We start from the raw sequence: 576,716 nt of genomic DNA on the forward strand, positions 1-576,716 counted from the left end.
ATGGTGATGGGATTGGTGTTGAAATATTGATGCAATAAATCCCTGTGAACAACTTTATAAAAAATAAAATAAAATTAATTAAAAAAAAAACTGCTGCTGTGCCTAGTGCTGCACAAGCCACAGGTTGTCAGCTGCACCGCCACCATCCTCTGAGTCGCTCTCCTTGCCAGCACTCATTAGGGGGAGACTGGTCGGTTTCGTTTAATGAACACTCTCCCTGAGACATAATATTCAGTGTGCACCCACATTCGTTCACGCAGGAATTTTATGACCCCTTTGACTGTTCCGAGGTCTGAGAGCTGCCATTCCTTTGCCAGTTCTGACGCTTGCTGCTGTGCCCCCACCATCTGGACCAGAACTCTGTTTTCGTGGGAGCCAGGCCACTTCTGGTGATACTGGGGAGCCACAAAGTACCTGGTATCCAACACAGAGTAATAAAGAACTTTGTCTCACTACACAGAAAATATTTCTATCTCAACTGAATAAAAATATATCTTGTTAAAAGGTCAACTAAGGTCCTTGCAATATTTAACGTTTATTTGAGCAAAAAAAATTTCTTATAAGACATTGAAAAATGAATTGTCTAGGACTAGGGATAAATATATAAAATATAGAGGCAAAGAAAGGAAACTATTTGAATAGCTACAGCTTAAAGCTTAGTTTCATTTTGATTATTCTTAGTATTTTTATTGCATAACTTTGTGATATTATAGATTTATATCATAGTTCTGACCACCTTAGTCTTTGGTTCCCTGTCTAATTAAGAATCTATACATAATTATCTAAAACTTTGTAATGAAAGTATACATGAGTCTAAGTTGACACCTTCCTCCTCAGCAGTATTTCTGAGTTATAGCGTATGGATTAGGAGAATCAGCATCACCTGGAAAATGTTAGAACTGAACATTCTCCGGTCCCAGTCCAGATCTAGAGAATTAGAGCTCTGGGCAGGATCTAGTAAACCACGATTTAATAAGATGATTCTAATGCACACTGAAATTTGAGAACCTATTTTTCAGATCATTCTAGGGTTGTCACCATGGTATGACACTGAAGTAAATAAAGTATCCATCTTTAAACCTTCCTTTCAAATTTTACCTGTTTTGTTTCATAGCAAATAAAATGTTAATAATCTTCACGTATTTTGAAAATTCTGTCCAATGTCACTTCCACATTCAGGCATGAAAGTCTGTCTCTTATTCCTCAGGCATTTTTTTTGTTGTTGCGGGGGTGGAGGTTGGACCATACCCAGTGGTGCTCAAGTGCTATTTCTGGCATGGTGCTCAGGGGACCATGTGGTTCTGGGGATTAGAAGTGGTTTTCTATCATGCAAAGTATGCACTCCAGTCTTTTAAATTATCTCCCTGCCCCTCCTCAGACACTGTTATAGGATAAATCCAATTATAAATAAAGTGGAATGTTAGCATTTTAATTTTAAAATATGTGCATATACTTTCATATATTTTATGGGAAAATGTGGATTGTAAGATAAATGATAAAGAAGTCTATGAAACTCTGCCTTTGCCATGCTAAACCTTAGATTTCTTTCTTCTTAGAAAGCTGGTAATGCATTATTTATTCTGCATAATAATGTTATTATTAAATGAATAGTTAATATCTATTTTTTTAAATTTTGTTCTTCCTTTATACAATGCTGCCAAAGAGCACTAAGGAGTCTCAGAAGATCTTCAGCGTAACATGTTCTATTTCATACTGAGTCTCATGAATCATCTCTATAATATGTTGATTTAAAAGTCAACAGCTGGCAAGAACAAGGAGAAAATAAATAATGCATGAAATTTTAACATTCACAGTATACCAAAAATCTCTACACAAGTGATAGATAAAGGTTGTTTGTGTGTTTAGATTTCCCATACATGAAACTTAGTGCTCCAAAATATTTCTTTATGTCACCACAGGTCTGTTATAAAGTTTATCTAGTAAATGAAAGAAAACAAAAAAAATACATTTGTTTTTAAGTGTCTTCCTTATCATCAATGAGTATTGTACAAAATTCAGAAAATTCTTTCTAAAAGCAAAAATAACACCTCTAAAATCATACCTTTTATAATAACCAAAATAAATGTTTTAAACTTCATATCCAGTCACGGTCCTCCTGTTGTTCATCAATTTGCTCGAGCGGGCCCAGTAACATCTCTATCATGAGACTTGTTGTTACTGTGTTTCGGCATATCGAATGCATCACGGGTAGCTTGCCAGGCTCTGCTGTTCGGGCGAGATACTCTCGGTAGCTTGCCAGGCTCTCCAAGAGGGGTGGAGGAATTGAACTCGGGTCGGCCATGTTGGTCACTTGTAAGGCAAACACCCTAATGCTGTGCTATTGCTCCAGCCCAAACTTCATATAAGAAGCATATATGTTAATATTTTTGTGTATGTCAATGAATAGACATGAGGTTAAGGAAAAAGCTAAATACATTTCTCATAAGTGGTGAAATGATATGTAAAATATCAAATAATACTTTATATTTTTATTTATTTATTTATTTTATAATTTATTTATTTATTGAATCACTGTGGGAAAAGTTACAGAGCTTTCGAGTTTAGGTCTCAGTCATGTAAATATCAAACACATTTCCCTTTACCAATACTTATTTTTAACCCCGAACCCCAATAGACCCCCACCTCCCACCCCTCCCAATTCTTGTGAGGCAGATGAGTTCTAGTTAATACTCTATCTACTTTGACTAGATAGATTGTTTCGATAGAAGATGCACAATTATTGTTTAGAGTTTACGACCCACCCCCCACAATCAGATATGCTGAAACAGCGTTGTGAAATGATTTGCTTTCTACAACTTGGTTTAAGAATAAAATGATGTCGCGGCCGCGCGGTTTTGAATTTCTGCTATTTTACTTATTTTTTTTTTTTAATTTATTTATTGAATCACTGTGGGAAAGGTTACAAAGCTTTCAGGTTTATGTCTCAGTCATGCAAATATCAAACACATTTCCCTTTACCAATACTTATTTTTTCCCATGAAGAACCCCAATAAAACCCCACCCCCCACCCCTCCCCGTCCCTGTGAGGCAGATGAATTCTAGTTAACACTCTATCCGCTTTGATTAGATTGTTTCAATAAAAGATTCACCACTATTATTTAGAGTTTCCCCCCCCCCCAATCAGACATGCTGAAAAAGCATTGTAAAGTGATTTGCTTTCTACAGCTGGGTTCAAGAATTAAATGTTGGTTTTGGATTTCTGCTATTTTACCTATTGACCCTGGAAGTATTTCTACTGAAAGTCAGATAGTTAAGAAATCGGTTTCTGTGTTCTGGAGTCGTGGCCGTGCTGGAGAGCCGCTCGTGGGGGGCAACTGGTGGCCTCGGTAGGGCGTGAAGGGCGGAGCGAAACGCCCCCCTTCCCATGAGGTTTTAGTCGCCCCCACACTCCCGGCTCATACCTGCTGTCCACAAGGCTCCCATGTGGCCGCCATCTTTCTTTCCCGAGAGGAGAGGGCGAATGGGGCAACACCCTTTCCCCTCCGGCAGACTTGATGGGCTGGATCAACGCATAGTCCGTTCACTTTTCTGCTCCAAGCTGCTGGGTTCTGCATTAAGTCCTTGTGCTTCTGGGGCCATGGCCGTGCTGGAGAGCCGCTCGCGGGGGGCGACTTGTGACCTCGGTAGGGCGTGAAGGACGGACCGGAACACCCCCCTTCCCATGAGGTTTTAGTCGCCCCCACTCCCCCGGCTCATACCTGCTGTCCACAAGGCTCCCATGTGGCCGCCATCTTTCTTTCCAGAGAGGAGAGGGCGAATGGGGCAACACCCTTTCCCCTCCGGCAGACTTGATGGCCTGGGTCAATGCATAGTCCATTCACTTTTCTGCTCCAAGCTGCTGGGTTCTGCATTAAGTCCTTGTGCTTCTGGGGCCGTGGCTGTGCTGGAGAGCCGCTCGTGGGGGGTGACTGGTGACCTCGGTAGGGCGTGAAGGACGGACCGGAACGCCCCCCTTCCCATGAGGTTTTAGTCGCCCCCACACTACCGGCTCATACCTGCTGTCCACAAGGCTCCCATGTGGCCACCATCTTTCTTTCCAGAGAGGAGAGGGCGAATGGGGCAACACCCTTTCCCCTCCGGCAGACTTGATGGCCTGGATCAATGCATAGTCCGTTCACTTTTCTGCTCCAAGCTGCTGGGTTCTGCATTAAGTCCTTGTGCTTCTGGGGCCGTGGCTGTGCTGGAGAGCCGCTCGTGGGGGGTGACTGGTGACCTCGGTAGGGCGTGAAGGACGGACCGGAACGCCCCCCTTCCCATGAGGTTTTAGTCGCCCCCACACCCCCGGCTCATACCTGCTGTCCACAAGGCTCCCATGTGGCCGCCATCTTTCTTTCCAGAGGGAGGAGGGCGGAAGGGAGCAACACCCTTTCCCCTCTGGGCAGAAATGATTGCCTGGATTAACGCATAGTCCTTTCACTTTTCTGCTCCAAGCTGCTGGGTTCTGCATTAAGCCCTTGTGCTTCTGGGGCTGTGGCCGTGCTGGAGAGCCGCTCGTGGGGGGCAACTGGTGACCTCGGTAGGGCGTGAAGGACGGACCGGAACGCCCCCCTTCCCATGAGGTTTTAGTCGCCCCCACACCCCCGGCTCATACCTGCTGTCCACAAGGCTCCCATGCGGCCGCCATCCTTCTTTCCAGAGAAGAGAGGGCGAATGGGGCAACACCCTTTCCCCTCCGGCAGACTTGATGGCCTGGATTAACGCATAGTCCTTTCACTTTTCTGCTCTAAGCTGCTGGGTTCTGCATTAAGTCCTTGTGTTTCTGGGGCTGTGGCCGTGCTCCAAACTTAACTCTGACTTTCAGGGAGAAAGATTGTGTGGTTTACTTCTCATTGATCACTTTGTATATAGAGAGATGTCGCGCGGCCGCATAAGCGGCCGCGCGGTTTTGAGAAAAAGTCCTCGTTCCCGCATACTCGAGCTGTGTTTGTAGAGGCTTCTGGTCACCGGGGTTCCATCTGGGGGAGGCGGGATGCGGCACCTACTCCATCTGGAACTTGCGGGTGAACTCGGCTCTTTTTGGAACCTGTTTTTTCTTTTTTTTTTCCTCCGGGATCCCGCACCCTCCTTGTGTTCTTTCTCTTATGCTTAAGTATTTTACTTATTGACCCTGGAAGAATTTCTATTAAAAGTTAGATAGTTAAGAGATTGGTTTCTGTGCCCTGGAGTCGTGGCCGTGCCAGAGAGCCGCTCGTGGGGGGCAGCTGGCGACCTCGGTGGGGCGTGGGGGATGGCCCACAAAGCCCCCTTTCCCATGAGGTCCCCGCCGCTCCCGCCGAGCCCGGCTCAAACCTGCTGTCCACAAGGCTCCCGTGCGGCCGCCATCTTTCTTTCCAGAGAGGAGCGGGCGGGCCGGTCAACACTCTTTCCCCTCCGGGCAGGCTTGGTGGCGCGGTTTAACACATAGTCCATTTGCTTTTCTGCTCCAAGCGGCTGGTTCTCTGTGCTCAGTCCTTGTGCCTCCGGGGCCGTGGCCGTGCCGGAGAGCCGCTCGTGGGGGGCAGCTGGCGACCTCGGTGGGGCGTGGGGGACGGCCCACAAAGCCCCCCTTCCCATGAGGTCCCCGCCGCTCCCGCCAAGCCCGGCTCAAACCTGCTGTCCACAAGGCTCCCGTGCGGCCGCCATCTTTCTTTCAATATTTTATATTTTTATTTATTGATTTTATTTTGAGGCCACATCTGGTGGTGCTCAGGGCTTATTCCTGACTCTGTGCTCAGGGTACCTCATGGGATGCTGGGGATGGAACCTGTATAAATTGTGTGGAACTTAAGCAGCCTACTTGCTGTATTGTACCCCTCTAACCCACAAATAACACTTTGTACTCTTATATATTTATTTTATATATTTTTAAAAATTTTGTTTATTAAAACACCATGATTTACAAAACTATTTGTAATACATTTGTTAAAAGTATACAATGTTCGGTGGCTGGAGCGTTTGCCTTGCACGCGGCTGACCCTGGTTCGATTCCCAGTATCCCATATGGTTCCGAGCACTACCAGAAGTAATTTCTGAGTGCAGAGCCAGGAGTAACCCCTGTGGATCTCTGGGTGTGACCTAAAAAGAAAAAAAATGTATACAATGTTCCAATGACAGTCTTTCCACCAATGTGACCTTCCCTCCACAAATGTCCCCAGTTTTCCTCCCCCATCAAGCCTTAATAGGCATACAACAAATTTATTTCATATTACTTACCCTAAGAGCTGGAGCGATAGCACAGCGGTAGGGCGTTCGCCTTACAAGCGGCCAACATGGCTGACCCGAGTTCGATTCCTCCGCCCCTCTCGGAGAGCCCGGCAAGCTACCGAGAGTATTCGATATGCCAGACACAGTAACAACAAAGTCTCCAATGGAGACGTTACTGGGCCCGCTTGAGCAAATCGACGATCAACGGGAGGGCCTTTACCTTTACCTTTACTTACCCTAAGACAACTTAAAGCAATGGCAATGAAATTATTAGAATAAATCAATAAAAGTTAATTTGTGGTGATTGATTGCTATATATGGGCTGGAGCGATAGCACAGCAGTAGGGTGTTTGCCTTGCGCCCAGCCAAAATGGCCGCACCGAGTTCGTTTCCTCCGCCCCTCTTGGAGAGCCTGGCAAGCTACTCAGAGTATCTTGACTGCACGTCAAAGCTACCCGTGACGTATTCGATATGCCAAGCATAGTAACAACAAGTCTCACGATGGAGATGTTACTGCGCCCATTCAAGCAAATCGATGAAAAATGGGAGAACAGTGACAGTGACAGTGACAGATTGCGATATTGTATTAACCTGTCTAAATTAAAACAATTAAAATCATTAATTATAATACCTACTCTCATTAAGTAAACAAGTTATCAACTCTGCTATCTAAAATATATTGCATTAACTTTTTATTTTGTACTTGAGTCTCATTATGGTAATAATACTGTCTTCTCTGACATTAATAAAACTATTTAAAATTTTTTTCACTAATGTAGTTTAGAGTTTATATGAAATGAATAAAGCCTACAACTATATAACTTAGTAAAGAGTGAAGAATATTTGAGGGGGAAAATCTGAATAGGATTTTAAAAGCCAAAGTGATTTATCCTAAGAAAGATGGTTATGAAAAGACTAATAATACATAACATATTAAATATAAATTAGATGTTAATTTTTTACTGACCACATACAAAATCCCTTAGCAAGAAAGGAGTTAACATATCTTTCTTAATTAAGTGGAGGACAACCATAAAAAGAATCATAGTATATATGCTAGGCAGAAGAATCTTGGCACCAGTATAATTCTCAAGTCTTGATATAAAAGCTGCATTTTCAATCAGACCAAATCCTATATAGTTTAAGACAAAATGTTCATTCTGATTTACCCATCAACTTACCCATTATGAAGTAAAAGAAGAAAATTCAGACACCACACTAAGGTAAGACATTATTCAATCCATAAAATCACCTTGAAAAATAGTTGTGATGCCAACACCCAAAAGGAAAGGTAAAGGCCCTCCCATTGATCGTCGATTTGCTCGAGCGGGCCCAGTAACGTCTCCATTGGAGACTTTGTTGTTACTGTGTTTGGCATATCGAATACTCTCGGTAGCTTGCCGGGCTCTCCGAGAGGGGCGGAGGAATCGAACTCGGGTCAGCTATGTTGGCCGCTTGCTGTGCTATCGCTCCAGCCCCACCCAAAAGGAAAGAGAGAACAAAAGGAAATGCCCTACCACAGAGGCAGGGTGGGATGGGAGGGATGGGAGGTGGGAGGGATACTGGGATCCGTAGTGGTGGAAAATGGGCACTGGTGGAGGGATGGGTATTTGATCACTGTATAACTGAAACCCAAGTACAAAAATTTGTAAGCCTATAACTGTACCTCATGGTGTTTCACTAATAAAAATTAAAAAAAAAGAAAAAGAAAAATAGTTGTGATGCAAGAAAAGGAATAAATCTTTAACTTTAATATCATGGAAACAAAGCAAAATGTTGTCCTCAATACTGGTAATGTGAGGAATTCGTTGAAAAATATATGTAGATAGCAAGCAGGATTACATGCAGAAAGCCTGGAGAAACACAAAGCTGAGTCAGCAGCATTAGTAATTGGAGCTGGCTACAGTCCAATCTAGTGAGCCAGTTCACTAAGTAACTACAATAATTGGGATCCTTAGATTACAAAGTAACCCAGTTAAAAAGCATTAAATAATGTGAAAATTTTGACTCACAAACAGTGAGGGTGAACCCTGAATACCTGAGCTGGGGTGAAGTAAAAACATAAAATCTGACCCTCTGGAGGGACAAGAGTGAACTTGAAGGAAACAAAAATATGTAGCTTCAGGCTAAAATAAGTGGAACCACAATAATCCCTTATTTCACCACTGCAGGAGGTCAGTTGTTTGTCTGTTTTTTACCTATGGGTTCTTAGAATAGTTGCACTTTATCCCCTAGACAGAAACATTCTTTCAGCTTTTCTTCCCTACACTTGGGGAATCCTAAAGTGCCTCCACCTTCCTCCCCCAAGCCCCACTCTCAGTAACTGCCACTCCAAATAATTCACCAATTTCAATGGGAAAAATCAAACAGTATTCTAATATTATTTTCCTTACACAAAACCACACTGATAAGCCTAGACTGGGAATTCCACAGACACATCACACATAGCAAGAGACAGCCATCTATAGCACAATATTCTTTTTTTATGTAACTTAAAAAATTGTTTTTAGAAAAATAAAAAGATGCCTGCCATAGAGGAAGGCTGGGGGACAGGAGGGAAACCAGAGACATTGGTGGAGGAAGTTGACACTAGTGAAGCAAGCTTGGTGTTGAAACCTTGTATGCCTGAAACTCAATCAGGAATAACTTCAAATTTGTAATTCGCAATGATTTAATTTTTTAAAAAATTAAAAATTGTTTTTATTTTAGACACTGTGATTTATAGTACTGTTAATGATAGGTCATAAGTATACAAGGGTTTCAACACCACACCCACACCCTTCCAACCAGGTACTTCCCCCTCAGCCCTTCACCCTTGTCCCCCTGTCATGGGAAGCTCAGTTCTTTTGACCAGTTCTCAGGTTCTATTGCCTTTGGCCATTTATTGTTCTTTTGCCATGTTTCTTTGTATCCCACAAAACCAGAGAGAGTACATTTTTATCCCTCTCTGACTGACTTCATTCAGCAGGCTACTGTAACAATCTATTCATAGAAGAGTAAATTGCTCAGTTTTACCTTTTGTTTAGAGCCCGGTAGTATTCCACTGTGTATATGTACTATGGTTTGTTTATCCAGTCTTCCGTTCTTGGATACTTGGATTGTATCCAAGCATCTCCAAATACTCCAGATTTTGGTTACTGTGAATAGTATTGTAATAAAGGTGTGAAAATGTGTTTTCTTACAGTATGGATGATTCTCAAAAAATTAGAATTTGATCTGCCATTTGACCCAGCTATAGCACTCCTGGGAATATATCCCAGAGAGGCAAAAAGGTATAGTCGAAGTGACATCTGCAATTGTTTGTTCATTGCAGCACTCTTTATAATAGCCAGAATCTGGAAAAAACCTGAGTGCCCAAGAACAGATGACTGGTTAAAGAAATTTTGGTACATTTACACAATGGAGTACTCTGTAGCTGTCAGAAAAGATGAAGTTATGAAATTTACATACAAGTGGTACTACATGGAAAGTATCATGTTAAGCAAAATGAGTCAGAAAGAGCGGGATAGACACAGAAAGATTGCATTCATCTGGGGAACATAAAGCAACAAAAAGGGAGAGTGACACACAGGAATGGCTGAGATTAGTACCAGGAATTTTGGTCCATGGCTTGGAGGCCAGCCACACGTACTAGGGGAAAAGGAAGCTCAGATAGAGAAGAGAGCACCAAATGAAAGGTGTTGTGAGGATCCTCCCAAGGTGGGAGAAGCATGCTGAAAGTAGACTATAGAGCAAACATGATTGCCACTCAATGCCTCTCTTGCAAAACACAGTACCCAAAAGAAGAGAGAGAGAACAAGGGGGAATGCCCTGCCACAGAGGCAGGGTGGGTCGGGGGATGGGGGATGGGAGGGACACTGGGACCCGTGGTGGTGGAGGATGGGCACTGGTGGAGGGATGGGTACACCATACTTACCAAGTTGGATACACTAGGCTTACCAGGTTGGTCTTTGAGCACAGAGCCAGGAGCAAACCTTGAGCACTGCTGGGTATGCACTTCCTCAATTCTTTTTTTTTTTTTTTTTTTAGTGAAACACCATGAGGTACAGTTGTAGATCTACAAATTTTTATGCTTGGGTTTCAGTTAACACTTCCTCAATTCTTAAAAAAAATTCCCAAATCCGTATAATCAAGATGAAATCTTAAACAAACCAAATCCAGACTGGGTCCTGAATTTTTGTTTAAACAAGGATTTCTTCACTCTGGTGCTGTTGGTATTTGAGGTCAGATAATAAATACACACAAGATGAAGTCTTTTGTAAAAATCTCACTCAATTTTCACTTCAACACATTTTTTTATTCTAAAAACAATCTGAAAATATAGGTAATTTATTGGATCCATGAGGCTAATGTATGAAATCTCAAATATTTAGTGAAAAATTAAACTCATCTTGTACTAATTTGCTACAATATTTGCATGTTGATGAAATTAGTTAAAAAGACATCAGCCTGACTTTAAACTACAATTAAATTCCTCTATCCAAATAATTGTCTATTTAAGAACAATATCTTTTCCTAATTTTTCAAGTGTAAATAAAATCTCTATCGTGAAACATAAAAACAAAATTTAAAACTGATGTTGCTAAATTTCTGCGTTGAATTTCCCTTCCTAGATAAAATTATATCCATTACTTAACTCACAGTTAACTTCTCTCCTTCATTTCACACTTGGCAAAGGAAAATACAAAAGAAACATCTGTTTCCTTTTTCGTTTGGAAATGTTTGGCTTTGACTTTATATCTTCCCTAGGTATTCCTAGATATAGGAATACACATAGTGACTGAGCAGTTTCATGAACAAATTAATTTTAAAATATCCAAAGAGACATTTAAAGGAGGGGATGGGAAGAAAAAAGGAGCAAGAAGCAGCTAGCTTAGACAGATAAGAAATTATCACCATGAAAAGCTAAAACTTACCTAAACTCTGCAAAAAAAGAATAGAGTTAGATTAAAAAAAAAAAATAAAGCCCCACTTTTACATAAATACACACAAGGTAATAAAAGAGCACTATAGTTTATATAAAAAAAACTAGGATTATTAACTATTCCATTAACTCTCATGATGAAAAAAAATTTAACACAAGAAACCCCTAATTTTTTGAAAGTTCGTGTTATACCATTGTGCTATCATAAAAGACCTCCCTTTGTATTTCTTTTCATGACTGAAAAGAAATTCAAAGAGGACTCTTGTTTTTCAATCAAATGAAAATATTCATTGTGGCCTTGCATCAGCCTTGAGCCTGTGAGTACCCCATTGGTAAGAGCAGTGCTGTGAGATCCTTCCACTTTATGTGGATTGCATATTTATCAGCTCATTTCTGCTTTTCTTATATAGTAGTGCTAACTTTGTTCTATGTATTATTTAAGTATAATTTAGTAGGTTAATTGGGGGTCTGAAAACTCTGGAAAATATACATATAAATAAATGATAAATGCTTCTTCACTTTATACCTTTTTTCAACTTAGACAAACTTTCATAGGAACATTCTACTTTTGAATAGTATGGGGAACCAGTACTCAGAAATCAGTGAAGTAGGAAAACTTGAGCGGGTGATTTTTTCATGTTAAAAAAAATCTCTCTGGGATAGGGAGATAATTCAAGTGGTAGAGTATATGCTTAGCATGTGCAAGGCTCTTATTTTGATCCTTGACACTGCAAATTAAACTTTCCTTCCATCCCCCCAATACTCAGATAACCCTGTGGGCCCCTGAACACTCCCAAACAGAGTATCGCATCCCTGGATTGAGCATTGCTAGATGTGGCCTTGCGTTTCCCAACATTGTACATAATTAAGCATGAAATGAATACAATGCAAATTTAATCATGAATTAGGTATTGAAATAAAATTAAGTAGATTTTAAATTGATTAAAATGTAACACTGTAGCACTGTCCTTCCGTTGTTCATCTATTTGCTCAAGCAGGCACCAGTAACATCTCCATTGTGAGACTTGTTGTTACTGTTTTTGGCATATCGAATACACCACGGGGAGCTTGCCTGGCTCTGCCAGGCGGGCAGGATACTTTTCGTCGCTTGCTGGGCTCTCCAAGAGGGACGGAGGAAACGAACCTGGGTCAGCCACATGCAAGGCAATAACCCTCCCTGCTGTGCTATTGCTCCGGCCCGATTAAAATGTATTAAATAAAAATTTGGAAAGTAATCTCTTTAGCCTCACAGATAGCTCTGTGATTGAGAGTCTACCTTGTAATCATGAAGACTAGAGTTGGATCCCTGGCACTGACCCACTTGCCAAGTGTGATCCCAGTACCAGTGACATTAGGATCTCATGCACTGTAATCAAGTGTCTAGGATCCTCAGCCCTCACATCAATAATAAGGAAGGAAAGAAATAAAGGGATTCAAAGAATTAACTCTAATTTGAACCAACAAATCAGAGACTATGCTGCAAATATGGATTTTCCCTATTTTTCTAATTTGTGCCCCAAACAATACATCTTTACAAGTCCAAAGTCACCACAGTAATTCTGTATCACCTTTAATTACATTTGTCCAGTTAGAGAAATGTGCACATTATTGAAATCATGAAGGCATAACATTACATATGTCACGGACTGTCAAAGAAGACAAAATGATAAATACAACACTTTATAAGAATCTGACTGAGCCACACATCATACAGCCATGATACTTCCAACTATAAGCACAGGAAACTAAATTAAAGCTTGATAAAGAAACAGAGGCAACACTAAATATTAGGCTATAATTATTTTATTAGGTTTATGTGGCCCAGGGGACATATTTCTTACGAAGATTCCCAATTGCTGAGACCTGAACTTGTCAGCTTATAAAGCAGACTGAGAGACAAATTTATTGAGCTATTCCCTCTAAATGTTTTCTTACAGACTCACAGTGAAAAGTGGCCAGGACAGAAAAACAAAACTTGGTATTATTAACAAGCCAAGCTCCCACTAAATAGCACTGTAGCACTGTCCTCCTGTTGTTCATCAATTTGCTCAAGCGGGCCCAGTAACGTCTCCATCGTGAGACTTGTTACTGAGTTTGGTATATTGAATATGTCACGGGTAACTTGCCAGGCTTTGCCCACTAAATATGGGTCTTCAAATCTAACCAATATTTGAAGGTTTGTAAAAGAATGTTCCCAGAACATAAAACAATCCATTTTAGAGGGATTTGATCTGAGCACCAGCATAGGTCCAACCTCTCCACCACAGTGTGAAATACCCCTGAACATGAAGTTTAGGCAGCCTCAAGGCTACAAGGATACCTGTGATTTCACAGTTGAGAGTCTTGAATTGTGTTTGCTAAAGGGTATTAATCAGATGTACTTGTGGTCTCCACATTTTCAAGGTCAGTTACCCCAAAGGTCAAAACAACCTTTGATCAAAGCTCAGTTTGCTAGACTTAGAGTAATGAAAGTTTCATAAGAGTCACAGTAGTATCCCAGAGAGATTTTAAGAAGTTTTAATGTTCATAGGTTTCCTATGTTTACAATATATTGGAAAAATAAAAAACAGAATCTAAGGCACATCTTTAGTGCCAGGTAACTAATTGTGATAGCTACAATTTGGGCACAATAAAATTTTAGGTGAGTAAACTATTCAAGGACAAGCAAACTATTTGTCTACATTGACAATCTATCATCCCAATAAGGATGTTGTTTATTCAAATAAACAAACTAATTTCCTGGAAAAAATTTTCTTGCAGAAATTCCATGAAAAATAAACAAAATATTCATCTGTATAGTTTTTTCTCCATGTGCTCAAGTTCCCTGTAACAAACAGTTGTGTCACAATGACTCGGGAATTCTGAGTTCTTTAGTTTTCTATTCTGTAACCTCCACTATATTCAATAATATACTGGGAAAGCATTGTTTCTTTCAGATAGTTTCCCACATGAATATTAATTGCTCTTTTTTTCATAAAAGTAACTGTCTTCTGTTTCTTCAGAAAACCACTTTCTTTAGAAAGGGAATTTGTGGATATGATAATATTTCTAATTCCATATTCTGGTAAAAGGGGTTCTATTGTTAACTGAATTTATAGTTTTTGTCAGAGCTTCAGTCTTAAAATTGTTCATATTTCTTTCTTGATGTGTGCCCAATTCATATCTAGCAAAAAATCACAAAGTTAAAAAGCTCCAAAGTTTCAGAACTGGTTAACTTTCCTCTCCTTTAATTCTTTGTAGTCACTTACAAAAGAATGAATGTTGAGGGAAGTTAATTTTCCTAAAAATTCTTTTGCAAAGCAAGCAAGTTGACTATATTTCTTTAAATAGAATTGATAAAAAATTAAAAATAAGTAAACAGATAAAAATAAGAATGTGGTTTATAGACTTACCTGGTTCACTTTGAAATATGCTTTTTTAATTGTTTGGATTAGAAATGTTTGTCAATCATAATGCAGTAAGAAAGTTTGAATGGAAGCTTAAGATACATATTTTACTGCTTATATTGAGACAAAATTATAAGTAAAATTTGATCCACTAAATACTAGAAATATTTCTATGACCTATGCCAATGTGTTTTAAGTATTATGAACTAGATTAAGAAAGAAATAAAGATTAGAACAGATACATAAGAAAATGAATATACTGCATGCACAAGCTTTAAGAGAAAAATCTTATTATACAAAGATACAAAAAATCCAGATAAAGTTTGGAAATACCTGGAATTTGTTTAGATAGCTTCTATTTATAAAACTATACTCTTAGAAGAGAGAAAAATATGAAAAATATGTAGGTTGTATTTAAATACAAACATTTTTTGAAGGTAACAAAATGTATTTATTTTTAGGAGACAAAGAAGTGAAAATCCAAACAAGATGATGCAGCAAGTTGAGCAGCAATCTTAATGAAAGCTGCGTGCTTCTTTTAGAAGACAGTGCTTGGGGCCAGAGTGATAGTAGAGCAATTAGGGTGTTAGCCTTGCACGTGATTGACCAGAATTCTATCCACAACATCGCATGTGGTCCCCCAAGCATTTCTGGGTGTGACCCCAAAAACAAAAACTAAAAAGGAGGAGGAGGAGGAGGAGGAGGAGAAGAAAGAAAGGAGGAAGAGGAGGGAGAAGAGGAAGTGGAAGAGGAAGAGAAAAAGGAAGAAGAGGAGGAAGAAGAGGAAGAAGAGGAAGGAAAGGAAGAAGAGAGAGGAAGGAGGAGGAGGAAGAGAAGAAGAAGAAGAAGAAGAAAAGAAGAGGAAGAGGAAGAAGAGAAGAGGAAGAAGAGAAGAGGAAGAGGAAGAAGAGGTACAAATATTTTCTTAGTAATGTCAGTAGATCAGTAAACTTTTCCTAACAATCAGCACTTCTGCACAAAATTGTTAAGTCTATGCCCTATTGTTCTAAATAGGAAAATTTAACAAAATTTTTTTAACTAAAGAACTCTGATTTACAAAGATATTAATGGTTCAGCTTTAGGCATATAATATTTCAACCACAAATACCACCACCAGTTTCAACTTTCCTGCACCAGTGTTCCCCTATTCCATCTGAACCCCAAGACCCTATCCCATCCCCCATCTGTCAAATTGACAGAAGTGTCACAAAGTTCCAGTGGTTGCAGCTTAGATATATTTTCAGTGTTGTCTGTGTTCTGGATATATGGCAATATCAATAGCCCATATCAATGATGTAACTGAAGCCTTGAGCCCTGTTCACCCATTATTTCTTTTTTTCTTCTCCCCTTAATTTCTTTAAAATAGGAAAACTGGACAGCATTCAGCCAAAGAGAAGGACTACATGGAGGGCGGGATCCACAGATCCCGAAGGGGGAAAAAAAAAAAACAGTTTCCAAAAAGAGCTGAGATCATCGGGAAGTCCGACATGGGGTAGGTACCGCATCCCGCCTCCCCCAGATGGAACCCCGGTGACCAGAAACCTCTACAGGCACAGCTCGAGTATGCGGGAACTAGGACATTTCCTCAAAACCGCGAGGCCGCTTACGCGGCCGCGCGACATCTCTCTATATACAAAGTGATCCATGGGAAGTAAACCACCTAACGTTTCTCTCTGAAAATCATAGTTAAGCTTGGAGCACGGCCACAGCCCCAGAAACACAAGGACTTAATGCATAACCCAGCAGCTTGGAGCAGAAAAGTGAACGGGCTATGTGTTGACCCAGGCCATCAAGTCTGCCAGAGGGGAATGGGTGTTGGTCCCTTCCACCCTCCTCCCTCTGGAAAGAAAGGTGGCGGCCACATGGGAGCCTTGTGGACAGCAGGTATGAGCCGGGGGTGTGGGGGTGACTAAAACCTCATGGGAAGGGGGGCGTCCTTCACGCCCTACCGAGGTCACGAGTTGTCCCCCACAAGCGGCTCTCCAGCACAGCCACAGCCCCAGAAGCACAAGGACTTAATGCAGAACCCAGCAGCTTGGAGCAGAAAAGTGAACGGGCTATGCGTTAATCCAGGCCATCAAGTCTGCCAGAGGGGAATCGGTGTTGGTCCCTTCTGCCCTCCTCCCTCTGGAAAGAAAGGTGGCAGCCACATGGGAGCCTTGTGAACAGCAGGTATGAGCCGGGGGTGTGGGGGCGACTAAAACCTCATGGGAAGGGGGGCATTCCGGTCCGTCCTTCACGCCCTACCGAGGTCACCAGTTGCCCCCCACGAGCGGCTCTCCAGCACGGCCACAGCCCCAGAAACACAAGGACTTAATGCAGAACCCAGCAGCTTGGAGCAGAAAAGTGAACGGGCTATGCGTTAATCCAGGCCATCAAGTCTGCCAGAGGGGAAAGGGTGTTGGTCCCTTCTGCCCTCCTCCCTCTGGAAAGAAAGATGGCGGCCACATGGGAGCCTTGTGGACAGCAGGTATGAGCCGGGGGTGTGGGGGCAACTAAAACCTCATGGGAAGGGGGGCGTTCCGGTCCGTCCTTCACGCCCTACCGAGGCCACCAGTTGCCCCCCACGAGCAGCTCTCCAGCACAGCCACAGCCCCAGAAACACAAGGATTTAATGCAGAACCCAGCAGCTTGGAGCAGAAAAGTGAACGGACTATGCATTAATTCAGGCCATCAAATCTGCTGGAGGGGAAAGGGTGTTGCCCCATTCGCCCTCTCCTCTCTGGAAAGAAAGGTGGTGGCCACATGGGAGCCTTGTGGACAGCAGGCATGAGCCGGGGGAGCGGGGGCGACTAAAACCTCATGGGAAGGGGGGCGTTCCGGTCCATCCTTCACACCCTACCGAGGTCACCAGTTGCCCCCCACGAGCGGCTCTCCAGCACGGCCACAGCCCCAGAAGCACAGGGACTTAATGCAGAACCCAGCAGCTTGGAGCAGAAAAGTGAAAGGACTATGCGTTGATCCAGGCCATCAAGTCTGCCGGAGGGGAAAGGGTGTTGCCCCATTCGCCCTCTCTTCTCTGGAAAGAAGGATGGCGGCCGCATGGGAGCCTTGTGGACAGCAGGTATGAGCCGGGGGTGTGGGGGCGACTAAAACCTCATGGGAAGGGGGGCGTTCCGGTCCGTCCTTCACGCCCTACCGAGGCCACCAGTTGCCCCCCACTAGCGGCTCTCCAGCACGGCCACGACTCCAGAGCACAGAAACCAATTTCTTTTTTTTTTTTTTTTCCCCTTTATTTTATTTTATTTTTTTTTAAAGTTGTAGATTTACAATTTTTTGTGCTTTGGTTTCAATTATACAATGATCAGATACCCATCCCTCCACCAGTGCCCATTTTCCACCACCATGGATAATATCCCTCCCACCCCCATCCCCCCATCCCCCCGTCTCTGTGGCAGGGCAATCCCCTGTGTTCTCTCTCTCCTTTTGGGTGTTGTGGTCTGCAAAAGAGGCATTGAGTGGCAAACATGTTCAGTCCATAGTCTACTTTCGACATGCATCTCCCCTCCTGGGAGGATCCTCCAAACATCCTTTATTTGGTGCTCCCTTCTCTATCTGAATAGCCCTTTCCTCTAGGATACCCGGCTGGCCTCTAAGTTATGGAGTAATCCTCCTGGTGCTGATCTCAGCTATTCTTGGGTATTAATCTCATACTTTGTTACTTTATATCCCCCAGATGAATGCAATCTTTCTATGTCTATCCCTCTCTTTCTGACTCATTTCGCTTAGCATGATACTTTCCATATTGTACCACTTGTATGTAAATTTCATGACTTCATCTTTTCTAAGAGCTACATAGTGCTCCATTGTGTAGATGTACCAAAGTTTCTTTAACCAGTCATCTGTTCTTGGGCATTCAGAGAAACCAATTTCTTAACTATCTGACTTTCAGTATAAATACTTCCAGGGTCAATAAGTAAAATAGCAGGAATCCAAAACCAACATTTAATTCTTGAACCCAGCTGTAGAAAGCAAATCACGTCACATTGCTTTTTCAGCATGTCTGATTTGGGGGGGGGGGGTAAACTCTAAATAATAGTGGTGAATCTTTTATTGAAACAATGAATCTAATCAAAGCAGATAGAGTGTTAACTAGAATTCATCTGCCCCACAGGGACTGGGAGGTGTGGGTGGTGGGATTTTATTGGGGTTCTTCATGGTAAAAAAAAAAGTATTGGTAAAGGGAAATGTGTTTGATATTTGCATGACTGAGACCTAAACCTGAAAGCTTTGTAACCTTTCCCACGGTGATTCAATAAATAAATAAATAAATAAAAAATGTTCATTTAGAAAAAAAAATAGGAAAACTTTTTAAAAAATTTTATTGACTCACCATGAGATAGTTATAAGTTTTATGTTTGGGTTACAATCACACAATGATCAAACACCCATCCCTCCACCAGTGCACATTCCCCACCACCAATATCCCTGATATACCCCCCCTTTCCCACCCTCCCTCTGTCTCCATGGCAGACATGATTCCCCATAATCTCTCTCTACTTTTGAGCATTGTGGTTTTCAATACAGACCCTGAGAGGTTATCCTGTTTAGTCCTTTACTTTCTGCACACATCTCCCATCTCGACCAATTCCTCCAGCCATCTTTTTCTTAGTGGTCCCTTCTCTATTCCAGCTGCCTTTTCCCCTTTGTTCATGAGGCAGGCTTCCAGCTATGGAGCAATCTATCTATCCCGTGTAACTACTGTCCTTAGGTGTCAGCCTCATGTTATGTTGTTTTATCTTCCACAAATGAGTGCAGTCCTTCTATGTCTGTCCTTCTCTCTCTCTGACTCATTTCACTTAGCATGACACTCTCCATATTTATCCATTTATAAGCAAAGTTCACGACTTCATCTCATAAAATAGGAAATTTTTTAATGTTTGCCATCAGTGTTATGCTGCCAACCAATTTCTAAAAATACAGAAAACAGTTGAATATGAGTAATGCCCATGTAAAATTATTTTGAAATTTTTAAAAGGTTGTGAAATTATTTTGGCTAATTGCTATGTGGAATGTAGCAATCTTATAATGTTCATATTTGCACTATGGACATCATAAGAATAATATTTCTTTTACTGGCATTAGTTTATGCTTCTCAAAGCTTCTGCTCTGATTCTGTTATTCTGTCAATAGTATTTGGATCATAAGTCAAGGCTTTCCCTCTCATCATTTTGATTTTAAAATTGTGTTGAGCTTTGGGAACACAAATATATACTTTCCCTAACCTATCATTTTGAAAGATAAATTTTTTTATGAAGTTAAGAGTATAAACTTCAAAAGGCGTCCTACTGGGGAAATCTTTATCTGTAACCTACAGCTATATTAGAAAAAAATGTGACTTAACTGAGCTATGTGTGAGCATCTTCATTCCCTTCATAGAGTAACTATGACTAAGATTTAGTTTAAGCTCTTCCTCTTGTTGCTGAGTCATAGTAGAATTCTGCCTTAAGGCGAAAATCCTGACACACAATAACACAGATGAACTTTGAGGCAATTATCGTAAGGGAAATAAGTCGTGACAAAAAGATTTTTTTAAAAAATGCATATTTATCCTTACATGAGGTATCTGGAGTAGTCAGATTCCTATAAAGAGAAAAATAGAATGCTGATTGCTAGAGTATGGGGAGGAGGGAGAAATGAGAAATTGATCCTTACTGGCTATAGACTTTCAGCTCTTTCAAGATGCAGATGTTCTGTAGGGCCAATGTATGCTGAGACATGGTACATGGTAAAGATGGTAAAATTTGTTAGGCATATTTTACCTGAATGATGAAGATAAAAGTTAGAAAGAATCATTCTAGAACTTTATTTAGAAGGAGTCTCCACAATGTTTGGGATATGACATGTGTCCCTTTAATGATTAAGCGTATTTACAAATGGAGTTAGGAGTATGTATAAAAATCTTAATAAAATGAAATTCATTGTACTAATATTTTACATTAAGGAATATTGCATGTTTACTTCTATTTTTCCTTATATTTTTATTAGTTTTGAAATTTGTTTTTCCAAAATATATTACTGATATGATTGATTTAGATTTGTGTCACTATTCAATTCTTACTAAACGTATGTGTTCTTTTGAAAAATTTAAGATAGCGTTAGATATTCATAAATTTAATGAGATTAATAAACATATGGTCAGGAAGGAGATGTAATAAGACAATTGTAATGCTGAAAAGAAAATGGAATAGTTTAACACCAAAGAAATTTAAGAAACGGAAATGTTATAATATTCACCTTAGAAACAACTGAAAAAATTTTCTAGATCAAAAAAAATAAAGAGAGTAAGATACATGGAAAGTTTAAGAATCAAGTAAATAAAATATCCATTTAAAATTAAGACCAAAGACAAGATAAAGTAGAGACTGAACTAAAACTAAATGGTCTACACACAAATGCTGACCTTGAGGCCATGGAAATACAAAACCTCACTTTCACAAGGGCAATAGTATTGATCATAAACAATAAAATGAGCATTGAGCTGCAGCAAGCTAACAAGTTACTGTTAACTGCCACTTACATATTGTGCTCAAGTCAGGTATCCTGGAAAATAAAAGCAAAACAAAATATAACGATTGCAGAGGAACATGGTTAAAACTGTGATTGTGAGGGATGGGGGAAAAAGGGTTGTCTTCCTATTGAAATTATAGGGAGCCCTTTTTAGGTAATTTTGAACCTCACAGTTCTTTATGCATTAACTGCTTCACCAGTAGGCAGTTTTTGAGTTCTAGTGTCAGCCTGAACCTGTGGGGCCAAAGCTACCAGGAGCCTTAATAATGAGCAGCCTTTCTATTTTCCTCTCTGGGACAAAGTAACTTAGAATTCTGCTCAGGCACAATAGTAATTTGAAACTGACTATGTCTCCAGTTCTCAAAGCTTTTTCTCACAATCAGAAATAGATTTTCTTCTTTTTTAAAAAAGTAATCTGCAAAGCACCCAGTTAAGTAACCATGTGCATTTAATAAGTTAGGGGGAAAGATAATAAGGATGACTAGTGTGATATCATTTTAATGAGCATGAATCTTAGATACATTTTCAAATGAGTCAGAATAACTTATTGATGACTTTCTGAGTGTAAGAAGACTGTGTTAGTATTATTGATAATTTAAGGGAATAACATAAGGCAAAGTCTTAGACTTCAAAGAGTTTCTAACAGCCTTTTCGAAAAACACTTCTAGGCAGGCATGTCTCGAGAAACATGCTGCAGCCATATGTCAGCTTCAGGGCACAAGGTCATCCAGCAGGAAAAGAGGACAGGAAATGAATAGAAGTAAGCTATAAAAATGAAGTAACCTCCAGAGAAATCTGCAAACCAGTGGAACAGGATTGCAGAAACTGGAGAAACCCACCCCAGATAGTACCATTTACTAGACTTAGTTCAACTATCAGTTCAAACTTTTCATATTGAGAGCAAAAAACCAACCAAACAAAAAACTAGTGCCCTCCTGGAGAGAGGGAAAATATCAAGGGACAATGTCAGAACGTACTAGGATGATACCCCTTTGTCACAGAGCTTCTGTAGGAAACAGTCCAGCGTGGGCAGGATTGGTCAGTAATTCAGTTTCTCTTAGTTTAGGTACCATTTCCAGCTCAGGACCAACCAGAAAGAGTCAAATATGTTTGCCAAATCAGTCTCATGATAACCCATTGTAGTTAACCTACATCCAGCTTCACCATGCCCACAACAATCAGGCCATACCTGAGGCTTACTATTTTTCATTCTTCTGCTTTCTTTGTTTACATAAAGCTTCCCTACTAACCCTAGAGTCTTTGCCCTAGAGTCTCTGCCAAAAGCAAGTGTGCTGGTTGGTTCCTCCTCCATAGCAAGCCTTTAATAAATAGTCTTTCAATTTCTTATTTGAGTGGTAATTTGTTATGTCCATAGTTTTACCAGAAGTCCTACCCAGATAGGTCTGCAACTTTGTTACTGGGTATATTTGCCTTTGAAAGAGGCTCTGGTGCTTGCCTGCTAGCTTGTAAAACACACACTAATGTGGTAAATCAGTTTGCAATCTGACCTCTGTAGTCTTTGCATTGTGTTTTTCTGTTATTTGTCAGGTTTGAAAGTCAGATTTTTTTTTTTTTAACTGATTCCCACTAGTTAGATATCCTTGGCAGACACTTTTGTTAGTAAGTTTGCCAGTGTTCTGTGCTTACTTTGAGTTGTACTGTCTCAAAGGTGTTGTTCAATATGAGAAGGAGAATCAGTGAAAACACAGACCTAAATTTTATTAGCCTGGGTTCCAGTTAATCTCACAGACCTGTGAGTTTGCTGTTCTTAGCTGACAGGAATTCAGTTGAAGAAACCATTTGACCCCACGAAAGGTCACTAAGAAACAGATGGGTTTCTCCTTCGTCTTAACTTTTTGTCTTGAATGTTTGGCTTTGATTCAGAGTGAGTGTTTACTCTAGTTTTCTGCCTCCGGGGTAGGGAGTTGCAAGGGTGTAAATCTATTAAGTCTACAGTTGAGGTAGCCAGACTACTTTCAGGTTAGAGACAAAAAAAACAGGAGGTATGTAAGTATCACATTTCTATTAACCATTGTCTGCCTTGTGGACTTTTCTAAATTTAAATTCCCTCCTTTCTAGGAAAAATTCACTATACACACATTCATTACAGATCTAATTCTTAAATCTCTTTTAAATCATTCACCAAAGATGACTTGAACCTCCGATGGTTACTGTGGGAAACATGTGTGGAATAAATTGTTCATTTGAGAGATAACTTAGATCTTATGCTATCTTAGACCTAATTAGCTACTTTATTATTTTTTTTTTAGATTTTTATACCTCCTAATGAAATTCCAAATTTAAAAAAAAATCACTTCAATAAAAAAGACTTTGGTCAAAAACAATGAATAAAATTAGCAGTTAATGAAAAGCAAAGTACACTTATTTTCTTAGTATGCCCATTGCTTTTCATCTTAGTGGCTCCCTTCTGTCCTGTTCCTCCACTCCCCCTGATCTTCTGTTTCCTTGGAATCTCTAAAAGCTCCCATAGTCTTTCCCCTTCCACTAACTCTCCAACAACCGTACATTAACACTTGCCTCTTGAGACACATACCTGTCATGAACCAGGTGTTCAGGTAGCTATAGAATGAAGACCTTTCACCCAAATTAAAATCTATAATTAAGGACTTACTTACATGTAGACAAGAGAAAAAAGCAGTTAAAAGATAAATTCAAAATTATTTCGAGTGTCTATCACTCAGTTACCTGGCCTGTATCAACTTGTGTACACATTAAGCAGAAACTGAAAAGCTAAATTCTGAATGGCAAAGAGTTGATGCAATCAACATAGAAAGTAAGCTTCATGATGGCTCTTTAGAGAGTAAATCTGAGGATAAGACACACACACTCACACACACACACATATACACACACACACAAACAACTTAAAAAGATGGTCAATGGACCAGAATATTTTTTAGAGGTAGAACACTTGCACTATATGTAGAAGATCCTAGTTTCAATCCCTGGCACTACAATAAAAATGTATGCTAAACAAGGAGTTCACAATCTCTTAAAAGCCATACCTGAAACATTTCCAATAAAAATCAATTTACCGTAATTGAATTATGCAGAGAAAAAAAATCAAACTATAGGAACAGGTCCTCAATCACGATATTTTTTTCTCAATCAAGATTTAAAAGTTTTCCCAGTGAGTCAGTTTCCCCAGTGATTCAATGATTCAATATATAGATGACGTCATAATTTCTTCAGAGAACAAGGAAGCCATAAAAAATAAAGATCCATATGCATAAAGATCCATTACATTTTAGCCATAACAGAAAAAAGATATAAGATTTCAAAAGATATTACAATTTTGCCAAAATACTGCTCATTTTTAGGACATGAGTTATCAAGAAGTGAAAAGCACTATTTCCTTACAAAAGAAAAATGGTCCAAATTTATGCTAAATCCCTTATAAAATGGCAATTGAAGAGAATTTTCTAATCTTGACTAGATATTACCGATATTTGTGTGTTAAATCTTTCTGAGCTTATCTCGATCTGAAAATATTGCTGTATAGATGATTGTGGACATGATTGTATAATCTCCAATTGGTGAAGAGCTGATCTGTAGCATTCCTGAATTGAACAACTTCTTTAAAAGGGAAAGAATGACAAAAGTGAGTGAACTAGTTAATGAACATAAAGAAGAGGAAGAGGAGCAGCAAGAGGAGGAGGAAGAAGAAGATGATGATGAGGAGGAGGAGGAGGAATAAAAAGAAGAGGAGGCGGAGAAGGAGGAAAGCAAGCAGCAGTTAATAGTGTAACTATAGATATAGACAGTGCCATGTAATCCCATCAACGGCCAAGACCCAGACACTATAAAACCCAGCTCCCAGAAGTGCGCAGCTGCATTCACGGCCACGCCACATCTTATTATCTCATTCTTACTTTGGACAACCTGGCAGGCTACCGAATGTAGCCTGCCCACAAGGCAGAGTCTGGCAAACTCCCTGTGGCGTACCCAATATGCCAAATACCAGTAACAACGATGAGTCTCATTCTCCTAACCATTGCACTTTTAAAATCTCAGTGCTAGGACGAAGGAGACATTACTGGTGCTTGCTCAAGGCAATGCACGAACAACAGGATGATCGTGATCCTGATCGTGATGGTGATAGATCATGAACTGTAAATACCTGGACTTCCAGCAGGTTACACTGGTTGGTCTCTAAGAAGGGTTGCTGATAAAGGAAATAGCTTGGGGAATATATTTTCATCTCATATCATTTTATTGAAAATTTGAAACTATACTCAGTCAGCTTTGCAAAAAAGTTGATGAGTATAGTCATCCAAAAATAATAGAAATAGACAAAATCCAGTGTTTGGAGTTCTTTAAGTAGAATGCTGGACTTTTAGTTTAACTTCCAGTTGTTTGCATTACTTTAGAACTCTGTTGGACAGAAGGTAGCACTGATATTTTGAAAGTTTAGTTGAGGTGCAAATCACTTCTAATCACTATCACTTATAGTTTTATAAGTTCAGAACAAGTTTAGTTATCTACCCCTGAAATTTAATAGTAATATTCTTTTATTAAATCACTTAGATATTCTTGACTCCTCAGATACATTCTGGGCTAGTTTTATTTCATTAAATTCCCTTATTAATTCATGAGTTAGCTAAAATCTTTGTCACATGTTCATTTGATGTTCTCAAGAGGAACTTTATTATCTTAACCATTAAAACAGCAAGTTCTCAAAAATAGCATATAATAGTTTTTCTACTTAAATATTACAATATAATAATGTATAATAAAATTATTTTGACACTTAAATTTTCACTTCTGGGATAGTGTGATATAAAATTATTTTTAAATTTTTAGTATAGTTTAGGGACTATACTAGTTATAATTTTATTTACATGATTACAATAGCATTAACATTATAGTATTAATCTAAAAATTACTGCATACCACCATCACCAAATTGCCTAATACCCTCCACCTGTGTCCTTGGATATATCTACTGTGATATCAACTTCTAAATGCTAATATTTATAGTTAGTATTTTTGCATTTATAATTAACAAGTGTTTTCAGTTAAAAGAATACCATAACTCCTAAAATATAAAAACAAACAGATTGAGGAATTCATTTTATTCCTATAAAATAAAGAAATCAGATAGTCACAAAAAAAATTTAAAACATGTGGAATAAAAGAATCTTGAGTAAAATTATAAATGGGGCAAAAACATTTTCCATAGAGGAAAGGAATTCAATTAAAATAACACTAGATAAGATGGAATGCATATATTTATCATGTACCTACACATATAAAGAGATAAAATTAGCCCAAAGGTAATAAGCAAAGTAGAATCAGAACCTGGAAAAGTGAGATTATTCTGTATTCTGAGGTTATTCTGGTATTATAGAAGTAAAAACCTTTCTGCAACTCCTCCTTTAAAAAAATAATTTCATTGACTCATTCAATTTATTTTACAAAGGTGGAATATGAACCTCTAGGGGCATGTTTCCCCCAAGAGATATTTTTAAAAATAGCAAAACCTCATTTTGGAAATAAACTTGATAGGAGCTCTGGGAAACTGGCAAAAGTTCACATAATCAGGAAAAATAACATTAAAACATTAAATTTATTTTATTGTGCTATACAAAGCTTCCTTATCCTTCTCTCAGGTACAACAGCAGATTTGAAGACAATAATTTGTGGTCCTTACATAGGAACTTGGTCCTTAAAAATGGTCTTTTTTTCTCTTTTAAATTACCTGAAGTTTTCCTGAAAGCACCTGCCTTTGTTTTATCTAACATGAAACCCACTCAAGGTATAGAAGCAACTACATATGAGATGTTCCTCCAAAACCTTGAGGTTAAAAAGAATGAGCATCTACCAGCCAGAACAAAAAGTAACAGGGTGAGAGCAAAAAAAAAAGAAAAATCAGTTGTACAGAAACTTAGGGAAAAGTATTTGAGAAACAAGAATCTTTAGGAATAAGGCTCCAGATTGTATAATGTGGAACCTAGGATGCCACTCACATGCACAGGGCAGAATGCCTCCTCAAAAAAAATGAGATGAGACAGATGAAAATAGCATAACCTTTTACTTATGACTTTGAGATTCAATGGAAACATGATGTAAAGTTAAGAGTTGTGAACAGATGGCTAAACAATGAAGGAATTCTTCAGGAATAGCCAGTCCTCAAAGACCTGAAGACTATCATACTTCATTTTCTCTTTTTTCCTCTCCCTCCCTCCCTCCCTCCTTCCTTCCTCCTTCTTTCCCTCCATCCCTCCCTTCCTTCCTTCCCTCCCTCCCTCCCTCCCTCCCTCCCTCCCTCCCTCCTTCCTTCCTTCCTTCCTTCCTTCCTTCCTTCCTTCCTTCCTTCCTTCCTTCCCTTCTTCCTTTGTTCTTCTTTCCTTCCTTTCTTCTTCCCTTCCTTCCTGTCTGTAGAAATTTTTATCAAACAATTAGCAAACAACTAAACAAAGGGAACAGACATTTCAGAGATATGTCATACAGAACACAAATTTTATAAAAGTGATTTAGAAAATGGCATTTAAAACAACTACAACTTACAGAAAAACCAATGAATCCTTAAGAGAAAAGATAATTAAACTTAAGTGGCTACATCGTAATATTAAGAAATCTTATTTTCAGAACATATGAATCCTACAAAGAAAACACTATAACCCTTTCTTTCATAGGAAAATAAATTAACAAAATCCTGTCCCTGAGGACACAGTTGTGTGTCCTGAAAGAGTTAAAGATCACGAGCAAAGAAATGAAAGAAACCAAGAAAGTGATACACAAATAAGTGGTGAATATCAACAAAAAGAAAATTTTTAACAGAGCCAAATAGACTTTTAGGAGTTGAAGAAAATATTAACCAAAAGAAAGTTTTGAGAACAGATTTGAACAGCTAAAACAACAGATCAGAAAACATAAAGATAAGTCAAACCAAATGCACTCTGTGAAATAAAAAGAAAAAAGACAATGAGTAGAGCTGAAGAGACTGGTGGAATACAGTCAAGCATGTAAACAAATACATAGGGAGTCCCAGAAGTAGATAAAGAGAAAGAAGCAAGATGAGTAAAGAATCCTCAAAAATGTTCCTAAGGAAAAAAAAAGAAAATGTTGCTAAGATAATAAAAGACTCCATCCAAGAGTAAACAAGGGAAGGAGTGATAGTACAGTGGGTAGACCACTTACCCTTGCAAAGAGCCAGCATCACTTTTGGTTTCCCATACCCAAGACCCCAAGCCCACCAGTAGTGAGCTCTGAGTCCAGAGCCAGGAGTGATTCCTGTGAGCAGCCTGTGTGGCCCAAAAAATCAAAAACAAACAAACAAACAAACAAACAAAAATTCCTTAGGGTGAGTTAGAGAGATAGTACAACAGGTCGGGCTCTTGCCTTGTACACATGACTTTACTCGGTTCCATCCCTGGCACCCCATATGGTTCTTCAATCCCTGCAGAAGAGAATCCTGAGCTCAGATCCAATGATAAGCCCTGAAACCCACCAGGAGTGCCCCCCGAAATGAAAATGAGCATAGAATCCAAACAATTTTGGAGGGGACGGGTGGCACACCCGACAGTTCCCAGGAATTACTCTTGAATCACTCTTGAATCTGCACTCAGGAATCACTCCTGGTATGGCTTGGGAAGCCATTTGTGGTGCTAGAGACTAACTGCGGGTTAGCTGCATTCAAATCAAACGCCTTACCCACTGTACTACCACTCGAGCCCCAAAAAGAGAATACAATTTAAGTCTGGGTGATTTTCAGTAGTCTTTTGCCTTTTTTCTTCTGTTAACTTCCTGTTTATTTTTGCTTATTTTCATTTTTTATTACTTTCATTTATGTATGTTTGTTTAGATATATACGGCTTATCCATTTCTATAATGTATGTTAACTTCTGTGCTAACAATTATGTTTCTATTTATTTTTGAGATTTCCTATTGATAATGCTTAATAGTACTTGCACCACTCAAGACAATACACTGCTCCATCATGTTCTCCATGCCTTGTTTCTTGCCGTCAATATATGGCTAGATTTGTGGGGGAGTGTTGGACCAAACCCATGTTTGCCTGGGATGTGGATAGCTGCTCCTGCTCTGTGTTTGATGTTGTTCAGTTTCCATGTTTTTGGGGCGATCTTGTGGTGCCAGGGATTCAACCCAGTCAACCTCAGGCAAAGCAAATGTTTTCACCCTCATAGTATAACTCTTCCTCCCCTTTATTTAGCCTATGTTTTATTTGTTATAAACCTGAAACTCTTTCATGGGAAAATTTAACCACACCAAATATTCAGTTCAATTTTTTTAATCTAACTTATTTTATATTTATTTTTAAGTGTACTGTACAACTGTATTTCCACTTCATGTTTCTTAGAGTATATAATTATTTTAATCACATTTAAACCTCTATATTTCTCTATTGATGTCTCAAAATGAAATAATGTATTTCTCTGCCTCAACTGTCTCTTCTTTCTTTGTTTTTTCTGACCTGTGGGTTTCTGGCCCCTGCTGAGTTAAAAAGAGAGCAATGGAAAAATATATTCACTCAGATAATTCTAAGACTCTCTCAGATAGTCTAAATGAATGTAGAAAGAATGAGCTAATGAGGACCCGATATGGAAAGAATTTCCTCCCTCAGAAAATATCTGTTATGAGAAAATGGTGTCCAGCCAATTTCCGTGTTGTTACCCTCTTCCGTGTTGTTACCACAACCCTCAATGGGGCTGTGTCCATTCCCCACTGCATTGTTTCAGGCCAAAAGGTCAAGAGTTCGTTGGCAATCATTAGACTTGTTTAAATCTTAACATCTGCTTGTAATTAGTGTGATCCTTCCAAGATTCTGATATATGATGGCTTCTAATACTTAGTTTCCAGGTCATTGCACATGTTTTTTGAATGTGATTTTCAGACATAGTTTACTAAAAGATTGAGGATTTCTGTAGGTATTTAAAAAACCCAATATATTGTCTAATATTTGAAAAATATAGAAAGCTTCCTCTAAAGGAAAACACATGGTACTCATTTACATAGATAATCTTGGCTATCAGAATGCTACATGTATATTATTTTAATTCTTAATTTAATCTTTTTTTAACAATAGACTATTTGAAAATTTGTGTATTTTTACTTTTTTATATCATGAGCATATTTTACTATGGACATTATTATGTAAAAGTATGGTGTTTGATGCTTCTTAGAATATCATCTATTATTTATAAAATTATTTTAAAACTTATCAATACAGTTGTACTAATATTTTTTTTATCTTATTGCACGTTAGGGATTTTTCATATATTTACTTACTCATTTTAAAACTTGTACTAACATGTCATTATTTTATTATATTATACAGATATTATTATATTAATCTTTTTTAAAAAATACACTTAAAAAACTTAGTTGGTACCATTTTATATTTTGACATAATTTCAAACTATATGAAAGTTGAATTTGTATCATAAGAAACTCTTAAAACCTATTTTTTGGATTTTATCATTTGCTGTATGATTTTATATTTATTCTACATAATCCACATTTTACATATTCATAACAAATTATTTTATGCTATTTAAATTTTTTAAATAATTTTGAAAATATTTCTCCTTCCCCATCCTTGTTGTTGCAACCAGGACATGGACAGTTAGCTATAGGGTACCAGAAATCACACATATTATGGGTCCCAGAGATCCCAAATGTCAGTTCCAGTTTGCATTTCGGCATGTGAGGAAGTTTTAGGGATAAACTTGGTACCTACTTCTGCTACTACGTGATCCCTGTGGTCCTCTGGTTTATTTTTTAAAGTATTATCTGGATATCTGGAAGTAAGCTGATGATGACATGCCTATTTTACTCACAGAATAGTTGTCAAAATTATAAAATTTGGCATTCATACATCATTATTCATACACCACACCCAAATTCACGCTGATCTAAGACTCAACAGTATCCTCTGTCTATGCTTTTGGTAATCATACCTATTTTTTTTTCCTTTAGAATTCCTCAGTCTTTATGTTTCTTGACCTTGAGATACTCAAAATGGCAAAACAGATAATTTATAGAATGTTCCTCAATTGGAACTGAGGGACTTATTTGATCTTAAGTAAAGTAAAGTAAAGGCCCTCCCGTTGATCGTCGATTTGCTCATCTTAACTCATAATAACATTAGGTTTGCATTTTGGTAAAATTATCACAAAAGTCAGTGTGTCATTCTTAGCACACACATAAGTATTAATGTGATGCTCATTAGTTTTGATTATTTGTATAAGGTGGTGTCTATAGGGGTTTCCACTTTAAGTCTGTAATTGATGATTTTGGCAGAGTAGAAATGTGTATAATACCTATACTACCAAAATAAATTTTCCATATAAAAGTAGTTTATTCATATTTATTCAAGGTAAGTTTCTACCAGGTTATAAACGTAAGATAAAAATGTTTTATGTAAGTTTCATGGTAACAATAAAGCAAAGCCCGTAATAGATGCACAGAAGATAAAGAGAAATAATTGAAAACATAACATAAAGACAGTGATCAAATCACAGAAGAGAAGAGGAAAGAGAGAAAAACTAAAACTAATAAAAACATTTTTAAAAATACCAATAGTAAATTTATATCTGTCAATGATTATGTTAAATGTAAAAGAAATTATAGTAAAAGGATATAAACTGAAAGAATGAATTATAAAACTAAACCTGAGCTAGGGAGATAGCTCAAAATAATAGAGCAGAAAAAGGTCCTAAGTTCACTCTCTGATACTGCATAACCAACACTACCAGTATAGCTGTGGTGACCCCCATATCACCAGGCTCTAGCAGCATTGTACTGTCAGTCCTGTGTGCTAAACCCGCAGCCTCACATCACAGGACTCAGTGGTCCACAGGCCTTGAGCACTGTCAGAAAGACCCAAACAAAACAAAATGAAATAAAAAAGACCTGGGACTGAGGAATGTGACTCAATGGAAGAGCTTATGCCTTGCATATGGAGGCTCTGGATTTTATTTCGCAGCATAGTAAAAATAAATACAAAGTCTAATTATGTGCTCCTACTTATAATTATGTCAACTTTATACTCACAAATAGATTGAAAGTGAAGAGATTAAAAAAGACATTCCATGTAAATGAAACTGGAGATACAAAATATCCAAGTACTTCCATGCTAATGAATTAGAAGACCCAATACAATTAATTTATCTGTCAACAAAGAAATCAAAAGCAATACGAGTCATAGTATATTTTAACACCATTTCTTACTGTATGCTAGATCAACCAGACAATAAAAAATCAATAATAGCCTAACAGAGAGATTAGAAGATCTGACCTCAATATACATGGTAAGGGGTTACTCCTGGTAACTGTACTTAGGTTCCGTACTTAGGAATCACTTTTCATTTTGTTCGGGACCATATAGAATGCCATGGATTTAACCTGTGTCAGAATTAGCAGTAATTAATATCAGTTAATATTAACTCTTGAGCGATAGCACAGCAGGTAGGGCGTTCGCCTTACATGCGGCCAACATGGCCGACCCGAGTTCGATTCCTCCGCCCCTCTCGGAGAGCCCGGCAAGCTACCGAGAGTATTCGATATGCCAGACACAGTAACAACAAAATCTCCAATGGAGACGTTACTGGGCCCGCTCAAGCAAAATCGACAATCAACGGGAGGGCCTTTACCTTTTACCTTATATTCTAGTTAATAATGAATTAATATTAATATTAACTCATCCCACTGGGCTGGAGCACAGCAGGTAGGGCGTTTGCCTTGCACGCAGCCAACATGGCTGACCCGAGTTCGATTCCTCCGCCCCTCTCGGAGAGCCCAGCAAGCTACCGAGAGTATTCGATATGCCAGACACAGTAACAACAAAGTCTCCAATGGAGATGTTACTGGGCCCGCTTGAGCAAATCGACAAACAACAGGAGGGCCTTTACCTTTACCTTTACTCATCCCACTACATTCTTCTGCCCCTTTTGGAGAAACTGGCAAGCTACCGAGAGTATTTCACCCCCATGGCAAAGCCTGGCAAGCTACCTGTGATGTATTTGATATGCCAAACACAGTAACAACTGTTACAATGGAGACGTTACTGGGCCCGCTCGAGCAAAATCAATGAACAACGGGAGGACAGTGACAGGACAGTGACAGTGACAGTGATCCTACTGTGTAGCAATATTAGGTAATAAAGTATTAAATACTTATCTCCAGCTTCCAGAAGATTTTGTAGAGTTCATAAGAATTGAATTTAGTTATTCTGTGTGTATAAGATACAGAGAACAGTACCTAGCACATTATGAACATCTATTAAGTGTTTTATATTATCAACACTTCTCTGTATATACTCTGTGGTGTATAGGATATTCTTCGTGTTGGGGAGGGGCTGGGGGTCAATTCTTAACCCAACCTTATATTATAAAAAAATATCCTAGAGAGGAAAAAAATGGTCCTAGTGAAACTTATAAGCCACATGTAAAAATAAAATTCAACCACTACCTCATGCCATACACAAAAATTAATTTAAAAGTGGATTAGAGACCTTGATATTAGACCTAAATCTGTAGACTGCCCCAAGGAAAATTGGCAAAACAATCTGTGATGTTTATTTTCGAGACAATTATACTCCATTGGCAAATGAATCAAAAGCAAAAAATAAGTAAAATTGAATTAAAAATGTAAGTGATCACCACTAAAATACATGGCCCATAGAGTCCAGTTGCAAAGAATGAAACAGACACAATGATGATGGCTTATCCAGATTGTAAACAAGCCTCAGCTCCAAGCTAAAGAGATAAACCGGACATTTACTGAACACAAATTCTGCATTCCCAGCCTGACCCTCTGACTCCAGACAAGCGAAGCATTGTTTCCACTAACAGGTACATTATGAATGGTTCGCAGGAATAGTAAGAGCAAGGCTGAATTTTTACATAACTGTGGCCATAGGGTGATAAACAACCATCAATCATCTGTAATGTACAGCATTGAAATCATGGTAATTTCTTATTCTATTCTTGCCTGCAACTCATAGTTTTAGATTTGATTGCGCAAACTTTACTAAATTGTTTTACCCTAGGGACTATCCCGACCTTGGGGTTAAAATTAGTATTTTTAATGTTAAGTAAAATTTTTAAAAATATTTAACACACCATGATTTACAAAGTTATTCATAATTGGGAAGAGTCTCCTGCCCCCGCGCCTGGCTGTCCTCACCAGGGCCCCTTGGAGGGGAACAGGTTGAGTTTCCCTCTCTACCCCAAGCAGAGCCCCGGCAGCAGAAGACCTCCAGAACCAGCCACAGCCATGCCGAGACCACTCTCCTCAGCGCGACATCTTATCTCATTTTTACTTTGGAGAACCCGGCAAGGCTACCAAAAGTATCCTGCCCACACGGCAGAGTCTGGCAAACTTCCCGTGTCTACTCAATATGCCAAATACCAGTGACAATGAAAGGTCTCATTCTCCTAGCCCTGAAAGAGCATTGAATATGGCTCTTTTAAAATCTCAGGGCTAGGAAGAAGGAGACATTACTGGTGCCTGCTCAAGGCAATCCACAAACAACAGGATGATCGTGATCGTGATCGTGATTCATACTTGAGTTTTAGGCATACTTTGTTCCAGCAGCAGTTCCACCACCAGTGTGAAATTCTCTCCACCTCATTCGCTCCACCCTACCCCACCCCTCATCCTGCTTCCTTGACAGAAACCTTTTTAAGTTTGGTTGTTGTGGTGTGAGTCTTCTGCTTTTAGAGTTGTTGTCTGTGAGCTATACCTCTTCTCCACACTGTCTTAATACCCCGTATTCCCTCATCCAATTATTCTCTATACCAAGATAAGTAAAATCATACTGTGTTTGTCTTTCTTCTGTGTTAATAGCGGAAAGGATTTAGGAATAGTGAATTAGATGCTTGGAGCAAGAATCCATATCACCTAAAAAATCAAATTTTAGAGATAATTTGAAGGGGGAAAAGATATCAGGTGCTGTCAATATCCTCACTATAATAGAAATTACTCACTTTGATTAAAATGTGTAGTAGCTTGCTACTATACACAGTCCAGAGTCAAAGGATGTGTATGGAAAGAAGGAGAGGGAACGTAACTTTATAGCAGAGAAGTCTAGCAAACAAAGTCTTAGCTTGATGATCAAGATCAACGTCTATTGTGGTATGTATGCTAGACCTGAAGAGAGAAGTATAATGTGTAGGGCACTTCTCTTGTACACCTGGCCAACCCTGTTCAATCCCTGCCACTGCACATGGTCCTCTGAGTCTTAGAAGGAGTGATCCTTGATCTTAGAGCCAGAAGTAAAACTTGAGCATCTCTGGGTATTGACCCCAACCAATCAACCACAAAACAAGGAAAAATTGTTTTCGTCATAGGTAATGCAAATGACACTTTACCTCTGTGGTTTTCCTAATAACCCCAATGAAATGATAAGAAAAATACTGTAAGTTTTTCCAAGACAGGACTTCTGTAAAATACCAGCCAAGTCTTCAAAACAAAATAAGATTGAAATTGGTAACAGTACGTAGAAAGACATGGTTTTTCAGATAAACGCCTAAAAGAGAAAAGAACATTGGTTAAAACAAATAAACAACAACTTTAGATCAAATTAAATATTAGTTAAAAATTGTCACAAATTCATTATATTGATGGAAGAAGGTAACATAGGAATTTGATATGAAGTAAAAGGAAATTTGTATCACATACTTTTCTAAAAATGATGTCCTGTTATTAATATTTTCACATTTTTATTGAGGCACCATAATTTACAATTCTATTTATGTCAATTTTATGTTTGTATCATTCCAGCATGGTACCTTCCACTAGAATGTCAGATACCCTCCACCAATGCACCAAGGACCCCTCCCATCTATTACCCTTTCCAGATAGAACTGATCCTGGTCAGTTCTGTAGAAAAACTCTTTAGTTTTGATGTCTTTGGTCATTTTTTATTTCCTTATTATGTCTATGTTCCATATATGCAAGATAACACTTTGCATCTGTCTCTCTTCTTTTGACTGATTTCATTCAGCATGATATCTTCTAGTTCCATCCACTCCAGAGTGTATTTGTTCGTTTTATTTTTGGTCACACTCTGGTGCTCAGGGCTTGCTTCTGACTCTGTACTCAGGGATCACTCCTAGAGGGTTCGGAGGACCATATGTGGTGCTGATTCAAACCCGGGTTGGCCTTCATGTAAGTCTTCCCTACTCTCTGTACTATCACTCTAGCCTAAAGTGCATATTTTTAAAAGTATTTGTTTAAGTATAAAAGGTCTTTATGGTTTGAGATTGTATGTAAAAACTCGTAGTGTCTAAGGTCAATTGTATTGAGTTCTTATTTATTATTCTTTCTTGGTTTGCTGAAGTAATTGTATTCTTTTGATTAAATGATTTAGAGATATTTACCTTCATTCCTTTAGGCAAAAACTCCAACATATGCTCTTCAAAATGCTATTCTATAACCCTTTATTGCAATATTTTAATAAAAACTCTTTCAAAAGCAATACATTATGAGGCTGAATTTTCAACTTTATTGAGTAAAGGATATTATTTCTTCCTGTTACAGGTTCAAATAAATCTTGCATTCAAAATACAGTTCTCATATATATATATTACTTTTACTTGGAAAGGAAAACATGTCTTATGGGATTAACAAAATGCAGTGAAATATGAGACAATTGTGAATCTTGAGGACTGACAGTGACCCTGAGATGACGAACTCCATATAGAGCATCATACCAGAAAAATGGGTAAAATGAATAAACCTTTATTTTAAAATAAAATTGAAGAAACTCAAAGTTCATATAAATTGAAGATATTTGTAATGTTAGAAACAACATTTGTACAATAAATATCTTCAATTTTTCAGGATTTCCAGTATGGCACCAAAATATATTTAGGGAACTTTTTGCCATTTTTGTATAAAATAATCGTGATGTTTCCCTGATTTATGAATATTCATTAACATTCAAGAATTTTCCCTAACATTCAAATTCTATCTTTAGAAAAGTTCTTTATTTTCCCTTTGTCCAGGAGTGTAAATTTTGTGATGATAAATGAGACAATTCAGTCCCAAATAAAGCATGCTATTTTAGGATGTTAGAAGACTTTAAATATTGGAAAAAGGAACGGTATTTCTAAAGAAATCTTACCAATTTGTTGAAAGGCACACCTGGTGATACTTACTGCTGGCCTTGTGCTCAGAGGTCATTCCTGGCAATGCTTGGGGGAATGTATGCAGTGCTAATGATCAAACTGTTATTGACTGCCTCAGTCCCAGTAATATCTGTCTGTCCCCACTGTTAGAAATGCGACAAAAATATTGTTGTATTCCCTTTCTATAGTCTATTGAACAGTGTCTAACAAGACCACCCAAGACTTAATGTAATTCACTAGGAGAGGTATTTTTGTTATGACTTACTAGTAGTTGTTGATTAGGAACTAGTTTCTATGAATTATATGTCAATGACAATAACTTTTATTTAGCAACGGTGACAATTATTTTCTCTGTTAGAAAAGATAATACAGGGACTGGAGCAGTAGTACAGAGGGTAAGGTGTTTGCCCTGAACACGGTTGACTGGGGTTCAATCCTCGAGTTCCATGCAGTCCCTGGACCACCATCAGAAATAATGCCTGAGTGCAGAGCCAGGAGTAACCCCTGAGCATCACTGAGTGTGACCCAAAAAGCCAAAAAAAGGGGGGGGAATAAAAGATAGTACAAAAAACAATACTTATAGCGTTTTTGCCCATTTGTTTTGTTTTTTGTTTTGTTTTGGCCACACTTAGTGGTGTTCAGGACTTCCTTCTGGCTCTGTTCTCAGGGATTGCTCCTGGTGGGACCCAGTATATGTGGTTCTGGGGATAGAATTCGAGTTGACGGAATTCACGTGCTTTACATAGTGTACTATCCCACAAGCCCCCTAAATGATGTAATTTTATTGCACAGTAGGATGTTAGTTTAGTTGCTGAGAAAAGCTTTTTTTCTCCAACTTAATATAAATCATTGACCCCCTTTCATCCTTCTTCCAAATCTCTTATCTCTCTTCTTCTTCTTCTTCTTCTTCTTCTTCTTCTTCTTCTTCTTCTTCTTCTTCTTCTTCTTCTTCTTCTTCTTCTTCTTCTTCTTCTTCTTCTTTTTCTCCTCCTCTCTATTCAGATACATATGTGTTTATACATTATACGTGCTATAATATATAAAATTTGCATAGCATGTTATTTTATCCAGCTTAAATATTTTTCTGCCACCCTTATTATAAGTTGGCATGTGTTGACACATATTTATTCTTTATTGGTATGAGATCATGAGTTTTTAAAAATTAGCTTTTATTTACCAGGGACTCATTAGCTTTTTACTTGCTTTCTATATACTCTTTTCACCTCTAAAACAGTCCACGGATAAGCTTTCCACATAAATTCATTGGTTTAGGAATAAACTAGTCCCACTAGAGTTCACCTTTCTTTATGGCTATGTAACTTCTCATCTACTCATGATTATGAAGTGGTTCAAGACAGTATTTGCAGCTGCTAACAGCGATGAAAGAACATAAATGACTTAACTTTTGCAAAGTTGAAATTTGACCTTTTGATGGATGAAAAGTTAAATGAGCTCTAAGCTTTCAAAGCTTTTAAGCAATGATCAATTGGAAAAAGATGCTTTCGTTTGACATTTTATACTTAAAAAGTAAATGATTTAATTTATAAAATCAATATTTACTTATCTCTCGTCCAATATTATCCTTAAGGGAATGAAATCAATTTCAATCTGTAGGGGATACATAAAAGGAAATGATAAATAGTAACTAATTAAAATTACTATTTATCAGTAGTCAATATAAAATATCAACTCTTTTTATACAATCACTATGAGGTCAAAGTGCATCATGTAAATAACTGAATTGCATAAAGCCAAGGAAAAAATCACTATAAAATTTAATTAAATGAACATTTGGGCAATTTAATTAAGGACAAGTAATCTGGCCACTCAGTGAGCCTAGGAATAAAGTTCCACAAAATTACAATTTTCTGTGAAATCATCCTGTATATACTTTCTGGTACAAAATAAAGTAAAAAAAGCATCGAAGTAATTATAAACAGAATTGATGATGAGAAAAACTAATTGTCAGACCTATATATGCAACATGACCAGCATTTTACAAAGATACCGTCATGAAATTACACTTCTATCCCAATGAAATCTATGGTCACTTGTCAGAATTCTTAATAAATCTGTAATTTATAAGTTACTTTTAAAAACCTGTAACTGGGGGCAGGAGTGATAGCACAATGGGTAGGGCGTTTGCCTTGCATATGGCCGACCTGGGTTCTATTCCCAGCATTCCATATGGTCCTCCGAGTGCTGCCAGGAGTGATTCCTGAGTGCAGAGCCAGGAGCAACACCTGTGCATCACCAGGTGTGACCCAAAAAGCAAAAATAAAAAACAACAACAAAAAAAACAAAAACAGTAACTGGTACAAATGGAATTTAAATACAGAATGCATGACTTATTGTTCTACAGTGCTTTCTCAAAAAAAGTAGAATTCACATTTGGTACCTCTTGACATTATATTATTTCACATCAAGGTATGTTAAAATTTGGTTTCTGGGACTGGAGAGATAGCACAGCGGGTAGGGTGTTTGCCTTGCATGTGACTGACCCGGGTTTGATTCCCAGCATCCCATATGGTCCCCTGAGCACTGCCAGGAGTAACTCCTGAGTGCAGAGCCAGGAGTAACCCCTGTGTATTGCTGGGTGCGACCCAAAAAGCAAAAAAAAAAAATTTGGTTTCACGTTTCATCATAGAAAACTGTATTTTCATAGTTTCTTTCCATAGGAACAGGATGCTTGCACCTACAGTAAATTCTCAGTTACTAAGATGAATAAAGAACATTAGTATGAAAAATGAAAATAGCACAACTCATATACTATTTGAAATAGACATATATCCAACCTATACAGAATGTCTTTCCAAGTGACATCACAGTTATATGTCTTATAATAAATATCATATAGTCAACTCTTTATTACTTCCCCTGTATTCTCTAAAATATTTAGTGCTAACCAGGATTGGCCACACATATTTTCAAACGTTGTTGGGAGGTCTTTTTTTTTCTGAAGTACTTTATTATAAAAGTAAATTATACTTTTGATCAAAAAGTTACCAAATCTTGAAAGCTTGGGTTTTCAACTATGTTAAATTGTTATATAGCATATATATATGCATATATTATATATATGCACATACATATATACACATACCTATCATCATTTTATAGTCTTTAAATATAAAAGTAATATAAATAAGTCAAGTGCAAAAGCCAGATATACTGGATGCGGCTGGCTTAAATCTCAGTTCAGTAAAGTCCACTACAGTGATATGAATGAGGAATTTTGGAAATTTCTGGGACTGTTTGTCTCAAACGAAAAGTAAGAGGACTGGACTAGCATTTAGGGTCTAAATTCATTCTCTTGCATTTCAAAATGTATTTAATTCTCTAAAATTTTCTATCATAAAATAAATCCTCCCAAATTCTAATGTCTTTTAAAAACATAAACATGTAAAATTTAAATAGAAAATTCTATGGAGAAGGAAAAAATAAATATAACATCCATAACTACATATATGTTTTATACCTATTTGAAAAATGAATCTTTTTTATAACAAACTAAGAATTTTTTATTACTGAAGAAAAGCCCAGTTTCTAAATAGTACTTTAAATCTACCAAGAATACCTATATACATATATATATATATATATATATAGTTTAATGCAAGGGCCTTAGAATGTGATGTTGATGTTGCTCAGGTTCTTCACACCCAAGAAGTACCGAAGCTGTCCCAATAGTGCTCAGATGCCTTCAGGCTTACACCCTGTGGTGCTCAAGATACCATGTGGTGCCAGTTATCAAAAAGGGCTCAAAAACATACAGGATGTACACTTTAAGTCCTGTATTGCTTCTAGACCCCTTCATGTCTCTTAAAATATCTCTTGAAATCTGAAGTATCATTTACATAGTGACTGAAAATGTACTCTATTAAGTGTAATTGGGGTTGGAGCGATAGCACAGAGAGTGGAGCATTTGCCTTGTACGAGGGAAACCCGGGTTTGATTCCTCCATCCCTCTCGGAGAGCCCAGCAAGCTAGTGAGAGTATCCCACCTGCATGGCAGAACCTGGCAAGCTCCCCGTGGTGTATTTGATATGCCAAAAACAGTAACAACAAGTCTCATAATGGAGACGTTACTGGTGCCTGCTTGAGCAAATCGATGAACAACGGGACAACAGGGCTACAGTGCTAAGTGTTATTGATTGCAAAGTTTAAAAAACTGAACATCAGAAAAATTGTAATTTAGTCTAAGAATATACAAAAGCAAACTAAGGTAACCATAACAATCATTTTCAAGAATGACTGATAAAATTAATAGTTATTCGTCGATTGCCTCGAGCAGGCCCCAGTAACGTCTCTTTCATCCTAGCCCTGAGATTATATTCAAGGCTATTTAGGAGAGTGAGACCCATCATTGTTACTGGTATTTGGCATATTTGGTACGCCACGGGGAGTTTGCCAGACTCTGCCCTGTGGGCAGGCTACATTCGATAGCCTGCAAGTTTGTCCAAAGTAGAAATAAGACAATAAGATGTCATAAAAAAAAAGTTCTGTTAAGATGTTTTATATTAATATAAAAATTAATAGTAATACCTACATAATTAAAATGTCCAAATTTGAGAAATAAAGAAGTTTGTAATGTAAATTCTACCAGTTTTTGTTCTGTAATTCTTTAACTTAATTCTTTAACTTTTTCCCTATCCAAAAAAATCTCACTTATATGTGATCTTTAGAATCATTAGTACTGTACTGTCCTGTAGTACTGTCTTCCTGTTGTTCATTGATTTGCTCGAGCGGGCACCAGTAACATCTCCATTGTGAGACTTGCTGTTACTGTTTCTGGCATATCTAATAAGTCACGGGGAATTTGCCAGACTCTACCGAGCGGGCAGGATATCTCGGTATCTTGCCGGGCTCTCTGAGAGGGATGGAGGAATTGAACCTGTGTCGACTGTGTGCAAGGCAAATGTCCTACCTGCTGTGCTATTGCTCCAGCCCTCAGAATCATTAAATTCAAGAAAATGTGGTTGATTAAATAATTTTTCAATACCAAAAACAAAATGAAAGGGGCAAATAATTCATGAAAAATACCAAAATGTGTCTGTGTTACTTTTGGCATTTCAGTTCTATTCAGAGACTCTAAAATTTGGTTGTAGTTTCCATGGTAACTAGAGAATGTGGTCTGATGAGTCATGAAATAGACAAATAAGAATCTATACTTCTTACAAGTGGGCAACAATTTGTCTCTCTATTGCCTAATGGAAGATATTTTAATCTATTTCTGTTTTAGAAAAAAACTGGAAAACAGTTCTGTGAATTATGCAAAATATGAAGTGTAGTGATTACAAAGTTGACGAGAGTACAGAAGACTTATAGCATACCAACTGAGTCTTTCCAAGGTATTTTTTTGTCTAAAAGGAAAAAATATGTTATTATAAATATTAGATTACTTATACTATTATGAAAAATTTTGAAAATTACTCTTCTTAATCCAAACAAGTCTATCTCTTTTTATTGACATTGTCATTTTCATTAATAATTTCTCATAAAATATAAATTTAAAACTGCAACAACCACTGCAAAATGTCAAAATAAATGTTTAACTTTATAGTTTGTTTCTGGATTAATGGAAATGAGCAAATCAGTACACGAAAAATAAAAAACTTGCAAATTATTGAGTTGTAAAACAGGTACAATCTTTCAAAGTCTGAAAATAGCTTGAAGATAAAAAAAAGAAACCTGGTTTTACTCAAGAACAAATTATGACCTTGCTTGAAAATATTTCTTCAGGAACATGAAATTTAAAGATTGAAAAAAAAAACAGGGAGTATGATGCCGACAGCAGGTCAATCTGTACCTGTGAGGCAATTGTATCAGCGCCTGATGGCGCCTTCAGACTTCCAGATACCCCAAAATTGCTGCTGTGCCTTTGGCCAGACTCCAAAAACTTGGTGCAAAGTTTACCAAGAAAGTAAACGGCCAAAAGTTAGGTATGTGGGAGACCCACCCACAAACCATCTCTGGCTCAGGTATATAATTGGAGGCATGGTCTTTCTGGTTCCTAATCGAATTGCTTAAAGTCCATGATCCCAGAGACTCAGAAACAAATCATGGAACCCAACGACTTTTGGCAGAAATGTGTCCAGTCCCTGCAGTAGGTTACCAGCGCTGGGCCACCCCAGGTGAGAATAGGTTTCGTGCCTTGACCTGTTCCCCCTGGCGGCCCGGTGGGCACCATCCTCCAGAGGCAACTGGACAGTCAGGTTTGGGCCCACAGTGACAAGACACGTGGGGCCTCACAGAATAGGTGTGGAGCCGGCCCTTTCCTCCCCGTCCCAAGAAGACCCAGAGTCGCTGCCTACGAATGGCCTCTCTGGCTCCTGATCAAGCCGTTTAATGGCCATTATTCCAGAGACTCAGAAACAAATCTCGAAACCCAGCAGCTTTTGGTAGAAATGCATCCGGACCCCGCAGTAGGTTACGGTCACTGGGGCACCCCGGGGGAATAGGGTGCTGCCCCTCCACGTGCTCCCCCTTGGCAACTTGATGGCTGCCATCCTCCGGAGGTCATTGGACAGTCAGGTTTGGGCCCTCAGTGATGAGACATGCAGGGCTTCATGAAATGGGTGTGGAGCCGGCCCTTTCCTCCCCGTCCAAACAAGACCCCAAGTAGCTGCCCACTAATGGCCTTTCTGGCTCCTGATCAAGCTGCTCAACGGCCACGATCCAAGAGACTCAGGAACAAATCTTGGAACCCAGCAGGTTTTGGCAGAAATCCCTCCAGATTTAAGTGTTAAAATTTCCAAATTTCAAAATCGCGTGGCCACTATTGCAGTCACGCAACATCATATGTTATTCATAACCAGCAATAGAAAATAAATTGTCTACTGTTGCCTCTTCAGCAGGTCTGAGTGTTGGGGTAAAATTCCAAATAATAATGGTGTGTCTGGTGTCAAAATATTGAATGTGATCAAAATAGAGAGAGAATAATGTGGAAATCATCTGCCCCACAAGTAGGGGAAGGATGTGTGATGGGGGTCACTGTCACTGTCTTCCTGTTGTTCATCAATTTTCTCGAGCGGGCCCAGTAACGTCTCCATTGGAGACTTTGTTGTTACTGTGTTTGGCATATCGAATACGTCACGGGGAGCTTGCCAGGCTTTGTCGTGTGGGCAAGATACTCTCAGTAGCTTGCTGGGCTCTCCGAGAGGGGCGGCGGAATCAAACTGGGTCGGCCATGTTGGCTGCGTGCAAGGCAAACGCCCTACCCGCTGTGCTATCGGTCCAGCCCGGGATGGGGGTATACTGGGGTTTTTGGTGGTGGATAATGGGCACTCGTGAAGGTTTAGGTGTTTCATTGTATGACCGAGACTTAAACCTGAAAGCTTTGTAACTGCTCTCACAGTGATTCAATAAATAAAATTATAAAAAATGAAAAAAAAACCAGATAAATCTTTCCCAATTCAGAAACAATATCAACAAAAAATTCAACAAAAACTTAGATTCCTCTCTAGTGAGCTAACTAGAGAGGATTCTGTTTTTTTTGGTTGTGACATGGGTTACCAAGGTACTGATTATATTTGAAGTCCCTTGGTTATCATTCCATGCTCTTAAAGAATTTCAGTAGAATATAAATCAAACAGATCCTTATTAAGGATTAAATTATGCTCCCTAGTGATAAAATATCCTAAACCTTAGCAAACAGAACGCTCATTGCAAGGCAGACAAAAATCAAGGTATTAGTGGGTATGTTTGATTTAAAACAGTTTTTATAGAGATTTTTGGCACTTTGTGGTGACATGGTGTGAAAAATTAGTTTTGAAGAGATGCAGAAAGCACTCTGAAATAATGTCTCTCTCTCTCTCTCTCTCTCTCTCTCTCTCTCTTATACCCAGAAATGGTCAGGGTTTATTTCTGCCTCTGTACTTAGAGGTCTCTTTCCAGAGAGAGAGAGAGAGAGAGAGAGAGAGAGAGAGAGAGAGAGAGAGAGAAACAGAGACAGAGACAGAGCAATAGTGACTGAGATCAGATCCTAGATCTCAAAGAGTATCTTTCTGGAACACCTGTAAGCCATTCCACTAAAATGTAAAATTCAAGAATAGGATATCTCCATTTATATAGGGAACTAAATTTAATAATTGCTAGTTAGTAACCCCTGCTGACCTGATCACATTTGTACTGATGGATCCTTTTATTATGATTTTTCAACTCCTTGACGCAGTTCAAATCTTGCACATCTCTACCTCTTTACTCAATTTCAATTTAAAACACTCAATTATCTCTCACAGCTCTTTCCCTTATTTCCAATGATTAATAAAAATATTTTTTACCAGTTTAATGTTTGTTTATAAAAATTCTCAATAATGTAAATTTATAACAGCCACTGCAAAAAAACCCCACAAATGTTTAACTTTGTATTGTTTGTTTCTGGATTAAAGGAAATGAGAAAAAATAAAAGGAATAAAAATCAAGGAATAAAAGCCCTCAGATACTAGAATATAAACCTGAGAGTAAAAGGTTTGTGGTGAGGGCATGAGGGGAACACACAGGTTATTGGGAAGTAACAAAGGAACATAAGCCAAGTTCTTGAGCACATGGATAGAGCTAGGGAGAAAACAGTATGCACTTAAACCATAACTGGTGATGAATAAATTAATAAAATTAATTATTAAATTTATAATGACTCATTAATGCTATGTGTTTGTCCTTCTGCCACTGACTTATTTTGCTCAATATCACATCTTACAGTTCCATCCAAGTTGTTTCCAACTGCATCACTTTATTTTTGGAATATGATGCAGTCACTTAAAAATTATTTTTAAAATATTAAAATAAAAATATTTTAAAATATACACAGCAAAATTATCTTCTGGAAATAAAAACAAACTAGTTTAGACTAAATCTCAAATAATTAAATATCAGTAGAGCTGAAAATGTTCAAAGAAATGTGTACAACTGAAAAATCAATACCAGATGTAAACTTAGATATTGGCAAAAATACTGTCTAAAATAATAAATCAAATTATGTGAAATTTTTTTAAATGACAGAACTATAAAGCAACTTACTGAGTGATAGTTCAGAGGTTTCAACACAACTGCCTCAATATTGTTAAAGAAAAACAACCCTCACACAAAATCAACAAGCTACAGAAATCATGTACAACATTATAAATAAAATTGACCAAATTAATATTTGTAGAACACCTCATGAAACAACAGCAGAATTTGCAAAACATAACTAGACCATTCACCAAAATAGAGTAATGATGGCACTGGAAAAGAGATTTCTTCTAAGTATTATTTTTAAATTATACTAATTTTAATTAAATTTGACAGGATGGTTTGACTACACCCGGTGCCAGTCAGGTGCTATTCCTATCTCCATGTGTTGGGGTCTCTCCGGGGTGTACATGGATTGAATTAGGTGGGCCACATAGAAGACAAGTATCTTAACTTATGTGCTATCTCCATATCCCAAAATATTTTTTAAAAATCAATTGATGGAAAGTATGCACAGCTGAAAGGCTTATGGAGGCCAACTGGTTGCTGTGAGAATTTCTGCAAACCTTGCAGACCCAGCACCAGGGTTTAGCTTCAGCAATTTCTGTGGCTGGAATTTCCATATTTCCATTCCAGAGTTGAGGTCTTCCAGAAAATCTTTCCCAAATCACCAGAGGAGAAAGAATGGGACAGTACCCTCCCCCTCCTGTATATAGCTGCTGAGCTCCACACAACTGGGGTCTTTTTCTGGACATCAGCAACAGAGATCACCTCCTTTCTGTCCTCTCTCCACCCACATACTAATAATTTCAATAATCTAGGTGAAGTTTAACAATCTCCTTGAATTCCACATATAATAAAATAGAATCTCCTGAAATAAAGAAAAACCAAGGTGCTTGAGTTTATAAATCAAACTTCTGGAGCAAAATAATAAGGTAAAGGTAAAGGCCCTCCCGTTGATCGTCGATTTGCTCGAGCGGGCCCAGTAACGTCTCCATTGGAGACTTTGTTGTTACTGTGTCTGGCATATCGAATACTCTCGGTAGCTTGCCGGGCTCTCCGAGAGGGGCGGAGGAATCGAACTCGGGTCGGCCATGTTGGCCGCTTGCAAGGCGAACGTCCTACCCGCTGTGCTATCGCTCCAGCCCTGTACTTTATATTATTAATAATATTAAATTTCTAGTTAATTATTGTCTCACAAAGAAATCCAAAATTACAAAGGGCAAAAAATTCAAGGGCATGTACATTGATAATGAAGAAGTATATTTTCCTTTATTTCAAACATAATAAGCTCATTTATGTAGAATATCCAAGGAAGCTACATAAAGCTGCTAGAGCTAGTAAGTGAAATTAGAAATATAGCAGATCTCACATTAAATACAACATAGTTCCCTATATTAGTAATAAGTAAATGAAAAAAATATATAACAATAATGTTTAAATAAAGTTAGCAATAAATTTTATAAAATGGAAAATATAATTAAAATAATTTAACATAGGTGAAAAATAAAATGATGCTGAAGTAAATCAATGTTTGTTAGTATGTTAGAAAACTAAATATTTATATTCACTCTCCACAAATTGATGAATAGATTTTAAACAATTGTCTTCAGATACAGTAAAAATGTAGAAAATGGAAAGATTTTAAGATGCAAGTGAAACACTAAAAGATCTAGAAAAGTTAAAAATTGTACATTACATAAATGGAGGAATTGAAATGCTTTATGTTTTAAAGCTATAGTCCATAGGCCAATAAAGCTGGAGAATTCAAAAATTAACCTCTGCATCCATAATCCTTTGGTTATTACAAAAGTGCTAAGACAATTGAGAAATAACCAGTTCTACAAAATGATGTTAGAACAATTGGATTTCACTAAGTTTCAAACATTTTTTTTAACTGAAATGACCAACGCTTTTAAAACATATGCAAAAATTAAGTTTTAATAGGTCATGGGTCAAAATGTCAAAATGAAACTCAAAATTTAAAAGAAAATTGTAGTGAATTTCTCTTTCTTTAACAAAACACACAAAGTTTGAACTTTAAAAAAAATTGGACAGCATACATTTCATGAAAATTGAAAATGTCTGCTGTGAAGGATATGACATCTGATCCACCTCGCAAACTATTAAATTAGCCTGACAGCTCCATGGATGATTCCTCCTGACTCAGGATCGATCAACATAACTCATAACAGCAAGCAGTCTGACCATCAACACACTTGCACCAGTTCTCTTTGTCTCTATCTCCAGCAGAATTTAGGCAGATGGATCCAGATGAATTTATTGAAAAGGCAGTGATTTACATTTTAAAGAAGGAAACCTGAGCACAGGAAACTTTCTTCGACTCTACTTTATACAAAAATATTGTAGCTTAGAGTTGCTGCCCTTTGTTCCAGAAGGAGACACCATTTGTATTATGTATGCCCTTTGCTCCAGAGAGAGATAACATCACTTTCTGCTTGCTTTACAATATCCATTAAAAGAAGTCTGTACATTCTCATTCTGGAGTTGTCCAAATCCTCCCCCGCCCCCTCTTTTTTTACTTTATGGGATTTCCTTTTCCCTCTCTTCTCGTTCATATTTCCTAAATAAAGCTAAATAAAACTATGTTACTTTAAGGAATATAGTCTGGATCTTGGGAAATAGCTCAAATGGATTCCAACAACTGCATGGCCCCCTAGCACTGCCTAGAATGTTTCACAAGAATAGTCTCTGGACCTAATCATCCCTAGGAATGCTCTTTTCCCTAAAAAAAAAAAAAATTAACTCAGTGAAAGTTCCATCAATAACTTGCTCAAACAGTATGAAGAAACATTAAAACTATGAACTCTCTCCTAGCAATGTTCTTCCAAAGACACAGTTAAGTATATAAAAAAGAAAGACACAGACAACATCTGTCCATGACATAAAAATTATAAAAAACATTTACTAAATAAAATCTGACTGAAAGATTTAAATAGACACTTAAGAAAAGATATCTGAATGACTGCTGGTTGTACCTTTGAAACTCAAGTATTAATAACTTTTTCATCATAATGATTGAATAAATTAATCTTAAAAGAATGCACATTTTTAAAAGTTCATACTTAAATAATCATTGATCTCCAAAAATTACATTTTTAAATTAAATTAAAATTGCATTATTAAAATTACATTTTAATTTCTTTTTCATAAAGACTAACATTGAAACTACTAGTATATTACCAAATATTTACAAGGGTGTGGAGTAACTGGAAGTCTCACTTATTGCTGGTATAGAGTAGTATAAACATTTTGTAGACTGGTTTAGCAATTTCTAATAGTATTGAATGGCATCTACCTTGGTATAGAACAATTTTATTGTTCTATTATATATAGTTAAGAGAAATGGCTCTTCCAATAAGACAAAGAAGACTGATATTTGTATATGAATATAATAATTGTCATACTAGATGAAATCTAGACTTATTCAAAGTATTCATGATTAGAAAATGATTAAATTGTGATATATTCATGTCACATATCATATAAATTATACTTGACAATTATAAAAATGATAGAAATATATGCACAATTCAGAGATAATCAAGTTTAGATTCACACATAGGCAATAAAGTGACTAATGCAATAAAATGAGTCACCTGAATTATTTGATTTCCCCCTGTATGTAAAATTTATGAAAACAAACAAAAACTCCACTGTACATACCTTAATTGAAAATTCTTAATTGCTGAGGCTGTGGATAGAGTTTAGTGCTACAGAATATGCTGCATCTGCAAGGCCCTGGCTCTGATACCCAGATACTTACACACACACACACACACACACACACACACACACACACACACACACACATTATTTTTGGATGAAAAATTATTATCAAATATACAGAAGCATTTTATATATTTTATATATTTCTCCTCATACTCTATCTGGTGGACTGGCTCGATAGCACAGTGGTAAGGGGTTTGCCTTGCATGCAGCCAGCCCGGCCAAGCCGGGTTCAATTCCTCCGCTCTTCTCAGAGAGCCCGGCAAGTAGTTACCAAGAGCCGCATGGCAATGGCAAGCTCCCCGTGACTTATTCAATATGCCAAATACAGTAACAAAAAGTCTCAAAATGGATATGTTACTGGGCCCGCTCAGCAAAATCTCGATGAACAACTTGTCATAAACATTTAATTTGTAAAAAACACAGTATCTGAAAACACAGTATGTGGTGTTATTCCTGTACTGCCAATATATGCAACAATATAGATGAATTGCAAAAGGAATATGTTAAACTAAATAAACACATACAGTGAAGGGATGGGTGTTGAAACATTGTATGACTGAAACAGAATCCTGAAAACTTTGTTATTATCTCACAGTGATTCAATTAAAAAGAAATTTCAAGAGTTAGAAAAAGAAAAAAGAAACACATACAAAAAAACACAGCATATGATAACAACTTTACAAATTGAAGGCAGAAGCAAAATTAAGATAGAGTGACAAAAATTAAGATTAGTGAGGTGCTTGGTATTCAGGATAAAGTTTAACTTTAAAAAATTAAAGGATCCTTTTGGAGTAACTGGATCATTCTGAACCTTGATTATACTGGTAGTTAGCAAGTATATATATATGTATATATATGTATATATATGTGTGTGTCTGTGTCAAAACTCATAAAAATGTATATTTAAAATCGGTGCATTTTATTATATGTTATAATTAATGTGGTGTATTGAGGATGCAATCCAGATTATTAAAAATGACTTGAAATATCAAATTTACGGTCAAATAAAAAAAGTGATGTAGACTTTGAGGACAGTGAACTATAACATAACATAATGAAATTAAATATAATTATCTAGAATTTATAAATTTAAAACAAGCTCACAATATTCAAAAGGAATTAATAATTATAAAACAATTTAGTGAAGTAGTTGTACACAAATTAATATTCAACTGTAATGCTTTGATTTTATAGTTTTTAAATCTAATGGTGAAGTTATTTTATTCAAAGTGACACATAAGCAAAAAGCCTTGGAAATATACTTGGAAGGAAATGTACAGGATGTACATGATAAATATTTTATAATTCAATGTACAACCAAAATACACTGAATAAAACTGTTTGATTCTTGATGAATAACAAACCACCCAACCAAGGTACTTAAAATAGCTATTTGAGGCCACAGCGTTAAGCAGCATCACATCTACCTTGCATGTCTGAGACACTAGGTTCGATCCCCAGCATCACAAAACTGTTTTTGAAGTATTTGTTTACTTTCTGGGATTTAGCTGACTTGAGAAAAGATTAATGGGGCAACTCTGCTTTCCCAGTAAGTCTATAGGTCTCTGGTATGTTTCTTCGTAGTTTATAACAGCTGGATGAATGTGACTGTGTGTCTCTCATGCTCCTGCTAGGACCCTAAGTTAAATCATTCTCTGAATGGGAGTTTCCAAAAGGCAGTTTTATGACTAACAAGCATTTCCAATTCAGTCTCTGACATTTCTGCTACTGATAGTTTTGGCCAAAACAAGTTCATATGTCCAATGACTGTGTAGGTAGGGAAAAAAAGGTCCTCTCTTACTGAGGAGTTGTGACGATGTCAAAGTTACGTGCAATAGTTGTGCCATAAGATAAATGTGTTCCCACTCCCCACCCCATTCAACATGTTGAGGCATGTTTGAGGAGTGGAGACCAGCTCTTATCTCCGTGGATTGCTCCAATGATTCTGTCCTAGAATCCCATACCGCTTGGAGTGTGCATACTCCGCTTAATGAGAAATCAACAACTTCACTAGGACCTGAACCTGGAAGGGAAGATTCTGCTGCATCTTCTACTCATGTGTCCCAGAAGGGATATATATATATACACACCTCTGGATGAGATTACAGAATGCAGCAAGACTCAACCTGAGATGCAGCTTCTGTGAATTAAGAGAGTGGAATCCTACATCTTCAGCATCCCAAGCCAGCCATACCTCACCCTTCTCCTATCTGACCATCTGAAGTATTTCCTGGATCACATTGTTTATTGCACTCTCTCAGGTCTTTGCAGCTTCCTCTGTTTCTTACCACAAATATGCTCCAGGTGGGGCTAGAGAGATAGTACAGGGGTGAAAGCACATGCCATATAGGCAACCAACTCCAGTTGGATCCCTACTAACAGAGTCTCCTATGTAGCAACCTTGAAGGTCCCTATGCACCTTTGAGTGTGGCCCTAGAAGACCCCTGAGCACTACAGGTCTGGCGTGGGTAATCTCTGACACTCCAGAGCCCAAATTGCACTGCATCCTCAGGAACTTATGATTTCTGCTACCTCCACTCTTGAGTACTTTTTGGAAGGCCTCCCCGCCTCTCCCCAAAAAATGAAAAAAAAAAAAAAAAGAAACAAAACAAAAATATTCCAGGACCAGAAACATAATTTAATGGACTGAAGCACACAGACTTTGGGTCTTATTCCTGCCACCTCATAGTCACCTGAACATTGAGAGTAACCCCAAGCATGAACCAGGTGTAGGCTCTGAGTACCAGAGAGTGTAGCTGAAATACACACACACACACACACACACACACACACACACACACACACACACGGGGTGGGGGAGAGAGAGAGAGAGAGAGAGACTTGTTCCTGTCATCTTTTCTTCTATGGTATTGTTTTCTTCTTCCAGCTATATTGAATTGAGGACAACAAAACTGCTTTCACTACTCCTGAAATCTAGACTAAGTTTTACATTCTATAGATTTCAATTAACACTTCTTTATTCTTCATTTTCTTTTTTTTATGTAGGAGTACTGCTATTTATTCAGCCACTGATTAGCTGATTGAATTGGGCATGAACTCCACCTTTATTTTTTTTCATAATTTTATTTATTTTTTTCTTCTTATATTTATTTGTTGAATCACTGTGGAAAAAGTTACAAAGTTTTCAGGTTTAAGTCTCGGTCATACAATGATCAAAAACCTTTCGTTCACCAGTACTCATTTTTCACCACCAAGAACCCCAACATACCTCCTCCCACCACTCCCATGCCTGTGAGGCAGATGATTTCTACTTAACTTTTCTCTACATTGATTACATTAATTATTTTGACAGAATATGGACCATTATTGTTTAGAATTTCCCCTCAAACAATCAGAATTGCTGAAAAGGCATTGTGAAATACTTTGTTTTCTATAGCTGGTTATGAGAATCATATAATGATGTTGGATTTCTGCAAAGAGCCAGATAATTACGAGATTGGTTTCTGTGCGTCTGGTGTTACGGCTGTGCCATAGAGCCGCTCATGGGGGGCAACTCCTGCCCTCGGTAGGGCGTGAAGGACGAGGCGGTACTACCCCTCTTCCCATGAGACTGCAGTTGCCCTGTCACCTCCGGCTCATACCTGGCTTTCCTAAAAGCTCTGAGGTGGCGTCCTCCTTGCTGGCGGAGGGGGGGTGGGGGGAGAAAGGGCGGAAGGGAGCAAGACCCTTTCCCTCCCGGGGAGGCATGGCGCCATACTTTAACGCATGGTCCATTCACTTTTCTGCTGCAAGACGCCGGGCTCTGGACTAAGTCCTTTTGCCTCTGGAGCCATAAAGCCAGAAAGCCACTTGTGGGGGCCAACTCGTGCCCTCGGTAGGGAGTGAAGGATGAGCCAGTACCATCCCCCTTCCCATGAGACTGCAGTTGCCCTGTCACCGCCGGATCATACCTAGCTTTCCAATAAACTCTGAGGCAGCGGCCACCTTGCCACAGGGGGGTGGGGGGGGGGAAGGCAGAAAGAAGCAACACCCTTTCCCTCCTGGGGAGGCATGGCGCCTTAGTTTAACTCATGATCCATCACTTTTCTACCGCAAGCTGCTGGGCTCTGGATTAAGTCCTTTTTCCTCGGAAGCCATGGCAGTGCCAGAGAGACGCTCATGGGGTGGGGGGGAGGTGAACTCATGACCTCTGTAGGGCGTGATGGATGAGCTGGTACCATCCCCTTTCCATGAGACTGCAGTTGCCCCATCACTGCCAGATCATACCTGGCTTTACAATTAGCTCTGAGGTGGTGACCACCCTGCTGCCAGGGGGTTGGAGGAGGCAGAAGGGAACAACACCCTTTCCCTCCTGGGGAGGCATGATGCCATTGTTTAACACATGGTCCATTCACTTTTCTGCTGCAAGCTGCCAGACTCTGGATTAAGTCCTTTTGCTTCTGGAGCCATGGCCGTGCCGGAAGGTTCCTTGTGGGGGGCAACTCGTGACCTCAGTAGGGCGTGAAGGACGAGCCGGTACTGTCCCCCTTCCCATGACAATGCAGTTGCCCCATCATCACCGGCTCATGCCTGGCTTTCCTATAAGTTCTGAGGCAGTGACCACCTTGTATGCGGTCCAGATGCCTTTCTGCCAAAAGCTGCTGGGTTTCAAGATTTGTTTCTGAGTTTCTGGGATCATGGCGGTTAATCAGTTTGATCAGGAGCAAGAGAGGCCGTTTGTAGGCGGCGACTCGGGGTCTCGTTGGGATGGGGAGGAAGGGCTTGTTCCACCCCCATCTGGTGAGCCCTGCGTGTCTCATCACTGCAGGCCCAAACCTGATTGTCCAGTGGCCTCTGGCGGATGGCGGTCATCGGGCGGCCAGGGGAAACAGCCCAAGGCACGAAACCTATTCCCACCTGGAGTGGCCTGGCGCCAGTAACCTACTGCAGGAACAGGACGCATATCTGCCAAAAGCCTTTGGGTTCCGAGATTTGTTTCTGAGTCTCTGGGATCATGGCCTTTAAGCAGTTCAATCAGGAACCAGAAAGGTCATGCCTCCAATTATATAGCTGAGCCAGAGGTGGTTTGTGGGTGTATTTCCCACATACCTAACTTTTGGCCATTTACTTTCTTGGTAAACTTTGCTTCAAGTTTTTGGGGTCTGGCCAAAGGCACAGCAGCAATTTTGGGGGATCTGAAAGTCTGACGGTGCCATCAGGCTTCTAATGCACTCGCCTTACAGGTACAGATTAACTTGCTGGTGGCACCATACCCCCTTGTTCTTTATTTTCTTACACCTCATTTTTCTTACTGCACATGAGTGCCTCAAGAGCAGTCATTGTTGAACCCGGAGAAGGTCTCCAGATCCCTTTACTTATGCAGAATGAGAGCAAAAGGTGAGCTCAAATGCTGGGTCAGTCTCACTTCTGGACATGTGGCCACAGACTCTGTTGACTTCTGGCCAAGCTGGCTGCAGTAGAAGGCAAATTCAGGGTAAAGGCCTGGGGAGAATGCTAGATTCATTTGCACAATGAAAATTCAAAGAATTTGAAATTTGTAAAACTTGCAGAGCTATTTCTTTGACATCTCTGATAGAGGAGTCCGTGACCTCTCTACTGTGAACTGAGGTGGCCTTAGCAAGAGAAGACTATTCTGTTGCTTTGTTAGGAAAGACTATTTTTTAAAAGTTCTCTATTCTTCAGAATTATTCTTAGTGTGCTAAACAAATGTGTTAATTTGCATAATGTGTTAGAACAAATGTTTTGGTTGGATGACTAAAATGTATCAAATAATTAACACCTATAACTGCAATTACCTTTGCATTTAAAAGGATTGTTTTATATAAAGTCTATCAACAAAGACAAAAATAGACAAACAGACTTTTAACTTTGCTTACAGCATTCTGCTTTCAAGCTATAAGAATAACAATAATTAAGAATGAAAATAAGAGTATAGACAAATTTTTTTCTGATTATCCCATAAGAAGTAGTAAGGGATCACTTAGTGGCCACACTCTTGTAAAGCAAAGCCAGAGTAGAGGAAGTTCAATAGCAAAATCTAGGACAACAGACTAAGTTACACAGAAAGAAGTTCACTAAATCACAGAATGCAGAAGTTGGAGTCAGTGCTGGACCTTGGAACTAAACTTGTTCTGTGCTAGACTACAGCTCTCCAAAGCCTTTCATCTTCACAGCCTTAAGAAAGAACACATTGAAGTCCTGAAATGCAGCCAGTCCACTCATGCTGAATAGCTGAATTCATAGTCCTACAAGTCAGCTGGCAGGACATGTGTGAGAACGAATGAGAGGAATATTGCTAAATGGTATTTGTATGTTGTGCAGAATTAGGGCAGCTGCAAGCACAGCATCCAAAAACAAATTGATAGAACACACAAGCAAAGCTTGGAGTAAAACTGCTTAGCAACAGATTGTGGGGTGGCTGAGTCGAAGTTGACAACAGCAATTAAATTTGTAGGAGTCAGAGTAAATGTACTAGCTTTTTGTTTGTTTGTTTTGTTTTGTTTTGAAGCCAGACCATGACATGCTTTCCATAAAATGGAGAGCAGTAACGCACAAGTGTTGAGGACTAAAATTTTAGCTTCCCAGCTTCCCAGGAGAAAAGCATGAACTTTCCACATCTGCTTATTTTTGAGCTAAGAATTATGTTGCAATTTGAAATTATTTCTTCAGTTTAGATACCAGTACAATGTTCTTCTCTGCTTCGCTATCTTCGTTCAGCTCTGCTCAATTTAATCAGTCCCTCACATGTTTCAACATTTTCACGAAGTATTACTCATTTTGATATTGTTTTGTAATTGTGTCTGTGCTTTTAATGTGTGGATTCTGTAATTTTGATTACATATTCTCTTAGCAATTTTTAAGTGTAAAGTGTTATCCACTTTGTAATCACCGTGCTGTGCATATATCTCCAGAACTAATTCATCTTCTAACTAAAAGTGTCCTCTCTCTGACCCACACCTTTCTAATTCCCTCACTTCACAGCTACTGGCAAGTGACTTTCTGTTTTCTCTCTCTAATAAAGAGCTCTGCTTTTCCACAATTACATACTTAATTTCTATTATACAATGTGTTTTTAATCCTCCATATCACTTTCATGTACCAGAACACATTCGCATACACAAGACTTTATTTTCTCACTCTCAACAGCATTGTTACCTCTTGCATTCTTGATTATTGATATTCAAAAGGAGTCAGGTAATAGATATATGATTTTAATTCTCATTTCCTCAATTAGTGATTAGATTTTCATCAATACATCTTTTGGCTATTTAAATCTTTTTCATATTGTATATATACAATTTTTCATTGTAAGTAAGTTCAATTCAAGGGCAAAATTAAAAGACTATATACCGTGGTCTGGGCAGGGATTCATCTTTGGGGAGCAGTGATGATCAACAGACAAAAAACAATAGACATGATATATCACATTAGTAGGAATAAAAATTTAAAACATATGACAACATCAATAGAGAATAAGTGTTTGTCAAAAATCAATAAAATTCAACATTCTTCCACTATTGAGTAATAACAAATTTTGTTTAGAATGAAGCTATTTTGTAAGTGAACAAACAATTCAAAGAAAAGACAAATATTTGGATTCTGAGAACAGAATTGTGATTCTCATTGAAGGAAAAGGATTGAGGATCAGTGGATAATAGATAAGGAAAGTAAATTACATAGTTTTGGAAATAATAAAGACTTTTGGTGGCAATCATAATGTAGTGTTACAGTTGTTGAAATATAAAACAGTATGCTCACAACGTTTTTTAAAAAAGGAACAATCAAAAACAAACTCAGATTATGAGAACAAAGTGTTACCAATGAAGGGAGTAGGGAACCAAAAAAATTGAATAAAACTGTTAACTGCATAGTATTTGGTGGAAACTAGACTTTTGTAATTATAATTATAATTTTTTGTAATTATAATGTCAACATTTATCAGATGTTGATTTATAATGTTGTACCCCTGCAACCTATATAGTGTTATAAAAAATGTTAATTCAATAAAAGCATAAAATATTTTTGAATAAAAATACACTTATCTCAACATAATAAAGACCCCATATGACACACCATATATAATAATATATCCAGTGTTGAAAAGTGTAGATTTCACTCCTGACATCAGGAGCAAGTGAAGGGTATCCATATTTGCAACTCTAATTCAACACAGTTATGGTAATGAGGTAAGATAATAAGGTAAAAATAGTTTAATTTAGAATGGAAGATGACAATTTGTTTTAATCTGAAGATATGACTTCTGGAAAAATCCTACTAAAGGCTCAAAAAACTTCTAGAATTAATTAATTAATTCTGTGAAGTTGCAGAATATTAATTAACACATAGAAATCAGTTGTGTTTCTACATAGTGAAAAGAGAATATCCAGGGAAAAAATTCAAATGACACATATTATATTATTACCGTAACTGGGGATCCAGATAGAAAAATGGAGGTGAAGGAAAATGAGGCAGAAATAGTATTGGAAATAATGTTCAAGAATTTTCCTAATGACATATATAAACAAAATTCAAGAACCTCAGAAAACATCAAACAAGAAAAATAAATAAAATCACACATAGGTACAATTTACTGAAAGCAAAAATAACCAGATTTTCTTTGGACAAAGCAGAAAATGGAACCTGAGTGATAGTACAATGATAGGATGCTTGCCTTGCACACAGCCTACCTATATGATCTCTGGCATCCCATGTGGTTTCCTGAGCCCTGGCAGGCAGTATTCAAAAACAAAACCGAACAAAAGTAAAGCAGAAAAATTCACATTACATTAAAGTAAAACAAAGTCAACAGACACCTTTTAAGAAGAAACATTATAACAAAGATGACCACTTTAACATGTACCTAAAGTGCTGAAAGTATTTGTAGTTGTGAGTACAAGTAAGTTCTGTGACTGTCTGTCACTGTCCTCCCGTTGTTTATTGATTTGCTCCAGCCGGCTCAGTAACATCTTCATTGTGAGACTTGTTGTTACTGTGTTTGACATATTGAATAAGTCATGGGTAGCTTGCCAGGCTTTGCCGTGCTAGCGAGATATCCTTGGTAGCTTGCCGGGCTCTCCGAGAGGGGCAGAGGAAATGAACCGGGGTCAGCTTTACCAGCTACGTGCAAGGCAAACGCCCTACCCATAAGTTAAATTCTGAAAAAATAAACAAAACCCAATTTTTTCCAGATTCAAATAGAATCCAGCTTCAGAATAAAGAAAAAACTCAGAAAAACCTCCTAGATATTATTCAAAATTATTTAAAGAAAATTATAATGACGGCCAATTTTCAAAATATAAGAAAATCATTAGAGACCTACCTTTATTTGGCTCAGCAATGTTGAATTCACCAAAATGCTATCAAACATCTATTATAATTAAATGTTCGAATGAAAAAATATGATACGTGAATATATGAGAAACATCTAAGTTATATGTAATTTTGAACTAAAATATAAAATTATCTGAAGTGGAAATGGAAATATATTTTCATTTCCTAGATTTAATGCAAGAAAGGTGACAAATAATGAATAAACTTGTAGAATACACATTACTAGTCCCTTTTTCTCCAAAATTTTAATGTTTTTAGATATCCTGCTATTACCAAATGGGCTTACTCTTCTTTTTAGAAATCCCTTGGGTATTTATTAGAGAATTGTTTTGATAACAATGATTTCACTTAACTGTTGTTAGTTTGAAAAGGTCTTTATTCCTTCTTTAAATTGGAGGATAAACTAGGTAGATAAGAGTGTGGTGCTTGGATAAGTCTCTCTTTTCATTACGTTCTTTGTATATATTATGCAACTTCCTCTGGCCTGTAGGGTTTCCACGGAGAATATGCCCAAAGTTTTACGGGGTTCTTCTACATGCAAGCATATGCTTTTCTGTTAGTGATTTCTAGGTTTGTTTCTTATATTTGTCATTTTGGTTATTTAATGTGTCTTAGTCTATAACCAGTCTATAGTCAGAAGGTTGCGTGTTCATGTCACGTCGGGGTCACCAGGCTGGAGCGATAGCACAGCGGGTAGGGCGTCTGCCTTGGACGCAGCCAACATGGCCGACCCGAGTTCGATTCCTCCGACCCTCTCGGAGAGCCCGGCAAGCTACCGAGAGTATTCAATATGCCAGACACAGTAACAACAAAGTCTCCAATGGAGACGTTACTGGGCCCGCTCGAGCAAATCGATGATCAACGGGAGGGCCTTTTTAGTCTATAACCATTAGGATGTGTATCTATATGTTTATCTGGAACTCTGAGCTTCCTGGATCTAAGTGCCTAACTCATTGCTCATACTTATAGAAGTTTTCAGCTATTATTTCTTTAGAAAAACAAAAAGGAGGAGGGAGGTGGTAGAGGAATTGGTATAAAATGAGAAACTGAACCATATAATTTTATAATAGAAAGCACCCAAATCTACAAAAAAAAAGACCCATAAAATTAAAAGTTAATTGGTGATAATGATAAACAAAAATTAGAGATGGTTCTAGATAGTCACCAGAAATTTTTGGATTTCCATATTCTATCAAAATTATTGGGAAAAGTTTAAAATACCATTCATGAGTCAGAGATAACATAGCAGGTAGGGTGCTTGCCTGGCCCATGGTCAATTCAGGTTCTATCCCTGGCATTCCATATGGTCCCCTGAACACTGCCAGGAGTGATTTCTTAGTGCAGAGCCAGGAGTAACCCCTGAGCATGGCCAGGAGTGACCCAAAAACAAACAAAATTTTAAAAAGTTGTATTAGAAGATTTAAAACATCAGCTATTCAGGGTTTGTTGTTGTTGTTGTTGTTGTTTAAACAGGAGTTGCATCTCACATTGCTTGGTCTGTCATGGGTCAGTGGTTCTTAGGCCAATGATGCTCAGATATCAGCAGGACCCTACCCAGTTGTATCAGGAAGCCATGCAGTGCTTGGAATCCAGATCAGAGTATTTACGTGCCAGGCACATGCTTTACTACTTGAGCTATCTCCCTGTCTCCCAGGCTTCAAGATACAATTTACTTAATCAATGAAAATGGCCTTCACTAAAATGTGTAAAATACTGATGAATTTCAGTATCTAAATTCATTTGTATTTCCTAAAAGTAGAAATAAGCCTTCTGGCAGAAACAAAAAAATTATGTCACCAACTATATCAATTCATATTTGTCTCAATTATTTCCATTTGGGGCAAGATGTGGAAAGATTCTAATTAGATATAAGCTAGGAACACTAAAAATATTCATCTGTGCCCTTATAGAAGAAGAGCTGCTGAACTTTACCTCTTTGTGAGGAAAGAAAACATTGCTCCCTAATAAAAACATTCCCTGAAAAGAGAAGAGGAAAGATCCCAGACTATTACCTTTTGGAAATAAATAAATGTCATTGGGGGAAGATAAGGAAAGCATCTTAGAGTTTACAACCAAGGTTTTATCTCCATAGCTCCAGAACTCTCCTTCAAATTGAAAACTCATGCCTCTGTGAAAGTAAATCTTCTAAGTCTCGCAATCTACTTGGTTATCATTTAACTTTAAAGGCTGTTTGCCTCAGAGACTCTTATCCACACACAAAAACAAACTTTTTTTTTTTATAATTCCATCAATAATATTCAAACAGAAAAAAAATCTTGGTTAATACCCATGGATTAAATTTTTTAAGATTAGTTATTGCAAAACTATCTGCATATACAGTATACTTACAGTCACATAAAAACTTCAGAGGAGATGGGAATAGTTTATTTTGACATGTACATGAAACTACAAGGGCCTAGAACACTTAAGAAAATTTTCAAAGAGAAAGATGTAGGGCATATAGAACTAGATTTTTAGACTTTCTGTAAAATAGTAAAACAAAGCAGTTTAACAATTAAAGAAGAGAAAGTCAAATTCAATAGAAAAATGTAAATGCTTACATATATATATATATGGCCAACTGATATTATACAAATGGATAGTTGCAATTTAAATTTAAGAACTAATAATTATCTTCAGTGTGGCCAGAGAGATAGAAGAGTGGGTGGAAGTTTCTTTACTTTGGTGCAGTTGACCTGGTTTCAATCCCCAGCATCTTATAAGGTCTCCCAAGTCCCACTGAAAATGATCCCTGAGTGCAGAGACTGGAGTAAACCCTGTATACTGCCAGGTATGTCCCCCAAACAAAGCAAAATAATAAAATGTTTCCAAGTAAACTATTCTGGACCAAAAGGATATAGATATTGGAAAGCAATAAATTAAAAAATAAAACTGAAAGACTTCTGGAATGTAACATATGAGAATACTTTTGTAAGATTGGAATAAACAATTATTTCATAAATAACATGAGAACCAAATTAACTTAATGAATAGCATTAAATTACCAATGGTTTTATTGATCAGGGAAATACAATTAAAACCATGATCAGATATCATTTCATATTAATTAGAATGGCAAAAATATTAAAAAGATTGTGAAAGAAATATGATGAGAGGTAGGGCAATTAGAATTCTTGCACATGACTGATCAAAAAAAGCTATCATATGTATTTAAGAAAGTCATTTAATCATCCTCATGAAGCTAAACATACATATATCCTATGACTCATCAGTTACGAGTTTTATATATACATTCTTGTGAAGTAAAACTATATTGTCCACCTTAATATGTACATAAGAATACTCAAAGCAATTTTTTCCTTCATTACCCAAAACTGGAACTAGCACAAATGTTTACTGACCGTGGAATAATAAACATATTTTGACTAATATATATAATGGAATAGTACACAGTATATATAGTGAATACATTATTGATTAATGCTGCTGTAATAAAGCATGTTGTATAAAAAGATTCTAAACTCAAAACGTAATATATAGTATGATTCTATTTACTTGCAGGTCAAAAACATAGATAAAATTGACAGTGAGAGAGGTAAAAAGAATGGAGTATATTATGGGAAGTGATACAAGAAAAACTTACTGGCTATCTTGATCTGGATCTTATTAGCTATATTGATCATAAATATATACATGTGTAAAAGTCAATTAATTCTGCTAATAGAAGCAATACTTTATGGTATTATTGAGATACAATTATAATTATTTATAATCTTACTTATAAGTCAAATATTTAATGTCAAAGCATTTTTAGGCCTGGGAGCATGCCTAAGAGTGCATATCTATCATGTGCAAGGTCCTGCATTTGATAGGTGGTCCTTCATAAAAATCAATACAGCAGGTGTGCCCGGTGGCCTCAAGCGCCATTGGTTCAGACCATTAAATAATTAGAACTGAATGGCTGAGAATGGTCCCAGCTTCTATCCTCAACCCCCAACCCTAAGCTCTGCTGAGGGTTGTACCTACAAAAAAGTTAAATGCATTTTCATCTGTTCAGAAGTATGTGAGCTTTAATACAACTATATTTGATGTGGGGTATAGGAGAATTCTTGAATGAAAATACAGTCACAGTCCGTTCAAGGACTCCCATCTATAGTTGCCATGAACAATGCAATAGAAATAAAGCACTATTATTCCTAGGGGATATATGTTTAGGTTCCCAAGAAGCCTCACAATAGGTGGTACTTCTGCACAAAGCATATTGGCAATAGTATAGTCACAAATATAGAGAATGAAAGAGCAAAACCATAGCACTAAAATGTATACAGAATAGTTAAGGAGTTGGAACAAGGAATGCACCATTTTGTTCACCCTCAGTTGAAATTATGCATGCCAGAAAACTTAAAATTTTAAGAATTCTGTGCATGTTCCAAAATAATCACCAAAAAGATGTAAGTATTGATTTGGGAGTCACAGATAAATCGCGGTGAGTATATATGTGCAAATACAGAATTCATGAATAATGAGAATTAAGTGTAACTAGTGGCTTATAAGACACATAAATCTTTTACCAGCTCTCAAGTTCAAGAATAATGCCCTTACAGAAAAATTGATTTTAAAAACATCGAGGTAGATACAGAGGAAAATGGGTAGAAATCAATAAAATATGAAAGCAAAAGTGAGAGTGAGAGACAAAAATTGTAATGTTGGGAAATAGTGCACACAACAGTATAGAAAAGCAAGAGGGATGACTGAAAGAAATATTAAGGAGGTAACATGGTTCATGCAGTTTCATGCAGTCAACTATCAATAATTTTCTTTCTTTTTTTTCTATCTTTTTTCTTCCTCTTTATATTCCGAGCACAGGAGTGACCCCTGGCAGTGCTTGGGACTCTCTAAGGTGGCAGGGTTTCAAACCAGACTCAATGGGATTTACGCTGGAGCCTTGTCCCTATACTAGTTCTCCAGCTCTCCCACTCAACTTTTTCATTTTCTTTGTTCTCATATAAGTGCTTTTCACCACGTATTCTGGATTTCCAAAAGCAAAATGTCCTATGCTTGACTAACTTCATAGAATTTTGTTTAGAATATATTAAGCCCATGATACATAACACAATAACATTTAAGTATACCTCAATTAGTATTTAGAATGGACATGTATGCACAATCTGGACTTATTAGTCAGGATATTTTGATGCATTTATGATGTATTAAACGTTCAAAATTTCAGTGGCTTCACAAATAAAAGGTTTGTTTTCTTGCTCAAATACCATGTCTTTATAAATTAACTGACGTTATCTGAAACTTCTGCTTTATTGACAATATCACTGTCTCAAAAATTGTCTCTAGATTGTAGCAGAGAGAAAGAGCAGTTGTGAAGAGTTTTATATCTGCAATAGTTCAACAAAGAAGTGACATGTATCAATTTAAAACTCAGTGACCAAATTAGTTAAGCAACATCATTCAACCAAATGGGATTAAATATTTTGCTAAAGGTGATTGTGGGGCTGAATACATAGTTCAGCTGTTAAGTTGCTTGCACTTACATGTGATCTTGGTTCTAAATATGGCACTAAATATGATCTCTTGAGCACCGCCAAGTGATCCCTGAGCACAAAGCCAGGAGTAAACTCTGATCACATTAGTGTGGCTCCCTATCAAAAGTATTTAAATAATTGTGATTATGTTAATGAGGAATGTTAATACCTACCTCCTTTTCTTGTAATGTTTTCTTCTGGTTTTACTATGAAGTTAATGCTAGCTTTATAATATGGGCTGGCAGAAGTTTCTTCTTTTTCTACTTTTTAAGAGATGTTTTGAATTAAGCTTATTTCATTCTTAAATTTTATTAAACTATCATCAAAGCAATCCGAGTTTACCAGGTCTTTTTTTAATACTGAAAGGAGCAATAAGATTATATTTTTTCTCATCAGACTTTGAAATCTATATATTTCAAGGAATATATTTGATATAAATTGAACATATTTGATATAAGTTATAAAGTGACTTCCATAACTTTGTTTCTAATATTCTCTTATTATCTTTTGTATCTGCCAGATATTTAAATGATATTTTGTGCCATTGTAACCTCACTAACATGACCAGGAGTTGCATATGTGGAGAATTACATATGAGGAGTTAGTTGAAGGGGTACCACTGTAGCACTGTCCTTCCATTGTTCATCGATTTGCTCGAGTGGGCACCAGTAACGTCTCCATTGTGAGACCTGTTGTTACTGTGTTTGGCATATCGAATACGTGATGGGTAGCTTGCCAGGCTTTGCTGTGCAGGCGAGATACTCTTGGTAGCTTGCCAGGCTCTCTGACACCCAAATGTTAGCCTTAAGTTAAGCTAACATGTTAAGCCTAAACCAGACTTGTTGAGAATATTAATGTGATTTTTAAAAACTTTTCAAGGTTTCTCTTGCACATATCTAAGGTGGTTTGTACTTTACAGAGACACTATCAAAAACTGATGTTCATTTGAATGTTTGTTACACAAATTTCCCAAAATTGTGATTGACCAGGATGCTTTTGGAGAAAGCATGACCAAGAACTGGAGTGCTGTACCAGCAGAGGACAGTAGAGTTAATAGAAATTCTACAGTGACTGTCACTGGGGTGAAACAGAGGAAATAGGATATTGCCATCAGGGCAAAAGGGGTCAATGCAGCAGAGATCAGCACAGCTGGTTAAATGAGACTTGCTCAGGATTATGATTAGGATTCTTTATTCTGTCACTGAACTATTGGAACAAAAGACAGTTGTTACAGCTACCAAGTCTTGCTAACTTTTCATAAAAGTGCACTCAAATTTTGTGAATAGCATGTTTACCAGAGGGACTGGGATGAATCTCAGTCTTAGAGTGCATGTTTTATATGCATTAGATCCTTGGTTCTATCTTACGTTTGAACACACACACACACACATACACACACACACACATTGATAAAGAAACACTGATGTAACTATATCAGCAAAGAACTTTTTCTAGGGTCTGTAATGAAAATCAAATCAAATAGTTTAAAATATTTCTTATCTCCCTCACAAAAATGCAGAATATTATACTTATTTGTATCCCTCATAATGTAAACTCTGCTTCATCATGTTCTAGTAATAATATACAGAACAGACACTATTTGTTTGATAACACACACTATTCAACATCCATTTACCTTTTAGCCAAGTTCACAAATTATTTCTTTTTGTGTGTTTTAAAAAAATTTTCCTTCATGGTTCTGTTGAGCAAAAACTGAAAAGCACTAGTATCAAATAAAGATTGATGATAAGTTTATGTTTGGGTTACAGTGTAATACTATGAAAGTAATTATATTTTTAGCCATTCCTGGATCTTCTTTTATTTTTTGTTTTTTTGATCACAGTGTTATTTTTCTTCAGCATTCCTATAGATAATGTAAGATGACAGCATTTGTGAAATAAAAGAAAAAAAACTAAACAATGTGGCAAAGAATATATCTAGTGAATAATTTTTTGAAAATAAACATTTTAATAAAACTGCACAAATATATTGCAAAAATCTTATGAGTGTTTCCAGAATGCACTAAGTCATTATAACAAAACTCAAGAAGGAATATGTCTCTGTGAAATAAGCAAACATGAAGTGAGTAAAACTATATTAGGTAGTTTCCTAGCCCTGAAACAATTCTGTACCTGAATTTTTAATGAAGTCTGTTTAATTAAATATGCTTGTATCTTGGGTTGCATGTCATTTATTTCTAAGGGCTGCAAATGTTTCATATTTGATAGCTATGTGCAACATGTTCAAAATAAAGATCAGAAGAATATATTGACTGTTTCAATTAATTTTATTGCCAATACTATATGACCACTTATAAAATTTTTTTCTCCAGTTACCTGTTATCTTCTTAAACCATTTAAAAAGAAAAGGTTTTCCACAAACCATTCGAACTTGAGACCACAAAAACTTGGTAATTTAAAGATATATCTTGAATGATTAATACTGCTTATACTAAAACAGGGTTTAGAAAGCTGGAAGCAAAGGGAACATTAAATACAATGTTTGCTTATTAGCAGTATAATGAAATTAAATGTCAAAAAATAATTAGTACTACATCCTTTTATTTTTCTTTATTGTTATTGCAGATGGTCTCAACAAATCTAGCAATAATTTTATCTTCACTGTGGTCAGTTCCTCATTTGGTTTCCTGGTTTCATCTGTCTGTGTGTGTTATTTTTACCTAGTCTTTGTAGTTTTAATTTATATTTCTATTTCCTTTTCTTTGTTCTTTCACTTGCCTTTAATTAATATTAAAACATTGCTAACTGCACTTCTGAGGTTGTTTTTGTTGTTGTTGCTGTTGTCCTTGAAATAATGTTATTCTTCAAACTAGTTAAGACAGACTTAGAAGTCTTAAAAAAAACTATTTTTTACTCTGTAAAATATAGAAATGTTATTTTTCACTTCTTATTCTCTAACAGTCAGTTCTTTGTCTATTTTTTGGACTTGTCCACATTTTTTTCTGTAAACACCAATTTTAATTCATTGATTTTTGCACATGAATGTATTATGGCTCATTAGTCAAATAAATATTGAGAATTTGTCATGCTTTGCATTCTGAAAAAAGCAAACAATGCTATGATATTCTGATATCTTATCAGGGTGAAAGATTATGCACACAAAAAATTATTTATTCATGTGAAATATACAGTGAGGGACACAGACAATCCTATGAGAATACAAAGGATCTTTAATCACTTGTTACTAAATTAGCCAGAGGACATTTCATTTTTGAAGTTCAGGGTAATGTCACTTTAAATTGTCATAATTCTGGAATTCAATAAATGTCTGAGTTCTTAGCACAGCATTACAGTTTAATTTTTAAAAAAATTATGTAACTCATAATACTATAGCTACTTGTCATAGATATATTGGCATTAATGAGGGAGCCAGTAAGATAGTGAAGCTTGTTAAAACACCAATTTGAGAAACTGGTTATGTACATATAGGCACTTCAGGGCTAGTGATGGAGAATGCTAAATATGAACTACCTAACATACTTAAGGATAATTAAACCATAGCCTTTGTAATTACCATTTCTACCAAATTCAAATCTCTAAGTCTACAAGTCATTTCTAATATTCAATTAGTATCAAATGGATAATTTCAAAGTCAAATGTAGATTCATTCTCTTAAAGAATTAAACAGCCCTGTATAGACCTTTTATATGCTATTTACATGATATTGAAACATTAAGACTTCTCTAGCAGGATGGTTGAATGATGAAGATACTGCCTGTTACTACCCATTCCACAAACAATATAACAAATTTGCAAAATAATAGTCCTTTAACAAAAGAGGAGGAACTGAACTATCAGTTTATTCACAGAGAGGGTTTTGAATGAGAGCTTCAAAAGAATTAGAGAAAATGTAACACAATTCTGCCTGGAATAAGACCAAGTTGTAAATCAAAAAAGGAAGAAAAGCTAATTTTTTTTTATGTTTTGTTTTTGGTGATTGAAGTACTGATGTCCTTATCAGGAACCCTGGTACCTGCATTAGTGAATAGGTAAAAAAGTCAGGTAGTTCTGTTAAATTGTTGCTTGTGACTCCATAAGGGCTTCTGTAGCCTACAACTTTAAAAAATTGTTTTTAAAATAAATGTCTTTATGATTTAGAGAATTAAACAGTCCTGTGTAGACCTTTTATATATGTTACTGACATTACATCAAGAGGTCAAGATTTGGAGCAAGATGGCGCAATGGTACAGATTCTGCCATGACTATACAGTCCACAAACAACAAGATAATAGATTGACAAAATATTGGTCCTTTGGGAAATAAAGGAGAAAACTAGAACTATATACCTGCTGTCCCGTATCTCAGGTAAACACATATATATATCTGGTTCCTGTTAAATTGTCACATTCAGAAAGGGATAGCAAGTAAAATAGTTTAAGAAGCCCCGCTCCAAAGAGCATTAAGGAACTGGGGCCAAGGACTCATGGCTGGGGGAGCAGCTAAATACCAGAAGAACAGACAACATACTGCTAGAAATCAACTAAGGGGTCCAGGCAGAAAGAAGAATGACACAACTGCACCTGAGCCTGACATCATTCAATAGTCCTTGTGATTACTGCTGCAGCGCTGTCCAAGGAAGTGACTAACAGCTTGAGCATACAAATCCTAGGTAGAAGCAGCTGGAGTTTGAGCCTTTGGGGAAGGCGTGGGTAATGGAACTTATTGTGATCTGTACAAGTCCACATGGAACCCCATGTAAGAGATGTTCCTCTCTGAAACTTGCTTCTATGTTATGCCAAACACCTGCTCCATTCCCATTTGGGGTCATAACTAAGATTACATTCACTTACAGCGTGGCTGTTAGAGAGAGCAAAGGCACCCAGCCCCTGGCAGCAAGAGCTTGCTTGCATCTTTGTGTAAAGTTTTGTGGAATTTTCTGGAAACAAACCCCGTTTGCAGTTTCCTCCAGCTGGAACTCCCTGCTGGACCATTGAGGGTAGATTGAGAGAAGTCCATAAGAGAGGCAATCTTCTCCAGAGGGCCCTTACAAAGCCAGAAAAAATCTTATTTCTCATCTGCCTGTGACTGTTATCAGGACTGTGGTTTGCTCACAGTCTAAACTTCCAGCTGTCACATTGTTCTAAACTTTACCTGCACCCTAAGGGGAAATGCAGGCTGCAGAAGTTGAAGATAAGAATTGAACTCTAGGTGAGGGTGAAGTTAGAATGAGAATTCTGGGAAAGCTCTTGAGGAACTTTTGAGATCTAGAGGAAAATATGATTGCAGATTCCACCTGGGCTTGAGCAACCTCTGCCCCTCTAGAGGCCTCCCTGATACTCTCTTACCAGCAACCTCTCTAGTTCTTGCTCCATTCTTGCCTTCCACATGCCAGTAACTAAACCTGATTCATCAAAACAAGTACAAAACTGTCAACATATAAACTAAGCAGCTATTACTCTCTCTCTCTCTCTCTCTCTCTCTCTCTCTTTAAAAAAATTTATTGAATCACCGTGAAACAGTTACAAGCTTTCATGTTTGGGTTACAATCGCACAATGATCAAACACCCATCCCTCCACCAGTGCACATTTCCCAGCACCAATATCCCCGGTATAACCCCCCTTTCCCACCCTCCCACAGCTATTACTCTTGGAGACATTTTTTCATATAATATTGGTGAGACTTCTGAAAATACGCAGTTTATTGGTTCTTCTAATCCAGGTAGCCATTGATATACATTGAGAAGCACTGAATTAGGTTATCTGTTAGATCATTTAAGTACCTAAAATTTGATTATAAATTAAAGCTTATGAATTCACTTGAATACCAACTGTTGTCAAGGGAAAACAATACTATCTGGGAATTTTGAGAACATCAAAGGAAATTAATGCATCACCCTCGAAATACAACTTTCCACCATTGTTGCTGTTGTAGGAAACAAGCCTAATAGTGTTGAGGATGAGGCATAGGTTCATAGCAGGTGGTGTTTGGTGTGAGGGGCATGCAGTAATAGGGACTGAATCAAGAGACTCAAACAGAAAAGGCATGTGTTCAACTGCTGGAGCCACATCTATGGCCCAAGATTATTATTATCTCTAAACCTGAGCTAAATATCACTGTAGGGGTGAGGAGGGGAGTAAGTGTGTATGGGGGAACACTAGAACAATGGTGGAAGGAAGTTGACATTCTGGTGGAGGATGTGATGTTGGGATGTTTTATTATGAAATCTGCCATTGTCAATATTGTAAATCACACAGTGCCTAAAATAAAGTTTTTAAAAAAACTGAGCTCAAAAAGAACAATTAAGATCTCTTTACATTTTGTTTAGTATAGTAAATTTATTTAGTCCTGGAAAAAAATAGATCTTACTTTCCACATACTCTTCTTTCTGACTCTTTTATTATTTATTTATATTTTTTTCTCAGACATTAAAAATGTAACTACGTATAATTCCCACAAAATGACTATCATTGGTAAGTATTTGTAGGCCTTTGTACTTACTAGTAATCAGTATTTTCCTTACATTTTTAATTCATTTTTTATGAAGGAGTCTAGGCCACAGTATAAGTTGTTTAGTTCAAATTGCTTCTAATTAGAGTATCAGCTTCATTTGCTTTTTATAATGCCCTTGAGCTATTCAGTTCTATTAGCATTAAGAAAGAAGAGAGTGGGGTAGGCAGGAAAAACAGGGAAAAAGAAGTCAAACTGCCTGAATTCTATAATCTTGTACAGTGTGTTATCCTACCTAGCTTCTAAAAACACCCTTTTTTGATTTGTGTTGTTTTCTACATTAATGAAAACATGTGCCTACAATTAATAATTTCCAAGATATATAAGTTGCACCAGTAGGACAATAGGTACTCATATATACTTCCTTTTGCTCTGATTCTTAATATTTGGAAAAATAAAGTTTTTTGGTGTGATGGCTGCTTCTATTAGCAGGAGCACTGGCCAATTTCCAGGTCAAAATCTATTAAATGAAGCTTCTCAGAAGCTTAACAATTAAAATACCCTGGAATTAAATTAAAGAGCTCAATTCAAGTAGACATAAGCAAAGGTACTAGTACTTTCTCTGTCCCACTTACAATTCTTGAATCCTCAGCAAATGTTGATAAGTTAATTCAATTACCATGGTTAAAACAAATAGAGCTTAGATTCTGCTAGTTTTTTTCTCTTTATTCACAAATTTCTTAATTCGCTTTTTAAAAACTGAAAAATATTAAGATTGAAAAATGACTTTGGAGATGTCTAGACAAATTCATATTCCTTCATAATTCCCTGGTAGTCGGAAATTATATAACCTTTTTGAGCTTTAGATTGCCTTCCCCTCCAAAGTAGAGAAAGGTTCCCTGTTTCATAGTGACATGGGAGGAATTGATAAAAGGGCTAATTAGGGCTAGGGGGATAGCTCAATGTGTTGAGTGTATGCTTCAGAATTTGGATTTAATTCTCAGCACTTCATGGTCTCTGAAGCACAGAGTCAGGAATAGCCCCTAGTAGTACCTGATGAAATGTAACCAGCTTTGTACAGGATCTTCCACACACACCCCTTAAACATGTCCTTAAAATGAGTTCTTTAGCTAGAGGCCATATATTGATATAAGTGAAGGTGCATACCTTCTTCTCTCATTCCCTCCCTATGAAGCTTGTAGTTTGTAGGATATGGCAAACCTTCACTGGGAGAAGCCACCAAGTTACACACACACACACACACACACACACACACACACACACACACACTTTAGCTTGTACTAAACCAAGATAGGGCATTGTGAATACCTTTACACTGATATGAACCTCAGACTCCTGAGGGACAGTACCAGTCAGTAAGAGCTACAAAATGGTACACAATGGCAGTGTATCCCTCCCTAAACTATAATCACCTTTCTCCTCATTACCATACTAAAAATACATCCGGATGATGTTTCTCCATGTTCTATACTTGTGATGGATCCCCATTAAATGGTCCTCAACTGTGCGTGCTCACTTCTGCCTCCAATAAATAAATGTGCATGAGGTTTCCTAAAAAAAAAAATAGTATAAACTGTTTTGTCACCCTAAACTCTACTTGACATGATACTAGACTCTCTGCCTTCCTCTCTTTGAAGCTTGCATTATAGCCTATGCTGGGTTAGACATGCTACCCTTCAAAAGTTATTTTCTTGTCAAAAATGCCCGTTTTCTCTCCAGTTATTTCAGAAATTTTTGAACAACATCTCTTAACTCTTTCTTTTTATTGTTTCCCTTCAAACTACAACAGGCACTTCTTTATCTTGTCATTTCCCTGCCCCTATGACTTCATAATTCATGTTATTAAAGGAGAACTTATAGCTTAACTTTCACTTGGGTTTCATTCATCTGTATCTATATCCCATGTATTTTACAGAAAGTTTACTGACCAACACCAGTGCAAAGTACTAATGATGATGTACTGTCAGGTAATTTTAACCTTATTTGGGGAAAAAATGTCCCTTATCTTTGAAATAAATCTGGGTGGAAATTATAATCATCTTAGCGAGTCCAGGAAATTAGGTCTATAAATGGGCAGGGCAATCTCACATGTGAAAATTTTTAGGGAAGAAAAAAACTTTCCTTTGTTTTCTTACATTTAGTGCCTGAATCAATGTTTTTTTTATTAAATAAATGCAGATTAGCATGATAAAAATCAAATCTGTAATTAATATTTACATGCACCAGTGTTCAAAGAAATGAAATTAAATTCAAGGACTTCCGAGTTAGACTCGGTGGCTTAGGTAACATTCACACAAAGGAAAGGCTGTTTGAACTAACAGGGTCAATAAACCATTGAGGTTAGCTAACGATTATACCGAGGAATTAATAGCAGCTAAAGTAAGAGGGAAGATAAGGTGGAATTGAGAGTAGAAAGGGGTAAGACACCTTCACATGGGAAACATGCCTGAGTTTTGACAGATAATGAAAGAGCAGAGAAATCTTTCTGCCTCTGTTTTTGGTCAACAACTTTAAGCTCTGTACAGTCCTTAAGCGGAAGTGGCATATTTGGGAGCACATATCATGATCTTCTTTAGATTCTTATAACACTATACAGACAGACTTTGCAAACATATACTTATCAGTTTTATTTTTATGGTATGCTCACTTATGATCTTATAATTAATGTCAGTATCAAACAGTGTCTCTTTAAGGAGGCATACTAAAACTCCTTTGCAGGCAATCTGGATATCTGGGTATCCTGATCTCCATTTTCAACAATCATCTGTGATTGTTAAGCAATTTGAAATTTGAGAACTCTAGTGTTGTTTGCTTAAGCAAGTACATATAATTAAGCAAACAGTAAAGTCCTTACAAACAACAAACTTGATTTTCAGTAAGAACTGCGTAATGAATCCTAAGTTATGTTGTGAAAGTAAAATAAATCTTTTTTCCCCAATGTGAAGGAGATTGCTAGGCATCTCTGTTTTGCTTGTCTAACCCTGAAAGTTGAGGATATAAACAGAAAGTCAGAGTTATGAGTTCTATTTTGAGAGAAGCTGGTTCTTCTGAAAGATTTTTAAAGGTTCTCATGCTCAGGCCACACTTCAGAACAATAAAGTCAGAACCTTTTTGGGTTCAGAAGCCCAGCATCTTTATTTTCTAAAGCTTCCCCAGATTTCAATACTTCGTGTGTTTAAGAATCAATCATTCTTCCTGTCCCGCAGAGACCACAAATTGCCCCTTACAGCAGCTCTCCGGCACGGCACGGCCATGGCCCCAGAGGCACATGGACCTAATTTGGAACCCAGCAGCTTTCAGCAGAAATGTGAATGGACTATGGATTAAGCTGTGGCGCTGTGCCCCCCCACCCCCCCCTCCACCCCCGCCTACCCCTGGGAGGAAAAGGGTGTCTGTCTCTTAGCCTTTTTCCCCTCCAGCAGCACGGTGGCCGCCCAGAGCTTATTGGACAGCCAGGTATGATCGGGCGGTGACAGGGCAATTGCGACCTCATGGGATGGGGGTGGAACCAGCACATCCTTCATACCCTGCTGAGACCATGAGTTGCCCTCCTGGAGCAGCTTTCCGGCATGGCCATGGACCTAGAGGCACACAAACCAATGTCAGAACTATGCGGCTTTTGGCAGAAATTCCTCCAGACTTAATTAGTAAAATATCAGAAATCCAAAATCATATGGTCTTCATAACCAGCAATAGAAAACAAATTATTTCACTATGCCTTTTCAGCATGTCTTATTGTTGGGGTGCATCTTCTATCGAAATAATTAATGTAATCAAAGTAGAATGAGAATTAAGTGGAAATTATCTGCCTCACAGGCAGAGGGGTGACATGGGGGGTATATTGGGGTTATTGGTGGTGGAAAATATGCACTGGTGAAGGGATGGGTGTTTGATCATTGTGTGAGCGAGACTTGAAAGCCTTGTAACTTGTAACTTTTCTCACAGTGATTCAATAAATAGATTTTAAAAAACGAATCAATCATTGTCCTAGAGTTGCAATTCTCAACACTAGATATGTACTTGAAGTACCAAGGGGAGATTGACAAAGTAAAATCCCCTCTAGAACCATTGCTAGAAAATACTTGTTTAGCTATATGGATTTTCTCAGGTCCCTCAATGGATAGTCAGGTTTGAACTCAAAGACACAGAATCACAATTCAAACTGAGAGTATAAAAGGGCGACAAAGAGGAAAATTCACTTTCAGATTTAGAACAGAGAAGAGGGAGAAGGGGAAAAGGAACAATCATGTTTATAGTTTTAGGGTAAAAAGAGACTAGTTTACATTCAATGATCCAGCATAGGTACTGTAATACAGTAATACAGAAGTGAGCTAACATTTCAAGCCCCTAATCCTGAATACAAAACCCAAGAATAGGTTTCATTTTAAAGACTTGAAGCAATTCTATACTCCAAGCTTTAGAAAGGCAGCTATTCTACTACTAAGACCAAGTGTGTCTTGTTAACAGATATAAGAAATGTTGGAAAAATTTCTTTGATGTTTAAGATATATGGTTGGTTAGAAAGACATGCATAGGTCCTTCTGTTCCTGCAATAACCAGGTATCTAAATTGCAACATCAGTAATGGGAGGTCTTAAATTAGGAATGAAAGATCTCAGGGGTCACTCCAGACCTAGGGAATCAGATTTGTGTTTCTATTTATTTCAATAAGAACTTTGTTTCAGTAAGGCTTGTGTGTACTTTAAGTTTGAGAAGCACCGAAGGGCCCTTTAGTCTTGACATTTGAACCTATTTTATTTTCAGTGATAGCACTGTAGCACTGTCCAGTGATAGCACTGTAGCACTGTTCATCAATTTGCTCAAGCAGGCACCAGTAACATCTCCATTGTGATATTTGTTGTTATTGTTTTTGGCTTATTGAATATGCCATGGGGAGCTTGCCAGACTCTGCCGTGTGGGCGGGATACTCTTGGTAGCTTGCTGGACTCTCCGAGAGGGACAGAGGAATCGAACCCACATCAGCCATGTGCAAGGCAAACGTCCTACCAGCTGTGCTATTGCTCCATGATCTTGATATTCAATGATGAAAGTTAAAATTTTTTGTTTGATTTTATTCTGTTTTGTTTGGAGGGCTATGCTTGGCTAAGCTTGGGAATCACTCAGGGATCACTCAAGGATCACTCCTGGGAAGCTCAGGGGAATCATACGTAAAAGTGGGAAATGGAACCTGGGTTGACTGCTTGCAAGGTAAGCAAGCTTCTTACTTCCTGTACTATCCTTAGGGCCCCTAAATTAAAGTTTTATCCACTGAATTGTTATTCCATTTCCCCCCAAACAAAATGTTTATATGAAAAGCTAATTGAAGTGCCTGGGAAAAAAATAACAACAACAAACCCAGAACAGAAAATTAGAACTGCGTATCTTAGAGGGTATGCATATTTGCTAATAATTGTATACCTGTATGGTGAAATTTGGCCTACAGTTTTCTTCAGAGTAATACATGCCACTTGGGCTGGAGTGATAGCACAGTGGTAGGGCGTTTGCCTTGCGCACAGCCAGCCCAGCCGAGCTGGGTTCGATTCCTCTGCCCCTCTCGGAGAGCCTGGCAAGCTACCGAGAGTATTCAATATGCCAAACACAGTAACAAGAAGTCTCACAATGGAGACGTTACTGGGCCCGCTTGAACAAATCGGTGAAAAAAATACATACCACTTAGTGGCAAGTTTGTACTAGATTTTATTCAACTATTGGTAACAACAAAGTCTCCAATGGAGACGTTACTGGGCCCGCTCGAGCAAATCGACGATCAACGGGAGGGCCTTTACCTTTACCTTATTGGTATCTACCAATTACTTTTTAAAAAATAAGCTAATTAATTGCAAACAATAAAATTGATCACAGTGTTAGTCCAAGTTTTTCATTTGAGTGGTAAGAACATTGGGAAACAGAGAGGTTATGGATTAGGGATGTACCTACGATCCCATGGATGGATAAAAACTAGAGACAGAACTCCAAACTTCTGACTTCCAAGTTTATTCTTCTTTAATTAAAAAAAGTATTCACTCTTCTCCTTCTCCCATTCTTTCCTTCCTTTGTCATTTGTTTTTTCATTTTATTTGCAGTAGCACTGTTATACAAGACTTTATATATTTTAAGAGTACAAGCTCTATCTTTTTAAATGCATGATACCTCATCACCACCCAAACATCCACTTTTTATCCTCGTAGAAGCAGAGAGATGGAAATAAAGATGAAGGAATTAGCTTCTATTTCCACAATTTTTTTTTTTTAAAAAAAGATGTCAGTGTAACTTGTTCAAGCAAGAATCATTTCAACCTGAATGCCCAAGAACAGATGACTGGTTAAAGAAACTTTGGTACATCTACACAATGGAGTACTATGTAGCTGTTAGAAAAGATGAAGTCATGAAATTTACATACAAGTGGTACAATATGGAAAGTATCATGCTAAGCCAAATGAGTCAGAAAGAGAGGGATAGACATAGAAAGATTGCATTCATCTGGGGGATATAAAGTAACAAAGTATGAGATTAATACCCAAGAATAGCTGAGATCAGCACCAGGAGGATTACTCCATAACTTAGAGGCCAGCCAGGTATCCTAGAGGAAAGGGCAGTTCAGATAGAGAAGGGAGCACCAAATAAAGGGTGTTTGGAGGATCCTCCCAGGAGGGGAGATGCATGTCAAAAGTAGACTATGGACTGAACATGTTTGCCACTCAATGCCTCTTTTGCAGACCACAACACCCAAAAGGAGAGAGAGAACACAGGGGATTGCCCTGCCACAGAGACAGGGGGGGATGGGGGATGGGGGTGGGGGGATATTATCCATGGTGGTGGAAAATGGGCACTGGTGGAGGGATGGGTATCTGATCATTGTATAATCGAAACCCAAGCACAAAAAATTGTAAATATACAACTGTAAAAAAAAAAAAGAAACAAAAAAAATTAAAAAATTAAAAAAATTTAAAAAAAAAGAATCATTTCAATTTATGTATAGAACTTTTGAAACTCTGAAGAAAAAGTTATGTTAGATACCATGAACATTTATTTTAACTATGTCAAAAGATAATTCTCAGAAAACATGTGATAATAAATTTAACATAGATATAAAAATGTGCATATGTTAATTTTTCTATTTACTGGTTAATAAGTGAGGGAACCAGGCAGATGTTAAAACTTGTTCAAAGAAAATGTAATAAAGTACAAATTTATATGGATTAAAGGAATTGGATTACAAAGTCACACAAAACTGGATTTTCCACAGGAATTATTCAAACAAAGCTCTACTTGACAAAAGGTTGTATATATCTATCAATTTTAAAAAGGTTCAAAATAGCTCAAAGTTAGTGAAAAGAGCAGTTACTAGATAACTTAGAGGGTTGCTTTATAAGCAATGCAACTTTTCATTTAAGTACCAAATACTTTTCTCATTTTACTTAATTTTCTCTAGATTTATTTTTACTACGTCTGTGTAGTCTGTGTGTCATTTCCATTAAAGATAATTCAGGAGTACTGGAGCTATAGTACAGTGGGTAGTGCACTTGCTTGCAGGAGCTCACATGAGTTGGGTCGTCAGCATCTCATATGCTCTGCCAAGTCCACCAGGAGTGATTCTGAGCATAGAGTCAGGAGTAAATCCCAAGAACTGCCAGATTGGACCCCCTCAAACTAAAAATAATAAAAATTCAGAGGGCCTGGAGAAACGATATTAGGTGATCTTTCAGAAGGCTAACCTGAATTCTATTGCTGGTACCACATATATTGTTCTCCAATTTCCACCAGGAGTCATTCCTAAACAGAGAGCTATGTTTAAGCCTTGAGTACTGCTGGATGTGCCCTCCCCATAAAAAATATTATATTAGGAGCTGGAAAGATAGCTCAAGTGGTAGAGCACTTGCCTAAAACGTATGAGACTATTAATTCAATCCCGGCTACCACATGGCTTAACGGTACTGCTGGATGCAAGACTTGTGACCCCCAATTACCTGCTCAGGTGGCCCCTGAGTACTTTTGGATTTAGCTCTAGTAGCCCACAATCACTAGCTGGCCCACACATGGCACAGCTGCCTTAGCCTGAGCTTTCATATAGATTAACCATCATAAGGAGTGGCCCCAGCCCTGTCAAAGCACTAAGAGACCCGTGTTAAAACATTTAAAAATAATAAAACATAATGACCACCTAACACTAAAATTAGGTAGGAAAGGGCCTAGACAGATAGTGCAGTGGGTAGGGCCCTTGTCTTGCATACTGGATTTAATTGCCCAGCATCTATTTTACTCAAGATCCAGCCACTTGTCTTTAATTGTTGATGATGACTGCTTTATTTTCTTTCTTTTTTAATTTTTTAAAGGAGTCTACAGTCATTGAGTTACCACTCAGCATAGCTGGCAAAAACTGAGAGTTTCTTAGACTGAAACATGACCCTAGAAAGTTTTGACAATGGAGAGGAGGAAGTCATGAACATGAAACACTACATTGTGATATTCTACTGGGCAAAAGAAAATATTTGTGGTTAGGAGAAAACAAGGTATCTATTACCTTGGAACTTGTAGAGCACTAAAAGAATCAACAGGACATCAGATGTCCTATGTTATGTGCCAAAGCACAGAAGTATTTCCATTTGTGCATCTATATTTGTTCATGATATACTTTGTTTTATCCCCATGTGATAGAGCTAAATGAATGCTTTGTTTGTTATGTTATGCTAAGTTGAGTACCTACTGGGTATATATCTCTAGGAATATGGAGAATGAATCACACAGATAAGAGGAAATATGTTAGTTAATTAATGACATGGAACAATCTGTAGATGGCAATTCCTCAAGTTAAGCACAATGTCTCACATATAGTACATGTTTAGTAAATAATTGTTGACAGAAAAAGCATAAATGTAACTATTATGTAACTCAATAAAATATTTGTTTTGACAATTATCTCAATAAACTAGTAATCATCCCATTAATTATTTACAAAAAAGATCAGCTTTGAATAACCAGTATAAAATATAGCTTATCATCTGGGATAGATATCAAAGTTTTAATAGCTGTTTAATGACCCTTTATATGATATTGAGTCAATCTGCTAAGAAATACATTTTGTAAATAGTTCATCTTGGAAGATTTGCAAGAATATTATAATTTTTTAAAAAAATATTTTTTTAAAGCTGCACCCAACAGTCCTCAAGAATTACTCCTGGATCTGTTCTCAAATATCACTCCTGGTGATGCTTGGGAGAACATATGAGGTGCTGGGATTGAACCTGGGTCTGCAGCATGTAAGGCAACCACCTTACCTTGTATACTATCTCTCTACCCTGAAAGAATGTTATAATTTTTAAAATAAAATATAAAATGGGTTTTATTGTTGTGTTATATATCATCATAAATATTTTACAGGCAAAATAATCATGTCTATGTATTTTCCTCTCCAAAGTATCACACTATCTTTAATACAGTCAGTAGTACTGAGACAAATGTAAGTAGTACTTAGACAAATAAATGAGGAAGATCTCATTTGTCTAAGTACCAAGAAAACCCAGAATTACTTTTGGGAGAAAATGTTGGCTTTTTCTAAAAATAGGCCAATGGTTCATCTGTCTTGGAATAAGTCCAGACTTCTATTCAAACATGTGCTTCCTTGGCGGCCTTATTTTTATAAGAAGGAATCTTCCTACTTTGACATTTAGTTGATTGTCAGAGTGTATCAATCTGTCTTTATTTGGCAAAACAGAATATGTTCATTTCAAATTCTTACCAACGAATCTGACATAAATTTCTTATTTCCCAATTTTTATCATTTGTGTAGAGGAAAAACTTGATGAAATATTGATATGGATATTTCAACTACATTTTTGCAATTTTATTAATCAAGTCTTTATTTTCTACATTTCTGTTGGTTTGACATCTGGGACTTTTTGGACCCTGGAGGCACTGGCCCTCCCAAGTAGCAAATTCCTAGGGACAATGAATGGCACATAACTTAGTGCAAGCCAACCATTCAGAATCCCTATGTCAAAAATCTCTTTTGTTGGTTTTTTTCACAGAACTTTCCTATTCAGTGTCAATAGTCCCCTGCTCTACACATTCAAGGGCCAGGAGCCACCTAACACTCCAGAGAGTCCTGAAATGATTCAAACTAGTCAATCCTACCCCTACCCAACCTGCTTCATCTCTTTCTTCCAACAAAACACATAGCAGAGGGTCTTACCCATGTTTCTCTCACGTTCTCTCTGCTTCCTGACTGAGCCTTTTATAGCCCTACATTGTTGTGTCTCATCTTCATGGAAATTTTAAGTAACAAGCTAACTTTTTAATAGCAATTATTTCCCAATGTGTTTGTTTTTTGAATACTAAAAATATAATAAAACTTACATGTTTTTATGCAGGCTGAAAATAAGACATTACAGAATGCAAAAAAGTATTTGCACACACTCCATCAGATAAAGTTTTAATATCCAAGATATAATAATACCAACAACCAAATATTCCATAAAAATTCAACAGATAAATGGTATCAAGAAATAGTTCTCTGAAGAAGACAGATATATATAGAAATATGGTCTGTAGGTATAAGAAAAAGTGCTCATTATCACTTATCAGGAAAATTTAAATCAACATGACAATGAGCTATCATCTCACATAGTAAGAATGGTTAGAGCTATTTTACAACTAGAGGACTGGAACTATTTTACAACTCTTGAAGCTGACAATTAAACTAATTTCTTGCAGAAATTTGGGGCTGAAGCAATCGTACAGTGGTTAGGGCATTACCTTGCATGAGGCTGACCCTGGTTCTATATCCAGAGTATATGGAGTATCCAAGAGTATCTAAGTGTCAGTATTAAGCTGTGTTAGTTCTTAAAAATGCATTTTCTTTTCACAAAATAAAACTAAACAATAAGTGGGTATTTTCCTATGTATCTAAAGTCTCACTTTTCTTTGCTAACTCTCCTTCTAGTCAAGACTATCAAGATGAGATAGTCATTTGATTATGTTCTGCTAATGTTGCTTAATATCTGAATTATGGTGATGAATTAAACAATGAATTTGCTAAATACATATATTTTCATAACTGATATCATAGGTGTGATGTGATTGATGCCTTTGGTCAGACCAATGATCTTGATCTTCTACACTTGCACAATCAGGTCCTTGATGGATGCTTCTGATGCCAGCATATGTGCGTTGAAAGTACAGACTGTCATTTAAGTCTTGTTCGTTTTGGCAGCCTAGTTCGGCCCTGAGATTTTATCAGCTTCTCCTTGCTCATCCTTCTTAACGCTGCCAAACTGGGGGCTCTTTTGAGGTCAGGGGGAAATGAGGCCCACTGATTTTACTTTTTTGGCATATTGAATATGCCATGGGGAGTTTTCCTGGTTCTACATTATGGGTGAGATACTTTTGGTAGCTTGCTGGGCTCTCCGAGAGAGATGGAGGCTTTCAGGGTGGCCTCTAATTGCCCTTACAGGTGTTCCCATGGTTCACACCATACTTGAACCCCATCGAATATGGTGCAGTAATTATGGAAATGGGTATTTCTGCTTTACCTGATTCTGTGGGGCTTCACTCATGTGTGAGGCTCGACCCAACCATCCAGAAAGCTGCCTGGAGTGTGGCAGTGGTGGGGTAGTGGAGATAGTGGAGGTTGGTCGATGAGTTATTTATCTGGCACCAGCAGGGTGGGTCTTCTGGATGTGATCCCTTGGTGGCCAGAGATTGGAGAAGAACTGTTCCTTGGAACATGCGACAATAGAGGCGTCGGTGGTGTTGGTGTCCTTGTCAACACAAACTTGGCCATGAGCATTGTTTATTCGAATGTCTAACAACCTGAATCAGACGATTACGCTACAATAGATGTGGCTCACTGCCGGCAGTTTCTATCTTCATTGTCTACACACCAACATCCAACTACGATGAAGAAGAAATTGAGAAGTTTTACAAGGAGCTAGAGAAGTTCTATAAAGAAGACCACATCTTCTACAAGTACCAAGATAGGACCGAGAAGGTTGCCGAAAGAACTCCACATTGGGACCCATGACCTAGAATGAACAAACAGGGTGAGAGACTGCCTGATTTCATCATGTCGACCAAGACCATCCATGGTAACTCACAGTTCCAGAAGACCAAATCTAAGCGTGGGACATGGGAGTCTCCCAGTGGAAAATTCCACAACGAAATTGACCGTATCATATTCAGTCGTCAGTTTTGCCTGACTGATGTCGCTGTTGTCCCAAAATTCCAAACAGGATTGGACCACCATCTTCTTAGTGCAAAATTCTACTTCACGGAGTGGGGAGAAAGGACTGCAAAGTTTAAGAAGAGAACTCCCAGAATGACCACCAACTGGGAGCTCTTTGGCACTATTGTGGCAATGTGGGGAGATGCTGTCGTTGACAATATTGATGAAGAATACCACCGACTGGTTCAGCACCTCCATGACTTCAAGAGGAATGCCAAGATTGGGAAAGCCACAAAATGACTCCTGTCTTTGGAAACTCTCGAGTTCATTCTCAAACGTGATTTGGCGCTAGCCTCAGGCAACCACAAGCTAACGTCTGAGCTTGCAAAGCAGTGCAGAGAAGCAATAAAGGAAGACTTCAAAGAGAAAAGAGCAGCGGTGTTGGCTGATGTGGCAGAAGCCGGGAAAAGTATTTACAACTCCCATCTGTCCTTCGCCAACTACAAGACCAAGATGACTGCCCTCTGACATCCTGATGATCTATCACATCTTTCAGAAGGGCAATGGAGAAGATTATCCATGACTCCTACTCGGATCTCTTCCACAGCCACGTCCACCTGCCCACATTCCAAATTCCGCAGGAAGGATATGTCGTTCACAACGTTCTCCCTTCCAAAATCTGACATGCCTTTTTGTCAGTAAGGAAGTGAACAGCACCCGGCCCAGCCAAGGTCAGATCCGAACACCTGAAGTCTCTGCCGCCAGTACTAGTCAATACACTGGCTCGGCTCTTCACATGCTACCTGTCTGAATACAAGGTTCCATCCCAATAGAAAACCAGCAACACTGTTCTGTACAAGAAGGGAAACTTCCACGACATCAGCAACTATTGCCCTATCTGCCTGTTTTCCATCATCTACAAGTTGTTCACTTGAGTCATCCTCAATAGAATAGGTAGAACACTAGTGAAGGATAACCATGTGAGCAAGCCAGGTTCTGAAAAGGATTCAGCACCATCAACCACATCCACACAGTGACCAAGTTCATTGAGGTTTCACGAGAGTTCAAGATGTTGCTCTGTCTAACGTTCATTGATTTAAAGAAGGCCTTTGATTCTGTTGAGATGGAAGCGTCATCAAAGCCCTAGCCAAACAGGGCATTCAAACTCAGTACATCAGGATCTTGCACGAGCTGTATTATGGATTCACCACCAGGATCTCATCATTCTACAAGGAAGTGCTCATTGACATAAAAAGAGGAGGTTGGCAGGGTGATACTATTTCACTGAAACTCTTCACTGCCACCCTCGAGAACGTCGACTCGAGGGTGCGACGACTGGAATGGGAAGAAATGGGAGTGAAGATAGACGATAGGCAATTACACCACCTCTGCTTAGCTGATGACATCGTTCTAATAACATCAAACTATTAGCCAAGTGGCACAAATGCTGGCCAACGGCCAACTTCAACCATTAGTGTGGAAAGGTTGGACTGCAGCTGAATCTCACTAAGACTATGTTCATGAAAAATGAACTAGTTCCTGATGTTCCATTTGCTCTCAATGGAATGAACATCTCTGAATTCAGCAGCTATGTGTACCTGGATCGAGAACTCAACATGACAAATGACTTGGTGCCAGAACTGCCCAGGAGAAAGAGAGTGGTGCGGAACCCCTTCAAAAGTGTCGAAGAAGTTGTTAAGAGGATGAAGAACCTTCAGCTCCGGGAACATCTTTTCTACTCCACTCTTCTTCCTGTACTAACATACACCTCAGAGACCTGGGCCCAATGAAAACAGGACAAGAATGCTATTCAGATCTCCCAAAGAGGAATTGAAAGAGCTATGCTTGGAATATCACATTTCACTCAGGTGAGAGAAGGAATCCGGACTTCCTACCTCTGTTGACAATCAAGAATCAGGGACACTGTCTTGTTTGCCAAGGCGTTGAAAATCAGATGGGCTGGACACATAATGCTATTTAGAGACGACCAGTGGACTAGAGTTGCTACCAACTGGATTCTACAGGACATCAAAAGGACAGGTCCCTCCTACGAGATGGTCTGGCTTTTTCAACAAAACCCTGAACAAATGGTTTGAGGCTCTTTGTGTTCCTGGAGCGAGCAGATGCCATTGGGCTACACTAGCAAGCAACAGGGATGAATGGAGACATTACTGACGACTGCTCAAGCAAATCGATGAATAACGTGATTATAGTGTTATAAATGATATTATAGGAGACTTTATTATAGAACAATACTCAAGTACATTCACGTCAATATAAAACTTTTTGTACCTTAAAAAATAAAATCCGAATTAATTGTGGATGCTGGGACAAAGTTGGGAAAATGCACAAAATTCAAATTTCCTCTGCTTTAAAGTCACAATAAGTAAAATTTGTTTCTTAGCAAAATTTGTTTCTTATTTTCCTTTTGAAAACTATACTACTTAGAGCCCTAGAGGTATGGTTGGGTGGCAGAAAGCCTGCCTTGTAGGCAAGAGGCCACGGTTGAATCCCTGACACTCTCCCACATGTTCACTGCAATCCTGGCAATTTGTGATGTCTGGAAACACAAAGTTTGTAAGTTTGAGATCTCCTGCATACAAAAACTAAGTATATGCATAATCCCAGGCCATGCAACAACCAAGAGAAAGAAAAGTAAAAAAATAACAATAACCTATACTATTTAATTTGCTTCTAAATTCTTAACTCATTAACCTCAATTTCATCTCATATCTCATTCACGTCTCACTAAAATCAATGCATTTAATTCTACACTGTGTGTCATAAAATAAGAATTCATTTTAAGGATACAGTTAAACATCAAAGTTCGTGATGCTGTTTCTGTTTTACAAAATAAGATTTTTAGACTATTTTTTGTCACAATTAAATATGGAAAATGACACTTTTTGTATATAGTTAAGTGTTATAGCCTTTTAATGATTGAGTTATTATTTCCTTTTTCCTCCCCTTCATTTTGTGATGACTAGGGTTGTACACACAATTGCTGATTTAGTTGTAGTGCTCATACTTATGGCTTTTTTATTTTCAAAAGTTTATTTTACTTTTGAGAAACCATGATTTCTAATATTGTTAAGGCAGTTTTATGCATATATTGATCAACACCACATCTACCACCAGAGTGCCTGCTTCCTCCCAAAGACACCTCACAGCCATACTTTCCACCGTGCCCACCACTTTAAGCTCAATTCTGAGGCCAACTCTTAATTTACTCTGGTCCCAAATTCAGAATAATTAAAAATTAGATTTAGGATAATATCATATATGCCCATTAAATACAGAATTTTCTTAAGATGTTATTTATTATTTAAATTTTATGCGAAGTTTGCCTGTTATATAAACTTCCCGACAGAGATTATATTGCTAAAATTAGAATGGAAATGAAAATAAGAATTACAGAATCTTCTGTTATAATTGTTTCAATACAGGTTTTAAATTATTTAATAATTAGTTTACTAAACTCAATGTCATAGAATAGAGAAGCTGTTTTCTGCCAATTTCCCAAGTAAAGGTGTTCGACTTTTAGACTAGTTCCCCTAACAATTAATTATGAAGAATTGTTATTATGCTATTTTATAACTTTAAAACTAGGGTTAACATTTCTAGGGTAAAAGAGTACAGAATGTGAGTTTGAGAAAAATATTTTAACTTAATTATCAAGTTTACAATATTTGAATGTTCTTTTAGTAAAGAATCAATCCTATTATATATATATATATCCCATTTGTTTTAGTCTTGACATAAGAAAATTAGTCAGAAGTTGAGTAAATAACATGTGAATTTCAAAAATCCCTGAGTTCAGGAACCATGGTAGGTGAAGGAGTTGCAGATAGAGTACCACTACTAGACTGCTGTCAGAGAGGTTAATCTAATAAAAGTAAAATGGGTTTCTGTGTAAACAGATAATCATCTCACACTTTTTAAAAACATGTCTTTGCATTACTATAAAACAGAGAAAAATGGTTGTAGCAGGAATTGTTTCAATATTAATGGCAGTGACAATAATGCAAACATCATTCCAATGTTAAGTTTGATAAAACTCTTGGTCTCAGTGATCGGCAACATTTTCTCCAAGGTTATGAGAATTTTTAAACTTTTATCATCCTTTCTTTTTCTTTTAACTTTTAATTTATTTATCGAGGTACTGGAATTTACAACATTATGAATCATACTCTTCATGGATTCTTCATTCCAGCATAATACCAGAGAGCACGCTTCCCTGTACCAGTGTGCCAGTAACACACCCACATTATGTAAGCTCATTTTTATAGATAAAATCTTCAATACTGTGAACATTTCTTTTGTAGTAAGTCAAATTTTTAATTTGATGTTCTTCCATTTGTGTATCTTTAATTCTGTTTGCATGGTCAATGGTACTGAACCACTGAAGATTCCTCTAGATTCAATGCTATGAAGGATTCTGCCTATGTTTCCCTCAATAGAGCTTATGTATTCAGGTCTGATAAAAAGGTCTTTAATCCATTTTAATTAACTTTTATGCATGGTGTTAAATAGGATTTTGTTACATGTGGTGACCAGTTTACCCAACATCATTTGTTGAAAAGACTTTGCTTGCTTTGCTTCATACTCTTATGTGCTTTGTCAAATTATTAACTTTCCACGTACCTGAGGATCTGTTCTGTTCCATTGGTCTGAGAGCTTGTCTTTATTTCAGTACCACATTATCTTGATTAAAATATAAAGTTTGGTAAAGAGAGACCTCCTATATTCCTTTGCCTTAGGATTTCTTTAGGTACTGGGGTATTTTATTACTCCATATATATTTCAGCAGCATTTAGTCTATTTCTTTAAAACTATTATAGTTTGAGGTCCAAGAGATATACAATGAGTAGGGTGATTATCTTGCACCTGTCTGCCTTGGTTTTGATCCCCAGCAACCTACACGTTCCCCAGAATGCCACCAGGAGTAATCCCTGAGCACTGCTGGGTGTGCCTATCCCCAACATGATGTATTGAAATTAGGGACTGCATTGAATACATATAGTGCTTTGTGTAGATTTGGCATTTTGACAGTATTAATCCTTGTAATCCATGAATGTGGGATAAATTTCTATTTCCTTATGGCTTCTATTTTTTTGCTAGTGATGTATTGGTTTCTGTGAATAAGTTTCACCTCTTTGGTTAAGCTGATTCCCAGGAACTTAAGTTGTAGAAGCACAATTTTCTGTCACTATATATAATATACATATATATTATATTTAGCATATATTATTTATGTCTATTCTACATCATTGCTTGCATATAAAAATGTTGATTTTTATATTAATGTGTCAATTTATTTTCTATGATTTCTTTTTAGTCTTTAAATTTTCTTTGTACCAGTTCATCTGCAAATAATAATAATTCAACTTCTTGATTTACAACATGGTTGCCCTTAATATCTTTTTCTTGTCTAATTGATATAGTCAGGACTTTCAATGCTATATTAAATAATAGTGCATCGAGTGAGTAATCTTGTCTTGTGCCTGAACTTAGAAGGAAGGCTTACAGGTTTACATCCATAAGTATGATGTTAGCTGTGGTAAATGGTTTTAACTATGTAGAGAAAATTTCTTCCTATACCCATTTCATTGAGAGTTTTAAAAATTATGAATGGGTATTGAATTTTGTCAATAACTTTATCTACTTCTATTAATATTATTATATTTATTTTTTCTTGCACCGATATAAAGTATTATGTTGTTTTACCTGCATATATAAAAGCATCCTTTCATCTCTAAGATAATTCCTACTTGGTCATGGTGCATAATATTTTTGATGTATTGTTAGATTTGGCTTGTTAAATTTTATTATAGATTCTTGCATCTGTATTCAACAGGAATTAGGTCTATATTTTTCTTTATTAGTGATGTCTCTATTTGCTTTTTGTATCAGGGTAATATTGATGTCATAAACACTATTTGGAAGGGCTTCTGTTTCTTCAACTTTCTGATCAAAGCTAAAAAATAATTGGAGGTATATTGTCTCTAAAGTTTTGGAAGAATTTACTAGCAAACCCATCAAGTGGCCCAGGCTTTTGTTTTGTGAAAGATTTTTGATTAACATTTCAATTTCCACAGTAGTACTTGATTTGCTCAGGTTCTCTCACTTTGGTTGAGTCTTGAAAGTTTATAAAAGTTCAAAAGTTTACCAATTTCTTTCAGGTCCTCCAATTTCATGGCATAAAAACTTTTCACAGTAATTCTTTTTTTTTCCTTTTTGGGTAACACTGGCAATGCACAGGGTTACTCCTGGCTCTGCACTCAGGAATTACTCCTGGCGTTGCTCAGGGGACCATATGGGATGCTGGGAATCGAACCCGGGTTGGCCGCGTGTAAGGCAAACGCCCTACCCGCTGTGCTATCTCTCCAGCCCCATCATAATAATTCTTGATGATTGAATTTCCGTGATATATGTTGTGCCACATAGCTGACAAAGGGTTAACATCCAAGTCATATAAAGCCGTTATAAAAGATAAAAAGCAATCAACCCCATCAAAAAAATAGGGAGAAGAAATGAACATAAATTCTTCAAAGAGAACTTTCAAATGGTACATGGGTATATAAAATATATGCTGCATCACTGATCATCAGGGAATTGCAAATCAAAGCAACTACAAGATATCACCCCCCATCAGTGAGTCAGTAACACATCAAAAAGAACAAAAGCAATCAGTGTTGGAACGGATGTAGGAAAAAAGGAACTGTCATCCACTGCTGGTGGAAATGTTGACTAGTTCAGCTTTTTTATTTTTAAACAATATGGGTACTTCTCAAAAAACTAAGTTTCTGTATGACCCAGCAATTCCACTTTCTGGCATTTTCTTAAGGGTTCTAGGACTATCCAGAAAAGGCATATTAACTCATGTTTATTGCAGTACTATTCTCAATAGCCAAAACATAGAAACAACCCAAGTGTTCAAGAACAGATGACTGGATAAAGAAACTGTGGAATATATTCACAATGGAATAACTACTCAACTAATTAGAAAAGACTAAACTCATACAATTTTCCCACTACATGGATAGATCTGGAGAGCAGCACACTTGAGTAATGTTAGCCAGAAGGAAAGGGACATTATAAAAATGATGTCTCTCATAAATGTGATATAAAGAAATATAGTAAAGGAAAAACAAATGGTCAAAGGCAAACAGAACATGAGAACCTTTCTACAGAATCAATCTTACCCCTGGGCTACAGAGATTTGGAGTTACATATTTGGAGTTACTCTCTACAGAGGTGGTAGAGAGTAATGCACTATAGTGAGGAGTGTGGCATTGAAAAGTTGCAAGCATGAAACCCTATTATTACTAGGATTGTTAAATCATGGTGCCTAAAATAAAAATATTACAAAAATAAATTATTGGTTTCCAGTGCTGGGAAGCTTACTTAGTGGTCAGGGGGTGTATGTAGTCCCACATTGCCCACTAGAACATAGAACTCTCTGGCTGGGTTGGCTGACTATCCCAGCTAGTAGATCCATTTGGGAACCCCTGTTCTTAGAAATAAGAAAGAATATGAACCTCTAGATTTCCTGTTTTGAATTTTTGGGTCACACCTGGTGGTGCTTAGGGGATATTCATGGCTCTGTCTTTGAGGTTTACTCCCTGGGGTGGCCCAGGGATCGTGAGGTTCTGGAAATCAAATTCAGGGCTCCTGCATGCATTGCATTTATTTCAGTCCATTGAGCTATCTTCTGGCCCTTGTTCCCTGTATTTGTGTGGCCAATCAAAAAGAATAATAATAGGGAACAAAGTGGAGCATTCCTTTGATCTAGGTTAAATGGGTAAACTTTATTTGTAGAGCTAAGATATTAATAATAATTTTTAAATTACTTAAGGAATTCCAAGAAATTCTACAGTTTATTTCGTTGCAGCATATGAAAGTAAATACTAAGATTTAAGAGTTCACTTTTAGGCTGAATAAAATATTATACACATTATTAGAATGAGAAATTGATCAAGATGAGATATAATTTATTTTTGAGAAAGCAAAGCCAGAAACTTAGATATAAAGTCTGTGGAACTATTACAAAGCTATTTGAATATAAATAACAGTTATTTATAAATATGATTATAAATAAGGTAAAGGTAAAGGCCCTCCCGTTGTTCATTGATTTGCTCGAGCGGGCCCAGTAACGTCTCCATTGGAGACTTTGTTGTTACTGTGTTTGGCATATCGAATACGTCATGGGGAGCTTGCCGGGCTCTCCGAGAGGGGTGGAGGAATCGAACTCGGGTCGGCCATGTTGGCTGTGTGCAAGGCAAACGCCCTACCGCTGTGCTATCGCTCCAGCCCATGATTATAAATATGATTATAAAATATATTAAGCTAGTTTTATAGTCAACATCACAAAATCAAACTGATTGATCATAGATCTCCCTGTATTATATTTTGAATGTAAACTGGAGAACTCTATCACTATTTTTAGAGAATTATCGTTAATCTACAATGGTGTATATATTAAATAATATCCTAAGACTAACAGATACAAATTTAAACTATTTCCTTTAAATAGAGAATTTCTTTTTAAAGTTAGACCATAAAATACTTGAGTACCAACATACAATTTTGAAGATAACAATATATTTTCATCTTTACAAATAGGAAATATGCAATTATTAACTAAATATTTGGTACATAGGTTGCTTCATCAATATCAACATTTTTCTTAGTATTTTTAAATAAACAATATAAGTTAAATATGTTTTTACTGATGTTATTTTTAAAATTACCTATAGGAATTACTTGCTCTTCCATTACTTTGAATGCTGCATCTTTAAAGCAGAGATTTTTTAGTTTTTTTCTCGTCTTCGTAAACATGATGTTAATACCAATCAATCTTTCTGATATAAGTTAGAAAGTGAACTGGGGACTGGAGAGATAAAACAGTAGGCAGGGTGTTTTCCTTGCATGCAGCTGACCTGGGTTCAATCCTTGGCTCACCATATGATCCCTTAGCTCCCAGAAGTGATTTCTGAGTGCAGAGTTAGGAGAAAGCCCTGATCACTACCAGGTATAGCCCAAAAACCAAAAAAGAAAAAGAAGAAATGTGAAGTTCTTAGATTGAGTTTAGTTCTCACAAATCTTAAATTTTGATTCAGGCTTGATTTTTTTCTTTAATACTCAGAATGTCCATTTTGAAAAGTTTAATAACTGAGGAAAAAAACCTAAAACAATATAAAATACATCTTATATATTGATTTATGATCTATTTATTTAATAATCATGATACTGATTATGAATTTAAGAATATTCTTACATTCTTAGAACAGAAAATAAATAAAAAATAACAAAGAAGAATAATAGACCACACTAGTTGACTCGTGTAAATGTGAGAAATCATATGTATGAATATTAAACTTTCACAGCAACCCTAAAACAATAATGGTCTGTTTTAGACTATTAATTTTGAAATTAATGTATTATTTCTAATAAATTAATGAGTTAAGTTTTAATCCTAATAAAAAATAGTCATTTTTGTCTTTCTTACACTGTAATGTGTGTTCTTACTCTATCCTGTATAGTGGCCACTAGCCATAGCTTACTCAGCTCTTCAAATCTTGCTAGTGACATTGAATTTTCATTGCATTTCATCAATATAAAATAGTCACAGATATTGTATTGGTGCTAGTCTTATTGATCCTTTAAACATTCATATAGTTGTTACAACTGGAAGGTAGGTTTTTGGGAGATCCAGAAATCTTAAATTATCAGTATTCTGTTGCCAAATCTCTGCCAGTAATTCAGCATGTTATTAAAAATTTCAAATTTTAAGTTAATAAAACCAAAATTAAGCTTTTTAGGCTGCTTCTCTGCATGAATCATTTTTTTTTTTTTGCAAAGAGGTGTAAGACTGATTTAATGCCAATTCTTCCTACACTTTTACAGACAGAAATCAATGATTAGGTTCAGGCATTTATTTAGGTTATTCTCATAAAAATCATGGCTTCTATAATGCAAATAAATGACAGGAACATTTCCACTAAATTATCCCAGACAGCACATGTACTTTCCAAAAGTAGAGACTGGATCTACAGCCCCCACACATAGCTTGTTACATCTGTTTATGCTTATGAAAGTAAAATCCATTTCTTCATAGACAAAAAATGGCAATTTCTTGGGAACATATCCAGAATTTGGTGAGGCTGAAGAAAAAAAATCCGCTACTGAAACTAAAGGATGGCTAGAAGTGAGTAGCCTTTTTGTAACAATATTTTGCTACCAGAGTATAGATTCTTTATATTGATTTACTGAAATTCATACCCCGCCAAAAATTATTTACTAGCTGAAAAAGCCGAGGGTAAATTCCAAAGTCTGGTTCTCAGTGTTACCATCTGTAAAATGAAGATAGTAGTAGTTTTGGGCAAATCTGTGTAACGCTTTAGAATGGAAATGAAGAAAAGATTACTGGAAATTCTTTCAGTGGAATGTTGGATGTTACCTAGGTCAGGGAGCTTTGTAGTTCGAATACTTCTCTGCTTCTTTATTTTTTACAAGACTATTTTACTAATTTGTAAGTCATTTGATGAGGCTCTTATCAAAAGGAATTATTTTTTATTGTTGCTTGAAATATAGTTGATTACAACTGTCTTGTAGAACAGATAATTCAAAACATATCTTTGTGCCTTATAAAATATTGATCTTTTTGATTAACTATTGTTCATGTTTTCCTTTATATTGGTTGCAATATCTTTCCATTTCCTTTCCTAATGAGTCAAAGAACAGTATTGACACATCGTCATCAAGTATTTCCATGATAGACATGTTTTTAACCATTTTGGGGAAAGAAAGATCCTTTAAAAAGAGTACTGAGGTCTGTCTCATGATTAGCTTTATGTTTTGTAAAAAAGCAGGGGCACTTTCAGTACTTGACCAGGGATTGGGGGTTGGTTGTTGGTGAAGAGGGCTTACTAGGGGGTACTAGGCACATATAAAAGTGTTGTTAGTGTTGGTGAAGAGGAGGTACTAGACACATATTAAAAAGGGTTGTTAGTGTTGGTGAAGCGGGGGTAAGGCACATCACAAACGGTTGTTAGTGTGGGTGAAGGGAGTACTAGGCACATATAAAAAGGGTTGTTAGTGTTGGAGAGGAGGGGGGTACCAGGCACATAGAAAAAGGGTTGTTAGGAGGTTCTAGGCACATATGAAAAGGGTTGTTAGTGTTGGCTATTAGTATTGGTGAAGAGTATGTTCTTGGGGAACAAGGCATATAAAAAAGGGTGGGGGGGGGGGGAGGCGCGGAAGGTTGGAACAACTTTCCTGCAGCCAAGTCTGAAGACCTTTCTCATCCCTGTCCTTTGAGGTCCTTACGCTAAGGTGGGCGTTAGTTGGGCCACAGTGGCCCATACAGTGACCACCACGCACGTAGGCCGAGGTGGCCTTGCAGGGCAGGAGAGAATCCTCGAGTGCTGGATGTGCTCTGAGGTCACGGAGTTCACCGCAGACCTCGTGGGCTTCCAAACAGTGGACACCCGTGGAACCGGGCACGAAGACCGACCTGCCCCCGAAGGTCCGGCCTAGCCCCGGGCTCCAGAGGCCCCTCGCCCACGGCCTAGGGGGTGGGGCGGCCCCGCCGCGGGCCGGTGCTTCTCGCCCTCGGTTGGCCGCCAGAGGCTCCCTCTCTCGCTCCCTCTCCTGGGATTTGGCTGCCGGGGCTCCCTCTCTCTGCGGCCCTAGAGTTAAGCCCATCGCCGAGGTGAGGCACCTGTTACCCCCGGCCTTGCTCAGCCCCCGCGGCCTCCCGCCCTTGACACCCGCGCTTCCGGCCCGTTGGTCCGGGCGCGGGGGACCGCACGTGGGCGAAGCCCCCCGCCCCCCATCTCGCCCCCTCCCGGCCTGCCCCGACCGGGACGCCCCCGCCCCGCCACCCCACGGCCCAGGCCGGCCGCCCCGAGTGGGCGATCGGCTGTGGGCCCGGCCCCGGCGCCGGGCAGCGAGCGCCGCGCGCGTCCCGGGGCCTCCGGCGGCGGCGGCGGGCAGGGCGCGCGTGGGGGCCGCGGCGCGCGTGGAAGCGGCCGCCGCAGCCGCCCTGCGCGCTGCGCCGTGAGGAGCGGGCGGCGGGGCGGCGAGCGGGCCGGCGAGCAGCCGCGGCCACCGTGGGGCGGGGGGCGCTTCCGAGGAGGGGGTGGGAGCCGCGGCGGCCCGACGCTCCCCGGCGGCGGCGGCGGCGGCTCCCGCTCGGGTAAGGGGGAGGCTGTGCGCGGGGCGAGGAGTTGGGGAGGGTGGAGGAGAGGAGGAGGACGGAGATCGGGATGTACAAAGGCTGGGAGTTGCAGGCGGGGGGTGGGGGTGGGCCGGGGTGGGGGAGCGAGAGGTGGCGGACAGGAGGCTTGATCAGTGGCATCTATTGTCTCTCGGCACGTTGCGAGGAAAAACAAAGGGATTGATTCTCATGACCCAGTCTTTTTTTTTTTTTTTAATTTTTTTTTCCTTCCTCTTTCTTTTCTTGTTGCAATGTGGCCGGGGAGCTGGGCTCTTCCCGTGCCACTCTGGGATCCGCCTGGCAGCCGCCGGGAGCCGCAGCCAATGTGTTAGGACTTCAGGTGCTCCCGGGCACAAAGCTAGACTGCGACCTCCTACCATAGCGCTTGGCGTCACCTGCTCTCCCGGCCCTGCCCCGGGGCCGAGGGATGGCGTCCCGAAGCAGGCTGGGGACTCGGCTGCCTCTCAAGTTGGTGTTATTTATGTTTGTCTTTTGTGAGGGCAGGTTTTGAATCCCCCGGCGGCCCCACCGCCTCCGCCCCCGCGCCCCCCCTCGGGTTGGAATTGGCGGGGGAGGGAGTAGGGTGTGTGTGTACCGGGGGGGAGGGGTGTTTGTGGAAGGCTTAAAAAATGTCAGGGTAGAAGGAGATTGTCAATGCTTTACCGAAAAACAAAAACCCAACCCCCCCAAACCAACCACCCCCAAGCCCCCCAACCAGGCACCACACTCTAAAGCCTTTCTTGTTTGTCTGCATGAGCCATGCATGCATGCTGGGCCAGGAGCCGAGTTTGGAGCCGATTTTAAGTGAAACTATGTGCTTTCTCAGCCGATTGTAGGTTGAGGGAGAGAGGACTTGGCCTAATATTCAAAACAACATAACAAAAGCAAAATGCCAAATCTTTAGGACGACATTGATTGATCTTCAGCAACTCTTGAAGTATTTGATTGCTGGCATCTTAATATAAAATCCTGCTGTGGGCTATGGGAGACTAGAAGGCATGCATTGCGTTGGATTTGGGCTTTGTAATAAGTTAGTGGCAAGTAGGAATGAACAAGTCAGGGCTGTGAAAGGCAGCTTCATGGTCTGTTTGTTCTCTGATCTTCACATTCCCATGCGTTTATGCCCATGATATTCTACATCCTACCCTGTAATTAATAGGAAATGTTCTTCGGAAACTTCCAAATACCTGGACTTAAGAGTGAAACTTCATGGTATTTCAGAACTTTCTTTTATCAGTTTTGGTCTGAAATTACACAAATGTTAACTTTGGAGATGTTATCAATGTGAGTTTTAGACCAGAAAAAAGTGAAATAAGCCTGTTAGGCATGTTTTTGAGTTTATAAATATTGAATAAAAAAACTTTCAGTAATACATTTACTGGAAGAATGAGTTCTACCTGGTGTAGAGAATCCCAGATAAAGAGTTCGTTTTCTGAACAGCATGATGATTTAAGATGAACTATTAGTTTCTTTTAAAGTCATTCGTAAAAGAAAAAACTGGGCTAAAGTATTGTTTTTTAAGTTTATAGATAACTTGCATGTGTGTATGTATAATTTTGGTAGACATCTCATTGTGTTCGAAGCATTTTTGTTAGCCAAGAACCAATCAGAATTATAAATTGAAACTTGGCTTTTAACTTCCCGTTTTATAAGTGGTTTCTTCTTTTTGACATGTACCATTGTGACACTTTGTAAATAAGTTGTGTATTGATTGGCTGAACATAAAGTCAAATAAGTAAATGAATTTAGAAATTCATTCTTTTTTATTCCAGATGAACCTCTAGTCTTGCTTTGAAAAAGCCACTTTGTGTAATTCTTGACTGAATAATTTCCTAATACACCTGTTGGTCGGATCACTGACACAGTATGCCATTTGAGAGGTACTTTTTCTTGCCCAAATACTGGTGATTAGAGAAGAGAAGTGTTTTATTTTTGTTTATTTTTTCCTCTGATCATTATGAACATTGGCTTTTACTCCTGAAGTAAAAATGTTGAAAGCAGAGCCTTCAGGTGAAAGAACCACTCTCAGAAGTGCCTCTCCTCACAGGAATGCATATAGAACTGAGTTCCAGGCACTGAAAAGTACCTTTGACAAACCCAAGTCAGATGGAGAACAAAAATCAAAAGAAGGTGAGGGCTCCCAGCAGAGCAGGGGGAGGAAATATGGCTCCAATGTCAACAGAATTAAAAATCTGTTTATGCAGATGGGTATGGAACCCACTGAGAATGCTGCAGTCATTGCCAAAACAAGGGGGAAAGGTAGACCTTCATCCCCTCAGAGAAGAATGAAACCCAAAGAATTTCTTGAGAAAACAGATGGCTCAGTTGTTAAATTGGAGTCCTCTGTTTCAGAACGAATTAGTAGATTTGACACAATGTGTGATGGTCCCTCATACTCTAAATTCACGGAAACTCGGAAGATGTTTGAGAGGAGTGTGCATGAGTCAGGACGAAACAACCGCTATTCCCCAAAGACAGAGAAAGCTGGAGGGGGTGAGCCTCAGGATGAGTGGGGTGGTACCAAGTCCAACAGAGGCAGTACTGATTCCCTGGACAGTCTTAGCTCTAGGACAGAGGCTGTCTCCCCTACAGTGAGTCAACTGAGTGCAGTATTTGAGAATACCGAATCCCCCAGTGCCATTGCTCCTGAGAAGTCTGAAAATGAATACTCAGTGACTGGGCATTATCCACTAAATTTACCATCTGTTACTGTGACAAATCTTGACACCTTTGGTCACCTTAAGGATTCCAACTCTTGGTCTCCAACAAGCAAATGCGGTGATGATACAGAGGATGTTCAGAAGAGTAACGCAACTCCAGTACCGGAAGTAGCTTCAAAAAGTACCTCTCTAGATTCGATGCCTGGTGAAGAGACACAGCTGAACAAGGAAGCTGAGGACTCTACATCTAATCAAGAGACTCCGGACAGCATCGACAAAGGCATTTTTGAAGAATCTTGTGCTGAAAATAAGGCAATGCCGGAGTTTAAAATTCCTTCACCACAAAATGAACCATTAGAAGATGCTGAAGCTAATTTGGTTGGGAGTGAGACAGGAGTACAACCAAAGAAAGAGCTTGCAGGTGGTAATTTTACCTCTGCTGATATATCTGGATCCAGTTTTGGGAAAGAAGTACCTGAAGATTCAAATAATTTTGAGAGCTCCCATGTTTACATGCACAGTGACTATAATGTGTATAGAGTAAGATCTAGGTATAATTCAGACTGGGGAGAGACAGGTACTGAACAGGATGAGCAGGAGGATAGTGATGAGAACAATTACTATCAACCTGATATGGAATATTCAGAAATTGTCGGATTGCCAGAAGAAGATGACATCCCAGAAAACAGAAAAATAAAATTTAGTTGTGCACCAATTAAGGTAAGTATCTTTTCTCAGTTTGTTTTCAAAGTTTTTTTCTAAGTGTTTTTTTTTTTCAGTATTGGGCCTAACTATATGCAGAATAGATTTGATACCTGGGTAGCTATGAGAAATTCCAAGATTCTTGTTATATGCATGTTCTCAGGTAATTAAAACAGGAGTTTGATCAGGTTTTTATATATGTTTTATAGCTACATAAGCCAATATTAAACAATATGAAAGTTGAAGAAGTTGTGAAATTGTGTGTGTCAGATACATTCCATTGGATTGGAGCATGAATAATCTGATAACTGAAAACAAGGTGTGTTGGTTGGAAATAAAAATGCTACTTTACTAGTTTCATCTAAAATTCCCATAAAAACTAAAATGTTCTGAATCTAAGCACAGAGGATAAGGTATAATGTACAATGAGTTAGTTATGGGAACTTGGAAAGTGATAGTCTTTATTTACTTTAAAAATGAGTTATTCTTTAAGTCTTAAGTGGATTGTGAGTAATGCTAGAATTTTTTTGTTATTGTTCTGCTACTTATTACTAAAAGTTTGATTCAAATGAATATATGATATGGCTTAAATATTCTAGTTAGAAAGCTATGGCTATAAATAACTTTGAATTCATAATGTTTTATGTATCTTTCAGATGAATTTTTGTGAAAGGACGTAAAGTTGATTTGCCATTTATGATTTTATTTTTACCTCTTAAAAGCTGGATAAATGACAGTTGGATTCAGATTCACTATTCTAATGATCACTTATTTATATTTATTGTAGAAGAATAACATAGAGTACATGTTACTTAGTGTAGAAGAATAACATAGAATGCATGTTATTCAGCAGAGGGTGGCGAAACATTATTAGCTGATAATGGCAATTGGGGCAGGGAGGTGGTTGGTCGAATATCAGAATCTCCTGGAGTGCTTTTTGAAAATGTACTAGTCCATCCAGTTTCGTCAAGATTCTGGCATGCATTCCAGGGGGAAACTGGAGGGTTTATGATGGTGGAATGTGTAGTTTGAAACCACCTTCTATGGGATTCTAGCACTCGCAGTGTAAGTATGATATATTTGGAATTTGCTATAGTATCTTTTTCTTATCAGTATCTAAAAATCACTATTCATTGTTATTTCCGGCTTGTGAAACTTCCATGTAAGGCTGTAAGACATATTTACATTGAAAAGAGAAATATGACTGTGCTTTACTGTTTCGAAATGGAAATAATAATCTATCAAATTATTTACAGGTGTTAGCAGGAAAATTTTTCATTTCATTAGTTTAGGGACTTTCTGGATCAGGTTGTGCTAGGTTAAACTATGTTTAAAGTAACCTGGAGATGAGAATCGAATTTCTAAGTTAGCTAAGTTTCTTTGCTTTACTACTTCCCTTTGTTATTTCTCTCCTATCCTGTGTTCTAGGCACCCTTACTTCAGCATTATCTGAAATTTCATAATCCTGTTCCCTTTGGATATATTCCCCTTTAAACGTCATCCTTCTACCCCTTAGGAAGAGCAGAGTAAGATTAATTTGCTTCACATTGAACAAGGCAGGAATAATAGCAACAAAGTCTCCAAGGAATTTGTTTAAATCCAGTGACAGTCTCCTTAATATGGGGGATTGTATATTATGAAATTTATCAGCTAGAGCACTTCCCACTCAACCAAATGGGTACTTCCCTTCTGCAAGGGTCTTATGTCACATAAAATATAACTGTGTATAATATAATGGGCTTTCAAGGATTTATTATTGAAGTATGTCAATTTTTATGTGAGCAGTCCACCTTTTTGTATATATTATGAAGTTCAAGTGTTTTTTTCTTGCTGTTGCTTATAACAATTCTCTGCCTTTTAATTTTCATATAATATCAAGTATTTTATACACCAAAGAATGAAAGAGATCATATATACTTAAGTTTAACTCATTCACTGAGAACATAGACATAAGATTTGTAAAACAAAAAATGATGTATTCCATTTTACTGGGTAGTTAACAGTACTAGCTGGAGTGGATTTAGTTTGCAAACAGAAGACTCATTCTTAGTTTTTTGCAGTGACTAAGACAATTACTTTTTTGTTGTTCCCATTGTTTAATGAGTAATTAGATTTACTTGGAGATTTTGAAAGACACTTTTCTCCTGGTGGGAGTGGTGATGATAGTGTATAGATTACTCTCCAATTTTTTGCATAAAAGTTTGTAGTAATTTAACTCAGTATTTATATCTGGCTATCATGTTTCTTTTTTGAGTCTTAGCTGCAGAGACACAAACATCCATAAAGTTATCCCTTTTGGCTGTAAACTTTTGAGTCACTTTATATCACATGGTATTTAAAAATCTATGCAGCACTGTAAATACCTGTGCCAAAATGTCTGATGTCTTCTGAATACTTTAACTGTACTTGAGTGCACTGCATGCATAGAGTAAATGTATTTTATCATTTGGAAAGGAATAATCATTCAGCTGTTACCTATGTATATTTACTTATTTCTTTTGTAAATGTTTATTTGTGGAAAGAAAGTTATACTTTTTAACCTGAATCTTTTACTTCAAAGTTTAAACACACTTCATCTTTCAAAAGCAACAAAGAACATCTTCCTTACAGAATGATCTTTACAACTTTTACATTCTTTTTTGATACTCTCATTTTATTCTTCACTAGGGTAAATATTCTCATTATTTTTAGACACTTGTTTTTGATATTTGTGTGTGCATGTTTCTGCCCTCAGTTTCTATTTTAATTATTCCCTAGGTGCACTCAGTAACTATTTTCTGAACATGTCTTAAATATGGACCTAGAAAAGCGTTCAAATTGCTGGTCTTTCCTATGTAGTATATTCCTGGTGTATAAGTTTTGATGGCTTTTGGTAATGACTGGATTGAATTGCTGACCAGGATTTAATATCACTCCTTTATCTTTCATGTACACAGTTAATTTTTATTTGATAGATTGATGTTTTTCATGGGGTAGTAAAAGTTAGAATGAACTTAATAACAAAATAGAAAGTTTGAGTTTGAGATATGGAGTGAGAAAATGTTTGAAACTATTTTGATTTCACATATGAAATTATGCCTTACTTTTTAGGAATTCCTCAGAAACAAAGGGGTTGAACTAATGGAATTTTAATAAATCAAGGATAGAAAAGGTGACATTTATTAATGTTATTTTACTAATTTAGAACATTTACTGAGATATTGGTATGTGTCTGGAGCTATTTTATTGTAATAAATATACCAAAGGAGTAGAGCTGATTAAGTCAGCAACTACTGGTAGATGGGCATATATACCCCATTATAGAAGCTTCTTAGGCTATTCTGCTTAACTTTGCACTTGGATAATCTAAGATCTTAGATTAAGGGAATCATAATCCTTTCTCTGTTTCTGGTGGTCTTTTATTCTTTGCATTGATGTTTTTGAAAAATAGTCATCCTGAAAAAGGTTTTCTGGATTGCCAATAAGGAGACTGCAAGGTTAGTATTGAGGTGTATGCTGCTATGTTTTTATGAGTATATCCTCAGCTTCCTAGGAGGAACACCAAAATCAGGAATGCTTCTCTTTCATTAATATTGTGATAGTTAATTATTAGTAACTTTTTAGCATTTTCTTTCTCTTTTGGACTCTGAATTATTGTCAGTGAGTACATGAAGGCTCTTTCTTAGCAGTATGTTTCTAAGATCTACATCTCTTTCTTTGTGAAGTCTTCAGAAATATACATTTAAATGGATATTTCTGAATTATCATATCACTGTCACTGTCACTGTCCTGTTGTTCATCGATTTGCTCGAGCGGGCCCAGTAACGTCTCCATTGGAGACTTTGTTGTTACTGTGTCTGGCATATCGAATACTCTTGGTAGCTTGCCGGGCTGTCCGAGAGGGGCGGAGGAATTGAACTCGGGTCGGCCATGTTGGCTGCGTGCAAGGCAAACGCCCTACCGCTGTGCTATATTTTGTGGAATTACCTTAATTCAGCCAGTATCCTTGAAGTATATTATTAGGTTTGCTATGTTAGAGTTAATGAAATAGACATGTGTAACTGCCAAATTAGAATGTTTCAATCGCAATTTATGAAGTCAACTTATGACAGATAGCCAGGAGCAAGACCAGAACCATGGGGGAAAGTTAACACAGTTAAGATACAAACAAGATTGTAAGGATCACATTGAGCCCTGGATACATTTCCTTCAAGTATCTTGCCCCTTCCACTTTTATGTTAACTTTCCCACTTACAGGGTGGTTTTGAGAGCTGGAATTAATAATTCAGCAAGACTTTTGCAGGTTAATGATGTCCTGGGGCAACAATATATATTTACTGTAGGGAAGAGGGCAAATATGTTTAGATATAGTGTCACTTTACAAGTTTGCCTGTTGATGAGCCTGGGCTTTATTTGCATTTGGTTGGGCAGAACACCTGTGGATTCAGACCATAGTGGGTTGTCCTTGTTGGTGACAAATATGGAGAAGACACAGCTGTCAGTCCTGAGATGGTATGATTATGGCCTGTGATTTTATTTGTTTCTATTCACAAGTAAATTTCTTATTTTTTCTTTTTTTTCTTGTGGAGTGTCTAACCGATTACTAACAACTGTTTTTTTTTTAAAAAAAGCACATCTTATTAATTTTGCCTTCATAAGTGCCTTACAAGTGCCACACCTAATTGAAATATATTCATTACTTTGAATCATGATTATCACTTACTTTGAGATTCAGCCATTTCTTAATTTTCTTTAACTTTATAAAAGTCTTGAATTTTAAATTCACAGAACAGTAGGCCTACTGAGAGATTTTTTATGTTTCTGATAAGTTCTCAATTTGGTGCTATTGTTCCTGGCCAACAAGTCACTCATTGTACTATAATTTTGAAGTAGGTTTTCTGAATTTTGAAGTAATTTTTAAAAAGGGATCAGTCACAAAATGTGGGAAAAGTTTCTTTGACAAATATTATTTATAGTTAGGTCTATTGGTCAGATCATTGTGTGGAATAATATTCTTTGAAAATGAGGCTGGTGTAAGCTTGTAAAGGGAGTGACTCACTCTATTTCCATGTACCAATGTGCATTATGATCTCTAAATTCATAAAAAGTTTGGGTCACTAAAAAGCCACATCCTAGTTTCCTTATGGTTTTAATTTTTTAATTATAAAAGCGTAAGAGTTAGGAGTTCTTGATAGTCACAAGTTCCCTTTTCCCATTTTCTAGGGAACCCAAATTAATAAATTTCTACAGTATATAAGAATTGTCATCTTACTTACCTTGTTTTATTTGGATAACTGATGGCCAATATTTACACTGGCCTTACTTTAACATTTTAATCTTCTGTAATGTGTAGTGATGGAAGTACTTGGAGAGTTATCTCTTATAAGAGGCTTACATTCTGCCACTGGAAGACATTAATTTTTTTGTTTGTTTGTTTTGGGCTGTACCCACTAGTGCTTGGGATTTACTCCTGACTCTGCACTCAGGGATTACTCCTGGCAATGCTCGGGGAAAACATGTGTGATGCTGGGAATTGAACCTGGATTGGCTGCATGTAAAGCAAGCACCCTCCCTACTGTACCATTGCTTATTAGGCAAGTTAATGCTCATCAGATGTAATGCGATTTAAATGTCATCTGTATTACATTTTTAAGAGAAATACTATTAGGTATAGGATGCAATTTGGCAAAACCAAACTAAGCATCGCATTAAACTCTGAGCCTGCCATGGAGACAGAGGATGGGGTTTGGGAGAGAACCTGGGGACATTGGTGGGAGAGGTCACACTTGGTGGTTTGATGATGTTGGTACACCTTATGTCTGAAACTCTCTTATGAAAAATTTTGTAAACCACAGTGCCTTAAATTAAAAAAAAAGTTTTTTAAATGTATATTTCAGTGGATTGTAACTATCAATGTTATGTAATGCTAGAACACTTCCTTTGCCCTAGAGATAAATCCTGCACCTGTTATCAGTTGGTTCACATATCTTTCTTCCCTCATCCTCCAGCAAATACTAAACTTCTTTCTGTCTGTCTTATCTGGATAGTTAACAAGTGGATCCATAGGCATTATTTTAAAAAGGAATGCAGAAAGCACAATTAGTATGGTTTGGTATTAATAAAATTTAAGAAATAAGAACAGTGATTATTAAAAGGTTAATCTTGAGATTAAGGACAAAATAATTGTATGGATGATGAGATAGGCTAAAGATGATGTACTCAAAGGTGGAAGCCACAAAAATCAACGTATGTGTAGTTTCATGGAGTGAAAGATGACAAAAGCTGAGTAGATAGCAGAACCCAGGAAGTGATTAGGGTGTTTGTAAACTGAGGAAGAATTATGTAAGTGGCAGAGGTTGGCTGAATCCCTTGTTTGGAACATTGCTCTTATATTCATGTAATTGAGTTGCTATTGATGAAATGTGTATGTTTGATGCAGTGCAGGGTGTTTTTCATGGCTACAAATGGCCTCATTGGCCTTTTCCAGTCTGAAGTGATCCTTGTTCTTTTCTGGTGGCTGGCTGCTTCATTCCGTAATGCTGTTCCCATGTGATTGCTAACATTATTTTTTCACACTAGTTGCAGTTGTTCATAGACAAACTACCATACTGAAAATGTTCTTGGGGTTGGAGTGAGAGGATATCGGTAGGGTGTTTGCCTTGCAAGTAGCCAACCTGGATAAATCCGATCTATGAGTGCAGAACCAGGAGTAGGCCCTGAGCACCACAGGGCCTACTTACCCCAAAATGAAAAATAGTTTCTCATTCTTTAACAATTCAATATAGATTTTATGTGCCATACTTGATTTTATTTTTATAACCATCTCTACGATGGTTTCAGACACACATTTATTTAATTGTATGTTATTTACGCCAGCATGTGGTTTATTAGCATTTAGTATTATTAACTGGTAATTTAAATAACAGAAGAGTTTTTTTCTGCAAAGTTAAGTATTATGGCTCTTGATATTTGTCCTTCCTTGGTTTTATTATTTATACTGGAGACTATGTTTTTAATTTTTCACTAAGACCCCATCTTAGCTTTATCTCTTAAATCTTTCTTTATACAGCACTATTTTAAAAATATTTGTGCTATTATTTCAAGTAGAAAAATTTGGAAATTTTTAAAAATTTTAAATAGTTTATATTAAAATGTTGTGAAGAATGTTATTTATATTATCTAAAGGAGCACTGTTGTCTGACTTGTTTTGGGGCCACAACTGACAGTGTCACATCTTGTAATGCAGTGTTTAGGGCTACCTGGGTACTTGTGTATTTTTCCCGTTGGTGCTTGGGGACTATGCTATGCTGGGGCTGAAACTTGAGCTTCCACTACAACCTGTTGAGTTATCTCCTTGGACAAGGGAACACATTGTTACAGAAAGCGTTTTTAGAGGAACTTGACTTTCAGAACTATTGGTTGAACTATATATTAAAACACCCTGCTGATGAACCTAAGAATAAAGAAAGGAATGTTTTGTAATATAGTTGCTGACATTTTAATTGCTTCACTCACTTTTGTTCTGGAAATAGCTTCACAGCACAGTTGAACATGATTGAGATATTGATAATTTTTTGCACAATTGCTAAATTTTAGCCCAACTTGCTCTTTTGCATGCATCTACCCTTACAAAGAGGAGGATAAGGAGAATTTAAAGATTTCTGAAAATTTTACATTTTAGGTGTAGCAAAATTTTGCATGTTGCTTATTCTGTTTTAGGAGGACTTAATTTTTTAAAAAATTGTTCTCCGCACACACGGGGAAAAGTGGTTTTAAATGAAATGGCTTAGAGACATGTTGATCTATCATTTTTTCAGTAAAATGAGAAATTTAGGTCAGGGCAAAACCAGTGTTCCAAATCATTTGCCATAAGAACTGAAAAAGTGGGCTAGATTGGGACGGACAGTGGCTGGCAAGGGTACAAAAGAAACAGGCATATGTCCATGAAGCTGCTTTTCAAGAGGGGTCATCAGAAAGGCTCTCAGAGTAGATATTGTTGCTTTGCCCATGTATTATAGAATGGAGTAGATAATGGAAAAATATATTTGTTGGGTGGCAGCTTTTTCTGAACTTTATACACAGAAAATCAGCTGCCCTGATTCCATTTTAATGTTTTGCAGAATTCATTGAGATGATTTTAGGGAACAAATTCAAGTTTGCTTATTTTGCTCTTTTGTTCTTATAAATCTGGGAAAGGTGCTCTCCTTGGTGGGGGTGGGGAGTTGGTGGGTGGAGCGGGGATTAGGATGACAGTGTCTGGGTGGAGGAGGAAGAGGAAGAGGAGAAGGAGAAGGAGGAGGAGGAGGAGGACAGGAGGAGGGGGAGGAGGGGAGTAGAAGTAGGAGGAGAGCAATAGGAGGAGAAGTGGAGGAGTAGCAGGAGAAAGGGAGTAGGAGGAGAAGAAAGAGGAGGAGGAGGAGGAAGAGGGGGAGGAGGAGGAGGGCAATAGGAAGAGGAGGAGAGGTGGAAGAGGAGTAGGAGGAATGAAGTAGGAGATGAAAGGAGGAAGAAGAGGGGGAGGAGGAGGAGGGAGAAGGAGTGGGAAGAGGAGGGCAATAGGAGGAGGAGGACAATAGGAGGAGGAGGACAATAGGAGGAGGAGGAGAGATAGAGGTGGAACAGGAGGAAGGGAGTAGGAGGAGAAGAAAGAGGAGGACGAGGAAGAGCAGGAAAAGCATATGACTGACTCAGTTTTGGAGTTGGATCCTGCTGACACTGTAGCTGTTAGAAAAGATGAAGTCATGAAATTTACGTACAAGTGGTACTACATGGAAAGTATCATGTTAAGCGAAATGAGTCAGAAAGAGGGATAGACACAGAAAGATTGCATTCATCTGGAGAACATAAAATAACAAAATGGGAGACTAACACCCAGGAGTGGCCGAGATTAATACCAGGAATTTCCTCCATGACTTGGAGGCCAGCCACATGTACTAGGGGAAAAGGAAGCTCGGATAGAGAAGGGAGCGCCAAATAAAGGGTGTTGGGAGGATCCTCCCAGGATGGGAGAAGCATGCTGAAAGTAGACTATAGACCAAACATGATTGCCACTCAATGCCTCTCTTGCAAACCACAGGACCCAAAAGGAGAGAGAGAACAAAAGGGAATGCCCTGCCACAGAGGCAGGGTGGGATGGGGAGACGGGGGTGAGAGGGATGCTGGAACCCGTGGTGGTGGAGGATGGGCACTGGTAGAGGGATGGTACTTGATCATTGTATAACTGAAACCCAAGCACAAAAATTTGTAAGTCTATAACTGTACCTCATGGTGTTTCACTAATAAAAAAATATTGAATTTTGGAAACTTTCTTTTGGTGTTGGAGGAGGTTCTGGGGGACCATGAAGTTCCAGGTATGGAACCCAGACTTCCCATGTGCAAGCAGACACCCCAACTGTTTGAGATCATCTCTCTTGACCTGACTTTGCTATTCCATAATTTTGTCTCCAGGACTGTCACTCTGCCTAGCACACTGTGGTAAGTGTTGTATCCCTCATATCCATCACCTATGGTCATTCCTTTCCCCTCACCCACAGTTTCACCTGGGATGGTGGTAGTGCTAATATTTGAATATATACAATAATTATTTATAAATTATTTAGAAGTAAAATCCTTCAGGTTAGCAGTTATAAATTAAAACTGAGTTGATCTCATTACAAAATAACTTTTTTTTAAAATTTAGGAGTACTGCTATTTATTCAGCCACTGATTAACTGATTGAATTAGGCATGAACTCCACCTTACTTTTTTTTCCTTCATTTTTTATAATTTTATTTATTGAATCACCATGAGAACAGTTACAAAGCTTTCGGGTTTAAGTCTTGGTCATAGAATGAAACACCTGTACCTTCACCAGTGCCCATTTTCCACCACCAAAAACCCCAGTATGCCCCCCCTCCCACACCCTCCCCCTACCTGTGGGGCAGATGATTTCCACATTACTCTCTCTCTACTTTGATTACATTCAATATTTTGACACCAGACCCGCCATTATTATTTGGGATTTTACCCCAACTCAGATCTGCTGAAAAGGCAATAGTAGACAAGTTGTTTTCTATTGCTGGTTATGAATAACACATGATGTTGCATGACTGCAGTAGTAGCCGCGCAATTTTGAAATTTGGAAATTTTAACAATTAAATCTGGAGGGATTTCTGCCAAAACCTGCTGGGTTCCAAGATTTGTTCCTGAGTCTCTTGGATCATGGCCGTAAAGCAGCTTGATCAGGAGCCTGAAAGGCCATTAATGGATGGCGACTTGGGGTCTCATTGGATGGGGAGGAAAGGGTCAGCTCCACCCCCATCCCGTGAGGCCCCGTGTGTCTCATCACTGTGGGCTCAAACCTGACTGTCCAGTGGCCTCTGGAGGATGGCGGGCAATGAGCCACCAAGGGAGAGCAGGCAGAGGGCAGCACCCATTCCCCCTGGGGTGGTCTGGCAACAGTAACCTACTGCGGGGTCCGGATGCATTTCTGCCAAAAGCCACTGGGTATCAAGATTTGTTTCTGAGTTTCTGGGATCATGGCCGTTAAACGGCTTCATCCGGAGCCAGAGAGGTCATTTGTTGGCATTGACTCAGGGTCACGTTAGGATGGGGGGGAAAGGACTGGCTCCACACCCCCACCCCGTGAGGCCCCACGTTTCTTGTCACTGTGGGCCCAAACCTGACTGTCCAGTGGCCTCTGGAGGATGGCGGCCACCGGGCTGCCAGGGGGAACAGGCCAAGGCACGAAACCTATTCCACCTGGGGTGGCCTGGCACCAGTAACCTACTGCAGGGACAGGACGCATTTCTGCAAAAGCCGTTGGGTTTCGAGATTTGTTTCTGAGTCTCTGGGATCATGGGCGTTAAGCAGTTTGATCAGGAACCAGAGAGGCCATGCCTCCAATTATATAGTTAATCCGGAGATGTTTTGTGGGTGTGTCTCCCACATACCTAACTTTTGGCCGTTTACTTTCTTGGTAAACTTTGCCTCAAGTTTTTGGGGTCTAGCCAAAGGCACAGCAGCAATTTTGGGATATCTGGAAGTCTGAAGGTGCCATCAGGCTGCTGATGCACTCGCCTTACAGGTACAGACTGACCTGCTGGAGTCACTATATCCCCTACAAAATAACTTTTCTGGCCACTATTCTGACTTGTTGAGCAGTTGTGCTCTCTTCATTTGAAAAATCTCTATCTATTGCTCTGTGAAGTAAAACATTTTATAAGTAACTAGAAACAGTCATTAAAATATGGTTGCATGAAATGCAGTTGTGAAGATTGAAGGGGGAGGGTATTCGTTTTGCTTTAACTTTAGTTCTTCTTCGAATGATTGGCCAAGCTTGTAATTAGCTGGGAGAAAATACAAAAATTGAGGATCCATACAGAAGTTGTAAAGCTACTTATTTAGAAATTGGAGTAATTTACCATAACTTTGCTAATGGAGTATGTGACTTTATAACCTTTGAACAAAATTTGTTGGAGATTTAGTTGAAGAAGGCATTTGAATGATTTCTTATCATTTAATCATGTATTTCTTTTAATTTTCTGATAATCTTACAAGACTGTAGTTCATTTATTCTGTTCATTTAGTGATTGGAAAGGAGTTACTTACTTTTTATTGATAATTTCTGCCTTCAATCCCCTTGATACTGATTTTAGATATGTCTGTGAGTTGAATTTTAAAGTTTATTTCTAATTTTGTAATATTTTTGTAGTTAACCAGGCTTTTGCTAAATTTAACTTTTATTTACCCAGAAAACACATTTTCATTTTTTTATCAGTGACTAGTAATAAACTGCTTGATAACTAATAATTTGAAGTCTTAAAATAATATTTTTTTGTCTAATGAATTCATTATTCGAAAGACGTTGCGTAGTTATTAGGCAAAAATAAATGGAATAGCTTTGTATTTTCTTATAGATATCTTTGTGTAGAAAATGGACATCATTTTTTCTCAGACTGAAGACATAGCTTTTAATAATTGACACTAAGGAAGAGAATTGATAAAGCTTTTTAAATTAAGTAAAAATATACAGTAGTTTATTGGAGAGGGTTTTCACACATTCCTTGAGACACCAAAATGTGTTCTATAAAAATATCATCTTAAGGGGACTGAAGGAATAGTATAATGGGTAAGACACTTGCCTTGATCACTTGATCACTTGACATCCCGTTACTCATCGATTTGCTCCAGCGGACGCCAGTAATGTCTCCATTCATCCCTGTCACATGCTAGTGTAGCCCGATGGCTTCTGCTCGTTCTAGGAACATGAACAACCTCAAACGGATTGTTCAGGGTCTTGACGAAGAAGTCTGACCATCTCATAGGTGGGCGGCAATGCGATCTTTTGACATCCCGTAGAATTTAGTTGGTAATGGCTCTAGTCCAGTGGTCATCTCCAAATCTCATTATATGTCCAGCGCATCTGATTTTCGACGCCTTGGCAAATGAGACAGCGTCCCTGATTCTTGATCGTTGATGGAGATCTGAACTCTTTATTCTTTGTCTGATTTGAGTGAAGCATGATACTCCAAGGTTAGCTCTTTTGATTCCTCTTTGGGAGACCCGAATAAAATTCTCATCCTGTTTTCATAGGGCCAAGGTCTCTGAGGCATATGTTATTGCAGGAAGAACAGTGGAATCGAAGAGATATGCCCGGAGCTGGAGGTTCTTTGTCCTCTTAGCTATTTCTTCCATGCTCTTGAAGGCATTCCAAGCTGCTCTCTTCCTCCTGCGCAACTCAAGTGCCAGGTTATTCATCTTGTTGACTTCTCAACCTAGGTACATATAACTTGCATTTGGAGATGTTTGTCCCATTGAGAGCGAGTGGAACGTTAGGAATGAGACTGTTTCTCATAAACATTGTCTTCGTGAGATTTAGCTGTAGTCCGACCTTTCCATACTCACGGTTGAAGTCGACCATTATGTGTGCCGCTTGGTGATGTTTGGTGTTATTAGAATGATGTCATCAGCAAAGCGGAGGTGGTGTAGTTTCCAACCGTCTATCTTCACTCCCATTCCTTCCCATTCCAGTTGTTGCATGAGGTTCTCAAGGGTGGCACTGAAGAGTTTTGGTGAAATGGTTTCACCCTGCTGAACCCTCTCTTGACATGGATGGTCACTTCCTTCTAGAATGGTGAGATCCTGGTATTGAATCTGTAATATAGCTCACGAAGGATCCTGATATATTGAGTTTGAACGCCCAGTTTGGCCAGGGCTTCGATGACTGCTTCAGTCTCAACAGAATCAAAGCTCTTCTTTAAATCAATGTACGTTAGACAGAGCAGCATCTTGAACTACAGAGAAACCTCAGTCAGCTTGGTTATCGTGTGGATATGGTTATTGTGCTGAATCCTTTTCGGAAACCGGCTTGCTGGCATGGTTGTCCTTCATCTAGTGTTCTGCCAATCCTATTAAGGATGACTTGAGTGAACAGCTTGTAGACTATGGACAACAGGCATATCAGGCGATAGTTCCCAATGTAATGGATGTCTCCTTTCTTGTACGGTATTACAGTCCTGCTGGTTTTTCGTTGGGACGGGACCTTGCATTTAGACAGGTAGCGTGTGAAGAGTCGAGCCAGTATATTGACAAGTACTGGCGGCAGATTCTTCAGGTGTTCGTGTCTGTCCTTGTCTGGGCTGGGTGCTGTTCACTTCTTTATTGATGAAATGGCTTGTCGGATTTTGAGAGGGAGAATGTTGGGAATGACATATCCATCCTGAGGAATTTGCTATGTGGGCAGGTGGACATGGCTATCAAAGAGATCTGAGTAGAAGTCATGGATAATCTTCTCCATTGTCCTTCTGGAAGATATGATAGATCCATGAGGACGTCGGAGGGCAGTCATCTTGGTCTTGTAGTTGGTGAAGAACAGGTGGCTGTTACAAATGCTTTTTCTGGCTTCTGCCACATCTGCCAGCACTTCTGCTCTTCTCTGAGGTCTTTCTTTATCGCTTGCCTTACACATAGCCAATCCAGATTTGAGCCCCAGAACTTCATACGATCTCCCAAGCCTTTCCAGGAGTGATTCCCTAAGCACAGAGCCAAGAATAAGCCCTGAGTACTGCCAAGTGTGCCCCTCATCATTTCAATTTATGGTATCAGTCATGTTAAGATCATATGAGAGGGGCTGGAGTGATAGATAGCACAGCAGGTAAGGCGTTTTCCTTGTATGTGGTAACCCGGGTTCGATTCCCAGCATCCCATATGGTCTCCTGAGCACCCCCAGGAGTAATTCCTGAGTGCATGAAGCATGAACCAGTAGTAAACCCTGTGCATCGCTGGATGTGATCCAAAAAGCAAAAAAAAAAAAAAAGATTGTATGAGAATATGGAAGTTTATTATTTGAGTGAACTGAGTTAGTACATCAAGTGTGATGTTATTACTGATGTATTTTTTTGTTTTAAGAATAATGATTATAACATTTTATAATTATTGTTGTGACTGATAAATTATTCAGATGTTCATAAGGAACTGGTTATTTTGCAACTGCTTAGAGAAGCAGCGTCTTCTGATTTGATTGATACCAAGTCAGAAATATTATTTAATATATGTTGTAGGGCCTGGAGAGATAACACAGCGGGCAGGGCGTTTGCCTTGCACGTGACTGACACAGTCGACTCGGGTTCGATTCCTTCACCTCTCTCAGAGAGCCTGGCAAGCTACCAAGAGTATCTCTCCTGCATGGCAAAGCCTGGCAAGCTCCCCGTGATGTATTTGATATGCCAAACACAGTAGCAAGAAGTCTCACAATGGAGATGTTAACTGGGCCCACTTGAGCAAATCGATGAACAACGGGAGGACAGTGCTACAGTGCTATATTTGGTAGATATTTAACTTGGCTTCTGCTGTATTGATATTTAGATAAATAGTACAGATCCTCACTCTTCAGAAGTTTGTTGACTTATAATAGAGATAGAGAAAAAAATTGATATGAGATGTTATATGTTATGCTGTAATGTAAATATTTGCATAGTGCAACCGTATATAATTTATTGTCTAAAATTATTTTTTCAGAGTAAAACTAGGGTGGGTTAAGATTTAGGTAGAATAGTATGACACCATAAATTGAATGGAAACCTACTTGAGGTAACTGCAAATGATTTGGAATGACTGGAAGAACTATAGGAAAATGAGTGAATGTGAAAGCCAGGAGAGAGATAGAGAGAGAGAGAGTGTCTGTGTGCTGTGAAAAATGTAGGCAGGTAGTATTTCAAAGATAAACTGTATACTACAGGGCTGTAAATTAAATGCAAGCTATGGGGAGTCATGCACTGTAGCACTGTCCTCCCGTTGTTCATCGATTTGCTCGAGCGGGCACCAGTAACTTCTCCATTGTGAGATTTGTTGTTACTGTTTTTGGCATATCGAATATGCCACGGGGAGCTTGCCGGGCTCTGCCGTGCGGGCGAGATACTCTCGGTAGCTTGCTGGTCTCTCCAAGAGGGGTGGAGGAATCAAACCTGGGCCAGCCTTGTGCAAGGCAAACACCCTACCCTCTGTGCTATCACTCCAGCTCTAGGCATCATTTACTAAGAAAAATACATTCCGTTGAGTTTTCAGAAATTTAACTGTCAAATAGTATTATAGCCAAGGATATCAGTCAAGATGAGCTTACCATATGAAATACTCTAAGATATCTACTAATGATCATTCAGACACTGAACCTGAAGATTTACCAACAGCCACAAATGACAGCAACCAGCTGACATATGGATAGCTGCCATGAGTATTATATGAGCACAAAATGAAGAGACCAAGTACTAAAGCCAATCATTTTACTTTCAGATTTGTAAAAGGTAAAGGTAAAGGTAAAGGCCCTCCCGTTGATCGTCGATTTGCTCCTGCGGGCCCAGTAACATCTCCATTGGAGACTTTGTTGTTACTGTGTCTGGCATATCGAATACTCTCGGTAGCTTGCCGGGCTCTCCGAGAGGGGCGGAGGAATCGAACTCGGGTTGTATATTATATAAAAAAATGAAAGAACAAAGTATATGAAGCTTTTATAAATATGTACATGAATGTGTTCAAGAAAATACAGAAAGGGGAACCAGAAAGATAGGCTAGGAGTTAAGTGCTGGCCTTGCATGTAGTGGACCCAGGTGTGATCCCTGGCCCCTCATATGGTCCCTTGAGCAATGCCAAGAATGACCCCTGAGCACAAGCCAGGAGTAAGCTCAAACCACAAACAAAAAAGAATATTGAAAGAAAATATAGGCAGCCAAAATACAGAAGACTTCAAATCCTGGGTTAAAAAATTCAGATTACTCTTTTGGTGTCAAGTCTAAAAGTACAGAACATGCAAACTTTCAATTTCCTATTTTAGAAAAGAAATGACTATACAAAGTAAACTGAGATACTAACAGAAAGATGATGATATAATTCTAAAAAATCTGTCCCGGTAAGTCTTCCCTGTCCTCTGTCTGGCATAAATTCTTACCAAGAATCCTTCTCTTTTCCTTTTCCTCAGTTTGAAACATCCTCATTTTCTAGTTTTTGGACCATATCTCCAGTGCACAGAGGTCACACTCCTGTGCTCAGGGGTCACTCCCAGTGGTCTTGGGAACTATTTGCACCAAGCATCAAACCAAGGGTCCCACATGCAAAACATGTGCTTTGCTCCCCCCACCCCTTTTTGGTTTTTTGGGTCACACCTGAAAATGCTTGGGGGTTATTCCTGACAGTGCTTGGGGGACCATATTAGTTGCTGGGAATCAAACCCGGGTCAGCTGCGTGCAAGGAAAACACCCTACTTGCTGTGTTATTGCTCTGGCTCTGTTTCAGCCCTTTGAATCTCCTCCCCCGCCCTGTAATTCTTTTTAAAAATATACTTTTTAAAAGTTTTGACTGTCATGTACAATGTCATGTACTTGCATTTGCAAGCACATTAGAACGAGTCATTCAACCTTGGTCATATTACTTTCTATTACACGTAGTGCTAGTTGAAGATTTCTTTTTTTCTTGCCCTTTGGAGCCACATCTGACACTCCGGGGACCATTTGGGATGGGGGGTGGGGGTTGGGGAGAAGGGGAGAATCGAATCTGGGTCTGCCGCCTGCAAGGCAAATACTTGCATACTATTGCTCAGATCTCCTGGACAGTTTTTAGGGTATATTTTTTTTTGTTTTGGACCCACACCCAATGGTGCTGAAGCCTTACTTCTGGCTCAGCACTCAGGGATTACTCCTGACAGGGCTCAGGGGAACATAAGGGATAGTGGGGATGAAATTCTGGTTATCTGCATGCAAGCCAAGAAAGAGCCCTACTCACTGTACTATCACGCAGGCACCTTCTAGCTGGACATTTCTATGCAGCTACTCGTTTTCTTTCTCTTATTCTTCGGTTTGTCTTGGAATAACTAAGCAGTAGAAGACTTCATTTCGCATTAATATCTCCCTTCTTTACACTGGTGGTTCTCCATTCTTTCTCTGCCACTCCTTTCATTCTCAGTCAGTCTTTGTCTTGACTCTTTCAACAAAAATCTTTTTTAACTGACTTGCTTAATTAACTGATGTTTTTCATTTGCTGAATAAAATAGACTGGCTGATGTCTACCTGCATGATTCTCATGATTCTGGCTTGTAAACTTCTCTCTCTTTTTTTTTTCTTTTTTTGGGGGAGGTCACACCAGCAACGCTCAGGGATTACTCCAAGCTCTACACTCAGGAATTACTCTTGACAGTGCTTGGGGGACCACATGGGATGCTAGGGATTGAACTTGGGTGGGCTGCGTGCAAGGCAAACTCCCTACCCATTGTACAACCACTCTGGCCTTATAAACTTCTCTTTATTAGGTTCTCACTAATTCTTCCAGAGTAAGTTGTAGGCTTAATCATGAGTTGGTTTTGTAAGTTTTCAAATGTATTTTTGCCTATTTCTTATCTAAGTGTACATTTAATAAATATGATATAAATTTATGAATTATGATCATAAATTTATTATTTATTCGATAAAAATGTAAATTTGGGGCCTGAAGAAAATGATACAGAGGTAAGATGCTTGCCACGCATATAGCTAGCCCTGATTTCAATCCTTGGCACCAATGGGCCCCCAACACTGCAAGGGGTCACAGTCTCAGTACAGAGCCAGGACTGAGAACTGCATAAATTTAATTACTAGGAAATATGTGCTAAAGAAGTCACTTAATAATTTTGTTTTGAATTAAATGAGTGTCAGTTGGATGAATAAAGTTGTTTAAATAGCTATTAATAACATTGCTAGTTATTTCTCACATGTTTTAATTTTGTTTTCTGATACTGGAAAGATAGCTACAGGATTATAACACATATTTTACAATGCAAAAATCCTAGGTTTGATACTCGGTACATCTTGATCCCCCAGTTACTATGATTAGTACCAGGAGCAACCCTATAGTTCACAAGCAGATCCAGGAGTAGTCCCAAAATCAAACAAAAGAAAAACAAAAAATAGAACTTCAACTCCATTTTTCAGAAGACCAAACTTGCCTTGGAGAATGAAAGAAAGATAATGATGATTATTCATCTGCAGAACATAAAGAAAAGGTCCAGACCTGATCTCCAAAGATTGGTAAATGGTGAATGAACATGATGTCAGATGTCTTGCGTTAGTACAGATCTGGTAAAATAATCAGTTTTTATGATTCCCTACTTTAACTTCCTTTTTCGTTTTGTCGACAAAATTCTCAAAGTTCAACCTGCTTTTGCCAAAAGGGAACCTTCTTTTTATTTATTTTTTTTTTAAATTTTATTGAATCACTGTGAGGTAGTTACAAGCTTTCATGTTTGGGTACAGTCATACAATGATCAACACCCATCCCTCCACCAGTGCACATTCCCCATCACCAATCTCCCCAGTATATCCCCCCTTCCCCACCGTCCCCCTGCCTCCATGGCAGACAATTTTCCCCATATTCTCTACTTCTGGGCATTATGGTTTGCAATACAGACACTGAGAGGTGGTCATGTTTGGTCCATTATCTACTTTAAGCACACATCTCTCATCCTGACTGATTCCTCCAACCATCATTTTCTTAGTGATCTCTTCTCTATTCCAGCTGCCTTCTCTCCTTCGCTTATGAGGCAGGCTTCCAGCTATGGAGCAGTCCTCCTGGCCCTTGTATCTACTGTTCTCATGTTATGTTATTCTATAATCCACAAATGAGTGCAGTCCTTCTATGTCTGTCTCCCTCTTTCTGACTCATTTCCCTTAGCGTTATACTCTTCATGTCAATCCATTTAAAAAGCAAATTTCATGACTTTATCTCTCCTAACAGCTGCATAGTATTCCATGGTGTAGATATAAAGGTAAAGGTAAAGGCCCTCCCGTTGATCGTCGATTTGCTCGAGCGGGCCCAGTAATGTCTCCATTGGAGACTTTGTTGTTATTGTGTCTGGCATATCGAATACTCTCGGTAGCTTGCCGGGCTCTCAGGAGAGGGGCAGAGGAATCGAACTCGGGTCGGCCATGTTGGCCACTTGTAAGGCAAACGCCCTACCCGCTGTGCTATCGCTCCAGCGATGGTGTAGATGTACCAAAGTTTTTTAAATCAGTTATCCCATTCTAAGACACTTGGGTTGTTTCCATATTTTGACTATTGTGAACAGTGCTGCAATGAATATATAGGTACAGATGTCATTTCTACTGTGCTTTTTTGCATCCTTGGGAAAAGGGAACCTTCTGATAAGGAGTTACCTGTTTTATTCCCCAGAGATCCCCAAATCTAGTAGGCCAACTGTCCCTACCTTTTCAAAAGAAAAAAATCTCTTAGTGTCTCCCTGGAAATCTGCCTTTTAAAAGTAAGCATATAGGAAGTGCTTGAGGTTGCTAATGCCTGTGATTCCAGCACCCCACTTTGTAAAACATTGGTTTGCACTAATAACCTAAATTACATTTTAGAATAGTTTCAAACTTTTACACATGTGATCTTGCATGACTATGTATCCTCACTTATGAAGCATGCATTCAAGTGGGAGAGATGGACGGGTAAATTGACAGACTAGTGAAAGATGCCCTGGAATAGAGGTAAGTATGGGATGCATTACGTGCTTTGAAAGGGAATCTGATTTCTGGAGGAAACTTAAGGAAAGCTTATGGAAGATGAAATCAGCTGAAGCTTTAGTAACTATTTGCTGAGTAAAGGACAGATGTGCAAGATAGCAGGAAAACACTGAGGAGAGAAACATGCTCTTCAGCACATCTTAATGTAGCTATTGTTGGTATATAGGAAGGTAAGGGCAGACCAGCAGGTTCTTTTGTACTAGGCAGAGGATTTTTATATGCTTTTCTGAAAACCCATCATTGGGAGAAATTTAGAGCATGGAAAGGTGTGTGTGTGTGTGGGGGGGGGGGTGTAGTGGTGGTGCTGAAGTGATAGCACAGTGGGTAGGGTTTTGCCTTGCACATGGCTGACCCGACTGACCTGGGTTTGATTTCTCCGCCCCTCTAGGAGAGCCAAACAATCTACTGAGAGTATCTTGCCCACATGGTAAAGCCTGGCAAGGTACCCGTGACGTATTCGATATGCCAAAAACACAGTAACAGTAAGTCTCACAATGGAGATGTTATCGGGCCTGCTCGAACAAATCGATGAACAACAGGAGGAAGTGGACAGTTGATAGTGGAAAGGTGTGGTTAGATTTGTGTATTAGAAAGATCGCTTTGATGAAAAGTGGGAGAAAGAATATTAAATTTCTAGTTAAGGCAGGTTACTACTTTGGGGCTTTTTAAATATATAATGCTAACTCAGGGTTTTGTAGTTATTTGTGGAAGTTTTGGAATCAGATTTAAGGGCCTAAAAGAACCAAAAGGTATAATTAACGGAAAAGAATCTTGCAGGCATGTTAAACTTAGAGTCTTAATATAAGCATCTGAAATACTTATGCAGATTTTGTTACTGTATGCAGAATTACTTTGCAAGTCCAGGTGGAAGATTTTCTTTCTTTTTTTTTTCCCTTTTTCCTTTGTAGGTTTTTCTATTTACCCTGCACATCCCGCCCCCTTCCTCACCCTCCACCCTATTTCTGATATACTTTAACTGTGATGGACTTAAGTAAAGGCTCCAGAAAAATAGATGAATATTACTCTAAATCAGCAGTAGGATAAAATACTTTTTATTCTTGCCTTAATTTACACTGCAAAAATAAGTTTATATCAGTAAATTGTTTTTTTTCCCTCTTCTCTGAAGGCCCAGTGAGCTTTTGATGGCACTTACATAACTCCTCCAAATTTATAAGCTGGTTGATTTCAAGGAATAGCTTTCTGACAGGTCATTGTAAATTGAACCCTTTTTTCTGTTGACTCATGTCAGACAGTTAGATTTTACTCTTAGGTACAGATTTTATCTTATAGAAAGACTGAAGTAGTCGTGAAAGTGAATAAAGAAGTATAATGTAAATTTATGCAATTAAAAATTGTGCAAATAGTAGGTATACTAACTTGTAATGAAAAATACGATATATATATATTTAATGTAAGTGTTCCTTTTGGGAAACTTTTCTGTACTTGTTATGATGATTGTGGGTGCTGAAAATACCACTCCTATGTCTATGAATTTGTGCCTATGAAAGTATTTGAATGGGAGTGGCTGTTTCCATGGTTGTTTTCTCTTGAGTGAATTTTTTTGCTGTTAAATCCACACTGACCTAGCTCTTGGCATTTATTTGAAGTAGGTATTGTGCTTGCCATAAGCCAGTTTTAAAGATTAGCTAACAAATGCTTGAGCTTGAGCCTCTCTACTTCTGGGATAGCCAGAAAGGGATTTTTTTAGTCTTGCCCTTCTTTAGAAAGAATGTATTATGATTATTATTTTCTTTAAACAAACCAGCATTTATCCATTGGAACATGCTTTAGTGCAGGACATCTTCCCATAACAAAACCCAACCCCAAGATTTCATTAGTCCTCTGGGCACAATAATGTAGGTGTTATAATATTAATGGTCAGCAAAACTGCACACAGGAATGAATAGAATAAAATATTTTAGGTTCTTCTATATGTAAAAGACAACATAGGCAAAAATTGGAGTCGGAAACTCCCATAACCTTAAGCTAGACTTTAAGTCCTCTGATTGACAATGTGAAGTATCCTAGTCTCTGCTCTTAATGTACCCATTAAAGTGTGATGTACTTGCTAACTATTCCTTAATGTCTTCGTCAACTGAAAGAGTATTTGGAACTAGGGTGGAGGAGTGATAACTATATTAAATAATGACAAGCCTGTGTGCTCACATATGGCTGCCCAGGTGACTAGAGCTTGGGTAGTCCTTGTGTGTTTGTTTGTGTCCTTGTATGTTTGTTTGCCTCTTTCTCTGTGACCTTTCCCTGTTGGATGGAGGTTGAAAGTGCCAATTGGATTGACTTTAGCAACTTGGGATTTATTTTTTAAAATAATTTTGTAATTGAATTAAGAATTTTGAGATGTTTCTAGCTCCATGTTTGAATTCTCTAAAATGAATAGTCTGGGTTAGATGATTATTATATCTGGAAGTTCTTTCAAGATATGAAAAATACAATACTTCTTATAAGAATTATTTAATTATACTATTTGCTATATGACTCTTTGTGAATGTGATTTTGAGGCATGAAATCGGTCTTTATAAGTTCATTATAACTGAGGGAAAGTTTTGAAAAGTTAGTTCTGGAAGTTAATTTAGGCCTATGTTAAACTTTGGAGACTATCAGAACACTTGACCTTGAAATGATTTGTACGAGCAGTTGAGAGAAAGAGAAAGGAAGATGGCAGGACTTATCATGACTGTTCATAAATTAAACTAACCTGCTTTACCAATAATAATTATGATTTATCTTTTTGTATCTGTCGTTCATGAACAAAGATGGTGATAGAGATTCTAATCTAACTTGACCATGTGCCTTGTTTTTCAAGAAAAGTAATAGGATTTTGACTCATCTGCATTCTGTCATCTGATCTCCTATCTTACTAGTATAACATAACTGCAAAACAGATAGCCAGGAGTTCAGTATAGATCTTTAGAACAGAGCAAAATGGCACCATGTGATGAAATATGGTACTATATGATTAAAAAATTAGGAAATGACTATCTTTGGGAAAATATATATACATAGACTTTTTTTTCTGTATGCTTATCCACATATATGTGTAAAAAATGACCTGCCAGGATGTAGAACGATTTCAGTGATTTAATTAATTAAGTTACAGTATCATTAAAATGGTGAAAGAAATTTTCTGGTAACATACTTTGCCATGATTTCACTGGGTATGTGCATATTCTCAAGATAAATAAAGAGAAATTCATTATGGTTCAGTTTTAACTATAATCTATTTCTCTGAAAAGTCAGAAATACAAGGTGAAATTAAAATATTCTGAACTATTTGCAGAAATGCCAGTGAAACATGTAAAGTATCAAAGTGTTTCTTTCTTAAGTCATCACTGAATTTAGGTAGACAGGCAGAGAGATCAGAATAGAATGTGAAGTGGGAGTCATTCTCTTCCCTTCCCTCAGCTGCACTGGAGACAGTTGCAGTGTAGTTAATGCTGTCTGCTCAAAATTGAAAATTGTGAGGTCAGGTTCTCTAATCTATAGATCCAGAATGAGCTGTAGCATCATAGGACAATGCAGATATACTGATTAGAGTATTCAGCCTCCACATGAAGTCAACTTGAGTAAATTTTAGTTGAATTGCTCTATATTTTGTAACTGACTAGAAATTTTGTCATAAAGAAATTTCCCTAACTGCTGAACACTTAATAGTAACAGAAGAACACAATCTTGACTCTAGAGTTAAGAAAATGAACTCTTGATTAGGTTCTTGATTAGGCTGCTATCCATTACCAGTGGATCAGTACTGAAGCAAGTATTTGAGTCCTGATCTTTCTACCCCCAGAGATATATAGGAAATTCACTTTAACTGTTTCACAGACTTCCCATTCAAATATTATTTTGTTACTTCATTCAAGTACCCGAAATGATGGTGAGCTCCTTAATAGCAGTTTGCTCTTTTTGTTATTTTTATGTCCCCACAGCCTAATAGCCAAAGGCACAAATTAGGTGCTCAATAATTAATAATGAATGAATGAAATTTTGCAGGCATCTACTCACAATTTAGTTACATGAGCATATGTTATAATTCTGAGAGTTCTTATGCATTAATTAGAGTAATGGAACCTGTGAATTATAAGTATATGGTAATAAGGGATTTGGCTTAATAAAAACTATATGCCTTCCGATCTGTTTTTCAGAGAAAAACTGTAGAACTAAGACTTTGGATTTTCTTCTTTCTTTTTAAAATTCTGACTTTTGAGGAGATGTAGTGATTCAAGATCTCTTTCTACTGTGGTGTGATTCCTCAGACAAGACATTAGATTAGAGGGCCCTGATGATGGATATTGGCCTTTCCTCTAAAGCATCATATAATTAAAAATTGGCATAGGATTGGGATAGATTGTCAAGCATCTCATTTTATAGTCTAATTTGGAGTGACTGAAAATTAGTTTTTCTTTTTAGTTTTTCAATATTGCACATGCTTATTTGAGTGTTTGCTGTGGGCACAGTGATATTATAGATGCCTCTTTATATGCTCATGGAGGGATTTGTTCTTCCCCTGTTATTGTGACAGGGCTATGGTAGGAAGAAGATATTTGAGGGGTTATTTATTTAAATGATATGCTTAACTCCTTTTGTCAGGGAGAACATGCTTTGTGACTATCAAGCATCTTCTTTCACCTTTTAGATGTTTTGGTGCAGGCGGTGTTTAAATTTCTTATGTACCTGGATTTTGCTTTTTGCTGCAAATAGCAGTGGTGAAATATGATTTCTTTAGTGTAAATTTTATTTCAATTCAGTAAATTTTTTTTAAATTTTATTTTTACTTTTTATTTTAAACAACTTTTCTTTCATCTGTAAAAATGTAGTAATCTACAAAAATTTTGCTTTATAGGTTATATGTAATATGTTATAGAAACATCATGTGGTTGGGGTTGATATGACTGAATACCTTTTAAAATTATTTATTTATTTTCCCTCCTCTTCAACCACCTTTTCTGTTGTCATGATGACTGAGGCTCTGACACTTTAAGTTGTGCTCACGAACATATTGGTTTTAGCGCTTATGTGTGGTTGCACATTTGGTTGCAGTACTCACTCATGTGCTAATGCATTTGGTTGCTTTGGGCTGGAAATCACACATATTTGTGTGGTGCCAGAATTCCCAAACAGATATCTGCTGGGATTGTATTTGGCAGGTGTTCCAGTGGGTGGGGATTGGAGTGACTTGACATATAGGCAGGCACTCTACCACAAAACTATCCATTGGTCCTCTTAAACACATTTTTATTTAACAAAATTGAACTGTGGTTCTGCGTAAGTAACAAATTTACATTTGTTTTATTTCAGATGTTTTTAGTTCTAATTTGTTAAAGGTATAAATTTCCTAGTTAAATGGATATGTATAATCTTTTAAATTTCTATTGTAATTATTTATTATTATTTTGGCCACATCTGGTGGTATCCAGAGCTTACTTAAGGCATTTTGGTCAGAGGTCATTTCTGGTAGGGGATGAGTACCATATGGGATGCCAGGGATTGAATTCAGGTTCTCTATGCAATGCAAGTATCCTCCCTGCTGTACTATTTCTCTGACCCCAGGGATTGCTATTTTAAAACTGCTACTTTCATCTGTTAATCTTTTCATGAATCTCCCCATTGCAATCTGTTTAATATTCAATTTTTTCTTGTCTTCCATTCTAGAGTTTTTATTCTATATGTTCCTTTTATTACTAAGATTTTTTTTATGGATTTTCATTTTATTTAATTTATCTCAACATATTTGCTTTGTGTTAATTAGAATTTTTTTCAGTTATTTTGTGTACAATGCACAGTGGTAGGGCATTTGCCTTGTGCGCAGCCAGTCCCGCCGAGCTGGGTTCGATTCTCCTGCCCCTCTCGGAGAGCCTGGCAAGCAGCTATGAAGAGTATCTCACCCGCGTGGCAAAGCCTGGCAAGCTACCTGTGAGGTATTCAATATGCCAAACACAGAAACAGAAGGCTCAAAATGGAGACGTTACTGGGCCGGCTCAAGCAAATCGATGAACAACAGGAGGACAGTGTTTGTTTCTTTGTATTTGTGTAAAGTCCCAAGCCAACAGGAAAACACATTAAATATAAAAAAAAAAATAATAACAGAATTAGGAGTAAAGCAAAGAGATCCCCAAATGTGGAGGTTATAAATAAACAGAATTGGTTGCTCTGTTTATACTTTATGTGATCTTAAACGTGTAAAGCATAATTAAAAAGTTATGTACTTAAGAATATATTTGCAATTCTGAAGATAGCAATTTTTTCTTAACACAGCAACAAAGCTTTTTTTTGTTGTTTCTAAGCAAGTTTTTACATAGGATGTTATAATCTTCATAATAATAAACTGTCACAGTCACTGTCCTCCCATTGTTCATCGATTTGTTCGAGGAGGCCCAATAACATTGTGAGACTTGTTACTGTGTTTGACATATCGGATATATCATGGGTAGCTTGCCAGGCTTTGCCGAGTGGGCAAGATACTCTCGGTAGCTTGCCGGGCTCTCAGAGAGGGGCGGAGGAATTGAACTCGAGTTGGCCATGTTGGCTGCATGCAAGGCAAACGCCCTACCCACTATGCTACCGCTCCAGCCCATGATAATAAACATAGGTAATAATTACCAGGCCAGACGCTTCTTAAGGGGTTTATTTGGCTAATTTATTCAATTCTTATGCTAGCTAGCTAGTTACTTTCAGCAGAGGAAACTCAGGCTCAGCATGTAAGCACCAAGCCCCCTGGGTAGATGGAGCATGTGGCCTAGGTAGTCTGTTCTTTTCTAATGTAATACTTGAGCTTTGGAACAGGTATTTCATGATAAGCTGTCTTTTTTTCTTTTTTTCTATTTTTTACCCCACTTGGAAGCAGCTCACTTACTAGGAAGTGAGTTCCCATACCTGAATCTGGAAACTGACTGGCATGATCACAGTAAACTCAAGCTCTCAATCTGAGACCATTAAAACAACATCTTAGATTTTTTTTTTATAATGTCATTTTCATTAGACTTTGAACAGTTTCTGCGCAGTATTTTTAATTTAACAACTGGGGAACCAGCAGCTTTGTTAAGTTATATGATCAGGGTAAATTAAGAGATACCTCAGGATTGATTTGAATGTATAACCCTGTTTGGGCAACATTTTGGTCTTTTCCTTTCTCAGTGGAGCATCAGCCCACAGGTCAATTAATGTGACTTTCCTGTAAGACTCAGAGAGTGACAGCCCAGTATATTTAACTGAGTCACAACAGAACACCTCAACAATTTAGACTTCAAATGCTAGCTTTGAACGTTTCATCCTTTGTTTAATCTTCTCTGGTGTGACCTTTAAGCACCCTAACATGTGGTATAAATTTAAGAGCTTCTGAACCTTAACTGCTGAGGTCTATCCTGAGTTTTATCATCCTTCTACTACTTATCATGTTTATAAATTATTATTATTATTTTGACCCAAAAGATCGCCTTTGAATTCTGAACAGATTCAGGCAGATTTAAGAAAAATTATGTCAAAAAGAACATAGTCAGCAATTCCTTCCCCATTTCTTTTTTTTTTTTTGTATCCTGTTTTCGTCAATTATTTGAGCATTTCGTATATTTGCTTTGTTTCCACCCTTATCTTTTTTTTTATAAAGTTATATATACATTTAAAAGATCCATCTTTTGAGTATTTAACACAATGTGAGAGGTCAGCAATAATTGTAACAATAGGTTATGAAATGTGAGAATAGTTGTAGTGATTGAACATACATTTCTATGGAGAAGTTATTTTCATAGCTTAAAATTTACCATCTTCTTTTCTTCTTTTTGCCAATGTAAGAGGATGCTAGGACTGAGCTATTACCTATTACTCTTACCCATCATAGAAAACCAATGAGCCAGAATTTTATATTGGAAGAGTAGAAAGGCAAGAGAAGGTGGCATAACACAAAGATTCATTTTACTAGATAATAGTTTCTTAGGGAGTACTAAAATATTGGCCCTGGATTAAGCATATTTGTGAAATTTGATATCACATCTCATTTTAGAGAAACACAACGCTCTTAGTCTATTTAAGGCCCCAAGGTGACTATAACTCTTAGAATTTTGAAAGAAAGATGTACAGCCTTATTCATTTAATACCCTATGATAAATGATTAGAATTCTATATTTGTGGAGCATTCTTTGGTAAAAAATGGTTGCACAGTTATTAAAACAGAATACTTATTTTTTAAATTGCATTTTAAAAGCTTAGTCATTCTTATTATCTCTTCCAATGATTGTCTTAGAAATTTCAAAATTTATAATAATGTTAAGTTATGATATTATAATTTCACTTAGTAAAAGCACTGCTATATGAAGCATTGCTTTCAACTTTGTTTGTTGATTAAAGTAAGTAGTTTAATTTTGCTACTTTCTAAAATCCAGAGATTTCAGATTAAAAAAATTTAACTATGCAGAATCATCTTGGATTATGTAGCATGATATATTTTATGTCAGATCATAACCATATGGCATAAATGTAAAGAAATTTAAAAGACTCTGTATATATTTTTTAAATACTTGATAAGAGTGAAGTGAATTTTTAAGGCATGTTTACTTTTGCAAAGGAAGTTTGAAGAGTATTTTCACTTCCTAGACATAACCCATTTTGATTATGAAAGCTAATTAATTTTCCTTATCACCTAGTCCTAACTATTCCTATGTGTGGGTAATGTGTCTGAGGCACCCCTATTCAGGTGCCAGTCTAAATCACCTTCCCGTGGTGACAGGGGTCCCCTTGTGCATTCGGGGCCTATGACTGATCCCCTGGCCAATGAATGAAGGAATGGGTCAACAGACTAGTAACCAGTGGCATATTATTCAGATCAATCAGCATTATTATAACGAAATTGTGAAGGGTTGGGAGATAGCAATTATACATAGATGTGGTTGAATATTAACATAAACAATGAACAGATGTAAAGCGCCTCCTTTAGGGGAAGTTCTTCTAGGAGATCCGCCCAAGATGGAATTTCACGTAGGTGCTTTCTACTGAGGGCTCACTTCTGGAGAACTCAGGGGACCATATGGGATGCTGGGGATCAACCCCCAGTCAGCTGAGTGCAAGGGAAGCACTATATCTACTATATACTGTAATACTGTACTATTATTCTGCCCCCAAATATTAATTCTTTTTTTATGTTCAGTTTAATGTTTAGTGAATGGGCATACCATGGTCATTAATTGTTTTTATTTTCCATGGAAAAGAATTTTTTTCAGTTTTAATATATATTTAGCTCATACATATTCATAGAATTACAGGGAAATTACAAAATACTGAAGATAAGACAACTATATTTTAACTGTTCCTTCTGTTTTTTCTTAATAATATGGTACAGTATTAAAGCCATTTTAATTCTATACCCTATCTGTGCACCTTCATTTTTAATAACTTTAGCATATATTTGCGTACCTCTGTTGATGGTCATATATTTTTCCCATATGTTTTTAGCATCTATACATAATTATGCAGTTAGTATCTTGCTATATTTTGTATGCATATATTAGTGTTGTGGGATAGGTTTCTAGAAGTCATGTGTTCAGATCCTTTCCTGTCCTCCAACTGAGTTGCATCTATTTTTCCTAAGCAACCAAAGCTCCTTCTGCATCCCTGAGCTCTATACTGAACCATATATATTATAACTACAAGGCCTTTCTTCTATATGTTCTTATGAGATATAGATTATAGATGTAAATCAATACAATAATTGATTTATTATTGTATTCCTAACATTGAACACATAGTAGTTAAAACAATTTTGAGCCTGAAACTTGAAAGTATTCAGCTCCTTCATTTTAAAGTTGTGGTGTTTTTTTAAAACACAATAATACTCTTCCCAGTGAAGTTGCATCATGACAACATAACTCTTCTTATGTCCCTAGCCACCAACATATAGAGTTGCACTGTAGCACTGACCTCCCGTTGTTCATTGATTTGCTCGAGCGGGCACCAGTAATGTCGCCATTGTGAGACTTGTTACTATTTTTGGCATATCAAATAAGCCACGGGTAGCTTGCCAGGCTCTGATATGCTGGCAGGATACTCTAGGTAGCTTGCCGGGCTCCCCAAGAGGGACGAAGGAATCAAACCCAGGTCAGCCATGTGCAAAGGTCAGCCCTACCCACTGTGCTATCACTCTAGCCCAACATATAGAGTAATTCTTTGCAACTTAAGTTTTAGAAGTTTGGCATGACATAATTACATAGGCATGGGTTTTTTTTACATTAACCTGCAAATACTTTACAAATCTCAAGATATTTCTCATAATTTAAAATAAAAAATGAAGACTTTCCTATGTACTCAGCACAGAATTGAGTGAAAAGAATACCAGTTGTATGCCAAATGTTTAAAACGACCTTGTGGCATGCTGCAATCATATACTTAGGAAGTTTATGTTGTTCTTGGTGAGGTGTTTTTTCCTCATCTGTAACATGAAGATATCAGTTCATTTTAAGATAATATATTTGAAGAATTAAAGATTGACTTTATATAAAATCCTTTATCATAGTAGTCACTTGGGGAAGGTTTGTTTGGTTTGGACCACACTTGACAGTTCTTAGGGCTTACTGTTGACTCTGGGCTCAGGAATCACTTTTGTCAATGTTTGGGGAAAAGTATTTGGTGCTAAGGATTGAATTTGGATACATTGTGTGCCAGGAAAACGTCTTACCCACTGAAGTACCTTTCTGGCCCTTTTGGGGAATGTTTGTTCTCATCAGTTTTCTAGCTGTTAGGGTAATCGATCTGACAACATATATCATCAAGGTTTCCTACATCATTGAGACAGATATTCTAGTAGATTTGTTATGGGCTGTAGGTTGTTAAATTTGACTAGTATTTTAGGGATTTGGGAAGAGTCTTAGTCAGTTTTTTTTCTATCATTCAAACATATTTTGTACTTAAAAATCATTTCTCTCCTTGGAATGAGTACATTAACTGGCATTGTTTCACCATGAGAAAAATCATTCTGACTTGCCAGTACTACTGACCTGTTTTTATTGTAATTTGGGGGGATCGTCTTCTTTAGTGGTTTATTAAAAGTGTTTCTTGATTTAAAGTAAATTAAACAGCAATTGTCACAAGATCAAACAGAGGTCCTAGCTCAAAGGACTGAAGTATATTATTTGCATGTGGGAGTCCCAGGTTTGATCCCAAGCTTCACGTGGTTCCCTGAGCATGTGGAAGTAGTTCCCAATAATAAATTGGGAATAATCCTTGAGAAACATCAGAAATGACCCAAATATAATTAAAAGAGGAATTGAAGAGACATATTTCTGGTTCCCATCTCTTTTTTTTTTATTAAAATCAAATTTCCCCTCAGGAAATTTATTGATGACACCACTTCATTTCCCTTCTCAAACACCTATTGTTTCCCCAATTTAATATAACCCAAAATTTCTTCTTCATACTAAGAAATGAAACTTATAACTGGATCACTTGTACTTTTCTCTTTCTATCTTCTCTTGGTTCAAAATGCTTGCATCTCTTAATAGCCAACATTCTCTAAGATCTGCCAAAGCCTCAATGCATTCAAGCCTCAACACAATCTTCCTATTAGTGTTAGCCTGTTTCTGGAATATTGGTTTAGTCTGACTTCCAGAATCACTGTTTCCTGTCATAATGCTGCTTTCCTTTGCCTTTTTTGTACTGTGTGACTTTGTGGGACTGATGTTTACCATATTCCTTATAAAAAAATCTGGTGAGTCTCTGGTATGTTCACACCTTTCTTATAAGAGCAATATCCATGAGGAATGGAAGCTGGTTCCCATCTATTATTGATCAAACCTATTTTTAAGTAAGTCTGTAATTTTAAGCGAAATTTTATTAGATCAATTTTGTATACAAACAAAATGACTTTTAATAACATAAACTAGCAGGGACAGGGGCTATTGGTTCTTTTCTAAGATGAAAACTTTTGGGGGGCACCAAAAAATATATGCCACTTATTTTCTTGCTTTGGGCATCCTGATAGTTTTCCTGGATAATCTTTGAAATTTTATGATGTAAATATAGTACTGCTGTTTTTTTTGAGGGATTGGTTAGAGATATATGGTTGCTTTGAACTATATAAAATAAATGAAATCTTTAAAAATACCTGAAAATATTAAGATTTTTTTGCAGTGGGTTTTGATTATAAATGAAAGACAAGTTATGACCTGCCTTTTAAGGAAACTGGGTTTTTTTTTTATCAAATGCACTTAGTCTTCACATTTCACATTTCTGAGTTTGTTTCCTTTGTTCATAAATGCTTACTTCCATTCCCAAATGAGTGTGCCTGTTCTGCAGTTCTGTTCCAATAATATTTCCTCGCTGAAATTGCCTGATCTGCCTGTTAGGACTCATATACCCTTTTGGTCACCTGTCCCTTTAGACCTCTCTAATGATATTCAAGTCAAATAATGCCACATTGTATATCACCAGTAGGCCTCAGGAACATCTCGACACACTTACTAAGCACTCAACTTATAATTGAGTTGGTTGGTGAGTAGAGTAGAAATGTGCGTTATTGAATAAAAAAGAATTATTTCTGCTGTTTCTTGAGTTGATTCATGGCTCTTCAGATTAGCTAATTTATATTTAAAGAGGAAGAGGGCCCTTTATTTTCTAAACCTGCAGTTAAAGTTAAACTTTAACTAAAATCAGAGTGATGACTAGTATCAAAGGCATTTGTTTGGCATGTTCATTTGATCCCAATTCCTTTTTAGATGCTTTTCTCTAGTCACTTTGTTTGTATTGTTTGTTGGACTTTCTGGTTCTTTTCTCAAAAATAATTCTTTTGATTTGTTATTCTGGATTCTTCTGAAGAGGATTTTGAGTGTTAACCTTAGAGTTTTTATTGAATTATATTATTTCAGGACATTGGATTAATGCTTTTCAGATGCGTGGTTGTATGAATAGTTGCATCCTATGGAATTTAAAAAATCTGAAATTCTTAACCAGACTTTTAATTACAAATCCACAGATTCTTCACTCAGTTCTATTATGTTTAAAGGGATAATATTTGATTTCTTTATTAGTAAGATTTTTAAGCTATTATTTTTGGAGGTTGGTGAGCGTACCTGGCGATGCTCAGGGCTCACTCCTGGTGGGGTTCAGGGAACATATAAGGTCCTGGATATCAAACCAGTTCTGGCCATGTGCAAAGCATGGGACCTACTACTGTAGTGTCTCTCTGGCCCTAGCAAGTACTTTTTTGATAGGCTCGAGATAAACTTTTGCTTGTAAATAGATGTTGGCTGGCTTGGTTGTCTTTCTTTATGTAGATATGTATCTTCATTTAACTTTCATTAAAGTGTATAAATACATATATAAGAGCTGAATGGTAAGAAAATTTTGGTTAGATCCTCAGTTCTTTGAAAGTTTGAGTAACCTCATTAACTTACTTAATTTCTGGTGCTTTTACTCCCTCTTACAAAGTAGGATATTTATATCTTCTTCAGTAGAGATTGTGAGAATTTATAACATATACAAAAGACAGGCTTCTTAAAGTATATGTACAGAGTTATCTGGGTAATTCTGAAACTTTGAGAAATTTTGTGAAAGTGGGGAGACATATATTAGGAAATGTGTATAAATTATGTAATTGATTCATGGTATTTACTATGCCAGTTCACTGAAAAATTGCCATTAAAATTTTTTTCTATGAAATTGGCATTAAACTACCACTTCAGTCACTTTATGTTTATGCTCAATTCACAAGCATTTTCTTGCTATTTAGTCACAGTGAGGAAAAAATCATGTTCTATTACACAATATCAGTAGAAATAGCTAAAATATTTATGAACATATGCTTTGAAATTTGAAAACATGTCGTAGAAATAGAATCAATAAATATGTAAATTTGTTGTGGCAAATTTGAATCTTTGAAATATTTTCTTAGTTATGTGCTTGAAATGCACAAGGCACTATTAATGGAACTAGTTTCAGAAAGAGATTTGCATAAGTACAGAAATTATTTTTGGCTTTTGTTTTATTAATGTGAATATTAATTTTGATTTATTTTACTAGATCAGTGACTCATATAGAATTAACTTTGGAAGGTTTAGTCATCAGAAATCTAATATGCACATGGATTCTTGCAAAGCTCAAAATAACACATTAAAAAAAAGGTGTATTGAGATTTTTCTCAAACTTAAATGACATATGTAATGTAGCATAGCTTCTGAATGTTTCATAGTTTCAGGAGTGAGCCCATATTTCTGGAAGCTACCTGATAGAGCCAGACCCTCACATGGGAACTGGTGATGTACTAATGGGTGAGTAAGTTAAAGGAAAACAAGTTAAAGATTTTAATTTTGAGTTTCTTTCCTCTTCTTTTTACGGCGACATTTTTCTATCAAGTTATGTCTTTGGTCTACTAGAGTTTGTTGTTCAGCATGATGTGTCTCGCTTCTCCCTAGTCTAATATCCACTTTTTTGGGGGGTTGTAGTGGTGATGTGCTACATCTAGGAGTTCTCAGGGTTACTTCCTGTTCCTTTGTTCCTGGACACTTGATCACTCATGGTCATGCTCAAGGGAACCATGAAGTCTTGGAGCCATTGCATAAAGACCATGCACCCCTGCCCACTGAACTCTCCCCCCACCATTCAAAAGACCTATTTGAAAAAAGATACAGTTTTCCTTTTAAAGCAGAAATTATGAGTTTTCGGTGTTAAGACTGTGTGCGTGTGTGCGTGTGTGTGTGTGTGTGTGTGTGTGTGTGTGTTTGTTTTGATTTAGGACTACTCCTGGTGATGTTCAGGGGTTGTTCCTGGCACTGCACTCAAGAGTTATTCCTGATGGTGCTTGGGGGATCATATGGGATGCTGGGGATAAAAATTAGGTCTGCTGCATACAAGGCAGGTGCCCTATCCTTTGTACCATCACTCTGGTATCTGGTGCTAAGGGTCTTTTACACTGAAATTATTGAAAACCCTAATACACCTTTGTTTAGGTGGGAAGTCTTTACTGTAGAATGAAGGAAAATTAAATTTCCATGAAAAGTTATTTGCCTTTACTTTTATACCTGTTTCTTTTTAAAAATAATTTGTGCATAATTTTATTTAAAACATTTCTTTAAAAGAAGGGATAACTGAGATTTTTGTCTGTCATTCTTAGAATATGAGCAATAGATGCTGGAAGTATTATATTTTTACTCTTATGTGGTATAGTCCAGAAAGCTGGATTGCCAAGTGTGGAATAATTGGCAGTACCAAAACAATTATGTTCTTTTCTATTTGACTAGAGTCTGTTTTTGAATTTCTTTTTTCCTGGTTATTTATCTTTATTTCTGCATAAAAATTCACTTTTTTCAGTAATATAGGTTTGTAAGTCTTGATATGAGATCATATCTTTCCCTCCACTATTTCTTCATTAAGCATCACATTACTTTATCTTAAGCCTTTGCTCTTAAAATAGTTTTGGGGAGAGATGATACTTAGGGGTAGAGTAAAGCTCTGCATATCAGTACCGAATTTTTTTCCCTCAGACTACCAAAACTTTTTTCAGTTTCTTTTTAGATATCTTTGACATGTAGCACTGTATAAATTCAAAGTACACAGAATTATGACTTCATCTGATATATTATGTAATGATTACCAGAATTAGTTAATATCCGTCATTTCAATTAGATAACCAAAAACATTTTTCCCTGTGATCCATTGCTCCTGTGTATAATCTTGTGATTTGTGGAATTCCTTTAAAAATGGTATATCTATATATTTAAAGCACAGACTCAGCAACATTGGAAACATGAGATCTAAGCTGCAACCAGGGGGCTTTATAATGTCTCTGTCAAGGAGGGTCGGGTGAAGGGAAGTTAACACTGGTAGTGGGGTTGGTTTTCAACTATTATGTGCCTAAAATTCATCTATCAATAACTTTGTATGTCATGGTTCTTTAATTAAAGATTAAGAAAATAAAAACAAGTTGGAAATAAAATATTTCACTACATTGTGATTAGAATTGAATTGAATCTATAGGTCAAGATTGATAGAATTTTTATACTACTAACTTTTCTGTTTCCTTGGGATCCACTTGCTCTAGTATATTTATTATATGTGTTACCAGTTTTTTGGTAACAATTAATTTTTGTTTTAGATGTAAATGTTATCTTATTTGTCCATGAATTGAAGGCAGTTTACTTTTAGTATGGCCTTTTAATATCAGTTCTAAAATTTTGCTTATATATTATTTTGTTTTCTAAAATGTCGGTCATTTATTTGCTTAACAATGATAGTCTACTTTTTGTTCTTATTTGTATATACCTTAAAATATTGACCAAAGGTGTTAGTCCTCTCATATTTTTATCACTAATGTTCCATGCTTATCTTAAAGCAAATTTCAATAGTAGAACCTACGATTTTTAGTGTAGTAAAAATCAATTTTGTGCAAAATATTTCTTCTTGGAGCTGGAGTGAAGATACAGCCGATAAGAAGACTTCCTTGTATATAGCCAACCAGGGTTTGATCCGCGGCATCCCATATTGTGTCCTTAGCACCATCAGGAGTGACTTTTGAGTGCAAAGCCAGGAGTAAGCACTGAAAATGGCCAGGTGTGGCCATACCTTCAAAAGTTCTTCTTAAGGTATTTTTCAAGGAATAATGATGTTTAGAATGTCTTTTATTTTAATTTTCCCATATCACTATACTCTATTTTATGCAGTTATTGGAGATTTAGTACTTCTTTTAAATTACAAAATTGCTCCCAGGTAGTCTTCATATTTCTTTTGATTCCCACTGCACAGGAGTCAAAATCTTATGTTGTTGTTGTTATCCTATAAAAAGTATAAATCTCTATTTTCTTTTTTAAATGGGAGGATTAAATATTTCCAGTATTTCTCTTTGTTGCTCATTTATTCTTGAATTTTAACAGTGGAGTGAGAAATAATAATTAGAATTTCTTCTTCTGTGTATTTGTAATTCTGACATAATGGTAACGTGTTTCTGTGTCTCCAAATTCTGCCCATTTCTTTCTATGAGCTTGTCCCACTTTGGGTCAGCTCTGATTTGGACTGTTGGGCCAGTTGTGTTTTGAAATGGGGAAGTTTAAGAATTCTGTACCTCTGTTTTATTTATTGTTTTATTCATCAGGATGGTGTTATCCACCCTGGGCAACATAGTGTGGGATCTTACTGTCAGGCTAGTTTGCCTACCTGCTGGCCCGCATCACTCACTCTTGTCTGATTTTATGTTCTTCAGCCATCGGCAGCCTACAGCTTGGTTGGATTTCTTCCACTGATGAATTATGCCAGACAAAGTTCCAAACCAGCTTCAGTACTCATTTTTAGTCACAGGACATCTCATTTTTGTAGTGTCTGAATGCCTTTCCTAAGATGTCTGGGCATCTTGGAAAGAAAAACATTGGTGTTGCACAGTCACCCATGTGGCTGCACCCTTCAGGAACTCCAGAGTTCCTAAAAAGTATAGCTTTTAAACACAACCAGAAGGGCTGAAGAGAGCACAACGCACTGAGCAGATGCTTTGTATTCTGTGTTCAGTTCTCAGTACTATATGGTCTCCCAAGCACCACCAGGAGTGATACCCAAGCACTGAACAGGGAGTAACCCCGGAGTACTACCAGATGTAGCTGCAAAAAACAAACAAAAACAACAACAACAAAAAATCCACCATTAAATTTTTAGCCCCCCGCCCCACACTTAAACTCAGCCACTATAAAAACCAACCGTATATTTCATATTACATATTACACGGCAGAGTCTGGCAAACTCCCCGTGGCATACCCAATATGCCAAATACCAGTAACAATGATGGGTCTCATTCTCCTAAAGAGCCTTGAATGTAATCTCAGGGCTAGGATGAAGGAGACGTTACTGGGGCCTGCTCGAGGCAATCGACGATTAACAGGATGATCTGTGATCTTGTGATTTGTGATATTTCATATTACTTATAACATCAATATATCTTACTAGCGAATGTCTGATAGATCAGAGAACCAGTATATTTGAAGGTGGGTGTTCAGAAGACCATGGTGTTGGTGGAGTATGGAGAGGAAGATTGAAGCTTATGTGCTGTCTAAGTAAAGTCAAATAAAAAAACTTCATAGTTGCTATGACACAAATTACAGACCAAGCAGTGAAGAGGGCCCAGAGTTTGGGGAACCTTAATATTAACCTTAGTGGGTTCCTTGTTAAGGAAGAGAAGAATTACTTAGTTTTAGTTTTCATAAATAGGTGTGGCAGGTAGACACTGAGACCCAGCAATTTCAGCAAACAGAATATGGCAGATGGAGTCCACTTTTCCTATGTCATGGTTCTAAATCTCCATAAGCTGCCACCTCAGACTGAAAAGCATAGCCAGAAGCTTGGTCCTACTGATCAAGCAAAGAAAGTGCATGAAGAGAGTGCACTTAGAGATAGAGATAGAGAAGTGAGGGGGCAGGGGGCATGGATTATAAAAACTTTCATTGCTTTTGTTTATTTTTGTTTTTCTTTTTATCTACCAGAACCATACCCCAGTGCTTTTAGCAGTCATTATGACAATCAGAGCCCCCCTTCCTTTTTTAAATTTAATGTAATAAATAATTATTACTATTAGTTATTTTGCTTTGGGGTCACACCTGGCGATGCTCAGGGGCCACTCATGGCTCGGCACTTAGGAATTTCTCCTGGCAGTATTCCGGGGAGCACATGGGATGCCCAGGATGAAACCCAGGTAGGCGTCATGCAATTCAAACACCCTACTCGTGGTACTATTCCTCTACTCCTCCTCCTCCCACTCCCCTTTTTCCTTAAAGTTAAATTGTCTAATTGGCAGAGTCTCAGACTATAAATCCCTCTTCTGTAGCTTTTTTGGGCAGAGGTTAAACTAGCATCATGTCCATAGGTTCTTGGGAAGTCAAGATCCTTCCCTTTATTATTGAAGTACTTGGAACCATAGCAATTGAGTTCAGATAGAGAATGGCCCTGGTCACAAGAAGAGAGGGACCAGTGAAGGATTTTATAGTCAGGTTGGTACCCTTCACCCACAAAGTTGATGCAGGAGAATGCCTCAGAAAAATAGAACATTAGTTGAAATGGAGGAGATGAATCAAAACAACAAAACAATTTTAACTTAAGAGCCATTGTATTTCCTATTTGAAAAGCAAAACAAAAGTATACTTTAAAAAAGTTAAATCTGTTGAGCAATATAATGAGAAATATTTCCCCTAAAATGAGTCCTTTTTTTTTTTAATTGAAACTGGAAATTTAGCTGGCTGTACTTTTTTTTTCCTCTTTTACTTGAATCACCATGAGATATAGAGTTACAAAGCTGATCATAGTTGGGTTTCAGTCATACAGTGTTCAACACGCATCCCTCCACCAGTGTATATTTCTCACCACCAATGCCTCTCATTTCCCTCCCTCCACCTTCTCTCCAGTCTCTCTCTATGGTAGGCACTTTAGGCACTTTTCCTCTCTCTCTCTCTCTCTCTCTCTCTCTCTCTCTCTGTCTCCTTTTGGCATTATGGTTTGCAGTAGAGATGCTGAGCAGTATCCTGTTTGTTCCTTTAACTATTTTCAGCCCGCATTTCTTATGCAGAATGATCATTTCCAACAGTCTTTGTCATAGTGGTCCCTTCTCCCTCAGCACTTGATGCAGGTTTCCAACTGTGGACCAATCCTCCTGGCCCTTGTTTCTCAGAAATCAGTCTTTAAACCATGGAAATAGGGACTCTTAGAAGATAAAAATATATTAATACATTAACACCTGAACTTTAATTTATGTTTCTTACCATTTGGCAACTTTGCTAATACTGCTCCATTTTGTCATTTGGTGCTAAAATAGAGTGTAATATGAAGTTTTGGCAACATTGACCATTTTTATTGTTTTTGTAGCTGATATTGACTGAGTTAATTACATTATTATCATATCATTTTAATATTATATTCATAACAGATATAGAGTAAAAACTAAATGTATAAATAACAGCTCATTAAAATTAAATTAAAATTTAATTTTGCCCATTAGAATATAGGTAAAATTGATATGGAAATAGACAATTCATCTCATAAATCTATAATTTTAAGCTGAAAAAACTTATAGCAGTATGACTCTTAATCTCTTTATGTGACAATTTTGTTTATACATCTGTTTGAGAGGAAGGTGAAACACTAGATAATTAATCTTATGAATTTACAATGGGGAAATAATGTCTTGTCCATCACAATGAAAATGGCAGCAAAGAAGAGGAAGAGTAAAGAATTACATGGTATTCAAAAAATAAAAGATTTTGATTGAAAACATTAACAAAATGACCCCTTTTCATCGTATAAGTTACTCTTGGCAAATATCCTGTAAATGATAGCTGAAGAAACCAGTAAATATACTGTACAATATAAAAAGTAACTCTGTATCGCACAGCAGAAGACACCAACAGTCCTGGAAGCCTGTTAGGATGGGAGAAACAAACATGTTTATTGGTGTATTTCTTATGATGGATGTAACATAAATTACATCATAAGCATGGACAGACCTACCGTGCTTATGATGGATGTAACATAAATACCAAAAAATTAGATTATATTGGTCTAAAAAAGGAAACATATATGAAAACATGCATAAAATGCCATGAAGTATAATATTTTTGCCTTTTTTAAGATCAGCTAAACAAAATTCAGTACATTATTGAAGCAATTGTTGATGCATTGCAAAATGCTGTTGAATCTGGCAAAACCTTGTAGTAGATGAAAGTACAGTTCCTTGGGGGGGGTGTCACAGTTTTCATCAATACATTAGCAGCAATAGGCATAAACATGGAATAAAATTATATAAACTGTATTTGACCTGAGGTTGCACTTATAATCTTAATACTTTTGCTGGAAATAATGCAGCAATCATATAGAAAACATGCGCATGCTACTCTCATGAAGTTAATGGGTGACTTGTTATTTTAGAAATTCATATTATTTACAGACAATCATTATCAGAGGGCCCCTTAGGCTAAAGAGCTTTTGCAAGGAAAAATGTAAAAAGTAAAAGTATATAAAATATCTTTACTGCAAGAAGCAAAATTAAAACAAAAATGGAGCGACACAGTGAGTTTTGAAAAATCGTAACTGGGTCAGATTTTTTAATCTAATGGTAAGAGATAAGTTAGTATTCTGACTATTTTGAAGACTCTTATGTTCACTATTATTGAAGTAAAAAATGGGAAACTCAGGTTTGATGTTCTTACATACTACAATACTGTGGAGAATAGATGTTGACATAATAGATTAAATATCATTAAATTATAGTTATTTATGGGAAACTTTTGTAGTACAAAAAGTTTTGATATAATTAGTATGTGGGACTTCAATCATAAATGCATGGTATATGTATCAAAGATAGAATAATAAAATGATATTTTAAAATCTAGAGAAATAATTATTTAATTATTGATCAGCACTTGATCAATATTCACCATATTGAAGAAATAGTTACTGGAGAACAAACATATTTTAAAAAGTTACTTAGTTTCTTGATTTATACAATGAACCTGTATGAATGTCAGAAAAATACTATAGGGGGTATTATAAGCCCCTTTCTGAAAGTCAAAAATGTCACCATGAAAAAAAAAAAAGGTAAAAAATATTTTGCTGCCATTGTGTCAACCAGCACTATGTTTGAAATATCTTTAAAAATTCATAAGAGCAATTACTGATTGAAAGCAAAAATCACTTAATAATTATAAGATAAATCCTATTTTCAACAAATATAAATAAAACATTTTAAATTGTCAGTAATCTTCAAAAATATAACAGTTATTTTAATATACTAATCAGATTTAACCAACTATTTTACATATTTGATGGTATAGTCCTGTCTTATAGGACATCAAAGTTTGAGCCATTGTTGGTATACGCTCCCATGGGACTCCTAGTTGTTAGCCACCAGTGCTACACCCTGACATAAATATGTTAAATAATGATTGTGAATATCAGGTCATATGTTTATCAAATGTGTCATATGTATCAAATATTAGATATATATCAAATACAAGCTAACACAGAAGGAAATATTAGTAATGAAATAAGAAGACACAGAGGAGGTTTTGTACCAGAGAGACTAAAGCTTTAAAAATCTTCCAGAGATGTTGGATATGAAAAATAACGAATGAAATGAAAACTTTTATGAAAGTCACTACTTAAAGTTTCCAAAGAACAATTTGTGAAAATGTAGATAAAATTTCAGTAATGACCAAATGCTAAAGGAAAAATACAATATTATAAAAAACAGATAAACTCTTTAGAATTACCAGATTCTATTAGAGGAAACATAAGGATAGTGATATGAACATAACGGTGAAGAAAGGGGGTGGGAAGGAAAGGTCATAGAACATAGTGCCTTGAAAGCATAATGGCAGATACTTTTTGAAATATAAGGAAAGAGCTAACTATAAAAATTCCAGATGCTGATAAAGCACCCAAAATTCTTAGTGCAAAAAAATTTTACCATAAGATGGTCAAAAGTCAGTGACAAGAAGTATGGGACTGGAACAATAACACAGCGGGTTTGCCTTGCATGAGGCCGACCCGGGTTCGATTCCCAGCATTCCATATGGTCCCCCGAGCACTGTCAGGAGTAATTCATGAGTGTATGAGCCAGAAGTAACCTCTGTGCATCACTGGGTGTGACCCAAAGAGCAAAAAAAAAAAGGTTTTATGGGAAGCTAGGAATGGAAAGTAGCATAAGAGGTGCCTTCATCAGCTCCCATCAAATTTTTCTGAACAAACTTTTGGTTAAGATAGAGTAGTTGGCATATTCATAATTCTAAAATATAAATCTTAACTGCAAAAAATATTCTATTCTGCAAACTATTGTTTAGCTCTGATGGAGAAATAAACTATTTTCTTGATAAGCAAGAGTTAATGGAATTTCCCACCACTAGATCTGCACTAAAGGAAATATTGACATTTGAAAAAAAAATTTTTTTTTTTGCATGCTGGGGATGCGATGGCAGACTTGGGTCACTGCGGGTGATCCTCAGAAACTACTTTGTGTTCTGTGCTTAGAGTGTAGATCTCAGGAGACCAGATAGTGCTAGGGATTGAACCAGGAACTGCCACATGCAAAGCCTTAACTTCCTGCATCATCCATCTCTCTGGTCCCTGAAAGGACTTTTACAGGGAAAAATCCCCACAAAATAAAACCTACCAAGTCAGAATTGCAAATAATAATATCAAGTCAGAAGTGTAACCAAGAATAAAATGAGACAAAAAACACCAAAGGGAAGGAAGAATAACCAAAGAAATCTGTTTAGTCTATTGACATCAAGTCAGTATGGGCATACAAAAAAAAGCCATCTTTGATAACAGATAGACTGAGTCATACTTCACAGCAATCACTGGAGCAGAACAGAGAAAACTTTGACGAAACTGAATCACCAGGAAAACCATCCAAAGAAAAAGGTAGAACATTTTGGAAGAACACCAAAATACAAAAAAATGTTCTGGGAATGTGGTCAGCGTGATAGAATACATGCCCTTAGCTTGTGCTTGGCAACACTGCGTGGAGTTTCCCTGGTTCCTCAAACTCTGCAGAATATGGCCCTCACAACAGTAACTACACTTAAAACACAAAAACAATTTAAAAATGACAGAAAAAAATGGCAAAAGTTAAGTCCCATATATCACTCTAAAATGTGAATGGTTAGAATTGAGTAAACAAAACACACAGATACTTTTTATATGGATACAGAAGTAGAATTTGTCTATGTTATGCATGTAGCACTGTAGCACTCTCCTACTGTTGTTCATCAGGTTTGCTGGAGTGGACACCAGCAAAGTCTTCATTGTGAGACTTGTTACTACACCACAGGAACTTGCCTGGCTCTGCTCTGCAGGCGGGATACACTTGGTAGCTTGCTGAGCTCTCCAAGAGGGATGGAGGAATAGAACCCGGGTCTGCTGCGTGCAAGGCAAATGCCCTACCTGCTGTGCTGTCGCTCTTTGATGATAGATCAGGCATTAAAATAGAATCATTGTAAATGATTGGAGTAAGGAATGTAAGGCCAATCACCAAACAAACAGAAATGGCTATAAAGAAAGTGCTATACTTTCTTTAAAGAGGTTGTAGTATATATACTCAATAGGAAACTACTCGGCTATGCCTTTTGAGACAACATAGATGGAATTTGAGGTGATCATTAAGCTAAGCAAAGTAAGTTACAAGAGGAAAGAGAAACCAGAAGGCAGTACTCATGTGTAATAAATAACCAAATCCAATGAACTGGCAAAATAAAATAAAATTAACTCTTAGAGTGCAAACTCCTTACTGGTTACCATACAGGTAGGAAAGGGTTGTGGGAGGAATGTGTAAATAGAGTCATTTTGACAGTGAGATGCAGTGCGATTTTGGTGGTGGGCGTGGTGAAACTTTTACATATACAGTCTATTAAAGCATTGTTGCTGCGTTCTTAAAAATATCATAACTCAATATCCAATCAGTATAAAAGGATTACAAAAAGTGTTTTTCATAACATGGCAGTTTGTCCTTGTGAGTTACATTTTCAGATATAAAGTGTGATCAATTGAGATTTACTTGCTCAAATGTTTGCTCAAATATTTCTATCATGTCCACATAAGTTTTTCCTTTCAAATTTCTGCTCAAGACTTTTGTTAACTATTTTGTCTGGATATTATTTTTTTACTTAAAGTATATTTATAGATTTGCCAGCCCCTTGAAAGCCCCTTGAAATTTTTAACTTTAATATGTAGTTAAGAAGCATATTTGCTCGTACTTGTCCATAGTACTTAGTGAGGCTCTAAGCAGTATTTCACTAGAGGTCAGTCAGTAAGATAGTACTAATAAATAGATTAAAAAATTTATTAGTCTATATTTGCAAAGACATAATTCTAAATAGTTTGCTACCAGTTCTTTACATAGATATCAGTATGAATGATCAATTTTCCTTATTGTTCATTGAGTTTTAAACTATGAAAATAGTTTCCTCAAGCTTAAATACATATTTGGAAATTTAATTACAATTTTTGGTTACTTTGTTATTTATTTTTGGGTTTTTTTTGGCACCGTCTGGTGGTGTTCAGGGCTTATTCCTGGCCCTGTGATTAGGGACTACTCCTTGCTGGTCCAGGGGACCATATGGGGTTCCAGATTAGCCATGCTCAAGGCAAATGCTATACCCACTGTACTATTGCTTTGGCTCTTTATTACTTTATTTCTTTTAGAATAATTGAAATTTATGAATTGCAGAATTCTTATGCTTTTCCTTATTTTGGCCCCAAATGGAAAATTTGTTTTCTTCTATATTTGAGATCTCCAGGCCTGCTCAGATCAAGGTTGAGCATCCTCCACCCACGTCCTCCATCTTCCAGTAGGCAGGGGTCACACCCACCAATTGTCCCCCATGCGCCGTGTAATCCCATCAATGGCCAAGACCCAGAGACTATAAAACCCAGCTCCCGGAACAGAACAGCGCAGAATCTCCTGACCCCGCGCCTGCCTGTCCTCGCTGGGGCCCCTTGGAGGGGGTGTGTTGAGTTTCCCTCCCCGCCCCGAGCAGAGCTCCGGCAGCCGAAGACCTCCAGAACCAGCCACAACCATGCTGAGACCACTCTCCACACGCATGAAGGTACCGGCAGAGGAACAAAGGCATGCAAGTCCTGGGGCTGAGATCTCCAAGCCTGCTCGGATCAGGGCTGAGCATCCTCCACCCAGATCCTCCATCTTCCAGTAGGCAGGAGTCACACCCACCCAACTGGCCCCCTGGTGCAATGTAATCCCATCAACGGCCAAGACCTGGAGACTATAAAACCCAGCTGCCGGACATCTTATTGTCTCATTCTTGCTTTGGACAACCTGGCAGACTACTGAATATAACCTGCCCACATGGCAGAGTCTGGCAAACTCCCTGTGGTGTACCCAATATGCCAAATACCAGTAACAATGATGAATCTCATTCTCCTAACCCTGAAAGAGCCTTGCACATGGCACTTTTTAAAATCTCAGGGCCAGGATGAAGGAGACGTTACTGGTGCCTGCTCGAGGCAGTCGACGAACAACAGGATGATCATGATCGTGATCGTGATGTTAGCAAATTCTGTCTAATAGTAGATGTTTTAGTTTCTGCATAAGTTATTAATAAAGTATAAGATGGCCCAGACTTCAGACTGGCTATTTGGCTATTAAACCTGATAAGGGTTAAACCTCATTGTTCTTTACCTTTTAACACACTCTGTGTTTATGAGTATATGTATGTCAACATGACTGACACTAGTCTTCGAAGACTATTCTCATGGAAGAAAGAACTTTAAAAAGATGAAATTTTACTAATTTGAAAAAGAGAAAGTAGTCTTGGGAAATACTTAAGAATAAATGGAAGCCAGAATTTTAGGACTTGTGACAGTGACCAGGACAAAGATAGAGGTGTGACTCATCTTAGTTTTTGTAAAGTGAAAATGGAACTAGGTTCCAAAGGTTAGGTTAAAGGAAATCAGGTTAGTTTTGTCTTTTCCGATGTTTGTTTTGACCAAGTTCATTGTATTATTGAAGGTTGTATAAACCCCCATATTGAATTTAATTTACATTGGAAAAAAGCTTAAATTTGTCACATAGAATATCACTCACTTCTATGCAATTACTTTCATTCACCTCTTTTTTTGGAGGATGGGGGTTGGATCATATTAAATTGCTCAGTGCTTACCCTGGCTCTAAGGTAAGAGATCACTTCTGGCATTGCTCAGGGAGCTGTAAGAAGTGTGAGGAAATTGAACCTGGTTGGCCACATACAAGACAAAGCACCTTGCCCATTGCACTAACTCTCTGGCCTCAGCATCCACCTCTTTTCATAGGAGCAACAGTAATACTTGGAAGTATGCCTTACTAAATAAAGTGATTTGATTTTTTCTTTATACCTTGAGCCAGTTACTTTTAAGAAGGCATACTATGGATTTCATAGGCCTGTTACAATGATTTCAGGGTAGAAATTTTGGTAGGTATTTACCAAATATCTAAGGTATTTTGGTAGATAGTTATTCTTTATTAATCAGTAACTAAAAGTCAGTTTTATGTCCACTTGAAGGCAAGATATAAGTTGTAATTACCATGTGTTTAAAAAGGACTGGGCTGGAGCGATAGCACAGCGGTAGGGCGTTTGCCTTGCATGCAGCCAATATGGCCGACCCGAGTTCGATTCCTCCGCCCCTCTCGGAGAGCCCGGCCAGCTACCGAGAGTATCTCGCCCGCATGGCAGAGCCTGGCAAGCTCCCCGTGACGTATTCAATATGCCAAACACAGTAACAACAAAGTCTCCAATGGAGACGTTACTGGGCCCGCTCGAGCAAATCAATGATCAACGGGAGGGCCTTTACCTTTAAAAAGGACTAAGATATGGTTGCTGCTCTCTGTACATTTGATACTTGCTAAGAGTACAATAGGAAATGGGCAGAATTGGTAAGTAGTATGCTGTAAGGAGTTTATTGTTTGGTTCCAGAGTACTAGGCACTTCCTTTTTTCCAGATATTTCTATGAGGTGTTTCTGATTCCAAGGTCACTGTGCCTAATTGTCACCTCCATAGAACACTTCACTATTCTCCAGTTAAAGTAGACGCATTGTCTCTAATATCTCATTTATTTTTACTTTTCAAAAATAGAATTTAGAATACTTTGTGCTTTCTTACTCATTTCTTATCTCTCTTCTTTTAGAATATATACTCCAGGACATTAGTGACCTTGTCTTTCTCATTTACATCTTTATTTTTAGGACTAGATCAGCACTTGGCATAAATCACTTAATCACTTAATCCCCGTTATTCATCGATTTACTCGAGCTGGTGCCAGTAACGTCTCCATTCATCCCGGTTGCGTGCTAGCGTAGCCCAATGGCATCTGTTCATTCTAGGAACATGCAGAGCCTCAAACCTATCATTCAGGGTCTTGACAAAGAAGTCTGACCATCTTGTAGGTGGGCGTCCACGCAATCTTTTGATGTCCCGTGGAACATCACTGATTGGTCAGTAATGGCTCTAGTCCAGCGGTTGTCTGTAAACCTCATTACGTGTAGAGCCCATCTGATTTTTGATGCCTTGGCAAATGAGACAGCGTCCCTGATTCTTGAGCATTGACGAAGATCAGAACTCCAGATTCTATCTCTCATTTGAGTGAATCGTGATATTCCAAGCATAGCTCTTTCGATTCCTCTTTGAGAGACCCGAATAGCGTTCTCATCCTGTTTTCGTAGGGCCCAGGTCTCTGAGGCATATGTTAATGCAGGAAGAACAGTGGAATCGAAGAGATGTGCTTGTAGCTGGAGGTTCTTTGTCCTCTTAGTTATTTCTTCAACGCTCTTGAAGGCATTCCAAGCCGCTCTCTTCCTCCTGCGCAACTCAGGTGCCAGGTCATTCATCATGTTGATTTCTTGACCTAGGTATATATAACTGTTGCATTCGGAGATGGTGGTTCCGTTGAGAGCGAATGGAGCATCAGGAACAAGGCTGTTTGTCATAAACATTGTCTTCGTAAGATTCAGCTGTAGTCCGACCTTTCCACATTCATGGTCGAAGTCAGCATTTGTGCCACTTGGCTGATGTTTGGTGTTATTAGAATGATGTCATCAGCAAAGCAGAGGTGGTGTAGTTGCCGACCATCTATCTTCACTCCCATGCTTTCCCATTCCAGTCGTCGCATGATGTTCTTGAGGGTGGCACTGAAGAGTTTTGGTGAAACCCTGCCGAAGCCCTCTCTTGACATGGATGATTACTTCTTTGTAGAATGGTGAGATCCTGGTAGTGAATCCGTAATAGAGCTCACGAAGGATCCTAATGTATTGAGTTTGTACGCCCTGATTGGCTAGGGCTTCTATGACTGCTTCCGTCTCAACAGAATCAAAGGCCTTCTTTAAATCAGTGAACGTTAGACAGAACGGCATCTTGAACTCCTGAGAAACCTCAATGAGCTTAGTAATCGTGTGGATATCATCGATGGTACTGAATCTTTTCGGAATCTGGCTTGTTCACATGGTTGTCCTTCATCTAGTGTTCTGCTAATCCTATTCAGGATGACTCTAGTGAACAATTTGTAGATGACAGACAATAGGCAGATTGGGCGATAATTGCCAATGTCGTGGATGTCTCTTTTCTTGTATAGTAGTATGGTCCTGCTGGTTTTCCATTGGGAAAACCAAGGCATAAATAAGTACTCAAAATATTTGATAATGGAATCTGTACACTTCAAGTTATATAGATAAGTTTGGTTATAATTTGCTATGATTCTACTTTGGGAATTATGGGAATGAATAATTAAGTATTGAACAAAGAAGGGCCATAACAAGTTGGGATTCCAAGGTGAATATAGTTTCATTAACTCATCAGTAATATTAAATTAATCTTTGCAGTTATATTTGCTTCCTTATTTCATTAGTTAAACATTTATTTTCATTTACAAAACATGAAATCTGGCTGAAATGCCAGATTATGTGAACAGTTTCTTTTTAAAATTTACTTTGTTGTTTAAAAAAAAAAAAGGTCATTTTCTGTATTGCTGCCCAGTTTTTCTCCAGGATGTGCAACAGTAAGGCTAAAATATAAAGAATAAATTAAGTATGGTTACATACTTGAGGATCACAGAGTTAAGAAGACAGTTAATGAACAACCTTACAAAGTTAATGAAAATAGTTAATGAGAAACCACTGGAAAGTAGACCATAAATGTTTTCATTTCTATCCAAACTAAATCTGGAGTATGATGATGAAAAGATATTTTAGATCAGATTTTCTTAATTTTTTTCTGCTCAAAACGGCTTTGTCTGAGAAATGTTTATGCCACCCAGCTACATAAGGATATATATGAAATATACAAACCACACATTTATAATAAAGCATTAAGAAAATGTAAAAATAAAAAAATTATACCACCCCGTATGAGGTCATGTCTACGTTTCAGAAGCTGAACTCCACATCAGTGTTTTTAAGCCTTTTATACTTGCGGTCTGGTGAAAATAGGAAAAATAATTTATGAACCAGTAAGACAAATAAAAAAAAAAGGACATTACTCTGAATTAACTGTGCAAAAGGACATAAGAAGATGAGAAAAGCAATATTTACAAGTTAACAGAGTCTGATTAGGGGATATAGGTGGTTGACTGGTTGGGGAAACAGAGCGCAAAGAAAGAGGTTATAGATAAACTCAGAGGAATAGGAATGCTTCCTGAGCACTGTGATGGGTGTAACCCAGTAAACTTACGATCCCTGTGGCAAGGTAGAAAGGACAAACCGATGTTATCCTTATAGTTATTTACTTATGACTTCAGTGTTTAATAAACAATAAATTATCTAATTGTTGAAAGGAGTTTCTAGTTACTTTTAAAACTTTCATGATTTTCTTTATTTACTATGATATTCTTTGCTCTTGAGCCTAAGTATGTTCATAGCACAGAAAAAAAATTTATCAGGAGTACAATATTAAAAAAAATTGATTTTTAAAGTTAGATTCAGTTTCCTAGCTTTATATTTCACTCATAAGTTCATTTTACATATTTGAGTATTAATAAAATTTGATCAAATTTTTACATTTTAAATATTTGAATAATATTTAGTTATGTATTTGAATTGTATTTAGTTACAACCTTAATCACAATTTGCAACTGTATAAATTGTGTGTTTTCAGCTGGGGGTTGATACAGGGAGTTAGTTCAAATGCCTGAAGCATGTGCTTTTGCATGTGGGGAGATCCAAGTTCAAACCATGCCACCATTCTGTTTTCAGAGCACTACCAGAAGTTATCCTTTAGTAACTAAGCATTGCTGTATATGGACCCAACTCCCGCCCACCTCTCAAAAAACAAAACATAAAGTTTTTATTTGAATGCTTTTCTGAGATCCAACATAATTCTTGTACATCTTACAAATGAAACTTATAAATATTGGAACTCTTAAGTTCTCATAATATGTCAGCAGTATTTATAGTGTTAGTGAAGTTTGTTTCTACTAATAATCTTTGTCTAAATAAGTTATTCAATTTAGTATTTTAATGGGAATTACAAGACCTATCCTCTTTCTAACATGCCATATTTTCTTAAAAATTACAAATATTTCAAATATTATTGAGGTTGATATAAAATACTAACTATAAGCCTTGAATTTTATCAGTAATTTTAACTGGTAAATATAGTAATTTTACTAATTTGAATCTGCTCAGTAATTATGATTATAGTAGTTGTTTTAAAATCTCAGAATTTAACATCCAGAGTGATTTTTTTTTAACTTTGGCTATTCATATTTTATTAATTGATCTTTTTCAATCATTTGAGACCACATGCCAAAACTGAGCAGGGATGCTTATTAGATTTCTCTTCATTCTATAGATACATTTTTTAAATGAGATCTTGTTTATAAACAATAGGCACATATTGAAAAAGTCCCTTCTTAGACTGTTTTCTCTACTTATAGAATTTCATTTAAGGCACTTAGTTGGATTTTGTAATTTTTTGCTTATGTAATTAAATATCTTTACCAAATTAATAAGACCTTGGCTTTGATGGAATTTGTCTCTTTTTAATGTCCTTTCTTTGGCGGTAGTACAAACAGCTTAATAATATTGAAGCTATTTGATTGAATCTTGGCTTTCTCTCAAAACTTTGTTCAGTTATAACTTTCAGAGCCATTGTAACTTTTAAGTAAAAATTATTAGTAAAAGCTGTTACTCTTATGACCCTTTTTCAAGGGTTTTTGTGTATCCTTGCACTAGGAGAATAAAAAAAGAGAAGTGCTCTTAAGAGGTAGTATATTTCAATCCTGTAGTATCCTTTTGTTATAAATGAAAGCTTTTGTTCATTTTGTTTAATGTCAAAATTAAATGAAGAAACCTCTAGAATCTTTTTCAAGTAGGGGAGAGAAAAGAAGTAACACTCAATTCCTATATTTATGTGTTTTATTAAAGTTGACACAAGTAGTTTAGGTTAATTTTAGAAATGACTTGTGCAAAAACTATTTAAAAATATTTGTACCCATTTTTGTAGGATAACATTGGGTTTGTCCTTTCAGCCTTGCCGCAGGGAACTTAAAACAATGTCCTTTTTGTATGGACACAGGAAGACAGTTAATATTATGCTTTGTAACTTGAGAGTTGATTGACTCCAATAATATTTACTCCTGGGAATCTGCTCTCTCGACTCAGTTGCCCTTAGTTTCTAGCACCCCAAAACCAGGGTCCCAACAAGGGACTGAATGGACTCAGGGAAAGCTGTGAGCTACCCTGGCATGAAAATGGGCCAGGCCATAGCGCCACAATAATCTAAGTTGAGAGCATGATCGTGGACAAATGCTGTCATGAGCCAGAAGTAACAATGAGATTAGGAACCTGCTGGGGTTAGGAAAACTAAGGTGGCCTGAGGACTGTAGTCTGGAATATATAGCGAGATGTCCTCAGGAAGAACCAAACTTTAAGTTGACATATCTCTTACTGTGCTCCTACAGAATGACATTACTAGAAATATTAGAAGTAGATTTACTACAACTATTCAACTGGATTACTAGCTGAGGAAAGAAGAAAGTGACACACCCTGGATTGGATCCTGCCCTTAAGCGGATCTCCTAGTAATCTGGAGTAATCTTCTTTGATGAAATTTTATCCTTGAGTTAATCTCCTGGAGGAGTGGTCTTACCCCTCTTTGTTGATTTGTTAATATTCAACCCACCTTTGTATCACCAGTCTATGTGCTTGCTATATAAACTAAATCTATAAGAGTAGAGGTAGAAGGAGACTGAGAATCAGAGAGTGAGAAACAGGAGAGTGAGAGTCAGGGGTCAGAGGTAGAATCAGAGGCATAAAAAGAGAGTCAGGGAGTCCTCAGACCAGGAAGCAGGCGAGGGGGCTCCATAGAGATAAGCAGAAGGGGAATCAGAGGGGAATGGAAAGGAGATTGGAATAAACTAAAATTAATACCAGCCAGCCTGGCCCTTGTTCCTTCCTTCGCCTCCCCATCGCCAACAGCCATCCCAATCCAGTCCGTATACAGCGGTTTGAGAGTACTGAACGCAGCCAGCGCGAGAGGGAGCTTCCCAGAGAGCCTGTGAACACACAACACACCACATCTTTCTGCGCATGCATATTTAATAACTCCAAATTTGAGTGAAAATGTCCTCTTACGTAGCAAATTGTTATTTAACATTTGAGTTAAAGAAGTTGTAAAAAATTTTTTTCCTAATTCTTAGCTTTGTACCACTGTCCTTCCGTTGTTCATCAATTTACTCAAGCGGGCACCAGCAACATCTCCATTGTGAGACTTGGTACTGTTTTTGGCATATAGAATATGCCATGGGGAGCTTGCCAGGCTCTGCTGTGCGGGTGGGATACCCTCAGTAGCTGAGGGCTCTCCGAGAGGGATGGAGGAATTGAACCTGTGTTGGCCGCATGCAAGGCAAATGCCTTACCTGCTGTGCTATTGCTGCAGCCCTTCTTAATCCTTAGTACATTCTAATTTAAATTAATTTAAGCACATAACTGAAACAGAGTTTTTTATTGATATGGCAAATATCTTTTTTTTTCTTTCTGCTTTTTGGGTCACAACTGGCAATGCACAGGGGTTACTCCTGGCTCTGCACTCAGGAGTTACTCCTGGTGGTGCTCAGTGGACCAGATGGGATTCTGGGAATCGAACCTTGTTCGGCAGTGTGCAAGGCAAATTCCCTACCTGCTGTGCTATCTCTCCAGCCCCAGTAAATGTCTTTGACAGAGGATTAGGGTCAGTGTGTCAGAAGACATTAATACTGCCTTTAAACAATGAATATTGTTGATTAGAAATATTTGATTGCTCATTATTTGTCTTATATTGAGAAATATATGTAATCTATTCTTTGAATATTTTGAGATATGTATTAAATCTAATTTTTTGATTAAAAATTATGTATTTAGGGGCCAGAGCGTTAGTACAGCAGGTAGGGCATTTGCCTTGTATACAGCTGACCCGGGTTCGATTCCTGGCCTCCCATATGGTCCCCCAAGCACCGCCAGGAGTAATTCCTGAGTGCAAATCCAGGAGTAACCCCTGAGCATCGCTGGGTGTGACCCAAAAAGAAAAATAAAATAAGTAAAAATAAAATAAGAATTTAAAAAAATTATGTATTTAATCTAATTTTTAAAAAATCTTCATGGGGCTTTGAGCTTTAGAAATGAACTTTAGATTCAGGTGAATTTCCTGGGATTCATTTCACATCACCTAATTCCCTAGTCTTAATTTAAATCTTATCAACTATCAGAAATGACTCAACTCTCTCCTAGAATCAGATTATTTTAATGCATAGTTCACTTGGGAATCCTTTATATACGTTCACATTAGTAAAAACACCGATTCCTGTCCAATTCATTCTCAGACGAACTCACTGTATTTCTTGGCAATTGCTGCTAAAATTCATAAATAGCAACATAGACTATTGTTCAGATGTTATTAATTTTCATAAAGCATTTGCGACCAATTCTAATGATTTAGCTTCTTGGGTATATTTTTGGTTATTGTTTCTGTTTTGGAGTCACACCAGGTAATACTTAGTGCTTATTCCTGGCTCTTGCTCCGCAAGCACCATATCTGCTGTACTATCTCTCAACCCCCTGTTCCTATATTTTAAAGGAACTTCTTGGTAAAGCAGGACTGTTCGTTATTATTATATTAGATTATCACTTGGAGCTAGTGGGTTAGAAATTTGCATTCAGGGACGAGAGAGTTAGTCTAGCAGGTAGTGTACTTGCCTTGCATGCACCAACTCAGGTTCAGTCCCCTGAACTCCATATGGTCCCCTGAACACCATTAGGTATGATACTTGAACGCAAAGCCAGGAGTGAACACAACATATTTTAAAATATTCCGCTTGGGAGAAAATTAGTTCTTTTGTAAACCAATTAAGTGTTTAAAATAAAATTGCTGCTTAGAACAGAAATATATGAAAATTGTTAGACTGTACATATTTTCAGTTTTGACTAAATTCTTGCTAAGGTTTTAAGACTTAGAGATATACTCCATATGAATGAATGTAAGACTGAGGAATTTGCCTTTGATTTTAAATATCTAGTTTGTTCCTATGAACCTTGTCAATAGATATTAAAAAATCAGAATCTCTTAAAAATTTGGTGGCTGCCTCACCCCCATAAAAAATTACACTCAATATTTTTGCAAATAGTTAAAAGAGATTTCTTCCCCATGTTCTGAAATTATGATATATGACCTCAAATTGTCTTCTTTAACCTCTTCTCCTTAAGAAAACCTCACATTTTAATTTAAAGAAATACATATTTTTCTTCAAGGAGAAAAATCAAATTTCATATGTATATATATTCATATACATTATGAATATCACTATCACTATCACCCCGTTGTTCATCGAGTTGCTCAAGCGGGCACCAGTAACGTCTCCATTCATCCCTGTCATGTGCTAGTGTAGCCTGATGGCATATTGGGGGCTCTCAGCGTCAGGGGAATGAGGACCATCATTGTTACTGTTTTTGGCATATCGAGTAAGCCACGGGTAGCTTGCAAGGCTCTGCCGTGTGGGCGGGATACTCTTGGTAGCTTCATGGGCTCTCCAAGACGGATGGAGGCTTTTGGGGCAGCCTCTAATCACCTTTACAGGTGTTCCCAGTCAGGCATATATGCAGGCAGGAGACTCTTGGTAACTTGCTGGGTTCTCTGAGAGTGATAACTAGACAATAGGAGGTCAGGAGCTTGGTTTTATAGACTTTGAATCTTGACCATTAATTGGGTTACTTGGCAGTTGGTGGGTTTAACTGTCTAGCTACTGGAAGATGGGGGATCTGGGTGGAGGAGGCCCTGTCCCGAACCGAGCAGGCTTGAAGATCTCAGCCCCGGGTCCTGTACACCTGGGATCCTCTGCTGGTTCCTTCATGCATGAGGCCCGAGTGTATGGAGAGTGGTCTCAGCATGGCTGTGGCTGGGTCCCGGAGGTCTTCAGCTCTCGGGGTTCTGCTCAGGGTGGAGAGGGAAACTCAGTCCACCTGCCCTGCTCAGGGGACCATATGGGATTCTAGGGATCAAACCGGGTTCCTCCACGTGCAAGACAAGCTCCCCACCCTCTGTACTATCTCTCTGGTCCCCTAGTGTGTTTATTTTGATGGTGTGAAACTGAATTTCAGACATATGAAATGAATTTTGGGCTTACCAGGTAATAGTTAACTTCATTGATGAAGCATAAACTAAAAATTTGTGAATGAGGATTAATTATTTTTTATTATTTGGCTTTTTTTATTTACACCTGGTGATGCTCAGGTGTTATTCCTGCCTCTGTACTCATGAATTACTCCTAGCGGTGCTCAGAGATACTGGGGATCCAACCTGCGTTGCCTGCGTGCAAGGCAGCATTACACACTGTACTATTGCTCCAGCCTTGAATTGCAAAGTTTTATATGTGAGATTAGTCTGGTTTAAATGGATATAGTTACTGTTTTTCATAATAACCTTATTAAAATATAATTTGCATACTAAGAAGTTGTTTATATCCACAGTTTTAGAAATTTTCATATTCCCTATGAACCAGTCCCTGATCCAATTGTAGGCAACTACTATTTACTTATCTTTAAAAAGTAATTGTTATGGGGATCATACCCAGCATTGCTCTGAGGCCACCCCCAGTGTTGCTAAGGCTAAGTGCTTGGGGAACATTTCAGGTAGTTCTGGGAATAGGGGTGCATGTGGTGTTAGGGATCAAACTCAGGGTATAGGTAGACATGCATTTGACTGACCACTTGAACCACATCCTGAGCCTTACTTCTTGTGTTTTGATCTTCATGTTGTCCCTGTTTTACATAAAAAGAAGAATGTAAAATGTTGTTCTGATGTGTCTGGCTTCTAAAAGAAGCAAATGTTTTTAGCAAATGTTTCAGCAAAATGTTTTTAAGTTTCATCCACTGTATAGTTTTCACCCATTTTATTTTTATAGTAGGCCTTCCATTATGTGGATATAGAATATTGATATATTCATTCATCAAATTGATGAATGGATATCCATCTGTTTTTGTCCTCTTTACTGGCTTTAAGAATAATCCTAAAATGAACATTGCTATATATATTATTTCTAAAAGTGTATAAGTATCCAAAACCACTAATTTTACAATTTAAAAAGTAAATAGCATTTGTATATAATTACGGAAGAAAATATTTGTTAATTAAAAATATTTGTTTATTAAAAATATTTTCTTAAATGTTTCCTTTCTTCACTGACCCATATTCACTAGCAAATATGCTTGTCAAATACACCATTGGAATTATAGAGATTGTCACATACAGAAGTTTACAAAGTTTATATATACATATATATCTGTATAGACACACACACATATATACACATATATATATTCTTCACCTGCTAGTTACAAAAATAATAGGAAGTTGTGAATTCTCACAATTAAAGCAAAATCAACAAGAGAGGCATCAAATCAAAATATTTTCTGCATGAGCAACAGAGGAAACAATCACAAAATAAAGAAATCTACAGAATGCAAAAAAAGCATTTTAAAGGTGCCCTGAGAGTTATGAGAGTTATTCTGTCTTATAAAAGCAATGATCTGTGTCCTGAGGTAGAAGACAGTTGATTTAGAGAAGGGACTACTAAGTCAATGACAGTTGGAGGGGTCACTCGGGATGGGAGATGTGTGCTGAAAGTCGACTAAGGAACAAAATATGATAGCCTTTTTGTGTCTGTATTGCAATCCATAAAGCCCAAAGTAGAGAGTAAGAAGAAAAGTATCTGCCATAGAGACAGGGGGTGGAGTGGGGTGGAAGTGGCAGGAGAGAGACCGGGGACATAGGTGGTAGAAAATGTACACTGGTGGAGGGATGGATGATTGATCATTGTATGACTGAAACTCAATCATGAAGGCTTTGTAACTGTATTTCACAGTCATTCAATAAAATAAACTAATAAAATATCTTCAATACCACTGAAAAGAAAAACCAAGCAAACATTTTATATATATTGAAAATTTCAGGATTTTTTAAAAATTTTGGCATGCTATAGGAATGTTTTCTCCCAATTTCTTCCTTGTCTTTTATAGCCATCATTTCTTTTAAAACCTAATTTATAGTTGTGCCTTGAGGGAACTCTTACATTATTAAAACTCCCCTTAACTGATTTTCTTGCATACTGATATGCAATTTATTGCTTAGCTTGTATTCTCACAATGCATTAACTTAAAATAAAAATGTAGAGATATGTTTGCTCTGGCCATGACCCAGGCATACACAGGTGACTAGGGCCATGAGTGATAACACCTAATTTTAATTCCTAAACACAGTGATTTCTTGTTTTATAATTTACTTGGTTTTGGACTAAACATATTTAGGATCCTGTTATTTTAATTAAGCACTTTGTCTATTCTTAGTTTTAGTTCAGCATAAATAAGTAGGTAGGATTTCAGATTGACCTCAGTTTTCAAGATTTATTACATGATGCAAATCAAATATAGAGCAGAAAGAAGGGAAATAACCTTTCATAGATGAAGCGATGCATTCTTTATGTTCTTATGTTAAGCTTTGTAAAAAAAAAAACTTGCAACAAAGTGACAGGCTGCTCATTTTCTGACTCTGACCTCTATTTGGCCCTGACTCAGCTGGTATGATGGCTTTTTGTGCAAATATTTTCTCAACCTTCAATTTGTCACAAGTAGCTGAGCATTATTCCATGAATAATAGATTTATGATTTTTCTAGCATTTGTAGAGGAGCTTAGGATACTAACTTGTTCCAGCTGTGTTTCCTGGATTTGGTTTTTCTTCTCAGGAACTACCCTTTCTGAGCATGAAGAAAATGAATAGCCAGTTAAGCAGATTTGCATAGGTGTCCCACTGACCTGACCCTGAAAAAAAATTAATTTGAAGATAGGTTGAGAACTTCAGGAATACTTCAGAATTAAATGATTTTTAATGTTGAGAGTTTCCAAGTTATGGTACAATTACAGATAGGAAGACTGAACAGAAAGAGGAACTTGCCAAAAACTCATACTGTTCTGAACTTAACTACACACTTTCTCACTCCATGGTCCATGCTTGCCTCCTATCATTATAACACGTAAAGATGAATAAAATGAAGGATTGAATACACATGTGTGAGACCTGTGCTCTGTTGCTGAGCCATACTCCCAATTCCTTTATGATTAGATTTTTAAAGATGAGAATATAACTACTTCCTGTATAGAATAACATTACAAAACATAAAATGTTTTAATTATTTAAAACAACAGTAAGATTTTGTTTCCTTCAATTTTTACCTTAAGAGATTTTTGATCCCTTTTCTTAGATACTGTTAAAAGAAGGAACCTCTATAAAATAAAAAATAACTATACCCATTGTTTCATAAAAATAATTATTTATGTATGTTTTATTTATTAATTTTGCCAATAGTGCAGTAATATAATTAACTGATTAGTGTAATCAATGAAACTCTGTATGCCAGTACTGACATTTTAACATACCTGAATAAAGTAAGGAAAGGTTTTAAGAAAAGTATTTGAGCAAGACTATTAGGAACTAGAGGGTGAATGGTATTTTTAAAATGTGCCTGAAAGCAATTATAATAATAATAATAATAATGTGGATTCCAGAGCAGGAAGTCAGTGTGGAATTTAGGTTTTCCCTGGAGGGGTACATAGATATATAGAGAAGAGGATATTATTGACTTGGGGATGTTGAGTTGGTGATGAAGATGTCAGATAAGATGAGTACAGTCTTTGAAGTAAGAATTAATATTTTGAATGAGGAGCAGAGGATTCCTTGGGGACAAGAGAGACATATATAGCTTGTGATCTGATTATAGAATCTCAAAAATTAGGTTTCTTAGTTTTAATTATGGTGCTAAGGTAAGTCATTGTGCAGGGTAAAACAAAGCTAGTACTTTTAGAAATTTCTATTATGGGATTGTTGACATGACTGACATGACTTTGAAACTTAGTTTTGTTTTTTAGGGCATTAAACTATGATAGCAGGAGGTTTTTAGAGAAGAAGAATGCAATATTGGATAAAGTTAAATAAATGAAGGATTAATCTAAGGCAGAGGTTTTCAAACTTGCAAATATCTCAATAATTGAGGAACTCTTTGAGGTTTTGATTTTGTAAGAATGGGTAGAGAGCAGAAATCTTTATTTTTTTTAAAGGAACTATAGCTAATTTTGGAGTAAGTGGTAAACAAAAGTTCTCAGATAGAGATTTGGAATGATCATATATGAAGAAACAAATTAAATTATTCTCCGATGCATCTGGTGAGTTTTGTTTTTCACCGTTGGGTATGATTTTTATTTGCTATGTTTGTTATTAGAACATCCAAGTAGAAAGAGCTGCCCCATAAAAATAGATCTTCACATTAGATGAAGTATTTCTATCTGGCTATAAAGAGTGAATGACAAATCAAGAGGAGGGGTGTTGGGAAAAGAGCAGGTATGGTATATGACTTTCCTTTTAATTAATTTATCTCAGAAACACCAGGATACTGATGACTCTCTTTAGTTAAGTCAATTTAACACAGCTTCCTTCTTGTTTTTCTTTAAAAAGATCAATGACATTTCTTGTCTTCATAGCTCCTTTGAAATATACATAAATGTTATTATGGCAGATTCAAGCTGATCGTGACATAGCTAACAATCTTTTCATCCACTATAGATAACACTTTGAAACACACTAAAGTAATTCATAAATAAAGCACTTTAATTATTGAATAGTTCTAATATGTGGCAATATGTCAGTGACTTATTTGGCTTTATGCTCTCTACTTTGCATAATTTTGATGTATACATTGACATTGTCATTAGGGTCATAGTATCTGAGACATCATATATAAGTGATTTTTAACCTATATTTTTCAGAAAACTTTATACATAATATTAGGCAATATTTTGACATTCTCAAAAATTAATTCTATTTTCTGTTAATTTGGAAACAGGTATTGTGTTGTACTATTATAATAGTTTAGGCATGTTAGTTGCTCTTGTTTCTAAATCAGCTACATAATGATGATGTACTTGAACCCCTAAATTGATAAGAATCATATGATAGAGGAATTTTAGTCTAGTTCATTCATAGATTTCTTTTTTTAAGTATCATGGTAGGTCGAAGCACATCTTTGACTTTGCTGAAGATTTTATGAAATTTCAAGCAAGTTTGTTCTACTCTGACTAGCTAGAGATCTTTGAAACTGCACCATATAATGGGAAACTCTTAATATAAAGTGACTTATTCTTGTACATATTCAGAAATGCTATGGGCCAAATTAAATCCCCTGAAACCTAACCTATATAAAGACAGTTTCCAGAATATGAGCTGGTTGGATTTCAAAAGTTTATGTATAAGGCAGCTGTTTGGAACTCAGGACACATTTTTTATCCCTTTTACTGAAACAGTATGAAAAATATTGGCCATGTTCCCAGAAAAGCTCATAAATCTTTTTAACCAAAAATTTACCTAATTTTTAACTGTACAGTTTCACTCTATAAAGTTAATAATTTTTGTTTCTGTGGGAAATGCATGCTAAATTTGTTAGAAGGAAATAGGTCATCCTTGCTTAATGTGTTTAGAGTCTTCTCAGGAGATATAACTGGTCAAGCTGGATTCATTATAAAAGCACATTTCTAGGTTACTCCTTCCCTAGGTGATAATGGTCATATAGAGTATCTCAGCTTCTCACTCTTCCTCTTTCTTTATGTCTCTCAATTTCCCCTATTCTCCACATTTTGGGGTCACTGTTAAGTGCATTTTCAACAATCACAGTGGAAGCTTATAACGGATTTGGTCATAAAATGCATAGTGTTTATGTTGCTCATAACCATCATTTAATTAATGTCGTTATTTACTTCCGATCTTGAGTGAGATTGGTGAGGGATTAAAAGATTTTTTTTTGAAAATTATCTATTGTCTGTTTGACAAGGTTGGTGATTATCTCCTGGGAAAAAATGGAAATAACTACTAAATTATTAATTACATAAAATCATATGAAATAGTATAGTATTGTTTATTCTGTTTTATTTTAATGCTTTAAATTTTGATGCATCATGCATAATACAATATCTGTGTTAGATGTAAGTAAGTAAGTAAAGTAAAGGCCCTCCCGTTGATCGTCGATTTGCTCGAGCGGGCCCAGTAACGTCTCCATTGGAGACTTTGTTGTTACTGTGTCTGGCATATCGAATACTAATCAGTATTTTATTTTGGCTAGTCATGGTAAGTGAATATGTGGTTATTAAGTGAAAAAATCTATTAAAGGAATTACTAAGGCTGTTTTATGTTGTCTTTTCCATCTTTTTTGCCTGTTTGTTTTTAATTTAGAGTCCATACCCAGTGGTGTTCAGGGCTTAATTCTGGCTCTATGCTCAGGGATCACTTCTGACAATGATCAGGGAACCATATGTGATCCCAGTAATCTAACTCTGGTGGACTAAGGCAAGCACCTTAATTGCAGTGTATTTTCTCTGACTTGTATGCATAAACATATACACATACAAATATATAGAAATATGGAAATATATTAAATGTTATCTACCTATCATATTCAGCAGGGCTTGGGTAGGCTAGGCCATTTTTGTTGCTTGGTTGGGGATCAGTAGAGCCATTAGGGTTGTACATGGTGGTTTTGAGTATAGTGAACAGATGGTGCTAGAGATTGACTCAGGGAATTGAGCGTGCTAAGAATATGCTTTACCACTTGAACTCTCTCCTATGTTCAATATTTTCTTGTTTTGGGATTTGGGGGCCATACTTGGCAGTTCCTGGAGAATGTTCCTGATTCTGTACTCTGTGCTGGGGGTGGGGGCAGTTAGTCACTCTTGTTAGTACTCAAGGATCTGCATGGTGTTGGGTGTACAACCTAGATCTCCCACATGCAAAGCATGTGTTCAGTTGAGTTATCAGTCTGTTCTCCTAGGTTCAGTCTTTAAGAATGTTTTATGTTGATAAGATTTTTTTAAAAAGTAGATTTGATACCTCTCATTTATTTGTTCAATTATTCACTATTGTACTATATATTGAGTGTCTACTGTATTTCAGGGCATATTGTACTTAGAGTGGATATTGCAGTGACCATAGTACCCCTTTTCCATCTGATGCATATATGGAAATTGGATAAGCATATAGAGGCAGCATTTGGGAAAGATCACCTAGAGCTCTTAGTTGCAGCTTTGATATGGACAATAAAAGATTTCTTAAAGAACATCCAGCCAGGAAAAAATAATTTAGGGGTGAACTCCTACCATTTTATGTGATTGAATTATATTAAAAAGTCAACCCATGATTATATAGTAAAATATTAAGTTTGTATATTTTAAATAAAGTTGTGACTATTTTTTATAAGGACCAGTACTTGAAAGAATAAATAATTGTCAGAGGTTCACTTTTCAGTAAATTTAGGAAATCATGATAGTTAATTTTGGGTTTGAGTAGTGATTTTCATACACATTTATTCTTTTTCTGGGAGTTACTTAAAAATTCTACATTGCCTTTTATTGCACAACAGCTTTTCTCTTTTAATCTCTTTTTATGGAAGTGTACTCATTTTCATTCAGAGAATTTTTTCTCAGTACTTTATTTTGAAATAAATACCACTAATGATTAGGATGAAATTGTTGCAATCTAAATGCTCTGAATGCTGCTGCAGTGCTTCTGGAAATTCTTTTTTTTTTCAGTATACATATTGTTGCAGATCTTCACAGTAGTGTGTTTTCCCTAAAACATCACTGCTCTTTGTTTGGTGATAGACTCATTTTTTATTTTTATCTTTTTTATTGGTTTATCACTAGTTCACAATGCTATGGAAATGTAGACGTGTAGCTTCCCTCTATAAAAACATAATTTTTAATGACAGAATTTAAGTGAAGGTTATGGACCATTCTGGGTTTATGGACCATCTATGAACCAAACTGAATGAAGAAGTGTTTCTTTTACTATTGGAATTTGTTATTTGAACAGATGCTTACTATTTTTTTGAGTAAATTTTTTACATATTTGTCATTCTAGCCCACATTTTTAGTTTTTCCATCATAAATTGTATTCATTCAAGTTTATTAATGGCCAGGCATATTTCATATATCTCTATCAACAAGTCTTTGTAGGATGTTACAGCCATGAACTGTTGTTTTATGTAAATTTTTTTTGAGATCTCTCAATGGAATGTGTGGTTTGAGTGTGCTGTTACATTTTTATGAAGATAATAGGAACTAATGTTAAACGAGATTCAGAAAATGATGCAAAAAGTTGACTGTAATTTTAGGTTACTTCTAGGTAATGTGAATTAAAAAATGTTTTTAGATAGTTGTTTTTAGTTGACTTGTAATTACTTATACTTTGTTATTATCAAATTCAGCTGCAGAGTATTCACCTAATGTATATGGTGTTCACCTCTTAATTTTCTATAAAGGAAATATCAAATTCTGGACAACTTATTTGTAAGAGTGAGAATTATTACTGTTTTTGTTTTGAGTGGTGACAGTGACTGTGCACCTATCTGCTCTACCTTGCCCAAATCATTTCACAATATGGAAGCCAAATTTTATGTTATAGAACTGTAGCTATTAGTTATATAACAAAAGGAAAGAACACATGCTTATTATGATTGATACTACTGATGGTATAAAAGTTATTATCTTTTTGTTGGCGTACCTTTTGATACTCCAATACTGTAGATGTTTGATACTGTGGAAGTGGAAGTAATAGATCTGAAAATTAATACTTACGAAATAGCCATAGGTTTAATAGTCTAGATTGCTTTATCAAAAAAATCATTTGATCATGATTTATAGATCATAGTAAATATTTGTTCTACCCTGTAGCTCAGTGCTAAGTCTGGCATGCTTATGTGTTTATATATATATATATGTTTAATAGTTATATGTAATTAAGTGATATGTATAAACTTTTAATGTACTGCACTTTATGCAGTATATTCTAATGGCTTTCTATTTCAATGAAATATTTTGTGTTTTATGCACTAAATTTACTTTGTAACTTGGTTAAGTTGATTCTATAACTAAACTGATTTCATGATTTACTATTTGATGAATCATGGTCTTAATGTTTCCCAAAGTGCACCACAACTATGAGATTTCTTAATTAAGTCATTGTACATAAAAATTAAGTTGTTTTTCTTTCTAATTAGAGTAGACAAATAATTGTTAATTTGTCATTGAAAGCCCAATCATCATGGGAAAGCTGTCTTCACCACTATATAATTTAAAAAAATGTTTGTAAGAATCACTTATTAACACAGTTAACCTTTACTGAGTGGCAGTTGTAAGTGTAAGTGTAAGGCTCCTAACGACTTAAGCTGTATTCTTAGATGAATATCAGAGACCTTGTCAGGCTCTGAGGAAATTCCAAAAGAAAAACAGATATATATTTTAAATTGCTATAAATCTATGAAAGAGATTAATAGAAGGTGTTTTCTTGTTCATAGTTTTTTGTCACCTCAGTTATTTATAGTTGAAAGAGGTTTAGATGTTAGGTGACTGGAAGCTTAAGTTTTTGGTTCCAGATGTCAGATTCTATTTTTTAGATATTTCCTTGTGATAAACCATAACATTTTAGGTATTTTCCCTAAATATAGTTTTATGCAGCAATAAAAAATGATATATATGGTATAATTAGAACAACATGTGAAAACATATTTAGGCAACTTTTCTATTCTCGTGAAGTTGTTAACTTTTAAAAACACTTTTTTCTTATTACATAATTCAGGTGTTCAGATTTATGACTTTTTAAAATATTCTCCTTTGAAATACAGATCTCTCTATCAAATAATTGTTTTAATGGTAAGGAAATGCATCCCTTTATGTGTAAATTTTTGTTCCTGAAAAATATGTGAAAAATAGATACTAGAATAAGTGCTTGAAGTTGCCTCAGATTCTCATTAGTGTGGATAGAAACTGGGCAAAAAGATCTAGGAATTTGTCACCTGTCTTTCTGTATGGGAAATTCTTACATTTTCTCGAGAAAATAGTTTAGAGATAAAATGTAAAAATCAATATTTAAGGTTATTTATAATTTGATAGCAGAACTTTATATCTTCTTATTTTGTGCTTATATGCGGTATATTTATCATTTCACTATTTGCAAGGAGACCTGTTTAGTTTTTTTTAAATTACTTGAAGAGTCTAACTCAGCAGTTTCATAAACTTTTTTCAACTTTATGTTTCCAAAATGAAACTATATGCATTTAAGTAATTAGACAGTGGGAGAAATGAATCTCCAGCAGATCTGGTTATATTGCAAAATAAGGCTAAATAATTTATATCACATATAAAAGCAGAATTTTATATTTGAGTTATGTAGGAAATGATTTCTGCAACTTTCTCTTACTGATGTTGAAGATAGAAGAAAAGCAAAATGAGAGACTTCTATAACTTGATAAGATGTGAATGGGAGGGCCAGAGAGATAATGTCCCCGTAAAGCTTACAGGTTTGCCTTGCATGTGGCCAGCACCTGTTCAATCAGTACATCCCTCCAATCCCCAGCACTGCATATGGTTCCTCAAACACCACCAGAAGTGGTCCATGGGCACAAAGTCAGGAATAAATTCTGAGCACAGCCAGATGTTTCCCCTCCACTTCACCCCCACCAAATGAGGGGAAATTAGGGAAAGATGCACAGGCAGAACATAAGATTTTTAGGATAGTGACTCTGATAATTTGATTGATAGGTATGTGTGACCAATTATTTTCCTAATTATATAAAACTCAAGCCAAAGTATAACTGTCTGATGTATAGACATTGGATGATTATTATGTGTAAATGTAGGTTCATTCTAGATTTAAAAAAACAACTACTTTTTGGTGTATGATATTGATAATGGGAAAAGCTTTTCAAGTGTGGGAGTAGAATAGGAAATCTCTGGACCTTAATTTTGAGGCAAATCTAAAAAACTTCTCTTTAAAAATTTTTTTTTAATTTAAAAATTATGAGTTAAAATGTTGAGTGGAAACCCATTTTTTAGGTAGAAAGGTATAACTTAAATTCATGTGCTTTTTCTGATCTTGGAGTGATTGACAGCCTGCTCATCCACCTCTACTCACTTGGGTGGTGCGATATATTCCCCTGCATTTTAAATATTGCATAACTTCTAATTTAGGCAGTTTTTTTTCGCTGTTTTATTGTTAGTACATTTAAATTTTTATTTTTATATTTCAAGTTACATATTTCTTTGTAGAATCTATTTTTACATTTATGGTGCTATTTTTGACTTTTCAAGAAAAAATAATCTAAATAAATATTATTAGTCTCTGAACAATATTTATCTCAATTTTAAGGAGACTTTCAGCCCAGAAGTTTTCAGTTTTACCTGTTTCAATATGTTCACCTCCTTGTGCTTGTATGTTACGGAAATTTCCTCCTGGATTAAGAGGTTTTGGAAGAATTTCTTCCAGGAGGAGCTTTCTGTAATAAGCTTTCTGTAAAAAGCTGATTTCTCTGTTTCTTTTGACTCATGAATCATAGTCCTGGGCTCCCTATTGTCTCATTGTCTGAAAAACGGTTTTTTTTCCAATTTTATAATTGCTTACAGTGAGAGAACATGATCAGTTCTGTTAATTCCATTATGGTAGAGATGAAGTTTCGGTTTTTAAAAGACACATGTATCACAATCATGATTTTGAATAAATGTGATCTGAAGTTTTTTATTTTTGTTGTTTCTTAAATAATTCTGTTTCACAGAAGCAGAATTCTCTCCACATTTTTTAAAAATGAAGTCCTATGCAAAACTCCTACATATAAAATTGTTAAAACGATCTGTTGTCATTTAAGTGAAGCTTGAAGCTGGCTTGGTTTCCACCTAACCCTGAAGCAGTCTGGTATTGCTGAAAGTAAAATTTGAAGTCTAGTGAACTATTTACCCCTCTCATTTTACATACGAGGAAACTTAACTTCTAGAAGGGTCAAATGTTTCCTTATAAAGTAATGAATCTTAAATTATCTTACGCATATGGGTTTTTCTAGCGTTTGAAATAAGACGTTTTATGTCCTAATTCAGTGTCTTATTCTCCTTAAATCAGCTCGATTGAAAAAAAAATTCTCCTAGATTTTGAGCTGTTTCAGCATAATTATCTTAGAGAACTCCATTTCCTATTACCCTTTTTGAGTAGCGCTTTAAACCCACATAGTCTTTATTATAATTTCTAGTTATTTAAACAGTCTTAGAATAATTTATTTTAAAAGTAGTCCAATATTTGGGTTTATTTTCCTTTTACACCACTTCTGTATGTTGGATTTTTCCTAATGCATTTTAAAAGAACTTCATTTGAAAATGGACACTTATGATTGTTTTATTTCTCCCTTCTCTTCGATTATTGTACTTATGTTATTTAATCTCCCGGAAACTACTTGTACTATATTCCAAAGAATGCTGTACTTTGAACTCTAAACAGTACATCATTACTTGTGACCTTGACTTGTTAGAGAAGTTTTCATTTTAACGGAAACAGACTCAACAGCTTGCACTGTATGTCTTGGCAGAAATTTTCTTTGTGTGCACCTGGGACCGTTCGCAATGAGTCTAAGAAAATACAATTTAACTGTTTCATCCTGAAAATTTATCTTGTGTTTGTTGACTTGTTTATTAATGTGGCATATAATATAGAAGTAGAAGAGTCTTCCTATATAAATGACTAGGTAGATAAATTGGATAGATGTAGGACTAGTTTATTCCTTCAGTCTGCTTCTTGTATTTTGACTTTAACTTTGAAGAGTTCTGTTGCTGCTATTCTGTTTTCTTTTTTTTTATTGTAAAAGAAAAAGTAATTTTGTTAAGCATGGAGTTAAGGTTTCCTTTGAAATAAATCTATAGTGACTATTAGGGACTCTGTTAGTATTTGTACAATGAATGAAAAAAGATCCAATAAACTCCAGTTTAAAGACCCAGTAAAATTTCCAAAGGAATAGTTGTTGATGTTACTATTTGAATTACATTATTTTAGGGAAGAAGAAATTTTGATCAGTCTTGGTAAAGTCAGCCAAGTGTTTTCTAAAAAAGTAGTTTTTAGAAAATAAAGCTATCAAGGCAGTATTGCTTTAGCTCTTTTATGAATAGTGCAGAAAAATTTCCTATTACTCATCTTTGTGTCTTTAGCACCTAACTTTGTACATGATAAGAGTAAAGAAGTGTCTGTGGAATGAGACAATCTGTACTTGTGGACCACCTTTTTTTTTTTTTTTTTGGTAAATTTATTTATTGAATCACCGTGAGAAAAGTTACAAAGTTTTCAGGTTTAAGTCTCAGTCATACAATGATCAAACACCCTTCCCTTTACCAGTAATTATTTTTCACCACCAAGAACCCCAATATTCCCCCCCTCCCACCCCTCCTGTGAGGCAGATGATTTCTACTTAACTCTCTCTCTACTTTGATTACATTCATTATTTCGACAAAAGATGCATCATCATTGTTTGGAATTTCCCCCCAACAATCAGAACTGCTGAAAAGGCATTGTGAAATAATTTGTATTCTAGTGCTGATTATGAAAACCATATGGTGTCACGTGGCCACAAAAGTGGTCACGCAATTTTGGATTTCTGATATTTTACTAATTAAGTCTGGGGGGATTTCTGCCAAGAGCTGGATAATTACGAGATTGGTTTCTGTGTATCTGGTGCCATGGCCGTGCTGGAGAGCTGCTTGTGGGGGGCAACTCGTGACCTCGGTAGGGCATGATGGATGAATTTGGACCACCCTATTTTTTTTTTAAATTTTATCTTCTTTTTTTTTTTTTTGCTAAGTCAGGTGTTATTTTTATTGCTTTTTTTTTTTTACAGTTGTAGATTTACAATTTTTTGTGCTTGGGTTTCGATTATACAATGATCAGATACCCATCCCTCCACCAGTGCCCATTTTCCACCACCATGGATAATATCCCCCCACCCCCATCCCCCCATCCCCCTCTGTCTCTGTGGCAGGGCAATCCCCTGTGTTCTCTCACTCCTTTTGGATGTTGTGGTCTGCAAAAGAGGCATTGAGTGGCAAACATGTTCAGTCCATAGTCTACTTTCGACATGCATCTCCCCTCCTGGGAGGATCCTCCAAATATCCTTTATTTGGTGCTCCCTTCTCTATCTGAACTGCCCTTTCCTCTAGGATACCCGGCTGGCCTCTAAGTTATGGAGTAATCCTCCTGGTGCTGATCTCAGCTATTCTTGGGTATTAATCTCATACTTTGTTACTTTATATCCCCCAGATGAATGCAATCTTTCTATGTCTATCCCTCTCTTTCTGACTCATTTCGCTTAGCATGATACTTTCCATATTGTACCACTTGTATGTAAATTTCATGACTTCATCTTTTCTAAGAGCTACATAGTACTCCATTGTGTAGATGTACCAAAGCTTCTTTAACCAGTCATCTTTTCTTGGGCATTCAGGTTTCTTCCAGTTTCTGGCTATTGTAAAGAGTGCTGCAATGAACAAACAAGTGCAGATGTCACTTCGACTATACATTTTTGCCTCTCTGGGATATATTCCCAGGAGTGGTATTGCTGGGTCAAATGGGAGCTCAATTTCTAATTTTTTGAGAATCGTCCATACTGTTTTCCAGAAGGGCTGAACCAGTCGACATTCCCACCAACAGTGTAGGAGTATCCCTTTCTCGCCACATCTACGCCAGCATCGGTTGCTTTTGTTCTTTTGAATGTGGACCACCCTATTTTAAGAAGGTGTTTCCCCTCAACTATTTACAACATGATACTGAATGTAATATCTCATATAAACATTAGTATATGTATGGTTAACAAATATTTTCTCTCTAGTTTTATTGATGATGGTAACCATTTCCCTCTTGATATTTATTAGAGATTTTAATTTTTTTGAAAAACAACACTTTCTAGGGGCCAGAGAGTATTGTACAGTGGCTAATGCACTGCCTTGCACATTGTTAACCTGGGTTTGATCCCCAGCATTCTGTATGGTCCCCTGAGCCCTGCCAGGAGTTATTCTTGAGCACAGGGCCAGGATTAAGCCCTGAGTACTGCTGGCTTTGGCCCTCAGAAAAACAAAAATCCCCACAGAAAACATGTACTTTTTTTTAATATAGTGTTTTATTTTTTTGTCTTTGTATTTTTCTCATACTTAGAAAGTAAATGTGAATTTAGATTTATTTTCCTTGAGTAAAACTTCTTTCCTACTGGAAGTATAATTTCCAGCTTCTGGACTGTCACTGTCACTGTCCTCCCGTTGTTAATCGATTTGCTCGAGTGGGCCCAGGAACGTCTCCATCGTGAGACTCGTTACTGTGTTTGGCATATCGAATACTTCACCGGGAGCTTGCCAGGCTTTGCCGTAATTGTATTAAATTTATAAAAGACCAATTTAGTAAAGTTTTTTATGTGTTTTATCTTGTTTTCTCCCTAAACTTCTTTGTAGGGGATCTAGGCTGGTAATTCTTACCTTTCTTAAGTAACACCTTTAAGTTGAAGGTTTTGGATTCCCAGGCCAGTGTTCTATAGGTAAATGTTGAATTGTTTCTGGGTATTTCTAAAAGTGATGCAATCTGTTTTCTTTAATTAACTTTATTAGAATTGACCTTTAGTTTTGATTAAAGAAAACGACTAGGAAATGACATTGTATTTAGTGGACTTCATAAAGCTTCACTGATTAATTCTCATCTGTAGATATATTTTTATATTATATTTTAGTTCTCTTGTGTAAGATACTGTGTAAGATTAAGATTATAGATGTATAATTTGTTTTTTATGTAAGCAGATGATGAGAATACAATGATCCCCAGGTCTATTGTTGCTGTGAAAATTTGGTGTTTTACAGCTATACATTTTGACTAATGGGAGGTTAGTTTGGAATTTATATATCTCAGAAGATTTACATTGCTTAGATCTAGAAGTGTTCTTACATGCAGATTTAGGAAGACTTATATACACAAGGACTTAGCCAATGTTTTAATTAAACTTTGAATCTTTATGTAGCTATTATTTGAACTATTAAAAAAATAACAACTACCTATTTCTGAGAGAATTTTACGCTATTCAGATGTGTTTTTCCCTCATGCTGTATAATTATCAGAAGGTTAGGTGCACATTTGTATATAAAGGCAAAATAGTTGAAAGTTAAAGGTATTAAATCTTTTCATTTAATAAGAATTTTTTTGTTTTGTAATACATTGGAAAGAAACCAGGAGATTCTTAGTAGCTATAATTGTCATGTGATTCTCACAAATTGACTCTTATATGAGGTGAATGCAGTAATTCTATGAAGATTTTTTTGCAATATTTATAATTAGTTGCAACACATTAATTCAATTTGTTAGTCCTAGCTATTTATAATTATAATTTTCCTCATTCTTCATCTTTTTGAATTAATGCTTTTTATTCATCAGTCCAAAGGTTATTTTTTATTAACTGAAGTCTACGCATAAAGACATTTTCTAAATATATTGAAGACAAAGAAATTGATTAGGTTATTGAGGGGTGAACTAGAAAATTAACATAACGATAGTGGTGGAGAACCTTGGACACTTTGGTGGTGTTGAGATGTGGTAACTGAAGTATTACAAAGAAAAATTTAGTATTATTTCACTTAGTGGCATTAATTTAGATGTGTGTTTCTAAAAGTTAATCCCTGAAAAATTATTCGATATGTTTTAGTATTCATGTCACCTCTAAGAGCTCTCCTTTTCAGATAGAGAAATTTCTAATAAGTGGTCTCTCTGCACTGACATGAAAATGGTTTTATATATGGTTAAATGATGCATAATCTAACTATAGGGGGAGATAATTAGCCTTATTATTACTTTTTGTGGGATTGAAAGTTGCTTTTGATACTAAAACTTTCTAAACCTTAGTGGTTAAGAGGAGGCTCCAGACTATCCAAAAATATGGAATTAAAAATGTGCAAGTGTGTTATAAATGAATCTGAATATTACTACAAAAATTTCTCTAATAAGAAATATGATTTATTTATACACTGTGTTGAGGTGAAGACTACTCTGCTTAGACAATTCCATGCTTAAGCAGTAAGCATGAAGTCAACATTATGAGAGATCTGGGAGTTTCTCCATGTCCTAGTAGGGAATGAATAAAGGGGAGTTAGACAGGTGGCTGAACCAACTGTAGCTGGAGAGGTTTGACAGAAACAAATGATGACATGTTTAGCTAATTGATGGCATTGTGTATCTTAAATTAGTTGTTTATAGTTTTCACTCTCTTAATTTCCTTATAATGAAAGTTTAACTGAATTCACGGAACAATTAGTAAGCAAGAACTATAATAGATATATCTTATTTCTTTTTTTTTTTTTGCGGGGAATTGGGCTATACCTTGTGGTACTCAGGGCTTACTCTTAGCTCAGCATTCAGGAATCACTCTTGGTGGTCCTAGGGAAACATATGGGACGTCAGAGATTAAACCCACGTCAGCCACATACAAGGTAAGCACCTTACCTGCTTCACTATCTCTTGAGCCTTATAATGTCTTGAATAGCTACACTGCGGTAATATCCAGTAGGATGTGTCCACAGGAACCTAATCATGACAAAGGTTGAGTTGTCTTTGACCTTGTAGGTTAGATATAATGTGCTTTTAAAAGTGTGTAAGAATTAATCAGCACCAATACAATATAGATCTGAAAACTTTCAGAAAAGCAAGTACTGATATAACACTTATTTTGCTCCTTGGCACTCAGTCAGGAATCATCACTTTTGATGAGAAGCCTTGTTTTAAATTTCCATATAACTTTTTACAGAAAGTAGGTTAAGGTAGGCAGAGACAACTTCCAATCCAAAATATAGGCCAACAACTTCCTGATTTATTTAACCTGTAATGTTGGTTATCAACCCTGATTGCTTTTTTAGAGACATGTGGGGAACTACTTAAAATTACCAATGTGGTCTCTAACCTCCCAAATTTTGATTTACTGTTACTATGGTGTGGAGTTGGGGATCAGCTAATTGAATTCCATTGTTAATTCTGGTGTGTAGAGTTGAGAACACTGTTTTGAAAACATTCAGTTAAACTTTTAAAATCTTTATATGAAATCATAAGAGGAAAGAGAGAAAAAAAGAGTGACCTATAGCATTAGTTAAACATTTGTATTTATTCCAAGGGATCTTGAAAAGGGAGTAGATGAAGACTTGGATTCTGCATTCCATACACCAGGGACCTGGGTTAGTATTTAATACTGGACAAAATGTTATTGAATGTTGCATTGTGATGGAATTCCTTGCCAAGAGTAAAAAGCTTGATAGATTTTCATTTCTCTGGTTCTGCTTGACTTTGTGTGAAAAATAGACTATCTCCCGCTTTTTAAAATTAGCATTTTAGGAAGAAAATATCTGCCAAGAGTATCAGGTAATCTGTCAGAAAAATATATGAACAGGACACATCTGTATCATTTCAAACTAAAGAAGTTTAAAAACATTCCTTTTTTTCTTTCTGGCTAAGCTGTGGTAACCAATCATCAGTTAATTTTTTAAAGAAATTTATTTTAAAGCAGAATGAGAGCCAAGAAAAAGCTTATTATCAGGAGAGGGAGTAGGAGATATGACACACCTATGTTACACGTCTCTAAAATTTGTGAGAAGTTGTTAAAGAATTCTGATGCTGTTATCCCATTTATGCTACTCATTTTGTATAAATTTAGTTTAAAATCATCCCTAAGTTAATTTATGAACACATTTATTGTATAATTTTGTGCTTGCGCAACAGTTTAAAGACTAAAGAAATCTGTATTGTGAATCGTAATCCTGGACATTATATTATATATAAATTAACTTTTTTTTTGCTGTTTGGTATAATTTATAATATATCTTCTATGTAGTTAGATACTACTGCCATGTAGATATTGGTTAAATACCTATTTTATACAACATTTGCTACTGTGCACTGCCATGTTGCAGAGAAGTGATGTTTCCTTCTCAGAGAGGACATTACAAGTCCAACTGAAGATCTGATAAGTGTTTCCTTGTGGAAAATGTGTAATATAGCTCTTTCTGTCAATAAACTTTGGTAAAAGGTTTTCTTTGCCAGGGTAATGGCATGCCTGGAGCTACTTGGGCATTACTACAGTCTCTGAATTTAGGGATCACTCCTGGAAGGTCTTGGGGGACCCTATAGCATGGTAGGGATTGAACCTGGGTCTGCTGCATGGAAGGCAAGCTTCCTACCCACTGTACTATCTCTCAGACCCAAGGGTAAAAAAGTTTTGATAATGCCAGAACAGTGGTGATGGGAATAATTTTATGAAAACTTAAAACTGTTTTTTATCAATATCTTCTGTTAGATTCTGCATTCTGCCAGGTGGGTTTCAGACTAGTAGACTGAACTCTATAAGAATTTTGTTTCTTTTGGTCACTGCTGTAATATCTCTGAAGATTAATTTACAGTTTTGATGGACTCATGAAATCACCTATTTACTGGGAACTGGGAAGGCTTGGATCATGTTTGGCGGTGCTTAGGCCTATTGCTCCTCTGAGCTCTGGGGTGTAGTGCTCCTTGAGGCTCTCAGGGGACTTGGGTTGCAGCCTCCACAACCCCATACAAGACAATTGGTGCCTTCATTTCTCATTTCTCACTATCTCTCCAGGCCCCATTTACTTACATTTTAGCTTTTTTATTCTTTGCCCTTGTTATTTTGCTTTGTAATTATGTAATATCATAAATTTACAGTTTTCTCCATAGAACTCATTTGTTAACAATTTATGGTATAGAAAATTTAATAAAACTGATGATTTGTGAATAATTTATAAATTCATTTTATGAAAAGTAATATTTAAAAATGAATGATTTGAATATTATTGTTTAACTTTTATATTATAATAAACTTTTATACTAATTTAAATAAGATACTAAGGAGCTAGGAAGTAAAGGGATTATGGCATTTGCCTTCCATGCTACAAACCCCAGTTTAATCTCCGACACCACATATGGTTCTCAAGGAATTATCTCTGAGCACAGAGCCAAGAGTAAGCCCTGAGCATTTTCAAAAAAACAAGGTGTTGAAATATACTGAGGTCGATAATCATAGATTTGAAATGTTTCTGAATGAAACCCCTTTAGCATGTTTTACACCATTTTATTTACATTTCCAGACATTTAATCTCTGTGTAGGCATCACTTACTATAGACTCTGCACATTTTTAAAGGCCAAGGATGACTTGATTTTGTTTCTATTTTGTAGTGTCGGAGATTGAGTACAGGATCTTACAAATGCAAGGCAAGTGCTCTACAGCTGAGCAATATTCCCAGCCCTAAAGGATGGTTTTAAATCACAAACTTGGGAGTGGAAGATGGGGGTGTGAATTGTTAACTCACCTAGTGATTTTAAATGTAACTTTATTTTCAAAAACTCAAAGTTCAGATAATTTTGGGATTATATATTTTATAAAGTATGATGTACACTAATATCTGGTAGTAGTCAAGATCCTTCAGAAAAATTAATTTATTTTTTTAGGTAATTGGTTTAGGAAAATGCCCTAATTATGTTTATAGTGGACTATAAATAAGTGCTATAAATGTAGGATCTTGTCAATAATTGTAAATTTGTTTCCCTGATAAACATGTTACTAGAAAAATTAATTAACTTTTCCTATGATATGACATAGGCTATTATCACCTAAAGATAGAAAAAAATTGATATGTGGAATTATATCATTTTAGAGGAAGAAAGGTCTGTTATACGGACTTATGTTTGACATCTTGAATACCATAATTTTATGCAAACTTGGTACATTTTTTTTTTTGGTGTATTGCATTGTACCTTTACTTTTTTTTCCCTTTATTTTTATTTATTTATTTATTTTTTTTACAGTTGTAGATTTACAATTTTTTGTCTGTGGGTTTCGATTATACAATGATCAGATACCCATCCCTCCACCAGTGCCCATTTTCCACCACCATGGATAATATCCCTCCCACCCCCATCCCCCCATCCCCCTCTGTCTCTGTGGCAGGGCAATCCCCTGTGTTCTCTCTCTCCTTTTGGGTGTTGTGGTCTGCAAAAGAGGCATTGAGTGGCAAACATGTTCAGTCCATAGTCTACTTTCGACATGCATCTCCCCTCCTGGGAGGATCCTCCAAACATCCTTTATTTGGTGCTCTCTTCTCTATCTGAACTGCCCTTTCCTCTAGGATACCCGGCTGGCCTCTAAGTTATGGAGTAATCCTCCTGGTGCTGATCTCAGCTATTCTTGGGTATTAATCTCATACTTTGTTACTTTATATCCCCCAGATGAATGCAATCTTTCTATGTCTATCCCTCTCTTTCTGACTCATTTCGCTTAGCATGATACTTTCCATATTGTACCACTTGTATGTAAATTTCATGACTTCATCTTTTCTAAGAGCTACATAGTACTCCATTGTGTAGATGTACCAAAGTTTCTTTAACCAGTCATCTTTTCTTGGGCATTCAGGTTTCTTCCAGTTTCTGGCTATTGTAAAGAGTGCTGCAATGAACAAACAAGTGCAGATGTCACTTCGACTATACATTTTTTTTTTATTGAATCACTGTGGGAAAGGTTACAAAGCTTTCAGGTTTGTCTCAGTCATGCAAATATCAAACACATTTCCCTTTACCAATACTTATTTTTTACCATGAAGAACCCCAATAAAACCCCACCCCCAACCCCTCCCCGTCCCTGTGAGGCAGATGAATTCTAGTTAACACTCTATCTGCTTTGATTAGATTCATTGTTTCAATAAAAGATTCACCACTATTATTTAGAGTTTACCCCCCCCCCCCAAATCAGACATGCTGAAAAGCATTGTGAAGTGATTTGCTTTCTACAGCTGGGTTCAAGAATTAAATGTTGGTTTTGGATTTCTGCTATTTTACCTATTGACCCTGGAAGTATTTCTTCTGAAAGTCAGATAGTTAAGAAATTGGTTTCTGTGTTCTGGAGTCGTGGCCGTGCTGGAGAGCCGCTCGCGGGGGGCAACCGGTGGCCTCGGTAGGGCATGAAGGGCGGAGCGAAACGCCCCCCTTCCCATGAGGTTTTAGTCGCCCCCACACTCCCGGCTCATACCTCCTGTCCACAAGGCTCCCATGTGGCCGCCATCTTTCTTTCCAGAGAGGAGAGGGCAAATGGGGCAACACCCTTTCCCCTCCGGCAGACTTGATGGGCTGGATCAACGCATAGTCCGTTCACTTTTCTGCTCCAAGCTGCTGGGTTCTGCATTAAGTCCTTGTGCTTCTGGGGCCATGGCCGTGCTGGAGAGCCGCTCGTGGGGGGCGACTGGTGACCTCGGTAGGGCGTGAAGGACGGACCGGAACCCCCCGACCCATGAGGTTTTAGTCGCCCCCACTCCTCCGGCTCATACCTGCTGTCTACAAGGCTCCCATGTGGCCGCCATCTTTCTTTCCAGACGGAGGAGGGCGGAAGGGAGCAACACCCTTTCCCCTCTGGGCAGAAATGATTGCCTGGATTAACGCATAGTCCTTTCACTTTTCTGCTCCAAGCTGCTGGGTTCTGCATTAGGTCATTGTGCTTCTGGGGCTGTGGCCGTGCTGGAGAGCCGCTCGTGGGGGCAACTGGTGGCCTTGGTAGGGCGTGAAGGGCGGACCTAAACACTCCCCTTCCCATGAGGTTTTAGTTGCCCCCACACTCCCGGCTCATACCTGCTGTCCACAAGGCTCCCATGTGGCCGCCATCTTTCTTTCCAGAGAGGAGAGGGCGAATGGGGCAACACCCTTTCCCCTCCGGCAGACTTGATGGCCTGGATCAATGCATAGTCCGTTCACTTTTCTGCTCCAAGCTGCTGGGTTCTGCATTAAGTCCTTGTGCTTCTGGGGCCGTGGCTGTGCTGGAGAGCCGCTCGTGGGGGGCGACTGGTGACCTCGGTAGGGCGTGAAGGACGGATCGACTATACATTTTTGCCTCTCTGGGATATATTCCCAGGAGTGGTATTGCTGGGTCAAATGGGAGCTCAATTTCTAATTTTTTGAGAATCGTCCATACTGTTTTCCAGAAGGGCTGAACCAGTGGACATTCCCACCAACAGTGAAGGAGTGTCCCTTTCTCGCCACATCCACGCCAGCATCGGTTGCTTTTGTTCTTTTGAATGTGGGCCAGTCTCTGAGGTGTGAGATGGTATCTCATTGTGGTTTTGATCTGCATCTCCCTGATGATTAATGATGTAGAGCATTTTCTCATGTGTTTTTTTGCCATTCGGATTTCTTCTTTGAGAAAGTTTCTGTTCATTTCATTGCCCCATTTTTGGATGGGGTTGGATGTTTTCTTCTTGTGGAGTTTAACTAGTATTTTGTATATCCTGGATATCAACCCCTTGTCAGATGTGTATTCGGTGAATATCCTTTCCCATTCTGTAGACTGTCTTTGTATTTTGGTCACTGTTTCTTTGGAGGTGCAGAAGCTTCTTAGTTTAAGATAGTCCCATTTATCTATCTCTGTTTTCACTTGCTCGGCCAGTGGCGTGGCATCTTTGAAGATACCATTAGCTTCAATGTCATGGAGGGTTTTGCCAACTTTATCTTCAATGTACCTTATGGTTTCTGGTCTGATGTTGAGGTCTTTAATCCATTTTGATCTTACTTTTGTACATGGTGTTAGGCAGAGTTCTGAGCCTATTTTTTTGCATGTAGCTGTCCAGTGATGCCAACACAATTTATTAAAGAGGCTTTCCTTACTCCACTTCACATTACTTGCACCTTTATCAAAGATTAGATGAGCATATGATTGAGGGGAGATGTCAGTGTATTCAACCCTGTTCCATTGGTCTGCAGTTCTGCCTTTGTTCCAGTACCATGCTGTTTTAATTATTACTGCTTTGTAGTACAGTTTGAAGTTCGGGAGGTTGATTCCTCCCATTTTCTTTTTCCCAAGAATTGCTTTAGGTATTCGTGGGGGCTTATTGTTCCATATAAATTTCAGGAGTGTTTGCTCCATTTCTATGAAGAACGTCATGGGTATCCTTATAGGGATTGCATTGAATTTATACAATGCTTTTGGTAGTATTGCCATTTTGACAATGTTAAGTCTCCCGACCCATGAGCAGGGGATATCTTTCCATTTCCTCATGTCCTCTTTTATTTCCTGAAGTAGCGTTTTGTAGTTTTCTTTGTACAGGTCCTTTACTTCCTTAGTTAAGCTGATTCCTAGGCACTTGATTTTCTGGGGCACAATTGTGAACGGGATTGTTTTTTTCATGTAGCTTTCTTTTCTCTCACTGTTTGCGTATAGGAAAGCCATGGACTTTTGGGTATTGATTTTATAACCTGCAACTTTACTATACGAGTCTATTGTTTCTAGGAGTTTTTTGGTGGAGGTTATTGGGTTCTCTAAGTAGAGTATCATATCATCTGCGAATAGTGAGAGCTTGATTTCTTCCTTTCCTACCTGAATGCCCTTAATATCTTTTTCTTGCTAATCGCTATTCTAAGTACTTCCAGTACTATATTGAACAGCAGTGGAGAGAGTGGGCATCCCTGTCTCGTCCCTGATCTTAGAGGGAAGGCTCTCAGTTTTTCCCCATTGAGGATGATGCTTGCTGTAGGCTTGTGGTTGATGGCTTTAATTATGTTGAGGAAGGTCCCCTCTATACCCATTTTGGCTAGGGTTTTCATCATAAAGGGGTGCTGGATCTTGTCAAATGCTTTCTCTGCATCTATTGATATAATCATATGCTTTTTATCTTTTCTTTTGTTGATATGATGGATTATGTTGGTTGATTTTCGAATGTTAAACCATCCTTGCATCCCTGGGATGAATCCTACTTGGTCATGGTGTATGATCTTTTTGATGAGTTGTTGCATTCTATTTGCTAGTAGTTTGTTGAAGATCTTTGCATCTGTGTTCATCAGGGATATCGGCCTGTAATTCTCTTTCTTTGTGGTATCTCTGTCTGCTTTTGGTATCAGTGTGATATTTGCTTCGTAGAAACTGTTCGGAAGTGTTTTTGATATTTCAGTTTCGTGGAAAAGCTTAAAGAGCATTGGGAGTAATTCCTCTTTAAAGATTTGGAAGAATTCACTAGTGAATCCATCCGGGCCAGGACTTTTGTGCTTGGGGAGACTTTTTATTACCATTACTATTTCCTTGATGGTGATAGGTCTGTTCAGGTATTCCAGGTCTTCTTTGTTCAGCCTTGGGAGTCTGTAGGAGTCTAGGAATTTATCCATTTCCTCAAGGTTTTGATGTTCCGTGGCATAAAGCTTCTCAATGTACTCCCTGAGGATCCTCTGAATTTCTGTGGTTTCTGTTGTAATGACCCCCTTTTCATGTCTGATTCGGTTTATTAGGGTTTTCTCTCTCCCTTTCTTTGTGAGTTTTGCTAGAGGCTTATCGATCTTGTTAATTTTCTCAAAGAACCAGCTTTTGGTTTAATTGATCTTTTGGATTGTTTTTTTGGGTTTCCATCTCGTTAATCTCTGCTCTGAGTTTTATTATTCCCTTTCTCCTGTTCGGGTTGTGCTCCTTTTTTTGGTCCTTCTCCAAGCTCTTAAGCTGTGAGGTTAGGTTACTTATGTGTGCTCGCTCCTTCTTCCTGAGGAATGCTTGTAGAGCTATATATAAACTTTCCTCTTAACACAGCCTTTGCTGTGTCCCATAAGTTTTGGTAACTCGTGTTCTCATTTTCATTTGTTTCTAGGAATCTTTTGATTTCCTCTTTGATTTCCTGTCTAATCCACTCGTTGTTCAATAGTGCACTGTTTAATTTCCAGATGTTTGATTTAGTTTTCTGTTTTTGTGTGTGATTTACTTCTAATTTCAGCGCATTATGGTCTGAGAAGATTGTTGATACAATCTCTATCTTCTTCATTTTATGGAGGCATGTTTTGTGGCTCAGCATGTGGTGTATCTTGGAGAATGTTCCATGTACGCTTGAGAAGAATGTGTATTCAGCTTTTTGTGGATGAAGTGTCCTGTATATATCTACTAAGTCCCTTTCTTCCATTGTTTCCCTCAAATGAAGTATGTCCTTGCTAAGCTTGAGTCTGGTTGATCTATCAAGAGGTGACAAAGCAGTGTTGAAGTCTCCCACTAGTATTGATTTGGTATTGATGTCTTTTTCCAAATCTATGAGTAGTTGTTTTAAGTACTTTGCTGGTCTCTCATTAGATGCGTATACATTTATTATTGTAAGTTCTTCCTGTTGTACAGATCCTTTGATCAATAAGAAATGGCCTTCACTGTCTCTTATGACCTTCCTCACTCTGAAATCGATGTGGTCTGATATAAGGATGGCTACCCCAGCTTTTTTATGGGAGCTGTTTGCCTGTAGGATTGTTTTCCAGCCTTTGACTCTGAGCCTGTGTTTGCTTTGACTATTGAGATGCGTTTCTTGCAGGCAGCAGAATGTTGGGTTCAATTTTCTAATCCATCCTGCCACTCTATGTCTTTTAATTGGTGGGTTTAGCCCATTGACATTGAGAGAGATTATTGTTATGGGATTTTGTCCCATTGTTCTGTTAAAATTTGGTGTATTTGAGGGGCCTTTCTTGCCTTAAAGTAGCCCATTTAGTTGTTCTTGTAACCATGGTTTTGAGTCTATGAAGTTCCTGAGCTGTTGTTTGTCTGTGAAACTGTGTGTTGTTCCTTCTATTATGAATGAGAATCTTGCTGGGAAAAGTATTTTTGGGGAGGCATTTATTTCATTGAGTTTTTTCTCTATGTCCCACCACTGTTTTCGGGCTATGAAGGTTTCATCAGAAAAATCAGCTGTGAATTTTAAGGATGCTCCTTTGTAAGAGATTTCTTTCTTCGATCTTGCTGCTTTCAGAATTTTGTCTCTGTCTAAGGTTTTGGTCATTTTGATCAGAATGTGTCTTGGGGTATTTTTATTCGGATTTCTTCTAGCTGGTACCCTTCGGGCCTCCTGAATATGGTCACAAGTTTTCTTCAGCTGTGTAAACGTTGTAGCAATGATGTCTTTGACAGTTTCTTCTTCATCAAGGTTTTCTTCCTGTACCTCTGGGACTCCAATAATTCTTATGTTACCCCTCTTGGCTTCATCACGATCTTCTCTTGCTATCTGTTCCCGAATTGTGAGTCTCTTTTCCATTTTCTGCTCTTTTCTGGAGAGTCTCTGAACTTCATCTTCGAGCTCACTGATTCTGTTCTCAGCAGCTCTTACTCTGCTGCTGAGGCCTTCCACTGAAAACTTGGTACATTTTTACAGAAGGATATTATTCCGAAGATTTTGGTGTTTTCACACTTTTGCAATAGCCTTACTTATTGTTTCCAAGATTTCCATGAGAGTAGAATTTCCTGCTTGCTCTGTTTGTGATTTACATCACGATCATGATCACGACCATCCTGTTATTCGTCGATTGCCTCGAGCAGGCTCCAGTAATGTCTCCTTCGTCCTAGGCCTGAGATTTTTTAAAAAGTGCCATATTCAAGGCTCTTTCAGAGTTAGGAGAATAAGACCCATCATTGTTACTGGTATTTGGCATATTGGGTACACCATGGGGAGTTTGCCAGACTCTGCCATGTGGACAGGTTGCATTCCGTAGTCTGCCAGGTTGTCCATAGTAGGAATGAGATAATGAGATGTCATAATAAGATATCGCGCGGCCATGAATGCAGCCGTGCAGTTCCGGGAGCTGGATTTTATAGTCTCTGAGTCTTGGCAGCTGATCGGAGAGTCTCCTGCCCCCGCACTTGGCTGCCCTCACTGGGGCCCCTTGGAGGGGAGCGGGTTGAGTTTCCCTCCCCACCTCGACCAGGGCTTCAGCAGCCGAAGACCTCCAGAATCAGCCACCACCATGCTGAGACCACTCTCCACACGCGTGAAGGTACCGGCAGAGGAACAAAGGCACGCAGGTCCCGGGGCTGAGATCTCCAAGCCTACTCGGATCAGGGCTGAGCATCCTCCACCCAGATCCTCCACATTCCAGTAGGTGGGGGTCACACCCACCAATTGGGCCCCTGGCGCTGTGTAATCCCATCAGTGGTCAAGACTCAGAAACTGTGATTTACATAAGGATGAAAATAAGCTAAGAAGTTAATATTTTTGTATCTTATAATAAGAAATTGAAGTAGATCTTTGGTTTTTAAAAAGAAGGCCTTTAAAAATGTGCACAGTCTATAGTAAATATGCTTAAAAATGCTCCTGATATTTTATGGAATTGTAAACTAATGATAAATGATTAAAAGTTCAATGCAAAAAAGTATAAACCTTTTTGTACAACAACATAAACCAATTTCTTATTCAGTAGTAAACTCCTCTTTCTGGTAAGATTTTGAGGAAAAACTTACTACATTATATTTGCATTTTAAAGTATAAATTGTCAAATCTCCCCTTTAATCTGATATGGTCATCCAGAGGTCAGATCATGTTTACTTGCTACTCCAGCAATTCAATTATCTTACTACTATCCCTTTAACTTGTTATTTGAGAAATAGTTAAATTTTTAAATATTCAGATCCTGTGGTTCACAATACTGTTAAAAATGGTTTCTCATGCACATAATTTCAAAATAATACCCATAATCAGTGTACCCACTTCCCACCCCAAAAACCTCAATGTAGTTTTAACGTTTATGTGTATGCGTGTGTGCATGGGCACTCGCATTCAAAATATATGGTTTTATCCTTTTCCATTTTGAGAAATCTTTTTTTTGTTGTTTTTCTACTTTATTAAAATATACAGTTCTCGATAGTTTCACTGGGCAGGGTTTCTCAACTGAGGTACTATGACATTTGAACCAAATAATTCTTCGGTGAGGGAGGTTGTCTTATGAGCCGTAAGATGTTTATTAGGGCATTTATGTCTACACATTAGATGCTAATGGCGCCTTCATCTCCTGATGTGTGTGAATCAAAGTGAACAATATACAGTGCCAAATAGTCTCCACTGCTTGTAGAATATGAAAGAGATGTTTTGATTTTATTTTCCCTCTTCCCACACATATTCACTCTAAATATTTACCATAGGTGAAAGACAAAAACAATAATGTCTACTCTGGGGCCAGATAGATAGTATAGCTGATATGGTGCTTGTCTTGGACTAACTATATTGATCCCTGGCATCCCATTCAAGACTTTCAAAAATAATGTCTGACTGCAGAACCCAAAATTAGCTCTAAACACCGCTAGGCATGGCCCCAAAGCAAAAACATAAATAAGGAAATTTCTACTCCAGTAAGCAAATTTATATCAATGAATATGCTGTGTTGAAATGCTGTTTTTAATTTATAGCTGGGATGTGCCACCAAATGTTAATGACTTACAGAAAAATAGTGTAAATAAATATAAATAAGAATTATCTTTAAGGAGTTATCATATCAGCTTAAAATTCTGTTTCAGTATCCTATATGTAGTTGTTGCAAAGTTAGGAAAAGTACGTTTTAGCTTTTTTCTTCTCTAAAATGTAGATAATAGCTATTTCATGCTTTCATTGAGAGGATCAAATTAGATGGTTAGTAGGAAAGGCTGAGCTGAAATAAAATATCTTGGAAGATCTTGTGCGATGATATCCTTTCTCCCATTTTAATGTTTGTGTTTATTATCTGATTTATATAGTAGGCTCCATCCTAGAAATCTCCTCACACATTTTTAATAATATTTATGTGTAATATATATATATATATATATGCTGGAGCGATAGCACAGTGGGTAGGACATTTGCCTTGCACACGACCAACCCGGGTTTGATTCCTCCATCCCTCTTGGAGAGTCTGGCAAGCTACCGAGAGTATCCCGCCCGCATAGCAGAGCCTGGCAAGCTCCCCGTGGCATATTCAGTATGCCAAAAAAGTAACAAGTCTCACAATGATGACGTTCCTGGTGCCCGCTTGAGCAAATCGATGAACAGGGGGACAGTGCTACAGCGCTACACACACATACACTTGTGTGTAGCACTGTATATATATATATATATATATATATATATATATACATGTAAGATGTGTACATACACACACACGTAAGATGCATTAGAGATTCTAGATTTCTGTATGTATTTCTCTATTGAATAGATTCCATGGAGAGATAGTGGATGAGAATCAGCCTTCCTATGGGATCTGGTTTTAGTTAGGGTAGACTCGTTGCACTAACAAACTAAATGTCTAATGGCTCTATTTCCTATTCACATATGCTTGTGATGTTGAATTATTCAGGATGATGGGGCGTTTATTCAGGGATTAAATTAACATTTCTACTTCATGCTTCATTGGTTCCTAGATGGGAGAAGAGGAAATATTGCCCAAGAGTTAACTCTGTTCTTTTAAAAACTGGAGTCTGGAAATGGGATTAAATTCTGCTGCTATTGTGTTTTCTTCTTCCATTGCTAATAACTTGTGTTTAATGGTTATTCTTAATGACATTGTTACAGACTAACAGGGTTGTCTTCTTTCTCAAAGAAACAACATACTGCTAACTTTTTGGAAAATTATTTTAGTATTGCTCTCTAGTTTTCATGTGTGCACTAAACTCTTCTCAATAACAAGATATGATGGCCCTCCACTGCTACTACCATCTAAGTACTGGGAAATTTGTTGATGCCTCTTTTAACAAGCACTTTTCATGTCCATCAGGCTGAGTATCAATGCCTATGCGAGAATTTAGAGATCAGACATAAGAAATGGAGTCTTGCTTCTTTTGGTTCCTGAGAGAGAACACTGCAACCCTGTCAAATGGTAGACATCCTCCATTTAAATAGATATGAATTAGAGTTGTTGGCCTGGCAGTTTGGAACTTAGAATCACTGAAAGCCAATTGATATAATGGAGATAGATATGTATTCTTATTCTTGGAGGTTTGAAACACTCCTGCTACCTGATATAAAGAGGCCATATTAATGTGCTTAGTATCTAGCTCCCTCACTTTAGGTCAGGTAGCCAAGCTACATGGAGAGGAGGATATTGGCAGAGATGGTAACAATTTAGAAGGAAAGTAGTGATCCTTGCTAAAGCAGTTGAATGTCCAGGTAGGTTTTATAGAAATGGATAAGTGGTCTTCGAATAGTTTATGAGAGAAATAGGGGACTTTTTAAATTAAATCACTCATGTAGTGAATAGTATGTCATAATATTAACTGTGTTCTGTGTTTAGAGTATTTATAAAAATGTATTTAGTATTTTGGGTATTAGATGTACTATTCAGAGAGTAGAAAATGCTACCAATTCCAAGAATATTAATATTAAAGACTATTTATAGATACTAAATTTCTTGCCTTTCTTTAAATACAATCTAATTTTTTAAAAATTTATTTATTGAATCACCATGAGAAAAGTTATAAAGCTTTCATGTATAAGCCTCAGTCATACAATGATCAAACATCCATCCCTTCACCAGTGTACATTTTTCATCACCAAGAACCCCAATATACCCCCCTTCTCATCCCTCCTGTTGCTGCCTCTGAGGCAGATGATTTCTACTTACTCTCTATTTTGATTACATTCATTATTTCGACAAAATATGCACCGTTATTATTTGAGATTTCCTCCCAACAACAGAACTGCTGAAAAGGCATCGTTAAATAATTTGTTTTCTATTGCTGGTTATGAAGACCATATGATTTTGGACTTTTAATATTTTACTGAGCTGGAGCGATAGCACAGTGGTAGGGCATTTGCCTTGCACGCAGCCAACATGGGCGACCCTAGTTCGATTCCTCCGCCCCTCTCGGAGAGCCCGGCAAGCTACCGAGAGTATTTCGCCCGCATGGCAGAGCCTGGCAAGCTCCCCGTGATATATTTGATATGCCAAACAAGTAACAACAAACTCTCCAATGGAAACGTTACTGGGCCTGCTCGAGCAAATCGATGAACAATGGGAGGACAGTGACAATGAATATTTTACTAATTATGTCTAGAGGGATTTCTACCCAAAGCTGGATAATTATGAGATTGATTTGTGTCCTCTGGGGCCATGGCTGTGCCGGAGACCTGCTTGTGGGGGGCAACTCGTGGCCTCAGTAGAGCATGAAGGACGTGGTTCCGCCTCCCATCCCATGAGGCTGCAGTTGCCCTGTTACTTCTGGCTCATACATGGCTGTCCAAAAAGCTCTGGGATGGCAGCCACCATGCTGCGGGGGTGGGGGGGGGGAAGAGACAGACACCTTTTCCCTCTGGGGGGAGGCATGGCACTGTAGTTTAATGCATAGTCCATTCACATTTCTGCCGCAAGCTGCTGAGTTCTGAATTAGGTCTGTGTGCCTCTGGGGCCATGGCCGTGGCAGAGAGCTGCTCGTGTGAGGCAACTCATGGCCTCAGTAGGGCATGAAGGATGTGCCGGTTCCTCCCCCCCATCCCATAAGGCTGTACTAAATGCAATCTAATTTTCAGACTTTCCCATCTTTGCAACTTTGATATTATCTCAGGTTTTAAGTGAAAGGTAATTTGTTCTTTCAATTTTATTCTGTTTTTTTGGGTTACTCTCACTGAATCCAACTCATAATTTGTAGAGGTAGGCGATCCAATTATGTGATAATTACTTTGTAGTTTGTGTCTCAGCAACTCAGTATGATCTTATTATCTCATTCCTGCTTTGAACAACCTGGCAGGCTACCGAGTGTAACCTGCCCACATGGCAGAGTCTGGCAAACTCCCCGTGGCATACCCAATATGCCAAATACCAGTAATAATCACTTCACTTAATCACTTAACTTCCTGTTAGTCATCGATTTGCTCGAGCGGGCGCCAGTAACGTCTCCATTTGTCCCTGTCGCGTGCTAGTGTAGCCCAATGGCATCTCTTCGCTCCGGGAACATGAAGGGCCTCAAACCGATCGTTCATGATCTTGACGAAGAAGTCTGACCATCTGGTAGGTGGGCGGCCACGCGGTCTTTTGACATCCCGTGGAATCCAGTCAGTAACAGCTCTAGTCCAGCGGTCGTCTTTAAATCTCATTACGTGACCAGCCCATTTGATTTTCGACACCTTGGCAAATGAGAGAGCGTCCCTGATCCTTGATCGTCGACGGATGTCAGAACTCCGGATTCTTTCTCTCATTTGAGTGAAACGTGATATTCCAAGCATAGCTCTTTCTATTCTTCTTTGGGAGACCTGAATAGCATTCTCATCTTGTTTGTGTAGGGCCCAGGTCTCTGAGGCATATGTTAATGCAGGAAGAACAGTGGAATCAAAGAGATGTGCCGGGAGCCGGAGGTTCTTCGTTCTCTTAGCTATTTCTTCGACGTTCTTGAAGGCGTTCCAAGCCACTCTCTTCCTCCTGCGCAGCTCGGGTGCCAGGTCATTTGTCATGTTGACCTCTCGACCTAGGTACACATAGCTGTTGCATTCGGAGATGGTCGTTCCATTGAGAGCGAATGGGGCGTCAGGAACGAGGCTGTTTCTCATAAACATTGTCTTCGTAAGATTCAGCTGTAGTCCTACCTTTCCACACTCACGGTCAAAGTCGGCCAGCATTTGTGCCGCTTGGCTGATGTTTGGTGTTATTAAAACAATGTCATCAGCAAAGCGGAGGTGGTGTAGTTGCCGACCATCTATCTTCACTCCCATTCCTTCCCATTCCAGTCGTCGCATGATGTTCTCGAGGGCGGCACTGAAGAGTTTTGGTGAAATGGTATCACCCTGCCGCACCCCTCTCTTGACATCAACGATCACTTCTTTGTAGAATGGTGAGATCCTGGTAGTGAATCCGCAATACAGCTCACGGAGGATCCTGATGTATTGGGCTTGAATGCCCAGGCTAGGGCTTCAATGACCGCTTCCGTCTCAACAGAATCAAAGGCCTTCTTTAAATCAATGAACGTTAAACAGAGCGGCATTTTGAACTCCCGAGAAATGTCAATGAGCTTGGTTATCGTGTGGATATGGTCGATGGTGCTGAATCCTTTGCAGAACCCTGCTTGCTCGCATGGTTGTCCTTCATCTAGTGTTCTGCCAATCCTATTTAGGATGACTCGATTGAACAACTTGTAGATGACAGACAATAGGCAGATCGGGCGATAGTTGCCAATGTCATGGATGTCTCCCTTCTTGAACAGTAGTACGGTTCTGCTGGTTTTCCATTGGGACGGAACCTTGCATTCAAACAGGTAGTGAGTGAAGAGCCGAGCCAGTGTATTGATGAGTACTGACGGCAGGTTCTTCAGGTGTTCAGGTCTGACCTTGTCTGGGCCGGGTGCTGTTTGTTTCTTTACCGACAAAATGGCGTGTAGGATTTCGAAAGGGAGAATGTTGGGAACGACATATCCATCCTGTGGAATTTGGTATGCCGGCAAGTGGACATGGCTATCGAAGAGATTTGAGTAGAAGTCATGGATAATCTTCTCCATTGCCGTTCTGGAGGATGTGATGGATCCATCAGGACGTTGGAGGGCAGTCATCTTGGTCTTATAGTTGGTGAAGGACAGGCGGGCGTTACGAATACTTTTCCCGGCTTCTGCCACATCTACCAGTACTTCTGCTCTTCTCTCTTTGAGGTCTTCCTTGATCGCATCTCTGCACTGCTTTGGCAGCTCGGACGTTAGCTTGCGGTTGCCTGAGGCACGCGCCAAACCACGCTGGCGAATTAGCTCAAGAGTTTTCGAAGATAGGCGATTTTTTGTGGCTATCTCTCTCTTGGCGTTCCTCGCACATTCATGGAGGTGCTGAACCAGTCGATCGTATTCCTCGTCAATGTTGTCAACAATGGCATCTTCCCATGTTGCCGCAATAGTACCAAAGAGTTCTCAGTTGGTGGTCATTCTGGGAGTTCTCTTTTTGAACTTTGCAGCCCTTTCTCCTCGCTCTGTGAAGTAGAATTTTGCACGAAGGAGACGGTGGTCCGATCCCGTTCGAAATTTTGGGACAACAGCGACATTAGTCAGGCAAAACCGTCGATTGAATATGATGTGGTCTATTTCGTTGTGGAATCGTCCACCGGGAGACTCCCATGTCCATCGTTTAGATTCTGCCTTCTGGAACTGTGAGTTACCATGAATGGTCTTGGTCGACATGATGAACTCAGACAGTCTCTCACCCTGTTCGTACCATTCTAGGCCATGGGTCCCGATGTGAAGTTCTTCAGCTGATCTTCTCGGTCCTATCTTGGCATTAAAATCACCCACAATGATCTTGTAGAAGGTGTGGTCTTCTTTATAGAACTTCTCTAGCTCCATGTAGAACTTCTCGATTTCTCTTTCATCATAATGACACTACTTCCACTACCCAGCCGTCGCCACACTCCAGGACGCTTTCCGGACCCGCGTGGCAACTCCAGCCGAGACCCACGCACGACTGAAGACCCACAGAACAAGATAAGCAGAACTCTCTGAGACCTTGGACTCCAGGCTCGGCGGACCCAGGAACAGAGCTTCTCTGCTTGCTCCCACCACCACAGGTGACAAAGGGATTCTAATCAGGAGCCCCACCCTACCCTGCCCTGTCTGCTTCCATCAACCACCCAGGGATCGAATTGTGCACAGGAGACCCACCCTACCCAGATAAATACCCCACTGGCAGACTTCCACTCTCGACACTACTTCCACTACCCAGCCGTCGCCACACTCCAGGATGCTTTCTGGACCCGCGCGGCCGCTTGCGGCCCCGCGACACATCATAAGACACTAAATACCCATCTTCTGGAATTGTCGTACCATATTTTATAGGGTTCAAATATGGTAACACCTAGAAGGGTGATTAGAGGTCGCCCCAAAAGCCTCTATCCCTCTCGGAAAGACTGGCAAGCTACTGAGAGTATTCCGCCCACATGGAAGAGCCTGGCAAGCTATCTGCTGTGTATTCGATATGCCAAAACCAGTAACTACAACTGGTCTCATTCACCTGACCCTGACGGCTTCACCGACATGGCAGCACTGAGAAGGATGAGAAAGGAGAGGCCGACAAAATCTCAAGGCCGACCTAGGCTGCCACAACGAAGGAAGACAAAAATGATCGTCTATACTTTCAATGCACGTACGCTAGCATCAGATGCATCCATCGAGGACCTGATGGTACAAGCGCGAATGATCAAGTACGACATCATAGGTCTGACCGAGACAAGAAGGCACGAATCTCACCATGCCGTTTTCGACACTGGAGAAGAATTGTTCCTCAGAACATGCGATAAAAGAGGTGTTGGAGGCATCGGTGTCCTTGTCAACACAAACTTGGCCAAGAGCATTGATTCATTCGAATGCCTAACAACCGAATCGGACGTTTACATTTGAATAGATGTGGCTCACTGCCTGCAGTTTCTATCTTTGTTGTCTATGCACCAACCAGTAATAATGATGGGTTCAATTCTCGCAACCCTGAAAGAGCCTTGAATATGGCATTTTTTAAAATCTCAGGGCTAGGATGAAGGAGACGTTACTGGTGCCTGCTCAAGGCAATCTACGAATAACAGGATGATCGTGATCATGATCGAACTCAGTATAAACAGGGCATTGTGAGCAGTACAGGTGAATATTTTCTGTAGTTAGTAGGTCTAGGAGCAGTCTTATTCTTATTGTTAGCTTTTTTGCTTTATCTGTGTATCTGCCTGTCTGTATCTACATCTGAAGAATATAGTTTTATTTTATTTCTTCTTTTACTTAAAATTTTCACTGAAGTAGTGGTCAGAGAGATAGTAAAGTGATAATGCCGATACGGATATGATACCTGGCACCACATATAGTCCCCCAGTCACTGCAAGAGTAATCCCTGACAGGGTAAACCCTGAGCATTATAAGAATTGTCCTCAAAATCTCCACCAAATTATTTTAAGTAGAATTGGTTTAAAGCATATAGGTTTTATGTATAAGCATTATAAATCAGCATCTTTATGCTATATTTTATTTACCATAAAATATCTGGTTTCCATAGTCACTATTATGATTGATCACTTTTGTTCAGTTGACTGAATCCTTTTCCTCTTTCCCACGGTCAGTTTTATTTTCTCTCTCTCTCATGCCAGGGATTGATCCAAGGGCCTCACAAATTGGGAGGAAGTACAAGTGTACGTGGTCTAGTTGGGGGACCGAATGTGGTATCAGGATTTGAAACAGGATCTTCTGCTTACAGGACAAGTGATTTAAGCTCTGTGCTGTATCTTTCACTCAGGAAAGAAAGTGAAAGAGTTTTACTTATATTTCATATAAGGATAATTTAAAAAAATTCCATGCTAAATATTTTGTGAAATTAAACTGAAAATCACTTATTATCATATTTACGCATATCACATCACATCTTTACTTTAAAATGTAAACATTGCAATAAAAATACTTTTATAAGTTGATGTTTAGATTATCTTACAAGTATAGCAGCTGAATAATTTTGGCAAGTTTGTTTTTTGAGAGTATTACTTTGAAACAAAGTAGTATCCTGGAAGATTGGGATTTGTTTTTTTGGACTATTTATTATAGAAGGAAATAGAGATGCTATATCATTTCTTTAAAAATTGAATTGAGCAATTAAGTTGAAACAAGATAACAATTCAGAATTAATCATTATATATGTTTTTATAATTTTGAAATAGTTTTCTCAAAACTGTCTCCTATAATTCCTTAATATTTTATAGCATCTATTAATAGTAATTATTTTCAGGAGAATAAATATTTATAGCCTACTTTGTTAGAGAAACAAACTTTTTTTGAGTCATACCCGGCGATGCACGGTGGTTACTCCTGGCTCATACACTCAGGAATTACTCCTGGTGGTGCTCAGGGAACTGTAGGGGATGCTGGGAGTTGAACCCAGGTTGGCCTCGTACAAGGCAAATGCCCTACCCGCTGTGCTATCCTTCCAGCCCCAAGAAATAAACTCTTGAATTAGAATTATTTATATGTGGGTGGCTAAAGGTTCTGAAAGAGAGTGAATTTAATCAATATTTACTCAGAAACAGAGCTGCTTTTAACCCTTTTCTACACTTTGGAATGACTTAATTTCAAAGTCATGGAGTCTGAGTCTGTCTACTTTGCAGAGAGAGACTTCAATTTTGCATGCCTATGAAAAGTTCAAAGGAATAGTTAATATTTCTCGAGAATTTAGGATTAGAAGTGATCTTTGTGGGCTGATATGCAGTCATTAAAGGAAAGTATAATTTTATATGGTTTAGTGTTTATGCCTACAGTTAACAATACAAAAAATAATCAAGTTTAAGAAAACTGCAGGACACATTTTGTTGACTTCATGTCCGTAAACAGTATGTTAAAAAAAAAAGCGCCCAACAATATGACAATATGTTTAATGTACCAAACTTGCCTGATAATAGTTCTTAGCAGATATCCTCTCTAAATCAGGATTTCCACACACCCCCACCCCAAACTCTGTCTTCTGTTCTTTAGAAATATTTATTCCATTTTACACAGTATGCACTGTAGCACTGTCCTCCCATTGTTCATCGATTTGCTCAAGTGAGCCCAGTAACGTCTCCATTGTGAGACTTGTTACTGTGTTAGGCATATTGAATATGTCACGCGTAGCTTGCCAGGCTTTGCCCTGCAGGCACAATACTCTTGGTAGCTTGCCAGGCTCTCCGAGAGGGGCGAAGGAATTGAACCCATGTTGGTCCTGTGTAAGACAAATGCCCCACCCGTTGGGCTATTGCTCCAGCCCATTTTATAAAGTAGTTCACAATATTTGATTACATTTAATATTCAAACACCAACCCCCCCACCAATATTCTGAGACTATGTAAATATCCATTTCCTGTTTATATTACATACACTAGTTTTAGCACACTTTGATTCTTTTATGTAAATATCCATTTCCTGTTTATATTACATATACTAGTTTTAGCACACTTTGACACAGTTTGTTTGATTTTGGGCCATGTCCAGTGGTGCTAAGGGGATTCTTCTGACATAACTCTTATTTCATTATTGGCATGAACACAAAATTTGTTTGTTTGTTTGTTGGAAAGCCAGGCAAGCTACCAAGAGTATCTCGCCCGCACGGCAAAGCCTGGCAAGCTACCCGTGACGTATTCGATATGCCAAACACAGTAACAACAAGTCTCACAATGTTACTGGGCCCGCTCGAGCAAATCAATGAACAACGGGAGGACAGTGACAGTCACAGTATAATCTATTGTATTTATTATATACTTCTATTATACTATAATCTATTGTATTTATTATATACTTTTATGGGTGGATCATCCTATATTTGAACAAAGCCTCTCTGGATGATTCTTGTTTCTTGTAAAAAAAATCCCCTTCAATAATCTAACTCTTTCTTATTCTATGTCATAAATAGATGTTCAGACTTACTGTCTTCTATTCTGTTCCAGCCAGGAATTAAACTTATACAAGGAATTATGATTTCTTTTCTTTTAGAAAAGTTCATACTGGAATGTTATTGCTTATATGCTCTCAATAAATAAATTATATGTATTCATACCTTTATGGATATACATACACATATGTCTATTTCTATGTTGATTTGCTTCTATTTAAAAATTCATCATATGTACTCTACCAGACAAATCACTCCACCAACTAAGAGCGGGCTGGAGCAATAGCACAGCGGGTAGGGCGTTCGCCTTATAAGCGGCCAACATGGCCGACCCGAGTTCGATTCCTCCGCCCCTCTCGGAGAGCCTGGCAAGCTACCGAGAGTATTCGATATGCCAGACACAGTAACAATAAAGTCTCCAATGGAGACGTTACTCGGCCCGCTCGAGCAAATCGACCATCAACGGGAGGGCCTTTACCTTTTACCTTTATGTACTCTACATTATGGGCACAGCATAGGTTCTTCATAGAAATGATAGAACATTTCATCTATGAAGTCTTTACTTTACCTATGTTCCTAAAATATTTCTACAAGGTATAGAATTCAAATTCTAATTTATGTATAATGTTCAGTTACATCCTCCCCCTCTCTCAGAGAGCCCGGCAAGCTTCCGAGAGTATCTCGCCTGCACGGCAAAGCCTGGTAAGCTACCTGTGATGTATTCAATATGCCAAACACAGTAACAACAAGTCTCACAATGAAGGATGGAGACGTCACTGAGCCTGCTTGAGCAAATCGATGAACAACAGGATGATCGTTATTACAAAGTTGCAAGGAAATTCTTAGAGCTAATAGAAATGTTTTTATCTTATTGTGGTATGATTTTAATGGGTGTATATAGGTATTATAAAAATTTATATTTAAAATATATACAAGGCATTATATGAGATTAAGTACCAAAAATTGAAATAGGAAGACACAATTAACTGTTCTAGAATATTCAGTTTTAGTGCTCACTTCAGTTAATTTCAATTAACTGTTCTAGAATATTCAGTTTTAAAGTACAATTTTATCATACATAATAGCTGTGGTTTGAATTTCTTCATGTAGTTTTTTTCTTCATGTAGCCTTAGTAATACCTTCTAATATTTATCTTTAGATTTATGTAGTGCCATATATTAGTTTGGGGATAACATAAACTTAATTTAAATCTTCTCAACTGTTTAAGGTTGTTTTCCTCAACGACGTAAGTTCTATTACTGAACTTTTATTGTGGACAAAATTGTTTTTTAGTGAATAATTATCACTGTCTGAGAAAACATTGTAAGTATAAGCATAAATATCTCATGATATTTCAATACGTCTCCTGAGTACCACTAGGAATGATCCCTGAGCACGGAAACAGGAGCGAGTTCTAAGCACTGTTGGGTATGGCCTGCCCCCAAAATAATAAGTATAGAATCATAGATAATATTTACTCTCTCCTCACCTCTTCACTACTGGGGATTGAACTCAAAGCCTCACAGATGCAAGAAAACTTTGTCCCCAACTTGAGTCCTTTTAGGGAATATTATGAGTGACTTTTGATCAATCCACCAAAATAGAGTTGGATAACTAGAGAATAGCTATCTAAAATTAAAAATACAGTTTCTCTCTGAATTAGTTAACTAGGAATAAAAATGAATACAGATGGCTTTTCTTACATAAAAATGAATTTATGTTGCTTATCTATTTGGAATTATTTAGAAGTGTGGTCCCATGCATTTTGAAAATTAACTCAATTTTTAATTGATTTGTAGTTGCAGTATAAATATCATCTAGGTAAATTATTATTAGAAATCTTGTCATTTGAGAAATATTAGCCTTTTAGGGATAGGAAAATTTATTTTTACTTGGAAAAATTGGATGTAGAGTTTGGGCATGGAGATGTATGAAAAAAATTTTTTGTCCTAAGAACAAAATGAAATGCTTTCCACATTATTAATACACTTAAAATATTCTTATAAGTTTTGTGCTAGTATAATTATTATATAAAGAGCATCCTGTTTTTATACATGCAAATTCCATAGACAGAAACTCCCAGGTAACAGAAGTGAAACACCCACAGAAGTTGTTTATCACAGACTGCACTGATATAATAGCCCTCTTTGAGAGAAGACTGAAGCAGGAAGATAGCTTTATTGACCAAACGTTGTGGTTTCACTCTTTAGACCACGCTTGGACAAACAAGGAGGTCAGTGTGAACAGTCTATTTGTGGGCTGGTCTCAGAAGAAATTCTCAGAAGTTATTTTTTAAAGAGCCAAGGAAAATAGAGCTCCTGTATTTGGTGCATATGTCACAGCTGAGCCTCTCTAAATATTTTTTGCCTTTTGGAGGGTAAGCTCTAGACTACATCAACTACATCCTAGACACTGAAGCATTGATAAATGTTCACTTACAGAGTCTCAGTGTATTCTGTGACCCACCACATACTTTTTCTCATACTGGTTGGCCACAGATATTTTTCATAGAGTGAGAAAATATTTCCTGGGTAGTCAGTCTAATTTTTAAAAGATAGTCCAAAAGCATTCAATAAAATGTATTGTTATTATTGTATTTGTTGTTGGTAAACCCTACCTAAAGGGAACTTTCTAATACTTTGGTTTGAGTTCATTGTAAGTAGGTCAAACCTAATATTTGGAAAATTTACTGGGGACATGTTTCTTGAGATCATTGATAATAAGCAATAATACGATATAAAATCTTTTTTGCATAATGTTTAACTTTTATTTACGTATTTAGTTAAATTTATTTATTGAACCACCGTGAGAAAAGTTACAAAGTTTTCAGGTTTAAGTTTGATCATACATTGATCAAACATCTTTCCTTTCACCAGTAATTATTGTAATGATTTTTCACCACCAGGAACCCCAATATACCCCCCTCCCACCCGTGCTGATGCCTGTGAGGCAGATGATTTCTACTTAACTCTCTCTCTACTTTGATTACATTCATTATTTTTACAAAAGATGCACCATTATTGTTTGGAATTCCCCTCCCCCCCAACAGTCAGAACTGCTGAAAAGGCATTGTGAAATAATGTTTTCTACTGCTGGTTATGAAAACCATATGATTTTGGATTTCTGATATTTTACTAATTAAGTCTGGAGGGATTTCTGCCAAGAGCTGGATAATTACAGGATTGGTTTGTGTGCCTCTGGTGTCATGGCCGTGCTGGAGAGCCGCTCGTGGCAACTAGTGACCTCGGTAGGGCGTAAAGGAGGAGCTGGTTCTGCCCCCCATTCCATGAGGCTGCAATTGCCCCGTCACTGCTGGCTCATACCTGGCTTTGCCATAAGCTCTGAGGCAGCGGCCACCATGCTGCTGGGGGGGGGGGGGGGAGGGGAGGCGGAAGAGACAAACACCCTTTCCCTCGGGGGGGAGGGGGGGTTGCATGGCGCCATAGTTTAATGCATAGTCCATTCACATTTCTGCTGCAAGCTGCCGGGATCTGGATTAGATTGAGAACCTCTCTTGGGTGGCAACTTGTGGCCTCATGACGCTGCACTTGCTTCGTCACCACTGGCTCATACCTGGCTTTGCAACAAGCGCTGAGGCAGTGGCCACCATGCTGCCAGGGGTGAAAAAGGCAGAAGAGATAGACACCCTTTCCCTCCCGGGGGGGGCATGGCGCCATAGTTTAACGCAGTCTGTTCACATTTCGGCTGCCAGCTGCCAGGCTCTGGATTAGGTCCGTGTGCCTTTGGTGCCATGGTCGTGGTGGAGAGCCGCTCGTGTGGGGCAATTCATGGCATGATGTTAAAATTCTAAGCGACTTGATGGAATGCATGTTAGATTAATAATTATTCAGTCATCAGTAATTGAACAGAGTACAAAAGGAGACCATTTCTGTTTTAAGAAGATGCAAAGGCTGCATATAAAGAGATTTTGGAAAATTCACGTGCATTTGATTTCTTATTTATGACGCATATTTTATGAAATCAGAACTCACATAAAATTATGTTTTATCTAGTATTTAGTTTTTTAAACAATATTAACATATCCTTAAAGTTTTGATGTTTAGGTTTTAAAGTTTCAGTAGATCTAGCCTGAGTAATTGTGTTTAGCACATGGACTGGGACACCCTCCCTTGCTCCCTGAGAGGAAGGGTGAATAATGAAAATAAGAGAGTCATATAGTTTTTCTCATGCTCTTCGTTATGTTTTTGGGCTTGTCCTTTTGTTATAACTTTTAATATTTTGGCTTTTCTGCTGTGCACTAATTCTGTGCTTTTTCTTAAATGTTATTTTTTCTAATGCAGCTCTCATTTATTGATTCATCACTCTCAGAACACTAATTTCCTCAACTGTAAAATTGCCATAAGGCACATTTGATTACTTGATCACTTGACATCTCGTTACTCATTGATTTGCTTGAGCGGGCACCAGTAATGTCTCCATTTGTCCCTGTCACATGTTAGTGTAGCCCAATGGCATCTGCTCACTCCAGGAACACGAAGAGCCTCAGACCAATCATTCAGGGTCTTGACGAAGAAGTCTGACCATCTCGTAGGTGGGTGGCCATGCGATCTCTTGATGTTCTGTAAAATCCAGTCGTTAATGGCTTTAGTCCAGCAGTCATCTCCAAATCGCATTACATGTCCAGCTCATCTGATATTCGACGCCTTGATAAATGAGACAGCGTCCCTGATTCTTGATCGTCGACGGAGGTCGGAACTCCCGATTCCTTCTCTCATTTGAGTGAAGCGTTATACTCCAAGCATAGCTCTTTCCATTCCTCTTTGGGAGACCCGAATAACGTTCTCATCCTATTTTCATAGGGCCCAAGTCTCTGAGGCGTATGTTAATGCAGGAAGAACAGTGGAATCAAAGAGATGTGCACGGAGCCAGAGGTTCTTTGTCCTCTTAGCTATTTCTTCGATGCGTCGAAGAAATAAGGCACACATCTCAAGATAATTGGTTAGATGCAAACAAGATAATATTTAGAAAATGTTTACAGATGCAGTGTTCAAAACTTAACCACCTCAATACACTGTTTTTTTGTCTTTGTTTTTGTGTCACACCTAGCGGTACTCAGGGAATACAACTGGTTCTGTGCTTAGAAATCACTCCGAGTGTGTTCAGGGCACCATGTGGGGTGCTGGATAATGAACCTGGATCAGCCAGTCACATACAAGCAAGTGCCCTACAAGCAGTACTATTTTTCTGCACCCCTTAACTCACTATTTAGTAAACAAATTGAGTTAAACTGATAAGATGTTCAGAATGTTTGCTACTGAAAGTTCAAGTGTTACCTTTATTACATGTATTATATCTGTTTTTGTTTTCAATAGAGTTCTCCCAGTGGTATTCAGGACCCTTCACCATTGTCTCAGGGTGTCCCTCCCAACCAGTCTTCCTTGCAGCTTCCTCCAGCCTTCCCCACCCTGTCTATGGGAAGCTTAGTAAATGTTAAATAAAAACATTTATTTTTGTGCAATTCTGGGTTATCTTGAAAATTTTTATTCTCAGACTTTTTAGCATTCATAAATATGCTTTATTATAAAATATAGCACATATAGAAAAGTACACAAAATGATTGCTTGATGTGTATAATTGTGAATAACTTCAAAAGCTCTCATTTAATCTGCCTTGTGAAAGAATGGAATATTGTCATCAGTTCATAAATTACCTAATTTGGGTGGAAGTAACTGTATTACTGATTTTAATGGTCATTGATTTGTTCCTTTCAAAATAAATTTGTTTTGGAGTGTGGGAATAATGGTGGCCTGGGCTCTGTTTGGGCTGATGCTGGCCTGTCCCCCTCCCTGGTGCCCTGAATGTCTCATCCAGGAACAAGTGTCTAAGAGATTTTATGGCTAGTTGATCTCTTTTGAGATTTATTTAGGAGTCTCTGGAGCAAGGCCAGTTGGTGAGCTTACATGGTGCCAGAGGTGGTTCATATGCATGGCTGTCAGCACTTCCAAAAGTACAGGGAGGTGGGGGGAGCTAGCCCATTCCGACTCTGAGAAAGCCTAGAGATTATAGTCACTGGTACCTGTCGCCTACCTGAGTTGTCAACAGGTTAATTTCTCTGTGGGACTTGGTCCCAAGCTGATGGGGTCCGGCCGGATGAATGACAGTGATTTTGGAATGTGGAAGCAGTGGGTACTGGGACTCTATTGGGCATACACTGGGCTAGCCCCCACAGAAGTACTCTGAATATCACCACTGGCTGATAACCGATCCTCGCAGAGAAATTAAACTGCTCAGAACTCAGGCAGATGATGGGTTGCTGTGATTGAAATCTCCAGGCTTTCTCAGTGTCAGTATGGGCTAACTCCTCCCACCTCCCTATACTTCTGGAAGTCCTGGGAGCCATGCCCACAGTCCAGAGCTGGGGCCTAGTTAAAATCTTATTCGAATTAAATATTCTGAATTCCTTTAAGTGTGCAGCTGTGAATGTGACATCTCCATACTCTTCCACACTGATAACTCAGTTGTAGTAGCATACCAGATTGGATGGGGTGTAATGTAGAAGCCATTTAATCTCAACTAACAAAAACACTGACACAGAAAGACTTCACTTGTAATAACATCTTAGTAAAGGTAAAGGTAAAGGCCCTCCCGTTGCTCATCGATTTGCTCGAGCGGGCCCAGTAACGTCTCCATTGGAGATTTTGTTGTTACTGTGTTTGGCATATCGAATACATCACGGGTGGCTTGCCAGGCTCTGCCGTGCGGGCGAGATACTCTCGGTAGCTTGCTGGGCTCTCCAAGAGGGGCGGAGGAATCGAACTCGGGTCGGCCGTGTTGGCTGCGTGCAAGGCAAATGCCCTACCATTGTGCTAGTAATCCCTCATACAAGGACTTAATATCTTCATGGTGAGATACAACAACAATTTACACTAATTTTCTTGAAGAAAATATTCTTTGATCATTCCATTAGCAATTTGTTGGTAACAGGCAATATAAACTAAATTATTATGGGCCTGTATCAGGCAGACTTGAGGGGGGGGTTGGGAAAATTGGAGACTGGTGGAGGAAAGGTGATAGAGATAGTGGGATTGGTGTTGGAATATTGAATGCCTGGAACAAATCATCATGAACAACTTTGTAAACCAGTGTTTAAATGAAGTGTAGGGGGAGAAAAATATTTTTGCATACGTAGGTCTTACCAGTTTCATGTAAATTTCAAAATATATTATTATAGAATTTTTTTATAGTTTATTAATTACAGGTAAGACGTTATATGTTATAGTATAACCATAATGAGATCCAAGCAGCACTGTAGCACTGTCCTCTGGTTGTTCATTGATTTGCTCTACTGGGCACCAGTAACATCTCACAACAAGTTGTGAGACTTGTGGTTTTAGCATATCGAATACATCATGGGTAGCTTCCCAGGCTCTGCCGTGCATGTGAGATACTCTCGATAGCTTGCAGGGCTCTCCGAGTGGGCCGAATAATGAGATCCAAGTATAAAATAAAATTAACGCAATATATTTTAGATTCCATAGTTGTAAACTTATGAAAATGGGTAGTTTATTATATTAAATGTTTTTAATTTCCTTGTTTACTTAGTGAAAATCATATAACAATCACAAGTTGGCTTTCACTGATTTATTTTCTGAGCATTCTATTTGCCATTAAGTTTTGTTGGAGCAGGCAGTAACAAGTAAATAGTTTATGTGACTAAGAGTAAGGGAAAATGGGGACATTGGTGGAGGGAAGGTCATGCTGGTGGTTTTGGAACATTAATTGACTAAAATAATTATGTTATGAACAACTTTGTAAATCAATACATTTTAATAAAAATTGAAAAACAAATTGTTGGGGCCAGATAGATAGCTCAAAGGGCTGGAATGCATGTTTTGTGTGCAGGAAACCTGAGTTCAATCTCAGAACGACATGCCATCCTAAGCACTGTTTGATGACCCCTGAGCACACAGAACTTGGAGTTGCCCTGCGCACAGTGGGTATGACCCCAAGCAAAAATAAGTAAATGAGTTTTACTTATAAGAATTAGTTTTCATTCTGTGAGAATGAGTTTTCATTCTTTGCTTTTATTTGGTGGGGGGTGGGGGAGGTTGTCTTTTTGTTGAACATATATTTTGGGATTGTGTGTGTGTTGGGGGGGGGGGTTGTTGTTAAGGAAAATGGTTTTCATTTAACCGTAGAAAGATTCCAGGGGAGAGACAATAGGAAGTACATGTTCAGAAAGAACACGGACTTCTGTAGGGTGGATAAAGACAGTAAAAAAACATAGAGATGAGCAGTGAGATACGTGTTCAAGGGAGAAAAATGGGAATGAGGATAAAGCCTGAACAAAATTTTTAAAGTTAAAATAATTTATCTATTGTTTTCTTTTTGTGATTAGTGCTGGTCATATATTTGAGAGTTTTTTTTTGTCTTCCCAGAGATCAGGAAGATATTCTCCTATATATTATTAAAATTTTTGTTCTGTCAAATTGAGGCCTAAAATTTTTCTTGGAAATGTCCCCCATCCACAGTAGAGTAAGAAAATGATTCAGTTACAATTTTTCCAACTTGTATATCCATATATGATATTGTTTATTGAAATGACAATCCTTTTTTTTCTTCTTTTAAGTGTGTCTCTGCTCAGCCATCAGTTTTCTATGTATTGTTGGTCTGTTCCTTCAATTTTTTTTTATTGTATTATATATTTATTGTCATTTAAAAAAATTTTTATTAGTGAAACACCATGAGGTACAGTTGTAGACTTACAAATTTTTGTGCTTGGGTTTTGATTATACAATGATCAAATACCCATCCCTCCACCAGTGCCCATTTTCCATCACCATTGATCCCAATAACCCTCCCACCCCCATCCCCCCCACCCTGCCTCTGTGGCAGGGCATTCCCTTTTGTTCTCTTTCTCCTTTTGGGTGTTGTGGTCTGCAAAAGAGGCATTGAGTGGCAATCGTGTTCGGTCTATACTCTGCTTTCAGCACGCATCTCCCATCTTCAATTATTTTGATCTAGTTATTTTTTGTGTTGTTGTGCAATATTGTATTAATTATAATTGTTATTTATATTAACTTGCATATAGAATGCTCACACTTTTTCTTTTTCTAGATGGCCATTTGCATCTCTGCACGAGTATTAAAATATTTTAACCAGCTTTGACACAAGATTGTCAGAATTTTGTACTGTTAGATAATCATTAAGTTTATGAGGCAATATGGGGAAAAAGACACTGTAGTCCATGTAAATGATGTATCTCTTTACTGTCTGGTCTTGTTAACTGTCTTAGTAACATTTTATAAAGTGATATTTAGATGTTGTATGTATATTATTTTTAGTCTATTTAGCAAAGTTTGTGTATGCAAAATTAAGATTAAAATTAGTTACATATGTATATAATAGCAATGAAGAGCGAAAATTTAACTAGAATTTGCGTAAATTTTTACATTAAGTATTTTATTTTAAGGTTTAAATTTGCACCCCCTTTACAGTTTTGATTTTACAAATATGGCATTGTCTCAGTTACTTAGCAGTTTTTGTATACTCTATTATTAAAAGTTGTGAAACATTCTACTTTGAGAATAGACACAATAATATGGTGATAATGAAAGTACTACAACCTCCTATATACGCAATTTATTCTCTAAATCTCTATAAGTACATGATAGTTCCTAATAACAAATGAAATTTAAATGTAGGAATGTTAATTAATTTGCTTCGAGTCACAGGATTAGAAAGTTCTATGTACTTTGACCTAAACAAGGTTATTTTTAATATCCATGGCATTTTCACTTATAACTCTAGAAGATATCAGAAATTTCTGAATCTGTAGTTTTTCAGAATTAATAGTAATTAATTATGGTATCAAGAACTCTGAAGCATAATAATAATAATAATCAGATAATAATAAATTTTGGAAAGATATTCACTCAAATGAAAGTTTAAGTCTAATGCATCTTATAATGCTAATTTATTTAAATATATTTGCTATAGAAGGTAGAATATATAATGTAATAGCATAGTACTCATTAATACTATCTTTTATTAAAATATAAAGATATTTTATAGTTAAAGATCTTTCAATAAAGCTTCATTTTCTGATAGAAAAATGTGAAACTTTAGCCTATATTTATATATCTTTTCTCCTTCTGTCAGTGACTGCCACCTTGCCAAATCTGTGGGAGTTTTATGATCTGTTATCCTTTGAGATCTGTAGATTCATTTAACATTTTGCTGTGATTTTATTGGTTTTGGAATCAAGAACTGAAAACTGAACATAGTTCCCTATTCATATACCAAGATTTAAGGATGTTTAGTTTTCAAATGTCCCTTTGGTCCCCATTAGATTTATTTCTGTTTGACTAATGAGTAGATGGAGGAAAATAATCAAACATTGCATATGATTTCTGGAGGTATGTTTTAATAACAAAATTAAGTCCAATCAATAGAGGCTTTCAGAAAACTATTTTATGAAAAACTTGCTTTCTTTTCAGTGAAGAGCTGTTTTATCCCAAATGTGTATAGTTATAGGATTTTTTTCCCTTTTTCTGTGTTCTGTTTTTTTCCTATCTCTTAACAACGTTTCTAATGTGGAGACATGGGTGTGGCTCCACTGTCTCCTATTTAGGTAGAAGTTTAATAAAAGAATACCTGAAAAAACTCCAGAAGTGGGTAAATACTCTTGTGATTTCCTTCAGGTATAGTCACTGTTCTCTGTTTATGGGATAAGCAGTGTCTTTTTAAATGCTTTGTAGCTATTTTGGTGAATCATGAAATCGATTTTAAGTATTATAATTTTTAATCAAGATAATAAATTATTTTGGAAATTTGAAGGTGAAACAATAAAATTTTAGGGAATTTAAAACGGAATAAGTTAAATAAATAAAAACATTAGTATATCACATAAGGGGCTGGAGCGATAGCACATGGTAGGGCGTTTGCTTTGCACACAGCCAACATGGCCGATTCAAGTTCAATTCCTCTGCACCTCTCGGAGAGCCCGGCAAGCTACTGAGAGTATCTTGCCCGAACGGCAAAGCCTAGCAACCTACCTGCGACGTATTTGATATGCCAAACACAGTAACAAGTGTCACAATGAAGATTACTGGGCCCGTTCCAGCAAATCAATGAACAATGGGAGGACAGTGACAGTGACAGTGATATCACATAAGAAAATTGGATAAATTGAAAAATTGAATAAAATTTTAAAATTTAGTATTGGCTTCACACACAGATATCAGATAGTATGTGTCAGGAGTTGATCTCTAGAAAACAGGAGATGTATGTTTTAATCAGGAAGGTATTTAATGCAAGGAAATTTGGTGCTTATAAAAGTTGTTTTAAGATGTAAACAGTGGGTTTTACTGAGTGACTTCCAAGAGTATAGAACTGATATACTAAATAGTTGCTCACGCCAGAGACTGTTGTGAAAACTTTTAATTTAAGAGGTAATTCCGATTGCTGCCATTCTGTAACTAGTACATTAGAGTTAATCTACTGCTACTGTGATCAAAATTGCTTCTTGAAATCCAGAAAACTGTAGACTGCCACTAGAAGCACGACTGTAGAAAACGTTACCTTTCATTGCCTTTGTCTATAGCCAATCACAAGTGTTCTATAATTTTTGTCTGTTTTTGAAAATGTTTGAACATTACCATAGAAAGAAGTTAAAAAATATATGTGTTGGGTACTAGCTAGACAGAAAGAGCATACTTTGTTTTTACTAATTAAAAGTTCATCATTTTAGGCTAGGAAGATAGTACAACAGGTAAGGCGTTTGCTTTGTGTGTGACTAAATCAGTTTGATCCCCAGCACTACATCTGTCACTGTATCACTATCATCCCATTGATCTTTGATTTACTAGAGCGGGCACCAGTAACATCTCTATTCCTCTCAGCCCTGTGATTTTAGCAGCCTCTTCTTACTTGTCTTTTCCCAATGGTTGGAGACTCTTTCAGGGTCAGGGTCAGGGGAGACCTGTTGTTGTTACTCTATTTGGCATATCGAATACGCCATGGGGATCTTGCCAGGCTCTGCTGGTGTGGGCGGGATACTCTCCATAGCTTGCTGGGCTCTCACAGTGGCATAAATGGGTAGGGAATGTCTAATAATGTGTCATGTGACTGCTTTGTGGCCACATAGTCCGAAAAGCGGCCTGGAGCGTGGTGGTGGTTGGGCAGTGGAGGTTGGCTGCTGGGCTGGGTCCCTTGGGTGGGGAGGGTTCTCACCCAGATATGGTACCCCAAATTCTGCCAGGAGTGATCCCTGAATGCAGGGCCATGGCTAACTCCTGAGCACCTCCTGGTTTGGCCCAAAAATCAAACAAAAATTTATTAGTTTAGGAAATAGGTATTATGGTTAACAATAATTTATTGGAGAGTATCTCACCCACCTGGCAAAGCCTGGCAAGCTACCTGTGACGTATTTGATATGCCAAACACAGTAACAACAAATCTCACAACATCAGGAGGACAGTGCGACAGTGCTACAGTGATAGTTTAATATTAATATTTTAACATATTCAAAATATATCAACAATTTACTATTCATTTTTTAAAGTTCAGTTTTGTGAAAAGGAAGAAGTGATACAAAAAAACTGATCATAGCATTGAAGATCTAAAGAAAAATTATTTTCCTAATTTTTAAAAGATTTTATTAGCATGCAATTGTGAATGTTAAAGCTTTGCCAGGTATTGCCCAATAAAACAAACAAAATATTTAAATATTCCTTGAGTAATAATAATAAAAAACCAATAACAACCACCACAAGCATGTATGGTCTGACCAAAAGTGTTTTTATATCAATGTGATTGAAATAATATTAGGGGACATGGTCAAAGACATGATGTATTATATCTGAAAGCACTTAAAGCCGTATCTCTTGATCTAAATACCAAGTTATGCCCTTTTTAATGGAATTAACTTTTTATCAGTAGCAGTGTAGCAGTGTAGGAGTGTCCTCCCATTGTTCATTGATTTTGCTCGAGTGGGCACCAGTAATGTCTCCATTGTGAGACGTTACTGTTTTTGGCATATCGAATACATCATGGGGAGCTTGCCAGGCTTTGCCATGCAGGTAGGATACTTTCGGTAGCTTGCCGGGCTCTCCAAGAGGGGCGGAGGAATCAAAGCCAGGTCGGCTGCGTGCAAGGCAAACGCCCTACCCACTATGCTGTCACTCCAGTAATACGTCATAAATTTTCTTTATGCATGTTTCCTTTCCTTAGCTCTTTCTGAAAGAATGAGAGAATGGTGTGTATACATGTGTGTATTTTAGCACTGGATTTATAGGGAAAGTGAATATTGAGACTTTTAGCTTCAGCTCTGACATTTAAAGATCTTAAAAGTTGTTGCTCTCTTAACAAAGAAAGTCTGAATGAAGTTAAAAAAAATGTATTCCATGCAGCATTTCTTAACTGGGAGCTGTATGGCCTCCAGTGAACTCCCAAGATATTCCAAGGGGATCACAGGTGAAAAAATACATAAATGGAGGGTTCATGGCATGCAAGTAGGGACCATCTGGTAGGACAGGAAGGCTGCAGGAAAGAAACAAGGTCTGAAGTTGAAGTGAGCCACAGTAGGAGGCTGAGAAACTGCATCATGGAATGGAAGTTATAGGGAAGATAGACTGACACTCGGAATTCAGAAGATGTTAGTTCAGATCTGCCGATCTGGTGAAATGCTGCTGAAATAATAGCATTTAAAAGGCAATTTTGATAAATTGTTGGAGACTACATATATACCAGTGTGAAAGTTAGGAACTTCTTGGGGGTAACATTCTTAGGATGGGCCCCCAACTATTGCACGTGCATGGTTTTATCTATAGGAATTCGCCAAATTTTCCCTGTGACTATCTGAGAAAGTGCTACTTCTTTACGGATATTACAAGAGGTAGCACAGCGGGTAGAGTGTTTGACTTACATGCAGCTAACCTAGGTTTGATTCTTCTGTCCCTGTCGGAGAGCCCGGCAAGTTACCGAGAGTATCCTGCCTGCATGGCAGAGTCTGGCAAGCTCCGCATGTTGTATTCCATATACCAAAAACAGTAACAAGTCTCACAATGGAGATGTTACTGTCGCCCGCTCGAGCAAATCAGTGAACAATGGGAGGACAGCCTACAGTGCTACAGTCGAAGGAATAATCAAAGAGTAAAGGAATATACATGATAACCTTTCAGTATTTGTATAGTATATAGTAAACTATAATTCCCAAAGAGAGAGTGAGAGAGAGGGAGAGTGAGAGAGTGAGAGAGGAAGAAAGAGAAGAAAATTGCCTGTCACAGAGGTGTGTGGGATAGGGGGTTAAAAGGAGAAGCAGGAAGGAAACTGGGGACATTGGTACTGGAAGTGTACACTGATGAAGGGACAGGTGGTGGAACATTATATGACTGAAATCATGAACAACTTTGTAACTGTGTTTCTCATCATGAGTCAATTAAAAAAAAAGTAAAGCTAGAGCCTATTCATACAATCTGCTCCCTAGATGAAAAAACTTTTCATAAAGGCTCATTCTAGAGGAGTGGTTCTCTAAGGGGAAGATATCACCCCCTGAGGGATGTTGGAATAATCAGTAAAAGGTAAAGGTAAAGGCCCTCCCGTTGATGGTCGATTTGCTCGAGCGGGCCCAGTAACGTCTCCATTGGAGACTTTGTTGTTACTGTGTCTGGCATATCGAATACTCTCGGTAGCTTGCCGGGCTCTCCGAGAGGGGCGGAGGAATCGAACTCGAGTCGGCCATGTTGGCCGCTTGTAAGGCGAACACCCTACCGGGTGATAATTGTCTTCAATAGTTAGGAGACTCTTTTTTAATGTTTAAGAATGTAGATATCCAGGATGGGTGTTGAGTAATTTTTTTTTCCTGGAAAGGAGGCTGTAGGCCAAATAACTTCAGGAACTCCTAGAGTTATGCAATGAGGTCATTCTTCTGTAGTCCTTATAATTTTCTTATCTTTCCCCAAGGAAGTTGCTTTCAAGAAAAAATGCGTATAAGGGTCACATACTAGAGATAAAGGACTGCTTAATCTCAAGATTATGGATTGCTCCTCCTCTCACATTGTACCATTGTACCACCAAGTCTCCAGTATAATGACAATAAAATAGATACTACCTCTAAGTGGTCTAGAGAGATAGCACAGCAGGTAGGGCATGTGGTCAACCCAGGTTCTATTCCTTCATCCCTCTCAGAGAGCCCGGTAAGCTACCGAGAGTATCCTGCCCACACAGCACAGCCTGGCAAACTCCCCATGGTGATTTTGATATGCCAAAAACAGTAACGTCTCACAATGGAGACGTTACTGGTGCCTGCTCGAGCAAATAGATGAACAATGGGAGGACAGTGCTACAGTGCTACTACCTCTAACTAGGAGTAATTAGTAAACTCCACTCAAGAGTGGAGAGAGACACCAAGACACTGGAGAAATTTAATATCTCTGCCTCTACAGAGAGGCAAACGCATTAAACATAGCCCCTGGCATAACCACATAAACATAAATCTTCACATGAATGGAGGTGGCCCACTTATTCAGTTCCTATTTCCCAGTATAATTTGGCTGCTTTTGGAGAACTAACAAAAAGAATAAAAAGAAAATGCTAGAAGTAAACTGGCATAAAGAGAATGCCTTCAGGTCAGAGAGACAGTATGGAGGGTAAGGAACTTCCTTTGCGTACAACAGTGATTCCATCACTGGCATCACACATGGTCCCTCGAGCACCAGCAGGAATGGACCCCTCAGCAAAGAACCAGGACTAAGTCCTAAGCATAGCTAGGTATGTACTCCTAACACAAACAACCAAGAAAGGATTCCTTCAGTGGACTCTTCAGTCACTTGACATAGTTGAGGAAAAAGTGAGTTTGAAGGTAGATCAAATTTGCAAAGAAAAAAGTGAAAGAAATAAAAGAGGATATAATAAAACCCATTTTGTTTTTCTCCCAACATTCAGGAACTGTGGGGCATTAAAAAATAACTATTACCTGTCTATAATTGGAATATTAATAGAAGGGTAGAGAAAGAGCAGGAAAAAATTCAATCAATAATTGACCAATACTAGAAAATTAAAGGCCAAGACAGATAATTCAGACTGTATAAAAGCAAAGGCTAGGAGTCAGAATTGAAACACGCCACAGGAGAGTATATACTTATATGGGAGAATGTAGAAGAAAGGATAATGCTGAAGGGCTTAGATATTTTAACATCTTGTACATAAATATACATACATACATATCTATCTATCTATCTATCTATCTATCTATCTATCTATCTATGTATCTATAGAGATCTTAATTTTAACACGGTGTTTAAGAGTACTGCTAAATGACAAGTTTAAATGATAGGCCATTAACCCTGAATCTCCAACCATATAGTTGAAATCTAATAGTAGCAAGAAGTATAAAAACTAACAGTTCTCAAAATTAACAACAATCACAAAAGAGGCACCAAAAATGTGTTATACAGGATTTAGAAGAGGAAAAGTAGTATTGACTGGGTGGGTCAGGTATAGCTTGAGGAATGATAATACTAAGGAATTTTTTTACTTATAAAAAGTTTCCTTTTGTGTTGCTACAGGATTTGGTTGAAAATTTGACCATCTTCTCCTCTCCTCTCCCCTATCTCTCCTCTCCCTTCCCCTCCCTCCTTCCCTTCTCCTTCCTTCCTTCCTTCCTTCCTTCCTTCCTTCCTTCCTTCTTTCTTTTTTTCCCCTCCCTCCCTCCCTCCCTCCCTCCCTCCCTCCCTCCCTCCCTCCCTCCCTCACTCCCTCATTCCCTTCCTTCCTTCTTTTCTTCCTTTCTTCTTTTTTGGAGGGGGCCACACCTGACAGTGCTCAATGTTTATTCCTGGCTGTGCACTCAAGGATCACTCCTGGTGGGCTTGGGTGACCATATACGTGTGAGGCTGGGGACCAAACCTGATTCCAACACATGCTAGGCAAGCGCCATACCTGACCATTTTCTTTACATTTTGCTCTACCCCTCACACAGGTTCTGTAACCTTGTATCACTGTTGTTGAGAAAATAGTGATAAGGATGAATTTAGGCCCTCTTTGTTTCTGCTTTTTTTTCCATGCCGTGCCTAGTTTTTACTAAGTACCATTCATTCTCTGTAAAAGGTATTTAATATACGACTATTTTTATTTCTACAGTGATAGTCTCATTCTGACCTATCTTGTAGGATTATTTTGCTTATTTCCCATATTTTTTCTCTAGTCACTTCTTCTAAGCATCCTACACATTCTCCATGAAACAGATTTATTATAGCTCATACTCCTCCTTATACTCCTTTACACTTTGCAAATTACCTACAGAATAAAATCCACCTTTTATCCTGTCTTTTAAGAAATTTTTTATTATGTCCCAGATTGTATTTTTGTGATTTCTGAGAGGAGATATCCCATGAAATATTTTCCAAACTTACTTGACAGAAATATCCATTTAATGTCTCCTGGGTCTCTAATGTTTTGCAGAGCACTGTTTGGGAAATTCTGGGACTGAGGAAGAATGTGAACTTTGGGGAATGAGAACAGGAGGGAAAAGCATGACTAAAGTAATCTCAGTAGTAATGAGCATGGAGAATGGTCCAGCTGCATATGAGGTCATGACATACATTAGTACATGATTCTCAGAATGCTGATTTCTTCTCCAAGATTTTTAGCAGTGATCCTCTGTGTCTGTTTATAATCTGTGAAGATTCTGTCATGCAGAAAACGCGAAGAAAAACCTTTCCGCTGTTAATCTCAGGAGAGAACAGATTTTAGCCATGTTTCTGGAAACTTATATTGGCAGAATTTAAAGTCTTCCAGAGAGCCCAGTGTTATTTCATTTATGGTTATATTTCATTTAAATAATACGAGTACAGTCTTGTTTGGCAGATTTAAGAATAGTACATTTTTACTTCTTTTAAATTTGGGTACTATTTTTGTAGTCTCCTTAGAACTACTTACACTTATTATATTATCATCCTAAAATATAAATGTATTCTTGATAGTGTTAGTTGCAGATAAACTTGTGATTTATTGAGAATTTTTTTATTTGCAGTTTTTGTGAATGAAAATTATTTGCTGGTATAGGCATAATTGAGAAATTTTAATGTTTGTAACTGAGTATTAAATCTCAAGAGACTTCATGCTAGGGGAAAAGGCAGCTCAGATAGAGAAGGGAGCACCAAATAGAGGTGTTGGGAGGATCCTCCCAGGATGGGAGAAGCATGCTGAAAGTAGACTATAGACCACATATGACTGCCACTCAATGCAAACCACAGCACCCAAAAGGAAAGAGAGAACAAAAGGGAATTCCCTGCCACAGAGGCAGGATGGGATGGGGGAGAAGGGATACTGGGATCAGTGGTGGTGGAAAATGGTCACTGGTGGAGGGATGGGTACACGATCATTGTATAATTGAAACCCAAGCACAAAAATTTGTAAGTCTACAACTTGTCTGTACCTCATCATGTTTGACTAATAAAAATTAAAAAAAAAACCTCAAGTGACTTAAGGCACATTAAAAAAGTGTTACATATATAGAGAAGAATTGTATAATTAAAACTTTATTTATGTTGTGTCTTTTTTGGCCAGACCTGATAGTGCTCTCTCAACTTATTCCTGGCTCTGTGGTCAAGGATGACTCCTGGCAGGGTTCAGGAAAGATATGTAGCGCATGGGATGTGAGCTGGGTCTGCTGCATGCAAGACAAACACCGCACCCACTGTACTATCTCTGTGGTGCGAAACGTTCATTGTTTCTGTGTTTACAGTCTTCAGTGAGACATCTAGCACCTAGTCTGGAAGGGCTAGTTCAAGAGAGTCTGACTACTCACATTGGGTATTGCAAATGGATATTCTCTCTCTTTACATAGAAATTTTATATAGCTAGAGACAGAGCTTGGGAAGTCCTGTGTGCATCCTTGTGAACAGGAAACAGTTTTTGACCTTGCTTTTCTTGAAAACTTCCCTTTCTAACCCTTCCCTTCTCCTCCTTCTTTTCCCCTCTCCTCCAGTCCTCTTCCTTTTTATCATACCTGACCGCACCTGGCTGTGCTCAGGTCTTACTCCTCTGTGTTCAAAATTCTCTCCTGGTGGTGCTCAGGTGCTCAGGTGATTCCCTGCAGTGCTGGATTCTGAATATTGGTTGATCAATTCAATATTACCACCTAGACTATCCCTCTGACCCATGAACTATTATTTTTTTAATGAGTGATATGTTTGATTACAATACAGTTGTTAGAACTTTTGTATTAAATGAATTTGAAAATACTATCTTTTCACCTTGTTTTCTGTTAATATGTATTTTAATAATGTAATCAAATGCCTTTTTGTGTTTTAAAACTGTATTGTATCTCTTTGTGATAGTTCCATCACAAATTTCATTCATTTGAAATGAGATTTCAAATTAAATTCTAGAGGGACTTAGATTCCAATTTGTTTTCTCTTATTGGAGGTACGTATATGCTATGAAGTAATTAGTGGTGCCTCATTAGGATAATACAGGCAGAGGCGTAAGGCTTACTTCTTCCTTGATTAAGTGTGCTGAGGAAAAACAGGCACGTGCTACTTAATAAATACTCTTGCTTGTGCTTTATATAAAATTAAAATACTTGGACAGTAATAAGTCACATGCAGCACAGTGAATAAAAAAAACTTGTATGTTATGTGCTCCTTCAAAAATTATTTCCTAAAGCAGCATTTATAAATATGAAAATTTATAAACTACCTCCACAGGCTGCCGCAATTCCTGCATTTTATACTTCTAATTCTACTTTTCATCTTAATTATTCTCTCCAGTTTTCTTCTTAAATACCTAAGCTTCCAGTTCACTAATTTTCTTGGGTTTTAAAATTAATCCAGAGGTAAGATTTAGTGGATCACTTCTCAGTTTGACAAAGATTTAAACTCTACTTATTTCAAAAGGAAAATATTACTTTGGAGGCTCCGTGTTTCAAAATATGACTGTAAAGGAGAAAAACCAAAAGAGGCATTAGGCTAAATAAGGGGGTGGAAATGAGGCAGTAACTTGCTTTCAGTATGTAGTTAATTTCCTCTCACCATCCCCCAATGTGTATTCCAAGCTGCTGCTTCTCCCTTCAAGTCATAAAAGCCGCACAGTTTATCCATCATTCTTACCTCCTGTGTACTGAAAACATGTGGGGCACCTGACACGAATTCCCTCCACTTCCTTTTCTTTTGCTTACATTCTCTCCCCATCTTCTTCTGCCTCCTTGTACTCTTTTATTCCTTTCTACCTCCTTTATTTACTTTTTAGGGAACTGAAGTTTAAGGGAAAACTTAATGTGCATTGACCTCGCAGTATCAACACAAAGACCTGGAATCTTTACTGTTTTTAACTAAAAAATTCTGAGTGTAAAAATGTAATATAAATATGAAGTGTTTTGAAAAATGAAGAGCTATACAGCAAATGTTATTAATAGTCTTATCCGTGTTTGACCGTGATACTGTCTGATCCAGTTTTTGTTAGTGGAAGAGATTTAGTTTTAAAAATAATAAAAAAAAATTTGAGTGGATTCAATGACGAGTAATCAGCAATGAAAAGATTAGACTTGAGATTTTACTTTGCCCTTGTGAAATGAAATGACAAACTTCTCAGTCCTTAAAGCATATGAAACTCTCTCTCTCTCTCTCTCTCTCTCTCTCTCTCTCTCTCTCTCTCTCTCTCTCTCTCTCCACACGCACAAACACAGGCGCACACAAATAGGCACACACATATTTTTGTATTTATACACAGCATGTCTCATCACAAATCAAATGGAGAAAGTTGTCTTTAATTGCAGCAACAGACTGATTTCTGATTCAAGAATTATTAAACACTAAAACAAACTAGTAGATGAAGCTGGAGAATGATAGCATTGACTCTAAGTAAGCTTAGGTGTTATTTCTATCAAGTCTTAATGTATATTTCCTAAAGACAAACTTGGTGTGAACTCTTGAATTGCTTACAAACCTTTAGACTGCTAATTTATAACATTGGGGTATTGATCAATAATATAAAGTACTTCTTTATTTCTTCTGTTCCATTTAGTTGTTTCTTAGCATGCACCTATTTAAAGGTACTTTTTAGGAAAAAGAAAAAAGAAAGATGAAGTTCTGCATAGGCAATAGTTAGATTGGATTCTGAGGAGTCTATGCCATGGATTTCAGATTGTGGGGATGTCATCTGCTGCTAATTCTGACTGCTTATTTATTTCTTTTTCATATCACTTATATAATTGCTTGTTTCTAAATAATCTGCTACCTTTGATTAAATCAGATCAGAATTAACCTCCACTCTCTGAGCCAGGTCCTTAAATAAAACATGAAAATTCAGGTATTATTGACCCAGCAACTCCACAGTTTTTCCCAAATGTTTATAGCCAATATATTTGATCAAATCTTTGCTTTATTTTCAGAGAAACTGTGAGCTATAAACATCTGTGACCACTGAACCAAATGTATTGTGATATTTGTAATCTAAAGCTTTTTGTATGTCTTGGTTTGGGTTCTGGCCCCTCTCCTGGATTTGTTCATTTCAACAATAAAGTAATTCACTAGAGCAGAGAGGCACCAGTTAGAGCCCTCCAGGTATTGTGTAACACACACCATTGTTGGCCACAGTGTTTGAAAGTTATTTCACATCTTCTTCCACTGAAAGGCTCCATCCCCAAGATTAAAATTAATATGCTTTCTTTTTGCATTATTTTTAATGGTTCTCCATTCCTGGAGTGTTAATGAATAGATTATTTTTGTAAGTCTTTTAAGTGAATTTTTCCTGAAATTGTTCTCAAAGTTCAGTTTTATATTTACCACCTAAACAAGAGAGGCAGCATTATGATTTTATTCCACAGTGACACATCTGCAACTTTTTAAACAACTCTCTTTGAACACCTTTTCTTTTTTTAAAAAATATTCCCATGTTGAGCCTAAGTGATTTCAGTTATGTGGGATTTTTTTTGCCTATTTTGAGTGAGTTCATTGTTTATTCACAGTGATGAATATTTTTGATATTACACTATTATATTTTTGATGCAACATATTGGAGTGCTGTAGTTGAAATTTTTGTTGAGCCCTAAAGTCTACTATTAGTACCCTTTCCTCGGACTTTTGCTTTTTCTGAAGGAGTGTACTGAAGAATTTCCTCAACCTCATTAGAATTTCTTTAGTCACCTCCAGCTTTCCTTTTTAATTTGCAGTAACTTTTTCCAGCTTTGGAGACTGATCTGTTGAGGACTGACCACATTATGACTGATAGGGTTAAATATACATGAGTGTTATGCAATATTACAATAATAGAAAATATTTTCACTATATCCACTCCATTTTGTGGGCGTAGTTGTTTGGACCACACCTGGAGGTTCTTATAACTTACCCGTGGTTCTCAGCTCAGGGATCACTCTTGGCTTTCTTGTGGGGGGGGGCGGGGAACCACATGGGGTACTGGGGATCGAATCTAGATCTATAGCATGAAAGCAAGCACTTTAATTTCTTTTTTTTTCACTTTTTGAGTCACACCCAGCCGATGTTCAGGGGTTACTCCTGGCTCTGCACTCAGGAATCACTCCTGGTGGTGCTTGGGGGACCATATGGGATGCTGGGAATCGAACCCGGGTCGGCCACGTGCAAGGCAAACGCCCTACCCGCTGTGTTATTGCTCCAGCCCCAAGCACTTTACTTTCTATACTATCTTTCTGGTCCCTATCTCTGCTTCTTAAGAAAACCTCTGAAATGATAGTTATATTGATTTGCAACTTGTATATGTGTGGTGGATACTTTTAAGAGTTCTGAAAATCTCCTTATTGACTGCAAGTCAATTTAATACTACTTGACTCGTATGAATTACTGTTTCACATGTTTGCATAAGCAGTTCTATTCAATAAAATGAAAATTCACTTCTACTACTGTTAAATTCATTGTAGTATTTTTATCATTCTCTTTCAGTCAGCGATGTTCACAGTGCTCCACTGTCATGTGATACACCTGTGAACATTGTTGATCTTAAAAGTAAATGTCTAGACTTGCTTTTTTATCTTTTTGGGTCACACCTGGCGATGCACAGGGGTTACTCCTGGCTCATGCATTCAGAACTTACTCCTGGTGGTGCTCTATGGGATACTGGGAATCGAACTCAGTCGGCCGCGTGTAAGCAAATGCCCTATCCGCTGTGCTCTCACTCCAGCCCATAGACTTGCTTTTGAGTCAAAGTTTAGAGAGCACATACGGCCACTTTTAGGGCAATTTCTGTTTAAAAGAAAATTTTCATTCTTTGCTGAACATGGCCCTTTGGTTTCACTTTCTGATGATTATATTTTCAGATGAATTTTATTATCAACTCTGCATATAGCTTTGGTCTCCATATCTTGCATTTCTTTTAATTGCCTGGAAAACTAGTTTATCCAGCCTGTTTTTACCTCATGATCAGAATTTTATTTTACTAGAAACCTTAAATATTAACTTGCCTTCCCTTTCTAACAGATTTCTGGCTGTGGTGATCATTTGCTTTTAACATTACCCTTTTTGCCATTTTATTTCTGTTAACATATTTTTCATTTTCCTACACTGCAATAATTTAAGTATGATACCAAACTGTCAACTTTGTGATTCATTTTGTTTTAAATAAGTCATTCCTTCCAGATGATAAAAATTACACATCTGTGGCTAAATCCAAGAAACAGCAGTTCATAAAACTGTAACAGAAAACTTATTTTCTGAATGAAGATGCTGCTTGATGTTTCTGAGAATTCTGAAACAATCATTTTCTGTTGTCATCATTAGCATTCATAAAACTTTGCAACATATTTTAATTTTCTTAATTGTTTCATGTGACAATGATGGCATTTGTTGAATTAATACTTGCAATGCATTTTGCTGGAAAGTATTTTTAGAGAAGGTTATTTGGTAATGATGGGTAGTTAAAGTGTTTCTGTTGTTTGTTCATTTTTGTTTGTAGCCAAATCGAGCTGAACTAAGGGCTTACTCCTAGCTCTGAGCTCAGAGATCACTCCTGCTGGGCTTTTAAAAAGCTGCATGGCTTATGCTGCATGGCTCCAAATGTAAAATACAGTGAGCTTGTATTCCTGTGCTGAGGCAACGAAAGATGAGCTAATATTTTGTTTTTTTAAGTTATTTTAATGAATTAAGTACATTAAAGTAAATAAATGCCCCTTTTGGAAAAAAAAATCTAGAAATTTAGTTATCTTGCTAAGTATAACAGGTCTTGAGTATACCAAGGTATTCACATTTCAGCTGTTTTATCTTTTTCAATTAGTATGTACATGGGCCAGTAAGATACCCGGATCAATATGAAAGTACATACTTTTGGACTTACACAGTAATGTTAGCTGTCTAATCCATTAATAAAGTTATAAAATGCTCAAAAGATTTTTCACTCACTTAACTTTTCACCTGTATTCTGAAAGTTTATGTTTATAATTTGTTGGTCTGAGTTTAGTCTTTGATTTTAAGATAAAGGTATTTGAAATCAGTCAAGATGTGAACATGTTTTTGCATTCAAGTTGCAGATTTTTAAAATTTAGGTCATTACAGAACTTTCTGTTGGACATGTCCAGAAGGATGTTAGGTCAGTTCCTCATCTTTTCTCCAAAGCCTACTTTTTCTTCTCTGTCTTCAGTTTTAATTGTTGGCATCAACTAACAGTCAGGAACTACAGAAATCTTTGAATCATTTTCAATTCTCTTATTCCCTCACTTCTGTGTCCATCAGTTGCCAACTATCATCAATTCTGAATCTGCAATATATCTTATGTCCACTGCTTTCTCTTGTGACTGCTTTTGCTCTACATTATGTTCTCATCTTTTTTACTCTGGAGAAGTGCTAAATCCTTCTTGCCCTAATCTCTGGTAATTTGTTATTGCCAAAAGCTTTATAACAATCTTCACATATGATACTGTTCTAAAAGTATTTATGTTGCCTTTTAATAAACTTGATTAAACTACTTCCTCTGTGTCCATGCCCTTACTAGAATGTTTTTCTTAATGTTTGATCAGTCTTCTTGAGATAGATCAGAAGATTCTTGAAGTAAGAACCAACAAAAGGACTTAACTTTTTCTCAGAACCAAAACTAGGAAAGGCATTGAAATGGGCTGTTGCTCTCAATAAGACATTATAGTGCCCTTATCAGAATTTTATAAAGCAGAGAAAATTGGGGACCTATGACAGGTACTTTAACTTCATACTAAGAAAGTATATTGATACCTTTCTCAAAATATGAATGACCATGCAGGAATTGGATTCATTTATGTGAAGGAAATACTTAAACAGAATTCAACAAACAGAACAAAAAACTAACCTGGAACAGTATTGACAACTGTTGGGAAAGGGTAATCTTAGAAGAAACTTTTATTTTTAAGCTATGGGGAATGTGGGAAGAGGGATTGTATCAGTTTAGTACAATTTTGGGGAAGCACTTTCCACAACTTGGATTCATAAAACTGGAGGTATATGGGTTGGGGAGGTAGCTCAAAGAACTGGAGTGCATACCTTTCCTGTGCTAGGCCCTGAGTTTGATCCCTGGTACCACGCATATCTCCTTAGCATCATTCGGGTGACTCTTGTAGTCCCCTGCAATAGTCTCTGAGCTTTGAACCTATAGGCCTGTCAGGCAGACTATTGCCAAGAGTGGACTCTGACCCTCCTGAACACTACCTGGGAACCTCTCTCCTGCCCCCCACAAAATAAATAAATACAAGAATTAGATGACAGTTCCATCCAGAATCTTTTTGTGAGCCACTTGTCCAATGATTTTATGGGGTTGTGTAGAACACAGGCTTTACTTTTTATTTCATTTAGATTTCTGTTCTTTTTGATATACTTTGGAGTTGCCTCATTTGACAGCAGGCAGTAACAGGAAGAAATAGAATCACACTGCTTTGGAAGGTTTCCTGATAAAAATTTATTATGGACTGCTCTCTAGAAGTACATATAGTTGATCTTATTTAGGTATTTTAATTATTTTAAAAAAATACAGGACAAATCTGTTGGAGGAGAAAGTTAAAAAGCTAACAAGTCGAGAGAGAGAGAGTGTGTTTATATAGAGTCAGTATATAAGCATAGCATTTTAGATGGACTCATGACTCATTTTAGATTAAATCCCTAAACATTGCTCCAATAATTTTCTTTACTGTAGTTTGGGTTTAGCTGTTCATCTAGCAATACCTAGAAATGTGGCGATCATTTACTATTATTGAAAATGGAGAGTGAAAAGAAAGTGCTATTACTAATTGTGCCTAGCAACAGAGATAGCTAACTCTCTACTAGGAAATTAGGACGCAGGGTTTCCTGAACCCTAGAGCTATATGAGTTCTGACTGGTTTCTGACTCTGCTGCTTCCCTTACTAAAGCTGCACTATTTTTTCTCCATTAATATATGAAAAATAAAAGCTTTGGAAGCAAAGCATTTTTATCAGGAGGCAGAGAAAGTTTAAAGGCTCGAGGTACAGAACTATATATTACTGTGTCTGGCATTTGATAATTCTTTCTAATTATGGTTTGTATTTTTTGTTAAAATAGCATTATATTATGACAGTATATAGACACAATTATGCATCATTGAAAATCAGTGCATGTATATTCTACATTGAGTTTGCCACTAAAAGTGCAATATAAACTTCTTGCCATTTGGGCCTTGACACAAACATTTTTATCAGTGAAGCCTTGCCTTCCGTATATGTCCTCCAAAATGAACCCATCTTCCAAACTTTGTTTTTTAGAGTAGTATTTGATGGGCCAGAGCAATAGCATAGCGGGTAGGACGTTTGCCTTGCACATGGCCAACCTGGGTTTGATTCCTCCATCCCTCTTGGAGAGCCCGGCAAGCTACCAAGAGTATTCCGCCCACATGACAAAGCCTGGCAAGGTTCCCATGGCGTATTCAGTATGCTAAAAACCATAACAAGAAGTCTCACAATAGAGATGTTACTGGTGCCCGCTCGAGCAAATTGATGAACAATGGGAGGACAGTGTTACAGTGCTACAGTAGTACTTGACACTGTCTGAAATTTTTGTCTGTGCTAATTTGTATACTTGTCTTTCTCCATAAAACAATGAGCAGGGATTGATTTTATGTATTTCCTTTTTTCCCCAATACTTCAGGAGTGCCTGAAATGTAAGATTCAAAACTATCTGTTGAACAGCAACAGCAAAAAAAAAATTACAATTTAAATATTGCAAATTAACAAATTAAATGGCTTGCTCTGTTCAATTACTTGTCATGGTTTTATGTTATTTAAATAAAGAGAACTGTGGTATTTGAGATAGGAGGGTATATTTCTTGTAATATCTTAAGGTTTCACTGATTGTCCTCTCTATGAACCTCAGTTCCCAAATCTGTTATCTGGGGTAACACTTACATTATCCATTTCACCATTATTGTTATTAAATGAATCTTTAAGAAAGAATGGCACAAACTGTTAGAAGACTCATATTTAGAAGATGTTATTACCTACGTGTTTTCCACTTTTCTCCCCAATGAAAGATCCTAGTCTTTTCCAGTTTCTCTATATAAAAAAAAAGTGTAGGTTAGAAATCTTTGAAATATTCAGCTATATCCACTCTTTGTTCAGACATGGAGTGATTAAAGTGATTAAAGTCTGTTAATCATTCCTTTAAGGCATCTCCAATTTTTTATTTTTTAATCACCACTTAGCACCCAACTCAGTGTCTCCTCACTTTTTCTTAGATTACTATGATATTTTAAATGGTTGTATTTTCTCTTTTGCATCTGGCTCAGAAACAGAAAGAATATTCCTTGAAAGAGATGTTTAGCTAGCAATTTTTAGTGATTCTACCACCGCCTCTTTGAAAACATTCATTTATCTAAGCCTGCTATTGGGGTTATTTCAGAGTTATATTTTGATGTTTATTTCTGTCTCAAGTCCATCCAGTTTTCTAATTTCTTCTTATTAACACATTCATTTTTGTGTGCCGCTTCCCACTTGTTTTTTTGTTCTAACCTAAATTCCCTTTTATCAAAGTATTTTACTTTCCAGGAATAGTTTCCTGACAAACCACCCCACATTTAATCTTAGCCATACTTAAAATACTTCTCATAGTTTTTTATATTATATAAACTCTGTGCATCTGGTCTAACTTCCATTTATTGAATAGATACACAAAACCAAAAATAGTACATTGAATCAGATTTCCCAGAACTTATTTGGCCTACTAACCCCTTTTCAGAAAAATAAATTCACCAGTGCTTACCTGAAAATCTGTTTTAAAGTGAACAAACAGAAATTGTTCCTACTGTTCCTGCACCCTCACCCAGTGTCTCTGAAGTTGTGAGGCTGTCTTACATCGTGATGGTTCCTGTCCTGGGAGGGCAGTATAACCTTCTTTGGGAAACATTGCACTAAATGTTTTATTTAATAATTAAATGAAATCAAAGCAACCCAAGAGATGGTTGATGTTTATTTATATTAACATGTATTGTTATTAACTATTTACATATGTAATAAAACATTCAAAAGATTTTAAAAGGCAAGATCCCTGTCTTAATACTTCTTCACTTGCACATATTGTTAATAGTATTAAGGTTTCATTTATATTTGTTAAATTTATATATGTTTTACATTTACTAAAGACTGACTTGATCTATATGAATTTTTATGCTTAAGAAATTCATGGCAGTTGTTCTTATCTAAACAACAAGTATGAATGACAAAAGTTCTACTGAATTTGCTAATCGCCTTGTAATCATTCATTACACAGAAACAAGTTTATAATCATGGGATCTATGTGACCTTCACACAGAAAATAAACACATTTGTTTAAAGTCATGCAAAAATAATTTCCGTATAACCCATGGAATACTTTGAGTAGCATAGTAAATTTTTTCCTTTGTTTTAATACTGATCCACTCTAAATCCTGGAACTCACAGTGGTTTGAGATTAATGAAGTGTTGCATTCTTATTAACCATGGTGAGTTTATGATTTTACTAAATACCAGGTTTCACTTGCCATAAAATTTTTCACTGACTTATGATTTCGCTGCATTTTTCAGTTTGTGAATGCTCCATGCTTTACATTACTATACTTCTTGAAGTTGGTTGTGATAGCCAAGTTTTTCTGAAATAATCCTAATGGCATTTGTAGCAATATGCAATATTGTTTCACTTCATTACATCAATATGTTTAAACCAGATACATTAGTATATTTTTGCACATATATAATTAAGAGCAACTTTCAAGAAAAATATATTTACATATCATTTAATCTTCAAAAATCCAAAAATCTAAATGAAATATTTATATTATCACATTGCATGCTATTTCTTAGGATACTTCTAAATAATCAGCTAAATTACCACAACAATTGGAAATTTTATATTACATATGTGTTGATTAAATTATCAATATGAGATACTTATTCAAACGTTGAATATTGATCTTTTTATTTTCTTAGTGACACATATGCTGTTGAAGATTTAGTTTAGAAAACAGAACGAGGAACTTATGACTTTACCATAACTCTCCATTAGTAAATGTGTCTGGCTTCCATACTAAGGTTTTTTTGTTGTTGTTTGTTTTTACTATTTGTTCACCAGAAATTTTATCTTCACCATCACATAATTTGGAGAATTTCAAAAATACTACTTTATTCAGTCACAGCTATTTATATGTGCCATAATTTGTAGTTGTATAAAATTGATTTTTATGTTTGAATATGGAGACAATTTTAATGATTGGGTTAAAAAGGAAATAAGATGTTTTGTTCTGGATAATATGTTATACTGGATAATATAAAAAAATGTAGAATTTATAAGTGCTTTTGCTGGGCTGGAGTTGAAACCAACATGGTACATGAGACTTCTCAGGGGTAGAAGGAAACTGAGAAAGTCATCAAGAATGTAATCTTTGGTTAATAGGGAAAGAATCCAGGGGCCTGATAGATAGTACAGGGTTTGGGCACTATCCAAAAGGTGAAGCAGTGTTCAGAGAGTTAGAAGAGTTATAGAAAAGATGTATTATAACAGTCATTGCAAAGATCATTGACAAAAGATCATTGCAAAGAAGTATTGATGTGTGAACAAAGTCAAATGAGTTCAGATTTCCAAGAGATCAAGTAAAATGAAGAGTAGAAAATTGACTTTACTGAAGTGTTGAAGAGATTGAGGGAAATTCTATCAGAGAAATAGTTTTTTTAGTTTAGTTATTCATGTATCATATTTATAAATTTAATATATATCCATTTTTACTTTTAAAAATTTACCTTTTAATTATTAAGAATGATTTTTCCCCTCTTTCCAGAATTGAGAGAATTCCCTCTACAAAATTAAACAGAAAATATTAAAAAAAACTTTTACGTTATCATTTGATGTAGCCTAAAATTTTTTTTATTTGAATTAATCAAAATTTTACAAAACAGGTATAGATAACATTTCACTCTATAGTTGTCTCAGAACTCTTCTCTCTCTTTCACTTTTCCCCTTTATTTTATTTAAAAAAAATTTTAATGAAACATCCTGAGATAGAATTACAGACTTACATACATACTTTTGTGATTATGTTTCCGTCATATAATGGGCAAGTATCCATCCCTCCACCAGTGCCTATTTTCTACCACCAACATTCCCAGTATCCCTTACTCCCACCCCGATCCCATCCCTCCCACTCCCCCTGCTTCCCTCCTGCCTTTATGGCAGGCACATCCCCTTTTACTCTCTCTCTCCTTCGGGTTGTTATGGTTTGAAATACAGGTAGTAAGTGGCCATCATGTTCGGTCTGTAGTCTACTTTCAGCATGCATCTCCCATCCCATGTGAGCCCTCCAGGTATCCTTTGCTTGGTGGTCCCTTCTCTATCTCAACTGCTTTTCCCCCAGAGAAAACATCCGATCCCATCAGAAAATGGGGTGATGAAATGAACAGAAAATTTCTCAAAGAAGAAATTCAAATGGCCAAATGGCACATGAAAAAATGCTCTTCATTACTAATCATCAGGGAGATGCAGATCAAAACAATGAGATATCATCTCACAGAACGGAGACTAGCACACATCCAAAAGAACAAAGGCAACTGGTGTTGGCGGGGATGTGGGGAGAAGGGGACTCTCCTTCACTTCTGGTGGCAATGCTGACTGGTTCAGCCATTTTGGAAAACAAAATGGATGTTTCTCAAAAAATTGGAAATAGAGCTCACTTTTCTCGTTAAGAACAGCATTTCTATTATTACTTTCTTGTTTATCCTTTCATGTTCCATTGCTCAGTGTCCCATATTTATAAACCATATTAACTTTATAATGAATTTGGAAATTCTACTTTTATAAAGTACAAAAGTATAACAATGTAGAAATTGGCCAGAGGCCCTCATCCTTGAGTTCAAATTTTCTTTAACAGGTCTGCTTTATAACCATAGGATTAAACTGTCCAAATAGAATATGGAATGAACCATATTAAAGGTCATCATTTTATTTTATCACTCCATCTTTCTTTGTATGCATATCTGGAATTATAAGCAGTTGGTATTTTATGTGACATTGGATATAATTATTTACTTGTGGATTTTTAGACACAAGGAAGGTGTCATTTCTTATCCCACGCAGAGGAGTTTTATAACTCACTACTCTGTCTCCTTGATGAATCTGAATATTACTTTGTTCCTCTATCCCCATTGTGAATTGGGTGAGTTCTTCTGAGGTTGTGGAAATTCCTTTCAGATCTTTTTCTCTTATCTTGTAAGACTTAGGATATAGGAACACGAGGGTTTTGGAAAAAAGTGTAACACATTTCTTGCTTCTGACAATTGTGAGGGTGAAAGACCAAGGGAAGCCACAGTTTGAGATCCAGCAGAGAACCTGGATGTGTGGAAAATTCAGAAGTCCTACTGATAATGTCTACCATTCCTGATCCTCACTTATGGTAGACTGAATCTTAGTATAAAACTTCCAGCTCTGTGCCTCTCCCTCAGACCTAATTGGACTGAAGCCCTGTCTTTTGTATTACTTGCTTCATAAAATGATATTCAAGTATATTGTCACACAATTTTGTGAGATTCACAAGAGTCTGGCTGATGGTTCTACTCTGGACACCTTCAAACAGTGGAGGTTCAAGCAGCAGGAAATTTGGCAAGAGGCTGGAGAGAGTTCAGAGATTATAAAAAATATTTATCGGGAAGAAATTAAGAATTAGGAGTTGAACTTGTGTACAAACTAGTAAAAAGCTAGTGTGTACCAAGAAGGGGTCATGTCTATGAGCCAGTATCAGTAAGACCGTGTTCACTTTACCAGTACCCAAAAGGAGGGTCTTTCAGAGTAGTACCATAAGTAGCTGTGATTTTTCATGAATTATATAATGGAATTACTCAGTCTTGGCTCAGTATGGACTGTAGTTAAAAGATGTATGTTTCCCACAGAAGTCCCCTAACTCTCCCCCACAGGTTATAATTAAGTTGTATACTGGTATCAGCTAGTTAAGATTTTGCAGTCCTCAGGAAATTGTAATTTTTACTTTATTCAGACTTCATCAGGTCAGGGATGGGCAATATCAGCCAATATCAGCTGATTTCCCATAGGGGATGCATGCTCTAATTTTAATATTCAACACAGTGAGCTTTCACTATGTAGCAGTAAACTCATATACACATCCCTGATTGTATGCTCTCTATAAAAGCCGTCTTAGTAAATATAAATATTTTGTTAATCCTGCTGTGATTCAGCCTGTGAATGTACACTGGTTATACTAGACGATATTAATTCATGGAATAGATGACTCATGAAAGTTGGGAGCAAGTGTAAGTGACTGGGATATGGAATGATAATGTAATATTCAGAAACTGTATTTCCAGCTTCAAATATTTTATCTGTCCTAGAGATACAAATGTAATAACATCTACATTGTGAAATGGACAGTTATAAACAATAATAGCACAGGATTAAAAGAATCATCAGTATTTTTAGGGAAGTCCCAGGTCTAGACAGTACACATAGTGGGTGATTATGGTGATTATGCCCCATCAATTGAGGCATCAATAATAGTTTCCCAAGCCATTGGGGGCCACTTTCTATTTGTTTCCTTAAAGAAGAGACATGTCCAGAGTTAGGTACTGAGTGATTTTTTTTTGAGGCGGAAATTAGGTCAAATAAGTTTGGAAACCTCTGGTCTAGACAATGGAAACACCTGAACAAACAAACACCTGAAATTTTCTGGCTTTGTTGCCTTCCTGAGATTATCTCAATACAGTGCTCCCTCTGAAAAGTTTTCAATGGAAAGTTATAGAAAGACTTAAAATATAATGTGTTAGCTGTCATAAGTTATAACTTGTACAATTCATATAATATTAATATCTATAAAGATATTAAGTGAATAAGCAGATATCTTTGTGATGATCTAATGAATACAGGTTTGAATGTTACCACTTATGTCAGAAAATATTTGAAAATATACAACATATCTTTAAAAATGAATTGTAGTCATTTTTGAAAGGTTTTTAGTAAGCTGTAGCTTTATATTTATTAGCTATTTGATGCTAAGTAATGTGGATGTTAAACAAAGATACAATAAAACTTTCTTCAGGATACTGTAACTTAAAATGACTCATAAAGTTAATGTCTTTTAAAATGAAAAGATTAACATAGTGGGCTTCATTATAAGAAATTAGCTTAAAATACTTGAGTGACTTAGGGCTGAGGAGATGACATCAAGGGACTAGAACACAGACTTTCATTCAGGAACCCATGTCATGTCATCTCTGGCAAAGCAAGCTTCGCTCTAGCAAACCTGGAATAACTCCTAAGCACTGATCATGGAGTAGCCCCTGAGCACGGTTGAGTGTTTTCTGTAAGCAACAACAAATGAGTGATTTAGACAAACCTGGATTACCTTGAAAAAATATGTTTTACTAGTGCCTGACTTTTCTTCCCTTTAAACCAAGGCATCTGGTTGGAAAGATAGTACTGGGGTTAAGGTACTTACCTTGCACATAGCCCATTCCAGTTTGATCCCCGGTACCACATATAGTCTCATGAGCATTGTCATGAGTGATCCCTGAGCACAAAGGCAGGAGAAAGCCTGATCACTGTAATGTGTCATCCAAAACTCCTAAACTAAATAAAGTCATCAAGCTAATTTAGTTGAAGATAATCTCATCGGCTTGCATCCTCTGGTAATTATTTTGGTTCTCGTTTTTCTTTGACAGGTGCAGTTATTTATGTTCTGAACCTAGAAAACATGCCTCTTTGTCCCTTGACAGCTTGCTAGGGATCAGTATATTAGATTAACTTGAGATTGAGTTGAAAAATCTGCCCAAGAATTTAACTCGTGTGATATTGTATAGGCTCGGAAACCAGTGTCTTCAAAATGAAGCATTTATTCTTGATTTGTCACTGCCCTCCCATTGTTCATCGATTTGCTCGAGCGGGCCCAGTAACATTGTGAGACTTGTTACTGTGTTTGGCATATCGAATATCCACTGCTATTACTCCAGCCACTGGGTAGGGCACTTGCCTTGCACGCGCCCGACCGGGCCGACCCATGCTCGATTCCTCCGCCCCTCTCAGAGAGCCTGGCAAGCTACCGAGAGTATCTAGCCTGCACAGCAAAGCCTGGCAAGCTACCTGTGACGTTTTCGATATGCCAAACACAGTAACAACAAGTCTCGCAATGGAGACGTTACTGAGCCCACTCGAGCAAATTGATGAACAACAGGAGGACAGTGCTACAGTGACAGTGCATTCTTGATTTGAAGATTCACATGGCAATTAACAAGAGGGTGTAAAAGGAGAATTGTGATTCAGCTTCCCCAATCCCTTGCATAGTTGGTGTGAGAAAGATACAAAACTGAAATTTGCAGGTCCTTCTTACTGGGATAAAAAGAGGTAGTTCACTTCTCATAAATGTGATTGTCTTTTTCTTTTTAAGGTCTTATTGTTATCGTATGGTTATTAAATAATTCTTTTTTCCTTCTTAACGCTCCTCCTATCCTTTTTGCTTCTAGCAACACTGCTTTATGTTTTAAAGAAAAATATTAAAGCAACCTTTGCTGTCACAGAACAATTGTATTTGCATTTCTCCTTTTATGAAAGAAGGAACGTTGCTTGGTAGCATTAGGTATTGTGGGTGTATGAAGGCAGATGGGAGACAGCAGGGCTGCAGCTACAGCCTTGCAAGTATTGTTAAACTAAACTTCCATTGCATATTGACTGATCAAATAGAGTGGTGTTGTGCTGAAGCCATTTCTAGTCTAATGTGAAAAAGAGCAAAGACATTGATCTGAACCATGGAAACTGTTATGTTTGCAGCCATGGTTCGTGAGGTTTCCTGGAGAGAAGGGCTTGGGGAACACGACCCTAAAAGGTTTCTAGGGGATTATTGGAAAAGAGGTTTCACTAGTAGTATGTTTTGGCAAAAGAGGAATCATTACATTTTTTTTATAAATTCTGAGAATGTTTCACTTTATAAATTAATCTTGTACAACCTTATATCATTGTGTATCTGCCTTACTCAGTAAGAAGTGCATTTTACCCAAACCTGACCATTCACAAAAAATTTTCATGTGTATATACAATTAAATTTGGATAAATATGCTAAATTTGCATATTGGAGATTACTTTGGTCTACAGTGCACACCACAATTACAGTTTTTTCATTTTTTAAAATTTTGGTCTACAGGGGGTGGAGCAATAGCACAGCAGGTAGGGTGTTTGCCTTGCACGCGGCCGACCCAGGTTTGATTCCCAGCATCCCATATGTTTCCCTGAGTACCGCCAGGAGTAATTCCTGAGTGCATGAACCAGGAGTAACTCCTGTGCATTGCTGGGTGTGACCAAAAAAAAAAAACAAAAAAAAATTTGGTTTACAGTGCGCACCACAATTACAGTTGTTTATTTTTTTTAACTGCCCACAAATCAAATGAATAGATAAAAGATTATTACCCGGAGAGTCTGGCAATTTTTGGATATTTTTCTTGTAGGCTAGTTAAATCTAAGGTGCTTTATATAAAATTTATTTTATCATGTGTTATGTTCCTTGTATTTTTCTTTATATTTTAGGTAGGATGTACTACTTACAACTTTGAAGTTATGCAGAGGGATGGGTCTTATATAAGTTCATTTCCATATAGTAAAGAGAACACTGCAGAACTTAAGAAAATGGGGACTCTAGACCTGAGGGATATAGTACAGAGGGTAGAGCATTTGCCTTGCATGTGGCCAAACTGGGTTTAGTCCCCTGCATCCCATATAGTCTTCTGAGCACTGCCAAGAGTAATTCTTGAGTTTAGAGCCAAGAGTAACCACTGAGCACCACTGGGTGTAGCTTCATAAAACAAAACAAAACAAAAAGTAAGAAAAAGAAAAAAGGAAGAAAAGAAAAAAAGAAAAAGGGGAACTTTTGATATATACTTATTTGAGCAATAGTTAACTTCGACTTGTTTTTCTGGAGGATAGGGTTTGGACTACATCTGACTCTACTCACTGGTGTCAGGGACCAAGCTGGATCAGCCACATGCAAGACAAGTCCCTTTAGTTTCACGCCCAACTGAGGTCATGAGTTGCCCTCCACAAGTGGCACTCTGGCACGACCATGGCACCAGAGGCACTTGGAACTAATCCAGAACCCAGCAGGTTGCGGCAGAAATGGGAATGGACTATGCATTAAACTTGGCACCATGTCCCCCTGGGAGGGAAAGGGTGTCTGTCTTTTTTGCTTCCCCCCCCCCCCACTTCGCCCCAGGCTGCACAATGGCCACCACCTCAGAGCTTATTGGAAAGCCAGGTATGAGCTGGTGGTGATGGGGCAACTGCAGCCTCATGGGAAGGGTGGGCGCAGAACCGGCTGGTCCTTAATGCCCAACCGACGCCATGAGTTGCCTCCCACAAGCAGCTCTCCAGAACTGCCATGGCACCAGACACACAGTAACCAATCTCTTAATTATCTGACTCTTGGCAGAAATCCCTCCAGATTTAATTAGTAAAATATCAGAAATCCAAAATTGCATGGCTGCTAGTGCGGCTGCGCGACATCATATGGTTTTCATAACCAGCAGTAGAAAACAAATTATTTCACTATGCTTTCTCAGCAGTTCTGATTGTTGGGGGCAAATTCCAAACAATAATGGTGCATCTTTTGTCGAAATAATGAATGTATTCAAAGTAGAGAGAGAGTTAAGTAGAAATCATCTGTCTCACAGGCATGGGGAGGGGTAGGGGGGTATATTTGGGTTCTTGGTGGTGAAAAATAATTACTGGTGAGGGGAGGGGTGTTTGATTATTGTATGACCGAGACCTAAACCTGAAAGCTTTGTAACTTTTCTCATGGTGATTCAATAAAAAAAAAAGACAGGTCCCTTTAAACCAATGTACTATGTCTCCAGCCCCACCTTAAACTTCTCAGATCATCTAGCCTTTCAGAGAATTATTTGCCTTTATTTTTAAAAGTACATGATATCAATATTATATTTCCAACCACCATCACCCAATTGGGTAGTCTATCAATTTGACTGAAACAGCGTATTTGTAGGACAGTGTATGGAAGTGTAAAACTGATCCAATTTTTAGTTTTTCTTTTGCAAGGTAAGCAGTGGTAATAAAAATTTTGTTATTATTGGCTGCCAGACTATTGGAAAACCTCCAGAAACTGTTTTGTTTTGTTTTATCGTATAGAAATATCAAACTATAGGTATTTTTTTATTGTATCGAGAAACAATTGGACCATAGCAATTAGGAACATCATCTCAGAGATCTGATCGTAACTTTGAGTGATTCTTACACAAAGAATATAAATTAGATTTTCTGTGTGCAAGTATTTTAATACCTAGCTAACATTCATGAGTACTTAGCATCACAATTAATTTCTTTATACACATTATCTCATTTTGTTTTGTTTTTTTCTCAGAAATAGTCCTTTGACCTGTTTTCTTACATAGCAGAGCCTGGCAAGCTACCAGTGATGTATTCAATATGTCAAAAACAGTAACAGTAATGGGTCTCATTCCCCTGATCCTGAAAGAGCCTCGGATACAGCAGTGTTGGGAAACACGAGTATGGAGATGCTGCTAAAATCTCAGGGCTGGGATGAATGGAGACATTATTGGTGCCCACCCGAGTAAATCGATGAACAACAGGATGACAGTGATACAGTGATGATATCAATTACAGTAGTTTTATTCTTTTTGCGAAAAACCACTGTGATAATTAATATTCCATCATTGCTCCCAGGGGAGCCTTAGGTTCATAAAAACTGCTGGTTGCAGCATTTTTATTCATTAATCAATCAATTTTTTACCTTGTTTCATGTGTGGTTCTCTTTAAGGATGCCTAATTTAATGCTGGTCATTTCATTAGCATTGAATTTACAGTTAATCTTGATTTTTTTTTACAAGTACAATAATTTGATAAAGGTCTTCATTGGCCCAAGACTACTCAATCAGCTAATCAGTGCACTTGAGTCTCAATCATAGATATTCAAAATGTATAGTGGTAAAAATAGACACTAATATTTCAAAAGTACCAAATTGTATAATATCTGTGTGATAGAAATGTGCAAAAAGGAGAATAGAGTAGAAGTACTTGAAGAAATAATGGTCATACGTTTCCAAAATTGATAAAATGTTAAATTGTAGTTCAATTCAAAGAGATTTCCAAGTAAAATGATTACTAAGAAAATCCATGTAGGCATATTCTATTCAGAATTCTTCAAAATGAAAGAGTAAATGGAAATCTTGGTGATAGGGGACAAAAAAGTTAAATGATAGACCCGGCAAGCTACCGAGAGTATTCGATATGCCAGACACAGTAACAACAAAGTCTCCAATGGAGACGTTACTGGGCCCGCTCGAGCAAATGATAGACAAGAATAAAGAATTTCTGGGTTCAGGGAATTAACTCAATCTAGAAGGTCCTGAATTTAATCCCAAAATCCTCATCCTTTTGAATGATTTCACTCATATTAGCAGCAAATAGAGTGATTTTATATATCTTTTCTTTGAGCAGAGCAAAGTAGTGCTCCAGTGTATCTTCCTTCCTTCCTTCCTTCCTTCCTTCCTTCCTTCCTTCCTTCCTTCCTTCCTTTCTTCCTTCCTTCCTTCCTTCCTTCCTTTTCTCCCTCCCTCCTTCCTTGCCTCCTTCCTTCCGTCTCTCCTTCTTTTCCTCTTGTGTTCCTAGTATACTCCTAATAGTGTTGCTCAGGAATCACTACTGGCTGTGTGCTCAGGTATCACCCTTGGGGGGGCTTCTGGGATCATATACAGTGCTAGGAATTGAACCAGGCTAGTTGTGTGTCTACTGTATGTGAGGCAAGTGCTTTACCTGCTGTATTATATCTCCAGCCCTGTTCACAGTTTTTTTTTAATCCAGTCATTTCATCTTAGGCATTTGTTTTTTCCATATTTGGTTGTTTCCAGATCATTGTTATGAATAATACTTCAGTGAACACAGAGTATAATGTACTTTTGAAATAATGTTTTTAGGTCTCTGGTATATATATATTAAGAGAAGAAATTGTTCAGTCTTCTGGAAACTTAGTTCTTTCAGTCAACTTTTATGCAGCTTAAACTATGGAGATTAATTGTATTCTTTCATCCCACTATTTTCAGAATCGCATAATGATAATGTTGAATATGTACATAGATGCCATACAAATAGGCCAGGTAGCAGTTGCATGAGCAAAGGTGGGGTTCAAATGCTACTTGTCAGGATCAGTCAGTTGAGAGACAAGATGGCAGGCTAAGAAAGAGCTTTAGTAAAAACAAGCCAACAAATGGGACGATGGGGAGTTGACCTAGAGAATAATTTTGCCTGCAAGAAAAAACTTGTAGGGCCAGTAATGAAGCTCAGCACTTGAATGATTGCCTTGCATATGCACCGACCCTGAATTCAATACCTGGTACCACCCTTCCCTTAAATCACTGTATCACTGTCATCCTATTGTTCATCAATTTCCTTGAGCAGGCACCAGTAACGTCTCCTTTTTCCTAGTCCTGAGATTTTAGAAAGTGCCATATTCGAGGCTTTTTCAGGATTAGGAGAATGAGACCCATCATTGTTACTGGTTTTTGGCATATTGAATATGCCACGGGGAGCTTGCCAGACTCTTTTGCGTGGGCAGGATACTTTCGGTAGCCTGCCAGGTTCTCCAGAATAAGAACTAGATAATAAGATGTTGTGCCGCTGCGAATGTGGCCACATGCTTCCTGTAGCTAGGTTTTATAGTTTCTGGGTCTTGGCCGTTGATGGAATTACACGGCCGGGGCCAGTTGGTGGGTGTAATGCCTACATACTGGAAATGGGGAATCTGGGTGAAGGAGGCCCAGTCCTAATCTGAGAGCAGACTTGGAGATCTATGCCCAGGTCCCGCACACCTGGGTACCTATGCCGGTTCCTTCATGCATGAGGCTCGTCCTAACATGTGGAGAGTAGTCTTAAGCATGGCTGTGGCTGGAAGCGGAACTCTTCAGCTGCCGGGGCTCTGCGCAGAGTGGGGAGGGAAACTCAACCCACCTTCCTCCAAAGAGCCCTGGTGAGGACAGCCAGGCGTGGAGGCAGGAGACTCTCGGAAGTAGACAGTGTATTTAGCTTGTTATGCTAAAACACTGCCTCTATGAGTAAGTCCATCTTTGATTTCCAAGAAATCAAAGAGAGAAGAGCAGAAGTGCTGGTAGATGCGGCGGAAGCCAGGAAAAGTATTCGTATCGCCCGCCTGTCCTTCGCCAACTACAAGACCAAGATGACTGCCCTCCGACGTCCTGATGGATCTATCAGATCCTTCAGAATGGCAATGGAGAAGATTATCCATGACTTCTACTCAAATCTCTTCGATAGCCATGTCCACTTGCCGACATACCAAATTCCACAGGATGGATATGTCATTCCCAATGTTCTCCCTTACGAAATCCGACACGCCATTTCATTGGTAAAGAAACGAACAGCACCCGGCCCAGACAAAGTCAGCCCTGAACACCTGAAGAACCTGCTGTCAGTACTCATCAATACACTGACTCAGCTCTTCACACGGCTCTTCACACTGTCTGAATGCAAGGTTCCGTCTCAGTGGAAAACCAGCAGGACTGTACTACTGTTCAAGAAGGGAGACATCCATGACATTGGCAACTATCGCCCGATCTGCCTTTTGTCTGTCATCTACAAGTTGTTCACTCGAGTCATCCTAAATAGGATTGGCAGAACACTAGATGAAGGACAACCATGCGAGCAAGCCGGGTTCCGCAAAGGATTCAGCACCATCGACCATATCCACACGATAACCAAGCTCATTGAGGTTTCTCGGGAGTTCAAGATGCCGCTCTGTCTAACGTTCATTGATTTAAAGAAGGCCTTTGATTCTGTTGAGACAGAAGCAGTCATTGAAGCCCTAGCCAATCAGGGCATTCAAGCTCAATACATCAAGAGGCTCCGTGAGCTGTATTGCGGATTCACTACCAGGATCTCACCATTTTACAAAGAAGTAATCATTGATGTCAAGAGAGGGGTTCGGCAGGGTGATATGATTTCACCGAAACTCTTCAGTGCCACCTTTGAGAACATCATGCGACGACTGGAATGGGAAGAAATGGGAGTGAAGATAGATGGTCGGCAACTACACCACCTCCGCTTTGCTGATGACATTGTTTTAATAACACCAAACATCAGCCAAGCGGCACAAATGTTGGCCGACTTCGACCAAGAGTGTGGAAAGGTAGGACTACAGCTTAATCTTATGAAGACAATGTTTATGAGAAACAGCCTCGTTCCTGACGCCCCATTCTCTCTCAACGGAACAACCATCTCCGAATGCAACAGCTATGTGTACCTAGATTGAGAAGTCAACATGACAAATGACCTGGCACCCGAGCTGCGCAGGAGGAAGAGAGCGGCTTGGAACGCATTCAAGAGCGTCGAAGAATTAGCTAAGAGGACGAAGAACCTCCGGTTCTGGGCACATCTCTTTGATTCCACTGTTCTTTCTGCATTAACATAGGCCTCAGAGACCTGGGCCCTATGCAAACAGGATGAGAACGCTATTCGGATCTCCCAAAGAGGAATTGAAAGAGCTATGCTTGGAATATCATGTTTGACTCAAATGAGAGAAAGAACCCGGAGTTCCGACATGCGTCGACGATCAAGAATCAGGGACGCTGTCTCGTTTGCCAAGGTGTCAAAAATCAGATGGGCTGGTCACGTAATGAGATTTAAAGACGACCACTGGACTAGAGCTGTTACTGACTGGATTCGACGCGATGTAAATAGACCGCGTGGCCGCCCGCCTACCAGATGGTCAGACTTCTTCATCAAGATCATGAACGATCAGTTTGAGGCTCTTCATGTTCCTAGAGCGAACAGACGCCATTGGGCTACACTAGCGACAGGAACAAATGGAGACGTTACTGATGGCCGCTCGAGCAAATCAATGATTAACGGGAAGATCAAATGCTAAAACACTGCCTCTATGAGTAAGTCCACCTTTGATTTCCAAGAAATCCCCAGTTCTTCAGTCTAATCCAAAATGCCTCAAATATTCTCTTTTGTTACTGAATTCAGTAGCAGCTGAGTTGCAAAACTCTTCCCCTAGAGCCCTCACCAGGGTATGGATCCCAAGGAGAGGCTGAGTGAGTTGCCCCAATTTCTCATTCATCAGAAAAAAAACACCTTGTTTAATGTCCTAGAAACTAACAAATAATGTTATAAACCTTCATTTATTCTTCACTGTTTGATTTGCCTTTTTTGGGGGGTGGGCACCCTGACAGTGCTCAAGGCTTCCTCCTGGCTCTGCACTCAGGGATCCCTCTTGGAGGGCTCAGGGGACCAGGTGAAATGCTGGGGATCAAACCTGGGTATGCTGTGTGCCAGGCAAGTGCCCTCCCCACTGTACAGTCTTAAGAAGTAACTTATATAGGAAAAGAACAGATAGAATATTTTTAGCAGGGATATGTTGCAGACTGTTGGGTGCCAAGGTGGTTGTTAAATTTTGCTTTGTCCTGGTCCTCTGATGTGTATGCTGATGTGTCTTTTCTGTCAAATAATGATTTCTGATTAAAGGTTCTGTTTACCTTCTATCTTATTTGTATAAGTTTTGCAGGGGAAGACAAGATAAGGGAAACATAATGTTCTTTTGATTCTCAAAATACCATGCCAGAGTAATTCACTGGTTTTCATTTGAGTCCCAGCTCTTAACTATTTTTTGACCAGTTTAAAAGGGAATGAAAATAGTTATTTGAATATATGTAGTCAGATTAAGAAAACAAAACAAAACAAAAACCCACCTAAATACATCCAGAGTTATCAGGACGTGGAACCGTTTTGACATTTGTAGCCATCACCAAAAAACCACATTTGTTCATGTTGCAAATCATTCCCCAAGAGTGCACTTAAATCAGTATTTGAGTAGGCAACCTTTTTTGATGACTCTTTTCAAGCTTCACATAAATGATTTTTTTATTCTCTTAAAATTTACATACGCTTAGGAAAAATTAGGTCATAACTACAGACCTGCATACTAAAGCTCTCACATGAAGCTGCTTTTACAAAACACAGGGCAGGTAACTTAGTAGCATCATCTTTTCTTGGCACAAATTTTACAAGGGCTATTTTTTCTGCAACTCTTGAAACTCAGTTGCATTCTGCCTGAGGCTTGACCCAAGTGTGTGGGAATCGCCCTTGAGCATGGTGGTGGTTGGGTTGTGGAGGTTTTTGGCTGCCAGGGCTGGGTCTCTTGAGGCGGGGAGGGCTCTCACTGCCCCTCTCTGGGGCACCCTGAGTGAAACAGACTGGCGCGGGGTCTGGTGGCATGGCTATGGTGGGAGTCAGGTTGCTCCCTTCTGGGAGAGAAAGGCATTCGATCTCCATGTGATCATATTTTAAAAGACCCATGGGATTCAGGGGCAAAATGGGATAGATAGCCTGCCTGAGACCTGGATCTGTCCCTGAGCACTGTCCCCTGAGTACTATCAGGCTTCAAGTCTGAGACTCAGACTGTTAAAGAATAGGACAGTGCACACATGCACACCAGGATGCTCACATTTAGTTGTGCTTTTGCCCTTGGTTGTGGTGCTGAGGGTTGCACCACTTTAATCATTCATGCACACCTGCCCGCTGCATATACAAAGTATTTTGCAGTATGGAAGGTTATGGACAACAAAGTTGCCAGAACCTGTTCGGTGCATGTGATGGCACCAGAGATCGAACTCATGACTGCCTGCTCAGGAGACTCTGCTTTTCCTGAGGCCCGAAGAGTAATTTTTCTTAAATACATACAAACACACAAAAATTAGTGCACTGGTATTCAGCATCAACCTTTCTGGATTTTAAAGAAAATACAAATCATCTGTGGAGGAAAGGAATAAAATTTTTCAGATATTAAGTTGAGGCCTTCTCTGAGGAAGGAGACCAACACAGAGAAACTTCTGATTAGCTTCCTCCCCACCCCCCAGAGCAGATTTCAATGTTTATGCAGTTGAAATAGGGGAGCTTTTCTTCATAAAGAAAAAACTTGAAGTAATCTTCAAAATAATAAGTAATATAACTTCAGTGGGCACATGGAAACTCTTAATATCTGACTGAACAAGCAAATGCATACTTTGAAGTAAAGATCATTATCTTGAAGGCAGAAACTCTTCTTGGTTAGAGGAAAGGCAAAGTAGGTTATCGGAACTCAGAAGATTTATGGTTTGGTGGACATTTGTCTCCTGTCTTTACAGCTCTTATACTTGTTCTGGTCTCTTTATTTAGTTGTAGCCGGGGCTTGGAATGTGAATAGGCTGAAATCATAGGGCTATTAGCAACAGAAAAAGGATTAACCCTTTTTACCTCATTTTGCTCAAAACCCTGCAAAATGGCCTCCTTTCTGTGCCCAATTTTATTCCACTCATATAATCAGTTTCTAACTCTTGAGAACTTTATTTTGACAGATCCGTACCTGACTAGTAATATGTATAAACACCACTTATTTTTTTCCCTGAGAAAACTCATTAGGGAAGTATAGTTATTTGTTACTGACTTCTGCAAGATTTTCAGTACTTTTTTGTGGACCAGTTCAAACCAAGGGCAGGTCAGGGTGTGGTATCACCTCAGGCAGTGAAGCAGTGTATCATCTGTAGAAAAAAAAAGCATCATGCTAGTGACTTAACAAAAATTAGCCTACTCGCATTAATTTCAAGACAAAATTCCACTTTTCATTCCATTCATGTTTTAATAATAAGGGGTGTTCGCTCTCTTCATTGAAACAAGGAGAAATTGGGTAAGTTGTATGAAGCACAGCCTGATTTAGGTAATGAACAGTATACGAACAGTCTTATAATTGTCCAGCTTCACACAGGAAATTGTAAGACCACAGTGCAGTTAATCAAAACCTTGTCATAGTTTAGTGTTTCTCAACCCTTTCCTGACCATGGTCCCTTCTGATCTTATTTCCTTCCGGTGGACCCATTTTTCCAGTTGGTTAGCATCCTAGTCTTGTAAAGCACCCATTTGTATGTGCTGTCCTCCATGGTAATTACCTCCATGGTAATCCTGGGGGTTCATATGGCCCATGGCTTAGAACCATTGGATTAGCACGTCACTGCACTGAAGTGTCAGAGCCGGCCGGTGGGAAGCCAAAACAGCTGGAGTACAGAGGACAGTGTACAATGGGAAGAGAGCTATTCAAACTCTAGAGAGCTCCAGAAGTCCTCCTTCAAAACTGAGTTGCAGACTAAGGTGTATGTATAAGACAAAGGTATATAAATTCAAATGAATGCATCACCAAAAGTGATTATTTGGAACCGTTCCCAAAGGTCATATTTATGTTAAATAGAGCTAGTTGTAAAAACTGGAATGAAAAACTACATAATTCTATTATGTAAATATTGATTAAAGTGTTGAAGAATGTTCTTTTTTTCTTTAGAGGGAAAATGAACTTCATCTAAATGCAGTATGTTTCTTCCTAAGAAAGCTTGCAATCAAGACCTAAGAGGATCAGTTTCCCAGTAATCTACTCACATTTTTTTTAAGCTAAAGAATATTTGTAGCTACGCACACCTAGTACCCAAGAAGGTGTATTCACAATTTCTAGCTTCTATTTAGAGATTTCAAGCCAAAAAAAAAAGAGAAAAGAAAAAAGAAAAATATCAGAACAGAACCAGGGAAAATATATTGTGAAAAAAAGTTGTCATTTTATGCTAAAGTGATGTTAGCATTATACTATACGTATATATTGAAATAGTTTTCTGATTCTTCACTATATTTGAGATGTTAGAGAAAAGATTAGAAGTATAAAGTGGGACATAATTTTTTTCTTAAAATACAAATTGAACTAGTGATAAGTAATGTAGTATTGATATAAAATGCATTAGAAACTGATAAGTAAAGATTAAAGATAGTAACACTTAAGAAAATGGGAAAAAAGAAGTTGAGGGGAAAATTTCTTGAAAGGTACATCTGTAAACAGTGAGAACTTGAGTGGAAAAGTACGCATGCGTGGCATTTAATGCTGCAGTAAGAACAACTGGGAATCTCTTCCATAAAAACAGTGCTGGCAGAAATGGGCAGAAGCATTTTTTTTTCAGAACTCTGAAAATTAGCCAAAGGCTTACAATAACCATGAGGCACTTATTCAAGGAATGTAACTAAATTGCATAAAATATAGCAAGCAAAATGATATGGTTTTAACTTGATCTCTTAGCTTTCTCAAATCGCTCAAATCACCAGCACCATAGTAACACTGAAAATCATTACCTGAGGGCCAGAGACATAGTGTAGCCCATAATCGTAGCCTGTCATGGTGCTTGCCTTGAACCCACCAGCTTCCAGTACACTTACAATGGACAGAATGTGTACTTGGCATTTTAGAGATGATGAGTCTTTTAAATGTCTGTTAGGTTCAGCCCCTCCATCCCCCCCCCCCTTTTTATACTGTTATTTCCTTACTAATTTTCTGTGTGGTTGATCTGTCTTAACTGTGAGCATGGCATGTTAGAATCTTCAACCTTCACTGAATTGCTGTCATTATTCATTCCATCTTCAGACCTAACAATAGTTGCTTTACATAGTTTAATTCTTCATTTTCTTTATGGATTTTAATGAAATTGAATCCAGTGCTTTTGATATATTGATTTCTTAATTATTATATGTCCATTCCTTTCTTTATTTTTTCCACTTTGTGCCTTACTCTGTTTAAGCTATCTTTGGCCTAGATGAAAGGAATCTGTTACCTATGTCTGGCATTTTCAGGAAGTTATAATTCAAGAATTCCTGATATTGGCAGTGGTACTCAATTCTACTCATTTGAAAAGTATAAAAACACAAAAAGAAATAGTCAAGTAATCTAAGTCTTCCAGGAAGTTGTTAGGAAATATAGAATTGTTTAATCAAAATTTTAGGAAGAATTTTGATCAAATTGTCAAATTGAATTTGATTTGTTTTTTATTGCAAAAATGACTTTTGAGTTATTTTTACAGTACTTGCACCCATTATCTTTGTTAATATACTTGATTGAGTTTCTCTTAGAACCATTAGTAGACAGTTCTAAGTAATTGAATTGCAAATAAAGTTTCTTTTAAAAATCTGTCTTGTGTTGCTGTACTATATTAAACATTCTTTTGCTTATTCTTGTGCTTTTACACTTTACTAATAAAATTTATACATTAGTATTTGGAGATTCAAAACATATACTATATTTGAATGTCTATTCAAGTGCAATGACAATAACATCAAAGGGATTAGATATTATAATATAAATTATTGATGCTTTAGACAAAAAGTCATGAAAATGCTTTTGCATTCAATTTTTTAAAAAAAGTTTAGAAATGGACAGATAACACAGTAGGTAAGTTGCTTACCTTGGACATGGCTTACTTGGGTTTAATCCCTGATTCAAGGGATCACTTATCAGGAGTGATCCCTGAACATATGATGAGGAGTAATCCCTGAGCATAGCCTGTCATGGTGTAGAAACCTTTACACCCTACCTCCAAAATAAAGTTTAAAAGGTGTTTAGAATGGAAAGGATCAAAAACTCTAATACTGGTCCATTCTTAAGTTAGTTAACTGTTATTCCATTGTAAGTCCAATCCATCTAACATTCATTGTTACTGTGCTGGAAATGTGAATCTTTCTTCTGTAGCATTTGTCAACCTTTAAGATAGAAAGTCATAAATATAATTTAGTGTTAATGTGTAGCTCTCTCCTATTATATAGAATAGTTTCCTTTTCTTTTATAAATCAGGTATGTTCTCTATAGTTTAAGATAAATATTGTACTTTAAATATGTAAACACTGTAGATCATTAGAAAATTTACTCTTCTTTAATTTTAGTTTTGACAAATATATTTTTAAAATGTATATAGTTATTGAATCTTGAAGAATTTATAGTTGATGAGAATAATGAAACATAATGGAATATTTACAGTGAATAGATGACTAAATGGGTTTGTGTTTTTCATAGAGCATTACATTTTTAAAAAATAGTTATAGATATGCTTCAAAAATGTAAATAAGTTTAGTTGGTGTTTAACCCTGTAATTTTTTGTGGGTTTATAATTCTCAGTCTTCTCTGAGGTGTTCATGTGATAATATAGGCCATCAATATAGTGTTTGATATTTCTCACATGTAGCTATAGGCAATGCATAGGAACACATTATGGAACTGTCTTTAGGTCAGCAGGTAATTTAAAGAGAGACTAAATGGAAAAAGCTCCTAACTCTAATCAGATAAGAAGAAGACAACTTATAAGTGAAGTTTTGCACATGTTAAATCCTAAAGACTAAGTTCTTTGTTCAGATGGGCAGGGAGAATCATGAAAGAAAACTTTGGTGGGTTTTAGTAGCTTAAAAATTTGAGATTACTGAAAATTATGGTATTACTATCTGAGAGAAGCATGAGAAATCAAAGTACAAAAACATATCTTTTAATATATGTTAAATTGTCTGAATTTTGTCTTGTGACATATTAGAAATAATTGGATACTCTTTTTTTAAAAAAGTCGAAAAATTTTGGTCTCCAAGCAAAGCCAAGTTCCAGTAAAATTTATGATTGCAGGAGAATATTTTCGTGACAATATAGGGTTATTAGAGTGGTACCTAAGTAGTAGCTCTTTGTGTGGGGGTGTAGTACAAAATGAACTTTATCACTGACAAGAATATTTGTTACTGGGGTAATAGCACAGCAGGTAGGACTTCTGCCTTGCATACGGCCAACCCAGGTTAGATTCCCAGCATCTCATATGGTCCCCTGAGCACCGCCAGGGGTAATTCCTGAGTGCAGAGCCAGGAGTAACCCCTGTGCCTCACCAGGTGTGACCCAAAATGGAAGATAAAAAAGAGTATTTGTCACTGAGGAGAAGAGGAAAGAAAATCAATCTATTTCAGAAAGTAGAATATACTGGACCTGATACTGTGCTTTCTATAAGAAACTCACAGAGATGGTGATGCCCTTTTAAAAAAGTGTCATTTACTTTTTGTAAATTCTGTATTATAAGTTTCCTAACTTTAAATTTTGGAAATTTACCTGAATTTTGTAAGTCTGCATTTGTGGAACCTAATAATACTGTAAAGAGTAAATCACTCCCATAATTGCAAATTCCTGTCTATTGGACAGCCTAATTTGGGAGGAGGTTTGAACTTTGAGGTCCCTAATAAATAATATTCTTTCTCTCTATAAATTCCAAAGCACTTGAAAGATGACTTGATAAATTAGAGCCAGAGAGATCAAAGTATCTGTTTGTAAAGACTGGACATGAAAATATAGTTTTGGTGTGTAGGAACAATAAGCTTTCTAAATTTTGAACTCTAAAATTAGCTTTACCATTAAGTCCCTGATAGCAACAGAAATAATAGGTCTTTCCACCTGAGAGAAAGCTCTACAATTACAAGATGGAGGAGTATATCAGAAAATGGTTTTAATGTACACAGCCTATTTCTAGAAGCAAACAGTTGACACTGTTCTAATTTCTTGTCCTTATAAGTATGATGTCATTCTGACCTGGCATTGTGTGAATGTATGAAGGCTTTAGAATATACACTAGTTATATATTCCTCTAATAAATAAAACCAGGGAAAATCGAATTCCCTTTTACCCAGTTTGTGGCACTGCTATTACTATAGCCTATAAATAGAATGTAATTATCTTTTTAAGCTACAGATTTATTGCCGGTTGTAGTTTTTTTAAATTTCAGAGATGAAAGTGATATTAACTTCCATGTACTTTGTTCTACTCATTTTTAGAAATGAAGAGAATGAGGGACTAAAAGGTCAGTTTATTCTGAGTCACCATCCTCACATCTATTTTTAAGAAGAAATAACTAATATATTCTTTTCATTAAGAAATCAGTGGTTTTCTTCACCTCCATCTCTTTGTGTGCTGAAAATCAAGATTTGGGAATATAAAATAATATAAATTTATAATCTGCCTTAGATAGTTGTCATTCTTTACATAACAGTTTATTATCAAATAAAATGCATATAACTTACATAAAAGTCTGACTGTCATATTCAGCTTGGAACTACTTTCTGAGGAGGACACAGTTGGGTTGTGCACGGACTTATTTTGCTGCTTTATAGAGAACCATCCTGAAGGAATCAAGGTAGTACCAAGAATACACTGTTACATATCTGAAAATTACTATTCTAACATCAGCTGTGATTGTGTTATTCTGCATTGCCTCCTTTGAAACCAAAGTTAGATAGATAATTGCATTAAGAATCTAGAAAGATGGCTGGATTTTTCTTTCATTTTTCTCTTAATTAGCTCCTCACAAGAAATAGGTGAAATGGTGTATGGTACTTTTGGTTTCTCTATCAGGTGATTATTTTTATCCCATCTGGTTGTTAAAATTCTGTGATTGTTTAGTGTAGCAAATTATTTGTTATGGTTTTGAACGAAGTTATATTCTTCAGAATAGCAGTATGCTTTCATCGTTTATGGATGTTACTCTTGGAACTAGATTTTCTGTTTTGATATAATAAAAAAATAACTCTTAACACAAATGTAGAAACAATATTTTGAAAATACATAAATACACTTATATCATTGCAATACTGATTATAATAATTAAGATCTTGAAACTACCCAAGTCTCAGACAGATGAGTGGATAAATATTTTGTGGTGTATCTATATCTATATCTATATCTATATATTCAGTGGAATACTACTTCTCTGTAAGAAAAGATGAAATTGTTTACTACAACATGGATGGAACTGAAGGGTGTATTGCTAAGTGAAGTAATTCATAAGAGTCAAATAGTAGGTGAAATTATATGTGATACATAATGAACTAAACCCAATATATTAAAGAACTAAAGACAACTGACACATTGTGAATTAAGCCCAGAAAACTTCAACTGAAGAGTAGTATTAGATTTTTGCTCTATAAGAGCTCTATATAATTTTCTTTTCTTTTGAGTTTTTGGATCACATCTAGCATGCTCAGGGGGCACTCCTAGCCATGCACTCAGAAATTACTCCTGGCAGAATCTTTTGGGATGACAGGGAAACAGTTATGGCTGAGAGCGAAGTACACGTTACAGACAGTACTATCTCTCTAGTCCCAAGCTAAGTCCACTGAACAGACATCTCAGCCTTATGTGTGAAGAATGCATGCTCAAACTTTCTTATAGTATATTCTAAGAACTTAAACCTTAGTGTTTCAGTATCTAACTCTCTTGATTATGAAGTTAATTCTAGATCTTTTTTTGTTTTAGAAGTTTTAGCCTTTGGTGTTGTTTTAGTATTTAATGTCAAAATTTACAAGCACATATTTTTGTTCATTAATTTATCTGTAAAGCTGAACTGTTTATCAACTGTTTGACACATATATGCTTATTAAAATTTTAAAAACATTACTGTATATTTGAACAAGGTATTTTGTTCCTTAGTTCATTACTGGAAAGATCAGCCATCATTGTTAAGGTTAACAGTGGAGTTACAATTAGAATATATGTTGTCTCATTTGCAGGAGTTACACATGATGGTGCAATGAGGTTTCAGGGCCAGGTGTCAAAACTTGAACCCATCTGTACTCAAGTTCCATGAGGTGTTGAGGAAGAGCAAGATTTTTAACAGCACTCTAGACTGTTATACAACTTATTTTATCCATAGTGTATTTTTAATATTTATGAACCCTTTACAGTTTTTTAAAAAATTTTTATTAGTGAGACATCATGAGGTACAGTTGTAACTTACAAATTTTTGTGCATGGGTTTCAGTTATACAATGATCAAATACCCATCCCTCCACTAATGCCCACTTCCCACCACCATGGATCCCAGTATCCCTCCCACCCTCCATGCCCGCAGTCCCACCCTGCCTCTGTGGCAGGGCATTCCCTTTTGTTGTCTCTCTCTTATTAGAACCCTTTACAGTTTTGAGATGTGTCTTTGCTGTTTATTCTGTGTGGAATGCTTGTTTTATTTTTGTGTGTTTTAGTCATATTTTTGCTATTAAGTATGTCATTATAAAAAAACATTAATTTTTGATTCAGTCAGACGTAAGATTGGATTTCAGCTGTTGTTTTGCGTTTACCATGTGATTTAGGACCAACTTGTTATCTGTTGTGTTACAAAATAAATAAGTGATCACAGCGATGATGTGATCTCTCTCTCACCTATCATGTGCATTCAGTGGCCACCCCAGCCTGCAGTTGCCACTAGCAGACCAGTAGAAGCATGAAGGAGGGAACAGGGCCACTAGGCTGGTTGGTGATCAGATGCCATTTATTCCATTCTTCCCACGCACCTGTTCCAGTCTCACTAAGCACCCCATTCCAGTCTCACACTGCCCCTCATTCACGTCTCCTTCTGTCCCCCATGCTAGTCTCTTTGTGCTCTGTGCTTCGTCTTGCCGTCTCTGTCTCTCATCCCACCTCCAAGCATTGGCGGTAGCAACTACACCCAAGTCTAGTAGCACAATCAACACACGAGAGCCCTTCCTTCAAAGGGAAGATAAAGATGTGCAGTCAGGAGAATCCTCTCAAGGGTGAAATACCACCTATGGGTGTGTTCCTATTCTTAGTCCAACAACCATCTTAGATTTATTTCTAAATAATCTTTGTAGTCATTTTGTATAGACACAGTAATAGATATATTAGGCTTGTAGGGTGACTCTCCTGGAGACATTTCACTAGAGATCAAAGACTACAGTGCTCAGGTCAGATTAGTCTTTTCTAACCCTAGCAGGCTCCTAATCCAGTTGTGACTCTTTGGTTCATGACAGAATTTGTCCTTGACCATGATCTTAACTTATATTATGGCACTTGTCCTGGTTCATTTTGATGCCAGGGTAACTCACAGCTTGCCCTGGGTCCATCCAGTCCCTTGTCAGGACCCTGCTTTTGGGGTGCTAGGAACTAAGGACAACTAAGGCTTAAGTAGAGAAATCAGATGCCCAGAAGTGAATATTATTCAGAGTCAGTTAACTCCCAAGCTACAAAAGCAAAGCATTAACTGTCTTCCTGTGTCTATACAAAAAGTACATTGCACTGAAGTAAATTATGCAAAAGAACATAAGGGAAGTAGAACAATATTTCACTTACAAATACAAAATCAGAGATTTCTGAGGAATTTAACTTTACAAGTCACAGGTACTGCTTAGGGGAAAATAGGTGATTAACTGATTAGGGAATAGAGCACAGAGAAGTTAAAGGTAAAGATACAGAGGAATGGGAGTGAATGGGTGCAATCCAAGAAACCCAAGCTCCCAGCAGCCAGGGAGCAAGGACAAACCAATGTTCTCTTACAGTCTATGAGCCAAATTTTCACTGATCTGCAAAATAGGACCGTTATGAAATTTAAGGGCTGGACTGGTAGCACAGTGGGTAGGGCGTTTGCCTTGCACACAGCCAACATGGCCGACCCAAGTTCGACTCCTCCAGCCCTCTCAGAGAGCTCGGCAAGCTACCGAGAGTATCTCGCCTGCACAGCAAAGCCTGGCAAACTACCCGTGATGTATTCGATATGCCAAACACAGTAATAAGTCTCACAATGGAGACATTACTGGGCCCGCTTGAGCAAATCAAAGAACAATGGGAGGACAGTGCTACAGTGCAGTGCATGAAATTTAAATGAGCCAGTGATTTCAGGAGGGTCACTTCATTGTGCATGTACTTGTCTTTCTCTTCCTCATCATTTATTGTCAACTATATGTCATTTGATCTATTTTGATATTTGGAAACAAAGTGAAGGAAATAAAGTGACGGAACTGTAAGCAGAGCAGGTAGGTTCTTGATACCATATCTAGTTGCTACTTTGGGGCATTAGTTTTTTGATGGTGATTGATTGATATACATTTACACTGTGAGAGAGAATATTTGAGGATATTCTAACAGGACCACAGGTGAAAATTGCAGAAAGCCATTGGAAGGCATTGCATGAAATTAGGACCCCAGTTGGTAGCACTGGAGGCCACAGAAGGAAGCAGTTTAGAAGGGAACCATGGTTGGGGGAAAATTTTGATAAACTTTATAAGACTAGTGTTTTCTATTCTATATCTGATACTATGTTTGAATGTAAGAGCCAGCTCCCCATGTTGCATTTGTTGTGCTGATAGCAGTTGCTGCCAAAATCTTCTAGAATTCAGCAGGGTATATTAGATAGAGGAAGGTTCTTGTTTGATGTGGCCAGATAATCTAGAAAACTTGGCCTATAGCTTGAATTGGTAGAGTACTATTATAGGGAATTTAATTAAAGAATTTCCAAAAGGCTTGCATTTATCAGTCTTCCTCATAAAGATTTCCATCAACAAATACTTGTTTAGTCAAAATCTTTGGTCAAGTGCACAGCCAATTGTTTGTGGTGTGATGCAGAATAAGATTCTAGTATTGTGTTGAAGAGGCAAACTAGTGATGATATTTTAATACATAAAATAGTAACAAAAGGAAGTTTACATATACAAAATGATCTCGAGAAATTATGTAGAAGAGAGAAGTTTTCAAATGTTGTTGGATATTTTTATAATGAGGCACCAAAATACTTAGGAAATTTGATTGTGTATTTTGAAGGTTTTTTAGTTTACTCCAAAGTTAATGTGTGAAACATAGTTCTGTGTATTAAGTCTCCTCTGTTTTAAACTTGGCTTCAGAATGTTCTGGCTGCCAGATTGATTCACGAGAGGCAAATGAACATTTGTGTATATCAAATTTAGGGGATATAATGCGTATTAACCCTCCTGATGTCAGAATGGCAGGTGGAAATATCATGGGAACAGGTTTGGCAGCCTTGAGCCAAGGCTTCACTGGCTTATTTGTGTTATTTTGGCTTAGGACCGGACAGGCACCAGCAGATGTAGTATATCAGAGATAGACCACCATGACCAGAATGGAAAACTGTGAAAGTGACTGCTGGTTTTTAATCAGCAAATATGTTACAGTTGTGGGACAGTTTGACCTTAAATAACCCCTTACACTTGAGGATAGATACTGTACTCAAAGTTGCAAAGGGAGTCAACCACATTGTGTGTGTAAAATATATTCACATATTTAAATTGCCTAAGTACAATTTAAATCCATTAAAATTTCTCTTGCTTCAACCACTGAAACTGACATTAGATATTACTGTACCTCAAATCATATATTTTAATAATTATTAAAGTAAGTTACACTTACTATCCTTTATAATTATACTTTTATTTAAGTTTATTAAAAGAGGATCAGGAATGTGAGTCATTGGTGAAGTGCATGTATGAGCAGGAGACCTGGGGCCAGTCCCCAGAAAAAAAAGGAGAAGGAAAAGGAGAAGATTTGGGACTAGAAAGATAGGTCAAAGGGCAGATCCCCACATTGTCCGCTGAGGTCTGCTAGAAGTGACCCATGAACACATAACCAGAAGTATCCCCCTGGGCACCACCAGGTGAAGCCCCCTTATTAGCACTGCAGACAGTGCATATTAAATTATCAGTTCTACCAAACTGACTTCAGAACAGAACAATCCAAAATGTCTTCCAGTGAGCCAACTGACCTTTCAAAAGGGGGTGCGATCTTTTAAAATGTTATCTCCAATATGATATAACATGAATTTAATAATGAATATTTATTGTTTGCTAATACTTCCTGACATGAATAGTCATTAAGTCATGTATTTTAGATAATAGCTTTGTGATTTAATTATTTTAACTGATCATTATTGAATTATGTAGCTAATGAATGACCCTAACCTTGTATACATAAAGACTTCTTTATATGAAAGTGGTATTATATTTAAAATATAATTAGACCTTCTTTTTACCCTCTGAAGGTCCCTTATATTTTGTTTCTTAGTGTTATTGATTTAAGATTCAGATAGCACATAGGTCTCTGAAAATTGTAAAAGATCCATTTAAAAATTATTTCATCTCTCTATTTTTAATTTTTTTGGGGGGTAAGGGCTATATTAGTGGTGGCTTCAGGTCACTGTGCTCACATGTTTGGTATGTGCTCTACCACTTGGAGATCTCTCCAATCATTTATTCTCTTAAAAATGTACTGTTAATGGTGATAATGCTTTGTGCTAGATAGTTCACAGGAATGTTTAGAGTACACTAAACATCATGTTTGAACATATGTATTATGCTGTTAAATAAATATACTTAATAAACATGTTATTACATTTATACAATTTTATTGTTAATAAAATTAACAATTCTTCAATTTAATTGAAAAAAAATGACAAAGGGGGTCAGGGAGCTAGTTCCAAGGTTGAAAGACACACTTGCCCTGACATTCGATACCCAACATTGTATATGTTCTCCTTTTCACCCTGGTGCCACCAGATGTGGCCCTGTGGGTCTCAGCCCTTTGACTCCAAACACCAGAACCATTAGCCCTTACTACCCAGCTGAGTACTGTGAAGAAATGTCCTCTGGGCCTTTGGGACAGGCATACCAAGATAAGTAATTTGACCTGTGGTGTGACTCAGTAGTAGAGCATATGTCTAGCTTGTGTGAAACCCTGAGTTTGATCCCTGGAATGGCAAAATAAGATGATGCTGGGGAGAATGAACACAACTATATTCATGGAGCTGGTAATTTATTTGAACATGTAGTTGCAGATAAAGTATGTACAGACATGTTATAGGAAAGATACACCTTCCTCTAAGATGACAGGAAGCTTGGCAAACCCAAGACATTTGATCAGTTTTGCAAAGAGGGTGAGTGAAGGGATGGAGTGCTTTGTAAAGCCTGGGTATATAGACTGGAGCCATAACTGGGAGCTCCCTTAAATCCAAAATATAAGTGTCCTTTTTCACGTGTTAATGAAGAACCCAGAGACTTTTTTTTTTCCAAAGAGACTTTCAGAGTTTTCACTCTACTTCATTCTCACTAGAAATCAAGACTTTGACATTATACGGAATTTGAAAAGTACAGAAAGTGTGTACAGAAAAAAATGTAAGCTCTGTCATGAATTTACTTTAATGTTTTGTTCCATGCCCCGGTCCCACCTCACAGTTCTTTTTCTCGTTGTACACTATGATCATAACCCCATTTTCAAATAGCACTTGTGTTATATGTATTTGCTTGTTAGAGAAAACAATGCAATACAGCGGATACAGGAAAACTTCACAGGGATATGATCAGTCACAATAATAGGAAGAAGTGAAAACAAGTATTCTTTTAAAAGTAGACTCACCAGCTGATATTGTCTAGTTTTAAAAGCTTGCAAGGGACCAAGAAGGAAGGAAGAGGAAATCTAAAATTTGCTGTAAAGGACTGACTGCCTTCTCAGGCCATCCTGTGAATTTTTTGTTCTTGAAATGTGGGAGATTTTGGAGGCAGAGGACAGGACACTTCAATTTTGCTTTGACCCACTTTCAGTTTGTGATTATGAAAAATGGTCCAGAAATGTGGTCTATCCATGTAGATCCAGGGACCCAGGCAACAGAGCTTGGTGTAGCCTGTCCTTAGTATAAAGAGTATAAACTTATTTTTAACAAAGAAAATGCCACTTAGCTTTGCTGGTGTCATCTTTTTATGTGTGCAGTCTGAGGTGTGGAGATAATTGATTTCAGAAGCATAGTGACTAACACATTTTTTACAAAGCCATCATTTCTATTACAGGATATATGAGGTTAAAGTTAGAGTGATAGAAGGGTCAGTGATCCCCAGAGTTAACCATTAATCCTGTGTTAATGGGAGTAATGGCAGCTTTCACCTCAAACTTACAAGAGTAATGTGACAGCCCCATCCTCCCCTTGTTTTGACAAAGATTGCTGATTATCTTGTTTCCTGAAAAGTATCCCTGCCCTTTCGGTTTTGCCTATAAATAAGGGAAGCTTGAGACAGATACCATTTGTAGATTTTAAGTATGTTGACATTTTCAACAATGATCTAGAATTGGTCAATTACATTTGACTATAGTTCTTGGAGAACTCTAAATAGAAGAGACAGTTTGTTTATAAGAAAGCAGAGCCTTTCCTGCCTTGAGGGGCTAACATGATTAATATGAACATTGGATCACAGCTGCCCAGGATGTAGTCAACTTCTCTTTGGATCTAGTTTTAGATTTACAGGCTCAGCTTTGTGCCATTGCATCAGTGTCCTCATGTATATATGCATTTCTTAACAATTGGTTGCTTGTGCTTTAGTCTTGTTTTTCAGTTTTTTTCCACCATGTGATGTCTGGCATCAGCTTGCAGAGTTGAAAAGATCAAGCATATTTTACCCATGACCTTTACAGAAATTAAAATTTTCAGTTGTGCAGATTTGTTTTTAGTATTTGACTCGTGACACGTGATAAGCTTCAAGAAAGGATTCTCTTTTCCTGAGACAGTCAGACTAGTTAAGTGCAAAATTTTAGACAGGACTTTCCCTTGCATATCTTCTCCATAATTTCACCCGAGATCGATTGCAAATATGTTCAGTGATGGTAGTTCTTTCGTTACTGCAGTCACACCTTGCCTTTGTTGTGCTCACTGATGATGAAGAAAACTTCAGCTCTTAATATGTTTACTTATATTCCTTCTGCAGTGATGGTTCTTACATTCGTTTTGCATCTGATTCCTTTTCTTCCACAATGTCTGTGAAAAGCCAGGGTCCTCATTTCTGCCTCCTTCTTTTGGAATGAATGACTGGCTACACCACCAAAGCACTTTGGGACTCATCCAAAATTGGGAAGATATGACCCCTAGAGCTGCTAGTTCATATTCTTCCAATTATGGTTCCTTCTACTCCCACTCTCTGGAGGAAAATTGCTTTCTGGGTTCATAAATTTTTTCCCTGCAACTAACCACAGGTCATAGACAACCTACTTTTGTTTCATCTTCTAGCATTTGTTTAGTCTTCGCCATATGGAATTACTTCCTGTTCTGTAATTCTTTTCCTGCTATATCTGTGCTGTTCTTTATCACAGAATGCCTTCCACATACCATCTTTCCTCTGCCTACAAGACTGACTGTTGTTGGCTGATTTTACACTTTTACGATCTTTCAATAAATCCTTGCTTGTTTACCTCTCCTTCCTCTCTCTCTCAGGGCAACTTGGATGTCTCCACTGTGTGCTCCCAAAGAATTGCCTGCATCCCTCTATTATGGCTTGTGTGCTGGTTATTGTCACAGGTCTGAGATAATAGATTCCCCATTTCTAACCATGGTGCCAAACACTGAAATGGTACTCAATAAGAATATGAAGAAACAGTAGAAGAGGAAGAATGAATGAGAATTATTCTGTATTTGCAGTCTTTTATTCTGGACTCCTAGGAAATGTGAATTGCCTGTTCTCACTTCTAAAATATAATTTGAATTAAATAGGAAACCTCTGTGGTTAGATTTTTATGGTTGTTTTGCATTTTTGCTATTTAATTTGTGCTGTTCTTTCATCTCTAAGTCTTAAACATTTATTATTGAAATATAATACATGCATATGTAAATTGTGTTTATTTGAAACTGAAAGCAAGTTTTAAAGTTGATGTAAACTCTTTCTACTTGTAATAAATTCTGATGCTGATGGTTTTTGTTCTGTTATTATTGTAATTATAACAATTATTTTACTGTGCTGTGGATTCAACCCTGGCTCCCTGCATATTTGAAATGAACTGTACCACTGATCCACATTTCTGATCCCATTTATTTCTTATATCACTTTATAAATTGTTTTTTATTAGACTGACTTGAAAAACTTTCTTCTAACTAATCTCTAATGAGTTCTTGAAATGTCATATTATAGGATTCAAATAGGGACACTGAACCAATAAGTGATTATTTTTCAAGGATTGGTTTTATGCAAATACAGTGGCTAGATATGCAAATATGAAATGTGTAGGGTCTTCCATTAAGACTTAAGAGAGGCTCGAACTCTGCCTACTGGGCTGAAGCTTCTGTTCACAGGCAGAGTAGCTTCTTCATCTGAAAAGCCTCATATTGTCTTCTTAAGGGTTGTTTATTTATTTACTTTTTATATCAAATCTACCCTCCCTAGTTTGTCTAAGTCCTAGCTTCTTAAACCATGAAGTCATGTAAATGATGGTGAGGGTTGTGGAAAAAAAAGTTTAAATGTGTTTGAAAATAAATTTTCTTACTATTATCGGTAAATAATTTGTATACCCTGTTTTTATATCTGTGTAAATGAAGATTGCATAAAAAATTATTGGGCAAAAAGAGATTGGAAAATGTTTCAGAAGCCCTGCTCAAGAGTATTTCTTCTATTTTGTATTCAACGATTTTGGACTATAATTATACCTACAAAATGCCTTCACAGTGATACAGTGTTTGATTAAATAAATAGGGACTGTATTCAACATCACATGGGTCAGAGCCTGGCTGTCAGGAGTTACTGTATTAGGAATAGGAATCAGTTTAACTTTACCTACCACTGGAATGTGTAATGTTACATTCCCTTTGTGCTATGCACTAAAGTTAACCCTCTCAAACTTCTCACCCACTTGCTTGGCTCTGAAATCAGCCAGTCCATGTTGTTGCATTTTTTACCACCCTGTGTAAAGAATTCCTGAGATATTTACTTATCTCAGGATATACTTATGTGGGAGCCCATCTGCCTTTAGTTGGCACTGTTCTGTTGATTTTTACTAGACATAATTTCCTAGAGGGTATTCATATGCTTACCAGGGAAAATCTTGGACTTTTTGTGCTCTTCTTAAGGTTCCTAAGATTCTGTAGTTTAGTGTTATCATAATAACCCTTTAGTCTTCTCCTCAGAAATGTGGTCACCCTTGGAGGTTTTCCACAGGGATGTGTTAGCTCATAGTCCTAAGGGAGCTTTGTCTCACTTTGATTCCCAAACTCTAGTGTGACTTTACTGAATTTGCCTTCATTTTCCTTTCTACTCTTTAACCCAACCAAGTATCCACTTCCATCTGTATTCCTAGACAATTACCAACAGTTTCCCTCCATGTACCATTAGAAACACAGTCTTGACTTTGATAGTAAAATAAGAAGCGTCTACCAACTGCCAAGGCAAATGCTAGAACAGACATTGACTTACTAACTCATCCTGTTGTATCTGTACAAGAGAATTAACTTCTGTGGATGAGAAGTCAGTTATTTGTCCTAGGCGTTTGTTCCACACTCCACAAAAATGCTGCCATTTGGTGCTAATTAGTTCAGTTTTTCTGTGATCGGGATGCCTGTTCAGTGGGAATTGGACCAAGGCTTCCCATTTGTTTCCTGCTGTCTACCAGCAGTCAATGTTTAAAGCCTCTGTCTATTCTTTAAAGTAAAAAAAAAATATGACTGGGCTGAAGAGAACATTGCTAATTTCTCATGGCTTTGTGTGATTGTTTATAATAATTTGAAAAGTACTGTAAAAAAAAAGCATCAGAGGAATCAACCAGTTCTTTCGTAAGCTGATTACTGGAAAAAATTTCATCTGCATTATCTAGATTTAGAATTAGCCGTTTATTTATGAAGGCATTTCTTCATCATTACTTTGATGGTATAAATTATTTATAACAAGATATTAAACTTTTTGTTGAATCTTTCTAATATTTCAACGACATATATTTGCTAAAAATTAGGTTCAGAGTAATAGTACGGAGATAGGCCACTTGTCTTAACACCACCAAGCCTGGCCCCAAAACAAATATAAACAGCAGATAAAAGTGTACTAATTTTTCTTGAGTTATATTTTGCCTTGCACGCAGCCAACACGGCTGACCCGAGTTCGATTCCTCCGCCCCTCTCGGAGAGCCCGGCAAGCTACCGAGAGTATCTCGCCCGCACGGCAGAGCCTGGCAAGCTCCCCGTGACGTATTCGATATGCCAGACACAGTAACAACAAAGTCTCCAATGGAGACATTACTGGGCCCGCTCGAGAAAATTGATGATCAACGGGAGGGCCTTTACCTTACCTTACCTTATATTTTGTTTAAAATAAGTATACAAGACCAAATATTTTACTTCATTGATAATGTAGTGACTATAATAAAGCTCCATTTATTTTGAAATCCTCTTTCATTATAAGTTATATATTAATATATTTTAGGACATTTTAAGGTAAAGGTAATTTTAAAGGTTAATTTTATGTGCCATTTTTACTGGATCATGATACTTAATATTTCATCAAATATTACCATAAATTATTTCATTAGAATATTTTTTAATGAGAGTAATGAATAATGGTGAACTTTAAGTAAAAACAAAAATATATACATTGTGAGGTGGCCTCATTTAACAAGCTGAAGACCTTAACAGAAAAACGCAACTCTCTAATGAAGAGAGAATTTCTGTGAGTGACTGCCTTTGGACTTGAACTACAGCATGAACTTTTTCCTGGCCCTCCAGCATGCTGGCCTGCCCTCATACTTTGGAGAGCTTACTTCGAGGTTTCAACAGGGCTGCATAGCTACTCATGTACCCTCGACAGAAGAAATGTCCATCGCTAGACTCTACTTTTAGGGAAAGGAAGGCTGTACTCTATGATTAATCTCTACTTGGCGGGTTGGGGTGGGAAGTACTGTATGACTCATTTTGAGTGTGTACATATAAGAACCTGTGCGCATGAAGCAGTTTCAGAGGAAGGGGCTCCCACCTTGCCAGTCAGATCAGTGGAATTAACTTTGCCAATCAATGAGGTGACAGATGTCACACCTAGATCAACCTCAAATCCAGCTCTAGGGCTTTGAATCATCAATCTCTATAATTTTTGGCAAATTCATTAAATTATTTTAATATGATTATGTAAACATACTTTTGTTACATATATATGTAATGCACACACATGTACACACATAGCCTGTTGATCCTGTTTCTATGGAGAACCCTAACAAGTACCTTTTGAACTAATCTGGTTTCAGCATTCCATTATGTTCAGTACATTTGTTTTTTTCCTTCTTGTTTAGTTATCCATGAAAATACTAGACAGTGTGCATTGTAGATTTTGTCTATAATGTACATGATTATAGCATCTATATATATATATATTTTATGTGCATTACATCATTCATGTTGTTTTTTGAGTTTCATATTTCTGTGGTAAACATAAAAAATGGCACTTTATTCCTTTCTACCATAATTTTTAGATCAGTTGATAACAAAGTTATCTAATAAGAGTTAAAGAAAGTTTGTATTAAATTTTATATTTACCTTAGATGACTTCATCATATACATAATATTTATATGAAATGGATTTGTTGTTGGAGATTTCCCTTAACTTTCTAGGTACCATAATCATGAATCCTCACTCTGCAATGAGTGAGTATTTAGAGATCCTAATCAAAATTTATATTCTAGAAATGGGTACCTTAAATTAGCATTATATTGTTGATTAATATTATGAACACTACAAAAATTTATTTATTTATTTTGCTTTTTGTATTACACCCGGCGATGCTCAGGGGTTACTCCTGGCTCATGCACTCAGGAATTGCTCAAGGGACCATATGGGGTGCTGGGAATCAAACCTGTATTGGCCATGTTGGCTGCGTGCAAGGCAAACGCCCTACCCGCTGTGCTATCGCTCCAGCCCCAAACACTACAAAAATTTAAATGAGTGATGTTGAAAGTATTTTGGAGTTGGAAATAGTTTGTGTTAAAAAGAAATAGTTTATGTTACTTAAATTTGAATCAGCTTTTGGAGTAATTACTAACTCCAGCTAGTACGCATTTCATCCTGGAAGTGATGTGTATTCAGATGTTCAAGTTTAGTTAGAAGAGTAGATACATTCTGCTGTAGAATATTTTGACAAATCCTTTAAATAGATGGAACTATGGGTCTGGTATATCACTTTCCTACTCATCAGTATTTCTACAGTGGAAAGCCTTCATCTAATTTAGAATGTCTGGAGATTGCCCATGTTTACACCAGATGCCTGAAAACTCTGAATTTTTGTTCGTAACTAAAGCTGAATATACTCCCTGGAGCCCATCAAGCAATCAATATAAATTAGTGAGATGACCTTGGATTTATGAGGAAAAAGTAATATAACGGTAATAGTTATTCTAACACTGCCAGGGGTTCATTTCTTAGGATGATTTATCACCATATTTTATTTTTAATTAAAATTTTTGTGTGTATTCTTGGGCCACATCAGGCTATGCTCAGGGGTTTGTCCTGTCTCTGCTTTTAGGAATTACTGCTGGTAGTGCCCAAGGGACATATGGGGTGCTGGGGATCAAACCCAGGTCAGCTGCATGCAAGGCAACCTTCCTAGCCACTGTACTATGGCTTCAGCCTCTATCACCATATTTTTAAAACACATTGAAAATAGGGGCTCTCTTTCCCATGTTCTCTTAGTTTCAATTTAGAACCACTGTAGCAAATTCAGTAAAGTCACATGAAGTAAAGCTCAGTGAGTCTTCCAAGGAAAATACCCATTACGGAAGCATGTAAATGCTTGACTCCACTCTAGGAGCCTTCGTGCTAGTGCTCCCGAGTCTGAAATGCAGTGTGCTAGACCCAAATTGTTCTCATCTTTGATGTAAGAAAGGTGACACTGAACCTAAGCAAAAGGTGGAACCAGCTCCTTATGTGAAGCCTTGTAGGAAGTTCCTTCTAGTTGGTATTTACCAAAAATCCTTAATTTATTTTGACCAACATTAATAATAGAAAATCTGTCATAAAGAAGCAGAGGAACTAAGTTTCTGTCATCTAGTTGAATACATGTTGCTGTTTTTCGTTTTACTTTTTTATTTTTTATTTTTATATTTTGGATCACACCTTGCACTGCACAGGGGTTACTCCTAGCATGTGCACTCAGGAATTACTCCTGGTGGTGCTCAGGGGACCATATGGGATGCTGGGAATCGAACCTGGGTTGGCAGTGTGCAAGGCAAATGCCCTACCCACTGTGCTATCACTCTAGCCCCCGTTCTTGTTGTTTTTAAAGTTTTATATAGATTTAATATACTACATTTGATGCTTATACACATATACTCTACATGTACATTTTTAATATTTACACATACATATTATGAAATAATGAAATTTAGCTATCATCCAAAATGAATCATGTTTGGTTTTTGTTTTGTTTGTTTTGGAGTTGCCACATATCATACCCAGGGCCTCATAAATGCAAATCAAGGGCTCTCCAACTGAGCTGTAACCCTGGGTCCCAGAATGAAAACTGTTTAAATCATTGTTTGGGCAATAGTATACCTAGATCTATTAACATAGGTGACAATAATAAATGGAATAATGTACCAGTGGTTTTCTGGATTGGTTTTAAATTCTGGCAAGCATTTTTGTTTATACTTTTGCTTCTACTTTTCAAAAGGTAGATAGAGGGGGCAGGACTATATATGATAGGGAATAAAAACATTTGATCTAGGTTGTTGGTTTTTCCCCCCCTTTTTTGGGCCATACCCAGCGATCATCATCATCCTGGCTCTGCACTCAGGAATTACTCCTGATGATGCTCAGGGGACCCTATGGGATGCCGGGGATTGAACACGGGTCGGCTGCGTGCAAGGCGGATGCCTTACCTGCTGTACTATCGCTCCAGCCCCTTGTTTAGGGTTTTATGGGTCAAATTTGCATTCTTCCATGTCTATGCTCAAATATGAATTCTGAGTTTTTTCTTTAAAACAATAAAATTCAATTTATATGGCATTTCAACACCATTAAAAAATTGGGGGCACTTCTGGTAGTGTATAGCACTTCATCCTGACAGTGCTGAAGGGTCCCATTTGGAGCTCCACTGATAAAACTCTGATTGAACACATGAAAGGCAAATGCCACTGTACTATCGCTCCAGCCCCTCAACTGCATAATTCTTGTATTACCCAGGAAGATGAGTAAAGAACTTTGTTATTTGTTTTATATTACTTGTCACATTACATGTATAGCTGTTTATTCTGATTTCTGTTTTCCAACTAAGCTGAGCTATTTGAGACTGTGCTTGTCCCAGTGTCTAGCACAGTGCCTTCATGGAGTTGGCACTCTGCAAGTTTTTAATGAACCATTCAGTGAAGAATGACTTCCTAAATATGTAATGGAAGGTCACAAGGAGTTATATGATAGAAAGTCATAAGGCTAACAATTTAAAATATTAGAAGGTTACGTGTAAATACAAAGGAAGGGAAAACATTGAGTAACATGGTTAATTTTTTTTTAATTTTATTGAAACACCATTAGGTACAGTTGTAGATTTACAAATTTTTGTGCTTGGGTTTCAAGTATACAATGATCAAACACCCATCCCTCCACCAGTACCCATATTCCACCACCACGGGTCCCAGTATCCCTCCCACCCCTCATTCCCCCATCCCACCCTGCCTCTGTGACAGGGTATTCCCTTTTGTTCTCTCGCTCCTTTTGGGTGTTGTGGTTTGCAAAAGAGGCATTGAGTGGCATTCATGTTTGGTCTATAGTCTACTTTCAGCATGCTTCTCCCAGCCTGGGAGGATCCTCGCAGCACCCTTTATTTGGTGGTCCTTTCTCTGTCTGTGCTCTCTTTTCCCCTAGCATGTGTGGCTGGCCTATAAACCATGGAGCAAGACTCCTGGTACTAATCTTGACCACTCTTGGGTGTTAGTCTCCTATTTTGTTACTTTATGTTCCCCAGATGAATGCAATCTTTCTATGTCTGACCCTCGATTTCTGACTCATTTCGCTTAACACGATGCTTTCCATGTAGTACCACTTGTATGTAAATTTCATGACGTCCTCTTTTCTAACAGCTACATAATACTCCATTGTGTAAATGTACCAAAGTTTCTTTAACCAGTCATCTGTTCTCGGGCATTGAGTAACATAGTTTAGAAATGTCTATTTTGATGCAGAAATCCTTATTTTGGTAGAAAAGTGTGGTATAGAATGAGTAAATAATATGAGACTATTAAAGCATGTTGAAAGTCATTCTGGTAAAAATCTTGCAGATATCATGATTTGGGGAAGCATGTACCATTAGGAACCACACAACATCTACTTCTATAATATGCCATAAGTACGCTTTATTTCCGATTACCATGTAGGGAATACAGATATTTCCAGTTTTCTAATAAAAGAATGCAAAGTGTGTGCATCAACAGTAGATTTGCTTTTTTTCCACCATAGTTCTTCTGATGTCCTATTTTTATTTTAGCACTTGTGTATTTTTTAAAAAAACTATTCAAGATTTTAAGATTTTTTGATATTTACATAATTTAAAATATTAAAATAAATCACAGAAGCTTTAAATGCACAGATTAAATTCTTAATACATCTTATTATAAATATGAATTGGACTTGATGATTTATACATCTTTAAAAATTCTTTATTATGGGCCAGGGAGATAGTACAAGGGTTAATGAACTTGACTGAAACATGGCTGACCACTGTTCAATGCATAGCATATGGGCTCCTGAACACTGCCAGGAGTGACATCAGAATACAAAGCCACAAGTAATCCCTCAGCATAGTCAGATGTGGTCTAAACACACACATACACACACACGCACACAGACACACACACATACACATACAAATAGTAACAGTATAAATTAAAGCAATCAGGTTTTTTAATGGCTTCATTTGAAAATCACATTTAGTCATGTATGAGTAATTTAGAGAGAAAAATTGATAATATCCTATTTTCTAACTCTTAACTATTATGTTGATGATCATTCATGAATAAATTTTTGCATTTCAACTTGCATCTGTGCACAAATGAAATGAGGAGTGACTAATGAGTCTTATCTCACGCCAAAATCATATAGAATGGAAATAAGTTGCATGAGTCTGTGATTCAAATACAATTAGAAATAATATTTCTACACTAGAACACCAGGCTTCATATAGGTCATAATGTAAACAACTTAATGTGAATGTTTACTTATGTTGTTTAATGAGCCTTGTTTATTTAATAGATTCCTTGATTCCTACATAATTTATTTGATGTTTTTGTGCACCCCGAATTGTTGGGAAGTCCTTTCCCTTTACCCTGCTCCCTGGCCAGTAGTGAGTAAGCCATGGCCTTGACCAAGCTGCCCTCTCTCCTGTCCTCGCTCTACAGGCCTGGTGGGAGAAGAGGAGTGGGTGCTTGTGGTTTCGTTTTTGTTGTTGTTGTTGTTGTTGTTGGGGGGTGTCTGGGAGTTTAAAATTTGATCTGGAATCAGTACATTACGGATTCTGGCAAATGGTCAATGTAAACTTTCCCCACCCAGCCCCATTCTGGTTCCTGTGCCCATAGCCTTTTACCCTAGCACCCTTACAGCTTCCTCTGCTGCCCATATCTCTCCCCAGGTCCCTTTAAATGGAAAGGGAAGGAGAGGAGGGGAGGAGGACCTTGCCCCTCCTCAGGCATCTAGGAGAGCACTGCCCATGGGCTTCACCCTTTCCTGAGGGCACTCTCCCTGACACATTTGTTAAAATCAATCCTGAATAAATCTACAAGTTTAATATGAAAACAATTTCCCCCAGAATCAGCAAAGCACTGCAGATAGTATAACACACCATGATTCTCTAAAATGCCATGAATTTTGCTATCCATATAATTTCTTTTATGACCACTATTATCTCCCAAACAGTTAAAAGAAGTAGAATGACACTAACATTAAATAAAAAATACTAAGTTACTTTTATTCTGAGATTCCGGTTTTTCTTAGCATCTCAATTCAGATTAAGGATTAAAAAATTAATTAGAAAAATTAATCATATGAAATTTTCAACTTGCTCTTTTTAAATATTTATTAGATTTTTTTAAATTAAGAAGTATGTTTTTATTTTTATGATTCTACTATTTCTGTCACTTTCTTATTGCAGGTTTTTAACACATACTCCAATGAAGACTATGACAGGAGAAATGATGAAGTTGACCCTGTGGCTGCTTCAGCTGAGTATGAACTTGAAAAGCGTGTAGAAAAGCTGGAACTCTTCCCAGTGGACTTAGAGAAAGGTATATGCGCTTAGCAATATTTATATGCATTATATTGCTATATTAATAGCACCAAAATACTTTGCCGCATCACTTGTTTTTTTTCTACAGACTAAGATTTAATTCTTACGGAGAGTCTTTACTTATTTTATTTAATTTTTAAAAAGCTTGATCAAGAAGAGCCTGAGTGTGCCCTGAAGTTCTGTTAGTAAATCTGAAAAGATTTGGAGCAGGTGAGGGGGATGGAGATATAGCACAGTAGTTTCAGACACTCTCCATGCATGTAGCTTTCCTCAGTTTGATGCCCAGCCTTTCTGTAGTACCCCAAGCATAACTAGGTGTGATGTCTGAGAACAAAGCCAGAAGTAAGCCCTAAGCCCAGACAGGTGTGGCCCAGATGTTGCTATAGTAGTTATTGTTTATGGAAGGAGGGTTGTCATGGTTAGGCAAAAATGTAGTAGGTAAAGGCAGTGGTTGACCATTAGAAACCATTGTCCTCATCTCACAATTCTCTTCATTTCTGAGAGATCCAAATCTTTTCAGATTTGCTAACAGAACTACAGAGAGTAGGGGCGGTCAGACTAAAGGGACTTCTTCCTGATTTCTCTTGGTGGAATAAAAGCCAGACTGCTGCACAGGTGGACGTCAGGATCAGAGACTACTATTTATATCATGTCAGATGATAATACTGACTTAGAAAATACATTCCTGATAAACTTAACAGTAACAACAAAATTACTAATTTTAAAATGAAAAAATCAATATTGCAGTTGAAGAGAAAAGGATGATTGGTTGTTTCTGCGACTCAACTAGTAAAATGTAAAACCTACGAATTCTCCTAAACTCTCAAATAACAAAGCAAAAATTCTAAGAAACATCATGCAGGAAGTTCAACATGTAAATTTTAGATATTATTAAGAAAAAAATAATGGGGAAGACACTATTAGATAATAAGAGAATATTGTCCTGAGCTGAAAAAACTAATGATGGAAATCTTCAAAAATACCAGACCAAATAAAAGCAAACAAAATTTAAGCAAATGTAATCAGAAAGGCAAAATTAATAGACTAGCATAGAATTTATCAATTTATCACTGATAGATGGGAAACATACATATCATTTTGTACACATTGAGAACAAAAAAGAATTAGTTAAGCCAAGAAACTTAGGCATCTCAGAGATTTTGTACCTATTCTGCTGAAAAAAATTTGCTTACATATATAAAAGTAATCTTTTATATATCACTTGATAACTTGATCACTTGACTTCCTGTTATTCATTGATTTGCTTGAGCAGGCGCCAGTAACTTCTCCATTTGTCCCTGTCACGTGCTAGTGCAGCCCAATGGCGTCTGTTTGTTCTAGGAACAGGAAGAGCCTCAAACTGATCGTTCAGGGTCTTGACAAAGTAGTCTGACCATCATGCAGGTGGGCAGCCATGCGTTCTTTTGACGTTCTGTGGAATCCAGTCGGTAACAGCTCTAGTCCAGCGGTTGTCTCCAAATCTCATTACGTGTCCAGCCCATCTAGATTTTCGATGCCTTGGCAAACAAGACAGCGTCCCCGATTATTTATTATTATTATTATTATTATTATTTACTTATTTATTTGTTGAATCACCGTGAGAACAGTAACAAGCCTTTCAGTTCAAGTCTCAGTAGGTCATACAATGATCAAACACCTGTCCCTTCACCAGTGCACATTTTCCACCACCAAGAACCCCAGTGTTCTCCCCCTCTCACCTACCCCCCAGCTGTGTGGCAGATGTCCACTTTACCCTCTCTCTCTACGTTGATCACATTCAATATTACGACAAAAGACCCACCACTGTTATTTAGAATTTTCCCCAATATCCTGATTCTTGACCATGGATGGAGGTCGGAACTCCGGATTCTTTCTCTCATTTGAGTGAAACGTGATACTCCAAGCATAGCTCTTTCAATTCTTCTTTGGGACACCCAAATACTGTTCTCCTCCTGTAGAGCCCAAGTCTCTGAGGCATATGCTAATGCAGGAAGAACAGCGGAATAGAAGAGATGTGCCTGGAGCTGGAGGTTCTTAATCCTCTTAACTATTTCTTCAACGCTCTTGATGGCGTTCCAAGCCGCTTTCTTCCTCCTGTGCAACTCAGGTGCCAGATCATTCATCATGTTGACTTCTCGACCTAAGTACACGTAACTGTTGTATTCGGAGATGGTCATTTCGTTGGGAGCGAATGGAACATCAGGAACGAGACTGTTTCTCATAAACGTCTTTGTGAGATTCAGCTGGAGTCCGACCTTTCCACACTCATGGTCGAAGTCAGCCAGCATTTGTGCCACTTGGCTAATGTTTGGTGTTATTAGAACGATGCCATCAGCAAAGCGGAGGTGGTGTAGTTGCCGACTGTCTATCTTCACTCCCATTCCTTCCCATTACAGTCATTGCATGTCGTTCTCAAGGGTGGCACTGAAGAGTTTCGGTGAAATGGTATCACCATGCTGAACCCCTCTCTTGAAATGGATGATCACTTCTTTGTAGAATGGTGAGATCCTGGTAGTGAATCTGTAATACAGCTCACGGAGGATCCAGATGTATTGAATTTGAACGCTATGATTGGCTAGGGCTTCAATGACTGCTTCTGTCTCAAAGGCCTTCTTTAAATCAATGAACGTTAGATAGAGCAGCATCTTGAACTCCCGAGAAACCTCAGTGAGATTGGTTATCATGTGGATATATGGTCAATATAAAAGATTAAGTTCATCATCTACATTTCCACTGAGTACTTTACTTCCCTTTTAGCAGGTAGTTAAAAAGAAAGAATAACTTGTTTAAAACTGAAAAGATTAGGGCAAAAGTGTTGGAAATGAGAAACAAAAGTGCTTGTGTATTTTACTTCTAAATTACTTCTAAAATTTTTTATTTATTTTTATGAATCTCATGTTTTTTAGTTTTATATACATTTTTGCTTCGAGTTCACACACAACTGTACTTATGGATTACTCCTGTCTCTGTGCTCAGGGATCACTCCTGGTAGTACCCAGGGGGAACCATTTGTAGTGTGGGATTCAAATTCTAGTAACTGCACGCAAAGAACACTACTTACACCCTTGTACTATCTCTTCATTTCCCCACATTGCTTGTTTTTATTTTTTTTTTCTTTTTGGTCACATCTGGCAATGCACAGGGGTTACTCCTGGTTCTGCACTCAGGAGTTACTCCTAGTGGTGCATACCGGATGCTTGGAATCGAACCCGGGTTGGCCACTTGCAAGGCAAATGTGCTACCCACTGTGCTATTTCTCCAGCCCCCACATTTCTTGTTTTAAAATGTATAACATGAGATTTGTGTTCGGGCATTGTGTACCTAAACCTTTATTGTTGTGGATACATATGTATGTCATGGTTCTGAAATTATTAAAAATTTGAAAAAATTGCAAAAGAATATTGGTCACTATAATAAACATGACTGATTATTCTCCTTAAAACACATTTTCATTTGAGATTAAACAGACTTTAAGAGTTAAATGGTTTCATTCATTCCGAAATGTAAAAATCAATCACAACAATGGTCTATATGAAAGCAGCTAAATTTGGGTCCAGAGCAATAGTATGGTGAGTAGAACACTTGTCTTGCATGAAGCAGACCTGGATTTTATTCCCTAAACACCCCATAGGGTTCCCCTGAGCCTAACAGGAGGAACTCAGTGCAGAGTCTGCAGAGTCTTGAGTAAGTCCTGAGCACTGCCAAGTGTGCAACCAAAATAAAAAATAAATAAACAAAAGCAGCTAAGTTTGACTGGTGGGTTAATATATTATTTATAGTAAAGAAAAAGTGTTGCAACAGTATTGATTAAAGTAAAAATAGTCTAAAATTCATCAGTTATAAAAAAGGTTCTATAAATTCTAGTGTATCAATTGTATGAAATACTACTCTGCTGTGAAAATGAAGAATCCCAGTTTGATGCTCAGGATGTATGATTCTTACAAAGATAAAATTGAGGATATGAAGCAAAACAAATCACAAAAAAAAAAGTTTGTGCAAGCCAGGAAAAAATGAACAGTACATTGTTTAGAGATATACAAATTAGTAGTTTTAAAAAGCAATATTAAAAAGATGGAGTGAATAACGTAATATTTAGATCATGATAAACAAGGGAAGAATCATGATATCAGGGATGGGTATATTGTGGGTATGTATGTAATGTTTATTGCCTTTGTTACTACACCTGTTTTGTTGTTGTTACTATAATTTGGGGGTATGTTTTCCACTGTGACCGCATCTTTTATTTTCATTTCTACCCATGACGCATAAGATTTTTCTTTTCTCTGTAATCTTAACAAGATTCACTATCTCTTCACTTTTTATAATTAGACATTTGACAGCTGTGAAGTGATATTTCATTATGGTTTCAAATTGTGTTTTCATAACAGTTAACAATATTGATCACCTTTTCATGTACTTCTATAACATCATATTTGGCAAAATGTCTATTCAGTTCCTCTCATCATTTTATTTATTTATGTTTTGGCGACACCCAGCAGTGCTAAGAACTCACTCCTAACTCCTTGTGGGGCTTCAATAGACCGTATGGGGCACTGGGTTGGCCATGTGCAAGGAAAGTGCTCTATCTGCTGTATTATCTCTTCAGCCCCATCCTCTGATCATTGTTAACAATATATTTGTATACCACAAATATTTATACCATTTTAGATTTGAAAATATTTCTTCCATTTCATGTGTCACCCTTTTATTCTGCTGATGGTTCCTTTTTCAGTGCAGAATTTTAAAATCCTATTTGATACAGTTCCTCTAGATTATTTTGACTTTTATTGTCTTTGTGCTAAATCCAAAAAGACATTGCCAAAACTAATGTCATAGAGTATGCCAAAAAGTTTTCTTTTATTTTTAAAGTTTTCTATTATTTTTAAATTATATTTTTTAAAAAATTAATTTAGTTTGGGCTTATTTTTGTATATGTTGTAAGGTGGTGATTTGGCTTATTCTTTTGTATGTGACTATTCCAATTTTCTAAGCACCATTTATTGGAGAGAATTTTTTCCCTCATTGTACATTCTTGGGGCCTGTTCCATAAAGTAACTAAGAAATTGCCATTAAGTTTAGCCTATAGTTTTTATATTCTCTGCTCCAGTTTTTCTTGATCTACATATCTGTTTTTAGGGCTGTACTATTCTGTTTATATATCTGTATCTTTGTGATGTAGTTTAAAATCAAGAGTTTCAATGCTTCCAGCTTTATTTCTTCTTTAGATTGTGACTTTTATTTATGTAAAAATGTCATTGGAATTTGGAAAATGTCATTGAAATGTTCTGTTTCTGTAAAAATTGTTATAGAATCCAGAAGTTGAAATGAATCTATAGATTGCTTTGGTCAATATGAAAAATTTAACAGCATTCTTAAAATTCTTGAGTGTGAAATGTTATTTCATTTATTTGTGTATTCATTAAGCTAATTTAATCAATGTCACGCATCTGTTAGGAAACGCGTCTTTCACATCCTTGGTTTGATTGATTCATAGGTGTTTTATTCTTTTAAATGCAAGCTTCTGTTTAAGGTAGTGTAGAAAATTTCAATCTATAAATAATCATATTTTACTTTTATATTGAGGAATAAAATTATTTTAATCAAAATCAAATAAATATATAAAATTATTTTAATTAAAATCAAATAAATATCAAATAGCGATAGCACAGTGGGTAAGGCGTTTGCCTTGCATGCGGCCAACCCGACCGACCCGGGTTTGAATCCTCTGCCCCTCTCAGAGAGCCCGCAAGCTACCGAGAGTATCTTGCCTGCCAGCTACCCATGACATATTCAAAGCCTGGCAAGCTACCCATGACATATTCGATATGCCAAACACAGTAACAACAAGTCTCACAATGGAGACATTACCGGGCCTGCTCGAGCAAATCGATGAACAATGGGAGGACAGTGCTACAGTACCAATAAAAGATAAGAAGCAGGAGGCAGAGAGATAGTACAATGGTCAAGGAACTTGCATTGCATACAACCAACCCTGGTTTATTTCCTGGAACCCCATATGGTTGCCTAACCCTGCCAGGAATGATCTCTGAGTGCAGACCAAGAGTTAGTATTGAGCACTACCAAATATGTCCCCCTCACCAAAGAAAAGTTTAGAAACTATTTTTGCTAATATATACATATTTTTAATGTAACATATGCTTATACATTAGATATAATTCAATAGTCATGTGGATAACCAAATTGATTTTAATGAAAGTATTTAAAAATCGGTAGTTTATGGAAGACAAGGCCAGTCGTAAGATACATTTAAGAAATGTAGAGACCAGGGTGATAGCTCTTGAGCTTATTCGCCAACGTGGTTTGGTGCATGCCTCAGGCAACCGCAAGCTAATGTCCGAGCTCGCAAAGCAGTGCAGAGATGCGATCAAGGAAGATCTCAAAGAGAGAAGAGCAGAAGTGTTGGTAGATGCGGCAGAAGCCGGGAAAAGTATTCGTAATGCCCGCCTGTCCTTCACCAACTACAAGACCAAGATGACTGCCCTCCGACGTCCTGATGGATCCATCACATCCTCCAGAACGGCAATGGAGAAAATTATCCATGACTTCTACTCAAATCTCTTCGATAGCCATGTCCACTTGCCTACATACCAAATTCCACAGGATGGATATGTCGTTCCCAATGTTCTCCCTTTAGAAATCCGACACGCCATTTCGTCAGTAAAGAAACGAACAGCACCCGGCCCAGACAAGGTCAGACCTGAACACCTGAAGAACCTGCTGTCAGTACTCATCAATACACTGGCTCGGCTCTTCACACGCTACCTGTCTGAATGCAAGGTTCCGTCCCAATGGAAAACCAGCAGGACTGTACTACTGCTCAAGAAGGGAGACATCCATGACATTGGCAACTATTGCCCTATCTGCCTATTGTCTGTCATCTACAAGTTGTTCACTCGAGTCATCCTAAATAGGATTGGCAGAACACTAGATGGAGGACAACCATGCGAGCAAGCCGGGTTCCGCAAAGGATTCAGCACCATCGACCATATCCACACGATAACCAAGCTCATTGAGGTTTCTCCGGAGTTCAAGATGCCGCTCTGTTTAACGTTCATTGATTTAAAGAAGGCCTTTGATTCTGTTGAGACAGAAGCGGTCATTGAAGCACTAGCCTGGGCATTCAAGCCCAATACATCAGGATCCTCCGTGAGCTGTATTGCGGATTCACTACCAGGATCTCACCATTCTACAAAGAAGTGATCGTTGATGTCAAGAGAGGGGTGCGGCAGGGTGATACCATTTCACCGAAACTCTTCAGTGCCACCCTCGAGAACATCATGCGACGACTGGAGTGGGAAGGAATGGGAGTGAAGATAGATGGTCGGCAACTACACCACCTCCGCTTTGCTGATGACATTGTTTTAATAACACCAAACATCAGCCAAGCGGCACAAATGCTGGCCGACTTTGACCGTGAGTGTGGAAAGGTAGGACTACAGCTGAATCTTACGAAGACAATGTTTATGAGAAACAGCCTCGTTCCTGACGCCCCATTCGCTCTCAATGGAATGACCATCTCCGAATGCAACAGCTATTTGTACCTAGGTCGAGAGGTCAACATGACAAATGACCTGGCACCTGAGCTGCGCAGGAGGAAGAGAGCGGCTTGGAACGCCTTCAAGAACGTCGAAGAAATAGCTAAGAGGATGAAGAACCTCCGGCTCCGGGCACATCTCTTTGATTCCACTGTTTTTCCTGCATTATCATATGCCTCAGAGAACTTGGCCCTACGTAAACACGATGAGAATGCTATTCGGGTGTCCCAAAGAGGAATTGAAAAAACTATGATTGGAATATCACGTTTCACTCAAATTAGAGAAAGAATCTGGAGTTCTGACCTCCGTCGACGATCAAGAATCAGGGACGCTGTCTCATTTGCCAAGGTGTCAAAAATCAGATGGGCTGGTCACGTAATGAGATTTAAAGACGACCGCTGGACTAGAGCTGTTACCGACTGGATTCCAGGGAATGTCAAAAGACCGTGTGGCCGCCCACCTACCAGATGGTCAGACTTCTTCATCAAGATCATGAACGATCGGTTTGAGGCTCTTCATGTTCCCGGAGCGAACAGATGCCATTGGGCTACACTAGCACGTGACAGGGACAAATGGAGACGTTACTGGCACCCACTTGAGCAAATCGACAACTAACGGGAAGTTAAGTGATTAAGTGATTTAAGTGATTAAGTGTTTTAAAAATCGTTAAGTTTATGGAAGACAAGGCCAGTCGTAAGATACATTTAGAAATGTAGAGACCAGGGTGATAGCTCAAATGGCTCCAGTTTTTTCATCATTTTCTGGCTGCTTTGCCTCAGTTCCCTGAACTTAGAGGGGTTAGACAGAGGAAGACAGGATGACTGAGTCTATCATCTGGCAGCAGAGCCGCAAGACTAAGTAGTTTTCAAGTATGTGACTTTGAACTTCACCCATACTTAACACATCTCTATGAAAGTTGGTCAGAAAGGAGATCAATGATCTGTTTTCCAATTGTGGATTGTATTTTCTTGAATTTTCTTTCAGTTAACCACTATGTCTTTCAGGTATTTTGCTCTAGAATTGAGAGCAGAATGAGCCTCGGCCAATGTAGCCTTTCCCAGTTTCAGTTTTGCAAAGTCTGAGTATTTTTCCAGATATAGCAGTGGAAGAAAGAAAGAAAATATATCAATACCCAAGTGCACATAAAAAAAAGATTTTAAAAGCTAAGAAGTAGATTTCTTGCATTAGTTTTATGGAAAGAAACTATTTAATGGCTCACAAAGCAAGATATTTGAAGTGAGCCCTTTTAATGTGTTACAGATAGTGTGAGAAAGTTTCATTTGTGAGTCATCATTGGCTCAATATATGATAATTCATAATGAAGAGAAATTCTTCTAAATATAATTAATGTGAACAAGAATCCAGCTAATACCTAATATACACCAGAGATTTTACATAAGAGAATAACGTTATGGCATTATTCAATGTAGAAGAGTCTATAGTCATCATCTCTTAACACAAGAGCAAAACCTTGGGGGAAAATACTTATATTAGTGTAATCATCGTGGGAAGCTTTTTCAGTCATTATTCATCCCTTCATCAACATAAGCAAATTTAGACTCTAGAGAAACCTTATGAACATGATGAATGTGGGCAAGAATTCATCATACAACTAACCTTTATAAATACAAGAGAATTCATGTGGGAGAGAAGTAACTTAATACGTGTAACCAGTGAAGAAGAACCTTCAGCCCAGATCTGAATTTCACATGCATGTGGGGGAGGGACTTTAAAACTAAGGCATGAAAGAAACTTCTTCGTAGCAAGAGAAAGGTTCTTCAGGAACATGAAAATATATACCAGAGAAACAGTTACAACAAATGAATATGGCAAGTCTCAAGCAAGCAAGCATTCTAAATGTGAGGAATGAAGAAAAGTCTCTAATGATCACTCATGCATTAGTCACATTAAAGTTCCCATAATACCTGTGTCAAGAAGAACTGTGGGAGTGCCTACAGCTGGGGCTAATCTCAGATGATCATCCAGGGAGAACAAGCGCTTAAGCTTCCTTTTGCACACAACTGAGCAAACAGATCACTTTTATCAAATGACATATTTAAACATATGTAGAATAAAGATGTAGTGTTATGACTTGTACTTAGAAATGTTAAAGCAGAAGTTGGTGGCGAGTAATAATGAGATGTGTCATATTCAAAATTTAACTCATCAAGAATGCTTAGTCAACTAAAGGTGTTGCTCAAAAGTTAAAAAAATCAGTCATTTTATCATTTCATGATCATTCAGTTTTCTTTTAATAATTTATTCTTGATAAGTTGTGATTTATTTTAATGCATTTAGTGTATATGATTTCAAAAATATTTGATGGTGCCAGATAATACCTTTTAATGTTTTTATATATTTATGTATATATTTTTATATATTTATGTATTTTGACTAGTGTTGGTATACAAGCTTTTATATCTGTTAGGGGTACAATTTCACACCTCTTCAAGACATGTTACCATATATACTCACCACCCAAAGTGCCAGTGTATTTCCATCATAACCTATTAGAATTCCTTCCTCTTCATCTTCTCCTCCACTTTTAATAACCACAGTTCTGTGAGTTTTTTGTTTCACTGGGGATTTTTCACGGGCTGGAGCACAGCGGGTAGGGCGGTTGCCTTATACACAGCCCACATGGCTGAGCCGAGTTTGATTCCTCCACCCCTCTCGGAGAGCCCGGCAAGCTACTGAGAATATCTCGGCCGCACGTAAAGGCCTGGCAAGCTACCCGTGAAGTATTCGCTATGCCATACACAATAATAAGAAGTCACACGATGAAGACGTTATTGGCCCTGCTTGAACAAATCAATGAACAACGGGAGGACAGTGCTACAGTGCTACAGTTCTGTGATCATAATCAAAGAATTTATTTTCCCTTATTTTTATCCTATTGCTTTGTTTCATAATATTGCTTTTATGAGTGAGATAACTCAGTATTTCTTTTTTTCTCCATATGACTTACTTCACATATCATGATTTCCTGCAGTTTCAAATTGTCACAAAAGGCAAGATTTTATTTTTATCCTCATAGGTGATTAGTGTTCCTTTGTGAATATTTACCAAATTTTCTTTCATCCATTCATTTATTATTGGACGTTTGAGTTATTTCCATATCTTGGAAATTGTAAATAGCACTGCATTGAATGTAAGTGTGCACTTACCTTTTCAGATTAGGTTAGTGTTTTTTAAATAGATTAGATTAGGGTTGTCTTTTGAAAATACACTTAGGAAAGTAATAATGGGATCATGTGACTATAAACAAGTGAGAGAGAAAAAGACCACATAAAGGGGAAATTCCAAATATAAGGACGTTTATTTAAAATTGTGTATGTCAATGGAATACTATGCAGCTGTTAGAAAAGGTGAAGTCATGAAATTTGCATACAAGTTTATCAACATAGAAAGTATCATGCTAAGTGAAAAGAGTCAGAAAGAGAGGAACAGACACAGAAAGACTGCACTCATCTGTGGAATATAAAGTAACAGAATGGGAGACTAACATCCAAGAATAGATGAAATAAGTACCAGGAGGTTTGCTCCATAGCTTGGAAGCTGGCCACACATGCTGGGGGAAAAGGCAGCTCAGATAGAGAAGGGAACACCAAGTAAGTGTGTTTGGAGGATCCGCCTGAGATGAGAGATGTGTGCCGATAGTAGCCCTGCCACAGAGGCCAGGCAGGTGGGGAGGGGAATGGGGAGGGTGTGGGTGGGAGGGATACTGGGATCATTGGTGGTGGGGAATGGGCACTGGTGGAGAGATGGTTACTCGATTATTGTATAACTGAAATGCAAGCACGAAAAGTTGTAAATCTACAACTGTACCTCGTGGTGTTTCACTAATAAAATTTTTTTAAAAAGAAAAATGTATAACCATATTAAAAATAAAATTGTACATGTATACATAGAGACATATATGCATGTGTGTGTTTGTGTTTTATTTGGGAGAGCATAACCAGTGATGCTCAGGGATTCTTTCTTCTTCTTCTTTGCTTAATGTAGGACTACTGCTATCATGGCTTATTTCTTACTCTGATCCAGAGTCATTCCTGGCAGGCTTAGGGGACCAAGAGGGTGCTGGGAGTTGGCCACATGAATGGCACATGTCCTATCCACTGTGTTATGGCTCCAGGCCCCTGAATTTTGTGTTTTTATCTTTAAAACATTCAATTATTTAGAGAAGTATATAGGTTTTACCTAATAAAATGCTTTAACCATTTTTCTTTTGGTGATGTTGGGGGGTGGTGGTCACAATGCAGTAGAAAAATGTGCCCGTACTCAAGACCTCTTTGGTAGTTTTATTTGTTAAACTTGCTCCCAGCACAAAAAACTTCTGCCAAAGCAAGGACACTATGTAACTGTCAGAAATATGTCTCCCAGAAAGGGATTCTCTTTTACTGCTGGTGGTAATGGCGACTGATTCAGCCCTTTTGGAAAACAGTATGGACGATTCTCAAAAAATTAGAAATTGAGCTCCCATTTGACCCAGCAGTACCACTTCTGGGAATATATCCCGGAGATGCAAAAAAGTATAGTCGAAGTGACATCTGCACTTGTATGTTCATTGCCACACTGTTTACAATAGCCAGAATCTGGGAAAAAAACGAGTGCCCAAGAACAGATGACTGGTTAAAGGAACTTTGGTACATCTACACAACGGAATACTATGCAGCTGTTAGAAAAGATGAAGTCATGAAATTTGCGTACAAGTGGATCAACATGGAAAGTTTTATGTTAAGTGAAATGAGTCAGAAGGAGAGGGACAGACATAGAAAGATTGCACTTATCTGTGGAATATAAAGTAACAGAATGGGAGAGGAACACCCAAGGATAGTGGAGATAAGTACCAGGATGTTTGCTCCTTGGCTTGGAAGCTGGCCTCACATGCTGGGGGAGAAGGTACCTCAGATAGAGAAGGGACCACCAAGTAAAGGGTGTTTGGAGGGCCCGTTCAGGATGGATGATGCGTGCTGGACGTAAACTATAGACCAAACATGATGGCCATTCAGTACTTGCATTGCAAACCACAACACCCTAAAGGAGAGAGAAAGAGGGAATGCGCCTGCCACAAAGGTGGGGTGGGGGGTTAGGGGGAGGATGGGAGGATACTGGGAACACTGTGGTGGAGAATGGGCACTGGTGGAGGGATGGTACTCGATCATTGTATGACTGAAACCTAAGCATGAAAGTTTGTGAGTCTGTAACTGTACCTCACTGTGTATCACTGTATCACTGTCATCCTGTTGTTTATCGATTTCCTTGAGCAGGCACCAGTAACGTCTCCTTCGTCCTAGTCCTGAGAGTTTAGAAAGTGCCACTTTCGAGGCTCTTTCAGGGTCGGGAGAATGAGACTCATCATTGTTACTGGTTTTTGGCATATTGAACATGCCACAGGGAATTTGCCAGACTCTGCCGTGTGGGCAGGATACTTTTGGTAGCCTGCCAGGTTCTCCAGAGTAAGAACTAGATAATAAGATGTCGTGCTTCTGGGAGCTGGGTTTTATAGTCTCTGGGTCTTGGCCATTGATGGGATTACATGGCACCGGGGGCAGTTGGTGGGTGTAATGCCTACATACTGGAAGATGGGGGATCTGGGTGGAGGAGGCCCAGTCCCAATCCGAGCAGGTGGTGATTCATTAAAAAATAAAAAATTTAAAAAAAAAGAAAAAATAGGTCTCCCCAGCTAATTGTGAATGAGTATAAACTTAAATTGTTACTTTTTTGTTTGTTTTTACAGATGAGGATGGACTTGGTATAAGTATTATTGGTATGGGAGTTGGAGCAGATGCTGGACTTGAAAAGCTGGGAATATTTGTCAAGACAGTAACAGAAGGAGGTGCTGCTCAGCGAGATGGCAGGTAAGCTAAGTACTTTTGTTATAGCTAAGTTAGGAAATTTTCTTGGGAATTTCCTTAGTAGTAAATTTTTTCTTTCAACTTTTAGAACAGAATTTCAGGCTACGTCTTATGTGTAAAATTGTTTTTAAAAATTTCAATTCTTGGGGGCAAGAGCAATAGTACAGCAGGTCTGGCACTTGCCATGTACACAAATGACCCGGGTTTGATGTCTGGTACCCCTTATGGTTTCGCAAGCTCACCAGAAATGATCCCTAAGCATAGAACAGGAGTAAGCCCTAAGCACTGCCAGGTGTGGGCCCCCCACCAGAAAAATATTCAGTTACTTTATGTTGAATAGAAAGAATAAGAATTTCACAACAGAAATAAGGAAAAAACAAACACAATGGGGTACTTTTGGAAATGACATTGTTTAAAAAAAAAGGAATAGAAACCATATTGATAATTCTGTGGGTCAGTGTGTCTCAAAGTGTTTTTTGTTTGAAAATACAGATTTGGGATCACAAAAAAAAATCAGAACATTTGCCCATACTCTTCTCTCTATAATAGTTTGGTTAAAATTATGTATACTTATTGATATAAACTATTTTATTACAAAATTATAAATAGTATGACTAGTATAATACCTCTAATATGTTAGTATTCTGTAGAGAATATGCAATCAAAGATAATTTTAAGACTTCAACTTAAGATTGCAGCTCAATTTAAGATTGCAACTCACAATGACAGAGTCCTCAGTGTGATTTGGAATAGTTACTCTTCAGACTTTGATAACCAGTTATGAGGAAAAATTAAATTCTGGATTAGATATCCTTTATAGCTTATTTTAATTTTGAAAGAATAAATGGTATCTCTTTGTAACTTACTTTAGATTCCTTAAAAATAAACTGTTTTGCTTTAATTTATGATTTGCTGTTACTTCCTTCAACTTATATAAAATAGACAATTTTTATATCTGTTTCCTCCCCTCTTCTCTCATCCCTTTTTCTGATTTTGCTCAAAAAAATATTTAAATGATTGATTTTTATTCTTCAATTGCTTTCATAAATCTTCACCATAGTATGAAGAATTTTTTTAAATGACTATGGTTATCTCTAGTGTAGCTAATAAGTGTTAAGTTTTTGTTAATCTCTTATATTATGTTCTATGTTCTAAATTTCTTTTGTCAAGCTTACTGTCTTTTCATATGATGCCTAAAAATGAAGGGATGCTTAAATTTTATTTAATGAGTAGAGCTCGTGTTTAATTACTTTCAAAATGTGTTCTTGGGCTCAATGCCTTTTTGTCTTTCTTTCTTTCTTTCTTTCTTTCTTTCTTTCTTTTCTTTTCTTTCTTTTTTCTTCCTTCCTTCCTTCCTTCCTTTCTTTATTTCTTTCTTTTTTGTTCTTTTTGATCTTGACTTTTTTTCTCCTTTCCTTTTTCTTTTGCTTCTTCCTTCCTCCTATATTCTTTATTTTCTCTCTTCCATCCTCCTACCTTTCTTTCCTTCAATTCTTAATTCATATAAGAGGATACATTATAATTTTTACCTTGAGAAGCATTTACTTTTATGACCTAGTTATAAGTTTTTGGTAAAATGCAATTAAATTTAAATACAAATTAATATCACATTAAATATTAACCAATTAATAAATATTATATTTAATATATTAAATTCTTTTATAGAAATTTTAAATAACTTTATGATTATATACAGTATTCTTTTTTACACAGCACACTTTGGCATAATTATATTTTCCTTTCCACTTCCATAATTCTATAAAGCAAAACAAATTTATTTTATAATAACAAAATGCTTATGATAGAATCGCATGGATCACTGATTAAAGATATAAATATTTAACTGGCATAGGTTAGTGGTAATGCTGATAATGTGATAATGCTGATAATGCTATATTAAAGAAACAAATTAAAATAGGATTTTGGCTTTAACTTTTTTCTGATTCATTATCTCTCAAACTTTGTATATCATCATTTTAGAATGTTGTTACATATTTTTGCTTGCTAGAAAAGACATAAAGTATGTACTAAATCTTTGTAGTTTTTAATCTTTGAAGTCGTTGGCTTTCAAATAATTTTCTTTTTTTTTTACTATCTTCAGAGTAATATCAACATCCAAAACTGATAAACTGTTATATTTATCCCTGAGTAAGCTCTCCCTTCTGCAGACTACTCAGGCTGTATGTCTGAGGTGCATTCAAACCTAGGACAACCCTGAATGTAAACTGTTTTTTCAGTTGTGTACATCTGTCATAATTCCTTAGTTAATAATTTCCTCTATTTCTCCATGAACATACTCTTATAACTTTCTTCCAACCAAATATTGTGCAAGAATTCTTTATGCCTTAGGGACTTGAGCTGTCACTGCTCTGAAATGTATTTTCATATATATTTAAAACTTCACTAACATTTGTGGAACATCTTTATTGACCAAAGTTCATTAATGTTGTTCCAGCTGGTCTGCTTTTTGTTCTCATCAATTGCTTTGACATAAGCTCTATAAAGTAGATTTTTTGTTTTTGTCAACCATTTCATCCACAACAATAAAAAACAATCTAGTAATATTAAATGAATTCTGGATTTATCTATGTTTGTTAGTCTTAATTCCACTGATGTTTAGATCTTTTTATTCAGAATTCAGGAAAACCATAATGATCAGACTAAAACTGAAGAGAAGTATTGTTCCACTTTTTTTATTACCACATGGAAACAATTGAGGAAATGACCAGGACTCTATGCCTTTTACAAACTAGCCAGGTGCATTCCCATAAATCCCACTGCAACAGACAGTGTTTCCAGGGAATAACAGATCATTTCCTCTTCTTTTCTGGAAAATTCTGATTATCTGTAGAACTGATTATTCGTTGTACTCTGAAATGATTTGATGCATAGAGCTGTTTAATTTTGTTTTGTTGTTCTTGGGTTACACCTGGCCGTGTTCAGGACTTATTCCTGGCTGTGAGCTCTGGGTTCGCTCCTGTCAGTGTTTGGGGGATCATATACAGTGCCAGGTATTCAACCCCGGTTGGCCCATGTGAGACAAGTGCATTTTCTCATGTATTCTCTCTCCAAATCCTGTTTATTTCTATATTGCCATTAGGAATCAGCTCTTGACTTTTCTCTGCTTCTAATTAGGTATCCCAAAAGATTTCCACTTACATTCTGTGCGGCTTTATCAGAAGTTACCTTTTCAGACTCAGAGATTTAAACAAAGTAGAAGTTACATGCAAAAACAAAACAAAACGAAACAAAAACTCAGAAATACCCCTCCCAATGCTTTACCTACTACAATGTAAAAATATAAATAGCCATTTTAATTTTTAAGTACCCACCAACTTATGATTCTAGTGAGAATTTTATAGGGTCAGTTTGTGGTTGCAGTAAACCAAAATTACTGTCCCCTTTCCAACCAATTATTATTCCTCTCATCCCCTGGACAATACTAATTACTTCTCTCAAATTTAGAATTTTTTCACTTTGTCCCCATTGTAGTCACCATCCAGTCTATCACTTTGAAGAGAGAAGTTGAAATGCCTTCCAAATAAAATGGTGAACTCAATGGAAATGCTCTTCCTTCATCCCTTCTAACTCATTTTAAAATCAAAGGTGGAGGGTTAGAGATATTTTACAGCCAGTAGGGAATTTGCTTTGCACACAGCTTGCCCAGGTTCAATCCCTGGAACCTCATTTTATCTCTCAAGTCCTGCCAGGAGCGATCCCTGAGCACAGAGCCAGGAGTAAGCCCTCAGCACTTCCAGGTGTGACCCAAGATAAACAAAAAGTGATTTTTTTTCAAAAATTTGTATCATATTTTCATACCTTTTCTTCAACTGAATGTATCATTTTTCTTGTGAAAAAAAGATTTTATAGAAATGTTCTCCTAAAAAAATAATATTCAAGTAACATTGAGTTTTCTCTTTTCACTTAATATACTTGATTGACTCAGGCAAAAAGTTATGTAGAATCAGGAAACTGCATTTTAATCATGGAGTGTTCTTTATTATACTGATCTCTGAATACAAAGAGCAAGTCAGTAGAAAGTCTGTTTACTGTTGGAATGCTTTATAGCTTGGATCTCTTCTTTATTTTCAGTGACTATTTCCAGGGCTCTTCCTGCCTTTTTGGAAACCCATATTTCCATGTAGGATCAGTTTCCTTCTCCCTGAGGGACTTCCTTAATATTTTACCACTGTTTCTGCTGGTGATGAATTATTTTAGCTGTGTGTCTGGAAAAGTATTTGTTTCACCTTTGTTTTATTTTAAATACATTTTTCTCCATGTGTATAGAATTCCAAGTTAACTTCTTTTTCATTGAGAATTTCCCTCCAGACCTTTCTTTCCTGTTTTTAGGCATATGGGTTTGTATGAACATAAGTATGTGTACACAAATGAATTAAAAAGTTACAAAGACATGTAAAAACTGTTTGTCTACTTATTTAAATTAAATAAGTAAATAAGTATATGAGGATCATTGTAAACTTTTTTTCTGAAAATAGAACTTAGGGATCAGAGAGTACAGCAAATGAAGAGTTTGCCTTACTTGCTGTCTATGGGGGTTTGCTCCCCAGCACCACATAAGGTCCCCTGAACACTGCCAGAAGTAATACCTGATTACAGAGCCAGAAATAAACCATGAGCACAACCAGGTGTGTTCCCTAAAGAAAATAGAAAATCAAATATGTATATATATGTATAATATATGTGTATATTACAGAAACTAAAAGTTTTATGTGTCATTTCTTTTTGTCCCTTAAAATTTTATCAGGCAGTTGTTTTGATTTTGCCTTCTATATCTCAAAGCCTTAAATCAGGAATCTTTAGTCTATTACTTTATTTTCAGGTGTGTGTGTGTGTGTGGTGTGTGTGTGTGTGTGTGTGTGTGTTTTAATAAGTAAGAAATAACTATAAATCTTCAGTCTAAAGAAAACTTTTTGTACAACTTCCCCAATCATTAAAAAGTGCTATCATCAATTATATAGCTAGCATGTGATATTATACAGAGAATTGTCACTTTCACTGTCACTGTCCTCCCGTAGTTCATCGATTTGCTTGAGTGGGCCCAATAACTTCTCCATTGTGACAATTGTTACTGTGTTTGGCATATTGAATACGTCACGGGTAGCTTGCCAGGCTTTGCTGTGCGGGCGAGATACTCTCGGTAGCTTGCCGGGCTCTCCGAGAGGGGCGGAGGAATATCCTAAAATTATAATAGTGATTATAATGAATGTAATTTTTAATTTGTAGAAATTTAGTTTTATGGTTTCTGTGTCACACCCTACAGTTCCCAGGGCTTGCTACTCCTAGCTCTGTGCTCACAGATCACGACAGTTGTTGCTCAGGGAACCAAATGTGATGATGCGAATTAAAAGCTGGTCAGCTACTGCAGGGCAAAAACTTTACCTGCTGCAGTATCACTGTGGTCCCTAAATATGCATAAAAAATTAAAGAAGAATTTTAAAACCTTCTATAACTCATCTATATTTGACCATACTAAAATTTGCTAAATTTCCTGGCAGATTTTTTTTCTGTGCGTATGTATTTAGTTTAATAAAATAATTTGAGTCAATTGAATATAGATCTATTTTATGAATTTCTGTACCTCCTGTTCATCAAGGTAGTATTTGTTGGGTGTTAAATAGCAGGCACTATGTTATGTTTCTTATTTTATCCTGCTAGTAGTCCTATATGTATTATTATATTAAATGTGTATTATTCATTTTTATTTGCAAGAAAACTAGGTTCCTCTTATATTTAAAGCAAGTGGTAGAGAACTGCTATTAATATAGGTATCTTATTCCTGAGCCTAATCTTAACTAATATGTGATAGCATGTCATTAAATAATTTTCCAAAATCAATGTTAAGAGTATTTTATGAAGTGTGAAAACCACTTATTTATTGTAAAATTAATATGTTGTTTCTAGGTATTGACGAGGTTAGCATTTTCATATTGCAATCATTTGTAGATCTCTGGTTATTTCCTTGGACTAGAATTGTTGTGTCCAGGGGCATTATATTGAAAATGCTTTAGAAATATATTCCTAATCTACCCCTCAGAAAGGTTGTTGAATTTTAAGAATAGTCTACTACACCTTCTTTAAGATTAAATATTTTAAAATATTTAATACTTTAATGTTATGCATTTTTAAATTTAATTTTTCCTTTAAAATTTTGAGACGTTGAAAATGTTTACTTAATCACTTTGATTTATTTGTTTTTTCCTTACTGTAAGTAAATTTCATATTTTTTTCTGTTTGGTTTCTTAGAGCTGGGTTGTCTGTTCTTTTAGAAATAATCTTCACAATTAAGTGATCCACATCATTTGTTTTCACTTGTTAACTACATAGAATAAACTTTTCTTTCACTTTCCATGTCTTATAATGAAACAGTTAAGTAAATAGAATTTATGTGCAGCCCTAAACCTAAATACAGTAAAATTCTTATTTTATGCCCTTAACTTTTTTTTTACAATTATTGCTAGGAGTATAATTTACCTATTTTTTTATCATTTACCTAATTTTTAAGAGATAGGTTAACTTTTTCTTAGGCTAATCTACTTAAATTTCTCTGTGACACATATGAATACTTTCTAATGAGATACATGCCACCTTCCTTGGTTTGTTTTTGCTTGTTCGGTTATGTGTGTTTTTTATTGGTCTTATTTTTCATTATTTTGGGTAGTAAGCTTTCTACTAATCTTTCATTTGTTTCACTTGTGTAGTATCTTACTACATTATGTATCATTTTCTTTGGAATCTGCCTCAGGTTTCTTCTTTTCTATTCATCCTCTTTCTTCATCTCTGGCATAGAACTTTCTACCTAGTTCTTATTTTCTTGGGGGATCATTCAGCTGTTCTTACTCAGTTTATCTGGGATTACTTTGTCAATACTGCGACTTCATATGTGTAGTCTTTCTAAAGAGAAATGCTCTTCAAATTTTGCCAGTCACTGCCAACAGTTGTATTGGCATTGAAGTTCAATGACTTTAACTATATATTCAGTTCTCTAATAATGTAGGTATAGGGTTTTATTCTTTTGTTTGAAAATTCAATTGCTCAAAATAATAATTTCTAAATCCACAGTGTGTTAAGGTCCTATGATAAATAAAATAACTGCTAACCCTTTTGTATACATTTTAATAATAATTATAGTCAGGGTGTATGGTAGCAGATCAATTCTATGTATACTGAAAGAATTATATGTTATATGTATACTGAAAGAATTCTGAAAGAATTAGATCTTTCAGAAACTCATAGTGGAAGAAACTTAGGCTTTCATATGAAATGATAAGAAAACTGTTTCTGAAGTAAATGAAAATGTGAAAAAAATGAAAACAAACACAAAACTTAACAGGTGCCAGAGAGAATTCGGAAACAGGTCACTTCCGTTCATAAGACCAATCTGTGTTGACTCCCTGGCACCGCATAAAATCATCCAAGTACAGACAGGGGTGATTCCTGAACACAGAATCAGAATTAAGCCTGAGCACCACCAGGTGAGCCCTAACCACCCCCTGCAAATAAAAATAACAATAAACCCCCAAATATTTGCTGAAATAAAACAATTAAATTTATTGTAAGAAAGTGACCATAATACCTGATAATATAGAATAAAGCTCAGTAATAGAGCCCGTGTCTCACATGATGTTCTTACAATTAAACCTTGGCACAAAACCAAAAAATTTTAAATAACACATTTTTAAAATTTATCAGATATCTTTAATTTACACTTAGTTTTTTTTGCAGAAAACAGATTTTTAGTTGTAATATTCCTTTTTTCACTGCCATCCGGTATATGAAAAAAGATTGCAAATTGGTTTTGCTTTGGTGATAGTAACATACGTTTTAAGTGATATTTTTTTCTCAATGCATTTTTCTTTATCCAAGTATACATTGCTTTGCCACTTTGAAGATTTGGAGAGGTTTACAACCAAAGCCTGAAATTCTGAAACTCATGTAATCAATCTCTTATTCACAGTTCTAAAAGTGGGAGTTGGAGGGTGTATGTTTATACTTATTTTAATCTCAGTTTACTTTCTCTCTTTCTTGGACTACTGTGCAGAAACTTCCAATACCAATGTATCATCTACTTTCACATTATTTTAAATTGTTCAGTTATTCCTCATTCTATTTATGTAACACAAATTTATAACATGCAGATGAGTAAATAGAATTGATTTTTTAATAAAATTATCAGTAAGTTAAAGGTTTGGAATTGAAAATTATGCCTAAACCACTCTAACACCCAGGCTATTTTATTTTTTTTAAAAAAATTAAATTAATTTTAAAATTATAGAACTTTGCGTTCTAATATTATATGAGTTTCAGGTGAAAACTCAATAAATCAACATAGAATCTATATTAAGTTCATTCCTTAAATTCTAATTTGATCTTTTATCCTACATTTGACATTATTTTACCCAATCTACTGAGCTTTCTTTCTCTTTTCTGCTTGTAAACACTTACTGCAGGTTCTGTTCTTGATAATTTTCCTTTTCATAATCAAGATTTCTTTTATTTAACTTGGTGGTGCCAGGAAATGAAGCTGGGTCTTATTCATGCGTGGTTCTTTTTATACTCATAACTATATCCAGAATCAAAATTTTCACAACCCTTTGGTACCTCTTACTTCAAAGCTAAGTCTAGGATCTAATTCCTCACCAAGACCATTCACCTTCAACAGAGTTGAATCCAATTGAACCTTTGACCCCTGTGCTTCTTATTCAGTAGTGTGTAGCAAATGCCTCTATATTAAATTGCCATTATGTTATGTGTATTCTCTGTGTATTGCAGTAGTGTTTAGCAAGCCATTAAAAGGAGGATGGATTTCATTTACATTTACGTTATGTTACATTGCATTACATGTACATTAAGTTACATTTCTGTGTGTCATCTAGACTAGCACCGAGTTGATACTAGACTTATGATTAGCACTGAAGCCCTTTTTATGTGAATTGAATCCAGTTCTGTGAGTACATCATTTATGGGGACAAATTTCTTTATGATTATTTGCTAACATTATGTTACTTTTCACAATGGAATTTCTAGAAATCTCTAGTCTTTGTTAAAATCAAATCATCATGTCTTTTGTTTCTATTGTATCATGGCTGATGGTTTTCTTGACTTATATAGAAAAACCTCATTGTGCTTCTATTGAATTGTCAAGTCTTTCTTTGTCCTGGTTTCCTTTGATCACTTCACAAACTCTTTTAACATCATCTATTTTGTACATTATTACTTTTGTTCATATATATGTAAATTATATTCTCAAACAGAAACTATATTTAATTCAAATTTGTATCCCAGTCACTGTGAGTACTCTTAGAATACAGTAAGAACCACTGTTGCTAAATTACTCACTGAATAAATCAATCAGATCAATGAAGCAAGCATATTATTTTCTCCACTTAATGTTTTCTAGCACTTTTTCTATCTTCTAAATTAGGGTACTCAGAAATGTCTCTTAACTGTTTTTATTGCATCTTATCAAAATTATTCTGTACAAAGATTGTTCTTTAAGAAAATTATTTGAGCTTGTTTTTTCTTTAATTCTGTCTGTTAAAGCAATCATAACCCTTGTTTTGTTTCACCTCTCATTGCTCTTTGTAAAAACCAGTATCTTGCTTTTACTTTTATTTCTTTCCTGATAAATGCTAGTCCTATAAATACTAGTTTTATAAGTACTGTTTTTAAAAAAAAACTTTCAGTTTTCTCTCCCTTATTTAGTATTTCTCTTACTCATCCTAAACTTTTTCTTTTCTTAAAACTCTCTGGCTTCCCAAATATTCTTGCCCATTAAAGCTGCAAGGGCAACTTTATCATTTTTTCACTTCATAAAAATATGATAGTAACTTTCTTTCCCTTGAGAGTTGAGGTTTTTCAGCTTTTTTTTTTTGGTAATACCAGAGGTATTCACCTTTCAAATTCTGTGTTATGCTATCAAGAAAAAGAGAGTGGTATTAGCAGAATGATAGAAAAGGAACTAATAAACAGGTTATTAGCCCATTTTGAGTCTTAACAACATTATTGTATCAACAGTGCTGTCCCAAATTTGTACATCCTCACTTTTTTCCCATTCAGAGAATAAAATTAACACATAAAGTATTTTTACTTTTTCTTCTTTTCTCATAGTGGTTTAATAGAATTTTAGCACTTTGTTTTGTGCTTAGATGGACTGGAGCGATAGCATAGTGGGGAAGGCTTTTGCCTAGCACGCAGCTGACCTGGGTTCAATTGCTCCCTCCTCTCAGTGAGCCCGGCAAGCTACCGAGAGTATCCCACCCACACAGCAGAGTCTGGCAAGCTCCTCAAGGCATATTCCATATTCCAAAAACAGTAACAAGTCTCACAATTGAGACATTACTGGTGCCCGCTGGAGCAAATTAATGAACAATGGGAGGACAGTGCTATATTGCTTAGATACAAGACTCAAAAAGTTTGCAGTCTGCTGAGGGAGATCATCTACATCAAGTTATTGACAAATGTTATTTGATGCCTTGTATTATTAGGTGGAAGTATATATGATACGATACAAAAGAGATTAAAAGTAGAAACAAGGACATTATGGATAGGCAGGTAAACTCTTCAAAGACAACATAATGTTTGAGCTACACCTTCAGGAGAAATAATTTAAAAGTACAGAGAAGGAATATATAGACAAATATTTTGTGGAAAATATAAAAAATAGAACTGTGAACAGTTTTTCAAGGTGTGACATTCCTTTAAGATTTTAGTTATATGAAGATGTTTTTACTAAAACTCAAAGATTTATTAAGTTATTAATAATAGTAATGCAGTATCTGACAAGGTAGATAAATGAAGATAATATTTACAGAAAATAAGGCTCAATATCATCAGAATAACAAATGTTCCTGTATTCATCTGTGGAGTCAAAGAATTACAACAGGCTTTTCTTCTTGGTAGAAATTGACTGGCTAGCTCCAAAATGAATATGAGAACGCAAACAACCCAGAAAAAAATGTACTAAGAAAACAAATTAAGTTTTAACAGTAAATTTTCCAGGCAATGTAAATATTTATAAACCAAAGAAATAGATACAATGGAATAAAACAGAAATTAGGAGATGTATGTATGTATTTGAGACTCGTATGTATGTATGTATGTATGTGTTTGAAACTCAAAGTGTAATAAAAATTTCAATACTAAGCATTATCTTTTCAAAAAGAAGTGCTAACATTACAGTTTCTCCAAAGGTTCATAAAATTTGGTATTATTTTCCATTGCCCATGTCCATATTGAGTTTTATTTGAATTTTTCTGATGGCTAATGATACTATGCTCTTTTTCATGTGCTTATTAGTCATATGTGTATCTTATTTGAAGAAATTCCTGTGCATATCCTTTCCCATTTTTAAATTGGGTGGTTTGTCTTTTTTTTTAATTGTAACTCTTTATAATATTCTAGATAGAATCCCTATATCAAGTTGATAGCATATAAATATGTTTTGCAAGTCTGAGATTTTTTTTTAAATTAAAACAACTATGGGGGTTTGGTGCCACTAGTGGGTCAATCTGTACTTGTGAGGCGAGTGCATCAGCAGCCTGATGGCAACTTCAGACTTACAGATGACCCCAAATTGCTGTTGTGCCTTTGGCCAGACCCCAAAAACTTGGGGCAAAGTTTACCAATAAAGTAAATGGCCAAGAGTTAGGTATGTGGAATACATACCCACAAACCACCTCCAGCTCAGCTATCTATTTGGAGGCATGGCCTCTCTGGTTCCTGATCGAACTGCTTAATGGTCATGATCCCAGAGACTCAGAAACAAATCTTGAAGCCCAGTGGCTTTTGGCAGAAATGCGTCCGGTCCCTGCAATAGGTTACCAGTGCCAAACCACCCCAAGTGGGAATAGTTTCGTGCCTTGGTCTGTTCCCCCTGGCGGCCTGGTCGCCATCATTCTCCAGAGGCCACTAGACAGTAAGGCTTGGGTCCACAGTGACTAGACATGTGGAGCCTCACAGGATAGGGGTGGAGCCGGCCCTTTCCTCTCAACCCCAACGAGACCCCGAGTTGCTGCCCACAAACAGCCTCTCTGACTTCTGAACAAGCTGCTTAACAGCCATGATCCCAGAGACTCAGAAACAAATCTCGGAAACCAGCGACTTTTGGCAGAAATGCATCTGGACCCCGCAGTAGGTTACTGTCACCAGACCATGCCAAAGGGGAAAGGGTGCTGTTCCTCCACCTGCTTCCCCCTTGGACGTTTGGTGGCTGCCATCCTCCAGAGGCCAGTGGACAGTCAGGTTTGAGCCCGCAGTGACGAGACAGCGGGGCCTCACGGGATGGAGGTGGAGCCAGCCCTTTCCTCCCCATCCCAACAAGAACCCAAATCACTGCCCACGAACAGCCTCTCTGACTCCTGATCAAGCTGCTTAAGACTCGCGATCCCAGAGACTCAGGAACAAATCTCGGAACCCAGCAGGTTTTGTCAAGAAATCCCTGCAGATTTAATTGTTAAAATTTTGGAATTTCAAAATTGCACAGCCAGTACTGCAGCCTCGCGGCATCATATGTTATTCATAACCAGCAATAGAAAACAAATTGTCTACTGTTGCCTTTTCAGCAGATCTGAGTGTTGGGGTAAAATCCCAAATAATAATGTTGGGTCTGGTGTCAAAATATTGAATGTAATCAAAGTAGAGAGAGTAACTTGGAAATCATCTGCCCCATCAGGTAGGGGGAGAGTTGGGAGGGGGATATACTGGGGTTTTTGGTGGTGGAGAATGGGCACTGGTGAAGGTATGGCTATTTCATTGTATGACCGAGACTAAAAACCGAAAGCTTTGTAACTGCTCTCACGATGATTCAATAAATATAATTATAAAAAATGGAAAAATAAAAGAGTAAGGTGGAGTTCATACCCAATTCAATCAGCCTAATCAGTGGCTGAATAAAAAGCAGTCCTCCTACATAAAAAAATTAAAACAACTATAATATAAAACTACTTACTTATCAAAAATTGCCCAAAATCCAAAGCACTATAAGCACCATATTCTGATGAATATTTCTGGAGTAGATAGGGTTCTCATTTTTAATGCTTGCTGTTACCATTTTAAATCTTATATAAATTACAAAGTAGTCTGTCATTTGCAACTGTCTCCCCGATTTTGGTTTCTTGTTCTGATTCATCTTTCTAGTTTTTTAATTCTGGTGGAGAAACATAACAGTATTTATCTAATATATAATATGCTATCCTGAAGACAATGAATTGATGTTCTATATGACTTTAGAACACTTCTTTTTCCTTCTAAATTATATATAAGTCCTTAATAGCAGTTAATTTTATAAAATCTTGCTTAGTTTAGATTTTGTTTTTCAGAATTCTAATATTATGTGGATAATAGTTGTGAGAGTTGGCAACTATTTGTGTTTAGTTTTTCACCATTGAATATGATATTAGCTTTATGTTTGTTGTACATTGCTTTAATTATTTTGATGAATGTTCTTTCTACCCCCATTTTATTTATTATCATGAATATATGTTGCTTCATATCAAATGCCTTCCCACACATATTGATATGGTCATCAATTTTTATTTTTACTATATTGATATGGTGTATTAGTGTATTACAATGATGGGCTTGCATCTATTAAACCATCTTTGCATGCTGGGATAAATCCTACTTGGTCTTGACACTCTTTTGATGTACTTTTGGATTTGGATAACTAATAATTTGTTGAGTATCTTTACATTTATGTTAACTGGGGATCACTATCACTATCACCTCGTTGTTCTCCTAGTCACTCGAGCGGGCCCAGTAATGTCTCCATTCATCCCTGTCACGTGCTAGTGTAGCCCGATGACATATTGGGGACTCCTTCAGGATCAGGGAAATGAGGACCATTCATTGTTACTGTTTTTGACATATCAAGTATGCCATGGTTAGCTTGTCAGGCTCTGCCATGCAGGGGGGATACTCTCGGTAGCTTGCCAGGCTCTCCGAGAGGGATGGAAGCTTTTGGGGATATTGGCCTATATTTCTCTTTTTTGGTGATAGCTCTGTATGTTTTTGGTTATCTGGGTAATATTATTCTTATAGTTATTGTTAGGGAGGATTCCTGCCTCTTAATTACAAATCTCTCAAAATTTGAAAAACAGCAGAATAGAGAATTGATATTCAGTTCTGCAAAGTCACCGAAAGATTAGTCAAAGAGATTTTTGTGGGGGTGCGGGGAGGGAAGCAGAGAGATAGTACAGTGGGTAGGGTGCTTGCCTTCCATGATGCCAACCTGGGCTTCATCCCCAGCAGTGCACATGGTACCCAGACTACCTTCATGAGTCACCCTTAAGCACAGAGCCTGGAATAAGTCCAAAACACTACTTGTTTGAGTTCCTCCAAGATTAAAAAATTAGTCAAAACAAAAAAAAAACTCATGTATTGAGATTTCAAAGACGGGTTTTTCTTTCTAATAGTCATGGAATTTTTTTAAATAAAATAATTTGAACTTACAAATAGGCAAGCTAAAACAATAGCCAAACAGCTATTTTTCTATCTATTATATCAACAATTATAGACCCCCAAGAATTCAATGAAATCACACTTGCTAACATTACTACCACCTGTGAGGAATATTTTATAGTGTGTTTATCTAGTACAAGCTATGTTCATAACAAAAAATTCAATGATTTAAGAAATAAATACAATAAAATTAAAATAGCCAATGAAAAATGCATTGATGCTTTTGAATCATTCTGAGATCAAACAGATATACTGGGTTTTAAAGTCCATGAAGTGAATCTGTGGTAATAGCATGAAAGTGGGTTTGTGAATTCACTATAATATTTTGGTGAAAGCTTTAAAGACATATTGAAAGAGTCAGAAAAATTATTCTCAGACATAAAATTAATGTGTCAGACTTTATTCAGTTCATTAATTAACCAGCAAGTAGTAAATATGTTTCAATGTAGCTAATTCATCACTGTCACTGTCACTGTCATCCCGTTGTTCATCGATTTGCTTGAGCAGGCCCAGTAACGTCTCCATTGGAGACTTTTTTGTTGTTGTTGTTGTTACTGTGTTTGGCATATTGAATACATCATGGGGAGCTTGCCAGGCTCTGCCGTGCGGGCGAGATACTCTCGGTAGCTTGCCGGGCTCTCCGAGAGGGGCGGAGGAATCGAACTTGGGTCGGCCATGTTGGCTGCATGCAAGGCAAACGCCCTACCACTGTTCTATCGCTTCAGCCCCAGCTAATTCATATGAGAGATTAATTTTCAAGTATCTAAACCTATCTAGGATAGAGATGTACCTATTAAAACGTAGCTTCAGTATTCTTAGTACATTAATCAGTTGTACACATTGGCTCAGTGTATGTTAAGCCCCTCAAGTTATTTTTGACTGGGCCTGCTAAGTAATTGTACCCATTTGACAACGACAAGCTATATTGCTTTCATTCCCCACCACCTTCCCACTTCCAAGCTGTATTTATATTGGTTTTAAATACACAATGATCTGGGAGATAATACAGCAGATACAGACTTGCTTGTAGCTGACCTGGGTTCAATCCTCAGCACCGTTGAACATTGCCAGGAGTAAGCCCTGCACACCTCAGTTGTGGCCTTCAAATAAAACAGAACAGCAAAGACCCATGACAACAATCTAGAATATATAAAGCTTAGGTAATTAGAGTAGCACTTGATTTTAATGAACTAATTTGTTAATTTTTATTTAAACATTGCTGAAATTGGTTATTCTATTTTTTTCTTTTTATGTGAAATCATGTAAATTTACTTTTTTGAGATTTCCTTTTAATCTGTTTGCCCGTGTTGTACCTTTTAATTTATTTATTGACCCCATTTATAATACAGGTGATCATTATGTATGAAGATATGCTATTATTATGATTTTAGTGTTCTGGTCTTATTTATTTACTTGTTCAATTTATTCGCAACTCTTCACAAAATATTTTTTAAATTTAGATAAGAAAGGCTTTTTAGATTTCTTGTAGGGAAATTTCAAATGTTATACAACTCCTTAAGGTTTTTTTTTTCCCTCTGAAGGCCTTTATTTTCCCTTCATATATGAAAGAGCCTTGCTGTTTATAGTATCCTTGACTGACAGTTTTTATCTTAGAATATCTTGAACATGCTGTTACATTATTTCCTGGCAGGCCCGAAAAGACTAATGAATGTCTGATAATAGGAGTACCTTAATAAATTGCATCCTCCCCACTCCTTCAACATTCATCTGTTGTTTTGAAATTTATAGAGTGATATATAACTAATGCGATTTCTTTGAATTTAGATAGCCAGTCTTAAGGTCTTGTATTCAGCCCCTTTCCCAGGTTTGGGATGTTTGCTGCTATTATTTCTTTGAATAAGCTATTTACTCCTTTCTTTCTATATGTTCTTCCCAGGTTATCCATTAACTTATATTGTCTTTTTTAATGGTTTCTTAAAATATCTTTCTCAAAGTTTCTTAATGTTTTTTTAACTGTCTTATGTCTATCTCTTCTTCTACCTGTGTTATTCATAGGTAGCTGTATCAGAACTAACCAATCACAGATATTGTTTACTTTATCCCTTTCTATAGAACTTTTACTCTCCTTCACTGAGTTCTATGTATTCTGAACCTTCAGTTTCTAGATGCTAATTGTTGGATTCGTTTCTAAGCTCATTAATTTATTGTTTTAAGTTCTGGTAATGTTTTCTACTGGCTTTTCTGAATGTTTTCCTACTTCTCTGATTTTCTTCATTATAGTACTTTTAATCTACTTAATAGGAAGAGTTACAACCTTCCACTTTTTTTGAGGTTGTACTTCGGAGAATTGTTTTCTTCCTTTAGCTTAAGGAGTGCCTTAATAAATTGCATCCTCCCCACTCCTTCAACATTCATCTGTTGTTTTGAAATTTATAGAGTGATATATAACTAATGCGATTTCTTTGAATTTAGATAGCCAGTCTTAAGGTCTTGTATTCAGACCCTTTCCCAGGTTAGGGATGTTTGTTGGATTTCTATATTTCCATGAAGGTTGCCATATACTTGATTCTTTATTTGACTTTTGTTTAACTCTCTTTGAATACTTTCCCCCTCCCTCCCTTCTTCCTTTTATTCGGAACATGAATTGAATTACTGTTAATTTTTAAATGGGTAGTCTGTCACTTTTTTATTTCCACTACTGGTTTCTCTAGGTACTGAATAATGCTTATATTTGCAGTTTTTCTAGCAGTAGGATAGGAAATCAGTCCAGTTTCTATTGCGAACAAAGTGGTAGGAGGAACATAGTTGTTTTGTTTTATTTTTTTTTTCAATTGAATCACCTTGAGAAACATGTTTTATAGTATCACAAATATACTTTCTCTCTGGATTCCCAGAGCAGAGACTGCATAGGCGTTTTGCTGTCCTTGCACTTCATAAGGTCGGTATCTATTTCAGTGAGTGGGATAACACGACTGTAGTCTAGAGTAATTTTTCTCAACAAGGGGAAACATGCTCTTCCTTTGCGTCCTCAGGATATTGCAAAGGGGAACACAGTAAAAGTTGTGTAAATAAGGGGCCATGGCAGAAAACTAGGGAGCAGCTGACAGAACAGTGAGCCACAGGAAGGAAACAAGAATAGAAAATGGGGGAACGTAGTTTGAAAAGGGTTGAGAAACATTGGTCTAGAGAGATTTATCTTTTATGATCCATCTCCTCAGTATGGGCTCAAGCTAGGTTAGGGAATGTGTGTTTATATCTTTTCTTCTTTGCCCCATTCATGGTCCTCTGACTGACTTAGTAGCTCTTTCTGTGACTCCTACTCCAGAACACAGCCTTCAAACATTTCTCTCAACTCACTGACTACCCATTTGAAGAATAAATCCCCTGTTACATACTTTATTTCGCAGTCTGTATTGGTCTCTGAGGTACAGTACATAGTTCTTCTCACTGTCATGTGTGGGATTCTGTTCTGTACTTCTGATTGTTAGTTGTTTCTCTTGGGTACAAAGCTAGGGGCCTTTTGTATTACCATCTTGGTCAGTAACGTAACTGTTCTAGTTGTAATAAATTTTTTTATCAATTGGGAAATATAAATATGACAAGGTATCAGGTTTCCCAGACTAATCTCTCAAATCAGTATAATTGCCTGAAAACAGAAAGTGATTTTACAGAACATGTAAATCATGAAGATCTAAAGCTCGAGCTTCTGAAGTATATTGAAGACAGCAAATGAGGAAAAGGGAATTTACCCATGAAATGTGAAAACTGTATATAACCGGGCAAAACAGTACAGAGAGACAGACAAGTTAGGCCTAGTTGAAAATCCAGAAACACCTTGGGGCACAGTTGAGATATTAATTGATGTACCCCTACAAGTAGAGGGGAATTATCTTTTAATTAAATGTTGTTAGACCAATTGATTACAGCTTGGAAATAATTATGTTATTTAAATATTCTAATAAGAATATTTATGAATGTTTACTACTTCCATACTAAAACCAAAAATACTAGGTTTAAAGATGTTTTAGAAGAAAAGAAAAAAAGCTCATACTTTTGATCAGATTCTTTTTTTAAAAAGTACAAAAATTCCCAAACATAAAGTTAAAATTTTATAAATGTGACTTTTTTTGAGATAGTTTTCCGCAAAACCCGTTATTCATCGATTTGCTCGAGTGGGCTCCAGTAACGTCTCCATTCATCCCTGTCACATGCTAGTGTAGCTCAATGGCGTCTGCTCGTTCTAGGAACACGAAGACCCTCAAACTGATCATTCAGGGTCTTGACGAAGAAGTCTGACCATCTCATAGGTGGGCGGCCACGTGGTCTTTTGACGTCCTGTGGAATCCAGTCAGTAACGGCTCTAGTCCAGCAGTCGTCTCCAAATCTCATTACGTGTCCAGCCCATCTGATTTTTTACTCCTTGGCAAACGAGACAGCATCCCTGATTCTTGACCATTGATGGAGGTCAGAACTCCAGATTCTTTCTCTCATTTGAGGAAGCGTGATACTCCAAGAATAGCTCTTTCGATTCCTCTTTGGGAGACCTAAATAGCGGTCTCATCCTGTTTTCAAGTAAATACAAAACCATAACATTTCAGAGAAATATGAACCAGTAAAAAGATAACCCTACATATTGGGGAAGGCATTTGCAATAACATAACGGAGAAATTGCAGACAGGATGTATAAAAATATATAAATGAGGGAGAAAATGGCAATATAGCAATAAAAACAATTTATTTTACCCAGTTGATAAGACCTGAACACTTACAAAAATTGCCAATTCACAAGGATAGGAAAATGCATTTTTAGGAAGGCATATCTAAAGTTTAAAATATACCAAGTATCTGTGAGGATGTGAACAGTCAGAAACTTTTCCGCAGCACTGAACAATAGAAAATACTTTATGTATTGAGACTAAAATTTGTCAGTGTATAATAAAACTGGCAATGTTTGCATTCCTTGAGTGAGCAATTGTATTTCAGGTATACATTGCAAAGAAGCATAAGGAGAAATATGAAATTGAACTTTGAAGAACTATTCATAATATCTAAAATTATAAACATAGATGTGCATCTACAAAGTAATGGATAAATATATCTAAATATAATAAAACAGCACTACATGATTGCAAGATTATCTAGATAGAATTGTACTTATAGCCTTGGCTAAGTTTTACATATAATGTTGGATGAAGCAAATTAAATTACTTAAGGGAAGGTGTATGTCATAATATTTGAAGACTGCAAGTGTATATATATTATGCCTAATCTTGCCTGGGTATTATTTCTTTGTCAAAAATTAGTAGAACAGCTAAAAATATAAATTAATGTTATGTTCTCTTTGTGGAAATATTGGGAAAATAGAATTGGAGACAAATTTTAAAGGGGCATAAACTTTTCCATAATGTACTTCTTTAGAAAAATTTGACTAAAATATTACACAGTACCAGAGCGATAGCATAGCGGGTAGGGCATTTGACTTGCATGCAGCTGACCCGGGTTCAATTCCTTGGCCCCTCTTGGAGAGCCTGGCAAGCTACCGAGAGTATTCCACCCACATGGCAAAGCCTGGCAAGCTACCCGTGACGTATTCAATATGCCAAAAACAGTAACATCAAGTCTCAAAGGAGATGTTACTGGTGCCCGCTGGAGAAAATCGATGAACTACGGGAGGACAGTGCTACAGTGCATTATACAGTGATGAGATTTTTCCACTTCATTTTTATAAACATGAGTGTTTATCATCTAATTTCTCTGCCTTTCTCCATGATTGAATACTTAAATTTGAAAAATGAAACTGGTTCATCTGCTTCTCTCCATGATTAAATACTTCAATTTGAAAAATAAAACTGGTACATATAAAAATATAAATGTAAGTGTATTAACTGCATGATTCTAATGCTGAATATTGCTTCTAATGATAACTGTATTTTCATAGACAGTGCACATGTATGTTTTTGTAAAGGAATGTGTGTAATGTATGTGTAAACAGGTACACATACATTATAGACATCACTATATATATGTAATAAAACAAATATGTGTGTATATGTATGTGTGTACATATTCATTACATAGTTGAAGAATCCAACTGCAAAGGTATACAACTTCTGATTAGAAAGAATTCCTTGCAATTTCTGTTGATATTCCTAGGTTTTCCTTGATAGGTGTGGCACTGCGAAGTAGACTAGAAATGAGCACAAAGAGTATTTTAGTAGTATTTGTTAGGCATTTACTGTAGCACTGTAGCACTGTCCTCCCATTGTTCATCGATTTGCTCGAGCGAGCACCAGTAACATCTCACAACAAATTGCAAGACGTTACTGTTTTGGGCTATTAATGAAAAAATTATGTAAGTATGAGAATATTAGAAATTATAATTATTTATAATTAGAATATGGATATAGTATAAACTGAAAATTATAGTGTTGCTGTTTCTGCTCAAGATCATTTTTAATTAAGCATTTCTCTAAGTCCTGTAACTTACATAAAAAGACAAAATTTTCATAAATTAGTATCTTAAAAATCAAGTATAGCCAACTAATTTGTGTGGGTAATTTTAATATATTTTCAGAAAAATTAAAAGTATTGTTTCTTTCTTGCCTATTCTGAAGAATACAAGTGAACGACCAAATTGTGGAAGTGGATGGAATCAGCTTGGTGGGTGTGACACAGAATTTTGCTGCAACTGTTCTCAGAAACACCAAGGGCAATGTCAGGTAAATATGTGGTTTCAAAAATCTATATTTGTGCTTATTTTTTTAAATTTTATTTTTCTGCAATTATACCTATAACTAGATATAATTACAAAGAGAATTTTGTCTAAATACTAAAGTTTGCAATTGTGAATTATCTCATGTAATGTTTAAAATGAAAAGTTATAACATTCTAGAAATATATAGAGGGGCCAGAGCGATAGTACAGCAGGTAGGGCATTTGCCCTGCATGCAGCCGACCTGGATTCGATCCCTGGCATCCCATATGGTCACCTGAGCACTACCAGGAGTGATTCCTGAGTGCAGAGCCAGGAGTAACCCCTGAGCATCACTGGGTGTGACCCAAAAAGCCAAAAAAAAAAGAACTATATAGAGACATGATGTACTGTGTGATCAATATGATTAATTATTGAACTATATTAGTGTGCTGTAGTGCTAGTTTTATAAGAATTTCTAGGATGATAAAATTTCTAGGTATGTCTTCAGTAAATATAAATTTAGCACCCAAATTCTGACAGTAAATGCAGTTATACAGTAAATTGCACCGAAATAATTATACACATATGTCCAGTGGTGCATGTTATTTAGACAAATAGGCTGAAGAATTTGATGTTTAGTTGGTGCATTTTCAAAATTTCTTTATTGTCTAATATATAAACCAGAAAGAATCTTTGGTAAGTTGTAACTTTGCAACATAATAAGATAGGGGATACATTCTTTGAACCTTGAAAGTTTTATCCAACCATGGATTTTGAAATTGTAGCTTAGAAAGGAAATGAAAATGCAGTTCTAAAACAACTAAGGTCAAGTCTGAAATAACTTTTATTTGGCCTAAACTTACTTTTTGATATGGTATTTTTTTTATGTCTTATACTTTTCCATAAATTCTATAAAAGAACACATAAGGGATTTTATTTTGTATGTACAGTTATGAAAGTGTTTTAGTGTTATGTTCATCAAAGTGAAACTGCCAAGTATTCTGGAAATTGATGAGTCAATATAGCTATAAGGAAGGTAGAAAAATTTTATTGCTATATATATATAAATATATAGTATATATATAAAAATATATATATATTTGCTTTTTGGGTCACACCCGGTGATGCTCAGGGCGTACTCCTGGCTCATGCACTCAGGAATTACTCCTGGCGGTTCTCGGGGGACCATATGGGATGCTGGGAATCGAACCCTGGTTGGCCATGTTGGCTGCATGCAAAGCAAATGCCATACAGCCCTACCCACTATGCTATCGCTCCAGCCCCCTTTGCTGTATATTTTATAGAGGTATGTGTTTAAGTTTTAATATATTGACTTTATGTAATTGGAAAACTCCCTTTAACGTGGTAAGGTATTGTGGTTACAAAATTGACTAGTTCTTTAAAAAGTGTGTAAAACAATTGTGTCCCAGAAAATCAAATACCTCGGAATCAGCCTAAATAAAGAGGTAAAGGACCTCTATAATGAAAACTACAAAACGCTACTGCATGAAATAAAAGAGAACATGAGGAATTGGAAACATATCCCCTGCTCTTGGATAGGAAGAATTAACATCGTCGAAATGGCAATACTCCTGAAAGCATTATACAGATTCAATGCGATCCCTATAAGGATACCCATGAAATTCTTCAAAGAAATAGATCACGCACTCCTGAAATTCACATGGAACAACAAACGCCCGAGAATAGCTAAAGCAATTATTGGGAAAAAGATGTGGGGAGACATTACCCTCCCCAACCTCAAACTCTAATACAAAGCGGTAATAATTAAAATAGCATGGTACTGGAACAAGGCAGGGCCGCAGACCAATGGAACAGGGTGGAATATCCATACACACAACCCCAAATGTGTGAACATCTAATCTTTGATAAGGGAGCAAGAAATGTGAAATGGAACAAGGAAAGCCTCTTCAACAAATGGTGCTGGCATAAGTGGATAACCACATGCGAAAAAATGGTCTTAGACCTCGACCTAACACCATGCACAAAAGTCAGATTAAAATGGATTAAAGATCTCAACATCAGGTCAAAATCCATAAGGTACATTGAAGGCAAGGTCGGCAAAACCCTCCACGATATTGAGGCTAATGGTATCTTCAAAGACGATACTCCACTGACCAACCAAGTGGAAACAGATAAACAAATGGGACTATCTTAAATTAAGAAGCTTCTGCACCTCAAAAGATACAGTGTTGGGGCTGGAGAAATAGCACAGTGGGTAGGGCATTTGCCTTGCATGCAGCCGACCCAGGTTCGATTCCCAGTATCCCATATGGTCCCCTGAGCACCACCAGGAGTAACTCCTCAGTGCAGAGTCAGGAGTAACCCCTGTGCATCGCCAAGTGTGACCCAGAAGCAAAAAAAAAAAAAAAAGATACAGTGACCAGAATACGAAGACAATCGACAGAATGAGAAAGGATATTTACCCAATACCCATCTGATATGGGGTTGATATCTAGGATATACAAAGCACTGGTTGAACTCTACAAGAAGAAAACATGTAGCTCCATCCAAAAATGGGGTGATGAAATGAACAAAAAAATTCTCAAAGAAGAAATTTGAATGGCGAAAAGGCATATGAGAAAATGCTCTACATCACTAATCATCAGGGAGATGTAGATCAAAACAACAATGAGATATCATCTCACACCACAGACTGCTCCACATCCAAAAGAACAAAAGCAACCATTATTTGTGTGGATGTGGCGGAAAAGGGACACTTCTTCACTGCTGGTGGGAATGCCGACTGGTTCAGCCCTTTTGGAAAACAGTATGGACGATTCTCAAAAAATTAGAAATTGAGCTCCCATTTGACCCAGCAATATATCCCAGAGAGGCAAAAAAGTACAGTCTCAATGACATCTGCACTTCTCTGTTCATTGCTGCACTATTCACGATAGCCAAAATCTGGATAAAACCCGAGTGCCCAAGAACAGATGACTGGTTAAATAAACTTTGGTAAATCTACACAATGGAGTACTATTTAGCTGTTACAAAAGATGAAGTCATGAAATTTACATACAAGTGGTACTACATGGAAAGTACCATGCTAAGTGAAATGAGTCAGAAAGAGAGGGACAGACATAGATTGCATTCATCTGTGAAATATAAAGTAACAAAATAGGAGACTAACACCCAAGAATAGCCGAGATAAGTACAATGAGGTTCACTCCATGGCTTGGAGGCCAGCCGCACATGCTAGGGGAAAAGGCAGCCCAGATAGAGAAGGGAGCACCAAGTAAAGGGTGTTGGGAAGATCCTGCCAGGATGAGAAATGCATTCTTAAAGTAAACTATAGACTGAACATGATTGCCACTCAATGCCTCTTTTGCAAACGACAGCACCCAAAAGGAGAAAGAGAACAAAAGGGAATGCCCTGCCACAGGGGTGGGTTGGGATTGGGAGTTGGGGGTCGGTGGGAGTGATACTGGGAGCATTGGAGGTGGAGAATGGCCACTGGTGGAGGGATGGGTACTCAATCATTGTATAATTGAAATCCAAGCACAAAAATTTGTAAGTCTGCTACTGTACCTCATGGTGTTTCACTAATAAAAATTTTTTAAAAATAAAACAGATAATAATATTCAGTAATATTAAAATTTTAAATTTCCCCATTTCTTCAGATTAAATAATGTTAGAGGATGGGTCTTATACTAGTAGTTTGTTAGATTATGGGTTTGAACCTCATCACATCATTCCTCTACCCAGAACCTCTGCTGGGAGTATTCTGGTGGGAGTACTTCTGCTGGGAGTCATTTATTAAATGCTTCTGAAACAATCAAATGACCATTTTCTTCTCATAGTGGAACAAAACAAAAAAACAAACCTTGTTCTTTATTCTATAATATACGAAGCATTAACTTGAGTATTTCAAAACTGGTAAAGTTGCAGTAGCTAAACAAAAGTAAAATTTCTATAAAATGAGCAAAAATTGTCTAATCATAGGTTAATTAAAGATCTTTGAGGAAACAGAAACAAGGCATAAAAAGAGAGATAAGTGATAAATTAAGCTGCTTGAAAATGTAAAGCATGTTAAAAAATACTTTTTTTTTATAATAATAACAAGGTACAGACTGAATAGCACTGTACCACTGTCCTCCCATTGTTCACAGATTTGCTCGAGCGGGCACCAGTAACATCTCACAACAAATTGTGAGACTTGTTGTTACTGCTTTTAGCATATTGAATATGTCAGAGGTAGCTTGCCAGGCTTCGCCATGTGGGCGAGTTACTCTTGGTAGCTTGCTGGGCTCTCCAAGAGGGACAGAGGAATCAAACCTAGGCCAGCTGCCTGCAAGGAAAATGCCCTACCCGCTGTGCTATTGTTCCAGCCCACAGACTGACTATTTAAAATAATTGATCTATGAACTGCTATTTAAGGATCTGTGGTGGACCAATCAAGTTTGTGAAGTCCAGCACAGTCTGGTACTTGCAAGCATCACAACCTGCGTGTGCAGCCACCAGATAGAACCTTTGTGAGCCCCATGGTGATCCCCAGGAGCACTTCAACCAGAATGTGTGTGAACACCATGATGAAAGAGTAGAATGCTCACTGAGTGTGCTTGCAGCCCTTGGTCATCAGAGCAATAGCAAAGGGACAGAAGAGGAAGATAAAATTTAAAAGGTTCATGGTAGCAATCGTAAATTACTGAAAGAGTCAACTCTGGAAAAGGGATTAGGTGTTCTTTTCAGCTTCATAGAGCCCTAGTAGTACAGAAACACAATTGTTAGAGAAGAGTATAATAGAAGAGAAAAATAGAAGAGAAATTGTACTTTAAAAATTGCTAGCAAATGACACATTTGCTCCATATTGTCATTCACATTAAACTTTAAATACTTTTGTAAAATGTCTGCTACTTGTAATCAGTAACTATGCCATCATTATATTTTAAGAACCATCAAATAAGGGTTTTTTTTTGTGTGAGTGATGTTGACTCATTTAAGACTATAAAAGGTCAGAGCTTCATTGGAACTATACGATAAATTAATTTTCAACACACAATAGAAAGTAAGTCTTGTGCTCTTGTTTTGGAAGGCTCTCAGGGCTTGGATCTGTGAGCGGGGCTCAGGGAACAATTTGGAGTACCAGGGATCAAACTCAGGTTGGCTACTTACATGGCAAGTACCCTTCTTGCTGCACTACCTCTCCAGTTCTGTTTTCCATTTTGTACAGGTATTCCTGTTGTTTAAATTTTTGTGTATGAAAAAGATTTGCTTAAAATATTATAATGGGGGCTGGAGCAATAGCACAACAGGTAGGGTGTTTGCCTTGCATGCGGCAGACCCAGGTTCAATTCCCAGCATCCTATATGGTCCCCCAAGCACTGCCAGGAGAGATTTCTGAGTGCATGAACCAGGAGTAACTCCTGTGCATCGCTGGGTGTGACCCCCAAAAAAAATTATAATAAAGGAATGATTCTGTAAGCGTGATTTAATTGCATCATAGCATAGCTCTTATTTTTTTTAGATTGGCATAGTGTATAGCAAGAATAAAAACATTTTTGACAATAGTTACCTTTTAGACTGGCGTATACTTTTATTATACTACAGTATCTTTAAGTTAATAAAGAAACTCACAGAATGAATTTTGAAATACCCTCTCACATCATTCACACAGATCATGTAGAATCTTTATACTTTCAATTTAGTAAATTGAAGATGCAATTTTAAAGTTCTTTAGTTTTTATTTGATAGCTTCTCAGAGAATTCAATAAACCTCACTAATGAATACCAAGTAATCTTATCATATAAACTATAAAGAATAGTACATGAAAAATATATTCTTATAATAAATGAGAAGGAAATGGAAACCTTATTTATCTTCCTTTGCCTATAGTGTGTCAGTCTGAGAGGGAAAAGTGGTAGTTCTTAGTAAAATAAATCACACGAATACAAGATTTGTGTTAGAAAACAAGCCTTACTAAAAACCAAACTATTTTGCAGAAACAGTGGTTGATTGGGTCAAATTATTTTGGTCCACATTATTATTTGGTCACATTATTTGAGACCATAAAAGGAGAAAGATAGAATGTCTGTACAAAAGTATGTCTGAAAAAACTTAAGTTTAATTGCCATTGAAATATAAAAATGGCAATTTTTATATTGGAAAATTTAAATATTCTATTTAAAGTTGATACTTGAGCCATGTTTTTAAATTTTAATATAACACTATCCCAAATAACTGCCTGAATTAAGAGCTCTGTATACTTCAACAGGATGGTTTTAAATAACTAATGCCCTAAAGCAACAGAGATGAAGAACAGGAGAACTGGACTTTAGTAGGATGGTTGACATTTGTGGGCAGGGGGAGGGCGGTGGGAAAAATGGGTTACTTTAGGGAAGGGACAACTTTGACAGTGATAGAGGGAAGTGATCACTAGACCAGGAGGAGGTGCTGGAAGGAGGTAAAGTGACACTCATAATACCCTATCAGTAACAGTATTGTAAACCACAGTATCTAAAAGCAGGATGAGAGGAAGGGAAAAAACAGGAAAAGAAAAATAGCGCTTGCCAATAGAGGTATACCAGTGGACTGAAGGGAAATGAAGCAATAGTGAAGTCAAGTGATCCTTGGTGATGGTATTGGCATTGGAACATTGTACATCTGAATTCAAACATGAATAACTTCGCAGCTCTATAATAAACAGTGATCCAGTTAAAAAGGTAAACTAAATAAATATTCACTTTACTCACAGACAGTACAATTTAATATTAAGGTGTCTGTTCTCCACAAATTGATCTGTAGATTCAAATTAATCCTAAATCAAACATCAGTGTAACTTTACAAAGAAATTGACAATCTGATTTTATTTATTTTTTTTTATTTTTATTTTTTTTTATTGAATCACCTTGGGAAAGGTTACAAAGCTTTCAGGTTTAGGTCTCAGTCATGCAAATATCAAACACATTTCCCTTTACCAATACTTTTTTTTTTTACCATGAAGAACCCCAATAAAACCCCACCCCCCACCCCTCCCAGTCCCTGTGGGGCAGATGAATTCTAGTTAACACTCTATCTGCTTTGATTAGATTAATTGTTTCAATAAAAGATTCACCACTATTATTTAGAGTTTACCCCCCCCCCCAAATCAGACATGCTGAAAAAGCATTGTGACGTGATTTGCTTTCTACAGCTGGGTTCAAGAATTAAATGTTGGTTTTGGATTTCTGCTATTTTACTTATTGACCCTTGAAGTATTTATACTGAAAGTCAGATAGTTAAGAAATTGGTTTCTATGCTCTGGAGTCGTGGCCGTGCTGGAGAGCCGCTAGTGGGGGGCAACTGGTGGCCTCGGTAGGGCGTGAAGGGTGGACCGAAACGCCCCCTTCCCATGAGGTTTTAGTCGCCCCCACTCCCCCGGCTCATACCTGCTGTCCACAAGGCTCCCATGTGGCCGCCACCTTTCTTTCCAGAGGGAGGAGGGCGGAAGGGACCAACACCCTTTCCCCTCCGGGCAGACATGATGGCCTGGATTAACGCATAGTCCTTTCACTTTTCTGCTCCAAGCTGCTGGGTTCTGCATTAAGTCCTTGTGCTTCTGGGGCTGTGGCCATGCCGGAGAGCCGTTCGTGGGGGGCAACTGGTGACCTCAGTAGGGCGTGAAGGACGGACCGGAATGCCCCCCTTCCCATGAGGTTTTAGTCGCCCCCACACCCCTGGCTCATACCTGCTGTCCACAAGGCTCCCAGGCGGCCGCCATCCTTCTTTCCAGAGAAGAGAGGGCGAATGGGGCAACACCCTTTCCCCTCTGGCAGACTTGATGGCCTGGATTAACGCATAGTCCGTTCACTTTTCTGCTCCAAGCTGCTGGGTTCTGCATTAAGTCCTTGTGCTTCTGGGGCTGTGGCCGTGCTGGAGAGCCGCTCGTGGGGGGCAACTGGTGGCCTCGGTAGGGTGTGAAGGACGGACCGGAACGCCCCCCTTTCCATGAGGTTTTAGTCACCCCCACACCCCCGGCTCATGCCTGCTGTCCACAAGGCTCCCATGTGGCCGCCATCTTTCTTTCCAGAGGGAGGAGGGCGGAAGGGACCAACACCCTTTCCCCTCCGGGCAGACATGATGGCCTGGATTAACGCATAGTCCTTTCACTTTTCTGCTCCAAGCTGCTGGGTTCTGCATTAAGTCCTTGTGCTTCTGGGGCTGTGGCCGTGCTGGAGAGCCGCTCGTAGGGGGCAACTGGTGGCCTCGGTAGGGCGTGAAGGACGGACCGGAACGCCCCCCTTCCCATGAGGTTTTAGTCGCCCCCGCTCCCCCGGCTCATGCCTGCTGTCCACAAGGCTCCCATGTGGCCGCCATCTTTCTTTCCAGAGAGGAGAAGGCGGACAATCTGATTTTAAAATGGAAATGGAAATCCTTATAGTTTAGAATTTAAAAAATAATTTTTGGAAAATATATTCAGAGTGGAAAACTCACACCACCTAGAACTTACACAACCCAGTTTCATGACTTACTACTGTAATCAAGGCAGTATTTAGCACAAGGATAAATATGTCGGTGCAAGAGATTGGAAAGTCCAAAAATCAACCCATAAATGTTTGGTCACTTTTCAACAAAAGCACTTATTATACAGTTCAGTAACCATAATGAATATTTAACAGTAAAATCGAAATAAGTGGTTATCCATTTGGAAATAAGAAAACACATTTTTATCATTACCTGATATCACTTATGAAAATTAATTTGAAAGATATAACTTGTGACTATAAAATAAAAATATTATCATTATGAAATAGAATGAGGAAAATCTTGGCACACTTTAATTAGGCAGAGGTCTTACGTAGGAAACAAGGGACAATAATCTTTTAATAGGCAACTAGGTTGAACTGGACAGGAAATTCAATGGCTGGAGAGCATGCTTCCCTTGAAGGAGGCCTAAGTTTGATCCTGGACACCCTTTACAGTCCAATGAGCACCACCAGGTATAGCCCCCAAAACAAAACGAAAAAAAGAAAAATATAATTATTTTATTTTAAAATGTATTTTCTTAATTTTTTTTTTTGGTTCAGGGTCACACACACAGGGGTACGCATGGCTGAATCCTCAGGGTGGGAAGCTCGGGAGACCATATGTGGTACCTGGGATGAACCCTGGTCAGCTGTGTGTATGGCAAGTGCCTTTCCAAGGATTATATATTCATTTAAGGTGAACTTGATTGAAATACCCAGGAAATTAAAAATGCAAGTATTTGGGCAAAGATAACAAATAATCACATTATCTGTGTACATGTGTATATTTATGTGTTTGTATATATCTGGGGCTGGAGTGATAGCACAGTGGGTAGGGCATTTATTTGCCTTGCACACAGCCGACCCGGGTTTGATTCCGCCATCCCAGGCAAGCTACCGAGAGTATCCCGCCCACATGGCAGAGCCTGGCAAGCTACTGTGGCATATTCAATATGCCAAAAACAGTAACAAGTGTGACAATGGAGATGTGACTGGTGCCCACTTGAGCAAATTGATGAACAATGGGAGGACAGTGTTACAGTGCTACAGTATATATCTATACTATGTGTCTACATGTATCTACTCAAACATCTATGTATATATGTATGTATTCTCAATAGATAACGATCCATCAAAACTCCATGATACAATAAACCAGTTTTTTAAATGAGCAAAAAGATTTGAAAAGATATTTTGCAGAGAACATAAATAAATGGTCAGCACAAGATACATCACATCATTAGTCTGCAGGGCATTTTCTATTAAAACTTTTGTAGGATGCAACTACAACCCAGAAAAATGACTGGTAATTCAAAGGTAATTGTAAGTTTATATGAGCCTGTAAATAAATTTCAGCTTTCAAACATCGCTAAGTAGAAATTTGAAGTGGAGCCACTACTTCTGTAAATAATTTGGAAATTTCATATTTTGTTTTCGATTTTTTGGTGTGAAGATCACACCCAGTAAAAGTAAAAGAAGCCAGACCCTCTCTGTTCTAATTATATGAAACTCTGATATGGGCCCCAGTCAGGATAACTTATTGGGAAAAAACATGCTATATTTTGAGTTAATGGAAATATTCTCTATCTTTATTGATGTGGTAATTACAGGGCTATACACTTGTCAAATGCCTCTAAGTATACTTTGAAAGTGTGCTTTACTGTGTATAAATCATGCCTGAATATGGTTGAAAATTATAGTATTTACAAATTCTATTTATAGTTGATTTCCAAAGGAAGATACCTGAAGATAAAAGAACACCAAAGCACAATTTCAAAGTCCTGTTTGAAACTACATAAAAATATTTGTGCTAATTACTAGCATCTTACTTCAAATATTTTTACCGCTAATTTATTAGTACATAGAGTAGTGTAATGTTTAAGTTATGATTTAGGGGCCTAGAAAGCTAGTACAATGAATAAGGAGTAATCAGGTTAGATCCCTTGCACCACATATGGTCCCAGGAACACAGCCAGGAGTCATAGCCAGGAGATCTTTGAGCACAGCTGATGTGGCACAAGCTGCTAGCAACCCCCCCAAATTAAAATATAATAATTATTGGGTATAGAAACTTGATAAATCAAAGAATAGTATTACTTAAGTGTAAAGCAAAATAGAACAAAGAATTGCATTCAAAATACAAGTATGTAGCAAAGCTATCCGAGAGTCACATGATGTGTATTTTTAGAAAAACAGAAACCTTGGTGTAAGAAGATGTTAAAAACTGAATATTAATTTGTTAAGAAGAACACATAGCATTGGTGAATGTTATCATAAGTGACTGTAGTTTGCATTAAATGAATAAAATCCACGATTTTTCTTCAGACTTTTTTCTTGCAGAAGTTTTCAGCAAATATTTACCTTTTCCCACTTACTTTTGAGGACACATTATTCCTTATGCCATTTCTTTATGAAAAATAAAAATGAATTTCTTCTTAATTTTAATTTTTTATTTTAAAAGCAGAAACAAACAAAAAATACCTCATTTGTTCCCCCTGTTCCCAATTTTCAGAGTTATAGTAAATAAACAGAAATACAGTAAATAAACAGCTTCTCTTTTTTGTTTTGTTTTGTTTGGAGACACACCTGGCTGTGCTTAAGGCTTACTCCTGGCTCTGTGCTCAGGGATCACTCATGGTGGTTTTGGGGGACAGGTAGGGTGCCAGGGATCAAACCTAGGTTGGCCAGATGCAAAGCATACACCTTACCCATTGGGCTATTGTTCCAACCCCAGTCCTTCTCTTCTAACTTATTTAGCTATATTATGTCTTTAAAATGTTTTTGAAGAAATTTTTGTGTTATAATAGGAACAGTATTGTAATTTTTTTCTAAAAGTCAAAAGTCTAGGAAATTATAAGATTGCTTTTATTTTTTGTCATTAAAAATGTGTCAGGTACTCCAAAATAAATTTCATCATTTTTAGTTTCTTCCAAAGTAATAATATTTTTATACTACTTTATGATTTTTTTTTCCTTTGGATTTTCCCTTCAAAACTCACTTTAGTTACTCAGCTAAACTCTCTTTCAACCCAAGCACACCACTTAAAGTCTACAGGTGATTTTTTAAAGATTTGATAGGTATCGATGAGATCCCACATTTATTTTTCTTTGCACGCCTTTTTGCTGGAGAATCTAACTGTATTAGTCTTCTCTAACTTTCCTACAGATTTGTTATTGGGCGAGAAAAACCAGGACAAGTAAGTGAGGTTGCCCAATTGATAAGCCAGACACTGGAACAGGAAAGACGCCAGAGAGAACTACTTGAGCAGCACTATGCTCAGTATGATGCTGATGATGACGAGGTAAGGAGTACTTCTAAACCATCTTTTTCTGCATTCCTTTAGTACGTAGTTCTTTCTATCAGTGTTGCAGGCTCTTTGCAATTTGTCAGACGAGGATGTGTCTGCATCTAAACTAACTGAGTAGAAGAAACTTGATTTTGAAATTAAATTCTTTTTTACTACTCTATTCTAAAGTAATTGAAATACAGATTTTAAAATGCAAAAAATGTGAATTGTAACCATATTGATGAAATTATGTGATTTTAGTAGCTGTCTTTATTGTTAAGTTATGTAGTTTTTCTCTGCTTTATATGTTTTCCAGTTTCCACAACTTTTCCACAGTGAGTATATAATTTTTATATACTAGTAAAGTAAAGTAAAGGCCCTCCCGTTGATCATCGATTTGCTCGAGCGGGCCCAGTAACGTCTCCATTGGAGACTTTGTTGTTACTGTGTCTGGCATATCGAATACTCTCGGTAGCTTGCCGGGCTCTCCGAGAGGGGCGGAGGAATCGAACTCGGGTCGGCCATGTTGGCTGCGTGTAAGGTAGACGCCCTACCTGCTGTGCTATTTTTTTTTAAATCAGAAAATATTTGGAATGAAAAAATACACAGATACATACAGAAACTTGCATAGAAAAGTACAAAAATTTCTGGGCGTTGAAGGTTATTTTTATTTTCCAGAAAGAGAAAGTTCTTTGGATCTGTTCACTATGATTTGTGCTAACAGAGTGCAGAACAAAATTTTTCCACTAGTATATACTCCTAGAGTAGAAACATATTGGAATAATTTTGTGTCTGCTCTCTGTATAAGATCAACTAAATTAATAGAAGCTATTCCCCAAGTGAAAACGGCTTTCCAGAACCCTTATGTGTTTTAATATAATACAGATGCTACCTATTTCTAATGTAAATATTAAATGTGCTCTTATATGGCACCACAGACTTTATTATAAATTTATTTAAACATGTATATGTATAATATTGGCATGTTGAAATGTCCATCATTAACTCATATGTATTTCATATTCTATAAACACAATAAATAGTCATATAATACAAATATTCTTCCTTATACCACAATGTAAGAACAGTGGAACTTCATATATTTAACTCTGGATATATTATTTAAACAGAATGTGGGGTTTTTTTGTTTTCTAGTCAGAAAATAATGAAAATGAATAAACAAACACTCAAATATTTTTCATGCATTTTTTTCTGGGATGTTTTATGTCCAGTGTGTATTTTTATCTGCTTACAGTATAATGAAGAGGTATTCTTTATTTTAGTAGAAAATTAAGAATGGTGCATAGGTTACCTTTGATCAATGACTAATACATTAAGAAATGTATATGTAAATATAATAGTCTTCTAGTATTCTGTTAACTTGATTTAGTTTTTCATTTCAGATTTCACTTGAAATGGCAAATATTTACGTTTGTCTTGAATTTTGAAACCAAAAAATGAAATAAGTTTCATCACCTATTTGAAGTTTCATGTTTATTAGTTTTCAGTTTTCTTCTTTAGTATTTGGTGTTTTATCCGAAACAGATTTGCTTTGGCTACAAGTGTATTTTGAGATTAAGAAACCAATCATTCTTTTACAGGTTTAGTTTTTACCTGCTTCCTATCTTTAGGCAATTTTGTTATCTAGTTTGAGGGGAGAATAGGTGACATCAGGAGGACGGTGAGGAACATTCTGATCTTTGGGCCTCGGTCTTTGGCTTTAAGTATAGCAGTTGGGCTAAGATCTCTAAATTCATGCAAGAAGGCTTAAAGATCATCTCTAATATTTTAAAAAGCAATAATAAGAAAATTGGTTAATTGATCAGATTTATCTCCATGTTTTCACCTCAAGTGCTTTGAGGATAAAGTTTTCTTTCATAAATTTAGCTACTTTGAAAGAAATATTTGTAAAGGATGTTTGGAGGATCCTCCCAGGAGGGGAGATGCATGTCGAAAGTAGACTATGGACTGAACATGTTTGCCACTCAATGCCTCTTTTGCAGACCACAACACCCAAAAGGAGAGAGAGAACACAGGGGATTGCCCTGCCACAGAGACAGGGGGGATGGGGGGATGGGGGTGGGAGGGATATTATCCATGGTGGTGGAAAATGGGCACTGGTGGAGGGATGGGTATCTGATCATTGTATAATTGAAACCAAAGCACAAAAAATTGTAAATCTACAACTGTAAAAAAAAATAAAATAAAATAAAGGGGGAAAAAAAAGAATCAAAAAAAAAAAGAAAGAAATATTTGTTACTCAACATATACTTTGAGACCATCATGCTTTTGTTTATTTACCTTTGTTCTTTTTTAGTAAGAAAAGCAAAGTTGATCTTCTTTGATATTTTAAGGGGTAAATGTGGTCATTAAATATTCCATATCAGATACTTTGCAAGACTTTCCAGTATGCTGTTATGTAATCTTTATGCAGCTGGAAGAGGTTCATTTTCCTGGTTTTCTGGAACTGCAGCCATCAAAGCTTCATCTAGTGGTGTAGTAGTAGTAACTGGCAGGTTAAGATGGAAGTTGGGTTTTTCTGGCTTGAAAACTGGACTCTGTAGCACAATGCTCTGTGCTGTTTTGTAATGGAGTAGACTGATGGATGGGTCTATCTGTATTTAGGGACATAAACAATAACTGGGTAACATTAATGTTAAAAAAGAAGACTAATTTTGGATTGTGGAGCTTATTATAATGCTTAGGTTCTGTAATTCTTTTATCTATATTTTAATAATATAAAATTCAGTGAATATTGAAAATTAGGCAAATTCTTTATCTGTAAGTGTCCTCTAAGCTTAATGGCTGAGTATTCAGATAGTCATGAAAAAGAGTTTAGCTTTAGGTTAAACTTTTTCTTATGCCTGAAGTCATAGAAATAGTGCTTGCTGTTACTCTCAGTAAGCTTCATCTCATTGAAAAGATCAAGGAGATTTGTTTTTCATGCTCTTTTCTTACTTTTCTCCCTCTTTTGTGTATTATTTACTGTCTCACCAAGACATGCCCACGAAAAGCCAACTCTTAATATTTTGTACATATAAGAGTTAAAAATTGAACAGGCAATACAATTTATCTCATGTAAACACTTTGCTTGATTTAAATTTATGTTTTTGTCAGGCCATCAAGTGCTGTTGAATCTGTTTGAGTGTTACATAGCTATTTTTTTCTTTATGCATTCTGTATCTTATACTAAAAGAGTAAAACATTCAAGATATGTGAGGAAATGAGAAGAACTTATATGGATTATCTAAAGGGTAAATGGTCTCTGAATAATTATGCTACTTTTGTATGCAATGAACAACTTCCTACTTTATTTACATTTGTTAATTCTGGATATAGGTAATCAGTCTCTTGGTTTCTTTCTCCTCTTAACTGTTTATAGAATAAACTTGTTATTTCAAGGTTAGATTCATTTTTTATTTGACAGTCTCCCAAGTGGCATTTCCCGCTCAAGTCAGAAATACTTGTAATTAGGAACAGAGAACATAGGTTCAATCAAACCATACTCATTTCCAAATCCAACTCTTCGATCATCATTATCTACTAAAGGGTAAATAACTTCTCATTTTAGTCACATCATCTAAGAGATTGATTCTAATTCAAAAGCTGTCACACTGGCTGAGGGGAAATGATCTTTTAATTGCCTACATGAAAAACATTACAATATCAAAACTGTATCCCAAAATTGTTAAAGTACAGTGGTCTTCTCTGAGACCATGTTTGTGATAAGAACATTTATGACTTATAAGAATGTGATTAGATATACTTGTTTTTACACCTTAGGATATATTATGTCACTCTCTAATAGGATTTGCAATAGACAGTCCTCCAAACTTATTTAAATTTCTGCATTTTATATTTTTAAAAAATAATTTTACTTTAAGAATTTAAAATAAGCAGTAGTCATTTCAGTTTTAATTTTCATTCTTGTTTCTATTCACTCCCTATTAAACAATTTTATTTTTTAAAGTTTAAATAGCTCTGCCTGAAAGTTGAAGAATATAAAGGGAGGACCCTTAAAACATTAGGAATTAAATCTGAAGAGTTAAATAATTTTAAATGTGTATATGAATACCTGTGATTCATATGAATACCTGTGATGCATTTTTGTATTTAACAGATTAATTTATACTTATTTTCCTTTTTTTCTTTAACAACTCAAAAGGTAACCATGGAGGATTTCACTAAACTCCTCAGACAGTCAGCACTGTCCCACAAAGTTCTGGGGGTATGATAAATGTTTCAACTAGATTTTAATTTCAATAACAAATTTAACCTCCTGTGATATTCCACCATTATCAACATTTTACCTTTTAGTGTTGGGGGATGTGATTCTTATTTTGCATGACAACAGGTCATATAGCTATAATCAGGGTGTCTGTTTTTATTGTAGAGCTTTATCTAACTTGAAATTATGTGGGTTCAAGTTGGAATAAAATATAGCTGGTATACTACAACACTCTAAATAGAAAATGCATATGGTTTTCTATTTAATGAGCCAGTTCATATATTTCTTAAATTTATGATTATTTTACTTATTTGAATTTAATTTAAAACAATATTTCTTATATATTAGAGTCCTAGGTTATAGACAACATTTCAAAAATCTCTTTAAACAGTAGTCTATAACAAGGTTAATTATCAAGAAATTTTAGGCCCTTCTCTTAAAACATAATTTTATATGTTTTTATTATCTTCTTTCATTACTGAAAATTAATGTCATTACACCTATATCATAACAACATTAATTTATTTTTTAAGTATTAAATGTAATTTAGAACAGCTATCTACCTGGATATATAATTGTATTGCTTGTGGTAACATAATAATTAGAGGCAGAAATATAGAAGCTTTGGTTTGCATAACTGTTAAAAGGTTAACAAGAATACTGTTTTGTTTCAAAAAGCTTTCAAAAGCTTAAATTGGAATAATGTTGTTTGCTGTTACTGGCTGGAAATTGTGTGTTTCAACAAAAGATTCTAATTGTATGGGGTGGCCTTTTTTAATGGATGGTCTTTTAATAATGTGACTTTAATTATGTTTACTTTATAATGTTTATGATGTTAAGAAACTAAGAAAAGAATCATTCTCTAAGTTCTCAAAAGTGTACGTTACAGCAAGCATCAAAACTTTAGTGCTTTTTTTGTTATTATTTTTGTTATTTTTTAATCCTTTATCTTTAAACAGCTCTCTTTAGTGGGCAAAAAGTCTTTAATTTTTGTTGTCAACCATTTTAGACCACAGTGCCTGAATTGCAAGGAGTGCCTGGCAACTGCAATAATAATAACAACTATTTCCTTAAGGTTTGTTTTTTTGTTTTGTTTTGGCGTTTTGTTTTTGTTTTTCCCGCTGGAAAGCAATGCTTATCTGTATCTTCTTGCTTTATGTGTGAAATTAAATATTGTCTGTGTGCTATTAACTACCTGTAGGCTCAGTGAATCTTCTCAAGATCAATGTGTTTTGTAAGTGGAATAATGGTTTTGAAATTGTCATTTAAAAAAGGTATTTAATTCTAAAACATAGCATATATTTTAGGCAAAGCTCTGTATTTTTTACTCACTTGTTAATATTTAACCATGGATGATTTTAGCCTCTAACTCTATAAATATTTTTTGACTCGGGAGAAAGGGAAAAACATATCCAATAATAGGACTAAATGATATTTGTGTAATGCATTATACCTAGTGGTTGTTTTAAAATTCAATTCTTTCCTTAGAAAAGAATATTTTGAAATAAAATTGCCTTAAAATTTAATATATATTTATTTGTTATAGTAGTTTATATTTGCATGATTTACATGGCAAACAAACAAAATATCTTAAGAGGTATTTCAACTCAAATAAAAGAGTTCTATTTTAGCTGCCATTACTAGAGACAGAGAAACTTAACGATGAAATTCATCTATCTGGGTTTTTTTTTTGGTGGAGGGTATTTGGGGGCCATGCCTGGCAATGCTCAAGGGTTACCTCTGGTTTTGTATTCATTAATTACTCCTAGCAATGCTCAGAGACCATATTGGATGCTGGAGATTGAACCGGTTTGGCTCTCTCCAAGGCAAGTGCCTTACCTGCTGTATTATTGCTCTGGCCCCCAAATCACCTATCTTTGAAAGTGAGGTTGTCTAATGTTAATTAGAGGTGTATGAAAAATAGGAGAAATGGTTATTTTTATCAATGTGTTTACAGACTCTAATTTGATTGGAACTTTAAGTCTGTTGCATTTAATTATATACTTCAGTTGTTGTTCCATAATTATATAACAGTGATTTTTTTACTGAAACTCACACACACACACACACACACACACACACACACACACACAAACTTCAGTAAATAAGCGTACTTCTCTTTCAAAATATTTTTGAGACATTGAGCTGGGCTAGAGAGATAGTACAGTGGATAAGGTATTTCCCAGTATATGACAGACTTGAGTTTGATCCTTTGCACTGCATGTGCCCCCCCCCCCCAGAGAAGAACTACATGTACCTCTTTTTTTAAAAAAAATCATAAATAAAACAAGCAAGCTAAAAAACACTGAGTGTAGGAAGATAGATAGTGTTAAGGGAGAAGAGAGGTTAGAATAGTAATCTGCCTAATTAATCTCATCTTTTTGAAGCTTATTTTCTTAACTTTATCTTGCTTGTAATAATTCAATGCTTTGTATATAATTTGTTATTCCTAATTACAATATTTATAGTGATATCATTATAAGCCAGATACACATACCAAAAAATTTTAATTAGATTCTTCTGTGCCATTAAGTTCCTCTGATAATGTTGATTTGTGTTTCCTATAAATTGTGGTAGAATAATTTTGTATTACAGTGAGGAGCCATAGATTTTATCAGTGTTTAAAACGAGGTCGCATATCATGCTAAGTGAAATGAGTCAGAAAGAGAGAACAGACATAGAAAGACTGCACTCATCTGGGGAATATAAAGTAACAGAATGGGAGAACACCAAAGAATAGTTGATGAGTGGCAGGGGGTTTGCTCCACAGCTTGGAAGCTGGCAGAACACGCCGGGGGCGGGGGGGGGGGGGGGGGGAAGGCAGCTCAGATAGAGAAGGGAACACCAAGTAAAGGGTGTTCGGAGGATTTGCTCAGGATGCAAGATGTGTGCTGAAAGTAGACTAGGACCGAACACGATGGCCACTCAGTACTTCTATTGCAAATCATGACACCCTAAAGGAAAGATAGAGCAAAAGGAAATGCCCTGCCACAGAGATGGTGTGGGATTGGGGGGAATGGGTTTGCGGGGTTTGAGGGCTACTGGGATCATTGTGGTAGAGAATTGGCAGTGGTGGAGGGATGGTTACTCGATCATTGTATAACTGAAACTCAAGTACAAAAGTTTGTAAGTATGCAACTGTACATCATGGTGTTTCGCTAATAAAAAAATAAATAAAATAAAAATAAATCAATAAATAAAATGAGGTTTCAAATCAACAAAAATAAACACAAACTACCATATTTTTCCAACTTTCAGGCACCTAAAGTTGGAGATGATTTTTTTACCAGAAAGTTATAAAAAGCACAAAATGAAAATTTGGATGGGCCTCGATAGTGTGGGATACCACTCTACTTCTCAGTCAATCATAATGATCCTATGATTTTAATATGTCTTTCTTTTTCCAGTTTTCTTTAATCTTTTTTTAATTCCTGAAACACCATGAGGTACAGTAGACTTACAAATTTTTGTGCTTGGGTTTCAGTTATACAATGATCGAGTACCCATCCCTCCACCAGTGGCCATTCTTCACCACCACTGATCCCACTATCCATCCCATCCCCCATCACGCCCATCACATCCCGCCTCTGTGGCAGGGCATTCCCTTTTGTTCTCTCTCTCCTTTTGTGTGCTGTGGTTTGCAAAAGAGGCATTGAGTGGCAATCATGTTTGGTATATAGTCTACTTTCAGCATGCATCTCCCACCCTGGTAGATCCTCCCAACATCCTTTATTTGGTGCTCCCTTCTCTATCTGAGGCTAGCACGTGCGGCTGGCCTCCAAGCCATGGAGTGAACCTCTTGGTACTTAGCTCGGCTATTCTTGGGTGTTAGTCTCCTATTTTGTTACTATATGTTTCCCACATGAATACAATCTTTCTATATCTGTCCCTCTCTTTCTGACTCATTTCACTTGGCATGATACTTTCTAGTAGTACCACTTGTATGTAAATTTCATGACAATATCTTTTCTAATAGGTACATAGAGAGCCCAGCAAGCTACCAAGAGTATCTTGCCTGCACAGCAAAGCCTGTCAAGATACCCGTGACGTATTCGATATGCCAAACACAGTAACAAGTGTCACAATGGATATGTTACTGGGCCTGCTCAAGTAAATTGATGAACAATGGGAGGACAGTGACAGTGACATTGACAGTGACATAGTACGCCGTTGTGTAGATGTACCAAAGCTTCTTTAACCAGTCATCTGTTCTCGGGCACTCAGGTTTTTTCCAGATTCTAGCTATTGTAAACAGTGCTGCAATGAACAAAAAAGTGAACATGTCACATCGATTGTACTTTTTTGCCTCTCTGGGATGTATTCCCAGGAGTGGTATTGCTGGGTTAAATGGGAGCTCATTTCTAATTTTTTGAGAATCATCCATACTGTTTTCCAAAAGGACTGAACCAGTCGGCATTCCCACCAGCAGTGAAGGAGGGTCCTTTTCTCGCCACATCTGCACCAACACCGGTTGCTTCTGTTCTTTTGGATGTGGGCCAGTCTCTGTGGTGTGAGATGATATCTCATTGTTGTTTTGATCTGCTGATGATTAATGATGTAGAGCATTTTCTCATGTGCCTTTTTGCCATTCGGATTTCTTATTTGAGAAAGTTTTTGTACATTTCGTTGCCCCATTTTTTGATGGGGTTGGATGTTTTCTTCTTGTGGAGTTCAACCACGACTTTGTATATCCTTGATATCAACCCCTTGTGGGATAGTCCGAATATCTTTTCATATTCTGTGGATTGTCTTTGTATTCTGGTCACTGTATATTATGAGGTGTAGAAGCTTCTTAGTATAAGATAGTCCCATTTGTCTATCTCTGTTTTCACTTGCTTTGCCAGTGGTGTGTTGTCTTTAAAGATACTGTTAGCTTCAATGTCATGGAAGGTTTTGCCAACTTGGTCTTCAATGTGCCTTATGCATTCCGGTCTGATGTTGAGGTTTTTAATCCATTTTTATCTTACTTTTGTATATGGTGTTAGGTAGAGATCTGAGCCGATTTTTTTTTTTTGCATGTAGCTGTTCCAGTTTTGCCAGGACAATTTTTTAAAGAGGCTTTCCTTGTTCCATTTCACATTTCTTGCTGCCTTATCAAAGATTAGATGATAATATGTTTGGGTGGAGATGTCAGTATATTCAACCCTGTTTCATTGGTCTGCAGCTCTGCATTTGTTCCAGTACCATGCTGTTTAATATTACTGCTTTGTAGTAGAGTTTGAAGGTAAGGAGGTTAATTCCTCCCATTTTCTTTTTCCCAAGAATTGCTTCAGCTATTCGTGGGGACTTATTGTTTCATATGAATTTCAGGAGAGTTTGCTCCATTTCTTTGAAGAATGTCATGGGTATCATAATAGGGATCGCATTGAATTTGTACAATGCTTTGGGAAGTATTGCCATTTTGACAATGTTAATTCTCCCGATCCATGAGCAGAGGATATCTTTCCATTTTCTCATGTCCTCTTTTATTTCCTGAAGTAGCATTTTGTAGTTTTCTTTGTACAGGTCCTTTACTTCCTTAGTTAAGCTTATTTCTATGTACTTGATTTTCTGGGGAACATTTGTGAACGGGATTGTTTTTTTTCATGTTACTTTCTTTTTTCTCACTATTTGCGTATAGGAAAGCCATGGACTTTTGGGTATTGACTTTATAGCCTGAAACTTAACTATACAAGTCTGTTGTTTCTAGGAATTTCTTGGTAGAGGTTTTAGGGTTCTCTAAGTATAGTACCATATCATCTGTGAATAGTTAGAACTTGATTTCTTCCTTTCCTACCTGGATGCCCTTAATATCTTTTTCTTGCCTAACTGCTATTGCAAGTACTTCCAGTACTATATTGAATAGCAGTGGAGTGAGTGGGCATCCTTGTCTTGTCCCTGATCTTAGAGGGTAGGCTCTCCGTATTTTCCCCATTGAGGATGATGCTAGCTGTAGGCTTTTGGTAGATGGCTTTAACCATATTGAGGAAAGTCCCCTCTATACCCATTTTGGTGATGGTTTTCATCATAAACAGGTTCTGGGTCTTGTCAAATGCTTTCTCTGCATCTATTGATATAATTCTATGGTTTGTATCCTTTCTTTTGTTGATATGATGGATTATGTTGATTGATTTCCGAATGTTAAACCATGCTTGCATTCCCGGGATTAATCCCACTTGGTCATGGTACATGATCTTTTTGATGAGTTGTTGAATTCTATTTGCTAGTATTTTGTTGAGAATCTTCACATCCATGTTCATCAGGGATATCGGCCTGTAGTTTTCTTTTCTTGTGGTGTCTTTGTTTCCTTTTGGTATTAGAGAGATATGGGCTTCATAGAAACTGTTTCAGAGAGTTTCTGTTTCTTCAATTTCCTGGAAAAGCTTGAGAAGAACTGGAAGTAAGCTACCAGACCCTATGGTATGCAGCTAAAGCTGTGGTAAGGGGTAAATTTATAGCTCTACAAGCATTTCTCAGGAAGGAAGAAAGGGCCCACGCAAACAACTTGACTTCACAACTCAGTATCTTAGAAAAGATCTTTAAATGTTTGGAAAAATTTGCTAGTGAATCCATCTAGTCATGGACTTTTGTTTTCGGGAAGACTTTTGATTAGAGTTTCAATTTCCTTGAATTTAATAGGTCTATTCAGGTACTCTGGATCTTCTTGATTCAGCCTTGGGAGATTATAGGAATCCAGGATGTTATCCATTTCTTCTAGGTTATCTTGTTTCATGGCATACAGACTTTCAAATTAGTTTCTGATGATCTTTTGAATTTCTTTGGTTTCTGTTGTGATAGCCCCCTTCTCATTTATGATTTGGTTTGTTAGAGTTATCTCTCTCTTTCGTCGTGAGTCTTGCTAGTGGTTTATCTCTCTTGTTTATTTTTTTTAAAAACCAGTTCTTGGTTTCATCAATATTTCAGATATTTTTTGGGGGGGTGTGTCTATGTCATTGATTTCTGCTCTAAGTTTCATAATCTCGTTCCTTCTGCCTGCTTTGGACTCCTTTTGTGGGTCCTTTTCTAAGATCTTGAGCTGTGAAGTCAGGTTGTTTATGTGGGCCCTTCTTCCTTCCTGAGAAAGGCTTGCAGAGCTATAAATTTTCCCCTTAACACGGCTTTACTTGCATCCAATACGTTCTGGTAGCTCGTGTCTTCATTCTCATTTGTTTCCAGGTATCTTTTGATTTCTTCCTTGATTTCTTTCCTGACCCATTCGTTGTTCAACATTGTGTTGTTTCATTTCCTATTGTTTGATTTGGTTTTCTGTGTCTGTGCATGATTAACTTCTATCTTAAGTGCTTCGTGGTCTGAAAAGATAGTTGATACTATGTCTGTCTTCCTGATTCTGTTGAGTTATGCTTTCTGGCCCAGCGCATGGTTTATTCTGGAAAATGCTCAATGTGCACTGGAAAAGAATGTGTATTTTTTAGGGGTATATAAAGTCCTGTATATATCTCTTAGCCCACTGTCTTCTATTTCTTCCTTCAGAGCCATTATATCCTTGCTGAGTTTTAATCTTCTTGATCTACCTAGGGGTGATAAGGCAGTGTTGAAGTCTCCAACTACCATTGTGTTGCTAACAACGTCCTTGTTAAAATCTGTTAGCAGTGGTTTTAAATATTTATTGTTCCCTCATTAGGTGCATACACATTTAAGAGTGTGATTTCTTCCTGTTGTGCAATCCCTTGATGAATAGAAAATAGCCTTCTCTGTCCCTTCTAATCTTTTTCAGCCTGAAATTGATGTTGTCGGATACTAGTATGGCCACCCTGGCTTTTCTGAAGGAGCTGTTTGCTTGTAGGATTGTTTTCCATCCTTTAACTTTGAGTTTCTTGTATGCAGTAGAATGTTGGGTTCTGTCTCTGAATCCATTTTGCCACTCTGTGTCTCTTAATTGGTAAATTTATACCATTGATATTGAGAGAGATTATTGTTATGGAGTTTTGTGTTATCTATCTGTAAGGGTCTGTTGTGCTTGTAGGGTTTGTCTTGTCTTATAGTAGCCACTTTAGCTTTTGTTTTAGGTTTGGTTTTGAGTCTATGAAGTTCCTGAGCTGCTGTTTATCTAGAAAATAGTGTACCATTCCTTTGAGTTTGAGTGAGAGTTTAGCTGGATAGAGTATACTTGGTGAAATGTTCATTTCAGTGAGTTTTTTCACTATATCCCATCATTGCCTTCAGGCTTGGAGGGTTTCCTCTGATAGGTCTGCTGTGAATCTAAGGGATGCTTCTTTGTATGTTATTTTCTTCTTTGACCTTGCTGCTTGCAGTATTGTGTCTCTATCGGCAGCATCGATCATTCTAACTATGATATGTCTTGGAGTTAGGGTCTCTTTAATCTGGCACCCTTCTGGCTTCTTGAATCTGAATGTCTGCATTGTCCAGTTCTAGGAGTTTTTCAGCAATGATTTGTTTAACCGTGGCTTTTTCATTGGGATAGTTTTCCTGACTTTCTGGTACTCCAATGATACTAAATGTTGTTCCTCTTGGAATCGTCTCCAAGGACTCTGATTCGCTCTAGAGTTATTTTGAGGTCTCTTGCTTTGTTGTTGCCTGTTAGATTGGTGCAGCTGATCTTCCAGCTCACTGATTCTGTCTTCAACTGTGGTCATTCTGCTGTTGAGGGCACAGACTGAGTTTTTTATTTCATCTACAGAATCTTTTATTCATGACATTTCTGTGTGTAGTTTTCCAATTTCTGCTCTTATTTCTTCCCGTAACTTCTCGATTATTTGTCTCATGTTACTGGATATCTGTCCGACTGTTTCATTGAGTTCATTGAACATCTTCATTACTTCATATCTGAATTCTTTGTCAGAGAGGTCCTTTAGGTGAGTAGCACCTACTGAGGCTTCTGGACTCTCTTCACTGTCCTCCCCCGGTGGTGGAGATTCGCGTTGTTCTTTCATCTCGGTGTGGAAGTATGGGGACTGAGATGTTACACTAGATTTCTTGATATGACTAAACTACCTGCAGCTGGGTCAGTGCCTGCCCTTCTAAAATCAGACCACGCCAGCTTCTCATAAGCCACACCCACTTCTGAAAGGCCACGCCCCCACAGGTACCTGGTATATATGTGGGGGGGGGGGGGTACTAGCTGGGACGGTGAGAAGACCAGCCACAGCTTTGGGGACGAAGAGGAAGAAGCTCAGGGATGCTGTCCGTCCCAGAGTCCTAGACGACGCCTGGGGTACTTGTGCAGGGAAAGCCAAGTTCCGAGTTCAGTTACTGGCATGCTAACTGACCTGGAAGGGGAAGAAGACTGGCACAGCATTGGGGACAAAGAGTGAGAGGCTCAGAGATGCTGTCGTCCTAGGGTCCAAGAGGACGCCTGTGTCACTTGCACAGAGAAAGCCAAGTCCTGGGTTGAGATACTGGTGGGTTAACTCAGTTTTCTTTATCTTGAATGCCATTCCTTTTGGTTGCCTTTTGTTCACATTTCAGATTGCCTTTTAGGTTTTACCTCCCTTCATTTTGTTGGACTTCCACAGTTAGACTAGAACCCCCACCATACTTTCTAATGTGTCAGAAGCACTGTATCTATCTCTGTTAACTTATAACTTAAAATTAAAAAGGAATAAATAAAACTTATTCACAAATATATATATATATATATATATATATATATATATATACACTCCCAAAGTTTGTATGTAATCCCATCAATAACAGAATATAGTGCCAGAGAGATTTTCAGGAGATAAGATACTTACCTTGCATGCTTTACACCCTAGTTCAAACCCCAATACTTCATCTACCCTTCCAGGAACTTCTGGGAGTTATCAGGCAGAAGTAAGTGCTGAGCATCACTGTGTTGACTCCAAAATCAAAACAATAATAAGAAAAAGGGAAGAAGGAGGAAGGAAAACAAGAGACTTTAATAATTGGTCATTTTTGTCATGCAGGAGTGAGCGTATTAGTGAACAGATTCAAAGCAAAGAAACTAAATATAATGAGGAAGATGTTAACATGGAAATAGGAGCATACGGCAGAGCCTGGCAAGCTCCCCGTGACGTATTCGATATGCCAGACACAGTAACAACAAAGTCTCCAATGGAGAAGTTACTGGGCCCGCTCGAGCAAATCGATGATCAATGGGAGGGCCTTTACTTTACTTTACTTTAAGTAAGTATAATGGAATTTAGTTAGAAACATACTCTAAGAAAATATACTAATGAAAGAATTGTGTATACACATGGAGGGATACAATTGTGGTAGCCATGTTGTGTAGCATGTACCCCTAAAGAATAAAAAAGTTTAGAATCTTATCGGGAATGAGGAACATTCATTGTTACTGTTTTTGACATATTGAGTACACCACATGTAGCTTGTCAGGCTCTGCCATGCAGGCGGGATACTCTCGGTAGCTTGCCGGGCTCTCCGAGATGGATGGAGGCTTTTGGGGCAGCCTCTAATCACCTTTACAGGTGTTCCTAGTCAGGCACATAGGTGGGTTTGATACTCTCAGTAGCCTGCCGGGTTCTCTGAGAGTGATAACTAGAGAATAAGAGGTTGTTCTGGGAGCTTGGTTTTATAGTCTCAGGATGGCCATTGATGGAGTTACACGGCAGTTGGTGGGTGTAACTGTCTAGCTACTGGAAGGTGGGGGAGCTGGGTGGAGGAGACGCAGTCCTGAAAGAGCAGGTTTGGAGATCTCAGCCCTGGGTCCCGCACACCTGGGTTCCTCTGCCGGTTCCTCATCCAAGCATGTGGAGAGTGGTCTCAGCATGGCTTTGGCTGGGTCCCAGAGGTCTTCAGCTGTCGGGGCTCTGCTCAGGGAGGAGGGAGAAACTCAACCCGCCCTCCTCCAAGGAGCCCCAGTGAGGACAGCCAGGCGCGGAGGCAGTAGACTCTGAAGGAGTCTGAGCCTGAAGGAGCCCCCAATATGTCATCGGGCTACACTTGCACGTGACAGGGACAAATGGAGACATTACTGGGCCTGCTTGAGTGAATTGAAGAACAATGGGGTGATAGTGATAGAATCTTATCAATAAATATGAGCTTAATAAAAATTTTTTTAAATGAATAACATAGAATATATAAATTGAAGCAAAGTTAAAACAAGTAAGACTAGAGATTGGAGAAAGTAAAAAAACTGATGACTAATCTGTTCATTCCATTTCGCATTCAGAGATTTTACAACTCTTTATCGGCTTTTCATGCCATTTTAGTTGCTTTTGATGAACTATGAACTTATATAATCCTATCCTATATTCACCATTGTATATTAAGTTGTTAGTTTGATGATACCAAAGCCAAATAATTATGCAAAAGAAACCCAGAGTCTCCTCTTATTTATAAAAATAATACAAAAATTCTAAATAATTTTTGGCCTACCATTTGGAGCAGCATAAAAAAATTAGTAATATATCATGACCAAGTTAAGTTTAGTCAGTACTCTAAGTAGCACTGTAGTACTATCCTCCCGTTGTTCATCCATTTAGCTCGAGTGGGCCCAGTAATGTCTCCATTGTGAGATTTGTTGTTACGGTGTTTGGCATATCAAATACGTCATGGGGAGCTTGCCAGGATTTGCCGTGTGGGAGAGATACTCTCAGTAGCTTGCCAGACTTTCTAAAAGGGGCAAAGGAATCGAACCTGGGTTGGCCGGGCAAGGCAAACGCTCTACTGCTGTGCTATCGCTCCAGTAATGTAAATATGGTTTATTATTTGAAAAATAAGTCTCTACTTTTATTTGACATTGTTCTGTATAAAGGTAAAGGTAAAGGTAAAGGCCCTCCCGTTGATCGTCGATTTGCTCGAGCGGACCCAGTAACGTCTCCATTGGAGACTTTGTTGTTACTGTGTCTGGCATATCGAATACTCTCCGTAGCTTGCCGGGGTCTCCGAGAGGGGTGGAGGAATCGAACTCGGGTCGGCCATGTTGGCCGCTTGTAAGGCGAATGCCCTACCTGCTGTGCTATCGCTCCAGCCTATTGTTCCAAATTTTAATTGTTCTGTATGGTAAGAAGAAATTAGAAAGAAATAGATAAAACCATTCTTAAATTATTTGCTTAGAAATTTTCAAACCTATCTATTGGTAAATTATTAGACTTTAGCAAGCTTCTATACATAAATAAAATAACTTTTAATTTGTCTGCAAAGAGGGATATATACAATTTATATTTATCACTTTCCTTGGTAAATAAAAGACCTTTCTTAGCATAGATTTGTATGGAGAAAATAGAATTTATATTAAAATATATTTGTTCTATCAATGGAGAAAAAAAACTTGATTATGGATTAGAAGACTCAGTAACTGAACTGTAAATTTTCTGCAAGTTGATTTATATGTTAAATATAGTCAAGTAAAAGTAATTATAAAGAATTTTAAAATAGAATTTGGAAAGCTATATGGTTGAAATAATTACCTATGATTGAGGAATACATAAGAAATTAGCATGATATTTTATGCCTGCAAAGATAGATGAATTACAGTAATTTAGACTATTGGGTAAAATAATGAACTGGTCAAGGAATCCAGAAACAGACTCTGAACCTGTGTAAAATATTGATCTGTGACTTATATACTATTCTATATGAGTTGAAAAATAAAATTTTTAGTGAAGAAAATATTGGGTTTGAAAACTCCTTTTTATTCATACCCAGAAGTTCATTCTGGGTAATTGATCACTCAAATAAAAGCAAAACTGTAAAGTTTAGGAGGCAGAGTTTGAAAATATTTTTATGATTTCAGAATTAATAAATGTTTTCTTACAGTAGACCCTTAAGGAAACAAAATATCAAAAGAAAGGACTGAGACAATTCACTACAGTAAAAATAGATCTTTTGTTGATTAAAGAATCTTTGTCGTGGGAATGTGGAGAAAAAGGGACTGTCATACAATGCTGGTGGGAATATTGTCAAGTTTCTCAGAAAAGTAAGAATTGAGCTGCTATACAACCTAGGAATTCCATTTATAGGTATCTACTCCCCCAAACAGAAAAAGAATTATTTCAAGAGGAAACATGTACACCTTAATTCATTGCAGTATTTAGTAGAATAGCTAAGATATGGAAGCAATCTAGGTTTCCAATGATAGATGAGTAGATTATGAAGAGTGATAGATATACACAATGGAATACTATGCAGCTGCAAGGAACAATAAAGTCATGCAGTTCACTCAAACTTGGATAGAATTAGAAGATATGAGATGTTAAGTGAAGCCAGAAGAGCAAACAGAATAATCTCACTTATCTGTGATGTATACAGTAACTGGATGAGGGAATTCAAGGTATTAAAGATGGGGATACTGGATAAAGAAGGAGGGAAAGGAATCAAGGTGTGAAATATGAAGAACACTGGAGTTAACAGGGGACAGGTGTCAAGGGCCTTGGTTATGTCAGTTACATAGAGGGATTGTATAGCTATATATCTAAACCACAGAGTCAATTACTTTGGAAGTGTAAGACCAAATTACAGCAACCAAACCTTAAAATATGTCTGTCAAAGAACCTGATTGGGGAAGTGGAAAGTAACTTGAGGACACTGGTAGAGGGAAGTTCGCACCAGTGGTGGGATTGGTGCTGGAACACTGTATGTCTGAAACTCAATTATGAATAACTTTGTAAATCATGGTGATTTAATTTTTGAAGAATGAAAGAAAACAAAAAAGACAAGCCAACATCTGAAAGGAAACATTTTAAAAATTGATAACTGAAAAACAATTATATCAAAAGGTATTTATCTGGACCAATAAGGAAAGAATACATATTGGCTTCAATACTTATATCATAGAGAAGAACCTCAGTGACTTGTGAACATATGAAAAGATGCCTAAATTAAATTAGCTATCAGGAATGTGAAAATTAAAGGCCTACATGCCAAAATTTCGTACTGTTTAGGTTTATTTAAATCAATACTTTAAGTTTTAGTGAGTAAGAATTTCTCTTACTCTTTGCACATAGAAATATAAATTGATCTATTCACTTGAAAAATATGAATGTGGCATAATCTAGTGATTCATTTATTACTGATCAATTTAGGAAAACACTGATATGTGTGAAATGCAAAATATTCTTATGTTAGAAAACAATTGGACACAACTGCATCACAACATAAAAAAGATTAATATAGAATATTCATGAAATGGAATGATACAAAAAGATATTTAGCAGTCCTCAACTGTAAGAATATTGGAAACATAAAATTAAAAGTAAAAAATTGCAAAAGAATGCATTTTGTTTTTATTTCTGTGAGATTTAAAATGAATTAAAATAAATGCCACATTAATTGTATAAAATATTATGAAATTACAAAATATGAATGATAAAATTCAGGATGATTGAATGGCAAGTGACTTAGAGTAGAATTAAGGAGTCAGATAAAGGATTCTAATTGAAATATATTTAACTATATTTTTATATGTAATTAAATACATTTCATCTTTATAATGTATTTAATACTTAAATATATTTAAGAGTTCTTAAAACAAAACTGGTCCTTCTATCTATATAGGCTCATTGTAGTGGTTTTAGCTTATTTACAATATATTTTATATGTCTTATAAGCATTTAATATTAGATCAGTTTTAATGAAAAATTTAAATGTCATATAGTTGCTTATAGTATACAGTAAAGTGGGTCTAAAATTAACATATTATTTCTTTCTCTAAAGACTTATTGATGACCTTAAGAGTCTGTATCTCAAACTTTCCTCAGTATAGAAATCTTTTAGCACTTCTTTAATATTTCAGATTTTTCTACCCTCAGATCTATAAAACAAAAAATGTATTGTAGAATACAAGGGTAAGGGGAGTTGTGGGCTGGATGTAATCAGAACAGAAGTTATCTAGTCAAAATGGCTGAAAAACTAATGTAAAGACCTTTGAATCCCTGGCATTGCTGACACTTTGCAAGAAAGATTACCACAATGATGAGAAGAGTACAAATATTCTCCCTGGAAGGAAAATATAGCATTAGAATACTTATCATTAATCTAAGGTTTTACTTTTGTTGTTTTAGTTTTGTATTTTAACTTTTTCCTTGTCTGCTGTAAATTCTTTAACTCTAAATTCTGGGTCTATTTGATAAAGTTCACATTTTTTAATGATTTGTGAACACATATGAATATGAACACACTGTATTTCAATTATTTGCATAATTATAGAATTATTAAATTGTTGTAACATATACCCCTTTGGTCACTTTAGCTGTTCCTTTCTGCAGATTAAAAATTCACAGAACCACCAATCTCTCAGTATCTTCCCACAGTTTTGCTGGCATTAGAATAAATGCTTCATTGTTTCATTGGCAAGTAAAATGAAACTCAAGGAAAGCTGCCAATTTGAAATTGCAATGTGACATTTGAATTACAGAGGTCTAGTTTGGACTGTTGTCTGTTTAGTTCTGGTTCTCAGTGGGAAAACAGGGATCACTGGTTCTCTTCTTATATAGGAAAAAAGACAATAGCATTTATGCCTTCATAAATAAGTAATATTAAGATGAATTGAATAGAAATATGAAACTATGGAAATGTACAGTTGTAGACCCAAAAAGTTTGCTATAGAAACAACAAATATGTATGACAAACAACTTCAATAATTTTTTAAGCAATCTTTCAGAAGACTAGGTATCACACAAAAGAATTATCATTAATAAGTACATAAAACGTAGAAACATGAGCTTGAAATTAGTGCCTTCAATTTTTCTTTGTAAGAATTTTATTGTTTTTTAATATAAGAAGCTGGGTCAATATTGGATATGTTCAAGAAATAGAAAGTCCCAGGTTCATTTACTAGTAGAGTACATAGAGAAGAATAATGTTTGAAAATATAAATTGGACACTGTTGTACAACTGTTAAAAATCAACTAATATGACATTATTTCTTTGGGACGGGGTAGAGAAATACTACGCTGGGTAGTAAAATGCCTTGTAAGGGGCCAACCTGACTTCAATCCCTGGCCCCCTATATTGTTCCCTGAGCCTCACCAGAGTGATCCCTGAGTGCAGAGCCAATATTAAGTCCAAAGCACCACTGAGTGTGCCCCCCCAAACAAAAATAACTATAAATATTGGGAAATAATTTTCCCCAGGGCTGGAGCGATAGCACAGCGGGTAGGGCGTTCGCCTTACAAGCGGCCAACATGGCCGACCCGAGTTCGATTCCTCCGCCCCTCTCGGAGAGCCCGGCAAGCTACCAAGAGTATTGGATATGCCAGACACAGTAACAACAAAGTCTCCAATGGAGACGTTACTGGGCCCGCTCGAGCAAATCGACGATCAACGGGAGGGCCTTTGCCTTTACCTTTATCTTAATTTTCCCCAGGATTCTCATGTTTCTGGTACATTGACTGTTCTATGTTCTGAACTCTTTTCAATTGTTATGTTATGGACGGGCTGGAGCGATAGCACAGCGGTAGGGCATTTGCCTTGCACGCAGCCAATATGGCCAACCCGAGTTCGATTCCTCCGCCCCTCTCAGAGAGCCCGGCAAGCTACCGAGAGTATCTCGCCCGCACGGCAGAGCCTGGCAAGCCACCCGTGACATATTCCATATGCCAAACACAGTAACAACAAAATCTCCAATGGAGACGTTACTGGGCCCGCTCGAGCATGTTATGGACAACCTTGGATGATAGAAATGTTTCTGTTTGGAGCAAATAGCAGTGCTATGTGCTTGAGTGGGCACCAGTAACGTCTCACAACAAACTGTGAGACTTGTTGTTACTGTTTTTGACATATTGAATACGTCACAGGGAGCTTTCCAGGCTTTGCCGTGCAGGCAAAAAAATCATGGTAGCTTGCCAGGCTGTCTGAGAGGGGTGGAGGGATCGAACCCGTGTTGGCCATATTGGCTGTGTGCAAGGCAAACCCCTTACCTGCAGTATTATAAAAAAAAAACGATGCAGGTTCCTTTTCTAACATGTATTCTTGTGTAGGCCTCAACTTGCCTGCATCTCATCAAAATCTTTCAAAATTGTGACATGAGCAACCGACACAGAATTCACCACAGTTCGTACCAACCAGTTCAAATATCCATCTTAGGTTCCAGAAAGGTGTTTTGCTTGTTTGGACAGTAGTTGCAGAACACTACAAATGCAGAAATTTGTAGTTGCTGTGGTCAGAAGTGTATTAAGACCCAAGAACTTTGGCTGGTTTACTAGAAGTATAATGAGGAACATTATGTTATTCAAAGAGGAATAGTAATATTTTGGCATCCTGCTGACTCAACCCTTCCTGCAGTTTGTCATGCTATCATCTATTCATTTGGACAATAACGGATGCCAGAGAAAGTTTGTTTCAGTGAATCTTTGCAGTTGTCAGGGATTATTGTCCCTCTCAGGAGAAATGTTCCTTCAGATAAACAAATTCCTTTTGGAAATCATATATGAGTAATTGGGTAAAACATATCTGTAAGTTCCAATAAAATTAAATCACTGGAAAATGAGAAGTCTCCCTTAAACAAGTCAGATAAATTCTTATAGTTAGCCTCATCACTATGAAAAGCTTCTTTACCCCTTATGTTAATATCAGACTTACTATTAAATACAGTTTAGGGTGGGCTTCATAAACAAAAACCCTGCCAAGGAGTCATGCTGTTCAAGATTCCTCCCAGCTAAATAGGTAATGTTGACACCCCACTGTTATGTGGTGCTGTTAGTAGACTGTGGAACTTGGAAGATTTTTTCAAACAGAAGTAACTACAGCGCTGCTCAATATTGAAAATGTGTGTATCTTATTAGTGTCATGGAGCTGCTGCTCTCTTTCTCCATCCTCCTAATACCTCCTCCTCTCTCTACACTGATGTCGTATTTTAAGTAGAAAGAGGTAGGTTTGAGATCTCTTTTTCCTAGAGAGAACAAAGGCTATATGAAGCCCTTGAACATGTTGGAGAACTTTGGGAGAGAAGGCACTCAAACTTTATGGCTGTATGGGTACTGGCTCACAGATCTTTATATAAACCAGTAAGAAAAGGTATCCAACTTACTTGATATTGGTTGGGAATTCCCTGTTGGTTTACAGTGAATAAGGAAAACACAGTGTCCTCATTGATCGCCTCACTTGAAGAAAATACAACATAAGTGCTATTATAACTTCATCTGCTACATGTGTAATAGAATTATGTATTACCTGCCTGTACTTCTTTGTCCCAGTAATATCATGGATATTCTTCTACTTAGAGATTACTTCATTTAAACCAGCGAGAGCAGGATGTATAACACACTCTCATTGTTTTCTCCCAAGTAGCTCAGCAAAAACAGTATAGAATAGGCAAATTATAACTAATATAAGCATATGGTGACTGTTGGAATACTCAAGCCATTTCTCAACCCAGTAGCACTGCATTTCTGATGCAACTAGTAAATACACCTCCTTGAAATACAAAACAAAACACAGCTAACCACTCAGTTTCAAAGTCCTTAAGGACTGAAACCACATGACTTATCTGCGGAGACCTTGTTATTCTGTCTGGTATTCTCAGCTTGTGATGGGTCAGCTTGAACTTGCTGGTGGATAAAATGGTAAAGACTAAGAAACCTTGATTGTAAAATGGAAATGTCCGATTCAAGAGTGCTTATCAGTCAAGCAGCGCCTTAAATTTACTTGATAGATTGCAACTTTGTGAGTAACTCTCCGATGCTCTGCCTCTTGAAATAAGACATTGGAGAGAGTTTCAGTCAGGATAGTGGTGGCATCATGGCAAGCACCAGAGCTGGTGAAGGGACGGCAGCTCTCAGTACTCTGAACTGTCAATGGGGGTCATACAATTCCTGCATGAGTGAATGTGGGTGCCCCTTGGATATCCTTCTCAGGGACAGCATTATTGAACGTTGCTGGCAGGTGGCTTGCAGTGGAGTGCCAGTCCCGGATAGGCACTCAGGAGGATGGTGGTGGCTCCAATGCCAGCTGGCAGAGCTCCTGCAGTTCTCGGCTCCACTGGTAGTGGCCGAGTTTTAACGTGTCTAAATATGCTCCTCTGGTCCAACTCAGCACCACCATAGAGCATGGCTCCCTGAGTTGATGAGGTGTCCTGGGTCCCCACCAGGACGCCCTGGTGATTCACCACCAGCAGGATAGCCCTGCAGCTATTTCTTCCCCACACCAGTCCACTCCACCTGTAGCATATTATGGAGAAAAACCTCCCTGAATGTCAAGTGTCTGGAGATGTAGATTGGGTCGGATGGGGTTGTTTGCCACTGCAAAGGCTTTGCTGGACTGATGGCTAAGGCCCATCCAGAGAGCCCAATCCATGAATAGTAGCAGCCCTGGCCCAATCCTGGTCCCTGCTGGGCCACTCCTGCCCAGGGAGTGTGGTACTGCCAGGAGGTCAGCCTGGACCCACTGGGCGAGTGCATCAGCAACCTGATGGTGCCTTGAGGCTTCCTGATACTCCAGAACTGCCGCTGTGCTTCTGGCTCGACTCCAACAACTCAGGACCAGGTTTTTCTAGAAATTGAATTGCCAAAAGTTAGGTATGTGGGAGCCACGCCCACAATTCACCTCCAGCTCATCCATACAAGCTCATTTATCTGCTTTGTTTCAGAGATCCATAATTACGTCTCAAAAGAGATCAAAATCCACAGTTAATCTTGGGACCACGCAAGGCTAAACAGACCAGGGTACATCAGAGCAGGTGGATTAGCCTAGTGCCCATCCAAACAGAGTCCCCGCAGCTGCTTGCTCCCACAATTCAAAATTGCAACCATGCCCCCAAAAGAACTCCACCATATTAGGACAGATCTCACCAAGATATAAATATGCTGAAAGTTCTGCTCTGTCGGGGTTTTTTACCTGAAATCTCCAGACTTTCTGGAGTTGGGATGTGCTGCCTTCCCCTACCTCCCTGTACTTCCAGAAGCTTTGGCAGTTATTTCCACACCCCAAAGCCATTACCCGGTTAAAAAAAAGCTACTCCAACTGTACCTTCCTGATGAAAATACTGAACGCCCTGTACAAAAATGAAGACCCTTTAGTACCTGTATTGTAAACCATAATGCACAAAAGGAGAGAGAGGGAAGTAGAGTGTGTGTGTGAGAGAGAGAGAAAGAGAGAGGGAGAGAGAGAGAGAGAGAGAGAGAGAGAGAGAGAGAGAGAGAGAGAGAGAGAGGAAAGGTGCTTTCCATAGAGTCAGGTAATGAGGAGTGAGGGAAAGGTCGGAAGGGGATGGTGGCAAGGAAACTGAAGACATTGGAGGGTGGAAAATGTACTGGTGGAGGAATGAATGTTGGAACATTGTATACTTTAAATAGCTTTGTGATGATCTATCTCATGTTGATTCGGTTTAAAAAAAGAAGAAGACATTCGGTTTACCGAGGTCTTTAACTCATAGAAAGTTTTCTTAAGTGTCTGGACTTCATTATTTAAGCTGTTCATTGCTTTTCAGCATCAGCATCAGTTATATGATCCCAAATGAACATGGTTACTTTGCTCAATGAGTCAAACAAAAGGATATACTTACAACTCTTGCCTTTTAAAGTTTACATCAGTTTTCCTTAACTAACCTTTTTCCATTTTCATTAATTCTTGGGCTTTTACCAGTGTCCTAATTGTCTGTCACTGGAAAAATTACAGACAGATTGAAATTTGGGATAGAAACAAATTGTGGTAACTGAGCAAGCTCTTTTGGACTGTCCATGTAGCTTTGTTTAGAAGTGGTGATAAAAATTAAAAAAAAACCTTCATGTATTTTTTAAAAACAGTCGTCAGATCATGTAGCCCACAGGTGACTTTATAGATTCTTCTGAATTAGGCTATCTTTAATTATGTAAGGGAGCTATATTGATGGATAATTAATTATATGATTGCATTATATGGTCACTTATCCCTAGGATTAGAGTCATTTACTTAAAGTAGTATAAAAGAAATTTCTGACTTTAAATGATGTGTTCAGTGATAAACCTCACTCATAGAAGATATTCAAGTCAGTCTCAACTTATAGAATTTCCCTGAAATTTATTCTTTGTGGATGAATGTGGACCAATGTCAAGTTTCTGTAATATCTAATGCATCCCTGTTGAACTGATACATAATCGTAGCCAGGTGAAGTCAATAAAAATTATAAGGATAACACCAGCTACGTTTCTTATCTAGACCCTAATAATTAATGAACTTTAAGAAAAGTATTTATTTATTTTGGTATTTTGTTTGGTTCTACACCGACAAAGCTCAGTGGTTACTCCTGGCCTTCCCTCAGAATTACTCCTGTCTGTACTTGAAGGACCATATAGGATGTCAGGGATTGAACTCAGGTTAGCTGCATGAAGGAAAGTTTCCTGTCCACTGTATTGTCTCTCTAGCCCCAGTTTATGATATTTTTTAAAGCAAGTATTGTCTGGAAGCCTGCATAATAGGCTTCTATGCAAGTTTGATCTCAATACTATACCTAAAACTTATTTGACTGCTTAAAAATCCTTTTAACAGTTATCTTAATTATATTCTGTGAGACTAACTGAATGGGTATGGTTCCTAAACACTATTGCTTACATTAATTGTCATATCTGATGGAGTGATACTTCTGGGAAAATTTTTCTCAAGTCAGAACACTGCAGAAATTAGCACCCAGTTTAGTTCTTCTCTGTTTCATACTTTTTCAGTTTATCTCTTTTCAGTTATTTTTACTATATCCAACAAAAAAAGTAAGTACACCTTCAACACTTTGAAAGTCTACTTAAATGGATTATTCTTCACTAAAGAGCGTTTCCTACCTCTTCTTCTAGAAGATAATAATGTTGCTACGCTTTATACCAAATAAGAATCTCCCTTCTGCATTTCCACTGTTCATGGCACCCACCTAATCTTCACATTCTTTCTAGCCTCCATAACCTTCTTAAATGCCAATTTCCCATTCTTAATATTTTTATGACAATGCCTGCTCTTTTTTTTGCCACAGAGAAAATCACCAACAAAATTTAGTAACTTAAAAATCAAAACTGTTTATGCATCACGATATCTGTGGGTCAGGTTAGTTCAGTACCTCTGATTTAAAATCTCCCTCAAGGCTGTAAATAAGGTGTCAGCCAGAGTTGCAGTTATCTAAAAGTTTAGTTGGGGAAAGATTTGCTTTGGGCTCTTATATAGCTATTGGCAGAACTTAGAAGTTACTTCCAAGCTCCATCACTGTTGGCAGACCTCAGATCCTTGCTGATTATTGGCCAGAAACATCCATTTCTTGTGGAGTGCACTTCTCCACTGGGCCATACACAAGATGACAACTTGTTTCTAAGAGCTAGAGAAAAAAAATTCAAGTCAATGTCATTTTGTGAGCTAACCACAAATGACTTCCCATCATTTTGCTCTATTGTAGCTGTAAAAATGTGAGTTGCTAGGTGTGGTTCACTCTTAGCGCATACAAAAGCACGAATATGTAGGAAGCAGGGAGCAGTTGGTTCATTTTAGAGACTGCCTATCACAGAAGGAAATAGAGTTGCACTTTTGAGAAGTAAATTTTTTTAAAGAAAGGGGGAACTAAAGAGGTCTTAATGTTATAAAAACCAATGCCAATTTATGATATCTGTCATAATTTCCGGAAAATCTTAAGAATAGAAAGATAAACTTGAGTTGTTTGAAATGTTTTCTGAGCGAATCTTAACTCCATCTGATCACAGTTTCAGAAATGATCATTTGTTTGTATTGTTACTGCCTGAGTTGCTGAGTTATTGGCAGTAATGATGGAAGGCCAGATAAGAAATCTAGATTAAGGGACTGGAGAGATAGTATAGGGGATGGAGTACTTGCATTGCATAAGACAGACCCGGGTTTGATACCCCTGAGTGTAGAGCCAGGAGTAAGCCTTGAGCACAACCAGAACTAAAACAGACAAACAAAATCTAAATACTGACTTTAGCTGCTGTTTCATTTGACACTTAGACAATATGAATTATGTGGGGAAAGTCTGGAAAATCTTTTAGAGAACAAAAGATTGACTATTAATTGATAAATGACTTCGTAAATAGGATGTTTATTTAAATTCTCTTCATACTCTAGAGATTGCTATCTTTACACCATTTTACCCAGAAAACAAAAGAGCACAAAAAGTACAAGGTAAATTACTTTTACCTGGGGTTTTCTTATTTGAGACTCATGTTCAAAATCTGTTCTCAGGTATATTATCTCCCACAGTATCTTTTTCTCCCTGAAGTAACTGGATGAAACCAATGTTTATGTCTTCTAGTCATGTAACATATTCTAGACATTATGATATATACTTTGATTATGTCACTATAGTACAGTGGGTAACACGCTTGTCTTGCACATAACCAACCCGAGGTAATCCCTGGCATCCCATGTGGTCCCCTAAGCATCACCAGGAGTGATTTTTGAGTGCAGAGCTAGAAGTAACCCCTGAGCATGCCATGTGTGGCCCAAAGAAGAAGGAAGGAAGGGAGGGAGGGAGGGAGGGAGGGAGGAAGGGAGGGAGGGAGGGAGGGAGACATCTAGATGGTTGGTGAAGGAAGGAAGGAAGGAAGGAAGGAAGGAAGGAAGGAAGGAAGGAAGGAAGGGAACTTCGTTGTTCCACATTACAAAACTAGAATACACAGGAGTCAACTGGCCAAAAAGTAAAGAAAGATGCTTTATGGAAAAGGGAAGTGTTTTGCTAAAAGACATCTAGATGGTTGGTGAAAATCTGGGCATTTTAAGTATTGAAATATTAATTTGAGGTCTTCTTCTTCTGGAAAAACGCAGTTCTATTTGCTCCTAAAACTCAGTTGAAAATATGTATAACTAAGTTCAAGTCCGGTAAACAAATTCAAACAAAAAGTGCATAATTAAGAGTATTTTTATGATTATCACCGTTTAGTTTCCTAGAATTTACCAGAGCATACATTGCTGCAGCAAAAATTACTGCTAATGGTTGAACCTAACAATAAGAGAAAAATCCCCCAAAGGGTCATTTAGACCACAGCTGCAGCTGTGCTTCACTGTATTTCTTACAAGAAAGCAAAGAGTTGACAGGAAAATAAGACTCTGCTGTGCTGTGCAGATGTAGCTCAACTTGTATTAATTTATCTAGTAAACATTTGTTCTGTGCCTACTGTGTGCCAAATAATGTGATCACTACAGTGGAATTACAGAGAAATCTTTCCTGGTATTCTTAAGGGACTTACAGTTGGAAGAAGTTAATGAAACAGGAAGACATGGGAAAAAATGTTTTGAAACTGGGGACATTGATGGTGGGAAATGTACACTGGTGAAGGAACGGGTGTGAGAACATTATATAACTGAAACCCAATCATGAACAATATTATAACTGTATTTCACTGTGATTCAATAAAGAAAAGAAAAAAGTTTTATGAGTGATAAAATTCAAAAAGTGGAAGTATAGAGGTGTGGATTAGAAGGTTTAAGGGTAACAGCTTCATAGATTATACAGTGTATATAACTTGGATCAATTGGTACGTGGATTTAGAGGGGCAGGTAGTTAAGTCAAGAGAACAAAGGCCTGAAGTTTTCTTGATCTTGATTAGAAGCTGGTACCAACATCAAAACTTGGAATGTGAAAGAAGGAGCAGGACTTTTATTGTTTCTTTGTTGTGTTTTATTTTGTTTGGAGGCCACACCCAGCAGTACTCAGGACTTACTCCTGACCATGTGCTCAGGGATCTCTCCTAGCAGGCTCAGGAGACCATATAGGATGCCTGGGATTAAACCTGACTCAGCTTTATGCAAGCCAAAAAAGAGGAACAGGTTTAAGGGAAGAAAAAGTTTTACTTTAGAATGACCTATCTGCTTATGAAAGAATTAGGTGGAAATTTCTTTGAGAATATTACACCTTTTCTATTTTATGATATCATATATAAACATTTATTTATGACATGAAAACTCTGCCAACAGCTTGCAAGAAATATTGGCATGTTACTGGTGTAGTATTAGTTACACAGAAACAATCACTTGTTTTGAGCGTCATATTCCAGACCTTGTATTAAATATTTAATAGGCACCATTTAGCTTGATCTCATGGCAACCTCATAATACAGTAGACTGCTCCTTATCTGCAGCTTCACTTTCTCATGGTTTCAGTTACTGATGGTAACTATAGTATGAAAATACTGTGAACTATAAGATATTTTGGGAGGGGAGTGAGAAAAAGAGAGATGGAGATAACACATTAATGTGACTTTTTATTATAGCATATTGTTATTATTTCTATAGGAAAAAATACAGTGTATATATGTTCAGTTCTGTTATAGTTCCATTCATCCACTGGGTATCTTGGACTCTCTCCTTAGATTAGGAGAAATGAGCCATTGCACTAAGGAACTATTTTGTCTTCATTTTACAGATGAGGATATGGAAACATATCTAAAGGCTGATATTCCTAATGTAAGAGAACTAGGATTTCATCCTAGCTCAGAGTGTTCCAATACCAAGATCCTTTACTTGATCTCCGCTTCTCAGCGCACCAGTATAAAAGATACAACCCGTTCATGCTGTAAAATCTATACTAAGATCTACAGCTCTCCTGAGTGTTCAAGACCTTGTATGTCTACATGATACCACTCTAACCAGTAAAAAATGATATATTAACTAAGAAGAAGAATCCCTCACTGTATTTATTGTTACAATATGTTTAACATTAAATACTAAATATTCTGGTACAATAAGTAAAAGGAAGTTAATGTATATAAAAATTAAAATTATACTTCAGAAAAGGAAGTTAATGTATATAAAAATTAAAATTATACTTCAGAAAGTGCAGCCAGACTGATAATTCAGCGGAGACAAAATTTAGAGGAAACTTGGCATTCATTTTGCCTTTCAGTTCTTTTTTGTATCCATTTAAAGATAATACAATAATTGTATAGATTATATTCTATGGTTCTAGTCTGTACATGACAGGATAAATGAATTCTTAGCAGACCAGTAAGGCAGACCTTTTGAAGATTTCTATGCATTTTCCCAAGGAGAACAAATTATGAGACAAAAGACAGACAAGAAACTTAAGGGGTAGTTCACTGGAGGCAGATGCAAGGTTTCAAAATGAATTGAAAGTTAATATTCATAGGCAAATCCCAAACAATAGGACGTGATACTAGATTTGGGTTTGTGAATTATGAAAGGAATGTATTCCCCTATTTTTAGTTTCTAATAGTCTTTAGTTTCTTAGACTGCAAGTAGAATAGCACAGAAAAAAAGAGATCATATTTTGAATGTGCTACATAGCATAACAGTTTTAAGACCTTGAATATAGTCTCTGAGTCTTCAGATAAGATGGTTCAGTAATACATATGTGTGTGTGTGTGTGTGTGTGTGTGTGTGTGTAGCACTGTAGTACTGCCCTCCCATTGTTCATCAATTTGCTCGAGCGAGCATCAGTAATGTCTCCATTGTGAGACTTGCTGTTACTGTTTTTGGCATATCGAATATGCCACGGGGATCTTGCCAGGCTCTGCCATGTGGGCGGGATACTCTCGGTAGCTTGCTGGGCTCTCTGAAGGAACGAAGAAATCAAACCCAGGTCAGCTGCATGCAAGTCAGACACCCTACCCACTGTGCCATCGCTCCAGCCCATATATAAATATATATATATATACATATATATACAAATGTATAGTGTTGGGCACAAACTAAGTTACCAAAAATTGCTCTTATGTTCCCCTTTGGGAGACTATTAAAATGTATGACCTTGGCTAAGAAGGTAGCACTGCACTGTAGCTCTGTCCTCCCATTGTTCATCAATTTGCTCTAGGGGACACAAGTAACGTCTCCAATGTAAGACTTGTTGTTACTGTTTTTGGCATATTGAATATGCCATGGGGAGCTTGCCAGGCTCTGCCTTTCAGGCAGGATACTCCCAATAGCTTGCAGGGCTCTCTGAGACGAACGGAGGAGTCAAACCCAGGTTGGCCATGTGCAAACCAAACGCCCCACCCGCTGTGCTATCACTCCAGCGATACACACTTTTTTGGTATCAATTTCTTTTGCAAAAAACATTTTCCATTTTCCTCTGTAACTGTTAAGAGTCAACTGAATCTGATTTTGAGGTTTATGGTTTATGACGTTTAATTTGTTTCTGTTATCGGTTAGCCATAAAAATAATTTCCTTGGGGCTGAAGCGATAGTACAACAGGTAGGGTTTTTGCCTTGCACGCGGCCGACCCGGGTTCCATTCCCAGCATCCCATATGGTCCCCCAAGAACCGCCAGGAGTAATTCCTGTCCATCAGCAGGTGTGACCCAAAAAAGAGAAAAAAGTCTCCTTTTCATTAAAGAAACAAGATCAAAAGGTCCTCCCTCTCCTCTCAGTTCTAACTTTTACAAAATTTCCAGATATTTATGGTCTTCTGTAATGAATGCATGCTTTATTCTAAAGTGCATTAAAAGTCTGAATGGTAAATGAGCAATGAGAAGAAATTGTAACATAAAGTTTTTAAAAAATACGAGTTTCTAATAAAAAGTAGAATTCATTAAAAAAAGAAGTAGAATTAATTTTAAAAAAGAAGTAGAATTAATAACAGACATATCTGTCATCAGAATGCTTATAAATCTAATTGGAAAGAAAGCATTAGTAAATGGAAAGATAAAGTAAAAAGAATATTTGCAAAAATCAGGTTATAAAATGGTAAGGTCAAATCAAAAGAAAAATTCTTCATACATTTATGGCTATAATTTTAATAATAGGAATAGGTGACACCCTGGGTAGCAAGATGGTGGCCGCCTCAGAGCTTTTTGGAAAGCCAGGTATGAGCCGGCGGTGACAGGGCAACTGAAACCTCATGGGAAGAGGGGGCATTCCCGGCTCGTCCTTCACACTCTGCCGAGGTCATGAGTTGCCCCCCACGAGTGGCTCTCTGGCATGGCCATGGCTTCAGAAGCACAAGGACTTAATGCAGAGCCTGACAGCTTACAGCAGAAAAGTGAATGGACTATGCGTTAATCCACGGTACCATGCCTGCCTGGGAGGGAAGGGGTGTCTCTCCCTTCCGCCTCTTTCCCCCGGGCAGCAAGATGGTGGCCGCCTCAGAGCTTTTTGGAAAGCCAGGTATGAGTCGACGGTGACACGGCAACTGTAACCTCATGGGAAGGGGGACGTTCTCGGCTTGTCCTTCTTGCCCTACTGAGATCATGAGTTGCCCCCCATGAGCGACTTTCCAGCATGGCCATGGCTCTAGAGCCACAGAAACCAATCTCGTAATTATCTGGCTCTTGGCAGAAATACCTCCAGGCTTAATATGTAAAATACCAGAAATCCAAAATCACACAGTTGTATCGTGGCCGCGCAACATCATATGGTTCTCATAACTAACTGTAGTAAACAAATTATTTCACAATGCCTTTTCAGCAGTTCTGATTGTTGGGTGTAAACTCTAAACAATAATGGTGCATCTTTTGTCGAAATAATGAATGTAATCAAAGTAGATAGAGAGTTAAGTAGAATTCATCTGCCTCACAGGCATTGGGAGGGGTGGGAGGAGGTTATATTGGGGTTCTTGGTGGTGAAAAATAAGTACTGGTGAAGGGAAATATGTTTGATCATTGCATGACGGAGACTTAAACCTGAAAGCTTTGTAACTTTTCCCACAATGATTCAATAAATAAATATTAAAAAATAAATATACTATTAATTAGTAAAAAAAAGAATAGGTGACAAATAGAACTAAAATTATAGGTAAGAGTTTTATGTATTGTATACATCCTAATCCTCTTGTTCATTGCAAAGAGTGTTAAAAAATAATTGTGAAAGATTTTGCCTTATATTGTGACACTGCCTTTTTAATAAAATCATCTTGTTATTAACTTTTCAAATATTATTGAAAATTTCAGGATATGGATATTCCTAAGTTTATTCCATTACTAAGCTTATTCTAAAATTTCTTGTTGAGATTTTGTTACATATATCAACACCATCCCAAGCACAAACTTAATTCATTGTCTTATAAACAGTGAAGATGTACCTGTTGGAAAGGGAAGTTAACTTGTTTGTTTCAACATTTTTGTTTAAAATATGTCACACTATGTCTGATTTTACATTTAATATTTTAGCGAGTTATTCATCAAATTGATGATGCAGAGGTAAATTTTATATGCCTGTTTACCCTAGTAAACAGGCATATAAAGTCATAGGCAGACTTTGCTGCTAGTGGTAATTATAGGGTTAAAAACAACTACACAATTTTATTATCTCTAAGTCAAAACTTTCAACAATATTACCTTCCAATTGTGTATTTACCACTCTTACTGCATTATTTTTAATTAATGTCATTATGATTTACCATGTACCTTTTCTAATATATATCACCCAAGAGCACACCAGATATGAAATTATAATCCTTTTAAAATTTGTAACATTTAATTATGTCAATGAGTGGAAACTATCAGGAATTAACTAGCACCTACTCTTCTGCTAGAGACAGACACTTGGAATGATGTTTATAATTTACATATTTTCATATTGGTTTCCAAAGTGTTCAAGGGAAAGTTCTTGTACTGAGGCTTTCTATCCTTTCTATAGGATTTCTTATATATTCCTTGAGCATATTCTAAGGAACGTCAGATGAAAATTGTGGAAATAAGGAGCCACAGCATGTAAAGTAAAGTAAAGTAAAGGCCCTCCCGTTGATCATCAATTTGCTCGAGCGGGCCCAGTAACGTCTCCATTGGAGACTTTGTTGTTACTGTGTCTGGCATATCAAATACGTCACGGGGAGCTTGCCAGGCTCTGCCGTACGGGTGAGATACTCTCAGTGGCTTGCCAGGCTCTCTGAGAGGGGCGGAGGAATCGAACTCGGGTTGGCCATGTTGGCTGCGTGCAAGGCAAATGCCCTACCGCTGTGCTAAGGAGCCACAGCAGGAGATTAGGGAATTAGTTGATAGGACATAGGGACACAGAAAGGAAACTGAGTTGGAAGGGGGCCTTGGTTAAGTAAAGGTTGACAGTACTGCTCCGCAGGCTCAAGAAAGAGACAACCAACCTCTTTCTCTCTCATCAAATCATCTCTGATTTTATTTGGGGGGAAAGTAACTTTTAGTATTCCTACAGATAGTACCAGGGCATACGCTTTTTTATAATTCAAGGTATAAGTGCTTTCTTGCATGGAACCAGTCCTAATTGTATCCCTGGCGCCACAGATATTCTTCGAGAAACATCAGGATGGACACTCAAACTCAGAGCACCGAGCAGAAATTAAGCCCTGGGCACAACCAGTATGCTCCAAAAATCCAAGAAAAAAAAAAGACTAATACATAACCAGCAAGGAAAGTGAATATCTTGTACTAAATACCCTGAATTTGGTTCTATACCGAAATACCACCAAAGTCAAGCTCTCCAATAAAAGCCTAGTTCAGGGAAGTTGACCCAGAGAGGTCTTGCAACAACTGTTTCATTTGGCCAGAGGCCGTTAGATTCCTGTCTAAAAATTGTATTACTTAAATGGATTCCAAATTTATGAGATACGTAGAAACCTTATAGAGAAGTCAATACAGGCACAAACATAATTACAGAAAATGGTACCTATGAGAAACCTAGCATCATTTTACTTGATAATTGGAAGTCAATGGAAATTTAATATACTCTTTTAGACATTCAAAATTACTGCAGTAATGTTAAAGACCAGATTTCTCTCAAATCCAAATGTAGTATAAGAAATAGTTTCCCCTTTAGTAAGAAGGATATGGTACAGAACCAAGAGTAAAATGGCAATCAGATACTGCCAAGCCATTTAGTCAAAGGAATAGATCATTCAGTACACTGTTTATTAAAAAAAATTATTGGCTTAGAACATGAATTACTGTTTTATGGGTTAGGTATAATAATACTTGAAGAAATAGGGATAAATCAAATGAACTTTATCTTTCGACCCCTGTGAACCTGCAGTTTATCCTTATTTCATAAGGTATATATTTCAAACATTTATTTATTTATTTATTTATTTGCTTTTGGGGTCTCATCTGGTGATGCACAGGGGTTACTCCGGGCTCACAGACTCAGGAATTACTCCTGATGATGCTCAGGGACCATATGGGATGCTGGGAATCAAACAATTATTTTGAATTAAAGTATTATAGCCTTATGCTGCTAGGAAAGAAGCTTCTTTTTAATAATGTAAAGGAAGATAGTCATGAGGAGAAACATTAATTTCAGAGTTCATTCTAAAGGGCTATATGGATTATCGTGAAGAAATGAAGCCAAGAAATATAATAAAATAAAATTATGGAAGTTTTGTTGTATTTTAAAGTGTGTAGTCCATTTTAAAGGAACAATGACTCACAACTTTGGCCAAATGTTATCAAATCATACTGTGTATATAGTACCAGATCTTTGGCTTTCTTAGAAAAAAATCTAGAATTTTATGTGAAATATGTATTTAAAAGATTAGAGAAATAGCTAAGAGGACGAAGAACCTCCGGCTCCGGGCACATCTCTTTGATTCCACTGTTCTTCCTGCATTAACATATGCCTCAGAGACCTGGGCCCTACGCAAACAAGATGAGAACGCCATTCAGGTCTCCCAAAGAAGAATAGAAAGAGCTCTGCTTGGAATATCACGTTTCACTCAAATGAGAGAACGAATCCGGAGTTCTGACATCCGTCGACGATCAAGGATCAGGGACGCTGTCTCATTTGCCAAGGTGTCAAAAATCAGATGGGCTGGTCACGTAATGAGATTTAAAGACGACCGTTGGACTAGAGCTGTTACTGATTGGATTCCACGGGATGTCAAGAGACCGCGTGGCCGCCCACCTACCAGATGGTCAGACTTCTTTGTCAAGGTCATGAACGATCGGTTTGAGGCCCTCCATGTTCCCGGAGCGAAGAGATGCCATTGGGCTACACTAGCACGCGACAGGGACAAATGGAGACGTTACTGGCGCCCGCTCGAGCAAATCGACGACTAACGGGAAGTTAAGTGATTAAGTGATTAAGAGAAATGCTCCAGCTTGTCAAAGTACTGTGCAGGCAGACCGTGCCCTTGTACAGATGATTTCTTAGACTCAGATCACTTGTTTTTAGATCACCCATGAACCACCACAATAGAAAACAACAAAAATAGTGATTTAGTTCCAAAGCATAGGAAAATTAATCAACGAACTTTTTAAGACTGCCATTCCTTTCCATGCTGAAACTTTTATTGATTTCTGTTGCCAGTGGGGTTTCCCTGAGTCACTTATGTGAAGAGGGGAGGAGAGAAGTGGTAGCCTCAAGAAGAAAATCTACCTCTTTCTCTCTACCCACTTCTTCCACTTTGTGAGGCAGCTGAGGAAATCTAGGACTGATAAAAATCTGTGATGAGTCCCTGGACAATGTAAACTTCGCATCTCACCACCCCCCAGAGGCACTTGTGAAGCTACACCTGAAGTCCACTTGTTCTGCCTAGCCTGGGAGATGATCCCTGCTACCAGATTTCTCCAGGAGCCATGTACTCCAGTTGGAGCGAGGAATGCATATTTCAGGAAAGTCTGACCTAGATTTTACCCAGATTTTTTTTTTTTTTGGTCCATAGCCTTATCCTAACAGAAAAGAATTTCAGGAGGAGGCAACTAAAGAAATTAAAAAATTTTATTTGGAAAATTTAAGGAAGAGCAGGGAGAGAGGGAAGGAGAGAAAATGGGAGAGAGAAACACATTCAAGGGAGAATGCAGGCTTCTCCAGATGCAGAGAGAGGTAGGGTATACATCTCAAGGAGATGCAGGCAACATGTGCATATGGGCACCATGTGCACAGGCAGCCGAGCCTGGGAACACATGAGTGTTCTTTTGTCCAAGTTAACTTATATATACTTTCCCCGAATTACCCCCACACGGGACTTTCTACCTAATTAAGGGCCCTTTGCTATTGCATTGTGGAGAAGGGTCTGAAACCTCTAATAGTCTGTCTCCATATTCTTATCACAACCCTGGTTTCTGCTGGAGCATCTAGGGGAGGGAGGATGTTACAGATTTCTCCTAAGCCATCTCTGTGCCACTTATCAACCTCAATTCCTCAGACACAATCTCAGTGTCCCAAAGTGGGTCCTGGCAATAGTAATCCACATAAGAGTTGACAGAGTAACTTCTTTCAACCCCAAAATCTATAGTTTTATTGCATCCCAAGAATTCATTACCAGAGGGCTCCCCTAGCTAACTGCCTGCTTCAAGTTATTTATTTTATTGGATTTCTGTTTTTTGATCCACACCCACCTGTGCTCAGGGCTTACTCTTGGCTCTGTGCTCAGGGATTACTCCTGGCAGGGTTCGAGAGACCATCTGCTGCAATGCTGGGAATCCAACCAGGGTTGGCTATGTGTAAGCATCTAAGTCTTTGCACTATTTCTCAGGCCAGCTCTGAATCTTTTTATCTCCCTCTCTGTATTCTGTGCTCTCAATATTGTATAATTTTTCACATAGATGGTTGGGATTGAAGTACATTTATTATTTCCCTTAGCACAATAATTTTATATGGCAAAATCATACTAAGATTGAAAACAACTTTTGTTACTATACTAAGGTGCTTCTGATATTATTTGATTTTCAGAAATCCACATATATGATATAGACATGTCCATTTGGATCTTTAAACTAACATGCGTTTATAACTTTGGCTGCATGTGGCTTGCTTAACTTAAACTTACTCACACTTTTACCTTTGGTGACATGTTTTATTTATCTATTGTAAAGTATTTTCAAATAACCACCTTATCCAACAGTAAAGACAGCCAGATTTCTGAAATCCCCTTCCTTTCAGACAGGAGAATATGCCACAGATGAAGAGGAGGATGAGGTAGGCCCTGTTCTTCCTGGCAGTGACATAGCTATTGAAGTCTTCGAGCTGCCTGAGAATGAGGATATGTTTTCTCCATCAGACCTGGACACAAACAAGCTCAGTCACAAATTCAAAGAGGTAAGCCATTGGCCTGCCAAATGACTTTGTATACCTGTCCATTTCATTAAGTACATATATTTGTTATGAAAATAAAATCATTTTTAAAAGGCAGTCTTTTAATAACAGATTATTTTGAATCCATCAAACTCCAAGGTAACATTTAAGTCACTGTCACGGTCACTGTCCTCTCGTTCATCGATTTGCTCGAGCCTGCCCAGTAACGTCTCCATTGTGGCAATTGTTACTGTGTTTGGCATATAGAATAAGTCACGGGTAGCTTGCCAGGCTTTGCCGTGCGGGCAAGAGACTCTCAGTAGCTTGCCAGGCTCTCCGAGAGGAGCGGAGGAATCGAACTCGGGTCAGCCATGTTGGCTGCGTGCAAGGCAAATGCCCTACCCGCTGTGCTATTGCTCCAGCCCAACATTTAAGTAGGTATCATTTGTACTTGGTATTTGTCTTAGTGACAGTTTACAACCTGTCTGTTCCATAATTTCAAACTATAACTTAAATATTTGGTTTTCTCAGTATATATGTTTCTACTTTATCAATGTTTTGGAAACTGGTGATAGATTTTCTTTTTAAAAAGATTTCTAGAAATACGTTTTTCTTCATTTCTTAAAAAAGGCAAGGTTTCAACCAGAATAAAATGATATACTCAAGTAGTTTAATTGAAAAAAGTTCAGTGGAAGAATTTTGTTTTTATTTATTTATTTATTTATTTATTTTTTAAGTTCTATTAGTGAAACACCATGAGGTATAGTTGTAGACTTACAAATTTTTGTGCTTGGGTTTCACAGTGATCGAGTACCCATCCCTCCACCAGTGCTCATTCTCCACCACCACTGATCCCAGTATCCCTCCCACCCCCCAACTCCCCCATCTCACACTGCCTCTGTGGCAGGGCATTCCCTTTTGTTCTCTCTCTCTTTTTGGGTGCTGTGGTTTGCAAAAGAGGCACTGAGTAGCAATCATGTTCGGTCTATAGTCTACTTTCAGCATGCATCTCCCATCCTGGGAGGATCTTCCCAATACCCTTTATTTGGTGCTCCCTTCTCTATCTGAGCTCCCTTTTCCCCTAGCATGTGCGGCTGGCCTCCAAGCCATGGAGTAAACCTCCTGGTACTTAACTATTCTTGGGTGTTAGTCTCCTATTTTGTTACTTTATATTCCCCAGATGAATGTAATCTCTCTATGTCTGATGTCTGTCCCTCTCTTTCTGACTCATTTCGCTTAGCATGATTCTTTCCATGTAGTACCACTTGTATGTAAATTTCATGACTTCATCTTTAGTAGAAGAATTTTAAATGGAACTACCAAGTGGTGGTGAAAAACTGACAACAGTGAGTCTCATCTTTTTTTGGCTTTCTCTGGTAAAAAATGATAGAGAGAACTTTTATTCAGCATCTGCATTTTTGTAGAATAATGACACTACTGAAAGCTAAATCTTGGAAGCAAGTGAGCTAATTCCCCATATCCTTCTCTCTTACGCTGGCTGATACCTCCCATCAGCCAGATACAAAGGAAGGGAGGCAGAGACGATTTTTTGAGGGAATTGTTGTCAGTAAATGCCTATAAACTTTTTGCAAATTTACTGCTCAGAATGCAACAGTAAAGTGGAAACTGATGAATGTTTCCCTCAAGCAATCTAATGTTTTAGAGAACATTCTTCCTTGTTAAAGACATTTGTCATTATTTACCATCTTCCTACAATTTTGCAGCTGTGAGGCTTTAAAAATCACTCTTTTGTGGTTTCAGCTTTCTTATTATCTTGACTTAGGAAAAAATGTTTTTCTACACATAGAAATGAAATTTGATAACTGAAGGTTTTTGGTTCTAATTTTCTTTCATTTATAATTTTTAATTTGAATGTATCATAAACCCATCAGTTTTATATATTGTGATGCTCTGGCTGGTATGTTGACTTACCTTTTTCTTTCTTTCTTTCTTTTTTTATTGATTGATTTATTTATTTTCCTTTTTGGGTCATACCCAGCAATGCTCAGGGGTTTGCACTCAGGAATTACTCCTGGCAGTGCTCAGGGGACCACATGGGATGCCAGGGATTGAACCCGGTTCAGCCGCGTTCAAGGCAAATGCCCTACCTGCTGTGTTATCACTCTGGCCCCTGGCTTACCTTTTTAATTACTTATGATTTATATTTGTGTAGCCAATATCAGAGTGAATATATTTTTCAAATGCTTTTTGTTTTTAAAAATGTTTCTAAAGGGTTTTGAAAGATATAGATTTATGAAAACATAAAACAACATCCATAATCTCAGCTTGCAGTATTTGGGATCTTAAAAAATACACTGTCTTAGGGGCTGGAGCTATAGTACGGCGGGAAAAGCATTTACCTTGCACGTGGCCGACCTGGGTTCAATTCCCAGCATTCCATATGGTCTCCTGAGCACCGCCAGGAGTAATTCCTGAGTTCAGAGCCAGGAGTAACCCCTGAGCATGTTATGTACCTTCCTACTAAAATTCTGATATCCTCTTTTTTTTTTTCTTGTTAATATATCCTCAGTCTTTGCACTGTTTTTGCCTGTATTGGTTAATTTGAAAAGTCAACTATTTCGAGCATATACTGGAATTGTTTTAGAATACAAGTGCCCAGTTTTAATTTTCAAAATAGTTGACAACATGGTAAGCACTTTCATTAAATGCATACCTGCCTTTCTTTGGTTGGAGCGCCTGTGTGATTACCTACAGAATGTGTGCCTTTACACTTTGAATGACTTTCAGCCAGCACATTCTCTTTCATTTTCTTTAATATTTGAAACTTCCAGTGCTGAAAATGGGGAATTCTAATTTTCATGATACTGGAATGATAATTTGGATAATTTTACATATTAATTATTACATATAATTAATTTGGATAATTTTAAATATTAATTCATCACTTTTTTGTCCTAAAATTGCAGGACATGTTTCATTCTTTGAAATTAGCATTGTGTATTATAAACAAAAAGATTAATGCCTATATGGTGTTTGAATGCTTGCATTATTTTAGGCTTGTGCTTTAATTGTCATCACATTTTCTTGAAGTAGTCCTTTCATTAATTCTTTGTCCTACTCTTCTTTTCTGTTTCATGTTTGCTTTGTATTAACCCATGGATATATTCTTCATTTCTCTTTTTCATTTGTTTCTATTTCTTTTTTATGAACACTTGATCTTGTATATTATTTTCTCCTGGTTTTCTTTTTCTGTTTTTTTCCAAGTTGTTCTTAACATATTCTGTGTGATGGCTTTGAGGATTTTTTCTGTAACATTGATAATTTTTTCTGTAACATTAAGTATGCACTTAACTTTAAATTCAGTGTTGTTTAGCATCTCTAACATGACTTCATTTTCTTAATAGATTTTGGGCTTCTTCATATCACCCATTTCTCTTGCTTTCCTTTCCTCTTCATTCTGGTATTCCAGCTACCTTAAAAATATGGTTTTTGTTTGTGTTTATATCCTTTTCAGTCTACTTATTCAAGATTTCAAGTTGGAATTCATTCTCTTTATGTTGATCTATAAAATATTAAGCACCAGGCTTATTTTCTGCCAGTTTCTTTGTTATTTATCTTGAAATGCATACAGAAGACTTGTAGTTAATTGCTGTCTGAGAGAGTGAAGAGAATATGATTTGTGGACTGTCCTGGGAAAGACAGGACTCCTTGAAGATAGACTCAGGACTCAGTCCAGTGGGGACACAAAACATCTCCCTTCTTAGGGAATGAAGCTTAGATATTTCTTCTTTCAACATTATGACTTTTTCATATTCTAGTTGCAGTAATTAAAATTTTCATGCCCATTTGGTTATGAGTTTTTCTTTTCTAAATGTGGTTTCACTGCTAATTGAGCAGGAAGTAGGAAAGGTGCTGAATCAGAAAACTGCTGGTACCATTTAAGTAGACTGACCTGTGTTCCCACCCATCACTCGTCCCCTCATCCCCTGGCATCGTGAATATTAAACCAGTCAAAACAATTAACAATTTGTCTTGGGGATGTATTAGTTCAAATATTTTTTAGTATACATCTTCCAAAGTAAAAGATCTAAAGAATTAGAAATCTGTTGATAATATTTATCTTTTTGGAAATTTCCTTCAACATATAAAAAAGCTATAAAATATTTATATGCATTATTTAAACATAGGGCCAGAGTGGTTCATACACTTACCTTGCACACAGCTAACCTGAATTTAATTCCTAGCACCACTGAATTGTACTAATTTATTGATATGGTTCGTTTGCTATATTCAAAGTTTTGAAAGAAAATAAACCCACAGGCACATATGCAGGATGTTTTATGAATGTTTTCTGTATGAATCCAGATGTTTATTTGTTCTATAATTCTGAGATGATATTAATGCCATTTCTTATAAATGACAGGATGAAAGTGTTTTGTTTCTTATATTAAGACAATGTCTTGCAATCCTTGGCCTTGTATTTAATCTTTTTTTAAAAGTTTTTTATAATGTCACCATGACTTATAAAGTTATTTATAATTGAGTTTCAGCCATACAGTGTTCCAGCACAAATCTCATCACCGGTATCAACTTCTCTCTAACAGTGTCCCCAGCTTCCTTCCCAAAAACCAGCCTGCCTCCTTGATGGGCACATTTTTAAGTTTGATGTTTGGTTGCTGTAATTTGGAACTCTTTCTTTCAGTGTCCTTAGATCTGTGGTTTAGATATATAGATATACTACGCAACTCTACACACTGATATGCCCAAAACCCCTGACCGTTGGCTCCCGGTACTTCCCATAAGCCTCTTCTCCCCCTCACTTCCCTTTAATTATTTTCCATTCCAAATTTTTTCTTCAAATGTAGATTTTCTGAACGTTGAATGTTCCAATAGGTATTTTAAGTTTTGTTTCCACTAACCAGACCTGTTGACCTCCTCTCCTGATAATGTGTCATCTGACCAGTCTCAGGGTGAAGCATAAACACTTTAACTCGTACATTGGAAAGATTATTAAACATGTGAAAGGACTTCTCTAGAATTTACAAACTCAGATTACTAGCAACCTTGCTACTTATGTCATGTCATTTTGCCTGTTTGGAAGAGCATTTTTATTCTCCTAAAATAGCATAGCTCAGGACAATTGTGTTCATTTTGACCAGGACACAGAGTTCTCCCTTGGAGCTTAGTTATGATATATATAGTTCAAAGCCTAAGGACGTCTGACATGATTATCAAAATAAAAGACTCATCAGTCAATATAGATACATATTCCATCTGATGTTTCTCTTAATTATCTGGGAACTTCTGTTAGAAAATATTATTTATTGATCTCATAGTCTGGGGGGTTAGGAGGAAGGGGCTTCTGAGATGCATAAGGTGACCTGGGGCCATTCCTAGCAACTCTCAGTGATTCCATGCCAGGGCCCTTTGGTGGTAGGGGCCACTAGGATCAAACACTGGTGGTGTTTGGGGGTCAACATTTTTAGTGGTTGGTGGTCAGAAGGCATGCATTATCAGGGACTAAACTAGAGTTCAGAATCTATAAGGCATTTCCCTAACTCCTGTATATCTCCCAAGTTCCTTTCATAGTGTTTTGAGGGTAGATACAATGCCATGTTCTCACCTTATAAGTGATTGCTACCACATCTCTTGGCACATAGTTGAGTTCAGTAAAAACTCTTTGAATAAAGAGGTAATGTTCTTTCTAAGTTTCATTAATAACAGCACTGGTTACATGGCATTTTACTTTTCATGTCAGAATATCAAAGACTACTAGAAGTGATCCATGGCTTCCAGCTGGAGTAATAATTTCTTATCTTGGAGGTGATAATGATGGCATATGCCTTGGTTTTTGTGACGATTAAATGAGAAACATGTCTCAAAGCTGCTGATTTCAATTAGGAATATGGTTAAGGGAAAAATGGGTCATAAGAAGCAAATCTAAAATTATTTCCGTCCACCACCTGCTTCAAGTAGAAATTTGATAAAGCTGTGTGGTTTCTCGAGTCTTTTCTCATCTGTAAAGTGATGTTAAACTGCCTTTTTTGCTTTTCACAAACTTACCTGCAACACTAAAGGAAGATGATAAAATAGGTACAGTTTCCTACAAATATAAGAACTTTAGTGGGGAAAACTGTGTACTGAAATTTATAATGGCTGGGCTTGACACTTATTAGTTCTGAAGCTTAAGCTGCTGACACAGTTTCTGCCTGTATATAATGAAAGCGTTGGATTAGTTTCTGTTTGTTTGCTGTTCCAAGGATCTAACTAGGACTTCACACAGGCAAGGCAAGCCCTTTGCCACTGAGCTACATCCCTGGCAGCACCAAGTTTAGTTTGGATGATTTTTCTGTTAATAGTGATTGATTTATAGAAATTCTCCTAGTATGCATACAGGAATAAAATAATCTCACATATATAATTTTGGGCTTTATTAGTTTTTAAAAAACCTTGCACTAAAACTTGTCTGTTGGAATTACCAAATTTATACAATTTATTCTATTACAGTATAGAATTTTACCAAATTTTTAACAGTTCAAGATTTTATCAGTATCATGATTTCGCTGCTAGTGAGTACAGTTCCTCACTGATAATACATTTTCATATATGGGAAGAGTGTGTAATATCAACTAGGGATATTTTTAGATCTATCCGTTTTATACACATTACCAGGAAATTAATCTAGTATATATATTACAAGGAAAAAAACAATCTTTAGGCAAAATTTTCTAGGTTTTTTCCAGATCATTCTGCCATAGTCCTAGCTAACTTTATTGTGGCATTATTTGATATTAACCACAGTGTCTTTCCCCCAAATAAACCCTTGCATTAATTGTCTCATTTATCCACTCAATAAGAAAAGTTATGACTTGTGAAGAACTATGTTTTACAAATAGAATGGAAGTAAAACTGAAAAAAAAAGAGCTTGTTAACTTTCTGGTATGACATAGTTAATGCTTATTGGGTTTGAGATAAATTCAGTAACTAACTTAAACTTTTCTTCGCAATTGGCATATGTCATAAAGGACAGGATTCATTTCTTATAGAACTTTCTAAAATCAAATCACCTATGTCCATGGGCTTGCTGGTGGTCCTGTTCTATTCTCACACTGAAGTACAGGAGCTCAATGGTGGATCACTTTTTTCAGCCATATGTGTCTTTGTATTTATATATGTAAATGGTATGTCCTGCCTAACTTCTAAGGACTCTTCCCAGTTTAGTTTATAACTTTATGTTGATTGGGGATATTAGGGATGATATTGATTGGAAAAGTTGCCATTACTGTGATTTGCACATACTAACTCTTTGATAGATGCCCATTTTGCTAATCCTTATTTTCTGAGGAAAGTGACACTGGATCAGGAACCAAAGGATCCAGCTGCTGGTTCTGGTTTTTGATTCTCTTAGAGAGCTAGACCACTTCTGTGTTCATCCTGCATAAACATGGGTTTTTCATATCTAAACCTGGTCCAGAAGTATAAGCTTCCATGATTCTGAAGTTGTGAACTCTCTGTGGATACCACCTGATGATACCTACTTGCTGAATCTCATTTTGACTTGCCTGTAATTGACAGATTCTAAAAGATAACTCTGGATTCAAGTTCTGTGTGTTATCAGATCTCTCTGGGAGGTAGAAGGAAGTTACTGTGAATTTGGTTTAGCACTTTCCAGGTACACCAAAGCAAGTAGCACTATAGTAAGAAAATGGGAAGGCACATACTGTCTGTTTGACCTTTGTAGAAAAATAAGAACTAAAGAGAGGGTGTTTTCTCTCTAGAGTCTGTTAGAATGCAAAAGCCAGTGCCACTGATGCTTGAAAGTTGCTAGAGCACAGGGACATAGCTGCAGATCAGAAAGCAAAAGAATAAGACAAATTTCTAGATGGGACTGGCAGAAAGATCTGGGGATAGTGGGATAGTGGTGGGAGGACGTTGGTACTCTGGTTATTGTTATGGTGTAGTAAACATTGTATGCCTAAAACATTAATACTGATACTATTATAATTCATTATACCTTAATTGAAAATAATTTTGAAATCATTGGTATTTTATATGTTAATTATTTATCACTTGTAACCTGTTTATGATATATCCACTTATCATGTACTCATGCATTCATTTGTCAAACATTTGCTATATATTCTTCACGAGTAAGTATCAATATAAATGTATTGGGGAAAAAATTCAACAGTTTCTAATTTACTCCTAAAGACAAAGAGCAGTCAGTATCAGAGTTGTTGCTTTGCCAGCAACAGGATTTTATTCCTAACAGGGAAACCTGAAAACATCAAGGAAATTCATTTTGCAGGGAGCTTAGGAGTTCTGGTTATGGGCTTTCATTCATTTGCAATGACATCTAAGAGACTGTTGAATTAACCTGTCCTTGATTCTTTGATTTCTGTTTTCTCTTTTCATGCCTCCCATATTCCCCTACTAGCCAGATGATTAAAAATGAGGGCTGTAAGGTATTGTGATAGCCACAGGGTCATATTGCAAGTCTGGAAACCGCATGTTTCTATCCTTCCATCAGCTAAATCACTTCCTTCTAAAAAAACCTTAGATTTATTTAATTAGATGTTCAGTCTCCCATGTATAATCTTAAAATCCAAAATGCTCTGAAAACAATTTTGCTGAATGTTTTTGGGTGGTCAATCTATTTGGTGATAAATCAGATTCAAAATGCTACTTACAATGTTTATATTCTCACTTAGTGGAAATATTCCTGTTTGGTGGCATAAATATTGGTGAGTTTGATTACATGCTGAATGGTTTCACAGTCCCACTTGTGGGTAATATCCAATTTATGGAAAATTCATCTTACTATACTTCTGAATGGAAGAATTCTGAATTCCAAAAACATCAACCCCCAAGAATTTTAGAGACAACACTGTCAACCATATATATTTTCCTGAAATCTGGATATTTTATTCATCTCTTAAGGAAGTGAGTATTTGGTTCATTCCTCCCTTAAGAAGAAAACAAAGTGGGGGCAGGGTAAAAGCAAAACAAATGTAAGTGACAGCGTTTCTAGAATAATAAACAAACTGAACCTTTGGTGAATGGAGGCTGGTTTAGAATTGGAGTGGATCTTCTAGGAGGCACAAATCAAGATCTGTATATCTCCTACAATTAAAAACAAAATAAAATAAAAAGATTTCAGACAGTATCATTTTCCCTATTGCAACAGCCGGAGCTGTAAAAGGTCTGCTTAACCGGATGTGCTGTGAATTGTGGAACCACAGCACCACCTTTCTTTCAGACTTGGAATAGAATCTGCACACAGCTGTTGTCTAGCTAGTTTACTCCACAAGACTGCAAGGGAACAATTTCTTGACACTTAAATCAAAAAGAGCTGCTGTGAAGATGCGAACAAATGTTTTCTCCTTTTTTGTCCCTGAGCAATTAAATTTGTAACCTAATCTCATATTTGGGAGTGTGGCCATAAACCTTGTGTTTAATTAGTTTGCACCTAGCACATCCTTTTACACACTAGACATCTTAATTTACAACCTGCTGCATTGCAGCACTTTTCTATGTCAGCTATGTACTGATTTTTTTTAGCATCTGAGGCTTATAGATTCACTTCTTATTTCACATTTTTTCTTTTCAATTTTTAGTTGCAAATCAAACATGCAGTTACAGAAGCAGAGATTCAAAAATTGAAGACCAAGGTAAGCGCAAATATATGGTGTTTGAATTACATGTTTCAAACTCCAGGTCCTATGAATAGCATCAGCTGAAGATCTTAGTGAGACCGTAGAACTCACTGAAAGATTTGTTTTCGTTGCATTTGAATGAATAATAACCTGTGTGACATTCATTTTAATTGTTTGATATTCCTGCCAGAAAGAGCACAAAACCCTAGATGGTAAATATTACAGTAACTTTCAGTGAAACCAGCAGTTTTTCACAAATGGACAATGTTTATCTATACATATATGACCAATTCTCTATGAGCTTTCCTCACAAAGTAAATATTGTTTATGTTTCTGACATCCAAATTAACATCTTGATCATTAATTCTGTATGAACAGGCTCTTTCCCTTTCTTTACTCTATTTTAAATCGGCTTAATCATTGAACTTAGCCATCAGAAATATATTATAGGTCACATTATTTTTGATAGAAAACTTTAATTTTTAATGAATAGCTCTTTCAAAATATGCATAATTGATTTTAGGTGCCAGAATAACCGGAGATTTTTAGGCAAGCATAGATCACATTTCAATTTGTAGGAAAAAAAAAAAACAGGTGCTGATAAAAAAAAAGCATGTCATTTTAGTCTACGCATGAAATAGTGCAAGCTTGAGAAGGTTATTCTAAACTGATAAATTTTAATGTACTTGTAAATTCTTAAACTTAATTTTATTTTTTAAATATGTAATTCTGAAGACTGAAAAATATTATTTGAAATACTTTTATGACAGTGTTCTTCATTATTTAATGGCCTTTAAAAATTTAGAAATAATTCTTCTCCTACCTCTAATGATCTGCTTTCTTGTTCACATTAAACACTTGTTTTGGCTTTTACATGTGTTTTAAATGAGACGAATTATTGAGGCTATTTTTGTTAAATGATATTCTCAGCTAATAACTCTGCAACTCTTTAGTCAAAACATCTCTATACATCATTCATGGTGTCAGCCCAGTCCTGTGAATAATATTTTTAAAATCAGTAGTGGTTAGCAAATAAACAGCTTGAATACAAAAGATTATTTAATAAAATATGCAGTAAAAATGTTGTCATTCTTAAATTGCTATTGTTTCTTAACATAGAAGAATAGAAGTTGTTTTAAATGATTGGTTACGATCAGGGAAAAATATTCTCTATAATTGCACTTTAATAAAATATAAATGTTACATGGTAAACAATTTCAAAACTTCTCTAAATTAGTATTTTTCACATTATATTTATGTATAATATCAACATACTTTATTCTGGCTATTTATTTTCTATGTTGATAATAGAATTATGTTTTGATATGTTTTTGACACTTTTTTTCTTTGTAATCCACTTTGCCAAATTTTTAATCTAAAATACACAAATATTACACTTTGTGATATGCTGTAAGATTTTGGAGTATTATTTTGAAAATTGATGTTTATAATGACTCTTCATCCCCTTGAACTTTAAAGGAGGTTTATGAAATAGATGAAAAACTAGATTTAAGGTCACACACTAATTGTAAGTGGCCTTTGATCTCACATAAAGATTACCCTTGAAGTTCTGTAGAAATGAAGAGACTGGACTTTTTATAGTGTTTTTTCCTAAGAATCCTTGGAAGTAAAAACACATAAAAAGCTGCCTTTATGTTCTATTGGAGTAATTTAAAGAAATTCAGCAATAACTTACTTTTTATTAAACTGTATTTTTATATTTATGGGCATTGAGATTATACAGCTCTAGAAATTTATAATTTGAATAATAAAATAGTATCTTAAGGATATGAACAATATAAAATAAGCTAATGTTTCTCACGTTATTATGTTTAAGGAGCTTTATCATGAGTTCTGATGAGTTATATCATAATTCTGATATAATTAAGTACAAAAGGAATTTAAGTAATTTGCCCAAAGACTCATAGCAGCAGAATTGGAACATTCCAGTCCAGCTGAATGACTCCAAAGCACCCCTCTTAAATCATTCTGTCATGCTGTGTTTCAGACCCTCTCTCCTTTCCTTCCTTTGACTCCTCACTCCCTTTATAATTTTTTTAATATATAACTGCACAGGAAAATAAAAACTCTGTAAGAGAATGTATTTAAGGTCATTAGATAGAATAAATCAAACTCCAGACAATTTTTAGTGCTTACAGAATTTCCATGATTTGACAAAAAGTTCATGGGAGTTGAAATCAAATCCATGTCTAATTATTTATCAGATGTGTGAACCTGAACAAATCATTTAACTTTTCAAGGCTTCCATTTCATGATTTGTAATAATACTTTTCCATTATTCTCAAGATGTTCTTATAATTATGGATATGTAACAATGGAATAAAATTTTTAAAAATGTAATAAATATATATATACTGGTGAGATTTTTTTTCTGGAAATGTACCCTCTTATCTTTGTCTTGATATTTGCTTTCTCTAGCTGCAAGCAGCAGAAAATGAAAAAGTGCGGTGGGAATTAGAGAAAACACAACTTCAACAGAACATAGAAGAGAATAAAGAAAGAATGTTGAAATTAGAGAGCTACTGGATTGAGGCTCAAACATTATGTCATACAGTGAATGAACACCTCAAAGATACCCAAAGCCAATATCAAGCCTTGGAAAAGAAATACAATAAGGCAAAGAAACTGATCAAGGATTTCCAACAAAAGTAAGAAACTTCTAGCCTAAAGAATAGTTGTATGTGTCAACAGGTTCATATTTAATAATTTTGTAATATCAGAGTTCTTCCTCTAAGAAATATAGTTAAAGCATAAACAGCATTATGTTTTGGAAATTATATCATGTTTCATCTGAGATTATATCCTTGTTTATAGGGTTTTTGGCAATATTTCCTCTCAACTTTTTATATGCTCCTTCATAATATAAAACCAGGGACATCAATGAAGGGAAGTGGATACTACTGAATGAATTTGTATTAGAACATGTACACCTGAAAACTCAATTATGAAAAACTTTGTAATTCTATCATTCATAGTGATTCAGTTTTATAAAATTAAAAATAATTATGAAAATGACTTAATTTACAGTAAATATTAAAACATTTAAAATTCCTTTTTTTTTTTTTTTTGTGCGGATGACCCTTCCTGACTGTGCTCAGAGTTTACTCCTGTCTCTGTGTTCAAGGATCACTCCTGGTGGAGAATAACGTACCACTTTTCGTACCAGAGATCAATCCAGGGTCAGCTGCATGCAAGCAAACACCCTGTCCATTATTCATTCCCCAGACATTTTAATTTATGTCCATTTTGAAGTAGCTCTTTAGTTTAGAACCATTGAAGCCCCAGGTGAGGTCACATAGAATGACTTTGGGGCAAGGTCCATGCAAGATAGCATGTGAGGTCTTGATGCAGTTGCTTCTCCCTTTACTCCTAGAATCAGTACATATAGAATTTTCTCACTACAGAGAGTGTAAATATTGACTAGCAAGACTTCCTGCCCTGCTTCTTTGCATTTCTCAGCTATTGAGAGAATCTCTGGGGTCTCAGTTCACTGTTACAATACTCTGCTTTTGAATTTTTTTTTTTGCTTTTGAATTTTAATAGGTCTTTCTTAACTATTGCTGCTGTTTGCTTCCATCTGTTGAATCTTAATGTAATTTCAGGGAATCTGATCTGGAAGATTTTTTTTAATTTATTAAGGCACTATGCTTTATAAATTAGTCATAGTTCATTTCAGGTGTACAATGTTCCAGCATCAATCTCATCATCAGTATCAACTTCTCTCTTCTACTATCCCATTTACTTCCCGCTCCCAAACTGCCTCCTTGACAGGTACACTTTTAAGTATGGGCATTGTAGTTTGGATCTGGAAGCGTTTCCTTGGATTTCTTTGTAATCGATAACTTGATTAGCTAGAACAATAATAAGGAAAGCCAGTACCTTTTCTAAAAGTCTGCTAAGATAGCCAAAAAAACAGGCATATACATAAGATACACCATGTTTTTGTTGGAAAAAAATCTTTGATATTTAAAGGAGATTACAATAAGATTTATTATAGAAGGAGAAAAGTTGCTTTGTGACAGTGAATTCAGTACTTCATGATTTTAACTCATCATTTTAACTATTATAAATATCTTTCCTTTAAAAAAATTACCACTAGTTGTATCAATTACTGAAGTATAGAACATGGCAGATGCGGAATTATATATAACTACCCTGGCAGTAATACCATTCAGTAATTGGGGAGTTATTTGTGCAGTAAGTGTTTATGGATTCTCTAGAATCAGGACTTACAAGTGCAAATAATAAAAGCAGATTCAAAGCCTCTTTTTAACTATGTAACTCATGCATATGTTTTATTTGTTTTTATTATTTTATATATTTTCTCTATTACTTTTATTCATTTAAATAGCTTTCCAGTTATTTATTCTGCTGTACAGTTTAGACTTTCAGATAAGAATTTTCGTGTTTTCCTATTTATTGTATGTTTGATTTGATAAGATTTTTTCTTATTTTTTTCTTAAGAGAACTTGATTTCATCAAAAGACAGGAAGCAGAAAGAAAGAAAATAGAAGATTTGGAAAAAGCTCATGTTGTAGAAGTTCAAGGCCTGCAAGTGCGGGTGAGTTGTGCACTCAAAGCCAGTAAAAATAATTTGTTCAGTACTTGGGGAAGAGATCTGGTTTAGAGTTTCATAAATAAAAATTTTTTTCTTAGATTAGAGATTTGGAAGCTGAGGTCTTCAGGCTATTGAAACAAAATGGGACTCAAGTTAACAATAACAACAACATCTTTGAGAGAAGAACATCCCTTGGTGACGTCTCTAAAGGAGATACCATGGAGAATTTGGACGTCAAACAAACATCTTGTCAAGATGGCCTAAGTCAAGGTTTGTGTAATACCTACAAAAAATGTTTTTTATGACTTATATAGTTATTTTAATTTAAGTTGTTCAATCACACCTTCAACATCTAAAAAAAGGACTACTGTACATAGGACTTACTTTTTCCTGGCTCTGTACACATTGACCACATATGGTGCCGGGGGCAACATGTGGTCCCAGGAATCAAACTAGGATTCAATATGTGTAAGGCAAGAACCCTGCCCTCTGTACTATCTCATCAGCCTCAGTAACTCTTTCTTCTTATCCAAATATTTAAATGTTTTTCTTATCTAAAGGTTTAACTGTCCCTTCCAAGTTAAAAAAGAAAAAGCTTATAAAATGGAATTTATCACTTAGCTCTTCTTATCTTATCAAAAATAAGTCCTTTGCTGTAAATAATGAAATATTAACTTGAATCAAGATAAATATCCTTTTAAAATTATTATAATTTCTAGGGCATGTGCTGTGGCTCAGTGGCAGAGCAGGACCTGGCATATGTGAGTCCCTGAGTTCAGTTTCCAGAACAGAAAAAATTTTTAGAGGAAAAATAAAATTGATAATTATTGATATAGTTAATAAACTGCCTTAAAATTATATAAACTTAACTACTCTGGGGTAATCTATATTGTTTCTATATTAATGAATAAAGCTGAAATTTGTAATTCTTGGAATAAAAATCTTTTCATAATATCAAAAGTCCAAGTACTTGCTTCCAATACTTGGAATTCACTGAAATTTAATTTTCTGTACAGGGACCAGAGAAATACTACAGTGCATGGGACTCTTCTCTTGTACACACAACTAAAGTGGGTTCAATCCTCTGCACCACACATGGTACCCTAGACTCTCCAAGGATGATCTCCATACACAGAGTCAGGAGTAATCCCTGAGCACCCAAAAAACAAGTGAAAAAATAAAGCTTCTTTACAGTTTTATCTTTTGACCTTAGTTGTCATCTTCTGCATCTTCATTCCTTCCTATGAGAGACCAAATAAGACTAAAATATTGGAAACATTTTCTATTGTTATGATCGTGTATAATCAGCATACAGCTCTTATTTTCATGCACACACACTCATACATAGATTCTGTGTATGTGACAGTGACTATTCACTATATATATAGTATATTTATAAACTCCACAAATTTACAAATAAAAAGAGAGATTGTTAAACTTGGGTTTCATCTTTTAAAATATCAATCATGTAGACCTTGGAATGGGAGAATAAAAGGACGTTGTGCAGCAGGATCATCATAATAGGCTGACAATGCATAAGCAAAGATTTGACATGTGGTAAACTCTGTTCACTAATGAACTATATAATTCTTTAATGGTGTTTCTCACATATTAAAATATCTCCAGTGAGATTTTCCTGATAAACAAGTGCTTATGTCATTAACTTTTAGAACTAAACTCTTAGCCATTAAAATTGAAAAGTATTAGAAATCTGCATTTTTAAAATTAAAGCAATGTCTAGAGATTTGATTTCATTTACAAAGCTTATATCCTTTTGCTGAATTTTATCTTGATATGATCTGTAAATGATGCTTTACAGAGGCAACTTTAGTGTAGTATTTAGCACTGGCAGTACCACTAACCAAAGAACTGTGTAGCAGAAGGTCATTCAGTTTCTTTGGGTCGACTTTATCATGTAAATTATAAAAACAGTATTACTTTCTTTGTAAAAGGACTTTTTAGGTTAATATTACTTTGTACAAGAGTTGGAAAAGGTGTCACTTTATAGCAGACAATCTTTAAGATTAAAAAAAAAGACCTATTTCCAAAGAAAAATGTCAGAAGTGAAATCAGCGTCTTTATTTTTTTAACTTTTTGAATGTTCCAATTTTTTTAAATTGTAATTTATAGTAAATACATGTTCCTGCTGTGGCATGTATTAAGTATGGTCAATAACCAGTACCTTTTCAGAGTCTAATTCATTTCATTTCTTTTAGTTTTGAAATCTGTATCTTGTCAAAGATGTAATTAGTAGTATTTTTTAAGTTATATGACTACAGATGATCAAAAAATTGTACTATTAACATGCAGTTTGGGATCAAAACCTTACATTTCTTCTGAACTCTTTTTCTATTCTACACCCTCCATTTTGCCACATAATTATCAGTTTCCCTAGCAACACTGTGGTTTCACGGTGAGATGTAGAGACTACTAATTCTTACTGAAACCAATCCATGCTTGTGCAGTAGAGGTAGAATCCGTCATCTCAGACATAAGAAGCATACATATCAAGTAGTACTCTTCGAATTTTGCTGCCAAGGATGGTCGATGATAAATTTCCCTGAATTTCAATTGTTTGATCTTGTAAACTAAAATGGCTTGGACAGTAGCTAGATAGCAATGCTCTGGAAAGCACTTATCTAAAATGATCCTTTGCTTCTGTTGCTAGGGAACACTGAACGCCAAGAGGTTTAGAAAAGAAAGTAAAACTGTAGACCAAAAGCAAACCATTTTGCATTTGTAAAACTTCCTCCCTCCTACACCCACCCTTAGGCATACACAGTTTAGCTGGGGATGGGTATGGTGGTCGCAGCTATCAGTTCTGATAGTCCCTGTCCTTTGGATGCAGTGTTTTATCTCGAATCTCCTAAGGACTGTGTCATTCTGATTTGCTTTCAAAGCACTGAACTGCCTTACAGATAGAATAAGTAACTCAGCATACTCTCAGGACTTGAGACAGTTCAGTGAAGCAAAAAGATTCTGGCTTAAGAGTCAGTGAAAAACTGTTGGATTTTGTGAAGAAAAAAAGAGAAAGAAAGGAGTAAAGGAGATATAGAGGAAAGGAAGGAAGGATCAAGAAGCTGCTGGGTTTTTTTTTATACCAAATGCTTGTTCTTTTTGAATGGTGCTCACCTACCTGATGTAGATTTGTTATGTGTCTCTTAATATTTAATTATTGTAAATATTTAGACTCATGAAACCATTTACCACAGTTAAAATTTGCCACAATTAAAATATGTGAGGGGGCCCAGAAGATGGCTCAATGGCTCAAGGTGTTGCACTCATTTGCTGAGGCCATTCTGACAAATCTACTAGGAGTCTCCAGCAAGAAAGGATGTAGGAAGCAGCCAGGGCATCTGGGTTTTAACCCCTGGTGCTGCATGTAGGCCTGGGTAGTGCTGAATGCCTCACAGTCTAGAGTCCCTAGCAAAGGGAGAAAATTATATTCAACAACGAACTGAATGATTCTCTATACTGTCTAAGCTCATTAAAGGACCTCAGTAAAATTTTGATATTAGTACAAATTCATTATTTTGTACATTCTAATGCATTTCACTTGTGCATTAGAACTAAAAAATAAATTTGATAAATAATTTGATAAATAAATAAAGCTAAAAAATAAATGTCACATTTTTTTCCTGCCAAGGACTCTTTCTTTCTTTTAATTTATAGTAGTATTCTGGTGAAATATTATTTTAATTTTACATGCATTCCAAGGTGTCAAGGTAATTAATAGTTTTGCCATACCACCATTTTTTGTGTTTGTTATTTTTCACTGCTATAGCAATGCTTGCCTGTATAACAGTTTGTACATTCGATCCAAGGGCACTGAGTGAGTAGAAACATCTGTGCTTTCCATCTTTTTTGTCAGAGTTACCATATGACCAGAGAACAGATATGTTTGAGAGATCATTATAGTGGAAAATGTTGTACTCTTTATTTGATTAGATTATCTGGAAAAATCAAAGAGCATACTGTCCCTAAACTTCTAGTTATTACACAATCCTTATGATGACACTGTTTCAGGTATTTTAAATGCTGTTTGATTAAAGGTTATGCCTATTGTACAGTGACACTAAAAGAATAAGAACAATATATAGAAGTTGCATATGAAGACAGATTATGATTCTTCTACCAGGAAAGATGGTTTTTAGAAAATTTTTGAGCTTGTCAGCTTGGTTGCCACAATGACTTTCAAGAATATTAACTATGAGAAAGAGCAATGCTATTATCATACAATTTGTCGGATGCTGGGACATAGCAAGATAGTGGGTTTGGTATGGGACAATTTAACAGATAATATAAACATATCAAGAAATCAGAGGAAGTTTCAAAAGAGAAAAAACATGATTAAAATTTAAATAGTTTTCCTGATTTATAGTCCTAATTAAAGGTGTGACAACCTTTTGAAGTATTATAAGGTGTTCTTAGACTAAAAGCAGACTTTGAAAGCCTAAAGAGTATCAAATAGTTTATTCTGTAAGCATTGTGATTCATGAACAGTTTTGAGACATAACAGGAGTGGGATCACTTGTAAATTTACAAGTGTAGTACAAGGAGTCCTGTAAAGTTTGGACATCCATACAAAATACATTTTCTTTCTCACACCCATCTATTCAGCTAAGGCTGCAAGTTACAAAGCACTGCATGTTATCTAACTCCAAAGTGTGAAAGTGAAAGCTTACGTGAAGCTTTTTTTTCTTCATGCCTTTAGGTACTTACTATCCTTTAGTTTTAAGGAAAATTGAGCAAGAAGAGAAAGATTTTTTAGTGGGTACACTGTTAGAGGGCTGAAGCTACAGTGCTACACTGTTAGAAAATGTAGACTTTCAGAATAGACTGCGACTAGATTAATCTCTCACTCCTGTATGTCTTTAATGTTTCTTTGCTACTTTCAAAATAATTGAAGAATCCTAGAAGAAGGAATATCAGGCTATGAAAATGAGGTTTCTTGTTTCTTCTCCTTTCGATTACTTTTCCTACAAAATGCTTTTTCATTAAGGGCCCGCATTGAAAAAAAATCTATTGTAGTCTGTACATGAATTCTGTACCAAATAGACTTGTGGTCATGTCAGAAGAACTGTGCGCCTGCTTTAAATAACCAGACTAGGGCTGGAGCGATAGTACAGTGGGTAGGGCATTTGCCTTGCATGCATCTGACACAGGTTCAATTCCCCAGCATCCCATATGATCCCCCCCAGCACCAAGAGGAGTAATTCCTGAGTGCAAAGCCAGAAGTAACCCCTGTGCATCGCTGGGTGTGACCCAAAAAGCAAAAAATAAATAAATAACCAGGCTAGCCAAGTTGTGGTCATTGGGCTCTGTCTATATATTTGCTATCATATTGGTTTATTAACAGCATATTTGCATATGTGGATTTGATTTCTCTGAATAGGTTTGCTGCTTTGAAATTTATTTATATGTAAATAAAATCCTTATCAGTAAGAGTGAGGGGAACTAACCAACTTCTTACCAACTTCTTATATTTTACTGGCCATCTGTTTTTAAATTCTTATTTGTCATACATTCGTTCACTAAATAGATACTAGGCACTACTAGGTAGTGAGACCTGAGGAAACCATTTATATGTTAAGATAGAATGTACTTAATTTTAAAAGATGGGTCTGGAGAGATCAAACTGAATTTAAGGAGCACACATTCCATGCAGCCAACACCATTTCAATCCCTGGCACCTCAGTGTTCCCCAAGTACCACTGAAGGCCCTCTCTCTAAGCACCATGGAGATGTGATCTTAGAGTTCCTGGGGTCACCCAGTAATTGCAACACCTCATATTGAACCACAGGCCTGGTTGGCTGAGAATTGATCGCTTCCCCCTGACTGGGAACCCTTCCCCTCTTGACTCTGCCTGGGATCAATCTCACCCTATAAACAAATATGCAAATAAATATGAAAAGATGAAGGTGAAAAAAATCAATAAAATGATAGATCACTTGGTCACTTGAGCACTAGACATCCCGTTATTCATTGATTTGCTCAGGCGGGCCCCAGTAACGTCTCCATTCGTCACGTTCTAGTATAGCCCAATGAAGTCTGCTTGTTCCAGGAACACAAAGAGCCTCAAACCGATCATTCAGGGTCTTGACATAGAAGTCTGACCATCTGGTGGGTGGGCGGCCACGTGATCTTTTGACGTCCCGTGGTAACGGCTCTAGTCCAGTGGTCGTCTCCAAATGTCATTACATGTCCAGCTCATCTGATTTTGAACACCTTGGCAAACGAGACAGCATCCCTGATTCTTGACCGTCAACGGAGGTCGGAACTCCGGATTCTTTCTCTCATTTGAGTGAAGCGTGATACTCCAAGCATAGCTCTTTCAGTTCCTCTTTGGGAGACAATACAATACAATGGATAAATAAATGAGACAGTAAATACAATGGGTCTCATTCCCCTGACCCCAGTAAGATGACAGAGTGAAAATATAAATTATGTTGCAAGTATCTGTATCATACTTATACTGTTTATGAAGATAGGCCTTTAACTTGTCTCTTAAACTTTCTAGCTACCAGGACGAATTAGATCCCCTTCTCCATTCTTTATTCACAGTTCTTATAAGGTGAAACACACCGCCTGCTCAAGAGAAGTTATAACTATTGCTGCAGATAATGTATGAATTGTAGCAAATATAGTAAAATTGATAACGTTTGTAGAGTCTCCCACCTGATGATTAGATGAGATAATTTTCATAGTGACTCTGTGCACTGATGACATCCCACACATTTACGAGTTACAATGTTGTGTTCAGCAGAAGTAATTTTAATTGCTAACAAAAGATAGGGCAGGGGGGGAGAAAGAGAGTGAAAGAGAGAGAGTGAGAATAAGAGAGAAAGAGGGGGAGAGAGAGAGAGAAACAAAGCACCTGCCTTGGAGGCAGGCTGGGGTGTGGAGGGGTGATGGGAAGGAACCTGAGGACACTGTGAAATGTACACTGATGGAAGGATTGGTGTTGGAACACTGTATGACTGAAACCTAATCATGAACAGATTTGTAAGAGTCTATCTCACAATGATTCAATTAAAAAATAATCATAAAAAGTAAATAAAATAAAATGAATTTAAAGAAGATAAGAGAATGAATGAGATATGATGGATACTTAGTGACCTTTTAGTATATTTTGGTGCTCAGGGACTCTGGCATGTACCAAATTAAACTTGTTAACTATCTAAAAACTTCTAAAATGTGTTAGAAGTTATGTTAGTGATCTCTTTCATATTTGGAAATGTAGCTTGAGAATAACAAATGGTCAAAAACAGCATAATCAGAGAACTAACTGGCTTGCCATAAAGGATTGACTAACGGTTGTTAAGATGCCCCTCTCACAATGTTTAGTTTCTTTAAGTTTTGAAAAAAGTTCACTGTCATGTTAGAAAATATTTTGATTAATAATAAAAATAAACATGAAAGATTATCAGTGGCTATGCTTTATAACCATTATTTGCAACTGTCTGGCCATTATTTCCAGTCCTCCCTCATTTTGTTCTTAAAAATTCAATTAGTGATTGCAGGTGAACTTCTAGTCATTGCTTTGTCTGGAAGTAAGACCCCGCTACAATTAAGCATGTTTTAAAAGTATTTTCCACAATTGGAGTGTCACCTGCATTACTGAGTAAATACTGATAAGAATGTTGAAAGAGTAGGAAGTTGTTTTAAAAAATAATCTTTACATACTGCAAGTGTTACAGTTCTTAAGTGAGCTTAAATAAATATTGAGCAATGAACTAGGAGTTATATTTCCCAGCATTTGCTTGAATATGATTTTTTGTATCACTAGTGTCACTAGTAGAACACATATCAGTATATTTAAAAACAGTAAAGCTGGAAGTATACTTAAGGCATTTTTATGAGATTTAGTCTTTTGGAATAGAGTTCCTCTTCACTGTAAAGTCAATGGTATGAACTCCCAGTGACTGGCCAGGATTCTCTCTTAAATTGAAAAATAAAAAATAAAATTTGTTTACCATCTCAAAACTTTAAAATGTGTTACTGGAAGAGATATTAATGATTTATGTCCAAAATAGATGTTAAGTATTTACAAAATAGTATGGGAAAAGGAATGGAAAAGGGATTCCCAAAGAAGCTCACAGTAATATTATACTGGAAAAATTTGAAGATAAACTAAAGCCCCCACAAGCCAAAATTAAAATCTCACCCCCTAGAATGTGACTTGTTATAAGTGTTACCAGTTCTTCATATAACCACAGAAATAAAATATTTTGGAAATTTATAGCCTAGCTATACAGTTAATTAACTTAGATTAAATTGTGTTACATAAAACATCTAAAATTGTAGAATATAAGAGGACCAGACCAATTGCATAGTGGATAGGCTACTTTTTCCTTGCATATTACCTTCCCAATTCATTCCCTGGTACCCCCATTTGGTCCCTCAAGCAAAGAACTGATCACTGAGTACAGAGCAAGGAGTAAGCCCAGTTGTATCACACTTTCAGGAAATAATTAGCAAACTGGGGCCAAAGAGATAGTATTGCAGGTAGGGTGTTTGCCTTGCATGCAGCTTCTTGAGTTTGATCCCCAACACTACCTGTCTTGTGCTAAGCACCACCAGGAGTAATCCCTGGGCACAGCCAGGGGTAAGTTCTACACATCACTGGGTGTGGTCCCAAAACAAGAAAAATAATAATTATTATTATCCGCCAACAGAATCTGTTGAATATATGCTATGAAGTAGCAATGGAGAAAATAAAATACTTATCACTTATGAAGAATATTCCTTAGGACCAGAGCAGTAGTACAGTGGGTAGGGCAGTTGCTCTATACATGGCCAGCCCTGGTTTGGCCCCAGTATCTGAAGTGTTGCCCTGAGCGCCTCCAAGAATGATCCCTGGCTATTGAGCTAATAGTAAACTCTGAGCATTGCTGGGTGTAGCCCAAAAAGAATGTTCCTCTCTCTTTTGTGATTCATTAAACATCACTGTGAATAAGAAAATATCTTTAAATGATCACAAATAACATTAATTACGATACCCAATAAATTAGCAAAAATCTAAGCGGAGCCTTTACACTAAAACACGTTTAGGATTTTATTATTTGATTTTTGATATTGACTTTTAGGTAGGATTACAGATTCTTTGTTGAGTTATGAATCCCAGTCCATTACTTCTTCTCCCAAACATACTCAAGGAAACTTTTCACACCTCTGAAATGATTTATGTATTAATTTGCTGGGAATACACAATAGAGCCTCAAAGAGTTGGATGACTTAAAGAACAAAATTTATTTCCTCATATTTATCAAATTCTGAATAGTTAAAGTGAAGGTGTTGACAGAGTTAAAATCTTCAAAGATGAGACTCTCTGGTCAATGTTATCTTTTCCCTGTGGTTTTGATCCAGAACATTGTATTCAAATTTCCTCTTTTAATAAAGACACCATTTATGTTTGATTATAGATTATCCTGATCATCTCATTTAGGGGAAGAAGGGGTTCCTTTTGAAACTATGGGAGGTTAGGATTTTAACATGACTCTTTGGGGAATAGCACAACACATTACGATATATTTTTCTCTGCTGTTTTTTCTTATTTGGGCATGTGACAATGACTCTATCTGAGCTTACATCATTATCAGGTAAAACATTACGCTGAGGAAATTAATAATGTAATTAATAAAATAAATAGCTGGTGGATAATCTATATAACTAATAGCTTTAAAACTGTACTTCTTAAAAAATATCAATCACAATCACTAATCATCCTGTTATTCGTCAATTGCCTCGAGCAGGCCCCAGTAACGTCTCCTTCATCCTAGCCCTGAGATTATATTCAAGGCTCTTTAGGAGAATGAGACCCATCATTGTTACTGGTATTTGGCATATTGGGTACGCCACACGGGGAGGTTGCCAGACTCTGCCGTGTGGGCAGGCTACATTCGGTAGCCTGCCAGTTTGTCCAAAGAAGGAATGAGATAATAAAATGTCATAATAGGATGTCCGGTTCCGGGAGCAGGTTTTTATAGTCTCTGAGTCTTGGCCGTTGATGGGATTACACAGCGCCAGGGGCCAGTTGGTGGGTGTGACCCCTGCCTACTGGAATTTGGAGGATCTGGGTGGAGGATGCTCGGCCCAAATCCGATTAGGCTTGGAGATCTCGGCCCCGGAACCCGCGTGACTTTGTCCCTCTGCCAGTACCTTCATGTGTGCGGAGAGTGGTCTCAGCATGGTGGTGGCTGGTCCTGGAGGTCTTTGGCTGCCGGAGCCCTGGTCGGGCTCCCCTTAAAAAATAGGCAAGTGGAAAACTACATGAATTTTGGAAGCTATGTCTTTAAATCTAGTTATCAATTTTCCCACCTACTAATGACATTGGTTCATTTCTTAATGAGTTAATTTCTCTGGTATTAGAAAAGTGAAATAATTGTGAAACAATTCTATACAAATGAAGAGATAATTAAAGGAGAAGCCATGTTTTAAATACTTTGTGACTTTAAATTTAGACTGTAGAAAGAACTTTCTGCTACTATCCTTGGGGCATTAATAATAAACTATTGAGCACTTTACCTTTCACACAGGTCTATTTATAACTCTAAAGGCAGAAGGACATCTTTGACTGCTTTTATTCAACTTAAAATTTCTATATGCTCCATTAAGAAGTAAAATGTTACACAGACATAATCAAAAACTAATCAGGATATAATTAAGTCTAGATTTCAGCAAAGACCTGGGAATTAACCCAAGCTGGCAGAATGAACATTGTAGCTGTCAGTCAGGGTTGGGATCTCAGTGAACTCACTTAGCAGTGTGTCAGGAAACTCTTCCACAAAAATTGGTCTCTCAAAATCAGACTTTAGCTCCCTTAAACTTTTATTGCAACTAGTACTTTTTCACTTTTTCCAGTCAACTGAGAATTTGGATAGGGGTTGAGAATGGCTGAGGAGATGGAAAGACAGTGAAGAATTGCCACAGCAATGCTGTGATCAGTGGAGGTTTTCAGTCTCACTAATCTCCATCTATAGACCACAGCCATATAAACAGAGGAAATGCTAACACTAAAGCCACAGCACCACCACCAGGAGAGTAAAAGAAGCTAACCTACTATGGACTGAACATGTTTGCCACTCAATGCCTCTTTCGCAGACCACAACACCCAAAAGAAGAGAGAGAACACAGGGGATTGCCCTGCCACAGAGACAGGGGGGATGGGAGGATGGGGGTGGGAGGGATATTATCCATGGTGGTGGAAAATGGGCACTTGTGGAGGGATGGGTATCTGATCATTGTATAATTGAAACCAAAGCACAAAAAAATTGTAAATCTACAACATTAAAAAAAAATAATAAAATAAAGGGGAAAAAAAAAAAGCTAACCTACATGTTTAAATAAGAAACATCTATTAAAAAATCCTTTGACATAAACATAAACATTTTATAAAATATACAACTTAAAAATAAGATTGAATTTTAAAAATTATAATTCTCCAAAGGGCAAATATAGACACCAAATTTGAGGACACAGTTGAAGAATTTAGAAAAACCAGCGTAATAAAAGTTAGCAAAGTCAAAGAATTTCAGCTAAACACAAAAACACAGATCCCAAGACATTTTTCTATGTTGGGAGATGGGGACTGGAGAGATAGTACAGTGGGTAAGATGCTTGCCTTGCATGCAGCTGACTCAGTTTTGATCCCTGGAACTCCATATTGTCCTTAGAACCTGCTAGGAGTGAATCCCTGAGTGCAAAATCAGGACTAATCCCTGAGTACCACAGGGTGTGGCCCCCAAACAAAGAAGTTAATCTCACAAAATCTTCTGCAATTTTTAACACCTATACAAGGGTAAAAATAACAAGCAAAATCAATATGCTCTTTAAGGATACATTGTGGAATAAATCAGGGAAAAGGCAAGGCTACAATTAGAATGGGAATTAGTTTCAAAAGTACTGATTTTTTTTTTTAGGCTAGATATTAGGTACTTAAGTGGTTTTTTGACTTTTTCTATGTGACCTGATGTATAGTTTGTTTAATTTTTATTTTAATTGGGGCCAAGGAGATAGTACAATAGGTGAGGACCTGGCCTTGCATGTGTCAGTCTCTGACACCACATATGGACCCATGAGCGCTCCCAGGGATGATTCCTGAGCACAGAGCCTGATCACTGCCAGGAATAATCCAAACCCACTGATCTCCCATTCCAAAGTTTTTAAATAGAAGCTTTGAGAAAAAAATGAAAAATAAGGCACAAAACATGAGATATTCTTTAGAATTAAAATAATACTTTAGTAGACACAAAGGCCAAGAGGATTGGTCCACAGTTGGAAGCCTGCCACATGGGCTGGGGGAGAGGGAGTTGGGATAGAGAAGGGACCATTATGATAATGATGGTTGGAAGGATTAATCTGGATGGGAGATGTGTGCTGAAAGTGGGTAAAGGACCAAACATGATGGTCTCTCAGTATTTGTATTGCAAACCATAATTTCAAAAGGGGAGAGGAGGGAGAGGATGAAAGAGGGAGGGAGGGAGGGAGGGAGGGAGAGAGAGAGAGAGAGAGAGAGAGAGAGAGAGAGAGAGAGAGAGAGAACCTGCCATAAAGGCAGGCTGGGTGAGGATGCGGTGTGTGTGTGGGGGGGGGGGGTGGCAGTAAGGATACAAGAAATATTGGTGCTAGAAAATTTACAATGGTGGAGGGATGGGTGTTGGAGCATTGTATTACTGAAACCTGATCATGAAAGCTTTGTAACTGTATCTCACAGTGATTCGTTTTTAAAAAATTAAATAAATAGAAAAATATTACTTTTGAATTGAATAAGGAAATGAATAAAACATCAGCTAGACATTTACATCATTGATTAGGTGGCTGAGTTCATTGGACACCTCTAAAAAATGTTTTTTTCCCTACACTGTGGTTATGTGTTATCTTTGTCCTTTCTGCCTTTTTTCTGAGCCCCTAATGCTAGTTCTCTTTACTCATACCTGTAGATATGAGACCATGCCAGACCTCTTCTGCCATATCTGATTTTTAGTTCCTGAGAGAATGTGAGAGTACATTAAGCAGTCACTTTTTGTATTGGATCTCAAAATTTTAAAATAAGATTAAAGACATGATTAAAGCCAGAATTCACTAAATGGAAAGTCATTGAAAGGAAAGTGAATGCTTTTACTACATTAACAGGATTATCTTATACAATAGCATTAGATTCAGAGCAATGAGATCATTATTCTATTCTGTCACATTGTTTAATTCTAAACTGGGCCAAGGGAGAATTCTAAGGTCAATTAATGATTTTTACGTGCATGCAGATAAAATTTCTTGGTAAAATTTCATAATTTTTATTTTCCAAACAAATTATTTTCAATAAATTTTAATCATCTATAAATAATTTTGACCACGAAATATTATTGAATTTCTCTAATTAAATAGTGAACATTCCCAGTAAGTCACTATGGAAAGTTTTAATGAACAAGTCAAATGAATGAGAAATCAATACCCATTGATTGTTTTCTGGTATATCATTAATTCCAAAATTTGTTCTCTTACTCTAAAAGCAAAGCACCTAAATTGCACTCTAGTTTTATGCAAGTTTTGCATCCTTCTGCATGTAAGCCATTAAGACTTTTGTTCCCAAATCAAGGAGGTATTCAGAAGAAAGATTTAGCTGTAAAATGACAAATCTTTTTGATTCATATTTCTTTCTCCATCTTTATGAGTTCACAGAAGTCAAGAGACCTTTCTTACATAAGTATATATTAGAAGATAACAATTTTTCACAGGATACAAGTTATTTTTTTTAGAATGAGCTTAAATTGAGTAATTTTCTGTCCACTTTAGGAAAGTCAAACTACTTTATATTTAATTTGGTTTTGGATTTTACTTGCTTGCAGTAGAACTATAAGATAGCTCATCTTCTGTATGTAAAGACAATTTTGCCCATCCTTGTTTTTTTTCCAAGGAAGTGTCACAAAATGGCTATATTCCAAAGTATTTCTGACTTTACCTAATTATGTTCTGGATCACCAAAAATTCTAATCATATAGATTGGAAGATACCTCTAGTTATTCTAAGATAAAATTAACTAAAAGAACTGTCTGGTAAATTTAGACAGAGAGAGATATAAAGTAGAAAGAAGATCCTGTGTAGAGTTACTTATATATGCAACACACACTGTGATCATCTGCAGATTTTTCCAAGATGGGCCACAGACTTCATCTAAGATATTTACCAACCACTGGTGATGGAAATGGAGACTGGTCAAGGGATGGGTGTTGGAATATTGTATGACTGAAACCAGATCATGAGTACCTTTGTAACTGTGTATCACATGGTGACTCAATTTAAAAAAAGCATATTTACCAAACAATTTTCATCATGAGTGTGGTACAATAACACTGAAAGCCTAACACAGTAATATAAACTGGAGCGATAGCACAGCGGTAGGGCGTTTGCCCTGTACGCAGCCAACATGGCCGACCCGAGTTTGACTCCTCCGCCCCTCTGGGAGAGCCCGGCAAGCTACCGAGAGTATCTCGCCCGCACGGCAGAGCCTGGCAAGCTCCCCGTGACGTATTCGATATGCCAGACACAGTAACAACAAAGTCTCCAATGGAGACGTTACTGGGCCCGCTCGAGCAAATCGATGATCAACGGGAGGGCCTTTACTTTACTTTACTGTATATCATGATGTTTCAGATTTTAAAAGTTTATTTTACCAGCCATGAGAGTAACTATATCATAATCACATAATCTATAAAATTAAATTTGAACAGTTATTTCTGGAATTTTAACCAGAATATGCTTTTGCATGTATAGTTCTGAAAAATCCGCCTGACATACTGTTTAGTAGTCATAGTTCTCAGGTCTGTAGAGCTTTCTATTAATGTGGAACCCTGACATCAGCTTCTAACAGTTCCAGTGTAAATGAAGTAAGCTTCCATACTCTACAATAGTTATGTCTGACGCCAGCAGGAAAAATTCACTTCAGAGCAAAAATTAAACAGTGAAGTGTTTAAGTTTAGTCGGTACACTAAAGACACTACCAGCTTATGAATTTTCTAAGGATGCTGAGTGGGTTTTAAGCACCAAAAACCATTCAGATATTAATCTTGGTTTACGTTTACTGTTTAATATATTCAAGCTATATTATGAAAATATTTTTAAATAATTTTTTAATTTGGTTTACAAATCATCATTAAGGGATCTCTGATACATACGTGAAAATACAGAGAGTCATTGTCTTTCTTCATTTTGGCAGCCTAGTTCGGCCTTCAGATTCTGTCAGCCTCTCCTTCCACATCTTTCTCAATGCGCCATATTGGTGACTCTTTCAGGGGCAAGGGAATGAGGCCCATTGTATTTACTGGTTTTGGCATATCGAATACGCCATAGATAGCTTGCCAGGCTCTACCATGCGGGCAAGACACTCTCGGTAGCTTGCCAGGCTCTGCGAGAGGGATAGAGACTTTTGGGGTGACCTTTAATTGCCCTTGTAGGTGTTCCCATGGATCAAAACATATTTGAACCCTATCAAATATGGAGCAGGAATCCTTGAAGATGGGTATTAAGTGCCTTATGATGACCGGAAAGCGTCCTGGAGTGTGGTGGCGGCTGGGTAGTGGAGGTAGTGGAGGTCAGCTGATGAGGTATTTATCTGGTATCAGTTGGGTGTGTCTTCTGTGCATAATCCAATCCCTGGGTCACAGGTGGTTGGTGGAAGCAGACAGGGCAGGGTAGGGTGGGGCTCTTGGTTTTAATCCCTTCCTCACCTGTGGTTGGTGGGAGCTGGCAGAGGATCTCTGTCCCCCGGGTCCATTGAGCCTGGAGTCCAAGATCTCAGAGTTCCACTTATCTTGTTTTGTGGGGCTTTACTCGTGTGTAAGTCTCGGCCTGAGCATCTGGAAAGCGTCCTGGAGTGTGGTGGCGGATGGGTAGTGGAGGTAGTTGAGGGTCCAGAAGGCCGAATCAAAACGTTGGAGATGGGAGTCTCCTGGTGGATGGTTCCAAAACAAAATTGACCACATCATATTCAATCGACAGTTTTGCCTGACTGATGTCGCTGTTGTCCCAAAATTCCAAACGGGATCGGACCTCCGTCTCCTTCGTGCAAAATTCTACTTCACAGAGCGGGGAGAAAGGACTGCAAAGTTTAAGAAGAGAACTCCCAGAACGACCACCAACTGGGAGCTCTTTGTCACTATTGTGGCAACATGCTTTTGTTCTTTTGGATGTGGGCCAGTCTCTGTGGTGTGAAATGATATCCCATTGTTGTTTTCATCTGCATCTCCCTGATGATTAATTATGTAGAGCATTTTCTTATGCGCTTTTTAACCAAAAATTTGTAAGTCTACAACTGCACCTCATGGTGTTTCACTAATAAAAGTTAAAAAAAAAAAAAGCATGAACAACCTAAACTCTTGTGCTGTCTGTCCTGCCGCCCCTGGTGATGACTTTATAAAGTTAAATATTTAACTTTAATGTTTTTAAATTTTAAAAAAAGAGTTTTCGAAGACAGGCCTCTTTTTGTGGCTATCTCTCTCTTGGCATTCCTCGCACAATCATGGAGGTGCTAAACCAGTCGATCATATTCCTCGTCTAATGTTTATTGATTTAAAGAAGGCCTTTGATTCTGTTGAGACAGAAGCAGTCATTGAAGCACTAGCCAAACAGAGCGTTCAAAGTCAATACATCAGGATCCTCCATGAGCTGTATTGCAGATTCACTACCAGCATCTCACCATTCTATGGGGAGGTGATCATTGATGTCAAGAGAGGGGTTCGGCAGGGTGATACCCATTTCACCGAAACTCTACAGTGCCATCCTTGAGAACATCATGCGATGACTGGAATGGGAAGGAATGGGAGTGAAGATAGACAGTTGGCCACTACACCACCTCCACTTCGCTGATGACACCATTCTAATAACACCAAACATTAGCCAAGCGGCACAAATGCTGGCCAACTTCGACCATGAGTGTGGAAAGGTCAGACTTCAGCTGAATTTCACGAAAACAATGTATATGAGAAACAGTCTCGTTCCTGATGTTCCATTTGCTCTCAATGGAACAAACATCTCTGAATGCAGCAGTTATGTGTACCTAGGTCGAGAAGTCAATATGACAAATGACCTGGCACCTGAGTTGCGCAGGAGGAAGAGAGCAGCTTGGAATGCCTTCAAGACTGTTGAAGAAATAGCTAAGAGGACGAAGAACCTCCGGCTCCAGGCATATATCTTCGATTCCACTGTTCTTCCTGCATTAACATATGCCTCAGAGACCTGGGCCCTATGAGAACAGGATGAGAATGCTATCCAGGTCTCCCAAAGAGGAATCAAAAGAGCTAATTTGGAGTATCACATTTCACTCAAATGAGAGAAAGAATTCGAATTTCCGACCTCCATGGAAGGTCAAGAATCAGGGATGCTTCTCATGAAAATGAGAAGGGCTGGACACGTAATGAGATTTGGAGATAACCACTGAACTAGAGTCGTTATCAGCTGGATTCCACAGGACTTCAAAAAACCATGTGGCCACCCACCTACAAGATGTTCAGACTTCTTTGTCAAGACCCTGAACGATCGATTTGATGCTCTTTGTGTTCCTAGAACGGACAGAAGCCATTGGGCTACACTAGCACGCAACAGGGATGAATGGAGACATTACTGGCGCCCGCTTGAGCAACTCAATGAGTAGCGGGATGTCAAGTGATCATGTGATACATACTTCCTATTTGCAACCTTAGCTATTTAAACACCAACAAATATTTAAACTTCATTTATAAATTTATCATGTTCAATTTCCTTAATAAGTAATGACAATCTTTGCAAGTACTTATATACATCTGTTTTATTATTCTTACAAGTTTTTAAGAATTTAAATTTTCTTAAATTGTTTAATGACTCCTTCTCAGAGGTGGAAATACTTCCTCCTTAAGGAAGTCAATAACTGCCATTTTTGGAAATTGAGATTATAATTGGCCAAAGGCATTATGATCTGAATGTTTCTTTTAAGTAATTGGAGAGCTGTTCTATAATAATATACAATTAGGTGAGTTGCCTAATTAGCCTGTTCAGCAATACTAAAATATAGGTTTTACTAGTTTTTCTTTTCTTTTTTTGTCTGTTGAGTAACTGCTTAGTTTATTGAAGGCAACCCTAACTGAAACTTTTATTGTCATGTCAGAGACACTGTAATGTCCAAAAAAAAGCCCTGTTCTTCATCCGCCTAGATTCATCATATGTACATGATGTAATTTTTTTTAAAAATATGCAGTTTTCTACCAAAATTCCCAAAATTTATTTAACTCCCATTTTTTAAATTTTAAGTTGTGCAGATGTCTCTTTAATCAAATTCTAAAGTTGTTCAACACTGGAGCAATCCTAGGATAGTTAAACAACTTTCTCTGTTGTCTTAGTTTAGTGTCCTTTCACGTGCTTCAAACAAAGCAATTTCCGAAAGGGCTTAAATTGGTATTTGATGGAATTTGAAGAACCTTAGGGTCTTAGGGTTTGCTACTTGTTTTTTTACTTATTTGTAACCTCCACATCTATGGACAATCTAGTGACATGCCTGAAATAAGCAGTGAGTTCAGGCTTCTCTGACATCAACTGAGGAAACTATATGTTAGACATCTTAAAATCCTAGAAAAACAGTATTCCAAAACAATTACCAGAGAGTATTTTTCAGGTTATCTAGGTATTTTTGAGGTGGCATGCATTGATAAAGAGGCAAAATGAAGAATTACTTATAGTATAGAATTCATTATAGTATACAAAGTAGTGTATTGTTCATTGAACAGTTAATTTCAATCCGAATCAAGAGACTGAAAAATCATCAATAACCTTCTTTTTTTTGAAATGGTATAGAATATTATATAAATACTATTTGGGATACAAAGCTTATTATTTTTTTTTTAAAAAAAGAACACTTAAAGGAGTTCAGAGTAAAAGTTATCCTGAATGGGTTCATAATCAGAACACTAAACAAGGCCAGCTGAAGTTGGTCTCAAGTTACATCTAACTCAGTATCTCTTCCCTGTATGTAAAACAAAACAGGTGTAAGAAGCTAAGACATGGGGCTTAATTTAGGTCAAATCATCTAGTGATTAGTAAAGTACGAGGTAGGCTGGCAATCACCCTAGATGTCATGGTTAAAACAAATCTTGTGTAAGTTAACACTGACAGTCACACATATCTGAACAAAAATTGCTGGGATAATCTTAACATCTGGTGCACTGCTAAATTGCCAGTACTGTCCAATTAGGCTTTAACTTAAATGTCACTAAAAGGAATGTATTGAATATATGTTCTTTTGACTCATTGTTTTTAATTGTACAAATAATACATAAATACATTGGAAATATTAGCACAGCGATAGGGTATTAGCCTTGCGCTCAGCAAGCCCAGCCAAGCCGGGTTCGATTCTTCTGCCCCTCTCGGAGAGCCTGGCAAGCTACAGAGAGTATTGGATATGCCAAACACAGTAACAAGAAGTCTCACAATGGAGATGTTACTGGGCCCGCTAGAGCAAATCGATGAACAATGGGAGGACAGTGTTTGTATATTATTTTCAATGTCACTGTCACTGTCCTCCCATTGTTCATCGATTTTCTCGAGCGGGCCCAGTAACGTCTCCATTGGAGACTTTGTTGTTACTGTGTTTGGCATATCGAATACGTCACGGGAGCTTGCCAGGCTTTGCCGTGTGGGCGAGATACTCTCGGTAGCTTGCCGGGCTCTCTGAGAGGGGCGGAAGAATCGAACTCAGGTCGGCCATGTTGGCTGCTTGCAAGGCAAAAGCCCTACCCGCTGTGCTATTGCTCCAGCCCGATTATTTTCAATAAGATTGTATAAAATAAGATAAAGTTCCCTTGATTAAGGTCCCCAGATCTAACACATTCATGCCTGGAGAGACAGTCCAGTAGGTATGGCAGTTGCACAAAGCTAACCTGACTTCCAACCCTGGCATCCCGATATGTTCCTCCAAGTCCCTCCAGGAGTGATTCTTGAGTACAGAACTAGAAGTAATCCCCAAGCACCACAGGGCATGACCCCCCCCCAAAAAAAATTAAGACAAATATAATACTCTCTACAGAGATTACTACTGTTACCAATGTGAAGTGCATCTTTCCAGTTCTTTTTCTTACAATGACATGAATAAATTTACCATTATAAAAAAATGTTATGCTGGTCTCTTAAAAAGAATATTTAGTACTGATCTATATATTTTTGTGCAACTTGTTTGGTCACTTACAAGGATCTTGCTAGCCTTTTCATATCAGTAAGTAAAGATATCTATTGAGTGTTATTTTGTACCAGTTACTCTTCCGGGCACTTGTAATCTTATTAGTATATTTAATCCTCCTGACAATGTAATTATTATTGTACTGTGCCATTCCCATGCCAATTTGGCAGTTGAGGATTCTAGTTTAGGTCAGTTGCCTAATGCCATAGCAGAGACACTGTTCTGGATTTTATTTAAGGAAGACTAACTTCAGTTCCACTACCATGGTAACTATTTTCCAAGTCTCTCTGAGATACATAAACCTGTCTGTGAATTCAGTATGTATCAACCCAAAGCCCTGTGGGCACATCTTTTATGAACTGTGAATGATTTGCAGATACTGCTCAAGTTTTAAAATGCCACTGAGTGCCTCATTATGCTCAGCATTTCAGTTGATAATAGCTCGAGCCAGCCAGTGTGATGGCGTGAGGTGTATCTGTTTTTGAGGGGAATAATGCTCATAAGAATGGATCAGACCCCATTGTTATGCTGCTCCATACCTCTAGTGCTGTGCTGCCTATATCTGATCTGTGGGCAGCATTCCATTTACGTCAAAAATAACGTCAACCTAGTGAGAAAAAAAACCTGAATGACTCACAGCGTTACTTTATGGAACCAGTCTCTGTGTAATATGATATATAACATCCTAATTTCACAGAGCATTTTTCATAACTGCTACTAAAATCATAAATGAATCCATTAAATTCTTTTAAAGGATCCAATTTAGAGCGAGATTGAAGTGGGTCTTAAAATGCAGGCAGCGGCCCACCCATTCAAAACTGCTATTTCATATCTTTCCTTTATTTTTTGTCTATACATATTGATTGAATAAAGTCTGCTCCATTGTAATATCTAGCTGAATTTGAATCAGAAGTAGGCTATTTCAGAGACCGTTAGATCTGAAAGGAAGCACAAAGGAGAGAGAAAGAGGAAATGTTCCTCTAAGTCTAATAGACAACAGAACAGGGCATACTGGAGAGCAGGTGCAGAGAAAGATCTAGGTCTTATGTTTATAAAAATAGTGTTACTTTATTGATTAATATTTCTGTAGAGAATGAATGATAGAGAATGAGAACACTTAAACCCTGATACTCAGTAGCATATAACTTTGGAACCATGAGCCTGTTGGATTTCTCCTGCCACATCACCATCTACAAAGCTGACAGCTAATTTTTTAATGTAAGAACTTTATTCCTTGGATAAATATAAATCCACATAAAAGCTCTTTCTGCTTTTCCTTCTGATACTGCATACTGTGGGTATTTGAAAAGTTAACCTGTGATGTGTAGTTTTGTTTGGAACATAAACTAAAACTAAAATGAGGATTCTCCAAAGGCAGATGAAAAACAACTTGTAAGGTTTATACTCAGATTTGATTGTGACCTTCTAGGAGAAGAGTATTTGGAGGACTGAGCCCTACGCAATCTCTTCCATTTACTGTTTGTGTGAAACAGTTAATACACAAATTAGTTACCTCCATTAATACTTGTTTTTCTTACCTAGGATATAAAGCCAGGCTATTTAAATTGTAATACCTTGATTTTTATATATAACAAACATTTCATTTCATTTCATTTCATCATCCTGTTATTCGTCGATTGCCTCGAGCAGGCCCCAGTAACGTCTCTTTCATCCTAGCCCTGAGATTATATTCAAGGCTCTTTAGGAGAATGAGACCCATCATTGTAACTGGTATTTGGCATATTTGGTACGCCATGGGGAGTTTGCCAGACTCTGCCCTGTGAGCAGGCTGCATTCGATAGCCTGCAAGTTTGTCCAAAGTAGGAATGAGACAATAAGATGTCATAAAAATAAAGTTTTGATAAGATGACGCGCAATTCGCGGCCACGCGGTTCTGGGATCTGGATTTTATAGTCTCTGAGTCTTGGCCGCAGATGGGATTACACGGCGCCAGGGGGCCAGGTGGTGGGTGTGACCCCCGCCTACTGGAATTTGGAGGATCTGGGTGGAAGACGCTCAACTCCAATCTGAGTAGGCTTGGAGGTCTCGGCCCCGGAACCCGCGTGGCTTTGTCCCTCTTCCAGTACCTTCATGTATGCGGAGAGTGGTCTCAGCATGGTGGTGGCTGGTCCTGGAGGTCTTCGGCTGGCGTAGCCCTGGTCGGGGCGGGGAGGAAAGCTCAACCCGCTCCCCTCCAAGGGGCCCCGGGAAGGAACACCCAGGCGCGGGGGCAATTGACAGAAATCAAATAGATCACTATTATAGAACCTAGCTGCCTATTTCTAGTCATGTTTTCTTCTGTCTTCACCCATCTTTTCTAGTATCCTAAGGAATAAATGTTATTTCTGATATTTATTATAGATGCTGCTTCTGATCAGCATGCCTTCCTAACTTCAGCGAAAGTTCTCAGCTCCACTAGTGTTTTATGGCTCTTGCTTTAAATTCTTTTTTCCTTAGAAATGAACTGCAATATACTGATTTGTAATCAGTGACTTGATAATGTAAATAGATCTGAGATACTTGATTTCAAGACCTCAAATACTGGTAAATGCATGTGATGTGTTGGCCACTTTAGGCTTGGCCACTTAATCAGATTTAAGACATCTCCTTTTAGACTCTGGCTAACTACAATCTTTGTGCATGCACTTACTTGTAATGAATATTGTTCCATGCATATGCTCCAGTATTTTTCACCTAATCACTGTCATCTGATATGAAAATAAACAAGATTGTTATTTTGTAGTTGTTTGTTACCAGGTCAACTGCAGAAGCTTAGTGGAGTCAGGAGTCTCAGGATAGTCTCCACACTCGGAATCCTGCTAATAAGTCATTTTCATACTCCATCTCTTATTTCAGTACCCAGCAAAGGAGTAATTTCCTATAATCCTAGATGTTGGGTGCTATAAGGGGTCCTTCATTGACCAATATTCAATTTAAAACAACATTATATATTTGAATTTTAAATAGCTTCCTTCCTGGATGATCTTGTCACCTTGTAACAGAAGCTGTCTGTAAACCAACTAAGCAAGAAATCGCCTGTGAAATATTTTTTTTCTAGTTTTCAATGTCTTTCTATTTGCTCCTAACCCATATGAAAGATAACTGCAAATATATGATAGCATATGATCTGTACATATATATATTTAGCATGCTGGAGATTGAATTTCCTAGAATAGTTGCTTTATATGAAATTTTGCAGCTGAGAACACTGAACCCTAGTGGCTTTAAAATCATACTTTCATGGGTACTGGATCATTGTATAATTGAAACCCAAGCACAAAAATTTGTAAGTCTACAATGGTACCTCATGGTGTTTCACTAATAAAAATTTAAAAATACAATAAAATAAAATCATACTTTCATACCTTGTAACACTAACAAAACTGGAATGGAAAGATTGAAGTCAAGAAACTGAAATAAACATGGAGCTTAAGTAGTAGGTAGGAGCAAATTTGTTCTCTGAGCTTCAGGAGAGATAAAAAATGTACTTGGCTGCTCTGTCTCAAGAGGGTAGATATCTTAAGATTGGAAAAGAGACTGTTATTTATGTGATAAGATTATTTTTTCTCCATTGACATTTAAAAAAATTAAAGCAACTAGTGATTAGAAAATATTTAGTAGTCTTTTACATATACCTGACTTTTCCAATATTACTTTTCTTCAAATATAATAAATGAAAAATTACATTCCATAAAATTATCATTTAATGAATGTATCATCTATGAGAAAATGTTTACTTTATTAGAATGAAGTACTAAGTTTCATAGATCATAGAGGTACAACCTTACATGCTCTATTGGTTTGGTTTTAAAATACAGTATATTTAGAGTACTCCTGTATCATAATAATGTGAAAAGGAAATTCTTGGCGGTAATAGTATCTCAAGGAATGGCTTCATTCTATTATTACCAGTACATATTCAGTGTATCTATTTTGGTTTTGTTTTTTGGAGCGATAGCACAGCGGGTAGGGCATTCGCCTTACAAGCGGCCAACATGGCCGACCCGAGTTCGATTCCTCCGCCCCTCTCAGAGAGCCCGGCAAGCTACCGAGAGTATTCGATATGCCAGACACAGTAACAACAAAGTCTCCAATGGAGACGTTACTGGGCCCGCTCGAGCAAATCGACGATCAACGGGAGGGCCTTTACCTTTACCTTTACCTTTACCTTTTAAAATAATTTAAATTAAGAAGCACTTACACATTAATTTATTGACCACTATAGTACTGCCATTGTAGCACTGTCCTCCCGTTATTCATCGATTTGCTCAAGCGGGCACCAGTAACATCCACATTATGAGACTTGTTGTTACTGTTTTTGGCATATCGAATACGCCACGGGGAGCTTGCCAGGCTTTGCCATGCAGGCAGAATACTCTCGGTAGCTTGCCAGGCTCTTCGAGAGGGGTGAAGGAATCGAACCCGAGTTGGCTGCTTAGAAGGCAAACACCCTACCTGCTATGCTGTCACTCTGACCCATTGACCACTATAACTTCGTTTAATAAATGACATCCTAGAAATATAAATTAATGATCAAATTACATCCATTCTAAGATGTGATTTTATAAGTAAATGTAAGTAATGGTGTCATTCATAACCTGTTCAACCAAAGAATACCATTTTTTGGCCAATGTCTAAGTATATTCGTGGTAACCTTTCTGTCTTTGGGGGTTGAGTAGGGGTGGGGCATACCTGGCAGTGGTCAGGAATTACTGCTGCTTCTATGCTTAGGAATTACTCCTGGCAGTAGTTGGGGGACCATACAGTGTTCAGGGGATTGAACCCAAGTCAGCTGTGTGCAAGGCAAGCGTCCTATTCTCTAGCCCCCACACTCATGGTAACCTTTCATTGTCCCTACCCAAATGGCCACTGTTAAGTCCTGATTTGTACTCTGTGTAGCAAGATTAAAGCTGCTAAAACTGACAAGTATCATGTGAATTTCAACCTTTACTAGTTAATATCTTTGTATTTTGCTTTTCTTCAAAACTAATTTTTTTTGAAACTTTCAATTTAAAGATATTTTCCTCTGGAAGTCCATGTCTTCTCTGATAGGAAGAGTGGTAATCCAGAAAAAAGAAATGAGGTAGTTAAAGGCACATATAAATAACTTGGAATATAAACTTTCAAGCTAATGAGAGGAAATTACTATTTCCCCAGCTAATTTAAATGTTCTATTAAGGTAAATTCTTCACACACCACTTTAGAGAATTCACAGAGTAGTGTTAGATTTTCAAAAATTCTATTTTGAGTAAGCAAAATGTGTTAAAATAAAATATACATAAACCTTACATATTGACAAATATTGAGGGACTGGAGAAAGTGTCCAGAGACAGGGTGCTAACCTTGCATGTGGCTGATACCATTTTGATTCACAGGCATCCCATATGGTCACCTGAGCCCCATCTGGCATGATCCCTGAGTACAGAGACTAGAGTAAGCCCTAACCACTAGTGGATGTGGCCAAAAAGCAAAACAAAATTATTAAAGGAAAAAAATTTGCTGAAATGTCATCTGTTGTTATCTAATTTTGACTTGGAAACTTGACTTTTAAAAATTTTGTCTTTGCTTTTATAAGATCTTTGCTATGCCTTTCTATTTTATCTTTGTTCATCAAACTCTCAAGCATGAATAAATATAAATTTGGTGCTTTTAATAGTATAAAGGGTAGTTTTGTTCTTCTTATATCTTTAGTGGTTAGTTTCTTCCCTTAGGTTTTGCATGTTACACCTAAATATCATGAATTTCTTTCGTTCACCTGTGGGATCTCAGACAGGTGTCATGGTTGTCCCCATTAGATGCATAACGTTCTTGAAAACCTTGACTTTTTTGTTTTTGTTTCTTTGCTCTGTTTGGGGGCCACATCTAATGATGCTCAGGGCTAACTCCTTGCTCTGAGCTCAGGGATTAATCCAGTGGGCTCAGAAAACACGTGCAAGGCAAACACTCTACCATCTGTACGATTACTCTGGCCGTATGTTTAGTGCTGTGGTTTCTTTGCAAGTCTTACCTAAAGACTTCTCCCAATAATCCTTTGTCAATATTCTTTACTTAGATTTGAATGAAGCAGTCCCAGAGACCGAGCGCCTAGATTCAAAGGCATTGAAAACAAGAGCCCAGCTCTCTGTTAAGAACAGACGCCAGAGGCCTTCTCGGACAAGACTCTATGATAGTGTCAGTTCAACAGATGGAGAAGACAGTCTGGAACGAAAGGTAAACATCTTTGACCATCTTTTCACTTACAGTTTTGGGCAATGTTTCCTACAATTTATTGAAATAATGATTTTTCTGCAACCAGATTCTGTGTCCTAGATGGAAGTAGCTGAAATAGTTTGGTTCATGGTCTCCTGAATTCTTTCTTACCTGAAAATAACATAATTGTAATCAAAGGGCTTTTTTTCTACTCAATGAACTACAAAGAGATTAGCCACATTGTCATATTTTATGGTGATGCTTTTGATACTCAGTGGAAAATAATGAATGTACAAGTAATTGTTTCTATATGTCTTAAGTATCTGTGATAGCTATAATGGTAATGTGGTGAATTGTTGTGAACTCTACAGTCTCATCTGTATAACCAACAACAATTAAGTTGGTTTTCTTAGGATTCACTAAGGGAAAAAAAAGTCCATCTTATTGCAAAGGAAGTATTACTTGGAATGGATGTTCAGTGGCATAACCTCCTTTATAATCTCTTATACCAACAGCCTCCAAACAGTCTTTATAACCACATGCATGTTACCAAATCACTTCTGCCCAAGGGTTTGAGAACTTCTCCAGAATCAGATTCTGGTGATCCATCCCTCACTCCAGTGGCTAGCAGTCTGCCTTTATCATCTGATCACATGGGTGAATTTCCAGAAGATTCACTGCACTCGGAAAGGGAGCCATCCTCCTCTACCTGGGGAGACACTTCGCTCTCTTCTCCTTCAAAATCTGATCAAGACATGGAAGACTTTCCTTGCCACCATGAAGCAACCAACAAGAAGATATTGCCAGAAAAAGGTATTTGCTAATTTGTGGGTTTCTTTGCTTTTGCTTTTTGTCTAATTCCCGAACACCACTATTTCTCATAATCATAAGTCCTTGTCTTTTCACAACAACTAATTAATACTGCTTTCCTTTTCTGTTTTGGGATAAGAGTGTTTCTCTGAAATTTTAAATTTTTGCCTATTCTATTTATTTATTTTATTATCCACGTATTTATTATTGGAGAAGTTTCCTCAGGAGTCCTTATAAAGATCTGTATACTAGAATTTGGGGCTAGAATGATAGCACAGGGGGTAGGGCGTTTGCCTTGCATGTGGCCCATGTGGCCAACCTGCACGCCAAAGCCTGGCAAGCTACCCGTGATGTATTCGATATGCCAAACACACTAACAACAAGTCTCACGATGGACGCGTTACTGGGCCCGCCCAAACAAATCGATGTACAATGGGAGGACAGTGTTACTATGCTAGAAGTCCATTATTTCCAATAAACACATAGTCATATAGACAAAAATATATACATATATATGTTGCATACACATATGAAAGTGAAAGCTGGGTAGGTTTTAATTCCTGAATTGGTTCTTTATTTAGAAGCAGTTTTCACAGTAATGATTTACATTGCAAAAGAATGTGATAGAAAAGCCTCGATAAACATGCAGAGAGTTGTCAATTAAATGTGAAAATAAGCTCCAAGGGGCCAGAAAGCTAGTACTATATGTAAGGTGCTTGCCTTGCATGAGCCTGACATGGTCCTCTAGTCCTGGTAGGAGTAATCCCTGAGAGCAGAAGCAAGAGTAAGTCTTGAGCACTTCCAGGTGTGGCCAAAAACCAAACCAAAATTAATTAATTAAAACATTTAAAAGCTCCAATAATTAACACCAGGATTTCATGGAAGTATCAATAGACTATCAACCATGTTTAATTTGTCTGTGGAGTTATATAACATGTATGTTGACAATGTAAATGATGAAGATGTGTAAAGGACAAATTCATTTTTTTCCTTCCACATCTGACATCTTCCTTAGAATAACCCTGTAGATTTGGCTATATTATCTTTCATACCTAAAATAAATGCATCCATATGTATATAAATATCTGTGTCAAATATCTTCACATATAAAAAAAAGCTTTTGGTCTGTAATTTTAAATCTTTATTTTTGCAAAACTGAATACAACAATACTCTGTAATTTTGTTTTTCACGTAATAGTACTTTATGACCGTGCTCCTGGAGCAATATACACACATTCAAGTGAGAAGATAATTTTTTTTAGTGAGTCTCTTGTAAATATGAGGCAAGCATTAGAAAACTGATGGAAATTTAGACAGTATTCTGGTGGTGGGAAAATATTATTGATTTGTTCGTATTTGTGTAAAAAATATAATGAGCATCCTTATGTCTTAAATCTTCATACTGATACTTCCATTTCTATAGAATAAATATACAAAAATTAAGTGGTATTCAGATATAAAATCTGTAAATATTTTCATTATTAAAAAATTCTGACAATATGGGGCCAGAGAGATAGTACACTGTGTATGGCATTTGCCTTGCATGTGACCAACCCAGATTCAATCTCTGGCACAACATATGGTCCAATAAGCCTTGAAATAAGTGATCTCTTAGAGTAAGCCCCAAACACAGCCAGGTATTCCCCCCTTCCCCAAATTCTAAAAGAAAATAGTGTAATATTCCAATTATTTGAAACAAAATAACAAAAATGAAGATATTTCATATCTTTAATAAGTTATAGCTGAGTTTAATGAATTTTATTGAAATAAAAGTTCTCTTATTAACTCCCTAATAAACATGGAAAAAATAGATTATTTCAGGTAGAAGTGCGGGCGGAATACTCTCGGTAGCTTGCCAGTCTTTCCGAGAGGTATAGAGGCTTTTGGGGTGGCCTCTAATCACCCTTGTAGGTGTTACCATATTTGAACCCTATCAAATATGGTACGACAATTCCAGAAGATGGGTATTTAGTGTCTTATGATGTGTCGCGCGGCCGCTTGCGGCTGCGCGGGTCCGGAAAGCGTCCTGGAGTGTGGCGACGGCTGGGTAGTGGAAGTAGTGTTGAGAGTGGAAATCTGCCAGTGGGGTATTTATCTGGGTAGGGTGGGTCTCCTGTGCACAATTCGATCCCTGGGTGGTTGATGGAAGCAGACAGGGCAGGGTAGGGTGGGGCTCCTGCTTAGAATCCCTTTGTCACCTGTGGTGGTGGGAGCAAGCAGAGAAGCTCTGTCCCTGGGTCCGCCGAGCCTGGAGTCCAAGGTCTCAGAGAGTTCCACTTACCTTGTTCTGTGGGTCTTCAGTTGTGCGTGGGTCTCGGCCGGAGCTGCCGCGTGGGTCCGGAAAGCGTCCTGGAGTGTGGCGACGGCTGGGTAGTGGAAGTAGTGTTGAGAGTGGAAATCTGCCAGTGGGGTATTTATCTGGGTAGGGTGGGTCTCCTGTGCACAATTCGATCCCTGGGTGGTTGATGGAAGCAGACAGGGCAGGGTAGGGTGGGGCTCCTGCTTAGAATCCCTTTGTCACCTGTGGTGGTGGGAGCAAGCAGAGAAGCTCTGTCCCTGGGTCCGCCGAGCCTGGAGTCCAAGGTCTCAGAGAGTTCCACTTACCTTGTTCTGTGGGTCTTCAGTTGTGCGTGGGTCTCGGCCGGAGCTGCCGCGTGGGTCCGGAAAGCGTCCTGGAGTGTGGCGACGGCTTGTTCTGTGGGTCTTCAGTTGAAGAGCCTGGCAAGCTATCCGCTGTGTATTCGATATGCCAAAACCAGTAACTACAACTGGTCTCATTCACCTGACCCTGAAGGCTTCACCAACATGGCAGCACTGAGAAGGATGAGAAAGGAGAGGCCGACAAAATCTCAAGGCCGACCTAGGCTGCCACAACGAAGGAAGACAAAAATGATCGTCTGTACTTTCAATGCACGTACGCTAGCATCAGATGCATCCATCGAGGACCTGATGGTACAAGCGCGAATGATCAAGTATGACATCATTGGTCTGACCGAGACAAGAAGGCACGAATCTCACCATGCTGTTTTTGACACCGGAGAAGAATTGTTCCTCGGAACATGCGATAAAAGAGGTGTTGGAGGCGTCGGTGTCCTTGTCAACACAAACTTGGCCAAGAGCATTGATTCATTCGAATGCCTAACAACCCGAATCGGACGTTTACATTTGAATAGATGTGGCTCACTGCCTGCAGTTTCTATCTTCGTTGTCTACGCACCAACATCTCATTATGATGAAAGAGAAATCGAGAAGTTCTACATGGAGCTAGAGAAGTTCTATAAAGAAGACCACACCTTCTACAAGATCATTGTGGGTGATTTTAATGCCAAGATAGGACCGAGAAGATCAGCTGAAGAACTTCACATCGGAACCCATGGCCTAGAATGGAACGAACAGGGTGAGAGACTGTCAGAGTTCATCATGTCGACCAAGACCATCCATGGTAACTCACAGTTCCAGAAGGCAGAATCTAAACGATGGACATGGGAGTCTCCCGGTGGACGATTCCACAACGAAATAGACCACATCATATTCAATCGACGGTTTTGCCTGACTGATGTCGCTGTTGTCCCAAAATTTCGAACGGGATCGGACCACCGTCTCCTTCGTGCAAAATTCTACTTCACAGAGCGGGGAGAAAGGGCTGCAAAGTTCAAAAAGAGAACTCCCAGAATGACCACCAACTGGGAACTCTTTGGTACTATTGCGGCAACATGGGAAGATGCCATTGTTGACAACATTGACGAGGAATACGATCGACTGGTTCAGCACCTCCATGAATGTGCGAGGAACGCCAAGAGAGAGATAGCCACAAAAAGTCGCCTATCTTCGAAAACTCTTGAGCTAATTCGCCAGCGTGGTTTGGCGCATGCCTCAGGCAACCGCAAGCTAACGTCCGAGCTTGCAAAGCAGTGCAGAGATGCGATCAAGGAAGACCTCAAAGAGAGAAGAGCAGAAGTACTGGTAGATGCGGCAGAAGCCGGGAAAAGTATTCGTAAGGCCCGCCTGTCCTTCGCCAACTATAAGAGCAAGATGACTGCCCTCCGACGTCCTGATGGATCCATCACATCCTCCAGAACGGCAATGGAGAAGATTATCCATGACTTCTACTCAAATCTCTTCGATAGCCATGTCCACTTGCCAACATACCAAATTCCACAGGATGGGTATGTCGTTCCTAACGTTCTCCCTTCCGAAATCCGACACGCCATTTCGTTGGTAAAGAAGCAAACAGCACCCGGCCCAGACAAGGTCAGACCTGAACACCTGAAGAACCTGCCGTCAGTACTCATCAATACACTGGCTCGGCTCTTCACTCGCTACCTGTCTGAATGCAAGGTTCCGTCCCAATGGAAAACCAGCAGGACCGTACTACTGTTCAAGAAGGGAGACATCCATGACATTGGCAACTATCGCCCGATCTGCCTATTGTCTGTCATCTACAAGCTGTTCACTCGAGTCATCCTGAATAGGATTGGCAGAACACTAGATGAAGGACAACCATGCGAGCAAGCAGGGTTCCGCAAAGGATTCAGCACCATCGACCATATCCACACGGTAACCAAGCTCATTGAGGTTTCTCGGGAGTTCAAGATGCCGCTCTGCTTAACGTTCATTGATTTAAAGAAGGCCTTTGATTCTGTTGAGACGGAAGCGGTCATTGAAGCCCTAGCCAATCAGGGCATTCAAGCCCAATACATCAGGATCCTCCGTGAGCTGTATTGCGGATTCACTACCAGGATCTCACCATTCTACAAAGAAGTGATCGTTGATGTCAAGAGAGGGGTGCGGCAGGGTGATACCATTTCACCGAAACTCTTCAGTGCCACCCTCGAGAACATCATGCGACGACTGGAATGGGAAGGAATGGGAGTGAAGATAGATGGTCGGCAACTACACCACCTCCGCTTTGCTGATGACGTTGTTTTAATAACACCAAACATCAGCCAAGCGGCACAAATGCTGGCCGACTTTGACCGTGAGTGTGGAAAGGTAGGACTACAGCTGAATCTTACGAAGACAATGTTTATGAGAAACAGCCTTGTTCCTGACGCCCCATTCGCTCTCAATGGAACGACCATCTCCGAATGCAACAGCTATGTGTACCTAGGTCGAGAGGTCAACATGAGAAATGACCTGGCACCCGAGCTGCGCAGGAGGAAGAGAGCGGCTTGGAACGCCTTCAAGAACGTCGAAGAAATAGCTAAGAGGACGAAGAACCTCCGGCTCCGGGCACATCTCTTTGATTCCACTGTTCTTCCTGCATTAACATATGCCTCAGAGACCTGGGCCCTACGCAAACAAGATGAGAACGCCATTCAGGTCTCCCAAAGAAGAATAGAAAGAGCTATGCTTGGAATAACACGTTTCACTCAAATGAGAGAACGAATCCAGAGTTCTGACATCCGTCGACGATCAAGGATCAGGGACGCTGTCTCATATGCCAAGGTGTCGAAAATCAGATGGGCTGGTCACGTAATGAGATTTAAAGACGACCGTTGGACTAGAGCTGTTACTGATTGGATTCCACAGGATGTCAAGAGACCGCGTGGCCGCCCACCTACCAGATGGTCAGACTTCTTTGTCAAGATCATGAACGATCGGTTTGAGGCCCTCCATGTTCCCGGAGCGAAGAGATGCCATTGGGCTACACTAGCACGCGACAGGGACAAATGGAGACGTTACTGGCGCCCGCTCGAGCAAATCGACGACTAACGGGAAGTTAAGTGATTAAGTGATTAAGGTAGAAGTGAATGCCTCTTGGAAGGATAGATCAAGAAATATGTAAAGAGTAACAGTAACAAAAATCTTTAGAAATACAAACGAAGGTCAAGTAATCTATCTTTTTGAAGATGATACCCAAATTCTGTGTAAATAGATTTGAAATTTGTTAAGAACTAGAGGATTTCCTAAATAAAGTGCTCAGAGTTTTCTAGAAGATATGCAAACTTGGACAAATAAGTGATCACAGATTTGAAATGTATTTTTAAGCTTCCATTCAGAAAAGCAACAGAGACAGCTGAAATTATAATTCAATTCTGCCAAACATATTTTCAAAATACTCTTTTGTACTAATTATTTCAGGTTTGGTATTTGTCATTTATTTAATATAGCTAGAGTGAATTAAAAAATTAGTAAAGAGTAAATGAAAGAAGAAAATGTATTACATGTATATTAGATTCATTTTTAATACGTTGCTAGTAAATCAAGGAGTGAAAATTTCTTACATTTCCTAATTTAGTAAAGATGAATCTAGATATGCAAAGATGGCAAAACACTAGAAAATCTCATACACTAAAACATCATATTAACAAAGAAAAGATAGTTATAATATTAATAGACATTGAAATTTGGTCAACAGGAAAAGCTAGTTACAATGTTAATAGACATTGTAATTTGGCCAGTTCCTCAGACATTTCTAGTAAAACTTGCAAACATTACCTAGAGGACTTGAGATGCAGTGCAGAGATTAAGATGCTTGCCTCTCATGCAGTTGTGGTCTCGCACCAGCTTCGAATCCCTGGCACCACATGTGGTCACCCAAGCACCACTAGGCATGGCGCCTGAGCATAGAGCACCCCAAGGAAGGAATTGATTGGATTTTATAAAAATTTTTAAACATGATTAGTAATTTGCTAGAGATCAACTGCCAAAATAAGATTGGAGAATCTTAACCAGTTGGGACAACAATTAGGAATAAAACATGAACATCAACTTTCATCATTTTTAACAGTTTGAGAATCCTTTACAGAAAGATAAGTAAGTTAATCAGGCTTTTTATCCCCATACATGTGCTCCCTTGAATATGTCTCCTTTCTTGCTTGCTTTTTCCACTCTGAAAAAGCCCGCGTTCTCTCCTGGACGTATATTCTTCTCTCTCTCTCTCTTTCCTCTTGTCTTCCTAAGTAAATTTCCTTCAATGAAACTATCTTCAAATAGATTTTTTTAAAAGAAATTTAATCCATATAAATGTGAGGTATACAGACAAAAGTATCTTCATTTGAGGATTACTTGAATTTCATATCGATTAAGTGGCCATATGTGTAAAATCACCGTCACTGTCACTGTCCTCCTGTTGTTCATCGATTTTTCTCGAGCAGGTCCAGTAACGTCTCCATTTTGAGACTTGTTGTTACTGTGTTTGGCATATCAAATACGTCACAGGTAGCTTGCCAGGCTCTGCCATGCGGGCAAAATACTCTCGGTAGCTTGCCGGGCTCTCCGAGAGGGGTGGAGGAATCGAACCTGGGTCAGCCATGTTGGCTGCATGCAAGGCAAACACCCTACCCGCTGTGCTATCACTCCAGCCCTATGTGTAAAATAAGCATATAAAATCAAAACCACGTATGTACGCAATGGCATCTGCTTCTGCTGAAATACATTTTAAAATAATGATAAATGTATAGAAGGATGGCTGTTTAAGGCAAATGTATTAAAATGGAAGTGTTTTAAAAATCTACCTAGGTGGCAGATATGTATTCATTCTCTATAAAATTATTTTCTCTTCAAAGAGAAATGGATATTAAAAATTAATGTATTTTTGTCCACTGATTTAAAGGATCAATTCAGTTAAAGTTTTGTGGACTTTAGGTAGCTCATTCTAAAATTTTTAGAAGGAATAAAAGACCACAAAATATCCGAGACTCAAAAATATTAACCCAATTAATACCTGTTATTATTAAAAAGCTACACAACTAATTATATAATTTATGCAGAGATATACAACTCTTGTATACAAAGTACAAACTAAAGAACTTAGAAAACAATTTAATAGATATTTACAGATATTGATATAATTTTTCGCAATCAGTGAAAAGAGAATAAAGTTATAAAGATTTGTTCTGGGAACTGATAAATCAATAGTTTTAAAATTATAAACACTTTCCCATGTCATACATTGGAAAATATTAATTCAAAGTGTATTCAGTACTTAACTGAAAATCCCTAAACTTTACAACTTTGTAAAAATTTTACTTTTAAAACTATTTAAAAGTAAAATTTTTGTGACCTTAGGGTAAGGAAACCTTTCTTAAACACAAAACATGAAAAAAATCAAATCGTAAATGAATAGAATAATTAAGTCAAGTTACATTAAAATGAATAACTTAGCTATTGAGAGTTTTTACTTTAAGCCCCAGAGACTTGGAGAAGATATTTACTACCCATGTAACTAATAATGGATTCATGTCTATATCAGGTTATAACTCCTGAAGATTGCTAAAAAAAAATAATATAGGAGGAAAAGTGTAGTCCTAAACAAAAGAAATTACCAAATGATGACAATATTTATAGAAATATTCTGTTTATTTCTCTTGAATTTTCTTCTTTTTTTTCTTTTCTTTTTTTTCTTTTCTTTCTCCTTCCCTCTCCCATTTCCACCCCTTTTCTCCCCTCCTCTCTTTCTTTCCTCTTCTCTCCCATTCTCTCCTTCCCTTTTCTCTTTAACACTAACAATATTGAGTTGTGGTCTTGATGTATAATCACTGCATTTCACTGCCACCCAGAGTGCCCAAAACACTTCACCAAAGTCCTAGTCAAACCTATTAGTGCTCAGGAAACTATAATATATACCAAACACAATACTAGTTTATGTCTATTAGAGTGCCAAAAGTTTTAAACTGCTATTTAATAAAATGCTGACAAGTGTGTAGAAAAACTAATGAAGAGAAAATCTGCTATACACCTTATAGACTGATACAAGGTCTTTGGAAAAATCACTTGGCATTAACTAATAAAGTTAAAAATGCTCCATAACCTGTAACACAGCAGGCCTTCATCTGGCACTTAAATTCGGTAGTCAGTGAGCATAAAAAAAGAGGGGGCCAGGCTCTGGAGAGAGAGCTCAAGGGCTGAATTCATGCCTTGCAATTGAGAGAACTCAGGTAGTTCTGTGTCAATCAACACTCTCAGGTCACTGAGCACTGCTGGAGAGGTCCCACCCTCCTGCGCTCCCCCTCCCCTGCCTCATCTCCCCCCCAAAAAAAGGAAAGTTGATTTGGTAGCATCAACTGAGCATCCTCCACCCAGATCCTCCTTTTTCCAGTAGGCAGGGGTCACACCCACCAACTGGCCCCCTGGCACCATGTAATCCCATCAACGGCCAAGACCCAGAGACTATAAAACCCAGCTCTCGGAAGCGCACGGCCACATATGCGGCTGCGCGACATCTTATTATCTCATTCTTATTTTGGACATCCTGGCAGGCTACTGAATGTAACCAGCCCACACGGCAGAGTATGGCAAACTCCCCGTGGCATACCCAATATGCCAAATACCAGTAACAATGATGGGTCTCATTCTCCTAACCCTGAAAGAGCCTTGAATATGTCACTTTTTAAAATTTCAGGGCTAGGATGAAGAGACGTTACTGGGGCCTGCTCGAGGCAATCAACGAACAACAGGATGATTGTAATCATGATTTGGTGGTAATGGTGCTAGGATTTTGGTAGTGAATGGATAGTACATATGTAATATATGAAGCTTTGCTGTTTTAATTATATAATGCTATAAGCCAATAGTAAGTCAATAAGAATTTTATTTAAAAATACCTCAATAGAGTTAATTGATAAGCTTTTCTGTAATACACAAATTGCCTGAAAGAACTTTTAAAATCAAAAATAGGTTAAATAGAGCATCTATAGAAAAGAAAATTCAAATTACTTATAAAATTTGAAAAAATGAGCAATTCCACTATCAGAGAAATGCTTATATAAATTAAATACGTATAAAATTACCAAAACTTTTATTTATTTGGAAATGGTGACACTAGGATCTCACCTGGCAGTACTGAGGGATTACTCCTGGGTGTATTCCTAGGGGTCCCTCTTGGTAGTACTTAGGGGACTACATAAAGTGCTACGGACCTGATTGAGGTGAGCTGCATGCAAGGCTAGTCTCCCAATCCTTTTATTACCTCTCCAGTCCCTTGTATTGCCAAAACATGTAAGCAAAACATTTAGGCAATGACCAGCAACGCTCTGCACTCAGGAATCACTGCTGGCAGTGTTCAGAGGACCATAGAAGATTGCCAAAATTTTTTTTAAAATTTCACCAACGAGTGGCAGTAGTAGTTTGAGTCACACTCATACACTGCCTGATTTTTCTTAGTTGCATTTTTTTAAATGTTCTCTTTTGTCTCTATTAGATCAAAAAGTGCAATCTTTCTACAAAAACATTGTGAAATGTGGAAATCACTCAATTGTAGGCGCTAACTCTATTTTGTGATTCTTAATAAACATCAGATCATTGTTATTTCCTTTGATTTTTTTTCCTGAGCCTGTTGGTTGCTGGAATTATTTCCCACTGACTATTCCTTAGCACTGCTCTTCTACAAGAAATTTTAGATAAGTACTTAGGGAATCACAATACTGTAGCACTGTCCTCCCATTGTTCATCGATTTGCTCAAGCGGGCCCAGTAACGTCTCTGTTGTGAGACTTGTTACTGTGTTTGGCATATCAAATACGTCATGGGTAGCTTGCTAGGCTTTGCCATTTGGGCGAAATATGTTTGGTAGCTTGCCAGGCTCTCTGAAAGGGGTGGAGAAATCGAACTCAGGTCGGCCAAATTGTCTGGGTTCAAGGCAAACGCCCTAATCACAATACAGTGGAAAGAAAATATGCCAAGCCTGTTAATTCATACTAATTTATTCATAGTCTCCAAATCCCTTTATTACCTCTCCAATCTAATTTGAAGTACTTATACTGTGACTTTGGCCTACTTTTAAAATAATTAAAGTTGGGGCCAGAACAATAGTGTGGCAAGTAGAATGTTTGCCTTGCATGCAGCTTACCCAGGTTCGATCCTCTGCATCCCATATGGTCGATCCCCTGAGCACTGCCAGGAGTAATTTCTGAGTTTAGAGCCAGGAGTAACCCCTGAGCATCGCTGGATGTGACCCAGAAAGCAATAAATAAATAAATAAATAAAGCCTTCAAGAACTCTTATTCATTACCCTAAATTGTGAATTGTGAAGGCAGTTTTATGGAAATAAACTTTTGGCCAGTCCTCTATTATCTCTTCAGAAAATATATATTTAAGTGTTCATTGACCCATAAGAAGACAAAACAACTAAAACAAGCATTCTGAAGTTAGAATTCAAAGCTTATGATCCAGTGTTTTGAGTTATCAGACATAATTTGCTATCTGAGAAAGAAAATAACATAGTCATGGAGAAGCCACTCATTAGAAATCTTCTAACCAAAAACAAACAACAACCAAACAAACCTAGAACTTGTTTGGATTGTTTCTCTCTGCCTTTCACTTCTAATTTATTTGTCATTCTCTGAAGTCAGCAACTATTTTCCTCTAAGGTTGAATAAGTTTTATGTGATGGAAAATTGTTCTTTGCACACCATTAGCAGTATTGTACTAATGTTTAGCGAATGAATTTCATTCTTTTCCCCAGTGCCTCCCTGGCTTATTTCTGAGCCTACTTGGGGATTGAATTTTTGGCAGTAATATGCAGGGCCAAGACTAAGGTTGGTTTCTTCTCCAGAGTTCAGGTGTTTGAATTATCCTTTTCTCATTTTACTGGACTTGCCATGCTTCTGGATAAGAGAGAAGAGGCAGTTAACTTTGTATAAAATACTAATTTTATTAATAGTCAATTACTAGGGTAGAACATTGTTAGGTACTATAACCAAATGAAAGCCATAACTCTCATCTTCCTTTCCTTTAAAAGTTGCATACCATGAAGAAGTTTCTATTGCTGTTTTGTTTTGTTTTGGATAACCCACCTAATGATACTCAAGGGTTACTTCTAGTTCTGCACTCAAGAATTACTCCTGGTATTGTTCAGGGTACCCAAGGATCAAAGCTGTTATGACTGCACTCAATACAAGCACTCTACCCACTGTACTATCTCTCCAGTACCCCTTACAGAATTCTTTATATTTTCCCATTTTCATTGACATTAATCCACTCATTCACATTTTCATTTAACAAATAGTTATTGAGCAATATCTCTGTCAGGAATTGTGCTAAATAGCAAACATCAAGTGAGAAACAAATTTCCATCCTCACCCTCAAGTATTTACAGACCTGCCAGCCAGCTGATATCTGACAGTGTCCATTTCCTTACAAGAGTCTTGAGAGTCAAGGGAGAGTCCTCAGTTTTTGAAATTCAGAAACTCAGTACCCCCAGATTTCATTGCCTTCAAGTGATTTATTCTTGCATGTTTAAATGTGGGGCAGAATTAAAATACTAACTTTCTGAGTTACTTTGGGAGATACAGCTGACATAAAATCAAATACTTTTTTGTTTGCTGGTTGGTTGCTGGACTTCCTAAATCAGAAAGTTGCTCAGTGAGCGTGAAATTAAAGTTAAGTGGGTGTGTATACAGAATATATTCATAAGATAAAACTAACCAATGAAATGCCTTTCCACTGCATTAGTTGAGCTTTCTCGTGACTCTCAAGGTCTTTCAGGCCGGGGATGTGACTCACTGATAGAACACGTGACTTGCATGTGTGAAGCTCTAGGTTCAATCCCCAGCATTACAGCAAAACAAACCAAGACAAAACAAAATTCTCCCTACTAGATAGATACATAATAAATGAACCTGCATTTCATTAGCATCTTTGAGAGGTTCCATGTTTTCATTGGTAAGACATCACAGACCGATACAACATAGATTAATAGGTCCAGCTTTGTTGTTTTCAAAGTCCAGTTTGGAGAATCACATTTTATAAAATCCTTGATTCCTTTGCTATATGAAGTAGATCCACTATTCAGTCCTTTATCCAACAGTTGTTAGGCATGGTTAGCCTAATTTCTCTTTGTGTGCCTCTGTATGTGTGATTTCTATGATTCATTTGTTCATCAGTAAAGGTGCCAAAATGAGAGTTAGTAATACTCAAGTATAAATTAGACTTCGTATTTACTTTCTCACCTAATATTCCACTAAAACAAAAAATAATCCTTCTTCAAAGACCAGTTTAAGAAATGAGGAAAGAGCTTAAAAGGCTAGAGAAGATTCTATAAATATAGAGGCCCCAAGTTTAATCCCTAGTCCCACATGGCCTGCTGAGTTCCATGCAATGCTGCCATGGTAGGCCAGTATAGCAGTATTACTCATATTGCTTGTACCATCTGTGTGTATATATATATATATATATACATATATATCATATATAATTGGTTGTCATATATATATACATATATATATAAAGTCTCACAATGGAGACGTAACTGGGCCCGCTTGAGCAAATCGATGAACAATGGGAGGACAGTGATATAGTGACAGTGATATATATATACACACACATATATGTATATACATATATACACACACACATATATATTCTTCTTGGAACATGGCCATATTTGCTTAATTACAGACTAGCCTCCTTTCAGGCTAAAATAGCAAAATGTAATAGCAAAGACCGTATAGCTCAAAAACCTGTAATATTTACTATCTGGCCCTTTAAGAAAAAAAAAAAGGAAAAGAAATCTTGCTGACCCTCATATTTCCTTCAACTCAGTTTTGTTGGATATACTGAAATACTTAGGAATTGGTTGTCATTTAAATTTTTTAAAAGCAAATATCAAATTTTTTTCTATCAAGTTATTACAAAAATCGTAATTAAATTAAAGCTATATTTTATTGAAATCCTGAAGACAATACTTTGTTATCATTGAATACCTAAATGAAAGTTTGTGTTTCTAAATCACATCAATATTATTTTCACAATCATCATTTTGTTATTGTATACGAGAGACATTGGTGGAAATGGGATAGAAAAAAATCTCAGTATGGAGTCAGGGGGCAGGAGAAATCCCTGGAGGGAACTGAATTTTCTGGTGGTAGGTATGATGTTGGAAAGAGGTCTGCATGAAATTATAATTTAACACTAAATTAGAGTACAACAGTAAGAAAGGAATGGGGGATTAATTAAAGAAAAAGAAAGAGCCCCAGTATAATTGTCTGGGGCTGATAAACTACTTACTTCCAGCTAAAATTAGTGGAAGGGGACCCAGAGAGACAGTACAGTGAGTGGCTACCTTACTCTCTTCCAATTCATGTTCAACCCCTGGCACCACATATGGTTTCCCAGCATTGTCAGAAGTGATCCCTGAGCATAGAGCTAGGACTAAGCCCTGATCATTGTCTGATATAACCTGCCCATACCCCACCCACAAAGAGCAGAAGTAAAAGATTCTTTCAAGATGTTTATAAAGCAAGTTATGTGCTAGTAGAATAAAATCTTTAGTGTAACTAGTTTTTTGGTTTCCAAACTTTCATAGCAGTGGTTCTTTGATGTGATATCTATTACATAATTTTAAACTCTATTAGCTTTCTTATATAATGTACCTGCTTTATATATATATATATATGTGTGTATATATAACTGTAAGTTTAGCATATTATCTGACACAAAGCTTGCCTGCAAAAATATTCACTGGGTTACTGTCTGGGTAGGGTACAAACATATAGAAATAGGCAATTTCAGCATTGCCCAATGGAAGACAAGATTATATTCGTTAACAAAACTTTACAAAAAAATAAAAGTTTATTTAGGTTAACCATTGATGGAAAACTGGTGTAGAAATTTGGTATGGAAGAACCTAGTTAGGTAGGTGGCATTATAAAGAGAAGCATAAAAGATGAATGCAAAAGAGCAGGGATGTCCCTGGAGCAGTGTATTTGTGCAGGTGACAGTGGGAGCCTGTAAAATTGAACAGGTGTATATCTAGGGAAAAAAAACTGTAACCATCTTAACATCTTAATAAGAAACTACAATATGTTTAAGAAGATCATAAATAAAAGGTGCAGGTATGAAAAAGATGAGTTAGCCAGCTAAGGACATGGCCACCCCACAGAAACAGCAGCAGACAGTGATAGAAAAGGACCCTTGAAAGGCAAGATACTAGATACCAGAGAAAGAAAAGAAGGAGATCAAAACTGATTAGAGAACTTTTAGTCTCACAAAATATGGCCATGATGTTAATAGAAAATAGATAACTAAGATCATTGGGGGAGGGGGTTTAGAAAGGTAGCACAGCTGGCGATGTTCTTGCCTTGCACTCAGTGATCAGATTTGATCCTGGCACCTCACTTGGTTGCCCGAACCTCTCTAGGACTGAGCACAAAGAGTCAAAAGGAAGTCCTGGTCACTGCCAGTTGTGGCCCCCAAACAAGAAATAAACAAAATCACTGTGGGGAAGATAATTTAAACATTTCTAGTAGTGGGGATTGTGAACTCTAAATAGTATCTAGAGCTGCTTGGTATATTTTGGAAACTGTAATAAAGAAACAGTTTTGTTTCTGCTAGATTAAAGCTATAGCAGTACAGAAAAAGGGCTTAATATTTAGATATCGGAAAATCCTTAGGATCAGAGAGATAATACAGTATCCTTTCCTTGCATGTAGCCAACCCAGGTTCAATCCCCAGTACTGTATATGGCCCCTGGAGCCCTATCAAGAATGATCCCAGATGGTGGAGAATGGGCACTGGTGGAGGGATGGGTACTCGAAACTGAAACCCAAGCACAAAAATTTGTAAGTCTTCAAAAAATATAAAGAATGATCCTCAAAGTGAAGTGTAAGCCCTGGGCACTGCCAGGATTCACCCCACCCCACCCTCCCCCCCAAAAAGTAAGAAAATCCTTTATTACCTTTGAAAATAAAGAACAGATTATGAAAGATTAATGTTGGATAACTCCATTTGAAGGTTTAGACTTCTGATTGCTTACGAGGATAGTATTGGCATAATCTCAAAAAGATTAATGGGATTTTTACTTAAATCTAAATGAACAAAACAGCGTAATTCTTTTTCTTTTTCTAAAACTCAGAATTAGTTTTTATGCAGACTAGAAGTTCTAATGTGCACAAATAAAAGATATATTTGATTGATTTTAAATGGGGAAGTGCATTATTACCCAATCATGCCTCTTCATCCCTTTGAAAGCATTCAAGTGTTCCTTGGAACACACTTTGGCAAATGTATGAGATAATGCAGTGAGGTTGCCTAGCAGCAGCCTCTGTGATGAGCAGACTCAGGCTTTTAGTTCCAAGATGTTGGAGTAGCAGCAACACTAATAGGTTACAGAGTGTTTCCATGTGCATTGTCTCAACTAGTCATCTGACCACTTGTTAAATATCTCCCAGCTACCCTCTAATTCAAAAAATAATTAGGCAGCATCCTTTTTAACTTTGCAGTCCTAGTCATTAAAGGGGTCTTTAGGATTGATTTAGAAGAATCCTGCACTTTCTTTTCTTCTGTTTCTATTAAGAAAATTGGAATCCTGCTTTTTAAAAATGTCCATTAGCAAAATAACCTAAGATGATATCTGTGCCATGTCTGTGGAAATTTTGTGTGTGTGTGTGTGCGTGTGTCACATCTGTACTTTTTAATTCAGTTTTCCAAAGAGTAATGATGATGAAAATGCCCATAATAAATATTTGAAGCTAGAAGTGGATTTGACATGCCATTTTTTAACTCTTGTATTTCATTATGTACGTTTCAAGGACTTGATTGTTGTAATCTCTGTGTGATTAACTAAATATATGAAAACTCATTGCTAAAAGTGTTTGGGGTGTTTGTCAACATCCTGTAATGCTTTAGAGCTTTGAAATAGACTTCTGAATAAGAAATGTGCCTGCTCTTCATGTTATTTTAAATATATATATGTTTACAATTTCCTCCTGAAATAAAAATGATAAGCAAAATTAACCCAAGAATTTAATGAATATCTTCTTAAGATGATCTTTTTACACACTATAGCAACAAAATTCCTGAATCTAAAATATTTTTGAAGTTGCATGCCCACAGATAATTAAGAATGAGTAATTTCACACACAATGTATCACATTGTTTTTAATTAATGTTATTTGATAGTCATGTCAGATAATTATATATGCTGACAGAACCCACCCTAGATCATTACAGGTAGAGCCATTAGAACTATCTACCTTGTCCAATGTAAAATGGGATCTAATCCCTACATATGACATTGAGTCCTATTTGCAAAGCTTCCCCTTTAACTGTCTTTGGACATCAGATGCTTTATCCTCTATCAGATACTGCCATTCAGAGTGCCAAAGTCACTGAAAGAGGCAAAGATCTTTCAGCTCCAACACTAAAAATATTTTGGCATATTTATTTTTTTGTTCCCCAAGACTTTTTTATTGAATCACTGTGAGATAGACCCTTACAAAGCTATTTATGATTAGATTTCAGTCATACAGTATTCCAACACCCATCCCTCCACCAGTGTCCACATACAGTTTCCAACACCCTCCACATTTCCTAGCACCAGTATCCCCAGTTTCACTTCCATCACCCCCTACCCCACCCGCAGCCTGCCTCTATGGCAGGCACTCTTCTGGCAGTCACTCTCTTTCTCTCTTTCTATTTTTCTTTCTTTCTCTCTCTTTCTCTTTCTCTTTCTCTTTCCCTCTCTCTTTCCTCCCCTCTCTCTTTCCTCCCCTCTCTCTTTCTCTCCCTCTCTATCCTCCCCTCTCCCCTTTTTGGCATTGTGGTTTGCAATACAGATACTGAAAGGTTGTCATGTATAACCCTTTAGCTACTACACTCAGTTCTTATTGAGCTGATCATGTCCAACTATTTTTGTCATACTGTCATACTGGTCCTTTCTCTTTCTTACCTATATTCCACCCCACACACACTTGCGGTAGATTCCAACCATTGACCAGTCCTCCTAGTCCCTGTTTTCCCTGGCGTTGGATATTAGTCTTCTACTATGTATTTTTATGTACCACAAATGAGTGCAGTCATTCTGTATCTGTCCTTCTCCTTCTGTTTCATTTCATTCAGCATGATCCTCTCCATGTACATCCATTTATAAGCAAATTTTATCTTTTCATTTTCCTAACAGCTCTGTAGTATTCCACTGTGTAGATGTACCATAGTTTCTTTATCCATTTGTCTGTTTTCAGGCACTTGGGTTGTTTCCAAATTCTGGCTATTGTGAATAGTGCTATGATGAACATAGGTGTGCAGATAGTATTTCTGCTGTGTGTTTTTGGTCTCCCAGGGTATAATCCCAGAAATGGTATTTCTGAATCAAATAGTAGCACAAAATATAGAGTTTTGAGGAATGCCCATATTGTTTCCAAAAAGGCTGGACCAGTCAACATTCCAACCAACAGTGAAGGAGAATCCCTTTCTCTTCGCATCCATGCCAACACTGGTTGTTCTTATTCTTTTGGGTTCATGCCAGTCTCTGTGTATGAGATGATATCTCATTGTTGTTTTGACTTGCATCTCCCTGGTGATTAGTAATAAAAAGCACTTTTTCATGTGCATTTTGGCATTTGAATTTCTTCTTTGAGGAAATTTCTGTTCATTTCCTCTTGGCACTTTTTGATGGGATTGGATTTTTTTTCTTTAAAGTTCTACCAGTACCTTCCATATGTTTGATATTAACTAATACCAGAAGTGTATTGGGTGAATAACCTTTCCCATTCCATAGGCTGTCTTTGTATCACGGTCACTGTTTCTTTTGAGGTGCAGAAGTTTGTGAATTTAATGTAATCCCATTTGTTTAACTTTGCTTCCACTTCCTTTGTCAGTGGTGTTTCTTCTTCGAAGATACCTTTAGCTTCAGTGTCGTGGAGAGTTTTGCCTACATTTTCTTCCATGTACCTCATGGATTTGGGTCTGGTTATTGAGGTCTCTAATCCATTTTCGTTTGACTTTGTGCACAATGCTAGATAACGGTCTAAGTCCTTTTTTTTTTTTTACAATGCTAGATAACGGTCTAAGTCCTTTTTTTTTGCATGTAGCTGTCCAGTTTTCCCAGCACCATTGTTAAAAGAGACTTTCCTTGCACCACTTCATATTTCTTGTTTCCCCGTGTTTCCTTATCAAAGATTAAATGATCATATACTTGAGAGTGTGTCAGGATATTCAACTCTATTCCATTGGTCTGCGGGTCTGTCTTTATTCCACCCATGTTGTTTTAATTACTACCATTTTGTAGTACAGTTTGAAAGTGATGCTTCCATCTTCTGTTTTCTGAGGATTGCTTTAGCTATTTGTTGTGGTTTATCATCCCACATGAATTTCAGGAGTATTTGACCAATTTTTTGAAAGATGTCATGGGTATCCTTATAGGGACTGCAATGGATCTATATTAATGCTTTGGGTGCCTTTTTGACAACGGTAATTCTCCAAATCCATGAGCAGGATGTGTGTCTCCATTTCGTTATGTCCTCTTTTATTTCTTGAAGTAACATTTTGTAGTTTTCTTTGTACATGTCCTTTACCTCCTTATTTAAGCTGATTCCAAGATACTTGGCTTTCTGAGGCATGATTGTAAATGGGATTTTTTTTCTTTTTGGGTCACACCAGGTGATGCACAGGGGTTATTCCTGGCTCTGCACTCAGGAGTTACTCCTGGTGGTGCTCAGGAGACCATATGGATGCTGGGAATCGATCCCGGGTTGGCTGTGTGCAAGGCAAATGCCATACCCGCTGTGCTATCTCTCCAGCCCCGTAAATGGGATTTTTTTTAAATATCACTTTCTTCTCCTTCATTATTTGCATATAAGAAACTCATGGGTTTTGGGGTATGATTTTGTAACCTGTCACTTACTGTACAAAACTGTTGTTTCTAGGAGCTATTTGGTAGAGACTTTAGGGATCTCTAAGATAGTATCATGTCCCCCCCAGCCTCTGCTATCGCTTCGGCCCCAGAGTGATAACACAGCGGATAGGGCGTTTGTGTTGCATGCTGCTGACCTGAGTTTGATTTGTCTATCCCTCTTGGAGAGCCCAGCAAGCTACCGAGAGTATCCCGCCCACTCGGCAGAGCCTGGCAAGCTACCCATGGCTTATATAATATTCCAAAAACAATAACAAGTATCATGTCACCTGCAAATAGTGAGAGCTTGACTTCTTCCTTTCCTATACGGATGACCTTAATATCTCTTTCTTCCCTAACTGCTATGGCAAGTACTTGATGTTGGCTTCTTTCACATGACAGGAGACCCACCAACTTGTGCTCTACCCTAACTTCCAAGAGAAACCTTTCTAACATAGAAAGCCTTCATCTTTCCCTTAAGAATTGTCTTCCATGTTCTGTTCATCTTTGTCTTAGAACTTACCATAGAGCATTAGTAAGCAAGAGACCAAAAGAGAAAACTTGGACTCTCATTCTCTCCCAGTCTCTCAGGAGTCATGTTCTGTACTGAATTTTGTAGATATGGGGAAACTATCCTGTTTTCTGCCATAAGTAGCCAGAACTCAAAGGTGACAAAGGAACAGGGATAGAGGACAAACATTTGAAGAAATAAGCTTGAGCCAAAGCAGGAACAAAAGGAACAACATGTTTTTATAGAAAGAATAATTTGATTGTGTTCCTCCTTGATGATTTCTTTTACCCCAGTATATTTAAAGCTAAAACTTTACCTGAGCAAGGATGAGCATTTGACTTCTTTCCTCTAATAATTGAATGTTCCTCGCCATTTTATGTTTCCTCTATCTTGACAAATAGATATCATTTGTTTTCTTTTGCAGTGAGGAAATTGAGACAAACTCCTTAGATTCAATGATGTACTGATGTTTGATGTAAGGCTTTTAAAATTAAAGTCTTTTTCCATATATGTCTTCTAGGTGGTGCTAAAGGTCCCAGGTCATTAACAGCATCCAGTCCATTGGTAGTTCAAGGTGGAAAAATTAAGAAGAAGTTTGTGGATCTGGGGTAAGCACTTCATGATATGAAAGAGCGAGACCCTTGGAAAGAGCAATAAAGGGGAAATCATCTCTCTCTTCTGATTATGTACTGTCATTATAGGGCACCTTTGCGAAGGAATTCCAACAAAGGAAAGAAATGGAAAGAAAAAGAAGTCAATAGGTTTTCTCCAGGTAGCAGGTATGGGTGGGTAATTAAGAACAGAGGTTTATTTTTATACCTAAATTTTATTATCTTATAATAATTAGAAACAGCAATCTGTGTCTATAAAGCGAATATACCTAGATTCAAGATGAAAGAAAAATTGCACTATTTCTACTTGTGTTATGTCAGTAAAACCTCCATCTGGCCTTGGTTATAGTCATTGGCTGAATTGCAGAAATCTGGGCACATAAACATTTTCTATTAATGTCCGTCTAAATACAGCATAAGCATATCTATGTGCTTTATCGGTTTGACTTATTTCATCTTTTGCCCTAACCACCCACAATGAGTGTGATCTCTTCTGTTAAGACTGAACAGTAATTTTGTACTAAGTCCCTGTTGACTTTCAAAATTATTTTGTCCATATGCATGCAAAACTGACCTCCTCCTTTATGGACCAGCTATTTCTTTTTCAGGCCCTAGTAATTATTCCTACTATTGAATACTTCCTATCATTATAGAAGTGAGCTTTATTAGTACAAAATATCCAACTTTCTAAATTCTGTTCTAAGATGACATAATTTTAAATTTAGCTTTGATCCTGGAGATGATAAAGCTCAGATCTCTGATAGCCTGTGTTTGCATCACCTCTCATATTTAAAACCTTTAAAATCTTGTATTGGTTTATCTTCTGAGTCTTCATGTTTTTAAAGTGAAGTAAAGATAGTAATACTAATGTCCTCATAAGGTTATAATAGGGATTAAGTTTTTACACGCAAAAAAATTATAGGTACTTGAAACAAAAGAGGTATTCAAACATAATAAATAAAAAATATTAAATTATTTTCAAGTTAAAAGCAGTTTTGCGTTTATCACTTCGATACTTACCGTAAGAATGGGAAAGATACGGCACAGTATTAGAAGAGATACCTCACACATATGAGGTGCAGGATTCCTTCTCTGGCACCACATACACAAAAAAGAGACTGACAGGGCAGGTATTAATGTTGTACTTCATTGATGAACTTTATTTTCATAGAATTTAATTGTTTTTTCTGATAATTATGCAACAAGTACTGAATGCAATAGGGTGTTTTCCTGTCTTTCCAACTCTCCCTTTCACCTTCTTATATCTCTAATGATATTTATATTTCTTTCTGTACTTAGGAGTATCTCATTAGCATAGACTGAGGAAGAGAGACAAAAATGCTAAAAATTGAAAGACTGAAATCATTTTTTAGTTCTTATCCATTTTATAGGCTGTTTTCTGTGATCCTTTTTTCCCCTTCTTCTTTCTTCTGGTGTAGAATTAGGTAAGAAAGTATATGTTTTCCCTTCTTGGGATTGTAAGAGAATGGAGTAGGTTGGAGTGAGTAGAAAATTCCAAAATCACTGATTTTTTTAAATATTTGTTTAATTTATGCTGCATAATGGAGCAAGGCTAGAAATTCCTTTTACTTTTATTTTTTTTTATTAGTGAAACACCATGAGGTACAGTTTAGACTTAAAAACTTTTGTGCTCAAGTTTCAGTTATACAATGATCAAGTACTTATCCCTCCACCAGTGCCCATTCTCCACCAGCAATGATCCTAGTAGCCCTCCCACCCCCACACCTCATCCCCTACCCACCTCACTCCGCCTCTGTGGCAGAGCACTCCCTTTTGCTCACTATTTCCTTTAGGGTGTTGTAGTTTTCAATAGAGGTTTTGAGTGGCCATCATGTTCAGTCTATAGTCTACTTTCAGCACGCATCTCGCATCCCGAACAAGTCCTCCAAACACCCTTTACTTGGTGTTCCCTTCTCTGTCTGAGCTGCCTTTTGCCCCTGCATATGAGGCCGGCTTCCAAGCCCTGGAGCAGACCTCCTGGTACTTATCTCAATTATTCTTAGGTGCTTCACTCCCATTCTGTTACTTTATATTCACCAGATGAGTGCAATCTTTTTATGACTGCCCCTCTCTTTCTGGCTCATTTCACTTAGCATGATACTTTCCATGTAGAACCACTTGTATGTAAATTTCATGACTTCATCTTTTCTAACAGCTGCATAGTATTCCATTGTGTAGATGTACCACAGTTTCTTTAACCAGTCATCTGTTCTCGGGCACTCAGGTTTTTTTTCCAAATTTTCACTATTGTGAACAGTGCAGCAATGAACATAGAAGTGCAGATGTCATTTCGACTGTACTTTTTTGCCTCTCTGGGATACATTCCCAGGAGAGGTATTGCTGGGTCAAATGGGAGCTCAGTTTCTAATTTTTTGAGAATCGTCCATACTGTTTTCCCAAAGGGCTGAACCAGTCGGCATTCCCACCAGCAGTGAAGGAGGGTCCCTTTCACGCCACATTCGCACCAACACTGGTTGCTTTTGATCTTTTGGATGTGGGCCATTTTCTCATCTGCCTTTTAATCAGAGCATTTTCTCATGTGCCTTTTTGCCATTCAGATTTCTTCTTTGAGAAAGTTTCTGTTCATTTCATCGCCCTATTTTTTCATGGGTTTGGATATTTTCTTCTTGTGGAGTTCAACCAGTACTTTGTATATCCTTGATAACAACCCCTTGTCGGATGGGTATTGGGCGAATATCCTTTCCCCTTCTGTAGACTTTGTATTTTGGCCACTGTTTCTTTTGAGGTTTAGAGGTTTCTTAGTTTAACATAGTCCCATTTATCTATCTCTATTTTCACTTGCTTGGCCAGTGGCGTGTCATCTTTGAAGATACCGTTAGCTTCAATGTCGTGGAGGGTTTTTCCAACCTTGTCTTCAGTGTACCATATGGATTCCGGTCTGATGTTGAGGTTTTTAATCCATTTTGATCTTACTTTTGTACATGGTGTTAGGTAGAGATTTGAGCCGATTTTTTTGCATGTAGCTGTCCAGTTCTGCCAGAACAATTTGTTAAAGAGTAGAAATCTCTTTTATAGTGTGGAAAACAATCAGAAAAAATAAGGCCAAATGCAACTCAAAAAAAAAAAAAAGAAAGAAACTTTGTGTGGCTCTGGAGAGAAAAATGTAAGACAGACTCTTTTGTACTTTAAAGTTAAGAATTGAAAACTATTATATACAATCAAGGAATAAAACAAAAAATAATGAGACAATTAAGGGAAATATGACCAGACACACAGCGAAAACCTTTCTGAAGTGGCATAGCTCATCCTTTGGATCCAGAGTCAGTAATTCTCACCTTTGTTGCTTCACTCTAAAAGGAACAGAAGTTAGACCATTAACTGGGGGAAAAAATTTTGAGTCCTTTTCATTATGATAATCAGAAATAACTGGTCTAATACCCCTTTTTAGAAGCACCCAATATCCCACAGTTGTAAAATTATTTGTGATTGCCATATTATTTTGACATTAGAAAATATTTCATGTAACTGATAAAAGAGGAGAGGCATTTTCTGTTGCAAAAATATAATTATCGCAACTAACATGTAATTGGTTACCATTAATCAAATCTAATGATAGCTTCTGTTCTCCCATGTGGACTAATAATGGGCTTAGAAACAGAAGAGCCAGAGGAACAGTACATGGGGTAAGGCACTTGCCTTGCATGTGGCAGACTCTGATTCAATTCCTGGAACCACATATCATCCCCCAAACACTCTCAGGAGTGATCCCTGAGCACAGAGTTAGGAATAAGACCTGAGCACAGCCGGCATGGTCCCAAAGCCAAACAAAATTTTTGAAAAGGAACATAGAAATATATCCCAGGAAGAATATGTTTTTGTCCAGTAGATCTCCCTGAATACAGGTGGGTGATAAGCACATTCAACTGCAGAGTACTGGTAAAGTTGTGAAGACCTGGGGAAAAACACTAATAACTTGAGAGCTTCCTCAGAGAAAAGAAGGAATGCTACACAGATTTAGTTAGTGATTTAATTAAGTTGTAAAAATCTAATGGCGGCCTTAGTGTTGGTAATAACCTGTCTTGCTAAGCTTGATCTGGTTTTAGTATTTTCTACTCAAAGAGTCACTGTCACTGTCAATGTCCTCTCGTTGTTCAGCGATTTTCTCAAGCAGGCCCAGGAATGTCTCCATTTTGAGACTTTGTTGTTACTGTGTTTGGCATATCAAATACATCACGGGGAGTTTGCCAGGCTTTAGGGCGAGATACTCTCAGTAGCTTGTCAGGCTCTCCAAGAGGGGCGGGGGAATAGAACTCCGGTCGGCCATGTTGGCTGCATGCGAGGCAAACGCCCTACCCGCTGTGCTATCGCTCCAGCCTTACTCAAAGAGTAAATTTCCTTAATTTTATTTGTTGTGGGGACATAAAGATTCAAATTTATCATCCACCATGAAACTAATAGATGAGGTTAAAATAATGGTGAGGATGGTGGTGGTGATGAAAATCCTCCAGAGAAAAAGGTTGGGCTCTATACTTTTCAAATAAGTGGTCATTGAACATTCAGATATAAATATGCATCACTGCTGATAATGAAAACAGGAAATATCTAATTGACAGAACTCATTCATCCCTTAGATGGCGAGAAATCAATTACTGTTCTAATTTCCAAAGTAAGTATCCTCTGGAACCAGTGGATTATCTGGTTTGGAGCTCTGTGGGAGAAGCAGAGCAGCATGTTTATGTTTCTTGAAAGAGAGGTAGATGATGGCCATGGGGAAATGATTTGTGAAGAGAAATAGCTCTCCTCTGTGGATGGTATTATAACATGCATAGTCAACTCTAAAGAGTCCACTAAAGAACTCCTCGAAATAATAAACTGGTATAGCAAAGCAGCCAGCTAGAATGTCAGCCGCAGAAATTTGCACACTCCTATATGGAGATAGCTAGAAGAACTGGAAGAGAAACAGATCGGAGTCTACTTTATTCAAAATAATGTCTTAAAAAATCACATACCTAGGAATCAACAAGAATGTAAGATATCGATAATATGAAAACTGTAAATAACTTATAAAAAAGATAGAACAAGGCCTTCCTTAAGAAATGGTAAAAATCCTCAGGGTAGATGCAAAAAAGCACAGTAGAAATGACATTTGTACCTATATGTTCATTGCAGCACTGTTCACAGTAGCCAAAATCTGGAAACAACCCAAGTGCCCTAGAACAGATGACTGGTTAAAGAAACTTTGGTACATCTACACCATGGAATACTATACAGCTGTCAGGAGAGATGAAGTTATGAACTTTGCTTATAAATGGATAGATATGGAAAGTATCATGCTAAGTGAAATGAGTCAGAAAGAGAGGGATAGACAGAATGACTGCACTCATTTGTGGAGTATAAAACAACATAACATGAGGTTGACACCTAAGGATAGTAGATACAAGGGACAGATAGATTGCTCCATAGCTGGAAGCCTGCCTCATGAGCAAAGGGGAGAAAGCAGCTGGAATAGAAAAGGGATCACTAAGAAAAAGATGGCTGCAGGAATCAGTCGGGATGGGAGATGTGTGCAGAAAGTAGATAAAAAACCAAACATGATAACCTCTCAGGGTCTTTATTGAAAACCATAATGCCCAAAAGTAGAGAGAGATGATGTGGAATAATTTCTGCCATGAAGGCCGGGGGGGGGGGTAGGAAAGGGGGGTATACTGGGGATATTGGTGGTGGGGAATGTGCACTGGTAGAGGGATGGGTGTTTGAACATTGTGTGATTGTAACCCAAACATGAAAGCTTGTAACTATCTCACGGTGATTCAATAAAATTTTTTTAAAAAATATCCTCAGGGCCCCTGCCATCCCCAGCCTCCCCCTTTGGCAGACATATAACAAATTTATTGGGATGGAAGAATAGCACAGCAGGTAAGGTGTTTGCCTTGCACATGACCTACCTGGGTTCAATTCCCAGCATCCCATATGTTCCCTGAGCACCACCAGGGGTAATTCCTGAGTGCAGAGCCAGGAGTGATCCCTGTGCATCACCAGGTGTGACCCAAAAAGCTAAAAAAGAAAAAAATTATTTTCTATTGCTTACTCCAACAAAACCTAAAGATATGGCAAATGGGATTATCAGATGATAAATCAGCAAAAATCAATTAGTAGTAATTAATTGCTATCTTATTTTAACCTGTGTAAATTAGGAAATTCAAATAATTTAACACAATATAGTATATTGCCTATTATCACTTGCATAACTAAGTTTTCAACTCTGGCATTTAAAACATACTGCATTAAATTTTTTGTAGTTGAAACTTATTGCATGAATCATATATTCCCTATCATAAATGTGGCTTTTTTTTGCCCCCTTGGCTGATATATAACAAATTTATTTCATATTACTTGGTTCAAAACACTTAAAAGAATGGCAAATAGAATTATTAGAAATTAAATCAAAGAAAATCAATTTGTGATGATTAATTGCTATATGTTTTTAACTTTCCTTAATCTAGCAGAGTACAACCATATACACCATTAGTGAGTACCATATTCAATACCCCATGACAGGAAATTTCTTCTGTCATTTAAACGAGCTCTTTTAAAGCTTCTTGCAAAATTGGTTTCAAAGCTGTGAATTCCCTGAGTTGTTGCCTAACCATGAAACTCTGTATAGTTCCTTCAAATCTGAATGATAATCTGGATAGCGTATTCTTGGTGAGGTGTTTAGTCCATTGAGTTCTTTGTATCTAAATATTTTAAAAATCTTTCCATATTCTTCTGGCTTGTAAAGTCTCATTTGTTAGATCTGCTGTACATCTTATGGGCTGTCCTTTTTATGTAAATTTCTTTTTTTTCTTATATTTATTTATTGAATCACTGTGGGAAAAGTTACTAAGCTTTGAGGTTTAAGTCTCGGTCATACAATGATCAAACACCTTTCCCTTCACCAGTACTCATTTTTCACCACCAAGAACCCGAATATATCCCCCTCCCACCCCTCCCAATGCCTGTGAGGCAGATGATTTCCACTTAACTCTTCTCTACATTGATTACATTCATTGTTTCAACAAAAGATGCACCATTATTGCTTAGATATATCCCCCCTCCCCAACAATCAGAATTGCTGAAAAGGCATTGTGAAACACTTTGTTTTCTATAGCTGGTTATGAGAATCATATAATCTTGCACGACTGCAATAGCAGCCTTGCGATTTTGGATTTCTGCAAAGAGCCAGATAATTACGAGATTGGTTTCTGTGTGTCTGGTGTTATGGCTGTGCCAGAGAGCCGCTGGGGGGGGCAACTCGTGACCTCGATAGGGAGTGAAGCATGAGCTGGTACCGCCCCCCTTCCCATGAGCCTGCAGTGATACCTGGCTTTTGTATAAGCTCTGAGGCGGCAGCCACCTTGCAGGCAGGAAAAAGGCAGAAGGAGGCAACACCCTTTCCCTCCCGGAGAGGCATGGAGCCGTAGTTTAATGCATGGCCCATTCACTTTTCTGCTGCAAGCTGCCAGGCTCTGGATTAAGTCCTTTTGCCTCTGGAGCCATGACCATGCTGGAAAGTCGCTCATGGGGGGCAACTCATGACCTCGGTAGGGCATGAAGGACGTGCTGGTACCGCCCCACTTCTCATGAGACTGCAGTTGCCCCGTCAACACAGGCCCATACCTGGCTTTCCAATAAGCTCTGAGGTGGTGGCCATCTTGTATGCAGTCCAGATGCATTTCTGCCAAATGCCGCTGGGTTTCGAGATTTGTTTCTGAGTCTCTTGGATAATGGCCGCTAATTAGCTTGATCAGGAGCCAGAGAGGATGTTTGTAGGTGGTGACTCGGGGTCTCTCTGGGATGGGGAGGAAAGGACCGGTTCCACCCCCATCTGGTGAGGCCCCACGTTGTCTCGTCACTGCAGGCCCAAACCTGACTGTCCAGTAGCCTTTGGAGGATGATAGTCACCGGGCCGCCATGGGGAACAGGCCAGGGTACAAAACCTATTCCCACATGGATTGGCCCAGAGCAAGTAACCTACTGCAAGAACAGGACACATTTCTGCCAAAAGCCTTTGGGTTCCAAGATTCGTTTCTGAGTCTCTGGGTTCATGGCTGTTAAGCAGTTTGATCAGGAACCAGAGAGGCCATGCTTCCAATTATATAGCTGAGCCAGAGGTGGTTTGTGGGTGTGTCTCCCACATACCTACTTTTGGCCATGTCCTTTCTTGGTAAACTTTGCCCCAAGTTTTTGGAGTCTGGTCAAAGGCACAGCAGCAATTTTGGGGTATCTGAAAGCCTGACGGTGACATCAGTCTGCTTATGCACTCACCTCACAGGTAAAAATTGACCTGCTGGCGGCATCATACCCCCTGTAAATTTCTTTTTTGATCTTGCTGTTTTCAATATTCTGTCTCTATCTTTCAATTTTGTCATTTAAATATACATATATATGTATATGTATATATGTTAGTCCTCAAGTGGTCGGTGTTGGGCCCAGAGATAAGCAAGGTGTGTAGAATGAAAGCGTAGGTCTAAAGCGCACTCAGGCCATTTAGCACTGACTGGCTTTTGCAGCCCCTCTTTATTAGGTTGACAATCAAAACATCCAGTATGTATCAGAGTACATAAGATCAAAATACATAGATCAAAACACCTTGAAGTACATAATTTTTTGTAGCCTAATAATGCACAAAGTTCTTAATGAAGTAAATCAGACCATCTTGTAAATCTGTACATCCCACTTCCCATATATTCCACATCAAAACCCATGCAAGCCTACACAATTGCCCAGTAAGATGTTTGTTTAACTTTCATCCAATCATAGCACAGTTAATCTATAACAAAAGGTGGCTGCATTGGAACATGCTGACCCCAACCCAGTTCATTCAGAGTTCCTAGCTGTTTGCAGCCTTTTTTGAAGAGTAGCATTCCTGTAACTTTCTCATGACTCTGGTCAGGCTCCAACATATATATTTAAAAATAAAAATAAAAACAAGAAACTAAAATCTATTTGTACATTGCCATTAAAGAACGACAGAATAATTTAAACTTGTGAAGAATTTTAAGCACTTTTTAATTTTTACAGTAAAGTAAAGTAAGTAAAAGCCCTCCCGTTGATCATCGATTTGCTCAAGCGGGCCCAGTAACGTCTCCATTGGAGACTTTGTTGTTACTGTGTTTGGCATATCGAATACAACACGGGTAGCTTTCCAGGCACTGCCGTGCAGGCGAGAGACTCTCTGTAGCTTGCCGGGCTCTCCGAGAGGGGCAGAGGAATCGAACTCGGGTCAGCCATGTTGGCTGCGTGCAAGGCAAACGCCCTACCACTGTGCTATCGCTCCAGTCCAATTTTTACAATAATACCACAATTACTATTTTATACTTGGAGTATTGCTACCCCATCCATTCCCACCACCAGAGTGCCAAGATCCCTCCACGATTTTCCCAGAGTTCCTTAGCCTCATATTCCACCTCCTTGACGTCTGTGTACCTGGAACTTTTCAAGCATATGTCACTGAGCCACTATGTGGCATGAACAATGGTGAGAACTCAGTGAAGTGCTTGGCAATGTAATTTCTGTAGGTTCTCCCTTCACAGTATACTCTAAATCCCATATATGGATTTCTTCTCAATTAGAAGATTTATAAAATTCCTGAACTGAATTTTATTATTTGATTGTGGGGGCACGCACCAGTGAAGCTCAGAACTTACTCCTGGCAGCTCAGAGGGCCAATAGGGAGGTGGGGATTGAACCCAGGTCAGCTGCCTGCACATTGTTGCCTTACTTGCAGCACTATCACTCCAGTCCCCAAAGTCTTGAATTTTAAAATCTAGCTGATTTTGAATTTTATTCAGCTTACAAATCTTTGTACAGTCAATAAAATTTTATTTATATGACAAAATAATTCACCTGGATGGAGATTTTTTTAATATTAGTTTACCTCAGTAAAGTAAAGGCCCTCCCGTTGATCGTCGATTTGTTCGAGCGGGCCCAGTAACATCTCCACTGGAGACTTTGTTGTTACTGTGTCTGGCATATCGAATACTCTCGGTAGCTTGCCGGGGGGCTGGAGCAATAGCGCAGCGGGTAGAGTGTTCGCCTTACTAAGCGGCCAACATGGCCGACCCGAGTTCGATTCCTCCGCCCTTCTCGGAGAGCCCGGCAAGCTACCGAGAGTATTCGATATGCCAGACACAGTAACAACAAAGTCTCCAATGGAGACGTTACTGGGCCCGCTCGAGCAAATCGACGATCAACGGGAGGGCCTTTACCTTTACCTTTACCTCAGTAAAGTAGATTTATCCCCACTATATTTGGCTTCCGACCCGAGTTCGATTCCTCCGCCCTTCTCGGAGAGCCCGGCAAGCTACCGAGAGTATCTCGCCCACACGGCAGAGCCTGGCAAGCTCCCTATGACGTATTCGATATGCCAAACACAGTAACAACAAAGTCTCCAATGGAGACGTTACTGGGCCCACTCGAGCAAATCGATGATCAACGGGAGGGCCTTTACCTTTTATATTTGGCTTACCTGCTTTTTTAGCTATGTTTATGTTTTAATCTATTCAAGTATTTTAAACTACTTAATTTAAGACTATACTTTCTCTAACTTCCTAACAATTAGACAATACAGCAATGACTTGTTATTCTACTTTCCAAAATGCTAGCTAGTGGAGCCGAAGCCCTAGTACTGTGGCTACAGTGCTTGCTTTGCACACGGCCGACCTGGGTTCAATCGCTGGCATCCCATATGGTCCCCCAAGCACTACCAGGAGTAATTCCTTAGTGCAGAGCCAGGATTAATTCTTGAGCATCACTGGGTGTGACCCAAGATGCAAAAAAAAAAATGCTAACTAGTATTATACCAGCTAAACAGCAGCAACAAAAAAGACTAAGGAAGTTAAGTTAAAGCACATTCCTACTTTGATCCCCTAGAAATTTTTTTATAGTCATCAAGAATTTGCTTCTATCAATCTTTTTCAAGAAAACTAATGAGGATCTATATAAATCTTAGTCCCAAACCTGAAAAAATTTTTTAAAAAAATGAAGTTCAGAAAGGGAGGGAAGAAACAAGGGGAAGGGGTAATAGAAATAAGAAAAATGGCAGGAAAAAAGGAAAGAATATTTCAACTTAATCCCACCAGATTTCCCTAAAAAGTAAAGGACTGGAAAAGTGATAAATAAGATAACTGCTACTAAAGCTTCACTGCCTGTTTCGTTATGCCTAAGAGTTCATTTTAACCAGAAGGAAATAACTATTAAAAAGCAGTTCTAAGAAGTCAATAGGTCAATAATTAATAGAGGTTGTATTTTTTTAATGAAAAGTCTATACTCCAGATCAAAGCACATGGAAATATTCCACTGATCAGTTTTTCCAGGGAAAGCAGGAAACACACACAGAAAAAAAAGGCATCAACTGTTCATTGAGCATTAAAATGAACGATAAATGAAGCAAAAAGGGAATAGAATATAGCATCAGCAAGGCCACATTCAGTTTCCCTGGAGAAGTGCAGAGCACCCTTCAGAGTGCCCCAGCAACAGGTGGTTTGCAGCTGTGAGGACGGTGCTTGTCTCTTTAGATGTAAGCTTTCATTGCTTTCTACGTGACTGTTCCTCCTTTACTTTTGTTATCTCGGTGTGTAAAGCTGAAAGAAAGCCTCTGGTTCTCATCTGAGGCGAAGTTTCCACAATCTCATTTATCACACTCACACAGAGGCCTCCAAACCTGTCTTCAGTACTGGATGAATAAGTCAAAATGGTATTATTTAGTCTTGAATATTTTCGTGACAGTGAGGATTTTACTAAGGAATTTAATTACATATGGAATTTGGTGTTTGTTTGAAATATTACCTGACCTGAATTTGAACTACCAAAAGTCCTTTACAAATAAGGCACTAGATGACAGAAATTAAAAATACTTTTTACTTATTTTTATTATGATAACATTGGTTTACAGAGTATAAATATTTCTATGTTTTAGGTATGCAGGATTACTATACCATATTCATCACCAAATTACCAATATTCCTCCACCAAAGTTCATTTGACCTCTACCTTTTAAGCCCACTCGTGCTCCCATAGCTGCCTCACTTTTATGGTCAAAGAAAACAATATCCTTGTTTCCTGTCTGTCAAAAAAAAAACAACACAAAAACACAAAGAAGAAGAAAGTGATATTTGCTTTAAAAGCATTGTCACAAAGGCACTTTACTTTATAGTAGGACAGGATGTTCATGCTGTGATTCATCCTGTCCTATTTATAAACTTTAAAACAGTGTTCATATGTTTAGGCACTAGGACACCTTATTGGAATTATGGATGGAAACTGAAAATAGTCCTCATGTTACTTTGATTAATTGACTCCAAAATTTATAACCAGAGGGGAAGATAATAATCAGGTCCTGTTTATCTCAAGTCTGACCTGATCTAAGTGTGTAAGTCTACAGAGAAAGTATTTTTTTATGTATCTGAAGACATAGACTTTCTGAGCATGTTTTCCCCTGCTGGAATGTGGGACTGAGATAAAAGACAAGCCTTAGAAGTTTAATTATCCTGGATATATAGCACTGCAGGGAGATTTACCTCCCCAGAGTTATGTGGTTACATTTTCAGAGGGTAGGAGTGAGGTGAGGGTGAGAGTGGGGCAAGTGAGATGGGACCCAGCTCTTAGGATTGTAAAGATGAAGATACTAATCTTAGCTCCCCTCCCCACCACCACCCCTAAAAAATATGTACATATATACTTTGCAAAAGATCAGAATGCAAAGTTGAATATGTTTGCACTGAACATTTATCTCCCTCAGAGGAGAAAGAGGAATAGCTATTCCATCAATATAGCCATCCAGATTCATATTTTGCGGGTTCCTTATCTACAGTATATACCACGTACAGAATAACATCTGGTTTTCATTGTTTCACTGTGGAAAGAGGAAATTAAGGTAAAGGGAGCCAGCATGATAATTGTCTGTATTTAATAACCTCTTCTGCTCCAGAAACCTTGTGTTTGTATTTAGATAATATTAATAAGTAAAGATATTAACATTTTTAAATCTCATACATATGTTAAATTGTAATTTGCACCTCCTTTGTGCAAACATATCTTAATCTAGTTCAGTCATCTAGGTGCCCAAGAATCTGTATTTGAACAGCTCTCCCAAAAGATTCTTCCAGACTCGGTTTACAACCCAAAAATGAAAAGCTCACTTAGGCAAAACAGATCTACCTCCATTACCAAGCTTTCTGATTTTCAGTCATTGTACTCCTCCCATATTTTTATAGTTTGTTGGAAGATATAAGGACTTAATTTTTTTTGGTTTAAACTTTGGGATAAAATTGAGGATTGGCACATCTCTGGTTAGTTTGTATTATACTTGTGCACTCTTTTGTAATGTTATCTATAAAATGCTCTGAAAAAAATCATTCTTTTTAAATTTAATTTAATTTTCTTTGTTTTTGTTTTTGGGTCACACCTGGCAATTCTCAGGGGCTACTCCTGGCTCTTCACTCAAAAATTACTCCTGGGGGTGTTTGGGGGACCATATGTGATGCCGGGGATCGAACCTGGTCAGGCGCCTGCAAGGCAAATGCCCTCCCCGCTGGACTATCGCTCTGGTTCCTTGAAAATAATTCTTAGAAACTAATCTTAAAAATGAATCAGAAAAAAAATGAATCAGACTTCTAGAATCTTAAGTGTCGCCAACAAATTTATTAACCAGCCTCTTGATCACAGTATTACACCAAAACTTTACTGATTTCCACATTCTCTGTGAACCATTATTTTAATCCCTTATACTTGTGTATTGCATCAGAATCTACAAGATACCTTTACACTGTTGTCCCACTTGAATTTTAGAATAGTGTTTGAAATAGGAACTGTTAGAACACATACTGTTTATATGAATGTTTGCTATTTTCTCTTTCAATATATTTGAAATGAAATGTGAAAAGACTGATGTTGGTTATATGTATGGGACTTAAGTTGTCTAGCTACAGTGTTTGGGCATTTTAATTGAAAGGGAATGCTTTTGTGAGGACATCAAGATTTGTGAAGGAATAAGAATTGCTGGGTGAGGATGTAGCTGAGCAGTAGGGTGAGCACAGGCATCTCATGGTAAGGTCTTGCGTTCTGTCACCCCTGGCATTGCCAAAAAAAATTACAAAAAAATAAACTCATCTTTTATATCAGGCACTTACAAGGGACTTAGAGTAGTAATATAGTGGGTAGGGTTTTTACATTGCATGTGTCTGACTCAGGTGTGATCCCAGCACCCGATATAGTCCCCCAAACCCACCAGATCCATGAGCACAGAGCCAAGAGTAATGCCTAAGCATATTAGGTGTGGTCCCCAGAACAAATAATAAATAAATAAAATTTTAATATAACAGAGACTGCATATCATATCATTTGTACATGTTGAGGATAATCTTTTCCAGTTGCACAGAAGTTACATCCATTCCTATGTCAGAGTTGATACTTTGCTATTAAACAAAAGATAAATACAGATGTGCAATGTCTTAAGGGAAAAACAAACTTTTCAAACTGTTTCTTAAATGCCTTTGAATCCTTTTAATGTTTAGTTGTCAGCATAGAGATTTATACTTTTTACAGTCCTCAAAGTACTTGCATACATATTATTTTATTTAATAACCCTGACTAAGTCCACACTATATCTATTTTTTTGAAATGAGAAAAAGTAAAGGCTGAGATACGGTGCAAGATCATATTTTCAAGGGATAATAGATGTTAGACCTACAAGAAAGATATTCAATCTTACATATATGTGTTTCTCCTTTGAAAAGGTACTATGATGATTAAACTGTGAAGTACATATTCTGCTTAAAGTATCTTGAGCTTGAAATATCCCTATAACCAAATATTTTATTTCCTAATGTCAGGCCCCTAGGAGCAGAAGTTTCAGAGTAATTAAATTTCAGAGAATTGTTATGAACTAACAACAGGAGCTATGATATGTGACCCAAGTAAAGGGGAGTCCTATGATGGTTAACCTAATAACAGTTTGTGAAAAACCATTTCCTGTGTTGAGTTTTTAGGTTCATCACATAAAAATTCACCACGGCAGGACAGAAAAAGAAGGTGAAGGAGTTAAAGCACTTGCCTTGCAATCAGCTAACCAGAGTTTGATCACCAGCATCAAATATGAATTCTCCCTATACCCTCCCACACCCACACACCAGCACAGGAGTGATTTCTGAACTCAAAGGGGTTATCCATGTATAACACTGGCTATGACCAAAACAAATAAACTAAAATCACTCTGGCAGTAACAATGCAGTGTTGAATGTTACAGAATTCACTTAAACACAATTTTTTTTCTATCTGTTGTATAGGACAATGTTTAAACTCTGACTTCAAAATGTGTTCAGAGTCCTTACAGAATTTAGTTTGCTAAGTGTTATATGTGTCTTTTCTTTGTCTAATATACTCATTCTTTCCTTAAACAGGATTTTCCGAGGCAGGCTGGAGCACTGGAAACCGAAGCCCTCTTCCCCAACCCCGGCCTCCACTCGCTCACCTTGCATGCCTTTCTCCTGGTTTAATGAAAGCCGAAAAGGATCCTATTCTTTAAAGAATCTGCCTTCACCCACGAGTCCCCTTCAGCCTTCTCCTGAGACTCTAATTTCAGATAAAAAGGGGTCCAAGGTAGAAAACACATGGATTAAAAAAGCAAACAAGAAAATCCCAAATCTTTTCTTCTCTTCAATCTTTGGAAAGCATTCTCAACTTGTGTGTATACTCTGGATCCAAGAAACCAATTTGATAACACTGCAATAAACAATGCATGGTATTTCTTGCGTGGGATAAAAGGAAACCTCATTTAACCAGCACCTTCTTTAATACTGTTCTATTCTAGATTGTATGTTACTCTGGTTTGCCTGTCTTTTCATATATTGCTGTTTAATCTCACTTTGAGAGTTAAGCCATGCTGGGAAGGATACATTTAAATTAGAACAATATGATCAATCTGTTTACCAAGTATTCCTCTTTAAATTATGTTACAAAGCTATTTTTCTATGCTCATCAAGATTTACTTGAAGACAAATTTGATACTAAACATGTGTTCAATACATCTTAAGTGAAACCCTTTAAGACAAACGAATGCTAGCATAGCACCCTTATTTATTTCTTCTTTTAAATAAAACTTCCATGTTAAAAAAAATGTAAAATTCTATCCCCAAAATTCTTTAACTTGAGCATAATTAGGAACAATTTGCATGGGAATTACTTATTTTTAATGCATCATAGTTATTTCCAGCATGACAATGCAAATCTTACCTAACTTTGTATTGAAACATTCAGTGGCTAACTTTCACATGTCATTTGGGCTCCTTTTATCTGTGTTCACTTTTCCTTTTCAAACAGAAAGGTATGATTAATGTTATGTGAATTTAATTATTTCCTTGAGGTCAACAACTCACAGGGTTTTGATTTGGTTTTACATTGTGTTTCCAGTGATGATGTTAAATGGCAGTGTGCTGTGTAAAATGCCTTCTGCTTAAATGTTTCTACCAACCCAACTCTGACTCCGTCTCCTTTTCTGAAGTTTTAGCAAACTTTGGAATTTGTTTGGTACTAAATTTTCCAGTCTCTTGCCTAGTACTTATTTTGACAACTGACTAAATTAAACTCAATTCACAGGAACCTTCTGGAAAACTAACCATCCAGTTCCTAGTGAAGTGGAATATGAAACAAGATGGTGTTGGTCAAGTGCTTAGAGTTCTTGGGAAGCCTGTCAGTCCAGAAATACTAGCCAAAAATGAATGTTTTGACAACAGTAAAACACATTGGCCTTGAAACATTTCTGTAATGAATCTGAGAAATCTAAATGTTGTTTGAATAATTCTACTGTCATCTTGTGCTAGAAAACTTACAGCCTTTTTAAAAATGTCTTTACAAATGCAACAATTAATTTGTTTGTTCATCATTATTTTATTTGACTTTAATATCCACTGAAAATTTTGATGACATTCTAGGGAAATTTTACTTGCATACCTCTGCATCCCCAGTGGGTTACTTGGAAATGCATGTCTATTGTGCTTAGCTTCTTTGGCACTCCGCTGTTGCTATACAAGAGTTGTATTTTAGGGTTCAACTACTAGTGTATTATCAGATTGTGACCTCCCCGAGAACTCATCTTCCTGAAGGTTACATCCAGGAGAGTATCTGCCATTTCTCACAGTATTTATCATGGCAAACAGCAAGTGATCTTTCCCAGGAGTGCTCAAGCTACCTTTCTAGTATGGATTGCCATCTGTTCCCAATAACTCAGGCTTTCCACACCATCTTATATTTTCACTTACACTGTTACTCATCATTATTAGGTCCAACAAAGATAGGCTGATTAATATTATTCCTCTGAGCAGTTGCAGAGGATAACGAATGCTGCACTCTTGAAGAGAAATTGAGGAATCATTTCTCCAAAATACTCATCTTTTCATTCAATGTAAATCACACCCAGAATTCCCTACCACTTGCACAAGACACAGGTCTCCATCACTGCCCTGCTGAAGGTCATTGCCTAGCCAAAAATGAATGTCCTCTAAGCTGATTTAAAAGGAATTAGAAGGTGCAACTACACCAAGCTCTGACTTTCTCACAGTGCTCACTTAACACTGAGTTTCACTTCCTTTCACAGAATTTTACCTTCAATGATGACTTCAGTCCCAGCAGCACCAGCTCGGCAGATCTGAGTGGCCTCGGAGCAGAACCCAAAACTCCAGGGCTCTCTCAGTCCTTAGCACTGTCATCAGATGAGGTATGTTCTTGGCACTTAGACCGATCTGCTCTCTCAGATAAGGCATGTTTATTCATGAACTGTCACTGGAAAAATATTTTTTAGACTAGATTTATATATAAATTACCAAGACTCTGGTTTCATATTTGCAATGACACCTTCATGATTTCTCTTCCTGTGTCTCAACGTAAAAGCAGAGTATCATCCCTAAACCCCTTTAAACTGTCCAGGAACCTTCTCAGATTTTTTCTGTGATTCAAATAGGATAACTCTAAACAGATGTGGAGATCAGAGGCTGGGCACTGAAGAGCTGAAATAGGGAACAATCACACTCAAGTTTACAGATAACCATTCCCCTTCTCCCAATATGTTCCTATAATAGTGCCCCCTCCCCAAGATTCTGATACACCCTCTTACGCCCTCTATATGGACAGGATCCCTGGTGGAGAATCACTACAGTGGACAGGGGAGAGGGAATTCCCATTGGAGGTCGGGGGGAGACTGATACTGGGTGAGTAGGTCCTGGATCAGTTCGGCATTGCTATGTATCCTCAGAAGATAAATTGTGTCCAATTTATTATATTAGTTCTCCAAGAGATAAATAAAGAATAACAGAGAATGTGGTGGTGATGACACTTGTATTGGGCAGGGTAGGAACTGTCAGAAATATATTTTCACTCAAAATACTTATTCATAAATATTCCTTTATAATGTGATATTTTATTTGAAACTATTTCTCTTGCCCATCTTCTTCAGGCTTACTTGATGTTAATTTTATTACGTATGTACTGAATATCTTGTATCTCCTATTTCTATAACACTGTTCTTTTTGATTCCTTTTTTGCTCCCTTACTCAGAGCCTGGATATGATAGATGATGAGGTGAGCTATCACTGGGCTTGTATGGTGGCTTATGCAGTATTGTTTGAATTTGTTCTCTCTTTGCAGTTGATTTAACAGTCAAACAATACAAAACCACTTTACTTTAGAGTGGAAAGGGTTTTTTTGTCTTAAATAGTTTCACTCAACGCCCCTGTCTTTTTCTCTTAGTTTAAAACATAAAATATATTTCTGAGTCAGGGTTAACCCCAGATTCCACTTCCAGAGTCCTGCATTGTAACTCCCATTACCATTTTCTTGACATGGTTCATTCTGATTTCATCCTTCATCTTCATCTCAGCTTGCCATCCCCTGCTCTGTGTTCCCTGCATGGGTCACCATGGTGACTTCTTTCTCTCCTCCAAGCCCTATGTCATCACCTTCTGCTCTCATCTTAGTGGTCCTAGGAATCGAGCTGCTCTTTTCACTATTAAATGTAATATTCTGCATTGGACAGACCTGAGTAAGTGCACAACAACACTTATTGTGCTATACCACTTACCGGCCCTTTGGTTATTGATAACCCTGATTTTCTGAACCTTGGTCTCCTTGTTTATTAAAATTAATAAAGAACATTACCTATCCTGTCATCTGCACAGATTTACTGGCTACTTCAATGAAGCAACAGCTGTAAAATTTCCCCTATGTGTGGAGCTTAATACCCTCTCATCTAAGTGAAGGAAAATTCAATATTTGCAAAGATACATTTCCACATATTTCAAGTGTCTCATAAAAGAATAAATGTAGGGAGATGGATTGCATATAGAAATCAATGAGGTGTTTATTTTTTTTTCATGTAATGACCACTCCAAAATGTTTCTTTGCAACATTAGATTTTCTTTTTCTGTTTTAAGCTCCCTTCATCAATAATTACTCTTTACTAGAGGGAACTTCTTAATTTGAAAGTGCCTAAGAATGTGAAGTAAATAAATATGTTCCTTTTAAACTGTGTGTATGTATATGTACACACACAGATGTATATATGATGCACATGCACTCGATGCAACTCAAACAATTGAGTTATCAATGAATGGTTTAAAAATCAATGTGGCTTTAATGGGCAATAAATTCCTTTGTTATTATAATAGACCATGCTGAGCCATGGCACTTTGGTCCTTTAACAACACTGCATAACATTCCTACCCCAGATCCTTGATGACGGACAGTCTCCCAAACACAGTCAGTGTCAGCATCGGGCCGTGCATGAATGGAGTGTGCAGCAGGTTTCTCACTGGCTAATGAGCCTAAATCTGGAGCAGTATGTGTCTGAATTCAGTGCCAAAAACATCACTGGAGAGCAACTCCTGCAGTTGGATGGAAATAAACTTAAGGTAAAGAATGATTTATCACTCTGAGGTTATGAGGTGTAATTTATATTACTCACAAGCACCTAAAATGCTTTCATTAGGTATGAGCATTCTGCATATCTGAGCAACAATTCACAGCAGATGGCAAACGAAAGGACATTGAATTATTTCTAATAGCAGACCACATCTCAAAAAGACCATCATAGATCTAGATCAAACAGTAGGCTAAAGACTCTGTAGATTCACTTAGCAACACATGGTTCAAGTATTAACTCTGTCCACCCCCTCTGTGGTTGTCAGTTTTAATACTGACCATCGTGGACTCTTTTGTTACATTAAAGTGAAAACCCAGATCCATGAATCTTCCCTTCTGTACTCATTTTTCCTCCATTCTGCTTTTCCCCGAGCACTACTCCAAAGCAAGAAGGTTCTCACCAGAACTTTCTTGCCCAGATCATGCAGACAACATCTTCCCAGTGCCCCCCTTCTCCCTCATTGTCACGCATTAAGTCCATCTACCTTAGAGTCTGAGGTGGCACCCACCCAAACCTGTGTATAAACATCCAAAAAAAAATTGCCGCCCGCCCACCCTCCTTTCCACCATGGCCCCCTGTTGAGCTGACGGGCAGATGAGTATCTCTTGACAGTCCTGAAAAGGTTAGCAATCAGTCAGTATCCTGTGAATATGAAGGCCCCATTGACAAGGCTGTCCCTGTTGGGGAGATGGATGTTTCCTGCTGTTGATTCTGAAGGTCATGGAACATTTAGAGTATGTGAACTATCTTCGCTTATTCTGAATTCCAAATTCATCGAACAACCTCTTTATTATAATCAGGTTTCCTTTAGAGGCCTGCCTACAGGGAGAGAATGGCTACTCAGACTGATAGGAACATTTTGGTCCCAAAAACATATTTGGATCTCATTGTGAAATGAATTAATACACTGCTAAAAAATGTTATTTTTTTCAGTTCTGCCTTAGTGAAGGGCTGCTCTGGCAGCAGGGGTCTGCATCTATCTTTTGAAAATATTGATGACTTTGGAAATACTTTTGCCAATAAATGTCTGCAGCCCATAAGGTAGAGAATCAGAATTGTGCCCTTTTTCCATTCATTCTTTCATTGAATGCTAACTCAGAAATCGTTTACATGAAAAGGTTTAGGATGTGCTTTGCTGCAAAGAAAAAAAAGCAGATCCCAGTTTGACCACCCCCACTCCAGTGTTCATATTTGGGGCATTTGTAACCAGCTCTCTGGTTAGCTTGGACCTCTTACTTCTTTTGCTATTGATAAATTTATTTATGACGTTGCAATACTGTAGGCTCAAGGGTCAACAGTTTCACACTGAGTTTGTTTTGGGGCTTTTCTTCTTAGTCTCTTGGAATGACGTCATCCCAGGATCGAGCCCTGGTCAAAAAGAAGCTGAAGGAAATGAAGGTGTCTCTGGAGAAGGCTCGGAAGGCTCAAGAGAAAATAGAAAAACAAAGGGAAAAGCTGAGGAAGAGGGAACAAGAGCAAATGCAGAGGAAGTCCAAAAAGACTGAAAAGATGATGGCAGCAAGTGAGGGTGCTGGTGAGCAGTAACACACGTTCTATGTGGGGGGAGGGGAGCGGAAGGTTCATGCTTCTCCAGCTTCTCCTGTCCTACCTTCCTCCAGTGAATGAAGAAACTGATTGATGGTGGGGTATTGCTGCTGTAGGCAGACTGGGGAACTGTGTGTGGAGTAACTGCATTTTCTGCAATAATAGAATATACTCTTCATTTTAACCAACTAAAATAATCCCAAACTTCTTTTGGCTTATTTACAAATCCATGGATCTTGTGTCTGAGAAATGCAAGTGACTGTATTTCTTTCCCTTCTTACTTACCAACATCGTGTGTTGTTTTGGGTGGATTGTGTCACTTGGAGGACCAGGGCAACTCTGTCCAGCCCTGACACTCACACCCACACCCCCATTGTGTTAATGAAGCACCAAGAACTGTCAGTATGGGATCCTGAAATGGGACAACTGCACATGTCTGCATGGCTGAGGCTTCAGAATCTACTCCAGTGTGCAGGAGAGGTACCCTTCTATGCCATGTTGGCAGCATGTGCTCTGCCAAATACCTATTGTGACAAAAGGCAAACAAAATATTGTTTGCTGGGTGTTGGCAAGAGAGAAGAGAATTAATCTTGTGTTAACTACAGAAGAGAGCAAAATACTTAAGAATGTGGTCATATTTATTACCATGAGGTCTTAATGGTTAATAATATTTATCCTCCAGATTTAGCTGAACAAAGGAGAAAAATCAGATATGATTACATCATGGGATGTTGGGTTCACTTATTCAGTTTTCTACTGCTGTATATTTGGTAATTTCAGCAGCATTCATACACACCACAGAGATTCTCTTCCACCCTACCCACCCCCACTAACAAATTGAACAGGAAATTGATTTTTAAGGAAACCAACATTTTCAGGTTTCCTCTCTGGGGGAACATTCTGGCGGGTCTTCAGCCTCTCTATGACACAATCAGGAACTCGTCCCATATTTTCTGCTCAAGATTTCCCAAGCGTGCTCAGTGTTTTAACAAATGTACTTTTAAGAAAAATAGAAATGCCAGTTAAAGAGAATTCGAATTTGAGTAATGTGCAACCAGAGAAACAATTTTATTGAGTACACGGAATGTTCTGTAAAGAGGAACTGTCAGTTGTATATTAGAGATATTTTGAATGGTTTTTCCTGAATCATTCTCTTCCATGCATTAAAGGGTTCCACTTTGACAGTTCAAGTTTGTTTTAAGATAGTACCTAGGATATAGCCTAGCAGATGAGTCATTTATATATTTGAAAGCCAGCATTAAGGATTTCAGTATTTCGTTGAACTAATTCAAGTTGGAGGAGAAAATAAACTCATCTTGAGAAATTTCAAATGATAGGCAAAAATAGATGTAATAGTTACAGAGATTTTGGATTTGCATAAATTAAACCAGAGAAGCAAGTTTTAGTGTTTATTTTGTAGTTTAATGTTCTTTTGCTTTTTGTAATTCATGTATCTGGTTTTCTTTCCTGCATTGGTTATAAAAATGAGGTCATCCACTTTCCAAGGGACGAGTTTCAAGTGAAGATTTCAGGCCAAATAAAGTCTTGGACAATATTTTCTTCCTCTGCTATGTGAGGATCTCTGTTTGGTTCTGTTCACATTTTACTGGAAATGTTATGTGCACAGAATTTGGGGGAAATGTTCTGAAAGGTTACAAGTAATAGATTATGTAAACGAGTTCCTGCCAATTTAACTCCATCTCATATTTTGAGCATTGTGATTTTTTTAAGAAAGGGGGATCTGAATGTAGAATTATCTAAACTAGAAATTTATAATAATTTTGTTTCTCTCTAGAATCTATTTATTGTTTACTACAGGAGTATTGTCTGCTTTCTTTCAGCCTATTCACTAAGCCCTCAGAAACACATAAAGTAACATCATGTCACTATGTCTATTTTTCTGTCTGTCTTTATTTGGGTATAATGGAAGCTGCCATACTGGATACTCTTCATATTTTGTCATGTGAGCTGCTTTGCCATTTATTAATACAATGGCAAACAAGAAACCACTATTGATCAATTACAAACTTCAGCAAATCTTTTCTAATTCTAAAATACTAAATCAAAATCTGTTCATAATTGTGTTTTCTATTTTAAATATTTGTTTATTGTTGGAGGAGAAAGTGAGCTGGATCACACTGGAAGTTTTAATGTATTCATTTTAAGAGTAGAAAATGAAGGATAATTGTCTTAAGTTATGTTTACACTTTGATAATATTTGAAATGGATGTATATACTGAAAATGTCTACATGTTCCCATTTCTACACCTAATTTATGATCTATAATATTACATTTTCTTAAATGTCTTAGAACTACTGTACTTTAACTTCATTTATATACTTTAGATCAATGACCAAGAGATACTATTATATCAAGTTCTTATTCATTAAATAATTTAGTTCATATTTTAACTATTTTGATTTTTAAGTTAAGCTATGATAATTTTAGATCTTAATGAGTTACTTTAACATTATTATTCAAAACTGCTGAAACTGTAAAAGGCACTTGATTTAGTCATAAAATGTAAAAGATAAAATGTAAGCTGGTTGACATAAAGATATGTAAAAGCAAAATGACCTCAGATGAACATATTTTTCCTCATTTCTTTTGTTAATTCTAATGCATGATTCCTAATTGAGGTTGTTGTGTCTTACACAATCTCTACATTTATGCTATGATTTTTTATTGTTAAAAAAATTTAACACAGAATTGTTGCCTCATGTATCTTCCATTTTTATCAGAAAATGAACAAAAAAGAAATATCTGTTTACTGTGAGCTATAATCACAGCTCAGTATAACTCTTGCAGTAGACAAAAGCATTTTGCAGTCTAGTTAATGCTTTATTTTTGGGGGGAAGGGAGTGGGGTGGGTGGGAATATGAGTGAGGCCAAACTAGACAGAGAGGATTGTATGAGATAAGTGTCTGGGGATAAAGGGTTTTCCATGAAAATACTTTAATTATCTTACAGATTTTTTTTTAATTTAAGGCCATATCCTTGAAAGTAATAGTTTATGCCATAGTTCTCTCATTCTTGTTTTTTAAACGTTAATCAAAAGTTTATTCCTGAGTGACACATAAGACCAAAAATCTAATTTTGCCTTTCTAACACCTTTTGAAGTTCACTTTTAGTTTCACAGCAATAAAACAATTATGTGCTAGGTTGACAATAATTTCCCAATCTCATAAGCATTTTAACCCTCAACAGTTCTTGGAAACTGACAAGAGAAAAACTAAATTAACCCTTGTAGCTGACTTTTTTCCTGTGATCAATTCTGATTTGAAGTCTTGAGATAGATATCCTGAGCCCAAGTCTTAAAGATAGATATCCTGAGCCCAAGATGTAAAAAAGTCATGGGTTGTGTGACCTAGCACTTTAATCAGCCCTTGTGTATTTTAGCTGAGAACAAATAATCTCATCTTGGTTCATTTTGTACTGGGATTAGAATGTGCTTTAAAATGATATTTTAAAAGAGAAATAAAAATTCGCATTTATATGGATATTGTAATCCCACATAAATGCAATGTAAGTGTTAATGGTTATCAGGAACCAGTTTTCAAGAGATAAATCTCAGTATTTAACAATAGTATTCAGGAAAATTCTAAACGGAATCCTAAAAATTGTTGTGTCCAACAATTTAAAAGGAATTTCTGCACTGTTGATGCGTTATATTTCTTTCATTAGTTTGAGGTATTTTAAAGTTATCATATTCCATTTGAACAAAGTTATTGTCCCAATCAAGCTGCAGATGATAAGCATTTCACTGATATGGATGAAGGTCAGTAGAGTTTGTGTTAACTACGTAATGCTAGATTTTGGTATGAAAATGTAAAATGGAAAAGAAAAGTTCTGTTTTTGCTTTAAAATTAGTCTTTTCAAATTTTGATCAAAGACCTGCCTCTATACACTATTTTAAAGCAAAGCACTTAAGGATAACATCCAGAAATAAAATATCCATGTTTTCTACAAGAATTGGTTTCGTTCTTATGGGTGAGAGTAGGGAATATATTCTCACAAGAAAGTAGAGTTTTATGAAATATGAATGTGCTTCATTGAAGTCACTTCTGAAAACTAATCTGGGTATGCAAACAGATTTTGTTTATATGTGTCTTCAATATTTAAAGTCTGAGGAAATTTAGTCCTGGTCCAAAACACTACGGGGGAAAAAAAAATAACACCAGATGAAATACATGATTTAAATGTATTAAACTTAATGTAGCAGCATAGATTAGATCTAGCCAAGAAATTAGTGGCCAAAGAAAAACCCTAAAGAATCCATTTCCAGCCCCCGACCTCCAGAAAATGAAAACATCAGATTCTATCATCTAAGTAGAGTCTTTGTATGATTGTATGGCTGTGTTGAGGGAATGGTTGCTAAATGAAGGTTCACCTATGTAAGGGTGTGGACAAAGCATAGCATGTGACCTGCTTCTAGATCTCCAGAGTAAGAATGAAAAGAAAGATGATTTTCAATCCTTGACTCTTAACCCAAAATCCAACCCCCAAATGATTTATGAATGAATAATAAATAAGGAATAAGAAAACAAGAGGCAACTTCTTAATAGTGTGCATGCCACTTGTGTAGATGTACAGAATTATATATGTGTGAGTGTGTATGTGTGTGTGTAACTCTGTCTCCCACTTTACATGCACACACACACACACACACATACACACACACACACCTGCTGCAATCACCTGGCATAAAATTTGCATATGGAACTTAGTCATGTCAGTTAGGATCTCGAGCAGTAATCATAGCCTTATAGCCACTTTTTTGTGTTGTGTATACATTGAATGGTTCATAAGATTTTAAGAGACTTTTTAATGTAAGTATTTCTACTAAATGCACTTATCCTACATGTTTATATATTTTGGTAAAGTTGATTTATTAGATACTTGATATTTTAGTAAGATAAAATTTCCTCAAATGTTTGATTATGCTTTGATGTCAAGACTGTAAATTACTGAATTGAAGCTCAGAAGTTTATGAGGCTTTGGGCAATTTCAACTGCCATTACTCAGACTAAAAATTGTACTGTGTGTTCTTGTGTATTTGCTCACACTCTAAAATGGTATATTTGCATTTGTGATGCTGAAGTCACTAACCACTGGCTCTCTGATGGCAGTGTCGCCATCACTTGATCATCTACTTCTTTTGCTAAGTGATGGCATGGTTAAGTTATTGAAAAATCTAATGAAAGTATATGTAAGCATGAAAATGTTGTTGGAAAGTGTGTGTTTCTACTTATTTAAGCAATTTTATTTACACACTGAAACCATCTGTTGCAAATATAATCTTTCATTCATGAAAAGAAATTGGCCAAAAAAATCATTACCATAAAAAAGAGATTATTAATAAAGTGGCATTCCAGCTAGGCAACACCTCCCAACAGCATCAGATTTAGATGATGCTTCATGAAATCCCTTAAGTATACATGTATATGTGTTCTTTAATATTATTTGTGGTCATCACTACTAGATTTTTGTTCTTGTATTTTTGATGAAGTGGCATTTCAACAACTAAAATACCTGCTGCATATCACTAAAAAAACTAGAAGCTGAAAAAAAAATGAATTGTTGCATTGTAAGAAGTTTATTGAGCTCCAATCTTTCTTTACATACCACTAAAGGAAAAAGTTGTTTGAAAAAAATTTAAGCCCAGTAAGTATGGATAGCATGTTATCTGAAACTTTTAATTTTTACATTTTGGAGTCTGATCATTTGCATGGAAGAGACAATAGTGCCACGTCTGAATTGTTCTCTTGTGCTTGGTTAATATGTACTTAATCTAGATTGTTTCATTTCAAATTACATTTCTTATCTTTGGTTTCAGGGGCATTTAAAGCAAAATATCATGGTGGTCCTTTGTTTTCAGACCAATCTAAAAATACCTGTGATTAAATTTAATTTGTTAGTGTAAATAAATTTCTTGCCAATGAGTATTCTTGTTGTTAGGCAATGAATGCAATAAAAAGAGAAATACAATAAGATTTGTGGAAGTGATTTTTTGTCTTTCATTGAACTAAAACAAGCCTTGGTGGGGTAAAACTTACTTTAACTGTCAAAATATGTCTATCAATCAAGAGCAAAGTGCACATTTTCTATAAAAATGAAACTAAAAATAAATTTTAGCCCTGATAAAGTGTAAATTGGTAGTTACAGTTACATTTGAAAGCATAATTATGGAACTGGGCACAAAGTTCCAAGATCAGAGCTTCCAGAAGAAATTCTCTCATCCATCTCTCTGTTCCCATCACATCTTCATGATGACAATTTCTAATACCTATCAGTTACGTCTGGAACAAATCCATTAAGCAGGCAGCCTTTCACAGGGCAAGAAACTGAAAAGTAAAGCCATCTCAGAAGTTGAACTTTCTCTAACCAGTTTTAGTACTAAACAACAAAAAAATGTTTAGAAAACTTAAACATAGCAAATAATGAGTATTAATATTTCTCTCCTCACACACAGTCTACAACTATGCCTTTGCAGTGTAAAAACTTAGATCTGGACATTAGAAAATAAGTGAATAAAGCTTTTTTTTTTCTCTTCCTGACTGTTATGAAATCCCTCATGAAGTATCTATACTTTTTTGAATAATCATAAATGTAAGCTATGTAAAATTTCTTTGTATTCACTTTCCGAGGGAGTATCAGAATTTGCTTATTCTGTTAAAAGACTATAATTACCCTATTGAAATCAAGCAATTATTTTTAAGGTAAATTGTTTTATGTAAGCCCCTCAATAAATGATAGTTTCATAACAATATTTCAGAGAAATTAAACTTCCTGAGCTGTGAGTAGCCTCACTGAGAATTGAGCTCTTATCAGGCTTACTCTAATCCTGACATAAGGAAAGGTGTTTTTCAATTCAAACAAAATGTTCCTGTTTATTACTTTAAATCAGTGTTGTTAAACTATTGGCAATTCTCAGTTTATTGACAAAATATTGTTTTAAAGTGATTGAAGCACATCGAGTGCCTAGAAAAGCTTTGCAAAGTCTTCTTGAACATCCCCCCAAAAATAATGTAGTCTGGACCAGAGAGATAGTACAGTAGGTAAGGAACTTGCCTTGCACTAAGCCAACCAAGTTCTGTCCTCAGCACTGCAGATATTTTCTGACCCCCATAAGGAGTAATCCCTGAATACAGAGCCAGAAGTGATTCCTGACAACAGGAGGCTATGATCACTAAGAATATAGTCTAGAAACTACACCTTCAAAGAGACAAATACAGGAAAACAGATGACCTTTTTGGCCAGGTTTTATTTACTTATTTTTAATGGAATCATCGAGAGATACAGTTACAAAGCTTTCATGTTTGAGTTTCAGTCATACATGATCAAACATCCATCCCTTCACCAATGCACATTTTCTACCACCAGTGTCCCCAGTATATCCCCCTTCCAACCCTCCCCCTGCCTCTATGGCAGGCAATTTCCCCCATTCTCTCTTTCTACTTTTGGGCATTAAGGTTTGCAATATAGATACTGAGAAGCTATCACATTTGGTCCTTTATTTACTTTCAGCACACATCTCCCATTCCTAACACTTCCTCCAACCATCATTGTCTTAGTGATCCCTTCTCTATTCTATCTGCCTTCTCCCCCAGCTCATGAGATGGCCTTCCAACTATGGAACAATATTCCTGACCCTTGTCTCTACTGTCCTTGGGTGTCAGTCTGATATTGTAGCACTGTAGCACTGTCCTCCCATTGTTCATCGATTTGCTCGAGCAGGCTCAGTAATGGCTCCATTGTGAGATTTGTTGTTACTGTGTTTGGCATATCGAATACGTCACGGGTAGCTTGCCAGACTTTGCCATGCGGGCGAGATACTCTTGGTAGCTTGCCAGGCTCTAACTCGGGTCGGCCAAGTCGTCTGCGTGCAAGGCAAACCCCCTACCCACTGTGCTTCAGCCCTCATATTATGTTATTTTATATTCTACAAGTGAGTGCAGTTATTCTGTGTCTGTCCCTATTTCTGGTTCATTTCACTTAGCGTGATACTCTCCATGACCATTCACTTATAAGCTAATTTCATGACTTCATCTTTTCTAACAGCTGCATAGTATTCCATTGTGTAGATGTAGCAAAGTTTCTTTAACCAGTTATCTGTTCTCAGGCACTGGGGCTGTTCCCAGATTCAGACTATTTTGAACAGTGCTGCAATGAGCATACAGGTGCAGATGTCATTTCTACTGTGCTTTTTTGTACCATCGGGATATATTCCCAGAAGTGGTATTGTGGGGTCATATGGAAGCTCCATTTCTAGTTTTTGAAGGAATACCCATATTGTTTTCCAAAAAAGTTAGACCAGTCGGCATTCCCACCAACAGTAAAAGAGCATCCCTTTTGAATGTGTGCCAGTCTCTGTGTTGTGAGATGATACTTCATTGTTGTTTTGATTTGCATCTCCTTGATGTTCAGCAATGTAGAGCATTTATTCCTGTGCCTTTTGGCCATTTGTATTTTTTTTTTTTGAGGAACCTTCTGTTCATTTCTTCTCCCCATTTTTGGATGGGGTTGGAGGTTTTTTTCTTGTACAGTTCTTCTAGTATCTTGTATATCCTGGATGTTAATCCCTTATCCTATGGGTATTGGGTAAATATTCTTTCCCATTAAGTGGGCTGTCTCTGTATTTTGGTCACTGTTTCTTTTGAGGTGCAGAAGCTTCCTAGTTTAATGTAGTCCCATTTGTTTATGTTTGTTTACACTTGGTTGGTCCTAGACTCTCAAATATATGATGACTTAATCTTTGATAAAGGAGAAAGAAATGTGAAGTGGAACAAGTGGTGCTGGAAAAACTGGAAAGCTACCTGCAAAAAAAATGAACTTTGACTTCTGTCTAACTTAAGGCACAAAAGTCAAATCAAAGTGGATTAAAGACCTCAATGTCAGACCTGAATCCATAAAGTACATGGAGGAAAATGAAGGCAGAATCCTCCATGACATTGAAGCTAAAAGCATCTTTCAGGTTTTATTTTTTTTAATGATAGTCAACCTTTTTTCTTCCTAAGCTATCAGGACTCTCAGAAGCTACCTTTCAAAGGTTATTGACCTCCCTTCTTTTTATTATCTATTATTTTCTCCTTAGCCTCCACAGCAAATCAGAATTAAAAAAAATACCATCACCATCTCATGTGCCTTTTATCCATTCGGATTTCTTCTTTGAGAAAGTTTCTGTCATTTCATCACCCCATTTTTTGGTGGGGTTGGATGTTTTCTACTTGTGGAGTTCAACCAGTGCTTTGTATATCCTTGATATCAACCCCTTATCAGATGGGTATTAGGTGAATATCTTTTTCCATTCTGTAGATTGTCTTTGTATTCTGGTCACTATATCTTTTGAGGTGCAGAAGATTCTTAATTTAAGATAGTCCCATTTGTTTATCTCTGTTTCCACTGGTTCAGCCATTTTGGAAAACAGTATGGACGATTCTCAAAAAATTAGAAATTAAGCTCCCATTTGACCCAGCACTACCACTCCTAGGAATGTATCCCAGAGAGGCAAAAAAAGTATAGTCTAAATGACATCTGCACTTCTATGTTCATTGCTGCACTCTTCACAATAGCCAAAATCTGTAGAGAAAAAAACCGAGTGCCCGAGAACAGATGACTGGTTAAAGAAATTTTGGTAAATCTACACAATGGAGTACTATGCAGCTGTTAGAAAAGATGAAGTCATGAAATTTACATACAAGTAGTCCTGTCCTGTCCTGTCCTGTCCTCCCATTGTTCATCAATTTGCTTGAGCGGGCCCAGTAACTTCTCCATTGTGAGACTTGTTATTACTGAGTTTGGCATATCGAATATGTCACTGGTACTACATGGAAAGTATCATGCTAAGTGAAGTGAGTCAGAGAGGGACAGACATAGAAAGATTGCATTCATCTGGGGAACATAAAGTAACAAAATAGAAGACTAACACCCAAGAATAGCCGAAATAAGTACCAGGAGGTTCACTCCATGGCTTGAAGGCCAGCCGCACGTGCTAGGGGAAAAGGCAGCTCAGATAAAGAAGGGAGAACCAAATAAAGGGTGTTGGGAGGATCCTCCCAGGATGGGAGAAGCATGCTGAAAGTAGACTATAGACCGAACATGATTGTCACTCAATGCCTCTTTTGCAAACCACAGCACCCAAAAGGAGAGAGAGAACAAAAGGGAATGCCCTGCCACAGTAGTGGGATGGGATGTGGGGTCTGGGGGGTTGGAAGGGATACTGGGATCATTGGTGGTGGAGAATGGGCACTGGTGGAGGGATGGGTACTTGATCATTGTATAACTGAAACCCAAGCACAAAAACTTGTAAGTCTACAACTATACCTCATCGTGTTTCACTAATAACATTTTTTTTAAATACCATCACTACCACCTGTTTGGAAATCGCTTCCCCCACCCTAATCAATGGTGGACTTTATTCTGTATCTGTTTATTGGAGTGAATGCTCTTTATTTTCCCCTCAGCCAAAGAAACCAAAATGTAAAGTCTTGCTGAGATAATAGGCATGCAATATTCAGATGTGATTTTTTAAAAAAAATCAACTACCAATGATGACTTCCAATCATTTTATGATTTTCCTACATGTTATTGCTATAGAAGTGAAGAAGCAAGAATTAAAGGAATGTTTAAGCACATGCAGTTTCTGTTTATTGAGAAAGTAATATATAGAAAAGGAAATTGTAGTTTAAGTCTTCCTGACTTGGCAGCCTGACCTGGCCTTCACCTAGGAAGGGTTCCTTGAGTGAGCAAGAGCCGTTTAGGACCCACCGAAATGGATCTGTTCTGGGTGAGTTCTGGCATTTTGAAAAGCATGTAAGAATCCTGTTGTCCTATATCTGAACCAGACACAGTAAGACAAAAATAAATATACATGCTCTCAGGGAATACTTTGTAGAAGAAAATGGAAAGTTTGGGAGTCATGGACACTTGAAATATTATTTAACTGACATATGACATGACAATTTCAAACATTTCACTGAACAGAATTTTATTAACAAATGAGGTTTTGTTTGCCTGATCTGATATGTTACATATCTGTTTGCATTTCAACAGTAGTCTCAGCCCTGCTGATGGTTAGGGTTCAGTGGAGATCACTGTGTCCTATTAGATATTGACATGGACTCAGAATTTCTATCACAGGGGTGCAGAGTACCCTGTTAGAGCTCACAGTAAAGAGCTTTGTGGAATACGGTGCCAATCAGCAGTTTCCCTTTGTACACAGCAGCCACTGTACTTCCTTGCAACACTGTACCATTTTCAGCATAAACCTGTGTGACTTTGGGTTCTTCTGTTAAAATATTCTGGATTCGTATCACCTATTCAAGAAATAACATCAGTTAACTTTTAAGTCACTTAAACTATAACTTTAACATGTGATCAATTTTCTATAATATTTCTTTTAAAAATTATAAAATTACTTGCTTTTTAGCACAAATATTTCCTGATAGGCAAAACAACAGATTTTGATGAGTTCATCTTTAACAGAGATAAAAAACACATAAGCCTGCAAAAAGGTCTCCAAAAGGGCACATATCTATAACATATTCATTCTTCTGAACATAGGGCTCCTGACCGTCAGGTCTGGCCTCAAAAAATAAAGAAACCAATAAGAATAAAATAGCACCTGAAGGAATGATAGACAAATTTAAAAAAAATAACAAATATATTTAGAAAATGCATGTATATTAAATGGTCAATGAGAATATTCAGAAAGATCACTTTAAAACAATTGGCCTTAAAGACAGGAGTTTTAGGTAATAGCTGTGGCATTAACAAAACCACTGTTTTAACCTGCAGTAGTTACAAGAAATGGTAAATGTATACTTTGGTTTAGGAAATTTTTCTTTTAGAAAACTGAAATTGCTATTCTGTGGGGCAATAGTTCATTTACAGTGAATTGTTCATACTTTTGCTATCCTTTGCTAGATCAGTCATTAGCAGGGAAAACTTTTTTTCCTAAACCAGCAAATCTATGCATACTATAGCAAATGGCCAAGTTCACCAAATGAGCTAATAGGCAAGAACAAATCAAACTCAAATTCTCAGCTCAATTTTCAACAATGAACACACCACAACATACATTCATTCAATTCTATTAAACATACTACAGATCATAATAACTAAGAACTAGCAATAGACTAGCTCAAAGAATTGACATTAAAAAAAATTAAAATTGTTCCATGACCTACCTTGAGATCAAATCAATTAAGGTGTCTGGAAATACACATTTGTTTTTTTTATACCCAAGAAACACAAGCTTTTAAAAATTCTACCGGAGGAGTGAGGCAGACTCTTAAAACCAGCTTTAAAACATACATTATATGTCAAAAAGATACACATTCATGTAAATAACAAGAATAATTAGTATGTACTAATACACAAAATGGAAACCTTGGTAAGTCTCAAGTGATAAACACTCAAGTGCCTAGGGAAAACTGAGTTTCAAATATTTATTTGCACTAATGAAAATTAGTTTTCTACAAAAGAACATAGACACAAGTAGAGTCTTTGGATAGTTATAGCTAAGATGAAAATTAAGTTTTTTAAGCCAAAATAATTTTTAAAATAAGCTAAAAATAAGTGACGTATCATCCCATTTATCAGGATTTAGAGAGGATGGCTAATTGCACTTTAGGACTGATCCATTGCGTTAATTTGTATATAATGACACACATAAGAGAGAGTTGAAAAGGAAGTCAGCCTAAAAACTAGGTGATAATGGTAGTTCTTAAACTTACGAATTTCCAAGTTGGAGAAACCCACTTTTTTTATTTATTTTTTTTTAGACTTACAGATTTTTGTGCTTGGGTTTCAATTACACAATGACCAAGTACCCATCCCTCCACCAGTGCCCATTTTCCACCACCACGGATCCCAGTATCCCTCCCACCCCCAATCCCCCCCATGCCACCCAATCCCTGTGGCAGGGCATTCCCTTTTGTTCTCTCTCTCCTTTTGGGTGCTATGGTTTGCAAAAGAGGCATTGAGTGGTAATCATGTTCGGTCTATAGTCTACTTTCAGCATGCTTCTCCCATCCTGGGAGGATCCTCCCAACACCCTTTATTTGGTGCTCCCTTCTCTATCTGACCTGCCTTTTCCCCTAGCATGTGTGTCTGGCCTCCAAGCCATGGAGTAAACCTCCTGGTACTTATCTCAACTATTCTTGGGTGTTAGTTTCCTATTTTGTTACTTTATGTTCCCCAGACGAATGCAATCTTCTATGTCTGTCCCTCTCTTTCTGACTCATTTCGCTTAGCATGATAACCCATGTAGTACCACTTGTATGTAAATTTCATGACTTCATCTTTTCTAACAGCTACATAGTACTCCACTGTGTAGATGTACCAAAGTTGAAGAAACCCACTTAAAAATAAACACTTTTTAAAAAAATTTTTTTAAAAAATAAACACTTTTTAACCTCTGTGCATCACCGGTTGTGACCCAAAAAGCAAAAATAAATTAATTAAAATTTAAAAAATTAAAAAATAAAAAAACCACTCTGCTGAAATGTGCACCAAGATCTACTCTGAGGGCTTCCTTGCTCTCCAGCTCCAGGTTAGAATCCACCAAGAGGCAGCAGCCAAGACAAGTGAGAGGACTGAGGCAGAAATGGATTTTTATTCTCTGGGCAACCATTCTAGGGAATTCGTTAGCTACACTTTCAACCAGAGGTCAAATTCCTCCCAGAAGATACAGCTCTCCTGTTCTGGCTTCAGATCATTATTTTTTGCTCATCCCCACCCCCACCCTGTTGGCCCACACCTTTATGAAATCTCCCCCAAATTACCCAATTTATATGAATATCTGTCCCCTGCCTAGATTCTAACTAAAATGCCTCCCAAAGTCAAACTACTTATTTTCATTTAATCATTGATCCTATCTATCCATGTTATCCCTTTATTTCCACATATAGTTGAGATCCTTTTTTTCAACTGAAAAATGGCTGGAAGTGCATTTGTGGATTTGATTTTTTTTTTTTTTGCTTTTTGGGTCACACCTGGCGATGCACAGGGGTTACTCCTGGCTCTGCACTCAGAAGTTACTCCTGGCGGTGCTCAGGGGACCATATGGGATGCTGGGGATCGAACCCGGGTCGGCCGCGTGCAAGGCAAATGCCCTACCTGCTATGCTATCTCTCCAGTCCCCTGATTCATTTTTTATACTAACCTCTGATGCAGGAGGATTCTCCGAGTCATAGAAGAAGATTTTCATACCATTGGGATGGCATCCAACCCAAAGATCCCCTGTCACAGGATCCACAGATATATTATCCACGAGTGTATTAAAATCCAGAGACTTCCATATAAAAACAGAGAAAAAAAAGACAAAAAATTTTTTTTAAAAAGAAGACATGAAGCAATACTTCAAGGAAAAGTCCTTGGCCACCACATTGCTGGGAAAGTCACCTGACATTTCTCCTCCCTCCTGGTATGTTAAGGAAATTCTTCTCACTTTCCAGGTGTGCTAATATTTTATCTATCAGTTTCCAGAAAAGATTAAGGAGATGGAAGAGGAAAGTCAAGGAAGACTTGGAAGTTAAGTGGAAGTTATTGTGGATAAATATCACAACATGAACTTAAAAGAGTAAAGGGGTTAAAAAGAAAAAAAATCATCAAACAGTTTCTTCTGAAAAGGCAGCAAATGACAGTTTTAAATATATTTACAAAACAACCAGGAAATACAGATGCATTTCTCATGCGAATGTGGATGAAATGTACACTTTTTAATGGCCAATCAGAGGTTGTGCAGCTAGTAGAGAAGAGATCATCCAGGGCCTAATTTTTTATCTTAGGGTTGAAGAAAAGTTTCTTCTTTGGTTTCCTGATATTATTTAATTCCCTGTTCTTCTGCTTTTTATTTTCTAAATATAAGTTGCAAGCATGTGATGTCTGCACAGATTGCTGTCGAGGTCTTGTACCAGGATCATAAATAATAGCAATGATACTTAATTTCCCCCATTCATCATCCTGGCTGCCTTCTACCAGGGAGAAATCGCATCTATTTGTTTACCTCCAACTCAGCTGGGGAAACAATATCCACCGGGTACCTCAAACAGAAGCCAGCTTACCTCAGTGCCCAGAGAACCTGTAATAACTGGTGGTGACTCATTGTAGAGGCCAGAGCACAGACACATAGCTGCAGCCAGCTGACATTGCCCTGTGCTCCTTTCTCAAAACAAGGGCCACCTTCTAGATCCATGAAGGGACTAGAGACTAAAACAAATTCATGTGAAAACATCACTCATTCTTCTCCTGGAAATAGGCAAAATTGACTTAGGAAACAGCTGAACAAGCATCATCAGGTCAAAATCCATTCCCCATCATGTCTTCTCCATTCCACATCTCTCAGTGTTACTCTGTTTATATACGTTAATTTGGCGAAGTAAGAAAAATATTTGGAAGGAGAATTAGCCTGCTGGCAGACTCCACGGCAGATGAAAATCTGCATACATGAGAATCAGTGCAAGAGCAGGAGCTTACACATACAATTATGATGCTTTGTTCCACATACAATTATGATTGTATACAATTACTGGTTGTTCCACATACAATTATGATGCTTCAACTATGTGCCCTTCTAGAATTCGTGCATCAAGAGAAAGTTGGGAGAGACCTAGTTCCTTCAAGAAGAACTGACAGTTCCGTAGAAAACTTTATCCTAGGGAAGAAATTAACTCTTGCCTTTGGGATGCTGGGGTTAGTGCAAGTGCCCTATCTGCTATACTATCGTTCTGGCACCTAACTCTTGCCTTTCTGATATGCAATTGCCAACAATAATAATACAACACAGTGCACATGCAGGCCACATTACATGTTTTTACAAAATCAAGTGAAAATTTGTACATTTTTCAGTAAAAGAGCAAAATAATATTCTTTCGGAGGGGACATGAAAAGGGTGTTTTCATTAAAAAATAACCCATTTTTCAAAGAATTGAAATTTATGAAGCAAGGTCAATTCATTGGCTATGTTCTATATTTTTTCTTGGTGATGGGACCACATCCCTGTGAATATGAATATTTATTGCAGTTAAATACATGAAACCTACATTTTATTATTTTAGTCATTCTAAGCACACAATTCAGTGGCAATTAGTATTTTACAATGTTATATATTACCACAACCTATCCCAGAAATGTTTATCACTCCGGGTAAAAAATTTATACTCAAATAGTTCCCTAATCCTCCCTCCCTCAGATCCCAGTACTCTATTTCACTTTTTGTCTCTGTGAATTTGTATCCTCAAAGTGCCTCGTGTTAAGTGAAATCAGACAGTATTCACCTTCATGTACCTAATTTTTCACTTAGCATATTGTTTTCAAGATTATTCCATGCTATTACAAGTAGTAACTAGTGATACAGCCTCAGTCACTAGAGATGTGACTAGGTGGTATAGTATGAGGTCCTGGGTTCATTCAAATAATCGTACAGCAAATAATTGTAATAATAAGTAGTTTTAACTATTTTATCAAATGTCTTCATACTCATTATCAATTCGCTGGTCTAAATATGATCCAATTTTAAAATTGATATTAGAATTGGATAAAAAGCCCCAGCGCAAGTGAGTTGAGTTCCTCTATGGAGAGACAGGAATAACTTGTCGCCAAAAGCCAGAATGACCCTGAAATTGTTTTGCCTTTAAGTTTTCCATTGCAGTGAGCAGTCCCTTTATCATCCTGTGTTGAATGCACATTGTATTGGACTCTATTCTTCTGCAATTCTTTAACTTTCAATTTACCAAAGTGCCTATTATTACAACTAGAGTTAGCTTTTATTCCCTCAACCAGTATGAGTGTGTGAAATCCCATTTTATTTCAGCTAATACCAAACTAGCTCTGCCAATAATTCTTAATGTCAAACATGATGTTCCATTTTATGTTGCCTCAAGGTAATTTTCTCAGAATGAAGTCCCCGTGATAGCTCTTCAGATGTGCTGATGGGCACAGTCACCATGCCAGGTGACAGGGCTTCACGCTGTGGGCAATGATGGCTGGGGAGCTATACCTTGTTTGTCAAAGGCAGGGGGCTACTTTTATCATCTCTGCTTTGTTCTAGTCTTCCTTTTTCCTCTCTTATGCTTTAACAGTTTTGACCCAGACCTTCAGACTGGAACAGAGTTGGTGGTAAAGATGAAACCCTACCTCATCATTTGTTGAGTGTCTTGCAGGTGTTCAAAACTTTTCAGAAGAAAATAGAAAAAAAAAAACCCAAACTATCCTTGTGGATAGTTTACAACCTAGAGAAAAAAGGCAGACAGTGGATAGGAAAATGAAAGCTACTATATGCTATTAATGAATGAATGCTTAAGGGGAAAATAGCCCAAAAGAAGAGAGAAAGTAAGTATGGAGTGGGGAAAGAGAGAAATGGGGAGCTGAGCTGCATATTCAGAGCAGGGCTATAGTTGAGGTGACTTTTAAGGATAATGTAGGATATGAAGGAGAGACCAGTGGAGATCTGGCAGGTGAGCTTGTGAGCAGAGGGAGCAAGCCCACCTGAGGTTAGAGACCCACATCTGAAAAACACCAGAAACATGCAGGCAGAAGATGAAAGGCAGGGAAGAAAGGCTGGAACTAACAGGAGCCGTGTGAGAGCTATCCCGTACAGGAGTCCACGGTGAATATTTGTGCACTGTGTAGGAATAATGGTGAAAATGCTGCCGTACTAATACAAGTTGAAGCTCTCTCGGGTGCTGATAAATATAAAGGGAAAGAAGCAAAGATAGAGAAAGAAGAGAAAGTGCAGAAAGCAAAAAGGGGGTTGGAAGGAGAAAGGAAAGCAGGAAGGAAAGGGTTGAAGGGAACAATGAAGACAATGGAGGAAGATAGAGGAAAATTTAGGACACATGCTAAATTTAAAATTTCACTAAAGCAGGAAAGTTTAATAGATAAGTTGTGGGGTTTGCCACAACCAACTCTGCAGTGGAACTAAAAGTGAACAACAAACACAGTACTGATGACTCTTAATAAAGGAGTGAAAAATTGGTTCTCACCCACTCCAATTAGACGATCCTTTTTTCCTCACTTTTAATTTCACAAATCAATTAGAATCTAATTATCACTCTACAAACTTATAGTGTTAATACATCTTACCTTCAATGGAGTTAAAGTCCAATTAGCGTGCTTTTCATACACATGAATCTTATGAGCCAGCAATTCAGCTATATAGACATACCTTCAAGGAAGAAAGAGCTACATCAAAGCACTTGAAGTAAGGAAATTTAAAAGTTTATGGTGAAGTTTCAATAACTCTTCCTAGGCGGGAATTTTGCTTAGAGATTGGAAATTTGGAACCCAATTCAAAGCACACAAAAATTCTGAAAGAACTCATTGAGTTCATGGTGCCCAAAGAAGGCTTAAACTCTGAAAAGCTATTTCTAAGGCCAGAAACTTGGTCAGCAACAATCAATAGATAGGGAACTTAGACCTAACTGAAGTTCTTGATATCTGGAGGCAAAAATGTACTGTAATGCTCTCTTCATCAATATGGTGGGAAGCTCCAGGTTCTTGTTTCAGAAAATGAAGTGCTCCTTAAACAAGACTTTAAAAAGCTACAGAAAAACCCTTGGATAACTACTAACCCCTTTTTGGGCTCAAGAAAGTGTAATAAAAGATGAAATGATTAGCCTGAGTCTGAGAAACCTTCCTTCCTCTCCCCAGCCCTGAGTCTAAACTTGATCCTGTGGAAGTTTGTACACAATGCCTACCACACTCAACATAAACTCTAAGTCTATCCACTAAGCATAGTGCATCTCAGAACAAAAAGGGGAAGGACTGCTTGATTACTTGTTACTCTTGGAGACTGTGAGGCATCCTTATTAATTGAAAACTCTTCAACTTATTTTCTTGAAAAAATTGCCAATCCTATGAAATGTTTGTGATACAACATAAATATCTAAAGAGATACATAGATTTTACGTATTATCCAATGCTACCCAAAAGTGTCATAGTAACACTGGTCCATGGATTGCATGTTTAGGTACCACCACAAGATAATAAGGTAAATCAGCTATACAACTCAACACACTGCTCCATTAAGCTGATTCACCATTATCATTACCCACTGTTCCGGGAATACTCTCAGTGAGGAAGGCAGTGACTTGATTTACTGTTGTTGCAAATTCTTTATCTTAATTACAAAACAAAAATACAGGGGTTGGAGCAATAGCACAGCAGGTAGGGTGTTTGCCTTGCACGCGGCCGACCCAGGTTCGATTCCCAGAATCCCATCTGGTCCCCCGAGCACAGCCAGGAGTGATTCCTAAGTGCATGAACCAGGAGTAACTCCTGTGAATTGCTGGGTGTGACCCCCCCCCAAAAAAAAACCAGAAATACAGATGGATGTATGGATCAATCTACTGTTAATCTCATTATTCATTTAGATCCATCCTTAAGCAAAGCTGTTTAATAAAATAAAATGTTTATTAGATCTCATCCCATTGAAAACATACTTTATTCCCTACACAAAAAAGAATGTAAGAAAAAAGAATATGCCTTTATAAAACATATTTTTAAAATATGCTAATTCCCCCTGAAAATTGAGATTTTTACATCTTTCTAATGTGTGCTATTAGAAAAACATGTTTGAATATAACTTCATATTTGGGTAATAGTTTACCAAATAATGGGCTGGAAAGATACTACAAAGGTTGAGGATTTTTTTCTTGCCTTCTACTTGGTTGATTCCAGTTTAGATCCAAGGCACCACATTGAGTTTCCTAAGCACTGCCAAGAATTATCACTGAACACAGAGGTTAACAAATGTCACCTCATTAAATAGAATAGGGGTATCTTCTAAATAAGTTTAATGAGGAAAAAAATGTAACTTTTTATGTAATTCACATACTTGCCATCAGGTGAAATATTGATTCCGTTAGCAAAATCAAATCCCTCTGCCACCACTTTGACTTCATTTGGACTATAGTAAACAACATATGACCATGCCAAACCCAAATATAACTCCCAGGATCTCAAGTAATGGTTCACAAAATAGTGATCATTTGTGGCATAAAAGTGCTCAGGTCCCACCGCAACAATATCATTCACACTGCAATTAAAACAGACATATATTTTATGTTTTACACATGTTAACATATTATTCACTGTTATTCCTTGACATCCATTAATATATATTACTAAACTCAAAGTGTGGGAAGGAGCCTTCACTTCAGTTGTTATGGAACAGAAGTACTATGCATTATATCCTTACTGCTTATACTATTCTCAAGACCATAATTACTTTAAGAAATTCTAAGAAGGTATTATATATAAGGTAATTCTATCAACTATATCTTTTCAATAGTTATCTGTATATATGTATGTGTATATGTGTTTGTAGACATAGTCAATTTACAAACTTTTGGCCAGGAATCATTATTAAGAGAAATTTTATTTATGTTCTTAAATAATTACTCTTACATAAAACAACTCAAGGATAATAAGCAGTAGAAGAAACATTGGCGACCTTGTAATATATATTTTGATTAAAACACCAACAGCATTTGCTACATTATTCTGAGAAAATCAATTCACATGTCAGGGCCTCAGTTTCCTTATCTCTAAAAGGAGAGTGATATGACTTTTCTTGCAGCTTTAATGAGTCACTTCTAGCCCTAACCATTAGAATTCTGAATGCACAGAAATAGGATGTAAGGATTTTTTACTTTCATAATTTGATTTTTGACTAGTGAAAATCTAAGATGCATGAGTTTCTTTTTCTGCTTTAGCAACGAGCACATAAGTGAGTTGTACTTTGCTGATTAGGATGGCAGAACCTTCCTCATTCATTATTTTCTGTCTGTACTGCAGAAGGCAGAAAGTCTATCGAATCACTGATATGACAGATTAGGGCTCCTTGGCAGTTAAGTAATAACAAAAGGCCCCAGTTTTCTCATCTGTAAAAAGGGGTTAAATTGTTTTCCCAACATACTAAAGATCATTTTTGTATGACTGAGAGTCAGAGTTCTAATTTGTAGAGTTGCAAAGGGATTTACAAGAACATAAGGACTGTTGTGTGCTTTGCAAGAAACCTGCCACTTACTAAACCCTCAATGAATGGGATCCACTATTGTTACATGAAAGAAAAGTATCTAGGAATTTAGAATTAGTTTAAAGCAGTCCATAATTAGGATTATAAACTCCAGGTATAAACTCAAAAGCCGGGATTTTAAACTGTTTTTCTAAAGCAAATTTCCAAACTTGATATGCTTTGCAATCATTTGCCCATTTGTCATAAAATAAAAAGAGCAGAGCAGAATGGGTTGAAGTAATAGTTTTGAAACATTTAAAATGTTGATTCAACTGATAGATTACAGTTGAATCCTGATGTTGCTAGCTATTATAGGGATCACAGCATGTCTCTAAGCCTCAGTTTCCTCTCTGTAACTTGGAAGGTCAGGGTAAGATGAAAATATAAGTACATGAATCTCTGAACTATGCCTGGTATATAGTACATGGCCAATAGAGGCCACTCTGTTAGTAATTAATACTAACAGACTTACAACAGTTTTAGTCATTAAAATGTTGATACCAAAAACACAATGAACAAATACACAACGGAAAATACATATGATTACTCTTTGGGTTAGGAGAGCATATTTTTTTAACTATTTGTAACACTATAGTTACACAGAGCTGGGAAGATAGTTCAGGGGTGGGGTGAGCATGACTTGCACACAGAAACATCGAGTTCAATCCCAAGCATTGCATAGATGCCCAACACTGTTACCACCAAAGAAGCCTCGGTGGTCCCAAGAACCACTGTGTCCAAGTGATTTCACATCACCACACTGGAGCATTAAAGCACATAACTTTGTTGGCAGGGAGTGAGCTCCGGACTCCCTGAACACTTCTAGGGAGCCCCCATAAAGAAAGGAATAGAAATATGATTATAGATATCAGTACTTAGGCAGAAGTTTATGTCTGATGGTTTTCAGGTGCAAAAGTGATTTTTCTTCATTTTGAAATTTAAACACCTCAATTGTGGTCTTAGAATGTGGATGGTTCACAACTAGTAGGTACACAGTATTATCTGAAAAGAGATTAAAAACAAAAATTGAAGCATTGAGCTCTCAGCTGTCAATCCTGTCTCCAAAAAGCAATTTTAACTCACGTTCAACTAGTACTTAGGATATCATGCAGATGGAATATTTTCATCTCTTTGTAGAGAGAAGCATCTGTGATGCTCCAAGGAAAACTGGCTAAGAGAAGACCCAGTGACAGTTTCTAGAAACTCAGTCTCTAGAAAGTTATTTTCCACAGAGGCAAACAAATCCTCAACTTGAGAATGAGCAGTGCTTTGCACTAAGATTCCAAAGAGCTTGTAAAGTTTTCCATTGCAGATGGTTTCAGGTAGATGCAGACTTGAGATAAAACAGATAAAATACATGGAAAAAAACTAGTATGAGAAGGAGTGCTGAGATAATTTAGTGCACAATGATAAATTACATGTGAAGAAAATTTGAGAGATAGTATCAAAAAAAAAAAGCACTTCTCCAGATCAGTTCAATTCTGGGACATGAAAGGGATTCATTCAAATGAGTCTGATACAAAGGTGTGATCAAAGTTGTTAAGTGAGGGTTTTTTTTTTTTTGCTCTAAGATGCCTATATCTTTAGGAACATTTGACACAACTGAGGTGATGCTTAAAGAAATATAATGCAAAGTTTAGCAGTTAGAACTGAAGAGATTCAAGTAGAAAAGCCTGTTAGGAGTCTGCACCAGTATGTTCAACAAACATATTTGTAGCACTGTAGCACTTTCTTCTCAGTGTGCATCGAATTGCTTGAGCAGGCACCAGTAACCTCTCCATTATGAGATTTATTGTTACTGTTTTTGGCATATTGAATAAGCCACAGGGTGCTTGCCAGGTTCTGCCATGCGGGCAGGATACTCTCGTTAGCTTGCTGGGCTCTCTGAGAGGGATGGAGGAATGGAACCCCGGTCAGCGTTGTGCAAGGCAAACACCCTACCTGCTGTTCTATCGCTTTGCTAGTAGGTGTTGTGTGCTATAAAAAGAGAATAAAGTGACATGAGAAGATGGAGAGGGAAGTTCTTTCTGATGAAGTGATTATTTAGCAGAAATTAAATAATAATAAGAGACCAATATCTTATAGCTATCTTGTTAAAGAAAATCCCAGACTGAGAAATATGTCAACATCATAAAACTAGGTGGAGAAGGAAAGAAAAGAGAAGAAAGTATTAGAGAACGGAGTGTGGACAAAGTTGATAATTTTGAAAGCAGAAACTTTAGTCGTCCACTGTCACTATCACTGTCCTCCCGTTGTTCATCGATTTGCTCGAGCGGGCCCAGTAACGTCTCCAATGTCAGACTTTTTGTTGCTGTGTTTGGCATATCGAATACATCACAGTAGCTTGGCAGGCTTTACCATGAGGGCGAGATACTCTCGGTAGCTTGCCAGGCTCTCCGAGAGGGGTGGAGGAATCGAACTCAGGTCGGCCATGTTCACTGCATGCAAGGCAACTGCTCTACCCACTGTGCTATCACTCCAGCCCATCATCCACTATGAGGAACTGTCACTGTCACTGTCACTGTCCTCCAATCGTTCATTGATTTTTCTCGAGCGGGCCCAGTAACGTCTCCATAATGAGACTTGTTGTTACTGTGTTTGGCATATGGAGTACGTCACGGGTAGCTTGCCAGGCTTTGTGCCGTGCGGGCAAGAGACTCTCGGTAGCTTGCCGGGCTCTCCGAGAGGGGCGGAGGAATCGAACTCGGGTCGGCCATGTTGGTTGCGTGCAAGGCAGACGCCCTACTCGCTGTGCTATCGCTCCAGCCCATCATCCACTATGAGGAACATTTAGATGAAAGGTTGCCTGATAAGGGAGACCTAGGGTAATGAAAGGGTAGGAATGTGGTTCTTAGTCCTGGCCTTACATTTTAATCACTGGACAAGATTTTTTTTCCTCATTGATTTTTAATTGAATCACTGTGAGATACAAAGCTGTTCACAATTGGGTTTCAGTCATACAATGTTCTAACAACCATCTCTTCACCAATGTGTATTTCCCACCACCAATGTCCCCAGTTTCCCTCACACCTGCCCTCTACCTCTCCCATCCCTCAGTCTGGACAACTTTTATTAGTACTTGAGTACTGCCAACCCAGATCTCCCTTAGACTGACTGAATCAAACTATTTGGAACTGGACCACAGGCATAAAAATATCATGAGTCACAACTGATGATTATAAATAGTAAAACAGTACTGGGATGAAGGTTCAAGAGCTAAAGTTGCCATAGATGGGGTAATGAAATGTGGAAAAGAAGCTTGAAGGCAAAACAGGAACTCATGAGACACTGAGAAGGTTGAAGAAAAACTGACCAAGGTGACTTTCTGTCATTATGTTTAAGCATTACTACCTTCATCTGTGAATGTGCTAATTCCATGAGGGTTAAATGAAGATAAATCAAATGTATTTCCAATGAGCCTCAATTCCACCGCTGTCGGGTTTTCTTCATTCAGGTCCATTAGAAATATTTTTCCAGGGCTATCAGGGTCAAAGGTCTTTATTCCAGGGTATTTCAATCCCTTGTAAAATTAAGAAGAGAAAAAACAAGTATATTATACGTACTCCCAGTGCTGATGGAGGAGGTTGAAGGAATATGTGTTCACACTGTCTGCTTCAGGCCACAGGACCATAAATGGGAAATCTCTTAGCTGGTTTGTGTGATACTGAAAACCACCAGATCCCTTCACGAAATACAAATGCACAGATGCTTCCATCCGCAGCAGCAAAGCCTTATGAATTTATATATTCAATCCAGGAGAAAGATCAAAAGTGGAAAAACAGGTCAAGGAGATGATTCCTAATGGGTTTTGACCATATAAGCAAGGAAGCTGCAGAACACATTAGTTGTGGACTTTCAAACTATCTCTCAGCCAATCCTTTGGAAACATCTGCTGTAAAAATTTAAAAAGTTATGAGGTATTGGAGGTATTGCTATAGAAGATAGTCACTGATGATCAGTCTTTGTAAAACTAAATAAATTTCAGCAGGCAATAAAGAGTTAAAGTAACTAGGTAACTTGTTATATTCTGATATACTAGGCCAGATTGTTGACTTCTTTTGTTTCAAGATATATCAGGTACCTCAGTAAACAATTAAATTACTATATTCTCTTTTAGTTTTGATTAAAGTAGTAGATTATCTTCAAAGTTTAAAAGTTGTGGGCTGTTCTATTAGTAATTTTAAGTAATAATTTTAAGTAAATTAAAGAAAAAGTATAAAATAAAAGAGATAAAAATTATGGGACTAGAGATAGATTGCAGTGGGTAGGGCACTTGCCTAGCACAAGGCAGACCGAGGTTTCATGCCCAGAAACCCATATTGTCCCATGAACCCACCAGGAGTGACTCCTGAGTGAAAAGCCAGGAGTAAGTCCTAAGAACAGTTGACTGTGGCTCCAAAACAACATAAAAAGAGGTAAAAATTAAAAATGACAGGCAAGGAAATGTACATAAACACATTCTCAATTCAACAAAGCATTATAAAATTATATATAAAATTAGATGCTTCAAGGGATAGGTAGTGGATGGAAAATAATGATGTGTGTGTGGGTGTGTGTGTGTGTGTGGGTGTGTGTGTGTGTGTGTTTTGGGTCATATCGTTACTTCTGACTCTGTGTTCAGACATTACTTCTGTTAGGCCCAGAGGGCCATATGGGGTTCCTGGAGATTGAACTGTAGTTGGCCTTGTACCCTATCCGCTATACCCCAGGGAACAGTTCTTTAACTCATCTTGTTCACAAACAAAATACCACTATGGAAGATAAGATAAGTATTCAATGAATGCACAGAAATTTAAGTATTTATAACACATAAATTACGAGTGCAAATGCATATGCAGTATATTTTGAACCACATTATTGATCATTTTATTTAAAGTTGTAATGGATATATAAAAGTTTTAAGTAGAAGACTTAGCAGACAGGCATAGAAAATGTCCAAAGTATAGTAAGGGAAAGAAAACACTTACAGAGCTAATGAAAGACAGCCCATTAGGAAGTATCTCCAAGTCTTCAGAGCCAGCTTCTACCAGAAAGAAATAGACAATACAAATGATTTCAGACTATTGCAGGAAGTCAGCAATTCACGTTTTTATCACTCCTAACTTGTGAGCTTTATATTCAACTCTTCCTTGATAGGTTCAAAATAATTCATTCTTTTCTGTATTGACTAAAATTATAATATAAAAGTGAAAAAACATTAATACAATTAAGTGAAATTAAAACTTGCATTTTGATTTAATTTAAATTGATGGAATAGAGCTTTTTCCTTGGAGTCAGAAATTTCTACATTTCTTGAAAATTCACAAAATGTACAAATATGTGATCATTTGAAAACAGCTTTTTGAAGACAGTTAATATTTTCATATCAGATAAATGCACTGAAATCCATATAGGAAATATATGTAAATGCCCAATACTTTCATTAATATGAGGATGAATTTTATATGATACAACTGTGTTTCTACTTTTAATTATAAACTTTAGTAAATATTGCCAAGTTTTACTTAAAGTCTAAGTACATTTAAACATTTTAATCAGTCTATAGACAAGTGACTTTTTAAAAATATTTGTATTATTAGATGATCATTTATTAATGATACACTGATTTTTAATATCAATATCATATTTTTTACATAAAAAATGTCCTATCAGCTTTCTGGCCAAGTTTACTAATTTTTTTTTTAACTTTTTGGGTTAGACCTGGAGATGCACAGGGGTTACTCCTGGCTCTGCACCAAGGAATTACTCCTGGCAGTGCTCAGGGGACCATATGGATGCTAGGAATCGAACCCAGGTTGGCTGCGTGTAAAGGCCGCTACACTTTGTGCTATCGCTTAAGCCCCAAGTTTACTAATGTTAACTAAATAAATTATCTAATCTACCTTATTTCCAAAAATCACCAAAATATGACAAAAGTATGACTATAAAAGTTGTCCTCAAATTAGACCTTGGTTGACTGAAACTAAATGGGTACTTGAATTCTGGGACTCTCCTTCTGGGTTGCTTATGGGCTGCTATTCTCCTGCCCTTTTATCTTTTCTGACACTGCCTACTTCTCACAATGGAAGCCAAATAATTACTTTCTCAAATGCCTTTGCAGCTAGGGCACCAGCTATTATCTATCTCCAACTAATGATATCTAAGGGGAAATCTGTTGAGAATTCTGGGGAATGTTTTCTGTCCTGATTTTAAAAGAGAGATGCATAAGGCAAAGCCTTGGGTAATCATACAAACACAAACAAACACTGTCCTCCCGTTGTTCATCGATTTGCTCAAGCAGGCCCAGTAACGTCTCCATTTTGATACTTGTTGTTACTGTGTTTGGCATATCGAAAACGTCATGGGGAGCTTGCCAGGCTTTGCCAGGCTCTCCGAGAGGGGTGGAGGAATCAAACCCAGCTCAGCCGGGTTGGCTCTCGCACAAGGCAAATGCCCTACCGTAATCATAAAGGTGTGCAAAAGCTTCTAAAATTTTGCCCTACCTACTGATTTCTCTCCCACTATGGTCCCTCCTCTGCCATCCTCTCCAGTTATTTTTACCACAGAATCAAACATTGTTCTGACTATTCTCATGAAATTGCCAGCCCAAAAAATCACACTAGCTGTATTCTGTTAATATTAAAAGTCAAATAACTTGACATTCATAATAATGAATGAATAAACTACTGACCTAATTCTACCTTTAGTTCAAATTTTATTTTTGTAATCAAAATTAAACAAGAGTGTCAATCAAGTAAATAAGAAGATGATATTGCAGATTTAAATGAGATACACCCTCCTCTTGACCTACTTACCAATTCCTTCAATGAGATTACAGCTAGGAGGTTGTACAGATTCTACTTCTCGGAAAGCATTAAATCGAGTTCTAAGAGAGCAAAAGGGAATGAGATGTATATAAAATTATTCCAAAATTTTAGTTCAATTACAAAGGTAAACATCGAATATGGTTTTCCTACACTGTACTTGACCCGGATTTCACCCTATCCCTCGTGGTCACAGGTAGCTAAGCAAGGCCAGAATAAGACACACATGGGTACAGCATTAAGTATTGATTTAGCAGAGATGCTTCTGACTACACAAAGACATGTAACATTCTTTCCAGGGCTCTGGAACTTTGGATTAAACAGGAGCTGTCTCCTCATGTGGAAATTTGGATTAAATAGAAACACAGTTCCAATTTATACCACTAATGTTTTAGGATTGCTGATAGATGGCCTCCTGCCCATCTGCCGAGACTGCCTCCACAGCTTGGATGGGCATCTGCTCTCGGGTATTGCACTTAATGCATGTGTGCTTAAAGGGTGTATAACTTCAAAGAATAAAACTCAAGGCCAGAATATGAAAAAGCATTGGAACTGGAGTGATAGTACAGCTGGTTAGGCTTTTGCCTTATATGTAGCTGACTGGGTTTGTTTCCCAGAATCTCATATAGTCCCCCAAGCACTGCCAGTAGTAAGCCCTGAACATTGCTCATTGTGACACTCCCCTCTAAAAAAAATCATTTTATACACATACACATATAAGCAACTTATTAAGTCTGAGTGCATAAACTTTGTGTGAAACTTTTAAATGAAGGGTAAAGATCTGAATGAAGTCCAAAGATTTGAATGACGGGCAAAGAAAACAAAGTCCAGAGTTTTACAGGAAGGTACAGCGGGCTGCCTGAGCAAAGAAATACTATTATTGATGAGGCAGTTAAAGAAATGGGCCAAAAAAATTAGCACAGTCAAGATATTTAAACATTAAACATTCCTTTGAGAACTAATGCTATGATACAGACATAGCATAACTAATGCTATGATATAGTAAGTAGCTGCAGCTCTACAAGAGTCCCTCAAAATCAAATTTGGCTAAATAATGATAGGTTGAAAAGTTTTTACCTGACTAATAATTAATTTAGTGTCACAGAAGGAAGAGTACGGGTTAAAAGTGAACGTGCATTGGGATAGCATAATTGTCAATCTGCAACAAAATGCTTAGAGTATGAGGACAAATGATCTGTCATCCTTTCATCTATTTAGGAAAAAGTATAGCCTGTTCCTACTATTACAGTATCATTGATTGTCAACCCTATCACCTAAAAGAGGTCTGATCTAAGTGACTATGAACTATGATTTGAGAACTAAAAAGTATTTCAGAACTAAAAAACTGAAATTATAATCACAAAAAGTCACAATAAATAAATACAAGGTAAATGATAAAGAAGTTTCTTGCAAACTTTTCAGAATGAAATTTGCATGAAAAAGTATTTCATTTGAAGAATTACAGAGTGTACACACACACACACACACACACACACACACATTCATACACCTGAAATAAAGTTCACACTAAAACTTGTTAACTTGTTTGATGGTAATATGAGCAATATAGTTTAATTTTTCATTACATTTTATTTCATTTATTTTAAAATTCTGACCACAATCTAGTAAATTGATTTTGTGATGGGTCTAGTTAAAGCTCAGTTCCTTGAATGCCCCAAGGAATCTAAAGGACAGGTATAAAATTTATGAAGATCGTGACCAAGGACAGTATAGTGTCATAGAAGGATAAAGTCAAGGATACAGAATCAATGAGTGGATCAGGACTGAAGAAAAATAAATGCCAACGTTATCAAATTAGTGTTTTCTTAGATTCAAAACCACTCAGAATAATAGGAGTGCTTCCTGACTCACAAGTTCATTAAAGTTGAGGGTTTTGAGTGGTCAGAGAAAAGCCTACCTTAATTAGGACTTTTCTCTGTCCAGTGAGAAAACTCAATCAACTGAGTTGCTCTAGAGGCAGGAGGCCTGGGTTCAATCACCTTCATAGCTGGGTAAATCCCCCTCAATTTTTTTTCTCTCATAAAAGATCATCTCTTACTGGGAAAGGCAAAAGAAATACAGTAAAAAGGATCCTTAGTAGGAGACATGAAGTCAGTATTCAGTTGCTCTGAGTTCAAAGTTTAGGTCAAAGAAAGTCATATCTCAACAGAATAATTATTAGTACAACACTTGAGGTACTGCATATGTCTTTTTTTAAATCTTCAAACACCTACCTCAATTATTATTATTCTTATTTTATAAATTAGTAAGATAAGGCACCTTTCCAATGCCATTAAAAAAATACAAACTGACTGAGTTGGGAGCAGAATTCAGTCAAAAATACAAAACTTAGCCATCTATCCTAGCTAACTTTACAGATAATAATGATCTAGAGAAAGCTAGAAAAAAATAGCAGAAGAAAATTTTTCTGGTGTTTCTACATTCTAACTCATATTTTTCTGTCTTTCTTGCAATTTTCAGGATATATCTTATCAAGGACATGATTAAGTCCAAATGTTCCAGATTAAGTTTAATTTCTGAGATGTGTCCCTGGTTCATAAGTATCTCAATTCCAGCCAGAAATTACACAATCCCAGCTGTGATTACACTTTGCATTTGAAATGTGTTCTGGCTCTTTATAAAAGAAATCAAGGATCCTTCTCTGTGCATTAAGGAATCCATCCTGGAACTTCTCTTGGAGTCATACCCACTCAGTCTCAGAAAGTTGTATACCTTTCTTTGGTCTAATTTTCCTTATTAGGGCCTACTGTGTGCCAAGATTTCTCATTATGTACTTTCTCGTTTAATCCCCTTAGGCAGTGTTAAGAAATGCAAGAAAATGAAGCCACAGAGAAGTTAAAGAGTTTGTCTGTGATAAATCCATAATATTATTTATCGAAAAATACTGTCATAATCTATTAAATTGATTGTAACCCAACATTTGAAAAAAAAAGCTCAATTTATTTAAGTGGACTTAGTTGAGATTTGAAATTAGGTGTCATATTACCAGGAACTCTCATATTCCCCTGTATCACTGTCTTCATTAGTTCATACTTTTCCTCGTCTAGAATGCCCTTTACCTCCTAGGCCATCATGAAGACACTCTACTTATGTTATTCTTATGATTTTCTGTGATAGGGTTAACTTCATTCTTTCTTATGAAATTTCATGTGTATATGGTCCTTCCCATCAAGTTTTTTTTACCATGTTTGCTTCTAGTTTCTAGAGTTTGGTTTTTTTGCCCATAATAAACTTTTAAATCTGTGGATGACTCAGTCCTACTCAGTTCCTGTAACTCCAAGCATAGCTTTCACTAAGAGACTTCCATGTTAGATATTTGCTGAATAGTTCTGTGAAATTAATTACTACGCCCACACTATGTACTGAAGAGATGGTGTTGGTTGCATTGATGAGGTCATTGGAAAGTAAGTTATTCAGAGTTGATTGTTTCAATGTGGTATTATAATATATATTCAAGTAACACTCATTAGGTGGATAGTCCATGGGCAGATTTTTGAGATAGCATGTGATAATAGTTAGAGCTAATGTTACAGTGTAGCTTATGGTCCAGATTCTTTCAATCTCCCTCCATCCCTCTCTCTATATGCATACATATGTTAATATAAATATTATTGTCCCATAATTTTCAAGTGAAGAAACAGGTCCAGATGGAGAGGCTTAAAAGGTTAACAAAGCAAGATTAAGCCAAAGTCTGATGGAATTTACCACTGCCCCTCACTTTCAGGTTGTTGCCTCTGTGTGAATACATTGAGGTACAGGATGAAACACCACAAGGCCATGGCAAAAAATGCATGCAGAGCCTTTACTTAGACTTGTAGTATTCTAATAAAGGGGAATAGGGCTCTTGCGCATTACTATTGGCAATTTAGGGATGGATACAATGGTGCAGAGAACCTTTCCCTATTGAGGAACAGAAAATTATCGCAAAAGTGTTGAAGACACAAGCACAGATCCAGAAAACAAAATTTTAAAAATGAAGTTTTTGAGAATGAAAAAAAAATTGCAATATTCCACACTTGGGAGGCAGGAGAGTGGGGCTGTGTATACACTCTAGCTCAAGGCATTCCCTGGAGTTCCGCAGTGCACACCCCACAAGGCTTCATGCAGTGACTACAAAGATAAGTAGAAAGATGATTAATTCAGGGGAACTGTTTCAATTCCTTCCTCAGTCTCTGAGAATCCTCCATCACACCACTCATATCCTTCACAAGTTTCCTCCAGCTCCAATTTCATATAACTTCTCATAAACCTGTCTCACTCTCTTAAGCCCCATCTATGAAATCAAAAGGATCTTATCTGCTTCGGATTTGACTTGCCCCCCTGACGCAGGCTTCCAGGACATAACCTCTTCGCTCTTTCCCTTGGGCAGATTCATGACCTTCTCTGGAACTCAGGCCTTTTCTCTAAAATGGAGATAAAGAAAATTTATGGATCCTCTAGGATCTCCTGATGTGATTCCAGCCTGGATTAATGGAGAATTTGAATGTCTTTCAGATATGTGCATTTAATAAGTCCCATATGGATCTTGCTAAAATAATGTTGGTCTTGACTCAAAAGTGTGGAAAAGAGCCTGCGAGTCTGTGGATCTGGGAGCTCGCAGGTAATGCTTACACACCTGGCCCGCTGCCCCTCAGAGAAAGGACAAGATCTGCCTTCTTCTAAGCCTATGTTTCCCAAAGAGGGCCATGGATCTCCCCTAGGGGGAGCTGAAAGAACCAGTGTGCAATTGAGGGGTGCTTTCATTTTGTTCCATTAAAGATGGTAGTTTTTGGGACTGGAGTGATAGCACAGTGGGTAGGGCGTTTGCCTTGCACATGGCCGACATGGGTTCGATTCCCAGCACCCCATGTGGTCCCTAGAGCACCACCAGGGATAATAACTGAGAGCAGAGCCGGATGTAACCCCTGTGCATCGCCGGGTGTGACCCAAAACGCAAAAAATAAATAAGTAAATAAAAAATAAAGATGGTAGTTTTCCAGGGAGCAACAAGTAATATTATTTTTCTGTTTAATATTACTTTAATAAACATGGTGGAAAGCTAAATAAGTTTGTTGATCACTGGACTAGAATGTTTCAGCAGGCTCTGCACATGTTCTCCTTTTCTGTTACCAACCATCCTCAAAGTAAGCAGTGTGGCTCTTCTCCCTTTGTTTCTCTTCCAAAACCAGACGTCAGTTCCACTTCCACTTTCCTTTTCTCTTCTCAGTCATCGTTTTACAACCAGATATCAGAGGACAGAAGCTTCCTGTCCTCTTGATGCGTCCAGATGGTGAAAGTAACACAGTACATCTATACTCGCAAACCAGAACCCACTGCTGCAGTATCCACAACACAAAACAGCTCCTGCAGATTCCCTTCCACAATTGGGAACCCCAGTCATGTGGGGAAAAAGAAGAGTGTGCCCGCCCAGGAACTCTGAGACAGAACACAGAAACTGACAGTATTGTCAGAGTAACCACAGTGTGCTTTGACCCTCCTCAGGAAAATCAGAATCTAAACTCACAGTCCAGAAATCACCCCTTGCACCTGAAAAGTGTCTCCCTTGCTTCTACATAAGAGCTTTTGCCCTTTATCTGAAGTCAGGACTCAACATTTTCAGGTTGAAATCAAAGCTTTGGTGCTAATCAGTGAGAAAGGACAGTTTTTCTCAAACTGTATCCAAGAATGTTTTATAGGATGTTAACAGATGATAGTGAGAAGGGGAGTGGAGGACTTGAACATCATGTGAAATGATGACTTGAACAAAGTAAAATCCTTGTTTGCTTTTGTACTTAAATTTTCTAAAATTTCAGAATGTAAGGAAACATCATTAGTGTCTTATGAAAAGGATTTGATAGCATTGCTCATTTATTTTGACTAAGAACATATTGGGCTGGTGGTGAGGCAAGTCTCGAGACTGTGTTCCAAGAAACAAACTTGGGGACATAATAAAGTTTAATAAAATAAAATAGAACCTCACACTGAGAGAAAAATTTATTAGATACGTGTGGTAAAGCAGAACAAGTCCAGGTACAAAAGGAAATGGAGAGTTGAAATGAGAAAGCCTAGATGGGAAGTTGGATGATTATATCTCATTTCCTTTCCTCCCAGAGTAATATAACAACCCACATACACTGTAGGATAAACTACACATAGAAAGATTATTTTAGATATAATCTTCTTTGGTAACAAAGTACCATGATTAATAAACATCCACAAAGTGTAATTTTTATGTAATTTAAAAGACTAAGGCACTGCATCTTACCATTTTTGTTTGCTATTTCAAAAGTAATGAACAATTATTAAAAACTATTTAAAGGCAAGCTTCTATTGAGTTCATCGGATTATATATTTCTGTAAAAATACAAAGTGTTCTACTTCTTTTCCTAATGGCTTAGACTTCAAAGCATATGAAATAGTATTGACTGAAATTGAGGGATTACAAAGATCTCTAGACTTTGAACCCCTATGAACATTGCTGGAAAGTACTAATACATTCTTTCTTCAAAAAAAAATCCTCTTGCAGAGTATTTTAACAGTTTATAAAATATTTACAGGGAGAGTGGACACTAACATTGCTGAGTAGTCACTATGTCCCTGGCACATAGTAGTTTCTTATGTGTGTTACCTGTTTAGATTTCCTGAAGTAATTGTTAAAGACACAAAATGAGTTGCCTAAGATGCTACTATGGAAGAAACAAAGCAAGATCTTGGGATATCAAATGCCAGCATCAGCATCTCACAGGCTTAGGTAAGCCATCAGCACACATATGCACTACTTGCTATGCAGTCTCAATTTGAGCAAGAGAAAACTTATCTGAAATTTTCAAATCATAAAGGTCTGTGGCATGAGCAAAAAAAAAAAAAACTACAGCTGGAGTGATAGCACAGAGCGTAGGGTGTTTGCCTTGCTTGTGGCCAATCCAGATTCGATTCCCAGCATCCCATATGGTCCCTCTAATACCACCAGGAGTAATACCTGAGTGCATGAACCAGGAGTAACCCCTGTGCATCACCTGGTGTGACCCAAAAAGAAAAAAAAAAAGGTTTGTGGCATGGCCAGGCAACCAAGGTAGAGGCCTCTTTCAAAGAAACATTCCTGTTCCCTTTCCCACACCATCTCCCCCACCCTACCACCACCCCCCACCTCACATTCCAGGACACATACGAAGGACGAATTATTTAGAAGAGAAGTTGAGGATTGAGTGTTCATATATAAGGCAACCAATCAAATTGCAATGAAAAATTAACTTATGTGTGCCATCCGCTTGACTGTTAAGTCCAATGACAGCTGTCCTCTTAGCCCATCTCTCAGACCTGAGACAAATATATATATATATATATATCTTTAAGTGGCACACAAAGGTAAGCCTCACAGCAGACATGCTTTCAGTGCTTGCCTGTAGACTGACTGTTAATTCTCTGCACCTCACTTTGGGAGGCTTGTGGTGGGGTTGGGGAAAGGTGGGAGTGGTTGTGCTCCAGGGCCTGGCAGAGACCTCACCACAACCCAACTTACTGGTAAGAAGACCGGTGATCCCTGAAGAGTGCCAGTCCTATCCCAAATACGGTGAGCATCAACAGCTTTGCCATGGTCTTGACAAACCTACCGACCAGATAGACAGACGCAGCAATTGACCAGCAAGAGATCCAACCTGCCTGCTGCCTGAATCCTGTTAGAGCTGCCCTCCTATTGGCCTGCTTGGCTCCACCCTGCTGGGACTTCGGGCTCTTACCACTAGCCACTAGCAGGGGTGCAAGGATCACAAACAACCAACTCAAAGTTGATACCTGAGGCCAGAGTTTGAGAGTAACTAGAATTTTAAATAGTGAGGAGATGGGGGACTCCTCTTCAGAGAGCAAGAAGAGAGCAAGCAGGTTGAAGGAAATGGAGAACTGTGGGAAAGAAGAGTTAAGCTTTTGTGACTGTTGGCTTCATTTCAACAAAGTTCTAATCCTTGTGGTTTATAAGAGTTCTGTAACTTGATTACTGTGACTGGATGAGAGAAGGCACAGAAGAAAGAATGTTGTGTTAGAACTAAGGTAAAACTTTTCTCTCACCAGAATGAGAAGTGTGTATCACCTTCAGACATCTGGATTTTGATCTTCTCATTCTCTCAATAGCATTTATGACCTTTCAGCTCACAGACGTACATATATATCTCTGTTCTATTTACTCCACTTTTCAGTAAATGGCAGCACTGTAATCCAATTGCTCAAAACCCAAGCCTAGATCCCTTTATTTGGTTATTGTTTTCCCATTATACTGTCTGCTACCAATATGTCAGTCTCATGGTCTGTCTCTAGACTCATACAATCTCTTGAATACTCTCTCCCTAAACCTTATAACCATTCTCCTCACTGCATCTGGAATAATGCTTTCAAAATGTAAATCATGGCCCAGAGTGAGTGCAGGGATTCAGAAGCTTGCCCTGTATGTGACCAAAACCCTGTTTTGATACCTGGCATTATTTATGGTCCCCTGAGTACCATCAGGAATGACCCTCTGAGCACTAAACAAAAAGTTATTCTGGATTACAGCATGGATATGATCCAATGCCTCCTCCCATGCCTCCCCCCACCAAAACAAGGTATAAATCCTATCGTATCACTCCCCTGCTTAAAGTCCTCCCTCCCATAGCTTCTCATTTTACTTTCTTATCATGACCTAAGGATTAAAATTAAACCATGTTTCTCATATGGTCTAATTTCTTATCATGCCTTCAGATTCAGAATAATGTTCCAGCAACATTTGCTTTCTTATTGTTTTAAAAACATACCAAGTTTATTCACCTCACCACTCTACAATTCTTTGGCTGAAAAGATTTCCTCATCCCTACACTTGTTTTCTGACAGCTTCTTGTATTTCTTTATCATGTCATTCTAGTGAGCTAAAATGTTATTTCCAAAAGGCTTTTTCAATTACTTTCTGTAATAGCTTCCGTTTGCAATTTGCCCACCACTAATCACTAAGACTCCATAGTTGGTATGAGATCATCAGCACCAATTACAGTTGCCATTTGTTAGATTTCTGATGTATTTCTGTACTGATTGGCAAACAAGCACTCATGTTGTCAAATGTTTCTAGTAATAGCCTACAAAGCTGACAATCTGCCCTGAACTATATTCTATGCACTTTACCAAAATCCAGTAACTAAGGGTTTAGTGCCTAACATAGCAAGTATCTAGGTTTCTTCTCTAGCAATATTCAACTATTCAACTGTAACTAATTGAGAATGTGCTGGGCTGGATGTCAAGGACTCTGTCACTCTGCCTTCACAGCATTCTTCACAATGGGAAGTGATCTTGTTTACATGTTTCCTTGTATGCCACCTCCCGTCCCTCACTTTAATGTAGACCTGAGGAGAGCACCTTGACTAATCTGTCACCTACTTGCTCTTGAATTCCTAGGACAATTTCAGGCATAATATATGTACTCCAGAACCTTGTAAAAAAAAAAGAGGGGGCGGGGTTGGAGTGAGAGCACAGAGGGAAGGGTGTAAGCCTTGCACACAGCCGACCCGGGTTCGATTCCCAGCATCCTATAGGGTCCCCTGAACACCGCCAGGAGTGATTCCTGAGTACAGAGCCAGGAGTAACCCCAGAGCATTGCTGGGTGTGACCCAAAATGCAATAAATAAATAAATAAATAAATAAAAACTTGTAGAAGACTGGGGCTGGAGAGATAATAGTACAGCAGGTAGGACATTTCCCTTGCATGTGGCAGACCTGGGGTTTAATCCCCAGTATCCCATATGGTACCCTGAACTGATCAGGAGTGATCCTGAGTGTTAGGCTAGGACTAATCCCTGAGAACATTTGGGTGTGAATTAAAAACAAACAAAAATGAATTTGTAGAATAAATATATAGCAAAGCAGAGTGGGTAAAGGAGGCTGATAAAGCTATGAGCAAAAGAAAACAACCATAAGTTGCCACTACATTTTCCTTTAACAAACAGTTTTGAAAGTCATTCATTGTATAAGTGAAAAAAAATATGAATAGTCCCCCAATTTATTCTACTCTAGGGATATCTTGGAACAATTGTTCTTATTTTGAGTACCCAATCACTTTGAAACCCTGATGGAAAGAATGAAAATTTCTTTCTTTTTTTTTAATTGAATCATGGTGAGGTAGTGCATTGCAAAGTTGTTCATGATTGGGTTTCAGTCATACAATGTTCCAACACCCATCCCTCCACCAGTGTAGTATATCTACACAATGGAATACTACACAGTTATGAGGAATAATGAGGTCATGAAAGTTGCCTACAAATGGATGAACTTGGAGAGTATTATGCTGAGCAAAATAAGTCAGAAGGAGAATGCCCAAGAACAGATGACTGGTTAAAGAAACTTTGGTACATCTACACAATGGAGTACTATGTAGCGGTTAGAAAAGATGAAGTCATGAAATTTACATACAAGTGGTACAATATGGAAAGTATCATGCTAAGCGAAATGAGTCAGAAAGAGAGGGATAGACATAGAAAAATTGCATTCATCTGGGGGATATAAAGTAACAAAGTATGAGATTAATACCCAAGAATAGCTGAGATCAGCACCAGGAGGATTACTCCATAACTTAGAGGCCAGCCGGGTATCCTAGAGGAAAGGGCAGTTCAGATTGAGAAGGGAGCACCAAATAAAGGGTGTTTGGAGGATCCTCCCAGGAGGGGAGATGCATGTCGAAAGTAGACTATGGACTGAACATGTTTGCCACTCAATGCCTCTTTTGCAGACCACAACACCCAAAAGGAGAGAGAGAACACAGGGGATTACCCTGCCACAGAGACAGGGGGGATGGGGGGATGGGGGTGGGAGGGATATTATCCATGGTGGTGGAAAATGGACACTGGTGGAGGGATGGGTATCTGATCATTGTATAATTGAAACCAAAGCACAAAAAATTGTAAATCTACAACTTAAAAAAAAATAAAATAAAATAAAGGGGAAAAAATAAGTCAGAAGGAGAGGGACAGGTATAGAATTATTGCATTTATTGTGAGATATGAAAAAAACAGTATGAAGCTAATATCTAAATTAGACAAGAGGACTGGTCAATAGTTGGAAATTTCCACAAGGGTATAATTGATGGAGGGTAGTTAAGATAGAGGAAGGTCCCTTATGACAATATTAGTTGAAAATGATCACTCTGGACAAGAACTGAGAGTTGAAAGTAGGTAAAGGGATATTCAGGATAACCTTTCAGCATCTTTATTGAAAACCATAATGTTTAAAATAAGAGTGAGAATGAAAGAGTGAAATTTTTTATCAGGTAAAGAATAGTTACCAGTACAGAAACATATCATTAGCACATTGAATACAGCATGCCACAAAGAAAACCAGTGTTGAGTGAGTTAAGCAAGTTCCTTAACTTACCACAGAAGTTAAGAAGGTGAGTTCATTGCTTCTCTCTTGGATAAATATGAATCATGCTGAATGATTGTGTCAGGCTCCCTAGAGATAGAGACTGAGAAAATTTTGAAAGCATATGATTCATTGAAAGAGTGTTCATTAGGGAAATCTCTAGAAAAAACTAAGGTTTACAAGATGACAATAGGGAAAGGACAAAAATAATTAAATCTGCTCATGGTAGGTCACATATGATTGTGTTATTTTCTCTAATTATGTATGGTATGCATGTATATGTGTGTGTATGTGAGTGTGTGTGTGTGTGTGAGAGAGAGAGAGACAAAATGTGGCATAAATTTTTATGTACCATATGCTAAAATGACATTTAGCATGAGATAAGAGAAGATTGATACAGTGAAAGTGGAAAGGTAGAGCACCAGGTGTGTTTAGTAAGTCACTTTAAATTTTGTTCATGGAACAGATAGTCAATCAAAATAGATACTGGGATAGCTGGGGGTGGATATGGCAGCAGATAAAAGAAGGTCCCCAGCTTCACACTCTCTTTCTTCAAACTCTCTCTTCCCAGACCCATTCTCTCTGTTCCAAAGTACAGGCAGACTACAGAATCAGGTAGGGTTACCGTACCCAGTCAAATGACCGAGTACAGGCAAGCCCCATAGACCCAGGTAGAGATAGAATAGAGGAAGGACTCAAATGCCTAGGAAAGTTCAGATTCAGGCAGGGACTTGGCCTGAAACTAGAAAAGCTGGGACAGAACGACAGGAACTAATTGGGTACAGTTGAGCGACCCAGTGACAGGTACTGAGCATGGAGATCTCACCAACATAAACATAACTGTGTCCAGAGATAAAGGAAAGCTAGGGCAAGATGTCAGGAAACCACAGGATATAGTCCAAGAAAGGTCCACGGACACAAATTCAGACTAGGAAAGCATACATGGCATAGAGAGTGGTTTGGGGATGGGACCTGGCTAATAGATCGTGTGGGATGGGACTGGGACATATCCAGGATAGGACATCATACACAGGACAGAGTAGCACCATAGATAGGACAAGTGACATCATACATGGATAAAGAAAAGGCGTGAACATTTAGGGGGGACCCAGACCCATTGTTCAAATTGTGCAAAGAACTCTGAATCTTCTGAGTTTTGTATGCAATTTTTTCATGCAATTATCAAGAACCCATCCGTGTGGAAAATTCCACTTTCATGCTAACAGTCTGATTGTCTAACACCAGTGGACTTCTCCAGAATCTATTTATACACAGCTTTTATTCCAAAGATTTTACTTTACCCTCAAATAATCTTCGGTTTCATTGCAAAAACTTTGTTTTATGTCGTGGAATTGCCAACAGTCCTCAGAATACTACATCAGCACCAGACTGGTTCTACAGGTTTGTGTGATTCACCAGTTAGCTGTTAGGCACCATAGTATTCCCACAGCAAAGACTGGAACTCCATAAGTATGATTTGGCAAGTATTCATGTGACCACACCTCCAAATAGTTTCTGCAGGACTGAGTTAGTTTATTTTTCCTAGTAGGTCTATTGTAGAAGGTATAAAATAGCATGTTAAAAGTTTTCATTACATTCAATTCTCCTATTTACACGTTTTATTAGTTGTCCTCACTTGAACAATTTGCCCTTGCCTGTACTAATTTGGGGCTTTTACATTTCTAGTAAGTTATTTCTCTGAACAACTACATTGCATGGAAAAAGTAAGTTTTGGCAAAGTAAGTGAAATGCTATCTTCTATAGACAAGTTGTGATAAAACCATATCTCTAAGTATTTAAAAAAATTCTTATTGTGCCCTCAGGTCTTTATTTCTGTGGTGATGTGAGAGAAACATTAAGACAGAAGTTTCACCTTTATTCCAAGATCCCTTTGGTGCAGTGTTTCAAAATCTTGGATACCCGTTAGAATGAAAGAGGATGATTTTATACAGTACCAGTGTCAGTTCTGGATCTTCCTTATGTGGTCCCACTAGTATAGTCTCACTAGTAATGCACAAGTTTCTCCACACCACCACATTCCCATCAACCTTTTGGGGGGTCACACGCGGCAATGCTCAGGGGTTACTCCTGCCTCTGCACTCAGGAATTACTCCTGGCGATGATCAGGGGACCATAAGGGATACCAGGAATCAAACCCGGGTCAGCCACATGCAAAGCAAATGCCTTATCCTCTTTACTATCGCTCCAATGCACTCATCAACATTTGGCAATCATCAAGCCTTTAATTTTTGCTAATCTAATAATGTAAGGTGATTTAAGAATGGTGTCTGTATTGTCACTTCTCTAATGACTGAAGACTCTTCATCTTTTCACTTCCTTCATAAATTGCTTCTTCCTAGTGTTTGTTATTCTGTGGCATTATTATCACCATATTGTCATTCACTAGTTCTTAGTCCATCTAGTCATTAATACCTTGTCATTTCAACATTGTGGTGTTTCTCATTCTGCTATTTTTCATTATCTTTGTCAATGGTGTTCTTCACTCAAAGGAAATCCTTATGTTGACTTAAATTCAATCAACCATTTGGTTTTAGAATTTACATTTTTGAAATTTTGCTTTAAATGTGTCTCCTCAAGGTCTTAGAATGAGGTCTTAGGCTCTTTCCCTTCATTGTCTTCTTTAATTCGGTTATCTTTGGGTTTAGCTCTTTAACCTATTCAGTGTTAACCCTTGTTTGCTAGTTACCTAATGATACTAAGCAAGACAACTATTTTAATTATTTTTATAGACTGATGTTATTCTATTGATGCCATCTCCTAAACATTCTTTCCCTTTTTATTGGTGCTGAGCTGTCTTTTCTAATCTATTGTTCTACTTAGGCTTTTTTTTCTCCTTTACACAAATATTAAGCATTTTATTATTAGACTTATATTTGCATTTTACTTCTTTGTTTCAAAGTTAACTTAGCTCTTTCACTCAAAGATCTCTTGCCATATATTGCATATACATAAGCATATAAACATATGTAGCTATATAAGTTTAAAATAAACAACAAAGTAAATGTTCATTCAGGTTAAAAAATAGTGTAATTCTGACAGCATCAAGAAGCTTCTCCATGTGCTTTTCCTGACCAAAATTCCCACCTTTCCTAAAGGCAATCATCATCTTATTTTTTTTAATAACTTTCGACCATCTTGCTGTTCCCTTTATGCTTCATTACTTACACATGCCTCCTTAAACAATATTGCTTAATTTTGCTTCTTTGGAAACTTCCCTTAAATAAAATCATGCTACATACAAGTGTTTATTTTTATTTGCTTAGTTCAACATTATTTATTAAATGCATTCATGTTGTTACATGTAGTTCTGGTAGTGGTATATTTTGCTCTATAGTATCACATTGTATGAAATTACAATTTATTTTAACTTTTATCAACAATTCATTTCTTATTTTAGTTTACTTAAGGCACTTCTATTCAACTCAATGTGTTTAATGATGTTAGAATTATAATGATTTCTAACTTTTTCTTAAGTGAATTTAAGGATCGGTGATAGAAGATATTAATTCTATAGCCAAAGCTCTCCTCTCTAGGAACAGGATTGTCCAGCTAACCTAATTTTCCAGGTCCCCTTCAACTAGACATAACCATACTCTTATAAAAATTAATTCAGTCTTATATTACTATCCTTTTATTTTAAAACTTCAGTGTAATTTCAAAGTTTGTCGAAGAAATAGATAAGAGGACGAAGAACCTCCAGTTCCGGGTACATCTCTTCAACTCCACTGTTCTTCCTGCATTAACATATGCCTCAGAGACCTCGGCCCTACGAAAACAGGATGAGAACACTATTCGGGTCTCCCAAAGAGGAATCGAAAGAGCTATGCCTAGAGTATCATGCTTCACTCAAGTGAGAGAAGGAATCCAGAGTTCCGACCTCCGTCGACGATCGAGAATCAGGGACCCTGTCTTATTTGCCAAGGAGTTGAAAGTCAGATGGGCTGGACACGTAATGCGATTTGGAGATGACCACTGAACTAGAGCCGTTACCGACTGGATTCTACGAAACATCAAAAGATCGCGTGACCGCCCACCTACGAGATGGTCAGACTTCTTCGTCAAGACCCTGAACAATTGGTTTGAGACTTTTCATGTTCCTGGAACTATCAGATGCAATTGGGCTACACTAGCACGCAACAGGGACGAATGGAGACTTTACTGGCGACCGCTCCAGCAAATTGATGAATAACGGGATGTCAAGTGATCAAGTGAATTTCAAAGTTGGGCCAGAAGACACCTAATGTATCTTAAATTGCTTTCCCCTTTACTCAGAATGGAATACAATATGATGCATTACAGTATGATGATGATCATGAAATTAATGACAATGCTACACAAAATGCAAGGAAACTACATGAAAGCCCATAAATATCTGATGTACCAAAATATTAAAATTTTCACACTGATCTGGAAAGTTTATGTGGAAATTATTATAATTTTAAAAAATAAGTCAATACTTTTATATAACGATAGCAAGTAATACCACAGTTCCTTAATTTAGGGGAAAGCACACTTAGTGATGCTTGGGGACTACTCCTGGCTCTTTGTTCAGGGGTCACTTCCTACAGTGCTCAGTTGACCATGAAGTTCTAGGTATCAAATCTGGGCCTCCCATGTGCAAAGTAAGTACTCAGCATGTTGAACTCTCTCTTTAACCCTGCACAACACTATCCTAACTTTCATATACACTAAAAATATTTAGCTCTCTGGGTTGTCATTACTATATTTCATTTTTTTAAAAAACAATGTTATTGAATCACTGTGAGATATAATTACAGAGTTGTTTATGATTGAGTGCCCGTTATACAACCATTCTTTACCAGCGCACATTTCCTGCCTCCAATAAGCCCAGTTTTTTTCCCACCCACTTACCTCTAGCCTGCCTCTATGACAGACACTTTTCTTCTCTCTCTTCCTCCCTCTCTCTTATTTTTCTTTCAGGCACTGTGGTGTGCAATACTGTTACTGAAAGTGTATCCTGCATGTCACTTGACCTCCTTTCAGCACTCAGTTTTCATCCACAGTGATCATTTCCAACTATCGTTGTCATAGTGGTCCCTTCTCTGGTGAGGTGAAGAAAATCTCCAAACAACAACATAAGATGAGGAAAGCCTCAAAATGAATCAGCAAATGACAAGAGAAGAATTGAATTGAGAAGAATTTGGGAAGAATTGAGGAGTAACATAAGAATCACTGGAGTCCCAAAGGGGCAAGAATGCAGTTAGAACTATTACTCAATTTAAACATAAGAAATCTGAAGCTGGACTGGAGTGATAGCACAGTGGAGAGGGTGTTTGCCTTGTATGCAGCCAACCTAGGTTCAATCCCCAGCATCCAATATGGTCCTATGAGCACCGCCAGGAGTCATTCCTGAGTGCAGAGCCAGGAGTAACCTCTGAGTATCACCGAATGTGACCCAAAAAGCCAAGAAAAAAAAAACTAACACTTTATAAAGGTCAACACTACAAAGTTTGTGAGTGACATCAAAATTGAACTTCAATCTGTATATTTACCTACTTTGCATACTAGCTTTACTCAATTTTTATATCCTTAAATGTACATAAATTTTGTGACTATCTTGTTACAAGATCTTAATATTGGTACTGTGGTAATTTGAACATAGAAAATAACCTGAAATATGTGGTTAGACTAGGATCAAGGAAACATAAACTGCAAATCTGGATGTTCTTGTAATGTCATTGCACAAAAATATGTTAATAAAACCATTTCTTACTTGAAAGTCCGGTCACTTACCTAGAAAGCAAGCAAAATGTTGGTGTGTGTCAGTTATTCTTTAATGCTTTTAGTAATGGACAAATTATTTGATCAGGTGAGAACTTGCAAGTGTAAAACAGAATGTTAAAGAGAATGCAGAAATTTGTTTATATGCCCCTGTAAATAAAGGAAATATTACTACAATCCTTAAATCATTTCAAATGCTTCTCAATTAGGAAAGCCAAGGGATATTGTCCTATGAATTAATTGCATTAATGGTATTCAATTCTCTTCCCATTCACTCAGATGACCTGGAAGGAAAGGGCATTTAAATGTAATGAGTGGATAGGGGACACAGGCAGAAATGGGTGAAAATGGAAATCAGGAAGTAAAGTAGGATTAAAAACTATGGTCTGAAAAAAAAATCTCGGTATCGTTATTGACTGGAGTGATAGCACAGCTCGTAGGGCATTTGCCTTGCACACGGCCAACCCGGGTTCAATTCCTCCGGCTCTCTCGGAGAGCTCAGCAAGCTACCGTGAGTATCCCACCCACAGAGCAGAGCTTGGCAAGCTCTCCATGACATATTCTATATGCCAAAAAAACAGTAGCAACAAGTCTCACAATGGAGACGTTACTGGTGCCCGCCTGAGCAAAATCGATGAACAATGGGAAGACAGTGCTACAGTGCTAGTTTCATTGGCACATGACATTGACTATACACAAACAAACCCAAAAGCCTATCTGATTTCTACGATATTGCATTTGAAATCAACCAAAAACTTGTCCTGCAAATATCATCAAACTCTAACTTACATATATAGGAAGCAGGCTACTAAAATTGTATAGCCTTTTTGGTACTCACATCACATGTGACCTACAGATATAGTAAACAGCAAAGTTTGGAATCATTATAAGACATGGGAAAGTATTGGGAGCCAAGAAAAAGAAATTTCTCAATTTCCTGCTGGTGGAATAATCTTATTACTATGCACCAGTGACTGTAGATTGTATTCCATTTTTCCTTGTTTTAAATTTAGGAGTGTTCTTTCTTTTTTTTTTTAACTATTACTCATGTGGTTATTGTAATTTGTATGAGGAGGGGACAAATAATTTCAATTTCTAGTTTGCCACATGTGGAGATCAGAGTTATGCTTTGACCCTATACAGAAATGAATTCAACTTTAGATTCTATACCTTATTGAGGGAGTCAATATGTAAAAACGAGTGTTTAGCAGCCAAAATGCAGATTTTGACATAGACTGGCAATCCTTAACTAGAATTTATTTTTCCTTCTCCTGGAACACATGTCTCTCCAGGCAAAGAACAACATCCATTTCTCCTTGCAATTAGTTATGTAATGCCACATGATTAATCTTTACTGCTTTACCAAGGGAGCAGAAGTGATTACTACCATTTTGCACTGTGGTCTTAAGAAACTGGGCATCTATACTTGATATCTACTACCCTTTTTCTCCTTCCAGTTTGATGAAAGACAGGAAGGTTGGTGACATACCTTCCTTCCATGTAACAAATAATTAAAGTCTCTTAGACACTGGCTCTGCAACATGATGAAACCATTTGCTTCTTGAGATTCAATTTACACACACAGTTCCCCATTGCTCTATTTCTGAAGGCTTTATGAGAACATTAATATTAATTTCTCCCTTATATTCTGGCCACCAGAGAGTAAGAGTTCAGTCAAGATATTTATCCTGGGGGCCAGAGAGATAGTATAGGAGGTAAGTCTCTGACCTTGCACATGGCTATCTGGTTACATCACTGGCATCCCATTTGGTCCCCCGAGCACCATCAGGAATAATTCCTGAGGAAGAGCCAGGAGTAACCCCTCAGCATTTCCAGGTATGCCCCACCTCCCAAAAAACACAAAAAGAGATATTTATCTCTTAATTCAGGGATTAAGATACTTATCTGTACACAGCCCAACATGGTTGAATTCCCAGCACCACATACGGTGCCCAGAGCACTGCTGGTATGATTACTGATCACAGAGTCACAAATAAACCCTGAGCATCTATTTTTGTGGCCCAAACTCTCACCTACACACACCCTCTTAAAAAAGATATTTATCTTTTCTGGTCTCTCTTTGTTGAGTTATAGAGGCCTACCAATTATTGCTGCACCTATTGGCAAAGTCTCCACTTCAGCCGTTCTCTTATGGTTCTAATAATTACTGAGCTTCTCTCCCATTTGTTCCTACCCAAATGCTAGGTCTAGAGAGTTGTTCTGTGTCCCATTAGTTTTCCTAACCTTCCCACTTCTGTGTCAATAATCCCCTAAAGCCATTCCCTCAATAGCCCTGTCTGAGTGAGTGTGCCTTCTATCTCTGCATTTGGGGCCTCTGAATAACTCTATCAAGGAAAACTATACATTAGTATCTTTTCCTGATGACTGTAAAAGAAAAGCTAAATATATATATATATATTTTTAGGGCACTGTATTTTTGTTCTATTTGTGAGTCTAGACTTAATTTTGCTTTCCAGTTTGTTTTCAGAAACTGTTCAAATTTTATGGTATGCATTGGTTTATCAACTTTTCTTTTTTATCCCTTTATGTGTACGGTATGTATGTTTTATTTTTAATATCTGAGATTTAATCATTAAACTATCCTTTGATGATAATTCTCACCAGTTATGTAATTGATTTTTTAAATTAATCTTTTAAATAAATAAACTTTTAACTTGAGTTGAATCTCTACATTATTTATTGGTTTTCTGTTTTATTGGTTGACTAATTATTATAACAAATTTTTCCAGGACTCAACATCTTAAAAAGAATAGGAAACTTTAATCATGATGTTGGGTTCTAGGAGCAAAGCAAGTGGCAATATTTTTATATAACCTACATTCAGCAGTCACATATTATCATTTCTAGCATATCCTTTTGATTACATATACATTTGCTATATTTTATGTGAAAGAGAAGTATGCAAGGGAATTAACACCAGGAAAAAATGGTAATTGGGGGTCATCTTGAGTTTGCCTGACATGCTATATTGTGATCTTCATGATTTTCTTCTAAAATTTCTTTTGGTTCATTTTGCTACTATTTTCAGTCTCTTCTTTTGGAATATATGTATGTTTCATTTTAATCAACTAGGGGTTGAAGTATGATTTGACTTCTGTTCCCCACAATCTATGAGTTCAAAATATTCAAAGTTCAACTATTTCAGAATATTACCCTTTCAGGTGAAAACTGATTTTAATTCTACTCTGAATTTCTCCTTCCATTTGTTATGATGTAGATATTCCATATTATCTTGAAGCTATACAATCCTTTAAAATATATTTTGTTAAAATATATTTTATCTATATCTATGTTTTATTATTTTTATTAAACAATTTACTCTAGAATTAATAATTCCATATTACCAAAATAGAAATTGTCCCTGTAAAATTCAAATAAGTTTATGTAGTTTTATGCTTACATAAAGGGACATGAAATGTATCATTTAGGTCGTTAGTCAGAGAAATAGACACCAACACAGAATGTTATCTCTCATATGTGGAATATAAAGAAACATAATGGTGAAACAATAGAATACCAAAAACAATGTAAACAAAGAACACGAGAACTGGTATTTCATAGAAAACTTGTCACTTGAGGGGTTGGAGGGCTAGGACAAGGAAGAGGCAATGTCTATGGTAGAAGGAAGCATTCAACTGGGAGGAAGGAGGAGGTAGTATTAAAAGTGATAATGTTATGTATGAAACCCTATCAGCAACAGTACAATAAACCACACAGTGCAAAAACTTATTTTATTTAAAAATTGCCTCTCAAAGAGGCAGGCTGGTGAGTGGGATGAAGTTAGGGGTAGGGGAGGACATTGTTGGCGGGAAGTGAACACTAGTTAAGGGATGCATGTTGAAACACTGTATGCCTGAAATCTAGTCATGAATAACTATGTAATTTCACGGTGATTACATTTTTAAAACTTTAAATATCCTACTGTACTTTGGATTTGTTGATTAAATTTAACCTTCATATGATTTTAGTTCATCTTATCAAAAGTTTAGTATTTCCTTATATTCAGAACATCTAGTCATTTAATGAAATTTTAAATTTACCTCAGAATTCTATATATGCATGGATATTTATTTTTGGATGTTATATATATTTTGTTTCCTGCCTAGCTTAGTTGGAAGAAGATAAAGGGAACTGTAAAAATTTAATCAGAATCTTTTCTCTAAGTCTGCAGTTCAGAAGACTTAAACAAAATATCAGAGTAGTCAGATGTGCTTTTGACAGATCTGCTAACATCAGGTGAGGTGGACACCACACTTGTCATAAGCCACACAACTTATAGAAAGAATGTTTGGGTTCTACAGAAAAATAAGAGGTTGGGCTTATTGCTAGTCAGTTATTAACTTGACACTCTCTTGTTGATGTTTGTTATTTACTTACAATTCCACATATAAAATTGAGGATTTACTTTTATCAAACATGTAGAGTTTTAGAACACCTAGAGAATATCTAGAGCTCACAGTAAAGAGTTTTGTGAAATATGGTGCCTACAAGAAGTTTCTTTTGGTACACAGATGCCACAGTGCTGCCTTGAAGCACAGAGCCATTGTTGGCATACACAGTGCTGATCCGGGGATGCTGAGACAAAACATTCTGGATGCGAAGTACCTGTAAAGAGAAGATCATTCATTACTAGACTCTATAACCAAAAAACTGTCAATGATGACTACCTCCCCAAATACCTTAATATATTTCTCAGAAATCAAAACGCTAAAATCCATAGGTTTTCTACACTTCAAAAATTTCAATCTTCTGCCAAAATCGGTAATGCCCTGGATGCACTATCTGAAATCAGCCAAATTCTTCAATAGATAGTTTATACAGTTTTGCTACTTCAGGCATCTCCTCTAGAAAAAGGTAATAATGGATGGATTCACTTAGCTCACTAACAAGCAAACCTGTTCATTCTTCTGTGAAAAGGGTTTTTGCCTTTGTCTGAGCCTATAGCACTCAGGGGAAACAAAAGAAGAAAAGAAGAAATGAAGTCTAGAAAGAAAGTACAGTGGGTAGGATACTTGCCTTGAGTGTATCCAAACCAGGTTCCATTCCTGGTATCACATAGGGAACCCAGAACCCTGGCAGAAAGTGCTTCCTGGGCACAGAACCAGGAGTAAGCCCTGAGCATTGCTGGCAGTGGCCCCAAAATTAATAAGACCCACCTTCCATAGTGCCACCAAAATGATCTTCACACAGACTCTGCTCTATTGATTCCTGACAAAAATCTCCCAAGAGATGCACATCTAGCAGCTAAAATTTATGGAATCGCTGGTCCCTGCAACTGAAAACTCTGTGCCCTCGGGAGGCAGGCAGGCTGCACACCTGCCCATCCAAAACTCCAACAACTGAACCCACACCCCACCACTGCAGCCATGCCAAGGGCTCAACTCTTTACAAATATGCCATTCTGCATATAATTTTAGGGACCTGGTACCCAGGTTGAGAACTCGGGTGTTTTTTGGAGTCAGGGTGGGAAACCACCCTCAGCCCTGCCCACCTCCCACAGCCACCACCATGTAAACTCATTGACCCACACCGTAGGTCCTGAAGTTACCGGACTGACCAACTGTATGGCAGCCCCACAACACCTTGTAGACCAACAAACAGCCATATAAATTCTTAGACAAGGGCTTAACAACCCTGTGATCAGATATAACAATTTTCACATTGATTTGTTTTATACTTATGGATTAATATTGGAGTTTAGTTTCTACTCAATTTTAATTATAGAATTGCAGCAGCCATCGTGGCTTTCTTCTACAATAAAAAATTAAATAAATATATGTAAAAAATAATGAAACAACACTCTATTAGTTAACCAACCCATTTATTACATTTGGAACCTCCTGCAGCCCCATAACCAACCTCCAACCCTCAGATCAACAAAAAATCAACAAAAGAACCCTGTACTTTGGAATTCAGTAAGACACTTCACTCACTGCCTAGTACTGTTATTGATTCCCCAAGATTAGCACACTTTACTTTGCTAATCAGTAAATATTTACACAGTCAGGTTTCCAAACAATCTGCGTGGAGTTTACTCAAACAGAACAGAAAAGGAATGAAAGAAAACCAGTTAGACAGAAAAAGAATGTAAAAAAACCAGTTAGATATTCCTAAGTCATGAGTCTGTACTGACATCATCTTGAGTACTATTTTATTTTGTGGTTTTTGTTATTTGTTGTTTTTAGTCTTAAGTTAGATCCTATACCTTCTTCTTAGATATGTTTTACAAAAATAATCAAGCTTGAACCTCATGAAGAAAATATTTGCCTCATCTAGAAGTAAAAGTTATCTGTTATCATAAAAAAAGAAATTCTAAAATAAAAAACAATTAAACTTGAAAATAGAGGAACTAGAGATATAGATAAAGTGCCTTGCACATAGTGAACCTGGGATTAATCCCCAGCACTTCATATGGACGCCTGAGCCCTACCAGTAGTGATGCCTGAGCTCAGAGCCAGAATTAAGCCCTGAGCATCACTAGTTGCGGCCCACCAAACTATTACTATTACTACTATTACTAATAATAGCATAAGCTCTAAATTATAGATAGAAAAAAGATCCTAAATCATTTTAAAACCATCTTGTAGTTTGTACTTTTATTCTGTTAAAACAAAGATAGATATAACTTATAACTATGACTTTGAGGGCTGGCGCGATAGCACAGCGGGTAGGGCATTTGCCTTGCACGCGGCCAACCAGCCTACCCAGGTTCTATTTCTTCGCCCCTCTCAGAGAGCCTGGCAAGCTACCAAGAGTATTGCACCCCCATGGCAAAGCCTGGCAAGCTATCCCTGATGTATTTGATATGCAAAACACAGTAACAAGTGTCACAATGGAGACATTACTGGGTCCGCTCAAGCAACTTGATGAACAATGGGAGGACAGTGACAGTAACTTTGAGGGGACACATATCTAAGGAAAGGGTTGCCTGCTAACTCAGGGTGACAATTTTTTTCAGGTTTTAGGCTCAGGCTAATTTTTTTTTTATATTTTGGTGATTTTTTTTCTGTTTGTAAAAGAAGTTCTGACTTCTTTTTCATGTTAATGAGAGAAAATTTTAATCTCTTTAAGAGGAAAAAAGCTCAGTATTGAAAACAAAAATAACTATGTAAGTTCTAATTTACTCTTTGGAGCAATTTTATAGACTGGACTTTGAATGTCAATATCTCAGCTACCCAAACCTAAATTCTAATGCTTTTGTTTTGTTTTAATTTTTTATTTTAGGCAATATGGTTTATAATGTTACAATTATAATGTTACAATGTCTCATTCCCCTGACCCTGAAAGAGCCTCCAATTGTTGGGAAAAGAGGAGTAAGAAGAAGTTGCTAAAATCTCAGGGCTGGGAGGAATAGAGTCACTACTGGCACCTGCTCCAGTAATTCGATGATCAACGGGATGGCAGTGACAGTGACAGTGAATGTTACATTATTGTCAATGGTAGGTTTTATGCATACAGCATTCTAACACCAGATTCTCCACCCTAGTGCTCATTTCCCTTCATCATTGTCTCAGGATCTAACCTCCCCTACAGCTCACCAGCCCGGGCATACTCACCATGTCTCACTGACCCTTAAGCTCTATTTGGTAGACAAGTTCTTAGAAACTGCTTCAATTATTTTTGGCTTTTTAAATCATCTTATGTCTTACCTTCTCAATGAAGCCTACCTTGATTTTTATTAACTTACTTCATGTATCTATTATTTGTTGTCTACCCTCCTTCATAAGAGCTGCTGATGCAAAAAGGAATGTGTGCTCTTCTGATATAGCTTAAGAATTAGAACACACTCTGGCAATTTATGAGTGTTAAAATATATGTCCGTTTGTTTGGTTAATTTAGAGGCCACACATAGCATTGTGGGGGAGTACAAGTGACTACTTCCCAGCGCAGTACTCAGGGGTTACTCCCATGGATGCTAAGGAAATCATTACTACAAAAATTGAACTCAAGGTTACTACATGCAAATCATGCACTCCAATTCTTTTCACTTTCTCTTGGCCACTAGAATTTTATATATAATTCCCTGAACATGTATATTCTGAGAATTTTATTTATATTTTAATTCTTAAATTCATTGCCATAGAAAACACAATGCCTCATGCTACTTTTAATGCAATACAAAATTCAACGGCTTGGTGGGAAATAGCTTGAAGTGCTAGAGTGTTAGCTCAGTTCACTATAGTCCTGGGTTTGATCTCCAGCACTTCAGAAACCCTGAGCATCAACTGAGTGATGGTTTCACTCCACCCCCCCCAAATTTCAATGCTTTTTCTTACTGAAAAGAGGTATTTTCAAAAACACAAATAGCATATTAAAAATAAGATTTATTGAACACCACCATACCATTAGAAAATACAGGGTCTGGATTCATTGGGCAGAATGCTTGCCTTGCATGTGGCCCATCTGGTTTGATCCCTGCACCCTGTACCCCATGTGGTCCCCCAAGACCTGGCAAGCGTGATGCCAAGAATAAGCCCTGAGCTGGTGTGGAAGAAGGAAGGAAGGAAAGAAAAAAGGAAAGAAGGAAGGAGGGAGGGAGGGTGGGAGGGAAAGGGCAATGGGAAGAGGAAAGGGAAGGAGAAGGGGCTAGAGAAGGAGAGAGGAGAGATAAAAATAATTTTTTTTAAATTACAGTGATCTATACCCTTTGAGTTTCATGTTAGATAGATAGATAGATATGATATGATATGATATTCTTGTACATATGTGCCCCTTTGCCTAAATTCAGGGCTTGCTTCCAGTGTAAATATTGATTGAAATATGACAGACAGTTGGACTCAATACAAATAATCATGTTCATACTTTTCAATTATTCCCAGTAGTTAATAAAACCTTTGCAAGGCCATTACCTATGGCTTAGCGAGTTAGTAGTCTTTATCCTGCCCAAATCATTATTCTTTCCAAATTCATTCATTTTTAAACATCAAATGAGATCCACTAAGTTCTCCCAAGTCTCTTTGATGAATTGTTATTATAGCTTTTTCCTGTGAGCTCAAAGAAGTTTAGAAATTTACCTCTGACCCTGGAGGGTCCTCAGGGTTATAGGGCAGCAGCTTCATGCCATTAGGATGACATCCTGCCAAAATGTCTCCTGTGTCTGGATCAACAGTTAAATTATCCACTAAGGTGCCCAAGTGTACTACCTGTGGACAAAGAGAAAATAGTGGTGACACTGTTTTGACTTTCTTCCCTCCCCCATTCTCTACCAGTTCCTTCTGTCCCCTGGAGACATGTGCTCTACCACTTGAACCAAACCTTGCTACTAAAATTGGCATTTTCAAAGGTCTTTTGCTATGGAGCTTTTTAGAAGTGTAACTACAGTCTCACTGACATTTTCTAAAACAGTGATCTTTTTTTCCTTCATTAAAGAAAACAATTCCTAGATAAAGTGTTGGAACTAATCTAAGAGACCACATTGTGCAGGCAAGACAGCGTATGTATATTTACCTTCAGTTCTGTTAAATCCCCGTTATCGTGTTTTTTTAACACATGAAGGTTGTGAGCCAATACATCCGCTACATATATATACCTTTTAATTAAAAAAAAAAACATTTAAACAGATAGCAATAAGAGATAAGACAACTCTTATTCTGGAGATGAGGGAAAAATATTATCAGTAGTTCAAAGTGCAACGTCTATATTTTTTTAAACCATAATAGTGGAATATACTGTAGCAGTATTTTTAATATTCTAGAATTGATTCATATATGCATTGAATAGAGGAGAAGACTCTAAAGTAATGAAATTTGTGTTTCTGGATGTCATATAGAATCAGTCTCATTACTTAGAGTACTAATTTATTCTTTAAACTAAATGAAGCTAAGTGGACCTCTTTGAAGACCAATAAACTATATTTCCAAGGATGAGTGCTCAAAAAGAACTTGGAGATAAACATAAAATTAGTAACAAACATTTTTATAAAGAGAAAGAACACTTAGAATTGTTTTCCACAGGGATTGTCTATATTAATCATCTCCAATTTACATATTAATATTCATGGAAATTCTCTTTTAAAAATATTTCCATTTTAAAACACTTTAAAAATATTCCTCATAAACTACTTTTTCCTCATGGAGAAGTCATCTGAAGAAAATCAGAAACATACAATTGAAATGCTAAATCTAAGTCGAACCTTCCTCTTTGATAAGAACTTTCAAGTAATTGAATTAGTATAAAAGGTTGAAGACAGGTAAAGACATTCTAGCCTCATATGGGACAAAGGTAGAACACATTTTAAAAAATGTTTTAAGTTAGTATAATTCTAGAATCATGCAATTATTTAGAATAAGGGCCATATAACCTTGAGTCCATCTCATCTCATTGGTGGGAACCTGAGTTCAAGCAAACAAATGGTTACTAAAAATCACACATTTAGAAGCCAGAGTGAAAGGAAAGTGTGTAGGACATTTGCCTTGCATGCAATGGATCCGGGTTTGACCCCCAGTACCCCATATGGTATCCCAGTACTGCCAGGAGTAATCCCGGTGGGCAGAGCCAGGAGTAAGCCTGAGCACAGCTATATGTGACCCAAAGCACCCTCCACAAAATCATACATTTTGTGTGAAACTTGGTCATACCTGATCCCTCCTATTTAATCCTTAGGAAATAATAATATGTTGTACTAGAAACCATCTACTAAAATATCAAGGAAATATATAAGACAGAAAATTATAAAGCCACTTACTTTTTATCTAATGAGATTGTGATACCATTGGCAGAAAGAAATCCTTTGGCCACCTCTTTGATCTCTGTTGGAGTATAGTAAAGAACAGAAGTCCACGGCAGACCCAAGAACATTTCAACTTGCATCAAAAAGTTGGTAAAATAGTGGTCTCTGGTTACATAGAATTGTTCTGGTCCAATAACTACTATGTCATTTAAACTAGAATGAGAGAGAGAAAGGGTGAGAAAGAGAGAAAAAAATACATGGAATATTTTAATATCCTTATTGATGTCAAAATTACTAAACCTTTAAAACCTCAATATGTTCATCAATTTGAAAAGCAAATATGAAAGAGTATGAATTAAAGACTCCCAAGTATATTAGTTTTAATTGTCCTGATTTTCTTTAGCAATTTGGTATCTACTTTCTTCCACAGAAATCAATAAAATCATATAAATATAGCAATAAGCTACATAATTTATATCTGATGTCTTTTGAAGTAATTGCCAACTAAAACAAGTCTCAAACTTCATACCTGTTCTTGTAAATGTTAACAATGGTAATCTATGGTGGTAATAATGATTTAATTATCACCATAGATAAGTTTAGATTAAACTTTTCCATTCACATACAGCTTTATCCAGTGGATTAAAGGGAAATGTGTGGCTTCTATATGAAGACTAAGAGAGAGTTCATGGTCTACCTTTATTCTCTGACTCTCCCACAGTAACCAACAAAATTTATGCACATAGTGTTTAGTCCTCCTAGGAACCTATAGAAGGACCACATAAAATGGAGTCCATAAATCACCTACATGGGGATGGGACAAGAGTGAGAAAATGAAACTTTGTGGTATTGAATTTCTAAAGATATTAAGATTTTTATTTTCTGTAATTGTATTATAGCCCAGGTCATCCCAAATTTTATATTTTCTCAAGGTAGGTGAGGTTTTACGTACTATTCTTCTTAATTTATATTCTTCAATACTACCAAAATGAGGCAAGTTTTACTTTTTTTATTTTTAAAAGTTTTAATCTTAAAACCAAAAAAGGTAATGATTTTCATTTTAGAAAATAAAATATACCATGAAAACATGCTAAAAATATAGTTCAGGGGTCCAGAAATAGTACCACATCTAGCCACAAGTGCCAATCAGTCCCCAGTACCAGATGGTTCCCTAATCATCACTGAGCGCATCTCAGAAGTTCCCCAAGCATCTCTCACGGTGCCTGGATTATCTCTGACAGTACAGAGCTTGAGTAGTACCACATCATGGGGGCTTGCATTGAACCAGTGATCTGGTTGACCAAAGATCACTGGTATGATTCCCCACTGCCTTCTGTACACCCAAAATATTTTTTAGATTAAATTTAAGAAAGAAAAAGTTGCATGAATCCAGGGCTACTTTGAGGTTTTGATGTATAATGACTTTACAAAGTTCAAAGGTTCAAAGGTGTGTGTGTGTGTGTGTGTGTGTGTGTGTGTGTGTGTGTGTGTGTGTGTGGTGATTAAACTCAGGTATCATGCATTTACTCATGAGTTTTGCTGCTAAGCTTCATCCTGACTCCTGGGATATTATCTCTTGGGGGCTCATCTAAAGTATTTCTTTCTCACATAATCCTGACAGTATAGGTTAAATTAAACTCCCATTTACTTTGTTTCCATCTCTGTTCTATCCCTTGAGATGCTTTGTCAAGGTGTGCATGTCCTCTAAAGTCCTCTTTAGACCAATTTACCCTTACCTGCTCTGCTCCAAATTAAGTTACTTAAACCAATTCCTCATAGAGTTTGACCTATGGTTGCAAATTAACAGTGCTTGACAGCTCATCTGTTATAGGTGTCTTGGTTGCCTGGTAGTGTTAGCGTCATAGCACAGAATATCACCAAAGTTGACTTAGACATTTTACAACCAGAAATCTGCAGGAATTCAAGCCCCTTGAGGAAAACTTGATTGACAGAAGCTGAACCTTACAGTTAAACTTCTCTTGTTCTAAAATGAGAACTTCAAACTTCTCCTATCTTGTTTGCTGGAGAACAATCCAATTATTTCAGTGACTTAGCAGTGCCAACATGATAATGCACTTGCTGTACCTTCTCCCCCTGTGAAAATCCTACTGCTACAATAACTGAGTACCATAAACTGGACTGCCTAAAACTACAGCATCTTGTTTCATAGTTCTAAAAGCCTTAAGTCAAAAACAAAGGTGTTTTCTGGTGAAGCAATGGGTGTTGGAACATTGTATGAGAGAAACCCAATCCTCAACAACTTTGTAGCTGTGTATCTCATTGTGATTCAACTCTAGCTCTGCATTTTAAGGCTGTCCTTTTTATTTTTATTTATTCATTTATTTTGGTTGTACTTTTCAATCAAGGCTGAGTTTTATGAGGAACTCTTCCCATGAGGTGTTTTATTATATCTGGTCCTCACTCACAATCACCAGACAACTAGTCCAGGCCCATGAAAAAAAATCCCCATATTTGTGAGGAAACTGAGGCACAGATCAAGAGACTTGAGAGATTCTCAGTCACACCTTGAAAACTTTGGTCCCTGCTATGCCTCAGATCCAGCACAGTGCATTATGGGAGGATTTTGATAACCTCACTTCTCTTATTTTCTTCTGCTCTCTGCTCTTGTTGGGCCCAAATTCACTGAGGAGAAATTCTTACATCATGTTAAACAAGAAGAGAAAAGGGCAAAGAAGGTGAGCCTCCCTCCTTTTCTTTTCTTATTCTACTGTTCCAAGGAAAAATTAAGTGCTACTCTTTTGGAACCTGGCTTTAAGTATTGAGCTTATTTTCTAAAAGGCAAATTTGTTGTATCCTTAACATAGGCAACTTAACTTTCTAAAAACCATACTCTTTTTCCCAACACAGTAAGAAGGATATTCATAATTGCAATATTGAGCTCAACTTTGAATTCAGATGGATAGCTTTACAGGATAGTTCAACTACTTATAAATTATATAACAGTCAATCACAACCCAATACTTCTTTAAATCTCAGTTTACTTGGGCTGATTACTAAATACTTAATTGTGAGAATTAAGTATTTTGGCACAATGTATGGCACATTGTCAATGCTTAATAAATAAAATTTTAAAGTACATGCGTGCATATTCTTTTAACTTTTTCTTTAAAAAGAACTCTGATTAAACAAAGGAATTGTCTGTGTGGAGGTTGGTTATAACACCCAGTGGGTGTGGCTCAGAATGCAAGCTACCAGAACAACTAGAAAAGGGTGTAGGTGTTGAAAGAGTGCCCAATGATAGGTATTGAGTTACTGTGGTAAGGAGGCTGGGATTAGAGCTGAGAAGCAAATTGAGCACCTTTATAGGATTAAAATGCTTTGTAAAAGTTGGAGGATATAAGGATATTCAATATTTAATGCAGCAATTTCTAGTGAGGTGCTAGGCAATGCCACCATGGGAACTTTAGAAAGCTTTAGAGAAAAAAAAAGCTACACAACAGAAGTTTTGAAAAGCCTTTTGAATCAAGAAAACAAAGCACACAGCAGAGGTACAAAATAAATAGAAGCACAAAATACCTTAATTTCATACCTTTGGAGAAGTTCATGTTTTATGGTTTTCAGATGCGTGATAGAATGTTGCTGTTCCTCAAACTTAAATATTTCCACAGTGGATGTCAGGTGGGGATGATTCACAACATAAAGATACACAGTATGGTCTATAGTGGGGGCGGGGGATGGAAGGAGCATAAATTTCCAGTTTATTTCTATTGCAACTATTATTAAACTTGACATAGAACTTAGTCACTTTCAAGGATTTTTCTTATCCATTTTTTATTTGAACTTCACACCATATAAGTAAATCAGATAAATATCAGACAAATAAAAATCAAACAAACAAAAACAACAAACACTGCCCTCCCGTTGTTCATCGATTTGCTCTAGTGGGCCCAGTAACATCTCCATTGTGAGACTTCTTGTTACTGTGTTTGGCATATTGAATACTTTCAGTAGCTTGCCAGGCTCTCTGAAAGGGGCGGAGGAATCGAACCAGGATCGGCCAGGCTGGCTATGTGCAAGGCAAACGCCCTACCACTGTGCTATCACTCCCAGAAAAATCAAACAAGTAAAATTTTCATTTTATTAAGAAATTGATCTTCAGCAGATAGAAGGCAATGTCAGCAGTTCTACTAACAAGCGGTAGAGCCAACCAAGACATTTCTGCAATAGTCTCTTCAGCCTCACTCATACGCCCTCTCTAACAGGAAGATATAAAACTACAATGATATATAAACACAGATGTTCAGAGTGGCCCTTCAACAAGGGTGCAAGAAAGTCAGTGCAAGTCAAATAAAGTTTTTCTAAAAAACTCTTTCCTTTCAGAATTGCCTACGTTGCAACTTAAGCACTGCTGAAACAAGTCATTTACCCAAAGATGCCATAGCAATATTTAGTAAGTCTGGGGGGGATACTGGGGAAATTGGTGGTGAGAAATGTACACTGGTGGAGGGATGTGTGTTAATCATTGTATGACTGAAACTCAATCATGAAAGCTTTGTAATTGTATCTCACGGTGATTCCATTAAAAAAATTTAGTAAATCTAATGAACATAGAATATCAATATGAATGCAAGATAAATGGACCAGCCAATTTCTAACACCCTTGGGAATGTTCACCTATTTATTTTCTTATTGGAATGTGTGCCTTGATGGTTTTCCAAGAACATAGACAAATAAGCCACAAGCATGAGTTATGGAGCTTATTTACACTGGAGGGCTTGGGAGCACAGAGGCACTTGTGCTCAAATCGAAAGAGGACAGTAAGTCCTCACAGGTGAATTTTATTTTGGTCTGACTGAGCTGGGTTACAGGCCGTGTGGTCTGGAAGATAACCCAGGTTGAATTTTAGTCTGCACATAGACATGCTTGATGGACACAGCATAAACGTTATATATGCTTCTCTGGCTGCTTCTTTCGGTGTCTACTTGGACCAAATCTTTCAAATAAGTTTTCTATGGTCAGACTGCTTTTGTCCTCGACTGATTCCATCTCCACTTTCACAAATCTTATATATAAAGTGCATAATTATGGAGAATAGTTAACACATAAGTCTCCTATTTAACATACTCAATTCCTGGATGCCTCAATGTCTGAGAATTAACCTGTAAACTAACTGGTTTTCTCTCAAAACCAAAACAAAAAACCAAGCCTACCTCACACACTATTATCCCATGTAATAAAGTTGCTCCAGTTTAATCTAATCACTCATTGTGTCTTTTCCAAAGAAGCATCATATCTAGTAAAATGTCAGGCAAAAAATCTGATGGCTTTTGACTTATTTAATTAGAACCAAGATTTCTAATATTACCCTTGTAAAAGACATAGGACTAGAAGCAAGAACCTCTAGTACTTTGGAAGTACCATTTACTAATTATAGGAGTGAACTCCACTTCACTATGCTTCTTTAAATTCCATTTCTCATTTATAAAATTGAGAATTAATATATGTTTTCCCTGCCTCATGTTTAATTTATTTATTCAACAAAGCTTCATAGAGCAACTTTTACACATCAAATACTGTCCTAGACTCTGGGAACCCAGCACTGAATGAGTCACATTTTTTGTTGATCATATTCTAGAGATGAGATAAGAAGAAAGTAAGGTAAAGGTAAAGGTAAAGGCCCTCCCGTTGATCGTCGATTTGCTCGAGCGGGCCCAGTAACGTCTCCATTGGAGACTTTGTTGTTACTGTGTCTGGCATATCGAATACTCTCGGTAGCTTGCCAGGCTCTCCGAGAGGGGCAGAGGAATCGAACTCGGGTCGGCCATATTGGCCACTTGTAAGGCGAACGCCCTATCCGCTGTACTATCGTTAGTAAATAAAGGTGAAGTGGGGGCAGTCATTCTTCATAGAGTAACATCCCCTTGAAGAACAATTATTAAGTTTAGTTCTAAGAGTTGCTTACACAGCAGTACCTGTACACTTGTCTTTGGTATGTAACAAGGAGTAGAGTTTCTGGATCACATTGCAACTATGTTTAATATTTTGGAAAAGGAACTTCCCATTTCTACTAGATATGTGTGAAGATTACAATTTCTCCACATTCTTGCCACTGCTTATTACTGTCATCTTTTTTCATAGCTCTCCTAGTGAATGTGAAGTGGGACCATGTTCTGATTTTGATTTGCACTGCCTTAGTGAGTTCAAATGTTGAGGATATTTCTGTGGACTTTGGGGCATGTGTATATCTCTTTGAAAAGATGTCTACTGAGACCCTTTGTCTATTTCAAAAATTGAATTGCTTGTCTTTTTGTTGTAAGAATAATTTCTGTATTTAGATACCAACTGCATCAAATATATGATTTGTCCACACTTTCTCACATTGAGTTTTTCCACTTCCTTTCTGGGTTTTATGAAGCTTTAAAATTTAGGGACCAGAGAGGTAGTACAGCGGGTAGGGCATTTGCCTTGCACATGGCCAACCTGGATTCGACCCCTAGCATCCCAAATGATTCCCCAAGCACCCAAGCACCATCAGGAGTAATTTCTGAGTGCAGAGCCAGGAGCAACCCCTGAGCATCTTCAGATGTGACCCAAAACGAAAAAAAAATTAATGAAGTACAGTTTATCTATAATTTTCTTTGGAGTTATTCTTTTAATCTTACACAATGTTTTCCAAAAGGCCTACAACTTATGTTATATTTACAGAACCAATATTTAACAAGTTGTGATAGTCAAATGAGAAGAAAAGATATTAGAAGAAAGTGGAAGTGGCCATATTTCAGTTTCCCTTTCTTTTTAATGCAATGTGTAAAAATGTTTTGAGACATATTTATTATATTATAAACATGCATCATTTTAATGAAACTGAATCTTCCTCTTTCCATGTCTATGTTGATATTAGGGCATGAGTGGTTTATATTTCCCTCATTTCCCCTTTATTAGGTATTAAGGCTTTACCTTTGTCAATGAAAGTACTGATCCCATGTGGATTAAATGATGCTTTGTCAAAACCATCATTGATTTGTAGTACTTGCACTTTGGGGGTTTTCTTATTCAGATCTATCAAGAAGATATGTCCTGGTTCATCTGGAGCAAAGCTTTGCATGCCTGGATATTTTAATCCCTTTGAAAAAAAAAAGAATCAGTATGCACACGTACACATATCAGAGTCAAGTTTTTCATTGTTTTTGTTTTTGTTTTCTGAGAATCAATTTTTTCAGAGGGAAGCTGAAATTCCAAATCCAATTAAAATGTTAAAAAGGCTACATTTCTTTTATATTTCTAAGGTATTTTATATATCACTGTTGTCATTATATGTATGATCTGGGAAATTACTGAGTGAGGTCTTCCATGTTACTGGCAATGGTAATGGACATATCAGAAGACTCTATACTCAATATTTAATATAGTTTAATATATCAATACATATAGCATGATATTTACCAGAAAAGTACAATGCAAGAGACTAGGGTATGCTACTTTGTATTATTCTATTGATTTGTTTGTGCCTCATTTTAAAAATGAGGAAGGAAGGTCAAAAGTGATAGCACAGTGGGTAGGTTGCTTGCCTTGTATGTGGCCAACTTGAATTTAATTCCCAGACCCCAAAGCCCTCCCAGGAGGAATTCCTGAATGTAGAGCCAAGAGTAACCCCTGAGCATTGCTTGGTGTGGCCTAAAAGCCAAAATAAAATTTCCTTGCTAAAATTTAAAGCAAGGAAGTTAAACTGTATTATCACTATGATTCTCTCGAGAATCTTCTTAATTGTTAATTTGGGGGCTACATCTGCCTGGCAGTGTTAGCAGCTCTCCCAGCTTACTGTCAGAAGGTATTTGGAGAGCCATGTTGTGCTAGGGATTTAACTCAGGGCTCCCATATAAAAAGCATAACCAGTCTTTTGCACTATCTCCCCAGTTCTGGGTCTTTGTACTGATAGGATCAGTTTTTCATCAACCAATAATAGATTTATTGAATTTATTGAATATATTACATCTTGGCTGCTTTATATGTTATTGTGTAAAACTTTTGAGTTTGTTTATTCGATAACAACTACAAAATTCTACCCAATTTTCACATATCTCCATCATTCAGAACTATATCAAAATTTTGTACCTTCACCTGTACCCTCATTTCCATTTGCAATGTATTTATATTCTCCTTTTCTAGTCTACTTCTCTGCCTCCCCCTTTCTTATAACATCCTTCTTCTATTCCCTTTGTTGCTGTTGTTGTTGTTTTGGCCACACACAATGGTGTTCAATGCATACTCATGCATCTGCACTAAGGGATCTCTCAGAGGTGCTCAGGTTACCATATGTGGTTTCAGAGATTAAACCCAGATTGGCCACATGCAAGGCAAGCCCCCTTACTACTATTCTCCTTTTAGGCCCATCCACCTTCTGTCCTTAACTCAATATTTATTTGGTTTACTGTTTTTTAGGGCTTATATTTAGAAATTACAGGATTTCTTATTTTTAACCAATGAGGGAATAATAATTATTTCCAATATCAGGAAGGGTATGTTACTTTGTATTATTCTATTGATTTGTTTGTGCCCGTAACAAACAAATTATAATAGTTTTGATTTGGAAAACTTTATGTAAAAAAAGTTAGGCTCTAATCCTGCTTTTCGGGCATTATGTTTTTAAGATCAGTGGCATAATAATGGTTAAGCAGTATTATGGGTTGAAAAGTTAAAGACAGATAATTCCACACCTTCTCTTTTCATTTGAGGGGACATTAAACTTAGAGAAGCAAACTGACTCAATCACGCAGAGCTCTAATTGTATAGCCTGTTTCAGTGACATCAAAAGAGAAGGTTTGATAGTAGAGAATATTGCTGAGGAAAGCAACACAAAGTTCAGTATTACAACTTGTCAGCTTGTGAGTACATGAGGGTACTGCTAGCTAATGTAGGAAAAAGGATGCTCTAAAATGAGAAATTATTTAGAATGGATATAAATGTGGGATATTGCTAACAGCATTGGTCTAGAAAAATTATTGTGATGAATGAAACAGTCCGGATAATCAGCTTCATTTTGCCTGGTTTTCCACCTGGTTTAAGGCTTTGGTGTGGATTTGTGACAAGTTATTAACAAGAAAATATTTTGATGTCACTGACTACTAAAAGAGTTGTAAGCACCTTACTTTCCTGAACAGAACACTGGGATGTTTAGGTCGGCACTGAAATCCTCTACTACTCTCATTAACAAGCACATGTATTCAATAAACACTCAAACACATGTTATTTCAGATAGAATGTTAAATGCTGAGCATGCAATGACCCCTCCAAAATCCTGACTTCAAGAATCTTGAAATCCAAGGATGAAGCACTAAGCAATCAAATACAGTGTAGTGTGTAAGAGCCATGACATAAGAAACATGAGGAACCATAGAAGAGAAAGCTCCTCCATAAAGAAACTATTAGTGAAGAGACTGAAAGGTCTTCTCGAGGAATAAAAAAGTTGCAACAGTGAAATTTCACATAGAACTGGTGTTAGCTAGAAATACTTGAAGATGAGAGTAATCTTATAGACAAGAGAGCCAGATTCTAGGATAAGAAAGCAAACAGCTGCTGGCACCTTGAAATAAGCTAAAAATATATATTGTGCAGTATCATTCCCTAAATCAGCAGCGTGTCCAAACATGTTCTAAGCTGACATGAAAGGGCAATAGAAGAAAACACGGAGAACAAGAAATTTAATCTATGACAATGCAGATAGATTTAAAATAAGCAAAGAGCATCATCTTTTACTTCTGTGTCTGAATGGTTTTTTTCAGTTTACAAAAAGAGCTCCATTAATTAAAGCTTCATATTAACATTTCTCATGGAATTATTTGTATTGAAAAGATCTACTTTTTGTATAGGAATAATTCAGTTCCTGTAACACCAGTGAAAATATGAAAGAAGCATAAAATTGGGACATCATCCATTATTTAACAGCAAAGAAATCTTCTAGCTATAGAATTATCATTTTTATCAGTCTACTTGACAAAACACTGAAAAATATAAATTGACATTAGAAAGCTTAAGTCAACAACAACAAAACAGACAGCTCAGTTTAGGTTTATTTCTGGAAGAAAACTAAGTAAATAATATCCCTCTCTCTCATGCACTCTCACTCATACCATCACCCTGTATTAAAAATTTGAAATAGAAGGGAAATTTTGACTACAATGTACATACTTAAGAATTTAGAAATTTGGCCCATAAAGTATTATTATGTGTCCCTCTTTTTAGTAAAAAAAATCTAGTTTAAAAACATCATCACGGGCTAGAGCAATAGCACAGTAGATAGGGCATTTGCCTTGAACATGGCAAACCCAGGTTTGATTCCCAGCACCCCATTTGGTCCCCTGAGCACTGCTAGGAATAACTCCTGAGTGCAGAGCCAGGAGTAACCGCTGTGCATCGCTGGGTGTGACCCCCCAAAAAATCATACTTGTTCAAAATTTATTATTAAACATGTAGCTTCAGCAAGCAGAATTTAAGTGAAAATATAGTCACGTCTAAGTGTTCATAATCTTAGAACCCATTCCAAACTGAAATTAATTTATCAAATATAAATTTAACATTTACTAACTTATATATTTTTATTTGTTGGAATTTAATCCCTCCAATAGCTCTTCAATCATTCCAAAGCCTTGAGGGTGATGCTGGAATAAGATTCTCTATGGCTCTGTGAAAGATGCAGAATGGCAGGGATTCCAGGCCAGAAAAAACAATGCTCGCATTTTGAACTGAATAACACAGTTAAATTTTGATCCACGAATATTTACCAAGCACAAATACCATGGTAACAGAGAAAGAGGAAGACTAGTTTTTGAGAAGGTGACTACCAGAAAATTAGACTCAGTCAACTGGGGCAAAGATAGAGAGGAACAGAAAATATCTCACAATTTGGGCAGGAATTGAATGGAAATCAATATATATTTATTGAGATCCTACTGAGCATGCAAAGTCCACAGGGTGTTACCCGCTATGGGGCAGGCAAGCCTGGGCATTTTCATGTGGTGTTTTGAGATTCTAAGGAATCTTGTTTTGGCCTTTTAGTTGACTGGTTTACCCGCAGATGGGAGAAGAGTGTAGGGGGCCATCTGGCAGCTCTAGTAGACAACATTAATGTACTATCTATATAGCTATTGACAGGAGCATCCAAAGGGCATACTTACAGTGGAGATAAAAGCCAACCCACTAGGAAGTATATCAATATCTTCAGAGCCAGTTTCTGCAAGAGAAATGAAGGATCAGAAGAATACTTCTATGAAGACTTAAAAAAATAAATCTCTTAGTGAAAACTTTGAACTTCTTTGGGAAAATACATGGACTTTTTCAATTATTTACTTGGAAAATTATATTAAATTTCAAGAAACCCACAGGCATGCTTATCAACAATATTTCCTGAATCGGACCCCCTAAATACCAAATTCCCTTTACAGACTCAAAGTTTAGCAGAAAAGACAAATAACTATAAAATAAATTTATATCCTACATTTATTCTTTAAATCTTCTGGGATAGGTCCAAAAAAACAGTGTGTAAAGCACTTTCACATGACTTACATTGGTTCAATCCTGGCACTCCATATGGTCCCTTAAGGCCCTCCAGGAGTGATCACTGAGTATAGAGTAAGAAGTAAAACCTGAACACCACCAGATGTGGCCCTCGAAACAACAATAACAACTTCCAGGGTATGTTTTGAGAGATCCAGATTTATTCCCTTTGAAGTCTAGTGATACCATTTGGTAAGCATCACTGTGAAGATCTCTTGAGTATCTCTCTGCCCAATATTTCTCTTCTTCTAACTTGTTAATCGATATCATAAAGGGAAACTTAATAATTGCACTCTGTTATAATGAAAATGGACTTCAGATAAATTCTTGAATATAAATGAATTTTGAAAGAGTTCAGTCAAATATGTTTCAACAATAACTGGGCTTGAATATTTTTTCTCTTTTTCTTTTTTGGCTAAAAACAAGCAAAATGAATCATAGTTCTGAAATCTGAAAATATAAAATCAAGGTAATGACAGGATTGGCTTCCTCTGAGTCTTCTTGGCTTGTAAATCATAATCTTTTACTTACCTATTACATGGCTATTCCTCTGTACATTCTCATCATTGAGTTTTCTTTTTGTTGTCTGCACATTTGCTCTTCTAAGTATATCAATCAAAATATATTAGAGTCCACCCTTTTTAATTAGTTTTCCTCTTTGCTTATGTTGTTGCTGACATGAGGGAGAATCAAACACGTGTGTGCTTGGTTCTGGTACTTGCCCACTCAGGTGTGGTGTTGCTATGTTTTGTTGCTTATACACAGAGAATTTTTCCATTTGAAAAGTAGCATGTAATACATAAGTTATGAATGAGGCAGGATGAAAAAAAGTCTTACATGGCTCATAGTATAGAGACAAACTCACATGTACTATGTCCCAAACAAACAAGACTGAAGGTGATGATAATAGGTATCTAGTGTGGCAAACCATTTTATAAATATTACTATAGTAACATGTTCTTAAAATGTGAAGTTCAAACTCTCCCATCAAGTGGTAAGGTCGATATTTTTCTTTTTTGAACTTGGCCACTGTAATAACTTTACAAAGAGAATGAAGTGAACTCAACAGTTTCATGTTGAGTTTCATACAAGTAACGGCACAGTCATCACTTCCTGTAGCACTTACTTTAAATCTCTACCTCTTCTCTCCTGCACCTTAGGAAAGCTGAAACTAAATGTTAAACTATACAAAGGAGAAACAGACAGGTAGTCACATAGATAGATACAGAGAGACAAAGAGAGATAGATGGAAGAGAATTCTCTACTAAATTCAGTTCTCAGTCTTTCATTCACTCTATGGATGCAAATGGCAGAGATAAGCTATCACCAGAGTCTTATAAGAATTGCAGATTTATGAACAAAATAATTTCCATTTAAAGTCATTAGATTTGAGAGTGGTGTGTTACAGAGATACAATAATTACAACATGTTTCTAAGTGACTCTCACAGTGAAATTAAAGTGAAATTAAAAATGGGATGGGAAAGGTGTGAGTTTCCAAGAAAGGAATAACGTGGATAGCATGTAAGTAGATGGATGAGTTTGGCACATTTCAGGAATTACCACCAGAATTATTGCATCATAGCTGGAGTGAGAACAGGAGCCACAAGAATTGAAACTACACCAAAATGCAGAGGACTCCAAATCTATGTTAATACTCATATCACAAGATTCAGGGATCTCTGTAAAGTTTTGAGCATGGAATTATGAGGTCTCTATTGTCAAGGAAAAAGATGACTACTAGCAATATTGAGAATGGTTACAGAGGAGCAACACTGAACTATTGGGAAGCCATTGCATAAATACAAGAAGGAATTCTCAAGCTGGAATGGTTGGTGATCAACTAGATTTGGGGAAGTAAGGAAAAGAAAAACATGACAGATGACTCCAGGATTACTGCTTTGGAGTCCTACTTTTGGAATAAAGGTGGCTTCGTTAAAAAAAAAATCAAAATATAGGCAATGGAACAGATTCAAGGGTTGAGATGAGTTTGGGATCTAGCACATTTATGTATGTATGTATGTATGTATGTATGTATTTATTTATTTATTTTATTTTGAGGTTGAGCCAGTAGTGCTCAGAGGCTACTCCTACATCTGTGCTGAGGAGTGACACCTGGCAGTACTCAGAAGACCATCTTTGGTACCTGCCACAAGTCACCCTTGTACTATCTCGCCAGTTGGGATCTAATAAACTTAAAACATAACCTCAACATTCCCAACCCCTTTTGATTCCAGCATCCATTTTATGTACTAATATGGGTACCTGTGATTACTTCCACATGACATTTTTCACAACTGATAGCAATTCTATGCTCACTTGCCAATTTTTTTTATTAAATACTAAATTTACTGGGAACAAAAACAAAGTTTTGTTTCACTACTAAATCCTTACAACCAATATTATACTTCCCTTTTAGCTGTTTAGACCCCAGTGAAAACTAGTTGACTGGATAAACTGTTTAGTTTCTTGAACTTAATCTTGCTTTTGCTTTTTGGGTCACACCTGGCAATGCACAGGGGTTACTCCAGGCTTTCACTCAGGAATTACTCCTGGCAGTGCTCAGGGGACCATATGGCATGCTGGGAATTGAACCCAGGTCGGCCGCATACAAGGCAAATGCCCTACTCGCTGTACTATTGATCCATCCCCCTCTTGAACTTAATCTTGAAGTTAATCTGCTGGTGATTGTTCTTTTCTAGAGAAAAGTTATCCTGTATCATCTGTTTTCTTGCTTGGCTCCTTTTCTCTCTCCAAGGATCATTTCACCATTCTCTGACAGCGTAGATTGACTTACATTAACAGAGTGGGCATGTTCACAAGAGTTGTGCTTATACTTTATCAACGCAAAGGGAAAGTTACTACTTTGCACTTAGATTTGAAAATGAACCATGTTGCTTACACAAAATTCTTGTGCCTCTGTACCTCCCCTCCCTTCCCCTTCCAGAGACAAAACCTGCATGATAGACCCAGCGCATATTAGTAACAGTGGCACCTATGGGAGTAAAAATTTCCAGAATGGCCTTCCCTGAGTCCTCTTCACTGTTTAGTTATTGGGCAAGTAACTTATTTCATTTGTCAGTTTCCTAATCTGTAAAGATAGCAACACATTACTGGTTGATTAAAAGGATGATGTAGAATAAGGGATTCAGCAAAATGCAGAGAAACACTAAGCCTTTGAAAAGGCAGCATTGTTATTTCAAGAAATATATCATTACTACTGTTAAATTGGTGAGTGCTCATGATCATTCTAACTTGTTCAGTTCGACAATATAGACTACAAATATGCCAACAGTCATGGAAATATAAATAGTATCATAAGTAAATATGTCATAATAAGTAACATTACATTTTTCCCTTCGCACACAATAAGATTATAAACACATAATTATTTAAAAATATTGAATAACCACAATGTTGATTTATGTCTAATAATATTGCTCTAGTTTCAGTTTCTCAAATATATAATTCATATAATTTCAGAATGGGACCAGACTTTAGCTATCATCCAGACTAAATTCTCCTCAAAATAACTCAGAAGGTTTTTAATTTTTATAAAGAGATATATAGGGAATACTAACATTCCTACACAAACCAGTCACCACATCGGTATCACATTTTATTTTTTAAAAAAATTAAACCAGATCCAACCTTGAGCCTACATTGTGTTAGGAAATTCAGTCTAAGTCATTGCAGAATCTCTGTGTCAAAACTATAAAAAAATAGCAAGTGGAAGGTACAAAAATTGGGGAGAATATTTGGGGAGGAAGTTCATCTGGCTTTATTCTCCAGTGTTGCCAATGAATTACTCATTTCCAAGTCCAAGTGATTTCATTATTTTGGACAATTTGCCACTATCTTGGGATCATTCCTTCCAAATTTTTACTCTTCACCCAGAATTCTGTGAGGTATTGGGACAAAAGTGCCAGCGATTTATTTTTTTTTATTTTTCAATCCACATAATCTTATCCTTTCTGCCTCAGAATCCTTTGAAGAAGTTCAGGTTTTTGAGGAGTATGTCTTCAGTTCCTTCTCCTTTTTAGCCTGTAGTAAAATTCTCCTCTAGGTTTAGGGAACAGAAAGTCAGGTTACAACTTCCAGAAACTGAGATGATAAAAATAGTCAAAATAAAAAGGGAGCATATATTCTTTCTGATTATATGCATATGTATATCAGAAATATATAAAACATGTACATTTTTATGTCTGTGCATATTATATCTGATTTTATATACAAAGAATTCACTTATTTTTTATACAAATTAAAATAACGTACCAACTCTATCACAATAGACTGTCTTGTCACCTTGTCACATACTGATAAATAAGTCAGTCCTTGATACTAGGAAGCTTATAATCTGATAGTGAGAAAAAGAAAGATCCCTGCCAGCTATAAAATAAAACATGAGAAAGTGTCATTAAGGGAATCTGAATTTCAGAGTGTTGTGAGAGTTCAGAGGTAAGAGAGGAATTTGTGGTTGATTTCAGCAAGTAGAAATGAAAGAATCAGAGAAGGAAAATGTCTTGAGCAGAAGTGAGAAGAAAAAAAAGAACGCGTGCCAGGATGGTGAATAGAACCTAGCTGATGGGGGGGGGGGCGGTGTTTCTCGTGGCAGTATCAAAGAGAACTGGACGCTTGGACTCTGGAGTAGTTCTGGCTGTGAGTGCAATCAGCTTGGGATGAGGGCACAGAGAAAGCTCATATCAATGTGCCTGGTACGGAACAAGGAGGAACAAGAAGAACTCTGCTGTTCTTGCATTTAGAACAGAATCCCTCGGAGAATGGTAGTTCTGCAGATAGAAGAAATATAGAAGAACTTATTGTGGGGGGGAGGAAATGAAAAAATAGGAAGTAGATTTCAGACTGAAAAGCAGAACTGTGATTTGAAAGGTTGGAGATATGGTCCTGGATTTTCAATTTTGTTGTTTGTATGTTTTTTTTTTTTGTTTGCGGGTCACATCTGAGAGTTCTAGGGGCTACTTCCAGTGTGTTGCTTGGAGTTCCCTCCCTGGTGCTCATGGGATCATATGGTACTGCAAATTAAACAGGACTTCTGCACTAGTCTTTTAAGCAATCTTCCCAACACTTCAGTTAGCTTTCCATAAAGACATCTCAGTACACTTAAGGTTTTTTTCAGGGGAGATGGGCAGGGAGAGCTTGGGCCACACTTGGCAGTGTTTAGGGATTACTCCTAGCTCTGCATTCAGGGATCATTCCTGGAGAGTTCAGGAGACTATATGGAGTGATTAAGATCAAACTCCGGGCTGGAGTGATAGCACAGCGGTAGGGCGTTCGCCTTACAAGCGGCCAACATGGCCGACCCGAGTTCGATTCCTCCGCCCCTCTCGGAGAGCCCGGCAAGCTACCGAGAGTATTCGATATGCCAGACACAGTAACAACAAAGTCTCCAATGGAGACGTTACTGGGCCCGCTCGAGCTCGAGCAAATCGAGCAAGATCAAACTCCAGTTGGTTTCATGGAAGATAAGCACCCTACCTGCTATACTATCGCCCTGGTCTCAAGACTTGAGGTTCTTGAAGGCTAGGGCTAAGTCAAATTCCTCTCAACACTTACAGATAAAATATGAAAGAAAGCAACCCTTGAAGTCAGAAATGTCATCAAGGAAAGGGAAGCAAATAGAAAAGAAGTAATAACAGACAACTGAAGACAGTAGAGAAGAGAACAGAAATTCACAGAAGGGACAAGGAATGGAGATCAATGAGGGCCAGCCAATGGGGAGTTGAATGTCTTTGATTTTGACACATACGAAAGTGATAATAGGGTAGAGGGCACAGGAGTTGAGTTTAAAGAGTAGCAGGAATTAAAAACAGTCGGTCAGCTCAGTCAAGTGAAGAAATATACTGGTGTTTCACAGGACTATCACATACATACCAAGCCCCTCGACAAGATGGCAGCTCTGGGGTTCTATTGACACCACTTCTCGATCTGCAAGAGCTCTTTTTCTGTGGAAGATAAAAACATGAAGGGAGAGGTGTCAATGTACAAGACCCCAAATCCATGTCTAAGGCCTTTAATTGTCTTATAACAATAAACTTCCTACCAATGTATGTAACAAAATAATGGTATTTGAATCAAGCAGGCATCTCCTTGCATGTACATTTATATATACAATGTGAAAATGTTGTGGGTAATGTACTTGCATCAGCTAACTTCATCCAGTTACTGTGAAAAGACAAAACATAGCTAAACATAAACACTTTGCTCCCCAAATAAATGAAAACTATTTCATTGTATGAGTAACTGATCAGTATTTAATGAACAGCAATTTAAAAGTACAACCAACAGCATTTAGTTGGCTAAAGTTTTGCCTATCAGACCTATGCTTATTAGATCTATTTAGACCCATTAGTCACTATCTACCATTAATCCATCTTGCCTTTTGATCCATTTCCCCAAACTGTTTCCCCAAAATTCAAATTCAAAATTCAACAGTTACACTACATATGGTTCACTTTAAGTTAATTGTTTTTAAATTACGGGCATATGACATCATTAAACTGATCACAATTTAAACAACTGCCCAAATTCTTTCAATATATTATTCTAATTTCCACACTGAAACATTGCTCGAGACATCGGGGATTATCATACATTTTTTTATTAAATTCTATTCAGAAGATATCTGAATACTGAAACTTATCTTTACTGTCAGGCCAAAAAATGCTTTAGCTCTACTTTCCAATTATGATTCTCTCACTTGGGTGCACTGGGAAAGAATCTAGCAATAAACACCCTCAAAGTGAGCTAGAGAGTACTGCCCAAGGCATCAACCTCTTCAGATTACAAATGTGACACTCTAGGGAGACCAGTTTTTCTGAAAAGAAATAAGAAACATCCTAAAGACAACACAAGGCAAGCAGACACTTTAGATCTACTCGGGGACGTAAATTATCATCAAACGTTCCTTCTTCCTACTTCAATATTGCGGAGGACTGAACTCTTTCTGAGATGGCATCTCCACTCGGTGCTCCCCAAACGGTGGGGCATCCTTACTACCTGCAGTTTTCAGCGCCTTTCCCCACTGGCTGACTGACTCTCCTGGGCTGAGATCAGCAACCACTCCTCTGCAGTGCTTAATTGGCCCTAGGCTTGTCAGAGTCTGTCGTAAACAGCCTGCCGGTAGCCAAGTCCCTCCCCCGGGCCCCATGCTTCGGGCAGAATTAGCTTTTAGGTGCCGAAGAAGTGACCAAAACTGGGAGAAAAAGAGCACGACTTTGAGAAAACACATGCCCATCTGCCCTTTTCCGGCAAGGCAAGCAGGCCACTCACGTTGAGATCAGGATTCCTCAAGAGAAAGTTTGCTGGGTGCTAGGAAGAGAGGCTCCAAAGAGACACCCTTCTGCCCCAGAGCGAAGCAGTCCAGGGCCGCCAGTGGGATTAATTTAAAAGAGGAGGGAGGAAAAAGAGTTGGGGAGACCCATCAAGATGCCAACTCACCTAAAAGCCACAAACCTCTCCCCGATTAGGGCCAAGCCGACCCCCAGCAGGGTCAGTATCAGCAGCTTCCCCATGCTCTCAGGTTTCCCGGCACCACTTGCAGACTCAAGGGACTCCCCAGGGCGCAGTGGGCTGGCTCTAAGCCCCACCCTCTGAGCACGCCCCAGCGCGGCTCCTGGCCTCCAGAGCAGGTGCAAATGCCAAGGCGCTTCCTGCCTGCGCTCCCAACTAACTCTACCGGCCTAGGGTCAAGGTCACTAATTTTCTTCTTCTTTTCTTTTTTCTTTCCTTTTTTTTTTTTTAATGTAGCTGCAATGTAATGGGTGCAATAGCGTGTTGAAGTGTTTGGAGAAAGAAATTGTTACATCTCCACCAGCACCAACGTGTCAGAGACTCTCCCGCACTGATCTGATGTCACTGCTAGTCTGCCCCTCCCTCTCCACTCCCACAAGCTCCACCGCCCACCACTTGGTAACCTCAGTTCTGTAATCAAATTTCAAGGAATTTTCTATTACTAGATACTGTCTATTCGCTTGCTCCCCCGCCCCCCATGCCACATGTAAACAGGATCATCTGGTTATTTGTCTTTTTTCCGCTGACTCCCTTGGCACTCCCTTGTCTCTAGCACTACCCACTAAGCACTAGATTTAAGGAAACCAGGAAACCTTTACTCAAGTGAATCTCTTTCTTTAAAAAAAAAAAATCAAGGTTCATCACTCAGTGAGTTTAAAGTCTCAGGTTAAGAGCCAGTGGTAGCTGTGGCAAGGATGCATTCCAGTGGGACACACAGCTATCAAAAGCTGGAGGATTCTATCTCCATTCCTTTAAAGACACTTGATAAACATAGATCACTGAAGAGAAAGATGAGTCAAGTTCTTTTAGAGAGAAAGACTGAGACCTAGAAATAGTACAGTATGTAATGTGCTTGCCTTGCACGTGGTGGACCCAGTTCTATCCCTCGCACTATATCTGGTTCCCCCAGCACAGCCAGGAGTGACCCCTAAACAGAGTCAGGTGTCTTCAGCCCAACCAGTGTAGCCTCCAAACAAACAAAAAAAAACTAAAAAGATAAACAAAGAGATAAACTTTAAGTAATTCTTCCCTCCAAGTTTGGAGTCAGGCACTTACTTTGTCTCAGCATACTCAATGTGGTGGATATCTCTTAAATGTATTGACTTATTGGATTTTTGAGTTTATGTAGCACTGTAACACTGTCCTCCCGTTTTGCATCAATTTGCTCGAGTGGACCCAGTAATGTCTCCATTGTGAGACTTGTTGTTACTGTGTTTGGCATATTGAAGACATCACGGGTAGCTTGCCAGGCTTTGCCATGCAGGCACGATACTCTCGGTAGCTTGCCAGGCTTTCCGAGAGGGGCGAAGTAATTGAACCAGGCCCAGTCAGGCCAGCTACACGCTAGGCAAACGCCCTACCCCTGTGCTATTGCTCCAGCCTTTACGTATCAATGATAAAATGTATAAAAAGAAAGAGAAAACTAAAGAGTATAGGAGACAGGAATTTGAAGAGAGTGGGGAAATGAACCTTTATTATTTTTGCGGGGGTGGGGGGGAGTAGAATAATAAAAAATTCCTTGATCCTTCTCTTCTGGATCTTTGTTTCCTACCAGACAAGGAGTGCACTTTCCCTCTTCATGCAGACTAAGTTGACAAAACAGAAACTTAAATGCATGGGGCTTAAAGAATTTAATCAGAGCCAAGTAGCACTTCATTTTGATATTTTTATTTACCAAGCGAAAGGAACAGTACTCCACTGAGTTCACTGAGTTTGTATTTGTTGACAAAACAGTGCTTACCTGGCCTAGGGACTTTATTTTTTAGTGAAAGGTAGTGCCTGATATTTGGAATAATCGTTGTAGTCTAAACACAGAATTTATGAGTCATAAAGCATATCACAGGGCATTTACTGTTACTATATGTAGAACTTCCTCTGTCTTAATTATTTTAATTCTAAGAATAACCAGGGAGGTAATTAAGAGCATTGAGATAATTGGCAGCATTATTCCAATTTAAAAGGAAAGAAAACTTGGCACAGAGATTGTGTAAATTGCTCTAGGGCTGTGAGTGGCAGAGTCAGGCAACCTGGCTCCACCGACTGCCTCTCTCTACTCCAGATGGGGAAGAACAGTGCTACTGCAGCACTGTAGTATCTAGGGTTGCTACTGGGATAATTACCTTTAATATGATTAATTTTAAAAGAATTCAAGCAGAGCGGGAATTTCATTCTGTTTTCATTGGAACTTGGAAGGGAATTCCATGAGATTTGGTAGGCTTGAATGCAGTATTTGGGGCTGCCATTTGGACTGTGTTTTAAAACACAACAGAGACTTATACAGCTGAAGATTTAATGAAAATCTGCCAGTTATGTACTAGAGAGTTGATTCCGTTCTTTATATCTGTATAAAACTCCTAGAAATTAGGAAAATTAGCAACATTAAAAAAGAAGACAAAGCCCACAGGTAGCACTGTAGCACTGTCCTCCCGTTGTTCGTTGATTTGCTCGGGTGGGCACCAGTAACGTCTCCATTGTGAGACTTGTTACTGTTTTTGGCTTACTGAATACACCATGGGTAGCTTGCCAGGCTTTGCAGTGCGAGCGGGATACTCTTGGTAGCTTGCCGGGCTCTCCGAGAGGGGTGGGGGAATCAAACACTGGTCAGCCGCGTGCAAGGCAAATTCCCTACCCGCTGTGCTATCTCTCTAGCCCAAACAAAGCCCACAGTAAGAAATACAAATATCTGAATATGTGCTTAAATCATTTGTAATATGAAAATTAAAATAAAACTATTGGAATATCATTTTTACATAATTAGAAAAAGTAGCTCGAGCGGGCCCAGTAACGTCTCCAAATCCCCCTGGGGGAAAATTTCTCAAACAATGTAAAATGTTATTATAGTTCCTATGGTGAGTTAGGAAATATTTGTCAAACTTTCAAAAGCATTGACTTTTTGGTACAAAATTTATCCTTTTTCTTCACTTTCAGAACCCTACTCTATAGATGTAACTGCATATATCCAAAATAAATTATGCACATAATTACTTGCAACATTGTTCATAACAGTATACAGTTAAGTTGATTATATAGATTAGGGAATTCTAGCAGCTGTAAAAAAATTAACAAAATTTACTTTATAATGCTAGGAATACATGTCCAATATTACTTGTACCTGAAAAAAGGAATGTGCAGAACTGTGTAGATAGTCTGTGACCTTTGTTAACTAAAGGGGAAAATAGGAGCCATAGCACAGCGGTTAGGGCGTTTGTCTTGTATGCGGCTGAGCTAGGTTCGATTCCTCCATCACTCTCGGAGAGTCCAGCAAGCTACCGAGAGTATCCTGCCCGCACGGCAGAGCCTGGCAAGCTCCCTGTGGCGTATTCCATATGCCAAAAACAGTAACAAGTCTCACAATGGAGACGTTACTGGTGCCCATTCGAGCAAATTGATGAACAATGGGAGGAAGTGCTACAGTGCTATCCTTATAGTTAAATATTTAAGAGATATTTTAAGGAAAAGGATACTTGATGAAAATGAAATGACGTATGAGATTATGAGAAGACACAGAAAAGTTAAGAATAAAGCACAGGGGCCAAAACAATAGTACAGAAGTTAGGGCATTTGCTCTGCATGCAGCCAATCCAGGTTCAATCCCTGGCATCCCATATGGTCTCACAAGCACTACCAAGAGTAATTCCTGAGTGCAAAGCCAGATGTAATCCCTGAATATTGCTGAGTGTAGCCCAGAAATACAAATAATAATAATGATAATAATATAATAATAATAAGACACATTGATTATCGTCACAAGTCTTAGACACAGAAGGGGTGAGAGCACATCAATCAGGAACACAGGGGAAAGGTAGCAGGTGGTCAGGAAGCAGCAAACAGGAAGGGAGGTTTACGTGCATGCTTTTATTTGGAGTTTCATAGGAAAAGGCAAAACAGGGAAGAAAGAGTTTAATGTATTAGTTTGAATTGATACTTAGACATTGGGGTTGTCCGTGGTTGCCCAGCTTTAGCTAGGAAATCATTATGGAAGAGGAACATAATCCCCTCTCTTGGGGTTTGCGAGCTGGACAAAGAAGGTATGGCTCTGTATATGTTAGCTTGCCCATCAAGAGCTTGATATTGGCCAAGTCCATTGTACCTTGGAAATTGGAATGTCCTCTCTTAAGAGAGGACATTAATATGGACATCCACATGAAGAGAAGAAACTGAGTGTGTAAACAGCTATACAGAATTAAGGACTGCAGAAAGAAATGAAACAAATCCAAAATGAAGACATTGCAAGAATCATCTTATCAACACTGGGGACAAGTGCAATGAATATCAAACAAAAGAACACAACTATTTCAGACTAATAGGAAGTGAAAATATATGAATTGTGAATTTGATTGAATAGAGGGCGGGGCAGAAGGGGGAAAATATTCTTAAAGACAGTGGAGTTACTTTGGTGACAATGAAATGGAGTTTTATTGGAGCTGAATAGGATTTCATTGGAGATAATACAAATTTGGAGTTTGATCACGTTTGATGGCATGATAAGAGAACCACTAATGCTCTTAGATGGTATGTAACGTAAAATATTACTTGATCACTTGACATCTCGTTACTCATCGAGTTGCTTGAACGGGCACCAGTAATGTCTCCATTAGTCCCCATCGTGTGCTAGTGTAGCTCAATAGCATCTGCGTGCTCCAGGAACACAAAGAGCCTCAAACCGGTCGTTCAGGGTCTTGACGAATAAGTCTGACCATTTCGTACGTAAGCGGCCATGTGATCTTTTGATGTCCCATGGAATCCAGTCAGTAATGGCTCTAGTCCAACGGTCATCTCCAAATCACATTTTGTGTCCAGCCCATCTGATTTTCAACACCTTGGCAAAGGAGACAGCACCTCCAATTCTCGATCGTCGATGGAGGTCGGAACTCTGGATTCTTTCTCTCATTGAGTGAAGCATGATATTCCAAGCATAGCTCTTTCGATTCCTCTTTGGGAGACCTGAATAGCCTTCTGTAGGTGAAATATACACAGCTAAAATTTTTAGATGTCCCCAATTTGCTTTCAAATGATATTGAAAAATAAGACATCTATACAAGGAAAGATAAAGTTAATTTCCAAATAGTAATATCAGATTGATGAAGGATATGGATAGTCACTAAACTACATTTTTCTTAAAAAGAAAAGTTTTTTTTCTTAAATTTAGGCACGGTGATTTATAATGCTGTCAGTAATAGAATTTCAGGCATATAATATTCCAATTCCAAAGCCACCACAAATTTTAGATTCCCTCTACCAATGTACCCTAGTTTCCGCCAACTTGCCCCCTCCCTTTTGGCTTTCTTAATGGGCATATTTTTAAGTTTAGTTATTGTATTTTAGCCCCCCATGCTTCTGTGATACTGGCTCCAGTGGTTTAGATATATTGATACTTCACGTGTACATTACTGATTTGTACAAGGCCTCTAACTCTTGACCCTGTTACCTCCAGGCCATCTTTTCTTCCCCATCCATTTCTTGTTCTCCTTATCTTTTCATTGCTATTATGTAAAGCCAAGATTCACCCACCTTTGCTATCTTTCATTCTCTTATCATTCATTCCTAGTACCTCAAAAAACTGAGGACACTTAGATTTTATACTTCCTCTGATTGACTTCAGTTAACATTTTATCCTCTAGTTAAAGCCAAGTTGCAGCAAATTGCATAATCTCATTGTCCCTTGTGGCTCAATGGTACTATTCCATTGTTCCATTGTGTGTGTATGTGTGTGTGTGTGTGTGTGTGTGTGTGTATCTCATATCTTCATTATTCACTATTGTTAGGATATTCAGGTTGATTCCATATCCTAGCTACTATACTAACTGTAGTGAATAAAGGTGTTTAGAATGAACATTTTTGTTTCTTGGGGGACTAGACAACATTCCTATGAGCAGTGAGCAAGTTTCTTTTTTAATTTTTACCATATCATCACCAACACAGGTTGCTTCCAGTTACTTGGATATATGATGTTTTCACTGGTGTGAAAGGATATCTCATTGTCATTTTGATCTGTATTTCCCTGATAGGAAGTGATGATGAGCACTTTTTCATATGCCCAGTGGTCTTCTTTAGGGTAGTACCTGTTAATTTCTTCTCTGAATTTATTGAGGGGTATCATATTTTGTTGATTTTTACGAGTGCTTTATATATCTTCGATATCTGAATTGTGTACGAATATTTTCTCCAATTTACCAGGGTGCCTTTTAATTTTAGTCCACATTTCTTTTGCCATGCAAAAATGTATTTTTCTTTAGGTTTAAACTTTTCAAAACTGAAAATTGTAACACATTTTTTATTCAGTTTCTTCTAATCATTATAGCTATCTACCCATTTAAATATCTTCCTATGACCTGTCTTCTCATTTGCTCAATTTCCCACTGGAACGTAGTGTTTCTGGTTCACTTAGGTGCAACGCTTTTGCATCCTAATGCCTCATTCATAGATGGCTACCAGCAACCTCTTCTGTATGTTAAAAAAAAATTAAGTGAATTGAAAGTTATTTTCTTTGCGATTGTAAAAATTTGAGTAAGCTTTTCTTGTCATAAACTTTCTCCTTTATGAAATAAAAAAATTTTCAAACTGAGAATAGAATATTAAGAGAAAGCTACTGGGATCATCTCAACTCTCCTTTAATACCCAGAAATTCTTTTGTAAAAATGAAGTTAGCAAGGCAAAAGCAATATTATAGAGGGAAGGGTGTTTGCCTTGCATACAGCTTACTGGGTTCGATCCCCAGCATCCTTTATGATCCCCAGAACACCACCAGAAGTAATTCCTAAGTGCAGAGCCAGGAGTAACCCTTGACACACCAGGTGTCACCCTGCCCCCTCCCCCCAAGAAAACACTGTATCACTATCATCCCGTTGTTCATCCATTTCCTTGAGCAGGCACCAGTAATGTCTCCATTCTTCCTAGCCCTGAGATTTTAGCATGTGCCACATAGGAGGCTCTTTCAGGGACAGGGGAATGAGACCCATCAATGTTATTAGGTTTTGGCATATCGAATACGCCACGGGGAGCTTGCCAGACTCTGCCATGCGGGCAGGATAGTCTTGGTAGCCTGCTGGGTTCTCTGAGAGTGAGAACTGGACAAGAGGTTCAACTAAACAACTGGCAGCAGTGTGCTTCCGGGAGCTTGGTTTGTAGTCTCTGGATCTTGGCCGTTGATGGCATGTAAAAAAAAAAAAGAAAGAAAGAAAGAAAATAGACTATAAGCAAGTACATCATGATCATGATCATCCTGTTGTTCATCGATTGCCTCGAGCAGGCACCAGTAAAGTCTCCGTCGTCGTAGCCCTGAGATTTTAAAGTGCCATATTCAAGACACTTTCAGGGTTAGGATAATGAGACCCATCATTGTTACAGGTATTGGCATATTGGGTACGCCACGGGGAGTTTGCCAGACTCTGCCGTGTGGGCAGGTTACATTTGGTAGCCTGCCAGGTTGTCCAAAGTAAGAAAGAGATAAGATGACGAGCGGCAAGTATATAAACCCCTAAAAAATATCCTGAATGGTAACAGTGGAGGCAACTATTAATTCATTACTTTCCCAAGTAGATATTCATCTAGGTAATCTAAGAGGATTAAAATCAAAGTCTATAAAATTTATGTGACAGACATTAATCAAACGATCAATACACAAATACAACAACATTGTATTATAGATTATATTTATCTTTATTTAAATTTTCCTTTCTTCATGTATTCCTTGCCCTTAAGTATTTATGTTTATATTCAATTATTATTAACAAGATTGGGTTTTGTATAGAGCCAAATGGATATTTATCATCACTGAATAGGACCTCAAATTAAAAAAAATTAATACATCAGTGTAAGCGCAAGTGCACATGTGTGTGCATATGCCCTTATATCTAGATCCAATTAGATGTGATATATCCCAATTGCAGTATCTGCCTTTTTTACTTGACCTCCTAATAACCAAATTATTAAACTCTATATGGTCACAGAAGGAGCTCCTTAAATGAATATTTATAATATACTTATGATTAAATAAAATCCCACGTAGTTGGTTTATAGAATTCAAAACTCAAATTTAATAATCTTTTATGTCTAAAATACATACTTTTATTTTTATTCAAATAAAATCTCTAAGAAATATGATAGAAAACAAGTTTATATTATGCCAAATGTGGTCTGACACATTTTATGAGTGTATCTTTTAGAAAATAATTGTTATAATCTAATATCTAGAACATATGCTTCCTGGCTGGGGATCCCCAGTATACAAAAATGAATCTTGCTTTATTCATTTGTGATTTATCATTTTTTCTGTTCATAAATGAGAGAAAAAATGTTGTTTAAATATAAAATAGTTCTATATTAGTAACTGGTATTTATAAATGGATAGAGGACAAGTTTAATAAAACTTCTGCAATTTACATTTAAAAGTCACTAAATTATTCATCTGACAACTCAAACTGATATTTGAATAAAACTCACAGAAACTGTATATTAAAGAAAAAGATACATAATAGGCCCCTCATTATATTCCCAACAATGGCTACATGTAATGGGTAACTGGACAGTCTCTGGCATCAGAAATAGATTGAGAGCCAACCCCTAACTAATTGTGTGACCCGGAAAATCAGTGAAAATGTTAACAGTGATATAATATCAATATCTACTCCCCGTGGGTTGTAATTAGGTATAAATGATAATGAATGTACCATTTTTAGTGCACTGTCTGACATGTAAGTAACTGGCAAATGCTTTGATGATAGTAATGAAGATCGGGAAAAGTATGATAAATGATGTAAAGCATTCTTGGCAAGTTAAATAAAAAGAAACATGCGCAGCTTGAGATTAATTTTACAGGAGTTGCAGTGTACAGAAAGAACTCTCACACGTTAGTAGGCACCAATGGCCCTGATCCTAGGAGTGTTAGGATTAGCCTAACTGAACATGAAGTCAGTTCTGGTCCTGAGTTCATCTCTCCAGATTTCAGTTCAGAGTTGTGTTCACTGAGGAAGTGGCAAGACCTCCCAGCTGCCACATTTTTTATGAAAAGTTGGCTTCTGTTAGGAAAGAGAACAGACAGAATGCATCATGCTAACTCAGAGTTGGAGATCCCAGTTGTCATATTGAGTCTTCAGTTTATGTATATTTTCCAAATAAAGAGCTCTGTTTATATTCAGAATTCACTGAGAACAATTAACATGGCCATGTTTCCCTCACCCAAGGAAATTCCACAGCGAGATGGTTACTTTCCCAATCCTCCTGTGGTCGTTCGTTGAAAATATGAGCCAGACAAAACTTTACTTTTAATCTTTAATATAACTCCAACATTTTAATATTAACAAAGGTCTTAATACAAAACATTGAAGCATGTTATATATCAGTAGTTCTGACAGTCACAGTGGTTAACCAATGAAACTGAGGGTACTCACATTTTAAAGAAATACAACAACCCCTCTTTCAGTGTAACTCAGGTTCTGGCAGTCGGAAGACTGAGATGAGGTTTATTTTGTGCAAAGTATATTCACTTTAGTCAGAGCAGCTGTCTTCTCTCTCCCTTACATAGCATTTTTTTTTAATGTTATTTTTCTTTTATGTTAAAACTAAAAAAAAAAAACCAAAGGAGCTTTTCCTTAATGAAATAAAATCCACTGTGCATGTCACACATTTTTAGACCAATTTGTTCATTACCTTTCATCAGAATTAGAAGTTTTACAGAAAATTAATTGTTAAGATTAGTTAACACACTTGCGTATCAAAATTATAATTTTAGAGTTTACAGTATAGAGCTCTGTGGTATAAAGTGCCAATGAGCAGTTTCCTATCAAATACTGAGGCCACAGAACTTCCTTGGAGAATAGATCCGTTGTTGACATAAACTGTAGTCACTGTAGGCTTCTCAGATAGAATATTCTGGATGCGAAGAACCTATTCAGGAGATTCAAAGGATTAATACAGCGCTCCCCAAATACCATGTTACTCAATCACCAATAATCCCCGCCTTCCACAACACAATGATTAAGAGGACATGCTGTTGAAAATAACAGTTACCAATCTTTTTAATGTTTAAATTAAAGTACATTTTAAAATCTGCAAAGAAAGTACTTTCTTAAGCCATCTACTTATTGCATGCCAACACAGGATTTACTGTTATTATAGTAATTGAGCATTAATAGAAATACCTCTACACTAGTGTGCCTACTTTCGTACTTTGTTAGCATGAATTAAAGTCATGTCATGTGGTGAGCTGACAATAAGCCAGGTACTTTAAAAATTGCTAGTATGTCACACCAGGAGGGCACATGTCTTTATATATATATACAATTTCCCTTTGACTAGTTTCTGCCATAATTTAATAGCACAAAAGATTACCTTTCTACAAGTATTTGAACAATGTGAAATTCTACCAATTATTGGCTTAAAGCAATTACAAAAATCACGGCATAAGTTGGCTGTGTTACCAGTTTTAAAAGATTAGACAAATCATCACTACAATAGTTTATTATATATTAGTTTAAAAGAACTTGAGTTATTAGGTTGAAAGAACAAAAAATATAAAAACCTCTGATGAGGGAGGATTATTTGGATCATAGATGAAGAGCTTCTGGCCATTAGGATGACAGCCTACCAAGATGTCTCCCGAGGAAGGATCGATAGATAAATTATCCACCAGTGTATCCAACTTGAGTACCTTCCAAATGAAAAAATGTCAATACTAAAAAACATGTGAAACTAGATTAAATTATCTAGGGCTAACCATTCCTGGCTCTGTTCACATGGAGGGAATTACACACATCTCTCTGCTTCCACTCCTTTAACACCAATATTGCTCAAAATAAATCTAATAATCTGCTTTAAAGCCACTTTTCATCTTCCCTGAAATTAAGAAAGTTGGGGTGACAATCAATCTCTCTGAAAAATGAACTTCGTTTCCCTTAAAAGATTCACAATGATCAGTTAACTCATGGAACTCATTCAAAGCAAAATAGGAAATTCTCAATCAATCTAAAATATGTGATTTCAAGCAGGAAGAAAATAATAATGATGTGGAACCCAATTTCTACCTTCATCTATTATTTAAAGAGCTGACAACATGCATAAATCTTCATTTCAGAATTCATTTATCAGTCTTTTCAATTGTGAAAATTCTTATTGGAATTCATCAGGTGCCATCAGTACTTTATGCAATGAACTCAATCTGATGCAAATATCTCAACCCACAGTGCAGGTTATCTTGGACAGTTCTGGTGATTGCTGGGAATAGGAGTGACTAGTTATATTTTCAAAAGCCCAGAATAGAAACACTGGCATCCATATTCTGTTCTAAGTGAGCTTTTGTCATACTATATCATATATGCATACATATAATTTCAAATATAATAGACTAATGTCTACATTATAAATGAATCAAAATTTTTTACCTTCAATTGAGTTAAATTCATATTAGGGTGTTTTTCCAAAACGTGAATTTCATGAGCGAGGATATCAGCAACATAGATGTACCTTTGCAGAAAGGACACCCTAGTTAGAGCTTCATTTCAATGTAAGACTTTATTAATACAATGTGGATGAATAAGCCTTAATAACCTGCCAAGTAGCTAATCAATAAAGGGTCCTTAAGGAATGCCTGGGAAAGGTCAAATTTTATTTAAAATGTAAGCTTTTAAAATCAACGTAATGTTGCTACAGCAAACACAAATCTTAAAATTTTCAAAACTTTTGTAAAGAAAATAATATAGAGAAAATACTTAATATAACTGTTATACTAGGCACTCAAAGGACAATAAAGTCAAAGATTGACCCCAGGAAAATAATTTTATGGTACACAACATGATTTGGTATTTCTAGGTACCGTCTCATAAAAATACACGAGACAGACAAAAATGTTTAAATATTAATGTTCATTTAATACTTAACAAAATAGAATGTATTAAAAATTTAAGATAAAATATATTTATATATCTGAATATGTATAATCAGAACAATCTGTATTCATCAAAGGAGATGAATTAACTGCTACCTATGGTAATTTTACCATTTTTGTATTGACTGACAGAAACTTTTCTATTGAGCATTTATCGAGTGTCAAGTCTATTGTGGTAGATATACAGTTTTTCTCCTGAAAAGTATAATGTGCTAAAATGATCAAATTGGTTTGTATATATTAATCACCTAATACAACATGATTAGAAACATGAAAAGTATTTTAGTTCAAGAGACTGAAAAGACATTCAACTTCTGAGAACACAAAAGGGCTCATAAAGGACGGGTATCTGTGGTGCATAAAGTAGAGACTGGATTAAGGATAGGACAACAGAGAAGTTCCGAGGCAAAACAAAACATGTGAGGAAAGGCACTGAGGTCAGAATGAAAAATTCTGATTGCTAAATGATTACTAAATAATGAGTTTTTACCCTAAAAAAGCATTTCTTAATCATTTTCCAGTTGTGGCCACCTTCCAAACTTGTTACCCTTCATCACTCTGGTTGCCCCATACTCTCATACCCCAATTATTGTGATTTTTCACCCTTGGTCCCCTTGGAATATCCCGAAGGCCCACAGAAGTTCATAGGAACCCTGATTGAGAAACAATTTTAAAGCATAGCAACAAAAGAGAATAAGATTGGAGCCAGACTATTAAATATTAAAGCCCCACTCAAGACTGCCTTGATTTCAAAAAAGTATAGTCGAAGTGACATCTGCAATTGTTTGTTCATTGCAGCACTCTTTACAATAGCCAGAATCTGGAGAAAACCTGAGTGCCCGAGAACAGATGACTGGTTAAAGAAACTTTGGTACATTTACACAATGGAGTACTATGTAGCTGTTAGAAAAGACAACTCAGGAAATTTACATACAAGTGGTACTACATGGAAAGTATCATGTTAAGCAAAATGACTCAGAAAGAGAGGGTTAGACATAGAAAGACTGTATTCATCTGGGGAACATAAAGTAACAAAATAGGAGACTAACACCCAAGAATGGCCGAGATTAGTACCAGGAATTTTACTCCATGGCTTGGAGGCCAACCACGCATAAGGGAAAAGGGAGCTCAGATAAAGAGGGGAACACCAAATAAAGGTGTTGGGAGGATCCTCACAGGATGGGAGAAGCATGCGGAAAGTAGACTATAGACTATACATGATTGTCACCCATTGCCTCTTTTGCAAACCACAACACCCAGTAAGAGAGAGAGAACAAAAGGGAATGCCCTGCCACAGAGGCAGGGTGAGATGGGGGGGATGGGGGGTGGGAGGGATATTGGGATCCGTGGTGGTGGGAAATGGGCACTGGTGGAGGGTTGGGCATTTGATCATTGTATAATTCAAACCCAAGCACAAAAATGTGTAAGTCTGCAACTGTACCTCATGATATCTCACTATTAAAATTAATTAATTAATTAATTTTAAAAAAGACTGCCTTGACTTGATAAGCAAATGGCTCAAATGAATTTTCACAATAAAGAAGTGGCATGATAACCTACAGGCAGTTCCACTGGACAATTCATACCGAACGCTTGCAATTCACACTGAACACTTGCTTTGCAACCTGGCGCTGCTCAGCATGAGGATCCTAAGATGCAAATAGAGCTCCTTAATGGAGGCCCAAAACATATAGTGAAAAGCAGAAAGACAAAAGTGAGAAGAGAGTGGACTGAAAACAAGTTGTAAGAAAGCTGAATTTTTTAGTCAGAGAGCTTGAGGACTCAAATCATCTAAAGGAAAGAGGAGGATGTAAGAGTGAGGAAGGAGGTGCAGGGAGAACCAACAAGACTTGATCACAAGTTGGAGACAAACGGTGAAAGTATTCAAGTCAAATTATTTATTTATTATTCATTTTTAGCTAGGGTGTTTGGAATAAAAAAGAGAAGAGTTGAGGGGCTAGAGAGATAGTATAGTGGGTAAGGTGTTGCCTTGCTCATGGCTAATCCAGGTTAGATCCCTGGCACCACATATAATCCCCAGAGCCTGCCAAGACTGATCTCTGAGCACAAAGTGAGGAGTAACCCCTGAACATAGCCAGGTGTGATCCAAAAACAACAACAAAAGAGGAGAGTTGAGAAAAGCAAATTTGGCTGATAAATTGGACTGGACCATTTATAACTGATAAGTAAGTTTCACAAGTCAACATTCCTTTTTCTGTAATCAACAGTATGTGCAGGAGCTTACAGAGGGGCAACTGAAGCCAGGTCTGTATGACCAAGATTTAGCCACGAAGCTATCAAGTTCCCTTGGAAAGGTTTTTCCTTAAAAAATACCTTAATAGGAACATAAAGTAACAAAATAGGAGACTAACACCCAAGAATGGTCGATATTAGTACCAGGAATTTTACTCCATGGCTTGGAGGCCAGACACACATGCTAGGGGAAAAGGGAGCTCAGATAGAGAAGGGAGCACCAAATAAAGCGTGCTGGAAAAGGGAGCTCAGATAGAGAAGGGAGCACCAAATAAAGGGTGCTGCGAGGATCCTCCCAGGCTGGGAGAAGCATGCTGAAAGTAGACTATAGACCAAACATGAATGCCACTCAATGCCTCTTTTGCAAACCACAACACCCAAAAGAAGAGAGAGAACAAAAGGGAATGCCCTGCCACAGAGGCAAGGTGGGATGGTGGGGGATAGGGGATGGGAGGGATACTGGGATCCCAGGTGGTGGGAAATGGTCACTGGTGGAGGGATGGGTATTTGATCATTGTATAATTAAAACCCAAGCACAAAAATTTGTAAGTCTACAACTGTACCTCAAGATGTCTCACTAATAAAAATAAAAAATAAATAAATAAACAAACCTGGGAGATTAAAAAAATACCTTAATAAATCTTAGAAGAAATTGTATCAAGAAAATAAATAAATTCTGCTGTCAAGGAAAGCTAAATTTATAAAGCATATTGTTTTTATAGTGTGCTATCAGTGTTCTAAGATGTAGACATATTATGGTTATACACATAAATATATAGAGATAATTTTGGAGGGCAATTTTATAATATCAATTAAAGTTTTCATTTAAAGGGATCACTCTGAGCAAACAATCCAATTTTGAGGAGTTTGTTTTACAGAAACAGGTGCAGGATTGTGCATAAAGGAGAGGCATTTTAACCAAGTCTATGTGACTGTAAAACTGAAAGAATTAAGTTTGATGGGATGATGCTATAAGGAGCCTTTAGGGAGTTTGTACTTATCAAGTATCTGAATCTGGCCAGAGAGTAGAGTAGGCAGGGCTTTTGCCAAGTCAGCTTCTATCTCAATATATAGTTCCCAAGCCCCACCAGGAGTAAGCCCTAAGCATTACCAGGTATGACACATAAACAAACAAAATTCCTGAGTAAAAATGGCTAATGGAGCACATGCCTTGCTTTCAGGAGACCCAGATTTTATTCCAAAACTACAATATCCCTCCCCAAAGCATAACAGAAATAATCTCCAAGCATGAGGTCAGGAGCAGTCCCAAGCATTGCAGGGGTGGCCCAAAATCAAGAAAACCTGAATACAATTCAGTGCTAAATCGACAATTAACATTGTCCTTTCTACAAGAAAAAAAATAATACACATCCATTAGGAGAGAAGTGATTAAATTAATTTTGAATCATTCTTCAAAGGAAATAATATGCAGGACATAGACAATGATGCATATTTTTGAAAAGAAAAACCTGTTTCTTTAACATAGTTTTTGAAATTATATTTAGCAGCCAAAGAGGGAGTAGTGCTGCATGCAGCTGACCTGGGTTCCCATGCCTGGCTTCCTGGCACCACTTACGCACATATATATGCCACAACTCCAGGTAGTGCTCTCTGAGCACTAAGCCAGGAGTAAACCCTGAACAATGTTGGATGTAACTTAAAAACTAAAAAAAAATTTACATTTATAAAATGAGACTCTGTGCTTAAATATATAAAAATCTGCTTTTGTATAGAGTATAAGATATATGTAGTATACTTGTATATCTTATACAAGTATATCACATATGTATTACATTATAAACAATATATTATAATACATAATCATATGCATGTCACGTTTCACCATCATTTATATATAACATATATGAAGTTTAAGATTAAAAACATTAAGCTATTTTCACAATGAAAAAAAAGAATGTGAAGAATCTGACCCAACACAACTAAGGTACTTTCATAAAGGCTCATACTTTTTATCAGGTGAAATATTGATTCCATTTGCTGAATCAAATCCTTCGGCTACCACTTTAACTTCATTTGGACTGTAGTAGACGACATTTGTCCAATGTAAATTCAAGTATGTCTCCAAATACTTTAAGAAAGTATCAGAGAAATAGTGGTCATTGGTGGCATAGAAATGGGATGGTCCCACAGCTATGATATCATTCACACTGAAAGAGAAAAATTACATATGAGAGAAAATAAAAAGAAGTTAGTTTTCATATTAAAGATCAAGGTTTGCACAAGATGCGCTTTAATTTTTCTCTGAGAGATTTCTCAGGAAAAGCCCAGCTAATGTAGCATGGTTATAGTCACAGGCAAACCTACTGTAACACTATTTGCCAGAAAACAACTTTGTTTTGGTATCAGGTAATTTGAAGAAGTTCATTTAACAATTATGGCAGGATTATCACAAAAGAAAAAATAATTGAATGCCAACATGATATGTTTACTGACAGCAAAGAATGCAAGGTTTAATAACACACAAGAACATGGCTTGTCCATAGGGCAGATCTGGAAAAAGGCCTCGCTGCCTGATGAGCTGGTTTAAGCTGTCAATAACATTTACCTAGCTTCCATTTACTCAGATGCTGGATTTTCCTGAGTTCCTTTTCTTAGTTATTAGTCAAACTAAGGTTGACTGTTCAATTTCTACCTGACTCACAAAGCCGACCTGCCGAGAATGAAAAGGCACTCAATAAACACTTGCAGAGAGATGGATGATGAAACTGCCATAGTACAATGCTTCAGGTGAGAGATTTATATGCTAAAAACAATTACATCTTTAAAACCAGTAGTCCAAGGATATTATTAAATTTAAATTCCAATTACACTATGCAAAAATTTCTGAAAGAGTTGCTTTTTCCTTTATTAAATGGGAAACAGGGCTACAGGGAAAGTGCGTCTCTTCCTTCTCTAAGAGCTCCATAATACAGAAGCTGCTGCTTGGATCGTACTTACGCTCATTTATTATGATGTGACATGTTTGAATACTGACTAGAAGTTACATGCTTAAACTCTATATAGGGAAGTAGAAATTAAAAATGTTCATCAAGTTCAAACTTAAATGAAGCATAAACTAAAAACAAGCTGAGCTGGTGAGGTGAACATTATCCTCGTTTAGACAGTTTATCAACCAACTATATGTTCTTGAAGTAATGATGACCAATGAGTTTTAAATAAATTCCTATTTAACTTCATCAAATTCAGTACAGGTATCAGTCTGCAATTAGCATTAATCTGTGAAAGCACCATGTATTAGGTCCCACACAAAACATACAAACACCATAAATTAGGCTACTCTTTCTTGACAGGGCAAGTCTTAAAATTCAGGTATTGGAGATGGAGGGTGACAGCTGCAACAATGCTCACATTTTTTTCTGCTTTTAAAATGTCTCTGAAGGAGCATAAAACGATACATGCCATAGCCATGCCGCCAGACCTCTCAGCATGCTGTTTCATTCAGGGCACCTCAGAGTGTGGCAGGTGAGGTCCCTCCCTGCCCCAAAGGACACCCCCCCACCCTTTGCGCTGAAATCCTGGACCAAGCGGCTACTCTGATATCTCATACCTCACACCACTCACATTCCAAGAATAGCAGATCATGTCAGATGGGGTTTAATTTAACAACATATTAGTAATCTCTTATAGAAGGGCTTAATGACCCCTGGGTGAAATACAATAATCTTCACATACTCTCCCCTAAGGAAAGTTTTTTGGAGCATTTTCAGCGGTTTATCCATAACAAACAATACAAAATAAATTATTTCATTTCTGCTTTGGGGCAGGGGTTGGGGTTCGGGATAGAAACATTCAAAATATAGTGGTGGGAAGGTGTAATGGAGGTGGGGTTGGTGTTCAAATATTAAGTGCAATTAAATATTGTGAACAACTTTATAAAAATTAAATTAAATTTAAAAATAAAAATTAATAAAATAAAATGTCTCTGAAGACCATCTACTCTGTAGCTCAGTGTTTCACCATTTTTTAAGGGAGTCCACATAGAACAATGATTATAATGAGTGATGTCACTTCTTCCTGCTCTGGAAGAAAGCTACAACTCCCCCCCACTCCACCCCCCACACACATATACACTCACATGTACCCACGCTCACATGTCATATGTCTATATTTAAGATCTTAGAAAAGATAAAAGGATCACCATGAGATAACTAATACACTAGAGATACGTGGGAGAATGAACAAATGAAGTACCTGGGAAGAAGCTCATGTCTGATTGTTTTTAGATGCACAAGATAATTTTCTTCTTCTTCAAATTTAAAAATTTCCACTGTATTCTTAAATTCTGGGTGGTTAACAACAAAGAGATAAACTGTCTCATCTAAAGGATGGAAAGAACAGAGTTAATTTAACAAAACATACCCACAGAACCTCTCAGCAGATACTGACATTTAAATACCACCAGCAAGGAAAGGTTGCATGTATAAGCTGTTAGTTGACCTGGTTGATCATTCTTCTTCCCATCTTGCCCATCACTGTCTGATGTTATTTCTGATCACTGGTCCCCTGACCTTTAAGAGTGTTTCCTACTCCATATACAAAGTTCGTGTATTATTTGTTTATAGTCTGACCCATAAAGACAGCTTTTTAAACATAATAATCAGAGGTAGATTAAAAGCTTATGAAATCTAATATTCAGGTCTTAACTCTTTAAGAAATTTTCAAATGTAGCATAATTTACTGTTAGCTGAAGAAATAAATGATCATCTTATTTGCATGAAGAATCCAGAATGAATTCATGGGTTATTTTCACTTATTACTCATGTGATCTAATTCTAGATCGCATAGTCATTTGTAAACCACTATAAATTTCTTAAATGGTGGTTGCTACTTGGCTCTTACCACTGTCTATGAAAGTGCTGATTCCATGAGGATTAAATGAAGCTAAATTAAACCCACGGCTGATTCTTAATTCCAGTGCCCTTGGGTTTTCTTCTTTTAGATCCATCATCAGTATTCCTCCAGGCTTATCTGGTGCAAAGCTGTGGAGTCCTGGACATCTTAGACCCTTTTCCAGAGAGAGAGAGAGAGAAAAAAAACATTGCATACAGGTTTAAATACTTTTAAGAATCAAAGTGGGAACTATAAGTTATAAACCATAACCCAAACAGGGGAGAATAGAAATATGTAATAATTTGGAGCCAGAGAGCTAAAGGTGAACAACATCTGATTTTTCTGAGCTGATGAAGAAGATTGGGGAGTCATTCTTTTCAGAGGATATGGAGAGTGTTGATTTAAATAGAGACTGCTAACTCTCAAACTCCCAGCCTGTACTTTGCTGCCAAAAAGCAATAGAGTTGGTATATTCACTAACCTGGTGAATGTCAGTTAAGGCACTCCTTGTCTCATATCCTCTCCCCAATCTATCAGCAAATCTTGTTGACATTACCTGGGGAATGATGAGGATGCAAACTCTTCTCCATGATAGCTAGATCCTGGGTCTGCATCAGTGTCTGCTATATAATCTGTCAATATCCCACTCATTCAAAACATCCAATTTATCATGCACTAGATCCCTGATCACACATTGTTCTATTGGGGATTCATGTATCACTATGCCAACAGTTGGCCTTTCAAAGTGCTACAGGTTTATTTATACAAAATTTACACATTTATTTATATGGCAACATACATGGAACATCTCCCACACCCCACCCCGTATCTCATTCCTTTAGCATTACAAGTAGTATTTTAACAATTTCCGTTTAAATATTTTGGAAATAAAGCTACTCCTTATCATGTTTTATATTTGGCTTTTTTTATATTTCTCCTGGAAAAATGTCACAGGGTTTGCTCATTTTCAATCCCACCCTTTCACTAGACTATTATTTCTAATAGTCTATATGCTGGATCTCTTTTATTGTTTTAAAATGGATAATTACAAATCTGTCAGAAAATTATGAAAGCTTTGTCTTTACATAATTTATTTTTATTTGTTTTGGCTATTAGTAACATAGTCATTTATTTACAGTTTTAGTGTTGCTAGGCATTTTCTTCCTTTTCTAAATATTAATGAAAAGGCAGTTAATGTTTCCCCACTAAGAATGGTATTTGCTGTAGGTTTCTAGGAGGTTACTTTTATTTACTTATTTTGGTTTTCTTGAAATTTTAAATTGGGTATGAGTGTAGAGTTTTGATTATTTTTAGCACTCACAAATAATCTAGATCTTTTAATATTCTTTGAAATTCTTATTTTATTCAAATTTATGCACACAGTAAAAACTAAGTCTCACTTGCTGCACAAAATTGGACCTAAAAGAAATTCTCTCCGATTAAAAAATAATCTAACTAAAATTACATAATTTTAAGGCTAGAAAATTGCAATTATCCTATTGTTACGTGGCAGTGCTCTCACAAGAGTTGATAATCTATTTTTTTTTATTAATGTGCCATAAATATAACATGGTTTCAATGCACTGGGCTCTCCACCAGTGACTGTGACAACTATTTGTGGTTTTTTACCACAACCTTATCATTTACACCTATTTTTCCCTCTTTAGATTTTTTAAAATTGCATTAAAATATGCAAATATAAAATGTACTATCACCACCATATTTAGGTCTACATTTCAATAGTAGTAAGCACATTCATGTTGCAATTTAAATCTACTTTTGTAGTCTCTTCTTTCATTTGACTCATCTATAGGTGCGATGTATTTTTTAAGTAACTCGAAAACTTGTACTTATGGAATAGGAACTGTTAGATGAGTCAAAATGCTTGAAAGAAGAATACCTGCCATCATGCATGAGCTAATCATTTCAAAATAGTGTATTATGGGAAACACTGAAGCAATGTTGAGTAAATGATAAATGTTAGAAGAAAATCTATTGGCATGATTACAAGATCACTGTGACTGTTATTATAAACGCCTCAGCTGAAACAGTTATACATTTCTGTGCTGGGAAGTCACATATTCCTAAACAACATACACATATGCATGTGCTTCAAAACAAGTGTAGTCCTTTTAGAAACATCATTTACTTATTCTGTGTAGGAAATTAAATGCAATTTATCTTTAAAACTCTTATTTTTAATTTTGGAAGTACTTGTGGTATTTCTGCTATAGCCCACTGTGTTTCTCTTTCCGCCTCAGTGGTATCAACCAATATTCACAGTCTTTCAGTCTTTCATATAAAAACCATCAGGAGCCCGAAGAGTGTTCTAACCCTCATTCTCATCTAGCCAAGTTCTCTCACACTTCTTGCAAGCCTGACAGCTATTTTATTAGTGTTGCAACTTCTCTCTAAAGCATCTCCAAGTTTCACAAATCTCTCAAGAGTCTGAGGGCCTGAAAATAACAAATGCTGAAAAGAAACCAAATTATTATAGTCCACCTTCAAAACCAGATACTTTTTCCTGAAGAAAAAACAAGTTTTTTCCCCACGCCAAAGAAGAACCATAGGCAAAGAGTACTCACACAGTTTTCCAATTACAATGGTCCTTAATACAGGCTGGTGTCAAATAGGCCAGACAATTTATAAGTCTTTCTATTATAGTTCAAATCCTGTTATTCTTTTCCAGTTTTTAAGAATTAAGGCAAAGATGAAGGATACAAATAAAGTCTGCCAATGATTTTCTCCTTCTGGTAGGCTATTCCAGGAGAAAGGATAGAAAGATAGCAAAAGCATTTGTCCTTGGGAATTGCTTAAAAACAAGGAACAACAAACTTTTAGCTTGTAACTGAGTATCTAATCAAAGGATAGTCAATATCCACAATAATGCCCCAAATATCCTTTCGATGACATAATTATAAAACACAGAGAGACTTGTAATATTTTATTGCAAACCAATGGGGTATAAAAAAACAAATCAAAATCAGTCAAGAAAGTTTATCTCTACAATTAGAGGACAAGGAAATTTTCCAAAAATCCTCTTCAAACTGTCATTTGAGGTAGGGGAACATATTTCTGAAGGAAAGGAATTTTTGAAACAAATTATTGCTCTAGCAACCTCATCAAATGATCTTGTAACTCCTCTGCTGAATGGGAAAGGAAGAAAAAACTCACCACACTAAAGAAAGCAAGACCATTGGGAAGTATGTCGATATCTTCTGAACCAGCTTCTGTAAATTCAGGAAACAGAGAAGTGTCATAATCAAATTCTGACTTTACTTTCTCAATGTCTGTATCTTTAGTTACAATTCTAATTATTTCCCAACAAACTACTTTCTTTAATAAATGTCAGTCTAAACCTCTTTCTAGAGTGAATTCTTGGCTTCAAATATTAGGTATGTTATGTTTATTCACATCAAAGTCAAGTAATCACCACATTTCCAGCTATAAGATGGAAAATGTTGACATCTGTACACTCTTATGATAAATATCCAGATGTCTATACAAAAGTAATTGACATCAGGGGAATATTACTTTCAGAATGAAGGGCTGATAGTCATTTAACCATGCAAATATCCTTGTCCTTTTCTCTGTTCATTCACTCTGAAGCAAACACAGACATTTCACTCATTAAAAGACATAAAAACACCTGGGATTCTATATTCCCTCTTTGAGAAACAATGCCTAGCTTGTTCTCATAAGCAAAATAAGCTTTCCATTTAATCTTTAAATTTAGGTTTCAAATTACAGGATAAAAGAAACTAGCAAAGATAATTAACAAAGAATATCATGCATCTAAGCAGGATGAAGCTTTTAACACTTTCTCTGAGTTAGACTACAATTACTATTGATTGTTTATTGATTGTCTGCAGTACACTCCATACAGCACAGCAAATAATTAGACATAAGACCTTCCCAGTGGTCTCACAGTGTAAATGCCACAGATAGATAATAGACCCAAAGACAAGAAGAAGAATAAAAATGGCTTAGATTAAGCCAAATCATGAGACATTCTTTGAGTCCACAAAATCCAATCTTCCCCTTAGAGGGCTCTCTAAAGGAATTCTTGAAGATTATTTCTAGGTAGTCAAAAACAGCTTCTATCCCAGCATTTTTGTTTTGATTCCTAAATTTGCATTGAGTTAGTTGCCTCCAATGTTGCTAGATCTCAAACAATGGAAAATGACAAAAGAAAAAAAAAGGAATGCCAAGAACTTTACTTTGTAGATGTCCTGTCTGCTTGTTCCTCAAATAGAAACAGGTTAGTGGAATAGTTCTTAATCCGGAATGTAAAGATTCTTATGGAGCATTCAGAGTTTCAAAATGTCTATGAACCACCTAAAATTTTCTGCAATGTAAAATTTCTTCTCCATGTCCAACTGCTAACTTTTCCCTGAAAAATATCTTTTTAGCAGATTCAAAAAGATATTTGTGGTATCTTCAAAGGAACACACACACACACACACACACACACACACACATACACACACACACACTCACAACTTAGCCCAAATTTGCTTTCTAAATCCAGTTAATAAGAGCTCAATTAAAAGTTGTTGTTCCTAAAAAATTGTTTTAAAATAACTACAAGTGTAGATGCTTACTCTCATAGCAAATATATTTATAGGAAAAATGTTCTGGGTGGGTTGGAGCAACAGAAGAGCACATGGGGTGCCTGCATTACACAGGGCCAACTGGAGTTTAATTCTCTGCACCACATGGTCCACATGCACCTTATGGTCCTAAAAGTCCACCAGGAACAACCCTGAGCACAAAGTCAGGAGTAAGCCCTGAGCAGAGCCAGGTATGGTCCCAAAACAAAACAAAAATATAATGATATTTTTGGGAAATAAGAGGATTGAGTCATTTTCTTTATGTCTTTAATTTTTCTACAAATAATAGTATTTCATAAGAATGACGAACACTACTTTTAAGATTTCAACCATACTTACTTAATATTAATTCTATTACCTAATTCTAATATAAAAAGTAAGTTTTATCTGCATCTTTCTTTAGATCATTTTCCAGGTCTAGTTTTCTCTACCTCAACAGCCATTACTATAATAGGCTTTTTATCATTTCATATGACTTATATGCTATAATTACTACAACAGTAAATATTGGAGAACTTTTTCTTCTATAATTCATTGATAACTGTAGGAGTACTAGTTGTGTTCATTGAAGCTATTAACATATATTAGGCATATTAAATACTAAGTTTATTATAAGTGTGTTATGCACATTATCTCATAGATTGTGTTATATATCTACTAAGCATTTTATTCTATTTTATTTTATGGTAAGGAATATACTTCCTGGGTTGAAGAGACAGCAGAGGGATTAGACACTTGCCTTACCTGCAGAAGACCTTGGTTTGATCCCCACACTACGTATGATCCCCCTATTCAACAAGGTATGATCTCTGAGCACAGAGCAAGAAGTAGAGCCTGTGCAACACTGGGTATGGTATCTACCCATCACTGCAAACACTTTTTACATTTGCCTTGCATGTATCCAACCTGGGTTCGATCTCCTGCACCCCATATTGACCTGAAGCTCACCAAATAGGACTCCTGAGTGCAGAGTCAGTAGTAAACCCTGAGTATTGCCACGTGTGACCCAAACCAAAAATAAATTTTAAAGGTACTTTCTGGGATTGTGGTAATAACAGCACACACTATGTCAACTATGTCAAGAGCACACACTATGCACAGGGCCCTGATTTGATCCCTGCCATACTGTGGTTCTCTGAGTACTAACGGGTGTGGCTTTTGTGATGCCCCCTCCCCACCAGAACTTATGAGTGTAGTCATTTTAGTCCCTGGCACCAAGCTGCACTGTATCCTCAATCCCTAGCCTTGTACCATCCAGCCAAACTGTCAGAGTACCATTTAAAGTATCTCCTAAACCCATGAACATTGTGTAGGAGATCTTTGTGCTCCCCCACAAAAAGAATGCACTATCTTTGAAAGGTTAAGCAAATTGCTCAAGAAGGTAGATATTCCATATTCCTGAAGTGGAAGGATTAACACTGTAAAAATGGCCATTCTGTTTTGAGTATTATAATGATTTGGTGCAATTCCTATTAAATCTCCGATGACATTATGTAAGGAAATAGAAAAAACGTGTTATAGAATTTCATATGAAACCTCAAAAGACCCCAAGGAGTCAAAGAGACCCTGAAACACACAGAATAGAGGTATCACTCTCTCTGAATGAAAACTGTACTACAGAGCTATCAGAATTACTGGCATGAAAATAGACACATAGATCAGTGAAATAGACTTCAGGATCCAGAATTAAATCATTATTTATCTGGATAATTAACGATAATGGAATAAAAATCACAAAGTGAAGAAAGGTAAGTTTCAATAAATAATTCTGGGAAAACTAAAGTTAAATACAAAAGAGTGAAACTGGATCACTAACTCACTCCATATACAAAAGTTACATCAAGAAGAATTAAAGACTTCTGTGTTAGATCTGAAACCATTAAAATAAATTAGGAAAAAACACGACAAAACACTCAGATATTGGCTTCGGTGATATATTCAAGGATTTAACAATAAGGGTAAGGAATATAAAAGCAAGAATAAAAAAATGACCTTATGTTAAACAAAAACCTTTTGCACAGCAAAAGAAACCATGACCGAAAAAAATGGCATCCTGCTTGATCGAAGAAAGTATCTGTACCATACATCTGGTAGAAAACTAATCTACAAAATGCAAAAGGAACCAATACAAACTATTCCATTTTTAAAAAAAACACAACCAAACAAAACAGGGAGAAGAGCTGAACACTTATCATGAACAAAGGAAGGAAGGAAGGAAGGAAGGAAGGAAGGAAGGAAGGAAGGAAGGAAGGAAGGAAGGAAGGGAGGGAGGGAGGGAGGGAGGGAAGGAGGGAGGGAGGGAGGGAGGGAGGGAGGGAGGGAGGGAGGGAAGGAAAAAACTGACTAAGGGTCAAGAGGCACAGAAATATATGTGGGCCAGAGAGATTATACAGTGGATAAGATGCTTGCCTTGCATGTGGCAGACCTGGGTTTGATACTCAGTACAGCTTATAGTTCCCCAAGCATCTCTAGGAATGATCCCTGAACGCAGTTAGGTATAGGTCCTGCACCCTGCTACACGTGGACTCAAAACCAAAAACAAAATCACGCTTTCTCTAAGGTCCACCCCCTATTTCCTGGATCATTTCTGTAGCAAAAACTGCCTGAAGTGCAAGCAGGGGCTGAATTCCATCCCACTGCCACCCACATGTGCTGAGTGTGGTTCCCTGTTGTTTTGTACTCTGGGACACCTGGGCACTGCAGCAACTTTGCTCTCTGGCACACTGCAGTCACATGTGTGCCAGCTCAGCTACTAACGTGTACAACCCTCAGTGAGCAGCACAACTAAAGGAGTTTTCACACTGTGGTCAGGAGTAACGCAAACTGGCCCATATGGAGACACCATGATGACCCCCATTGGATACTGAATCATGTTACCACAACTAAACAAGTGTGGCCCTCACAAAGTGCGTATGGTGGTCCCCCATGTATGGTCCCCCAGCACAACTGAAGTGTGTGATTCCTCGCAAGTGCCACAACAAAGTGTGTGTGAGATCTCTGGTCCTTGCAACAACTACAAAGGGGGGTGGGGGGGAGGATGGACTCACTTCCTCTAGAAAGTTGATCTTAGTACAGATGATTTCAATCCCTTCTTATATTTTCTAAAAATTAATTTAGGGGGAGGGGCCACACCTGGCTGTACTCAGGGCTTACTCCTAGTTCTGCACTCAGGGATCATTCCTTGTCAGAAGTTCAGGGGACCAGATTGGATGCTGAGAACTGAAGCCAGGTTGCAAGTGTAAATGAAGAGAAAGAGAGACCTGGTCTTATCTCTTGGTGGGATCAGTTTTTCTCAAGTGCATGGTTTATGACTATTTCTACATGCAAGACAAGTGTCCTACCCACTGTGCTATCTCTCCTCCCTGCTCTACATTCTCTGAGCAATTATCTGCTGCAGAAATGACCAGATGCTCCCCAGTGTCCAAACTCCCATCTTCCTTCTTGGTTATAATAGACAGCAATATAGCTGTAACTCTTTACTACCCTTGCTTACTAACAGAGGCAACCCTTTCTCTAAGTTCAGGCCAAAGGAATGTGAGAATACAAGATGAAAGCAACTACTGGTAAAATAAAGTAAAAGTGGGCTGGAGAAATAGTATGATGCTACACGGCCCTTGCCTTACATCCTGCCAACACTAGTTCCTAGAACCATGTATGGTCCCCCAAGAACTGCACCAAGGGTCATCCCTGAACACAGAACTTGGAATAGTACCTGAATATCACTGGGGGCGGTCAAACATCCCTCTAATAATAAAGTAAAAGTAATATCCATGTGAACTCTTCTTTAATACCCCTTCTGGCTGTGCATGGTGACAACTGGAGTTCTAGCTATTTTACCAAGAGAGAATATGTTCAAGACAATCGCTTTTTGGCCTTTGGCTAAGATCCAGGTAGTAACGTGTTGGAAACAGTTGTGCTGCTTCATCAGCCTTTGTCTCTGAATGGCCATAAACATTGTGGTCAGCTTAACCAATCTCAAAAGTTTCAAAACAGGGGCTGGAGCGGTAGCACAGTAGGTGGGGCGTTTGCCTTGCACGTGGCCAGCCCAGGTTCAATTCCCAGAATCCCATACGGTCCCCTGAGCACTGCCAGGAATGATTCCTGAGTGCAGAGCCAGGAGTGACCCCTGAGCATTGCCAGGTGTGACCCAGAAAGCAAAAAAAAACCCCCAAAATTTCAAAACATTCACTTCAGCGAGATGAATATAGTGTTACTGTTTGCAAGTATAAATAAAAAGAGAGAACTGGTCTATCTCTTGGTGGGATCAGTTTTTCTCAAGTGCATGGTTTACTACTATTTCCAAAGTGGACAGTACAAGAGAGAACCTCTCTCTTTACTGCTTATCACAAAGTTTCTTTTTTTCAATATGGGAATGTATGCCCAGGATATGATCACTCTTTGTAACCACAAACCACTGAGTAAACAACTGTTGCTCACAATATCTAACCATAAATTATTAACCATTATGCATCACTAATGGCATTCAACAAATGTTCATAAACTGTGTGCTAGTCAAACAAAATCAAAAGACAAAGAAAAAAAACACAATTCTAATTAGGTCTAAAAATGTATCCCAAATGTGCTTTTAATCACTCATCGTCTCCGCTCTGTTGCCTTTTGAAGTGCCTCAGAGGCATTAAACACTTCGCAAGTGGGGCCATAGGTGACATAGTTCCTCATTCTTCCCCATTCCAGACAGCAGCTCACACACATCACAACATAAAGGTCACAAACACAGACAGATGACTGGTTAGAATACAAATGTTGTTATGTTTGCTTTTCTCCAAGGAACCCACAATCTCTGTGAGTTGTAACAACAATATATTTGGCAGTTTGTCCTGCAATGTGGCTGACTGTACCCTACTGTCTTCTCTGAGATTTGAATTCATAGAAGGTGGGGTGCACAGGACCACACAGGCTAATAATTTGACAATTATTATTTCAGCAGCAAAAGTAACCTCAGATACACTGGATCAACCTTCCAAGCTTGAACAACACTCCTCAGACATGCCATCTGTTTTTTGCTTAGTGACCAGGGCTCAGGGGGTTCTTTGTGATTGCAGTCAGAAGGCAGGACGGAGTTGTTGAATTTCTTGGAGCACCAGATATCCTTAGTACTAATCCATCTGCACTACTCAGCACAAATCAGGTTAGTCTAGTATTTAGTGTGACTGGGCTTCTTCCTGCTAAGTTTCAGGTAGTAGTGCTAGGAGAAAAAGGGAAGGAGGATGAATGAAAGGAAATAGAGACCAGCAAATGTAGCAAAAGAGGGGGAAGCACGCATACAACAAACAGATGTGCAGAGAATGAGAGGTGCACAACAGAACTAGAAGAAACTTTGAAATAGAAAATGCTGTTTTTAAAACTTTTTTTCTATGGAAGTAAAACCTTTCTGGATGTTACCCAGAGAAAGGTTGCTCCTATACTTTTGTTAAGAGCACTATCTGGAGTGAATGAAGTAATGTGTTTGTCAAGTGTAACCAACTCAAGGTCAATTTAGTTATGTGCATTAAAACTTTAAACATGTATGCTTATGAATAACCATCTTATTACTATCAAATAGATGAATAAATATAAAGCTATGTATAGTGGTGCTCAGATTGTTTACAGTTGCGAAATCTGTGCATTGAGAACAGGACAGATGAATGATGTACCTGAAAATATGAAAAAGATAGGTAAACCTACACATGTTGACGTGGAAATTTGTTCATACTGTGTTATAAATAAAGCATATTTGCAGAATACTCTATTATACTGCATTTGCAAAAAGTAATATTTATCATATACATATATCTGTTTGCATTTGCACTAAAAAATCACCAGGAAAGATAAAAATAAACTATCTCTATGGTCATCTCTGTGAGGAGGTGGGTATTTTGTAGAGACATTTTCATTTTCCACTTAAACAACTTCCCTTCCTTCTAACAACTTCACCAGCAGACCAGGATAACACAACACATACCTCAGTAGCCACAAATGACAAAGAACACAGACTTTATAAAATAATTCAGAGAAGTCACTATACAACAAAGAAATAAAGCAATAAACAGAAAAACACCAATAATTAATGAATTATCACATATCTTTTGGCCACTCTGAATTTCTATAAATCCCAAGTCTTTCTATTTTATCACTCTTTATTTTCCAACCTTCTGGCCCCAAAGAATGAATTAGCTGCAGACAGATCTTTTTATTCTCCGAACCTGAATCGCAGTTTCTCCCTCTTGAAGAGCCTGGCAAGGTAACGAGAGTATCCCGCCCGCATGGCAGAGCCTGGCAAGCTACCTGTGACATATTTGATATGCCAAAAAAAGTAACAATAACGAGTCTCATTCCCCTGACCCAGAAAGAGCCCCCAATACCTCAATGTGCTACACTAGCGCGCGACAAGGATGAATGGAGATGTTACTGGTGCCGGTTCGAGGAAATCAATGACCAACCAGAGGACAAGTGATACAAGTGATACAAGTGATTAATGAATTACAGTGGGAGTAAGAGAAAAAAAATACAAGGTACACAAAATCAAAAGAGATTGACTTACAGAGGTTTTTGTGGCTCTAATGTGATTTGTCTGCTGAAAAGCAGTAATTACTTGCCAAAATACTGTTAATGAACTTCGTAGTGGCGATTGCCAATGCAAAACAACATCTTCTTATACTTACCAATTCCTTTTATCAGGTGGCAGTTTGGAAGGTCTATGGATTCTACTTCTCGGGAGGCTTTAAGTCGACTTCTGTTTTGAAAGAATAAAATCTGTTTATGTATTCCTTACTGAAAAGGTTTAATTAGGTCTATAGCAATACATAAAGTAGGATAAATCTAAAGCAGATACGAGAAAAATAAGAACAGCATAATAAAATAGTGCCAGAAATAAATTTAAAACAAAAAATGCATACCACAAAGTTTTATCCATGGACATGGGCCAAAAGAAAGCCACCAAATAAAATGTCTATTGCAAGTTCCCATGCAAATAAAGACGAGGTCATATTTCTCACAGATTTGCAGTCATGGACTGAGTTCTTTCTTCTGAGGACCCAAAAGAGGCCCCCCAAAAAATATTTTTTTAAATGCTCAGACCCTCTGCAAAATGACATGGTAACCAAATGGAGGCCAAAACACAATGGCATTGTTTCCAGTCTAGAGTACAGAAAACATCCACAAATGGAGCGATAGCACAGTGGTAGGGCGTTTGCCTTGCACGCAGCCAACATGGCCGACCCGAGTTCGATTCCTCCGCCCCTCTCGCAGAGCCCGGCAAGCTACCGAGAATTCGATATGCCAGACACAGTAACAACAAAGTCTCCAATGGAGATGTTTCTGGGCCCGCTCGAGCAAATTGAGAAATAACAAAGAAACATATACATTGTTACTTTGATTTTTAGAAAAATCTATAAAAAAGTATAAAGTCTCATTCCCTAATTCTATTTATTAATGTGAACAGGTCAGAGAGCACCAACTAACTTAACAAGACTACCTGTAGTTATTTCAAGAAACCTCAAGTAAAAGAATAATGAGAAATGTTTGAACTCTAATAAAATACTTTCCCCCTGCATCTCCATCCTAGAGTAAGGGACCCGGAGAGTTTAGGCAAGCGCACGAAGGGTCTGTGGTTTTGAAGGTCACTACAGGCTTTGCTGTCTCTTCCCTCTGTCTCACACTCTCTTCCTGTTCTCTACAGTTATAAATAATAACAACAGTGCTTGCAGATTAGTTTACATTTTTGTAAAGTGGTTCACACATAACACACATTACAGACAAAATAACAATTTGCTGCTTATCTCTCTCCTATTCATATTCTTGACAGCTTCTGACTTCTAGACTCTTACTAAGGGGAAGGCTACTGGTTTCTCAGCAAAAGGGGAGAAAGCCTACCCTAGATAAACAGAATTAATAACAAGAGATAGCTAATCTGTATCTTGGCAATGGATGTCAATTGTAAAGCTTCTAACTCAAATGTATTCTAGTAGATATCTGGAATCACAATACAAATAGCGTTTAATTTCTTGAAGCAATGTAGCAATAAAGAAAAGGCAATAAAGTTAAAAATACAGAAAATAATTAATATAAAAACACAACAAAGTGTAAAAGTGAAACAACAAAATAATACATTGAACTTGTTTAAGAATTCTAGGAGTAATATATATATATATATATATATATATACGGGAAAGTGAGTATATTTTGCCTAATGTAGTAACTTCAGTAAATCTAATGATGAAGAGAACAGTTGTGACTAAAAATCATAGGTAGGAAAAGGAGATCACTAATAAAACAGTTAAAATTAATTAAGTCTGCCACTGACCTAGGTGATTTGTCCCCTCCCCCCAAAAAGTTAATTTTATTCTTAAAACACACCTAATACACCTATGAGGGTAACAGCTCAAAGGGCTAGAATGCATGATGCATGCTTTGATACCCTGGGGAATCCCATGATTCCCCAGGCAAACTCAGGAGTGTGGTGTGTCCTGGGTATCTCACAGACAGTAGTCCTACACGCCCCCCCCAAAAAAAAAGCTGTTGAAGGAATTATCTTCATAATCACTACTTTAGGAGGGAGTTAACTGACTCAGAAGTGAAGTAACTTTCCGGACCTCTACATTCTAGAACCTCCTCCCTAATTTACTCTTGCAATCTAAAAGGAATAAAGAGATCTATATTTTGTTTGTTTTGGGTCACATCTGGCAGCACTCTGGGCTTACTCCTGGCTCTGCACTCAGAGGTTACCCCTGACAGTCTTAGAGTGCAGGGGATGGAATCCAGGTTAGCGGCTGGCAAAACAAGTGCACTACCCATGGTGCTATCTGCAGGTTGAGGTCGGTATTTTAATCTGAGCAGCAAGGCTGCAGTCAATGGAAAGTTTAGTAACTCGAGGCCTCAACCTTGCTTATTGCTTTTAAATGCATCTTTTCATTCACAATTGAAGTTCATGTTTTTATCAGTTAACATTCTCATGAAAAGTATTATTAACTGGAGTTGGAAGGACAGCACAGCAGGTGGGGCGTTTGCCTTGCATGCGGCCGAACCGGGTTTGTTTCCCAGTATTCCATATGGTCCCCTGAGCACCAGCAGGAGTAATTCCTGAGTGCATAAGCCAGGAGTGAGCCCTATGTATCACCAGGTGTGACCCAAAAACTAAAAAAAAAAAAAGTATTATTAACTATTAACTATCACTTCATAGTATATGAAGGGAGTCTCAAGAAAAATCAGGGACAAAACTTCCAACTAAATAGTCCATAAATTCTGTGGTTACAGTGCTATATAAATAATAAGTACAGTAATAAGTACATAGAAACATAAAAAAAAAACATAGTCAAGATAGCATTCCAAAAGAAAATCTAGAGCTGAAGGAAAAATAAAGGTCTTCGTTCTCAATATGTATACTTATGTAATTAAATGATTTATTATTAATAATTTGTATACAGGAGCGATAGCACAGCAGTAGGGCGTTTGCCTTACAAGCGGCCAACATGGCCGACCCGAGTTCGATTCCTCCGCCCCTCTCGGAGAGCCCGGCAAGCTACCGAGAGTATCTCACCCGCACGGCTGAGCCTGGCAAGCTCCCCGTGACGTATTCGATATGCCAAACACAGTAACAACAAAGTCTCCAATGGAGGCATTACTGGGCCCACTCGAGCAAATTGATGAACAACGGGAGGACCGTGACCTGAATTTGTATACAAAATCTGTTCAGAAATTTGAAAACTATACTCATCTACTCTTGCATCAATATGCAACTAATTCAGGCTGAACACCCACTCTCTGAGGTACTTCTGGCATACAAAAAAACAGAACTCACAGCTTTAATTTGTTTTCTTCCTCAAAGTGGCAATCTAGCAATTCTACATAAAGTATGAAAAGGATCCACCATATCTCCTAGAGGCCTTCATTTTTTTCTATGTATAAAAAAAGGGGAAAAGTAGATAAGACGAACTCCAAGGTTCTGCTAATGATAAATAATTCAGGAAACAGATGTAGGGACAAGTACTATCTGCAGTTTCATCAACTTTCTGCGTCACATGCTGGTTTATGTGTTGATTTTATGCAACATTACTATTATGTCCATTTGACTATACAAAAAATAGAGATCATGATGATTGTTAACTACCTGTTTCAAAGATAGACTGTAACAATTAAATAAAATCAAGGTAATGTGTTGCTACATGTTTGGGCAATTTACTTTTCAGAGCCAACTCAAGTTTGCACAAATGACTAAAGATTACATGTTGCTGATGTGTCAATTGTTATCATCTATTTTAGTTGCACAACATCACCTCAAGTTATGTGAGCTTCGACCTTGGGACTTTGAGTTAATCAAAGAATTTTTTCTATCTTTATGATGAGAATTCTGTATCTTTTCTGAACCATCATTAAAATTCTTTGTAAAAACCTTAATTTTATGGTTATTGAGATAACATGGCTTACAAGAGTGTTAGTATTCTGAAGAATATCAGTAGAAAATTGCAAGCCAGTGGTAAGAGGGAGTGGCTGACAAAAGTATCAGTTTCCTACCAATTACTTGGTTTCTGGACTGGGCAAATGCTCCTGATAAATTTACAGCCATACTAAGCACTTTTCTTCCATGCTGCTCTTCACTATAGAGGCAGGTAAGCCAAATGTTTGTTTTCCAAGAATTCTTTGTTCCTAGGTGTATAGACCAAGACTTTCAGTAAAAAAAAAAAAAAAAAAAAAACCTGATATAAGGGGCAAAACACAAGTAAAGAGTTAACTGACACCCCAATATCCAAAAGAACTAAAGCAATCAGTGTTGGCGTAGATGTGGGGAGAAAGGGGCCCTCCTTCACTGCTGGTGGGAATGTCGACTGATTCAGCCCTTTTGGAAAACAGTATGGACGCTTCTCAAAAAATTAGAAATTGAGCTCCATTTGACCCAGCAATACCACTTCTGGGAATATATCCCGGAGATGCAAAAGAGTATAATAGAAATGACATCTGCACTTGTATGTTCAATGCAGCACTATTTACAATAGCCAGAATCTGGAAAAAAAAAAAACTGAGTGCCTGAGAACAGATGACTGGTTAAAGAAACTTTGATACATCTACACAATTGAATACTATGCAGCTCTTAGAAAAGATGAAGTCATGAAATTTGCATATAAGTGGATCAACATGGAGAGTATCATGTTAAGTGAAATGAGTCAGAAAGAGAGGGACAGACATAGAAAGACTACATTCATCTGGGGAATATAAAGTAACAGAATGGGAGACTAACACCCAAGGATAGTAGGTAGAGATAAGAAGGATTGTTCCACGGAGCAGGCCTCACATGCTGTGGCAAAAGGCAGCTCAGATAGAGAAGGGACCACCAAATACAGGATGCTTGGAGAGCCTGCTCGGGATGAGAGATGCATGCTGAAAGCAGACTATAGATCGAACATGATGGCCACTTAATACCTGTATTGCAAACCACAACACTCAAAAGGAGAGAGAGAGAGAGAGAGAGAGAGAGAGAGAGAGAGAGAGAGAGAGAGAGAGAGCACAAAAGGGAATGCGCCTGCCACAGAGGCAGAGGGGTGGTGGTGGTGGTGGGAGGGATACTGGGAACATTGGTGGTGGAGAATGGGCACTGGTGGAGGGATGGGTACTCGATCATTGTATGACTGAAACATAAGTACAAAAGTTTGTAAGTCTGTAACTGTACCTCACGGTGATACATTAATAAAATAAAAATAAATGCATTTTTAAAAAATTGTTTAAAAAAGAGTTAACTGACACCACTGTTCCCCTCACCATTTGAACGTACATGCTTGGGACTATGGCAACATCAACAAGTTGGAGAACAAAATACTAACAGTAAAGAATCAAAGAACAAAAATAAAAGAATCAGTTTACTGATATGCTCACTCACTCAGTGGATGAGTTCTCAAGTCATTCTCTTTGCTCCCTATGATCTTATGTCCCTGGCATGCTTAGGAATGAAGTAGGTCAGACACTCAGAAACACAACCATTCTGCGCACATTTATTCCCAATCACTGCTTGCTTTCTTTGGAACCCAGAGCCAGCTTCAGATACAAGGTTCGAGACAACCACTCTTAGTTCATTAAAATGGACGCTCAAGAAGAAAACTATTTGCCCTCTCCGATCTAGGGTCCTTTGTTGGTTTTGTGTTTAATCACATCTTTTCTTAATTAAATTCTGGATATTTTTCTTTCAGCTCTGATTATGTTCATTACACAATAGAGTATACACTGCCTTTCTTCGACAGAGCCAACATTCATTTCTCCAATGATCCCCAGCAGAAATACTACCTCCTGGTTTCTTAAATTGGGATCCAGTGATACTCAGGAAGTTCATGTGCAAAACTGAGGGGCAAAACAACCCCATGAACCGAATGGGAAAAATACATCTCTACTTAAAGCTGTAACCAAAATCGAAATTTTCCTTTGTTCAGAAGTGCAGGAAACAAGGCACAGAAGTATCAGTAGCACAGAGTTGTCACGAATACTAATTACAGACATTGCTGGGGTCAGAGACAGAGCTCAATGGCTCAGCTCTGCTTCACATATGTGAGACCCCCCTTCAATCCTCACCGGTCCTCTCAGTACCAAAGGGACCAACTCTTGACCCTCCAGCACAGAGCTGGTCATGGTTTTTGAACTCTGCCAGGTATGGTTACAACACACACACACACACACACACACACACAAAATAAAAACATTATTATATCACATTTCAGTTGCTACATATGTCTCCAAAAGACATAACAATCGAGGCCACATCAAATTATCAATAGTCAGATACTCAACTACCTGACTAGATCATTCTTTTTCCCCCCTTTTCTTTCTGGGTCACATCCCACGATGCTCAGGGGTTCCTCCTGGCTCTACACTCAGAAATTACTCCTGGCAGTGATCGGGGGACCATATGGGATGCTGGGGATCGAACCTGGGGAGGACGTGTGCAAGGCAAACACCCTACCTGCTGTACTATTGCTCTGGCCCAACTCTAGAGCTTTTTTAAGGTTTTGCTTAGGCCTTATTAAGAGTTTAGTCTGCTTAAAAGAAAAGCCAATGTTACATAGTTTATTAGACTTTTAACAATTATTTTAATGATAGAACATAAATATTTAACTTAGTATTACATTATTTCATATTTAAGCTTGTTTGATAATCTTGTGCATTTCTTACGCACTTAAAATTATGTTGAGTCCAAGCTTCATCAAACTGCTCAAAGGGATGCACTGCAGAAGCAAATCTAAAAATTCCCGCCTAAACGTTATTGACATCAAAAGTAATAGTTATGAAACCCATAAAATGGGTCTGGCATTGTTCTAGCATTTTATATGAATGAATTCATTTGTTTCTTTCTCACAGTTGCAATTTGGAGCAAGTGGTTTCATTACTTACTCTACAGAGCAGTTCACTAGCAAAGAAATGTGAACTAGTTCACATCTCAGGTGTAATTAGAAAATTAATTTAGACTTTCTGGCCACAAATCATGAGCAAAGTCTTTTCCTTAAACAACAGCCATTCAATTCTAGCTCTAGTTCTTTCACTGGGAAACAGCATGTGCTAGCCAGACTCCTGAGCAAACTGAGGCAGTAGTTTGTGAGGACAATCTGGTATCGCTGTCCTGACCACAAGGCAGCACCAACTGCTAACTGGGAGCTCATCATCAAAAAACAGGTATTATGTTATTCTGTATCTCACCTTACATTTACATTGCCTTTACATTTACAAACAACTGATAGGGTTTTATCTTTTACATACAGAACTTTAAAAACCTCAAGAAATCCCCTCCCCACCCTTTGTCACTGTCAAGCTTGCAACTTGATGACCAAGAATTTTTGCACAGACAAGTAAAAGCTGGGAAAATTTGTCCCCTTGGTACAGAAAGTACGAAACTGTTGGGGAACTAGCACAAACTCTATTTGGAATCAGAAGACCTAGTTTAAAGCACATTCAGGCTGAATACTCATTCTTGACATAACTAAATTGTTGCCAACTGCTGGGTTACGAGGAACTTTCCTCTAGAAAGCCTCACTTTCAACACAGAATCTAGAAAGGAAGACAGAGGTGAAAACCATATAAAAGCAAAAAGGAATGCATAAAGGTTTTCTTTCCAAATGTTAATAAATGTACATTTTGGTTTAGTAGAAAGAACTTCTGACACTTTTACATAGAGATCAATACAGAGTAATCACACCAAAAAAACAAAAAACCAGGAGGAAAGTGTATTTTGTTGTGTGTCTTGTTGTTGATGTTGTTTTGGTTTTGATTTGTCTTCATAAAAAAAAAAAAAGACTGCCTCTACAGCCTTGTTCAAAGGCAGATTAGATACTAGACAGATTCTTGTTGGAAGAGTCAGTAACAGCTGTGAAGAAAAAGGTGTTAGGACAAAGTAGAAAGTTTACGTTCTTCAAAATGTTCAGGCCCACACATGGATCTCTAGTAAGCTAGAGTAGCATGAATCATTCAAGGGTGTGTACTTTCAAACAGGAAGCAACTGGCCTGGGGATAGTTGTGTGTTTTTTTTTATTTTTCTCAAGTAAGAAGCTGTGAGAAAGTTTCAGATACACATCACTCTCACTCTCCCCTTAAATGCCAGAGACCCTTCAGAAGAAACTGACAACATGTAGTCCATTTAACTATCCGAAACATACTTTTATTGAAAAAGAATAATTATCTGAAATTCAAGTTGAAGTTTGTGGATATGTGGAGGTGAAATAACTCCAGTGTCATAGATAAATTCTAAAATCAGAAAAATGGAACAAGTGACAGCAGATGAGAGAGGGGAAAAGAAAAATTTATGCTTCATCAAAAAGATTTTTGCCTTATGGAAAGTTGAAAACAGTGTTTCTTGAAATAGACTTAAAAGAGAGAGACTATGCATCTGACCTCCAGCAAGCTCCCAATAGTCGGCATCTGGTATTCTGCAGTCCTATGGTTGCCAAATAAATTATAGAGTTGACAGAATTTCAGATAATGGATATTGTTTTAATATAATTGTGAGCCAAATATGGCATGCAATATGCTTAGATTTTAAAAAACATTTCTTGTTTACCTAAAATTCGATTTAACTGGGTGGTCAGTATAATTATTCTTTGCAAAATATGGCCACTTCCCAGCCATCCCAATAGCCCATATCTGCTAATTTGGGGTTTCAACTATCTAGTACAGTCTTACCTCAACAAATTTATCTCATTTATAGTTTATTTCTTCTCAACAAAGTGTATTATTATCAGGCCTTTCTAAAGAGAATATAGAGGCCAGAGGGATAGTATAGTGGGTAGGGACTTGCCTTGCATGCAACCAACTCAGATTTTATTTCTGGCACCCAGTATAGCCCCCTGAAGTCTGTCAGGAGTGACACTTGAGCAGAGAATCAGGAATAAGCTCTGTGTACCACTGAGTGTAGCTAGCTCCCCAAAAGAAATAGATACAGTGATAATAAACAAACTGAGTTCATGGCCTATCAGGCATGACTATGCTGTCACTGTCACTGTCACTGTCATCCTGTTGTTCATCAATTTCCTCAAGCAGACACCAGTAACGACTCCTTCGTCCTAGCCCTGAGATTTTAGAAAGTGCCACATTCAAGGCTCTTTCAGGCTAAGGGGAATGTGACTCATCATTGTTACTGGTTTTTGGCATATTGAATATGCCACAGGGTTTGTCAGACTATGCCGTGTGGGTGACTATGCTAATAAACTTTTATTTACTTTTTAATGGTTTTGCAACTAACATCATTCCCAGAATTAAAACTAGAGACTTAAGATTAGTAAGAAGGGTAAAAACTATTAATTGAGAACTTGACTTTCCACACTGGTGATTTGTATATTAGAAGCCTGTGAATTTTGTTCATCTTACCTTTGAAAATGAAAAATGAACAATTATATAAAATCATCCAACTCTACGACAGGGAAGACTAAGCAGAGTGGGTAGGGTGATTACCCTGCATGCAACCCACCCAGGTTCAATCCCTAGCATCCCATATAGTGTCCCCAGGACCACCAGGAGTGATTCCTGAGTGCAGAGTCAGGATTACCCCTGAACATCGCAAGGTGTGCCCCAAAACAAAGAAAACAAAAAAATTATTCACAGAATGTAATGGGCACTTCCCTAACAGGAAAACTAAGATGTCATGTCCATTTCCTATCAAAAAGAATTTCTTCCACAACTCTAACCCGCTCCCAGCCCTTCTTTCTCTTCTTTGTGTTCTTTTTATTGACTGTTTTAAAAAGTAGTCTTAGCACGGCACTGCGGAGCAGGTACTAGGAAGAAATACAGTAGCATCACCTTTGGCTTCCTTATTTTAACTCTTGGCTTCTGGACTTTAAACCTTGTTATTCTTTCCTACTACAGTACCTTAACTGTAAAGGTAAAAAGGTAAAGGCCCTCCCGTTGATCGTCGATTTGCTCGAGCGGGCCCAGTAACGTATCCATTGGAGACTTTGTTGTTACTGTGTCTGGCATATCGAATACTCTCGGTAGCTTGCCGGGCTCTTCGAGAGGGGCGGAGGAATCGAACTCGGGTCGGCCATGTTGGCTGCGTGCAAGGCAAACGCCCTACCGCTGTGCTATCGCTCCAGCCCTTAACTGTATATCCATTTACTCTCTATTCTGCTACTTACCATCTTTACCTACATTTTATTAATTAACTTTTGTTGGGGTGGGGTATAATTAGTGCTCGGGGCTTTCTCCTGGCTCTGAACTCAGGACTGACTCCTTTGGGGTTCAGTGGATCATATGTGTGTCAGGATTGAACCTGGTTGACCTTGTGCAAATTAAGGACCCTACCCGTTATACTATCGCCCTGGAACTTTTACCTGCATTTTAGAATTATTCTAAGCACTCCTTTGGGTTAAAAAGTAGCTATGATTTTCAGCCATAAAGAATACAGGAACTAAAGTACTTGCTTTGCATGTGATCAACTTTAGCTCCATCCCTAGCACTATATAAGGTCCCAGAGATCTGCAAATGGTTCCCAAACACTGCCAGGAGTGTTTAGAGTGGGCCACAGCTTAACGTGGCCCCAAACCCAATGAAAACAAAGAATAATAAAAAAAAAAACCACAACTATCCATGTTTGGTGACCACTCAAGCTAACTGAAAGTCCAGACATCAGCCTTCTAAGAGATCACAAAACTCAGCCCGGAGGAAGAACTGCTCTGCTACACACCAAAGTGGCATTCTCATCTCTACTGGCTTTGGTCTGTAACTCACAACTAATCAGGCTCCACTGACATAGTTAAATAGGTTCCTGTCTTTATTTTTTAAAAGTTCCTAATAAACATCGTTTTCTTTGCCTATCCAAACAGTCCCCAATTGCCGATTTATATTTAACCTCAAAGCCTGTCCCTGGTTCATCTTATCTCTTCATTCTATGCTCCCTTCAAATCCCGTCTTTTGCATCTCTTCTCACGCCCTCACTTTTTCCTTTTGTTCATATTTCAGTTCACCTGAATGGCTTCCTTGATTCCCATATATATCTCACGCATCCTTCAAGGCCAAACCAAATTCCTCTTTCTTCCTCTACAACTTTACCTCCGATGTAATATTTTGATTTAACTCACAGAGGTTCATATACTTATATCTGACCTGAACATCCTTATTTAGAGTTTTGTTTTATTTTCTTCTCCCTTGTAATAAGGAAAACTTTGGGGGGAGGGCAGTTTGGTTTGGGGGGTTCTGGCTTACTCCTGTCTCTGTGCTCAGGGCTTAAGGGACCACGTATGCTGCTGAAGGATTGGCAAAGCAAGCATCTTACCTGTTGTACTCTCTGTTCAACTTTTTTTTTTTTTTTTTTTTTTTTTTTTTTTTTTTTTGCTTTTTGGTTTTTGAGTCACACGCAGAGATGCTCAGGGGTTACTCCTGAATTAACCCCTGGCTCTGCACTCAGGAATTACTCCTGGCGGTGCTCAGGACCATATGGGATGCTGGGAATTGAATCCTGGTCAGTCACATGCAAGGCCAACGCCCTACCCGCTGTACTATGGCTCCAGCCCCCCCTAAGGTAACCTTTTTAAGGAGTAAGAAACAGGCCTTACTTTATTACAAGAGGCCTTGGAAAGCACACTACAGTAAGTAGGTTTCACGATTTTTTTAATTCTTTTGCATGCAGTTTATAAAATCTGAGTTGATCATCTATGACACATTCCCCCACCTTTTTCCCCTTATAACTGAAATGTAAGGTAGAGAAATGTAAGGTCCTACAGCATTCTGGCCTCCGAGTTCCAGGCCTACAGATAAATAGGACCTCACGTAACAACTTTGGCTTTGATCTACTCGCCAAAAAGAGAGAACAGAAGAATTACCCAAACTCTACAGGGCAGGGAGAGAGAACCACCTTATTCATGACCAAGGCGGTGTGTACAACAAAGAGCTGGGGCACTTGAATGACTTGAAACAAAACTTCACTGACACAAAACATCATTCAAATGCACGAGTAATCCTTCCTGTTTTTCACTTAACCCTAGAGAGAATACAAAGGAATCGCTCTTAGACTATCGACGTGGAAAACTTTGCAAGCAGCAAAGACTCAAACTTCCTAGAAAGTTTCAGCCCAGCTGCGCAGACGTTTTGCTGGAAGATGGAGGGGAGGGGAGGGGGTGGGAATCGGGTACTTGGGGTGGAAATGGGTTGAAATGGAGCAAAGCAGAAAGGGGGGGAAGGGGGGGGAGGAGCGGGTAAGAGGTTGGGTGTGGCACAAACAACAGCGGAGCTGAGCACGCCCGAAGCTTCCCCGGGGCCTTGCAGTCAGCTATCTCTCCAAGGCCTGCTCGCTCCCTCACAGCCTTTGGTCCCCGGAGCCTGGGGACAGGCGGTCCCGGAGGGTCCCCGGGAGAAAAGCTGAGCTCGAATGGCTCGGTCCCAAACGGCCCCCACCTACCTGAGTGCCAGGAATCGTTCGCCCAGGAGCGCCAGCGCCAACCCCAGCAAGCTCAGAGCGACCACCCGCCCCATGGTGCAGCAGCTGGCGTTGCCTCGCGGGTCCGGCCGGGGAGCACTGTGGCGGCTCCCGCGGCCCGGCTCGGCGGGTAGGCGCGGGTGCGCGCTCCGCCCCGTCCCCGGCCTAGGCCGCGTCCCTGCCCGGGCCGCGGGGACTCCGCCCTCGGCCGCCGTCTCCGCCAACCTACTTCCCCCCGCACCTTTCCGGGACCCCGGGCTGTCGTCCCATCGCCTGCTTTCTGCGAGAGGCGACCGCCGAACTTTGGATTCCTTCCCACTCCTTTGCCCAAACAGCTCCCACAAATAACCACGGGCAACCTGCATAGCTTTCTCAGTGCCCCAGTCTTCAAAGGCATTCCTTACTCCTTTGTCCTGTAGGAAACTTCTGGGTGCCCCCGCACCCCGTTTCCCTACCATGCCCCACACCCCAAGAAAAAGATAGTGGATCAGGTCTTGTAAGTGTTTCCTATTGGAATCGCTTTATATAATAGGAGGGAGATGGAGATGTTCGATTTCTAATAATGTTTCGCTGGACTATAGACCTAAGGGTCAAGACGATTTGGGGATGTAAACTCAGTTAGAATGAGTGACTGTTCACTTAGCTGGGAGCTGTAGCTCAGATGGAACCCATGCTTTGCAGGATGAGGCTGTGGGTTCTATCCCAACGTGTACGTGTCAAGATATCTGTATCTACGTACATATACACCAACATATACACAAATATGTATAGCTATATGTATATATACATATACATATATATAAATGAATTTACCCACTCACTCGGATATAGATTGGAGCACACTTGAAATAAACTAGTGATTTCCACAGTGTTTACCACCCACACAGTTGTAGACAGAAATGGTCACAATTGCTAATTTTCAAGAAATACCAATTTTAAAAAGCCTTTCAAATACAAACAGGTTAGATGTTTCTAACCTGCCCCTCACCCACACCCAAATCATACCAGAAAATAAAAGTTCCCTCTGCTTCTCCATGTATTACTGGTTCACGCCTAAGGATTATGAGATTGTATTTGAATGTCAAGAGCTAAATAGTCGTCCTTTGAAAGCACAGGCTTTTGTGAGACTTGACCCCCCTCTGACAGTAGTGAACACTACAGGGCAGAATATCTATGAATTTTACAATAAAAGGTACAGGACTGTAAAGAAGGCCACTTAAAAGCAATTATCAAAATCAAAGTTTGATCTGGAGCTGGAATCTAAGTACAGGGAGTTAGGCATCTGCCTATCACTCTGTCTACCCAAGTTTGATGGGTCACCCTATAGGGTGTCCTGAGCACTGCCAGGGATGATCCTTGAAGACAGACCCTGAATACAGCTGGGTGTGGCACCAAAACAACAAAAGTTTGTGTTTTATTTATACAGTGAAGTAATGAGCACTAGTTAATAACAGTAACAAAGTCTAGCATCATTCAAACAGTAATAACTGTAAATGTTATTAAATACCTAAAACACTAATTAAGAAAAATAATGGTTTCTTTTATTAATAACAAAGTTTTAAGTACTGCTAATGCTCCTGAGGTACGTTTTCATAATTTAAGAATATGAAAATTAAGATCTTTTTCTCACCCAGGAACATTAACCCCTGAAATTCGACCCATGGGCAGTTTGGCTAAGAATTCCACCATAAGTTCTTGTCCAGAGTCATCATTTCAACTATTATTGACATATTGGACCTCTCTTTATCTTAACTACTCTCTGCCCTTTAAACTCTTGTATCTTCCAACCACTGGCCAGTTCTCCTGGTTCCTGTTTTTCCTGGCCTTAAATATTAGTCCCATACTATTTTTTTTAATATCCCACAAATGAATGCTGTCTTTCTATATATGTCCCTTGCCTTCTGACTCATTTCACTCAGCATGAAACTCTCCATGCCCATCCATTTATAAGCAAGTTTCATGACTTCATTTTTCCTAACATCTGTGCAGGCTTTCATTATGTAGTTGTACCATAGTTTCTTTATTCAGTCGTCTATTTCTGGTTATTTCCAGATTCTGGCTATTATGACTAGTGCTGCAATGAACATACAAGTGCAGATGGGGTTTCTGTTGTGTGTTTCTGGACCCCAGGTGTATATTTTCAGAAGTGGTATTGCTCAGTCAAATAGAGCTCAATTTCTATTTTTTGAGGATTGTTTATATTGTTTTCGAAAGAGGCTGGACCAGTTGTCATGCCCACCAACAATGAAGGAGAGTCCCTTTATCCCCACATCCACACCACCACTGATTGTTCTTGTTCATTTGGATGTGTGCCAGTCTCTGTGGTGTGAGATGATATCTCATTGTTGTTTTGATTTGTGTCTCCCTGCTGATTAGATATAAAGCGAGATCTGAGTGTTGAAAGTAGGTAAAGGGAAAAGATGTTAACCTTTCAAAATCTGTATTGCAAATCATACTGCATAAAAAATAGGGAGGGGTGGGGGAGAGAGAGAGAGAGAGGAGAAGTACCTGTCATATAGATGGTCTCAGGAGTGGAGATAGACTGTTGGGGGATGGTGGGAGAGAAACTGGGGACATTGATGCTGGAAAAATGTGTACTGGTGGAAGGATGGGTATTGGAACATTGTATAACTGAAACCCAATCATGAACAACTTTGTAATGCTTTATCTCACAATGATCCAGTTTTTTTTTTTAAAAAAAGAAGAACTTCTTAATGTTGAATAAATGTTCAGAAAAAAAGAAAAGAAAAAAACGCCCACTGTAGGGACCAGAGTGATAGTATTGTGGGTAGGACATTTGCTTTTCACACTCTCGGCCTACCAGAGTTTGATCCCCAGCACCCCATATAGCTCCTGAACCCCCTCAAGGATTGATCTGCTGAGCACTACCAGGAAAAGCCCAAAATTTTTAAAGTTAATTAGCACTGCACTGTCCTCTCATTGTTCATCGATTTGCTCGAGTGCATCCAGTAACGTCTCCATCGTGAGACTTGTTGTTACTGTGTTTGGCATATCAAATATATCATGAGCAGCTTGCCAGGCTTTGCCGTGTGGGCGAGATACTCTAAGTAGCTTGCTGGGCTCTCCGAGAGGGGCGGAAGAATCGAACCCGGGTTGGTCAGGTCGATCGCATGTAAGGCAAATGCCCTACTGCTGTGCTATTGCTCCAGCCCCCCAAAATAATTAATTAGATTGATTAATTAATGATTGATTAGTAATTATTTAATTATTAATTAATTTTAAAAGTTAATTAGAAGCATTTCTCCTTTTCCAGAATTTCTCCAGGAAAGATAGTATGGGAGATAAAATGCACATATCTTGCCTTCAGCAGACCAGAGTTCAGTATGGTTTCTGAGTACTGGAACATCGCCATGAGTGAACTCTGAGCACAGAGCCAGGAGTAAACCCTGAGCACGACTCCGTGTGATCCAAATCTTCCTGCTTGCCAAAAAAAAAAAAATTCCACCTTATTTGCCCCCTTCTCTAGAGAAACAGTTGGTATCAATCTCTGGAAAGAGAATCTTATATGTGAAATCAGAAGTTAGAACAAGGACCTAACACTGAGGTCATGGACTTATTCCCAGAACTTCTGTGCTGTGTCAAAAGTCCTGTAGCAAAGATCCTGGGTTTTAGCTAGTAAATGAAAATTAAGTTTTATGGCCAGAAGCCGGCTCTGATGTCTTCCTACAAGTGTTATAAAATGAGCAGACCCTCTGTTGTGAGTAAAGCCATCTTTTGTTTTACTAGTTTTTATTTGCAGTTAATCCCAAATTTGTTTTGTTTTGTCTTGTTTTTTGGGTCACACCCAGCGATGCTCAGGGGTTACTCCTGGCTCTGCACTCAGTAATTTCTCCTGGCGGTGCTCAGGGGACCATATGGGATACTGGGAATCGAACCTGGGTCGGTGCATGCAAAGCAAAACCCTACACGCTGTGCTATTGTTCCAGCACCCAATCCCAATGTTTAAAGAAACATTACATGCTCTTGCTAGTCCAGGACTTAAAAAAAAAATCACAAACCTCTTAAGAATGGTTTCAGATGAAATTTGAGGGTTGAAGGTCTGTGTCCTTCACAATGCTCTCAAGATGGTTCTTGTGATGACTCCCTGCTTCCTCACCCAAGGCAGACACCACTAACTGACCCTACCAAGATTCCTCAATAAGCCTAAACTTAGCCTCACAATATTGCAACAAGAACATATAAGAAATGAGTCCCTACAAGAGTGACTGCTATCGCAATTCAGGATGAAGCCTTATCACCATCTTGACAATGGGCCCAAGGCAAACAATGACCTCAATTTAGGATGAGGCATTTCTGAGAAAAATGAACAAACAACTAAACAAGAACAAAATCCAGGGTCTTAAAGTCAGGTAGGACCTTTGCCTTGCACTCGGTTGACCCAGGTTCCATTCCAGGCATCCCTTATGGTCCCCCAAGCACCCTGGCTCTGCACTCTGTCCTCAGTAACCCCTGAGTATTGCTGGGTGTGACTCAAAAAGCCAAAATTAAATAAAGTCAGGTCAAGCCTACCTAACCTTGGTTTCAAAGATTTCTGGGAAAAGTGCACTGAATTTTATTTAAAAATTTACAGAGGACTCTAAAATCTATCAGCATTCTTCCTCTTTCTAAATGTAGCTGTTGCAATCATCTCTGTAGAAGTATTGCCTTACCCCCCAAACCTTCCATCCTTCTCTCTTCTCTTCTTCATAGGCCAGAAATTGCTACTCTACCAGGTAGATAGGAAAGAGAGACATTTTCTGATTTGGAAATTAGAAGTCTGTGTTCCCCATTGTAAGAGAAGGGAGAAGACTGGCAATTAAATGTTACATTATAGTTTAAGCAGTCTTTTGAGATGATTAGAACTCTGAGGATATGCCAAGAATGCAACTGCAAGTTTATTATTTCATGGGGGAAAACGGTTTCTGACTCCCAAATAGACAAGCAAACTAGTGCTAGGACTTATCTTTATGCAGACAACTCATTTCACTTGGTATGAAACAGTGTTTCTCAAATAATGACTTATAACTAGTTTATAATTAGAAATTTAATGGTTCGAAAGCAAATTTCAGAAATAATAATACCTTTTATCAATGATTCTCCAACTAAGTGTGGTGAAAGACAGGTTTTTCTTTCTTTGCCTTTGTGAAGTACTGTGAAAAGGAATTACTAGAAAATGAAGTTAAAAAAAACAGACATACAAAATACAAGCACCAATTTTTTATTATTTGATTCACAGATGTAAAATTATACTGTCAAACTTCTATAGCAGTCTTGAAATGTGTACTCTCCAATTTTCATACTTCTCTCACTGTGGACCAGAAACAAAAGGTATACACATGGAAAATGGTCCTTGGAACACATTGTAAGTCTGTACATTTCATGCTTGCATTTTTAACTCCTTAAAGTTCTTTGTAGTGAATTTTCATGAGTAATGCAATCTGTGAGAGAGGCAACTCATAACTATTATCATTTTATATAATATGTGATAGTCAGTTCCTCCTTGTTCTTTTTATTTCCTTTCCTCAACTCTGTTTTTGAATGGGTATGCTTTTGACACAAAAACATATTGAAGAGACTTCATAGGAGATAGCTATTCTCAGTAAAGAAGTATTTGCTTTGTATGTTTTACTCAAAAGCTAATTGGAAAGTAAAATAGACCTCACAGTCAAGGCATTTTTTAAAAATTTCAATATATTAAATTGAAATTTTAAGTAAACGACTGCTATAACCAAATCAGCTACCTTAAGAAAGAAGATCTAAACATAACTTCATTTGAGCCAGAGAGATAACTCAAGGAACTGAGAACGTTATTTGTATGGGATAGAGTTTCCATACCTTCCACAACCTTGCCAAACAGAAAAAGATTTGTGTAATTTGTTTTAAATGTGGACCACTTAACAAATATGTGTGTCATACTTTCACAGGGACTCTGCTATCCTTCTCTGTATCATTCCAATTTTAGTATATATGTTACCAAAGTGAACACTATCCAATTATATTTTTAATATCCATAAATACCTGGTTGGATGTTTTGTAGTATTAGATTCAACAATATGAATTTGTTGTTATAGTAGTATTAAAAAACACACACAAAACTATAATATAATGTACTGCTCACAAGCTAGGTATGTAATTTATAAAAAAATATTTGATCCTAACTTACTGCAGGAAGTTTGGTTCAATAATATAACTAAAACTTCAGTGAGGGTGTGTGTGTGTGTGTGTGTGTGTGTGTGTGTGTGTGTGTGTATTCCTATGACATGGAAAAGCAAGCTCTAATATATCCTGAGAACAATTTGCATATGAGTATATGTAGAGAATTTTCCATACTAAGCCTCAATTCTCAGACCTCTACAACTCATTTCTGACAGCTTTCAGAAATAGCATCAGATTCCATAGGTTAAATACTCAGGCTCCCAAAACCACTTTTTGCTTGCGATACTAATTCCAAGGACTGCTCTCTACACTTCTGACCAACTTTATAAATAAGGGTTCCCCAGGACCTGGTTCTCAATTTTGATTACTTTGCTAGTATGACTCACAGAACTGAGGAAAAATAAATCTCTGATTTATACAAAGGATGTAATTCAGGAAGAGTAAAAGAGAATTGAGACATTAGGTGAGGTACAGGGAAATGGGATAGAGTTTCCATATCTTCCACAACCATGCCATACTCCCCAAATTCGCAGGTGTCCCCAGCACAGACATTCTCCTAAGTCTCTCCTTTTGGGTTTTTATGGAAGCATCATTAGCCTGGTGGCTAATTTTATTTGCCATTGTTGATTGATTCAGTCTTCAATCCCTCTCAGAACTCTAGGGACGTGACTGTAAATTCAATCTTCTAATCAAATAATGAATCACCTGGCAATCAGCTACCTTATGAAAGAAGGTCTAAACATAACTTCATTTGAGCCAGAGAGATAACTCAAGGAACTGAGAACGTGATTCGTATTCAGTAGCCTCAAGTTAGATCCCTGTCACCACATCACAAGGGAGTGAGGACCTATCCCTCCACCTCAACCTCACAACAAGAACAGAGCCAGGAGTAACCCTCCAGCACTGCCACAGGTAAAATCCTTAGAACAACAACAACAAAAAAACAAAAGTCATCCCATGCATATAACAAAATATATCTTCATCTTGATAACTGCAGAGAAAGTACCAATATTTGGGGGAGCTATGAGCAAACCTGAAACTGTGAATGAGAACCAAGTAAGTTCTCATCTAAGAAATAAGTTTTGGTTATTTAAAGACCAAGTATGTGATCCTTATAAATTACAATACAGAAAAGAAAATGTTAAAAGTCAACATTTAAGATTCTTTCTGAACCTAATAATCCTGGCCAGATGGTCCAGTTGTTCCGCTAGGCCCAAACCTATTTCTACAGGGTCTGTAACATTTACTGTCTTTTGCCATCAGCAGGTGCACCTGGAGAGGGAGGGAAAGAAAACATTGGGAGAGAGCACAGGAAAGGAGAACAGCAGCAAAATCAGCTACAAAAACTCCCTCTTATCTTCTTTCTCAGGCTGATCCTGTGTGTTCTGAATGTGGTGGCTAAAATCAAGATATCATTGGACCCTGTGTATGGTTCACGTGGTAGAGCATATCCTGTGCAAGACATTGAGTGTGACCCCAGGACTGCGTGCTACCTCGCCAAGCACTGCTGGGGCTAGGTATAGCCCTGGTGGCCCTTAGGTATCTCCAGATGTGGCCCCTGTAATTTTTTTCAAATAGACATATTCTTCCTAAGGATATACCTACTTGTTTTATATTTTCTAAAAACGTTGTTTCAGTTATTTATTATCAAACGATACGTACAATTTTTTTTCAGTCTTAATGAAGAAGACTTAAATGAAGGGGTCAATTGAAGTTGCAGCGACACTATTGTTAAAGAGTGTTTCTGTTCTATTGTTAACATTTTCACAATAGGACTTTGAGTGGGTGCAAATAAAAAATTACCACAAAGAATTGTCTCTTGGGATAGTTGACATACCCTGATTATCTCAACCTTGGTCACCCAATCAGCCCTTCCTCAAGGTGACCAAAAAGAATTGCCTCATGGATTAACTCAAGGATAAGATCTTGATTAACTCAAGAACCTTAACCACATGTCCCATTATCTGGCCAATCTGAAGAATGTGAATTCTGCTCCCCTTAGACTCCCCTTGCTATCTGCAAGGCTTAGCTTTGTCCTTTGATATTTTCTGAGTTAAATATCAAATGAAACAAAACAAAATAAAAGACATGGAAGGAAAGGAGTTAAAGATAATTTGTGTTCTTTGAATAGATGAATGATTTATGCTAATTAGGATAGGAGAGAAACAACTTGGAGTTGCAGGGACAGGGAAAGTTTAATAAGAACATTTGACATGCTTGGAGCTTAAGATGTTTGTAGACATGTTTCTGGAGTCCAGGAAAGAAGTCTTGTATGAAGATGGAGAGCAGACAACATTAACTGCAAACTGAATAATGCGCTTAGGAAGATTTTAGGCTGTAACTAAAATATGTGATACAAGTAAATGTTTTAAAAACTTGATAGGATTGTGGGTAGCTAAGAGGTGAGTTAATAGGCATAAAGTAGCTTGGAGAATAAGGAACTGATTAAACTTTAGGGGTTGGTATAAACTAAAAAGGTGAGATTAGCAAGGAGTTGGCTATTTTTTTCTCCTAAATCCCCATGGTTCCTGGGTACCTCAGAAAAATTCACTCAGACAATCTCGTAAATTTTTGATCAACAGCCATCTGCCATGAGCCAGGGATACAACAAGAAAAAGTTTTCCTTTCCCCTTCCAACCCATTTTCCCTGCTTAAAAGGAAAGGCATTTATGTGTTTTGCTGTTAATAGGTTGCTGTGGCTACTGCCTACACAGAAGTCCATATTTATCCAGCCTACCATTGTCATTAATTAGGAAAGAAATTTCCTTTAACATTAAAGAAAACACATAAAGGAAATACTTAAAGGAAAATTTGGAGTACACAGTTGACAGATAAAGTCAGTGATTGATGGATGGATAGGTAAATGGATAAAGAAGTAGATTATGAATTCGGGGTTCACTGGCATTAACTTTGTATTTAGGAATACAGAAAACCATTATTTAACTCTTCGTTCCTCCATGCCTGATGTCAACAATTGGATAATTACACATCCTAGTCTCTTGGGTGGTCCTCAGATCTCCAAATTTTGCACTTATTTTCTCTTTGATATAGAAGATAGATAGATAGATAGATAGATAGATAGATAGATAGATAGATAGAATATTTTTTCTTTTGGGGTCACACCTGGCGATGCACAGGGGTTATTCCTGGCTCCATATTCAGGAATTACTCCTGGTGGTGCTCAGAGGATAATATGGAATGATAGGAATCAAACCCACATCGCCCGTGTGCAAGACAAACGCCCTACCCTCTGTGCTATTGCTCCAGCCCTGATATATATATATATATATATATATATATATATTAAACTTGCTCAAAGCACCATATCACATAACTCACTACCCTAAACATTTCCAGAAATTTCCCAGTTTCAAGTTCAGCAGTTTATATCATACTTCCTTCTATTTTGCTGAAACTCTGTCTTCACTTTGAGTCTTTTTTGTTTCTTCTCTTCCCTCTATTTTACAGTATGCAATCCCTTTGTTTTTTTTTAACTCCTAGCTGTAGACAGAGTCATCAAGACAATTAATTCATAAGGTAGCTGGAGCATGGGATATGATCAGTCAGAACACAACCAAATGACCACTATGAAAATTGTTATTAAGTATAATTATTTTACATTTCTATATTTTTATTTAGCCATCTTCATCACTGACTATTTCACTCTGATCCTAGAAAGAAAAAAATTCTTCTTATTTCTAGTTGTTCCAACATTTTGCTGAACTGTTAATTTCCCCAGCACCTCCTTACCCCCATCCCAAGTTTTGAGGATAAAAAAGAAATGTTCTGTGTTTTCTTATTCTTCCATGAGAGTTACCAAAGGCTGATTCTCCATAAGTTATCCCAACTAGCCTTTCATGGTTAATAACTTTCAGCATCCTGACTGTGTGAGACCAGAAGTCACCTTTGTAGCCACCATCCGTAGGCACTGCCCTTTAGAGGGAGGAAAGCCACTACTCACTGATCAGGTGAGAATTCCTACAGGGTTCACTTGCAGTTAGGAGTTGGGTATTTTGTGAGGACATCCTGAGACTCCTGCTTTTCCAAGAATTGACATGTAAAAGCAAATATAAATGGAGCAGAATATACAGTTCCTGACTCTGGTCTTTAGGTAAGAGGTGGGCTATCTTCTGTGCTGGAAAAAATTTACACATAATTTTATCCAGAAGTTTTGTAATTCTTAAATATTAATTGCTAAAGTTTTAGTCAGGGAAGGCAATCTGCACTGCTGATCTATTTTTTTATAATAATATAAAAAGTTTTAAAGCTCATAATATTTCAACCTAATGAAATTTCTAAATAGATACTAGAATTTCTCACTTAAAAATTCATCTTCCAGGAAATCTTTCTATGCATGCTCTAGTAATGCTACCTTATTTTGCAAATTTGTTCAAGATAGGATCCTAGATGATAATATTAATGTTACCTTTATCCAAAGACATTAGGTTATTATATTAGGAGACTACAAGGTTTTGTACTAGGTTGAAAAGTTTAGGTCAAGGTTTTTTACCTACCTGCCATTCTTCTTTTTCTTTTAGAACATGCCTCAAAGCCTATTATTTCACACCACAACCTGACTGCACTTTTGCTCATGAGCAAACAGACGTCTTAGCTTCCCAAGAGGAATTCTACCTTTAGCTTTTTGAAAATAACAAGTATTTTCTCCAGGCTATACTTAGAAAATGTAGTCTGGTATGTCAATAGTCCTCACCCCAGAGCCCCTTTTCATGTTTCTCTCATTGATATTTTCTAATCCATTATAGGACGTTTCAATTCTGTATGGTAATGCTGATAAACACAACTAAACTTTCAACATTAGGGTAGATATTATATTTTGTTGTACTTATTTTTTTTGTTGGATCATTATTTAAAAACCCTCAAGAAGGAAGGTTACAAACACTGGTGTTAGAATAGCTTTTTGTTAATAATAGAGCAAGGTAAACTGACTAACAGAGACTCATTCTGAGACAACAAACAGTATAAAGTAATTGGCCATGATTATCACACTCAAAATGTGTTTACGTGACTTAATAAGGCTTTTCTTCAATTTATTTTTATTTATGCAAACATTAATGGAACAATAGTTTGCTTCCACATTGAAAATATTTAAAGGTTATGGATTAAATTAAAATCTCCCTGACCTTTTAAAAAAGGAACACATTCTCAGTTTCATTTATTTCTATTATTTTATTCTATATGTTCCCCTAGTGGCAAGCTCCCCATGGCGTATTTGATATGCCAAACACAGTAACAACAAGTCTCACAATGGAGATGTTACTGGGCCTGCTCAAGCAAATCGATGAACAACGGGAGGACAGTACAGGACAGTGCAGTGCAGTTCCCCTAGAAACATACATACTACTATTATTGTCTGCTATAAATTTTCAACCAAATTTTTGTGCCTTAGAATGTTTGTTTACTAATAAAAGCTCTCATCAGAGACTATGTTTGGTTCTAAAAATAAATAATTTATTAAAATTGCAGCTTAAAAATATAAATCTTTAAGGTAGAACTTACAAATCTTATTCTAATCATAATGAAATTAACAATCACTTGTAAGAAGTCTTTGATTAATATTAATACCCACTTAAATATTTATTAAAATTTTATTTCAAGCCGTATTCACACATAAAATATTCTATTTTCTTCACAAGCTTTACAATGTTCGGTTTAACAAAAAATTTTTCTGACCCAGAAACATAGTACAGCAGGTAGGAAATTTGCCTTATATGTGGCTGATTAAGGTTGGATCCCTGATACCCATTATGGTCCCCTTAGCCCACCAGAAGTGATATCTGAGTGCAGAGCCAGTAGTAAGTCCTGAAAACAGCCAGGAGTAGCCAACTCCCCCACCTCCAAATCCTAAGTACTTAAATAACTCATGTAAAAAAATTATTCAGACATGTAGGTAAAATGGGTGATTCTGACATTCTACTCATGTTGATTTAGTTCTTCTTTATGAAACATCAGTTTCCAGGATATGATGTAAAAGCCTTTTGTGACTGGCTATCAACTCACAGATGCAGAAAACTCAGAGAATACTAAGCAAGATAAATGACAGAATAGGAAAAACAGATTTGGCATGTTATACTTAAACTTCAGAAAACCAAAGGAATCTCTTGAAAGATGCCAAGGGGGTAAAATACCTAATTTATAGAGGAGTAAAGATAAAAAGTATATCTAACCTCTCCCCTAAAACCATTCAAGTAGGAAGAGAGCAGAGTAAAATATTTAACATGTTGTGAGGCCAGAGAAATACCATAAGGGCAGGGTGCTTGTCTTACACATCAGGGTTTAATCCCCAGAACGCAGAGAACAGTTAGGAGTGATCCCTAAGTGCAGAGCCAGGAGTAAACCCTGAAGCAACGTCCTGAGCAACTCACAACTGTGTGAGTTCCCCCAAAAGAAAAGTACATACATTTGCCTACCTTGCCTTTCCACTCCCATTGTCCTGAAGACAGTGGTTGGTTTGGTAGTTCAAAGCCTTGGACGGACTACCTTACCTCAGAGTTTTTGCTTCAAAGAAAAACTTGTTTCAAGGAGTAATTTGTGTTCCAGAGTTGCCCACAGGGTTAGGCCAAGAATGGGATTTCATGTGGATAGGATTTCTCCTTGCTTTTCTTATCCTGTTCATAAGGCCTCCTCCCAACACACAGCAATGTCTCTGGAAAGCTTTTCTTTAGTCAATCTCTAAATACAAAAAATACCTATGAATGATTGTTGAAGTCTACTCAACATTTTACTTACATCATTTGATATTTGATACTGCTTCAATTTTAATGAGTTAACGTAGCAATTTACGTGCTTTGGGTTTTGTTTTGTTTTGTTTTGTTTTTTTGCTTTTTGGGTCACACCCAGCGATGCACAGGGGTTACTCCTGACTCATGCACTCAGGAATAAACTCCTGGAGGTGCTCGGGGCGGGGAGGGGGAACCATATGGAATGCTGGGAATCGAATCTGTGTTGGCCTTGTGCAAGGCAAATGCCCTACCAGCTGTGCTATCACTCTAGCCCCCAGTGCTCTGTTTTTCTAACTGAGTTACCTTATTATATACAGAGATTAATTTTATTTACTTATTAAAAAAAAGTACTGCCAGATTTGACTTGCAAATATTTATTTAGAAATCTGCCTCTATGTTCTTAAGTGGAATTGGCCTTCAATTTTATTTCTTGGGCAGTATTTTCTTTGTTTCCAATTTCAGATTGTTATAGTCTTACTAAATATCTGTCTTGATGTTGTGGGAAATGTTTATGTAATGCTCTTATGTTGGATGGGGATTTTATGATTACTTCATTTTGGCTGACTTCTTTTAATTTGGGGAGAGAGGGGGCCCACCCAAGCTGTGCTCAGTACTTAACTCCTGGCTCTGAGTTCAGGGATCACTCCTGGCAAGGTTCATGGGACTATATGTGGTGAGGGGGAAATCTAACACAGATGTGCAGCGTGCAAGGAGAGTGCTCCACCCCTTGTATTGCTCTGGTTCCATAATTTCTTGTCTGATCTGATTGGTTTTAAACAACATAGTTTCTAGAATGTTGATTATTTATCCATGTGTTTAAATTCATTGTCTGAAAATTGCTTATATTTTTTTTCTAATTTCTAAGGCAGACCCTTGTACTTATAGCTATCTCACTATTAAATGTAACACTACTTATATTTGTATTCTTTGATATCCTTTACCAGTCTTACTGAAGGTTTAAAAGACTTTTTAATAATCAAGTTTTTAAAAATAATCTCTATCATTTCTTTGTTCATTAATCATAAACACGTTCCAATCTATGGTCTATCCTTGAGAATATTTTGTGAACACTTGGGCAGAATTTTCTAGAATTTGGGAGTGCAATTTTCTCTACATATAGATTAATTCCATCTTATTATAAAAGACATATTCTTTGTTGACTTTCTGTCTGGATGATCTCTCCATTTCTATAAGAGTTAAAGTCCCCTAGTACTGTACTCTTTCTGTCAGTGTCTCACTTAAGATATATTAATAGTTACTTTATATATTTTAATACTCCTATGTTGGGTACACATTTATTAAAAATTCTTATGCATTCATGTTATACTATCCTCTTTATCATTGTATAAAATCCATTTTTGTTTCTTTGCTATGTTTTGGTTGGAAGTCTTTGATTTATATGATTGCTGTTGATTCTTTCTGATGTAAGTATCTTGCTTTCTGCCTTTTTTAAATTAAAGTTTGACGTTAACTTGTAGTACTTTTCCTTTGGTCTCTTACCAACAATATCTAGGTGTATTCTACACTTTAATCCATTTGGCTACTCTTTACCTTTTGATTAGGTAGTTCAGTCCACTTACTTTAGGGTGATTACTGACAGATGAGGGCTTACTATTGGCATTTTGTCTTTAGTGTCCTCATGTTTTTTTTCTTACATTAAGAAAGGAGTAAAAAGACATTTAGATTATTCTCTTTCAGATCTTATGTTATATAAAATGCAGGTTTTGAGAGTAGATTGTTTATGTCTATGTATACCTTTTCTTACTACACTTTATATTATATTAGTTGTTATTTTTGTGGGGTACTATACCCATCTGTGCTGAGGCACCAGAACCACTTTCAGCAATGCTCTGGGGACTAGGAGGTAGAGGGGATTGAATCCACTGCCCACAGAAATAAGATATGTATCTGTAAGACATATCACATCTCCAGCACTGTATAGAATATTATTGAATGTGTGTGCGTGTGTGTGTGTGTGTGTGTGTGTGTGTGTGTGTGTGTGTGTGTCTTATATCCTGGGGAAAAATATTTGGGTTTTTCCTGCAGATCACTAATTTGCTCTTTTTTGGTGCACCATCTGCTTTTCTACTCATCTAGTGAATGATTCATTCTAAAGATGAAGTCTTTAATTTACATGATTGCTGTTGATTCTTTTTAAAGATTCTTTGGCTAAAATACTCTCATGTGTCTTTAGAACATCCAGTATTACTTTTGCTTAAGATAAAAATCTTAAGTCTTTATACTAGCCTGCACGATTAACATCCCTACCCCATACATACTCTAAACTTTCCCTCTTCCCATTCTGCTCCTAACAAATTTGAACTCCCTCTTTCATCAAGATTAGAAACTTCTAAATACCTTCACTTATTTCCCACCCCCACCCCAACTCCATCTCCCATGCCTAGCTTTGCCCCCACCCTCTTGGTTTAAGACTTGATCCTGCATATCTTTCAGATCTCTGATTACAAGTTACTCCTCATGCAAAGAATAGTTTGTGATTCCCTTATCTCTTACACCTTCTCCCCATCCCTCACTTACTGTGCTTTTTTTTTTTTCGCAAAACATTTTTTCTCTCATAGTTTATCTTGTTTGGTTTCTAAATCATCTGTCTCTCTCAGTAAATGCTGGCTGGCAGAAAACTTCCCTGTTACGTTTACCATAGTATCTCCAGAGGTTACTTCTACTTAGTGTGTATTAGAGAGGCTCAAGAATATGCATCGAGGGGTTGGAGTGATAGCACAGAGGGTAGAGCATTTGCCTTGCAAGCGGCCTATCCGAGTTCAATTCCCAGCATCCCATATGGTCCCCCGAGTACCACCAGGAGTAATTCCTGAGTGCAGAGCCAGGAGTAACCCCTGAGCATCACCGGGTGTGAACCAAAAAGCAAAATAAATAAATAAATACGCATCAAATCCGATGATGATGTGTTTTGTGGGTACTTTTATTAGTTATTTTTTTGAGTCATTCTTCTATGATTGATCCCTCTCTCTCTCCTGATGCTGATTTATCTCAACTTATGAATAGTCATGTGTAACTTTGTATTTGTGCTCCTCTGTTTTGGTATTCCAAAAATGTTCCACTAATTCACTGAAGCCTACCTATAGAGATGCCCCAAATGACCCTGGTATATTGCTGCCAGTCACTCTGGGAAAAGAGTCAGAATAGAATATTTAATGAGGTGTGTATATCCAAAGGCTGTGTTTTGGATGGGTCTTTTGACTGTAATTGTTACTAAAATAACTGGTTCTTTCCCTCAAATGGAGGCTCCCACTTGTATTGCTGCTGCCAAAGGCAGACACCACTCTTATATATTTGTTTGTCACTCACTTGGAGAGATGTATGGTTTGGTTAACATATTTGGCTCCTACTACTCATAACAATAGCTTACTCAATTACTTAATATTGCTCCAGGCGTCTCTGGATGGACATGAAAAGTATCAGGCTGAGTGAAATAAGTCTTGAAGGAGAGAGAGGGACAGTCATAGAATGACTGCACTCATTTGTGGGATATAAAAAAAACATAGTATGAGATTAACATCTAAGGCAGTAGAAACAAAGGCCAGGAGGATGGGTCCATGGTTGGAAGCCAGCCACAAATGCTAGGGGAGAGGGCAGTGAGAATAGAGATGGGACCATTGTGACAATGATGGTTGGAAGGGATCGCTCTGAATGGGAGATGTGTGCTGAAAGTGGTAAAGGACTAAACATGATGGCCTCTCAGTATCTGTATTGCAATCCATCATAAAGGGGGGGGGAGAAAGAGAGAGAGAGAGAGAGAGAGAGAGACAGACAGACAGACAGACAGACAGATAGACAGACAGACAGAGAAAGTAGAAAAGTGGGTGGGGCATGTGGCAGGAGTGACAAGGGAGATATTGGTGATGCTGAAACATCGTATGACTGAAACCCAATTATGAAAGCTTTGTAACTGTATCTCACCAGCAGGTGATTCAATAAAAGAAAAGGAAAAAAAGAAATGTGTTTTATCAGTGCACACAGAGAAGTATCATTTTCTTTAAAATTTTTTTTAATACTCCTACATTTAAAATTTTTTTAATTTTGTTTGTTTTGGAAATAGCATAGGACTTACCAGTTGTAAAACTGTGCAAAGAACTCTCATTGCTTTTCACTTAGAACTAATCAACGCATCAGTAAGGTCAGGAAACTTGTGTTCATACAATACTGTTAATTTAATTCAGGTAGTAGTTCATTCAGATTTCACCTTTTTTTTTTTTGGTCCACCCTGAGATTCTCAGTGGCAACTTCTGGCTCTGCACTTAGGAATCACTCCTGGTGGTGCTCAGGGGACCATATGAGATGCTGGGAATAGAACCTGGGTTGGCCACGTGCAAGACAAATGACCTACCCGCTATGCTATTGCTTCAGCCCCCTCATCTTTTTTTTTTTTGCTTTCGCCAGTTTTTATACACACTATATATATATATGTGTGTGTGTGTGTATATATATATATACAGCTTTGGGCTGGAGTGATAGCACAGCGATAGGGTGTTTGCCTTACAAGCAGCCAACATGGCGGACCCGAGTTCGATTCCTCCACCCCTCTTGGAGAGCCCAGCAAGCTACCGAGAGTATCTCACCCGCGCGGCAGAGCCTGGCAAGCTACCCGTGACATATTCGATATGCCAAACACAGTAACAACAAGTCTCATGATGGAGACGTTCCTGGGCCCCCTCGAGCAAATCGATGAACAATGGGAGGACTGTGATATAAAGTTTTGTTGATATGGTACATATACCGTAAGTTACACAATAATTGCAACACAACATCCACCCATTCACTGGGTTGTGCAGTCAGCTACACAGTGTAATTTTTTAACATTTTTATAACCTCTGAAAAGAATACCACACACATTATCAGTTTCTTTTGACTTTTCTCCCTTAAGTCTTAGGGCAATCACGAGTTTATCTTCTGTCTCTCTGAATGGTTGAATGTTTTTATCCATCTTGTAGCATGTATGAGCAGTTTATTTCTTTTTGTTGCCAAGTAACATTTTATTATGTCAATATAAATATTATTTTTTATCATTTTTACTGTTATAAATATTACTGTTATATACTTTTCTGGAGATTGTATTGGGTAGCTCCAAAAACAGATATTAAATAAATTCAGCCACTAATCAAAACCAAGACACAAAAATTTCTATGACACAAACAAAATTCCTCAGGATATTACTTAATTGACATAGACTTTCTCCAACCCTAACCCTTAGGCTACTGCTAATCTATTTTCCCTCATTATAGTTTGCTACTTTGAGAATGTTATGCAAACTGAATCATACAGTATTTTGATATCATAACAATACATAACCCCTAGAGATAGACTTTTTTTTTAGTCAGAATAATGATCATGACATTCAACCAAGTTGTATGTATCTGAGTTTTATGTCTATTTGGCTGAGAATTATCCTGTCATATGAATGTGCCACCGTTTGTTTATTTTTTCATCAATTGAAGGATCTTTGGCTCTTCTACAGTTTGGGACTATTTAAAATAAAATTCCTATGAAAATTACAATTTTTTATACATATTAGTTTTCATTTTTTTAAAGATAAATGCCCAGGAGTGCTGGGCCATGTTATAGATCTATGCTTTATTTAAAAAAAAAAACCTGTCAAAAGGTTTCCTAGAGTAGCTGTATCATTTTACACTACTACTAGCAATTTTTAAGAGATTTGGTTTCTCTGCATCTTCTCCACTGCTTTCTACTGTCAATTTCTTTTTTATTTGAGCTATTCTAATAGTTGTATCCTATTATGGTGCAATTTACACTTCTGTAATGACTACTGTATTGAATTTTTGTTGCTTCCATAACAAATTATTACAAATTGAGAAACTTAAAAGTGATACAAATCAGTTATCTAAGAGTTTTATAAATTAAAGGTACATTAGTATTCTGACGTAAAATCATAGCATAGAAAGGGCTTCTTTACTCCTTTCTGGAAGATATGTGTGTGAAATCTGTTTCCTTGTCTTTTGAGTATCAAGACCTCTGATATTCCTTGGCTCACAGCTCTTCTTACATCTGCCAACCCAGTAAGATCACATTTCCTGTGACCCTTTTGCTGTTACATATCTCTCACTATAGTTACAACAGGCTTTTTACATTTTAAAGATTCAGTGATTACATTGGGTCCTACTGGGTAAACCAAGATAGTCTCCTTATCTCAAATTTATCCCTAATCTTAATTGCAACTTTAAGGTCCCTTTTGTCAGGCAATGAAGTATATATTCACAGGTTCCATATTTAGGAGAGGGTTATCTTCCAGGGGCTTTGTTCTTCCCACTAGATTAATGCTACTGAATATTTTTTACTCTAAGTATTGCTCGAGCGGGCCCAGTAATGTCTCCATTGGAGACTTTGTTGTTACTGTGTCTGGCATATCGAATACGTCACGGGGAGCTTGCCAGGCTCTGCCGTGCAGGTGAGATACTCTTGGTAGCTTGCCGGGCTCTCCGAGAGGGGCGGAGGAATCGAACTCGGGTCGGCCATGTTGTTGTTCACTCATATATTTTCTTTGATAAAATATCTATTTAAATCTTTCATTCATTTCTAATTGAATTGCTTATTTTACTTATTAAATTTATTTAGATGCTTCTTATATATTCTGTGCTGGGACCACTCTCCACACACTTGGATGAGCCTCACGCATAAAAGAACTGGCAGAGGAACCCAGGTGTGTGGGACCTGGGGCTGAGGTCTCCAAGCCTGCACGGTTTGGGACTGGACCTGCCAGTAGCTAGACAGTTACACCCACCAACTGCCGTGTAACCCCGACAACAGCCAGGATCCAGAGATTATCACACTCAGCTCCCGGAAGCTTATAATCTTATCATCTCATTCCTACTTTGGACAAACTGGCAGGCTACCGAATGTAACCTGCCCACACGGCAGAGTCTGGCAAACTCCCCATGGCGTACCCAATATGCCAAATACCAGTAACAATGAAGGGTCTCATTCTCCTAACTCTGAAAGAGCCTTGAATATGGCACTTTTCTTAAAAATCTCAGGGCTAGGATGAAGGAGACATCACTGGGGCCTGCTCGAGGCAATCGACGAATAACAGGATGGTTGTGATTGATTGTGATTATATATTCTGCTGTCATTATTTTAATAGTTTTATGATTTTCATACAGCATCTACCAGGTTTTGGTTTTTATCATGGCATTTTCTTAATAGAGAATTTTGAATATTTTAAATTTTGATAAATTTCAATTCTTTACTCATTTATTTGATGAATTATGTCTTAAGAGTGATATCTAAAACTCTTCATTTTAGCCCAAATCTCAGATTTCTCCCCCATAATCTCTTCTAAAATTTTGATGGTATTACAATTTGTGTATTATTCTATATGTTTCGGAGAGCCCGGCAAGCTACCGAGAATATTCGATATGCCAGACACAGTAACAACAAAGTCTCCAATGGAGACGTTACTGGGCCCGCTCGAGCAAATCGACGATCAACGGGAGGGCCTTTACCTTTACCTTAGATAAAACACATATTTCAATTTTTCTGTGTGCAGATGACATTCCAACGGAAAATTTCCAAATCATGGGCAAAAAAAAAAATTCATTTAAATTTCTAAGAACTTCTTTAGCTAAGTATCACAAGACCACAAAAATTTTAGTTAGAAAAAAATACAAGCATACTTATGTTTATTGCATCATTATTTGCCAAGTTTCAAAATTTGGAAGCAAACCAAATACTCAAGGACAGATGAGTGGAGAAAGAAGTTGTGATTTATATACATAATGACATATTACTTAATTCTAAGAAAACATGAAATCTTGACTTTGCCTTTTGCTATGACTTGGATGGAACTAAAGAGTGTCTTTCTTTCTTTCTTCCTTCCTTCCTTCCTTTCTTTCTTTCTTTCTTTCTTTCTTTCTTTTTTCTTTCTTTTTTTTGACCACACACAGCAGTACTCAGGGCTTATTCTTGACTGCACTAAGGGACCAATCCTGATGGGGGCTTGGGAGACCATATAGGATGCTGGTTTGGAAGCAAGTGCCCTACCAGCTCTGGCCCCACAAGAGGGAGAAGGAAAACTGTTGGATAATTTCAATCATGTATACTATAAAAAAAATAAAGCAAGAGAATGGACAGTATCCAGTGAAGAAAATCATTGGATTTTGACCACAGACCTGAGATAATCAGGTGCATGTTTGTGGAAGGATGTGGCAGAGTAAAAGTGACATAAAAACAGTGGTGAAGGGTCTTTGGCTCTTTGATGACATTAGCCTTGCAAAAGAATTGCACACCAAAAGCATTAACATTAACACTATTGTAGTCACGTTGCTCAAAATAAAGTAATATAAAAGTTTCAAGACGCCCTCCTCCCAATAAATTAATCATGACTGGAATTTTTCTAATATTTCTACTATTTTTTAAACAAAGGGCATTGAAGTCCACAATTATGATTGTGGATTTCTGTTTATTTTTCCTTCCTCTTCTGTACATTTTTGCTTCATGTACTTACAGCTCTGCTATTTTGTGCATATATTTAAGATTGTTATGTCTTTTGCTAATAGACCCTTTTATTGCTATTCAAGGTCTTATTTGTCTCTTCTATCCTTTTACCTTTAACCTATTTATACCATTAAATTTGAAGTGAGTTTGGTACATGTCACATAGTTGGTCTCATCTTTTAAAAGTTTCTCATGCCAATCTTTGCATTTATTAATTTATTTACTGTTGACACACCCAGTGGTCTCAGGGCTTACTCCTGTCTCTATGTTTCAGGGGTCACTCCTGGTGGGATTAGGGGACCATATTTGGTGCTAGGGATTGAATCAGGGTTTATGGCATGTGCATTATCCCTGTACAATCTTTCCTAGCCCTCTTTGCCTTTATTTATTTATTTATTTATTTATTTATTTGCTTTCTGGGTCACACCTGGCCATGCACAGGAGTTACTCCTGGTTCACTCACTCAGGAATTGCTCCTGGCAGTGCTCGGGGGACCATATGGGATTCTGGGAATCGAACCTAGATCAGCTGCGTGCAAGGCAAACGCCCTACCTGCTGTGCTATAGCTCCAGCCCCCCTCTTTACCTTTTAAATGGCATGTTTATATCGGTCATATTTAGATAGTTATTGATATTTTAAAATTTGTCAGCCATTATATTCTTTATTTGTGCCTCTGTTTCTCCATTTCCACTCTTCTTCCAAGCACTTGAACAATTTTTTTGTCATTCCATTTTAATAAAATATTTGCAACCTTATCTATTGAGGTATCTTCATATAGTTTTTTAAAAGGAATTATTGTGGCATATAATAAGTTCATGCTATTTTCAGTATTATCACTTCAAATGGAATGTGGCTATGCCACCACTAGTTAGATCATTTTACTGTCTTTTATGACACAGTTATTCTAAAACAGTACATATAACTTCTTTGAAAATTGTATCAAGCATTATTATAACTTCTACTTCAAACTGTAAGAAACAATATTTTTTAATCTTAAGAAAAAGCAATTAGATGTACCCATTTATTTTCCCTTTCTGTTGCTTTTTTTTATGTCCTTCATAGTTTTAGTCTAATAATATTTTCTTTCTGTATGAAAATCTTCTTTTAGCTATTTTTCAAAAAATTCTGTTGGCAATAGATTCTATTATCTATTTTTTATTTTTTAATTTTAATTTTTATTGGGCTAGAGCGATAGCACAGTGGTAGGGCATTTGCCTTGCATGCAGCCAACATGGCCAACCCAAGTTCAATTCCTCCGCCCCTCTTGGAGAGCACAGCAAGCTACCGAGAGTATCTCGCCCCCACGACAAAGCCTGGCAAGCTACCCGTGATGTATTCGATATGCCAATCACAGTAACAAGTGTCACAATGGAGATGTTACTGGGCCCGCTCAAGCAAGTCGATGAACAATGGGATGACAGTGACAGTGAATTTTTATTAGTGAGACACCATGAGGTACAATTGTAGACTTACAAATTTTTGTGCTTGGGTTTCAATTGTACAATGATCAAATACCCATCCCTCTAGATTCTATTATCTTGAGAAAAAAAATCTGCTTCTTTTTATTTCAAAGAATATTTTCACTGAATATGTTTTTTAATTTTGACATTTAAATAATTTTTATCACATATTCTGATCTCCATGACATCTAATGAGCATCAGCCATTATTTGAATCCTCATTGTCCTGTCACTACATGTCCTTTTTTTGTTTTAATTTTTACCTAAATATCTTATTTTTTTAATTTAATTTTTCAGATGGGCTGGAAATTTTTCAATAGCAAAGCGGGTAGGACTTTTGCCTTGAATGCGGCCGACTCAGGTTCGATTCCTCCACCCCTCTCGGAGAGCCTGGCAAGCTACCAAGAGTATCTTGCCCGCATGGCAGAGCCTGGCAAACTACCCGTGACATATTCGATATGCCAAACACAGTAACAACAAGTCTCACAATTTGTTGTGAGACGTTACTGTTGCCTGCTTGAGCAAATTGATGAACAATGGGAGGACAGTGCTACAGTGCTAATTTTTCAGAATTTTGGCTATAATGTATTTAAATATTTCTTTGGTATTATTCTATTTGAGATTTGCTCAATTTCTTAAATCTGAATGCTCATATCATTCATCAAATTTGGAGTTTTGAACATTTATTTTTTCTAATACTTTTTGGCCTGTATATTTAGATATTAAGTCCGTTATTAATGTTTCTTAAGTTCATACGGTTGAATTAATTAAAATTTTGGGTTTTTCAATAAGAGAGAAAGAACAAAAGGGAATGCCCTGCCACAGAGGCAGGGTGGGATGAGGATGGGGGGTGGGAGCGATACTGGGATCCGTGGTGGTGGGAAATGGGCACTGGTGGAGGAATGGGTATTTGATCATTGTATAATTGAAACCCAAGCACAAAAATGTGTAAGTCTGCAACTGTACCTCATGATGTCTCACTATTAAAAATTAAATTAAAAAATAACTTAGCTAAAAGCAATCATAAAAATTGTTTTTTTTCTGGTTTTATCATACTTTAATATATTTTAAATATATCTCACTTAAAATTTTCTTTAACTGTGTCAACATGAGATACACTGTTACAAAGGTGTTCATGCTCAGGTTTCAGTCATACAGTTTTCCACCCCCATTCCTCTATCAGTGTGTTTTGTTTTTTAATGCAAATTAAAAAAAATATTTTTATGTTACCATATCTTAAAATTCATGGATTCTTTTCTATCTTTTTTTTTGGGGGGGGGCACCTCTGGCCATTCTCAGGGCTTACTTCTGGCTCTGCTCAAGAATCATTTCTGGCATTGCTCAGGGGACCATGTAGGATGCCAGGAATCAAACCTTGGGAGGCTGTGTGCAAGGCAAATGCCCTATCCTCTGTACTATTGGTCCAACCCCTCTTCTCTATTATTTTCATTTTACTACTGAGCCTATGTAAACTCAATAACGAGTATTTATGCTTTTGTAATTTTCTGTTCTTTTAAAAAAATATCCCAGAGATTTACTTAATGTTTGATCAATTTTATATATAGAAAGGCTGAAATCACTTCCCTGTGTGCCCCTGGAAATCTCACAGAGGTACTAAGCAATGAAGGGGTGCCAATCTGGATGCATCAGAAGTGGAATCACAAATCCTAATTTTATGATTATTCTTAGCTTAAAGGTCTTTCTCTAGTTAAATTACGGGTCTTCCTTAAAAATGTTCATTAAGCTGGAGGTACTATGTGAAAGGGCTGGAGCACAGCGGATAGGGCATTTGCTTTGCACGCGGCCGACCTGGGTTCGATTCCTCCATTCCCTCTCGGAGAGCCCAGCAAACTACCGAGAGTATCCTGCCCACACGGCAGAGCCTGGCAAGCTCCCCATGGCATATTCGATATGCCAAAAACAGTAACAACAGGTTTCACAATGAAGACGTTATTGCTGCCTGCTTGAGCAAATTGATGAACAATGGGAGGACAGTACTACAGTGCTACTATGTGAAAAACAGCTGGCATTCGAGATAAGTATCAGGAGGTTCACTCCATGGCTTGGAGGCCAGCCGCACATGTTAGGGGAAAAGGCAGCTCATATAGAGAAGGGAGCACCAAGTAAAGGGTGCTGGGAGGATCCTTCCAGGATGGGAGATGCATGCTGAAAGTACACTGTAGACCGAACATGATTTCCACTCAATGCCTCTTTTGCAAACAACAGCACCTAAAAGGAGAGAGAGAACAAAAGAGAATGTCCTGCCACAGAGGTAGGGTGGGATGGGGGGGATGGGGGGTGGGAGGGATACTGGGATCCGTGGTGGTGGAAAATGGGCACTGGTGGAGGGATGGGTACTCGAACATTGTATAACTGAAACCCAAGCACAAAAATTTGTAAGTCTACAACTGTACCTCATGGTGTTTTGCTAATAAAAATTTTAAAAAAGAAAACAGCTGGCATTTAGGAGGCAATTCATATTTTAGTCTGTTGGAAATTTTTAAAAATTCAGCTTTGAAGTTTCCAATACTAGAAAACTTTTAAGTCAAATAGACAGTCAAAAATGTCTATTTGTGTGTTACTTAAACTGATCTGCTTCTCTAGTCTTCAGCTCTGGCTTTCATTTCTTCTACCTTATTCTCTCCATTCACTTCCGGATTTTTCTTTCAGAAGTGAAACTGCCTCGCAAGTTCAGTCTCAGTTGTATCCGTGACCACCTTGGTCTCCATTTGTACATAGAAACACCCCCCTTTTCCTCACTCGGTTTTTTTTATAACAGTCATAACTTGATTGGGAACAGAAAGGCCCCTTTTCTTCCCAGGGCTATTGTAGTTATCACATACTGAAGAAGAGCTATTAGGATAATAATGATGGGCATACATTCTGTAGAACAACTTAAACCTGCTCTCAGAGCTTCTTTTAAGGCATCAATGCCTTAATAACCATAACAAGACACCTCAATATCTGTTGGGATTTTGACAGCCTGTGGGGTCAAATGCTTGTTAATATTGTTAATGAGTATTTTCAGTTCTTCTTCATTCAAAACTAAACTATCCACTATACATAGGTCTGAGCCTGCATGCTTAAATGCATCATAGGCACCATAGCCAAGTCTCTTGTACTTGTCATAAAAAAAAAAACAGGCAGTTATCTGGAACAGGAATTTCAGTTGCTCATTTTTTATATACTCTCATACCTCACCAATATGACAAAGAATGCTATAAATGGTTTTTTTATTTTGGTGAATTTTTCTTCACATATAATTGCTTCCTTTGGAGAAACTCTTCTTTTGACAAGTCAGTATATTTCTCTTTATTCATTCTCATGACAACCACCCATTCATTCCTTCCCATTTGGACTAGTTTCTTATAGAAAAAATATGCCTTCTAGACAACTCACTAAGAAGAATCGTGTCTTCGACATTATTATTGTATTTTAGGAAGCTGTCATAAGCCCTCAATTTCAGCAATGAATCTTATATTCATAATCACTGCATCTACCGCTTTAATAAATTTGTGTTACTAAAATATACATTCTAGACTCAACTTTCTGAGGTCTATGTGTGGAATCACCCCACTCTCTTTAGTTGGAAAGATCAGATTTGATACACCTGCACTAGCCCCTGAATACTCTCAGCATGCTCCTTTTTTTCCTGTTCTTTAATTCCATTTAAGAATTTAAATGATCACATTGCTGTTATTATTTTTTTGTTGTTGTTCTTCTTGGGGGTTGACAACCAGTGGTGCTCAGGGCTTTCTCCTGCCTCTGAGCTCAGGAATCACTCGGACAAAGTTGGAGGACCATATGGGTTACCAAGGATCAATACTGGATCTATGTAAGGCAAGCGCCCTTCCCGCTGTACTTGTGCTCCAGTCCTTGCTGATATTTCTAGTTTACTGTTTCTATCGACTCAAAAGTGTTAATCACTTAATCACTTAAGCGATAGCACAGTGGTAGAGCATTCGCCTTACAAGCGGCCAACATGGCCGACCCGAGTTCGATTCCTCCGCCCCTCTCGGAGAGCCCGGCAAGCTACCGAGAGTATTCGATATGCCAGACACAGTAACAACAAAGTCTCCAATGGAGACGTTACTGGGCCCGCTCGAGCAAACTTCCTGTTAGTCGTCGATTTGCTCGAGCGGGCACCAGTAACGTCTCCATTTGTCCCTGTCGCATGCTAGTGTAGCCCAATGGCTTCTGTTCGCTTCGGGAACATGAAGAGCCTCAAACCGATCGTTCATGATCTTGACGAAGAAGTCTGACCATCTGGTAGGTGGGCGGCCACGCGGTCTTTTGACATCCCGTGGAATCCAGTCAGTAACAGCTCTAGTCCAGCGGTCGTCTTTAAATCTCATTACGTGACCAGCCCATCTGATTTTCGACACCTTGGCGAATGAGACAGCGTCCCTGATTCTTGATCATCGAGGGATGTCAGAACTCTGGATTCTTTCTCTCATTTGAGTGAAACGTGATATTCCAAGCATAGCTCTTTCTATTCTTCTTTGGGAGACCTGAATAGCATTCTCATCTTGTTTGCGTAGGGCCCAGGTCTCTGAGGCATATGTTAATGCAGGAAGAACAGTGGAATCAAAGAGATGTGCCCGGAGCTGGAGGTTCTTTGTCCTCTTAGCTATTTCTTCGACATTCTTGAAGGCGTTCCAAGCCGCTCTCTTCCTCCTGCGCAGTTCGGGTGCCAGGTCATTTGTCATGTTGACTTCTCGACCTAGGTACACATAGCTGTTGCATTCGGAGATGGTCATTCCGTTGAGAGCGAATGGGGCGTCAGGAATGAGGCTGTTTCTCATAAACATTGTCTTCGTAAGATTCAGCTGTAGTCCTACCTTTCCACACTCACGGTCAAAGTTGGCCAGCATTTGTGCCGCTTGGCTGATGTTTGGTGTTATTAAAACAATGTCATCAGCAAAGCGGAGGTGGTGTAGTTGCCGACCATCTATCTTCACTCCCATTCCTTCCCATTCCAGTTGTCGCATGATGTTCTCAAGGGTGGCACTGAAGAGTTTTGGTGAAATGGTATCACCCTGCCGCACCCCTCTCTTGACATCAACGGTCACTTCTTTGTAGAATGGTGAGATCCTGGTAGTGAATCGCAATACAGCTCACGGAGGATCTTGATGTATTGGGCTTGAATGCCCTGATTGGCTAGGGCTTCAATGACCGCTTCCGTCTCAACAGAATCAAAGGACTTCTTTAAATCAATGAACGTTAAACAGAGCGGCATCTTGAACTCCCGAGAAACCTTAATGAGCTTGGTTATCATGTGGATATGGTCGATGGTGCTGAATCCTTTGCGGAACACAGCTTGCTCGCATGGTTGTCCTTCATCTAGTGTTCTGCCAATCCTATTTAGGATGACTCGAGTGAACAACTTGTAGATGACAGACAATAGGCAGATTGGGCGATAGTTGCCAATGTCATGGATGTCTCCCTTCTTGAACAGTAGTACGGTTCAATGTTAATAATGTGTTTAAAAAATTTTTATAACTTCTTGAAAATTCTTTTGGGGTTGTCCCAGCATCTGTGCCATCTCAGTGTTTTTGTCTATTGATTGTCTTTTTAAATTTGAGTTCAGATTTTACTAGTTCTTGGTATGATAATATTGTACTATATCATGGGCATTTTGCATATTTTGTTATAAAACCTTGGTTTTTATTACATCTTCTATTTGGCAACCAATTTAGACTCAGAATGAATATTTGGTTACTTGTTTTTCAATTCAAATATTAATTTTGTTTATCAAATTGCTACCATGCTATTCTGGTTTGCCCTATGTGTGTTACCCATATGGTACTTCTTCATACTACAGTTAGTCCCAGCACTAACAGAAGGTGGAAGGGTGAATATTGGAGCAACAAATCTTTGTTGCTTGGCAGCATTTGAAAGACAAGGTTTCAGATTGTGACTCAATTAGGGAGAGTGACTTCTCCATTACCAAAAAAGGGATCATAAATTATACTTCAAGTGGTGGGAAGATATCTTGAAAGGTTTGTTGACCTATTTTGCATGCAGGATACCTGAATTCAATCCCTGGCACAACATAGTGCCCTCAACGAAGATAAGAATGATCCGTGTGGTCCCCAAGCAC

At 37.5% G+C, this 576,716-nt stretch overlaps 4 protein-coding genes, 1 non-coding gene and 1 pseudogene across 13 annotated transcripts; 1 reads left to right on the forward strand and 5 right to left on the reverse strand.

The window, feature by feature from the left end:
- Positions 1-94,832: 94,832 nt before the first annotated feature.
- PPP1R9A (protein phosphatase 1 regulatory subunit 9A) lies at positions 94,833-432,510 on the forward strand. Of its 9 annotated transcripts, none has more exons than XM_056118127.1 (21): positions 94,833-94,943; positions 97,223-98,830; positions 262,708-262,840; positions 276,139-276,259; positions 297,310-297,414; positions 309,018-309,153; positions 314,376-314,441; positions 346,949-347,104; positions 356,659-356,712; positions 359,137-359,366; positions 361,183-361,279; positions 361,375-361,546; positions 387,524-387,681; positions 388,176-388,473; positions 409,053-409,140; positions 409,234-409,311; positions 424,566-424,764; positions 426,758-426,877; positions 427,714-427,737; positions 428,883-429,065; positions 430,412-432,510. In XM_056118127.1, the coding sequence occupies exons 2-21, from the start codon at positions 97,439-97,441 to the stop codon at positions 430,619-430,621; spliced, it is 4,020 nt and encodes a 1,339-aa protein (XP_055974102.1). In that variant the 5' UTR covers positions 94,833-94,943; positions 97,223-97,438; the 3' UTR covers positions 430,622-432,510. The 9 variants fall into 9 exon arrangements, with proteins under 9 accessions (XP_055974102.1, XP_055974101.1, XP_055974104.1 ...); XM_056118126.1 differs by lacking the exon at positions 94,833-94,943 and adding an exon at positions 95,303-95,429; XM_056118128.1 differs by lacking the exon at positions 94,833-94,943 and adding an exon at positions 95,701-95,918.
- Positions 432,511-441,572: 9,062 nt separating this feature from the next.
- PON1 (paraoxonase 1) lies at positions 441,573-466,117 on the reverse strand. The gene is made up of 9 exons (XM_056118598.1): positions 465,967-466,117; positions 458,439-458,509; positions 456,612-456,667; positions 454,996-455,164; positions 452,520-452,646; positions 450,463-450,663; positions 448,710-448,791; positions 444,790-444,918; positions 441,573-441,937 (listed from the first exon to the last, which is right to left on the reverse strand). The coding sequence occupies exons 1-9, from the start codon at positions 466,038-466,040 to the stop codon at positions 441,779-441,781; spliced, it is 1,068 nt and encodes a 355-aa protein (XP_055974573.1). The 5' UTR covers positions 466,041-466,117; the 3' UTR covers positions 441,573-441,778.
- A 12,166-nt stretch (positions 466,118-478,283) lies between these two features.
- On the reverse strand, positions 478,284-505,355 carry LOC130027509 (serum paraoxonase/lactonase 3-like). Its single transcript, XM_056118327.1, has 9 exons — positions 505,235-505,355; positions 503,669-503,739; positions 497,400-497,455; positions 493,186-493,351; positions 489,818-489,944; positions 486,283-486,480; positions 485,046-485,127; positions 484,613-484,741; positions 478,284-480,203 (listed from the first exon to the last, which is right to left on the reverse strand). Exons 1-9 carry the CDS (start codon positions 505,306-505,308, stop codon positions 480,045-480,047), a joined length of 1,062 nt encoding a protein of 353 aa, XP_055974302.1. The 5' UTR covers positions 505,309-505,355; the 3' UTR covers positions 478,284-480,044.
- A 9,207-nt stretch (positions 505,356-514,562) lies between these two features.
- Positions 514,563-548,034, reverse strand: LOC130027419 (serum paraoxonase/arylesterase 2). Its single transcript, XM_056118184.1, has 9 exons — positions 547,755-548,034; positions 535,567-535,637; positions 527,466-527,521; positions 524,301-524,466; positions 523,653-523,779; positions 521,408-521,608; positions 516,685-516,766; positions 515,826-515,954; positions 514,563-515,191 (listed from the first exon to the last, which is right to left on the reverse strand). The coding sequence occupies exons 1-9, from the start codon at positions 547,826-547,828 to the stop codon at positions 515,033-515,035; spliced, it is 1,065 nt and encodes a 354-aa protein (XP_055974159.1). The 5' UTR covers positions 547,829-548,034; the 3' UTR covers positions 514,563-515,032.
- A 5,617-nt stretch (positions 548,035-553,651) lies between these two features.
- LOC130027842 (U6 spliceosomal RNA) lies at positions 553,652-553,758 on the reverse strand. The gene has a single exon (XR_008793068.1). It is a non-coding gene; the product is annotated as a U6 spliceosomal RNA (small nuclear RNA).
- A 19,455-nt stretch (positions 553,759-573,213) lies between these two features.
- Positions 573,214-574,131, reverse strand: LOC130027679 (eukaryotic translation initiation factor 2 subunit 1-like; annotated as a pseudogene).
- Between the last annotated feature and the right edge of the window lie 2,585 nt (positions 574,132-576,716).

Source organism: Sorex fumeus, unplaced genomic scaffold, assembly GCF_029834395.1.
Source record: "Sorex fumeus unplaced genomic scaffold, SorFum_2.1 ptg000037l, whole genome shotgun sequence".
Lineage (NCBI taxonomy): Eukaryota > Metazoa > Chordata > Mammalia > Eulipotyphla > Soricidae > Sorex > Sorex fumeus.

What these genes read in the sequence shown, in the direction of transcription:
- PPP1R9A (XM_056118127.1), top strand. Translation starts at nt 97,439, where the DNA reads ATGTTGAAAGCAGAGCCTTCAGGTGAAAGAACCACTCTCAGAAGTGCC. An exon ending in TTAGTTGTGCACCAATTAAG is followed by an intron (nt 98,831 to 262,707) that starts GTAAGTATCTTT and finishes TTCTTATTGCAG; the next exon opens with GTTTTTAACACATACTCCAA. An exon ending in AGGTTTTCTCCAGGTAGCAG is followed by an intron (nt 409,312 to 424,565) that starts GTATGGGTGGGT and finishes TTCCTTAAACAG; the next exon opens with GATTTTCCGAGGCAGGCTGG.
- PON1 (XM_056118598.1), bottom strand. Translation starts at nt 466,040, where the DNA reads ATGGCAAAGCTGTTGATGCTCACCGTATTTGGGATAGGACTGGCACTC. An exon ending in AGACATAAACTTCTGCCTAA is followed by an intron (nt 450,664 to 452,519) that starts GTACTGATATCT and finishes TTTTAATTGCAG; the next exon opens with TGTGAATGATATTGTTGCGG. An exon ending in AATATTTCACCTGATGGCAA is followed by an intron (nt 448,792 to 450,462) that starts GTATGTGAATTA and finishes TCTTCCTTGAAG; the next exon opens with GTATGTCTATATAGCTGAAT.
- LOC130027509 (XM_056118327.1), bottom strand. Translation starts at nt 505,308, where the DNA reads ATGGGGAAGCTGCTGATACTGACCCTGCTGGGGGTCGGCTTGGCCCTA. An exon ending in CCATCTTGTCGAGGGGCTTG is followed by an intron (nt 497,456 to 503,668) that starts GTATGTATGTGA and finishes TTTCTCTTGCAG; the next exon opens with AAACTGGCTCTGAAGATATT. An exon ending in GGGATTTAACAGAACTGAAG is followed by an intron (nt 484,742 to 485,045) that starts GTAAATATACAT and finishes CTTTGTCCACAG; the next exon opens with GTAGTACACTTGGGCACCTT.
- LOC130027419 (XM_056118184.1), bottom strand. Translation starts at nt 547,828, where the DNA reads ATGGGGCGGGTGGTCGCTCTGAGCTTGCTGGGGTTGGCGCTGGCGCTC. An exon ending in AATATTTCACCTGATAAAAA is followed by an intron (nt 516,767 to 521,407) that starts GTATGAGCCTTT and finishes CTTTCTGCAAAG; the next exon opens with GTACATCTATGTTGCTGATA. An exon ending in TGAATTTAACTCAATTGAAG is followed by an intron (nt 515,955 to 516,684) that starts GTAAAAAATTTT and finishes TTCATTTGGAAG; the next exon opens with GTACTCAAGTTGGATACACT.